We start from the raw sequence: 554,809 nt of genomic DNA, 5'->3' as shown, positions 1-554,809 counted from the left end.
TATGGACATTCTTATACTGGAATAAGTGTGTCCACAAGGGAGGCGTGGGTGGGAGATCATACCTGGATAACAAATCTAACATTCCCATGTAGCCAAAGTCTTCGAAGCTCGTTGTTTTCAGGCAGCTCCTCAAGCGTATTGCTGCTCCGAGAGAGTTCCTGATTTGTGCAGTGTGGCGGGTAGCGCTCCGAACCCTACAGATGCTGAAGCCCCCGGCTGGGGTCTTGATGGGCGAAGCTGGTTTTAAAGCACTAAAACTTGGAGATGGGGAGCCAGCTTGGGTCACAGCAGCCTGTGGTGCAGTGGCTGTTGCGGGGAATGATGATAATACTTTCCTCTTTTCTGGCACCTTTCATTGAAGGATTTAAAAAGGGCTTTTGCAGCATTAATGTACTAATCCTCCTAGCCCCACTGTAAAAGGTGAGCGTTATCCCTGTTTTAGAGGTGGATAATCTGAGATACAGAGAGGGGAAGTGGCTTGCCCAAGGTCACGCAGTGAGGCTGTGGATAGAACCCAGGTGTCCAGCTTCTCCCTGACAGGCTGATGCCCTGCGCTGAGCCGAAGCATTGCCAGCCTGAAGGAGGTGGCTGCTACTAGAAAAGTTACAACCAAAGGTGCCAAAGGGGGCTCTGATTCCAGGAGCCCTGTTTGAGGTGCCTAATTTTTTCAGAATTGCTGAGCACCCAAAGTTCCCGCTGCCATCAATTGGAGTTGGGGGTGCTCAGCACCTCTGAGAGCCAGCCTTGGGGTATCAAAGTTGGGAACCCCAAACTAGAGGCTGTGGTTGGAACTTTGATTTGAGGGAACTTCGTGTTCGGTACGTGTAATGAAAGCTCAGGTATGGGAGCAAACAGTGCAATCTGTAGCAAATTCCTAATTGCAATTTCCTGCTGTGGTTGGGGGGGGAATTACATCAATTACGTACAGTTGCCATGAAGTGTTGTGCTGGAAACATGATTAATCTGCCCTGGGTAGGTCGCAGTTTAATAGAGACATGCATAGATTTCATTTTCTGCCATAGAGCAGGGGGTGGAATAGACACTTGCTTTCCACCCAGTGTGGCATTTAAAGGGACAATGGCATGTAGGTTGGATTAGAATTTAGAGTTAAGTGATTATAAAATCTAAGATAAATACAAGTGTCTGCATGAACTTTTAAAGTTCCAAGTGAGAAGTTGTTGCTGTTTGGCTGTAACCGTTCTCTGGCAATTTCAGCCCAAACATTGTCACCCTAGTGAAATGAACTATTAAAAGCCCTGCTTTAAAGTGGCCCGAAAAAAAGCATTTCTGAGGGGATGGGGTGCTATCAGAATCTGGGAGCAGCAGCTTTGGTAATCAGTGCTTAAAGTGTGTTCCTTGGTGACTTCTCTCAATTTTGAATTATGTTTCTCTGCGTGGGTCTGTGGCCCGCTCCTCTCACACACTTTAAGCACTAATTAAAAGAGAGGAATTATTTATTTCTGCAGTGTTGTCATGTGCGCAGTGCTTATCCGACACACACAACGTGATAAAATGGGGCCCTGTCCTCGGCTAGTCCTTAGGCACCATCGTGATAAACACGATGGCTATTAATAATGACTCATCTAGGTTCATTGTCTAAGCCGAGAGAGGTGCAGAAAACAAAACTTGTCCAGTTTCAATGCGCTAAGGTTATGTTGGTAAGGAACCCTTTTTTTAAAAAAAACAAGATTTTCCTCTGAGGGTGATTTTAACAAAAAAAGAAAAAAGTCTAGCTGCCGGTAATCTACAGTGTGCGTAGTCATCAGAACCTCACTGTAGCCTTCTGGCTCGCAGGACTGATGGGTTTTCTGTGTTTATCCCCAGCCTGGGAATCAGGACGTCGAGATGCAATTCCCAGCTCTGCCCTTTAGGAAAGACGCAGACAAATTGGAGAGAGTCCAGAGGAGAGCAACACAAATTGTCAAAGGTTGAGAAAACCTGGCCTATGAGGAAAGGCTAAAATTTTGAGAAAGAAGACTGACGTGATAAGTCCTCACATATGTTAAGGGCTGTTATAAAGAGGACGGGGATCAATTGTTCTCAGTGTCCACTGAAGGTGGGACAAGACATGATGGGCTTCATCTGCAGCAAGGGAGATTTAGGTTAGCCATTAGGAAAAATTTGCTAACTCTAAGGGGAGTTAAGTACTCGAATAGGCTTCCGAGGGAGGTTGTGTGATCCCCATTGTTGGAGGTTTTTAGGAGCAGGTTGGAGAAACACCTGTCAGGACTTGTCTAGGTTTACTTGGTCCAGCCTCAGCAAAGGGGGCTAGACTGGATAAACTCTCGAGGCCCTTCCAGCCGGACATTTCTGTGATTCTATGGGCAAATCACTTCCCCTCTCTTTGCTCGTTTCCTCATCTGCATAAGTGGGAACATGCTACTGACTCATCTTAGGGGGGAGTTGAATTTGTTAATGTTTGTAATATGCTCAGATGCTGCAGTGAATGGGGTGGAGGAGTCTATAAATTCCTAGATAGAACTTGAGGTTTCCCAATCGTTAGCGCCTGGTTCAGTAACATCAAAAACACAGAGAGAGACAGCCCCCCCGAGCAGTGGGAGACAGGCACCTCACCATGCTCCTGAAGAACTTGTCTGTGGGGTTTTGTGGCGGTAGATCTATTGTGACATAAGAAGGTGTAAATGAAAGTAACCCCCTCTGTAACACAGGAGAAGCAGGAGACGACCAGGTGGTCTCTCGGGATAGTGCCTCATTGGCAGGATGGCACCTCCTAGGCCCTGCGTCAGGACACCACTGCAGTATGTCTGGGGCAGAAGTCCCGGTGAGGGACTTGAATGCAGAACCTCCCCCAAATTAGAGCCCTCCCGACTGAGTTATATACTGATGCGTCTCAGGTAGCTCTCCCCTTGAATGTTGGCTAAGGAGGGTTTCTTCCTCTATCTGGAGGAAAGAAACCATGTCAGATGCCTTTCAATGTGATGTTGGGGTTGCTATTTACCATAAAAAGAAAAGGAGTACTTGTGGCACCTTAGAGACTAACAAATTTTTATGTCTATCTGTTTGCATTTGGAAAGGAAGATGATGTCTGTCTGTATCTATATGAGTTTTTTCATGAAGTTGATAGATTTCCACTCCATACCGCTAAATTCAGTGCCTTGCACAATGGCAGGTTTCAGAGTAGCAGCCGTGTTAGTCTGGGTATTCGCAAAAAGGAGATTAAGGTGCCACAAGTACTCCTTTTCTTTTTGCGAATACAGACTAACACGGCTGCTGCTCTGAAACCCATTTACCATACGTAACTCGGCATTCTCCTTGGAAACCTCCCATCTGTGAACTGACTTATCTAACTGTGCCTGAGAGAGGTGGGGGGAAGGAATCTCTTAAAACAATCCCCTGCGCCTTCTCCTGTTCTTTAAGCCCTAGTGAACCTGATTAAAAGACAACCTGACCTACTTCTGGCTTTTGAGTTTGTAAGCAAAGGTGAGGATTTCTCCTGCTGAACCTTGTTTGCATATTCCTGAGTGTGGGTAGCCACCGCAGAAGGATTGATCAGATTTCCAAGACAGTTACAGTGTCAGAGTGCTGGGATTCCCTTGCATACATCTTGTCAATAGGGCACGTGCTGATGTGTTATTCTGTAGAAAGCCCCATTTCATTATGTATTGGGAGCGCATACTGGGTTTGTGCACTGCAGACTGAGTCACTGCCAACTCCCATTCAATTTCTCTCAGATGATTATTGAGTGTGGCAGATGCAGCCTACTCATTAGACCAGCCCTCTTATATAGTTTGTAATGAAGTTTTAAAATGTTTCTATTGCTTTGACATCGTTTTCTTTGAAAGCCTTATTTCTTTTGAGCTAAGTTTAGACACAGAGCCCCTTTATTATGGGAGATGTCTCCTTGTGACTTGGAAACTTACCTGGTTTGAAAGACTTCATGCTTCTGATCCTGCTTGGAAGTGTGGCTTGTCTTTATTCCCCCCCCACCCCAAAACAAATTGGGTGAGTGCATCAAACCTGGCAACATCCAGAATGATTTGGTATTGCGGGACAAACTTGGTGACCCATGTAAGGCTACGTCTACACAGCAAAAGCTGCACAGAATTGCGTCCACGCTATCGTGGTAAAAATTCACGCCCCTCACTGTTCTAGTTAAACTAGGTCAAAAGGTATTTGCAGGCTGCCTTTAAAGTGCTTTGAGGCTCTTGTTTGGAAGTGGCTGTAAGATCCTCCTTCCTATTTGACATGTCATAAAATGAATGATTTAGACATAATGGCTGGGGGGATTGCAATGTAAACTTTGGTCAGAATCTTTAAGGCTTGTCCTGCAGGCAACTAGAGGCATTTCCCCACTTTTGCAGCCCAATGTAATTAGTTGTCTGGGGTTGCAGACAGGTGGATTTGTAAAATAACCCCTCCCCTGAAACCAACGCTGGTTCCTGCCTTATCTGTAGGTCTGTCTAGTGATGGTGCTAAAAGAGGTAGGTGAGCTGGAATGTTATTGGAAGTGATCAAACAGAAACAGGATTTGTATCCATTCCAGGGGCATCTGGTGGTTTATTGTAAGGGTGCTGAGCTGCTTGGATTGCTAGAATGGCTGAGTATTCCCAGGCCTAGTGAATAGGGCTGCCTTGTGCTGCTGAACGAAGCCGTCTTATTTAAACGGTAAAGCAAGTGAGGGGAACTAAACATTCTTAGTTTAGTTCAGGTTTCCTGGCTTTGCAGCCATCTCCTCTTCAGGGCAGGGGTATTGGCTTCCTCCTGGGCTTGTCTGCAAAATGCCTAGCCCATCGGCAGTGCTAGAGACATAATCCATATTTCATTACTTTATATATAGCATGTCTCCAGGGCTCCGAGCAAGCCAAGCGTCTCCCCCTGGCACAGCTCTGCCTGTGAAATCTATCATTGTTCCCGCTTAACATTTTTCTTTTTTTAATGACTTGCCAAAAAAAGCCCCAACTTTTTAATGTAAAATAGGAGGCTATTTTAAAATTACAGTAGCACAAAAAAAGGACCCGTCCCCCAAACCACAAAACTTGAACCCCTCTCCCCACAACGTGGGCCACTGGTGATTTTTGTTGTATTTAAATTGTCAGTTGTCCCTCTCAGTGCAATCTAAGGTTAAGCTCAGTTAGGTCAGGCCATCCTGTAGTGCCTTCCAAGATGCTTTGGCAATGCAGGAGCGGTGGGAGTTCTACCTGTACGGCTGCCGTTGTCTCCTGCTTTTGGGTACAGAAGAGTAGTCTCTCCATTCTCATACAGTGGGTCCCTGCTTCTTCCTGCATTGTTGAAAAGAGGGGTGGTCCCAGTATCAAGGTTTCTAGACTCACAGCTAAACGTTAAACAATTGCCTTCAGATGAAATATACACAGCTGTATTGTGTCGCATGCTGCAGGATATTCATGCCTAAGAGATAGGTCTCAATCTGTGGCTTGAACTGCTGGAAGGACTAGGTGGAGCAGATGCAGTGTGTCTCAGGAGTGTCTAGATTTGCCAGTTTGATACTTAAAAGCAGACTTGAGTCAGTGTACAATAATACACAAGAAAACAGTGAAAAATCCAAGGGCTCCCAAATGGGAGGGTGCAAAAGACAAAACCCTAAGAGCAAAAATGTTTTTTTAAAAACTAAATCAGAAGCCGGAAGCCTGCCAAACAATCAGTGGGATGATCAAGGTGCTAAAGGAGCACTCAAGGAAGACAAGGCTGTTGCGGAGAAGCTAAATTAATTCATTTGATCAGTCTTCACTGCAGAGGATGTGAGGGAGATTCCCACACCTGAGTCATTCCTTTTAGGTGACAAATCTGAGGAACTGTCCCAGATTGAGGTGTCAGTAGAGGAGGTTTTGGAACAAATTGAGAAATTAAACATTATTAAGTCACCAGGACCAGATGATATTCACTCAAGAATTCTTCAGGAACTCAAATATGAAATTGCAGAGCTACTCACTGTGCTATATGACTTTTTGTTTAAATGAGCCTGTATCGGCTGACTGTAGGATAGTTAAAGTAATGCTGATTTTTTTAAAAAGGCTCCAAAGGTGATCGTGGCAATTACAGGCAGATAAGACTATCTTCAGTACCAGGCAAATTGGTTGAAACTACAGTAAAGAACAGAATTATCTGACACGCAGATGAACGTGATATGTTGAGGAAAAGCCAATATGGCTTTTGTAAAGGGAACTCATGCCTCACCAACCTATTAGAATTCTTTGAGGGTGTCAAAGAACATGTGGAAAAGAGGGATTCAATCGATATAGAGTACTTGGACTTTCAGAAAGCCTTTGAGAAGGTCCCTCCCTGGAGGCTCTTAAGCAAAGTAAGGAATCATGGATAAGAGGGAAGGTCCTCACATGGATCAGTAACTGGTTAAAAGACAGGAAACAAAGAGTAAGAATAAATGGTCAGTTTTCACACTGGAGAGAGGTAAGATCCTCCAAGGATCTGTACTGGGACACGTGCTGTTCAACATATTTACAAATGATCTGGGAAAAGGTGTAAACAGTGAGGTGGCAAAGTTGCAGACAATACACAGTTACTCAAGGTAATTAAGTCCAAAGCTGGCTGCAAAAAGTTACAAAGGGATTTCTCAAAACTGGGTGACTGGGCAAAAAACAGCAGATTCAATTCAGTGTTGATATATGCAAAGTAATGGACATTTGGAAAATATTATCCCAACTACACATACAAAATGATGGGGTCTGAATTAGTTGTTACCACTCAGGAAAGAGATCTTGGAGTAATTGTGGATCGTTCTCTGAAAACAGGCTCAGTGTGTAGTGGGCAGTCTAAAAAGCTAACAATGTTAGGAACCATTAGGAAAGGGATAGATAATAAGACAGAAAATATTATTATGCTACTATATAAATCCATGGTATGCCTTTATCTTGAATACTGTGTGCAGTTCTGGTCGCCTCATCTCAAATAAGATCTATTAGAATTGGAAAAAGTACAGAGAAGGGCAAAAAACTAATTAGGGGTATATAACAACTTTCATATGAGGAGAGATTAAATAGACATGGATTTCAGAGTAGCAGCCTGTTAGTCTGTATTTGCAAAAAGAAAAGGAGGACTTGTGGCACCTTTAGAGACTAACAGATTTATTTGAGCATAAACGTGGATTTAGACATGGATTGTTCAACTTGGAAAAGAGACGACTAAGGGGGGATACGACTGAGGTCTATAAAATCAGGAATGGTTTGGAGAAAGTGAATAAGGAAGTGTTGTTTACTCCTTCACATGACACAAGAACCAGGGATCAGCCAATGAAATTAACAGGCGGCAGGTTTAAAACAAACAAAAGCAAGTACTTCTTCCCAGAACGCACAGTCAACTTGTGGAACTTGTTGCCAGGTGACGACATGAAGGCCAAAAGTAGAGCTGGGTTCAATAAAGAATATAAGTTCATGGAGAACAGGTCCATCAATGGCTATTAGCCAGGATGGTCAGGCATGCAAGCCCATGCTCTGGGTGTCCCTAAACCTCTGGCTGCCAGAAGCTGGGAATAAGTGACAGGGGAGGAATCACTTGATAATTGCCCTGTTCTTTTCATTCTCTCTGGGGCACCTGGCACTGGCCACTGTCGGAAGACCGGATACTGGGCTAGATGGATCATTGGTCTGACTCAGTATGGCCATTCTTACGATTTCTCTCTTAATTGTAGTCTCCAACAGTCTCATGTTCTTTGCAAAGGAGACTCAAGGTGGTTTCCCTCATAGTATTCTCAGCTGTAAGCTGGCTGTCTGGCAACATTATAATGCTCAAACTCTTTACCAGGGCCACGACCCATTTCTCCTACCACCTCTGTCACCGGTGACCCTTGATCTTTACGTTTGACAGAAGGCTGCCCCGTTGTGGCCTTGATGTAGTGAATCTGGATGGAAAATGGGAGAGGGACGGGAGAAGCGAAAGCTCAAACCAAAAAGTACCATCAGCCTCTTCTTGGCCTCCTTTAAAGCCTGGCTATTTCTAGAAGTTTGCAAATCAATTTGAAACAGGCTCAGCTAGAGAAACGGGTCAGTTACAGTGGTGGGAAACTCTTGCTCTTGCTGCTTCCCCATGGATAATGTGCCCTCGCTCTGCTTCTGTCCCTTAATGATGCCACTCCAGCCTCTGGCTAAATGAACCCAGCTTTTTTTTTCCCACCTCCTCTGACTCATCTGAGCGTAGGATTTTCCTGAAGAGATGGGTCCATGAATAGAACACGGGCTTCATGTGTAAGAACCACTTAGGTGCTCAGATACCAAGGGTGAAGGTGGTGGTATTTGGTTTGTATTATAGTGCACTTGGAGGCACCAACCAGGAGCGAGGTCCCATTGTGCCAGGCATTACACAAACACCTGAGATGGTCCCTGCTCCAAAGAGCTTACAGCATTATTTGGCAAGACAGAGAAAGGCTGAAGGAAAAGAAGGGATCTCCAACTAATCTATGTCCCCCATCGCTGTAACACCTCACAACCTTTAATGCATTTATCCTCACAACACCCTAATTAGAGCAATGCTGTTATCCCGGTTTACAGATGGGGATCTGAGGCACAGAGAGGGTAAGTGACGATCCAGGAATTGAACCCAGGCTCCCAGACTGCGGTAACCACCACACCGCCCTTTCTGAACAGAGCAGAGAATTATCCCAGTCCATTAGCAGCTCTCGCTTTGTGACCTATCTTTTAGAAATGCCGAACAACCCCAGCTCCAGTCAGTCAGTGGGAGAAAAGGGTGCTCAGGGTCTTTGAAAGCAGGACGTTTATTATCATTTCCCCTCCCTCCCCCAACTTGACAGATAACCTTTTCCTCCTATAAAACAATTCATGAGTTGCAGAGCAATTTTCATCCTCCCAGAGTTAGTGGTGAGCACCCTTTGCCCCGTAGAGAAAGTCTGCCCATCTTTTTAGTTTAACGTTTTGTGTCTCCGGTCTCTGTCAAAACTCCAACAGCTAAAGGCCTCAAATCTGGCCATACCCATGGGCTGAGCCAAGCAGAGAAAATGTTGACTCCAAGGGAGGATGCTTGTGAACACATGTGAACCCCTGTGGCCACAATCAAGTCTGAAGTCGGTTTAGCATAGTCATTGAACTCTCTCCAAGTCAGTGCCATTATGACATGGATGCAGTTGAGCTGCCCTGTGAAACACTCAGCTCCTTTCCAAACCAAAGTCTGTGTGGGGCTTGGTGGATGCCAGCTGTGTTCTTAGCTGCCAACTCTTGCGGTAGCTGGTGATATTCTCAAAGCCCCTGCTCCTGAAGTCAGGTGGTGATGGGAGAATTTCACCTTTCTTTAAGGGGGAAAAAACGTGTCTAGCCCTTGGTGGCTGCAGAGAAAAGCTTGAAAATAAAGTCTCCAGAACCAGAAGGCAAATAAATAGAACCAAAATCTATCTTCTTCTTCTATTTTAATCTCCATGATTTTTTAGGTGAGCTTATGATTTTTGAACACTCAGGGGTGGCGACTGTGTAGGGGGTGCAGTGGGGCCTGGACATCAGCATGTTTGCAGCGGCTTTGGCAGCCAGCTGGCTGGGGATGCTGGAAAGATTTTCTGTTTTGTTGTGCACCAAAGGGTAGTTCTCTTGTGCAGAAGTACTTTGGCCAGGCGGGGAAAGGTGCCCCTCTCTTGCCTCACCTTGTAAAATCATGCTGCCATTTGAGTTGCAGGTTAAGTGCTGTTCTTCCACCTAATAAATTTGTTTTACAGCTTTGCTGAGGTTCCGTGGGAGGAGTGGTCCGGTTAATTGCATGTTACTGGTACTGGCAAATTTAACTGTTTAAATAAAACTATGGGGGGTGGGGCTGTGTCACACTTTTAAATTAAAGTGAGTTGCTATTTTTCCTGTTTAAAACTAAAACTTGCTACTGTTATAAACCAGTATCCCACGTCACTTTCTTCACTGGTAGACCTACTAGCTCCTCCCACTTAAAGCCTCTTGAGACCTGCACTGGATGTGTGGCTGGTGGGGAACTCGTTAGAAGTAAGGCACAGTTTTGGTTTGTTTTTTTCTTCGCACAACGCACAGTCAACCTGTGGAACTCTTTGCCTGAGGACATTGTGAAGGCCAAGACTATAACAGGGTTCAAAAAAGAACTAGATAGGTTCATGCCGAGCAACACCAGTTCCAGTCAGTCAGTGGGAGAAAAGGGTGCACTTAAAGTCTGTAAATCCAGACTGGGTTTTCTAAAAGATCTGCTCTTGCTCAAACAGTAGTTACGGGCTTGGTGCACAGATTAGTCTTGGTTGAGGTCCTCTGGCCTGTGTGAGGCCGGAGGTCAGATTAGATGATGATAATGGTCCCTTCTAACCTTAAAATTGATGGATCGGTTGACACAGATCTGCCCCAGAGGCATTTCAAAACATTTAGCTTTTGTCTAGAGCAGGATGAGTTATAGTTTGTCTGCTCGTGTCAAGTCTTTTGTTTTAATGGAAGTGGTAGGACTGTCACGTGGGTTCTTTGGTTATGGGACTCAATCCAGGCATGAGGATAAAGTTTATCAGCCAGAGAATAATAATGGCTTGTTCTTCTCTAGCCCCTTTTGTCTGAACATCTCAGAGCCTTTTACAAAGATGAATGGTGGCGTCCATGTTTTAAAGACTGGGAAACTGAGGCACAGAGCAATGAAATTACTTGGCCAAAAGTCACATACAAGTCAGTGGAACAGAACCCAGAAATCTTGATGCTCTGGTTCCCTTTTCTCATGACTATCCCACACTCCTCTTCCATGGCTTGGAATAGAACCCAGGAGTCCTGGGTTTCAGCCTCCTGCTTTGCGTGATTAGATCGCAGAGTCAAGGTTGAAGGACAGACTACACTGACACACTCACTCCTCATTGAGCTGGGAGTTGCTGAATATTGTTTGTAAATAATATCTGTTGTGGTTATAATATATTAATATGGGGCAGAAGCAACCAATATTTTAACATTTGTGAGACTGACTCGTTTGAATTTCATGGAGATTGATGGAGAAGTGTCATGAAATTTAGCTGAGAAGAGGCCTTAAGATTTTGGCTAAACGTCAGGAATACAAACTTAGTTGGCACGAATGACTGGAACTTGAGTGGCTAATTACTCACTTTTATGGCCTTTTCCATTTTCCTGGTGTGGTTCACATTGAGAAGTCATTAATCCTGTTCTTTCTGACCACACAGCCTATTACTCTGGCAAGAACTCCTTGTCCCAAATGCGGCTTATCCCATTAGGGGACAGAAGTAATCCCCTCCTCCTTAGCCAGAAGGGTGAAGGATGTGGTAAACCTGTTCAGAACACAGAAACCAACCAGTACAATGAATGGGCCCACAGTGTTCTCTGCTGAGCGCAGGCAGGCATTTAGAGCACATGCTTTGTGCAATATTTATTATTTCACCTGGGAGCCCTAGTTTTACTGCGTTTTCTGTTGGGCCCGGTCTGCACTTGAAACTTATATTGGCATAGCTATGTCTAGATAATACCGTGGTCTAGAAAGTACGTAATCCTGCCTTGAGTGCAAGGGATTGGATTAGAAGACCTCTCGAAGTCTCTTCCTGTCTTATGATTCTATGATACCCATGATGATACCTGTGATGTCCGTCAGGGATGTGAAAAAACACAGCCCTAGTGACCTAGCTATGCCAGCAAACCCCCCAGTATGGAAGCAGCTACGCCGACAGACAAGCGCTTATGTCGGCATAGCTAGCGTTGTTTAAGGAGGCGGTGTTCCTATCCCAGCAGAAAAATTCCCCCTGGCAGTGTGAGCCGCATCTGCCCTAGTGGGTTATGCCGGCATAGGCTCTGTAGTGTGGACCCTTAATGATGCCAGGCCCTTCGCTGAGACCTTGACCTCTGGCAATGCAGGTTCACCGCACCATGTTCTTGGGGCATTGTGTGACTCTTACCAGAGCATACCGGTTGGGCTACCTCTCCCAGTGAGGGGTTGTGTCTCTGGTTCATTTCTGTGGGGGGCCTGGGTGGGGGTTATTGCACTTGGCTGAATGGCTTTTTAACCCATCTTTGCATTTGAACTGCTCCCCAGCCTGGCTTAATCCTCCTAGGTCATTGTGGCTCATGTAATGCCAAAGCCTGCTGTTGAGGTAGGTCCATCATCCTTTCTGCAGCCCTATAGAGAGGCAATCTGTCTCCTCCGCTCTGCTCTCCTACAGGACTGCAAGCATTTGTGGGTCTGTAGCCAGAGATAGTCCAAAGGCAGGATGTGATTCGACAGTCGTCACCCTTCACTGACGGTGAGCCTGATCGTTAGGCTTCCTCGAATGTCTTTGCTAATTATTTGAATATAAATAATGAAGACTCTCCAATGAAGGCTCCATGGCATTCAAAGCTGACACATACTATCTTGGTACCTAGCAGAGGTCACCCAAGTTTGGGACCTTTAGTATTCTGCTCTGAATGGGTCCTACTCAGTACAAGCTCCCAATGTTCCAATCAGGCTGAGGATGGAATCCCCAGAAAGGAGACTTGGGCTTGTTTACATAAGGAAATTGACCGGAATGCCTATTCTGCAATGGGGATTCCAAAGTGGATTAAGCTAAACTGTAAAATAGGCACTCTTATTCCAGATTGAGTGTCCACACAGGGCGTTATTGCAGAATAATTTTTGTGCTTTAAATTCCCAATCTACTTTATTCCAGAATAATTTTCCCATGTAGACAAGCTCTTATTCCATGTGTTGGGGCATGCCTAAAGTTAAAAAGCTAGTGGAATGGCATGGTAAAACTTATACCTGTAGTAATGCAATCCACATCAACCCCAGGAAGCCCAAGGTCTGTTTTCTACAGTTATTATCTGTTGTAATTTTAGATATTTATTCAGCACGTTTTGTGCACCTAGCGTCTCTGCTTAAAAAACACAGAATGATCTTACTAGGAAGACTTCCGGAATGACTGACATGGGGATAAAGGGTAGATATGATGGTGATAGAGATTCAAGATTAAAAGGTTGCTGTCTATAAATCAAAGAGGAGAGGCTGCTGGCAATCAGATTTCATAGACTCATAGAGGATTAGGGTTAGAAGAGACCTCAGGAGATCATCTAGTCCAGCCCCCTGCTCAAAGCAGACCTACACCAATTAAATCATCCCAGCCAGGGCTTTGTCAAGCTGGGCCTTAAAAACCTCTAAGGATGGAGATTCCACCACCTCCCTATGTAACCCATTCCAGTGCTTCACCCCCCTCCTAGTGGAATAATGTTTCCTAATATCCAACCTAGACCTCCCCCATTGCAACTTGAATCATAGACTATCAGGGTTGGAAGGGACCTCAGGAGGTCATCTAGTCCAACCCCCTGCTCAAAGCAGGACCAATCCCCAATTTTTGCCCCATATCCCTATATGGCCCCCTCAAGGATTGAACTCACAACCCTGGGTTTAGCAGGCCAAAGCTCAAACCACTGAGCTATCCCTCCCCCCCATTGCTCCTTGTTCTGTCATCTGCCACCACTGAGAACAGCCGAGCTCCAGCCTCTTTGGAACCCCCCTTCAGGTAGGTGAAGGCTGCTATCAAATCCCCCCTCACTCTTCTCTTCTGCAGACTAAATAAGTCCAGTTCCCTCAGATTTGGCTCCCTTCATTGAGTATCTGAAAGAGAATTACTCAAATTGGGGATGGAGATCCACCTGGCTTTTTAACAGTTGAGAATCCATTAGAGGATGAATCTATAAGCAAATATCCTTGTTCATAACTGTAAATGCCTACTGTGTGCTTTCAATAGATATTTACAGTACAGCTTGGTCTCTGTTACGTTTGGAAAATTTGGGGGCTGTTCTCATTAATGTTCCATTCTTTAAAATTCCAGTAAATAGTTTAAATAACAAACAAACAAAAACCACACCCCAGTTCACTGGACTCAGGTTATTTCCATGATCTTTGCCTACAGTAAAGTAATGTTACTTGCAATTCTGAAATAGCAGCCGGCAGCAAAGCAGTATCAGCATCACTATAGATAATTCACATTCACTCTGTGCCTGGCTTTTATATCTTCTTTACGCTGCGGTGTCAGATAGCAGCCCAGTGCTTGCCATGGGTAGCCCCTAGTCGTAGGAGATGTAAACAATACCATGAAAATCTCTAGTCTGGTTGAGGCCAGGCAGGGAAAGACCTAAAATTAGATGCTCAGCAGCTGTGTTTTGGTTTGCAGGCGGATGAGCATGCATCCCAACGTCCCTTTTGCTCAGCCTCGCTGCTCTGGCACTGAAATATACAAACCACTTTGCTCTCCGAAGCATTGGGTGAGCAGGATTCCTGGCTCTCTTGCTGCTCTGCTCCCCTCACAGGAACAGAAGGCAGGGGCAGTCTGGCAAGCAGGAGAGAGCGGTGGGTGTTTTGTTACAGACTAACTTTTCAAGAACAAGTAGATTTTCCTAAGATCATGAGGGCATTTCAAAATGAAATATTGATCGAATCGCGGGCCTCTCAATTGTAATACTGGGTCCATTTATTTTTGTATGTATTTTTTCTTTATTTAAAGGCTTCCATATATTAGCAGTTCACATGTCAGGTTAAAAATGTGATTATTTTTCATTAAAACTGCATTAAGGGTTGAGCAAGATAGCCGAGGGGACTCCATTGTGAAGGAGAGAGGCAATAGGCCGGGTTGCAATGGAGAGTTCCCAGAATATTGAATTCCTGAGAAGTGGACTTTTTTCACTTCCACGGAGAGGCCTTTGAAGTTGCCTTCCCTAGTAATTTTTTATTTTTTGTACTAAACCATGGGCTATTTGGGAAAACGAAATGTTTACTGACAGTCTCTTTCCCTCCATCACACAAATGGACGTGTTAGTTATTGGGTCACTTTTGCATAACAGCCACATGTGCGAGCATGGGGCTAGCTAAAAAGGTCACAAGAAAGGAGGTTTTGCTTTCAGGAGTGTTCCTTCCCCCGCCCCCCCCCCCCCGGATATACTTGCCTGGACAATACAGTTCTTCTTCTGAAAAAGATAGGACAAATGTTGATGCCTTTTTAAGTATCAACCCACAGTCCTGGTCCAGGACTCTGGTTCTTAGATGCTACCACAATCCAAATCGTGGTTGTATTGTTGAGTTCCTAATAAATCAATAAGCCGAGTTTTGGGTGGCTTGGTTGCAGTGTCTCGTCGATGCAGATCCATTTTCTGTACAGCTTTTCCCTCTTCCCCGTTCCCCTGACTTCAGTGTATGTTCTATTTTTAAACCCTGCTGCGCTCTGTATTGCGGCATTTCTCTTCCTGAATTATTTATCATTGTTTGGAGCTGAATGGAGCAGTACGTTCTTTCCACTGCTCCTTGGTGCCCACGTGTCTGTCTTGAGCCGTTGACAGATTTGGTTCATGTCAAATCACGCTAGCCCCAGCTCAGAAGGGGCTGCAAGGGATGATGGGAGTTTGGCCACAACCTGCGATAATGGGTGATCATTCCGATTTTTTTGTAGTTAATATTGGCTTTGCCCGGGCGGCAGGGAGGGGAGAACTGCTGTGCTGCCCTAGTCCCTCGTTTGCGTTCACAATGGAGTTCCGTTTCGCTGTTTTGGCTGCTGACAACTTGCCCTTTGCTCTGGCTGCAGCTCAGGGAGAGAGGGAGAAGCAGGAGCCTCTCCCTTGGTCAAGTACCCCACTAGGTTGGGATGCAGATGGGTGTGACGGCTAAAGCTTGCTTTGGGCTCCCTTGTGTGTGTGTGAGATTTCATTTGTTTTGGGGTGGGTGGCAATTTTTTCTCTATATTTCTCCTCTTCCCCAATACAGACCCTTATCCAAAGGAGAAGGGAATGTCAGTGTTTAAAAGGAGTGGGTGGGAAGGACTTTATTTCTGAGGAATTTTTGAGCTGCCTGCTGAAATTGATCAGTTCCTCTGCACTCTTTCCCTGAGCGTCTCTCATCACTTCATTTCTTCTCCTTCTGTCTCTCCTCCTCCTGTCCCTTTACTCTCCTTCTGCACCTATTCCCTGCTGGGGTTGGCTTCCCTTTATCATGATCCCTTCTCCCCCATACCTTCTTATTTACTTCTGGCCTCTCCCGCAAGGTGGCAGGGGGTTGTCCCTTAGTGGGAGGGAAGGAGCTGCACAACACAGGCTCTCTCCTCTGCTAGGGGAGGCGTTGGTGGAGGAGGAGAGACAGCAGCAGCTGTCCTTCCTCCCTGCGTCCCCAGCAGGAGCGTGGAATGTGCTGTGCTGCTGGTTGGAAGTGCATGCGAGAGGAGCCGCTGCACACAGGTGGTGTCCCAGCTGCAGGGTTGTCCGCCAGGAGTATTTCGTAACCTTGGTGCTGCGCACAGCCCCTGCCTTGCTCCTCCCCAGCTGTTACGGTTAGCTGTTACCACTCAAGAAAGAGATCTTGGAGTCACTGTGGATAGTTCTCTGAAACCATCCACACAACGTGCAGTCAAAAAAGCAAACAGAATGCTGGGAATCATTAAGAAAGGGGTAGATAATAGGACAGAAAATATCATGTTGCCTCGATATAAATCCATGGTACGACCACATCTTGAATACTGCGTGCAGATGTGGTCGCCCCATCTCAAAAAAGATATATTGGAATTGGCAAAGGTTCAGAAAAGGGCAGCAAAAATTATTAAGGGTATGGAACGGCTTCCGTATGAGGAGAGATTAATAAGACTGGGTCTTTTCAGCTTGGAAAAGAGACTACTAAGGGGAGATATGATTGAGGTCTATAAAATCATGACTGGTGTAGAGAAAGTAGGTAAGGAATTGTTTTTTACTACTTCTCATAACACAAGAACTAAATGGGGTCACCAAATGAAATTAACAGGCAGCAGGTTTAAAACAAACACAAGGAAGTATTTCTTCACACCATGCACAGTCAACCTGTGGAACTCCTTGCTAGAGGATGTTGTGAAGGCCAAGACCATAACAGGGTTCAAAAAAGAACTAGATAAATTCATGGAGAGAAGCCTACTGAGCAAGGTTGGGCAGCGCCTCAGGGAAAGCTGGGATTTCCACACTGAGTCTCTAATCCCTGCTCGGTGCCCCATGGCCTGGAGTCGGAGCAAAAGGTAGAAGAGGAGTAATGCAATGGAGGCAGAACATGCATCAAGTGCAGCATTGCTTCTGGCCTGCCTGCCAGGAGGCGAAGCTGTATGACGTGTGCTCCTGGGGATTAATCTGCGAGCTGTTCCCATCCAAGGAGGATCCCCCACTGGCTCTAATGGTGCAGGGTCCATCCCCTAATGCGTGTCATGGATTGTGGGTGTAGTCGGTAATGGAAAACCAGGGCAGCTCCTTCATTTACACCAGTCCTCTGTGTCTGGCCGAGATTGGATCCCCACCTCTCGCGCTGGGAGTCCATCCAGAAACGTTTACGAACCAGAAAGCTGCTTAGCATCATGTTCTTGTTGGCTTGGGACAGGCATATCCCTACCAATGTGCTTGGTCGTTTGCGGCCCTCCCGTCGTCGTTATGCCTTGGAAATCTTGGTGGGGGGTGAGCTGGAAGAGCAGGCTGGCCCCATTAATAGTTAAGCGAGATAAGCGGCAGCACGCGATTTGAAATGCCAAAATGCAGCCGGCACAGCCTGCCATTAATATCAAGTCTCTGAGCAGCAGACAACTGCGATGCCTTGCAGTGCTTTCCATATGATGCTTCTGTGATTCACAGGGAGCTGATACTTTTGCTCACTGGAACGCAAATCTAGGGCAAAACACTTTCTTATAGGATTCTAACTAGCAAAGTGCTAATTCTCGCTATGGCCTAATTTTAGCCTTCTCCTCTCCCACTCTCCGTGGCCAACCCAGCCTCCTTAGGGCTGGCTTACATTTGATAGCTAAGCTACGGGGTGCGGGCTCTAGCAGTGTCCTGGCATGGCCCTGGGCTGCCTTGCTCCGCAGAGGTGGCAAGGGAGGCTTGCAGCTTGTTCTGGGTTTGTGCAGCACAGCAGCGGCCCGGTGTTTCCTGGTGGCGGAGGTGAGGTGAGGGCAGCAGCCGCGGCTCTGGAGTTCTTGAGCTGAAGTGTGCAAATTGAACTCCCTGCTTATGTTAGTGCACGTGAAGGCTGCTGAGCAAGAGTCCTGGATGGCCCCGAGATTTGGAACCCTCTCATTTCCCATGCACCCCATGTGGCTCCTCTTCGGGGCTTTGTCCCTGTTCTTTTGTGTCCTCGTACCAGCCTGCTCTTCGGGAAGCACGTAGCGGCCGGCAGGTGGCATTGGCACAGGCCCACTGATTTGTGGGGGACTCCGTCCCAGGCCTCGGGGTGTTGGCCCCCTCCCTCCCTGGAGATTTGCCCTATCAGGGTTGTTGTACCTGGATAACCACTTGGAGTAGGTAGTTGTAAACAGCTATAAGCTGCAGTGTGCAGTACAGCAAAACTCTCCCCGTGCAAATAATGACTTTGCCCGTCTGCACAGGGGCACCTACCCCCATGGCTGGAATTGGGGCAAATCCCCAAAGTAGCTACATGCTGTTTGGAGTCCAGCGGCCCCCTCTGCCTCTTTCCCTCCCACTGATTATACATTTGCTGTAACGGGAATGTGGCTGGCAATGCCCAAGAGAGCACAGGCCGCAGCTCGCTCGGCCATAGCTGCACAGTTGATGCAATTCCCCAGCCCCACGGCATCCACGGGCCGTTCCCCACCAGGACTCTGGGGTATCAGTTGAGATGTTTATCTAAAGCACCTCACCCAGTTAGCAGCACGGTCTCGCTAGGGAGATTTCCTAGATCCCTGCTGATGGCAAATCCATGGGCTTTTGGTCCAACGGCAACAGGGGCCCGAGAAACACCTGCCTTTGGGAACCCACAGCAGGGAGAGGATGCTTCCTACTTGGATCATGTTTGCTTCCCTTTATTGACTATATGGAAGAAAACTACCTGGATTAGGAGTGAGCCCACAGTGTTAATAACCCAAGGGGCAGGTGTCTGATCAAATAAGTGTGGGCCACTGGGTCCTCCTTCCCCATTCAAAGCCCGAGAGAGTACAGGGAACTAAAGAGATTGAGGGACAGAATTCCTCCTGCAGGCATAGGGCTCCACCACAGCTCTGTAGTACCTGCCACTGGGGGGGTGAGGAGGGGTGTCACTGCATTGATGTAAGCGTGGATCTGATGGCCCCTCCCTCTGCCAGCCCTCTGGCCCAAGTAGCTATTCTCCTCATCCCCGCTGTCCCTCCCACTCTTTGCTACACAGATCCATGTCTCTGTGTCCAGGGCCTGTGGTTGCAAAGGAGACCTAGTGAGTTTGGCGCCCTATTCACCTAGCTCCCCTCAGCCCCATCGGGAACCCAGGCTGAATGACTACGATGTGCTTGGAAATGGCTGCTGGGCATACTCTGCTGACCCCCTGGCTGAGCAGTGTTTCTGCCAGCAGCACCTTCTCCTTGCACACCGGGATTTACGCAGGCTTCCAGCGCATTGCTGAATGCAATTGAAGGAGCTGGTTTCAACCCAAGCATCCTTACACAGGTGCGGTGCTGCCTGCATACTACTCGGCCTCTCCTAGTACGATGCTGCAATTGCTGAGGTCGGCTGCGATGCTCACGCGAAATGGGAGGGACCTGGCAGCTGGAGTGCTGTCAGCAAGGATCCTCGACTCTGGAACTCAGAGCCCAGATTGATAGTCTTTCCCAGCTCCTTTCTGGGCTGGAGGGGGAGGGGTTGATTAATAACTGTGACACATGGGTGCCCTTTAAATATTGAAATCCATAGATAAGCACTGCCCCTCACCCAACCTCCTGCAGGGTTTCAGTGGTGCGAGCTAGCCTTGTACATACAGACTCACCGTGCTGCGGCAGCTTCACGCTGGGAGGACGTGGCTGCATGACGGGGGTTTCCATCAGTGCCGTCCCACCGGTTCAGTGCCATGAAGTGTGTACTTCGTGAGCTCTAGTGCAGACGAGGCTAGAAACTACACTCCAGGGAGCACCTTGTATTGTAGCTCTTGGGATACGCCCAATAACCAGGTGACCCCTTCGGCAACAAGCGGGGAGAGCTGCAAGGGCTTCATCTGCATTTGCTTGGGAGGGAAGGTTCAGCCTGGGGGTGCTCTTCACACCTGTGCTGCTGGCCTGTTCCCGGGTATTCCCATGCAGCCTCCTTGCAAGTCTGGAGCACAAACAATACCCTTTGCTTCAGCATCTCTCCTGCGCTTCCCTGTCTCTGACCTAGTTTTCATTGCACGCACACGGGGTCTGAGCAAATGGTGCTCAGCTGTGAAAAGCGGGAGCTGTGCAAGTTACATGCGGGACTTACCCGGCCCCCTGCTGCAATCCAGACGGTCTGGGGGGGGGGCTGACTCACTGTCACTTCCTCCCACCCAGGATTTGTTGCCTCCCAGCTGGGGGACAGATGCAGCTGAGGAAAGCCTCACACATGTTTGTTTAATGAAGGTGAAATGCCGCTGGCTCGGAAATGAGACATGTATTTAGGCTGCCATCTTTAAAAGGGCCTGATTAGTCTGTACTCATGCACCCGTTCCTCCCAGTGCAGCGCTCTGAAAGGTCCCTGGGGAGAAGCTGTGAACCCTGCCCCTGCTGAGCCTCCTGCAGGTGGCTATGCTGTGAGGGAGGAAGTTGCGTTGGTCCGGCCCTGCAACACTTTCCTCTCTGCTTCAAGTCTGGCTTAATAACCAGCTGTGGTGTTTAAACCAAAGGGCCCCTGCAGCTTTGCACACTCCTCTTGGATATGTGCCAGGCCTGCTTGGCCACACGCTGTCACACCCTCTGAAGCATGAGGTTCCTTGAGGGTAGGAAGGCCAGGCAGCACAGTAGGGGCTGGAGCATGCTACGGATTTCCTTTTACGCCACTGCTAATTTTGATGCTGCACAGCTCCCGTACACCAGGGGCTGATCTCAGCTACCCCGAGTCTGAGCGGGGACGGGTTGGAGAGACTCACTGGAATGGCAAAGGAGCCTTTGGCCTGCAGAGTGCATGGTGGGCCAGTTAGCTGGGTCTTCTCTGTGCTGGGCTAAGATCCCTGGCACGCGCAAAGCTTGCTGGTAGTTTGCCAAGTACTTAATCCTTTGTGCAAGTCTGTAGCTACTCCATGCACGGAGGAGCTTGACAGGTTTCAGAGTAACAGCCGTGTTAGTCTGTCTTCGCAAAAAGTAAAGGAGTGCTTGTGGCACCTTAGAGACTAACCAATTTATTTGAGCATGAGCTTTCGTGAGCTACAGCTGGATGCATCCGATGAAGTGAGTTGTAGCTGACGAAAGCTCATGCTCAAATAAATTGGTTAGTCTCTAAGGTGCCACAAGTCCTCCTTTTCTTTTTGGAGGAGCTTGAGAATCTGGACCTTGTGCAGCCCTGTGAAGTCCTGCTGGCCTGAAGAGCAAAACCAGAGTGCAGAGCTCCAGGGCTAATCACTGAGAGCCCTGCCGCTTAGCTGGGCTCACTTGCCACAGGGAGTCACTCTGAGCACACGCTCTCTGCCACTGAGCATGTGCAGCCTGCATAGAGCTGCTGCAGAGCCAGCCAGTCACTGCCTCCCTTCGCTTCTGACTCCTCAGCTTTGCTGAGAGCCCACCTCTAGGACAGAGAGAAATAGACAGCCCCTGCCGCGCCAGTCTTGCAGCCTCAGGCCCTGATTCTGCAAGGAGGAATTCCAGTCCATTCCGTTCAAGGGACGGTGTGTGTATGGAGTTATTCCCTTGGGCGTTTGCAGGATCAGGGCCCACGTTAGGCAGTCAGGGCACACTCCCGACACGTAGGTAGGCTTGGCAGAATGATTGTTTGGACTGATAATCTTGATATTTATTTTCAAGCGCTTTTTTTCACTTTCTATCAATTTGACATTTGCACCGTGGTGGGAAGTTCTGGGGGATCAGACAGTGGGGGGTGTCAGACAGTGATTATTTAAAGACAATAGATGTGGAGATTCAAAAAGTTAAGATTTATAACCGTTTAAAACACAAGCTGTCAACATCACGTGTCAGGATAGACACCGTAAATATCCTTAAAGCAAACGCCAAGAAGTTCTCAAGAAGCATTTTTCTTTCTTCGCCTCCCTGTACATTTTGATGATCATGGATGGAAATATGTTTTTTGTTGGTTTGTGTGTGTACGGGAACATCAACAGTCATGGATAAAAATCGAATCCTTCCAAGTCTACACATAGGGTCCCGTTTCAGAAGAGCTGGGACCGCGGGACCTGGGTTCATTTCCCTGCTCCGCTTCAGACTCCCTGTGTGACTGTGAGCAAGCCTTTTAGTCTTGTGTGTGCTGGTCAGGCATGGAGGAAAGATCTTGTAGTGATGGGGGCGGGATTTAAGGAACTCTTACGCTATGGATCTGTGTCTTTCCATTTTGCAGCTTCTGATGTAAATGTTTCCTTGGGCAGAGAGTGTGAGGAGACTATTTGCAATTACCAACATCTCGAAAGGTTTTAGAGGGAAGAATGGCTGGTTAAGAATATTCGTGTGTTGTTCCCGTGGGCTCTAAGATACGTCTACACTGCAGAGGAAAACCTGTGGCACCGAGTCTCAGAGCCCGGGTCGGTTGACTCTGGCTGTGGGGCTAACAAATGTTTAGATGTTTGGGCTTGGGCTGGAGCCTGGACTCCGAGACCTGACCCCCCATTGCTGGTTTCAGAGACTGGACTCCAACCGAATGTCAACACTGCTGTTCTGAGGCCCACAGTCCAAGCCCTGTGAGCTTGTCAGTTGACCCATGCTCTGAGAGACACTGTCGTGGGTCTTTAACTGCAGTGTAGACGTACCATAAGGCGCTGATTCAGGAAAGCACTTTAAACATCTTAAGTTGCATGGGGCTTAAAGCATGTGCTTAAATTTAAGCACCGACTTGAGTGCTTTTCTGAACAGGGCTGCCTTCCCAAATCAGACCGTACGTTTGTTGTATTGTTCAAGAGGGTTGGGCTTCTAATGTTTGTTTTACTTTAAGAAATAGGGTTACTGTTGCACTGTATTTGGGTAGAGCCGAAGAATACAAAGGATTACGTTAACTTTGCAACCATTGTAAAGGCAGATCAGAAGGACAGTCTGCCAGACATGACACAAGTCTATTTTTTAATGATTCTAAAATAATTAAAAAGATTTCTTTGTAGCTTAAGACAGTCATTCATCATGCTACTCCAAGTATGTTGGAATATAAGAACATAATAGTGGCCATACTGGGTCAGACCAAAGATCCATCTAGCCCCGTGTCCTGTCTTCTGATAGTGGCCAATGCCAGAGGGAATGAACAGAACAAGTAATCATCAAGTGATCCAGTGTGGAATATATGTCAAGCAGCATCAGGAACCAAACAAAACACACACCTTGAGGGACTCAGGACACCTGGGTTCCAGTCCTGACTGACACAGACTTGCAGCAAGTCACTTAGGGTAACGTTTTCAAAAGTGACACCGCACTTAGGACCTTATTTCTCATTGAAAGTCAATGGGACATAGGTTCCTAAGAGTTCAAGTTACTTTTGAAAATAGGACTTAGGCTCCTAAGTCGCTTAGATGTTTTGGAAAGTTTTACCCTTAATCTCTGTGCTGGACTGGGACACAAGATGTGGGCTTTGTTCCGAGGTCTGCCCCTTGTCTGCGGGCAACCTTGGGCAAGTCTCTTCCTTCTGAGTCTCAGTTTCCCCATCCGTAGAATGGGGGTGATGATTACTGACCTGCTGAGATCGATGGATGCAAAGTGCTAGCTAAGCCCTAGGTGGTGGTGGTGGTGGTATCTGTAAATCAGGGATGGTGATCCTCCTTTTCTCTCCCCCTCTCTCTGTCTTGTCTGTTTTGGTTGTAAGCGCTTTGTAGGTTGGACCCTCTCTAACGATGGGCCTGGAACACTGCTGCAGCGCTTCAGTGTAGACGCTATGTGCGCCGACTGGAGGGGCTCTCCTGTCGGCGGAGGTAATCCGCCTCCCCGAGAGGCACTAGCTAAGTCGATGGAAGAATTCTTCTGCGGCCTAGCACTGTCTGCACCCCGCGGATGTGGATTTTTCATGCCCTGAGCAATACAGTTCAGCTGACCTAATTTTCTAGTGTAGACCCAGCCTTTGTGTTTGTGCACCACTTCGTGCAGTTCGGCATGACTTCGAAGATCCTCTTCACTGGCGCAAGTGAAGTAAGGGAGCGGCTTAAAATCTCCTCACGGCGGTCTATGGGTTGTGCATTCTAGGGAGTGCAAGAATTGTCAGCATTGAACCAATAATAAATGCTAAAAAAAAAAAAAAAAAAAAAAAGATTAAAATGGAGCTGTTAGAAATGCAAGCCTCCCACTGGCTTGGAGATGATGGTGAGAGAGCAAAGTGATAATCATCTGAACCTGTCCCTAACCTACCTCAGCTTTTACACGGCACTCTTCACAGCACTATCCGAACACTTCCATTCCCTTCAAAGAAGATGCTTCTGTTTATTGGGTGATCTTTTCGACAGTAGTTTTAGTGCCTGGCAGTAGAAAGGATGCTGTATCTTTAAAGCCTTCTCTGAGCCTTGCGGAGGCAGCTCCATTGAAGTATTTGAATGAGAAGGAGAGGGGGTGTGTATGTGGCTATTGGCAGAGCTCTGTGACATCCTTCCAAACAGCTGGGCTCTGCTTTGCTTCAGAGTGGCTTATCAGAGCAATTAGCTTGCTATACCGGCAGCAAAGATAGCTAGCATTTCATTCAGGGGTGGGGGCTGGGGGGGGTGGGAGGGGAGCAGGCTTCCAAGAAGCAAAAATCTCCTGGCAAAATTCCTCTAGAACCGGTCCTGGCGATGAAGTCTCGGTTGAGAACGGGAAATAGATGACTTGCGGTGAGTGCAGAACCACGGGGGTGAGTTTATTTTTAGAATAAAGTCTCCGGTGAATTTGAGCTAGAGAGATCACTGGAGATTCGTTTCTCTAGATACAGAATATGATATTGATAGCGTTTTAAATGATGGCGGTTTCTGTACCACTCCAGTATGGTGAATGAGTGTCAGGGTTTCTGTTGGTTGAATGGGATTAATTAAAGAAATGTTCAGTGCTCCGGTTAGTGCAAGAGTCTCTCTAGTCTCTCCCCCTTTGATGTCCGGATTTTGTTCAGGGGGTTGTGAGCTGGAGCTGAGGCTTTTGTGATGCTGTGGATGCAGCTACAGGAAACAAGGGAATCCCCCATATACATACTGCGTTCCTCCATGTCATTAAGGAGTTCCCCACGCCGGGCTATCAAGCTTTGTTGCATTTTGGCTGCGCGTTTGTGCACCTTGCTCCTGGCAATTTCTTCTCAAGTTAAAAAGAGAAGCCCCCTTCCCCCCCCCCCGCTTTGCCAAATTAAATTTCGGGGCGGGAGAGAGGGGGTTGTTTGGATTAAAGCTGCATGTTGACTATTCGGATGTGAGCAATTGACTAGCTGGCTGGCCGCGTGCCATTTGAGATATTCAGGCTAAGTTATGCAGTTAGATTTCCTACAGGGCTGTTTCTCCCTCTCCCCACCTCTTCTGGCTAAGATTTTTCTCATCATGAATGTCCTGCTGTGTTGGGCTGGATATTAACAGACTCATGAGGTGTTCTTCTGCACCCCCAAACCTCCCCACCCCTCTTCCAAAGAGTTGCTTTATAATACAGGAGAAAATCCCATTCAAAATGGCATTCTCTCCACTTTAGAGCCAGTGTTGGGAACTGGTTCTGCTGAATATGATGGGAGGGCTGGTAGCTGAATGGACCTCTTTCCTTCTCCCCCTGAAAATGAGGCTAGTTTGTTTGTTTATTTTGGAAAAAGCCCCAGAATCTAGATTTGTGAGCATCACCTGGAGCGGGAGGGTCTGAAAATAACAGCAGCATCTGCTGCTTTGAATGGTGACACTTCAGCAATCCCTTAGGTTTTCAGCAAGGAGGTGGGGGACTGGGATTCTTTATCCCCTCCTCAAGTCCCCTTCCATTTTCAAACCCAGCTCCCGGAGCTGGCATTTCAAAGTTGCAGCTGTTTTTCCCCCCTCTCATCATCTCAGCATTGGATTTTATTCCTTGATCTATTCCATTTCTGCCTCTTCCTTTGAAAACATCCATGGCTTGGTCATTCGTAGTTGCTGCGATACCTGATGGCTGCGTAAAATGTCCAGTGGCTAAGAGCTATCTTCTGCTACAGCGTGATGACGTAGGAGCAGGAGCCCTAGAATGGGAGAGGTTTGAGGATGAGCAAGTGCTGGCATGTAGACCCTTTTTTCAACAAAAGTTCACCAGTGGCTGGCACACTTCAGATGATGCTTAAACCATGTGAAGGTTTTAACAACTGTGCTTAACTCAACCCCGATCCTATTGTTCCGGTATAATCCCCTAATTGAAAGCTATCCAGGCATCTTCTGCAGTGTAGCTGCTGTGTAGTTTGGCCTTCAGTCTGTGTATGTGTCTGTCATTTTGCATCTTCCCATTCAGAAGCTGATAAGAAGTCAGTGAACTTTTGATCAGAATCAGTGCTCTCCAAGTACTGGTACTTAGCAGCTTGGCTGGTGCTTTCTGCCGGTTGTCTTTACCTTGCTGAGCTTACAGTTCCAATTGGCACCGACATGGCACCTGAAAGCCTGCTCGATTCTCAAGGAAGAAGGGGTTAAAAGCTGTATTTACTCTTAGACACCCTTCTCCCTTTCCCGAAACAAGCTGCCAACCTGGCGTTTGCAAGTGTCTTTCTAGCTGGCATAGTCTGTTTCTGTTGTTGGTTCAGATGGAGGGAATTCTGCAGAGATAGGACGCTTTGGCGGAGGGAACTGTGCCAGGGGTTAACATTCCAGCCTTGGAAGGGTTAAAGAAATCCCAAGGCAGAGCCGAGCTGGCTTAGTGAATCTTGACACTGTAGAAAGAAGGTGGATAATTTCTTGCTAGCTTTTCAGGAAACCCCTGTGGTGGACAACCCTCATTAATCGCTGACGTCAGGGATGGCAGTTCCCCTGTCTGTGAGCAAGCACAGTAATAGCCAGTGATGGGGAAGGAAAATTGGTGTGATATGGAGAGACAAGGTACTCTCTTTAAAGAGATCTATCTTGTGTGGCAACCTGGTGAGGAGCTGGCTACAGATATTTACAGCTTCCACAGTTAGAGGAAACCTCGGTCCTTCCTCATCGATGTCCACCTTCTCCCTCCCTCGCCCCCCCATCCAAGACTTTAGATCAGGCGGAGGGGAGAAGCTCTCACCCCAAAATCCCTGTGAGCTTTAGGAGGAGACCTTGTAACCCCACTAATAGAATATGATTTAAATACCTCTTTCTGGCATCATTTAAACCCATCTTCTTTTGGCAAACCATCCCCTTGTTGCTTCTGCTTGCTTAATACTGTTCCCTTCACTTTGTCTGTCTGGTCTATTTAGATCGTAAGGTCTTTTGGGGCAGGGACTGCGTGTGTCGCTCTATTTGTGCAGGGTCTAGTGCAGTGAGGTCCTCGATCTTGCATAGTCACGCCCACCATAACAATCATGTTTTCTAAGTAAATCGGCCTTAAGCTTGAGTGGCTACTGACTAGAGCCAGGGACTGTGTCTGCCCCCCTGTGCGATCCTCTCCACCTGTGTAAAAGGAGGGTATGCATTACCCATCCACTGGTTTGTATAGTGCCTAGCACACTGGGTTAGTGGTCCATGACTAGGGCTCTCAGGTGCTCCTATGGTATTACAAATAATTGCCAAGTGCTTTGAGATCCTTGTGTGAAAAGTGCTATAGATGGCAAAGAATGTATTGTTTCAGAGTAGCAGCCGTGTTAGTCTGTATTCGCAAAAAGAAAAGGAGGACTTGTGGCACCTTAGAGACTAACCAATTTATTAGAGCATAAGCTTTCGTGAGCTACAGCTCACTTCCTCAGTTTCCACGATATGCATCTGAGGAAGTGAGCTGTAGCTCACGAAAGCTTATGCTCTAATAAATTGGTTAGTCTCTAAGGTGCCACAAGTCCTCCTTTTCTTTTTTAAAGAATGTATTAAATCCCAGACAAATCTGGCCTCTCAGAGGGGAGAAAAAATTCAAAGCACCTGAGACATTAGGAGTTTAAAATGAATCGAAAGTGTCATGTAGACCTAGTGCCGGACAGTCTCGTGGTGGGTGCAGTATAAGGAGCTACTGCGGTTTGCTGTGTTATGACCTGGGGAGTAGAATTGTCTTCTCTCAAGTGTCTCCGCTTTAACAGCAAGTGAAATCTATGTTGTGTCACTGGCTAACAGGTACCTTTTGGGAATGGATTTTCAGCAGGGTCAGGCTTATGCATAGCTGTGACCCCCACCCCATCATGTTAAGTTTCTCATGGTTTGTGGTGCTAAAGACAAAATGCACGTGGGGGACCCAGTGGGAGAGGTTATCAAAGACACCAGCGGGAGTCAGGTTTCAGAGTAACAGCCGTGTTAGTCTGTATTCGCAAAAAGAAAAGGAGTACTTGTGGCACCTTAGTGACTAACCAATTTATTTGAGCATAAGCTTTCGTGAGCTACAGCCGATGAAGTGAGCTTCAGTGGGAGTCAAGCACCCAAATCATATTGGCTTTTATTGGGCGTGAGATGCTTGACTGATCTGTTGTCCTTGTGAAAATCTCATCCGTGCCACAGTTTAGTGAGTCTAACCATTTTGAGCAATAAAAGTGAGGGGAGCGCTGTATTTGTGTGAAGCACGGGTAACTTTGGGACTAACACGAGGGGCGTTTGAGAGGCCGGTCCGTGGGTAGCTCAGGGAATTTGGAGCCTGGAGAGCTGGGCACTCGGAATGCATCACAGCTGATCCTGTATCCCCGCTACCTTTCGTGTGCGAATCTTCCTGCCACTCATGCTATAAATCAAAGATTCGTGTTTGAAAATGGGCTTTCCCTATCTGCTTATCCCCTCCCTTTGATCTCACAGCCAGATTCAGTGACGACAGCCATTTCCATGGAAGCAGGCTGTGATGTCCTCGGGATGGGATTGCCCAGTGGGCTGAGCTCGACTGTGGCAGTAGTGGGAAAGGGAGCACAGAAATGAAGGGACGAGTAAATTGCTTTGTATGTGCCAGGTTGTTTTATTCCCTCTATGAGCCTATTCCCTGAGCTCCGTCCATCCTGCTGCGAGGGAACCAACAGGGTCTGCTAAGAGGGAGTTTGTGTCTGGCTCTGCTTTTTGAGGAGCCTCTGGGTTTAAAGTCGGGTTTGATGATAAGATTCTGGATGATTATTTCTTGTTGTTGCTCAGAACTTAGTAAAGGAAGGTGTTTCACGGCTCTGGAAGAATCCAGGTGCTTTGAAATCTGTGACCGAGCCAGTTCAAGCTGCCGTGCTTTGGTAGAAGAGCTCTGTTGTTGCAGTGGCCTATATTTAAATGGCACTTTGTCAAGCTAAATACTGTGTTCACACTTGAGACCATTTTAGGCATCAGAAGATTTGTGTTATCCCTGCATTATTCAGGGAGGTTTATAAAGTACAAATTCAGCCTGGAGATAAGTCGCTTCCCCGCCCCACCCCAAGACATTGTGGGGCAAAACAAGCCAGACTGCAGTTAGGCTTAAAATGTGCACCAGTCCCATTTCCCTAGACCCAGCAATGCAAGGCCAGATCCTGACCTGGCTTTTGGGATGTAAGTCGTCATGTTGCACCTTCTGAAATGAACAAGAAAGGCAGTGCAATGGATCAGCGTTTGCAGGACAGCCCAGACGATGCTGGGGTGGGAGAGCAGCACCACTCCTTCCTTAAGGGAGGAAACAGAGGGACACCCCCACCCTGGCCACCGCAGGAGCTGCAAACTTCTCAGTGGGGACCGCCTGCCAGCCCTAGCCTTCCATCTGAGGCTGTGGGAAGAAAAATGGAGGATTCTGGCTGACCTTCTCCCCCCTGCACATGAGCAGAGTTGCAGGGGTGTCGTTTTATCATGAGTTTGGCTGAGTTTTCATCTGCTAAAAGCCCAGCTCAGGCTTTGTGGCTGTGGTTCTGGGGCATGGAAATGGCTCGAGTCCCTGCCTGTCATTGTCAGCCATCTCTGCCTGGCTGCAAATATCCTTTCCTCTCTCACAGGCGGGTTAGCACGGCAATGGCTATTTTCAGGCATGCTGCAGGATGGTTAGTACACTTCTTAATCCCATCGAAATTATAATCTCGCACTGATGTGGCACCTTCTCCCATCCAGCAGGATCTCCAAAACACTGCGAGATCAGAACATAAGAATGGCCATAGTGTGTCCGACCAATGGTCCATCTCGCCCAGTATCCTGTCTCTGGCCATGGCCTGTGCCAGATGCTTAAGAGGGAGTGAACAGAACAAGGCAATTTATCAAGTGATCCAGCCACGGTCATTCAGTCCCAACTTCTAGCAGTCAGAGGTTTAGGGACACCCAGGGCATGGGGTTGCGTCCCTGACCATCTTGGCTATTAGCCATTGATAGACCTATCCTCCATGAACTGATCTAATTCTTTTTTGAAATCACTTATACTTTTGGCCTTCACAATGTCCCTCAGCAATGAGTTCCACAGGTTGACACTGCATTGTGTGAAGAAGGACTTCCTTATGTTTATTTAAAACCTGCTGCCTATTAATTTCTTTGGCTGACCCCTGGTTCCTAAGTTGTTTGAAAGGATAAATAATGCTACCTTATACATTTCCTCCACAGCATTCATGATTTTATAGACCTCTGTCGTATCCCCCTTACTTGTATCTCTTCTACTAGGAAGAGTTCCTGTCTTTTTTTTAATCTCTCTTCATATGGAAGCTGTTCCGTACCCCAATCGTTTTTGCTGCCCTTCTCTGTACTTTTTCCAGTTCTAATATGTCTTTTTTGAGATGGGTTGACCAGAACTGCACACAATATTCAAGGTGCGGGATTTATATAGCGGCATTGTGATATTTTCTGTCTTATTCCCTGCCCCTTTCCTAATGGTTCCTAGCATTCTGTTAGATTGTTTTTATTGCAGTTGCACATTGAGGAGATGTTTTCAGAGAAATACCCACAATTACTCCAAGATCTCTTTCTTGACTGATAACTCATTTAGACCCCATCATTTTGTATGTGTATTGAGATAATATTCTCCAATGTGCATTACTTTGCACTTTTCAACACTGAATTTCATCTGCCATTGAGGTGCCCAGTCACCCAGTTTTGTGGATCCCTTTGTAACTCTTCGCAGTCTGCTTTGGGCTTAACTATCTTGAGTAATTTTGTATCATCTGCAAATTTTGCCACCTCACTGTTTACCCCTTTTTCCTGATCATTTATGAATATGCTGAATAGCACATGTCCCAGTACAGATCCTTGGAGGACCCTGCTATTTACCTCTCTCCACTGTGAAAACTGATCTTTTATTCCTACCCTTTGTTTCCTATCTTTTAACCAGTTACTGATCCATGAGAGGACCTCCCCAATATCTCATGATTCCTTACTTTGCTTAAGAGCCTTTGGGCAGGACCTTGTCAAAGGCTTTCTGATAGTCCAAGTACTCTATATCCATTGGATCCCCCTTTCCCACGTGTTTGTTTGATACTCTCAAAGAATTTGAATAGGTTGGTGAGGCGTGAGTTCCCTTTACAAAAGCCGTATTGGCTCTTCCTCAACATATCACGTTCATCTGTGGGGCGGATAATTCTGTTCTTTACTGTAGTTTCAACCAGTTTGCCTGGTACTGAAGGTAGTCTTACCTGCCTGTAATTGCCACAATCACCTCTTTTACATTTTTAAAAAAAATCACATCACATTAGCTATCTGCCAAAGGTTGATTTAAGCAATAGATCACTTAGCATCCGATGAAGTGAGCTGTAGCTCATGAAAGCTTATGCTCAAATAAATTGGTTAGTCTCTAAGGTGCCACAAGTACTCCTTTTCTTTTTGTGAATTTCACATTTGAGTTCTTGCAGAACTCTCGGGTGAATACCATCTGGTCCTGGTGACTTATTACTGTTTAATGTATCAGTCTGTTCCAAAACCGCCTCTATTGACACCTCAATCTGGGACAGTTCCTCAGATTTGTCACCTAAAAGGAATGGCTCAGGTGTGGGAATCTCCCTCACATCCTCAGCCTTGAAGACCCATCAAATTAATTCGTTGAGTTTCTCCTCAACAGCCTTGTCTTCCTTGAGTACCTTGATTGTCCCACTGATTGTTTGGCAGGCTTCCTGCTTCTGATGTACTTTAAAAAAAACCTTTTGCTCTTAGTTTGTGTGTATTTTGCTAGTTGCTCTTCAGATTTGTTTTTGGCCTCCCTAATTATACTTTTACAATTGAGTTTGAGTTTAAGATCAGAGCTTAAGATCCCTTCTATTTTCCTCAGTAGGATTTGACTTCCAGTATTTAAAAGATGTCTTTTTGTCTCTAACCACCTCTTTCACTCTGTTGTGCCATAATGACACTTTTAGGTTCCATGCAGCTTGCAGGTATTTCGCTCTTGTGACTGCTCCTTTTAATTTCTCTGTAACTGGCTTCCTCTTTTTTGTGCAGTTCCCCTTTTTGAAGTGAAATGCTGCTGTGGTGAGCTCTTCTGGTATACCCCCCTCCCCCTTACAAGCATGTTAAACTGAATTACGTTATGGTCGCTATCACTGAGCGGTTCTGCCATAGTCACCTCTTGGATCTGATCCTGTATGCCACTTAGGACTAAACCAAGAACTGCTGCTCCCCTTGCGGGTTCCAGGAGTGGCTGCTCCAAGGAGCAGTGTCTAGAAGTTCTCTCTCTGCATCTTGTTCTGGGGTGACATTTTCCCAGGCAATGGGTGACAGTTGAAATCTCCCATTACTACTGATTGGCTGTTTTTGTAGCCTCTCTAATCTCCCTGAGCATTTCAGAATCGCTGTCACCGTCCTGGTCAGGTGGTCCGTAGTACACTCCTATTGCCACACTTGAATTATTCAAGCAGGAGATTTCTGTCCATCGAGGTTCTGTGGCACAGTTTGATCCATTTACGGTTTTCACTATGTTTTACTCTGTGCTTTCTTTCACAGGTCAAAGTGCCACTTCCACGCCAGAGCAACCTGCTCGGTCATTCCTCTATATTTTGTACTCTGGTGTTACCGTCTCCCATTGATTATCATGGTACCACCACGTTTCTGTGAAGCCTGTTTTATCAATAGCCTCGTTTAACTCAGGTTCACCCATCTTAGTGTTTTGACTTCTTGCATTTGTATACAAGCATTTAGAAAAGTTGTCAATATTTAGTTATCTGCCTTGATGTGACGTAATTGAATGGGACTCTTGTTTGATTGTTTCTCTTCCGTTCCTACCTGTACTTTATCAACCTCTATCCTTCCCTATTTACTAGGCTGTAGAGTATCCCCTTGAATAAATCCTTCCCTAAAGGATGTGTCTGTCCAAACCGTGTGCTCTGCCTGTCAGCTTTTCTCCAGCCCTTAGTTTAAAAACGAAGATATTCAAGGGAATTGTCTTCCTTGCCACTGAAATGCAGCCCCCTCTGGAACGTAAGCTGGCTGCTGTATGCAGATGTACAGGAATACTACAATTACCGTTCGGGACAGGAAGTGACAAAAGAACCAGCACTGAGTTGAAAACTGCAGGGGAATTAGAGGAACAAGAATGGAGTTGCAGAATTTGGAATTTTACACCTTGTGACAAGCACCATGGGAACTCCTTTGACTGCATGCGCTCAGATCCCCGAGTCTGTCTTAGCGTTCAGATACCACAGTGATAGGCACAAGAGAAAAACTTGGATTGATATCTGAAGGTCAACAGCCCCAACCATGTGGGGTCCTGCAGTTTGCACCTTTACACTGTTATCAGTGATAAAATGGATAATGCTGACCCAAAGGGAGGAGCACCTCCACCTCTCCCTACAGAGCTTATACTGGCCTAAGGAGGGGGTGGGGTCCCATCCACATGCTGTCCAAGCTTACCGCTGCTTGTCTTGTGAAGTCTGATGAGTTTGCAGCTTGAGATGGCTTTTCTGCATGCTCCCTGTATGCCTTGCGTTTTTATGAGTTGACAGTGAAATGAACAGCAGCGGTAACTCGTGTGGAAGGGTACGTCTACACTGCTATTTTTAGCCCTGTAGCATGAGTCTGAGTCAGCTGACCCAGGCTCTGAGATTCACTGATGTGGATCTTTTTTTTTGCGTTGTAATCGTACTTTAAATAGCTTTCTAAAATATTTATTTTGGGGCAGTGAATGTAACAGTTCAGTACATGCATTGTATACTTCTGCTGTCTGTTTTCCAGCAAGGGAATAATAGTTGTTGTATATTTATACAGCTCCTAAGAGGGTAAGGTATTTTGCACACCTGTGAGACTCGATCCCTGCTCTGGGGAGTTTGCAATCTGCTGTTTAACTCAGGCAGCTCATCCCTGTATTAAAAAACTTCCTTTTGAAAACACGTGTAGGTCCAGAAGCCATGGTTTGTGCCAAGCTCCCCAGCCACGTCCTCAGAAGCTTTTACAATTCACAGGATGACAGACTCTGAACAAGTGCAACAGATAGTAAGTTGGTTAAACTATTGTTCCATCCGATCTGTGGTTGGCTGTGAATTGATGGGCTACCAAAAGTTGACTTTCATTAGCCCAGAGGACAACTATGCTCTATATTTATTGGTTCCCCCTTGTGCTCAAGTACTAATGCATGTGGCGAACACCTCTGTTGTTGTGGCCCAGTTGATGTCTTTGTATCACAAGGTTCTTTTAGGAGTCTTGATGCTGGAAATGTCAGAGTATGGATTACATGAGCGGCCAGTTGACATCTGTCCTGATTCTTAGTGCTTGCATTGGTCCAGGTAACAGAAATAGTTTATTTTCACAAAATTACAACACTTGAGTTATTCCAAGTAATACAAATCCATGTGTTTAACACCTAACCGGGACGACCCATCCTGGCAATAATTTTGGCACTTCCCATAATGCGCCTCATCACCGGTTCTTGTGCTAATTAGCTAAGTAAGTGGTTTGCACCTGTGGAAGAGGCCCGCCCTGTGGGGCATAGTTGGACTATCGGCGTGCGCATGCTAGCATCAGGAAGAGTTACTGCTCTGTCCTGTCTCCCCAGCGTAACGTTATCAGAGCTCACCTCTTCTGCCTCAGTACATAATCTGTACAAAGATGGATTCAAGATGTGCCCCAGCTTGCTCGATGAAAGGAAGCAGGGCTCTGCTTAATGCAACTGTGCAGCTGTAACATTTTTGTAGGGGCTAGGAGGTTCAGAGTCTTGTGCGTTCTGTCAGCCAGTCACTTCAGATTAACTCTTCATGGGTGGAAAGATGCTGAATTTCCTGGTACAGCATGAACTCCTGGGAGGGGAGACTGCTGACAATCCTGGGTATTGAAGGGTTAAATGCTGGTGAGCATTCCTAGATAGGGGGGCCCAGCCACTGCGCAGTTGGCTGGAGGCTGGTATCTTTGTTACCCATGCAGCGTGTAGTGGCTTCGTGGCCATCCAGTAATTTCGGGAGCCGGATGTCCTACGTGTTGCACAAAGGAACATCGCCATTAGAAATGAATATGACCTCTCGGGTCACATCTAGCTCCCCATTGTCTCCTTCCCCCTCCGCAGCTAAAGCAGCAAATGTAGGGTCTGTAGAAAGGCCAGTGTGGCTGCTTTGCGCTAAGGAGGAGCAAGGCCGATATTGTGTAAATTAGGCTGATTTCCCCAGCGTTTTCCCCATCCACGGTAGCATCATTTGTGAGAAAGATGGAACATTGGAGCTAGGGATATGTGAAATCTTGTGAGTGCTACCCTTTGATGAAGGGGATGCAGAAACTGCAGGTGGGGAATAGGAAATGTGATCCCCAACACACACTCATAATATCTAACTTCTGGGTCCCCTCAGTGGATGTTGGAAACCTATTGACTTCTCATGGAAAGCTTAAATCTCTTCCTAGATGTCTTAGATCAGATGCATTTCCCATCCCTCATTTGTGATTTCTATAGGCACAAGCTGTCCTCCACCCCCGCTGCTCATTCTGCCACCTGAAGCCGTAACCCTCTGTAGTGTAATTTCCAAAGTATCCACCTGTGTCGTCAGGAGGGACATTAAGACTTCAAGCAATGATTAAGTAACAGGAGCCTGGGCTGTGGAGGACATTTGGTCTCCACCTTTTTACCGAGCACACGAGCTCTTAAAGAAGGAGCTCGTTTTCAAACATCTATAAAAGAACAAGGAGACAGGTTCAGAAGATCTGGAGAGGAAGAGGTGGAGAAAATCCTGGCTATGTCACCAAATAGGTCATTTTCCCAAGGCTTTGCACTGAGACAACCTGGGCGTTTGCCTTCTTTCAGAATGAAGCTCCGAAGCTTTCTAATGCAGTAGGATATTCTTCCTTCATCCAGCTCTGCTCCCTGTTGGTGGAAACTCTCCTTTCTTTTTAAGGAAGGAAGACAGGCGGATGGGAGAGAAAAGGCGTCTTATAAGGGCACTTCTCTCATTAGCTTTCAAGCTCTTGCTTCAGAAGTTTCCTGGTGTGTTGTGCTGCCCAAATAAGGCTCGATTTGTACAGAGGGCTGGGGGGCAGCCCTTTACGATCAGGTGCCACAGTCGTCTGAACACAGCGGTTCTCCAGAACAGCCTCTTGATACACATTCTAGTTGAATTTGACCACAGTGAAAGCTTTACCAGTGGCTGCAATGTGGGAAACTGAAAATTCCCATATGCAGTGAAATATTGCTCATACTGCTGTGGCTAAACCCAGCTTTCAGCAGCAGGCAGCGCATTCCCCAGTGGAACAGATGCTTTTCCAGTGCCTCAGATTTGCAGCGTCTTGTGTCTCTCTCTGCTGCCTGCCCCCTTCCTGTGCAAACTGTTACATGACAGACATTTGCAGCAGTTTTTGGTTTTTGTTTTGTTTTTAAAAACCGCTAAATAAAAAAAAAAACTTATCGAGTTGCTCATGGTGATAGAGCCTGTTGCCATGGAGCCGTGATTCAGATTGGCCGACCCGGAGGCCAATGAGCAAACAGAACGGGAGAATGTCGTCATTTAACCTTGCAGGGTGTGTTTATTCAGTGATATGGACATTAATACCAAAGCCTTATATAGAGCCATGAAATGACATACTGGGGCAAAGGATTTTTTTCTCTCTCTCTCTCGTCTCTCTCAAGGTTTGTTGGAGGTTTTTTCGTTTTTTTTTTTTTTTTCCATTGCAGTTGGGCATCAGTTTCCCTAGCAAAGCTGCCTTTGGATGAACAAATTCTTACAGCCTGGCTGGTCAGGCTTCAGACCCAACTTTTTGATTGCCTACTTGGTTGGCTGGCATGTATACAGTCTGCCCAGCACTGAGGCTGTAGGAGATAAGCTGCTGGCACATGGGTTGCATATTTCTGAGCATTTTTGCTCTTCCAAAGGGATGGCTGGCTCTGTTTTATTTCCAAGTGTCCCGTTTTAAAGGGATGTGCGTTTTATTTCCTGGTTAGCCAAAGCAGCTGTTCTTCCAGAAGTACCAGGCTTTCTCCTTGGCATTTGGTGGCTACAGTCCTGTCTGTCCTGGAAACAACATTTTCCTCCACACAGCCAGCAGCATAGGCTAGGTCTGGGTGTGAAGAATGGTCTCTGCTGTTCTGTAATGGGCCTGAGAAGGCAAAAAATAATGACAAGAGTAACACAGAAGAGAAATGAGAGTTAAAAGCCCTGGAATGATCCCTCCACCCCCTGCCACCACATGTTAAGGTCCACTTGATCCTTTGAAAATAATAACTGGCTAATCTTGTGTGCATGAGTTTAGCTTTTGAAACCTGGTTGAGCATGGCTTTGAAACTGTGCATGCAGGAGAAGTGTGCTGAGTGGCCTGGCCAACTAACTGCGTTGGCCCTAAAGCAATGGAGACTCCAAGGTGCCGCACTCGAGAAGCAGAGGGACATTCCATGGTTAAGGGGACAGGCCCTACTTTCCATTGGCCTTCTTATCTTCTTGCAGTGGAGTCCCCGCTGTCCAGCAGGTGCAGAATGCTGCCAGCTTTCCTTTCTCGTACACCCAGAAAGCACGAACACCTTCCTCTCAGACAACTTCACTGTCTTCCCATTCGTTTCAGGATCCTGTCAAAGCGGTCTTGTTTTAAACATACCTCCCTGGGGCCTTTCCCAGCCAGTCCCATGGCTCCCATCTCTGGTCCTGTATCCGACATCTGGCAGCAAGCCATCTCTCTCTTCCTTTCTGCAGCCTCACCATGGCTGGCATGAGAGCCTTCTCCTTTGCAGCCTCCTGCTGTGTCTCTGCCTGAACTGTTCTCTGCCTTTTTTCCCTTCTCCTTTGACTGTGTTTCCTCCCTACAGCTCTTGATTCCTCTTTGCGTTTACTCTGGAAAGAGTTGACGGCTGTTGGACAGACGCAACACGCAGAAGCTGGATTGCACTGAACGGTTCAATATTCGATGCTGTAAACTGAAATCTGCAGAGATATCAGAGTTCCCTAAGATCCCCCTAACACCACGTTCTTGGCCTGGGATAAGGAAACAAGTCAAGTTTCAGCCATGAAGTAACTTGCAGGATCTGATGTGAACCCATCACTGTAAATCCAGTAAGAAACAAGTCTAACTGATCCCATTTATATGTGATCTCCTGCCACTCCCTGCGAACTGGGCCCCTCCAAACTAGTAAATGCTGAAGTACTCAATTTTGGATCACATCCTTTCCCTCCGGGTTTAGTGTTCAGAGCAAGGGGCTGGGAGAGCCTGGCTCTGTCACTGACTGGCTGTGTGACAATGTGAGGGAAGTCACGTGACTTCTGTGCCTCGGTTTCCCCAAGTATTAAATGAGAATCAGACTGGGCCTTTCTCCCATGGGAGGGGGTTCTTTGGCATGGATTGAATGTCATTTATTGGCGTGCTCAGAGAACCCCTGGTGAGCAGCAGCAGGGACCGGCAGGACATTACTAACTGTAAGAGGGGATGGAGTTTATTGCTGCCTTAGGGAGTGGGACAGTGTCTGTAAATGTGCACCTACCCCCATTCCAAACAGGCAAGAATGAAGGACCGTGCTACTGCCTTAGCTGGCCTGTTTACCCTGCCAGCTCCCAAAACCAAACTGAAAAATTTGACAGCAGCTCCCTCTCCTCCTGCTGCTCATTGTTTTCTCTCCTGACCCAGATTTTGTGGTTTCCCTGATGCTGTATCTACGTAAACATTTCATCTCCCTTGTGAGGAGCAGCTCAGCACTGCCCCTCCCATTCCCCCCGGCTCCCCATCCCGTTTCCCCCGCTCCCCATCCCACCCCTGTGCATCCACCCAGCCCTGCGAACTTTCACTTTCTCCTTGAGTCGCTGGTTGTCACAGTGGATCATGTCAGCCACCTCCTACGCTGCCTCCCACGCATGTCCTGGGGGAGCGTGGCTGATTCATTCACACAGAAAGGAAACCTCTTCTAGAAGAGCCTTTAAAGAGAAGCACCAGGGGAACACAATGTCTCTGCTTTTAATCTGCATGCAGAGGAGAGATGCTAGAGGACTCGGGTTTTGGGGTGGGGGGTTGGTATATTTAATGGCTATAAACATTCTGATCTTTTGTGAATGAGACATATGTAGCAGACTCCCTCTTCCCTCTGATACAAATGGGCCAAGATTCCGCCCCCTTGTCCTTCACCTGTATACGGTGCTGGTGAGGGTTTCTGTCGCAGTGGGGTGGCTTTTGCAGAATATTTGCTTGCGTATTTAAGTGCAGATGTTTTTTCTCTTGGAAATAAAATGCCAGGCTACAGAATATCCAGCCAAGCTTCCTGGGAGGTCTCCTTTTGCCACTGCAGGGTCCTGACCTCTGAACTGCCCCTACGGATCAAAGAGCCACCCTCTCCCCGTGTTTTTTCCAGATCAAGAAAGCGAAGGGGCTGAGTTCCTGGCTGTGCAGCCCAGTGCTCCTGAGGTGCTGTGCTTGGTTCCTAGGTGCATGTGACCCCAGCAGGATTCCAGCTCCCGCGGAAGGATATTGAACTTCGAAATCAAATAACATCTCCCTCTCAGGAGCCAGCCCCGGTTGGAGGCATAGTTGGTGAAAGGAGGGGCTTTGGCCCCTCCAACAATATGTCCGTTATCAAGCCTTGGCTGTGATGGTGCCGCTCTCTTGTCATAGCCATCACTTTGGACGCTGATTCTGTTCTTTTGAGCAAATACCCTTGCTCTGTTGGAACCTTCCAGCCGGAGGAAAACTCCTGAGGGAATCCCCTCCCCCCACCTGCCCCACCCTCTTCAGATCTCCTCCAGGTGACACCTGCCAAAGGAAACTGGTGTCAGACTGCTGTAGTCCTTGTTGTGATTGGCTGGGGAGTGTTACTGATCCATGCTATGCAAAAAGGTGTCTCTTTAACACTAGTAAACAACAGCAGGCTTGGGCAGCCCTCACCTCCAGCCTGTGCCCCTCATGAGAAAGTCAGACCTGAACTGCTCCTCATGGACCCATTTGAGTTGTGTGCAACTAGAGGGCAGGGTAGTTTGCAGGTCCCTCAGCTGGGAGCCTGTAGTATGTTTTCCAGATTGCTTTCAGACCCTCTTCTGCACTGGCCTTCGGTAGTGGCAGTTCGCTGGCCGGAACGATTGAGCCCGAGAGCTTTGCACCAGGCTGAGAATTGATAGCCTGGGCTGTGCAGAACTGGTGCCAGCTAGCCGGCTGCAGGGGGCATGGCATTAGACATGTGCTGGGATCTCTGTTAGTGACTTATTCCACTGCTGCCTCTCAGTGAGGGGAGAACCTTAGCTGAACTTGTGAATCCTCACTTTGCCATTCTTTGGCACGCTGCCTAGAAAGTTGCTTATGGGATTGCTGGTGGGTTTTTGTAGCCTTCCTGCTTCGAAATGAAACCTACCACAACAAGGCAGTGGCCTCTGGGATTATCTACTTTCTCGGCAATAACAGGTGCCTTGGCTCTCCCCTCAGCATCCCCTTAGTGCCCATCTTAACACCCAAAGCCACAGATGGAGATGTCAGCCATGTAACATAACTGGTGATACTGTGCAGGCAACAGTCAGGAAGGTTCAGTCCCTTCCGCAGCAGCCTGCCTCTCCTCTGCTACCTCCTTTTGTTTTCCCAACAAGACACTCCAGTGGAGGGGTGGGGTATGGCGGGGACAGATCTGTGCATGGGCAATTCTGCACTCTTGCAAAAGGCTGCCAGGGGCCAGTGAAAAGGGGGCAATTTATAGTCACTGGAAGTTTGCAACATAACCCGACTTCTTTCTTCAAATTCAGAATTGTAACACACAAGAACCCAGAAACAGTGTGTGACAAAGCAGACTGCTCCCTAAAACAGAGAGCCATTCCCCTTTGCTTTAGGCTGGCTCTTTGCAGACTGACTGTGCAAGCTCCTGAGGCTGCAAAGGGGATCAGGAAAATCCTGGAATGTAAAGTGGTAGCTTACAGTTTTCAGCACACCCCAGTTTTGGTCATGCCATTTCACTTTTGCTCCAGTACATAGAAACTTTGATTCTGAAATTGACATGGGTACAAATCAAGGACCAGGTTGAAACTGACTTGGGACCCAACTGGAGCACTTTTGCCTGTTGTTACTTGTGGCTCACTTTGGTTCTTGCTTTGGTCCAGCCAGAGAGCTTGGCTCTGTTCCCTTGCGGCTTTCTTGCCTTGGAGTGCTACAGAGCTCATGGCACATGGAGGTTTTTCCTGGAATTACATGGTCTGGAAACTACTACACTGGCAGCCAACTGGATCAAGCTGACATTTAAATCCCATATCTTTAAAAAAAAAAAAAAAAAATCCTGCAATCCTAATTCTTCCTTTAGCCCACCCTTTGTATCTCTGCTGCAGTCCCAGCTGATTGCCTGTAAACATACCCAACCTAGCTTTATCGGGCTAAAAATGGCAGTGTAGATGTGGTGCTGTAGGAGCCCATCCAGACCCTAGGTATGCACTTGTGTTGCTGATCAGTGCAGAAGCCCAGGCTGCCTCATCTACGCCACTGTTTTTAGCCATGCTAGCGCAGGTATGTCTATCCACGCTGTACTGACCCCTCAGGTTGCAGCAGAGACAAACCCTGTGTGTACAGTGCCTAGCACAATGTGGCCTCGACGTCAATTGGGTGGTCTGCGTGCTACTATTGTACAAATAATTAATAATAAATGATACCCCTAGTTTTGCATGCAAGCCTTGAGTTTCTCTGCCAAAGTTCTAGCTTGCAATTGCATTGGAAAACCATTCCCAGCGAGTAGTTATCAGTGGTTCACAGTCAGGCTGGAAGGGCATAACGAGTGGGGTCCCCCAGGGATCGGTTCTGATTCTGTTCAATATCTTCATCACTGATTTAGAGAATACATTTATAAAGTTTGTGGACAATACCAAGCTGGGAGGGGCTGCAAGTGCTTTGTAGGATAGGATTAAAATTCAAAATGATCTGGACAAACTGGAGAAAGGGTCAATAAGGACAAATGCAAAGTACTCCACTTAGGGAGGAACAGTCAGTTGCACACATACAAAATGGGAGATGACTGCCTAGGAAGGAGTACTGCGGAAAGGGGTTGGGGGTCATAGTGCATCACAAGCTAAATATGAGTGAAGACTTGCAAAAAATAGTGAACATCATTCTAGGCCATGAGAAGTAATTCTTCCGCTCTACTCTGCGTTGATTAGGCCTCAACTGGAATATTGCATCCAGTTCTGGGCGCCACATTTCAGGAAAGATGTGGACAAACTGGAGAAAGTCCAGAGAAGAGCAACAAAAATGATTAAAGGTCTAGAAAACATGACCTATGAGGGAAGATTGAAAACCTTGGGTTTGTTTAGTCTGGAGAAGAGAAGACTGTGTGGGGGTGGGGGTGGGGGGCATGATAACAGTTTCCAAGGACATAAAAGCTTATTACAAAGAAAAGGACACAATTTTTTTCCTTAACCTCTGAGGAAAGGACAAGAAGCAATGGACTTTAATTGCAGCAAGGGAGGTTTAGGCTGGATGTTAGGAAAAACGTCCAAACTGTCGGTGGTTAAGCCCTGGAACAAATTGCCCAGGGAGGCTGTGGAATCTCCGTCATTGGAGGTTTTTAAGAACAGGTGAGACAAACACCTGTCAGGAATGGTCTAGTTATTACATAATCCTGCCTTGAGCACAGGGGACTGGACTAAATGACTGATGAGGTCCCTTCCAGTTCTACACTTCTATGGTTCACAGAGCGCTTCCATTGCATATGAATTCCTGAAACCTTTGCCTCTGGATTTCCGGCCTGCATTTGCCAGAAGGATCAGCAGTTATCTTTCAGCGTTTTCACCCAGCGCCAAACTCAACGGGAGCCTGTGTATAAAATGACCGTTGTCCTGATGGCCAGATTCCTTTCCCTAATATCTCCCAGAATGAATATGAACCAGTAACTGTGACTTTAGTGGGGCAGGATGGCTGTGAAATGGAAGATGTATTAGCATGTTCATTTAGAACCTTCCCCATCTCCTGCAAAAATAAATAACAGGAGTAAAACACTCTCCCTCTTGGGTTTGGGACGCAGAAATTGTTCCTGGACTCAGACTAGTGATTCGTATTTAAATGTTTGGTATTGCCAGGCCAGTAGCTGCAATAAAAGTGAAACACCGGTTTTGTGTTCAGCAGTGCTACAAATTAAAGTGCAATGAGGCTGAATTAGCCAGTGAATATTAGCAATTCCCATGCCGAGCCAAGAGTCAATAAATCTTTGTTGTATTTGACTCTTTTTTAGCCACGTTCTGCCAAAGCGATTATTAAAGCAAGTGGATAAACGTCAGCTGTGCATCCAGTTTCTAAGCTTACATTCTTTTAGCTTCTTGCAGTGGTGGTGTAGCCATGTTGGTCCCAGGATATTCGAGAGACAAAGTGGGTGAGGTCATATCTTTTCTTGGACCAACTTCTGTTGGTGAGGGAGACCACCTTTCGAGCGATACAGAGCTCTTCTTTAACTTTTAAATGTAGGCTTTTTGTATTCAAGTGCAGACATGTCCTGTGCCTTTTAAGCCAGCATTCCCATTTATATATCCCCTTCCGGTATATCAGTAGGACAGATATCAGGCTGTATTCTGCAAATGCAGCCACAGTATTTCAGAAGCGTCGTCGTCCTTCGTGGGTGATTTATCCACCCCCAAATTTAGAAGAAGCCTGTTTGAGTTACTGGCTCTGAAGCTTCATTACCTACCCATTCAGCAAAGTTGACTTAATTGTCGTTACTGTGTTTCAGAGTTAGCCTCTATTTTGATGACTGGAAGCATTACACTCTTCCATCAGATCTGTGGCTTCAGGCTGTCTGCAGTCTCAGGCAGATGTCACCGCATCAAGTTTAGATTCTGTTCAACTCTGAAAGGGTTTCTTTGCAACCATATGGGCTAGAAACTGTAGTTGTAAATCAAAAGCTTCTGTAGCAAATTCTGCAGGAAAGGGGGCGACGTGACTTTGGAATACACTGGGCCCTGCCCATGCGGCCTCTGATCTCTTCCAAACTGCAAGTTCAGAGACGACTTTCTGAACTGATCTCTTGAGAAAGTTTAAGCAGGCAGGGAAATTAAATCTACACCTAACGATATATTAATACCAATAGTCGTACCTGCCTCTTTTGGTCTATAGCTCTCAAAGCACTTTACAAAGAAGGTGAGTATCGTCCCTATTTTACAGATGGAGAAACTGAGGCACGGGAGAGGAAGTGATTTTTAAGTGACTCACCCAAGGTCAATCAACAGGCCAGTGGCAGAGTCAGGAAATGAATCGAGGTCTCCTGCTTCCTGCTCCCTATCCACTAGGCCGCAGTGCTCCATGGGCTATGCTTTGCATTAGCGGCATTTCAGTTTACCCTTAATGCACCTTGTGATGTTGCCAGCAAAATGCCATGTGTGTCAAAAGTGTGTTTGCGCCTTCATGGAATCGCTGCAGCAACTGGCGATGAGTGAAAGAAAGCCTGTTTGCCTAGCGCCCATCCGTACCGATTACCGCGTTCTACAGCATAGCTGGTGCGTGTCTGGGTGGACTGAGCTGGGTTGTGTGTATCGACGGCCCTCTAAGGGTGGCCCTCTGGATGTCAAGGGATTCATGCCTCCAGTCAGTGCTGGATAAGGTATAAACACTACAGGCCCAGCCACCTGGAATCATGTGGTTCCATCAGCAGCTTAGCTTTCATTCAAACCCGCTGCTCTGGGGGACGCTCCCGCAGCAGATGAGGCTCTGGGGGGGGGACGCCTTCTCTGCCATCACCCCATCGGAGCTCTGCTGGCTGGTGTCGGCAGGGATCCTGGCCACACAGCACTCTGCTTGGATGGGTGGAGGTGGAGTCCTTCCTCGGGGGCAGAGTCTAGTCTGCCTAGAGGTCTGGAGTGGTGGGATTGGGCTCCTTACCAGTTTAGAAGACAACAGATGTGTGTCTGGCCCCTGCTGCTGCTGTTACACAATGGAGAGGTGGGGGATGGGGTGAGGGGGCAGAGCCACAGAATAGGGGTTGGGCTTTGAAGTGCTCCTAGGCATGCCCTGGATTGTCTTAATTTGAGCCTGCCTCCAGCTTCTCAGTTACAGAGAGAACCCCCACGCTTCTGCTCTATAGCAGTTGGGAAACTTGGCTTGAGCGTGCTGTTGGCAAAATGGGACTCAATCCGAGAGGAGGGTGGGGGTATGGAACCAGCTGGCGACAGGAAGTTGGGCATGAATCCCAGGTGCTCTAACTTGCACCAGGGAAATCACTGCATGGGAAGCATCACAGGGATATCCCTGTGGGCATTTGAGTTAAGGAGGGAGCAGGGCCATCCCACGGGGCAAATTGTGAGCGAATTGTGCAGGAGGCCAAGCTGTGAATTGGATCTCTCCCGTCATCCTGACTCCCTTCTCTCTGCCCTATCTCCTCTCTTCCTGCAGGTGCCCATCGCTACACTGCATTGCACTGAAGATGTCTAACAGCAACACGACGCAAGAGACCCTGGAAATAATGAAAGAGTCGGAAAAAAAGCTGGTGGAGGAATCTGTGAACAAAAACAAATTTGTATCCAGGTCACCAAGCAAGGAAGAAGTTGAGAAGGATGGGGAGGAGACCAATGTACGGCAGGAATCTCAGGTAAGCCCATGGCACCTTTTCATCCTCCAGTCCCAATGTTACCATTACGAGAGGCAATGGCAAACTAGCCCAATTTGTGGAGGTTCCCATTGCACCCTGCTAGCCACCCCAACCATTTGATGCTTTTGCAAAGGCTAGAAATGTTTGCATGAAACACCCACCTAGTTAGCGGGGAGATCCTGCCTGGAAAGGGTTATGGATCTATACTGTTCTCAGTGGTAGCAGATGACAGAACAAGGAGTAATGGTCTCAAGTTGCAGTGGGGGAGGTTTAGGTTGGATATAAGGAAAAACTTTTTCCCTAGGAGGGTGGTAAAGCACTGGAATGCGTTACGTAGGGAGGTGGTGGAATCTCCTTCCTTCGGGGTTTTTAAGGTCAGGCTTGACAAAACCCTGGCTGGGATGATTTAGTTGGGGATTGGTCCTGCTTTGAGCAGGGGGTTGGACTAGATGACCTCCTGAGGTCCCTTCCAACCCTGATATTCTATGATTCTATGCGGGTTTTGCTGGCTCGCTGAGGTGGGTGGTTCAGTATCCTACCCAGATGGACATAAGGAAAGCGAGAGTGGTTCTGTAGAGAGACAGTGAGGATATTGTGTGTGGGCTGAGCGGTCCTCAGGAAGGAACCCAAGTTTTGAGCTGAATTGAATCATCTTGTGGTTTTCTTGAACAAGCCAGCCCTCTTGCAGGAAGTGGGTGAGTTTGGAATTAAGGTCGGGGGTCAGCTCCTCAGCTTGTGGAAATCAGCAGAGCTCCAGCGAAGTCACTGGAGTAGCCACCAAGTCACATCCCCTCTCTGTGCCTCTCTTTCTTCTGTCTGTTATGTCTGTTTCGCCTGTAAGCTCTTCGGGGCAGGTCGTGGGTGCCCATACAATGCCTCGCACAATGGGGCCTGATCACAGTTGTGGTCTCTAGGTGCTCCTGAGAAATAGACCATACTGATACCGACTGGCACCAGCTGGCCTCGAGTGTGGACTTGGCTTGTCAAGCACGTTGAGAAAGGCACCAGTGTGCAGACTCCTGCTTTCTCAGAACAGGCTCGCGAGGCTGGCACGGAAGGGAAAGTTTGGAAATATTCCTAAATGGATCTTGCTGAAGCTGCAGCCATCTCTGCGCAAAACACAGCGATTTGTGGTAACGTACCACTTAAAAGGTGCTTCCATTGTACTTCGGCTGAAGAGGGGGAAATGGGCCTTGCTGCTGGACGGTAGTCGCTGTGATCGGAACGTGTTCTGGATGATACACGGTGCGATGCTGCGCTTGAAATCCAGTGGCTGGCGCTAGGTTGCCTATGGAAACTGGCATACAAGCGCCATCGCTGTGCAGACATAAGACGCTGCCACTTTAAGATGAATGGGGTAGGAGGGGGTTTGTCCAGCTCCAAATGAGACAGGAGCAATTGCCATCCCGCTGCTGTGATTCATTTCCCCTTGATCGCTACGGCAGCAGGTGCTGCTGAGTCCTTGCCTATCTTCGGACCCCGCTCAGAGCTCACCTGGCCCTCCGCTTGCCCCACTGCTTCCACTAACCCTGTCCCAACCTCAGGTATCCCCTCAAACCCCTCTGCTCCCTGTGCCCTTGTAGCTTCCCCTTATCCAGCAAGGCAGAGACAGCTTGGGCCTCGCTAGCAACAGTGGCTAAGCGGGGTTGTGGCATCTCTGATGGGATCAGCAGCAGGGTAGCCCCCCAGTTCTAGGGGTCCATCTGTGGAAAGGGTGCTGAGTGTCTGACGCTCGTTGCCTTTGGCCTTTCCCTTCACCTCTGGGTTTAGCCTGCGTTTGCTCGGTAAATGACTCGTTAGCTTTTCTAGGCTTGGACTTTGGCTGAGAGGACAGAGCTCCTTGCAGAGCGGGGTCTCTTCTCGCAGCTCCCAGCCAGCTCATTTTGAAAGGAATTCGGCTGTCTTGTGCATTCAGGGAAAGTCCCCACTCCGCCTGGCGGTTTCATTCACTCAACACAGCTCCCCCTCAAGGCCAGCGGCCCGGCTGAGCTGTGTGGTCCTGCCAAGCTGCGACGAGGTGCTGTTTATAAGCAGGCCCTGCGAGCCTGGTCATGAGCTCCGCTGCAAGGCTTCTGGCACAGAGATGGACGCGTCAGTACACGTGTCAGATGGCACTTGCCGAGCGGAGAAGGTTTCTGCCTCCAGGAGCCATCACAACTGAACGCGCTCCGCCAGCTCCCGCGACTTGGGAGCACCCAGCGCCAGGCAGATGATAGGCTTCTTTATGAGACCTCATCGCCGAGCTGCTGTGCAAGCCCATGGTGGGGAGGACTTCGGCTGCTTCAGATCGCAGGAGGGTACTGTAAAGAGAAGCCACGGCTGCAGCTGATTTAAAGGGAGGAAAAGTAAGACAGCCAAATAAAATACCACCGTCTGGAAACGAGGCCTGCAAAAGGAGAAGTGTGCGAGAGTGTGACCTCGGGGCAGGGCTGATTTGCAGAGGGGCTGTGTGCTCCTACTGAGGACACTCTGACCGTCGAGCTCCGAGCCTTCCCTCAGAGGGCCAGTGACTGCAGTGGAGGTGGTGATATTTCCTCACTGCTTCCTGGGGGGTCACGAGGCTTCCTGCAGGTTTGCAAAGCACTGAGACATCGCCCCGTGATCCAGCTGGAGAAGTGCAGAGGGGGCTGCTTGTGACAGCGGGCACTGCTGAAACTTGTCTTAAAGGGATCTCTCCAGCATAGATGATGATAGGGCATCCTTTCTCTGATACCTTCAGTAAGAAGGCTCATGGTAAGTGAATCTCTACTGCAGACATGGTCTGTGTGCCCCCCCGTGCTGACAACCTGATTTACTGCATGTATCGGAGTCCTTAGGAGCCCCAGGCATGGCCCACGACCCGACTGTTCCAGGCGCTGTACAAACACAGGGCAAAAAACCAGTCTCTGCCCCAAAGAGCTGACAATCTACCTGTAAGACAAGACGGACAACAGATGGATGCAGACAGACGGGAGTACAAGAAAATGACGAAACAGTGTCTGAGCTCCTGAAGTCTTGTTCTTTGCACCACCTAAAGACATTGGTTCTAAAGTGTGCTGGGCTCTGCATTTCATGCTACCCCGTGTGATGCTCTGGAAGGCTGGGCTGGCCAGGGTAAAGCCCTTTCTCCTGGATTTCCCAGCTTGTCCCTCCCCAGCAACTGCTCCCGAGTCACCGTTTGCACATTTCCATGGATGATGTGAAGGGTTTTCATGGTTACCTTTTGGACTCAGGATCTTTCTCTGTAGGACAGACTCTGTGCTGTGCTCTGGCGAAAGCCCGAGGAGGTAAATTGCCAGACTTTTGATCCCAACCACAGCCCTGGCTGCTAAATGGTGGATGGAACAGGAGTGTCACCAGAAAGCAACATGGAGAGTCGACACCAGAAGGGTCCTCTCCTGAGGCCAGACAATTTCGGTCTGCCCGAGACTCCAGACTCGACTCCTCGCTGTGGAAGCCAGAAAGGGAGTGAGAGCTCCCTGGCTTCCCTGAAGAGGTGGTGCGTGAAGTGAAGCAGCACTAAGTGATCCCTCTCCAGAGAATCTTCTTGCAAGAAGTTCTGTAGCAGTTCTCTCATGGCCTGTGATCTGAGTCCGGGAGTAGTTTGGATAGCATTTGCTAGACCCCACCTCTCTCTGTCCCAGTGGCCTGCAGTCCTCTTATTGCTCTGCAGCTGTTCTCCTTCAAGCTGGCATCGGACAGAAGCAGTACGGTGCCGAAGCAGAATGAGGGGTGTCGACTTTTATCGGAGATTCAGGTTGTTACTGTGAGATAAGCTCCTCTAGAAAGGAAACCTTCCCAGGCAGACTTAGGTGGTACGTTCCCATTTAACTGTCCTGGCTTAGCAAGGTAGAGGCCGGAATCCTCTCGCTGGCTTCTCAGACCTGCGTCATTTCAATGACAAATCAATCCGGGCACTTCCTGGGAACTTGTTGTGCATACGATGGGGAAATGTTAACATCCGCTTCTTGCACCTCTCTTCTGTGTGTGCGTCTGCTTCCAAGGGCTTGAAACCACAAAGAGGGCTGCTGCAGGTGGCAGGTTCTGAAAGGCTAGTTCTTCATAGTGCTTTCCCAGGCCTAGAAGGCAGATTCTGAACACGCTGTGGCTGGACTTCACATCTGTTGAGGGTGAACTATAAAGAGGGTATGGTTTCCACTCCAGCCGGCCCCATCACATATGCATATCTACTCCCCATCGCGAGTAAATAACGTTTCATTATTATGCTGGGAAGACAAGGTGGGAGAGGGAATATATTTTATTGGGCCGATCTGTTGGTGAATGAGCTGTTGGTCCAATAAAAAAAATTACTTCTCCCACTTTGTGTCTTTCATATCCTGCAACGCTGGATTGGGCTGGATTTACGACCTTTCATTTCGTGCTCCTGTTCAGTCTTTGGCTGGGGCCTTGTCACAGGCCTGGTGATCAGGCCTACCCAGGTCCCAGAGAGCTGGCCTGGCTTCGATTGGCTTTATAATTCATGGTGACAAGTTTGTGAAGGGAGATTAACCTCGTGCTTCAGGGTTTAAAATAGTCTCTAATTACTGGAGACCAGGATTAGACCTGAAGTGGGGGCAGATTATCCCACAGCTGCTACTGGGGGGGTTTTGCACCTTCCTCTGAAGCACCAGGTGCCGTGCACTGGCAGAGTTGGGCGTACTGCGCTAGATGGACTGGGGTCTGCTGATTTGTCTGCAAAGTTTGCCTCTTTGGGTCTGACAGGCAGCTGTGGGCGGCCATCTGTGCTGCCTCCTGTTGGATCCGCTTGCTCCTGCTGGCACCAGAGAGGGTTGGCCTGGAACGTGCTGTGTACGCGGTGGGGTTTGGGCGGCCCTGCGATGTGTCACTCTAGCAAACCGGTTTATACAGCATGGCGTAGGTTCAGATTAAACCTCCCACGTTCTCTTTCCTCTCTCCACAGAGGCGGACTTCAAATCATGGACACGCCAGAAAAAGAGCCAAGGTAGGAGACACTCTCCCCGTCCCCCCCTCCCTCCCCCCCGGCCTTCTGCAGGAGCGCTGAGCTACTCGGGGAAGAGGGTTTGAGTCCCACACTGACCCCAGAACTCCACAATCCTCCAGTTAGTGCTTCTGGAAACAGCCATTAAACCAGCTCCCCAGCTATCATCTCCTCGAGCCAAGTGCCGCAGCCGTTTGGACACCTCGCTGGCTTGTTTTGCTCTCTCTTATTACACTGACAGCCTGCGTAGTCAGGGACCCTGACAAGTCACTGTGCTAGGTCTGTGCCCTCCACAGCGTCCCGTGGCTGTGAAACTCCAGAAGGGAATTCGCTTGTCCAATTAGTTGCATCGTGGCTGTTTACCTGGATGCATCTGTTTTCTGCCCAACTAAGGACATTCACCCACCAATGGACCCAGCGGAAGAGTGAATTTTCACCCAGTTAAACTAAAAGTGAAAAATATAAGTGGGAAATAATGTTTCGCAGCCATCTAGTTACGCTTATTTTTCCCTCCTCTTCAGAGGATATTGTGGCACAAGCCGGCCGATCGCATACGATTTTAATCTGTTTCCTGCTGCGCTCCCTTTATTTAGCAGACAAAGACCTAACACAATCCAGTGGCTGGAATTTGAAGCTAAACAAATTCAGACTGGAAACAAGGCGTCGGTTTTTAGCAGTGAGGGTAACGAACCGTTGGAATGACTTCCCCAGGGCTGTGGCAGATTCTCAGTCACTGGCGATTTTCCCATAAAGATTGAATGTTTTTCTAGAAGAGATGCTGTAGCAAGCGGGTGATTTCAGGGAGGTCCCAGGGCCCATGTTACAGAGGGAGTCACACTAAATGATCAGGGTGGTCCCGTCTGGCCTTAGGATGGCTGACTCAGGGCTGGAATAATCTGCCCAATGGCACCTCTTTCTTCCTTAGTACTCTGTGTGGCAGTCAGATGACACAATCTAATGGTCCAATCTGGCCTTAATCTGGGAGTGTATCCAGCAGCCAGGAAGGCTGGCATGCCAGTGACCCCCCTGCCATGGTGTGGGAGAGCACATGCTATGCTCAGCCCTGCTGCCCAGAGCCGGAGCTCCCCCGGATCTCGGGTGGTTGGGTGACACATTTTGGGCTGAGAGTCCTGAAGCGTTATAAAAGCGTTACTTTGAACCTGAAGCACCCGAAGTTGTCGAGCAGGCAGGTGTGGTGGAAACGGGATGGCAGCCATTAAACCAAGGGAAGCAGCAACATCACCTCCTGCTTCGAAAGACTTAGTCAGTTTCAGGGTTGCCCCTTATTGAGGGTTTAAGACTTGGCAGGTTATTGAGTGTGCGGGCTTGCAGAGGCAGGAGCAGGCTGTGTAACTGCTCGGCAAGATTTCATGCTAACAGAGGCTAAGTGGTCCGGTAGATTAGCACAATAGCCTTTCTCCTCAAATATGGTGGGGTCAGTCTCAATTAAGCTCTCTAGAAAAGAAGAATTAATTTGTTGCCCTCACACCGACAAACCTCTGCTTTTGCCTGTGTTACTGCCGGCTCCAAGAATTTGCATTTTAGCCGCCATCTCGTTGTGACGGCAGCAGTTTAATTGGCACCGATGAAGTGAGCGGCTTGGTCGCACGTCAAAGTGCGTGTGAGATGTATGTGGTGGTTCTTTGTATTTCAGTCTAATTCGAAGCTCAAGCTGGTCAGGAGCCTGGCAGTGTGTGAAGAATCCTCCAGCCCCTTTGTGGATGGGCCCTTGGAAGCCCAGGTAGGCCAAGATTTAGCCAGGTCATAAAATGTGAGTGCTTCTTTTCCGTGCTGGTCCAAGGGAGAACTGCTTCCAGCAATGGCTCCGTTTCCTAGGTCTCATCCACAGTGCGAGCGAGGGGTGTGATCCCCTTGCTCGTCTGCGCATTCTTGCACTTGCTGGTATAAATAGCAGTGTAGCCACGGCAGCATGGGAAGTGCCAAATTCAAAGCCACCTGAAATCCGGGCGCCGGGCTTTCACTGCTGCTACGCATGCTACCATGACTATCCTGCTATTTCTACTCACGTTAGCTCGCTGGTCGAGACGAGCCATTTGCTTTGTGTACAAAGGCATCGTAATTAACAACTTAACTGCCTTCCCCAAACAAACATGAATCCGAGCACAGCATATCCAGTGGGGTCCCCCAGGGATCAGTGCTGGGTCCGGTTCTGTTCAATATCTTCTTCAATGATTTAGATAATGGCCTAGACAGTACACTTATCGCGGATGTGGATGATACCAAGCTGGGAGAGGTTGTAAGTGCTTTGGAGGATAGGATTAAAATTCAGAATGATCTGGATAAACTGGAGAAAGGGTCTGAGGTAAATAGGATGAAATTCAATAAGGATAAATGCAAAGTACTCCACTTAGGAAGGAACAATCAGTTGCACACATACAAAATGGGAAATGACTGCCTAGGAAGGAGTACTGCAGAAAGGGATCTGGGGGACAGCTAAATATGAGCGAACAGTGTAACACTGTTGCAAAAAGAGCAAATGTTGTGGGATGTATTAGCAGGAGTGTCATAAGCAAGACAAGTAATTCTTCCACTCTACTCCGCGCTGATCAGGCCTCAGTGGGAGTCTTGTGTCCAGTTCTGGGTGCCACATTTTAGGAAAGACGTGGAAAAATTGGAGAGAGTCCAGAGGAGAGCAGCAAAAATGATGAAAGGTCTAGAAAACATGACCTACGAGGGAAGATTGAAAAAGTTGGATTTGTTTAGTCTGGAGAAGAGAAGACTGAGAGGGGATGTAACAGTTTTCAAGTGCATAAAAGGTCATTACAAGGAGGAGGGAGAAGAATTGTTCTCCATAACCTCTGGGGATAGGGCAAGAAGCAATGGGCTTAAATTGCAGGAAGGGAGTTTTAGGTTGGACATTATGAAAAACTGCCTGACTGTCCGGGTGGTTAAACCCTGGAATAAATTGCCCAGGGAGGTTGTGGAATCTCTGTCATTGGAGATTTTTAGAGCAGATTGGACAAACCCCTGTCAGGGATGGTCTAGGTAATATTTAGTCCTGCCATGAGTCCAGGGGACGGGACTAGATGACCATCAAGGTCCCCTCCAGTCCTGTGATTCTGTGACTTAGCTATCAAGTGCATGGTCCCTGATGCTGCTCACGCCAGCCGCTGTGCGTGGAATCTGAAGAGCCACAAGGACACGTTTGGAGTGTTGAGCTCAACAAAGGGCTGTTTTGCTTATTTCTAGGACATTATTCAGTTGCATGTCAGCTGCCCCTCGGACAAGGAAGAGGAGAAGTCTACAAAAGATGGGCCCGAGAAAGAGGAAAAAGACAAGAATAAGGAGAAGGCACCAAGGAAAATGCTCTCTAGAGGTCAGTGCACTGGCGTGGGGCTGCAGGAGCCTGCTTCCTGGGTTCTGACAGCCGGGACTCAGCCGTTAGTGCAGGGAGGCAGATCTCCGTTAACTAGCACGGTCCTTTGGAGTTTTGTTGCAGGGGGAGCATTCCTGTGACCTGGAATGTGCTCTACCGGACACCCCAGTGCTGGATGGTCTAGGTGTAGTAAATCCTGCTTCAGCACGGAGGGCTGGACTAGCTGACCCCTCAAGGTCCCGTCCAGACGACATTTCTATTACTCTGACATGTGGCTTCCTTTTATGGTCTTGGAGATCTGGATGTTTTTGAATGATACAGCTACAAACAACCCCACCCCACCACCCCGGAGAAGTTCCTGCTTTCAGTTTCTCTTTGTGAAACTCACCAATAGAGACGGGGCTGTAGAGGGGTTTGGGAGACGTCCAACTCAGAGGCTTTATACGAATCCCTTTTTAAAAATTTCGGAACATAAAAGTGGTTGAAAGAGCAAAGTTTAAAATTTGCATCCAGAATGCAAATCATACCTGAAATCCTGCCGCTGAGAGTCACTCTTCTGCCAGCTCCACTGTGCTGGGGCAGGTGGAATGTCCCATACAGCTTTTCTACTACCACTTAAAGAAGGATGTTCATGGTGAAGAGACCTCTGAGGTCTAGGATACAAAAGTAATTCAAGTGCAAGGCTTCTAAGCGTTCACTTTTGGCCACTAGAGGGCATCCCACAAGCACTGCCGGGGGCGGGGGGGGGGTGACCTGTTTAACAGTGTAGTGGGGGGGAGGCACTGAGAACATCAGGCTCTTGCAGATTTCTTTTCAGCCTCCTTAACTTTTGCATGAAGATTTTTACTTCTCTGAATGTTAAATAGATTTTTAAAATGAAAACGTTCCCTTCTAGGAGGTGGTAGAATCTCCTTCCTTAGAAGTTTTTAAGGTCAGGCTTGACAAAGCCCTGGCTGGGATGATTTAATTGGGGATTGGTCCTGCTTTGAGCAGGGGGTTGGACTAGATGACCTCCTGAGGTCCCTTCCAACCCTGATATTCTATGATTCTATGATTCTCTAATTGTTGTTTGCAATGCTTCGCAAACTGTTTTATTCTGGATCTTTGTGGGTTCTTATAGGGCCCCGGTGACCAGATCATCTGATATGTATTCATGTTTTAATCTTCCCTCTGCCCCTGGGGGTTTAAGGAACTATCACTCCCTCCATGTTACAGCTAGGGAAACTGAGGAACAGAGCAATTCTCTGACTTGCTCACGATCGTGGAAGGAGTGTGTGGCAGAGCCAGGAATTGAACCCAGGTATTCTGGGTCCCTGTCAAGCGTCGTAATCACAAGAAAAGGAGTACTTGTGGCACCTTAGAGACTAACCAGTTTATTTGAGCATAAGCTTTCGTGAGCTAAGCTGTAGCTCACGAAAGCTTATGCTCAAATAAATTGGTTAGTCTCTAAGGTGCCACAAGTACTCCTTTTCTTTTTGCAAATACAGACTAACACGGCTGTTACTCTGAAACCTGTAATCACAAGAGCAGTCTCCCTTCCTTTTGAATGGCTGTGACAAAGTGGGAATGTTCTTAATGTTTCCTCTGAATACTGTGTGGGTGCCTCAGTTTCCCCTATGCGTTTCTTAAGTATCTAGGTGGTGGGATAAAGGCATATGATTGTTGCAGAACCCTAGAGGGCAGGGGTGATGGTGTCTGCACAGAGAATGGCCGACACCCTGTCTCCTGGCAATTGATGGTCTGGGCCCTTCCCCCCTGCAAGGTGAGAGCTGAAGGTGTTGGAGAACAAAGAGATCAGGTGGCCTCCTTGCCCGAGAAAGTGACAAAGGCCAGAGGAGGGGCTGGAGGAGGTTTCAGTTTGGAGCTGGCTGGGGAGACTGGGGGGAGGCCCAGAACTGGGGTCTGGGCTCCCTACCCCCCAAGATGGACCTGACTGAGACGTCCTGTTTTCTGTACCTACAAGCTCTGTTTTGGACTTGGTTCCTGTCGTCTAATAAACCTTCTGTTTTACTGGCTGGCTGAGAGTCACGGTGAATCTCAGGAAGTGGGGGGTGCAGGGCCCTGACTCCCCCACACTCTGTGACCATGGCTAGTAGTAAGAATCTTTCAACTGCTAATCTAGGGCTAATTTCTCTATCTCTAAGCAGAGTCAGCTCCATTGCTTCGTACGCACTCATGCTGGCAGTGACTTTGAGCCCTAGAGAGTGACTCTAGGAATCCCGTCACTTTCCCTTTGTGCTGCCTGTGTGATGGGTAATTGTGTTTCCATAGCATTTAGAAGCCCCAGTACTGGATCAGGACCCATAGCGCTAGGCCCTGAATACACTTTGAACAAAAAGACAGGACGCTTCCTTTAATCTGTTCTGTTGTTGTTGTTGTTTCAGATTCCAGCCAAGAATACACAGACTCCACTGGAATAGATTTGCATGAATTTTTAGTAAATACACTGAAAAAAAATCCAAGGTAGGTCGCAAGATGGCAAAACCACCAGTTGATTGAGCGGAGGGAGGAAGATGCTGTTAACCGGTGCTCCACACTCCAGGGATTAAGGGAAGGGCTTGCATGACTGCAGACAAAATGTGGGGGGGGGAGGGGCAGAAGGGGGCTGTCAGAAATCGCAAACCCCCCTGGCGGTGGGTTTCACATCTTGGAGTTCAGGGGGACTTGGCCCAGAGTAGGCGGTTGATAAACCCAGGCAGGAGGAGCAGTAATTTCATTATTGCAGGTTAGTGAAACAGACATGCTTGTGCATTATGGATTCAAACCGAGGGAGGGAAAATAATTGGTTTGAATACAGGCAGGAAGGGAGCCTTAATTGCTCTAAAATCCTTCCTCTGAATAGCTATCAAAGACCTGTCTGGAGAGTGCCTGCCACAATATCAGTAATAAATAATATCAAACTGAATTCCAAGCACTGGTTAGGCATAAAAATAACTAGCTTGTGTTTCTATCCATATGGCCACCACCGGCGCAAGGATCCCAGAAACACAGTCGTCATACAGCAATGGATCGCCTTGAATGGAAAAACTTGACTCATCATTGATTATGTATTTTTTTTATACTCTGCAGCTGAGGGAGGGCGAAGCCTGTATGTTTAACAGCCTGGAGCTTTGCTAATGCCAGGCACTTTCTGTTTCTCAGAGGTAGAGGGGTGTTCATCTGCAATTATGGAAGCGAGCTGCATTCTTCTCTCCTCTTCGAAACGTGATTTATTTATTCATTCCTTCTTTTCCTCCCCACTTTTTCTGGACAGGGATCGAATGATGCTGCTAAAGTTAGAACAGGAGATTCTGGAATTTATTAGCGATAACAAGTAAGTGGCCAGCAGAGTTTGCATGAAGCGAAGCTGGCTGGTGGCTTGGGAAGTAGGAGGCGCTCTCACTCTGCCGGGGGACGAGAACAAGGCTCACGCATGTCTGCTAAGAGAGCTGTTTGAAAACAGCCTGCTCCATCTGCCATGCTCTACGGTTCCCATTGCCACCAATCTGAGCACTGGACAATATTGAATGTGTCTGTTTATCCTCCCACAGCCCTGGGCTGCAGGGCAGAGCTGTTCCCCCGTTTCACAGATAGACTTCAGGATGTGTCTTCCCTGCACAGTTCACCTGGGTGTCTGGCCTCCTGGTCAGCCTAGGCTGCATGTCAGCCTCCCCACAGCAAAGCCCTCTCCGCATTGCTGGGTCCTTATTGGTTCTGCATTTGCTTGGGTGTGGCTTGGGGCATAGCCAATGGGTCTTTGTGCTGAGATGCTCTAGGATTCTTTCCCAGTCACTTGTGTCAATTCCAGGGTAACTTGTCTGTCCTTTGGGGGAGGCTCCCTGGGGGCATTGGAGGACTATCCACACTTGAGAGACTTAGCCAGTGTCCTCACTGTAAAATGGGCGGGTTCCTGCCCGAGTTAAAGTACACTCAAACTCTAACCCACCCTCCTAGCCGTGTAAGCTCGCCTGGGCTTGAAACACCTGGAAAACCCAGGTCAGAGGTTTGGCTGGACGATGGGTGGGTTGGGGTTAGTGACTTGCCCAGGGTCACACAGGAACTCTGTGGCAGAGCAGGGAATTGAGCACAGATCTGCAGGCCAGCCCCTGGCCCATGGGAGACTGGCTCGTTCCTGGGCCTGGGAAGACTTTCGCTGTCTAGCTGCTGTTCGAATCCAGACCAAGTCGTAGTGACTGAAAGCGCCAACCGTGTGAAATGAGTTTGGGTCCCAGGCCAGTTCGCAGGGCCTATGTCACAAAGGCTGGCTCAGCTGTTGGCAGGAGCTTATGAGCAGAGAAGCCTGGGGGCAAGGCAAACCCATTGCCCTCTCTCCCCCAGAGGTGCTCCTTGCAGGGCAGAGCTGGGGCAAAGTGGCAGGGGCAGGCGTCTGGTGCTGGTGCCCCCCCACATCTGGAGGTCAGAGCGAGAGCTCACTGCCCAGGCCTGGATGTGTCCAAAAGTGACCCTTTCTGCTTTGTTTGTTTGAAGGATGCATTTTAAAGATGCTCCTGTTTTGTAAGGCCCCCTCTAAACAAGGGGCTTGAGATTTGAAATAACAGGGATTTTCGAAGGGTTTTCCTCTTGCTCTGCAGCAGCTCAAAACACAAAGTGCTTTTCGACCTGTCCTACTCCCCTCTCGTTCCTGCCCAGAGCCCTTGAGAGCACCCGTCCCTCCACGGGTGCTCCCACCCTTCACACAGCCTGTGGGTATGGTTGGGAGCTGTCATTGGGAGCTCTCAAATGGCTTTACACGGGAGATAGGGTGAAAGAACTCCATGCTTGACCCAGCTCCCATTGGAACCAGCTTCTGACCTGAGGCCCCAATCCAGCGAAGCCGCAAAGCACGGGATTAAAGTTAAGCGGCATCTTGGAGAATCGGGACCGGGGCTCATAGCTGGTCTTTCTTCCCTGGGTCCCGGCTCAGCAGCGTTAAGCCCGTGAGCCACCCCACCCCGGCTTTGGCGCATGGAGTCGCCGAGACCCGAGCACGTGTTAAAATGCTTTGTTGAATCAGGCCCCTGATCCTTCTGGGCTGAGCCCTGTTTGCGCCAGGTTAATCTGGTCTGTTTAACGCCGTCTGAATACGCCTCTGTTCTCAGCAGTCAGGTCAAGAAGTTCCCTCAGATGACCTCATATCACAGGATGCTCTTGCACAGGGTAGCTGCCTACTTCGGCATGGACCATAACGTTGACCAAACTGGGAAAGCCGTCATTATCAACAAGACCAGTAACACCAGGATGTAAGGAGAGCCCTGGGGAGGGCTGGGAAACCCCTCCCAAGCAACCCCTTCCCTTCCCCATCCCCAAAGCACTCCTGGGATATTTCACAGCCTCATCCCAACAGGCCTTAAAGGGGTGTGGGTGTGGGGAGGAGGGAATGAAGGAGGAGGGAAGCCTAGAGACCCACCCTCCCAAATCCAAGTGCAGACATGAGTGGCAGCTTTCTCTTTCCTTGAATGCACTGACTCCCCAGCCTGCCTGCACCAGGCTGGGCGATCTGACAGCAGCTTGAGTCACCCAGTGGCTTGCAGCCTCGAACCTCTGCCCCGACCTCCTCTGCCTCGCACGCCCGGCCTGCCTGGCAGCAGAGTAACACAGGGAAGGTTCCTGTTCACCTTTGCCTACCCCTCGTGACAACGTCTTTCCTCCCCACAGCCCCGAGCAAAGGTTCTCTGAGCACATCAAAGACGAGAAGAACGTGGACTTTCCACAGAGGTTCATCCTAAAGCGAGACGACGCCAGCATGGACCGGGACGATAATCAGGTGGGTTTGGGTGAGACGTATCCAGGTCCTTCCTGAAAGCCGAGCTTTGCTCTGTGTTCTTGGCGTCTTGGTCATCCGGGAATGGGACCCACCGGGGTTTTGATCAGTGAGTTTGGGGATGTTCCTGCTTGCATGGGAGCAGCTTTGCACTTGGGAGGTGTAATTTCCGGCTCCAGTAGACATACACGCCCTAGTTTTCATCCGGCAAGATCTATAAAAATAGCAGGATGGACTAGCCACCCGAGCGTAACCCTGTCTGAGATCCTAGAAGGGTGGTTGGGGCCGTTGCAGAGGGCCTGCTATTTTTAGCACACTAGCTTGATCAGAGCTCGCACGTGTCTGTGTTGCTGAACTGGAGATTTTACACCTCCCAGCAGCTGTGCAGACGTTCCCTTAGAAATGGAGGTGTGCGCATTCCAGCCACAAATGGCATCTGCAGCTGTGACCTCTCTCCAGTCAGCTGATCCAAAGCAGAGCTGGGACACGTGCCAATTAAGACCCCTGAGCGTTTCCTGCCAGCAGCAGTCGTTTGGGGCAGAGCCCTTGCCCGGTTATCAGAGCACCGTGCAGACCTCGGGCGCCGCATTGTGATCAGTGTGCCACATGGCCTTCCCCTGCTGCTACACTCAGGGTGCGTGGAGCCAACGTTTAACCAGCCGAATTCTGCTTGTCACTCTAGATCAGGATCCCATTGCAGGATGGGAGGAGGAGCAAATCAATAGAAGAGAGAGAAGAGGAGTATCAGAGGGTCAGAGAGCGGATATTTGCACGAGAGGTAAGGCTGGCTGCTAGCAGAGCTTCCCCCCTTCTTGGTTCTCAAGGTGCTTTTTCTTTGGAGCCCCTCCACTCCCTAGTCAGCTGCCCCTCTGCCCCACTCCGCACTTGTTATAGTTTTGGCATATGAATAGATGTATGGGCTCAGGGGGTTGGATCCGGCAGTGGGTTTGCCATTTCACTGACCTGTCGTTCTTGAGCGCTGGATCAGTGTCGCTAGGTTAGAAACGGGGGTGTGACAGGTTCTCCCCAGGGTGCCATCTGGAACTGGGGTACCACTGAGCCCCCTGGCCCACCAGCCTGGGCTCCTTCTCACATTGTACTGCGGTGACAAGCTGCAAAGCCCTCCAGCCTGCACTTTCACCAGCATTCACACAGGTAGGGACACACCCAGATACCATTACACACAGGCTTTCTAACCACCAGCTTCCCAGCTTGGGAACCCAGAGCAGTACCGTCCTGCCCTGGTCAAATCTGGCCAGTATACGGGTTTAATACCCGATCTGCCTCTCCCTCAACGTGAAGAGAACAATGAACACTTGTAGTAACTAAGCAGAGATTTTCCCCAAGCACTCCAGTCAAAGCTCATTAGTTTAGATTAAAACAAAATCAAGTTTATTAACTACAAAAGATAGATTTTAAGTGATTATAAGGACTAGCAAACAGATCAAAGTAGATTACCTGGCAAATTAAAAACACAAACTAAGCTTAATATACTAAAGAGATTGGATATGAATTAGCAGATTCTCACCCTAAGAGATGATACCAGCAGGCTGCAGATCCTTAAGGGCCAAACTGCACTTGCTTTACAGCTTGGATTCAAGTGATTCATTCACAGGCTAGAAATCTCTTTAGCTTGGGTCCAGCACTTCCCCCAGTTCAGTCCTTATTCCTCAGGTGTTTCCAGGTGTCTTGTGTGGGGAGTGAAGAGTCCCAGATGATGTCACTCCCCGCTTTATATAGCTTTTGCATATGGCAGGAACCCATTGTTTCGAAGCTTGGTTCCCAGACTAGTCTGTGGGAAAATATTGACATCCCAAGATGGAGTCCAGCATCATGTGGTCTGGTCACATGTCCTTGTAGAGTCATGGCAGCCATTACTCACAGGCTGTTTGGAGTGTTCTCAGGAAGGCTCACCAGGTGGGAGATAAGCTTTTCCTGAGGCCTGTTGTTCTTCTTAATAGCCCATTGCTGAGTGGGCGTTACCCAGGTGTAACTACATTTGAAGTACTGATTCATAGTCAATATCCATAACTTCAGAGACAAAAACGATCATATTCCGCAAACCATAACTTTTCCAGTGACACCTCACAGGACTTGTCTTGCATGAAATGCATCATAATTATGTTATAACCGTATCATAATAACATGAATACGAGCTGCAGTGTCACGGGGCAGGGCACCAAGATTTTTTGAAAGCTGCTGGTGATTCCGGGGGCCCCGCTTGAGACACTTGCTTTTCAGGAAGGGTAGAGCACCCTCCCTCTGGGAATCCAGCCCTTTTCAGTCGGCTCCAGTTAGGTACCCAAAAATTTCCTGGCCCCCGTTTCTAATTTAGCCATGCTGAGCTGGCACATGAGGGAATACTGACCACACCCGTGTGTCTGCGCCTTCCAGATGTTAGCGGTTGTATTTCTTCCTTTTGCTAAGTGGCCAGCTGACGTGGAAGTTGCTCAAGGAATTTGCTCCCTGGAGGCAGCTGGTGGAGGTAGCAATCCGGACCCCTGTGGGAGGTTACGGGATGGAAGTGGGGTGAGAGCGGGGTCAGTGGTGTGATAGAGGCCGTGCTGAGCCGTTCCTGTTTGCAGCCTGCTCTGGGCAGGATTGTTGTGCCAGGACAAACGGGAGGGGTTGGATTTAGTGACCGTTCCAAATGCTAATCTGCATCTCGGCTGGTTAATAGCCTGCCTGCTCACCAGCTACACGCAGCAGCGAAAACCTCCTGGCTTTACCTGCCATGCCCCCCACTCCCTCCGAGGGGTCCCGGAACACTGAAAAGACCCCTGCTCCAAGCCCTGCCGGGAGCTGCCATGCTTCTGGCCAAGGGGAGAGTCCGGATACAGCGCCCCGGGAGCTAGTCAGTGCTACTGGCCGGTGGCCCGGGGGAGTCATTGTCTAGTGACCCTTGGGAGACAACCATGTAGCCTCTGGCAGGTGGGGCTGCATCTGAGCAGCGTGTAGGAAACTGAGCACACAGTGTTCATCGTGCCTTGTTGGGAGCCACGTGCTGAACTCCGGCAACACTGCCGGGTGTGAGCCACTGACGTGCTCGGAAATGTGGGAACTATGAAAGCAGTGCTGCATTGCCTAGTGGTTGGAGCAGGGCTAGGGAGTCATCAGGACTCCTGGGTTCTCTTCCGTGTGTGACGGTGAGCAAGTCCCTTCTTCTCTCCATGCCGTGTGAGCTACTTTATAGACCAGCATGCTCTAGCACTGGGGAGAGTTGTGGGCTAAGATCTGTGAAGTGCTGGGACATCATGGGGAGGAAGGAGCTAGAAAAGGTACCTGATGCTCCAGTGATGGGCCTGGAATAAGGGCAGTCCCGTCCTGAGCCCAGCCCCGTCTAGCCCACTCCGTGTTCAGACGCCCCTTTGTTTGTAATGTGCCAAGACTGCTGCCTTATGAATTATTTCCCATTTTCTTTCCCGCTCCTCGTCTCCACCCTGCCACTAGACCGGTCAGAACGGATATCTGAACGACAGCAGGTTAGTACCATCCAGCATGCTTCACGGCCACACCTGTCGCTTTCTCAGGGGAGGCCACGGTAACCCTGTAACCATGCTTTTCTCTGATGTTAACCAACAGACTCTCCAAGGAAGGCTTTTCTTCTAGCTCTCACAAAAGGAGGCAGATTTTTAGGTACCTCTGTGTGGTTTCTTGCGTACGTTGTTCTGCAGAGTGAGCTCGCCCCATGCATGGCTGCTTGTGGAGTCCTTTGAGTCGTATCTTTTGCAACATCCGTTGGTTTTTTTTGTCTCCCAAACTAAATGGCTGCGGAGTCGTATTTGCTGATTCATTCCAAACGAGGGCTGAAGGGTCATGGGGGAAGGTGGGGAGGCAAAAGGCTCATAGGATCATAACTCTTCAGGAGCCACGCGGCCCCACCTGCGTTCTCAGGGTGATAAACCCCAGATGTCTAAACAGTGATCAAAGTCGCATCTCATCACACATGTATCTGTGTTTCGTCCTCGTGGGGGTGGTTGGACGGCTGAGCCCTGGCTGTACACGTTCCCCAGGCATTGCTGCAGGGAGCCCAGGGAATCCACTTCAGCCCCATTTTTGGTTGATTTCTTTTAACGGATGGACGGTTCCGTCTGATGAAAGGGGCCAGATTAAGAGCCCTAAGGGCTCTTTGCACCTGCAGAGCAGACAGGCTAGGCCAGGGCTGTGGGCGCTTGGTGCACCGTTCCCCGTTTTTGAAGGTGGTAAGTGAACCAGGAACATTTGGGAGCTGCTGGCCTAGGCAAACACAGAGCTACGTTTCCCCCAGCGGCAGGAGGGGACCTCTAGGCAACAGCTGAGTCTGCATGGCCCATTCGCACCCCCTCCCCGTCCCTGGGAGGCTGCAGGTGTGAGTCCTTCTTGCGGCGGGGGCTTTTCAGAGAGGGGGGTACAAAGTTTCAGAAGGGCCTACGGACTTTGGGGCCTACGTCCTCAGTCCCGCAGGCCATGGCCCTTGTCTGCGGGGAGCTGGACTGACCCGGCGCCTGGTGGTTCAGTGCCCGGCTCTGTCTCGCTCACTCCCCTCCACCAGACCCCAGGGCCCCTGGGGCACAGAAGCCGAGCCCACCCGACATGTGGCGCCGTGGTGGCATCTCGGGCTGCTGCGCTTGCAGCAGGCTCAAAAAAGCCAATGGCGAGAAGCCGAACAGCTGCTTGGGATTAATCTTTATCCCTCCCACGTTGTGTTTCCTGTAATCTCGGCTTTCCGGCACCACCACCAGGGCAGTGGCATTGGGGGAGGGGGCGGGGCTGGAGCAGCAGGGCAGTGGCAAGTCCCCCTGCTCCTTAATGAGCCCCGCGGCCGTTCCAGAACATTCTCTCCGTGCTGTTAAAGAACAAGATTCACCGCGAAGAGCTCGGCGCTAACGAATGCCCTTGGAGCACTAGCTGTAGTGCGACTAGCTCGGGGCGCGGCTTGAGACGGCACTGACGGGCAGTTGCTGTGTGGCAGGGTTTGGATGTGGGCGCTGCGGAATTGCTCAGGGTGTTAGCAAGGGAGAATGTGGGGCCTATCCACCTGGAGGTCATCGGGGGCAGGTCTGGGATGGCTGGCAGGTGTTCTCAGCTGGCCAGAGGAATCGGCCGGGGGTGGGGCATTGCGACAGAGGATTGAATGGAGACTCAACTCCCTCCTCCATAGCTCCGAAAGCGTTCCCCTGTCCCGAATGGGATGTGAGGGATGCCGATAGGAGAGTGGGGGTGTTGGACGTCCGACCCCGGCCCTTGCTGTAATGGGACAGTTCTGCCTCCCACCAGCACGATACTCAGCCGTTAGAAGCAAAGCAACACTCCAGTTCCCCGGCATCTCGGCCAAGCGAGGGCCGTGGAGGGCACCGGGTGTGGTTTCCAGAAGCTACGTCTGCTTTGCTTAGCTGGTTATTTGCCCCCACTGTCCTCCGAGGTGCTGCGGCTTCACCAGTCCGCCCTCTCTGCGGTAGACGTCGAGCTCCCACTCGGACCAGTGGGTCGTGTGCAATATATATTATCGCCCCATGGCTGGGAGCGGGGTAGAGGAGGCGGGCTCTGCTCTGAACACCAGCGTGGGGAGCAGCTGCAGCTCGGGGAGGTGTCCCGATCAGCTGGAGCCGGTGTTCTAACGGATCACAAAACTCAACGGAAGCCCCACCCCTCCCGCAGCATGGCCTCATGGCACCCATTCATGCCCTCCTGGTTTTGCACAACTCTCCCTCTTTGCATCTTGGGTCCGGGCTCCCAGCCCAGAGGCCAAGGTGATGCCCATTAGTTCAGCTCTGATTGTGCGTCGGAGCGAGCCCCCAAAGCCTCTCTCTCCAGCTGGATGGCGTTTGTGACAATTCCCCAGAGATTGTTTCTGGTTCTGCTGCCCCACACGTTCACGGCACCCCTTCCTGTGGGGGCAGGAGGGCTGGGCATTGGTCCCGCCGAAGCCCACCAGCACGCCTGGCACTGGGCAGAGCAAGCCACTCATGCTGCACTAAGTTACATCTGCCACCATTTAATGGGCTTCCTCTGCCATGGCTCCCTCCTAACATCCAGCCCCCACCCTAGGGGGAATCTGGCCCCATCCCCTGTCAGCTGGGAGCACGCTACAAATAGCGGTGTGGACGGAACAGCACCAGCAGAGGCTCGGGCTGGCCACCCGAGGTCAGACCCAGGGAGCAGCATGGCCTTGAACTTGGGTGGGCAGCCTGAGCCTCCATCAGTGCCACATCCACCCAGCTCTTTTTAGTGCGCCAGCAGGAGTCCGTCTGCCCGGGCGGGGAGGCTCGCCCCCAGCTGCAGTGTAGACGTCCCCTTCAGCTCTTGGTGTGGGGTGGGGGTCAGCCAGGTGCATGGATCTCTGGCCAGAGCCAGCCCAGTCCTGCTGTCGGGGCGGCTTCTCAGTGGATCTGCGGGCTCCAGGATGTTCGTTCCCACGCAGCCATGTGAGCGAGGCCATTGGGAAAGTCCTGGGGACTCCTGCAGCCCCATTTCCCTTCATGCAGGCATGTCTGGTGCCGGCGTGCTGGGCTCCAGAGCTCCCTGCTGCCACTCGCTCTCGTTCGTGTACTCCCCTCTGCTGGGAGAGACCGTGTAACCGCTGTGGTCTCTGCAGGGGGAACCGGGACGCTCTGAACCGGGCCTCGGGCAGCCGTCAGAGCAGCACAGAGAGTGAGCTGAAGTCTCTGGAGCCCCGGCCCTGGAGCAGCACAGACTCGGACAGCTCCATCCGCAACCTGCGCCCGCCCGTCACTAAAGCCAGCAGCTTCAGCGGCATCTCCATTCTCACGCGAGGGGACAGCATTGGGAGCAGCGTCAGCAGGACGGCCAGGCCAGGTACCGCGCAGAGCTGGTGATTCCGGTGTCGTGCAATTGTGAGCTCGGGGGGGCTCGTGTATCTCTGGGTAGCTACCAGACACTGGGGGCCCTATCTAACATGTCACTCTGGGGGGACTGGAACTGGTGACCTCCTGGCCCAGCAACGTGTGTGTTCCCTGCAGTGCCACGCTCCCATCCTGTGGGCCTGCAGCTGCTGTGCGCCCATTCCTCCCGGTCCGCGGGCTCTCGCTGCTGGAAGGGGACTTTGCCCGGGCAAGACAAACCGTCCTGCCCTTTTCTTGCTCTCAGGGGGAAGGAGCCAATAATTAGCTGATCTCGTCAGACTTAGCCTAAGAGCAGGGTCAGATGCTGCCAATTCTTAGAGCACCACTAAATGCAGGCTAGAGTTTCAGACGCACCATAACGGATTTCAACCCCCACGCCTTGGTGACCAGGCCAGAACTGACACCGGTCCCTGGCCCAGGGAGAATGCCGGTTAAGGGCATTTCGGGGGGGGTTACTAGCACTCCGACTGGTTCCTTGTTCGGGAGACCAGCTGTACGTCACAGGCAGAAAAAGCAGTGTGCTGAATTTCGAGGTGTCCTCAGGCGTTTTCAGGGGAGAACGCCTGTGGTTCCATCATCACTTGAACGCAGTGGTGATGGCTGAGTAGCCACATGTCAAGTGACAAAAATCTTAGCCAGAGGAGAATGAAATCCTGCTTCCCCCTTCGCTCTAACGCTCCCTCCAAAGAGCGGCCGTCACCGTGCTGTGCTGAGAAACTCCTAGATGAGCTTAGATTCATTAGTTAGTTTAGGTTAGTAGGGTTTTACATCGTTTGGCTTCATCGCAACAATTTGATCCAGTGAAGGAGTAAAGAACTGACCTTGGAATCTGCCGGGTGTTATTTCAGAGCATAGACTGGCTCTTACAACAGAGCTTTTACCTTGTAACTCCAGGGCTGGGCACATCCCATTGTGAGGCCAGGTTTTCTTAAGAATTTGGGGCTAGATTTTCACATGCCCAGCACCCACAACCGGGGCTAGATTTTTCAAATGGTGGGAGCTGAGCTCTTTTGAAAATATGGCCCCAACTGTGTAATTAGCGGCACGGCAGAGGACCTGTTCTCGCTATTTCTGATTGCAGGGAGGTGTGCGTACTCTTTCCCGCGGCTATCTCTTGGGTGCATGGTCTGATTTGGATTCAGACTTCATACGTTGGCTAACCAATTGAAAGTACCTTTTCTTTTTGCTCAGAAAAAAGGTAACCTGCAATTAAAGAAACCAACGTTCTCCAAACCTGCTATTGACAAACGTGCGGGCGTGCTAGGCCCATGCAGGGGTTAGGCAATTATTCTGCAGATTTACGACTCATCAAATTGCCGCTTTTTCTATAGGAACCACTTTGTGCTGGGCTGTGGAGACCTGGGAGTCTAATGCGAATATTTTCCTCTGCCTGGCACCAGAATCTGCTTCAATTCCCCAGGTCTGCTGCTCCTGTTTACCCTGGCTCCTTCCCCTAGCTATGCAGCAGGCACATGGTGCAGGACCTCGCTCCTGGCTCTGGGCATGGTTTTGCACCCGGTAGGAGCAGGAGAGTTGGGGAATTGAACCAGATTCCGGTGCCAGGCAGAGCAAAATATTCGCATTCGCTCCCCCAAGCGTGTCAAGCACTTCACACCCCTGGAATGTGAGATCCCAGCCAAGCTGCAGTTAGCGAACAGACCAAAGGGAGCCAGGAAACTCATCAGTGCAGCATCTGAGCACCGCAGAAAGCCATGAGGGCGGGCGCTGGGTGCGCCTACCCTGCACTCCAGAGGCGTGACTGCAGTGCTGCGCCAGCCGTACATAAAGCTGCCGTAGCACCGGCCCGAGGACGCAGTCAGGGTTGCACTTGGGTGGCTAGCCAGGGCTGCTAGTGGTAGCGAGCTAGCTTGTTGAAAGCTAGCTCAGGCATGCCCACGTGTCGCACCTCCTGCTTGCAGTGCCGGCAGGGAGAGGGGAAGTGCTGGGTTGGTAGCCCTCCTGGCTTTCCCACCGAGCCGCTAGTGATGTGTTAGAACAAGCGACCTGCCACCTCGATGGCTGCCGAGGACCCCGAGACCCCTCCGAAGAGCAGCACCAGCTCCTCATCTGCTGTGACCTAGGAGCACGTTGGTCCCAGTGCGGCTCCCAGAGCGGAAGCTTTCTCAGGGGAAGGTTTCCATTGGGCAGGCAGACGCAAATGTCTTTACACAGATGAATGAGCCCAGGGGAAGCAGCCGGGGGTGGACGGGGAGCCGGGCCATCTCCTGGGTCCATCTCCCAGGTACCAACACTGCCTCCTGTCTCTCCATTCAAGGTCTGTCGCTAGCCCCGGAAGCATGCAGCCAAGTCGCCTCGTCCCAGCCTGGCCGAGGGAGCTTCTTGCCATGCCCTGTGCAGCAGCAGCCGCAGCAGCACCAAGCACTCCCACCTGCTCCCCAGCAACAGCCGGCGATGAGCAATCACCTGATCTCCCCGGTGAGTCACAGCTCTGCGTCCTCAGGCTCCCTCCTGCCGGCTCCGGAAGTGCAGTAGCGTTCGCGCTCCCAGCTCCAGAGGCTGAGAATCGGGCTTTGTTGGCAGCAGGTTGGCTTCAGCCTCCTGGTTGCAGAGGTTTCGGGGGGGGACCCTCCCTTCCCCCTTCCCTGCCACCTGCACAGTTGCGGTTGCCTCGCTGTGTCTTAGCTTGGTGCTGTGCAAAACGTCGGCTAACGGGGCGCCTGCGGGAAAAGGCAGCCCGCACCGCTAGTTCGGCCCCCGGATCAGGCCCTCGAGTTCGACTTCTAAAGGGGCTTAGGTGCCCAGATCCTATTGCCTTTCAGTAAGTCAGGCCCCCAACGCCCGTAGGCTCCTCAGGAGGGAGACGGAGTGTGCATTCCGGTTCTTTGGGCAGGGCTGTGATTTCCCAGCGTGCCCTGGAGCCAGAGGGCTCACTGCAGAGTGTTTGTGGGCTGCGCTGCCCAGCAATCCCATGCCCGTTGCCCTGCCTGCCCTGGCACTGCCAGGTCTGTGGGCGCCTGGCCTCATGGCTGGGTGGGTTCACGCCAGCTGCTCTAGCTGGACACTGGGTGCAGATGTAGGGCTCTGCCTTCCTGGCGTAGCTGCGCCCCCAGACCTCGCTGTGTTGCTCTGTCACCGTGACTTCCCCGTGAGTCATGGGTCACACCTGCAGAAGTCACCCGAAGAGGATAAGTGGAGCTGGTGTCCTGAGCTTTCTATCTGCAAAGTGCCGCCAGAACCACCAGCCCTCCGTCTGCCCCAGGAAGCGGGTGGCCGAGGCAGAGGGGTAGAGCGCCTTGCCGCAGGCCGCAGAGCCAGTGTTGGGAGCCAGGATTCCAACCGGGGGCTCCTGGCTCTCTGGCCTGGGCTCTGCTCTGGCTCTCTGAAAGCTCTCCATCTGAAGACGCGGACTCCAGAGCCATTCCCCTGCCGTGGAGTGGGAGCTGGAAGGTCCCCGGGTGAAATTTTCCCTTCTTAGCTTGAGCGTTTCCTTCCTTTGGCTGGCACCAGCCTGGTGCTTACCCCTCCTGAGGACGGGGTCTGAGATTGGCAGGGTTGAGCAGCCCAGCGGGGGGATCAAGGAACCCGGCAGCTGTTGTCTGACCTCAGGCCGGGCCGCTTGTCTTGTCACCTCTAAGCAAACACTTCTGTGCAAACACCAGCAAAGGCTGCGCCATGCCCAGCCTGCCCACACTGCCACCTGTCTGTGCCTCTGCAGGGCACATGGCGTTGCCTGGATCCTCGTTCCTGTGGCTCAGGGGAAGCAGGAATGCCCTGGAGCTCTGGGCAGGTCCATACCCCCTCCTCTGAGAATCCCACCAATGCTCAGCTGATGGCCTGAGTAGGCCGTGTTGCCTGAGCTTCGTGATGCAGAGGGCTGCCTTGGCAACTTGCATCTGGCCTGCCTGTAAACTGACATGAAAACAAAGCCTCATACGCCAGCTCCTTGTTCCTCTGCGTGTTCGGACCTGCAGCCCTTCGGGCTGCTGCTTGTCTGAATTCTCCCGCCCTGCAATCCTGCAGCCGGTTAGCTTTGTCTCCCAGCTGCAGTCAGAGGAGCAGGAGGCCTGGGATTGAGCCCTGGGGCTGGAGTTTGGTCTCCCGTGTTTTAAAAGGCCCAGGTTCATCTCCCCATCATCCTTGCCCTGGGTCAAGCCCAGGGGATGCTCCACCAGTCTGGAGTGCCAGATGCGGACCCACGGCCCTTTAGAGAGCACCCGTGTTTGATGTTTCTCCTGACACAGCTCCATTCTCGGAGTCTGCAGGAACCGTGTCTCCGCGGCTGCCTCTTGCTGTAGTTCGTTGGCCACCCGCCACCCCTAAATGACGAGGTGAGGGTCAGTGGCTGTGGTGGTAGCCGGTCCCAGCCGCTGGCAGGGGAGCTCTGCATTGCTGCCTGCGTACGGTGCCGGCTTTCGCTCCCGCTTGCCGATCGGAATGTCTCACTCCGGTCTGTTCTGAGTTCTCTGTGGATCGCTTCCAAAGCTGTGTTTCTCTACGTGGAGTTTTCTCAATGTCCCCTTTCCCGCTCTCCCCGCAGCAGGTTCCCCAAAGGAGCAAGGGGACCGTTGCGGGGCCTCAGAATGGGTTCAGTGCCACACGCTGGACTTGGTGGGCCCCCGGCGTGTGGATCGGCTCAGAGGAATGGCCGGCCACAGGCCACGCGACATGTCGTCCGTGCTGGTGCAGCTCCCCGGGGGACTGGCGCTGATCGGAAAGCTTGTTGGTGTCTGCTCAGCGGCAGGAAGTCTTGTGGGAATTGTAACCTCTCTTGGGACCAAGTCCCAAGGTTTTGTTGCAGGGGATTGTGGGAAGCTCCGTGTTTGCCTTTCCACCCAGCTAAAAATCAGCTCCCCAGTGACCTCTGTGCTCTTCCCTCGCTGTGTCAGCTCCGGTTCCCTGCAGCCACAGCAACGAGCTGAAGTGCGTCACCACCAGCCTTTGCCCCAGGGCTGCCAGGGAGCTGCCCGGGGGAAGGGGCAGATGGGGTAGCCCGGGGGGAGCTGGAGACAGAAGGGGCTCCCAAGCAATGAGACTGGTGGTAGGTTTGAGGGCGTGGAAGGGTCCAGTGAAGACCAGGGTTGACCATTGGAGACTCCTTGTCTTCCATCTAGTACAGCCCAGCCCCAGCTCCTCGAGGCCCCTCTGCCCCTAGGTGGGTTGGGAACTTGCTAATTTCTGAAGAGCCAGTGGAGCTCGTGCACTGGGGAGCGGCAGGAGGGCACGAGCCAGAGCTGCTTGTAAGACCAGAATAAATGGATAGAAACTGGCCAGCAACAAATGTAGGCTTGAAATATGGGGAAGGTTTCTAACCGTCAGCGGAGTGACCCTCTGGAACAGGCTTCCCAGGGGAGCAGTGGGGTCAGAAACCCTAACCGGCTTCCAGCCTGAGCTTGGTTAGTCTATGGAGGGGATGGTGTGATGGGACTGCCTACGATGGTATGTAGCCGATCTGTGACTGCGGAGGGCTCTGAGTTACGACAGAGAATTCTTCCCGGGAGTCTGTCTGTCGGGTCTTGCCCACATGCTCAGGCTCTAATTGGTGGCTGTATTTGGGGTCAGGAAGGAATTTCCCCCCAGGTCAGGTTGGCAGAGACCCTGGGGAGGTTTCACCTTCCTCTTCAGCGTGGGGCACGGGTCACTTGCAGGTTTAAACTAGTGTCGGTGGTGGATTCTCTGTACCATGATCTGTCATGGCTCAGCCGGAGGCTAGGGGCTGTTATAGGAGTGGGTGGGCGAGGTTCTGTGGCCTGCAACGTGAGGGAGGCCAGACTAGCTGATCAGGATGGTCCCTTCCGACCTTAGAGTCTGTGAGTCGAAGCTCTGGGGTGCTGAGCAAACTGGCATTGGCACAACACGCGCTGCTGGGCGCCGCGACGAGAGGCCCCGGCCAGGGCCCGTTACTGGGCCCCAGCGTAACACGCCCAGAGCCGTTTGTCTTCACCCCAGAGCTCCATTCCCTTCCGTCTGACTTCCGCTCCATATCCCATAAGGCACAGAGCTCCGCAAGGAAGCAAAGCACCGTGGGATGCCCACCCAGAATGCCATGCGCTTACTCTACACGCAGCCCTAGCCATGTAGACGGGCTGATAGTGTGTGTGCAGTCAGTGCCCACAGCATCCTCCGGACAGTTCGCCTGCCGAAACTCGGTGCGAATGAAACCCCTCGGTGTAGACAAGGGTGGAGACTGTCTGCGTGTTGTGTGGCTGGCTCCCCGCCCGACCTTGCCCTTATCCAGGGAGGGTCGCCACTGATCCAAGGCTTGCAGGGAGAGTTTGTCCGTGGGTTGGGGGGTGGGTGTTAACCCCGCAGCGAGAATCCCTTGGGAAAGCAGCTCAGCAGAACCACAGAAGCCAAGCAGGGCAACTTCACACACCCCTCGCACCCCCGGGCAGCTATAACTCACCAGGGGTGACATGGTGCCAGGCTGGGGTTCAGAGCTGTCCGAGTTCCATCCACAACTGAATGGAAAGCAGCAGATGTGGCTTGGGATGGCAGGGGCCTTGGGGTGCTGAATTGCGCCAGCTGCCCCAAAAGCTGGGGGGAGCCCTGCTCCATCCCTCCCCCCGCCATGGCCAGTTCTCTCCAGTGGTGGTTGATTTCCCCGTTGCTTTGTCCGAGATCTGGTGGGAGTTTGGGTGTGAGCCACGGGGTGTTGGCAAAGGCTTTGGAGGTGCAGTGTTGCCACGTCGTCACATGTCTCAGCTAAAGCCTCAGCTCCTGGAGTCCTGTGATTACAGGAGAATCTTGGCCCTGAAAAGCTTGGAACCAGGAGGTGAACGGGAAGAACACGGCACTTCCCGGGGTTTCAATTCTCATGGGTTTATAGCTGATCTCATGGCAGGTTGGATCACGTGGAGTTAGCAGCGTTAAACTACAGTGCGGTCAGTGATGAGAAAAATCTGCCCAAGTCCAAGAGCCGGCAGGCAGCTGAACAGTCCCTTAAAGGCTAAAATGGGGGTGGGGAGCAGTGGGGGGCAACCCCAGGGGTGGCATGAGAGGAATGCGGGATCTCTGTCCCTCTGCGCCCAGCAAAGGTGCCTGCGTGGGGGAGGAGTTTCTGAAAGAGCAGAAAGTGTCAGCGTTTGTGTGAGGGGGTGAGAGCTCCCCCCCCCCCCCCCGGTTCCTCTTCCACCCACCCCCTTCCAGCCCCCCACGGAGACAGGCTTCCCCAGCTCCCCAGAGCAGCCTGCTCTCTGACCTCTGCAGCCCCGTCCTCTGTGTGTCTGGAATGAGCTCAGATGACTAACCTTGCCCTTCCTTCTTTCTCTCCCCTCCTCCCCCCGAACCTCTCTCTTCTCTCCCCTTCTCCGCTGGTCTCAGCCGGTCCCAGCTCTGCAGCCTGTTCAGTACTCTGCCAGCTCCTGTCCCCAGGTCCTCCTGCCCGTGTCTCCGCCCCAGCAGTACAACATGGTATAACCCGTTCTCGCCCGTGTCTGTCCCGTGTGTGCCGTGTCTGTGTTGTGCGAGCTTTGCTAACCCGGGCTGTTCTGCAGGGCCCGACTCTCCGGGTGGGGGCTAGAGCCAGGGCAGGCGGGCGGAGGGGCAGGGCTGCTGTGGGGGTGCAGGTAGTGGCCCCAGTGGCTTGTGTTAAACCCGCCTTGAGAAGCAGGTGTGGACTCCCAGTCGGCGCCGGACTGAGCATGCTCACCCGCCGTCCCATCACCCGGTGCTTTGGCCCCGGGACCCCCGGCCTTCGGTGGTTTGCTGTGGCCCATTTTCATCCCCTGGAGCTATCCCGCAGGGCGTGCTGGGAAAGGCAGAGCACTGCGTGCTGGGAGTGGGGGACCGCGTTCCCTTACGCAGCAGTGAGCAGACGGGGCTCAAGCTGACAGCAAGGGAAAGAGGACGGAGGGGCTGCACCAGCATTTGGGGGTCATTTTGCAAACGCCTGATGTCTGGATTCCCAAAGCAGCTAGCAGGAGCTGCCTATTAAGCTACTGACTGACTGCACAAGGAGCATCGGACCGGTGCCCGGTCGCCTCCGTCCACTCACTCCGGCCCTGTCCCTGGAGGTCTTTGCAGGTGCTCAGCTAGGAACAGCTCTGGTTGCAGGATTGCAGGCTGCCCGGTGGCTCTGCAGTGTGCTACGTGAGCCTGGAGTGGACTGTGACTGCCAGGGCAAAATCCCGGGAGGGGTTCGCACTTTAGGGCAGGCCCCGAGGCCATAAGAACTTGGGGGCAAAGGCTGGCTGGCCCGGCATGTTCCCCAGCTGGGCTGGGGCACAAGGGGACCACATTACTCTTTATTTAGTGACTCCATCCTCCCAACCCCTGCCACAGACCCACAGGCTCCTTGCTTCCAGCCCCGAAGACAGGTTCCTGACCTTGCGAACGTGATCTGCCCAAGCGCCATGCTCACAACTGTGGGCTTCTCCGGAGGCAGCTCTGAGTGGTGGGGGGTAGAAGCTTCTCGTCCTCGCTGTTGGCATGACCCAGAGACACCGGTGCCCATGCTCTGTTCTCCTTCTCCCTCCGCCCGCAGGCTGATGAGCTCAGCTCCCCCTTTGGGCAGATCAGCCTCAGCCGTCAGGGCTCCACGGAAGCTCCAGACCCGTCCTCAGCCATGTTCCAGCCGCCCCTCATCTCCCAGCATCCTCAGCAGACGGGATTCATCATGACGTCCCCGGGACAGCCCATCCCTTCCTCCAGCTACTCCACCTCGGGACACACGACTCCCGCTCAGCAAGTCCTGCAGCCCCAGGGCTACCTGCAGCCTCCCCAGCAAGTAAGCAACAAGGGCTGGGACAGTGTGGGTGGCCTGGGGCGAGACAAGCCATGAGGGAGGCTAGTGCCAAGTGTTGGGGTGAAGGGGGGGCAGCCCCTGGGAACGGAGCATCTAGTCCACGGAACTCAGCCTGCACCCTTTGCGCTGGCTACCAGGGGTATTGCAGTGACACGGAGGGGCCTGAGTCGTGGATCAGCACTGCAGACACCCCAGAAAGAGACAGTCCCTGCCCCACCCTGCTTGGTGTCATGGGGCTTGTCTGCACGGGAAGGCTAGACCAGTAGGAATTACGGTCTGAATGTGGCCAGGGGGACGTTCTCGGGCCAGGTCTGCACTGCAGTTGGTCAGGGCTGGGATGAGGGGTGGTTCCTAACCAGCAAAGCCCCAGTATAGACCCAGTTATACCCGCAAAACCCGCTTTTGCCACTATCGCTAATTTCACTCACGGGGCTGGAATAAGCCCTATCGCTATAAAGCTCAGTTCTGCCTCTATCCGCTGCGTCCACACGTGGCGGGTTTTGCCAGGATAGCTCTGCCAGCAAAACCTTCAAGCATAGACCCGGCCTTACTCCGGAATATGAGGGGCCTTTTCTGGGCTTAGTTTATGCCCCTTGGGAAGCGGGTTAAGGAAAACCCCCACTTTTACTCCCGAATAAAAGTGTTTGCCTGGCGAATTCGAACTGCACCATAACCAGTCAGACTTTCGAGTATAGGCCAAGCCCTAAAGATAGGTCTGCGGGTACTTGCATGGACAACAAAAATTTGGTGGCGGGCTCTTGTATCTAGTTCTAACATGACCAAGCAGCTGGAAGTTGAAGCTAGGCACATTCAGACTGGAAATAGGACATTTTGACCAGTGATGAGAGTGAACCATCGGGACAACTGGCCGAGGGCTGTGGTGGGTTCTCTGGCACTGGCGGTTTTAAATCAAGATCCATGAATGGTTTTTCTACAAGAGCAGCCATAGTTCAACCAGGAATTCTTTCGGGGAAGTCCCAGGGCCTCTGTTATCGGGCGGTGGGACTAGCCCATGAAAGACGAGAGACATTGGGGTGGAGCATAAGAAAACACACTGGTCAGCGTCCATTGGGAAGGAGATTCTCCTTCACTTCCTGTCCTACACTCTTGCCCAGCTTGGTGCTGTGCAGTATATCACCCCCAGAGATGGCTGCAATCTGAGGGGGTGCTGACGGGATCCCTGTGTCCAGATCAGAGAAAATCCCAGGTACTGCTGGGCTCTTGAACCTAGCGGAGGAAGGTGGAACACGAACCGGTGGCTGGAAGGTGAAACCAGCCCCGTTCCGGTTGGTAGAAAGGCCCCACTGGTTAGCAGGGCAGGTGATGAACTCTTGGAAGTGATGTCCAAGGGGAGCGGTCGGGTCTCCCACTCTGGATGGCTCCAAATCCAGCCTGGCTGGAAGATGCTTTAGTCGAACACGTTGCACAGGGTAACTGGGTGACGCGCTGGCCTGGGATCTATACACTGATGCTCTAACAGTCATGTCTAACCTTAAGCTCTAGAGATCTATAAAGAAACCGTGTAAGGCCCCGATCCTGCAGCTTGTCCTCACGTCGGTAGGGTTCCCCCACGGCCCCACAGTGCTGTCATTGGGGCCCGGCGTGGGTGGGAGTTGGGACCTCCTGAACCTCGACTGCTACGTCACCGTGTCCCCCTTCCCTTCCCCTGCTGTGCTGGCATGAATCCAAAGACACCCCCCAATGCCCATCACACGCCCACAGGCTGCTGCCCCGGCTCTGGTTCCCGGCCCTGTAGGGGCGGCTTTGTGAGCTTGCAGGGCGGGGGCTCGTTCCTCTCTCGCAGCAGCCCCAGCGTGAGTCCTGGCTGGTCTGGGGAGGGCAGAAGGCCTGGGACCTCCATTTTCTCACCCGTTGCTCGGAGCGGCTCGATTTCTCCACAGACTTTCTTTGTTCTGCTAGATTCAGGTTTCCTACTACCCGCCCGGGCAGTATCCGAACTCCAGCCAGCAATACAGACCTCTCAGTCACCCGGTGGCCTTCAGCCCCCAGCGCAGTCAGCAGCTCCCACAGCCTGCACAGCAGCCTGGTAAGGGGCTCGGGCAGGCGCCGGCCAGGGCTGGGCGGCGGGAGGGGTCTGCGGCGATCTGCCCTTTTTTGGAGCTGCTCCCACCCGATGACAGGTTAATAGTCTGTGAGCAGGGCTTGTGCCCCCCCAGGCCTTGTCTATTTGCCCACCAGCTGCAGTTACTCGTAACTTGCTCCAAAATGTTTCTCTGGCTTAGAGACGGCGTCACAGCAAATCCTCTTTCTCACTGCCAGGCCGGTGGGCTTTGTTCACACCCTCAGGATCCCTCCGCCAGCCAGATTTGGGGTTGGGGAGGGATTTCCCCCCCAGCTCGGATTGGCAGGGGGAGTGGGGTGGGGGTGGTTCCGGCAGTGTGGGATGCGCTTTGCTGGGATTTCTTGGCAAGTCTCACCTATCCAGTTCCCTGTGATGTCCAAGGCCTCAGGCATCGGTGGTACCTGGGTCTCCCCTGTTCTAAGCCTGGGGCTCACAGCTTAGTTTCCTGGGGGCTGAAATGCATTAGTCTGACTAAATGCTTTGGCTTTGACAGGAGTCCAGGGTGAGCTATGCAGGAGGTCAGACGGGCGAGCTAATGGTCCCATCTGGCCTTTAAGGCTATGAAACCAGGAGGAGTTTCTACCCTCTGTCTCAGCCCAGAAGCCTTGTATCCCCGTCTCCCCGCTCCCACCCCCGCTGACAGTTAACCTTTCCACCAGAGTGCAGGAAAGAACTTTAAACCCCGTTTGTTAATGCATAAGAAGAACACTTAAAACTGGCTGAATTTTTATAGCTGGAGCTTTTCCATCCAGCCTGCGGGACTCTCTGCCGCAAGATATCATGGAGGGCAAGAGCTTTTCAAACCTTTCCTGCTTCCAGGCATAAACCAACTGGAAGAGATGGTGTGACCTATTGGGAAGAGCACTGGACTTGGGAGTCAGGAGCCCTGGGTTCTATTCCCAGCTCCGTCACTGACCAGCTGGGTGTCTGTGGTCAAGTCGCAGCCCCTCCCTGTGCCTCAGTTTCCCCATCTGTCGAATAGGGAGAATCATACTGACTCCCTCTGTAGAGTGCACTGATGGAAGAGGCTAGAGAACAGCGAGAGATACTGACCGGGGTGGTGGGGGGGTTGGAACTTTCCCTGGGGTCGGGGTAGACCTGCTGTGGTGCCTGTCATAGGGGTCCGTCCTGGTCGAGCGGCCTCCTCGCTGCAGAGCCTTCCCAGCTGCCGCTGGGGTGCGGAACGTGAACGAAGGGACCCGAGCTGCATCACTGGAGTTGCGCGGTGCCCCAGAGACGCGCTTACGTCCCGCCCCTGTCCCGCAGCAGGTTTACAGCCAATGATGTCCAACCAGCAGCAGACGTACCAGGGCATGCTGGGAGTCCAGCCGTCCCAGACCCCCGGCCTCCTCAGCAATCAGAGGAGCAACATGGGGAGCCAGATGCAAAGCATGCTGGGAGTCCAGCCGTCCCAGACCTCCGGCCTCCTCAGCAATCAAAGAGGCAACATGGGGAGCCAGATGCAAGGCCTGATGGTCCAGTACACGGCACTGCCCTCGTATCAGGTGGGCAGCGGGGCCACGTGACATAACTCGGGGGCGACGCCAGCCCAGCTGAGATAAGGCTGCTGTATACCAGCTTCGGCCTGGGCTCCCGGGCGAGGGAACCCCCCTGCGTGTCGCTCCCGGCACTCCCAAAAGCCAGGCCGGTGTGTGAGCCCTGACGTCTGCATGCTGCCCCCGCGCCAGTTTCCAGGGTAACTGGGTATTGATAGTCACAGCGGGCGCAGCTAGATTCGTCTAGCTCCTGACATAATCCAGAGCAGAGGGTGTGAACCGGAGGCCGGGCGCATAATGCTGGCTGCACAGACGGGGTCCCCCAGAAGCCTGCTCCTCCTGCCTTGCTTCTCACACCCATGGGTGTTCTCATTCCCCGGCAGTGGCGTGAACCCGTCACTCCCTCCCCGTGCTGGGCTGGGGGAGAGGCCGCGGTGCGAAAGGCTCTGACGCTGGGAGCTTGGGGGTGTGGGCAGAGCCAGTCCCAGCCCACAATGCCCTGGGCTCTCTGCCCTGGGCCTTCCACCCCTTCCCTAGCAAGGCTGCCCCCAGCCTGGTGTGGACTCCCTCACGTTCCTCCTTTGGTTCCGGTCACACCTCGGGTGGGAGCGCCGCTTCCTCCAGTGCCGCTCTCCATGGCTCCCCTCCGCTTCTCGATGCAGGTCCCGGTGGCTAGCGAGTCGCAGGGGGTGGTCCAGCAGCCGTTCCAGCAGCCGGTGCTGGTGCCCGCCAGCCAGTCGGTTCAGGGAGGGCTGCAGTCCGGCGGGATGCCGGTCTATTACAGCGTCATCCCCACGGCCCAGCAGAACGGCACCAGGTAAGGTGAGCGGCATCTCCAGCCCACCTCCGCTCGGAGAGCGAGGGGCCACGGTGCCTGGGGGGGGCCGTGCGGCGGGTGGTTGCTGGCTGAGCTGGCCTTGGTCAAAGGGGAGAGGATCAGCAAGGCAGAGTCGCAGGGGCCAGGGGGGGCCTTTGCTGCTGGGCTGGCAAGATTCTGGGCAGTGGGGGATAACCAGGGGGCACGTAGGGGGCTGTGTTTGGAGCCTCTCCTGCTCCAGGGTCTTAGGCACAGCTGCTGAGGAGCAGAGGGTTTAGCTCCTTCCAAGGCAGGCCTGTCGCCCACATGCCCAAGCTGTGATGTCCTCGGGCATCAGGGCAGGAAGGTGCGGGGCAGGTGATGCGCTGGGGTCCCCCATCCGTTCCTTCCCAGTTGGGCCGTGCCGTTCCACCACATTCCTACTTGCAGCAGCAGCCCTGAGCTCGCAGCTGGAGCCCCCTGCTCGCCCCGCTGGCCTTCCCTGCCCAACCGAAGAGTCGGGGCATCAGCATCGCCAGAGTTCCCTTTCTCCCAGCCGTAGTGTGGCACTCCTCCCCAGAACCGGCTGCACTGCAGCAGTCCTGTGAGCCAGGAGCCAGCACGGGGAGGGCTGCCCCAAGTCCCCGTGCGTCTGCAGAGCGGGGAGGTGACCCCAGCACAAACGGGTGTGGTCGCCCAGCCCCTGGGTTGGGGAGAAGCTGCCTCTCAAAGGCGGGGTCTGGGGAAATGCAGCTCTGACGCCTCACTGCAGCTCTCTCCTCCTGGCAGCCCCTCGGTCGGGTACCTGCAGCCTCCCGGCTCCGAGCAGTATCAGATGCCCCAGTCTCCCTCGCCCTGCAGCCCGCCACAGATGCAGCAGCCGTATTCGGGTAAGGAGAGACCGCCGGTTCCCAGGCTCACCCTGCCCCCTGCTGGGGTGCTGGGAAGTACCTTGGCGTCCTAGCCCAGGAGGGGCTGGCTCTCTGGGGGGGGTTGGTAACACACAGCTGAGCCACCTGCTCCGACCCAGGCCGACAGAAGCGGTTGGTGGCTTCTGTGAACTGAGTCGGGTGGGTCTCAGCCCAGTTCCCTGCCCCCCACGGTCATCAGCAGACAAGCCAAGGCCGGGCTGGGGCCAGGCAGAGCCTGGTGTGGGGCAGCCAGCCCTGCTGCCCTGCCTCCTCTGGGAGAGACGCTGGGCGGCCAGGCTGCCCCGCCACCAGGGCTCTGTAGGGAAATTGGAGAAAGAGACGGAGGCAGCTCAGCGTTCGGACACTCTGGGACGGCCGGTGCGTTCACCTAGCGATCCAGGTCCCTGGGGGGAGAACTGGGGCAGGGCTGCTCTGCTCACACAGCCCAGCTCTGCACCTCCCCCGCAGTGGCTGTGAGTGGTGCCCAGGGGCCCGGCCCCTCTGCCCGTGGGCTAGCCAGGCATTTCAGCCAGGGCCAACTGGGCTCTTCCCAGCCTTGTGTTGGCTGGGCCTCACATGCCATCTGCTGGGGGCACCGGGTATGGCAGCGGGCTCTGGGCGTTCTCAGACTCGACAGCCTTGAATTGGCTGGAATCAAGCTTTTAAAACTGTGGTGACAGGCAGGGGGCTAGGAGCTAGGACTCCTGGGTTCTATCCCCAGCTCTGGAGGGGAGTGGGGTCTAGATGTTAGCACAGGGGGGGCTGGGAGCCAGGACTCCTGGCATGCGCTGGGCCTGGGCACCCAGGGCAGAGTGGTGTGGGCATTTGGGGGCACTGGTGCTGCTGGGGATGTTGAACTGGGCCCCCCGTGCATATCTGGGGGGCAGCAGGCCATGCAGGAGAGGCAGGTGTTAGGGGAGGGGTCGGGCGGGTACACAGGAAGTACGAGGGAGCGCGTCTCTAGGCTCCCGGGGGAGGGTGCCAGGGTTTTCGCACCAACACCTCTCTGTAGTCGACCGGCATTAGCCAAACCCCTGGGGCTGCCTGGCATTGCGAGCAGGCGGCCAGGACGGATCAGCTAGGTCAGGAGTGACCCTGCAACAGCTGCGCGGCCCGTGATGTCACCCTTCCCCTCTCCAGCTGGCTGGGGGGCCGGGGGTCAGCAGCCAGGCCAAGGCCAGAGCAGAACATCTGTACCAGCCCAGCTATGGCTGCTTTCTTGAGCTGCCCCCCGCCCCTTCCCCCGTCGGCCAGAGCAGGGTTTAGCGCTGGTAAATTTCCCTCATCCTCCTGCCAGCACCGAGGGGGGCGAACACGGCCCCGCCTGGCACTGCCCCGGTCCCGTCCCAGCGCAGTGCAACCCCAGTGTGGTCAGCCGGCTGGGCTGGGCCGCAGAGAGCACGGAGCCCGGTTCCAGGTGGCACTAGCAGGCGCTGCTCCCACTAGGCTGCACTGCCTCCCCTGAGGAGCAAGGCTGGGGCTGCGGGGAGAAAGGAGGTGCGGGAGAGCGGAGTCGTTGGTGGCCAGGCCGGGGCACTGCTTTGCTCTCCGCTCCCTGTTTCTTCCCCTGGGGGAGCCTGGCATGGTCTGGATCAGACCCCCCGAGAAGGACAGGAAAGGAATGCTCCCTGGGGTCCCTGTGCCCTGGAGCCACCCGCTCTGCCATCCTCGCCGCAGCCCCACGGGGTCACCCAAGTGCAGGCTGGGGCCCCGGGAGCTCCAGACTTCCACTGCAGGTGGACACAGCGGGAGTGATGGGGGTGCAGTGCCAGGCATGGGGAGACAAGGAATAGGAAGTGCCATGCCAGACACAGTGCCAGGCATGGAGATGCAGTGCCAGGCACAGGGAAGGATTGGGGGGCAGTGCCAGGCATGGAGATGTAATGCCAGGCACGGGGAAGGATTGGAGTGCCGTGCCAGGCACAGGGAAGGATTGGGGTGCAGTGCCGGGCATGGAGATGCAGTGACAGGCACCGGGAAGGATTGGGGTGCAGTGCCGGGCACGGAGATGTAGTGCCAGGCACAGGGAAGGATTGGAGTGCAGTGTCGGGCATGGAGATGCAGTGCCAGACACAGGGAAGGATTGGGGTGCAGTGCCGGGCATGGAGATGTAATGCCAGGCATAGGGAAGGATTGGAGTGCCGTGCCAGGTACAGGGAAGGATTGGGGTGCAGTGCCGGGCATGGAGATGCAGTGACAGGCACCGGGAAGGATTGGGGTGCAGAGCCAGGCATGGAGGTGCAGTGGCTGGCACAGGGAAGGATTGGGGTGCAGAGCCAGGCATGGAGGTGCAGTGCCTGGCACAGGACAGGATTGGGGTGCAGTACCAGGCATGGAGATGCAGTGCCAGGCACAGGGAAGGATTGGAGTGCAGTGACGGGCATGGAGATGCAGTGCCTGGCACAGGGAAGGGTTGGGGTGCAGTGCCGGCATGGAGGTGCAGTGCCTGGCACAGGGAAGGGTTGGAGTGCAGTGCCAGGCATGGAGGTGCAGTGCCTGGCACAGGGAAGGATTGGGGTGCAGTGCCGGGCATGGAGGTGCAGTTCCTGGCACAGGGAAGGATTGGGGTGCAGTTCCAGGCACAGGGAAGGATTGGGGTGCAGTGCCAGGCATGTAGATGCAGTGCCTGGCACAGGGAAGGATTGGAGTGCAGTGCCTGGCACAGGGAAGGATTGGAGTGCAGTGCCAGGCATGGAGATGCTGTGCCAGGCACAGGGAAGGATTGGGGTGCTGTGCCAGGCACAGGGAAGGATTGGGGTGCTGTGCCAGGCACAGGGAAGGATTGGGGTGCAGTGTCGGGCATGGAGATGCAGTGCCAGGCACAGGGAAGGATTGGGGTGCAGTGCCGGGCATGGAGATGCAATGCCAGGCACAGGGAAGGATTGGAGTGCAGTGCCGGGCATGGAGATGCAGTGCCAGGCACAGGGAAGGATTGGAGTGCAGTGACGGGCATGGAGATGCAGTGCCTGGCACAGGGAAGGGTTGGGGTGCAGTGCCTGGCACAGGGAAGGGTTGGAGTGCAGTGCCGGGCATGGAGGTGCAGTGCCTGGCACAGGGAAGGATTGGGGTGCAGTGCCGGGCATGGAGGTGCAGTGCCTGGCACAGGGAAGGATTGGGGTGCAGTGCCGGGCATGGAGGTGCAGTGCCTGGCACAGGGAAGGATTGGGGTGCAGTGCCGGGCATGGAGGTGCAGTGTCTGGCACAGGGAAGGATTGGGGTGCAGTTCCAGGCACAGGGAAGGATTGGGGTGCAGTGCCAGGCATGGAGATGCAGTGCCTGGCACAGGGAAGGATTAGAGTGCAGTGCCTGGCACAGGGAAGGATTGGGGTGCAGTGCCAGGCATGGAGATGCTGTGCCAGGCACAGGGAAGGATTGGGGTGCTGTGCCAGGCACAGGGAAGGATTGGGGTGCTGTGCCAGGCACAGGGAAGGATTGGGGTGCTGTGCCGGGCATGGAGATGCAATGCCAGGCACAGGGAAGGATTGGAGTGCAGTGCCGGGCATGGAGATGCAGTGCCTGGCACAGGGAAGGATTGGAGTGCAGTGCCGGGCATGGAGATGCAGTGCCTGGCACAGGGAAGGATTGGAGTGCACTGCCGGGCATGGAGATGCAGTGCCTGGCACAGGGAAGGATTGGGGTGCAGTGCCGGGCATGGAGATGCTGTGCCAGACACAGGAAAGGATTGGGGTGCAGTGCCGGGCATGGAGATGCAGTGCCAGGCACAGGGAAGGATTGGGGTGCAGTTCCAGGCACAGGGAAGGATTGGGGTGCAGTGCCAGGCATGGAGATGCAGTGCCAGACACAGGAAAGGATTGGGGTGCAGTGCCGGGCATGGAGATGCAATGCCAGGCACAGGGAAGGATTGGAGTGCAGTTCCAGGCACAGTGAAGGATTGGGGTGCAGTGCCGGGCATGGAGATGCTGTGCCAGACACAGGGAAGGATTGGAGTGCAGTGCCGAGCATGGAGATGCAGTGCCAGGCACAGGGAAGGATTGGGGTGCAGTGCCAGGCACAGGGAAGGATTGGGGTGCAGTGCCGGGCATGGAGATGCTGTGCCAGACACAGGGAAGGATTGGGGTGCAGTGCCAGCCATGGAGATGCAATGCCAGGCACAGGGAAGGATTGGAGTGCAGTGCCAGGCATAGGGAAGGATTGGGGTGCAGTACCAGGCACAGGGAAGGATTGGGGTGCAGTGCCAGGCATGGTCCCCCCAGAAAGCCCCTGCACCACCGAGTGGAGGTTTCTGTAGCCAGGGGAGCCGCTCCCAGCCCCCGCTCCCCAGGCTCTGATGTGAGCACCCCTCGCCTGGCTGGGGGCAGGGGGTGCCCGTCCCGGCTTTGTGACCCTGGGAGCTCCCGTCCCAGCCGCCGTCTCCTCTTGGCAGGGGTGTCTCCGCCGGGGCCCGGCGTGGTCGTGATGCAGCTGAACGTGCCCAGCGGCCCCCAGCCCCCGCAGAACCCTCCCGTGGTGCAGTGGAGCCACTGTAAATACTATGGCCTGGACCAGCGGGGGCAGAAGCCGGGGGACCTGTACCACCCAGACACCAGCGCCCAGGTACAGGGCGGGGGGGCCACTGCAGCCTGGGCGGGACCCCGGCCTGAGCCTGATGCGGTCAGAGAAGGGCCCCAGGCACTAGCCCAAGGCCAGGGGGGCTGGGGGTCGGATTCAGCCCCTTGCAGAGAGCCAGCTCAGCACGTCCCCGTGGGGTGGGGGTAGGGGGCGCGGGGCCTGATCCGTGCCTCTAACCCTTTCCCCCGTCTCCAGGCCAGCACCCAGCTAACCAGCCCCATCACGTCCCCCACTCAGTCCCCGACGCCCTCTCCCGTGACCAACCTCAGCAGCGTCTGCACAGGGCTCGGCCCGCTCCCGGTCCTCACTCAGTTTCCCCGGCCCGTGGGCCCAGCACAAGGTGAGAAGGGCGCCAAGGGTGAGACGGGGTGCGGGGAGCCTTGGAACCAGAAGAGCCTCTATGGTGAAACTGGCCAAGCTCAGAGCTCCGAGGAGCCCGGGCCCAAGGCATGGGGTGGTCTTGACGGGGTGCATTGTGGGAGTTTGCATCCGGACAATGGGCCCTTGGCCTGGTCCCCTGGGGAGGCACCGGTGGCCAGAGAGTGAACCCTGACTTGCCGAGGCAGCCTTCGAACCTGCAAAGCAGTCGCTGGGTAGAGCCTGGCGCTCCAGGGAGCTGAGGCCTCTCAGCCAGCTGTTGCAGGGGGCGGAGCCTGGTGCCCCGTGGGGCGGGGCCTGCTGGCCAGGTGTTACAGGACCCACCAGATGGGTTATTTCCATAGCGTCGGTTGCCTTGAAAACCCGAACTCAAGGCCTGCGAGCGTCCCATATAACCACTCACCCTGCTACTGTCACGTCCTCCCCGCCTTTCCGGCCCGTGCCAGTGAGACTGGTGCCCAGAGAGGAGGCCTCACCCCCTTGCGCCCCCCCCCAGGGGATGGCTGTGGCCGAGCTGACGCGCACGTCCCTGGCAGGAGCAGGGAGCGTGGAGGGAAGGACCATCTCCTGTGGGGTTCTGCAGCGCTGCACCCCCCCGCCCCAGCACCCCCAAATCTCTGCTTCTGCTTTCCAGGCGACGGGCGCTACTCTCTACTGGGCCAGCCACTGCAGTACAATCTCTCCATCTGCCCTGCTCCTCTGCTGCCCAGCCAGTCCACCTACAGCACACACCAGGTAGGGAGAGTGCGGCCGCCAGCCCGGAGGCAGGCTGGGGTCCCCCATCACAGCCAGTCCTCCTCCTGGCCCCCGACTTCGGATGGAAACATTGGCATAGCTGGGGCTGGAGGAGTGGGGGGCTCGTGACTGGTCTTCCCTGTTCGGATTCGAGGGCTCTTTGGGGGATGCAGAGATTGGGGGGCTCCCAAAGAGGAAGCTGCTCCCTCAGCATGGGTCTGTCTGCAGCACTAGCCCACCCTAGGTGCAGGGACTCACTGGCCTGACGTCTCTGATGCTGTAGCCCTGCTCCTGTCCCCCATCCCCCAGAATTGGACAAGGGAAGCCAGACCTGAGTCCCAAGGTGGGAAAACAGGAGACTTTTTTCCTTAATGGTGGGTTTTCGACCAAAAACTCTGTTTTTGACAAACTCAAAACATAGAGAAAAAGTCCTGCACACCACACACAATTAACCTGTGGAACTCATTGCCAGGGGACGTTGTAAAGGCCAAGAGTATAACTGGGTTCAAAGTCATGGCGGACAGGTCCATCAATGGCTGTTAGCCGAGATGGTCAGGGATGAACCCTCAGGCTCTCTGCCCCCCAAGCCTCTGACGGCCAGAAGCTGGGACTAGAGGGCAGGGGGATGGATCACTCGGTAATTGCCCTCTTGTGTTCAGTCTCTCGGAAGCATCTGGCATTTGGATTTGGAAAAGGAACAAGCTTTGAAACTGCGGAATTTCTCCCCTGCCTTCTGTATAAAAGCCCAACAAACAATGCCCCCCCTTCAAACTCCAGCCAGTCACCTTTGTCCCCCAGAAAGAAGCAAAATGTGGGGGGTGAGCCCCAGTTTCCCCTCCCTCAGGCCAGGCAAAAATTACAATAGAGTCAGTCCCAAAGAGTGCCCTCCCCCCGCCCCGGAGCGTGGCCCTTTGCAGACCTAGGCCCTGGTTGGTGCAGAGGGACGCTCGGGCTCCGCCAGGACATGCCCTGCGCTGCAGGATCGGGGCCCTAGCCCAGTGCCCGCAGCCCGTCTCTGAGCAGGCTGACAGCAGGCCGGCTGAGTTCCCATGTAAATAGTCCCTGGGCTGAAACGTCACTCTGCCCCAGCCTCGCCCAAGCCGGACGTCCGCACCGAGCGTCCTGCAGCATCTCCCCCGAGATGGAGACGGGCGCAGGGAGCAAGCTGCTTCCTTGCTCCCTGGCCTGGGAGTGCAGGCTGGAAACGGCCCTTGCCTGTCCCCGCTTGGCTGCACCAGGGGCTGGGCTAACCTCTGTGCTCTGGGCACGCTGGCCAAGGGGCTCCCAGCCGGCTCTGCGGGACGGGGCGGCTTCTCCGGGTGACTCTGTTTTCGCTCTTCCAGGGCCAGACAGGGATGAAACACGGAAACCGAGGCAAGAGACAGGCCCTCAAGTCAGCGTCCACCGACCTCGGCACAAGCGACGTAGGCGAGTGACCTCGGGGGCTGCTCACGCCCACCCGTGCCTGGCCTCGGCTGGCAAACGCCCCAGCCAGCCCAGCCTCCCGGGTGCCTCCCTCGCCAGTCACCTGCCGAGGGGGCAGTTTGAGCCCTTGTCACTGGGCAGCAGGGACCGATCCTGGACGGGACCTGCTGGGGACTAGAGAGGAGAGACCCATGGTCCTCGGAAGAGCTGCCCGCAAGCCCCCTTAGAGAGTGTGCGCGGTGGCAGCAGAGAGGCCCCCGGGCCTCCCCCTCTGCCCCTCTCTGCCCCCGCCACACATGGCACAAAGCGCAGGGCCCTGTGCTCCCCCAGCTGAGCCGCGTCCAGCAGCTGGAGGCGTGTGTGCCAGGAGACGCACACACTGCGCTGTGGGGTGTGATCTAATGGTGAGGGGGGGCTGAGAGCCAGGACTCCTGGGTTCTACCCCCACTTTTGGGGGGCAGTGGGGTCTATTGGTTAAAGTGGGGGGCGGGGCTGGGAGCCAGGTTCTGTGCCCAGCTCAGGGAGGGCAGTCTAGTGGGTAGAGCAGAGCTTGGTGTCCAGACTTGTGGGCTGTTCCTGTCGCTGACTCCCTCTCTCTGCCTGTTTCCCCACCGAGATAGTAGCGGGGTGGCGTCTGCGAAGTGCTTTGAGATCCCCCAGCCGAAGCTGCTCAGCTGGGGTTCTCTCCAAACGCCGGGCTCGGCAGCCGGCAGAGGGCTCTCTGCCGCCCGCCCGGGGAGCACGCTCAGCGCTTGCTAATTGGGGACAGGCTGCAAGGCAATGTCCTGCCACGGGTCTCGGGGGAGGCTTAAAATCCCTCCCCCTTCCCCGCCCCGGATAAACAGCTGCAGCAGGGAGACCCCCTCACTCGGGCAGTGGAGCAGGCAGGGGCCGGGGGATCTGTTACACACTGGTTTAATATTAGCACAGAATTCGGTCTGCCAGGGCCCTGGAACTGCCGCTCACCCCCGCCTGGCTCCCGGAGCCCAAGCCGCAGCCGCGACGCACTCTGTGCCCTGACAGCTGCAGAGTACGGGCAGCTCGGCCTGCGGGCACGGCCTGGGCACGGCCTGGCTCTGCCCCCTGTGTGGGGCTGGCACAGGCGGGTGTGGTTCCGTTCTGGGCCAGGTCAGAAATTAACCACGACCCCTTGGCATCAGCTGCCTCTGCCCTCCGCCGGGAGCTGGGTTTGCCCTGAGTTCGGAGGCACCGGTGTCTGGGACTGGCCGTGCTGCCCAGAGAGGCTCCCCAAGGTGCCCCCCAAGGAGCCCTGAGCGCTCGGCCCCCCCTCAGCTCTCCCCACCCATGTCCCCGGGCCCGAGTCTGGCTCCAGGGTGGGCTGATAGAGGGGAGGCAAACTCTCCTGCCAGGGAACGTCCTGTGCCCCGGGACAGGCTCTGCAGGGCTGCATGGGACGTGCATTGGCCCACCCACCGCAGGGAGAAGGGGGTGCCCTGGGGCATGAACTGCAGGGACATCCCAGCTCCCGCCTCTGGGATTCAAGCAGGGACCGCTCCCCTCCCAGAGCAAAACCCAGGCATCCTGGCTCCCAGCCCCCCCACGCTAACCTCTAAGCCCTACTCCCTCCCAGAGCCGGGTATGGAACCCAGGAGTCCTGGCTGCCCTCTCCCCCTGCTCTAACCTGTAGACCCCATTCCCCTCCCAAAGCCAGGGAGAGAACCCAGGAGTCCTGGCTCCCAACCCCCTCCCTCCCTCCCTGCTGTCACTGGTTCCCAGCCGCTGACCTGGCCTTGTCTCCCCGCAGTGCTGGGCCGGGTGCTGGAGGTGACGGACCTGCCCGAGGGCATCACGCGCACCGAGGCCGACAAGCTCTTCACCCAGCTCGCCATGGCCGGGGCCAAAATCCAGTGGCTGAAGGAGACTCAGGGGCGGCGCGGGGCCGGGGGCGGCGCAGGCGACCACCACGGGCCGGCGGAGAACGGCCGGCACCCGGACCTCGCTGCCTTGTACACCGTGGTGGCCGTGTTCCCCAGCCCGCTGGCCGCCCAGAACGCCTCGCTGCACCTCAACAACTCTTTCAGCCGCTTCCGGCTGCGCGGGGCCAAGAAGAACTACGACCTGCGGGTGCTGGAGCGGGCCAGCTCCCAGTAGGCCCCCGCCGGCCCGGCCCCACCACCCCCCCGCCGGCCGCGCGCCCGGCCTCTATTTATATGGACACAATGAAGAGATGAGAAATTGATGATGATTGGGGTATTTTTTTTTTTTTTTTTTGGAGTGGAAGAACATTTCCCCCCCCTCGCCCCCCGGTAACGTGCCCCCCACTGCCCCCCCCCCGGACACGTGTCTCGTTTCGCCCCGCGTTGTGCCGTGGCGGGCACCGCGTTCAGTTGCACACGCAGGTGTTGGCTGGGTCTGGTCGCTGTACAGTCTATTTAATCCGGGGGGGCGGGGGCGGCGGGGGTTTGGTTTTGTTTTTAAATATAAAAAAAAAAAAAAAAATCGTCCATCACTTTAAAGCTGCTTCCGGTTTCTGTGCCCAGCGCGAGGGGTTAACGCGAGACGTGCCCCGCTCATCTCTGGGACCGCCACCTCTTCCCCCCCGCACTGTACCCCTCCTGGGGTGGCACCAGTGGGGGAGGGGTGCTCACGGGGGGTGGGTGTCGTCCCCACTCATCAGCAGGGCTAAGGAGCAGGCCTAGACACCTAGTAGGGTAGGGCCGAGCCCCCCCCAGTCCCCCTCCATTGGGATGGCAGTGTGGGGCAGTCCGGTGGCCCTGGAGAGGATCGAAGAGGGATGGCTCCCCGCTGAGCCCCATAGCCATCCGTGCCCAAACTGGAGCCTCCAGGAACTGGCACCAGCAGACCAGAGCCCCTGCCCGCGGCATCGGCCCTGCGGCGCTGAGCCGGGCCCCTGGGGGTGGAGCTGATCCCGGGCCCTGCACCCCCACGGCACAGAGAGAGCAGGCCAAGCTTCGTGGCCTGTGGGCTACTGCTACTGGCCCTGGCTCGCTGCTCCGCCAGGCCAGGCTACGCTCGCCGTGGGAGAGGAGCGAGGCCCGGCACAGACCTCACGGCAGGCCCAGCGTCGGCCTGCAGCGCTCCAGCCTCCCGGGGGCCGGGCCAGCCCCTGCGGTGACGGGCAGAACGCACCAGAGAGGTAAGAGCCGAGTGGAGGGGGCAGGTGGGGGATTCTCAGACCAGCCTGCAGCAAATCGCTCTGCCCCTGGGCTGTACCGCGGGGGCAGCAGCCCTGGGGCTGAGCAGGAGGGGGGTGTCCCTGGGAGGGGCCGTGCCCACCTGCGCCCCCCAGGGACGATAGAGTCTCAGGCTGGAGACCAGCGCTGCCCGCCGCAGAGCAGCCAGGGCCCCAGCCCTCCCCCTCTGTGGGGACTCTGGTGTTCGGGGTCAGCCTGGCAGAAGGGATTTCGGATCCACATGCACCAGAGCCTGACAGATTCTGGGGCAAACAGCCAACTCCTGGACGTAGCCCCCAGGCCTGAGCTCCCCACCCCGGGCGGCCTGGGTTGGGCCGAGTTCAGCAGCAGCTGGCCTCCCTGTCCCATCGCCCAGCTGCTGGGGGGCAAGGGGCGCCCCGGCTGCACATCTCCCAGGCCAGTGCGGGGGTAGGACCCAGTAACCCTGGAGCAGCCCTGCCAGGGGTTTGTCCAACTTGCCCCCCCAAAACTCCCAATACTGGGGATGCCAAAATGTCCCTGGGAGTCTGGCCCGGAGCCTCCCTGCCCGGGGCGTTTAGCCAATTGCTCCTTGTCCCCTGGGCAGGAGGAGGAGTCGGGCGAAGGCCTGGCCATGGGGCCTGGAGCCTGCTACAGAGCGGCTGCCCCAGTCCCCGAGGACAGAGGGTGTTCCCCACATGCGGGGGTACACGGACACAGCCCCCCATATGGTTTAAGCTTCCGCAGGAAGGGACAGGGTGGGAGCAATCCAGGGACAGGGCCTGTGATGGCAGCTCAAGGCGGAGAAGCTGGTGGGGGGCAGGAAAAGGGGGTGCAAGCGGCCCCCTGAGAACTGCCCCGCCAGGGCCTCCCCAGCGGGCATCAGAGCGGCTTGGGGCATGCCCCGTGTGTGCTGCGTTATGGGTATTGTCTGCAGCCCAGGGCCATGGGGAACAGAACACAAGCTGGAGCAGCCCCGAGGCTGCTCTGACTTGGGCCGGGCAGGGCCCCCCAACTAGAAGGACACAGAAGTGGCTTTACCCTGTCCCAGCCCGGTGACCGAACCTCAGGCCCTGCATGGGGGGGTTCAGGCAGGTCTGGGGGGCTTGCCTCACCGTCTGCCGGAGCCCGATGCCTGCAGGGAGAGAGAGCCTGCCAATATCTTGCTCCTCGGCCGCTGGGTCTCCCTGTTCCCAGGCAGAATCCTCAGAGCGCGGCTCCTTGGCCGGTGGCCATGGCCCGGTGCATCCCAGGGGCAGAACGCCCTTTCCTGTCCCCGCGGGGACATGGGAACCGAACACCTGCAGCCAGGGTGCCCGTCCCACCTGTGGCTGGGCTGGCTACCCTGTGCCCGCGTCCACCGGTGCCCGGACCCTCCAGGCAACCAGCCAGTGGCTCCCGCCGGCCAGGCCCGCTCGTGTGCAGGCTCCAATTTCTCGGCGTCAGCTTCCCGCATGGGGCTCAGCTGTTCGCTCCCCTCTCGCCCTGTCACTCCGTCCCCGGCCGGCAGCCGAGCGCCCCTGTGCAGCCAGGCCTGGGGGTCGGCGCTGGCTACTCTGGGGCAGCCGGGGCCTGTCGGCACTGCTCCTGGGGAGGATTTACCCAGCTGGGAGGGAGCCCGAAGCTCAGAGGTGAGTCTCCCCCCGCCCCCCCCCCGCCCCCGGCCTGCTGTCTTTCTCCTTTCCCCGGCTGTGCACCCATCTCAGACGCCCCCTTCCCTTCCAAACTGGGGCAGGGGGTCCGGCAGCCTGGGCCCCCAAAGCGCCCCCGGCCTCCGCTCTCAAGCGTTACACACACACCACGACAGACGTTCCTGCTGTAACATGCACCCCCGTCGCACACACACACACACGCTCGCACACACCCCTGCGACAGGCTCGCACACGCGACAGACAGACGTCCCTGCTGTAACATGCACCCGTCGCACACACACACACCCCCGCGGCAGATACACGTCCCTGCTGTTACACACACACGTGACAGGCATGCGTGCACACAACAGACACGTTCCTGCTGCAATACACACCCCTGTGACACACCCAGACACACGCATACACACCCCTGCGGCCGACACACGTCCCTGCTGTGACACACGCCCGTGACACACACCCACGTCCCTGCTGTAACATGCACCCCTGTGAGACACACTCACACACGCACGCCCCTGTGACACACACCCCCTGCAAGCTGGGGGAGCAAGGGCTCGTATGATGCCGGGAGCTTAAAATAGCGCCTGGGCCGGACGTGTGGGGAGCTGCGGGCGTGGCACTGCTGGGCACAGCAGAAAGGGGGCGATCGGTAGGCCCAGCAGTCGTGGGGCTGGGGCTGTCTCCTCTGGGGGGCGCGGTAAGGCCTTGGCAGAGAAGCAGGGCCCTTGCCGTGACGCCGACCGGTGCTGTGTAAACCCCCGGGCAGGTCGTTCGTCTGGCACCGTGGGCAGGAGCATGGGCCTCCACTGTGCCCATGGATGCCCCGTGCTGGGCCCTGGCGGGCGCTGCTGTGGGGCAGAGACGGGCACCGAGCTGGCTCATCCCGCGGCGCCCTCAATTGGCTGCAGGTTAGCGGGTGTTGCCAGGGGAGCCCCCGGGGCCCCGTGACGCCTCTGCTCCCCCTTGCAGCATGACTGAGAGGGAGTCCCTGGCGCCGCCAGCCTCGCCCGCGCCCGGGGGGAAGCCAGCGAGCAGGGTAAGTGCTGCCAGGGGATTGGCCTCGGGATGGGGGGGCTGGGAGGTTCCCCCCGCCAGCGCTGCCTGGCCCTCTTGGGGGGGCTCCTTTCCGGCCCCACTGGCTGCCAGTCGGGGGGACGCAGGTCCCTGTGTCCCAGTGGCTGGAACCCCCCCCCCCAAGTCCCGGGGATGTCATGAGTTGGGGGTGTCGGTGGGGACGTGGCCTGCTGCCCGCGTGCCCCCCACCTCCCCGTGCCCAGGTCTCCGCGGCCGGCACGCCCAGCCCGTTACGCCTGTGCAACGGGCGCCCTGCGCTCACTCCTGCAGGGAGGGGGCTGGGGGTCCTCTGCCAACGCTGCCCCCCCCGGCGCAGCAGGCCCCAGAGAGTGGGGGGCCTAGCGAGGGGGGCTGAGCGAGCTGGGGGGGCAGGGGGCAGTTGTGGGCAGCAGAGGAGGTGGCTCTGGCACCCACAGCAGCCTGGGGTGTGCAAAGGAGACAAGGGGGGGCGTCGCCAGCCCCCCCCCCCGGCTGCCCCCAGCCGTTCCCTCTGGAGCCAGGGCACCGTCTGGGCTCCTGCTGCATCCATCCGGGGCAGCAGCCTGGCCACCAACCCGCCATCAGGGCGGCCTCGCCTGGCCCCTGGGGCATGAGCCCGGATCCGGGGCTCCGTGCTGGGATGGGGGAACCCCAGGCCAGGTGCCCTGCTGAGGGCGGGGGGGGGGACCGAGCGAGGGGCTGGGGGGCAGGACTCCTGGGTTCTCTCCTGGCTGTGCCACTGACTCCCCGTGGGACCCTGGGGCAAGCCCCCGTTTCCCTCCCATGCCTCAGTTTCCCCCGGGGGGGGCGTCAGTGTCTCCGAGGTGCCCAGTGTCTCCCCCCCCCCGGCCCCCCAGCTCCAGGCGCTGAAGCAGCTGTTCCTGCGGAGGCCCAAGGAGGAGCCACCGGCAGAACCGCAGCCCAACGGGGAGCTGGTCAGCCCCACGGGGGGGCCCCTCTACTACTTCTACGAGGAGGAGGAGGAGGAGGAGGAGGAGCCTGAGCCGCCCCCCGAGCCCCAGAAGCCCGTCAACGACAAGCCCCACAAGTTCAAGGATCAGTACTTCAAAAAGCCCAAGTTCTGTGATGTCTGCGCCCGCATGATTGTCCGTGAGTGGGGGGCGGGGGGGGCTGGTTAGCCCTGGGGGGAGGGGTTGGGGCGAGGGGGCATGGCTGGGGAGGGGGGCGGTCCGGTGGGGGGGGGATAGGACGTGGGGGGGGGGACGTGGCTAGGGCAGGGGGCACTAGGTGCAGGAGGGGGGCATGGCTGGGGAGGGGGTATTTAGGCCAGAGAGGTAGGGAGCATGGATGAGGAGTGGGCGGGGGGCACTGGCCCAAGGGGGCAGGGGACAGGGTGGGTGGGGGGGACACACACCTTACTGGGGGGTCAGCGACCCACACAGAGGCAGCCCACTGGGACTCCGCCCCTCCTCCCCGTGGCACTTTGGCCAGTCCTGGGGGACAGTAACGTGGCCCCTGCTGCCCGGCTCGGTGGGGCACATGGGGGTTGAAGGGGCCCGATGGCCGCCCCCTCCCCAAGGAGACATCCATTCCCACGGCTCTGTGAAGCCAGTCACGGAGGGCGGGACACACTGCCCCTGTGCCAGCCCTGATCCCTGCTGGGGGGGTCCCTGTCCAGCCTCCCGCCCCCTCTCCCGTTCCATGGCTGGGACGTTTAATCGACCCGTCTTTGTCCCCCCTGCCCCAGTGAACAACAAGTTTGGCCTGAGATGCAAGAACTGCAAAACCAGCATCCACCAGCACTGCCAGTCCTACGTGGAGATGCAGCGCTGCTTCGGGAAGATCGTGAGTCCGGCCCAGCCCCCCTTGCACCAGTGGGGAAACTGAGGCACAGGGAGGGGAAATGACTCACTGAGGTCCCACAGGTTTAGAGGGTAGAGCTGGGGTAGAACCCAGGAGTCCTGGCTCCCAGCCCTGTCCCGCTCTAACCACCAGACCCCACTTCCTTCCAGAGCTGGGGTAGAACCCAGGAGTCCTGGCTCCCAGCCCTGTCCCGCTCTAACCACCAGACCCCACTTCCTTCCAGAGCTGGGGTAGAACCCAGGAGTCCTGGCTCCCAGCCCTGTCCCGCTCTAACCACCAGACCCCACTTCCTTCCAGAGCTGGGGTAGAACCCAGGAGTCCTGGCTCCCAGCCCTGTCCCGCTCTAACCACAAGACCCCACTTCCTTCCAGAGCTGGGTAGAACCCAGGAGTCCTGGCTCCCCTGCTCTAACCCATTGCCCCACCGCTCCAACAGCCAGGGATAGAACCCAGGAGTCCTGGCTCCCAGCCCCTGCTCTAACCACTAGACACGCCCCGCCCCCGAGCTGGGCTAGAACCCAGGCATCCTGGCTATGCAGGCATCTGTCCTGCCCCGGTAACTCCCCCGTTCTCTCTCTCTCTCGCTCCCAGCCCCCCGGGTTCCGCCGGGCGTACAGCTCCCCCCTCTACAGCAACCAACAATATGCCTGCGTCAGGGAGCTGCTCTGTAAGTACCAGCCCCTCCCCTGTGGGGGGCCACAGACCCCCCCTCCTGCCCCATAAGTGGAACAACCCGCCCCCCCTGGAACTCACCGCCCCCTTGTGGTGTCTGACTCAGCGGCAGCCAATCGCAGCGACCCCGTGTTCGAGACCCTCCGGACGGGCGTCATCATGGCCAACAAGGAGCGAAAGAAAGGGCAGGACGATAAGAAGAATGTGAGCTGGAGGGACAGGGGGGCCACGCTGGCTGGGGAAGGGGGTCCCCAGGGTGGGCGCTGATGTGGGGAGGAAGTGCCCCAAAGCCGAGGCCTGTGGGGGGCAGGGGTGGAACATCTGGCGCAGGCTGGGGGCGATGCCAGGCTGCCCTGGCATGGGGTGCTCTGGCGAGGGACCAGAATCTCCCTGCTGCGTCTTGGGGACCCGTCCACGGGCCGGGAGGTGAGGATCTGCGCCCCAAATGTTATGGCAGCCACTGGCATCCCGGCAGCCACACACAGCGGGTGGTTCCCGGGCTCCCACTGAGCCCCACTGCCCCGTTCCCTGCCCCCCACAATCCACCAGGACCTGCCCAGCCTCAGCGCCCCATTCCCTGCCCCCCGCAATCCACCAGGACCCTGCCCAGCCGCAGTGTCCCATTCCCTGTTAACCACAACCCAATAGGGCCCAGCCCGACCCCAGCGCCCCGTACCTGCCCCCCATTATCCGCCAGGGCCTTGCCCAGCCCCAGTGCCCCATTCCCTGCCCCCACCATCCCCTGGGCCCTGCCCAGCCCCTCGTTCTCTGCCCCCCACAGTCTGCCAGGGCCCTGCCCAGCCCCAGCGCCCCGTTCCCTGCAACCCACAATCCAATGGGGCCCAGCCCCCCCGTTCTCTGCCCCCCACCATCCCCAGTGTCCTGCCCCAATCCCTGTTCCCTGCCCCCCTCAGTCTCCTGGGACCTAGCCCAGCCCCAACGCCCCATTCCCTGCCCCCCCCATCCCCAGGGTCCTGCCCTCCCCCTGTTCCCTGCCACCCACATTCCTGCGGCGCCCGGCCGGCGCCCCCTCTCTAACTTGCTTCCCCGTCTCTCTTCCAGCCCTTGGCCACCATGATGGACGAGGATTCGGAGCCTGGGAAGCACGAACTGGGCAAACTCGAGGCAGGTGCGAGCTGTGGGGGTCTGGCGGGGGCCTGCCCAGCTCTGTGCCCCGTGATGCCAGGCAGGGCGTCCGGCCCAATTGTTTTCCTGCCACCCCCGCACCTGCCCTGGGGTCTCAGCAGCAGGGTGGAATTTGTGGGGTGTTGCCCACAGCCTGGGCCCTGGGTGCTTGGGGGGGGGACCCATCTGTTAACTTGGTAAATGAAACTGAACCCCCCTTTCTCCTCTTCCTTCCTGTGCTTCCAGGCAACCCAGAAGGGGACAAGAAGGCAGAGAAAAGCACCCCCGACGACAAGGTACCCCCTCCTGGACCCCCCTTGCACCTCACTGCCCCTGCCCCCTACTCCTGGGGTCACAGCCCCCTGACAAGGTACCCCCTTTCTGTACCCCACTGCGACCCCTCCCCCTGGGGTCACAGCGCCCCTACTGACAAGTCCTCTCCCATCCTCCCCCATGGGCGGGGCCCGGCTGCAGCCAAGCTCTGGGGTAGGAAGAGGCCGTGGGGCGCAGCCAGGGCAGGGCAGTTCCTGCTAAGAGCGCTCAGGGCCTGGCAGCCAGATGGTGCCCATAGTCCCTGCCCACCTGCCGCTGCTCTGACCCCGTTCTCCCGGCCCCCGCAGAACAAGAAGCCCCAGCCCGGCTTCCTGCAGACTCATTACTTCGTGGCGCTTTATCGCTTCAAAGCCCTGGAGAAGGACGACCTGGATTTCCAGTGAGTTTGGGGGGCTGTGTGTGACGAGCGCCCCGGGCCTGGCATGTGGCATTAGCCCCCGAGGGATGAAATTGTCCTTGGAGGCGCATCGGTCGCAGGGTCTGTCTCCGCCGGTTGGCATCCACATTATGCAGCTCGGCTGCCCCCCGGGCGCAGAACTTGCGAGCCCGGCTTCCAAACACCGCTGGGTTCAGACAGACGAAGAAATGCCAGGGGTGGGGGTCGTTCTGTGCCGTCAGCTCCTGAGCCGTTCGCACACGCTTGGGTCCCGTCCTCACGCCTGCCTGGGCCACGGGGAGAAACAGCCTCCCTTTTCCAGACGAGATCTCCCCTCGTCACAGGGCTCCGGGAGCTGGAGCTTTCAAAAGCTGCCATGGCCGCACTGCTTATAGCCAGGAGAACCACAGCTGAGATCAGGGCCCCCTGGTGCCGGACACTGGAGAGAGACCCTGCCCCCACTGAGATCAGGGCCCCAGGGTGCCGGGCGCTGCACAGACAGACCCTGCCCTGCCTGAGATCGGGGCCCCCTGGTGCCGGGCGCTGCACAGACAGACCCTGCCCTGAGCTCTCAATCCAGACACACAGGGGAAGGGGGGATTCCCCCAGGTTCATAGTCGGGGGGGTTCACTCCAGGTCACACAGGGAGTCGCGCCGAGCGGGGGATTGATCCTCAATCTCCGGGGGCCCAGCGCAGGCCCCATGAGCCCACGGAGGAGCGAATGCAGCGGCCAGCGGTTGAGGCATCTGTGGGGCTGGGGAGAGGCTGCCCCACCCAGCTGGCTGCCCCAGGGCCGTGGCGTTCTCGCTGGGGCTGGTGTCCGAGATCCCAGGGCCCCGCGGTGTCAAGGATGGGCCCTGCCCCGCAGTGCTTAGCCCGAGTCCCTTCCCTTGCAGCCCGGGGGAGAAGATCACGGTGGTGGATGACTCCAACGAGGAGTGGTGGCGGGTAAGGAGGGGTCTTCCCAGTCAGCTGGGGAGGGCTCCGGGGTCTCGGCAGCAGCGGGGCACACGGTGGGGGCAGCGACTGGGGGGATAGAGCTTAAAGCCGGTGGATCTTCAGCACTCACGAGGGTGAGGGGCTGCCTCGAGCTTCTCCCCAATCCCAGCCCGCAGCCCCCTGCTAGCCCAGCCCTGGGTTCACCCCCCAGCCCTGCTGGGGCCCCTCACTCCTGATCCCCAGCCCCTGCTAGCCCAGCCCGGGGCTCCCCCCATGCAAACAGCTTTGCCAATGTCCGCACCCCACAATCCCAACCCGCCGCTTGCACTGTTCCAGGCCCAGCATGTTGGGGGAGGGGTGGTGTCCTTGCAGGCTGGGCTGCTCCCAGTGACCCCCCCGCCCCCCTCCCCGGTGTGACTCCTTGCAGGGGAAGATCAATGAGAAAATTGGCTACTTCCCCCCGAACTTCATCGTCCGGGTGCGAGCGGGCGAGCGGGTTCACAAGGTCACCAGGTCCTTCGTGGGTAACAAGGAGATCGGGCAGATCACGCTGAAGAAGGATCAGGTGAGCACAGAGCCAGCTCCCCGGGGGGGCCTCACCCCTCCCCGACACGCCCCCCCAGCCCGGTCCTTCTGCTGCACAGCCAAGAAACACGCCATCCACCTCTGGCACCAGCAGCTCAGGGCATGGGTGCCCGGCCCCGAATCCCTGACGCCTCCGTGTTCTCCCCTCCCAGGGCAGGGGAGCCCAGCCCTGCACCCTCACACTGCATGAGGCCCAATCCTGCACCCCGATCCATCCCTCCCCCCTTCCATTCCCCAGCGGTCCTCACTGCCTCTCTGCCCCTGTTCCCCTCCACCTGCATGGATGCCCAGCCCTACGTCTCTGCCCCCGCGCTCCCTCTGTCTCCTGCTCTGCATCCATGTGCCCCACTGCATCTCCAACCCCAGCCCCACCACTGCCCAATGGGCAGCCTGCTCTGTATCTGGTTCCCAGTGGCGTCTAACCTGCCGCCCCTCTGGGGCACCCTCCTTCCTTCCCCCCAGATCGTGGTGCAGAAGGGGGAGGAAGTGAACGGGTACGTCAAGGTCTACACCGGCCGCAAGATGGGGCTCTTCCCCGTCGACTTCCTGGAGGAGATCTGAGCCCGGGCCGGTGCCGGCAGCGGTCTTTAGCCAAGGGGCGAGCGGGCTGGGCCTGGAGCCGCGCCTCATGCCCGAACACGGCCCCAGGGGGGGCATTTCCTTAGAGATCGCTCCTGGGGGCAGCTGCAGATGGAGCCCCCCTCCTGGGATAAATGCCCCGCGTCGCTGCAGGGAGCGGATCCTCAGCGGGGATATCGGTGCTGGGGTGCCAACTAGGCCATGATCCGTCAGCCGCCTTGGCCCGGGACGCGTGGCGGGCTGGGGCAAGCAGCAGATCCCTTGTTTGCTCTTTCCGGAGGATGGAAGCGGGGTGGTGGGGCCAAGGGGGGCAGAGAGGAGCTCCCCCAGGACATTTCTCTCCTGGCACGCTCACCGACGGGCAGAGGCGGGTGTGTGTGTGTTTGCACTTAGGGCTGGGGTACCTTGAGGTGTCTCCCTTCCCCGGGGGGTGTGTGTGTGTGGTGGTGGTGGGGGGGTTACCCCGGCTGTTGCTGGGGGTTTGCAATCTTGCTACATGTTGTCAATATACCCATGTTTCCCCTCCCAGTTTGTTCTCTCTGGGGACCCGGGGCGTGGGGGTGTCGGGGCTGTGCTCTGGGGAAGGGGCTGCACGGCTGGGGCTTGGTTGGAGATGCAGGGGTGGTGGCCTGGTGGCTTGGAGGTTTGCATGGGGCACTGCCTGGGGGCAGGGGTTGGTTTGAGCCACGGGGGGTTCAGAAGGGCGTGCACGTGCGTGGGGGGAGAAGGGTTTGCTGGCTTATGCCCCCTCCCTCTCTGTGCTCTGGCACCAAGGCCTGGGGGGGCGAGGCAGCTGTGCAGCCAGCAGGGGGCACTCCTGGCACAGCAATTGGCCTTTCTCTGCAGCTCTCTCCTTTCGGGCTCTCGGCTGGGCTCCCCCATTTGAACAGGGCAGGGTTTTGCATCAGTAAAACTCCCACAGCCTGGCTGCTTGGTGTCCCATTGTGGCCCAGGGAGAGGGAGGACTGGGCAGCGGGCCGGGGTGGGGACTGGCTTGGATCTAGCCCTGGGCATGAACTTGCTTCCCATCCCTGGCTGCTCAGGGTGACCTGAGTTTGCTGGGTCTCAGCTGGGGCCGGTGCGTGGGGTGAGCCAGCCCGGGGAGACCTAGGGTCCTCAATCCACCGTGAAACTGTCTCCTGTCGTATTAACCCTTGTCGTCAAATTCCCGAGTGAGCATTTCTTGCTGCCAGCGATCCGGGGGCCCCAGCGGGGTGGCTCACGCTCGTATCCCCGCCCCCGCGTGTCCATCGCGGGGTTTCCTGCACGACGCTTTAGCGCCGCTCCCCTGCCCAGGGAGATTTCCTGCCCTCCCTCGAGGCTGCTTTCCCGGCCCGCGGCCCCGGCCTCGGCTGCCTGCAGGACGGGCAGCTCCCACCACAGCACCGGGAAGTGGCCGCCCCGTGCAGCTCAGAGCCGAGCCCCATCTGGGCCTTGTCTCCACTGGGGAATCATGAGCACGTGTTGGTGACCCACATTAGCCAATGAGTGGGAAGCTGGGGCTTTTTCGGGGAGATCCAGGTGCCGAAGCTGGGATTGCAACTCCTGGGTAGCCGAGAGAGGCAGGTGGGGGCAGTGGTGAGAGTGGGAGAATGGGGCAAAGCCAGCTGGGACTTCTGGCTCTGCCACAACCAATCTGTGCAACCCTGGGCAAGTCACTTACTCTCTGCTGTATTCATCCTCACAGCCCCTGTGGGACACGAGACTATGAGGGGCTCTGGCTTGAGGCTTTATTGGGGCTGGGAGGGAGGGAGGGAGGGGGGCCACCCCAACACCCCAGAGCCAGCAGTTCAAATCCCAGCTCGAGCAGCCATCTCCATGCAGGTCCTGCCAAGCTGGGGTCCTGCCTGGAGTCAGGGGGAATGGGATTCCTTCCCTAGTTGCGCTTGGTGCTGTGTGCCAGGTTGGGTGCCCGCTCTGCCCCAGAGACAGCCGCATTGACAGGGGGAGTGACTCGGGAAATGGAAATGACCTGCCCGGTGAACCAGGCAGGAGCTGGGGGTACCCAGCAAGGGCGAAGAGCAGAGATCCTTCCCTCTGGCACCGGATCTATTTACAGCAGAAAGCGTCCCTGAGGGGCTGAGCCAGGGACCGGGCATCTTGTCCAGAATCCACAGCCACCCCGCCGGGGGGCCTGAAAGCCCAGAGCTGGGCTGCGTGCCGTCCAGCCCAGAACTGGAGCCCAGCCCGGACGGTGCCATGTATGGGTGCCAGGGGACAGGTGCGGCCGCCCCAGGCCTCTCCTGCCCTAGAGTTTGTTTGGTCATTGGAAAATTCAGGGCTTGGCTGGGGGGGGCATGCGGGGGCGAGGAAACAGGTGCTTCCCTGCAGGGCGTCTGATCCGGTGCCGAGGTCAGGGCCAGCACGGGGACAAGGAGCAGAACCCAGCCCCCTGCACTGGGGGCAGGGGGGTATCTTCAGAGCCAGCTCCTGGGGCTCGTTGATGCTCTTGCCCCCCGCCCCGGGAGGCCGTGGGGCAATGCAGGGGGCTGAGGGACATGTCCCCTCTAAGGATCCGGCCCGCTGGCCCTGAGTTGACAGGGGGTTGCCCCTGGAGCCTGGTGTTCACAAACTGGGGGGTCGATCTCCCTTGTGGCCACTAGGTGGCACCTGGGCCCTGCCCGTTGCTCTTCCCCAGCTGTAACTTGGCAAGTCCAGGTTCGGGGCTGGGTATGGGGCGAAGGAGGGGAGGCGTTGTGTGGGAAGGCAGCATGGGGGGAGCGGGTTCATGGCTCCCAGGGGTGGAGCCTGCAGAAAGGGATCCCTGCCCCCCCGCCCCCCCCGAGATGAGGGGTGTCCAACCAATCCCTGGGGAGATGGGCCCCCTTGTCACTTCCTGTCCCAAACTGCGCTGGGGCTGGGTTAAGAGCAGCTGCTCGGCCAATCCCATGCCTCCGGCCGCACCACCTGGCCAATGGAGAAACTGCCTCAGCTGCCTTCCCGACCACCGGCCCCGGGGACCAACCCACCCCCCGCAGTCGGCGGCCTCCCTGGGATGGGACCCTGCGAACGTGGGGAGGCTGCAGGCTCCCCGGGGGGCCCCTGCTGACAGCTGCTGTCTGCTGGGGTGCGCTCAGTCCCTGGGGCCCGTCCAGCCCTCACCCGAGTACTGCCCCATGGGATGGTGATGCTGTCGGGGGCTGGGCTGAGACCCCCCCCAAACTCATGTCACGTGGGCCCCCAGGCAGCACTCAGTGGCGGTGACTTTCCTCCCCTTTTGATCTGTGCCCTGAAGGGAAAAGCCCCCGTGTCCCATTCCCTGTCCCCCTGAGCCAACCAGTCCTCAGCCCTGGGGCCAGATGGGAGCCGGTGCCCTCTAGATGGGACAGGCCCCTCTCCCCCTGAGCCAACCAATCCCCTGCCCTGGGGCCAGGCCTAGATCAGAACCCGAGCCCCCTAAAGGGGAAAGCCCCATAGCCCATCCCTGCCCCCTTGAGCCAGCCAGTGGGGGGACCTCGTGGTGGGGACCAGCAGGTTGGATCAGAACCGGCACCTCTAGAAGCCAAATTCTCCCCGAGCCAGCCAGCCCGCCCCGGCTCTAGTTTTCAGGCTGGGGCTGGATTTTTCCCCCCTCCTCCCCAAAGCGTTATGGGGCCGCGCCTCTGTCACGTCTTTAATCTCACTGCCATTGGGAAGCTAATTCAATTAGCCGGCTTTGTTCTGCCGCCTTGTAATCCCGGTGCTGGCAAATCGCAGCCCTCGCGGCATCACCGAGCAGGCCCCACGGGTGACGCAGGGTTGTTTCCTCGCCTGGCACAGGCCCACGTGGGGACACCCTCCACGGCCTCTCTCCTCCCACGGGGGCAGCCCCATGGGCCGCCGTGGCTGGTGCAGGGAGGTCACCCGTTAAGCCCTGGCTTTGCCAGCTAGCCTGGGACAATCCGGCACTCGCTGCCTCTGGGAAATGGCACCAGCTTTGCCCTGTCCCTGTTCAGCACTGGGGGCGTTTGCAGGAAGGCAACAGTGGTCTGGGGTCAGAGCGGGGGAAATCAGGACTCCTGGGTTCCTTTCCTGAGCTGGGGAGACCAGGGTGAGGGGGCCCTGGGGGTTAGAGCAGGGGACTGGATCAGGACTCCTGGGTCCAAGTCTGGGCCTGGAAGAGAGTTGGTTTAGTGGTGGAGCAGTGGGGCTGACTCGGAGCCAGGACTCCTGGGTTCTGTCCCTGGCTCTGGGAGTGGAGTGAGGTCTAGTGGTTCGAGCAGTGGGGGGCTGGGAGCCAGGACGCCTGGGTTCTATCCCTGGCTCTGCCACTGTGCTGCTGTCTGATCTTTGGCAGGTCACCTCTCTCCCCTAGGGTATTGCCCGGTTGAGCGGTGACTCCCCCCATCGGTGATCGTCTGGGACCTGAGGTCAGAATCCTGCTCTTGATGACATCACGACGCGTGGCTATGGTCACAGCGATGAGGTCACTAGGATGTGAAAGGCCCTGGGCAGCCGGCCCAGTTTGGAGGGGGCAGCGCTGGTGCCCCCTGCTGGCATCCCAACCCCTCTGCGCTGTTCTGTCGGGGGGCCTATGGCCGCTCTAGCCCGCTCCCCGTGCCCCGATCAATGGCTCCATGTCTAGTTGGCAGCCGGTATCAAGTGGAGTGCCCCAAGGGTCGGTCCTGGGGCCGGTTTTGTTCAATATCTTCATAAATGATCTGGAGGATGGTGTGGATTGCACTCTCAGCAAATTTGCAGATGATACTAAACTGGGAGGAGTGGTAGATACGCTGGAGGGGAGGGATAGGATACAGAAGGACCTAGACAAATTGGAGGATTGGGCCAAAAGAAATCTGATGAGGTTCAACAAGGATAAGTGCAGGGTCCTGCACTTAGGACGGAAGAACCCAATGCACAGCTACAGACTAGGGACCGAATGGCTCGGCAGCAGTTCTGCGGAAAAGGACCTAGGGGTGACAGTGGACGAGAAGCTGGATATGAGTCAGCAGTGTGCCCTTGTTGCCAAGAAGGCCAATGGCATTTTGGGATGTATAAGTAGGGGCATAGCGAGCAGATCGAGGGATGTGATCGTTCCCCTCTATTCGGCATTGGTGAGGCCTCATCTGGAGTACTGTGTCCAGTTTTGGGCCCCACACTTCAAGAAGGATGTGGATAAATTGGAGAGAGTCCAGCGAAGGGCAACAAAAATGATTAGGGGACTGGAACACATGAGTTATGAGGAGAGGCTGAGGGAGCTGGGATTGTTTAGCCTGCAGAAGAGAAGAATGAGGGGGGATTTGATAGCTGCTTTCAACTACCTGAAAGGGGGTTCCAAAGAGGATGGCTCTAGACTGTTCTCAATGGTAGCAGATGACAGAACGAGGAGTAATGGTCTCAAGTTGCAGTGGGGGAGGTTTAGATTGGATATTAGGAAAAACTTTTTCACTAAGAGGGTGGTGAAACACTGGAATGCGTTACCTAGGGAGGTGGTAGAATCTCCTTCCTTAGAGGTTTTTAAGGTCAGGCTTGACAAAGCCCTGGCTGGGATGATTTAACTGGGAATTGGTCCTGCTTTGAGCAGGGGGTTGGACTAGATGACCTTCTGGGGTCCCTTCCAACCCTGATATTCTATGATTCTATGATTCTATGATCAGGCTGCAAGCGGGTGGATCCCCAAGCTTAGCAGCGGCTGATGACTGTGGGAGCCAGCACGGAACCGTGCACGTGGCTTTAGCTGAAGGCCCCGCATCCCGTTTCCAAACTGCCCCCCTCACTGGAGTTTTATTGTCCCCCCCTGGCTCCACTCCCCACCCCCAGGCCCTGATGGCTTGCTGGAGCTCGTTAGCGCCGGGTGGTGCTGAACCCGCCGCGGCCCGTCTCCCTCTCCCTTCTCCTCGGCGCTCCTCCTTCCCTCGCTCGCCTCTCTAATGAAAAGAAAAGCCCAACATCAGACAGCCTGAAGTGTCCATAAAGCATCTTTAAGTCCAAGTAATTAAGGCAATTTCACAGCCTGCGAGCGCCGTGCCGGAGGGACCCCGAGCCGGCTTCTGCCTTTGCATTTTAAACCATCTGGAAGAAACGGCTCCCCAGCCGGGTGCCAATTAACCCGTGTTGCTCTGGGGGGTGGAGAGGAGGAGTGACGGGGGGAGAAGGGGATGGCGGGGTGCCCGCAGGGGCCGGCAGAGGGAACTGGGGAGGAAAGGGGTTGCTATCCTGGTTCCCCACCCCGTGTCCATAGGGTGCCTCCATTTGCTCTAACCCAGCCCTGGCTGCAGGGAGCCCAGAATACGGGGAGCCCCAGGTCCTAAGGGGCTTAGAACGTGGCCTGCAGGCGCTGCCAGGAAGGTGGGAACCCACTAGCCCCAGGAGCCAGCGTTGGGATGGGGGAGGTCAGTGCCACGCCGCCTGCCCGCGGCTGAAACACCGGCAGCCAAGGGGTCTTCTGCCGGCCACATGCCACCAGCTGAGGCTACCCACAGGATGAAGCAGGAGGCAGGGAGGGATGGTCCGGGGTTATGCACGCAGCGTGGGGAGAAGGTGCTGGTGTCGCCTGGAATCGGTGCAGAGAGTCTCCTTCCAAATCCTCTGCCCAAAGTTACCCTCCCTGCAACATGGGGAGCGGGCGGTTCTGGTTCTGAAGGGTTAACGGGAACTGATCTGCTCCCAGGGGAGATTAGTGGGGTGAGGCTCCTGCCTGTGGCTGGAGGGCACGAGAAATCCCTGGTCTGGCTATTGCCCCCCCGACACACACACACACACTCTCTCTCTCTCTACGCGGGTGCCCATGCCCGTGGGTGGGGCCACTCTGGGATGCCCAGCAGGGTGGGGGGCAGGGGAGGTTGGCAGTTCCTATGGAATGAGTTGGGAGGGTCTCAGGCTGGCTGGTTGCTTGACAGCAGGGAGTCAGCGCATGTGACGAAGTGGGACTGTTCTTAATGTTTCCTCTGAATAGTGTGGGGGTGCCTCAGTTTCCCCTAGGCAGTTCTTAAGTATCTAGGTGGTGGGGTAAGGGTGTATGATCATTGCAGAGCCCTAGAGGGCAGGTATGTGCAGGAGTCTGGACACAGAGAATGGCCGACACCCTGTTTCCTGGCAACTGGTGGCCTGGGCCCTTCCCCCCTGCAAGGTGAGAGCTGAAGGGTTGGAGAACAAAGGAATCAGGTGACCACCTGGCCCGGGAAAGGAACAAAGCCCAGGGGAGGAGGGGCTGGAGGGAGTTTCAGTTTGGGGCTGGCTGGGACATGGAGTGAAGTGCAGACGTGGTTGTCTGGCTCACTGCCCCCCAAAATGGACCCAGCTGAGGGGTCCTGTTCTCTGCACCTACAAGCTCTGTGTCAGACCATGTTCCTGTCGTCTAATAAACCTTCTGTTTTACTGGCTGGCTGAGAGTCACGTCTGACTGCGAAGTTGGGGTGCAGGACCCTCTGGCTTCCCCAGGAGCCCCGCCTGAGCGGACTCGCTGGGGGGAAGCGCAAGGAGGGGCAGAGGATGCTGAATGCTCCGAGGTCAGACCCAGGAAGGGGGAAGCTGTGTGAGCTGTGTGTCCTGAAGACAGGCTGCTCACAGACAGGCGACTGCCCCAGAGTCCTGACTGGCTTCATGGGGAGCAGTTCCAGAGCATCGCCCAGGGACTCCGTGACAGCACAGCTGGGGGGTTCTGGGTTCTTGCAGGGCCATGGGGCTGGATCTTAGCACTGCAGGGGGGGACCCTGTTAATGGGTTTGGTGCTGCGGGTTAATGGGTTTGGTGCTGTGCGCCCTGCCCCACTGGAGGGAGAGCTCAGCCCTTGGCCTTTCTGGTGTCGTTTGCAAGCTGAGCCCTCAAACTCATTGCACCCCAAGTCCATTGGCCCAGGCTCTGCGACTCGGTGCCCAATCAGATCTGGGTTTTCAGACAAGCCCATAGGAGGCCCTAAGCATTTTGGGAAATCTTTCTGCAAAGCAATTTGGCAAATGTGGCGCTGAGCGGCGGCAACGCATCCCCTTTCCCTCTCAGCTGAACAGCGCCCCCCCTCCTCGAGGCCCCCCCTCCCCACTTAGACACAGGCCAGGGGCTTCCCATGGCAGGGTCCCTGCCCTACAGAGCTTCCAGTCAGACGCGGTGGGATTCAAACGGGGCTGATCTCTTCTCCCCGAAGCCATCCACCCCGCCAAAGGTCGGGTCTGCTTTCCAGCCGCTCAATAGAAACCCTGGATGCTCCCCCCGACCTTCACTTTGATACGAGCCCGAGAGAAGCTCACTCCCCGGCTGGGTTCCTCGCCGCAGCGCCGGCTTCCCTTTCAACTCCACTTCGTCTTCAGGGATTGATCTCTACACTCTCTGCTTGATCAAAGGTTGACACGCGGGTTTGCGCTCAATGCTGCCCTGTCACCTCCTTTGCTTTATGGCTGAAATTATTCATCACAGACGCCGTGTGGCAGAGCCCAGCCGGCCCAGGGCCGCTCAGCCGGGGTGGAGGCCGGCTGTATGGAGAGAAAGTGCCAGGTGCACCCAGCCATCAGCGACTTCTTCTCCAGGAAGGCCTGGACAAGGGACCTGTTTTGTGTCCCTTTCTATTTCTCTTTTCTCCCTCTCTTTCCCCTTGGTTAATTAGGGTGGATTTCTGTTAATTCTCATTTACCCCTGGCTTTTCTACAGGACTGCTTAGACAGGCAGGCGGACTTTTTTGGCTTCTGTCCATCCATCCCCATACACAGCCCTCTGTCCATCTGTCCATCCATCGGTTTACCGCCACCCATACCATCTCTCTGCTCATCCCATCTATCCACCCATCCACGTACCCCCATCCCTCGCTATACCGAGCCCTTCTAATCTTTCTGTCTCACACTTCTTTGCATGCCTGGCCCTAAGAAAGCCCTCAGATGCCTGCCCCCCACCCTAAGCCTAGTCCCCCGTGACAAATGGGGTGGGGTTCTTGTTTTTTTTCAATGGTTTGCATGCAGAGGGCGTGGGACTCAGTTTTCCTGGGTGTTACTGGTTTAACGAGGTGGGGGGAGAGGGAGTTTGTGGTTACAGAGGGTCAGCAGAGGGACTGGAGAATGGAGACCCCAGCAATGGGTGACCAGGAGGCCCCAGCTCGGGAGTCATAGCCAGGTCTGGCCAGTGGGAGGACTATGGGCTGCGGAGAGAGGACCCCGGTGACCTGACCCGCCGGGTCCAGCCAGAGGGGGACAGAGGAGAATGAGAGGAGAGGCTGAGAGGGGGACAGAAGACAAAGGACAGAGGCGGGGTTTGGGGGACGGTGGTATCAGATGCCCACCTGGATGCAGGCGAGACCTAGGGGGCCCTACAGCCGTGCCGCTAGAAGATGCACCGTGTAGCTGCTGGTTGTCGGCCGGAGAGAGCGCTCCTGGTAAAACTTTTGTCTTTCGGGGGGGGGGGGGAGTATTTTTAACACCCTGAATGACAAAAGTTGTGCCCACAAAGTGTAGACAAAGCCCTAGATGTGCTGTGCGAAGGGAGGCCAGGCCTGAGGGCCTCCCCGGAGAGTTTCCTGTGCTGGGTTTAGATGCCCAATAACCCCTCCTGTTTTAGGCTGGCTGAGAGTCGCTCCGGTCTAGAGATCGGGGGACCTGATTCCCGCTGGGAGTGGAGCCCCCGTGAGTCCAGAGCGAGGGGACTCCCTGAGGGGGCCCCCGGCAGAGACAGGCGTGCTGAGGCTCAGAGAGGTGCGGTTCTGGGAGGCGGAGGGGCCCACGGCTTAACCCCCTAGAAAGTGGACCCCTGAGAAGGGCTGTCACACTGAAGCGGGTTCCCCCCAGGGACCGTACGGCGCCGAGAGAGAGCGGGAGTCCGGGACAGCCCCGTTACGCTGGGCGCTGCCCGTCTGTCTCTGGTGATACCCAGCAGAGAGGCAGGTTGACTCTTGCTGCAGATCGCTCCCCCTGCCCTGCTCGGGGAGGGGAGTTGGACCTGGGGGCTTTGCCAGGGACCTGGGAGGCCGATCCCCGGCAGCCGGGCTGCTCCGGAGGTGGGGGACCCCAGAACGCCCAGCGCAGACCCTTGTCAATGACCATGTGTAATCCAGTAACTAGCTTCATGTTGGGGTGAGGAGGAGTCAGCGTCAGTGGCTACAAGGTGGCAACGGGGGTTGGGTTGCAGGGAGGGGGCACCCAGAAAAGGGGGGGGCCCGTTTTCTCCCAGACCTCGTCCCTTGAGTTAGGTCCCTCATATCCCCCCCTCCCCTGCAGTTGGCCGTCTGTCCCCATCCGCCCCTTGCTGTCCACCTGCCCCCCAGCCAGGAGTCTGCGCCCCCCTCTGTTGGAAGGGGCCGTGCGGGCGGGGGGGCGGGGGGGGCTGGCTGGAGCAGATGAATGGAAGACGGAGCGAAGCTGCCTCGGTCTCCCTGGGTCTCTGAAGCAATTTCAGGGCTGAGGCTGGGCCTGCCGCCTTGCTCATTAACCGCCCGTCTCCTCGGGGGGCTCCTGCCAAGCTGCTGACAGCTCCCAGCACTGCCCCCCCCCCCCGCCATTAGGTGCTGGGCCTGAGACCCTCCCGCTGCGGGCTCAGGAGCTGGGGTTGGGGGGTGGGAGACCAGGCAGGTGCCCCGTTCCCCACACGCTGCCAGGGCCGTGCGGGGGGGGCGCGACTGGTTCGGGGCCTTGGGGTTCACCCTGCCCCTGGGGGGACAGGGACACCAGTGAAAGGAGGGGGAGAAAAACAGGCCCGGGGTCACCCCGAGATCTCCGCTCCCGCCCAGCGGCGCAGCCCCTCCAGCCCTGGGCCGTGAGGGCTTTGGGCAAGGCAGACGGGGCTCTGGGGGTCCCCCCCCAGACGCTAGATCCAGCTCCAGCCTTCCCGCACGTCGGCGGGTCTGGTCCGATCGGTCTGTGCTGACGAGTCGGGGCGCCCTATCCCGGGGGTCTTCTCAGGGCACCCTGTGTTAGCGTAATGCCGGGAGCCAAGCCCAGGACCCCCCCCCCAAACACTGGGCAATAGCTGATGGGGCAACTGGGCCTGGAGCCTGTGACCCCCCCCCCCCGCCCAACCACACACCCTGGGTCGCCATGGCAATGCCAGAAAGGGTGACTAGGCCCAAAGCTTGTGAACCCCCAAATGCTGGGTAGCCATGGCAACGCCAGAGGGGACGGCTAGGCCCGAAGCCTGCGACCCTTTGGGAGGGTGTGAAGCTGGGAGGCCATAATGCACCACTTGGATTTCCTGCTGCCTTTGAATCCTCCTGGCCCCACTAATTAGAGGCGAGAGACACTTTCAAGGGCTCCCTGCCAGGGGCGCTGGCTGCATAAATTAAGCAGGGGGCCTGTCTCCCTTCCTTAGCTCCAGCGCCTGGGCCCAAGGGGAGCCTGGCAGCCCCACGGCCCGGGGCCCACGCCCCATGGGCTCTGACCTGCCCCAGGATCGCTCCCTGCCGGCGGGCGTCTGGTCTTGGTTGGCGATCCGGGCCTGGGACTGCAGGGAGGGGACCCCCCCCCCCCCCCGCTGGATCCACCCCCCCACCCCCGGCACAGAGCCACCTGCCCCACTCCCTGCAGCACGGGGCCCCCCGGCACGGAGCCGCCCTCCATGGCTGTGTCCGCCTCTGGGGAGCTGGGGGGAGCCATGGCTAAGGTCGGGGCCAGGGGGGCATGAAGAGCATTTTCCCCATAGCCCCGGCTGGCTTCACGCCCGAGCAGCTCTTCGTTGCAAGGGATTCCCGTGGCAGCCTGCTCCCTGAGTCTCTCCAGCGCCCCCCTGGCACCTGCGTTCTCCCCCCCCCTGCCCACCACCCTCAGTGACAGCTCCCCGCTTTCTAGCCTCTGGGGTGTTTGCCCCCCTGCCCTGGCTTGGTGCGGGGAGCTGGGGATGGGTGGGCGTTTGCCAAGCCACGGACGCAGCGGTCCGCAGGAACGGGGGGGGGGGGGCGCGAAGGGCACTGGGCGCCACGGCAACAAATGCCACTGGCAACCAGGCGGCACGGCAGAGTAGCGCCCTGTGCGAGCCCCGCTGGAAACCACGGTAACCGTGTGGCATTGCCATGGGAAACCATAGCCATGCCGCCGGTAACTATGGTAACCGGAGGCCACTGCGTGGTACCTCTGGGCAGCCCTAGGGGCATCTGTCCCAGCCCCAGGCCAACCCGCCCAGGCCCCCTCCCCGCCTTTGCTGAGCCCAGCCCGGACCCCCAGCTCCTCTGGGCCGCAGCCGCCATGGGTCCGACACCCAGCCGAGAAGCTGCCAGAGCCCCGATGGCAGGTGGGGAGGGGAGACGGCGCGTGGGGCAGGTGGATCCCCGAGGAGCAGCCCTGCCAGGTCCCTGCGTGGGGCAGGAGGGGGTGCTCCAGCCTTCGGGGGCAGCAGGAGCCTCCCAGGCAGCGCCGGGCGCCCCGTGACGGACAGGCGGGCAGGGGACTGGACGAGGCAGGTTGGAAACAGACTCAAGGTCGATCAGTTCTTTCCTGACGTGGGCTCCCCCCCCCCGCGCCAGCTCTGCCGGTGCCCCTCCCTCCCGACCCACAGCCCCTGCCAGCCCCCAGCCCTGGGCTCCCCCCACACCCAGCTCTGCCGGTGCCCCTCCCTCCCGACCCACAGCCCCCAGCCCTGGGCTCCCCCCCAGCTCTGCCGGTGCCCTTCACTCCCGACCCACAGCCCCCTGCCAGCCCCCAGCCCTGGGCTCCCCCCCAGCTCTGCCGGTGCCCCTCCCTCCCGACCCACAGCCCCCTGCCAGCCCCCAGCCCTGGGCTCCCCCCACACCCAGCTCTGCCGGTGCCCCTCCCTCCCGATCCACAGCCCCCAGCCCTGGGCTCCCCCCCAGCTCTGCCGGTGCCCCTCCCTCCCGACCCACAGCCCCTGCCAGCCCAGCCCTGGGCTCCCCCCCAGCTCTGCCGGTGCCCCTCCCTCCCGACCCGCAGCCCCCAGCCCTGGGCTCCCCCCCAGCTCTGCCGGTGCCCCTCCCTCCCGACCCACAGCCCCCTGCCAGCCCAGCCCTGGGCTCCCCCCCAGCTCTGCCGGTGCCCCTCCCTCCCGACCCACAGCCCCCTGCCAGCCCCCAGCCCTGGGCTCCCCCCCAGCTCTGCCGGTGCCCCTCCCTCCCGACCCACAGCCCCCTGCCAGCCCAGCCCTGGGCTCCCCCCCAGCTCTGCCGGTGCCCCTCCCTCCCGACCCACAGCCCCCAGCCCTGGGCTCCCCCCCAGCTCTGCCGGTGCCCTTCACTCCCGACCCACAGCCCCTGCCAGCCCAGCCCTGGGCTCCCCCCCCCCAGCTCTGCCGGTGCCCCTCCCTCCCGACCCGCAGCCCCTGCCAGCCCAGCCCTGGGCTCCCCCCGCCCAGCTCTGCCGGTGCCCCTCACTCCCGACCCGCAGCCCCTGCCAGCCCAGCCCAGCCCAGCTCTGTCCCCGACCCACAGCTCGCCCTCCCCACCCCGCACTGCTTGGTGGTGTGTGGGGCACAGATGCTGCTCTCTGAGCTGGGGGGAGCCGGGGGGGGGGAGCCGACGTCATTGCTGTGGATGGAAGATGGATGTGAAAAGCAGCGATTGTAACATTACCTCACCCCTCAAACCGGCCTGCACCCCCCCCCACAAGCCACCCCCCCCTGCACCTCATGGGCCCAGCCTGCCCTGCCTCCTCCTCCCCCTGCTGGATCATAATTTGCATATGTAAATATGCAAATCAGACCACCCCTGCCCCCGCTGCTTCCTCGCTGCAGCGGTGCGGGGGGGGGTTGGCGGCACTGGTGCCAACCTGGCCGCTGCGTGAAACGCGCCCCCTGGCAAGCTGTGGGGGCGTCGCACTGGGCAGGGCAGATCAGCGCCCGCACCCCCATCAACGGGGGGGGTGGGGGGAAGCAGCCAGGCAGCCCCCCCTCCCGCCCCCCGGCCCTGGGTGAGCAAACAGTGCACCTGCCTCGTGGCGGGAGGGGGCAGAGCCGGGAGTCTGGGCCTGCTGCCCCCCCAGAACCCCTCCCAGCGCGTCCCCTCCCCGCTTGCCCTCCGGTCCTGCCTTCGCCCCGCTGGCCGGCGGCTCAGACTGCCCCACCTCGCGCACCCCGAAGTCCCTGGGAATAAACAGGGAATAAACCCTGACGCAAGCAAATGGGGGGAGGCCCCGCTCCCCACCACCATTCCCTGCCAAGCACCTGCTACCAGCTGCCCCGGAACAGCCCCAGAGAGGAAGGTCATGCCAGCTCCCACATGGCATGGCTCTTGGTCCTCCCCATCCAGTCCAACGGCTCCTGGCCCCCCACATCCAGTCCAACGGCTCCTGGCCCCACGCATGCCAGCCCCCCCTCACAGCCTGGCTCCTGTCCCTGCTATCGGAGCCCCCCCCCAATCCCAGTGTTGTTTCTGGTCCCCTCTGCCCCTCATCTCTGCTCCTGCCCCCCATCCCAGTGCCCCCACCGCAGCCTGGCTCCTGCCCCCGTCAGTCCCCGCTCCCCGCCCAGCGTAGCCGGGGTGGGCTCTGGGCCCTGGCAGGCGTGCCAGCCGCTGAGGAGTGGGGGGGCGGAGGAGGGCGCGCGGTTCGGCAGGGATTGACACCTGCAGGGGACTAGCCTGTTTGAGATGCAGCCGGCACCGTCCCGGAGCCTGTCCTTGTCGCTGCCAATTAAGATCAGGGCGGGCAGCGCTGCGAGAGGCCGGGGGCCCCGCGCCAGCCCAGGCCCGGTAGCTCCCCCGTGCCCCAGCAGATGAATATTAACAGCCCTGGCAACCCGCGCCGCAAGTCATTGGAGATTGTCAGTGTCCTCTTGGTGGGGGGGGCGACGGGGCAAACGCCCCCTCCCCCAGCACGACCGGGGTGAGCCATTACCTATGGGGCGGCCTCAAGGGTAACCCCTGCCATGCTCGGCTCCCGGCAGCCACATCACGATTGAGGGGGATCCGCAAACATGGGGGGGCAGGGCTGGGCTAGCCAGGGGCTGTAGGTCAGGAGTGAGGGGCATTGAGGAGTCAAGGGGGATCGATCTAATTATTGACAAACTAATTGGAGCTTTGTTTGAGCCAGTGACCCCTCGGAGCATTCAGCATCCTCTGCCCCTTCTGCGCTTCCCACAGCCAGTCCGCCCAGGTGGGGCCCGGGGGCGGCCAGAGGGTCCTGCCCCCCAACTCCGCAGTCAGACGGGACTCTCAGCCAGCCAGTAAAACAGAAGGTTTATTAGACGACAGGAACATGGTCTAAAACGGAGCTTGTAGGTACAAAGACCAGGACCCCTCAGTCAGGTCCATCTTGGGGGGCAGGGAGGCCAGAGCCCCGTCTGGGCCTCCCCCATTTCCCAAGCCAGCTCCAAACTGAAACTCTCCAGCCCCTTCTCCGGCCTTTGTCTTTGTTCCCCAACCCCTTCAGTTGGCACCTTTGCAGGGGGGAAGGGCCCAGGCCATCAGTCCCCAGGAGACAGGGTGTCGGCCATTCTCTGTGCAGACACCATCCCACTGGCCCCCTAGGGTGCCGCCACAATCACACCCCCTTAGCCCCCCACCTAGAGACGTAAGAAATGCCTAGGGGAAACTGAGGCACCCACACCATATTCAGAGAAAACACTAAGAACATTCCCACTTCATCACAGGGGGTGGACTGGAGGAGGCCAGCAGGGCTGATGGTGCTGGTTCAGATGGGGGTCGGGGTGTCAGACTGGAGGGGAAGCTGAGGTGGAGTTTGGGGTGACATTTGGGGAGGAGGGATAGCTCAGTGGTTTGAGCATTGGCCTGCTAAACCCAGGGTTGTGAGTTCAATCCTTGAGGGGGCCATTTAGGGATCTGGGGCAAAAATTGGGGATTGGTCCTGCTTTGAGCAGGGGGTGGGACTAGATGACCTCTTGAGATTCTAGGATTTCGAGGGGTTGGAGGCCCCAGCTCAGAAGGGGTTTGGGGCGACTCAGATTCCAAGGCCAGAAGGAACCACTGTGATCACGGGGCCGCACCCCCTGGATCACACAGGCCGCCCGGCCCTGGACTCGGCCTGAGAGCGGATCTGTGGGAGACCCGGCTCAGGAAACGAGGCCCTGGGGAATTCCCCTCCCCGGGGAAACCTGCCTCCTGCCGGCCTGGGGCAGGGCTGAGCTTGGGGGTGACAGGTCGGTTCACGATTCGGTCGCCCCGGCCGGGGGCTCCTCTGGCCGGCGTGTGTCCGTCTGCGGCTCAGTCCGCGCGTCCAGCCGCGTTTCCATGGTAGCGCTGCCTGTGGGGCCAGGGCCCCCCTCTCCCACCCCCTCATTAGTCCTTCCCGAGCCGATTCCACGCCGGAGCCATTGCCCGTCCGGATCGTGCCTGGTGGCTGCTGGCCAGCTCCTGGAGCCTTGCGTTAGCATCTGTTAGCACTAATGGAGCCGGGGGGCGGACGTGCTCAGAGCCGGTGGGAGCCTGTTACCATCGGGCGAGGGGGCTGGACCCGCACGTGCCTGGCAGGCCTGGGGAGCCGTGCGCCGAGCCCTCCTGGAGAGCGCCAGGCACCATTAACCCCTCTCTGCCCGGCCCCTTCCCGGCCCCCCAGTTCTGAGCACCCCAGGCCATGCCCCCCGCAGCCTGGCTGGCACATCTGCTTATACCCACAGAGCGGTACTGTGGGCAGGTCCTGCCCTCTAAGCCAGGCACTGGGGGTGGGGTGGGGGTACTGGAGCAGGGCCAGGGCGATTGCCCCATTTCCCACCTCCAGGACAGCCCCGAGCGCCCTGGGCAGCCCCATCGCGCCGCCCTGCTTGATCACCCTCCCATCCAGACGAGCTTCCTTGCCCAGGTGCCACGGTGCCAGTAACCATCCCTTCGTATCGCCAGGGGCCGTGGGGGCCCAGCTGATGCTGATCATCCTTCTGCATGGGGGGGACAGGGGAGGATTCCCAGGCCTGCGCTCACAGTGTGAACTGGAGCCAAGCTGCCCAAGGCCTCCCCCGTCATTAGCCCCGGCCACTTGTCTGGCCGCCCAGACAGGAATCCAATAGCCATTTCACCCTGATCGGCAGGGCTGTTCCCGGGCAGGCTGGAGCGGCGCCCAGGCGGGCGGGGTGCGTGGCCCTGGTTACAGGGCTCCAGGATGGGGCCGAGGAGGACCCAGGAGGGGGGCAATGGGGCACAGACCCTGGGGTCGCAACCCCCAGCCTGCGTGTGCCTCGCTCTCTGGAGTTTGCTTGGAGTTTGGTTTTCAGTTGAACCCCCCCAAGTGAAACAGACGAGGGTTCCCAGCGCGCATCAGTCCCTCGGCTCCCCCCAGAGTGACACCCCAAACTGGGCACGGGTTCATTTGGGTGGGCCGTGATAGGGGGCGCCCAGGGCTGGGCTAGCAGGGCGCTGCGGGTCGGGACTGAGGGGCACCGACAGAGCTGTGGGGTGGAGAACCTGGACTCCCTTTGCCAATTTCCCTCAATGGCACAAAGTCTTGCCCCACACCCGGGGGCTCCTGGGGCGAAGGCCTGTGTAAATACCCCAGCCGCGGGCTGGGGGAGGCGATCCACAGCCCCTCAGGGCTTTGGCTGTGGGGGTGAAGGCAGGTTGGCGAAGATGGGGATCGGGGAGCCCCCCTCCCCGCCGTGGTTCATCAGGGCGCCTCATCTCTTTAGCAGGAGCCCTTCCCCGGGCCGCGTTCCCCTCTGCCTCCGAAATAATCAGGAGATATAAATGCATCAACCCGGCAGAATAACCTGATTGCAGCGGCGAGGGTGCGCGGCATGTCCTTGAAGTGAGCGATGAGGCCTCGGAAAGAGAGAGCGAGAGAAAGATTTGAAGGAGAGGAAAAAAATCTTGTGTCCCCCCCCACCCCCTGCAGTTCCCAGCTCCGGGGGAGGGGTGAGGGGGGGAGGAATTCAGTGATGGGGCTCAGGGCTCAGAGCAGCTGGGGGACAGGGACTAGGGCACAATCTGGGGGGAGTAGGGGCGGGGTGGGGGGGCCTCGTCCTTCCACTCCCTCGGCTTCGGGCAACTTTCTCAGGAAATAAAACAACCCGTCAGCCCACCCCCGCCTGCTGCTGGGCATGGGATGAATGTCTCGGGGGGGGGGGGGGAATTGGCCATGCTGGGGGTGGGGTGGGGGGGAGAAGGGGCTGTACAAGCTTCCTCACCCAACCTCCGCTGGTGCCCCTCACTCCCGACCCGTAGCCCCCTGCTTGGGTCGGGGGAGCCCAGCGCTGGGACACCAGGGGGCTGCGGGTCGGGAGTGAGGGGCACTAGCAGAGCCATGAGGAGTGGGGGGCCCAGGGCGGGACACCAGGGGGCTGGCATGTGTCTGTCTGAGGGGGCTGGTGTGTGGGTCTGGCAGGGGCTGGGGTGTGGGGCTGGGGTGGTGGTGTGTGTCTGTCCAGGGGAGCTGGTGTCTGTCTGGGGGGGGGTGCGTGTCTGTCTCGGGGGGCTGGTGTGTGTCTGGGGGGGCTGGAGTGTGGGTCTGGGGGAAGCTGGCGCATGTCTGTCTGGGGGGGCTGGGGTGTGGGGCTGGGGTCCTGGTGTGTGTCTGCCTGGGGGGGGGGGTGTGTCTGTCTGGGAGGGCTGGTATGTGTCTGTCCGGGGGAGCTGGTGTCTGTCTAGGGGGGTGGTGCGTGTCTGTCTTGGGGGGCTGGTGTGTGTCTGGGGGGGCTGGTGTGTGGGTCTGGGGGAAGCTGGCGCATGTCTGTCTGGGGGGGTTGGGGTGTGGGGCTGGGGTCCTGGTGTGTGTCTGCCTGGGGGTGGGGTGTGTCTGTCTGGGAGGGCTGGTATGTGTCTGTCCGGGGGAGCTGGTGTCTGTCTAGGGGGGTGGTGCGTGTCTGTCTTGGGGGGCTGGTGTGTGTCTGGGGGGGCTGGTGTGTGGGTCTGGGGGAAGCTGGCGCATGTCTGTCTGGGGGGGCTGGGGTGTGGGGCTGGGGTCCTGGTGTGTGTCTGCCTGGGGGTGGGGTGTGTCTGTCTGGGAGGGCTGGTATGTGTCTGTCCGGGGGAGCTGGTGTCTGTCTAGGGGGGTGGTGCGTGTCTGTCTTGGGGGGCTGGTGTGTGTCTGGGGGGGCTGGTGTGTGGGTCTGGGGGAAGCTGGCGCATGTCTGTCTGGGGGGGCTGGGGTGTGGGGCTGGGGTCGTGGTGTGTGTCTGTCTGGGAGGGCTGGTGTGTGGGTCTGGGGGGGACTGGTGTGTGTCTGGGATGGTGGTGTCTGTCTGGGGGGGGCTGGTGTGTGGGTCTGGGGGAAGCTGGCACGTGTCTGTCTGGGGGGGCTGGTGTGTGGGTCTGGGGGGGACTGGTGTGGGTCTGTCCGGGGGAGCTGGTGTCTGTCTGGGGGGGCTGGTGTGTGTCTGGGGAGGCTGGTGTGTGGGTCTGGGGGAAGCTGGCGCGTGTCTGTCTGGGGGGGCTGGTGTGTGGGTCTGGGGGGGCTGGTGTGTGGGGGCCGGGCCCGGTCACTAAACCCACTTCACTCCAGCTTCCTGGCCCGCCGATTGCAGAGTCACCCGCCGTGCCCGTCTCCGAGTGGGAGCGGAAAAGGCCAGAGGATCGGCGCAGCTCCACCGGCCCGACCCGGAGGGTCCGGAGCGGCCAGGCCGGCTCTCCCAGGCCTTTTGAGTGGTGGGACGTCCCCCCGACCCGTGCCTGGCGGGACGCCGGGTTGTCCCTCCACAGAGCGGGGGGATAACCAAGGAGAGAAACGAAAATCCAGGGGACGGCACCTCCTCTGCACCCCCAGCGAGGGCCAGACCCACACGCCAGGTGAGCTCAGCCCTCCCCCTCCCCCTCCCCCTCTCCAGCTCCGTCAGGCAGCTTTTAAATGGGAAACCATTAAAATTTTCCACCTCATTTGCTGCCTCTTACACGGTTAATTTTCCCGGGCTTGTATATTTCTGTATTTGCACCGCTCCAGAAGCCAATTCAGTGCAGCTGGAAGGGAAGCACAGCTGGGGGGGGGAGGAGAGCGTGAAGGGAGGGGGGGCTCCGTCTTTCATTTAACAAACGAAGAGAACAACTTAATTAGAGTCATCTGGAAAATCACAGCCTCCATTATGGCTGTTACCAGAGGAGGCCGGCGCTGGGCGTCTGTTCGCGGCAGGCCAGCGCAGGGAGGGTAAACGGGCCGCTGGGGCTCCTGGAGCTGCTTCGCCTTCCCGGGTAGGACCGAACAGCTGTCTCTAATTATACAGAGGGGCTAATTGGATTTATCAGCAGTTAATAGGAAAGTAAGCACCCGGCAGTGTCCCCGACAGGGGCGGTTATTGGGGTCACGTGGGGAGAGCAGCAGGGGGCTCCTGGCCGTGCTCCTGACCCACCTGTTTCCACGAGGGACCGTGCAAACCGTGCACGGGAGGGAGCTGCAATGTCGCGGCTCCTTCTTAAAGCGACGGCACCGGCTCAAACGCTCCCCAGGCCTGTTTGCAAATTCTCTGGACCTGTGAGCAGGGCAGAGTCGACAGGAGCAATCCCATGCGTTAATTATTAGGTGTATTACGGTATCCCCAGGGGTTTCGACCGAGATCAGGGGTCCGTCCTGCCGGCGCTGCCCAGACCCTGCCTGAGATCAGGGCCCCGTCGTGCCGGGCGCTGCCCAGACACATGATGGGGGAGGATAATCCTAACTCCAAAGACCTCACAATCTAAACGCACAAACAGATAAATGATGAGAGGGGAAACTGAGGCACGGCGCATGGTGGCAACCTTCCTCTGCTCCCAGCTCTTTTACCTCGTGCATATCAATTTCACGGCCTAGGCCGGTCAGTTTCCCCTCTTGTTTCCTTTGGGTCTTTTTCCCCAGTGGCAGGGCGGGGAGCCCAGTGCTTCTGAAACACAGCTCTCTCCAGCTGCAGGCACCGGGCATTGCCTGGATTTCCTGCTCGGACGGATCCCAGCAGGCAGATTCCCTGCAACGCCTGGAGCGAGAAGGTGCATGTGATGGGTGGAGGGGGCTCAGGGTTCTGACCACGGGGCGCTGAAGATGCTGGACACGGACCGGCCCCTCTCTAGCGCCCAGCCTGCATCGCCGACACTCCCCAGAGGGGAGCGCCCTCCATCCTGGCTTGAGGACGGGGCACGGGTCGCATGGGGGCCCGTGTGATCTTCGCCACATGCCGTGCGATGCAAAGCGGCCAGCGCTGCCAGGCGGGTTACAAGCTGGGGTAAGGAACGGGAGCTGCTGGGCCGAGTCCCGCTCTGGTGCTGGCCGGGGGAGGGCCCCCAACCCCACCCCGACTCCCCTAATGTTGTTCCAACTTTAAAAAACAAACCAACCGGCGTTAAAAATGTCAGCAGCACAGAGGAGCCCTGACCTGCTAGATTAATCGCCCCGATTTCTCTTTGCATCTCAGCGAAAGGTCAGAAGCCGTTGCCGAGGATCTGGAATTAATTGGAAATCCCACGCTGGAACCAGGCCCATACATCATTGCTGGGACAATTACCACCTGCACTTTGAAAAGGGGGTGTGTGTGGAGGGGGCCCTGGCCCACTCCAGGATTTCACTCCGGGGAAAAGCTGGCACGTTTTCGGGGGCGCCCAGACCCTGGAAGCAACTCACCTTCCTGCTCACGCGCCGGCCATCTGCACGCCCAGGCAAAGGGCCCCTGTGACGAAGTGGGACTGTTCTTAATGTTTCCTCTGAATAGTGTGGGGGTGCCTCAGTTTCCCCGAGGCAGTTCTTAAGTCTCTAGGGGGTGGGATAAGGGGGTATGATCGTTGCAGAGCCCTGGAGGGCAGGTGTGTGCAGGGGTCTGGACACAGAGAATGGCCGACACCCTGTTTCCTGGCCACTGATGGCCTGGGCCCTTCCCCCCTGCAAGGTGAGAGCTAAAGGGTTGGAGAACAAAGGAATCCAGTGACCTCCTGGCCTGGGAAAGGGACAAAGCCCAGAGGAGGAGGGGCTGGAGGGAGTTTCAGTTTGGGGCTGGCTGGGGACAAGGAGTGAAGTGCAGACGTGGTTGTCTGGCTCACTGCCCCCCAAAATGGACCCAGCTGAGGGGTCCTGTTCTCTGCACCTACAAGCTCCGTTTTAGACCATGTTCCTGTCGTCTAATAAACCTTCTCTTTTCCTGGCTGGCTGAGAGTCCCGTCTGACTGCGGAGTTGGGGGACAGGACCCTCTGGTTTCCGCAGGACCCCACCTGGGCGGACTCGCTGTGGGAAGCGCACGGAGGGGCAGAGGAGGCTGAATGCTCCGAGGTCAGACCCAGGAAGGTGGAGCCGGGGGAGCTGTGTGTCCTGCAGACAGGCTGCTCAGAGAGGAGACTTCCCCAGAGTCCTGCCTGGCTTCGTAGGGAGCAGTCCCAGAGCATCGCCCGGGGACCCCGTGACAGCCCCCCATGGCTCGTGAGCGCTCCCATCACCCACCAGTTCACACCGCTGTGCTCAGGGCCTCGTGCAAGTTGTGAGGTTCACAGACCCCATCAGCAGGGAAGCCGAGGGGCGAATGACCCCAGAAAGCAAACTCCCTTTAGCTCCGGGCCGGCGGGTTGGCATACTCGGGATGGGGGTGACACCGTGGGAGCTGGCCCTGGTGCTGCCCAAGCGGTACCCGCTCTGGGGTCGGGCGCATCAGATGCCGGTCAACCCCCTGAGAACGCCCTCCATATCCCTTGACCCTCTGCACCCTGCTGCCCGTCCCATGCAATCCCTGCCCGTCCCCTGGCCTTGCCCGGGGCCACATTAACCCCCTGGCCTGCCCAGGGCCTGCGTCCTTCTCAAAGTCCTGCCCTCTCCTCACTCCGCACCGGCCTCGCCAGGTCCTGTCGTGGGAGCGACACGGAAACGCCTGGCAAGGAACTCGCCAGCGGAGAATCCAGGGACGGGAGGTGGTTCGGCTGGGGCTTTCTCGCTCATCGCGCCCAAAGGGGAAATAACAAGCTACAGAAACCGGCGCGCATCCCCTCCCCCCTCAAAAATCAGCATAAATTCAATTTGCATATTCATGATATTTATCCAATAACTGTCCCCTCGTCCCAGATTAAAGACCCCCCAGGGAGCTGTAGGGCTCCTTAGCTGTGCTGGGGGGGGGGAGGGAAGCGACATTGGGGGGGTATTGGGTGGCTGGCATTCTGGGGGGGGCGTGCGGTGTTGTGTGTTAGTGGCCCTCCCGCTCCTGCACTTCAGAATCGAATGAGCCAAAGGAGAAACGGTTCTGAGCCAGAATCAGTCGCATCCTCCCAGCCGGGCCGATGGGGCAGGGAGTTCCCCAGGGCCTGGTGTGTTTTGTGTCAGTCTGGGGCTATCAGACCTGCCTCCCCTCAGGTCATTTCTCCCCCTTCCCCCCCCCCGGCCGTGAGCCCCTGGGAGCCACACCACTGCTTGGAGGGGGACCCCGGGACCCTGCACCCAGAGGCCAGGACCCTGCATTCTGCTCTGCCCCGCTTCTGGCTCAGGGAGGTTCTGAAACACATGGGGTGCCCCCCCATCTCCACCGGCTCTGACCTCCTGCCTGGGGCAAGAAGTTGCGCTAGACCCCACGGCGGGGGCAGGGGGCACTTGGCTGCCGATTCCCCAGAGGAAGCCGCAAACTCAGGAAATTTCCCTCTTCCCCGGGTCTGCCGGTGCCCCTCACTCCCGACCCGCAGCCCCCTGCTAGCTCAGCCCTGGGCCCTCCCCACCCGGCAGCTCTGCCCCCCAGCGAGTTGCCCCCTCTGTGCCCCCCGCCCCAGGTCCCCGCCTTGGGTCCCAGCCTGGTAACGCACTGGGGGGCGCTGTTCCCGTAATGGGGCTGGGAGCTCGGCGGGGGAGCAGTGTTTAGGCGCGCCGGGGGGGGGGGCAATACAAATCTCAACCCCCCGGCACTTAACTCTCCATCCATGAAAGGCCCCATTAGTCTAATCGCGTCCCGCCCCTGCCCTCGCTCAGCTAGCTGCTCGCCCTGACAGATCAACGCAGCAGGGTAATAAATATGCCCAGGCCACTTGTGTGCAAATTTAATTTCCATTACAGGGCCCGAGGAAAGCGATGATCCTGATCTGGGGCTTTGCCAGGGAAGGGGCCCACGGACGTGGCTCCGATTCTCCAGCTCGGTCGTGCACCCCTGAGCGCTTTGGGCGGGGGTGGGGGGTGGGGTATTTTACTCTCTTTTTTTCTTCTTCTTTATCTTCCCTTCGCCGTCTCTATTTGATGAAAGGCAGGGAGGGCTGGAGGCTGAGGTGGTTTAAAAAGCACATGTCTGTGGCGGTGCCCCTCACTCCCGACCCGCAGCCCCCTGCTAGCCTGGGCTCCCCCCAGCTCTGCCGGTGCCCCTCAATCCCGACCCGCAGCCCCCTGTTAGCCCAGCCCTGGGCTCCCCCCAGCTCTGCCGGTGCCCCTCACTCCCAACCCGCAGCCCCCTGCCCACCCAGCCCTGGGCTCCCCCCAGCTCTGCCGGTGCCCCTCAATCCCGACCCGCAGCCCCCTGTTAGCGCAGCCCTGGGCCCCCCAGCTCTGCCGGTGCCCCTCACTCCCAACCTGCAGCCCCCGCTAGCCCAGCCCTGGGCTCCCCCCAGCTCTGCTGGTGCCCCTCACTCCCGACCCGCAGCCCCCTGCCCACCCAGCCCTGGGCTCCCCCCAGTTCTGCCGGTGCCCCTCAATCCCAACCCGCAGCCTCCTGCTAGCCCAGCCCTGGGCCCCCCCCAGCTCTGCCGGTGCCCCTCGCTCCATGATCATGGGGGACTTCAGTCTGAGTGACGCGCTGGAGGTCTCACGCTGCCAGCCGTCAAACGTCCTTGGAACGGCTCCGTATTATAGATGAGAATTTCCGAGCTCGGCGAGTTTGCATCCAGCACAGGGGAGTTCCAGGCTCGCCCTCGTCTTGACAGATGAAGAGGAACTGATCCCAGAACCACGAATTAATGGTAACTTAGTGTCACGGAGCATGGGGGAGTCCGGGCCCTGCACCCCTCTTCCTGGGATTCACCGTGACTCTCAGCCAGCCAGTAAAACGGAAGGTTTATTGGACCACAGGGACACAGTCTCAAACAGAGCTTGTGGGTACAACCAGGACCCCCCAGTCAAGTCCTTCTGGGGGGCAGGGAGCTTAGACCCCAGCCCTGGGGTTCCCTGCGTTGGACCACCCAGCCCAAAACTGAAACCAAAACCTGCCCCCCCAGTCTCACTCCTCCTCCCCTAGCTCCTCCTCCAGCCTTTGTCCAGTTTCCAGGCAAAGGTGTACCTGGGTCCAACCCCCCCCTCCACGCCCCCAGCTCAGGTGACAGGCTCAGGTCTCCTCACTCCAGGGGAGTCACCCCCCTGCCCCCGTTTCCCATCCCCGTGCAGACAGTCCCAGCAGAACTAGACGTCATCCCCCAGTGAGTCCACCCCCCCTCCCTGCTGCGTCCCATCTCTCCCCCTTCGAGACTGAACTGAGCGGGGTCACTCTGACCCGTGACCTGGGGAAGTTCGGGGCCCCCTCTCCGGGACAGCGCGTCCGCTATCAGGTTGCCACTTCCCTTCACGTGGACCACGTCCATGTCGTAATCCTGCAGGAGCAGGCTCCATCTCAGGCGTTTGGCGTTGGCTCCTTTCATCCGGTGCAGCCAGGTCAGGGGAGAGTGGTCGGTGTAGACGGTGAAGTGTCGCCCAAAGAGATAGGGCTCTAGTTTCTTGAGGGCCCACACCATGGCCAGGCACTCCTTCTCGATGGCCGCGTAGTGTTGCTCCCGGGGTAGCAGCTTCTTGCTCAGGTACACGATGGGGTGTCTCTCCCCCTTTCCATCCTCCTGCATTAACCCTGCCCCCAGCCCCGTGTCGGAGGCGTCGGTGAACACCACAAAGGGCTTGTCAAAGTCTGGGTTTGCCAGAACTGGGCCACTGACCAGAGCCTTCTTCAGCGCCCGGAAAGCCTCCTGGCACTGCTCGGTCCAGACCACCTTGTCTGGCTTCCCCTTCTTGCATAGCTCAGTGATGGGGGTGGCTATGGCGCTAAAGTGGGGCACAAATCTTCGGTAGTATCCTGCCATCCCAATAAGGGCTTGGACCTGCTTTTTGGTGTCGGGAGCGGGCCAGTCTCTGATCACCTCCACCTTGGCTGGTTCCGGCTTTAGGCGGCCTCTCCCCACCCGATGGCCCAGGTAAGATACTTCCGCCATCCCCACCTTGCACTTCTCCGCTTTTACAGTCAGCCCAGCCCCCTGGAGTCGGTCCAGCAGTTGTCTAACTTGGGACACGTGGTCCTCCCAGGCCTGGCTAAAGACACAGATGTTGTCAATCTACGCCACGGCAAAACTCTCCGTCCCCCTCCGTCAATCCACCCGCTCCCTGCTGCGTCACACTCAGGTACAAGTGATCCTGACTTGATTCACGTTTATTATGGGCCAACAGACTAAAGCCCAGACCCATGTTAAATATATACTTGGCGGTTTAAAAGCACCAGCGTCACAAAGTGTAAACAATTGGGAGCCAGATCAGCTGGGAGGCAGTAATTTAATTAGAAAAATGTGAATGATAATTGGCAACACTTAACTAGATGCCTAAAAATCCTTAATCCGACAATGGCGGAAGAAGGCCCTGTTGGTTAAAAAGAGGGTCTGGTTAAGAGGGGAGGGAAGCTATAACAATTTAAAAAATCACATGTAACAAAGGAAGAAAGGGGAAGTTGGTAAGGAATATAAAAATCAGAAGCTGAGAATTGTAGAAAACTGATAAGGGAAACAAAAGGACACAAGGCGACATCTGCGTCCAGCAGAGTTAAGGACAATAATAAGGAGGGTTTTCAAGTGTATCAGGAATAAAAAGAATCCTGACAATGGTACAGGTCCATTAGTAGATGGAAGTGGTGAAATTATCAGTAATAATGTGAAAAGGCGGAGGAGTGCCATTCATATTTCTGTTCTGTATTTGGAAAAAAAACAGAAGCTGTAGTCACACCCTATGATCACACTCTTTTCATTCCACCAGTATCCCAGGAGGATGTTAAACAGTAGCTACTAAAGCTGGACATTTTAAAATCAGCAGGAGCAGAGAACCTGCATCCAAGAGTTTTAAAAGAGCTGGCTGAGAAGCGCGCTAGATTGTTAATGTTGGTTTTCAATAAGTCTTGGAACACAGGGGAAGTTCCAGAAGACTAGAGGAAAGCTAATGTCGTGCCAGTATTTTAAAAGGGTAAATGGCATGACCAGGGTAATTATAGGCCTGTCAGTTTGAAATCAATCCTGGGCAAGATAATGGAGCAGCTGATATGGGACTCAATTAATCAAGAATTACAGAAGGATAATATAGTTAATGTCAATCACTGTGGGTTTATGGAAAATAGATCCTGTCACACTAACTTGAGAATTTTTTTAAGTTTGGTTGACATAATATACTTAGGCATCTGACTTGGTACCTCAGGACAGAAAGACATCAAATGAACAGGGCACACATTAAATAGATTAAAAACTGGCTAACTGATAGATCTCCAAATGTAATTGTAAACAGGGAATCCTCAAGGAACGGGTGTTTCCAGTGGGATCCTGCCCAGACCTGCTCTTGGCCCTTCACTATTTATCATTTTTATGAGTGACTTGAAAGAAAACAAAAATCTTCACTGATAAAGTTTGCAGATGACACAAAAATTGGCGTGTAGAAGGGCTGGTAAAATAATGAAGAAGACAGATCAGTGAAACAGAGCGAGCTGGATCGCTTAGGAAGCTGTGCCCAGGCAAACAACATGCATTTTAATAGTGCTAAATGTCTCTGTAGAAGTGTAGGAACAAAGGATGGCAGCTATTGTGACGGGGTGTCCACCCCACCCCAGTTAAATTAAGTTAATTAACCCAATGGGCCGCACCTCGGGGCGAGCCAGGGATTGACAGGCTGATGGATGATGGCGCCCAGCTGAGAAGGAACTGACGGGGCTACTACAAAGGCAGGAAGCTGGCAGCAGAAGGGGGCTGCAGGGGAAGTCGGTGGCAGTCGCTCCCTGGCAGGAAGGAATTTAGGCTGGAAACCAAGAGATGGGGGGAGAAACAAGAGGGTCTGGGAACAAGCAGACCATAGTTGCTAGGCACCGGGTCCCCTGCCAGCTTCCGGAGGCGCGGCACTGGCCAGGCAGCGAGGGGAAGGCTGACAGTTTGGATGGGGAGACTTTGCGACCCTGGAAGGGGAGGACTCCAGTGAGCTGGCTGGGGGGCCATGCCCTGAAGAAAGAGGCAGCCGGGCATGTAGGACCTGGAAGAAGCCAACCCCCAGAGCAGCCAGGAGGAGGCGTCTCAGCAGCGGGGCAACCGTGGCTGGGATCCTGGGTCCAGCTCCGGTGGCCACGGGTCAAGGGCGATGCCGACAAATCGGAGAGGGGCCGGAGAAGAGCCACGAGAATGATTGAAGGATTCGAAACCTGCCGGAGAGCGAGAGCCTCCAGCAGCTCAAACGATTTAGTTCAACAAAGAGACGGTTTGGGGGAGACTCGATCCCGCCTGTCAGTATCTCCAGGGGAACGAATTCGGAATCCTGGGCTCTGCCCTCGGATATCCTTGGGGGCCCCTGTGACGAAGTGGGACTGTTCTCAATGTTTCCTCTGAATAGTGTGGGGGTGCCTCAGTTTCCCCTAGGCAGTTCTTAAGTATCTAGGTGGTGGGGTGAGGGTGGATGATCACTGCAGAGCCCTAGAGGGCCGGTGTGTGCAGGAGTCTGGACCCAGAGAATGGCCGACACCCTGTTTCCTGGCAACTGATGGCCTGGGCCCTTCCCCCCTGCAAGGTGAGAGCTGAAGGGTTGGAGAACAAAGGAATCCGGTGACCTCCTGGCCAGGGAAAGGAACAAAGCCCAGAGGAGGGGGGGCTGGAGGGAGTTTCAGTTTGGGGCTGGCTGGGACATGGAGTGAAGGGCAGACGGGGTTGTCTGGCTTACTGCCCCCCAAAATGGACCCAGCTGAGGGGTCCCGTTCTCTGCACCTGCAAGCTCTGTGTTAGACCATGTTCCTGTCGTCTAATAAACCTTCTGTTTTCCTGGCTGGCTGAGAGTCCCGTCTGACTGCGGAGTTGGGGGGCAGGACCCTCTGGCTTCCCCAGGACCCCGCCTGAGCGGACTCGCTGTGGGAAGCGCATGGAGGGGCAGAGGATGCTGAATGCTCTGAGGTCAGACCCAGGAAGGTGGAGCCGGGTGAGCTGTGTGTCCTGCAGACAGGCTGCTCCCCGAGAGGAGACTTCCCCAGAGTCCTGCCTGGCTTCATGGGGAGCAGTCCCAGAGCATCGCCCGGGGACTCCGTGACAGCCCCCTGCTAGCCCAGCCCTGGGCTCCCCCGACCCAGCTCTGCCGGTGCCCCTCACTCCCGACCCACAGACCCTGCTAGCCCAGCTGGGGGTAAGAGACCGAACCTGCCCTGGGCAAGGCCCTGGCTGCTCCCTTGGGCTACTGCGTCTCCCCTGCCGAGGGAGGTGGGGGGGAGCCGCGGTGGGTCCTGCTCTGACAGCCCGTCAGCAATAATGACCAGCGGGGAGCCCAGGCCCCAGGGCAGCGCTTAGCTCGTTAGGCGATTTAATGAGGGAGGCAGACGCTGCTTCTGGCTGTTTGCTCCCCGGCCCTGCTGCATTACTGAGGGTGTGGGGGTGCCACGCAGCGCCTCCCCCCCCCCCCCCGGCTCTCCCCAGACAGTGCCCCGCTCACCTGCCCCATCGCAGGGCCCAGGCCCCTTCCCTGGATGCTCCCCCCACCAGCCCAGGTCTCAGCCAGGCAGGCCCAGACCCACGCAGACTCCCCGCCCCACTAGGCCCCTGTCACGGGGTCCCCGGGCAATGCTCTGGGACTGCTCCCCACGAAGCCAGGCAGGACTCTGGGGAAGTTTCCTCTCTGGGAGCAGCCTGTCTGCAGGACACACAGCTCCCCCGGCTCCACCTTCCTGGGTCTGACCTTGGAGCATTCAGCCTCCTCTGCCCCTCCCTGCGCTTCCCACAGCGAGTCCGCTCAGGCGGGGTCCTGGGGGGCCAGAGGGTCCTGCCCCCCAACTCCGCAGTCAGACGGGACTCTCAGCCAGCCAGGAAAACAGAAGGTTTATTAGACGACAGGAACATGGTCTAACACAGAGCTTGTAGGTGCAGAGACCAGGACCCCTCAGCTGGGTCTATTCTGGGGGTCAGTGAGCCAGACAACCCCGTCTGCCCTTCACTCCATGTCCCAGCCAGCCCCAAACTGAAACTCCCTCCAGCCCCCCCTCCTCTGGGCTTTGTCCCTGTCCCGGGCCAGGAGGTCACCGGATTCCTTTGTTCTCCAACCCTTCAGCTCTCACCTTGCAGGGGGGAAGGGCCCAGGCCATCAGCTGCCAGGAGACAGAGTGTCGCCATTTATGGACCTTGGCCCTTTGCTCTGCAACAATCACACCCCCTTATCCCACCATCTAGAGACTTAAGAACTGCCGAGGGGAAACTGAGGCACCCCTACGGTATTCAGAGGAAACATTAAGAACAGTCCCGCTTCGTCACACGCCCTGCTCTGAGTCCCATCCCCCCGAGGGGGCCCGAGTCTCCCATCCCCACCCCACCCCCCTGGCCCTGGGGGGGCTCGTCTCCAGGCTGGGCTGGCCCGCAACAGGGACGCCCCTAGTGGGGGGCGGGAATGGGGGGGCCCCTCGGGGCTTCCAAAAGACCCGCCCCCCCAGTGTAGGAGGGGCCCGATCCTGTGTTGTTCTGGGGCCTGTGCGTTGGAGACCATTCACACGGGGGAGGGGGAATGGGGGGGCTGTATCCCCTCCATGGGGTGAAGGAATTTGCATGTGTTATCGGCTCCCCGAAGGGATTTTGCATAAGCTAGTGGGGGCATCGGCCCTGCGGGGCACCAGCCGATAAGCGACTTGCTGGAGATAAAACCCAGACGATTCGGGGGCGGAGGGGGAGATGCTGCCGGGTGCTCCCCCAGGCACCCTCTGTGCCGCAGGGGTGCGGGGAGAAATTGGCTGAGGACAGGGGGTGGGGGGACCCCTCTCTCCCAGCCAGCCGGCGTCAGGGCAGGAACGGCCCCGTCTGCTCCCTAGATCTCAGGAACCCCAGATCTGGGGGGGCCCACTGGAGACCAGGGGCGGGGGAGGAAAGAGATGCCCATGGAGGCAAAGAGACTCGGCCAAGTTCACCTGGCAGATCAGTGGCAGAGGCAGGAAAAGAACCCAGGAGTCCTGACCCCCCCACCGCCCCCCGCTTTCCCCTGACCTCCGCTCTGACTACTAGACTCCCCTCCCGGAGCTGGGCCAGAGAACCCAGGAGTCCTGATGCCTGCTCCAGGGCCCGATTCGCTAAACCGTGCTGGGGTGTGTTTAAGGGAGGGTTGAGAAAACCGAAAGATCTCACACAAATGCACCACAACTGCTCCGTGCGAGAGGACCCCCCCCCCGTGCGAGAGGACAAGCCCCCCCCCTCTGCTAACGGGAATACACACAACCCCCGCCCCCAAAACTCCCTCCAGCTCATGCAAACTTGGCCCCCGAATCCTTCATCATCAGCAAATCAGGGTCTAATCTAATCGGAGTGGGGCACTGGGGGGTGCTGGGGGGGCAGAGGGGGGGCAAGCCGAATGTAATTGTTCCTGTCCAGAGGGGCCGACGCGCGAAAACCGTCCGAGCTGGGCACAGCAGCCGGCGGGTTATTTTCATGGTGATGTCTGGGGGGGGTCCATGCGTGAAGGTCCGGCCCCGACTGCTCAATAATGTGCCCCCCAATTACTGCTCCAACCGCCCTGTCGGGTCCAATCGTTTCACAGGGACCTTCACGGTGGGTGGGGGCGTGGGTGGCGTTTTCTCCCAACGGGGCCAAAGTTGGGGGGGCAGGCTGTGGGGGACGTTGGGGGACAGGCTGTGGGGGTGAGTTGAGGGGGGCAGGCTGTGGGGGACGTTGGGGGACAGGCTGTGGGGGTGAGTTGAGGGGGGCAGGCTGTGGGGGACGTTGGGGGACAGGCTGTGGGGGTGAGTTGAGGGGGGCAGGCTGTGGGGGGCGTTGGGGGCAGGCTGTGGGGGTGAGTTGAAGGGGGCAGGCTGTGGGGGGCGTTGGGGGCAGGCTGTGGGGGTGAGTTGAAGGGGGCAGGCTGTGGGGGGCGTTGGGGGCAGGCTGTGGGGGTGAGTTGAAGGGGGCAGGCTGTGGGGGGCGTTGGGGGCAGGCTGTGGGGGTGAGTTGAGGGGGGCAGGCTGTGGGGGGCGTTGGGGGCAGACTGTGGGGGTGAGTTGAAGGGGGCAGGCTGTGAGGGGCGTTGGGGGCAGGCTGTGGGGGTGAGTTGAGGGGGGCAGGCTGTGGGGGTGAGTTGAGGGGGACAGGCTGTGGGGGGCGTTGGGGGCAGGCTGTGGGGGTGAGTTGAGGGGGGCAGGCTGTGGGGGGCAGGCTGGGGGGCTGTGTTGGGCGGGGCGAGGAATGGAAAGACACCGAGGCCCGAGGGATCTGCTGAGCAGCCGTGGGTGGGGAATTGAGAAGAGCGGGATTTGCACAAGGCAGATGGCAGGGAAGGAAATGAACCCCCCCCCCACACACACAGCCGCCCCCCCCCGCCCCACACACACACACACACACACACACACACACACAGCCGCCCCCCCCCCCCCCCCGCCTGGCTGCCGAGCCTGGTGCCTCGGGACCCAGCTCCTACCTTGCATTGCAGGCCCGGCTCGTGTGGGGAGCCGGGTGCTGGGGAAAGCGGGGGCGGGGGCCGGTGTGGCAGCTCTGATCAGTCTCTTTCCGTGGGGAGCCAAGGTGGGGCTAACCCCTGTGGGGGGCTGGGAGGCCATGCTCCAGGGGTATAAGCGAGCTCATCATTGGTGTGATTCTACAGAGAGGTAAACTGAGGCACGAGGGGTGACGTCAGCATTCCCAGCAAGCCGGCAGAGTGGAGGAATAGAACCCAGGAGTCCTGGCTCCCAGCCCACCAGGGCTCTAACCACTAGACCCTCCCCCTCCCCGAGCTGGGGTTAGAACCCAGGAGTCCGGAGTTCAGATCTTCCAGACACCCTGGTTTCTATGAAGATTTCAGTGGCCTGAGAAACCCAGGGCTGGGGGTCCGGAGTGAGGGGCACCGGCAGGGCTGGGGGGGGGCAGAGCTGGGCTGGCAGGGGCTGCGGGACGGGAGTGAGGGGCACCGGCAGAGCTGCGGGGGGCAGGACTGGGCTGGCAGGGGCTGTGGGGCGGGGGGGAGGGGCACCGGCAGAGCTGGGGGGGGGCAGGGCTGGGCTGGCAGGGGCTGCGGGGCGGGAGGGGCACCGGCAGGGCTGGGGGGGCAGGGCTGGGCTGGCAGGGGCTGCGGGGCGGGGGGGAGGGGCACCGGCAGAGCTGGGGGGGGCAGGGCTGGGCTGGCAGGGGCTGCGGGGTGGGGGGGAGGGGCACCGGCAGAGCTGGGGGGGCAGGGCTGGGCTGGCAGGGGCTGCGGGGCGGGAGTGAGGGGCACCGGCAGAGCTGGGGGGGGGCAGGGCTGGGCTGGCAGGGGCTGCGGGGCGGGAGTGAGGGGCACCGGCAGGGCTGGGGGGGGCAGGGCTGGGCTGGCAGGGGCTGTGGGGCGGGGGGAGGGGCACCGGCGGCACCGCACTGTGGGAAACTCGCCGGCATCTGCTCCGTCTCTCACTTGTGCAGACAGGGCGGTGACACCCCGGCGCGGTGAGGATTTGTCGGTGTTTTTAAAACCGCCATCGTCAGCACAGGGGCCGCTCGCGCCCGTCCCGGCGGGGGGCGGGCGGGGGGGGGGCAGCCAGCGCCAGGCCCCGCCAGGGTCCCTGCAGGCCCGTTCCCAGGCAGGACGCCCTGAGTCCACCCGGCGGCTGCGTCCCCGGTCCAGCCGGCGATTAGCACCGGAGCCCTGGGCCTGGCGGGACCCTGCAGCGAGGCCCATCCGGCCGGGCGCGGCCGTGGCAGCCCCGTGGCGGGCAGAGAGGGGTGGGGGCAGGCCGGGTAGCAGTCACCGGGGGGAGCTGATCCTGGCTCTGCCCAAGAGCATGGCTCTGCCAGGGTGCCCCAGCCAGGCTGCCCGGTAGAGGGCGACGGGGAAGGGGCTGGGCTGGGGACCAGGAGACTCAGTCCCTGCCTCTGATCTCGGGCGGGGTCTGGGCAGCGCCCGGCACGACGGGGGGGGGGACTGAGCTGGGGGGGACAGGGCTGGGCTAGCAGGGGGCTGCGGGTCGGGAGTGAGGGGCACTGGGGTGGGGCAGGGCTGGGCTAGCAGGGGGCTGCGGGTCGGGAGTGAGGGGCACTGGGGTGGGGCAGGGCTGGGCTAGCAGGGGGCTGCGGGTCGGGAGTGAGGGGCACTGGGGTGGGGCAGGGCTGGGCTAGCAGGGGGCTGCGGGTCGGGAGTGAGGGGCACTGGGGTGGGGCAGGGCTGGGCTGGCAGGGGGCTGCGGGTCGGGAGTGAGGGGCACTGGGGTGGGGCAGGGCTGGGCTGGCAGGGGGCTGCGGGTCGGGAGTGAGGGGCACCGGGCAGAGCTCGGGGGTGTGGCTGAAGTTGGTATATTCCCTGCCTGCCCTCTGCCCAGCAGCCCCCCCCCCGCTCCTGTTCCGAGTTCCCTCCCCCTGTGCGATCACACAGGCACCTGGGGGGGCCTCCTTCCCCCAGATTCATTATCACAGGATTAAGCCCAAGCCCCCTCCAGGGGCGACAGCAGCAGCCCCGCGATTGTCACCGCAGCCCATGTGATGTGAACTAAATCCATGCTAATTAGCGCTGATTTGCATAGGGGGAAACACAACCGACTCCGTCCTGGACGCTGCCAATTAATGATTCTAACCAGGCGCAAGGACAGGGGGAGCCCTGCTGGGCTCGAGCACTCCCTGCGGCAGGCGTATGGCTCGGACACCTGGCTTCTATTTCCGGCTCCGCCGGCTCACCAGCATGGGCCAAACACGCTGTCCCCCCCCGTGCCTCAGTTTCCCCACTTTTGACTCCCTTGCCCGGTTCGCTCCCAAGGCCTCGGGATTTCATAGTGTCTAAGACCAGACGGGCCCAGGCCGGCTCTCTGGTGTGACCCCCCCGTGCCCGGCACAGAGCCCCCCAGGTTTGTGGGGATGACCCAGCGTCTTTGTTTCAGATCCTTGGCTGGTCCGAGTCGCCGGCACTTGGTGCGGCCCATGGCGCAGTGCGGGTTTGACCCAGCTGAGGATCTGGGCTTTACCCCCGAAACTTTTCCGAGGGCCCCCAAAGTCGCCTGGGTCCCTGACTCCACCGGGACGCTGCTGGCAGCCCCAGCTCCGGACAGCGGCTCCGCATCCTCTCCGCCTTCTCCGTCCTCTTTCTCGGGCCTGGGCTTTTCTCTGGCGGTCGGACGCTCAGCGCAGGAGGGAGGGAGGGAATGTGCCCCGGTTCCTGCCACGGGGCGAAGCGGGGCTCGGGGAGAGACGGGGGGGCACAAGGCAGACACTCACTCTGCATGCCAAGCCGGTGCCGGCAATGCCAGTCTCCTTGCGGAGCCGACCGGGCCGGGGGGGGGACGGCTCAGCCCAGGTCGCGCCCCCTTCGGAGACCTCTGCTGGCTTCCAATCTCTTCACTCCGGCGATTCACGGCCCCCCCACGCCGGGGGGGCTGGCGGCGGTTCATTGATATGGGGACGCGGCTGCTTTGCCAGCCCGGCTTGGGATGTTTATTATCATAAAGCCTCATGAAAAATTAACCAGGAGAAAACAGCGTGGCGGGCCGGGGGGCTTTGATCTGGGCCGTGCGGGGGAAGGGATGGGGCCGCCCGGTGGGCAGGGACCCAGCCGGATGGGACCCCCCCACGAGGACCTGCCCGGCGGGCGCCCCAGATGCCGGCAGGGGGGACGACGCAGCAGGGGAGCCGGTCTGGGTTCCCCCGGGGGTCGGAGCCAAGCAGGACGGGGTGGGAGGCACCAGGCGCCCTCTGGGGCATGTGGGGGGTAAGGCCGGCTGCCTGCGGGGTGGGCGTGCGGCTGCCAGTGGGGGTGAGAACTGTCAGCCCTGCGAGTGTGTGGGGGGGGTCTGAGTGCCAGGCCCTCTGTGCGTGCTTGGGGGGGAGGGAAGCTGTGACTGCGGGGGGGGGTTTCGGGGTGTACAAGGGCTGCGGGGGCGTTGGGGATGTTTGTGGGTGCATGAGGAGCTGCGGGGGTGTCCACCTGCGGGGGTGTTTGTGTAGCGAGGTCCCTGCAGGAAGGTGGAGGTGGGGGGGGTGTAGCCGTGTGTCTGTTCAGGGCCTCGAAGGAGGGTGTGTGGCGGGTGTTGTGTAGCTGGGTGTGGTGTGGTGTGGTGTGGTGGCCGAGCTGGCCCTTTAAGGGGCTGGGCCCCCAGCACCACCTGAGCCAGGTGTAACCCCCCCCCAGGAAAAGGGAGGGCCAGCCCGAGGGTCATGTGACCAGGAGCCAGGCCTGCTGGGAGGATGTGGGGCACTGGGGCTGTTGTGGGGTTCCGGGGCCAGGCTGGGAGCCCAGGGAATGGGGGCTGAGGGGACGCTGAGCCCCCGGGAAGGGCTGGGCTGGGCTCCTGGGACCTGGCCGGGGCTGAGACCTGCGCTGAGCTGCCTGTGTTGGGAGCGGCAGAGCTGCTGGAGGGAAACTGAGGCAGCAGAAGGGCCTAAAGCCAGACTAGGTAGGTCCCTGTTTCGGGGGCCGTGACCCTGGTGGGCTGGCACGTGGGGGGGGCGGGGTCTGAGCTCTGCTTTCACCTGGGCCCCTCTGGCTGCCAGGGCAGCGCTCGATGGGCCTGATTTCACAGGCAGCCCCCAGCTCCGCCGGTGCCCCTCACTCCTGACCTGCAGCCCCCTGCTAGCCCCGTCCTGGGCTCCCCCCAGCTCCGCCGGTGCCCCTCACTCCCGACCTGCAGCCCCCTGCTAGCCCAGCCCGGGGCTCCCCCTAGCTCCGCCGGTGCCCCTCACTCCCGACCCGCAGCCCCCTGCTAGCCCAGCCCTGCCCCTCCACTCGCCCCCCTCCCACTCTCTCCTGAGTCTAGGCCCTGTGCACTAACTGCCAAGGCTCTCACTGCCCCCCCAGCCCCCCCCGGCTCGGAGGCTGCTTCTCCCTTGATCTCTGGCACATGTCTGCTCTCTGGGCACCGGCTCCTTTCATCCCTCCTCGTTTCCGGAGCTGCAGGACCAGCAGCGGGGGCCGGTGTGTGGCTGTCGTTCCCCGGGCGGGCGAGGTGGGGGGGGGTGGGAGAGGTGGCTGGGGGTGGGAATGGGCGTGAGAAGGCAGCTGAGGTGCCCTCGGCCCTGGGGCGGGCGACCCTTCGTCCTGGGGGTCAGTGGCTGGCTGCGCCTACCGGGCATTTGGCCGAGTCCGCCCCGGCCCTGACGCCCCACTCCTGGAAAGGGGCAGAAAACGGATCTCCCCGGTGCTGGCAGGGCTGGGGCTGCTGCTTCTCCTGCACTGGGGACAGGCTGAAGAGGCAGGTGGGGAAACCGAGGCACGAGGCAGGTCACGTTTCTCACCCCAGGTGCGAGAGAGTGAGCCAGAGAACTGGGTGTAGAAGCCAGGGTTAGCCACGCCACACACCAGTGGGCCAGGAGCCTGGGGGTTGGCACCCAGGCCCCATGGATGCCCTGATCATCTCCTGATGTGCCCGAGCCCTCCAAAGCTCCATGACCCACCCCCCTACACCAGTGCTCCATGGTAAGCCCCCTACCCGTCCAAGCCCAAACTTCCCACCCCCCTCCAGGCCTGTCCTGGGGTTGAGAAGAAACAACATAATAGAGGGAAATAAATCCCCAAATAACAATAAACTCCCCACACACCCCACTGCCCCGTCCTGGCCTCCCCGTCAGACCCGTCCACACCTGCCTGTCTCCTGTGCAACTGGGGGTCTGAGCCATACGGGCAGGGGGCGGGATTCAGGATTGGATGGACCGGTGGGTCTGAACCATACGGGCAGGGGGCGGGATACGGAATTGGATGGACTGGTGGGTCTGAGCCGTATGGGCAGGGGGCAGGATATGGGATTGGATGGACCGGTGGGTCTGAGCCGTATGGGCAGGGGGCAGGATATGGGATTGGATGGACCGGTGGGTCCGACCCATACGGGCAGGGGGCGGGATATGGGATTGGATGGACCGGTAGGTATGACCCATACGGGCAGGGGGCAGGATATGGGATTGGATGGACCGGTGGGTCTGACCCAGATGGGCAGGGGGCGGGATATGGGATTGGATGGACCACTGAGTCCGATTGAATACAGCCAGAGGGCTGGATATTCCAGACAAATGCCTGCACCCGTCTCTTCTAACAACCCCTGCCTCCCTCGGTAACTGAACCAGGCCCCCAGATCCCTCCTCTAAAGACCCTGAAAACAACAAACCAGCCCCCCACCTCCACCCCCAGGGGCCTGATCCAGCTCTGTGTGGACGGATCCTGCAGGTTCCGCTCCCCCCCCCCCCCGCTCCCCAAGCCCCGAAAATGTCAAATGTGCAATTAGGCAGCTGATGTGCGCGGCGCTCTGTGGGCGGGAGGGGGGAGCTTTGTGGGTTTTATTTTCCCCTTGCCTGTGTACAGCCCGTAAACACTCAATTAGGCCCGCGCGACTGTACCTGGCTCCTGGCACTGCCGGTAATTATGTGGGTTTCGGTGGCAGCCCAGTGGGGAAGAGCGGTTCCAGCTAATTGACGCTTCGCCTGGGCTCGCCGCACCTGCAGCTGGAGCTGGCGGCATTTGGGGAACAGCTGCGAGACGCTGGGATGTGCCAGGGCTTCGCTTCCTCGCCCTCCCCCGCGGCCCCCTCACTCAGGTGGCGCAAAGCGGCTCGAGGACCTTGCAAAACAAGGGGGGGGGTGGCTAGTGGCTGCCTGCAGCACCGGTGATTAATATCCCAGAGACACCTCGGTGGCCCAGGGCCCTGCTGCGCCAGGTGCTGTACAGCTGAGTAACCAAAAAGCCGGACGGGTGGATGGTCTCATTGTAAACTTGTGAGGAGCCTTCTGGAGCCCGCACTCCTGGGTCCCATTCCTACTGATTTGCTTTGGCCAAGTCCCTTCATCTTTCCCTGCCTCAGTTTCCCCACCTGTCCCTGTCAGATAAGGCTCCGTACCTGCCTGGCAGGACTCCTTAACGCTTCTCAGACAGCTGGGGTTTTGTTTGTTTTTGATGGAGGGAAGCAGGTAAGTCTCACTCTTCCAGCCTGGGTTTTGGAATGGACCTGAATTAAAATAAATGTAAAAACCCAGCTCTTTTTCTGTGCGTTTCACGGTGTATTCCCGGCTGCTTGGCCGCCCGCTCCCGGCCTCATGGATCTGCCAGGCTGCTGGAGTGGGAAGGACTCTTTTACCTTTCGAAAGCGTCTTGGGACGGCTGCTCTCTGAATTGTCTGCCATGGTGTCGGTGGGTTCTTGATAAACCGCCCCTGCTCCGTTGCTGTGGGATTGAAACGAGACAACAGAAGCCGCGTTGGGTCTGGATGGTCTTGAATGGTTTTGCCGTTGGAGGGGAGGTTTTAACTCTCTCTGCATTTGTCACCGGTGCAACCGCTGCTGGAATCCTGGCCCCGGTTCAAGGCGGAGGCTGATAAATTGGAGAGGGTTCAGAGAAGAGCCACAAGAATGATTAAAGGAAGGGAGAAGTTGCCTTGGCGTGATTGGGCTCCTGCGGGCTGCCAGCTGAGCTTATCCAAAGGAAGGTGAAGGGGTGACATGCTCACAACCCGTCGTGGGGAAGAGAAATTGGATAATGAGTTCTTCAATCCAGCAGACAAAGGTCTAACAGGAGCTGAGGGCTGGGAGCTGAAGCGAGAGAAATCCAGACTGGAAATAAAGTGTGAAATCTTAACGCTGAGGGTAACTAGCCATTGGGCTGACGTATCCAGGGCTGATCTTCGAGATCTGCTCTAGTTAAAACAGAAACGCTGGAGCCTGATTCTCAGTCAAGGGGTCTTTACACCACTTCTTAGTCTCAGCCCGACCCAGCCTCTGGTGCACAGTAGAGCAACCCTCGGGCTGCTCTAACTTATGCTCTAGACGCAGCGAATACCCACGCAGTGCATTGTGGTCTAGCTGCGCCCCGATCCCTCCCCCCACTCTAGGAGCCAGAAGTGGGGTGTGGAGCCTGTACCCCGCTCCACGCCAGCCAGTGAAGCCCCCCTGTGTGGAGAATCCCCCCAGGGCTGTTTACACAGACCCCAGGCCCTGACTGCAAAGCGGGGGCCCCATTTACGATGCGTGGCTGGGGCCGAGATACGAAGGGAACAAACAGGCACCAGCCGCCGCGTTCGTTTCAAGTTTCCCGAGGAAAATCCATCTGTTCCGGTGGTGACAGAACCGGGGCTGCACACTGCTGGGCGGGGTTGCCAACAACCGAGGGCTGCAACAAAATCCACACACACCAGGCGCTGTTTGTACGTGTGCGGAAAAAAACCCCGGCTTTGGCTGCTGGCCCTTTAAGATACCAATTAATTGGCATGAACTCTCAGCTGGGGTGGGACAGCCCCAGGTAGTGACAAAAAAGGCACTTTAAAAAGGAATCTGCATTTAACAGGCTAATTGGCCCATAATTATTGCCCGTCACTTGAACTAATCGGAAGGAAAAGGAAGGATTTTTGGAAGGAGCTTTGCCGAGAGTGCGGACAAAACGCGACCGACTTAGGAAAGACCTTGGTTTATTTAAATTTTTTTTTTTTGGTCCCTCCCCTGCCTCTTCTTCGCACCGCTGGAGCTGTGCGCACGCCGCACAACCAGCTGGGGTGTGACACAAGGTCGCACAACAATGCCACGCCGTGTGCCACAATGCCACCCAACCTGCCATCCGCACCCGAGCCTCGTACAGCCAGAGAAATGCAACCCGCCCCGGTGCGGAGCGGCCCTGAAAGGCGAGGCAGGGCAGGACCGTGCGACGCAACGCGGCGTGACGGCGAGGGGCCGCACGCAGCCGAATGCAGCGCAGCGTGACGCCGACCCCCAGGCACTGTAATGCAAAGCAACATAGGATGATGTAGCACAAACCAGGGCGACGCCATGCAGGGAAATCGAAGGTTGCACTGGGATGTAACACAACACACGCTCGTGCCGTTCAGGGCAATGCAACATCACGGCACGAAGCAGCCGTCCCGTTATAACACAACACCCTACGATGCCGTTCAGTGAAACGCAGCACAATGCGACGTGCGAGCACGCACGACCCTTAGCCAGGGCCACACAAATCTGGCGGCACCGTAACGCAATGCGATGCAGTGCGACACTTTTGTTAGCTGCATTGCAACCCCCTGCGAGGCCCTCCGCAGCTCAGGGCGCAATGCAACACGGGGCGATTCACGGAACCAGCCGGGTCTCTGCAACGCAGAGCGCCGGCCCGCTGCAGCCCGGCAGAACGGCAGAGAGGGACTTGGTGTGAGTGCAAAAGGAGCCGGGCGCAGGGTGAGAAGACAAGGGTGTGAGCGGAGACGTCTCGGTGTCTGGAGCCGTGGGGCGAGGGAGGGCACAGCTGGGGCTGAAATAAGGGGGGAGAGCTGGGCTTTGGGGGGCTGGGCTGGCTCCCGGAGGGAGGGATGAGCTAGGAGCACACGATCTGCCATTGATTTCCCATTATGAAGTTCAGTAAGAAAAATGGCTGGTTTTGGAGCCGCAGCCCTGATTGGCCACGTTCCCTTCGTGTCCTGGCTGGGATGGGAATTGATTTTGCAGCCGCTAGTCCCTGCATTCGTCACCGGGGTGGGGGCCGAGGACAGCATCACCTGCTGGGCTTTGCTTCTCCTTAATGGGGACCCGGCGTGACCCCCGGTGAAGCGAAGCGCCAGGGCTGCGTGCCAGGGGCTGCCCGGGCATGTGAGCTCAGCAGGCTTGGCCCTGGCGGGGAGCGGGGGGGGGGCAGGGAGCGGGGGAGCTGCTGGAAGGTCAGACACGCGGCCGGCCCCGGGAGCAGGCACTGGCTGGGCTATAAGTACCTGTACGGCCCACGCTGGGACCAGCTGGGAAAGGCTGAAGTGGTTTTAGGCTGACATTACCCCAGCCAGCTGTAAGGGAGCTGGGAGGGGCTCCCTGGGCACAGAGGACCCAGGGTGTGGGCTGAGCAGCCCCAAAGGAGGAGGCATTGGCTGGATTTCGAGCCTGTCTTGGGATGAAGGCCAGGCAGGGGGAGCTTGTGCCAACCTGGGTACTGACTGGGGCAGCATAGAGAGTTAACCAAGTGCCGGCCTGGCTGGTGCCTGCTCCTTGAGGCAGGGACAGACGGCCAGTGCTGCCCTCTTCCGACGCATTGCAGGTGCATGAGCGCCTCATAACTTCTAATATAGCGATCCTCACACGTTAGGTAGGGGGAAAGTTAAGTGACTTGCCAGAGGTCAAACAAGCAGCCTGTGGCAGAGCAGGGATTTGAATCCAGGTCTCCTAAATCCTAGACTGGCATGCTAACCACTAGGCAACCCTTCCCCTCTGCCTGCTAGGAGAAGCAGGAGTGGTGCTACTGTAATACACCTAATAAACACCACCCCTGAATCTCCTCTAGACGTCACCAGTTCAAATCTGCCTCAGGTCCAGTAAGTCCAAAAATTCACCCTCTTCGCAGTTGAATCACAATCGCTGTGAACAGAGTTTCGTTTCCTAGTGAAGTCCCCAGATCCTCCCTCCCGCAGCACGGCCCGTCCTGCCATCAGGACCCCACGGCAGTGACGCCCAAAGGGTCCCAGTCCTCGGCCGAAAGCTAGGAGGCGCTAAATGCGACTCCCCAGGTCTTTGGCAATGACAGGCCGGCTTGGCGGCGCTGATGCCTGGGGAGGAATGAAATCAAAGGCCAAGCCGCCAAGAAATTCAGAAACTTTTCCCTGCAAGGGGCTTCACACGGGGGTTTTTTTTGTTTTTTTTTCCCCTCTCGCCTTTTGTTGCGTGACATATAAAGACTGTCAAAATAAGTAATTAACAGGCGGGGAAGGCTGAGATTTCTTTGCATGGCTGTAATTGCTGAGGATAATAATGCTTTGCTGTCAGAGCCGGGTCCCCGGCGCCGGGCTGATGAGGAGTTCATTGTTTAGCAATAAGCACCTCTGGAAAAGGCCTAATTGGCAAGGCAGCTGAAGGTCAGCTGAAGGGCGAGCCGGCATCCCATCTCTCCAGGGTACTTTGTCGAGAGGAGGAATTGTGCTTTGACAAGTCCGGGTTTCTTTCTCGCTGGCTCTCACCTGCCGTTTGGAAGGGACCGGGGGCTTGTAGCGCCGGCAGCTCGGCTAGTGTGGGTCCTGCAAGCTGTATAGGGCCCCCCGGGCCGGAAGGTGATGTCTTTATCCTCCTTGGGAGCCAGACGGGGAAACGGAGGCACGCAGGGGTGGCCGGGTCCTGCTGGGGGGCTTGTTCGCAAACCGGTCCCTTAGTCTCTGTGGGCCTCAGTTTCCCCAGCTGTGAAATGTGGCTAATTAGAGCCTGGGGCAGTGACCTGGTTGTAGCCACCAGGAATGGGGTGGCCAGTTGTCACGAACTCACAGCTCCATCCTCCCACTGGCCAGAACCGGCTGACTTCCAAGCTGGGCTGGGCCTCTCGGTCACCAGTCGCTAGGGTCCCCCATCTCCAGGCTGTTGTCTGGGGTCCTGGCTACTAAGCAAGGTCACACCTGGTCCTCCGCAACTGCAAACCCTCTCCCGCCACCTTGTTAAACATGCAGAACCCAGGGAAACTGAGGCGCGCACACAGTATTCATGCAAAGCACTAAGATTGGGCCTGGATTCAGATTCATGATCCTGGAAGTGGCTTCTGACGCTGGGGCCCTTTGGCGTCTCCTTCCTTGGCTCCATTTGTGGGTTGGGTGACGTCACCATGTGAGAGGCAGGAGTTGGCTGACAAATCGCAGGCAGGGATGTCTGATCTGCTGGGGGGCCACATGTGGGCTGAGCCGAGGGAAGGGGCCGTATGGAGACGGGGCAGGGCAGGGGTGGATGCTAGAGCATCAGAAAACTCGAGAGGGACCTCAAGAGGACAAGCTCAGCCCCCCCACCCCCCCACGCTGAGGCAGGACCCAATAAATCCAGCCCAGCCCTGACTGGTTTGTCCAACCTGCTCTTAAACCCTCTGCTGATGGGGATTCCCTGGGGCCGAGTCCAGAGCTGAACTGCCCTGAGAGTTAGAAAGTTTTGCCTAATATCCAACCGGACTCTCCCTCGCTACGGGTGAAGCCCAGTGTTCTTGTCCTGCTGCCAGTGGCCACGGAGAACAATCGATCACCAGCCCCTAACACAGCCCCTAACACAGCCCCTGTTCTCCGGCCCCCCTCCGGCTTCTCTTCTCAGGACTAAGCCTGCCTCGGGGTTGAACCTTCCCGCACGGCTCCGGGATCGTCTTCGTCGCTCTCCTCTGGACTCTCTCTAATTTATCCACCTCTCTCGTCACGTGCGGGCCCAGAACCGGACCCAGACTCCAGCCGAGGCCTCCCCAAGGCCGAGTCGAGCAGGATAGTTACCCCCCGGGTCTGACGCACGACGCTCCCGTCCACACACCCTGGGATGACACCAGCCTTTTTCGCAACCGCTGCGCACGGCTGATTTTGCACGGCTGACTCGGGTTCGATTTGTGAGCCGCTCTGCCCCCCGACTCCTTCGCAGCAGTGCGACCCCCTCGCCAGATAGTCCCCCGTGTGGAGCTGGGCGCTTGGTTTTTCCTTCCCGAGGGTCGCACTTTGCACTTGGCTTTATTGCATTTCCTCTTGTTGATGGCAGCCCAGGTCTCCAATTCGTCCAGCCCATTGTGACTCCTAACCCTGGCCTCCCCAGCGCTTCCAACCCCTCCCTGTGTGGGGGCCTCTGCACATTGTATATGCGCCCTGCCCACCTCATTATCCAAGTCATTGATAAAATATTGACTAGTACCAGACCCAGGGCGGACCCCCAGTCAATACACCCTCCCTGCTTGACTAGTACCAGACCCGGGCGGACCCCTGCGGGACCCCGACCTCCTGAGGTCTCTTCCAACCCTAATCGTCTATGAGTCTATGATGCCGGCTGGGGGGATGGATAATTTAATGCAGTTCATGGTCTAAGGCCCATACTATGTCAGGCAGAGCAGAGACTCAAAGCAGCCCCCCCACACACACAGACAGTGAGGGGGTGTCTGGGATAGGAACCCCCCCCCCAGCATTTTCCCAGCCTGTCCATTGCTATGCAGGGACCTGCAAACTGCGTTCAGCTCTGGGGGTTCGTGTGTCTGCAGCCGGCCCAGCCATACACACGCTTGCCACTAGAGGCCGCCGTGCACCTGAAACAAGCTGGCCGCCCTGGCAAAGCCCTGCTTTGGGGGGGACCCCCGCCCCAGGCAGGGGGCTGCAGGGGGAGCTCTCCTGGCTGTTGCCCGTTGCCCAGGATTCCTTGTGGGCTGGGCTGGGTATTTCCCCCTCAATCCCTGAAGACCCCCCTCCGGGACAGGGCAGGGGCTGCTTGCTGCTCTGCGGTCCGTCCTGGGGTGGGGCCCATCTAGCCCGGTATCCCGCCTCCCAGCAGTGGTGGATCAGAGCCCCAGCGCCCCGCCTCCCTGCCATCCCGGCTCTGTCTCCTTTCTCCTCGCCTGATCGGACCCGAGGCCCACCCTGCCCTTGATTCCCCCCTCCCTCGGTGGCGGATGAGACCTGCCACCCGTCGTCCCCCAGCCGCAATGGAGCAGATCATGGCTCCGTCTGTCCCTGCCGTCGTCACGTCAACCCCGGGGTCCAGCCACTGCTGCATCCCCATCCCTGCCCGGCTCAGCCCAACGGCTCAGCCCTGCCCTGCCTCCAAGCATGAGCTACGCTGGCTGGCTGAGCCCTCCCCACGCCCGTCACTCCCTGCATCCCCCTTCTGCGGACCCGCCGGGCCTGGGTCCCGGCGGTAACTGCGCCGTTCACCTGGGCCGTTTGGAGGCTGTTCTCCAGGCTCCGGGACATCGGTGTCTTTCCTGGCTCTCCCGCTGGGTCTTTGGAGTCTGGTTTACCCATCTCTGCCTTGCAGCCGAGTTTGCAGGCCCTGCCAGGCTGGGCAGAAGGGGGCCTGTTGTCTCCAGCCGCACCCTCCCCCTGGGCTTTGCGTCCCGGGCAGTTCAAGACAAGGTCTGGCTTGCTCCGGGGGCGGGGGGCTGTTTGGGATCTAGCTTTGCCTTTTGCATAAGGACAATGACACCTGGACCCCCCAGTCTTTGCAAAGTAGGGGTGTGACTGAGCGCTTGCCCCACGGGCCACCCAGGGATGGGAAGGGTGGGTCCCTGCTGCGTCTCCCCTCTTTGAGCGTGCGCGTGTGTTCACGAGTGTGTGAGTTCACATGCGTGTGCAGGCGTCGGGGCGTGCGTGCACATTGGTGGATGCACGTCGGGGAGTGCCCTGATGCACACGCACGCCAGCGTGGGTTCGGGCGTGCGAGCTGCCAGGACCGGGGCCCAGAAACACCGGGCCAGAGGCAGGAGCCTGCAAACCTTTTAGCGAACGGGTCCCTTTGGGGATTGGGAGACGACTCTGCCGAGGGAAGTCGATCCTGAGCCCCCCCGTCCCAGCCCCTCCTGGGCCCCGCGCCAGGCCAATGTGCCATTTACATATGCTAACAAACGCTCGTTCTTTAGCAAGAGTCGGCGCCCACCGTGATCAGAGCGTTGGTAACAGATTTAATTAACACACGGTATCAGCCTGGCAAGTACAATCAATGCGTGTAACTATGGGCCGTGTCTTGTAATTGACTCAACGGTACTAATGACTAATAATGGATTTCCAGTGGTAACAGGATTAATATCAGAATGTAGCTTCTTAGCCCAGGAACTGCTCCCAGACCACGAGGGCCGGGGCGTGCATCTACAAAGATTGGGGGGGGCGTCAGAGTGTGTCTGTGTGTTTGTGTGAATGCGTGTGTGTGCACACATAGTGTATGTCAGAGTGTATCTGCATGTGTGTGTGTCTCTGCCAGGGTGTATCTGCGTGTCAGGGGGTGCGTGTGTCGGGGGGTATCTCGCTGCGTGTGTCGGGGGTATCTGTGTGCGTGTGTCGGGGGTCTCTCTCTGCATGTGTCGGGGTATCTCGCTGCGTGTGTCGGGGGGTATCTGTGCGTGTGTCAGGGTGTATCTGCGTGTCAGGGGGTGCGTGTGTCGGGGGGTATCTCGCTGTGTGTGTCAGGGGGTATCTGTGTGCGTGTGACGGGGTATCTCGCTGCGTGTGTCGGGGGTATCTCGCTGCGTGTGTCGGGGGGTATCTGTGCGTGTCGGGGGGTATCTGGCTGCGTGTGACAGGGGGTATCTCGCTGCGTGTGACAGGGGGTATCTGTGCATGTCGGGGGGTATCTGTGCGTGTGTCGGGGGGTATCTGTGTGCGTGTGTCGGGGGGTATCTGTGTGCGTGTGTCGGGGGTATCTCGCTGCGTGTGACAGGGGGTATCTCGCTGCGTGTGTCGGGGGTATCTGCGTGTGACAGGGGGTATCTCTCTGCGCGTGTCGGGGGTATCTGTGTGCGTGTGACGGGGTATCTCTCTGTGCGTGTCGGGGGGTATCCGTGTGCGTGTGTCGGGGGTATCTGTGCATGTCGGGGGTATCTGTGTGCGTGTGACGGGGGTATCTCGCTGCGTGTGTCGGGGGTATCTGTGCGTGTCGGGGGGTATCTGTGTGCGTGTCGGGGGTATCTCTCTGTGCGTGTCGGGGGGTATCTGTGTGCGTGTGTCGGGGGTATCTGTGCATGTCGGGGGGTATCTCTCTGTGCGTGTGACAGGGGGTATCTCGCTGCGTGTGTCGGGCTCTATCAGCCGGCGGGCGTGTTCCACTCCGCTCAGCCGTCTCGCGGCTCGTCTCTTTGTCACAGCGACGGAAGCCCCCGTCACGTTTATTCCATTGCACGAGGCTGCATTCAAGCAATTGGCAGCTGGTGACCCGGGTTATTTATAAAAGGCGCTTTCGAAACCGCAGCTTCCAGGGCCTGGATCTCACTCCGGGGGGATCGATGGTGCGGGACGGGGGCCAGGCTGGTGTTAATTATGCAGTCGCGGACAGAAAATGCCCCCTGCTCTTTCTGCTCGATCGCAACAACCGCACTGAATAAAGGAACCAGCCCCTGCCCGCCCGGCCTGCCCCCCCCCTTTAGTCTGGATCCGAAGACCCCCCCACCACACCCAGCCCTGCCGGTGCCCCTCACTCCCGACCCGCAGCCCCTGCTAGCCCAGCCCTGGGCTCCCCCCACCCAGCTCTGCTGGTGCCCCTCACTCCCGACCCGCAGCCCCCTGGTAGCCCAGCCCTGGGCTCCCCCCACCCAGCTCTGCCGGTGCCCCTCACTCCCGACCCGCAGCCCCTGCCAGCCCAGCCCTGGGCTCCCCCCACCCAGCTCTGCCGGTGCCCCTCACTCCCGACCCGCAGCCCCCTGGTAGCCCGGTCTCCTTTCCACCCACATCCCTGATCCGGGAGGAAGCAAGCCCACTGAAGCGAGGCAGCTGGGCCCCCGGGTGCTGGCAGGGTGAGAGACGAGGGGAGGGAAGACTCAGGCATGCAGAGATGCAGCACATCAGGTGATGCGACCCCCCTTCCCCGTCATCCTGGGGTGCAGCCAGGGGGCTCTGCTGAGGGGCTGGAGCCCGGATCGTGCCCAGTCTCCCCTCCCCATGTTGCTCACTCCATCTGTGGTTTCCGGGGTGCTGGGGGGGGGCACTCCCAGCACTTGCCAGGCTGAGCCCCATTGGTTAATGGGCGGGATTACGCGGATAACAGGCTTTAAATGAAGGTGCGCCCAGGGGCTGAGGGGTGGCGGTGGGCCCCTCCCCTCGGCGCTGGCGGCCAGGTGTGCTCACCCACGCGGCAGCCGGCGGGGGGCGAGGGGAGCAATTCCAGGCCCCCGGCTCCTCTTTGGGCCCCGAGAGGGTCGCTGGCCGCTTGCGGCGACGCTGTGATGGGCAAAGGTCTGACCTCACGGATGCGCGGGGTATGAGGTCGTTGCCCCGGGGTGTGACGTCAGCGGGGTGCGTGAGATGCCCCCGGGGCGCCCTCGCCGACCGACGCGGGCAGGATGACACATGTGACCTCACTGACGCGAGCGTGACATCACTCATGTGTGTCGGACACAGCGGTGACATCGCAGGCCTCCGGCCCTGGAGCAGTCCAGGAGAATCACGAAACGTCGACCATCTCGGAGCAGATGCCGAGACCCCGGCCTTTGATCCCACAATGCAATTCAGAGACACCCCAAAGCCAGATCTCGGCTCTTGGGGTCCATCTGCCTCATCCCGCTTACATCAGACAGCCAAGGCTAATAAGATGCACCCCTCATTTGCCTGGCCCCGGGACCCCTCGAAGGCAGGGGGGGTGGGTTTGAATTGGTTTCCAGATGCAGGTGGCAATTAATCCTGGGCCCCTGCTCCCAGGCCTGGGGCCCCTTGTGCCCATCCGCAGGAGGGGCTAAGCTAGCTGGATTTGGAATGGCGCCCTGCCCCCCTCCCCGAAAGCCGGGGGAGAGCCGCGGCGAATCCAATTTGATGCGGTATCTCTCCTTCCACCCGATGTGTCACCGGCGATTGGAATAAAGAATCCATTAAAATAACAAAGCGAAGAGAGGGGGGAAAAAACCCCTCTGCAGCACAAACAAGAGGGAAATTGGATTTGAGATAGTAGCAGCCCCCGCGCGAACCCCCGTGCCGCCGCGCATGGGCACCAGGGCTGCGGGGGAGGGCGAGCTGCCCTGGGCGACCGGCTTGGCAATGAGACAAAGGCAAGGAGAGCAGTGTTGTGGAGTGGCTAGAGCACTGGGCGGAGGCTTGCGAGACCTGGGTTCCAGTCCCGCCTCTGCCGCGTGACCTCGGGCAAACCCCCCCCCACCGTGCCTCAGTTTCCCCCTTCCACCCTCAGACTGTTTAATCCGTGAGCCCTCGTGTGTCTGTGCAGCACAATGGCACCCCACAATGCAAATAAAGGAGGGGCGGGTGCGAAATAAACACGCTAAGACTTGCTTGGCCTTTAGGGTGCATGGATATGGCCTCCTCTGGGCAGGGACCATCCTAGGTGGTGTCTGGGCTCTGCCCCCTGCAGAGGCTGGCTGGAGGGCGCCCTGCTCTGTGCACGCGAAGGGTGAATGCGGCGAGCAGGAGGAGAAGCTGACGCGGATGGTAAAGCGAGGAGCGAGCCCAGGTCTGCGGCTGGGCCGGGAATGGGCTTTTCGCAAACGGGGAGGTGCCCAGAGATTTGGGACGGAAACTCTTCTCCAGCCGGAGACTCGAACGCTTTTCCTTCTCCTAGGGCTTCTCCATCAAACCGATCCCCTCAGCCCCACCCGGCTTCGCCCAGCTTCGCCGGTGTCGTCGACGCTGCGTCTTTCTTTCGCACGCACCCCAAAGCGCAATGCAAAAAGTGTCCCCTGGAGCAACCCTGGCGCCCTGCTTCCCCCCCGCTCCCAGAGCTGTCTGCGGGGCGGGGGGCGAAGGGAAAAGGGGGGCCGACCCGGGGAGACAGGCCCCGGGCTCTGGTGAGCTTTGCAGGGAATGAGTGGAGCTTGCACCTGTCCTGAGCTCATTTTTCTCGCAGGGAGCTGGTGACAGCTTGGGAATGAAGCGCAATTGCTTGGTGAGGATTGTAGCACCAGGGGGGAGGGAATCAAAAAATATTATCCCCGTATAATAGCCAATACCTAACGTGAAACAGGAGCCGGGGAGGGCAGCTTTACGAGCTGCCGACTGCAGAAAAACAACTGGAGGCGAGTGCTCAGAGAGATGCTGCATCTCCATCTTCTGGATGAGACAGAAACCAGAGGCCTCATTATTGGAATTCATCAGAGATGCTGTAGGTGCTGATTGCAAGTCAGTGCTGTTAACCCCGGCCTCCCAGCCGCCTCCCGGCCGCCCTGCTCCTCCGCATTGACAGCTGGGTGCCTTAGTCCTTCCCGCTGTGGCTGCGTTGCAGGGGGACTGTTAACCGCGGGCCGGGCGCTGCCCCAGAAGTGGCCGCAGTTTTGGGGCCGGGTGAAGCAGCCTTGTGCAGGGTTGTCACTGCGTTGTTAACCCACCCCCGAAACAGCTGCAGCCCAGCCCTGGCTGAGGGATCTCCGGGCAGCTCTCCCAAGCAGCTTCTAAGCCGCTGCCCCACCCCAGAAGGGGCTGCATTTCAGCACCAGGCGAAGCACCTGCTGCGTATCCCATACCGCCCCGTGTAGTGACAAACCGCCCCGTTCGACGCGCTCATCCCTCAGCAGAACGCTGCCGAGGCATGAAATATCCCCCGTTAATTCACCATTTAATTATGGGCTGTTTGTTTATTGTTTGTTTGCTTGGGATGGAATGAATTTTTTATGATTGCTAGATCCACACACACACACACGGAAAGACCCGAAGATTTGTGGCGCCGGGCTCTGATCCGATATGAGCCGACCCATATAACACCAGGAGACAATCGGAGATTCATTAAGAAGGAAAAGAATAAATAATGGAGAAAAATGTCCTGACAGTCCCAAATAAAACACGGCAATGGAGACGCAGAAATGCCAGGCTCGGGCGCGGGGGTCTGGACCAAGCAGTCTGTGCAGCTGAATTCGGATGCTTGGCCTTCTGCGGGCCTGGCTTTGCCAAAGCGGATCGGACCAGCGGCCCGTTCGATGCAGCCCTCCGCTCTGATCGATAGCCGATGGCTAGAAACGGCAGCTCTGTTCCCCCATGGTCAGGGGTGTGACTGATTGTGCTGGCATGTGGCTCCTTCCTGGCCCCCTGAGCCTGGAAACGTGAGAACAGACAAACCAGATGGTACTGCAGATATCCTCTTCTTGAGTCAGTTACTCAGAGTCGTGGGGGGACCCACAGCTGGACTAGCAGGAAGCTGCAGGTCGGGAGTGAGGGGCACCAGCCGAGCTGGATGGGGGGAACCCGGGGGTGGGATAGCAGGGGGCTACGGGTCAGGTTTGAGGGGCACCGGCAGAGCTGTTAGTGATACAGAGGTGGTCTGTCAGGGGGCACCAGGGGAGCCCTTCGTTCCTGGCCACGGGGCAGTATCGCTCTCCCTGTTCTACATAGAGGGAAACTGAGGCAGGGAGGCGACCTCTGGCGTTAGGCCGCAGGAACTGGGCTAGGCCAAGCTGCCTCCATAGAAAGCCCCAAAGCCCCAGGCAGCTCCCCGGGAAACACCTTCCTCTGTGGCAGGCTCCAGACAGAACAGCTTGCGCCCACGGGGCCACCTAGAAAGCAGAGATGAGAGCAGGGGAGGGTGGGTGGGAGCCAGGATGCCTGGATTCTATCCTAGTGCTGGGAGGGGAGTGGGGTCTAGTGGCTAGAGCGGGGGGAGGCAGGACTCCTGGGTTCTCTCTCCTGGGGAGTGGGGTCTAATGGTCAGAGCAGGGGGGGCCGGGAGCCTAGATCTGGGTTCTAATCCCAGCTCTGTCATGGCTTCGGGGAAATCCTGGTAGCTCAATTTCCCCGATTTGACGTGGGGATGAGAATCTCACGGTTGGGGCTCATCTGTTTTTTGCCTTTCTCCCACCCCACCCCCACCCCCCCGAATCCGTCTGAATCATCATCGCCTGACTATGGGGGCCCTGCAGCACCGGAGACCCCGGCGGGTGGAAATCCCCAGCTAGGACCAGGGAGAAGAGCCCAGGTGCGTGGCCAGCGTAGGCCTGGCGCTACCCGCCCTCCCCTGGCCTGTGCGCGGGAGGTGCAGCCTTTAGGAGGGTGGGTGACGTGCTGGGCTGGCCTGGGACTCGACTTCTACCCCCGCTGCTCCCCTCCTGCGGGACCGGGGCCAAGTCCCTGCCTCGGCACTGGCCTGAGAATCACCTGGCTGGCTGTCTGCACGGCGAGGCAGGGGCCGTCAGTCTGTCTGTCCGTCTGCATGGCGAGGCAGGGGCTGTCTGTCCATCTGTCTGCGCGGCGAGACAGGGGCTGTCCGTCCATCTGTCTGCGCGGCGAGGCAGGGGCCGTCAGTCTGTCTGTCCGTCTGCGCGGCGAGGCAGGGGCTGTCTGTCCATCTGTCTGCATGGCGAGACAGGGGCTGTCCGTCCATCTGTCTGCACGGCGAGGCAGGGGCTGTCCGTCTGTCTGTCTGCATGGTGAGGCAGAGGCTGTCTGTCTCTCTGCGTGTCAAGGCAGGGGCTGTCCATCTGTTTGTCTGCACGGCGAGGCAGGGTCTGTCTGTCTGTCTGCATGTCCAGGCAGGGCCTGTCTGTCTGTCTGGACAGTGCCTGGTGCAATGGGGTCCTGATCGGGGCTGGGTGGCCTAGTGGATAGAGCACGTCTGGCTCTTGGGAGCCCTGGGTTCTACTCCCTGCTCTGTGCCTCGGTATCCCCATCCGGAAAAGGGGGTGAGTGATGCTGCTCGTGGCCTTCTGCAGGCAGAGGGACACGTTCTGATTGGTAGCAATGACCCAGGTCAGGCCCCGATCCCGGCACCCTCCTCCCTGCCGAGCTGGGGCCTGCGAAGTCTCCACAGGGCTGTCAGGCGTGGGAGACGCCGGCCTATCCGCTCCCCTGGGCACGGCAGCCGAGATGCCGCATCTCCCGTTAATGAAGCACTTCATCACGGGGAGGGGGAGAGGGAAAAACCCACTTCGCAATGATAAATCCGCCGCGCCGACCCCTCGCTCCTCTGAGCGCCGATCCTCCCTCATCTTGACTAATATTTTTGGAGTGGTTGTAAAACACCCGGCTCGGCAGCTGCCGTGTGAGGAGCCTGCCAGGCCAGCGTCCCTGGCTGGCTCCCAGCAGGGCGATCCAGGGGGTGGCTGGTGAGGGCCCCACCCTGGCCGCTCGGGGGGCTTGGGGGAGCTGAGGGCTCGCAAGCTCCCTGTCCATCATCTGCCCTCCTAGAAGATGTTGATCCAAGGACTGCCTGGATATGGAGCCCCCTCCCCCCATCACCACCTGGCTTTCCTCTTGGGGACCCTCCCTCCCTGCTGCAGATGGGGGTCCCCCAGCAGCACCCATCACCGGAGCCTGGGGGAGGCCAAGCCCTGAGCCGGGCTGCTAAATGCAACAGGATGCAAAGTTAATTGTTGCACAGAAGATGGGGGGGTGGTCAGGTCTGCTGGGGGATACTGGCCGGAGGGGGGAGGGGGGGATTGCATCGCTGGGGGACTTCACAGGGGCCTGGAGGAAAATCTGTTTTCATAACCCCCCCTTTAGCTGTCTGACCCCCTGCCCCATCTGTCTCCCTGCGTCCGGGCTGTTTATAGCTGGTCCCAAATGCATTCTTAGCAGCTATCGCGCTGCTAATTGGTCTCTTCCCATCTCTAATTTCTCTGCTGTCCATAATTTATTAGGATTATTAATAATCAACCTCTCTCCTTCCAGCCGAGGGGCTCCGAGAGCCGCAGGATGGGAGGCAGAAGGAGCTTCCTCACCATTTTGCAGATGGGGAAACTGAGGCGCTGTGGGGGGGGGGGGGGAGGATGGGACCCACCTGGGGTCCCGCAGTGAGTTGGCTGTGAACAGAATCCAGGAGTCCTGGCTCCCAGCACACCCGCTCTATGCACCAGGCCGCACGCTTATCCCCAGGAGCAGGGAAAGAACCCAGGAGTCCTTTGCCACTGGTTTTCTGGGTCCCCCAAATCCATGCGCCTGTTTTATTCATGTGCCTGTCACGGGGTCCCCAGGCAATGCTCCAGGACGGCTCCCTACGAAGCCAGGCAGGACTCTGGGGGACCCTCCTGTCTGAGCAGCCTGTCCCCAGGGCGAGAAGCTCACCCGGCTTCCACCTTCCTGGGTCTGACCCCGGAGCCTTCAGCATCCTCTGCCCCTCCCTGCGCTTCCCACAGCGAGTCTGCTCAGGTGGGGTCCTGGGGCAGCCAGAGGGTCCTGCCCCCCAACTTCGCAGTCAGATGGGACTCTCAGCCAGCCAGTAAAACAGAAGGTTTATTAGACGACAGGAACACGGTCTAGAACAGAGCTTGTAGGTGCAGAGAACAGGACCCCTCAGCTGGGTCCATTTAGGGGGGCAATGAGCCAGACCACCACGTCTGCCCTTCACTCCCCTTCACTCTGTGTCCCAGCCAGCCTCCAAACTGAAACTCTCTCCAGCCCCCCCTCCTCTGGGCTTTGTCCCTTTCCTGGGCCAGGAGGTCACCGGATTCCTTTGTTCTCCCGCCCTTCAGCTCTCACCTTGCAGGGGGGAAGGGCCCAGGTCACCAGGTGCCAGGAAACAGGGTGTCGGCCATTCTCTGTGTCCAGACCCCTGCACACACCTGCCCCCTAGGGCTCTGCAATGATCATACACTCTTATCCCACCACCTAGAGACTTAAGAACTGCCTAGGGGAAACTGAGGCACCCCCACACTATTCAGAGAAAACATTAAGAACAGTCCCACTTTGTCACAGCGCCGGCCCCCCCATTTCCCATCACACCCGGAACCGCACCCGGAAACCCCCGAGGGGCCGGGGCAAGAGGCTTGGGAATGCAGGGAACGGGGCGCTCCTCCCACCCTGCCACACACCCGGTGCCGTGAAACCCTGGCTGAGCTGGGAACGGGGCCGAACTCCCCTGGGCCAGGGTGCAGCCAGGTGCTTGTTCGGGGCATCGCCGCACGTCACAGTAATCGGCAGGGAGCGGGGTTGGGGGCAGGGGCCAGGATTCACAGGGCCTGTTTCCTGTCATCCTTTTCTCTGGTGGCTCCTGTCCCGCCGCGTGCCCTGGCCCGTCACCCTGGGACGGGTTCATTTTCCCCCCGACACCTCTTCTTTATGTATGAGCCAGCGGCTGGCTCTGGGTGGTGGCATCGCGGGGCCGCGTCTGGATCGGGGTTGCGGGGGGAGCAATGCAGTCCCGTTTACCCCTCCGCATGCACACAGTGGGCTAGCGGATCCGTCCTCGCGGGCCTCATTTAAATCGGGGTTGGGTTCAGCCCATGTGGGGTGGATCCCCTGTGCGAACCTGGAGTGGGGGGCAGAGAGAGGCCCCATGTAGGGAAACAGAGGCACGCAGACCCCCGCCTTCTCCTGCTTCCCGTATGTTTCCCCATTGTGTTTAATGATCCATCCCCCATGGGCTGCCCTCTACTCATGGCGGATGGAATCCCAGCTCTTACAGCCTAGTGGGTAGGGCCCTGAGCCGGCCGCCAGGACTCCTGGGTTCTATTCCTGGCTCTCCCAAAGACCTCCTGTGTGACCATGGGCAAGTCGCTGCCCCGCTCCCTGCCTCAGTTTCCCCTCCCACCCTTCCTCTGGCTTGTCTGTTTAGACAGTAAGGCCCAGGCACTCAAAGGCCTGTAGGCGCCCAACTCTCCTGGGACCCAAGCCGTGTAGGGCAGAGGCTGTCTGCACAACAGTGACATCACAGCACAGGGGCTGACAACACGGGTGCCCGCACGTCACAAACAGGCGCGGCAAAGCGACCCCGGGGGCTCGTCCGGGTTCCCCAGTCGCTGCGGGCGGAGCCGGGCTCGGGGGCGTCGAATCGCTGGGGGCGGGAGCAGTTACTGGGGAGGCGTTCGCCCCCTTGGCTCGCTGTGAAAACGACACCCCCGGGAATATTTATTTTCCCTTCTGGCTGCTCTGGCTGGGGGGGGTGTGTGTGTGTGGTTGGTGTGTGTCTCTGTGTGTGTGTGTCTCTGTGTGGCTGGCGTGTGGCTGTGGGGGGGGCTAGTGTGTGTCTCTGTGTGTGTGTGTCTCTGTGTAGCTGACGTGTGTGTGTCTGTCTGTTTAGCTGGGGGGGTGTCTATGTGTGTGTGTTTGTGTGTGTGTGGCTGACGTGTGTATGTGTGTGGCTGGTGTGTGTGTGTTTCTCTGTGTAGCTGGGGTGTGTGTGTCTGTGTGGCTGCTCTGTGTGTGTGTGTGTGTGGTTGGTGTGTGTCTCCGTGTAGCTGACGTCTGTGTGTGTCTCTGTGTGTGACTGTGTGTGTGTGTGGCTGGTGTGTGTGACTGTGTGGTTGACGTATCTGTGTGGCTGATGGGTGCGTGTGTCTCTGTGTGTGTGTCTAGGTGTGTGTCTGGCGTGTGTGTGTGTGTGTGGCTGCCGTGTGTGTGTTGGTGAGGTCAGGTGCTGTAATTCTTTTCATCTCGAGGGAGAAACAGTCTCAAGTTGCCTTGTTCTTCCCCGAAACCGCTGAGCTGTCAAATCTGCCGGCGCTGGGAAGGGAATCCATAAATGGAGGGCGATTCAGACACCGCCTCCGGCCGGCAGCTCCTTTTCGCCGTTCCCAGGGCCAGGGCCGGGGCGAGGGCCCTTCCCAGCCGGGCTCGCAGCGCTGGGCCAGCGGACGGGCGCCCGAGGCACACGAATCGTCACCTGTAATTAACAAAGCGGAGGCAATCGCCAAGCTCAATTAAAACATATCTTAATTACACTAATGAACAATCGAGGAGGAGGCTGGCTGGTGTGCAGAAAATCCAGCCGCGGGTCTGGCTGGGAGGGAAGGCAAGAGCTGTTACCGCTCGCTGCTGGGACGGGGCCAGCCTGATCCCGACACCACGCTCTGTCATTGGCACACACAGGGGGAAAGGCGGGTGTGAAATGCCAGGGCAATAGAGAAGCAGGCCCCATGAGCTGCCAAATGGACAACGAGTGGGAGGGGAAACTGAGGTACGGAGCAGGGCGGAGACTTGGCCACCCAACGGATCAGTGGCCGAGCCAAGAGAACCCAGGCGTCCGGACTTCCCCCAGCCTGCCCTCTGGAACGGGCGAGGCATTCCATCCTTAGGCAGGGCTGGCTGGCTGGGAAACGGGGTTTCTGACTCCAGGAGATTTTTCATGAGCCAGCATCTGCCTCCTGCGGAAAAATTAGATTTTTCAGGGGGGAAAAAAACAAACCAAACCCAATGCCTGGAGCCCAGAATAATTGAGTTTGGAAATGCCGCCCTGGTGCCCCCTGGGAGTTGGGGTATTTCTGTTGCCTCATAGCCCAGATTTCCTCTGTGTCAGCGGTGGGCAAACTTTTTGGCCCGAGGGCCACATCTCGGTATGGAAGTTGTACGGCGGGCCATGGATGCTCCTGAAATTGGGATTGGCGGGAGGAGGTGAAGGCTCTGCCTGGGGGTGCGGGCTCTGGGGTGGGGCTGGGGATGAGGGGTTTGGGGTGCAGGAGGGTGCTCCGGGCTTGGATCAAGGGGTTCGGAGGGCGGGAGGGGGATCAGGGCTGGGGCAGGGGGTTGGGGCACAGGAGGGGCTCAGGAGTGCAGGCTCCAGGTAGCGCTTACCTCAAGCAGCTCCCGGAAGCAGCGGCATGTCCTCTCTCCGGCTCCTACGCGGAGGCGCAGCCAGGCGGCTCTACGAGCTGCCCCATCCTCAGGCACCACCCTCCAGCTCCCATTGGCCACAGTTCCCAGCCAATGGGAGCTGTGGGGGTCGTGCTTGGGGCGAGGGCAGCGCGCGGAGCCTCCTGGCTGCCCCTAAACATAGGAGCAGGAGAGGAGACATGCCGCTGCTTCCGGGAGCTGCACAGAGCTGCCCCCGACCCCGCTTCCTGGCTGGAGCACAGGAGCGGGGCAAGCCCTAGACCCCACTCCCCAACAGGAGCTCAAGGGCCGGAATAAATCAGCTGGTGGGCCGGATGTGGCCCACGGGGCTGTAGTTTGCCCATCCCTGCTCTATGTGCCGGGCTCCTCAAGTGGACTACGTCTCCCACAATGCACCAAACCAGAGACTCCCATGAGCCCCACCTCCGTTTAAAAAGGAGGGGAGGCCATCGTGCATCATGGGAGATGTAGTCTGACCAGGGGGACCAGCCCACAGAGCAAAATGGGCACATGATGCACCTGAACTCCAACTCCCAGGGAGCATTTCCAAACTGACATTTGTTGGGTTTTTTGCCCGCCCACCCCCATTATCCAGTAGCTCTGCGCAGGGGCCTTGGGCACCCCAAAGGAGCTGGGGCTGGAGCTGTGTAGCAAAAGCCTCCGGTTCACTCTGGTGGGACCAGGTTAATTAATTGGCCCCAATGGTGCAGAGGTAAAGCCCCCCACCCTTGCCAGTTTCTGCTCCCCAGGACTCCTGGGTTCTCTTCCCAGCTTTGCGAGGGGAGGTTTCTCCAGTCGGTTACAGCAGTGGCCACCAAACCTGGGGCCAGACTGTATGGAGTGCCCTAGAAATACAGAGCCACAGACCCCCTTCTCCACCCCGCGGAGGCGAAGGCTCCCTCCCAGCTAGGATTGCCAGTTTTGGTTGGACATATTCCTGGAGGTTTCATCACGACATCATCTTTCATTCAAGATTAATCTTTAATTCCTGGACCCTAGAGGGGAAAAGGCCCCGTGCCCCATTCCCCGCCCCCCTGAGCCCGCCGGCCCCATGCCGTTCAATTTTCAGTGCTTTAAACAGAGCAATATCTATGTGCCCCCCCCACAAGAAGACCCCTCTATTTCCCCCAGTCAATTGAGAGGTGCATTTCAGCAGCTGGAAAGCGAGCAGCGTCCCTCTGCTCGCTGTGTGCCCCTGCCGGGGCTGAGAGGTATCGGCTGGCTCTTGCCCGGCGTGTTTTCCCCAGGGAGAGGCAAGCTGGCTCCGCTCTCCCGGGCTGGCGGGGCACGCAGGAGAAGCGCCGAGGGAGTGGAGGATGTAATTTGTCTTGGGGAGTGGCACTTGATCAATTTGATTTCAAAACTCTAATTATCCCGACAAAGGGCTCCGCACGGCGCCGCTGGCTGGGATTCAAGTTCTGTTTATTTATTTCCGTGCACGCCTGCGAAGTTCTCCCCTCTGTCCTTTCAGACTTTGCTGGAAGAAATGAGGTCACGGCGGAGGGGCAGCGGCAGATCCGGCGGGGAGGGGCTGGGGGGGCTGGAAGAGCCGGGCGGGGGGTGCTCCGTGTGTGTGCACCATGGATCGGGATTGAGGGGCTGTCACGGACTCACAGCTTGTGCCCACTCTTGGCCCCGTACGGTCCCTGGGGTTGGTTGTGACTCCCGAGCTGGGCCTCCCAGTCACCAGTCGCTGGGGTCTCCATTCTCCAGGCCCCATGTTCCGTTGCCGGCCCTCTGTACCAACAAACTCCCTCTCCCATCGTCTCGTTAAACCAGTAACGCCCAGGGAAACTGACTCCCACCCCCCTGCATGCAAACCATTAAAAAAAACAAAAAGAACCAAGAAAACCCTCCACTTCGTCACAGGGGCCTTGGCAGAGCTTGGGGGGGGCGGGGAGCTCAGGGCTGGGATAACGGGGTTCTGGGTCGGGATTGATGGGTGATGGCCGGGGGTGGGGAGCCCTGCGTAGGGATAACAGGGGGTTGTGAGCTGGTAGCAGGGAGCCAAGGCTGAATTAGCCGGGGGGTTGTGGGTAAGGATGGAGGGGCACCTACAGAATAGGTCAGCCCTGCGTGGCCCCTGCCTGCATTGTGCCAGGCTGTACCCAGTGGGCTCGCTGAGCCGTACCAGGGCGGGGAAGTTCTCCTGGCCCACCCGTGCTCTTCACACGGCCCAGCCGCGGGAAGAGATGGGGCAAACACGCTGCTTTTCCAGCCGCCTGCCTCTATCTCGCCCCATTGTAAATAACCGTTAGGAGATATTATCCGCCCGCTACGTGGAATATTAAAAAACTAATTAGAGCCAACTTTAAAGCAAACTGGGGTCTGTTCCTTGCTCATTTGCTGAGCCATATAATAGGTGCCCGGCTCTTTCTTTCAGGCAGACGTTCTGTCAATCTACAAATCTTTTGTTAAGAGTAAATGGATACAAATAGCTGTTTTCCATATGCACGGCAGCATCTGTTACTGCCAGGGAAATTTGCATGGCTAAATGTAAATTATGCATTATGTCATTTATCAAAAAGGGGGCGAGGGATTGCAGGGGGGGACCCAGGCAAACAGCGGGGGAAGGTGTCACAACAAATCATAACACAAACCATTTGCACTTATCAGTGTCAGGCCGCAAAGCGCTTGGCAAAGGACAGCGGGTGGTCTTGGCCCCATTTTACAGATGGGAAACTGAGGCACAGAGGGCAGGGAGGATGATGTCAAATGGACACAGCCGGAGCTGGGAAGAGAATTCAGGAGTCCTGCTCTAACCAGTTGTCCGCACTCCCCTACCCAGAACTGGGAATGGAACCCAGGAGTCCTGGCTCCTACCCCCACCAGCTTTCACCACTGGACCTCACCTCAGAGCTGCAGGCCGCCCCTAGCCCTCCCTGCTCTAATTAGAGGACCCCACTCCCCTCCCAGAGCTGGGGGTGGAAGCCAGGAGTCCTACCTGTCAGCCCCCCTGCTCTAACCACCGGTCTCTAACCATGGTTGCCAGCAGGCAGGACAGCTAGGTAAGCTCCGAAGGAAAGGGCCCCTCGTACCCGCACAAGGCAGAATCCCGCCCCCCCCGCCCATCAATTATAACCCAGTCCGGCGCCATGTGGAAGCCCAGCAGCAAATGTACCTGTGATTCGCTTGGATGAAAAAGGCCCCGGCTCGCAGGCTGGCACGTGGTGGAGAGGGGCATTTTATTGGCCTTGTCGAATCATAGAATCATAGAATCATAGAATATCAGGGTTGGAAGGGACCCCAGAAGGTCATCTAGTCCAACCCCCTGCTCAAAGCAGGACCAATTCCCAGTTAAATCATCCCAGCCAGGGCTTTGTCAAGCCTGACCTTAAAAACCTCTAAGGAAGGAGATTCTACCACCTCCCTAGGTAACGCATTCCAGTGTTTCACCACCCTCTTAGTGAAAAAGTTTTTCCTAATATCCAATCTAAACCTCCCCCACTGCAACTTGAGACCATTACTCCTCGTTCTGTCATCTGCTACCATTGAGAACAGTCTAGAGCCATCCTCTTTGGAACCCCCTTTCAGGTAGTTGAAAGCAGCTATCAAATCCCCCCTCATTCTTCTCTTCTGCAGGCTAAACAATCCCAGGTCCCTCAGCCTCTCCTCATAAGTCATGTGTTCCAGTCCCCTAATCATTTTTGTTGCCCTTCGCTGGACTCTCTCCAATTTATCCACATCCTTCTTGAAGTGTGGGGCCCAAAACTGGACACAGTACTCCAGATGAGGCCTCACCAATGTCGAATAGAGGGGAACGATCACATCCCTCGATCTGCTCGCTATGCCCCTACTTATACATCCCAAAATGCCATTGGCCTTCTTGGCAACAAGGGCACACTGCTGACTCATATCCAGCTTCTCGTCCACTGTCACCCCTAGGTCCTTTTCCGCAGAACTGCTGCCTAGCCATTCGGCCCCAGGATTCGAATCCTGCCTGCCGGAGCCCTGGCAGGGGGGTGTGCCCAGCCCCGGGGGTGGCTGTACGGACCGGACCCTCTGGAGGCTCTGTGGCGGGGGATGGGGGAAGACAGGGGGGTTTAGTGCCCATCTGGAGACGTGGGCACTGGGGCGAGTTTCCCTGTGGAAAGAAAGGGCTTGTCACCCCAGAGCCCTGGAGGCAAAGGTCAGATCCCGTACGTGACCCTCCGTACGGCCCAGGTCACCCCCAGGCGCCTGCCTGCTCCACCCAGGCCGAGAGCAAACCGACCGAGCGGAGACCCCAGTTGAGTCCCTCAGAACTCGGCCCCCCAAGGCCGGCCTTCCCCACACATGGGGAGCCAGGGGGCTGTGGGAGACGTGTCCCAGGATAGCAGGGGTTTGAGCTGCTTTCCCTTGGCACCAGCCAACCTGGGCTGGGCAAAGCCCTGGGGAACAGGGGGTGGGGGTCTCATCTGCCCGGCTGGGGCAGCCCCCTCAGCTCCTGCCTGGGATTGGGGCCCAGCTGGTGCAGTGCCAACGGGGGAGGGGATTTATGCTCCTTCCCCTGAACTTCTGATGGGGCCTTGGGAGGGGAGAGGGAACAGCTGCCCCCCCAGGGGGGGATCGGGGGAGGCTGTGAAGGGGGTGGGGGATTCCCTCTGATCCCCTCCCATTCCGGCTACAGTTCCCAGGCCCCCTTCCCTTCCCCAGCTACCCCCTCAAACTCTCCCCCCCCGCCCCACTCTCTGCTTCCTCTCCCCCCACCTGCTCCCCTTGGGTCTCTGCTTGCCCTGTCTCCTCCCACTCCCAGCCCCGCCCCTGCTCCCTCCCACTCCCCAGCCCCCCTCTGCTTCCCCTCCCCTGTCCCTTCCCCCCCCACTCTCCAGCCCCCCTCTGTTTCCCCTCCCCTGTTCCCTCCCATTCCCTAGCCCCCCTGCTCCCCCTCCCCTGCTCCCCCACTCCCCAGCCCCTCCTCTGCTTCCCCTCCCCCTGCCCTGCCACTCCCTAGCCCCCCCTCTGCTTCCCCTCCTCTGTCCCTGCTCCCCCACTCCCCAGCCCCCCCTCTGCTTCCCCTCCCCCCATTCCCCAGACCCCCCTCTGCTTCCCCTCCCCCTGCTCTCCCAATCCCCAGACCCCCCTCTCCTTCCCCTTCCCCCATTCCCCAGACCCCCTACTTCCCTTCCCCCTGCTCCCCCACTCCCCAGCCCCCCTGCTTCCCTCCCCCACTCCCCAGCCCCCCCTCTGCTTCCCCTCCCCCCATTCCCCAGACCCCCCTCTCCTTCCCCTTCCCCCCATTCCCCAGACCCCCTACTTCCCTTCCCCCTGCTCCCCCACTCCCCAGCCCCCCTGCTTCCCTCCCCCACTCCCCAGCCCCCCCTCTGCTTCCCCTCCCCTGTCTTTGCTCCCCCACTCCCCAGCCCCCCCTGCTTCCCCTTCTCCCCATTCCCCAGCCCCCCCGCTTCCCCTCCCCCTGCCCTGCCACTCCCCAGCCCCCTCTCTGCTTCCCCTCCCCCTGCTCCCCCTGCTCCCCCAGCCCCCCCTCTGCTTCCCCTCCCCTGTCCCTGCTCCCCCACTCCCCAGCCCCCCCTCTGCTTCCCCTCCCCCTGCTCCCCCATTCCCCAGCCCCCCCTCTGCTTCCCCTCCCCTGTCCCTGCTCCCCCACTCCCCAGCCCCCCCTCTGCTTCCCCTCCCCCTGCTCCCCCATTCCCCAGCCCCCCCCGCTTCCCCTCCCCCCTCCTGCTCCCACCACCCCTGACTCCCGAGTCCCCGGGAGCCCGATCCCCGCCCTGGCCAGCTGCGCCCGGGGAGGGATGGAGCCGCCGCCCCCAGTGACCCCCGGCCCGGGCCGCCCTTCCCCGGGCGGGGGGCGGAGGCAGCGGGACTGGGGAACCTGCCGCTGCCGCTGGCCGAGCGAGTCCGCCCCGGCAGCAGCATGGGAGGGACCCGGCCCGGGTTCGCCTTCGCCCGCCAGATCAGGAGGCATCCCGGAGTGAGTGACCGGCCCCCGCTGCCCTGCCCCGGCCCCTGGCCTGGCCCCCCATCTGCCCCCCGCCTTCCCCGGCCCCCATCTGGCCCCTCCTGCCCCCATCTTCCCCCTCTGCCCCCTCCTTCCCCTCCCTCTGCCCCCCTCTTTCCCCAGCCCCCCGTCCCCTCCTCTGTCCCCCTCCTCCCCCTGCCCCCCTTTATCCCACCACCCCAGTTTGTTTCTATCCCCCTTCCACCCTCCGTTCCCATTCTCCTCTGTCCCCCCTCAGTGCTCCTTCTAATCCCCCCTGCCCCATCCCCCTTCCCTCCCTCCTATCCCCCCTGCCCCCTCTCCCTCCCCTCCCAACCCCCTCCCAGCCACCCCCCATCATCAGCCCCCCCCATGATCTGCCCCCAGTTTCCTGCCTCCCTCTTACTTTCATTAAACTCCCCCTCCCACCCCCACTTCCCCCGCCTCCCCCCAAAAGTGAGGGGCTCCCTCGTGGCTGGGGGCCCCTGGTTTGCCGTCTGCCTTCCCCCAGGGCATGTCTGCTGTCACCTCCCTACCTCACTATATGCAATGGGGCGGGGGGGCTGCTCTGTAACAGAAATCAAGGCCCCGAACTTTGCAGATTCCACCCCAGCCGGAGCAGCGCTCCCTGCGTCCCCCCCCCCCCTCCACTGTCTGGTTCCCGCTCTGCGTTTCGGCCCCTAACCCTGGGGGTCTTTGCACTTCACCCCCACACACGGGAAATGGGGGGGCTGTCTGGCATCTCCCTCCCTGCCGTGGCTCCTTCTCTCTAGGGCGTGTGCGGCTCCCAGCTACCCCTGACCCCTTCCCCCTCGTTTGATCCTCTTCCACCACCCCCCCGCCAAGCCCTCAAATTCGGAACCTTTCATCAGCCTGGCCGGGGGGGGGGAATCCACCTCCCGTCCTTTCATGTCAAATCCATCAGCTCCCCGGCCATAAAAAATTCATGACGAGGATTTTGTTTACAAATAGGAATAAACCCTGATGAATGCAAGATGCTGGGAACCTGCCTCAACCCCCCCCCTCCCCGCCCCAACAACAGGCCAAGGAAGGGGGCTGGAACTAGGGGGCCTGGGGTGTGGCTGCACCCCCCGGCTTGTTGTGCTTTCTATCATGCACAGGGTTTACAGATTGGGTCAATGGCTCTCAGCCCCCTCCCCGCTGTACACATTGTTCCCACGCCCTGCCACAAAGGAAAGTGGGGGGCAGGGGTCGGCCCGGTGTTTTTCCATACGGCGAGTTTCCATGGTGTAAGCTAAGAATCCGTCTCTTTCCACACAGATGCCAAGCTGCCAGGGAGCTGGCTTGCCTTTGTGGGTCTGGCCCTTTGCCTGGGTGATTCCAGGCGAGCAGCCGGCCCTGTGAGGACAGGGCTGGTGTGGGAAGGGTTAAGCCCAGAGGTTTGGTTTTCGGGAAGACTGGGCTACACATTCAAACAGTCACGTCCACGCTGGCTGGCCGGTGTTGGCTGGGCTCTGGGCCAGCGGAGGAGAGGCAGGTCCTGGGCAAAGATGTGATGCTGGGGAGGCTGGAAATAGTGAGGCATTGGGGTCTAGGAGTTAGAGCAGGAGCTAGCCACAGGACTACCAGCTTTTAGTCCCAGCTGAAGGGGGTGGGGATTAGTGGTTCAAGCAGAGAGGGGCTGGATGCCAGGATTCCTGGGTTCTATCCTTGGCTCTGAGAGGGGTGTGGGGTCCAGCGGTTAGAGCAGGAGAGGCTGGGAGTCAGGACTCCTGGGTTCTATGCCTCACTCTAGGACAGGAGTGGGGTCTAGTGATTACAGCAGCAGCCAGCGTCAGGACTCCTGGGTTCTATTCCCAGCAGAGGGAGGGGGGTTTCCTTTTTGGAGCAGAAAGGAGCTGGAAGCCAGGACGCCTGGGTTCTGTTCCCTTCCTTCGGGTGGGAGTGTGGTCTAGGGGTTAGAGTGAGAACCACTAGGCCCTGTGCCCAGCTCTGGGCTGTGTTGGCCATGTGAGGATGAGCCAATTGGTTTCCCCATCCATAAAACCGGGCTGAAAATCTTCCTCCTGCGTAATTAGCTCCTGTAAAGAGCAGGGGGAACCTGCACTGGGGGCTCGTGGGCAGCCGGGGATCGGAGCGGGTAACCTGCCTTGGCCCCGTTAAAAGCAGAGGTGCTTCCCGACACACCATCCGTTATCTGGGCCGAGCGCTCCTTGCCGGGCGGGCACATCAGTGCTGCAACCTTGCCCCGGCTTCTCCTGCTGCTGCCCAGCTGGCTTCCCGCGGTGCCCAACTGCCAGGCCTAGCTACTGGGCGGTGATTAATGCCGACTCGACAGCAAATGCAAACGGAGCAAACTCGGGGCGCTGCTGGGGGGATAGAAATGCAGTGGAACAGGAGCCTGCTTTGCTGCCTGCCGCACGGCCCCTAAAAGCAGCTGGACAAGCGCCCCCCAAGCCTCTGCCCGGGGATCACAGGCCCCTTAGTATTCAGTATTCTGCCCACCTGCCACATAGATCCCAGGGGAGTTAGGAGCCTAAATAGCTTTGCATCTGGCACCCACATGACACCCAGCCCAGCGAACACCTCTCCTGCTGGCCGCCCGTGTCTCCCCCTCCCCACCGCCTCCTTTAACACCGGCCGTGGCCTGCATTGCTTGGGAGGCCCAAAGGATGCAGCTCTAGATCCAAGGGGCTGGTGGGAAGGTGGGCTCCGACCGCTGGCCGCGAGGTCAGGCCTCCGAATCCTGCTTTGCATCTGCCTATAAAAACTGAGCAGGATTCCAGCAGCGCTCACACGAACCGCTCTTTTCCTTAAAGCCCCAGCACCCAGATTCATGGGATGGCAGCCAGACCTCGGCTCGCGTCTCTTGTTTGATAACACAAACATTTCTAGCTCCCAGCGCAGGGCAGAGGCGTTTAAACCCGTGGCCTGTGAAGGCTCAAAAAAAAACCCCAACAAGAACCCAGAAAGCAACCGAACCTCCCCATTTATTATGTTAAATCTCCTGCTTTTCAAGCCAATCTCACGATTTTCGGGGCTGGGGGGGGGAACGGTGTTTTTGGAACTGTTGCGGCCGGCCACACTGCCATTCATCCCCTCGCTTCCACTGACCCTCGCTCCAGCTCCCCCCACGCCTCTGCCAGCCGCTCAGTTCATTCCCCGGCTTTGAGAACCCAGAAGTGTCAGCAGCAGATGGCATGACGAAGGCCTGTCCCCGAGTCTCAGTTCCCAGAGTCCGGCGTCATCACCCGGCTGCCAGCTCTGACTGGCACGCGGCGCAAAAGATCATTAGCGGCCGACGTCTCTGACCTCCAGGATCATAAGCCGCATCTGCTGGAAGTCTGATCTGCCAGCCGGCACGGGGCGAGGCGGTGCAGGGCATTGAAATTCAGCTGTCACGCTGGGGGAAAGGTGAGAGAAGATGATGGACGCACGGCGGCCCTGAGGCCGACATGCTGGCAGTGAGCAATGGTGTTTGGATCCGCACAGCTGGGCCCTGAGGAACCAGCAGGGCTCAGGGGCATTGGGCTGCTCCTCAGGACGCCTGGGTTCTATTCCTGGCTCTGTCGTTTCACCTCTTTTCTCACCCATTCCTCGTCTGTTTAGATTGTCAGCTTTTTGGGACAAGGATTGACTCTGACTGTGGGCCCAGCACCTGGCACAACGGGGGTCCCCGGGGTGTAATAAATACTGGGTAATGTCTCAAGAGAAGGCCACTTGGCACTTTCAGAGCAGCCTTCGTGTCTGGCTCCCCAAATGAGCCCGGGGAGATGGGTCAGAATTATTTGACTGATGGGGAAACTGAGGTGTGAGGGGGTCAGTGACTTGCCACGGTCACACAGCCAGGCAGTGGCCGTACTGAGCGCCCAACCCCACGTTCCATTGGAGTCAGAGGGGCCAGATCCCCCACTGGCGGGAATCGGTGTCGCAGCCCCAGCCGGGCCGGGGTCTGCAGAGCAGGAGGCTCCCCGGGGCAGGAAGGGGGAGCGCGGGAGGGGGCTGGAGAAAGTGACCCTGGGGGGAGACACAAAAGCGGCCGGAATGGGGCGGGCGTCGGGGGCACTTTTGTTGCACGCAGCCAGGAGGAGCCAAACAAGCGAGTGGGACCCGGGGTGGTCGCAGGTACCAAGACATTGAGGAGCCCCTCCCCCCCCCGATCCCATTGACCCAGCAAAGCAGCTGCCCCCAGCGCTGGGGGCAGGACACGGCCACGCGGCACCTGCAGCTGCCTCGGCACCAGCAGCCCAGCCCCATGTACCCACCTAGCCCCCCACCCCCTGTCCAGTCCCAGCCCCCCAGCCCAGTCCAGCCCCACACCCCCAGTCCAGCCACATCCAGCCACACACCCCAGCTCTTCCTCCAGCCTTTGTCCAGTTTCCCAGGCAGAAGGTGTCACCTGGTCCCAACCCCCTCCTGGGCTCCGGTTCCAAAGAGCAGCCACCCTCCTTTAGTCACCCCCTTATTTCCCATCCCCAGCTAGGATTGGTGCAGCATCCCCAGGGAAACTGAGGCACACCCCGTGTTAGCAGAAGACAGTAAACTAGTAAAACTCCCATGCAGCATTCCCAGGTTAATACTCCAGGCTCGTCACAAGCCCCACACCCCCGGTTCAAAATGGGCCGTGTGCTGCCTGAATCAGTCAGAGGCTGTAACCACCCAAGTCACTGAGCACCCCGAGGTCATTCAGCTTCCTCTGACCCTGGGGCACTTTTGAAAATGTTCCTCATTATGTTCTGTGCAGTGAGGGAGCTGGGCCGGCCCCATTATGTTACATGGTCTAATGCATTGTGTGAGGGAGATAGAGATTGGGGGTGTGCATGGGGGTAGATAGATCGATAGAGGGGGTGTATGGGAATAGATGTAGATAGATAGATGGGGTGCATGAGGATAGATACATAAATATAGATAGATAGAAACATACATACATACATAGATAACAGGTAGACGGGGTGTCTGGGGATAGATAGATTAGATAGAGGGAGTGGATGAGGATAGATACATAAATATAGATAGAAACATACATACATACATAGATAACAGATAGAGGGGGTGGATGGGGATAGATAGATGATAGATGGGATATATGGGGATGGATAGATAGATAGATGGGGAGTCTGGAGATAGATTAGATAGAGGGGGTAGATGAGGATAAATAGATAGAAGGGGTGGCTGGGGATAGACAGATTAGGTGAGGTGTATGGGGATGGATGGATAGATGACAGATGATCGATCTGTCGGGGGATGTGTGGATGGCTAGATATGCAGGTGGACAGAGAGGTACATATGGGGGTGGATGAACAGGTAGGTAGAAAGAAGGTTATTGTATGTGAGTAGCTGGATGGATAGCTCGGTAGACAGAGGAGTCGATAGAGAGATGTGTATCTGTGGGGCTGGTTGGGCTGCCGGAGGGCTGTGTCTGGGGCCTGGGGGCGGAAGGGTACAGCTCGGGGTGCCTGGATGGATAGCTCGGTAGACAGAGGAGTCGATAGAGAGATGTGTATCTGTGGGGCTGGTTGGGCTGCCGGAGGGCTGTGTCTGGGGCCTGGGGGCGGAAGGGTACAGCTCGGGGTGCCTGGATGGATAGCTCGGTAGACAGAGGAGTCGATAGAGAGATGTGTATCTGTGGGGCTGGCTGGGCTGCCCGAGGGCTGTGTCTGGGGCTTAGGGGGGCCGAAGGATCGGGCGGCAGTGGGGTATGGCTGGGGATGGCTGGATGGATAGCTCGGTAGACAGAGGAGTCAATAGAGAGATGTGTATCTGTGGGGCTGGCTGGGCTGCCGGACGGCTGTGTCCGGGGCCTGGGGGGGCCGAAGGATCGGGCGGCAGTGGGGTACGGCTGGGGGTGGCATGCGTAGGGAGGATGGCTGGGCCAACAGCACTAAGGAGCGCCCCAGTGCAGCCCCCACTCCCTCCCCACCCCCTGCCGCTCCCAGCCCCACTACCGCAGACGGGGGGGGGAAGGGGGAGCGTGCGATTTCTCATTCCGAATCCAATTCCTCTCCAACACGAGACTATTTTTCTCCCCCCCTTTGAATCCAGTCACTCAAGCTGACAGCTACACTGTGTACGGGAGCCCGGGTACAGGATTGCTGCGCCGGTAAATCTCCCGGTGTGTCAGGCTCCCTTTCACTCTCCCGGCGGCCTGATAAATATTCATTTCATTGGGGCATTTTTCATCTCTTCTCTCTCCCTCTCTCCGCAGCTCATTCCCCTCATCAGCTTCATCGGCCTCGGTCTGGGCAGTGCCGCACTCTACCTGCTCCGCCTGGCCCTCTGTAGCCCCGACGTGAGGTATGGGGGCGGGGCGGGGGGCTGGGGCACTGTTTGTGCAGCCCCTGGCACCAGGGGTTTCGGTCCGTGGCTCCTCGGCGCTACTGCTATTCACCTAGTAAATAACCCCAATGAGAGGCGCTGGCGTCTACGGGGTAGTTCCTGGTGGGTTCTAGTCCCAGCTCTGTCACTTCCCTGCTCTGTGCCTCAGTTTCCCCTCCCGCCCCTCGTCTCTTTTCACTTGTCAGGGTGTTTCGGTGCCTCGTCGGGGCAGGGCTCAGCTCCCAGCCCAGCGGGGTCCTGCTCTCGGCCGGGGGCCTCTTGGTGCTACCCTAACACAAATCAGGAAGGTGAGTCACAAATGGCAGAGGGAAGCCCGGGCAGCGCACCCCCATTTGGTCTGATCGGCGGGGAGAGTCATGCACAGGGAGTTCCCCGGGCCATCTCTCGTGCCAAGCAGGATCAGGCCCCAGGCACAGAGCGGGCTGGGCACTCCGGTGTTAGGAGAGGGGAGGCCTAGTCACGCCCCCTCCCCCCACCCGTTGGTCTCCTCCCTCCCCCAGAGCTCCCCCCACAGCCTCCGTCAGGGCAGCAGGGAACCAGGGTGGACGGAGGAGTGGAGCATACACCAGCAGGAGCCGTCCCGGCTGGGTGTGAGAGAGATGGGTGCATCTGGGGATAGATAGATAGAGGTGGTGCATGGAGTTAGATAGAGGGGGTATATGGGGATGGATGGATAGATGTGTCTAGGACGGATGGTTGGATGGAGCAGGGGGGTAGATGAGTGAGATTGGTAGATGGATGGATGGATGGACGGAGGGATAGATAGATAGATATTAAGGTCAGAAGGGACCATTATGAGCATCTAGTCTGACCTCCTGCACAACACAGGCCACAGAATCTCACCCACCCACTCCTGCGAAAAACCTCTCACCTATGTCTGAGCTATTGCAGTCCTCAAATCGTGGTTTAAAGACTTCAAGGAGCAGAGAATCCTCCAGCAAGTGACCCGTGCCCCATGCTGCAGAGGAAAGCGAAAAACCTCCAGGGCCTCTTCCAATCTGCCCTGGAGGAAAATTCCTTCCCGACCCCGAATGATGGGTGGGTGGATGGATGGATGGGTAAATAGAGGGGTGTGTCTGAGACAGATGGATGGATAGATTGGTAGATGGATGGATGGACGGAGGGATGGGTGGGTGGATGGGTAGGTAGAGGGGTGTGTCTGAGATGGATGGGTGGATGGATGGATGGATTGGTAGATGGATGGATGGACGGAGGGATGGGTGGGTGGATGGGTAGGTAGAGGGGTGTGTCTGAGATGGATGGATAGATTGATGGATGGATGGGTGGGTGGATAGATTGGTAGATAGATAGATGGGCGGAGGGATGGGTGGGTGGATGGGTAGATAGAGGGGTGTGTCTGAGACGGGTGAATGGATGGATGGATGGATGGATGGATGGATAGGTTGGTGGATGGATGGATGGGTGGGTGGATAGATTGGTAGATAGATGGACAGAGGGATGGGTGGAAGGATGGGTAAATAGAGGGGTGTGTCTGAGACGGATGGATGGATGGATGGACAGGGGGATGGGTGGATGGATGGGTAGATAGAGGGGTGTGTCTGAGACGGATGGATGGATGGATAGATTGGTAGATGGATGGATGGATGGACGGAGGGATGGGTGGACAGAGGGATGGGTGGATGGACGGGTAGATAGAGGGGTGTGTCTCGGCTGGCTGGGTAGCTATGGATATGTATCTTGACAGGTTCAGCGTTTCCCCCTCTCTGGCTCTGGGCTGGGCCTGGGCCCCTCCCCTCGGCCCCGCTCTGCCAGGGCCCTCTGGAGATGTCTGACTCCATTATTGATTCAATTTGCCGCTGGCTGCCCGGCCCCCGCAGCTCAGCAATGAGCAGTCCCAGGCCCGGTGCCTTTGATGGCGGGGGAGGCGGGGGAGATGGGGGCACAGCAGCCCCGGTGACATTAGCCAGGTCCTGGGGGCACCTGCTGAGGCCAGCGCTGGCTCCGTCCCTCCCCGGGTGAGGAGCCAAGGAGCAGGAGGGGGCCGAGCTTGTCCTGGGGGAACGTCCCAGGAGCTCCCCCTTCTCCCCAGCCGCTCAGCTCCCTGGGACGGCCCCGTGCCCCCCGCGTTCCCCGCCCCCATTGCAGGAGACCTCACAGCGGGTTGCCAGGGGGGCCGCCGTGAGGTCACTCGTGGAAAGAGGCAACAGGAGCCTCCGTGCTGCCATGGCCCAGAGACTGCGGCCCGGGGAGGGGACCACTGTGATCAAAACCCGGGGGGGGGGAGAGGGGTGGAGGGAGGGGTGTGGATGGGGATGTGGGTAGATGGATGGCTAGGAGGGGTGGAGGGAGGGGCGTGACTGCAGGCAGGGGGCTGGCTAGGCAGAAGGATGGATGGAGGGACAATGTGTATGGGGATGGATAGAGGGGTGGATGGAGGGAGGGTTGTGTATTAGGATGGATGGAGGGATCGAGGGAGGGACGGAGGGGTGGAGGGAGGGTCGTGACTGTAGGCAGGGGGCTAGCTAGGCAGACAGACAGATGGAAGGACGATGTGTATGGGGATGGATGGAGGGATGGATGGAGGGAGCGATGGAGGGAGAGATGGAGGGGGTGGAGGAAAGGAGGGATGGAGGGAGGGTTGTGTATGAGGATGGGGGGGGCGGAGGGGTGGAGGGAGGGGCGTGACTGCGGGCAGGGGGCTGGCTAGGCAGACGGATGGATGGAGAGACGATGCCTATGGGGATGGATGGAGGGATAGAGGAAGTGTTGGACGGAGGAGTGGAGGGAGGGGCGTGATTGCAGGCAGGGGCCTGGCTAGGCAGAAGGATGGATGGAGGGACGATGTGTATGGGGCTGGATGGAAATATGGATAGAGGGGTGGATGGAGGGAGGGGTAGAGGAAGGGATGGATGGAGGGGTGGAGGGACGGGCGTGACTGCGGGCAGGGGGCTAGCTAGGCAGACGATGGCCGGCCGGAGGGACGGGGCAGTCAGTACAATGGTTGGAGCAGCAGCGTGGCCGTGGCGGCCAGCAAGCCCCTGGTCTGTGTATCCAGCCGCTGACCCAGTTTCGCGGCCCAGGTGGGGGGAGCCAGGCTCCCAAACGAGCCGGCGACGGAGCGAGGCTGCAGGGCCCGAGGCCAGCCCCAGGAGCTGGCAGCAAATCACGCCTCTGGGGAGCCGGATGGGCAGGGCCAGGAGCAATGGCAGCTCCCCTGCCCCCCAACACAGGGGTCTGGGCAAAGGCCAGCCCCCCTGCTGCCCTGTGTGACCCCCGTTCTGGGTCGCCAGCTGCTGTGGAGGATGGGGGGGATTTCACCCTGAGATGGAACTCAGCTCAAACCCCCCCAGAGCCCGCATGTACTTTGGGGGAGCCGGTATTCCCGCCCCCCAGTGCAGCGCCCCTCCCCCGGCCCAGGAGGCAGATGCGGGGCCCTGCCCCCCATGTGCTGCTGCCATGCTCTGCAGAAGGGACCAGCCAGGGTCTGGCCAGGCCGGGGGTCGAATCGCCCCCGGCAGCAGCCACGGGGAGCCCCAGCCAGTCAAGGCGGCTTGTGCGAAATGTCTAGGCCAGGGAAAGAGACGCCGGACACCTGGGTTCCATTCCTGGCTCGCCGAGTCACTTGGGGCCCCGGCTCCGTACCCACCCTGGGGGCAGGTTTTGCTAAGGGCTCAGTTCCTTGGGCCGTTGAGCCCTCGGCCAGCCTGGCGTTGGTGCTCTGTGACTCAGTTTCCTCTGGCTGCCTAGGGCCTGTCCATTGGCAGCCTGGCCTTGGTGCTCTGTGACTCAGTTTCCTCTGGCTGCCTAGGGCCTGTCCATTGGCAGCCTGGCCTTGGTGCTCTGTGACTCAGTTTCCTCTGGCTGCCTAGGGCCTGTCCATTGGGAGCTCTCTGGGGCAGGGCCCGGCTCTGCCTGTGGGTCTGTGCAGCACCCGGTCCAAGTGTCCGGCTGCTACCGTAATGCACCTAGTAATCTCAATGTACCCTCCAACCTGCTGATCTCTGCCCCCCATGCGAGGACAGGGGGCGTCAGCCGCCCGTGGGGTCGCGTCCCCAGCCGTCCGTCAGCCAGGCAGACGCTCGCTCAGGCCCCTGGCAGCTTCCTCCCGGAGAGTCATTTCCCTGCCACTTACATGGAAGGTTGCAGATTATTTCCCCAGGGCACGTCACCGGTAAACAGCCATTAGGCCCCGTTAAACTCAGCAAGCAGCTGCCCCGCTCCTCCTTACCCACCCACCCCCGGCCTCCTCACGCCCCACATCCTGGCTCCCCATGGCTCTCGCAAACACCCTCACGGGGACACTGGCCTCAGCCAGCTCCAAGCCAATTGCGACCAGCTCTGGGCCGGAGCCTCGGCTAGTGTGAACGGCCGGCATGCCACTGATGGCCGGGAACGTCTGCCGATCCCACCGTCAAACCCTCCTTGGCTGCAGGGGAACTCGGCTGGGGGGGGGCGCCGAGCCCCCGACCAGCTGCACTGCCCCGAATCGCCTCAGTCCCTCGGGTTGGGTTCGTCCAGCCTAGGCCTGCGGCCTCCCTTCCTCCAGCTGTTCTCACCAGCTCACCCACTCTGGCCACTTGGCACTGGTGCGAGGGGCGGGGGGGGGGGGCGGGGGGGGTGTAGTTTCCCCTCCCCTAACTGAGCTTGGCCAACCTACCTAGTGGGACCTGGACACTTTCAGCTCGCCTGGGGCCTCTGGCTTGTTGGCGCCACGCCTGTGGGCCCAGCAGTGAGGTCACGGCTTGCACGCTCACTGCAGACGTGACCACGCTCCCACGTGGCCCAGGCTGCTGCCCCCCCCCCCATTGTCTGTGCTGGGGCAATGGGGCCCAAGGGTTAGAGCTGCTGCCCACGGTGCACCGGGGGGCAGCGGGTGGGGGGGGGCCAGGAGGGAAGGTGCATGGGGGTGGCCATTCGGGAAAGGAAACGGGACACCCCCTCCCCCAGTTTTGCCTCCCCTCCCCCCCAACCTTCAGCACAAATAATTGCACTGTGACCAGCCCACAGGTTGCACCCGATGTTTTTTATGGCCAAGGGTCCCGGTACCGCGCGCCACCGGGGAGGAGGGGGCCTGGCCCCTGCGGGGGCCACCGGGGTGGGGACTATACCCGCCTCTGTGCCAAGCCGGCCCCCCCCGCCTGGTGCCTCCCCACCGACCCCACTCTTGGTTTCTTGCAGCTGGGACAGGAAGAATAACCCAGAGCCATGGAATAAACTGAGTCCAAACGACCAGTACAAGGTGAGCGCGGGCAGGGGGCTTGGGGGGGTCCCTGAGCGGGGCTGGCTCAGGGCGGTGAGGCTTGGAATATGGGGGCCTTTCCCCTCTAGGGGGCGCCAGCTCCCAGACGGGCTCGGGGGGGGCAGGGCGTGGGGCAGGGGGCCTTTCCCCTCTTCATCACTCAGGCGCCAGGTTGGTCATGCCCCTGAGGTGGGTGCAGTTTGAGGGTCCCTGTGAAATGAGTTACGGGGTGAGGGGGGTCTCTCAGCCCAGGTCCCGTGACCCAGCACTGGTGATGTGGGGGGAGGGAACATGGAGTCCTCAGGCTGGGGGCTGGGACAGGGGGGGCACCAAGGGGCCAGCACCTCAATTCCTCACCCCCGGCTTCCTCCCCCTCCACAGTTCCTGGCGGTTTCCACCGACTACAAGAGCTTGAAGAAGGATCGGCCTGACTTCTGAGGCCCCCCATGGCAGGTCCGGGCGCCCCGCGCCGGGCCCGGCTGCCCCCCACCCCGGTGTCCCCTGCTTCCCGCTCGGGGCCCCGGTAGCTCCAGTGAGCCACCTGTGGTGATGCTCGACCCTGCGCCCTGATGCCCGGGCGATGGGCACCGTCCCAGCACTGCAATAAAACCCCCATGTGCCACGCAACGTGCGAGCCGACTTTTCCTGCCTGAGTAGCCCCCACGGTCAGCGTTTTCCAGCCGCCTTGGAAATTCCCTGACCCCCCTGACCCCCATGTGCTGCGTTTCCTGTCTCCCACACTGTCGGGGGGGGCAGGGCGCCCCACAGCACAGCACGGAGGTGTCCCGATGTCCCTGTTCCCATGGTCCAGGCCAGAGCCGGGCCGGGGGGAGCTCCAGATGACGTGGGGGGTCAGCGTGAGAGTGTGTGTGTGTCGGGGGGGGTCTACCCAGGGGCACCTCCAGGATGGTGGGACCTGGATATGAGGCTGTGGGGGGAGGCAGCATGCGACCCCCCCCCACCAATGAGCCTCTGGCCTGGCCGTGCGTGTGTAACTGTGTACGTTTGTACATGTACGAGCGGTGGGCGCGGTGTAGACACGGGAATGCACACTCATATAAGTGTGCAAAGTCGCATTTGTTTGTGCGCACACCTGTGTGGGCAGGAGTCTCCCCCGGGGCCCCCCTCACTGCCCCCCGTGCCCGGCCCTGCCTTGGGCCCCACATTCACTGTCCCGCCTCCCCCCACCCTGGCACTGCCAGCCCCCCGTTCCTCCATTCCCTGCGGCACCCACCCTTGCCTTCACCCCCCAGCACGGCTGGTGCCGGGCAGCAGGCCCTGGCCAGTAACCCCCCCGCTGCAGGGGGCCCTGCGGGATGCCACATTTGCAGGGGGAGGCAAAGGGGGTTGCCCCCCCAAGCACAGCCAACATCCCCCAATACAAGCATGCCAGCCGCCGTGGGGCTAGCTGGGGCCCTGCAGGCTGTTGGGTTTGGCACCGGCAGGGCAGGGGCGAGTTGCTGGCAGCGAACGCACAGCAGCTGTTCTGTGGCATGGGCCGGCGGGGACGTGCCGCGGTGCAGGCAGCCGGCCCCAGCAGCCAAGGGAGCTGGCATCGCCGGCAACCCCAGGGCCCGGGAGGAGCCGCATGGGCGGCCCGGGGCAGAGCGAGTGCCAGGCGGGCAACACGCCAGGCTGGCAACGCACCAGGCTAATTGTGCAGAGCAGGAGGAAAGGGGAAACACCCAGCAGCTCGGAGCACAAGAGGAGGCCTGGCTCTGCCCTTCTTGCAGAGCTGGGGGGAGCCCCCAGGTCCCCCTGCCTTGGGGTGAGGCATCCCAGCCTGGGTTGCTGGAGGCTGGCACGTGCCCCTTCCAGCCCCCAAGGGGCCAGAGAACTGAGCCCCCCGGGGCAAGGGCTTTAGGGAGCCAGGCAGAGCCCCGCTTTGTAGCAGGCAGGGGGATTTTACTGCCTGGAAGCAGGGGGCGGGGTGGTCAGAAAAGGCAAAGAAACCTGCGGCAACCTGTGGGTGACCCCCGCCCCCGCAGTCCCCTGGGCAGCCAGAGGCAAAATCCAATTGCACTTAACAAATCCAATTTGCTGCTAATGGCGGCTGGGGCCGGGGGCCAGGTGTTCTCAGAAGTGCCCGCCCCGGCCAGGGAGGGATGATTGATCCAGAGCTGCCCCATGGGCACAGCCCTGCCAAGAGCTCGGGGCAGCCAGCGAGCCAGGCCAGCGGCTCCCATGGGGGGAGCATTGGTGCACATGAGGGATGGGGGGCACGCGCCTGGCTGTTGGCAAGAGCCAGGCGGGCATCAAACATGCCCTGAGGCGAAGGGCTGGATCTTTCAACGGGCTCAGGGACAGGGAGCTGTTGCCGGGGGGGAATAAACCCAGGGGTGGCGAGGTGCCTCCCGCAGACCATCTGCCCAGTGTGTGTGGGGAGAGGGCACTGGGGGCCCCCAGGTTGGCAATACCTGCAATGAGAGATTTGCCCCCCTGCCCCAGCAGCCAGGAGAGAGCCAGCCCCAGGCTGCACAGAGAGTGGCTGCTCCCTGCCCCACGGCAACTGGGCTTCCTAAACCTCCCCACATGGGCCAGCTCTGAGCCCCCATCCCAGGGGCTGGGCCAGGGCCGCACAGGGCAGGCCAGATCCGAGCCCCCCACTGAAGGCAATGCCCCTGCAGCGCACTGATGGACGCCGGAGGTCAGGTGGGGCCAGAGAGCCCCACAGACAGACAGCAGCTCTCAGCATCTGCCCCCCGAGACGGCCGGACAGACGGACACCAGACAACACAACTCTCCGATGTTCCAGGTTTCTTTGCTCAGCTAAAAGCAGTGGCATCCTGACAAGGGGGGACCCCCCAGCCCCGTTTGACCCACACCTTGGCCGGGGGCAAAGCAGCTGGAGGGACCTGGGACCCAGAACTAGGTCCATGGGGGCATTTTCCCAACCTCCCACTGCCACTGGGCGGGGCAGGGCACCTGCAATGGGAGGACCTTGACTGTGAGTTGCAAGGAGGGGTGGGAGCTGGCACGGGGCCGGGGGACGTTCCAGCCGGAGACCCTACAACAACAAAGGGGTCAGCCCCCGAGGTCAGCTGCCGACAGAGAGGGGGGCAAGGGAGCTGAACGCTGCAGGCAGAGCGAGATCCGAAGGGGCCGTGCCAGGCTGCGGGACGCCCAGGGTCCCAGCACTGCCCCCCTCCCGGGGTCAGGGTCAGTCTCTGTGCCCGGAGGGCTGGCGGGGCTCGAGGTGGGGCCAGCCCCCACTGCTCAGTGATCCTGGAAGCCGGGCATGGGGAAGGAGCGGGCGAAGGTCTCCACACGCTGGCGCAGGTCGGCCAGGCGGCTCTGCGTCGCCCCGTCACTCAGCAGGAAGGATTTGAAATCTTGCAGCTTGGCTGGGGAGAGAAAGGGGAGGGGGTGAGTGAGGAAACCAGGGGAGGGGGCCGGCCAAGTGCCCCCCGGGGCTTCACAAAGACAGACCCCACCCCGACCCTCCTCTCCGTCCCAGAGCCATGGCACGGGCTTTATCCCCAATTTACAAGGGAAAAACGGCTCTAGCCACTAAACCCCACTCCCCTGCCAGAGCCTGGGATAGAACCCAGGAGTCCTGGCTTTCAGAGAAGCCGTGTGGTGTGTGGGTCACACCATGGCCCCAGTGGGCCTGCCCTCGCATGGGGCATTCAGACCAGCAGGGCAGAGACTGAGAAGCTCCTGCCCCCCCAACTCACTGGTTTTGCTCTTGACCTCCAGGCCGATGCTGATCCCCTCGTCGATGAAGGCCACGACCTTCTGGAAATCGGCTTCCAGGAACCGGCGGGATGTCAGCGCTGGGGCCCCTGGGGAGAGCCCGGCCCCGGGGTTACTTCACCGCCCCGGCCCCGGGGAGAGCCTGGCCGCATGGTTACTTCACCACACCGCCCCCCACCCACGCAGTGAGAGCCTGGCCCCGCAGTTACCTCACCAGGAGCATCAGCTGAGATGCTGGGTCGGGGGGCGTCTGGAGGGGAGTGAGGGCTAGTGGTGAGAGCAGGGGGCTGGGAGCCAGGACTCCTGGGTTCTGTCCCCAGCTCTCACTGTTGTCAGACACCCGGGGCACCAGGGCAGAGAGTTCAAAGCCACCCTAGTACCCTCAGGAGGGCAAGGCTGGGGGGCGTCCCCAGAGGCGGGGGCCGGGGGGCAGGTCTCCCAGGGGAAGGGCCAGGAGGCCCAGTACTGGGGACAGACTGTGGGAATCAATCCCTCCCTTGAGCTGGGGGGCCAGACATGCCCCACCCCCCGGCTCCCCCTTACCCAGCCGCAGGCCCCCCGGCGTCAGGGCGCTCTTGTCCCCGGGGCAGGTGTTCTTGTTGGCCGTGATGGACACCAACTCCAGCACCCGCTCGGCCCGGGCCCCGTCGATCCCCTTCGGCCGCAGATCCACCAGCACCAGGTGGTTATCGGTGCCACCTGGGTCAGGAGAGAGAGAGAGAGATCAGCACCCCGACCCGCAGCCCCTGCTGCCTCCCCCCAGCTCCGCCGGTGCCCCTCGCCCCCGACCCGCAGCCCCTGCTGGCTCCCCCCAGCTCCGCCGATGCCCCTCGCCCCCGACCGCAGCCCCTGCTGCCTCCCCCCAGCTCCGCCGGTGCCCCTCGCCCCCGACCCGCAGCCCCTGCTGGCTCCCCCCAGCTCCGCCGGTGCCCCTCGCCCCCGACCGCAGCCCCTGCTGCCTCCCCCCAGCTCCGCCGGTGCCCCTCGCCCCCGACCCGCAGCCCCTGCTGGCTCCCCCCAGCTCCGCCGATGCCCCTCGCCCCCGACCGCAGCCCCTGCTGGCTCCCCCCAGCTCCGCCGGTGCCCCGCACCCCGACCCGCAGCCCCTGCTGGCTCCCCCCAGCTCCGCCGATGCCCCTCGCCCCCGACCGCAGCCCCTGCTGGCTCCCCCCAGCTCCGCCGGTGCCCCTCGCCCCCGACCCGCAGCCCCTGCTGGCTCCCCCAGCTCCGCCGATGCCCCTCGCCCCCGACCGCAGCCCCTGCTGGCTCCCCCCAGCTCCGCCAGTGCCCCGCACCCCGCCCCGCAGCCCCTGCTGGCTCCCCCCAGCTCCGCCGGTGCCCCGCACCCCGCCCCGCAGCCCCTGCTGGCTCCCCCCAGCTCCGCCGGTGCCCCTCGCCCCCGACCGCAGCCCCTGCTGGCTCCCCCCAGCTCCGCCGATGCCCCTCGCCCCCGACCGCAGCCCCTGCTGGCTCCCCCCAGCTCCGCCGATGCCCCTCGCCCCCGACCCGCAGCCCCTGCTGGCTCCCCCCAGCTCCGCCGATGCCCCTCGCCCCCGACCCGCAGCCCCTGCTGCCTCCCCCCAGCTCCGCCGGTGCCCCTCGCCCCCGACCCGCAGCCCCTGCTGGCTCCCCCCAGCTCCGCCGGTGCCCCTCGCCCCCGACCCGCAGCCCCTGCTGGCTCCCCCCAGCTCCGCCAGTGCCCCTCGCCCCCGACCCGCAGCCCCTGCTGGCTCCCCCCAGCTCCGCCGGTGCCCCTCACCCCACGCAGCCTCCCCCTGCTGTGCCCCGGTCCCGCGGGCATCACCTGACACCAGGGTGTAACCCCTCTGCAGCAGGGCCTCGGCCATGGCCCTGGCGTTCTTCAGCACCTGCTGGCAGTATGCCCGGAAGGGGGGGGAGCTGGCCTGCGGGGGAGAGGGGTGGGGGGTCAGCGAGGCCATAGATCCTCCCCCTGCCCTCCCCCCCAGCCATGTGTTACCCTCGCCCCGGGGGGCCCCCCACCTGCTTCAGGGCCACGGCCACGGCGGCGATGGCATGGTTGTGGGGCCCGCCCTGCAGCGAGGGGAAGACGGCGAAGTTGATCGGCTCCTCCAGGTTGTAGGGGGTCTCCTTGCCCGTCTTCTTATCCACCCAGCGCAGCCCCTTGCGGTAGAAGATCAGCCCGGACCTGTGGGGCCAGGGGACGGGTCAGTGCGTGGCCATCCCCCCCCCCCACCCGCCCGCCGTGGGGGGCCCAGACGCCAGGGCAGCTGCCCGAGACAGGCCGGGGGAGGGAAGGGCAGTACTGGGGGGGAGAGGAGGGATGGGAGAGAGGCCGGGGGAGGGGCAGAGGAGTCCGGGGGGGAAGGGCTGTGCAGGGGCAAGGAGAGGAGGGGTGTGCCCAGAGGAAGGGGGTAGGGCAGTGCGGGGGGGGGGGAGGAGGGATGGTGGAGAGGCCGGGGGAAGGGCAGGGCAGTGCAGAGGGGAAGGGCAGTGTGAGGGCGAGGAGAGGAGGGGTGGGCCCGGAGGGAGGGGGGAAGGGCAGTGAGGGGGGAGGAGGAGGGATGCGGGAGAGGCCGGAGGAGGGGCAGGGCAGGCCGGGGGGGGGGGGAAGGGCAGTGCAGGGGCGAGGAGAGGAGGGATGGGGGAGAGGCCGGGGCAGGGCAGTGTGGGGGTGAGGAGAGGAGGGGCGGGCCCGGGGGGGGGACAGGAGGGATGGGGGAGAGGCTGGGGAGGGGCAGGGCAGTGCAGAAGGGAAGGGCAGTGAGGGGGGGGAGGAGGGATGGGGGAGGGGCCGGAGGAGGGGCAGGGCAGGCGGGGGGAGGGAAGGGCAGTGCGGGGGAGGACAGGAGGGATGGGGGAGAGGCCGGGGGAGGGGCAGGGCAGTGTGGGGGGGGAGGAGAGGGCAGTGCGGGGGTGGGAGGAGAGGCAGGGCAGTGCGGGGGAGGACAGGAGGGATGGGGGAGAGGCCGGGGGAGGGGCAGGGCAGTGTGGGGGGGGAGAGGGCAGTGCGGGGATGGGAGGAGAGGCAGGACAGTGCGGGGGAGGACAGGAGGGATGGGGGAGAGGCTGGGGGAGGGGCAGGGCAGTGCGGGGGGGGGGAGAGCAGTGCGGGGGTGGGAGGAGAGGCAGGGCAGTGCGGGGGAGGACAGGAGGGATGGGGGAGAGGCCGGGGGAGGGGCAGGGCAGTGCAGGGGGGGGGAGGAGAGGCAGGACAGTGCGGGGGAGGACAGGAGGGATGGGGGAGAGGCCGGGGGAGGGGCAGGGCAGTGTGGGGGGGGGAGAGGGCAGTGCGGGGATGGGAGGAGAGGCAGGGCAGTGCGGGGGAGGACAGGAGGGATGGGGGAGAGGCCGGGGGAGGGGCAGGGCAGTGTGGGGGGGGAGGAGAGGCAGGACAGTGCGGGGGAGGACAGGAGGGATGGGGGAGAGGCTGGGGGAGGGGCAGGGCAGTGTGGGGGGGGGAGGGCAGTGCGGGGATGGGAGGAGAGGCAGGGCAGTGCGGGGGAGGACAGGAGGGATGGGGGAGAGGCCGGGGGAGGGGCAGGGCAGTGTGGGGGGGTGGGAGGAGAGGCAGGACAGTGCGGGGGAGGACAGGAGGGATGGGGGAGAGGCCGGGGGAGGGGCAGGGCAGTGTGGGGGGGGGAGAGGGCAGTGCGGGGGTGGGAGGAGAGGCAGGGCAGTGCGGGGGAGGACAGGAGGGATGGGGGAGAGGCCGGGGGAGGGGCAGGGCAGTGCGGGGGGGGGTCCGGGGTGGATCCAGCCCCGGCCGCGCTCACCGGGCCCCGCGCAGGGTCTTGTGCGTGGTGCTGGTGACCAGGTCGGCCTGCTCGAAGGGCGAGGGCACCACCTTGGCTGCCACCAGCCCGCTGATGTGCGCCATGTCGGCCAGCAGGTAGGCCCGGACCTCCTCGCACACCTGCCGGAGAGGGGGGCAGCGTCAGCCCGGCCCCCCGCCCGGCCCCCCTCCCCCCCCGCCGGCTCAGCCCCTCCCCCCGGCCCCCCTCCCCCCCCCGCGGGCGGGACCAGGGAGCTCACGCCAACTCCCCCCATCTCCAGCTGGTGCCCCAGGGTCATCATTGGAGGGGGGGGTTGCCAGGAACCCTCCCCCCATCCCCAGGCACCTCCCCCCCTTCCCACCCACCTCAAGCCCCTCCCTCGCACCCACCTCAAGCCCCTCCCCTCATCCTAAGCCCCTCCCCTGACCCCCCCCGCACCTTCTTCATGCGGGCGTAGTCGATGAGGCGGGCATAGGCGCTGGTGCCCGCGATGATGAGACGGGGGCGGAAGAGCCGGGCCGTCACCTCCAGCTGCTCGTAGTCGATCAGCCCCGTGGCTGGCTGCGGGGGGAGGGGGGGTCACAGCTGGAGAGCGACCCCCCCTCCCCCGTGAATTCCCTTGCGGGGGCCATGCTGCTAGGGGTGGGGTAGAGCTTATACAGGGTTGGGTGGGAGCTGGAGGGGGGGTGTCAGGCCAGCCCCAGAACACAGGGAGGGGCAGAGGGGGTCCGACGGGGGTGCACACGGCTTGGCCCAGGCACCAGCCCCGGCAGGCAGGGCGTGAGAGCTGGGGGGGCTCCGAGGGGCAGGGGCAATGGGGGGGGGGGACAACACAGACACTCCAGGCTCCCTTCCCCCCAATACACCTGAGTCGAGGGTCCCCAATGCCGCCAGAGCAGCAGAAACCTCCTGGCCCAGCCCCTGTGGGGGTCCCCAGGAGCAAGGGACTGGGACCCCCCTCCCTGTGAATGCATGTTACCCCCCCCCCGCAAGCACCCTGCACGCACGCTGCCCCCCACTCACGTTGAGTTTATAGGGCATGGACTCGAAGAAGATGGAGGTGGCCGAGATGCGCTTGACGTCCGACATGTACCCGTGGGTCAGGCTGTGGGAGAGACGGACGGACGGCGTCAGGCCAGAGCCACAGCCCAACCCGGAGGCTGGACACGACCCACCCCTCCGCCCGGGCTGGCTCCCCAGAAGGGTCCCCTCCTGGCAGGGCCCCCGCCCAGGGGCGATCTCCCCCCCCAGACAGGCGCCCCCCTCACCCCCAGCTGGTCTCTGCCTGTAGCCCCCAGACCCCACGCCAGCACTCCCCCCTCCCCCCCAATTCCTGGGGCCTCTCAGCCAGACCCTGCCCCCTCCCGCCCCCCAGGCTCAGCACCCCCCAGGGCCCTGCTCCCTCCCCCCCCGCCCCCACTGCCCACAGGGGGGACGTACTGGCCGCCGTCCGGCAGGTCCAGGCCCATGATGCGGTCGTGGGGCTGCAGCAGGGCCGTGTAGGCGGCAAAGTTGGCGGGCGACCCGGAGTAGGGCTGGACATTCACCCCCCAGAGGGCAGGGTCCAGGTCGAAGGCCTCCAGTGCCCGCTGCTGGCATAGCAGCTCGATCTGGTCCACCACCTCGGCCCCCCCATAGTACCTGTGAGGAGGGCACCAGGGCTCAGACACCCAAAGCAGCCTCTTCCCCCCCCACCCCATGGGCCCCCTGGAGGGAACCCAGGGCCCATCACCCCCCTTGGGGCCTCTGTGCCCCCCCAGTACCCGCAAGGAGGGGAACCTGGGGCCCATCACCCCCTTGGGGCCTCCCTGCCCCCTGGTACCCAGAAGAAGGGGAACCCAGTGCCCATCACCCCCACCCTCAAGGCTGCCAGAGGTCCTGGAGGAAGCGGACATGATCACCCCAAAAACAACAGCTCCCGCCCCTCCCCCCAGTGCCAGACGGCCCCACACAGTAAGTTACCACTGGGGAGGGGAGGGGAGAGTTGTGCCCCCCCCCCGACTGCCAAGGAGACCTGGGCCCCCAGGGTCCATGTGTGGCTTCCCCACGTTCGTTCTCTGGCCTGGCCAGATCCAGCCCCCACAGGGTGCCCCCCCGACCCCCCATACCTCTTGCCGGGGTAGCCCTCCGAGTACTTGTTGTTTAGGCAGGAGCCCAGGGCCTCCAGCGCGGCTTGGCTGCAGAAATTCTGGGGGGCAGAGAGCGAAGCCAGGGTGATGGGGGTGAGACAGCCTGGAGTGGGGGGCCAGCGCGGGGCCCCTCCAGCCCAGCCTCAACCAGGAACCTGAAGGGCAACGCAGGGTCGGTCTCAAACACTGCCCCACCTGACGGCTAGAAAGCAGCTGGGGGGGGAGGCAGGGCTCCAGCAGGTCCTTGGGAGGAATCTAAGGCAAGGGGGGCCCCCTCAGGGCAACGCAGCCCCCACCTCTGGGCCTCAAGAGGGGCTGCTCCCTCCCCCCCGCAGCCCCCCAAACTCCCTTCTTCCTGCCCCTCTTCCCCCACTGCAGCCCCCCCAGGAGCCCCCGCCCCCACACCCACCTCCGAGGCAATGAGCTCCAAGCCCCGACACTGCCGATCCTTCTCCTTCTGCACCAGCTCCCACATCTCGGGGTCGCTCTCCGCCAGGCTCTCCTGCCCCGTCCAGCCGGGCACCTCCCCAGCTGCAGCCGCACGGCTGTGCTGGGCCCGCAGGCCGGGCGTGTTCAGCTGCCAGCATCTCTTCAGAGCCTGGCGACGGGAAGGGGGAGCGTCACATCACCAGAGAGGGGCGTAACCACCAACACCCCCCCCACACACCCCAGCCTGCACCCCCGTGTCACCGGGCACCTCATCTCTGGTACCTTTGGGGATACACAGCCACAGAACACCCCGATATCCTCATGGCACACGTGGGGAGTCAGAAATAGAACCCAGGAGTCCTGGCTCCCAGCCCCCCTGCTCTAACCACTGACCAGACAGTAACGGGGGGGGAAAGGAACCCCCAACACCCCATCACTTGTGGGGTGCAGCCCTCTTCCTCCAACAGGGGGTCACGGGGTGAGCATGGGCAGCTCTGGCTGGGGAGGGGGGGGGAAGAAGGCTTGGGGGTGGGCGAGGGGACAACTTCCTTCCTTCTTTGGTTCATTTGTGGGGCCGGAGGAGGCGTTTCCCGGAGGCCTGGGAGCGCGGGAACGGCTGGACCCTTGTGCAGGGGACCGATCACCCCGTCTGGGGAGAGGGGGCAGCCACATGGGGGGTGAGGAGCCCAGGCTGACGCAGGAAGCCGGGGACCACACGAGTCACATGACCCAGGCGGGGTCCCTCCTTGGGCCACAGCTGGAAAATTGGATGAAAGCAGCGGAAACAGCGCCAAAATTCGGGGGGGGGGGGCGGGAGGAGAGACTGCAGACGTGCGAGAGCGCATGTGAGTGTGCAAACCAGGGGGGAGGGGGGAGCAGAGCGAGCTTGGTGTGCACAGGCTCGGGTGCGATGGTACGGTGGGTGGGGGGGAGCACATCTGCATGCACAGGATGGGGTGGGGGCTGGAGCCTGTCCTTTGTGTGCCCACGCGCGCCCCCCCCCCACTTCCTGCCATGGCTCACTCACGTGTCACACGGAGCAAGCAGCTCCTGGAGACCCATCTCTGCCCCCCAGCCCCAATCAGACTCCCCACTTGCACTGCCCCGCCCAAGGCTGCCCCATGTCCCCCCTCCCACCCAAAAGAGTGGTCTTCCCTGCACTAACCCAACAGGCCAGTTTGCCCCCTGGGCTCCTCCCCCAGTTTTCTCCCTGAACTCCTAGGCTCCACCCACCCCCAAATCCATGCTGGGAGAAAGCACCCCCCTGTTGCTGGTGCATCACTTTCCCCCTCCCCCGCTGCCGCCGATCCTCACCCCCCTCTTGGACCCTCCAGGCCCTCAGCCCCAAGAGCTACAGACTCTGCCCGCGAGGGGCCAGCCAGCCAGCTCCCCGGGAGACCCCTGTGCCAGGGTGTAGACCCCAGATCGGACCTGCTGGCTCTTTGGGGCAACGGGGTCCTGGCCCAGGCCTGGGGCTCCCAGACACTACCACAACCCAGACCGTGACCTTTACAGACCACACAGCCAAGAGAAAGAAACTGCGGAGCGAGATATTTGCCGGGGAGTCTCTTGGAGCCCCGACTGGATCCGCACAGACCGACCCGCAGGATCGGGGCCACCACGGCTCCAAACCACTCCCGGGGGGAAGACAACAAGTCCTTGCTCCCGAAACCGCCAGGCCGAGCGGCGTTCGGGGCCTAGGGAGCCCGCCACCGTTGTCCAATTCTCCCCCTTCCCAGGCACCGCCGGAGCCCTCGTCACGGCGCCGAGGGGCCAACCGAGAGCAGGAGCTCGCTTCCCGCTCCCGGGGCCAGACCCGAACGCAGCAGGACCTCAGGAACGGCGGCTGACTGGGCCTGCGAACAAAACTTTCCAGGTCTTTGAAAAGTTTGCAGCTGAGCAATGACTTTATACAGCTTCGAAACTTGACTGGGCAGAAGGAAAATGCTGCTTTTTTTTAAAAAAAGGAACCAAGCACAGAAACTGGCTCCTTACCCTGCCCCAGCTCTTTTTAAAACCCTTTCCCTTGATTTTGTCGTGGCTGATGTTTAACGCAGCTTGCACTGTATTGGCTCTTTTGCGGTCTCTGGGGCTGCCTGATTGCATCCTCCGGGTTCCCAAGGAGCCGTGGGGCTGACCGGCCAGGTTCTGCTGTATCCCTTCTGCCCCAAGCACTAGGCCTCAAATCCAGGCATGATGCAACCAGGTCACTGCCCTTGCATCAGCTGGCTTGAAAGCCCCGCCATGTGCCAAGTTTCCCCAAACAATAAAACACAGTCAAGTCAGAAGAAACTTTTGCAAGTTCATGGGGCAAGCGGCTCTGGCTGCCCCGTGACGAGGGAGCTGGTCCCAACTCTTCAGAGTTAAGCTTGCTGGCAACCGTGGGCGAGGGGCACTTCTCCCCCCCTTTCTTTCTCTCTTCTCCCCCCCCTTGCAACTAGTTAAACATAGCAAGAGAAAAGCGGCAGGGAGGCGAGAGGCCGCTGTGCCCTATTGACTCAGTTCAAAGGGGCCAGCAGTAAGTATCGACTGGGGACGAAACTCATGCCAAGGAGACTTTGCTCCGGCGCCGAGGTCTGGCCCCAGGCCACTGTTCCCCGCTGCACTGGGGCAGATGTCAGGGAGCAGCCCGGGCAGTCAGCGGAGCAAGGCGGGTGGAGAGCGGAGGATGGCTCTGGCCCAAGCCTGGCACTGGCCCGAGCCTGGCACTGGCCCCCCCACCCCCCGCGAACAGCCGGGCAGGGCCCACCAATGCACCCATAATGAGCAAAGCGGAGCGACCCATCACAGGGCCGGCGAGGGACCCAGCTCCGCCTGCGAGCCTGGCGGGGGCATGACCCCCCCGTCTCTCTCCCCGGCCCCCCAGGGACAAGGGCTTCCTATGGGGCGCCTGGAAGCAGAAGGCGGGGGACCCGCGGGGCTGAGCCTGCCATGAAGTCGCACTGGGTCGGGACTCAGCAGGGGCAGGGCGCGGGGGGAAAGGAGCACCCCCATATTCGCACTGCACAAAGGGGGGGGCACGGCGCTCTGCAAAGGGCCCCGGCCAGGGCACGTGGCCTGCGGGGGGGGCGGGGGCGCATCTGGGGCTGGGGGGGGGACGGGGACCGAGCTATTTTGCAAAACACATCACCCCACCCCCCAGCACCAGCCCCCTGCCCACGCGCACGCGCAAGGGGGGTCTCAGCCCCGGCGCCCCCCACTCACCCGGGCCAGGCAGCGCGGGAACATGCTGCAGGCGGCGCGGGGCAGGTGGCGAGTCCCGGGCGCTGCTCCGCGGGGGCGGGGCCCGAGCGACGGGAAACACGTGACCCCGCCGCTCCCGGTGCATCCTGGGGGATGTAGTTCGCCCGGGCCAGCGCCCGCGCCCCGCCCCCCTGATCGTTCATGCAAAGTGGTTAATGAGCTGATTTGCATGTTTGCAAATAAGTGGCACCTACCGCAGCCTAAGGGAGCCGGAGGGGGAGCCTGGGGCGTAGCGGGACCAGCGAGCAAGTGTGACAAAGCGGGACACTTCCGGGGGAGGGGCAGTTGTGGGGGGGAGGGGCAGTTGTGTGGATGGGGGTAGGTGTGTGGGGGGGTAGTTGTGGGGAGGGACGGGCAGTTGTGGGGAGGAGGGGTAATTGTGTATAGGGGAGGGGCAGTTGTGTGGATGGGGGTAGGTGTGGGGGGGTAGTTGTGGGGTGGGACGGGCAGTTGAGGGGAGGAGGGGTAATTGTGTATAGGGAGAGGGGCAGTTGTGGGGGGGAGGGGCAGGTGTGTGGATGGGGGTAGGTGTGTGGGGGGGCAGTTGTGGGGGGGGAGGGGTAATTGTGTGTGGGGAGGAGGGGTAATTGTGTATAGGGGGAGGGGTAGTTGTGGGGGGGGGTCCTCCCGTGAGTTTAGTCCCATGTGTTTGCAGGATCGGGGCCATTTAGACGGGAAGCTCTTGGGAGGGGTGGGGGAGGGCAGGGGCTTTGTCCGCCAGTGTGAACCGTGGCCCAGCAATGCTGCCCAGCGATTGCTCCCCCAGTGCTGACATGCAGCCACCTCTGGGGTGAAGCCCAGCAGCTGGTTCACACACACCCCTGCGTCCTGCCACATTTCTGAAGGGTGTGCATTACAGGGAGGGCCCGGCCCAGGCCAAGGGCCTGCTGTGCCAGGGCTCTGCGCAGACAGAGAGTGAGAGGGAGCCCCAGTGCCAGGCCCAGAGGTTGGCGAGCCCAGAGATTCTGGGCCAGTTATCCCCAGTGCATGCCGCAGCCTGGCCCCCAGTGATGCAGCATCAAAGGGACCTTCCCCCCATGCAGCCTCCAACAGCTTCTTCCCCTTTGATGGCTGGCAGAACAGGCCGTAGGGAGCCGGCGGGACCCGCGGGCAAAGGGAGCCGGGCTCTGGCAGCAAAGGGGCCTGGGAGCTGCAGCCGCACAGCTGGGTGGATGGCAGAGGCAGGGCAGAGACGCTGCGGGCAGCCCCTGGCACCCCTGTGCCGCAGGGCTCAGTGGTGCAGCGTGACCTAGTGGGCACACGTTTGCATCCCGACGGCTTGCAGCCATTACAGAGCCCGGCGCACGCTCTGCAAGTGTCAGGGTGTTAGCCCCAGCCCCATGGGCTGCTGCCCTACATATGTCCTGTGTTGTCAGCTTGGCGTGCCGTACTCTTCACGACACTATCCCGGAGCGTTGCTGTGTGTCCTCAAATAGCTGCCGTGCTCCACTCCAGAGGCAGCTGCATTCCCAAACTAGTTGAGCCGTCCCGGCACGGCATTGCTGTGCGACTGTTACTCACCTCCAGCACCCATCCCCAAAGGTGGCTGCGTTTCAGTGCTGGGTGAGCGATCCCTGCGCAGCTTTGCTGTGTGGTTATGAACCAGCTGTCGCAGCCCACTCCAGAGGTGGCTGCATTTCGGTGGTGGGTAGCAAGTCTCTCACCCTAGGAAGTTAGGCCCGAGCCAAGACCTTTCTCCCATCGAAGAATGTGCCCTGCCCCTCCAAAGTCACTCAGTGGCAGATCTGTTACTAGAACCCCTTGCTCTAACCACTCGGCCCCACTCCCCTGCCACAGCTGGGAATGGAACCCAGGAGTCCTGGCTCCCAGCCACCCCTGTCAAAGCCAACTAGAGTCCACTCCCTTCCCAGAGTCAGTCCAGGACCCGGCTGTCCTGTCCCCCACCCATATTGCTCTAACCTCTAGACATTCCCCCTCACCTGGTCTTCCCTCCCCCGGTCCCTGGCATCTGGCTTTGCTGGAAGCTCTAATGAAATTAAATCTAATTAAAGCAGCAATGACCTCAGACATCTGGGCCCGGGGAATTAATGGGGGGAAGCAGGAGATCGATTTCGCATGGCACATCGTACCTCCTGCACGGCTGGGGACAGCGCCTGATGAACCCCCAGCCCAGTGCCCGGGAGGAGGCTGCCAGTTTATCCTGGGGAGGGTGGGGGGTCCCTGGGAAGTGGGGATCCAGGCTCTCCCCAGGGTCTGCCGAAGATATGGAGTAATTGTTGGGGGGGTCCCCTTAGAATCTACCCCCTACGCAGAGGTCTCCCTAGCCAGCGTACTGCTGCTGTGGGTGCAAACGAGGATGGGCAAATGAGGACGGGGTTGGATCCTGCCTGGCACCCAAATCCCGGCCAGCTGCTGCAGTAGGCTCCTAAACCCAGATGCTCAGAGGCATTTAGGCGCCTAACTGCCACTGGTCGATCTAGGCACTAGGAGGATCCAGCACAGGGACAGGTAGGGTCATAACACAGACAATGGGTGTGTGGCCCATTCCCCCTCACCCGCCCAGGGGGGCAGCATCCATGGGCTGGCAGGTCAGGCAGGGCCCCATCCAACCTCCCCCCTCAGCTCCACGAGCAGGCAGTGTGGACAGACCAGACCTGGTGTCTGCACCAACCTACTCCAAGAGGCAGCTTGGTCTAGTGTTGGGAGTGGGGTCTGGGACCCAGGACTCCTGGATTCTAGCCCCAACTCTGGAAGGGAAATGGCGGTCCAGTGGACTGGGGCGGGGGCTGGGAGCCAGGACACCAGGGTTCTAGCCCCAACCCTGCCACTCTCTGGCTAGGTAGCATTAGACAAGGCCCAGCCTGGCTCTGTGCCTCAGTTTCCCCTTTGAATCTATTGGGAAAACCAGCTAAATAACTACACACAATCCTCTAAATTCACCCAGAAACCCCACATGGCTTCATCTGGGCTTCTATGGGGGGGCCCCTTTCCCTCTTGATCGCTTCCCCTCCCCTGAAGTCCTAACTCAGATCCATCTACCCAACATTCCCTTCCGCAGCCCAGTTGGAGTCGACAGGACTGCAGGGACCGAGAGCTCCCCCCACCCCATGCTGGGTCTTTCCAGGCACCGGTTGCAGGCGTTTAATGCTAAGGAGAAGACAGAAGACACTCCCCGCTCCCCCCCCTCCCGGCCGTTCTGCACTGGGGAGCCAGGCTACAAAGTAGAGGATGGCTGAGCTAAGGAGAATCAATCATTGGGATTTCGGGGGCGGGGAGATCCCAGGGCCCAGCGTGCCCATCCATCAGGTGCCGCGAGCTGGCAGGGTGCAGCCGGCTCGCTTGTCACAGCCTGCTCCCGACATCCTCTCCCAGCTCCGCAGCCTATGCGGCAATTCATCAAACCCCGTGCCCCGGGGGGGACAGCTCCCCGCGCTGGCACGGACGGGCGCCTCTTTGCCGCTGGGCCCAGGCGCTGCCCTTGCCAGTCATTCCAGCTGATCCATCCTCAGGCTTCAGGGGCTCGCGGGCATTGGGGTCAGGAAGGAAATACCCCTCCCTGCCCTTGGGGCCCCAATTCTTCCCACAACATCCCCGATGTCTCCAGAGCCACCCCCCGCTTTCCCAAGCACCGGCCCAGCCCTCTCCCGCTTCCAGTGTGACTGGGAGCTGCCCAATGGGGGGCGCTAGGGGGCTGCCAATCACATTTGATTGGGGAGCTGCCAATCATACTCGCTGGGAGGGGCTGGGGCTGCCAATCACACTCCAGGAGGGGCGGGCAGGAGCTGTCAATCACATTCGACGGGGGGCAGGGGGCTGCTAATCATATTCGATAGGGGAGGGAGGCTGGCAATCACATTCGATAAGGGAGCTGTCAATCATACTCACTGGGAGGGGCTGGGGCTGCCAATCACACTCCAGGAGGGGGGGGCAGGAGCTGTCAATCACACTCATGCACTGGGGTGGGGGCCGGCAGCGATCACTCTCCACACCCGGAGTTTTTGTTTCATTCGCTTTTTTTAATCACATTTTCCCCTCGAGTTTATTTTGTTACAAAAATATGAAGAAATCTCAGCCCGTGGCGGGGGGGGGGGACTGAGCCGGGGGGGTGCTGCCCGGAGCACGGGGGGGGGGACTGAGCCGGAGGGGTGCTGCCCGGAGCACGGGGGGCGGGGGGGGACTGAGCCGGGCGGGTGCTGCCCGGAGCACCGGGGGGGGGGGGGACTGAGCCGGAGGGGTGCTGTCCGGAGCACGGGGGGGGGACTGAGCCAGAGGGGTGCTGTCCGGAGCACGGGGGGGGGGGACTGAGCCGGAGGGGTGCTGTCCGGAGCACGGGGGGGGGGGACTGAGCCGGGGGGGTGCTGTCCGGAGCACGGGGGGGGGGGGACTGAGCCGGAGGGGTGCTGTCCGGAGCACGGGGGGGGGGACTGAGCCGGGGGGATGCTGCCCGGAGCACGGGGGGGTGGGGGGACTGAGCCGGAGGGGTGCTGTCCGGAGCACGGGGGGGGGGACTGAGCCGGGGGGATGCTGCCCGGAGCACGGGGGGGTGGGGGGACTGAGCCGGAGGGGTGCTGTCCGGAGCACGGGGGGGGGGGACTGAGCCGGGGGGATGCTGCCCGGAGCACGGGGGGGGGGACTGAGCCGGAGGGGTGCTGTCCGGAGCACGGGGCGGGGGGGACTGAGCCGGAGGGGTGCTGCCTGGAGCACGGGGGGGTGACTGTGACCCCCGACCCAGTGCACAGCTCAGCCCGGGGGGGTGATCCCAGCTCGTCCTGGCCCCCCCAACCCCATGGCACCTACTTCTTCACTCAAATGCACATTTTATAGCTCCTGACGGCGCGGTGACGAGCGATCGACAGCTGGGGGGGCTCTGTCTGGAGGGGCCCTGCCTGCCCCCACGGCGGGCACCACGCCCGTGGCTGGGGGCTGGGCAGGATGGCACTGCCAGATGTGGGGGGGAAGCAGGGGAAGGCTCGTGCTGAGATCCAGGGGCACGTCTCGGGGAGCCAGGGCTGGGCCCCCTCCCTCCGTGCCAGGGCTGCGAAACCAAGCCCGCTGCAGGGAGACACGCACAAGTGTGTGACCACCCCGCGGATCCACATCCAGGCACTCACCGGTGCACAGCCGCACACACGCAGGGTCACAGGTGCACGCACAGCCACAAAGGATGCAAACTCACACCAGTGCACAGATGTGCGACACACCCAACCCCCCCCCATGGTCTTACTTCACACTCTCTCTGCTGGAGTCTCTGTCGCCCTTTGCCACCTTAGCCGTGCGTGGGAATCCGGCCATGATCTGCCTTCCCCCTCGCCCACGCCCTCGGTCGGCTCCTTCCCAGCCCTGCAGGGGTCTAGGGGGGTCCCTGAGCAAGGGGGAGAGCCTGGGGCTGGGAAAGGGGAGCAGGCAGGAGGCCCCCCCCCACGGCTTCCGTCCCGCAGCACTGGGGCGACCCCGCAGCCTGCAAGGGGCGGGGGTGCAGTTGGGCAGGGCTGGGCAGGGGGCACATGGGGGAGAAAGAAATGGGGGGAGGCCCTGGTCCCCTCCCGAATAACGTGCTCCCTCCCCTGCGCAGGGGGCAGGGGTGGGCATGGCTCCAGGGGAGCGAAGGGAGAGCGGCACCCGCTTGCAGCCGGGCTGGACCCAGGGGTGCAGCGCTGGGCAGGCATCGCCCCATCATCCCCGGGGCCGGCTCCTGGCTCAGCCACGCAGCCCGCTGGGGTCAGAGCCGGGAGGGCCGGCAGCAGGCAGCTCTCACCACAGCCCCAGCCCCCCCAGGAGGAGCCAGAAGGGCGGGTTGGCTCGCCCCAGGCGATGGCTGGCAAAGGTACCTGTCTGCGCTGGGCCCCGAGCCATCAATCCGTACACCCCCCCCACATCACTGATACATTTACACACGCATGCCTCTGCCAATCACACACCAGCTAACCCCCCCACATCACGGATACATTTACACACGCATGCCTCTGCCAATCACACACCAGCTAACCCCCCCATCACTGATACATTTACACACGCACTCCCCGATATCCCGGATACATTTACACACAGACATGCATACCCACAAATCACACTCCAGCCAACACCTGACACCCCCCGACAACACCCCCCAATATCACGGATACATTTACACACGCACACCCCCACCAATCACACGCCAGCCAGCACCCCCATATCACTGGTACATTTACACACGCACACCCACGAATCACACTGCACCCAACACCTGACATCCTCCCCCCACAATATCACGGATACATTTACACACAGACACACACACCAATATCCCAGATACATTTACACACGCAGGTGCACACACACACCCCCGTGCCGATTTGCACCTCTGGATACGTGTCACTCGGTCGCCCTGTGCAGCCCCTGGCCCTCGTCCCCCCATTTCCCAGCAGGGATGGGGCCACCGGCTCCGGCTGCGCTGCTCACATGTCCCCCCGCCCGTCCTTCCACCGCGGTCCAAGGGGATCCGGCTGCATCAGCCCGGCCTGGCCGGGTCCCGAGCGGTTCCGGAGGACCGTAGCTGATGGAGCAAAGAGTCCGGTCCACAGATCCCCACAGGGGCTCGCCACAGCCCGGGGTGGGGGCGGCCGCACAGCGTCCCCCGCGCCCGTTCCACGGCACCCCCTCCAGGCGGCTGGGAGAAGCCCATCTACCAGCCCCACCAGGGCGAGGCAGGGTCCTTCCCCGCCCCCTGGACGCTGTGGGAGCTGGGTTTTTATTCTGGGGGGCCGGGAGGGGGTTCAGCCGAAGTAGGGGCGGTCGTGCTGGAAGTTGTAATCGGGGCAGACCTTCTGCACCAGCTTGTAGTCAAAGCTGCAGAAGGAGACGAAGATGCAGATGACCTTGAAGGGCTTGGCGCACAGCCAGGCGGCGTGGCTCTGCGTGTGCTCGGTGAAGCACACCTTGGCCGGGTCGTAGAGGCAGGGCTTGTTCTTCCGGGCCCGGTTGGTCTTCTCGTACTCCACGTGGCAGTTGAAGGCCCTGGGCTCCTTGGCCTCGGGCAGGGTGGCCTGCTGGGGCTCGGTGGCCGGCGGGGGCCCCAGCACATCGAACTCCACCACCTTGCCCGGGGGCACGATGCTGACGGAGACGTTGCCCAGGCTGGAGGAGTTGTGCCGGAAGTAGACGCTGAAGGTGCCGTTGACGTGGTCCACGATCTTGCCCGTCACCAGCAGGCTGAACTTGAGCGTCTTGATGTTGAAGTAGAAGTCGCCCCAGCCGAAGATCTTCCGGGCCCGGCCCGTCTTGAGCAAGGGCTTGCGTTGGCCCGGGGGCTCGGCACCCGTCTGGTTCCTAGGCCAGGCCCAGGGGGTCAGGGCACCGGCCTTGGCCTTTGAGGGCTCCCCGGAGAACAGCCGGGCCGGGGGCAGGGGCGGAGGCTTCAAGGCGCCGGACGGGAGGGTCTTGAGGAGCCCCGAGGTGCCCAGCTCCAGGTAGCCCAGGGTTTTGGTCATGTGGCCCTCCACGCAGACCACCTGTGGGGGGCAGAGAGCAGGGGGCAGCGAGTCAGCACAGCCCCACCTCCCAGCACAGTCCTGACCCCCAAGTCCCTGTGCCCCCAGCCCTGCCCCCGATCCTCTGCGCCCCGCTCCCCAGCATGGCCCTGCCCCCAATCCCCTGTGCCCCCAGTTCCACTCCCCAGCACAGCCCTGCCCCCCAACCATTGTGTCCCCACCCCCTGTCTCTCACTCTCCAACACAGCCCTGCCCTGCCCCACCCCCAAACCCTGCCAAACTCCCCGAGTCAGCAGGCTCAGTGCCAAGGCCTCGGAGGGTCCCTCAGAACCGGGCCCGGGTCCCTCACGAGCGCCAGGCCCGGCACGAACGCTCTCCGGCCCCAACCGCCGCGCCAGAGCCCCGGGGAGGGAGCTCCGGGTGAACCGAGGGGCTGCTGTGGCTGGTTTTATGGTAGCATCGAAACGCCGGCGCGCCAGAGCCCACGAGGCTCACGTGAGCACCTGCACGCATGCTCTCGCACGCTCACACACAAACACACACGCATTCACCTTTGAGCATCCCCCCTTTCCTCCCGTGGCAGTGTGTTTTCACTACCCCGGCAGTACACACACACACTCACACACACACGCTCTCGCACGCGCACACCAACACGCACGCACGCTCACACACACACACACACACACATGCATTCACCTTTGAGCATCCCCCCCCTTTCCTCCCGCGGCAGTGTGTTTTCACTACCCCCACAGTACACACACACACACACTCACACATGCACGCTCTCGCACGCGCACACCAACACGCACGCACGCTCACACACACACACACACACGCATTCACCTTTGAGCATCCCCCCTTTCCTCCCGCGGCAGTGTGTTTTCACTACCCCCACAGTACACACACACACACACACACACACACGGCTGAGCGGCAGGTGGGGACATGCTGGAGACAGGCTGCTGCGGGTGTAATTCACAGGTACAGGGACCAGGCAGGGATCCTCATTAACAGAGCCGCACAGGCGAGGACTAAATGCAACAGGCAATTTACCAGCCTGGGCCAAGGCAGGCCTGGGGATATCCAGGCCAAGCCCATCCTTGGGGCAAGGCCATGGGCACTAACCCAGCCCCGGCTCGGGGGCGATTCTGCTGTGAGCCCCGCTGTTTCCGGCCTTCCTCTTTCCCCGAGGTTTCCTGCCCCCAAAGCAGAGCCATGTTCCCAGGTCCCCCGCCCGTCCCCCGGGGGGAAGCAGACCCAGGGCGCTGTGCCCGGGTGACCCAGGCACCCACTGTGCAGGGAAGTTTTCAGGCAGTTTCTAACTACAGGAAACAGGCGCCTGGCAGTTCCTTGGCACCCACGCTGGCAGCCAAGCCCCATTGAAATGCAGGTGGGAGGGCGGGGCTGGGGGGGAAGCCCAGTGCCGCCTGCCTGGGAAGCCTAATTGTATTATACGGAGCCTCTGATCTGCAGCTGAAATGACAGGGCCGAGCGCAGTGGGTGCACGGGGAGACGCCGGGCAGGGTCGCTGGAACACACCGCGCCCCCAGCTTCCCTTAAAGTTCCCGGGGGGCCCTTGGAACAAGCTGCCCCTGGAGAGGCCCCAGCGATGAGCCCCCGCCCTTCGCTGGGCGGCGGCTCTTGTCCCAGGGACTCCGGACACCATGCAAATGTTCATTCCCCCCCCACACACACACACTCTCAGCGGGCTGGGGCATACCACTCCCCTGCGTTGTCACAGGGAAACTGAGGCACGCAGCCAGTGGGGAATTTCCCCCAAGGGAAAGGTAGAGGCAGGAATAGAACCCAGGAGTCCTGACACACACCACCTCCCTCTTCTGCCCTGCTGCCACCCCTCGACTTCGCTCCTCCCTTCCAGGGCTGGGAATGGATCCCAGGAGTCCTGGCCGCACACCTGGCTTCCGAGAAGGGGCGAATGGGTGGGAGGGGGAGGCTAGGAGTCAGGACTCCTGGGTTCTATTCACCTGTGGTTAATTGGCTGTTTCTAAGCTCCTTCGGCCCTACCAAACTGCTGCTGAAAGGGGTTACATATGAGCCGTACCCAGCAAACCCCACGCCAGTTCACTGCCGAAATGCAGCCCCCTCTGGGGTGGAACACGGCCGCTGGCTAAGAGCAAACAGCCCGGCAGTTTGGGACAGGAAGTGAAGGGGGCTGTCGGTACGTGCATTGCACTGTGTCCCCTAGAAGATGCCAGAAAGGGATGGTGCCAGGTGCTGGACACGCATCCCTGCCCCAGAGAGCTACCGGTCTCCATTCGCCTGCGAGATCAGGCCCTGTCTCCGGCGGGGCTACTCAGCACGTGGCTCATCTTCCACCTCTTTACCCAGCCCCCATCCCTCCACTCTACCTACTTATCCCCCCCAAATCCCGGCCCGCGCTGGCTGCAGTTTCTCTGAGCTGTCTCTCCATTTATCACCCCCCCGCCCCCCCCTCTGCGGCTGGTCTCCACCCGGCGTGTCTCAGCTGCGCTCCGGTGGCTTTTGATCACGGCGCGGCCCAGCCTCGTCAATCACTGTCACTTCCCGGCGCTGCCGCGGTGGCAGGTTTTTATGCTCAGCTCCAGACGACCTGGTTTCCCAGGCAAACAATGTGGGGGGGGGGGCAGTTCGGAGGCGGGGGGCTGAGGAGCCTGTGTGGGAAGATCGGGGGGGCTGCGTGTAGGTTCGGGACCGGGTTGTCCTGGGAAACTAACATACTCCCAGGCTGAATGGAAGCTGGCCGGGGGCGAATCTAGTGACACAGATGGAGTGAGTTTGTCAGGTCTCAGTCCAGCTCCCAGGCCCCGGGGGGTTTGAAACCCAGGAACTAGGGGTGCTGGTGTGGGGGGCTAACTGGCCTGGTCCTTGGTTACTCCGTTCCTGTACCTGGCCGGGGAGGGTGGGGGGAGCAGGTGTTTTAACCCACCTTTACACGGTCTGCGATCTAGGCCCTGCCCAGTCCTGGGCCCCAATTAGAGCAGCCTCAGGGCTGCTGTAACCTTTGCACTGCTCCCCACGGCCGCCTTTGAAGGCTGGGGGCGGAGGTGCGGGGTAAGGCCGGAGCAGCACAGACGGGGCCGGAGTCGGGTGCCGTGGCCGTCTCTGCCTAAGCACTCGGGGCAGCGTCCCCAGCCCCTCTTCCAGCCAAGCCGGGGGGCCGGGCGGGGACACTCTGGAACGGCTCCTGTTCCTTTCTGCCTCCACGGCGGCTGCCGCAGCTCCAGGCTGCCGTGGAACCAAGTCCGCGGCCGCGGGGTGAGCCGGCGGAGACACCGCCTGGGCCTGGCAGCGTGGGGAGGCCTGGCACCTGGAGAAGCCAGTGGCCTTCCTGGCGGGCGGCCCCTCGGCTCCCACCTGGCAGGGCCCGGAGGTCTGACGGGATGCGATGGGTCCTCACCCAGCCTGCCCCAGGTAGGGGATCCGAGCAGCCCCCACCCCCGGCCACACGCCGGGGCCCAGCCCAGAGATGCTGCCGTTCCCCGGGGCCTTCAACACCCCCCCACTCCCATGACGGGACAGATGGCACCAGCCCCTCAATTCACGGCTCGGCCCAACGCTTGGCTCCTCCCTGGCACCAAGCCGGGAATGGGGAGTGGGACACGGGGCCCTGCCCTGCTCGGGGAGCTGGGTCTGATCCAGGTCCCCCTCCACCACACCTGGGCCAGCCCTTCCCCCTCCCCAGCTGCCTGCCCCCCCCCAATCTCTCTCTCTCTGAACACGATCAGCCTTATCTATACTCCAATGCAGCTTCAAAGCCGGGTGTCTGAGCTGCCAGGAGCTGGAGCCCCAGCGTGGGCAGGAGGTGGGGGGACAAGGGGGGGCCCCCAGGAAAGAGTGAGACCTCGGGGGGGGGGAGAATCGAGAGAGAAGGGGGGGAAGGGAACCACGGCGGTCATGTCAATCACCTGCCCCCCCCGCCCCGTTATCTCCCATCTGCCGCCCAGCCCAGTGCCTGCCCGTGGTTATTAATCCTGCTGCTCATACATATTCATTGCCCCCCCGCCCCCCTCGAATCCTGTCAGCGGGGGAAGGGGTGGCCTCCTGTGCGGTGCAGGAAATTACCAGGAAATGAGCCCGCCCGAGACGCTGCCCGTGATCCCCCCCCACCCCCAGCTGCACCTTCCGCGGGGCTGGGTACCCGGGACTCTCTGCCGCGGACTCACCAGCAGTCGGGGAGGGGGGGGATAAAGGGGCAGCTGGGGGCAAATGATCCATGTGCGGGAGGCAGCGGGGAGCAGGGGAAAGACCTTCCCACTGCCCCCACCCCAGATAAAGGGGCAGTTAAAGCTAGTTCGGCCCCCGCCACAGGGCTGGGCTAGCTGAGGGCTGCGGGTCAGGAGTGAGGGGCACCGGCAGATCTGCAGGGTAGGGGGGGAGATAGAGGCTGGGATAACAGGGGGCTGTGGGTCGGGAGTGAGGGGCACCAGCAGATCTGTGGGGTGGGGGGGAGATAGAGGCTGGGACACAGGGGGCTGCGGGTCAGGAGTGAGGGGCACCGGCAGATCTGTCGGGGGAGACAGAGGCTGGGATAACAGGGGGCTGTGGGTCGGGAGTGAGGGGCACCGGCAGATCTGTGGGGCGGGGGGGAGATAGAGGCTGGGACACAGGGGGCTGTGGGTTGGGAGTGAGGGACAGTCATTTCAGGAAGGTGTCAAGTTTGTGCTGATCTCTGGGGTGCTGGCACGTCGCCCCCTTTCCCGAGGTCTCCCCCCGCCTGGTTCCCAGCACTGGCCTCTCTCCCTGCAGCTTTGCCATCTCCCTGCTCAGCCTCCCCCCCCCCGCCGGCACTGGGTATCCCAAAGCAGGGCAGGGTTGGCAGCCCACCAGCACCATCGATCGGGGGGGCAGCGCGGGGGTGGGAAGGGCCCCACTCTGCAAATACCTGGGGGCAACAGCCTGGAGCTTAAACACCCCACAGCCCCTGCTCCTCCCCCCAGGGGAATTCAGGGCCCTAGGCCCAGTTTGACTTGTCTATTGGGGTCGGGGGGGGGGCAGCCCCACCCGGGGGGGGACCTCTGCACCTGCCTGAGGCTGGGGGCGGGGGGGGGTCTGTGCAGCACCTGGCACTGCCCAGCCTGCCGGGGCCCCCATGTCAGCTGGCCCTGCCTTCGTTAGCACGCAGAGATTAATTGGCACTTGTGAGCGACACTCCCCAGTGGGCCCCCCCCGTGCAGACCCAGCCAGGCCAGGGGTTTCCAGAGGTGAGCGGCAAACAAGGGGCTGGTGACAGGTCCCATTAATCTTGGCCGGGGGGGGGGAGCACGGAGCCGGTTCTAACGAGCGGAGCCAGGTGCATCTGTCAGGCCCTGACAAGTGCAGGGCTGAGATGGGGGGAGGGCATGGGGGGGGGGCTGGTGAGTGACAGGCCCTGGAAAGGTGACTGCAGAGGGAGGGTCTAGAGGAGTCCGGGCTGCGGGTCGGGAGTGAGGGGCACCGGCAGAGCTTGGGGGGATACAGGGATTGGGACAGCTCCCCGCTTCCCCGACCCGCCAGGAGCCCCTCGGTGCCACGGGGGAACGGCCCAGGTCCGGCAGCGCTGCAGAAACGGGGCCTCGGCCGGGGGAAGGGAACCGGGGGGGAGCGGGGATAGTTAATTAGCCCCCCACATTGCCAGAGAAGTGACAGCCGGGGGGGTGCCTTGGCCCCGAGCCCGCAGCCCCCTGCTGGGGGTGACAGCACCAGGGGGCGGGTGGGAGGCTGAGGAAGGGAAACGAAGGAGCCCATCGTTAATGAACTGGCAGCCCCCCACCCCGCTGCCAGGGACGGCTGAAGGAGCTTGGAACAAATGGAGCCCGGTGGAGCTGGCCAGACGGCTGAAGGTCGAGAGAGACGGTGTCAGGTGGGGGGGGCGGGGGGAGTGGGGCTGCAGAGCAGGAATGGGAGGCTAGGGGGTGCTGGGCAGACAGGGGCAGAGATGGGGGAGATGAGGGGCAGAGACGGGGGGCAGAGATCCACACTTGACCCCACTGCAGGACAGAGTCCAGCCCCCCCAACCCCGCCCTGGAGGTCCCACGGAGTCCGGCTGACGAGAGCCCAGCCCCCAGGAGCCCGCTGCCCCCCGCCGGCCCGGGCCCCCACCGAGCTCAAAGGCGTTTGAAAGACGCAGCCCATGGCCCAGGCCGGCTGTTCGGTGCCCCCCACGGACGCTGGCAGATGCCAGCTCTGCCAACTCCTCTCCACTCGCTGCTCCTCTGCCAGCTGCCGGCCCCACATCCCAGGCTGGGAGGGTAACGCGGCCCCCGGTCCCCCCCGCCCCCAGCAGCGGGGCTCCGGCTGCAAGAGGCAAATTCGCTGATGCAGTTTTGTGTCCGTTCCCCCCCCTCCCATTAATGTCTGCAGCACGGTCAGGGCACAGAAGGGAGTCGGGGAACGGACACGGGGCCTTTCCCCTCTAGGGGCACCGGCTCTGCCCTGGGGGCTGGCTGGCTTGGGGGGCTGGGGAATGGGGCATGGGGCCTTTCCCCTCTAGGGGCACCGGCTCCCATCTGCCCCAGGGGGCTGGTTGGCTTGGGGGGCTGGGGAATGGGGCATGGGGCCTTTCCCCTCTAGGGGCACTGGGTCCCATCTGCCCCTAGGGCAGGGGGCTGGTTGGCTTGGGGGGCTGGGGAATAGGGCATGGGGCCTTTCCCCTCTAGGGGGCACCAGCATCACCCTGTTAGGCCAGGCCCCTGCCCCATTGACAGAGATGCCGTGGGTGGGATCTGGGTGCCAGACTTGCCCCGCAGTACCACCTGTGCAGTGGGGAGCTGCCCCAGCCCAGCTGCCCTCCGCCACGTGGCTTGAGGAGCGACTCCCTCGGCTGGGAGCAGTAGTAGAGCTGTACCATCCGCGCCCGCAAACGCTGGGGCAGCCGCTGGAGTCTCTCACGCAGGCCCACAGCTGCCGGCACGTGGATGCCCAAGCGGGCCACCTGCCTCCCCGCCGCGGAAACTCCGGCAGCCCACCCGCCATCCATCGCCCGTCTCCCTTCCCCGCCCCGCCGGACCCCGCTAACCACGCAGCCAGATCAAATATTCCGACGCGGCTGTTTTATGAACGCGCCCGACGCACCCCAGCTAATAAATATTTCATGGCCCGGGGTTTGGTCTTTCCCTTTTGGCTCTTTCTCCCTGACGTGCGTCTCCTGCCTTCCCTTCGCTCTCGCTCATCTGCGGGGCGACGCGCTTCGGGGCTCGGGGAGAGAGAAATCTCCCCCCCTCCCGCCAGCCCTGGGAAAGGGGCGCAAATGAGAAGCCAGAGAAGCTGAAGCGGGGGGAGGCCAGAGGCAAAGATCCGGGCCCAGGTGACTCGTGAACCCCCGAACGAAGGAGAGAACGAAGGGCCGCACCGAGCCAAGCGGGGATGTGACGATGGGGGGGGGGGGGGCCGCGGGGAAAGAGCCTGACGAGGCCAAGATGAAATTGAATCTCGCTCTCAAGGCGACGCATTAAAAACGTCCCCTCCAGCGGCGTGGGAGACAGAGGGGAGGTGAACAGCCCAGATCCCCGGTTAAACTGGCCCCTCGGCTGGGTTATTTAAAGGGAATTCAGCAAATTGCCCAGGCCAGGCTGGGAGACGCGGCGAACGGGGGTGTCTCCTTGTGGGCTGGGGGGGCTGGCCCTGCGCATGCCCCGGCGGGGAGCCCATGGCGGGAGGAGCAGCTCAGTCTCTCCCCCACGGCAGCTGTTTGTGGAGCAGGGACCGTTATACGGGGTGTGTTACGGTGGCCCCCAGTGGAGATCGGGGTCCATGGCGCCAGGCGCTGCAGAGGGAGTGCGACAGTCCCTGCCCCATGGATCTCGCAGACCGAACAGACAAAGGACTGGAGGGGAAACTGAGGCACGGGGGGGGGCTTGGCAAAGGTCCGAGGCGGAGCCAGTAAAAGGACCCAGGAGTCCTGACTCCCAGCCCAGCGCCCCATCTCCTAGGCTGAGAACTGACAACTACTTACACAGATGCCCAGATCTGGTCCCCGCCACCCGGGTCTGGACTGCAAGTGGGAACCTGGAGGAAAAGGCTCCAGGCCCCGGCCCAGGGGTGGCCCCGGCCTCAAGGGGCAGCAAACCCTTCCTGGGGGGCTACAGAACTGGCTGCTTGGTGCCCCAGGCCGAGCTCTTTGCCCAAGGTCCGTGGCTCCGCCCCTGCCTGCTCTGAGCTCACAGCCCCCCCATGACATCACAGCCAGCCCCATGGGGATCGGACGTGATGTCCGAGGTTCAAAGGGCAGGAGGAGGGTGGGGGCTCCCCTATGACATCACAGCGCTGCCCTCTGCTGGCTGGAATCAACTGCTCGGGGGCACGTGTCACGGTCCCTACACTGCTAATGGCTGATGGAGATTCTCCTTTAGCTCAGGGCTGGTGCGTCTGGAGCAGGAGTGCTGAGCTCTAGCCCCACCCGGGCCGTATGCTCGTCAGCCCTGGGTAGGGTCTGAGAAAGGGAGACCTTAGCCCAGAGCCAACACCAGGAAAGCAGCTAGCAGCCCCCCGGGGGGGAGTTCAGGGCTGTGAGTCGGGCAGAGCAGGGGGAGAGCCCAGGGCTGGGCTAGGAGGGGGCTGCGGGTCAGGAGTGAGGGGCACGGGCAGAGAATCCCCTAGCCCCAGGTGTCAGTCGAGCTCCAATGTGCCCCTTTACCCCGGTGCCGGCTCCGGCCGCAGAGCGCAGCGGTTTGGCAGGGTTTTAAGACTTGTGATTATCCCGCATGCGAGGGGGGCCGGAGCGCGACCCGTCTCCTCCCGGCCTGGCCGCGAGCGGCTTGTCAAGGGCTTTGATCTGGGCTGAGTCGATCCCTCCCTGCGCTGCCTGGAGAAAAGCCAGACACAGCCTCGCGGGGTGGGGAAAGGGGGAGCCAGGACGCCTGGGTTTTCTTTCCCGTGCTGGGAGGGGAGCGGGGTCTAGTGCTTAGCGGGCCAGGGCCAGAGAGTCAGGAGCTTTGGGTTCTGTTCCTTCCTCTGTGACCTTGGGCGAGTCACTTCCCCCGCCCCACCCCAGCCGTGCCTCAGTTTCCCCTCCTCTCTAGACCAGGGAGGATACAATTTCCCTGGGCACGACTCAGAAAGGGAGTGAGGGGTTTCACCCGGTGGGGGTGGGGTGCTGCTCTGCTCCCCTCCCCCCAACACCCGGGAGCACACAAAGGCCCTTTGCAAGCAGAGTTTTCCCCACAGCCAGAAAACGATGGAACGACCCAGGTGTTCCCCCGCCCAGCCCCCGCCCCCTTCCAAGGCCCACCATTTCACTTTATTATCGCAATAAATGTAGCCATAAAAGTGGCAAGTATCATATACTCACGGAGATCAGCTCGACTGCGCTATGGAAATGTAATTTCGAGTGTGGCCAGGAAATTTTATAAGATCTTATCAGGCAGGACCATAAATTGCATTTCAAAGTTCCCGTCCCTATGCTCTCGGCATGGCCTGATTGGTATTAAAAGGGATTCAGCATCGCGCTTAAGGTCAGATGGCAGAATGAAAAATGAGGGGGGGAATTGCAGGGGAACTTGATTCCCCCCCCAGTCTCTGCTTAGAGGGGGGCCAGTGTAGGGGGGCCAGGGGGGCAGGCCAGCCCCCTGCCGTGCCAGCCCTGACTCCCCCCCCCGACGCCCCTCGATCCTGACCCGCAGACCCCTGCCGTGCCAGCCCCGACTCCCCCGCGACGCCCCTCGATCCTGACCCGCAGCCCCCTGCCGTGCCAGCCCCGACTCCCCCCCGACGCCCCTCGATCCTGACCCGCAGCCCTCTGTCTCCCCACACCCGGATCTGCCAGCCCCCATTCCGGTGCAAATCCAGTTCTCCCCTTTGCAAACTCCCCCCTCCTTGTCTATTACAGTCTCAGGGTCCCCATAAACCCTGCCGGGACCCCTCACTTCCGACCCACAGCCCCCCACTAGCCCAGTCCTGGGCTCCCCCGCAGCTCTGCTGGTGCCCCTCACTCCCAACCCGCAGCCCCCGCCAGCCCAGTCCTGGGCTCCCCCCAGCTCTGCCGGTGCCCCTCACTCCGACCCGCAGCCCCCTGCCCTGCGTTAAAAACCCCCCAACAATCAAAAAGCCCCTTTTCAAGCCCCTCCAGGCTGTGATGGTTGATTCGCAGCAGGTGGGAGGACACGTCTGCCCCCCCGTGCCGGCCCCCCACACTGTCCCCGGGGGAGGAAGTAGGACAGAAGCTGGGATTAAAAGCCCGCAGTGAGGAATCGTTGCTGGCAGAGACAATCAAAGCTCTGGCGTCTGGGGGATAATTTGTTTCATGTGTAAGTGTCGCTGGGCGAGGATTACCTGCCCAGCGCGGCTCCCGGCCCGATCTGTTATCGGGGAGCCCTCCCCACAGGGAGGGGCAGGGGTGGGGGGCCCAGAGGGAGAGGTGGGGTGTATCATAGGTCCCTCTGTGTTTTGGAGGGCATGGGGGTGCAGAGGGAGAGGTGGGGATATGGGGGTGCAGGGGGATGTGGGGGTGCAGGGATGTAGCTAACAGATCAGCAACCGCTGTGGCAGTGACAGGGAATGGGACGTAATGGGTGTGGGGGGCATTTCCGTAGCCCCCCCAGCCCCACAAGATCCCAGAGGGTCTGGCAGGTCGTGGGGGTTCCTGGGCAGGGCTAATGTGCCAGGAAGGGCCCGGGGGGCGGTGGAGGGGGCTGTGGCCAAAGGCTCCGGGATCAGCTCCCAGCTCTGCCCCCAACTCCCTGGCCCTGGGCCCAGCTCCCCAGGCCTCAGGCTTCCCCATCTGTAAACTGGGGGCGAAGATCCCTCAGCTGCCCCGTCTGTGCAGGGCCTGAGCAATGCGGGGCAGGAGCCGTCTCTCCAGGGGGGGCCCGAATCCCAGTCATGGGGGCCCTTAGCCCCTCATCCCCGGAGCCGCCTGCCCGTGCGGCTGTGTCCCCTGGCGCAACACTGGGCATCCCTGAGAGTGGCACCGTGCCCCCCTCCACTGGAAGCTTGGCCTGGAGCCTCCCAACCTGGGACGTACAGGTCCGGGGTCCCCCAGCGCTGGCTGCGGCTCACACGCGCGTCCCAAAGCCAGGGGCACGGCGGACAGGAGCTGCAGCCAGCCGGAGAGGCTGTTAGGAGCCCGGCTGTGCTGGGGGCACAGGAAACCCGCCCCGGCAGATCTTCTCTTGCACGAAGAAATTAAACCGTGTTCGTCCACTGTGGCTGCAGCGGGTGGCAACTCAGCTGGCTGGGACGGGCCAGCGCCAGGGATCGGTGCCCCCAGCCCGGCACTCGCTCCCAGAAGAGCTTTTCCGCCCGGCCGGCGGGGGTGGGGGGCGGGGATTTGATTCTGTCTGTCCCGTCCGTCCAGCCGGCTGCAGGGGACGTTTCCCTTTGCCGGGTCGTTTCCCCGCACGCTGGAGCACGGGCTGCGTCCTGACCCACAGCCCCCTGCCGTGCCACCTCGACTCCCCCCGACGCCCCTTGATCCTGACCCGCAGACCCCTGCCGTGACAGCCCCGACTCCCCCCCGACGCCCCTCGATCCTGACCCGCAGCCCCCTGCCGTGCCAGCCCCGACACCCCCCCGACGCCCCTCGATCCTGACCCGCAGCCCCCTGCCGTGCCAGCCCCAACTCCCCCCCGACGCCCCTCGATCCTGACCCGCAGCCCCCTGCCGTGCCAGCCCCGACCCCCCCCGACGCCCCTCGATCCTGACCCGCAGCCCCCTGCCGTGACAGTCCCGACTCCCCCCCGACGCCCCTCGATCCTGACCCGCAGCCCCCTGCCGTGCCAGCCCTGACTCCTCCCCGACGCCCCTCGATCCTGACCCGCAGCCCCCTGCCGTGCCCCCCCGATTCCCCCCACGACGCCCCTCGATCCTGACCCGCAGCCCCCTGCCGTGACAGCCCCGACTCCCCCCCGACGCCCCTCGATCCTGACCCGCAGCCCCCTGCCGTGCCAGCCCTGACTCCTCCCCGACGCCCCTCGATCCTGACCCGCAGCCCCCTGCCGTGCCCCCCCGATTCCCCCCACGACGCCCCTCGATCCTGACCCGCAGCCCCCTGCCCTGCCACCCCGACTCCCCCCCGACGCCCCTCGATCCTGACCCGCAGCCCCCTGCCGTGCCAGCCCCGACACTCCCCCGACGCCCCTCGATCCTGACCCACAGCCCCCTGTCTCCCCACACCCGGATCTGCCAGCCTCTTCACAAGCAGCCACCGCTGTGAAACCAGCCGGTGATATAGGGAGATCACTCTCATTTCACAGGGTCCCCAGGGGTGGGGGGTTCAGTCCCTGGGGCTGTCAATTGCACGCAGGGCACACGTGGGCACACCTGCCGGCCACACACACCCACGCTGGGCACAAAGGGGTATGAACGGGGGGGGGGAGGGAGGGACCCTGTGCCATGGATCCCGGAGTCCTGACTCCCAACTCCACGTTCTCGCTCCCACTCAACCTCTCCAACCCCCGTCTGCCAGGTGTACGGAGCTGTACGAAGAGCTGGAGCTGCTGTGTCCAGAGCAGGGGGGTGGGGAATGGTGTGCGAGGGCTCCCTCTGCTGGTCTGAGCAGGGAGTACATGGGCATGAGCATGGTGGGGGGGGCTTGCAATGCACTCCCCCACCCCCCGCCTCCCCCAATAATGCGCTCAGAGCAGTGAACAATCAGAAATCCCAGAGGCACCCGACAGGAGCCGAGCTCCCCCCGCCAGGCCTGCCCCCGGGAATAATGCCACAAGCACAATTCGAACGGGAGACATGCGGTGGAGGAGGATTTCCATAACGAGGGGGAAGGAGCAGGGTCTAGTGGTTAGAGCGGGGGGGCTGGGAATCAGGACTCCTGGGTTCTCTCCCCAGCTCTGGGAGGGCAGAGGGCGCAGCAGCCAAGGCAGGGGCTGGAAATCAGGGTCCCAGGGTTAAGGTTACAGTCTTGCTCCTACAAACTAGGCCCTGGGATCGCTAATCGTCACGCAGAGGGGCAGTCAAGTAACTTGGCGGCAGAGCCAGGAATGGAACCCAGGAGTCCTGATTCCCAGCCCCTCCTGCTCTAACCACTAGCCCCACTCCCCTCCCAGAGTCAGGAGCGGAACCCAGGAGTCCTGGCTCCCAGCTCCCCTGCTCTAACCCACCGGCCCCCACTCCCCTCCCAGCTGCCCTGCTAGTCAGTCACACGGCACGAGCCAGGAGGGGGTTAAGTCAGCTCCAGCCGAGATTGGGGTGGGGGGGAGGGTTTCCCAAGGGGCTGCAGCATCTGCTCAGAGGAGAGGCCACCTGGCAGCCGGTGAGGGATCCCTGGGGTCCTCGGCCGCCTTCAGGGGCAATCAGGCAAAAGAAGCAGAAAGGGAAATGAATTGGGTGTTTCCCGCGGCTCCCGGGCCCCAGCTGGGCAACCCGCAGCCGGAGCTGCCAGCTGCATTGCAGCGCGGGGGCCTGGGAAGGGGAGTCGCAGCAGGGCTGGGGGTTCAAGGCTCTGGTGGGCAGAGTCACCGGTCCTCAGTGCTCACTGTGCCCGGCAAACACCCGCTCTCTTGTGTCGCCGCCCCAGGAGGAGGCATCGCTCCCGTGATGAAGCGGGAATGTTAATGTTGTCTCGGAATACTCTGTGTGTGCCTCAGTTTCCCCTCTGTGATACTCAAGTATCTAGGTGGGGGACAAGAGTGCGTGATCGCAGCGACCCCTAGAGGGCAGGTGTGACGGCCGACGGGCTGCAGAGAAAGGCAACTTATGGGGCCCCTCCTCTGCAAGGATTAGCTGGAGGTGCTGGGACAGACCAGGTGACCTGCTGGCCCGGGAAAGAGACAAAGCCCGGGGGGGGAAGGGGTGTCGAGGGCGGGGCTGGGCAGCTGGAAGGGGTCTGTCTCCTGGGTTGGGACATGGGGGGAGGGCCCTGGGCTCTGGCTCCCCCCCCCCCGATGCACTTTGCTGAGAGTCCCTGGTAGGTGCTAACCAGCTTCGTCCTATGCTGGGTCCCCGGCGACTAACAACCCGTCTGCGTCGCCCGCTGGCTGGGAGTCACTGCCGGCTGCGGGTGGGGAGCAGTGCCCTTTGGGGGGGTCAGGCTCCCCCGGGGGGGCTCGCTGCAGGGACCTCACGGGGTGACCGAGCCGGCTCCTTGCCCGGGGGGAGTGAGCCCCGAGGGGAGACCCCTCCCCAGAGTCCTGGCCAGCTTCATCCAGTTCCTGAGCCTGCAACTCCGTGACGACCCCCATTTTGTAGAGGGGGAAACTGAGGCACAGAGGGGGGAAGGGATGCACTGGAAGCTGCACTGCCAGTCACCCGCAGTGATTAGGACACAGGCCACCTGTTTCCCAAGCCACCCTCTGCTCTCACCACTAGCCCCCCCTTTTCTAGAGCCGGGGATAGAACCCAAGAGTCCTGGCCCCCAGCCCCCCTTGCTCTGACCTAGACAACTTGCCCCACACGCTCCATCTCCACAGGCCTCAAATCCTCCTGGGACCTGCGAGGAGGGTGCGGGATGTCAAGTGGCCAGCGGGAAGCGTGACCTGGGGACATCACGCTCCAGCCTGACGGGGTCAAGCCCCAAGCTGACAAGCTCCCCACCCCCACTAACTGATTTATTTCGGGTCAGGCCCAGACTCTCATGTCCAAACGCTTTCCCCACCCATCACCTGCTGCCGAAAACAAAACAAAACATTCCTGGCAGAAGTCATTCCTGGGACCCAGGCGTCCGGGCAAGTTGGGGGAAGGGGTGGGGGGGTCTGCAGGCCTGAAGCCAAGCAACTATCTCCCATTCACTACTCTCCAAGAACCTCCCCCCTGCGTTGCCCCTTCTCCAGGCATGAGACTCATTCCTGGGACCAGCAGCTCCCCGTAAGAATCGGGGTCCCTCCAGCCCCCCAAAGGTGCATAAGAGACACCCCCTGCCTCAAAGTGCCTGCTGGGGAGGGGTCTCCCTAAAGCCAAACTCTGCCTCCGCTGTGGGCAGGTCGGCTCAGATCGCCGCAGGGGCCGGGGCACACCCTGGGGCTTGTTTGATCCCGGGGTTCCCCAGATTCAGCTCTCCCCCTCCCCACAACCCACCGGCCCCCAGCACATCACTAACGCAGCAGCTCCAGATTCGGGAGCCCCCGGGCGCGTGAGCCTTTGGAGAGCCCCGTCCTGCAAAGGCCGGTGGGCCAATAGTAGCAGCCACGGCTATAGGTTGCCCCCCCCAGCTTCGCACAAGCCCCACCGTCGCCACACGCCAAGGCACTTCCAGGCGCTGGGAGGAAAACAACAGCTGTTTGTCTGTAATCCGCGCTCCTCGGGCCCGGGTTTGAGGATGGACAATCGGCCCCGGGGCTTTGGTACCATGCAAACCCCCCCCCCCCGGCCGCCAAGCCACCGGCCCATCGACCTCGCCACTCGCCAGGGATTCAACGTTTCTCGCAACGCCGGGGGCTCGTTGGCAGAGGATTAAACACCGCGGCGGCTGGAGGCGCTTCTGCAAACAAAACTTAATTCTAAGGCAGAGCGGGGGAACCCCCCCCCGCCAACGCACCGGGAAGGGGCCAGGAGTCCGACGACGCCAACCCCCATTTGCCCCTCGCAAGCTGGCCGACTTCAGCCCCGTTTCACAGCCAGGGAACTCGCCCAATGGCACGGAGGGAGAATGAACCCGGGTCCCCCCCAGTAACTCCCCCAGTCATAACCCAGATGCCCCAGGCTGCAGAGCTCTGCACAGCCTGGGGTTCAGCTGAGAGACTGGGGGGGGTCCAACCATTCCCTGAGAGTGGGAGGTGAAACCGACAGCAAGGCCAGTGGCCCCCCCCCCTGCACATTGCAAGCCGGCTGTTTTGTTTGCAACAAAATCCTTCCCTTCCCCCCAGTAGAGCCCCCAGGGCACGAAGCGTTTAACAGCCCCCCACCCACCAGAGCTGCACCCCATGGGTTCGCAGGGTCCTGGCTAGATGCATTGCCAGACCCTATGAACCCTGCACACGCCCCCCGGCTTTCCCCAGCTTCTTAAGGGTCACAACAAAGGCCCAGGTAAGAGGGGGCTGGGGGTTAATTTCCCCCAGGGTGGCAGATCTGGGGGGCACACACACACTCTCTCACACACACACAGAGCTAGCATCCTCAGTTGCATTTGCTTCCCTTCTGCACAATCACGCCATGCACACCAACTGTCCAGTCCTGCCGCTCACACCGGAATCCACTGGCTTCTGCCTTCCCACACCGGGGAGGAAAATGAATAAAAAGCCCAGCCCCGCTCCTCATCGGATCCAAACAAACCCCTTTGTCTGGGAGCGACTCAGTCTCCGAGTTCGCTGGACAAGGTGGGTGAGTGGCGAGCCCCTACCCCCTCCCCGGCATCCAAAGGCAGGGGAGCCGGCCTGCTGATCACGCCAACCTTGGGCGAGCAGAAATGACGGAGACGTGAAAAGTAAAACTGGATCGCCATGAAATCAGATTCTCCCCGCCCTGCGGTTTAATGAATCCGACACATTCCCCACCGCCAGCCCCCCCACGTTACAACACAGCAAAAATAAAAGCCGGGGGCGGGGGGGGGGAATAACCCACCAAGCAAAACCTCTTAACTCCCGGCTCGCAAGTACCACCCATTGCCTCGCCAGCTACCTGGGAAAGAACTATTCCGAACACGCCGGCCAAGGAACACGCAGCAGCTGGCGGAGGAGGAAATCAAAAATTTATGAGCCCTATTGAAAGCTATTGTCGGGCAGGCTGGGGTGGGGGGGAGCCGTTCCAAATTTGTGGGCTTTGAGAGTGGCAAGTTTATGTTTTGTATTATTTATTACAGTTTATGGGGAAGAAGAGGCCGAGACGCCCGACGCCCAGGGGCGTAGGCGGGGCCGGGAGTCCTTGGCAATTGTTTAATAACACTTTGCTTTAAGTGCTTTTCCGCTCATGTGAACTTACACCAGGGCTAGACTGGGGATGGGAATTCATAGGTAGCACGGCCGACGGGCCAACCTCCGTCCTGGTGTAACCCCAGACGTGAATATGCCCAGATGCTTTCCTTGAACAGACCAGATTTTCCTTACATCAGTGTCAATCCAGATTTAATTCAACAGAGTCGCTCCGGATTGACACCGGCAGCAGAATTGGACCCAGGGTTCGCAGAGGAAGGACGACATCACGATGGGAGACATATTTTACCTAGGTCGGGGCGGGGGGGTTTTTCCCCGTGCCGGACGAGAAAGGAATCGTAGCCTCAGCCTGAGAAGGGTGGAAATGGATCTAGGGTGTGTTACAGGGCAGTGCTCGGCCCTGTCCACACACAGGCACCAAAACACCCTAAACACACACCAACCCCTCCGCGGACACAACGGGCCCCGATTCCCACCGGCCCCGGCTCTGGCTCAGCCCCCCAAGCGAGGAACAAACCGAACACCTGGAGAACCGGAGCCGTGTCGGGAAGCAAAGTCTGCAGAGGGAGCAGGAACTCCTAACCAGGGGCTTGTCAGCCTAACGAGAGCCAGCAGCTGGAAGTGGAAACCAGACAAACGGACGCAGAATTTTAACACCCCGGGTACGTCTACACTGCAAAAAACCATTTCCTGCCCCAGGTTTCAGAGCCCGGGCTCCAGCCTGAGCCAGAGCATCCACACTGCGAGTCACAGCCCCGTGCCGTGACCCCACGAGCCCCGTGTCCACTGACAGCCCCCTGCCCCCTCTGCCACTCGGGGCCGCAGGCAGGTTGGGGTTTCTTGCAGCACAGACGTACCCAGAGAGTAAATTAGCCACCGGGACAACTTCCCACGGGCAGCGACGAATCCTCCAGCACCGGCAAACGTTTCAATGCTGGACGTCTAGGAGAGCTGCTCGGGTTCAAACAAGAAGGAATTTGGGGCCGGCCTCCAGCCTGTGCTGTACAGTGGGTCAGCCTAGATAACCGCAGCAAAGAGCTAATCAATACACCCTCTCCCAGCAGCCGGCTACCGCCCCACGCCCCACGGGAAGGCAGGGGGCATTGCTCAGAAAAGAGCTAAATGCTGGAACAGGACTTGCGGGGAATAACCTGGCCACGGGGAGAGGAGAGATGGGGAACAGCTGGGTGAATGGGGCTTTCGGCTGGGTTCTCCCACAGAGCCCTGCTTCGACCATCGCGCGTGGCTTAGACTGCCCATGGCCATTGCAGTAAGCTCCCTGGTGCTAATTTCCAGCCTCGGGCACCCCGGGCTCAGCCTCGGGCAGCCAGCGCCAGCCACCCTGCCCAGCCGGGTGCACGTGGGCGTCTCTGTGGGCTTTGCCCAGCCCCGCGAGGCTGCCATGACCTGGCACATGCATCCCCCAGCAGCAGGGGCGGGAGGAGGTGGCACCCTGGCTATATTTAACGGATTGGCACGCCCGGGCGAGTCTCTCAAGTCCTGTCCCCGTTGGCAGCTGCCAGACGGTTCTTTTGGCTGCTTTACAATCCCCCCCCCCCCCGAAAATAGCCCGTTTGGGGGTTTATAGGAACACTTGCAAAGCCACTGGGTCTCACTGCCAGAGCAAAACAGCCGCCCAGGGACTGAGAGACGCAGCCCCCCACCCAAAGCATTCAGCTCCCCACTTGCAGGTACCTTTCTCCACCCCCCCTTTCTGCAACCCCCCCCCGCCTCGCCCCAGCCCGCAGCAGCCCCACGCCCCACCTGCCTGTGGGGGGTCAGGGTGAAACGATCGCAAAGTTGGGGGGGGCGCACAGCGATTATTCCCTGCCCCCCCGGAGCAACCCCCCCCTTTGAAAAGCCACCCTGCGGGAGCCACCCCCCCCACTTCACTTTTGCTCGGGGTATTTCTGCCCGCCCGCAGCAACGTGTGCCCCCCCCGGCCCCTCTGCCCCCCGCCCCCGCCAGCAACCCCCCCGGCCCGTCCCTACCTTCAGCAGCAGCCAGTGGCTGAAGATCGCGGGCAGCCAGCGCAGAAGCTTCATCGCGGAGGGGAGAAACCCGCCGCCCGCATCGGGAGCGGGGCAGGGCGAGCTCGGGGCCCGGGGGGGGCCGGTCAGAGCGGGGGGGAGGGGCCGGTCAGAGCGGGGGGGGGCCGGTCAGAGCGCGGGGGGGGCCGAGCCGGCAGCGGCGCCGGCAGCAGAAAGTTGGCCCCGCACTTGCTCGGGCAGCGCAGCTTCCCCGCTGGGGGGGGGTGGGGGGGCGGGAACGTGGGGCCAGCCCCTTAATTCCCCAGCCCGCCAATCCCAGCCCGCCCCCCCCCCCCGGCCGGGCTCCGTGCGCTGGGAGATGCGGCTGGGAGGGGCCGGGTGAAAGTGACCCCCCCAAACTACCTAGCCCCCCCTCCGGGATGGGGGAGGGGCCGGGTGAAAGTGACCCCCCAAACTACCTAGCCCCCCCTCCGGGATGGGGGAGGGGCCGGGTGAAAGTGACCCCCCCAAAATGCCTAGCCCCCCCGCGATGGGGGAGGGGCCGGGTGAAAGTGACCCCCCAACACATCCTAGCGCCACAGGGTTGGGGGAGGGGCAAGTGACACCAACCCCCCCCGAATACTTTAGCGCCCCCCCCCACCCTGCGGTCCCTAGGGATGGGGGGAGAATCCTCCAAGTCCCAGGGACCCTCCTGATCCTCCCTGGGAGTTGAAGGGGAGGGGGCGGAGAAGAGTGTAGGGGTTGGGGGGGTCAGGGACTGGGTGGGGAGGTGACTGAGAGGTTGGGTCCATCACACCCCCCAGCTCAGTGGGCTCCTTTTGTGCATCCCCGCAAGGGCATCCAGCCCCCCAGGAGCCCTGGGGAAGGGGGAGTCTGGGGCTGTCACCCCGCCCTCCATACACCCACCCCTTCAGTGCTGGGTGGGGGCTCCTGGGCCCAAGGGATGAAATCAGCCCCTCCCCCGGTACATAAATAATACAGGTACAACAACCCCCCCTCAATCCTCCCCCCCCAGCAGGGGAGTGCGGGGGGGGGGGCCGGAGAAGCTGTTTCAGTAACCCTGGATAGACAGAAACCAACCCAGGCTGGGAAGCTGGGCCCAGTCACAAAAGGGTTAACAGAGCCGGAAAGCCGAGGGGGCCAATCATCCTCCCCCCACCCCCGAACTAGGGGCTGGGGCGGGGGGCAGCACACCCACCCACCCCGCGCCCGGCAGCTGCCAAAAGTGTCTGCAACGCCCGGTGCCAGCCACCGTCAGGCCCTCGTTCGGAAGGGGAAACTCCATCTTCCATTCTCACTTCTCTGCCCCTCGGAGACGCCGGTGGGGGGTCCGGGGGGCGTGCGTGTCTGTGTCTGGGCGCACGTGTGCACATGCGGGTGTGTTTGCACATGGGTGTGCGCGTGTGAACAGCCCGAGGGGACGAGCAGCGTGCGAGAAGGAGGGAACGGGAATTGAAGGGTGCTTGCGGAGAGCAGGATTAAGGAAGGCGAGACACGGGAGGGCAGAAGGAGACAAGGCTGGAGGAAGGAGGACGAGGGATTGAAAAGAGAGAAGGAAAAGGCGAGAAAAGGGAAGACGGCTAGGAAATTGGGGGCGGGAGGGAGAAAAGACCCCAACCCAGCGAATAACCGGCTGCCCTGTTCAGGGGTGAGCCGGGCGCTTGCCAGGCCGGGCTGAGCTCTGCCCCAGAGCGGGCAGAGCCCAGACGCAGTGGGTCCGCGGGAGCTGCCGGTCCCTCGCCTGGCTTTCAGGGGGCTGGTGAGTCGCTGGGCCGCAGGCGGCTGGTGTCAGCGACCCCTCCGTGCTGGAGATTCCCACCCAACCCCTGTCATGGGGTCCCCGGGCGATGCTCCCTACGCAGCCAGGCAGGACTCTGGGGGAGCCTCCTCTCCTCAGGGCAAGAAGCTCACCCGGCTTCCACCTTCCTGGGTCTGAACTCGGAGCATCCAGCATCCTCTGCCCCTCCCTGCGCTTCCCACAGCCAGTCCGCCCAGGCGGGGTCCTGGGGGGGCCAGACGGTCCTGCTCCCCAACTCCACAGCCAGACGGGACTCTCAGCCAGCCAGGAAAACAGAAGGTTTATTAGACGACAGGAACATGGTCTAAAACGGAGCTTGTAGGTACAAAGACCAGGACCCCTCAGTCAGGTCCATCTTGGGGGGCAGGGAGGCCAGAGCCCCATCTGGGCCTCCCCCCATTTCCCCAGCCAGCTCCAAACTGAAACTCTCCAGCCCCTTCTCCGGCCTTTGTCCCTTTCCCGGGCCAGGAGGCCACCTGATCTCTTTGTTCTCCAACCCCTTCAGTTGGCACCTTGCAGGGGAAGGGCCCAGGCCATCAGTCCCCAGGAGACAGGGTGTCAGCCATCCTCTGGGCAGACGCCATCACACTGGTCCCCTAGGGCGCCGCCACAATCACACCCCCTTAGCCCCCCACCTAGATACTTAAGAACTGCCTAGGGGAAACTGAGGCACACAGTATTCAGAGAGAACATTAAGAACATTCCCACTTCGTCATCCCACCCACCCCACACCTCCATTCATTACAATGGGAGAGCGGTTGGCAGCCGGACCATGGCCAGACAGGTGGGATGTTCAGCTGCTCCCGTCCTTGGACCCAGGACTCTCCAGCCATGCTCTACCCCTGTCCGCAGGCACCGGGCCTGCCCTGCTGTCCTCCCTTCCATTGGGCTGGTGACGGGGGAAGGGTTCTCCCACTTTTATTGAAGGGGAAACAGAGGCACAAAGGGGTGATGCGATTTGCTCACCATCACACACTGTTAGGGGGAGTAGAACCCAGGAGTCCTGATTCCAGCCTCCTCTGCTCTGGCCACTAGACCTTCTCCCAGATCTGGGGAGAGAACCCAGGAGTCCTGGCTCCCAGGTTCCCCCTCCCACTAGACCCCACTCACTCCCCGGGCCGCACCACCAGCATGCAGCTGCATCCGCTCAGCGTCTAGTCCCACCAGGGCAGGGCTGTCCCCAAACACGGGTCTGCTCCAAGAGGGTGGGGGGCAGCCTAGCCAGGGAGGGGTCTTCTGCACAGCCTGGTGCAGGGCCCAGAGGAGCTGGCAGACAGCTCTTGGGGCATCTGTGCAGTCTCAGCTCTCCGTCCCCTCAAGTCCCACGTGGCCAGTGCTTCAGAGCCAGCCCCACTGCTGAGAGCAAGGCAGCCCGGGGGGAGGAGGAGTGTAGTCTAGTGGTTGGAACCGGGGGGAGGGGGGCAGTATGGGGAGCCAGGACACCTGGGTTCCATTCCCCATTCTCCCTCCAACTCACCTGGAGACAGCTCACTCCCTGTCCTGTCCAACTTACAGAGGAGCAAAAGCCAATTGCTGGGGCTGGCCCCAGGGCCCCTGCCTGTGAGATGTTGGGGGGCCCTGCCAGGGGGTTGGGGCTGGCTAGTGTAGAGGGCAGGAGACTGATGGGGGATGGGGGATGGGGGAGGGACCCAGCCCCCCAAGCTGATGCTACCTATGGACGAATCCCCTGGGAATTTCCTGCTCACACCTGGCTGGGCCAGGACCATGGAGGGGCACCCCTGCACCCGGGGGGTGGGGCCCTGGCTGTGCATCACCCACCTTCCCGGCAGCAGCCCTGGGGGCGGCCAGGGCCCCTTTCCGGGAGCCTGCTTGTAAATGGGGCCAGGACATGGGGGGCAGGGCACCTTGGAGCCCCCACCCTCAACCCGTTAGCTGCTGGGTGGGGACCCCGGCTCTGCGCAGAGGACAGCTCCCACCATGCACCTGGGCAGCAGCGCACGGCTGCCCATAGCGGGCCAGGGGGGTCATAGATGTCACGGACCCACAGATCATGCCCACTCTTGGCCCCACCTCTCTGAGCCTTAGCACACCTGTTTCTCGCCGTGGGCCCCCTCAGGGAGTCCCCTCGCTCTGGACCCCCGGGGCCTCCACCCCCCGAAGGGGATGATGCCCCCCGTTCTCTAGTCCGGAGCGACTCTCAGCCAGCGTAAAACAGGAAGGTTTATTGAGTGTTGAACCCAGCACAGGAAACTCTCCGGGACTCAGGTCTGGCCTCCTCCAGCACAGCACATCCCAGCCTCCCCTGCATCCAGGGGGACTCTGCCTGCTCCCTCCCTCCAGCCCAGAGCCCCCCTGCTTCCCAGCTGGGCATCTGATGTCACCGGCCCCAAGCCGGCCTCTGTCCATTGTCTACTCTCCAGGTAAACAGGGTCGTAAACAGGGCCACCTGGGCCCCCTCTCCTCTCTCCACAGCCCATTGTCCTCCCTCTGGCCAGACCCGGCTGGGACTCCTGAGCTGGGCCTCCAAGTCACTGGGTCACCAGTCACTGGGGGTCTCCGTTCTCCACGCCCGTGGTTGGGGTCCCATGGTTCCTCGCCGGTCCTCTGTAACCACAAACTCCCTCTCCAATCCCCTCGTTAAACCCGTAGCACCTAGGGAAACTGAGTCCCACCCCCTCTGCATGCAAACCGTAGGAAAACCAAGAAAATCCCCCACAGGAAACAAGGAAAAACAAGAAACTCCCCCACTATGAGTGTCACAATAGTCTCAGAGAAGATCAGGGTTGGAAGGGACCTCAGGAGGTATCGAGTCCAGCCCCCTGCTCAAAGCAGGACCAACCCCAACTAAATCATCCCAGCCAGGGCTTTGTCAAGCCGGACCTTAAACACCTCTAAGGAAGGAGATTCCACCACCTCCCTAGGGAACCCAGTCCAGTGCTTCACCCCCCTCCTCATGAAAAAGTTTTTCCTAATATCCAACCTAAACCTCCCCCACTGCAACTTGAGACCATTGCTCCTTGGTCTGTCATCTGCCACCAGTGGGAACAGCCGAGCTCCAGCCTCTTTGGACCCCCCTTCAGGTAGGTGAAGGCTGCTATCAAATCCCCCCTCACTCTTCTCTTCTGCAGACTAAATAACCCCAGTTCCCTCAGCCTCTCCTCGTAAGCCATGTGCTCCAGCCCCCTGATCATTTCCATTGCCCTCCGCTGGGCTCTCTCCAATCTGTCCACATCCCTTCTGCAGTGGGGGGGCCCAAAACTGGACGCAATACTCCAGGTGGGGCCTCCCCAGCGCCGAATAGAGGGGAACGATCACGCCCCTCGATCTGCTGGCCATACTCCTGCTAATGCAGCCTCACGTCTCTGCCTCGTGACACCAGCCGGGCCTCGGCCGATCCCTCCCCCCCCCAGGTGCTGCCCCAGGGGGCGGCTGGGCCCACGGCCTGCTGGGTGCTGGGCATGGGGCGGCTTGGACGGAGGCCGGGGGGAGGCCGCAGGGTCTCTGGCGCAGCACCAGGTGGGTGGGGGCACCTCAGGGAGGCTGCTGAGAGCTGAGTCTGATCTCCCCCATCCCGGCACCACTCTGTGTGCCTGCTGCAGCCCCCCCCCCGTGCCCCTCCATCCTCCTTTGCTGCCACAACTGCCGGGGGAGGAACACGCCTGATCCAAGCTGTCCTGGGGGGCTCAGAACAGGGCGGGTGGGGGGAGTGACACGAAGGGGCTGGCAGCGGGCAGGGGAAATAGGCTGATACAGGATGTTGTTGGGGGGGGGGGAGGGAGCTGGGACGTAGCTGGGGAGGGGAGGTGGCCTGGAGGGTTGGGGGGGGGGGGCTTGGAGCTGAGTCAGTTTAGCCCATCTGAGCAATGGGGGGCATGGGGACAATAGTACAAATATTGGGGGGGGGGTCTGGGGCTGTGGGGGCTAAAGGGAAACTCCCCAATGATCAGATCTGGGGGGCTGAGGAATCCCCATTCACTCCCCCAGGTCCTCCTGGGGGCACAGGGTGAGGGCAGGGGAGGGCTTGGGCATGCCGGAGGGTGCATACCCTGCTCTCTCCCTGTGCCCCCCACAAGTCTCCCTGGGCCGTTGGGGGATGCCTGGGAAGCGCTGGGCATGGAAGTGGGGAGGTGTGGTACTAGGGCCTGGATGCACCTTCCTGCAAGATCTGCCCATCCCCACCCCTCTGGCTTCCCTGAGCCCATCGGCAACAGATCACAGCGAGATCACAGCGAGCCCGGCCCCAACTCCACCTGGAATGGACCCACCCGCCCCAGTAAGAGACAAGCCCTGGCCCAACGGGCTCACAGGCTGAATGGACGAGGAGTGGGAGGGGAAACCGAGGAACAGAGCGGCGTTGTGACTTGCCCAAGGTCAGGAATAGAATCCAGGCGTCCTGGCGCCCCTTCTGATGCCGAACCCACTAGACCTCGCTGCCTCTGGCCTGCTCTGTCTTGCACAGGCAGACTGTGGCTCGAGTTTCTGCTCCTTTCCGGTCTGGCTCAGCCATGTGGCCAACGCGCCCGACTGGCTGGAATATCGGCGGAGCCACAGGGCGAAAAGGGCTCGAGAAACGAGTAAAAGAAGAAAACCCTGGAAAAGGAAGAAGAGAAAAAGAGAGACACCCCCCCCCCCACGAAGATTTTAGACCCGATAAGTGAACAAAGCGCCAAGATGAAAAGAGATCTGAGGCTGGAGCCTCTTGCGGCCATTATGGGGTCTTTAATGGTCTGTTTGTTTCTTTTCAAAGACAACAGCAAAGTCTTCAGCTGAGAATTGAGGAGCCAGGGCGGGGGCTCAGCCAGCGCCCCCCAAGCGGGGAGGGGAAAGGTTTAACGCAGCTAGTCTCTGGTAGAAGGGTCAGGGCTGAGGAGTCTCTAGCAAGGCTGGGCTAGAACTCCTGGGTTCTCTCCCAGCCCTGGGAGGGGAGTGGGGTCAAGTGAGTAGAGCTGGGGGGGAGGGGGCTGGGAGCCAGGACTCCTGGGTTCTCTCCCAGCCCTGGGAGGGGAGTGGGGTCTAGTAGGTAGAGCAGGGGCAGCAGGATGCCTGGGTTCTGTTCCGGGCTCCACAGTTTCCCTGCTGGCTGGCAGGGCTCCGGCATGTCCCGGGAGGAGCCCGTGGGCCCAGGGATGCGGCTTAGCACTCGCTTCCTGAGCCTGTGTGACCTGGGGCCAGGGGTGCCGTGGCCCCAGAACACCAGGGCTCTGTTCCTGCCCCTGCCAGCGAGCCGCTGGGCGCCCGCCCGCCCGCTGTGCTCAGAGCTCCTTGGGGCAGGGGCTGTGCAGGGCCCCGCGGAGCCCCCTGCCAACGGCTCGTCCCTCTGGACAGCGCGTGTGGGGAACAGACTGACCTTCCCCCGCTCTCGTGAAAGGTGCCCAAGCAAGTGACGATCCCAGAGTCTCCATTAGCTCAGCCGCAGGCTCCCCATCCAACCCAGGGCTGAATGAGGAGCTGGGTCCCCATTTGTGGGGAGCTGGGTCCCCATGGACCATTCAGCTCCCAGGCTGTGGAAAGGAAACTGCATTACGGCCGGATCTAGGCCACTACAGATGTGCCTCTGCCATGCACCGTTCTGGGGGTGCCCCTCACTCCCGACCCGCAGCCCCCTGCTACCCCAGCCCCGCCGGCGCCCCCCACTCCCGACCCGCAGCCCCCTGCTACCCCAGCCCCGCCGGTGCCCCCCACCTCCGACCCGCAGCCCCCTGCTACCCCAACCCCGCCGGTGCCCCCCACCTCCGACCCGCAGCCCCCTGCTACCCCAGCCCCGCCGGTGCCCCCCACTCCCGACCCGCAGCCCCCTGCTACCCCAGCCCCGCCGGTGCCCCCCACTCCCGACCCGCAGCCCCCTGCTACCCCAGCCCCGCCGGTGCCCCCCACTCCCGACCCGCAGCCCCCTGCTACCCCAGCCCCGCCGGTGCCCCCCACTCCCGACCCGCAGCCCCCTGCTACCCCAGCCCCGTCGGTGCCCCTCACTCCCGACCCGCAGACCCCTGCTACCCCAGCCCTGCCGGTGCCCCCCAGCTGGATGAGACTGGGCGGGGGGAGGTGCTGTGTGTGTGTGTTCCCTAAAGGGGATGGTCCCATCCTGGGGGGGGGGGGGGTTGTTAAACCCAGCTTCCCCCCCACCACACTCCAGTCTCCCTATCCCCTTCCCAGCCCAGCTCTGCTGAGTTCCTGAGAGCGTTGGCGCCATCTGGTGGCCGATGTGGGGGCTCCCCACCGTGGAGCTGGGATCCCATCCAGCCCCCAGCAGGCCCATGTGTGGGGAGGGACAGGATGGGGGGCACAGTAGCATCTGTGGGAGAGGAGCTGGGGTCAGCAGGGCCTGGCCCAGACGCTCAGCACTAAGGGGGTGTGTGAGCTGCTGCTGCTCAGCCCCCAGCAAAGGCAACTGGGGTCCAGGGCTATAGGGAAGGGGGAGGCAGGAGCAATGTGGGGCTGGAAGGGACCTGGCTAGTCCAGCCCCTGCCTCAGCGCCCAGTAACCCCAGAGCAGGCCTGGCTGGGGGTTTGTCTGGCCTATTTGCACAAAGCTCCAGTGAGGGAGACACTGACGTCTTCCTCGCCCCAGCAGGGCCAGCGCTGGCTGCCTTGGGGTGCAGGGAGAGCCCCCCCACCTGCAGGTGCATGGCATCCGACAGCTCCGAGCCGAGGTGCTGCGGCTCACTGGGGTGCCGGGGGCTGCCTGAGCTCTGGGGCCGTGTTCGTGTGACCAAGTGGGAATTTTTCATATTTTGTATGATGCCGGTGTGTGCCTCAGTTTCCCCTACGTGGTGCATGGTTAACTAGGTGGGGGGCGGGGAAGGGTGTTTGCTCTTTGCAGAGACCCAGGGCTCTGTGTGACTGTTGCCTGGCCCAGCCAACGGCCCGGCCAGTCGGTACCTAGCAACACGCCCTGTGGCTGGCCGCCCCGCTGTGTGGGAAGCCAGCAGGTCTGACCAGCCGGAGAACAACAGGCCAGGTGGCCAGGTGGGCCTGGGACAGAGGAGGGGGACTTGAGGGGGTGCTGGAAGCAGGACACACTCTGGACTGGGGCTCAAGGGGGGGTCAGAGCGAGCTGTGGCTCTGAAGTGACCTTGAGGGTCCAGGCTGTGACTTTCTGCTCTCTGACACCCAAGGACGTCCTAGGCCACGTTCCAGCCCCTCCGGCTGCCCGAGCGCTGGCTGGGTCACTCCGAATCAGCAAGTCTCCCCTGGGTGCCCAGTCCAGCTGGACTCGCTGCGGGGAGCTCCCAGCGAGACCCAGGGGGCTGGCGGCTCCGAGGTTCACTCCCAGGAGATGGGGAGGCTGAGGGGTTCCCCCCAACGAGCCAGTGGGACCCTAAGGGGGCTGATACGCTGCAGGGTCCCCCCCAGAGCCGGGCGCACACACCATGTCTGTGGATCCATTCCAGTTGGGTTCGTGGCTGTCTCCCTGAGCTGGGGCTCGCCCGGTGCTTGGGCGGCCAACAGACCCTTATTACACGGGACGTCCCTGCTTTTCTCAGCTCTGTACAAGCTTGCAAGTTGCTGGCGGCGGCCAAAAGCAGCAAGAACCCCCCACCCCACCTGGTTCACCAGGGCCACTGGGGGGCACACGCTGGCTGGTAGCCAGGAGAGGGGCTGCGAGGAGCCAGCGGGCGGGAAGACACCAGCTTGGGACAGACACGCTTGGACCTACATGTGAGCACACGCCCGGTGCATACGCGCACACACTCAGCAGCCTGGTGCGCCGGGGGTGTGTCAGACCCACAGAACCCTGCCTGAGCGTCCTCTCAGCTGGGTCCAGGCGTCAGCAGAAGAACAGCGGGGGCGGGTGTGTGGTTTGTGCGTGTTCAGCGGGGCAGGTCTGATGGACCGAGGGAAGGGAAGGGAGGTGGGGCTGGGATGTGCCCCCAGGTGTGGGGGTCACCTGTTTGGGGAGCAGGCAGCTGGCCTGGGTGTGGTGCTGTGGGGCAGAGTTAAGGTGATATTCCAGCAAGAGGGCAAGGGGGTTGACACTTACCCGGCTCCTCAGTGCTAACCCGTCTGGCTCAGGGGCCTGGCCGGGGCTCTGCGGGGAGCCGGACGGAGTCATGAGGAAAGGGGGAGACAATGGGGGGCTGCTGCCCCCTTGTGGCAGTACCAAGTACCGGCAGATTTGCACCGAGCTAGGACCCCTGCTTGCCTGCCTCCCCCGCAATGCTTTCTGCTCCCCCCTCCATATGCCCAATTGCCCCCTGGGGAAGGCAGGGCAAGCCCTGTTCCTCCAACACCCCGTGTCCCTGCTGTGGGCACCGCTCTGACAGGTCAGGGGCTGCCTCTTGCCCTGGGTCAGCCCAGTGCCTGGCACGACCGGGCTCTGATCTGACGGGGGGGGGCTGTCTCGTGCCCTAGGTCGGCATCACCCGGCTCCAGTGTGCTGGGATGGGGGCCGTCACCCTGTGCCTGCAGCAGCTGGGGCAATGTCGCCCCAATCCCAGGTGAGCCGCTGGCCCAGTAGCCCCCCAGCCCCCTCCAAGCAGCAGGAGCCGGGCCGCAGTTTTTAAAAATTTTATTTATAACAATCTCTGTGTTTAGTTGTAAAGTAATCCAGCAAAAGTTATGAAAAGGCGCCCCCCCGCCAAAGGCCGGAGGGGCCCCGCCCCCCGCAGGTGCTATCCCGCCCCTACTAGAAAAGCTAGGCCATTCGATTCGGTTTTCAAAAAAATGCCGGTGGGAGAAACGAGGGGAGAGGAAGCTGGCCCCGTGGGGCAGGCCGGCGGCAGCCCTAGGCGAGCCCGGTGCCCGGCCCCCCACCTTCGGCTGCAGGAGCATGCTCTAAACATGGCGCCAGGCGCAAAAGGAAGGAGCCCCCCGCAAGGGCCCCCGCTCCAGCCGTGGGGCGCCCCCCCCCAGGAATCAGTGCCCGGGCCGGGGGAGGGGAGGAAAAGGGGATCCCACCCAGAGAGTGCTCTGGGGCAGGTGATTGGTGGGGTGGGAGCAGGACGAGGGTAGGAAGGTGATTGGTGGGGTGGGAGCAGGGGCGGGAAGGAAGGTGATTGGTGGGGTGGGAGCGGGACGAGGGTAGGAAGGTGATTGGTGGGGTGGGAGCAGGGGTGGGAAGGAAGGTGATTGGTGAGGTGGGAGCGAGGAAATAGATTGGTGGGACAGGATTGCAATGGCGAATGGGGATGGGAGGGGCGGGGCTGAGGACAAGGGGGAGGAGCTCTCATCACTTTCTCCCATGCACCATCTGGCTCCTCCCCCTGCAGGTGCTGGGGGGGGAGGCTGCATGTAGGGGGGGATCGAGTCACGGTGTCGGCCCCAGACTGATTTGTTCGTCGCTTCGGGGGGGCTGGACATGGCGCCCCGGGGGGGGGAACCCACCGGAACCCAACCGAGGAGCCGGCAGCTCCGGGGGGGGTGCGTGTGTGTGTGATTGCAGGGTTAATGTTGCCCCGCAGCCCCCCCAGCCAAGGGGGGATCCCCGCAACAGCCCTGGACCCAGCCCTATGGAGCCAAGCCGGCTATTCCCCTCCACTTGAACCCCTGGCTGTTCCTGCTCCGACACCCCCCTGGCTTCACCCCTCGCTGCCGGCTCGTCCCGCAGGGGGAGCCTGGCCCGGCCCGGGGAATAGACAGGTAATAATACTGCTCACATATAAAAGTAATAATCCTTCATTTGTACATTTATACAGTGTCTGTCTCCCCCCACCCCCCCAGCTTGTCTCTTTATTGGCTTTTCCAAACCGGCGGCACTGCAGCCCCCTCCCCCCGTCTCTGCCCCCTGTGCTAGGGGGTTGCCCAACCCCCCCCGTCCCTGCCCCCTATGCCAGTGGGTCAGCCAGGTCGTCGTCCGCGCCCCGCGACAGCAGCTCCCGCTTCTCGTCCGTGCTGGCCAGCGAGTTCCGGCTGTTGTGGGCTCCCATGTAGAGGGTGGCGTAGACGGGGTTGGTAAAGTTGGTGGGCTGGGGGAGAGAGCGAGGGGTGAGGAAAGGTAAGGGGGGGGGGACAGAAGGTCCCCATGGGGGGGAGCCTTCCACTGTCCACCCCATCTCCTCTGCAGTCCCTGCCCCGTCCCCCTTCCCCACCCCAGAGTTGAGAGCCTCCCCCTCCGCAGCCCCTGCCGTCTCGGGCCAGTGGCACCCCTCCTGCAGGGTCCCCGTGGGGCCGGCTCCCACCCCCACCCTCACCTTGTCTGGGTCCAGGGTGAAGTCGGCGTCCAGCAGCTCCCCCACGTCGTCCTCCGGCTCCCCCTCATACATCTTGTAGGTGGGGTTCCCGATCTCCACGTTCATGGCGCCGTTCGTCATCCGCTGGTGCTGGAAGCCCTTGGCGCTGGGGAGCAGGGGGCAAGCACAGGGTCAGCGCTGGGCATGGGGGGCAGAGGCAGGTGCCTGTCAGAGCGGGGGGCAGTGTGTGGGGCAAAGTGCTTGGGGAGCCCCATGCTGCAGGGAGTGAGCCATCCATATCACAGGGGCAGGGCCCCACAGCCAGGTGACCCTGTGACTAGGATCTCGGCCCCGGGCCAGGTCCCCCCAACCCACCCCCTGTCCCGATAACTCCTCCAACCCACCCCCTGCCCCGATAACTCCTCCCCCGGCCCAGGGCCAGGTCCCCCAAAACCGCCCCGTCCTGGTAACACCTCCCCCAGCCCAGTACCAGGCCCCACCCCCGGCCCAGTAAGATCCTGCCCCCCCACGACTCACCCTTTAACCCGCCGCTTGTACCAGAAGACCGCCAGGGCCAGCAGCACGATGAGCAGCAGCAAAATGATGGGGATGACGATGGAGGCCGTTCCTGGGGCGGCAGGGACAGGCGGCGCATCAGGGCCCAGCTGGGGAGCCCCTAACCCCCCCCCGGCCCGGCTCATGGGGTGGGCTCTCCACTGTCTGCAGCGATCTGGGCCTGGCGCCGAGGTGCCCGGGGTGGGGGGGCGGGAATGGGGCGCTGAGCCCCTCGCCAGCTGAAAGGGGACTGAGAGATTTCTATGGGGGAGCAGTGGGATGAGCTGGCTCTGTGGGTGCAGACACCCGCCCTCCCCCGGGGACCCCCAGGGAGCAGGGAAATGCCCCCCCATATACATACGGCCGCTCTGCTGCTCGCTGACCACAAACTCCTCGCACCGCAGCCCCGTCAGATCCGTCGTGCACCTGGCAGGGCGGGAGGCCAAGCGCAGGATTAGGGGGAGTGGGGCGCAGGGATGGGGGGCACACGGAGCAGGAACACAGGGAAGGGGCACGTGGATCAGGGAGGGAGCGGGTTGGGGAGCACGGAGAGTGTCTGGACTGGTGGCTCGCAGAGCGGGCGCCCCTGCTACTCGTGCCTCCTCCATTTCGGGGGGGGGAGATACCCCCCCTGTTGCTGGGGGCGCTCTGCTGAGATTCGGAGCAGGGGACACATCCCGGCAGCTCCCGCTCAGGCAGCTCCTGGCAGGACAAGGGGGCTGAGCTGGGCCCTGCATGGGGGCTTTGCCATGGGAGTGCCCGGCCGGCAGAGCCGCCCCACAGCCCCGTCACCCCCATGCCACAGGGCCGGGCGGTGCTTACTGGCATTCCGGCATCTGTGTCCTGCTGTTCATGGCGCAGGTGCCCCCGTTCAGGCAGTAGTTGTCGCAGGTCAGGCAGCTCCGTGCCACCTTGCCATCCGGGCAGCTGTAGGGCAGAGACGGGGCAAGGTCAGCGCACGCACCCCGATCCCTCCTCGTGCCCCCACACTGTCCCTGGCCCCCCCCAGCTGTAGGGCAGAGACGCGGTGGGGTCACCACATGCACCCCGATCCCTCCTCATGACCCCCCGCCACTGCCTCTGCCCCCCAGATGTAGGGCAGAGATGGGGCATGATCAGCGCACACATCCCAAACCCTCCAGGTGCCCACCCCACTGACCCTGCTCCCCCTACCACGCCTGCAGCCAGGGAGCTGGGCGCGAGGGCTCTCCAGACGGGGCCGGCCGGGCGCAGAGCCAGCTCCCCTCCATGCCCCGATCACCAGGGCGCTGTTCTGGGCAGAGCAGCTCGGTGCCCCTGTTCTCCTAGCCCTGCCCCCATCACAGTCCCTGCCCGCAGGCAGGCTCAGCTGCCCCCAGACGCCAGGCGTGGCTGGCACCCTTCCCCCGTGAGCGGACACTTACGTGCAGGTGACCTCGCCGGTCTGCTTGTTGATGCTGCACGTGCCCTCCTGGCAGCGGGAGCACTTGCTGACCTGGCAGCGGGCGCCCTCGTACTGCGGCTGACAGCGGCACTGCTTGGCCCCGCCAGCCGCCAGCTGGCACACGCCCTCGTTCTCACAGTAGTCGAAGCACTGGCCTGTGGGGGAGAGGGCAGGCAGTGGGAGGGGGGAGTGGAGGGAGCAGCAGGGCCCATGCCCTGACCTCTTGGTCCCACTCCCCTCCCTGCTGGGGAGAGAACCCAGGAGTCCTGCCTCCCAACCCCACCCCGCTCTCTGACCGACCACCAGACCCCACTCTCCTCCAGCTCTGGGGAGAGAACCCAGGAGTCCTGGCTCCCAACCCCCTACCCTCCTCTCTGACCACTTGGCCCCACTCTCCTCCAGCTCTGGGGAGAGAACCCAGGAGTCCTGGCTCCCAACCCCACCCACCTCTCTGACCGACCACTAGACCCCACTCTCCTCCAGCTCTGGGGAGAGAATCCAGGAGTCCTGGCTCCCAAACCCCTACCCTCCTCTCTGACCACTCGGCCCCACTCCCCTCCCAGCTGGGGAGAGAACCCAGGTGGCCTGGCTCCCAACCCTGGCCCCTCTGACCACTAGACCCCCCCCACTTCCCTCCAGCTAGACCCTAATCCCCTGCCAGCTCCGGGGAGAGAACCCCAGAGTCCTGATTCCCAGCACCCCCCACCCACCCTGCTCCGACCACTCCGCCCCACCCGTTCCCGGCTGGGGAGAGGACCCGGGCGTCCGGCTCGCCCCACTCACGGTACTGGCAGTGGTCGCCGAGGAAGCCGGCTGGGCAGCGGCAGTTGGGCTGGTTGCCCTGGTTGACGCTGCAGCTGCCGTTGTTCAGACAGTATTCGGCACACACCTGCTGGTTGCACCGGGGCCCAGTGAAGCCGGTGGGGCAGCGGCACGTCGCCATCCCTGGGAAGGGGGCCAAGGCGTCAGCGGGGCGGGGCCGCGGGAGTCGCTCGTGAGGACGCTGACACCAGAGCCTCGGGGCTTCGGACCCTCCGCTCAGCTCTGGGCACCGAGGGCAGCCGGATCCGCCCAGCTGACGCTCGCTCACCAGACCGGCCCTGCCCCGGTCCTGCATCCCACACTGGCGCCGGGGGCTCCGGGGCACGGCCCAGCCGGCCCCGTGTCCCTGGGCGCCCGCAGCTCCCAGCCACACCACCCGGCCCCTCCAGCCCTGATCTCAGCCCTGTCGGACCACAGCCAGGGCAGCTACCCCGGTGCCCCCCCCAGCCCCACGGGCCCCACCAACCGCGGTGCGCCCCCCCCCAGCCCCACGGGCCCCACCTACCCCGGTGCCCCCCCCCCCCAGCCCCACGGGCGCCCCTCCCCCGGCCCTGGCTGGCAGTGCCCCATACCTGAGGGGGAGGCGGCGCAGGTGCCCCCGTTCTGGCAGTAATCCCAGCACTGGTCCAGCTGGCACTTCTCGCCGTTGTAACGCGGCTGGCATCGGCACTTGGCCTGCTTGCGGGCGTTCAGGAAGCAGCTCCCCCCGTTCAGGCAGACCAGGTCGCAGGCGTCGCTGGTCGGGACTGGAGAGCGCGGGAGGGGCGTGAGCGGGGCGGGCACAGTGCCAGCCGAGGGGCTGGTACCGCGCCCTGTGGGCACACGGCTCTGGGTGGACCAGCAATACCCCGGACTGGGCCGGGGGGCAATCTTAACCCTTACAGTGCCGGCGGGGGCAGGGGAACGTGGTGACCCTGGGAGATGCTCTGTCCACCCAGTGGCCCCCCTCTTGGGCAGCATCCCTTGGAGGGGGCGTGGCCTTGCTGCAGCTTCCTCCCCCCCCGGGGGGCACCACCTACCGACAGGCGAGACGGTGGGTGAAGGGATCACCACGCACGTGCCGTTGTCCAGCCGCTTCCCGTTGGGGCAGGTACAGACGGGGCCGCTGGGGCTGAGTAGACAGAGCCACTCGCATTTCTTCCTGTCGCAGGGATTGGTCACTGCGAGAGAGAGGGGAGGGGTGTCTGGGCGAAGGGAGCGCAGGGTGGGGGGTACCTGGCCGGGCACCCCCCGGCCGTCCCAGCGCTTGTAGCATCACCCTCCGGAGGCGCCCACCCCCTGGGGCTCTTCCCAGGCTGTCCGGCATGCTGCTGTCGCTCCTGGCTGTACCCGCTCCGGCTGGCTGCCTGGCCCCTTCTCTCTAGGGCAGGGCTGTGACTCCCCGCGTTGGAGAGGTCTAGTTCTGAGTCCTCTTCCCCCTCCCTTGTTTGTGCCACGCTAGGTCCGAACAACAAGCCCATCTACCCTGGTATCCGGCCCCCTTCCCTGCTGCCCCGGAGCAGACCAATGGGCCCATCTGACCTCGTGTCCCCCAGCCCCGGCCACCCCAGCTCAGGCTGGAGAGGGCTGTTCAGTGGCTGTGACCCCTCTTTCCTTTACGGCTAGGCAGAAGGGGGTGCCCAGTGCTGTAACCCAGGGTGCTCCGGGCAGGGCAGAGGAGGCCGAGCAGCCCTGGGGGGTCCCTGGCTGGCCCCGGGACTCACCATCCGGCTGCTTGTACTGGTGGTAGAGCACCACGTCGGTGGCGTGGTTCAGCCCAGACGTCAGGTTGGTGACGGGCCCGGGCCCGAATTTGTGGATCTTGAAGATGCGGTTGTTAATGTAGGTGACGCCGTAGATGTAATCCTCAAAGATGTCGATGCTGAAGGGGTGGCTCAGTCCTGGGGGGACAGGGCGGGAGGGGTGCAGAGTCAGCTGTAACCGGATACCTGCTGCGTGTCTGGCCAAGGGCCTCTCTACCCCGGTATCAGGGCTGCTGCGGGAACGGGGCAGGACACGGGACGCAGCGGGAGCTCTGGGGGCTGGGTCTCCTCCGCAGCTGCTCGCTGGTGACCCCTTGTGGGCAGTGAGGGAACAGCTCCGGTCCCTCTGTCTCGGTGCGCTCTGGAGACAGGATGCCAGATCCCTGCGCCCTGGGAGGGGGTGGGTGGTGGCTGCCTGTCCTACGGAGACCTCCCCCGCCCCAGCCCAGCCCGGGTCTCTGCAGCAGCCTCTCACCTTTCTTGTTATCGATGGCCACGACGGGGTCGGTGCCGTCGAGACGGATGCTGCCGATGACAGAGAGCTTGGCGTCGGCCCAGTACAGCCGCTCATTGTGATAGTCGACAGCCAGGCCTGCGGGGAGACACGCGCTGAGACCCCATCGGTCTGCAGCCCGGGCGGGCAGCTCCGCACGGCCGGTGAGTTGTGGGCCAGACACCCCAAGATGGGCTGAACGGCAGCAGGGCCCGGCTCCCAGAGTCCCCAGGTGCGGGACCCCCAGGAAGAGGGCAGATGGGGCAGAAGTGAGGTGTTGCAACAGACTCTCCAGGTACCAAGCGCTTTGAAGTGGCGTTGGTTACAGAAGAGGGAAACCAAGTCACAAAGCAACTTACCCAAAGCCATACAAGACAGAGGCAGACCTGGGAAGAGAACCCAGGAGTCCTGGGCTGGTGCCCTCACTCCGGAGCATGCTACCTGCCTGAACCCTCGCTGGGTGGAGGGGGACCCAGAGCCCCGTTTTGAGCTGCTCACCCCCTGCCCTGCCCACCGTGCCCGGCCCTGCTCACCTGTCGGCCACTGGATGTTGTCCTGCACCAGCGTCTCCCTCATGGTCCCATCCATTGCGGCCGTCTCGATCTTGGGGTGGTTGCCCCAGTCAGACCAGTACATGGTCCTGTGAAGGGAGGAAAGGCCGTGGTGGAGTGGGTCCCTGGGGGAGGGGAGGGGCGGAGCGGCACGGCCCCTGGTGCCCAGCCCCCGAAACTGCAGTGCCCCAGGCCCGCAGCCCCACTGACCTCAATGGCCTGTTTATGCTGCAGAGACGCGGGATTGAGCCGGAGGCACGCTGGGAACCCGGCTTGGGGCACGACGGGCCCTCAAAGGGTTAATCCGCACCAGCCCCGAGGAGGGGGACCTTGGCGCCTCCCCATGGCAGTTACTCCATCGCCCCACGACGCCAGGGGCCTAGGCACTCACACCCAGCAGGGATCCCCCTGCCCACACGCCCCAGGGGGACACCCAGACACCCACTGGGGCAACCCTGAGGCTGCCCAGCCTCCCTGGGGTAAGATGGGGGCCTCTCCAGCCGGCAATGGGGGGCATGTGTCGTGGGGGAGGGTGGTGGCAGATGGGGGGAGCTGGATATGAGGGTGGTGTGCGGGTGCCAAATGAAAGAAAGGGGATTGGTCAGGGGAGCTGGATACAGGGGTGGGGGTGTCTCTTACCCTCAGAACGGGTCGAGCACTATGGCATGGGACAGGGTGGGGTGCAGGGGCTGGAATGGGGGGGCAGGGTGTGAGACGGGGTGGGGCACAGGCGCTGGATACTGGGGGGCACGGCATGGGATGGGGTGGGGCGTGGGGGCTGGATAGGGGGGCAGGGCATGGGACAGGGTGGGGTCTGGATACAGCGGGGGGCAGTGCAGCGGGTGGGATGGGGGTTTTGGATGGGGGGCGGGTCTCGTACCCTCGGAGCGGGTCGACCACGATGGCGTGGGGCTCGTCGATCATGCCCGAGATCAGGGTCTTGCGGTTGTCGCCCTTCATCTGCGCCACCTCGATGACGTCGCGCCCGGAGTCCGTCCAGTAGACGTTCCCGGCCACCCAGTCCACGGCGATGCCCCGCGGCATCTTGAGCCCTGAGATCTGCAAGGCAGAGAGAGGCGGGGCCTTAGCGCTCTGGCCCGGCTCGCCCCGGCCCCCCGGAACCCCGAGCGCCCGCTCACATTGAGGTGGGTGACGCTCCCGTCCAGCTGCCGGCGGTTGCGGTTGGAGGCGGTGGAGGCGGCAGACGACGGCAGCTCGCGGTAGGAGATCTTGCCCGTGTGCCAGTTGGTCCAGTAGATCTTGTTGCCCTTGACGTAGATGTCCATGGCGTCAATGCGCACGTTCTCGTCGCCCTGGAAGGCCGGCTCGTAGGCCGAGTTGGGGTTGAAGGGGTACATGCTGCGGATCTTGTTGTCGTCGGCGATGTAAAGGATCTGCTGCTCCGAGCCTGCGGGGGGAGAGCTGTCGGCTGGGGGCCCAGTGGAACGCAGCTCTCAGGGGGCACAGGGGAGGCGCCCGCTAGGAGGGGGCGGGCTCGGCCAGCTCTGGGCAGTGGGACTGAGCTGCGGCTCTGACTCGTTCCATCAGTCAGGGATGGGCGGAGGGGCCAGGGTGGAGCCCAGCAGCCTCCCACCATGGGGCAGATCCTGCCAGGGCCGTGTGGGACAGATGCTGGGGGTGCAGGGACAGGAAGGGATTGAGAGGGGGGAGCTGGGGTCCCAGGGAGATGGATATGCCTCCAAACCGCCCGCACCCCATGTACCTTCCGCCTTGCACGTGTGATGGGTCTTCATGAAGTTCCGGGCGCAGCTGCAGACGTGGGACCCCTTGGTGTTGTTGCAGAGCTGGGAGCAGGTCCCGAACGTCGAGCACTCGTTGATGTCTGGGAGGGGATCAGAGGCAGACAGGCCGTGAGGGGACCGGGGGAGCTGCGACGGGGCAGGGGGGCCCACAAGGGCCGTCCTACCTGAGAGCAGAGGGTGCCGCACGGCGGCAGGCGATATATCCCCTCCCGGGAACCACGGGCTGGCACAAAACAGCTCCGAGCTCCAGGGTAAGGCGGGCTGAGGCCAGAGGTCCAGGGGTGCCTGCGTTCGACCCCATTCCGGCTCCACCCTCGTGAGCACCCCAGCCCCGGCCCAGAAGCTGAGCCTTAGTGCCCTGCCGGTCTCTCCTGGTGTTGGCCAGGACTCTTGGGGCGCCAGGGATCATGTCTTCGCCACTTGGGCCATGCCCCCCAGCTGCTCAGCAGAGCAGTTCTCCCACGCAGGGAGAGCGGCAGCTACTTGGCGGTGACGAGACCTTTGGGGAGCCAAGGCTGGGCCAGGGATGGGCCGTCTGCGGAGAGCTCCGGGAACGTGGTGCCCAAACTGGCCGTGCCGTCCGCCAGGCCAAGGTCAGGGTGCCAGTCAGCTGCTCCCCACCTGGGCGGCGTTCACGGAACATGCTTCTGAGTTCCAGTGGGTGAAGCACTTGACTGGGACTCGGGACACCTGGGTCCTATTCCTGGCACCCGCCAGCTGAAAACCAGGCCCCTCTTCCCCAGAGTCCCTGGGCATTCTGGGAAATCTTGCCCTTGTCTCCTTCAGAAGACTGTCCCCGGAAAGGCAGGGCACCGGTGGCCACAGCTGGGCATGGCCCTGGGACTGTGCTACGCAACAGGCAACCCCCCATTCCTTGAACCTGCCCCATACCCGTGGGGAGCATGGTCAAGCCCCCGGTCCCTCTTGGGAGTTCAGCAGAGCCCCGGTCCCTGGAGGCAGAGGCCAGGCCGGGCTCTGTTCTGCCCCTCCCGCCCGGCAGAGCTCTGCACCCCGTGGCGTGGTACCTTGGCAGGTGTTTTTGTCGGGGGCTTTCTGGAAGCCACTACGGCAGGTGCAGTACACGGCCGTCTGGGACTGGATGCACTTGGCCTCGTCCCCGCACATGGTCACATTGGTGTGGCAGCCGTACATCTTGGGATCTGCACAGGGGACAAAGGGCCAAGCAGTTCGTCAGGGCGTGGCCATGGGTCCAAGGACTGTACCAACTGCCGTGCTGCCCCGGAGCCGGCACCTTCCCCCCCGGGTGGCATCTGTGGGCGAACGTGGGACCTCAATAGGAGAGCAGATTTCAGGCCTCCTGGGAACACTGTCCCAGGCCTGACAGAGCAAAACCTTGGAGGGAGAGGGCTGCTGGGAGAATCCTGACCCGCAGCCCCTGCTAGGCTCCTGGGCTCCCCAAATACAGCCCTGCTGGTGCCCCTCAATCCTGACCCACAGCCCCCTGCTAGCCCAGCCCTGCCCTCTGTGACCGTCTGTAGTATTACGGTCGCCACTTTTACAAGACTATGATAAATTTTGTACAAAGAATGCCTTGTGAGAGATCATTTGAAAACTCATAATCTGCTGAACATTATTGTCTTGGTACAATATGTCTATGTCTATCTATTTCCTGTATGTGAAATAATAAAATTCTACTATGTATCATTGTTATAACCTGTTCCAAGGTTCAGACAAGCAGCTGCAAACTAGTTTTTCAGAGACAAAGACATGCTAGCACCCCAGACAGGTGTTAAAGAGCTATCACCAGCTTAAGCAACCGTTCTTCAGCAGCAGGAAGGTGTAAACAAGAAATTAACATTTCCTCACAGAGAAAGTTCAACCCCCACGTCCGCCGCCCCCCAGTTGGGGGTAACCCTCAAAGAGGGAGGGTGATATAAAAATGAGAGACAATGATCTTCAACTCGCCTCTCCCTTCTCCCATCTCTCTGCTCAGGACATCAATGAACACCCGAAGGACTCTGACCTGAGGGAGGGGTCCCTGGCTGAAAGGAAATCCAGCCTGTGAACTAGTACAACTTGTGGCCAGAGAGACTGGCTGTACATCCCACTCACCGCCCTGGGAACACTGCTCCTCGTCCGAGCCGTCCCCGCAGTCGTCGAAGAAGTTGCAGCGCAGGAGGGCGCTGATGCATTTCTTGTTCTTGCAGAGGAATTCGTTCTTCTCGTGGTTGCAGCTCTTGGGCCTGGCGGTGGGTGACTCTGTGGGGCCGGCAGGGCAGTGGGCTTGAGACCAGAGCACGGGAGCAGCTCTGGGGGCTCAGCGGCACTGTCCCCGGCCCCACAGACAGACACACATTCCCTGCCTCAGGAAGGATACAATGGGGAACAGTGCAGGAAGAGGGGGTGGGGGCTAGTGATTACAGCAGGGGTCTGGGAGCCAGGACTCTTGGGTTCAATCCCTGGCTCTGGGAGCAGACCGGGATCTAATGGTTAGAGCGGAGGGCTGGGAACCAGGACTCCTGGGTTCTATCCCTGGCTCTGGGAGCAGACCGGGATCTAGTGGTTAGAGCAGAGGGCTGGGAGCCAGGACTCCTGGGTTCGATCCCTGGCTCTGGGAGCAGACAGGGATCTAGTGGTTAGAGCAGAGGGCTGAGAGCCAGGACTCCTGGGTTCGATCCCTGGCTCTGGGAGCAGACAGGGATCTAGTGGTTAGAGCAGAGGGCTGGGAGCCAGGACTCCTGGGTTCGATCCCTGGCTCTGGAAGCAGATAGGGATCTAGTGGTAAGAGCAGAGGGCTGGGAGCCAGGACTCCTGGGTTCGCTCCCTGGCTCTGGGAGCAGACAGGGATCTAGTGGTTAGAGCAGAGGGCTGGGAGCCAGGACTCCTGGGTTCTGTTCCTGGCTCTACATGTGACTTGCTCTGTAGCCATGGCTAAGGTGGGGATCCTGCCCGGGCCTAACTCCGCTCATCTCTAGAACGGGCTAGTTGCCGTGACCTCAGGGCTGCTCACCGCAGTCCCGCTCATCCGTGCCGTCCCCGCAGTTGTCGATGCCGTCGCACTGACGCCCAATCCACAGGCACACGCGGTCGTTCTTGCAGCGGAACGGTCGGCCGGGTGGGCACTGGAACCTCACTGCGCCGGTGACAGACAGGCGGAGCCGGTGAATGGAGACGCCCCGGCCTGAGTCAGTCCCACGCTGCCCAGCCCCGTCCCCACCACAAACAGGCCCAAGTGCCAGGACTCGGACTCCACTGGAGGGCCCGGCCCAGCTGGAGAACCTGACTCCAAACGGGTCTGACCCAAAACTCTCTGGAAATCCCCCAGGGTCACCTGCCTTCTTCCAGGCCCCCAGGCTGAGATGGCAGGGAATTGCCTGGGTGGGATAGCAGGTGATCCATGCCCCATGGGGCAGAGGGAAGCAAAAGGCCGCCAGGCTCCAGCCCCTGACCCAGTGCTCCCCCCACCCCCCACGCTAACCTCCCAACTCTCTGCTTCCCCAGATCCCTGCCAATCACACTGGGGATCAAATTCCTTCCTGCCCCCCAAATCTGGCAATGGGCTATCATGTCACCAGACAAGACAGAGGATTCTCTGGGTCAGCTCAGGGCACCGCCTACCCCGTCCAGCTGCGGCTTCATTTCCAAAAGGTTCGCCCTCATGCCTCCCAGAGCCCCGCCCCCTCCAGCACCCCCCCCGCCCATCCCCGCAGGCAAGGATGCGGGTTAGCCGGGGGCAGGAGGCCGGGCAAGACAGGGGACACTCACAGCACTCCTCGGGGTTCTCGTCCGAGTTGTCCCCACAGTCGTCCTCTCCGTCGCACTTCCACGCCAGCGGCTTGCACAGGGTGTTGTTGCACTGAAACTCGTCCAGGGGGCAGGTGCGCACTGCAGGGAGGGGGAGATGGGCGCGTAAGGGCCCGCGCTCGTGGGCTGCACCCGGGGGCAGGACAGGGGCAGGAGCTTGCTGGAGCCCCCTCAGCTGGCTGATCGGAAAGGAGCCCCGGAGACTGATCCCAGGCCCGGGGCAGCACCCCCCATACAGCCACAGCAGGCCCATGGATCTGGGGGGCAGACACCCAGGGGCAGGTTCTTGCCCTTTATTTATTGGCAGGCACGGCCCTGCAACGCAAATGCCCGACGGCACGGGCAGGTGGGGTGCGTGATTCCATCCCAGAGCGGCTGGCTCCCTCATTAGGCTCCGGAGTTAAGCCGGCCGCCAGGCATGGGGTGGTGTGCGTGGCTCAGGACACGGGGGAGGGCGAGCCCTCCGGCCGCGCTGCGGTTACCCCCGGTGCCGCAGTTCTCCTCGTCGCTGCCGTCCATGCAGTCGGCGTCGGCATCGCAGCGCCAACGCATAGGGACGCAATGCCCGTTCTTGCACTGGAACTGGTCGAACTCGCAGCGCAGCGTGCAGTCCTTCTGCAAGGCGGGAGGAGACAGCGGGTGAGCGGTGGGGCCCCGGGAGACAGGACGCAGCCCTGCAGGTGACCCCGCCCGGGCAAAACTGCGGGGTGGGCTTGGCAGAGGGGGACCTAGCACAGATCCAGCCCCAGGGCGTCGCGAGCTACCCAGGTGCCAGCCTGGTGCCACGTGAGGAGGCCACAGCCCGGCTGGCACCCAGCGCCCCCCTTGCTGACAGCTGCAACGGCCTGGGCCCCAGAGCTGAGACTGGCTGGCGGGGGGAAGCCGCCCCCTCTCCCCGTCCATACCTCGTCGGAGCCGTCGGCGCAGTCGTGGTCCCCGTCGCACTTCCAGCGGCCGGCGATGCAGCGCCCGTTGGCGCAGGAGAACTCACTCTCCGAGCAGGGCCTGGGCGCTGGGGGCAGAGGGGAGAGAAGACGGGGATATCCCCGGTGAGCGGCACGGCTCGCCGGGCGGGCGGGCACGGACACAGACACGCATTCAGCGGCGCCGGGGGAGTGGGAGAGGAAGAGGAGCTGGGGAAATGGCCAGAGAGGTGCATGGCTCACATTGACTTCAAATGCCAGCCCCGGCCCCAAAACCATCCCAGCTTCCCCAGAGTGAAGAGGGGGGAAGGGAGGGAGGGACAGTCCCAGCTCTAGCTACCCCCTCCGGCAGCAGCGCCATCTCCAATCCCCACGCCCCTGGGGTCCCCCGTGTGGAAGGGGACAGGGACAGGCCGAGACTGACCCGTCAGCGGCTACGGCTCTCGTGCACTCGCTGCGTGTGGCTGCCGCCCCCTGGTGGCGGTGGGGAAGGTGGGACACATTTGAGCTGCATCTCCTAGAGCTGAGGCTGCACCTCAGAGCTGCTGGCTCCCGCAGCAGAGCTCGGGCCCGGCAGAGTGATGCCCAGGAACGCAGGGAGTGCCAATGGGTATGCTGTCATGGTGGGCCCGACGTGTCTCCTGGCACTCCCTTGCTGTGTCATGGAGCTGCTCTGAAGGTCACAGCAATCCCCGCTCGGAACGGGGATCTGCTCCCGCCCCCACAACTCATTGCTTTGCCAGCCCCAAGGCTCTGCGCCAGCCTGGAGGAACCTGTTGGATTACTTTCACCCCCATCTCCTGCTCCACCCAAGGGAGATCATGCGCCATGTCCACTCTGGAGGCATCAAGGGGGTAGGAGGGGAGGTGCAGACGGGGGCTGAGGCTGTGGAGAGCAGACTAATCTGGGTCAGCTTGCAGAAGCATATGGGGCAGGGGTAGAACTTGGAGCTAAATATGAGCCATGCATGGGTCCCGGTTGGTTCCAGATGCGGTAATATTTAACCCTTCCTCTCTCTGTGCCTGGGGGCAGCAGATTCTGGGAGATTCAGCTGACCATGTTCAGAATGATTATCCAGGTTGATCTTCCACCCGCCCCGCATCCCCTCTGCGCCAGGTCTGTTTGTTTATTTATTTACTGAATACTTAAAATGGAATTAAGAAGATTTTGGCAGGAACCTACCTCTGAGCGCCCCGTAACGACAGTGTGAAAATGGAGAAAAACGTAAGATGAGGTGAAATGGCACAAACTCAAATACACAACATGAGAGCAACAAAAAAGAAAAAAAAAAAAACATCCTAAAGACTGGAAGGAGACTGGAGGGGCAAGGACCAAGGACTGAGAACCGGTTTATGCAGTCTGTCCCCCTTGACTGACTGGGTGAGGCCTCGTCTCTACGCACATACGCAGTGGATCAGTTAAATCAGTTTAGTTCGTTTGGTGTCAACCCGTGTGGTGACACTCTGATTTCAGTTCAAGCTGATCCTAACCGGCTTCCACTGAACTGCAATCAGGGTGTCCAGATGGCCTCCTGCCACGGGTCAGCTGCAGGTGTGTCCACACGGGAGTGGAAGGCGTGCTTCCCGGCTCAGGCAGGCATCCCTGCTTCTGGTGGAGACATAGCCTTCCATCGGTTTAAAATCACACCTTACTGATGCAGCCATGCAAGCAGATTAGCCAAAAGTGATTTTGTGCCAACGGCCGCATGGATCCTCTGACGTCGCACTTCAGCTAACCCGATCCAAGACACTGGGGAACTGATTTAAGAGCAGCCATGCAGGGGAAGGGAAGGCTGCGCTCATGGAAATACACCCCTTCCTCAGCAGTTCAGTTGGCATGGTGCACAGACCGGGCACGTCCCAGTGCTGGGATCACCTTCCTCTGTCTCTCTCCAGGACACACAACAGACCGCGTGGGGGGGAGCCGGGAAGCCTGGAGACACGTTGTTTACAGGGCAGGCCCCTGACACAGCTTGCAAGAAAACAGCCCCATATACATCTGCTCATTGACCCACCAGAGAGCAGCCCAGCGGGGTCCTCCTGTCTCCACCCACAGCAACCAGCCTCCCCCCGAAGTCTGATCTCCAGCAGCAGGACCAGCCCACGCCCGCATGCCGCACTCAGCATGGGGCTACGCATCTGCCGCAGGCTGCCCCAGGCTGGAGGAGGCCGTTCCCCCCCCCCGCCTCCCCCGCGTGGGGCTGACGGTGGCACGTACTGCAGCTCTCCTCGTCCGAGTTGTCCCCGCAGTCATTGTCGTAGTCGCACTGCCAGCGGCCCGGCACGCACCGGTTGTTCTTGCAGCGGAACTGGTACGGCTCGCAGGTGCGCTCGTCTGCAATGAAAGGCGGGGGGCGGGAGAAGGGAAGAGGCCAGGAATGGGGTGGGCCGTGAAATGGGAAAAAAAGACCAATGTCAGTTTCGTCTGCCCGCCTGGGGGGCAGGCACCCCGGTAGGTGCGGGAGTGCTGAATGCAGGTGCCCCGCCCCAAGTGCCATGAGCAGATCTACGGTGGACAAGAGAGGCGGCTGTGACCCCCATCAGAGCCAATCAGCCCCCCCCCCACACCTGGTGACTGACCCCCTGATCTGCGGAGACCAGTCCCCGGTATGTAGCAGGAGCTGCAAGAGCTGCTCAGCCCGGCCGCCCCGGCCCTGCCGACCATGGCACCAGCTCACCGCATTCCTCCTTGGGCTCATCCGAGCTGTCCCCACAGTCGTCCTCCCCGTCGCATTTCCAGCGCGCTGGGATGCATCGGCCCGAGTCCTTGCACCGGAACTCGTCCACACCACACGTCATTTGTGCTGAGGGTGGGAGAGAAGAGGCAGAGGGGGGTTAGCGTGGGCCAGCACCCCCATCTTCGCCTCCCCCCAAGGGCTCCCCAAGTTGCAGCCCTTGTGGCTGAAGGACAGAGCTGTGGGATCCTCGGTCTACCTCCCAGCAGGCCAGGTGGCCCCAGCTCAAAGCCTCCATCCCTGCCAGCCCCCTTGTCCCAGGCCTGAATGGGGCTCTGCTGGGGCACAAGGGGGGGCAGGACGCCACACGCTCCACGGTTGCCAGCCCCGCCTCCCCCCCCCGGCACCGGGGGAACTGCTCCTTACTGCAGTTGGCGGGCTCGTCTGATCCGTCCACGCAGTCGTTGTCCCGGTCGCACACCCAGACGCGGGGGATGCAGCGCTTGGTGACGGCACACTGGAACTGATTGGGGGCGCAGGTCACCTCCGCTGCGTAGGGGGCACAAAGGAAAGGGGAGTCGGGGGCGGCCCTGCAGCAGAAACTGGGGCTCTGCCTTTGATCACCCCCCAGCGCAGACGGGCTTCGGGGCCCGGGGCAAAGTACCCAGCAATGCCCCTGGACGCCACGGCAGCCTCTGAGTCACGGCCGGGATAATCACAAGCCTCTTTTCCCACAGCGACGTGACGGGCAGCTCGGGAACGTCACACAGGAGTCCTCTGGCCTCAAAAGCAGGAACAAGCGCTTTCCAATTAACACCTAGGCTAATTGAGCCCCTGGTCAGCTCTGGGGGACGAGAGGATGGGTACAAGGCAGTGCTTTTCAAATGGACAGGAGGAAATGTTGTTTGGCTATTTTGTAACCTGTGGAACTCATGGCTACTAGATATTAGGAGTAAGCCTTTATCTGAATCAGAACAGCAGCGACTCCAGCAGGGATACAGAGAGCAGGGCTGTCCGTGCTGCAGACAGCAGAGCGGTGGGAGGAAGCAAGCCCCCCACCCCCAGTCATGTGGTGATCGATCGCAGCCATGAGTGCCCGCAGGCAGGAGGCCGCCCCCCAGCGCCACAGTATCCCTTGTGGGGAGGTCACTCACGACAATCCTTCTCGTCCTCGCCGTCCCCGCAGTTGTCCTGCCCGTTGCAACGGAAGATCCCAGGGATGCAGCGGTTGGTGTTGGTGCATTTGAACTGGCTGGGCAGGCAGACGTGGATATCTGGACAGAAAAGGGGACACAGTGAGGGGAGAACTCACTCCTCGCCTGGACTTGCATTGCTGCTATTGGGACACTGTAGGATCAGGAGCCCTGCTGGGGACCCAGGCGTCCAGGGGCCGTACCGCAGTTGGCCTCGTCCGAGTTGTCCTGGCAGTCATTGTCTCCGTCGCAGATGAAGGCCGGGTTGGTGCAGATCCCGGTGGAGCACTGGAACTGTCCTGGGCGGCACTTGAATTCAGCTGGGGGCGAGAGAGGGGAGGTGGTGATGCCTTGTGCCAGATGAACCCCGGCATTTCCATAGCTCTGGGAGACACACACAGGGCAAACCTGGCTGCCGCAGGGACCCTGGACTGCCAGCACCACGAGCACAGGCCCCTACTGCATGAGCCAAAGGAGCAGCTCCATTGGCTGAGAGCAGCAGTAGGCTGTTATCCCACCGCGCGGGGAAGCATGTTACACAGGCACTCCTCACACTGGAGTCAATGGGGCTGCAGAGGTGGCAGGAAATTGGCCCAGAACTTGTTTACAAAATTCAGATATGAATTGTTTCACCCATCACTGAAATGCAGCCATCTCTGGGGTGGAGCATGGCTGCTGTTTAACAGCACGCTGCAATGCTGCACAGCCAATGAGGAGAGGGAGCAAAGAAGACTCCCGTCTGCAATTAAAAGCAGGAGGAAGATTCCAGGGAGCTGTAGGGCACTGGCCATTAAACACCCTATTACTGCAAGTCACACCTGGGCTCGCTAACAACCAAGTCTGAGGACTCAGCTGCATAGGCCAGCCAAGCCAAGGGGAGTGCGCCCCCTGCTGAGTCACCTGTGCACCCCCTTCTGCACAGCACCTCCGGATCAGCAGTGACTCAGAGAGACGAGCGCCCCCCTGCTGAGTCACCAGGCAGTCGGCAGGCCCAGCTCTGCTCGGCTTCAGAGTCCCACCTCACCCCCCGCCGGGGGCTGTGCCGTGCTCTCGGCTCCCCAGGCAGTAGTAGGGCTGGGTTTTGAATTCCTTGCCAAGGTGGCCCCTAGGGCTCTACGAGGGGAGCGGAGCTGGGATGGAACGAACTCCCCTGACTCACAACCCTTCTGGTTCCTGGGGGTGATGGGGTTAACAAGGCTGCTCAGCGAGGTTCTCACTGTGGACCCCTCCCTCGGGAAGGGCTGCCTGGGGCTCTGGAGCTGGCAGATCTCGCGGAGAAGCCAACCGGGAGCCCGGGGTAACTGGATGTCAGGGGTGGAGCGGGTGCTAAGCAAAGGATCCATTTCATCCCCAGCCTGTTCAATGTTTTGTCCCCGCACAGGCGCCAGGAGCCATGCTGGGAGTGGCGGCTGCAGGAGCAGGGGACCCCACCCCACCCCACCTTCCGAGCGGGCGGTGCCTGGCAGTGCAGCTGGGGCCCCTGTGCCTCTCCTTGGGGTCACCAATGGGGGTGGGAGCTCAGCCCCGGGGGTGGTGCAGCGCCTGGGTCTGGTTGTACTGGGATCCCATCCCCCCGCACTCACGGCAATCCTCGGGCTCGTCCGAGCGGTCCCCGCAGTCGTCCTCTGTGTCGCATTTCCACCAGAAAGGGATGCACTTGTCGTTCTTGCAAACGAACTGTGGCAGAGAGACGAGGACATGAGGCCAGCTCCACGCAGGACCTGGGGGCAGCAGCATGGGGGCGACCCCCAGGACCAATGGGGCCCAGGGAGCTTTTCCCTATGGGTCTCTCCACCTGCCCTACCCCCTGTCCAGCGAGATTCATGGAGAGCAAGAGGGCTAGCTGCCCGCTCCACCCCGCCCCCAGCCGCACATCTCCCCTCTCTGGAGCCTCAGCCCCACATCTCCAGGGGGCCAGGAGTAAGAGAGGCTCCGGCCTCCGCGTCTGGCAGCGGTTACATGTAGACACCGGGGATGCCGCTGCACCCGCCCAGCGCCACGGGGCCCTGGCAGCAGCGGGCACGGCCCAAGGGGCGGGTTACCTGGCTGGCCGTGCAGTTGGAGACGCAGGTCTTGCCATCGCTGCCCAGGTAGAAGTTGGTGGGGCAGGCGCACTTGTGGCTGCCGCCCGGGGACAGGAGACACAGGTTGCTACAGCCGCCGTTGTTGGTTTTGCAGGGGTGACTGGGGACTGGGGAGAGGAGAGTGCGCTGGGGTAAGAGTTTCTGCGGGGAGACTGTCTGGGGGAGCAGCTGGTTCCTGACCCCCACTCTGCAGGTGATCCCCCTCCCTCGTTGTATGTCTCCCCTCGCCCTTCATGTTCTTCCCCCACCGTCTCTCCTTCACCCTCATCCCAGCCCTACTCCGCACAGGGTCTGGATCCCAGTTGGTGTGCCCCAGCCCCATGCAATCCGGGGAGCCCCCCTCGGAGCTGTGCACACGGGAAGCGGAGGCGGGCAGCGGTCTCTCCAGCGGGGTCCATGCTGATCCGAGGGCAGACCCAGCAAGTAGCGACTCTGTGGCCATCCCTTCTAGATCCTGATCCACCTGCCAGGTCCCGACCGGACTCCAGACCCCATGGGCAAGCGTGTGCGGGCTGGAGAGAGCCCGGCCGGCAGGTCAGACACTGGATGGCAAGTGTGGGGCTGGGGGCCAAACCCGGCTGGGGCTGCTGACCACAGAGACTAGACTGAGACCTGGCAACTCACTTCCCAAGTGACCGCCCGCCATTCGGGCGGCTGGGAATGAGGATGTGTCTCTAACTAGAGCCACTGATGGGATCCAGATGCCAAAGCCTTGGGCGCTCACCCCCACTGCGCCAGCTGGGCCCCACCCCTCCCTCAGAACCCCCTGGGAGACGGTGTGAAATCAGGGAGCCTTGTGCCTTGGTTCCCGCAGGGCTGCGGTCCCCGCCCTTGCTGAGCCAGCTCCTGGCGACGGCCCCCCACCCTGGGCTCCGTCCCCCTCACCGTCTGGCTGGCGGTAGGCATGGTAGATGTGGATGTCCATGGGCCGGTGTAACGTGCTGATCAGCATGGACTTGTTGGCGCCGGTGGTCTTGTGAGCTCGGTTGATGGACTTGGTCTCCCAGTCGGTCCAGTAGATGTAGTCCTCAAAGAGGGTGAGCGCAAAGATGTGCGGGATGTCCTGGCTCAGCACTGTGGGGAGAGGGGGCAGCTCAGACGAGGCAGGGACGCAGCCCCCTTCCCCATGGGGAACCCCGTTGTGCAGGATGGAGCACTGCCCCCCGCGCAACTCCAGGTGTGAACGTGGCGCCTTCTACAGACCAGACACTGCAATCCCCTGCTGCTGAGTCACCTACGGGACTTGGCCCCTTGGCCGCCAGGCCACTCAAGCCGGGGACTGGAAGTGCGGAGGGGAGGGGATTTTAAGAAGACTTTAATATTAATACACGAGCTCTTGGATGCACCAGTGTTAATTATCCCCCTGCACTCCTGAGAAGCAGGGGATGAGCACCTGCCTTGCACTACAGCAGCATGGCTCTCCATGAATCCCACAGCAGCTACAGCTCATCCCTGGTTCCTATATAGGGAAACTGAGGCAAGAAGCAAAGGGGAGGTCATTTGCCCAAGGGCATAGAGAGAGTCGGCAGCAGAGCTGGGATTAGAACTCAGGAGTCCTGGCTCCCAGTGCCTTGCTCTGTGCACTAGGCAACACCCCCGCGTTCCTAGGTCAGGACGAGAACCCAGGAGTCCTGGCTCCCAGTCCCGTGCTAAAACCATTTGTGTTTGACAGAAAGCTGCAGCTGCCGGCTGGCCTCACCGATGTGCCGGTTGGAGCCATCCAGGCTGGCAAACTCAATGTAGTCCTCCCGGGCATCGGCCCAGTAAATGCGGCTGTTGATGTAGTCCAGGGTGAGGCCGTTGGGCCAGGTGATCTTGGTGTCTACGATGACACTCCGATTGGTGCCGTCCATCCCGATCTTGCCGATCAGGGAGTGGTCGCCCCAGTCTGTCCAGTACAGGTAACTGGGGTGCAAAGGGAACAGCAACGGGAGAGATTGAGTCAATCGAAAAGGCACCAACAGTCCTGCTACAGCGGCCTTCTGTCCGCCGTACAGGAGGGGAAAGTGAGTCACCAAGTGGCAGAGAGATTTCCCAGCATGTAAGAGGCAGAGCTGGGAGTGGGAACAGAACCCAGGAGTCCTGCTCCAATCCCCTCCTCCAAGCACTAGCTCACACTCCTCTCCCAGAGCCGGGAACAGAACCCCGGAGTCCTGATTCCAGGCTCCCCGCTCAGAACAGAAATTCTAGGGGGTGCCGTGGACTGGGGCTGATCCGCAAGCCCACGGAAGGGAGCTCGGAGCATCCTGTGTCCGGGAACAAGGGAAAGGTGAGACCCGGCCGTGCCCCCTCACCCGTTCTGCACGTCCACCACCAGCGCCCGCGGTTCCCGCAGCCCCGAGTTCACCAGCACCGTGCGGTAGGCCCCGTTCAGCTTCGACACCTCGATGGTGTCCCTGCCCTTGTCGCACCAGTACAGGTTCCCGCCCACCCAGTCCACGGCCAGCCCGTCGGGGTTGCTGAGACCGGTGCGGTGAAGGACCTGCTGGGAGAACGGGACAAGTCAGGGCCTGTTCACGGAGAGGACCCTGCCCCGCTCCCGCCCAGAGACCTTGCCCTGGCCCCCCTCATCCCGTCCTGGGACTGTAGGTCTTGCCCTGGGACCCTGCCCCATTCCCCAGGAACACGGACCCTCCCAGAGACCCTGCCCCGTCCCACCCCCTCCCCTCCAGGAGTGTGGGTCCTGCCCTGGGACCCCACCCCATTCCCCAGGGACCCACTCAAAATCCCGCCCCATTCCCCACTCAAGAACACTGCCCCGTCCCAGGTACGCACGGCCCAGCCCGGAAGCCCCCCCCGCACTGGCGGACCCACCCCGCCGGGAGCACAGGGGCTATGGGTGCAGGTCCCCCAAAGAGGGCGCGCCAGTGCCCACCTGGACGTTACTCCCGTTAACATGCATGCGGCGGATCATGCTGCCCTGCGTGGTGACGTCTGTCCAGTAGATCATCTGCTCCCTGTAGTCGAAGTCCAGAGCCACGGCATTGTTCAGCCCCTGGAGCCAGTGAGGAAGATACATTAGGCCTCGTCCTGCTGCCACCTCGCCACAACTGCTGGTTAACTGGGCCTTCCTTAAAAACTGAGCCACCTCCTGCCCCTCCCCACCCATGATTCCAAGCCTCTGTACTCGAGAGGTTTAAAACAAGGACGGCCAATGTTTACGTAGGACCTACCATAGACGTAACCAGCTACCACGGAGCTATTGTTTGCGTAGGACCTACCGTATATGGACCAGCTACCAAGGAGCTATTGAAATCATAGAATCACAGGACTGGAAGGGACCTCGAGAGGTCATCTAGTCCAGTCCCCTGCACTCATGGCAGGACTAAGTATTATCTAGCCCATCCCTGAAGGGGTTTGTCCAACCTGCTCTTAAAAATCCCCAATGACGGAGATTCCACAACCTCCCTAGGCAATTTATTCCAGTGTTTAACCACCCGGACAGTTAGGAAGTTTTTCCTAATGTCCAAACTAAACCTCCCTTGCTACAATTTAAGCCCACTGCTTCTTGCCCTATTCTCAGAGATTAAGAACAATTTTTCTCCTTCCTCCTTGTAACAACTTTTTATGCACTTGAAAACGTTACATCCCCTCCCGGTCTTCTCTTCTCCAGACTAAACAAACCCAAGTTTTTCAATCTTCCTCCTAGGTCGTGTTTTCTAGACCTTTAATAATTTTTGTTGCTCTTCTCTGGACTCTCTCCAATTTGTCCACATCTTTCCTGAAATGTGGCACCCAGAACTGGACACACGACTCCCATTGAGGCCTAATCAGCGCAGTCCTATTGTTTGCATAGGGCCTACCATATTGCAGCCGGCTACCAAGGAGCTCCTTTGCAAGCTAGGTTGGCATTAGCGCTCACAGCAGGAAGCGAGACGGAGCCTTTCCCCCTCCCCTGAGCAGCGGGCACGTCTGGGGCACAAGGGCAAAGTGGAGGCGGCAGGAGGGTCCATCACCCACCCAGCCTGCACGGCTGCGGGTTGGGCTGGGGCCTCCAGATGCCCAAATATCCTCAGCTGCTGTCAATCAGGGAGGCCCCCTCAGTGGCTTCCAAGAAGCAGCCCTTAAACCAAGGGAGCCTTTTCCCTGAGCCCCAAACCTGACAGGGAGGAGGGGTGCAATCCCCCTCAGGTGACACCGCTTCCACCCTAGGAGCCAGTGGGGACGCCCTACCCCCAACTGGAGAAGCCCAGTTCAAGGCCACGCCTGAGCGGCTGCCCAGTGGAGACGGCACAGATGCCGCCTTCAGCAGCACCTGTTTGAGCAGCGTGTAGTTGGAGCCGTCCAGGTTGAGTTTCCTCAGGTAGTAGCGGTTGGCGAAGATGAGGAAGGGCTCTTCGTCTGCAGGGGAAGGACAGGGGACGCGTCAGACGGGGTCAGATCCCCCCCTCCCCAGGCACAGAGGCACTCCAATGCTGTCTTCAGCTTTCCACGGGCCCTGCAGCTGGTGGCAACTGCCCTCACAGCCACCAACCCTCCGAACGGAGCCGGCCAAAGGCACGGAGGTCTGCACTGTGGCAGGCCGAACCTGGACTTCTCCAGCCTGCTCAACAGCCATCAGCCAGAAACCACCCAGCAAAACTGCCAGGGGACCCAGATTCCCTGGTGCGGTGCTGGCTCGGCCCAGCGAGAGCACACGGCAAAGCAAGCCCGGCTGCCCGGCCTGCAGCCTGCCAGTCCAGACCTGACGGGGGCACGCTCCTTGAGCTCCTTGGTGCAGAGATACCAACAAAGCGTCCAGCCCCTTGGACACGGCAAGATCCTCCGCAAACCTAGAGGTTTCCGTCTGATCCCCGGCCCCCGGCATGCAAAGCCCCTCGGTGCAGGTGCCCCGGGGAGCTGCTCTCTCACCTGTGACGGCTTTGCAGCTGGTCGGGTGGTCGGGCTTTAGTTTGTAGCCCTCTATGCAGAGGCACTTGAAGCTTCCCAGCGTGTTGATGCATTTCTGGCTGCAGGGGTAGGTGGTGGTGCACTCATCAATGTCGATGCAGGTTTTCCCATCGTCTTTCAGTCTGTACCCAGGCCGGCATCTACACTGCAGGAGGCAGCGGGAAGCAGTTAGCAGCGTCCCTGCGGCATGGAGGGGCACACGCGCGTGCACCAACCCTGCACACCCCAGGGCACAAACAGGGCACGCGCAAACGGCGTGAGCGCCCCCAATCACGGCACACCGCATGCAGTGTGCACACGCACAAATACACAGCCAAGGGATGCAAAAACAGCAGGTGAGCAGACATGGTAAACACAAGCAGTGCCTGGGCGTGCGCACACATGAATGGTGAACAAACACACGCTGGAATAGCCCCGTGGAGAGCCAGCTGCTCCCCAACTCCCGCTCGGAGCCGCCAGGAGCAGGGCTCGCTCGACAGCTCCTTGTGCTCAACAGGGACCCTCTGGACGTCTGGCACTGCCCTTCCCCAGCCCCACGGCGCAGGCTGGGCCGCCCCCCAGCGACCCAACCTTATAGCCGATCTTGAGGTCCTCGCACTCCTGGGAGCAGCCGCTCAGCTTCTTGTTGAGACACTCGTTGAGGAAGCAGTTCAGCTCATCGGAGCCGTCGGCGCAGTCGTCGTTGTTGTCGCACAGCAGGCCCTCGGGCACGCACCGCCCGTTCTTGCACAGGAAGAACGAGTCATTGCACTTGCTCTCTGGAATGACGGAGGGAGCCGGGGGTCACCGCAGGCCGCCCTCGGCGTCACCCCAGGCACCGCTCCCGGGGCACCCCATCAACAGCCCTCCCCGTGCACCAGCCAGGGCCATGCCCAGGGTTGGGCGTACTGCCCCCTGCTGGCCAGGGGAGAAAGGGATTGAGTCCAGGGCCAAAGCACGGGAGAGCCCACTGGGCTGCAAGTGAGGGAAGGGGCAGGAAACCACGGCGACGGCTCAGAATACAGACCCCGGAGCCCAGGGCCCGTCCCCGGGCACCTACCGGAGCTGGTGCAGCGCGGGTTCTTGGGCGCCTCGTCCGAGTGGTCGTGGCAGTCGAATTCCCCGTCGCACTGCCATTGGCTGTTGCTGAGGCAGCGGCCATTGGCGCAGCGGAATTCGTGCGGGCCGCAGGTCGGGTACTCTGCGGAGAGAGGGGACGTGGTCAGGCCAGCTCGGAGCGGGCGCACGGGGAGCAGGGCATCCCCACGGGCATGGCCCAGGCAGGATCAGAGAAGGCTGGCACCTCGCCTCCCCCTGGCGCTTGGGCAGGGCCCTTTCCGCAGGGGCTGGCAGCTCACGCAGCCTCACCCGCCACTCTGATCAATGCAGTGGGACCTGGGGCTCCCCCGCCCGTCCCCATGTCTTGCTCGGAGCCAGGAGCCGCGGAGCCTGGGCTGGGGGGGGATGGCAGCCCCAGCTCCGCGCCCCATTCCACGCCGGCACCCACCGCACTCCGGGGACTCGTCGGAGCCGTCGCCGCAGTCGTCGTCGTGGTCGCAGACGAAGTGCTTGGGGATGCACTGGCGGTTGGCGCACATGAACTCCCGCTCATCACACGTGCTGTTGTACACTGTAACGAGGAGCCGCTGGTCAGCGCCCCGCGGCCAGGCCCCCCGCAACTGTCCCCAGCCCTCACACGGGGGCCCAGGCTGGGAGGCAAAGGGCAAACTAGCCAGCTCTGCCTCACAACCCCTTCCCCCCCTTCGGAGAAAGGTCACCTGCTCCTGTGTAGAGAGGGAAACCGAGGCACGGAGCTGGCGGGGGGTGGGGGCAAAGTCATACGGGACTAGAATCCAGGCAGCCTGACTCCCGAGCAGCACTGCCCGATCTGCTGCAGCCTCTGGGTGATAGCACCGGAGTCAATTGCTCCCCGGCCCAGGGGCTCCCCGGCTTGCTGGCTGCTCCAGCCCAGGGGCTGCTGGCTCCCTGGCCCAGGGGCTCCCTTCCCCACCCCCCGAACCGAGCGCAGCCACAGGGCAACTCACAGCAGCCAGCAGCTAGGGACTCGTCAGAGCCGTCTGCACAGTCCTTGTCTCCATCACAGAGCCAGCGCTCTGGCACGCACACGTATGTGCCCGGGCACTGGAAGGACCCCGAGCTGCAGGTGGTCAGCCCTGGGGGGGACAGAGGGGTGAGCAGGGCTTATGGGGCGGCTAGACACATGTTGGTATTGAGAGAGAGGCAGCATGGGGGGTGCCAGAAGGGCTCCCCCACGGAGGCTGCGTCCAGCGCAGAGAGGGGCCTGGGCATCTCATCCCCGTATACCCTGAGAGGTCCCAGCGGGTGAGCTCAGCACATGCCGTAACGGGTGCCCTGGCTCCGTGCGCGGGGGCGACATTCGGCTTGGCCCGGCTGAACCCCGGGTAGTTTTCGGGTCTGGGCCCCTTTGGGGCTGTCTCACATGATCCCCGAAGCAGCTTGTGGGGTCAGGACCCTGCCTGGGTGTGAAGCCTCCCCCACCCCGGGGGACCTGCCGGCAGTCGCTCCCTCGCATCACCATAGAAATAGGCAGCACGTCCACTGTCCCCTCTAGTGGAGGGTCTCAGAACAACTGGCAACCTAGTGACTGATTCACGCCCCCCCCAAGACAGGTGGAGCCAGCCCCCCTCATTTTACAAATGGAGAAACTGAGGCACAGGGAGGTCACCTAGCAAATCAGTGGCAGAACCCAAGAGTCCCCACTCCCCATTCTGCTGCTCTCACCACTAGACTCACCTCCCGAATTCGGCAACAGAACTCAGGAGTCCTGGCTCCTGGTCCCCTTGCTCCAACCACTAGACACCCCTCCTCTCCCAGACCTGGGAATAGAACCCAGGAGTCCTGGCTCCCAGCCCCCCTGCTCCAACCACTAGACCTTCCTCTCCTCCCCGAGCTGAGAACAGAACGAACCCGGGAGCTCAGACCACCTTCCTGCTCTAGCCGCTAGTCTCTACTCCCCCAAGGATAAGGTATGGCTCCCTGGCTTTGCACTTCGAAGAGACACCCCTGGCCCGCTTCCGCCAGGCTCCCTTCCTCTTGCTGGGTCTTCCCTGCCCCCTCCCGGCAGGGCTTACGGCAGCGGCTGTCTTCGTCGGAGCCATCCCCGCAATCGTCTGCTCCATCGCACACCCACAGCTTGGAGATGCAGCGGTGGTTGTTGCATTCGAACTGCACGGGGTAGCAGAATTTATCTGGGAGGGGAGGGAGAGCCGGCGGTCAGGGCGGCACCAGGAGCTCGGGGAAGGGAACAAGGGGGACAGGACGCTCGGCCGTGTGACTGCGGCTGTTGCTGGGGCTCAGGGCACGGGGCTGAGCAGCGGCTGGGCAGGTGATAACACCGGTTCTACGCTAGGTGGTGCCTAGACCCCATGGGGATGGGCACAGTAGGATCCTGGGGACGGTGTGCGCTGGATGTGGAAGTTCCACGTTGATAGGTTCTGAGTGAGCAGAACTGGGGCTCCAGCACCCCCCCGAGTTGAAGGCCAGCAAGACCCTCACCCAGACTGATGTCTAACACCACCCTGATCATTCCGTTCAGGCGGCTGTCAACCCCAGGGTTGTCAGTGTCACCTCCCAGCCCTGAAACAAGCGCGAAACTGTCGCACGAGACCACGTGCGCAAACGTGCACGGGGCCACTGCGCTGGCGGCAACGTAAAGCCGAGGCTGGGAAATTGGGTCTTTGTTCTTTAGAGAAGGGAAAAGCCGAGGGCTGGTCTGCGCTAAATGCCTTGGGCCAGAGCGTCCAGTCCCGGGGAGGGGAGAGTGAGTGATCCCTGGGCGATGGACATGAGAGATTTAAAACCTCACTCACGCCGTAGGAACTGGGAATAACGCGACGGGGGGGTGCTCACTGCGGTCTGTCCCCTCCATGTTCTTCCTCCCACAATCCCATGCTCCCCGTGGAGTGCCCATCCTTGCCCTTCCCACAATCCCATGCTCCCCATGCTTACTGCAATGTGTCTCGTCTTCGCCGTTCTCACAGTCGTCCTCCTTATCGCATGTCCAGGTCATGGGGATGCACCTCCCGCTCGGGCAGGCGAAGTAATTAGCCGGGCACTTGGGTTTCCTCACTCCTGGGGCGGGGGCAGGAAAGGCGCAAGGGCTGATTCGGTGACACCAGCTGAGCCTGGCTACACTGTACAGCCAACCCTGGGCTCGGCTCTGCAGAGCGACACCAACCCTGGCATAGAGCTCCATCAGCCAGCGCAGCGTGGGGTCAAAGGGGCATCCAGAGAAACTCCCCTCCCACATTCTCTTCCATTAACGGGGATTATGGTAGCACCCGCACCCCAGCTGAGAACAGCGTCCCGGTGTGCTGGCCGGACCCCGACTGGGACAGGGGCCTCAGGGCGCTGTGAAATGGAGGCCCTGGGATGCTGCCTGGACTCTGCCCGAGAGACAGACTAAACGGAGGCCCAGAGATGCAGGGACGTACCCAAGGCCAGCCGGGCAGAGCAGGGAATGGCTCCCCGATCCCAGCCCAGTGCCTCCTCCACCTGGCCCCTGGGGCTGGACGGTCACTAGCTCCCCAGGCAGGAACGCCTCACCCCGTGCCGGTCCGCGATCGTTTGCTGTCAGCACAGCCTTGCGCCATTTCCTTCCCCACCCCCTCACCCCAATCCCACCCGACTGCCCCCCCACCCAGCTGGGGACCAGCAGCCCCTGCTGGCGTGCCAGGCTGGCACTGCCGTAGCCTGCCCGCCGAGCTCCCCGGCTCCATCCCGTCACCGGCCAGGCCCCGCGCTCACCTGGGCAGTTCTGCTCGTCCGAGTAGTCGCCGCAGTCATTGGCTCCGTCGCACACCCAGGACGGGGCGTAGCACAGCGACGTGTGCTCGCACTTCTGGAACGTCAGGCCTTTCACCCCCAGCTTGAAGTAGCTGCTGCAGTCGGTGACGCCTACAGGAAAGGCCGGAGTGGCTACTTCCCTCGGCTCGCGGGCCAGGGCACAGCTCCCAGCCGCCACCCAGCCCCGCCCCGCGTTCTGCCTGGCAGGGGCGTCCCCTCCGCCGTCTGCACCCTCACAATTCCGGCTGGCAGCTGAGCCGGGCCCGGGGAGCGGCGCAGGGGCAGCTCCCGAACAACCCCCAAAAGGGGAGACCGACGCTCCGGCCCAGACAGCAGAGAGCCACTGGGGGAACCGCTGAGACCCGAGTGCACCCACGGGCACACACACTGCGTGCTCACACACACACAGTGCAAGCACTCAACAGTTACACACACACACACACACACTTGTCCTCCCTCCCCCATCACAGCCCTCCTCTGTCACTGCCAGGGGAGAAGATCCCTCACTGCCTTGGATGACGTACAGACCCCCCCGTGTGACGAAGTGGGACTGTTCTTAATGGTTCCTCTGAATAGTGTGGGGGTGCCTCAGTTTCCCCTAGGCAGTTCTTAAGTCTCTAGGTGGTGGGATAAAGGTGTATGATCATTGCAGTGCCCTAGAGGGCAGGTGTGTGCAGGGGTCTGGACACAGAGAATGGCCGACACCCTGTTTCCTGGCCACTGATGGCCTGGGCCCTTCCTCCCTGCCAGGTGAGCGCTAAAGGGTTGGAGAACAAAGGAATCCGGTGACCTCCTGGCCTGGGAAAGGGACAAAGCCCAGAGGAGGAGGGGCTGGAGAGTGAGTTAGTTTGGGGCTGGCTGGAGACGATGAGTGAAGGACAGACGGGGTTGTCTGGCTCACTGCCCCCCAAAATGGACCCGGCTGAGGGGTCCTGTTCTCTGTACGTACAAGCTCTGGTTTAGACCATGTTCCTGTTGTCTAATAAACCTTCTGTTTTCCTCGCTGGCTGAGAGTCACGTCTGACTGCGAAGTTGGGGGGCAGGACCCTCTGGCTTCCCCAGGACCCTGCCTGGGCAGACTCGCTGTGGGAAGCGCAGGGAGGGGCAGGGGATGCTGAAGGCTCCGGGGTCAGACCCAGGAAGGTGGAAGCCAGGTGAGCTTCTTGCCCTGGGGACAGGCTGCTCAGAGAGGAGACTTCCCCAGAGTCCCTGCGGCTTCCAGAGCATCGCCTGGGGACTCCGTGACACCCCGCCCGTGGTGACTCCTGGCTGAAGCCTGCGGCCTGCCCCCTGCTACCGGCCCTGCCCGCCCCCACGCCGGCTGCAGGTGCCAGGCCGATCCCTTCTGCCCGTCTCCCACGCCCGTTTCGCAGCACCTCACTAAGTGCTTCTGACAGCCTGTCGGGAGGTGGCACGTCAGGGGCTGCACAGGGCACCCTGGCAGTGACAGGGCGGCCGGGCCTGTTCCCAGGACACAATAACCTGGCTCGAACTCTATTGAGGGGGTCACGGCAGGGTACAGGGGGGCTGAAGGGCCTGGTTTCCCCTCCCCGCTGGGGGTGGGGGCAGCTCTGAGCCAGGGAACGGGAGGCCGAGGGGAGGTCCCCCCCGTGCAACGCTGCCACTCACTGCAGTTCATCTCGTCCGACGCGTCCTCGCAGTCGATGAATTGGTTACAGCGGCTCGAGTTCCCGATGCAGCTCCCGTCCCGGCACCGGAACTCCGTCACCGCGCAGCTGGTCTCTGCAACGAGGGGGACAGACCGGAGCTACGGGGGGGCTCGGCGGGCAGCCCCTCGCGCTCACTGCAATGCGGCTCACACACGCCCCTCGCGCTCACTGCGATGGGGCTCACACATGCCCCTCACGCTCACTGCGATGGGGCTCACACACGCACCTCACGCTCACTGCGATGGGGCTCACACATGCCCCTCACGCTCACTGCAATGGGACGCACACGCACCCCTCGCGCTCACTGCAATGGGGCTCACACACGCCCCTCGCGCTCACTGTGATGGGGCTCACACACGCACCTCACGCTCACTGCGATGGGGCTCACACACGCACCTCACGCTCACTGCGATGGGACGCACACGCACCTCGCGCTCACTGCGATGGGACGCACACGCACCTCGCGCTCACTGCGATGGGACGCACACGCACCTCGCGCTCACTGCGATGGGGCTCACACATGCCCCTCACGCTCACTGCAATGGGACGCACACGCACCCCTCGCGCTCACTGCAATGGGGCTCACACACGCCCCTCGCGCTCACTGTGATGGGGCTCACACACGCACCTCACGCTCACTGCGATGGGGCTCACACGCGCCCCTCACGCTCACTGCGATGGGGCTCACACACGCACCTCACGCTCACTGCGATGGGGCTCACACATGCCCCTCACGCTCACTGCAATGGGGCTCACACATGCCCCTCACGCTCACTGCGATGGGGCTCACACGCGCCCCTCACGCTCACTGCGATGGGGCTCACACGCGCCCCTCACGCTCACTGCGATGGGGCTCACACACGCCCCTCGCGCTCACTTCGATGGGGCTCACACACGCCCCTCGCGCTCACTGCGATGGGGCTCACACACGCACCTCGCGCTCACTGCGATGGGGCTCACACACGCACCTCACGCTCACTGCGATGGGACGCACACGCACCCCTCGCGCTCACTGCGATGGGGCTCACACGCGCCCCTCACGCTCACTGCGATGGGGCTCACACGCGCCCCTCACGCTCACTGCAATGGGGCTTGCGCTCACTGCACTGGCTGCCCCCACAGCCTGACAGGACACTTCGGGAGCGACCTGACTGTGTTTATCTTGGCCCCTCACTCCGCTCCTCTCCTCTCCACACTCAGACCCCTGCCTGACAAGGGGAAGGAAGCACCGGGAACCTGGCCGCTCGTGCACTGGGCTCCGCGAGCAGGGCTGGGCACGAAGCGGCCTGGTTCTCAGATGCTCCTAAACCACCCCGACAGCTCAGCGTTGGCACCCAGCTGAGGATGGCACGAGGGCCCTCTCCCCGGTACGCAGGACTGGCACAGGGGGCACGCAGATCTGGGCACCCGCCACAACCCTGGTCAGGGCGCCATGTTCCTCCTGCCACAGCAGCAGCCATGCCCAAAACAGCAGTTCTCGGGCGTTGGGGGCACGGCCTTGCCAACCCTGCCGGTCCAGCAGGGGACACACGTGAGCTGGTGCCTCTTCCCGGGGCTCTGCTTGGAATGGAGCCTCTGCGTTCACTAGTGCTCTGTGCCCAGTGGGGGTCGGACTCCAGCCACAAAGGGCTCTGCTCCTCTTTACACTGGGGAGTTTGGGAATGCTGCAAAAATCTTCTGGGCAAAATGTGTGTGTGTGTGACGTGCAAACACGCCCACGCTCGTGTGTGTACATGAGTCCTCCACATGCAAACACCCTCATGCTTTTGTGTGTGTGTACACGTGTATGTGTCCCCCACATGCAAACACACCGGAGCTCGAGTGTGTACGTGTGGGTATGTGTGTCCCCCACATGCAAATACACTGGTGCGCGTGTATGTACGTGTGTGTCCCACATGTGAACACGCCCGCACTCATGTGTGTAAATGCGTCCCCCACATGCAAACACCACCATGCTTGTGTGTGTGTGTACATGCGTGTCCCCCACATGCAAACACGCCCACACTCTGCATGCACAGCTGCCCGGGCAGCCTTGGCACAGGGTTATTTGAACTCTCCTCTACTTACAAAATGTACAAAGAGCCCAAAGCCGCAAGGTACGCTGCAAACTGCGTCAGGACGGAGGGTCTCTCTCTTTCCAGGTACGTTACATGACTCCAGCTAGGCCCCCCCCCACCGAAATACAAGCATCTCGCACGAGTATTTGCAGAGCGAGTCTCCCCGACCGCTGGGAGATGGTTCGGGATTCCTAGCCACATTGTACGGCGGGAGAAGCCAAGTCCAGACAGAGGAAGGTCCAGCCGCTCCCGTTTGCCCTGCCGCGCAGAGAGAGCCGCCAAGGCCAGGTCTGAAACGCAGCTGCGGGGGGCTCGAGCTGGGAGTCTGACCCGGCAATCCGTTGCCCTCCAGCCCTGCCTCCGTCATGCACCAGGCGGACAGCAGTGAGGGGGAGCTGGGACAGAGCCAGGCCCGCCCGGTGCAGGAGCCGCCCGCGGCAGGCGAGCGCCAGGCAAGGGAGGGGAATCACTTACTGTTACAGGGCACTTCGTCTGAGTTGTCCCCGCAGTCGTCCATGCCGTTGCACCAGTACGCGTTGGCCACGCAGCGCCCATTCATGCAGTGCAGAAAGCCCTTCTTACACTTGCGGCTGCCTGCGGGGGAGGAGCGGAGAGGGGAGCTGCGGGGCTCAGGGGGTTGCTGGCCCCCCATTTGCAGTTTGAAGGGGCACCATGCACGTGCCGGCTCCTGTCTGCTTCCCACTGCCCGTGGGGGACCACAGTGAGCGAAGGATGTTACAGCAGGGTCAGGGGGGCTCAGAGGCCCCCCATGGCATGGCCCAGCCTCCCCCAGCTCTGCCCTGAGCACAGGAACAGGGTCATTCAGAATCAGGCTAACGCACCATCAAGTGCCCGGCTCAGATGCTGAAGTCCTACAGCAATATTCCCGGCCGTGCAGGTCACGTGTAGGGCTAGCAGGTGCAAAGCTTTCAGAGACGAGGGGGGTCCCGTTGGGGGGGCGCCAGCACCTGTTAGCTACCGTTTCTTTATGAGAGCCGCCCCGTCTGTGTGGTCAGTGAGCCCCAGCCCTGGTTAACGGGCACGGGGAAGCCAAGTGATACGCCCAGGGGAGAACCCAGGAGAATCCCAGTCCCCTCCTGCCCAAGCCAGACCACACGCCAGGCTGGGACCAGAAATCAGGAGCTCGGGGTCCCACTTCCCCCATCCCAGCCACTACCCAACGCTCCCATCCCAGAAACCTGGCGTTCTGGCTCTACCCACGAGACCGAACGCCCAGCCCAGAGCCAGGCCAGGAGTCCGACTGGGCGCTGGGCGGGGGGAGAGCCGACAGGGCTCCAGGTGGGGGGAACCGCGGGGCGGGGGGAGCTGAGCCGAGCGCAAGAGGCCCTCACTGCAGTAGGACTGCTTCTCGTCGGACTTGTCCTTGCAGTGCGCGGTGCCGTCACAGGTACGGCTGTAGTCGATGCACTCCCCATTCCCACACTCGAACTCGTGCACGTTGCAGGTGGAGTTGAGGGCTGGGGGTGGGAAAAATTTTTTGGGAAGAACCCCTTGTCCATGGGCACCATGCCCTCCCCATCCCCCTTCCACGTGCACCCCTGCCCCCATGCACCACCCCCTTCCCATCCCTCTCCCTTTATCCTCCTCCCACCCCCCTTCTGCCTCCCCCTCCTCTCTTTATTCCTAGGGTTGGCTCCCTCCACGTGGGGAGCATGACGGGGGGGGGGGGGCGGCACTCACCTTTGCAGGTGAAATCTTCCTGCAGGACCCGCTCGCCCCGGCAGGAGCAGTTGACGTGCCCCTTGGGGGTGAGCAGGCACAGGTCCTGGCAGCCCCCGTTGTTCATCCTGCAGGGGGACAGCTCGCCTGGGGGCAGGGGAAGAGCAGAGTCACACGCAGGCCCAGCGGAGACCCCAGCCAATGCTCCAGGACAGGGGCGGGTGCCAGACCCCTGTGCTGAATGGGGGGCTCAGCAGCCTGCTGGGACTGGCCAGCCGGTTCCCAGAGCCAAGTGGAGACAGGGCCAGACCCCTGTGCTGAATGGGGGGCTCAGCAGCCTGCTGGGGAGGGATCAGGACCGACGGGAGGGGGTGTCTCTATGGGGCAAATCCCCACCCCCAGCTTGCACAAAGGACAGGAGAGCTGGGGAGGGATCGGGACCATGGGGGAGGGGGGTCTCTATGGGGCAAACCCCTCCCAGCCTGCCCAGGGGATGGGAGAGCTAGGGACGGACTGGGAGAGACCGGGGGTGGGTCTCTATGGGGCGAACCCTCCCAGCCTGCCCAGGGGACGGGGTGAGGTGGGCATGAGGGGCAGGGGGGGCTCCAGGCAGGAATTCCCGGCCCGGGGCCTGTTCCCTTACAGCTGTTGGTGTCGTTGGCCACGGCGATGATGCCCATGGGCTGCTGGGGGATGTCCACACGGAGCAGCTTCATGTCCGTGCCCACGTACTTGTTGGCGCGCTGCACGGCCCGGCGCACCCAGTCCGTCCAGAAGATATAGTCGCCGTAGACGGCCAGGCCGAAGGGGTGCACCGGCTCCGATTTCAGGATCACCTGCCGGGCACCCTCACACCGTTAGCCCAGGGGCTGGGGGCAGAGGGGAACAACCGCTGCAGCCACCCCCAACGCTGGACAGTCCCTGGACTAGGAGGGTCCTACCCTTCGCAGGAGGCTGTGCCCAGGGTCGGCCGGCTGCCCCGCCAGTGCCCATCACCGCCCACTCTGCCCCACCGTGGTGATAACACCGATCCAGGCTCCACTGTGCCCGTTTCAAGGGGATCCAGCCAGCTCTCACTAGGCCCAGTCCGGGTCCCATCCCTCGGCCCCTGCCCCGCAGCAAGGCCCCCTGCCCCAGGGGTCTGCACTCACGTAGCGGTGGGACCCGTCGTACTCGCAGCGCTCGATCTTGTCCAGCGTGGCGTCAGAGAAGTAGATCTTCTCGGCCTTGTGGTCGATGGCCAGCCCGTTGGGCGTCCGGATGTCCTGGTCGATGACGATGAGGACATTGGCGCCGGCCAGGGTGGCTCGCATGATGCTGGGATGCTGCTCGTTCCAGTTGGTCCAGAACATCATGCTGAGGGCAGGGAGGCGGGAGGGGCGGGGCTGAGCTGGGCGGCGCTGCATGGCCGGCCCAAGCTGCACTGGAGCCCCCCTGGGGCCGGCCCGCCAGGCCTCTGGGACTGGGGAGCTCCAAGCTGCAGCCCATGGGTTCCCCAGCCCCACGTTGCTATTCCCTGCTCACTGCGGGATCCCCCCAGGCTCTGGGCTGAATGGGGCTGCTGGTGCATTTACAGGGATATGGCCCGGTAGGATGGGAGGGGCAGTAACAGGGACGAGACTAGAGAGCCCGCCAGGAAACCGGTCCCAGCAGCTGGGGAAACCAGCCAGTGACCCCCTGACAGCAGCGCTGCCAATCCAGCTCTGCTGACGTGATGCTTAACATTTCACTCCAGGTCGGGGCAGGGAATGGGACACGGGGCCTTTCCCCTCTTGGGGGCACTGGCTCCCATCTGGCCCCAGGACAAGGGACTGGCCGGCTCAGGTGCGTAGGGAATGGGGCTCGGGGCCTGTCCCCTCTAAAGGGTGCTGGCTCCAATCCAGTCCCAGGGCAGGGACTCACTGGCTTAGGGAGGTGGGGAACGGGACATGGGGCCTTTCCCCTCTAGGGGGCGCCGGCTCTGATCCAGCCCAGAAGGCCCGTGACTGCACGTTCCCACGACCCGTGTGTGAAATGAGCTCTGTTGTGACCAGCCCCCTCCCAGTTACACGCGCCCCAGTCACCAAGGGCACCGCAGCCCCTTCGAGAGGGCAAACCCCCAGCAGGCCCAGGGAGACTGCTCATACCCCCGAGGCCCCGGCAACGGGGGAGCCAGGCTGAGGCCTGCGGCAGGGGGCTCTCCCTCCAGCTCTGTGCACAGGCTGTCCGTCTCCAGGACGGCTGCTCCGCTCGCCCGCACAAGGCTCCAGCGCTTACTTCTGGCACTCGTCCAGCACGAAGGCTCGGGGGTGATCGTCTCCCGACATGGTGATGACCGTCTCCCGCTCGAAGGCCCCCAGGCGGCTCTGATCCACCGTGTGCCGCGTGATGGTGGACGTGGTGTAGCTGGTCCAGTACAGCGTGTCCCAGCCCCGGTGGTACGCAAGCCCCTCCACTGAGCCCACATCTGCAGGGGGGAGACACAGAGTGGGATGAGATTCGCTAGTCAGGCCGTTCCCCACACTCAGCGCCCAGCTGTGCCACCTCCAGATGTTTCTGAGCCGTTCCCTCCTGCTCCAGCCTGCCAGCGGACTGGAAACTGGGACCTTCGGCACTCAAAGCGCACGCCCCCGCCCCGGAGCTACAGGAGAACTCCATCGGGCCGGAGCAGTAGTAGAGCCGTTATCCTCTACGTGGGCCACCACTTCGGTCACGACACACCAGACAGCAGCGAAACGGAGCAGGGGGACACAAGCTAACAGCAGCAGTGGGTAATTCAGGCTGGAGTCACAGACGGCTCAGGGTTCAAGGCATCAGGCATGAAACAGCAGAGCCCCTGGAGCTACAAGGTCAAGTGCCAACCTGCTGCTCCCCCCACCCCCACCCCCTTACTGCCATCACCCAAGGGAAGCACGGACTTCAAAACCAAGGCCCTGACTTCTCTGCCCATGGCACGTCTCCAGGGCCCCCGGCACCGTAGAAGGGGGCAGGCCCTGCATGTACCTCCTCTGTCGAGGGCCTGAGGACTGCAAAGCCATGGAGATATTTCTGATGTTACTGAAATGCTGCAGCAACCCCCCGACCCTTTCAAATCTCCATGAACCCCCAGGCCTGCAGCGGTAGAAGGCTCGAGACCAGCCCTCCATGCTCAGTGCCCGGCAAGGATACCCGAGGCCCGCATCGCCACCTGCAGCACCCCCATCGTCTCCCCCTCCGCTCTCGTCATGAGCAAGGGCTTTCATTTCCCCACCTCCAGCCCGACGCACATCAGGCAGCATCCCTGAGCTAGCCAGTGCTGTGAGCAGGGCACTGGTCGGCACAGCCGCCCCAGAGCCCGACGAGCCGGGATCCACGGTGGGCACCAGGTGCTTTGGAGTTAACCGGCCAGGCACGGCCGGGTTTGTGCAGCTCAACTAGCGAAGCTAATGAACAGGAGGAGCGAATGCGACCGTCTCTGAAGGGAGCTGTGCCTCGAGTCATGTTTGAAGAGCGAATGGGGCACGGGGGACTCAGCTGCAGCCCCCGCTCCGCGGAGAGAGACACTTAGTCCCCGCTAAGCCCTGCACTTTAATAATGTAAACGAGACGCACACAACAATCAGGACGATCTCAAGCGCCCTTGGGCCTTTAATTATCCAGGGCTGGCAAGGGGACAGGAAGGAGAGCGGTGACGAGGGGTTTAATATTCATGCGGTGCTGGGGATTTGCATGCAGCTGACTGCAGCTTGTCCCGCTAGGCGTACGGCACTGGCTGGGTCCCTCCGGGGCTGCTGCACGGTGAACAGCAGCCGGCCTGTGCAGCATGACCTAACTCCAAAATGGTGAATTGGGATGGGCGCACATGGCTGGAGTTTGCTCTTCGCTCCGACCTGCTTGCTAGCTCCTGAAGCAGGACACGCCTGGCAGCAAACGGCTCCATGCCGTGCTAGGGACTGCTTCCAGAAGGGTCTGTGATACTTTTTGTTCTGCAAACGGCCTTGCTGCAGAGAACCCAGCAGGCTGGGCCGGGGAGGACAGCTTTGAAAAGAGGAGCCTAGCTTAGGCTTTCAGTAAAAGCGGGGCAATGCAGGGTGAACTGTGGTGGAGATCTGGGGAAGGCGTGTGGCGGAGGATACAGGGAGTGGGGCTCTCCAAGAGATGCCAAGCAGCACCCCACGGCACGTGTGGGGCTTCAGTTCGACCCTACAGCCACAGTGCAATGGTCACCTACCAACAGCCCCACGCCCAGCACGCAGACGCTGGGAGGGGAACAGCCAGGGCGTGGGAGGCTTGTGCGAGCAGAGGGGGCTGGCAGGGGCTGGAGCTGGGCGGAGGAGCCAGGAGGGAGGCTGCAGGCTGATGTAGGCACAGCAGGCGAGAGGAGGACCTGGGCCTGGGAAAAACGGAGCACTATCCCCTCCCTAGAGGGCTTCGCTGGGGCGTCCAGCCAGTCCTCGTGCCTGTCGTGGACGGGGCGCTCTTCCTGGCTGGCGTGGCCGGCCACAGGCTGGTGTTCGTCGTCCTCCTGAAGCGCCCGGTGCTCTGGCACAGTGCTGCTCGACCTCAGCCCGGCGGACGTGCTGCAGCCACCCTGCAAGCGCGGCTCTTGGGGGACGACCTCTGCAAGCTCCTGCATTGCGTGGGCGTGGCCAGCTCCTTCGCCACCGCCATCATCCTGACGGCCCTGGCCGTGCACCGCTCCCTGGCCCTGGCGCATCCCTGCAGGGCCTATCGCAGCCAGCTGGCGTGGTACCCGCCCACAGCAGTTGCTGACATCTGGGTGCGCACCGCAGCTCTGGCTGCTCCTCCACTCGTGCGCAAGCCAATCCTTCTGCTTTGTGGTCCTCCCCGGGGCTGGCCAACGGGCACATGCCCTGGCCCTCTTCTTCTGTACCTTTGCCATCCCACCGGCTGTCACCTCCACCATGCAGGCCAAGATCCTGGGGCCTGGACAAATACAACGCCCGCCTGGCAAGGGTGCTGTTCCTGCTGCAGCTGGCCCGTCCTACACTCCGCTGCTCCGGGGCCTGGCCAGCTGCCCCGGGGCCCTCCCCGCTCTGTGCTGGTTCCTGGCATCGGCCTCCACTGTGGCCAAACCAGCCGTCTACATCTTCACGGCCAGGCAGTTCCGGAGCGATGCGCGGGCTCTGCGGGAAGAGGCTGCGGGATATGGTGAGGCCGGTGACTCAGGGGAAACGGGCTGCAGCCTTAGCAGCCTCTGGGGGCAGCGCTTCCTGTTCTCCCAAGGAAGAGAGAGGGAGAACCGATGGAGCAGGAGGAGCCTGGCAGGAGCTCCACTGCACACAGGCGCTGGCTCATCCACCGCTCTGATCTGGGCTGCAGCAACCCGGAAGAGGCTATGCTGGGCCTTCCTTGGTAGGGTTACCCCCTCTCTGCCCTTGGGTTGAGCAACTGGTGACTGGCAGCTGGCACACACCAGCCCCCGGCACAGAGAAGGGAAGCTACAATTTGCATTTGCTCTTCTGTGGATCAGGAGCAAACTGGGCCTTGCTCTGTCTCCTCCCTTGGCTGCTGAGAGGGGGCAACGCGGCCCAGGACGGGAATGGGGTGTTGCAGGCCAAGACGGAGTTCAGCTCCCAGTCACACTCCTGCTCTAGGTCCTTCATGTGCATAAGCAGCGTTATTATGGCCATGCCTGGAGCTGCAGCCAAGCCCAGGTCCCACTGTGCTGGGGGCTGTACACACAGCCCCTCCTCTGACGAGCTCAGTCTAGACAGCTGAAGGATGGATGATTATTCCCATTTTACAGACGAGGACACTGAGCCAAGAGAGGGGAAGTAATGGGCCCCAGGACATCCAGGGGGTCTGTAGCAAAGGTAGGACCTGAACTCAGCTCTCCTCCACAGCAGTCCAGTGCCTTAACCGCAAGGCACCTCCCACAGCGCAGACTGACCCACCGAATCCTTCGCTCCTCCAGCTGCAATCAACATCAACCGCTTTCCCGGCCAGAGTGCAAGCTCATTGTGAATGTAAATAAGCTTGTTAATGAGTTTATGATGCTGGGTGGAGTTTTACCCTAGCGGTGCGGAGCTGGCCACACACGCGGTGACAGCTGTGGGAACCAATAAAGCTAATCAAGTGCAAGCCGAGGGTTTCGGGGTGAGCGGCAGCTCGGGAGGCCAGGGGCTTGTTCAGGCTGAGTGGCTTAGTCTTGTAAATGTAACGCAAACAGAGAGCTGTCAAGACGTGCCATGGGGCCTCATCTCCTGGGAAATGCCCGTGCACGGATGGACGGAGACCCTCACGCACATGGACGGACGGAGACCCTCACGCACATGGACGGACGGAGACGTTTACACACACGGACATGGACGGAGATGTTTACACACACGGACACGGATGGAGATGCTCACAGACACGCACGCACACGGACGGAGATGTTTACACACACGCACACGGACGGAGATGTTTACACACACGCACACGGACGGAGATGCTCACAGACACGCACGCACACGGACGGAGACACGCTCATGCACACACATGGACACGCACACACAGATGCTCACGCACACGGACACACGTGTACGGAGACACACGCACGGACGCACAGACACACACACACAGGGAGACACACACAGGTGGAGAGGCGCTCACGCACACACGCGGATGGAGACACTCACAAAGGGAGGTGGATCCACAGCGGGTGTAACTGGTCCCTTAGAGTCAATGGAGCTTCGCCAGCTGAGGCTCTGCCCTGGACTCTCCTGCCAAAGCTGGCTCTGTCCCTGTCCCTGAATCGTGAGGCCGGGGCAGCAGCTGCTCTGAGGGCAAAGGGGGCGTCTCTAGCTGCGCCCAGAGCAGGGCTTGAGCGTGAGCCATCGGGCTGGCACGTCAGCTGCCAGCCTCGCTATGTCTCTCGGGAAAGACAAAAGTGCCTCAGGTGGGAGGGAAGGCAGCCCATCTGCCTGGGGACGGAAACAATTTCAAGGATAAAAACTCCAGGCTGGGGAATCCGACACCAAGGGAAGCCAGAGCCAGCAAGACGGGCCTGCCACAGCGGGGCAGTGCCGCCCTCGGGCCGGATCCCCGGAGGCTGCAGGATGGGAAAGCGATGGAGGATGGGGTCTGTCCCTGGACACTGGAAGGACCGGCATGCTGCAGAAGGCGGCCCTCACTGACCTGGGATGCGGGGATCCCCGCAAGATGGAAACCGGGATGTACTCCTCCCCCACACTCTAGAGCCCCAGGACATGGAGACCCCTCATTCTGGAGGCCCCTGCCACCTGCCTGCCCCCCACACTCTAGAACCCCAGGACACGGTGAGCACAGGCCACCAGCATCCTTCACCAGTGCCTCCCACGTTCTGGAGCCTGTCACCTCCCCCCGCACCCCTATGTTCCAGCCACCCCGCTCTAGAACAAACCCATGGGGACGGCACTCAGGACATGCCCCCACAGGGGTTCTAGAGCTCAGGGCAGAAAATTCCCAGCCAATCCATGAACAACTGCCCCTTCCCCCATAACACGCTTTACACTGGAATCCTTACACTGCGATATGGAGACGGAGGAAGGGGACGAGGGGGGGGAGAGAGGGAGGAAGAGGATGAGGAGTGGGGAGAAAGATGCAGAAAGAGGAGGAGGAGGGGAGGGAGGAAGGGCAGGAGAAGGGGAGAGACAGAGGACCAAGGGGGGGCGGAGGAGGGGACAGAGGAAGGAGAGGAGGGAGGGGAGAGATGGAGGGAGAGGAGGAAGAAAGGGAGAGAGAGGGGAGGGGGAGGGAGGGGAGAGAGGGAGGAAGAGGAGATGGGGACGGAGGAGGCAACGAGGGAGGGCCCAGGGGACTCACTCTCCACGATGGTCTTGCGCCCGGTGCCGTCATCGCTGATCTGCTGGATGTTGCCGAAGTGGATGTCGCTGTAGAAGATGCGGTTGCTGCCGGCAACGCCGGCGCGGTAGTCGAAGGCCAGGGCGATGACATTCTTCATGTGCTCGGCGTCCTCGAAGGGCTTGACGGGTGCATTGAGGTTGCTCTCGTCCGACAGGTGGATGCTCTTGAGGATGGTGCGCTCGGAGTAGAGCAGGTAGCCATCGTAGTCCCGGCAGCTCACCCCATCCTCGGCGAGCATGCCGTGGGCACAGGCGCACGTCCGCTGCCCGTTGCCACGGAACAGGCACAGCTGCTGGCAGCCGCCGTTGTTCTGGGCACAGACATTGGTGCCTGGGGGGAGGAGAATACGGATTAAACCCCGCTCAGAGTGGGGGAAGGGGCTTGGGTGGCAGACTGGGGGGGTGGGGCATGTGGGCTCTAAAGTCTGGGGGAGGCCCCCATGCCCCATTTTCGAGGACCATACGGGCAATATGCTGCGGCACAGAGAACGCGGCTCCCCCACTTTCCCAGAGAAGGGAGGGGGCAACACCTGATTCCACCCAAAGGGGAGGGCTGGTGGGGGCAGGCAGCTGCGGGGTGAAATCGCTGCGGGAAAGCGAGCGGGAGTTCTCGGAACACACTCTGGGACTCAATCGACACTCAAAAGTCAGGTCGACGTAGCGACGGGAAACCAACGCAGCTGTGCTGAACTAACGGCAGTGTAGACGCAAGGCCGCTTCCGTCGGGGCAGCGACTCGTGTGGGGAGGTGGCATTTGCACACCAGTGACAAAGGCCCTTCCGTCAGCCTGCGCAATGGGGATACGCTGGCATAGCCCCCCAGCACAGCTGTGCTGATGCACCGCCTGTAGGGAGACACAGCCTGGGGCTGCTTTCATGTGAGTGCGAGACTCCTCGTGTGTGTCAGGGGCACACGGGTGACTCTGAGTGGGAACGTGCCTGGGTGCGTGAACCCCTGTGCCTTGTGCGTGGGGTTGCACTTCGCTCATTTTTCCAAATATCCCCTCCAGATCCAGCCCCCCGCCCGCCAAGAGAATGCCCAGCCTTTGCAAACAGGGACAAGATTAAAATTCCCTCCGTGAGAACAGACAAGCCAACAGGTTCCTTCAAACCTCTCCCGGTGCCCCCGCCTGCAGACGCCCCCCCTCAGTAGCACTGAATCCCCCCCCAGAGGAAAGTGAGGGGCCAGGCCGCTCAGCCCCAGGCTGGGGCCACGCTGCACACACCGTCCCCGACATACCCTTTTGCCTGGCTTGGTTGAACACTTTGATGTCCTTCAGCTGCACCCCTATCCCGGTCCTCAGAGACACCGACTCCGTGGCGTTGTCCTTGCTGCCCCTTTTGATGGACCCGTTGGCGTGGGTCCTAGAAGAGGAGCGAGGTCAGTGAGCTGGAGGCATTGCAGGGCGTGACACGTCACTGCAGGCGGTGGGGACGGCGCCCGCCAGCCGTGACCAGCCGCGACCCGCCAACGTGCACACGCCCTGGTCCCCCACCGCCCTCCTGGATCTCATGCACCACTGCCCGGAATTATACATACCCCCCGCACCCACGCCCGACAGACATGCTGACACACCCACTCCCTGTACACCCCCACACCCGGGATTACACACACACCTTACACCCCCAATCTCACACACACACACACAGGTCAGCATCTCACAAATGTCATTCGCTCACGCGCAGCCCCAGAGCAGCCCATGGCCAGGCCTGGGGGACCGGAGGGGCGGGGGAGTCTCTATGGAGCTCAACCCCCCACCCCTGAGCTGTTCAGTGCCCGGATAGACCAGGCGGCTTCAGATGCCTCCTCCTGGGTACTGGCATCCCCCTCCCATTTCCCTGGAAGTGTGGGCGCGGGTGGAGGGGGGGTGCAGGGGAGGCGCTCTAGGCTGGATCTCTATGGACACAGGCCTCAACTCTGAACCGTGGAGACCCCTAGGGAACCCCCAGGCCTCCAAACCATAGAGACCCCCAGGGGCACCCCCCCCCCCCCGGCTCCCTGAACCATAGAGACCCACGTCTAGAGCATAGCCCCAACCCTCCCACAGCCGCAGAGCTGCAGCGTCATGGCTAGAGCGGCACTACCTAGGCAGCCACTCTAGCCAGCTCTTTGGAGACCAAGCTCTCAGGTGAGTCCTCCAGGACTCCACACCACAGAGCCCCTGCCTAGAGTGTAGCTCTGGCCCCCATGCCCCGCGGCCATAGAGCTCCAGCACTGGCGAGGGTAGAGCGGCACTGGGCAGGCAGCTGCTCTAGCCATGGCCCTGCCCAGCACTGTGGCTCTATGGCGGCGGGGGGGTCGGGGGTATCCTCTAGACAGCAGTCTCTATGGTTCAGCGCGCTGGAGGACCCCCGGGGCTGCCATCTCTTTGGCCACAGGCGAGATGGGGAGCATGCCGGGAATTATTGCAATTTATGCAGATGATATGTAAATTTAAAGCGGGGGCATGGCCTCATTTGCATAACACCTCCAGATCCACCCCCGTCTCCCCCCCCTGCAGGCTCTGCAGCACGGTGGGGAGGGAGCCGAGCCGTACCGGTCGCTCCAGTAGATGTAATCCTCGAAGACCGACACCGAGAACATGTCCATGTTGTTGCTGGACAGGACGACCTCCCTGTTCTCGCCCGTCTCCAGGTCGATCCGTTCGATCTTGTCCGTCCGAGCGTCACACCAGTACAGCTTCCCGTCCTGGAGGGGGAGGCACCCCGCCCCGCTCGGTTACAGCTCCGTGGGGCGGAGGGGGAGGGAAAGAAAGAAGAGGGAGCAAGCGCGTCTCCCAGCGCTGGGACGCACGCAGTTGGGAGGGCAAAGCCCTAGACGATATTCTTTGTCTTATCGTCACACCAGGAGCCCAGGTCCCTGCCCCATAGACCTTACCACCTCCATACAGGAGAGGGATGCAGAGGGACGGGGCAGCACCAGGAAACAATGGGACCGTGCCGGTCAGCAGGAGGGACTGAGATCTGAGAGCCCCGGCTGCGTACGACTGCACGCAGAGCTCCGCATCCCTCCAGTCCCTCCCACTGCAGGGTGCTCCCGACCCACTGATAACTGCTGCACGCCTGGTATCCTGCCCCTCTTGGGATGGGCCATTGTGGCTCAGATCCACCTGACCCGACAGCTGCTCCTGTATACCCGCCTGCATCCATTACCAGCGCCGCAACCAACGGCGGCCGCCGTACCTGGTAGTCGACCGATATCCCGTTGGGCCAGCTGATGCTCACGTTGACCAGGACCATCCGTTCTGTTCCATCCAGGCGGGAGCGTTCGATGCGGGGGTACTGGCCCCACTCGGTCCAGAACAGGTACCTGCAGGGGCACCCAGTGACCCAGCTGTGCACATGCCCCCCACCCTTGGATCGCCCCCCTCCCCTGCCCCCTGGCACTCTCAAAGCCTTTGGGGTCCTGGATGCCTGGAGCTTGTTGCAGTCGAGGGGTGGGCCTGGGTGTCTGGCAGTCCAGGCGCTCACCCCATGTCTGACATCGGATCCCCTCTCCATGGCTCAGGGCAGGTCCCTCAGACCAATGTTCCCGAAAGCAGCCACTGGTTTTGGGAACCCAGTCTGCGATGCCTTGGGCTGGACTGTCAGAAGCGCTGAGCCCCCCAAGTCCAGCTGCAGTCGGGGGAAGCTGTGGGTGTTCACCACCTCTGAAAACGAGCCCCAGGGTATCACAAAATGGGCACCCAGAAGCAGCAGCCGCTTTGGGCCTGATCCTCAGGACAGGGCAAGGTTATACATGAAGTCAGGGCCTGAGCTGGGGAGAGAACCCAGGAGTCCTGGCTCCTACTCACCCCCATCCTGCTCTAACCCAACAGACCCCACTCCCCTCCCAGACCTGGGGACAGAACCCAGGAGTCCTGGCTCCTACTCACCCCCATCCTGCTCTAACCCAGCAGACCCCACTCCCCTCCCAGACCTGGGGACAGAACCCAGGAGTCCTGGCTCCTACTCACCCCCATCCTGCTCTAACCCAGCAGACCCCACTCCCCTCCCAGACCTGGGGACAGAATCCAGCCCCCCTGCTTTAATTCACTAGACCCTACTTCTCCCTCAGCACTGGGGATAGAACCCAGGAGTCCTGACCACACTAGAGCCACTGCTGGGGAGTACCATAATTAAAGGACCCCCAGCCCCAGAGCTGAGAACTGAACTCAGGAGTCTGGGCTCCCAGCCCGACCCCAGTGGCTGAGACCTGTACAGCTTTCCTCAAGTCCAACCCAGGCTGCTCCGCCCCAAGGGCGGCCAGCCCCCCAGGGGTGCCTCACCCTTTCTCCGGGTGCACCGTGATGGCCCGAGGCTTGTCCAGCCCCTGCGAGATGACGACGTAGCGGAACGACCCGTTCAGCCTGGCCACCTCGATGACGTCGAAGCCTTGGTCCGTCCAGTAGATGTTTCCTGGGGCAGGCGACAGTGACGCCCTGTGAGCCAGGCCCCACTCCTGGCTGTGTCGGCACACGGCTCCCCTCCCTGCAGGGCCGGAGCCCGGGGGACCCATGAACGCGCCTCACCTGCTATCCAGTCCACCGCGATGCCTTCCACGCGCCCGATCCCGTTGGTGACCACGTCCTCCCGCCACGTCTGGTCGCGTTTGGCCCGGCTGATGGTGCTGAGCCCCATGTCCACCCAGTAGATGGTATCGTTCTCTAGGGGGCAGAGCGGGCAGGGGGGTCAGGCAGGCAGCAAGAGGACCGGGGCAGTGGACAGCGGGGGGCATGTTCTGCGCAAATCTCACCAGCTGGGGGCACTCATGCAATAGGGAAGATATGCCAGAAACAGGATACTGGGCAGGGCTGCAGATACTACGGGGCGGCTGGGGGGGCGGGGGACCTTAGGAGCTATGGGGCTTGGGGACAAGGCTCTGGACACCGCAGGTTGCAGGGCTCTGGCTAAGGCCTCATTAAACCTCACACCTATCAGACACTGTTCCGGATCTGAAGAGGGTGGGGGTGAGGGCCGCCCAGAGACACCGCTCCGCATCTCCAGCACCTCCTAGCCTTTCCCCAGCTAGCTCAGCCGCCCTGCCCACCCTGGTCGGCGTCACAATCCCCATCATGCCACGGGGGAAACTGGGGCACGGAGCGGCAAAGGGACTGCTCTCGGCATTGCCTGGCAGCAGGGAGGAACGTTGTCTCCCCTCCAATCTCCAGCAGGGCGTTGGTCCTGCTCCAGTCAGGCGGTCGAAGCCTGGTCTACGAGAAGACCGTGTCCATGGTGGCCGAAGAGGGGCCCACGGCGGCTCTCACCTGCGTGGAAATCGATCCCCACGGCCAGCGAGGTCCCGGACACGGGTACCAGGGCGTCCGACTTGTCGTTGGGATCCAGGGGGATGCCGCGGATCCCCTCGTGCACCGAGTAGAGCAGGAAGGAGCCCACGCCTGCCAAGGCAAGGGGACAGTCAGGCCGGGGTCTCTGCCAGCGCAGGGGAGCCAGGGAGCCGCTGGGCTGCGGGGAAAGAGCAGCAGCTTCCCGAGGGCTGAGCAGAGCCGTGGAGAAGTGGCTCCTGGCAGCCCAGCCCGTGTCCCAGCAGCACCGAGGCTGGGCTGTGCCAGGACCGGGGGAGGGTCTGTGATGGGTCAGAGGCAGCATGAGGCATAACCACACGTGCCTCCTCAGCGCCCCCCCCCCCACGCCCACCTCCCAGCTCACTGGGTAAACTGACGCATGGGAGCCGTGGGCGAAAGTGAAGGCAGCTGTCACCGGTTTAGCTCCGCAGGTGGGAGGAGGGGGAGCAGGGGATCTGGGGCCCAGTGGGCTGCGTTGCCAGGACACCCCTCTCTTCACCCCTCAGTTCCATGCAGGTGAGAAGGACCCCCCCATCTCCTCCGTTATTCCAGCCGTACCCATGGGGAAGGGGGTCAGACCCTGGGCTCCCAGCAGCCCCCACAGACAAGCGATTGAGCTCAGAGCCTGACCCACTGCCCTTGGGCTAAGCTGAGCTATCTCCTCCCTGGCTCATCCCAGCTCCAGGCTGAGCCCCGTTGCTGGGATCAAATCCCCCTCCTCACCGTGCCCTCTGACAGCTCCCCGTCAACAGCACCCGCCATTCGCCCCACCCCAGCACCCAGCCACCCACTGCCAGCACCACCCAGCTGCTTCTTGTCGAACCAAGCGCCAGTCTCCAGCGGCTGCAGGCTGAATTCACCCGTCTGCAATTCCACGCCCTGCGCCGTTCCCAGCCTACCGGGCTCGCAGGCAGGACGTCAACCCACGAGCCAAGAATTTCAGGACCGACGGGCCATTCTGGGGGCTCGACTGAAGCCCCCTTTAAAGACCTGGATTTTTCAGAGAAGGCTGAGCCCCTAACGGGGACCCCAAAAAGGAAGGCGTGGAGTGACGCTGGAGAGCCCTGGCTGTGGGGAGCTACTGGAAGGCGTGATCAGGACCTGGGCCCGAACCCCCTGGGCAGAGATCCCAAGTGCCTGGGCTCTGCAGACACCCAGGCTGAGATGCCTTAGCAGGGCCTGGCTCTTGGGGGACAGACGCTCCAGCCCCGTCCCCCGCCACTTGGGCAAGCCCTGGCACGTGTCCCCCCTAACCCCCGCCGCCAACGCTCTCTGGCCCTCCTGCCTGACACGGGCCCCTCGCTGCAAGACCAGGGGCAGTGCTGGCTGCTCAGCCCAGCTGTGGCCGCGGCCCCATCCAACAGGGGGTCGGGGTGGTCTCCGTCCCTCGCTGCGATTCGCCGGGAGAACGGGGAACAAAGGGGGGAAGCCAGCGGGGAGCGAGGCCTGGGGAAGGGAAACCGGCCGGCCCCGAGGCCAGGCGGCTCCATCTCCTCCTCGCTCAGCTGCAAACTCCTGGCGTGTCTTGCTCCCCAGCGGCTGCTACGGTCCCCCGGGCCCCTCCTCGAGCGGGCGTCCTGCCCCGCTCCATGGGAGCCGGATAGAGAAGGAGGCCCCACCACTGGGCAAATGCCACCATCTCTCCTCTGCCCCCCTGGCCACCAGACGGGGCCGGCGAAGGTCGGCAGGCAGGCGGCTCCACGAGGAACCCAGGAGGAAGCGCCAGTGACGGGGAGGGGCTGGCGGCCACAGGGCGTGGGGGGCAGGGGCAGGCGGACTCACCCTCGCAGGACTGCTGCCCGCTCTTGAGGCTGTAGCCGGCCGTGCACATGCAGGAGCGGGTGGTGGGCGAGGTGGGCAGGCAGAGCTGCGAGCAGTCGCCATTGTTCACGCTGCAGGGGTTGGTACCTGGGCGAGAGAAGGGAGCGCGTCAGGGGTGGCCGGGGGCCTGGGTTTGCGCCGCGTGGCCAAGGCAGATCCTGATCTGACCCCCGCACCAGCCACAAGCGCTTCGAAACCCCCCCCACCCCAGCTCCTCCCCCACCCCCTCCCAGCTCACTCACCATGCTGGACGCTCTCGTCATAGACCTTCATGTGCATGACCAGCGTGGTGCTGTTACGCAGGACGACCGCTCCCGTCCCGTCCTTCTTCTTGCAGGTGCCCATCTTCTCCGAGGCCTGGTCGGCCCACCACAGCTTGTCGCCTGCCAGGGGAGGGGCCCGGGGATTCAGCACCGCGCCGGTGCCCCCAGCCCAGCGCCCACCCCGGGCCTGGCAGCAACGTCAGCCTCCAGCGGGCAGCCGGGCCCACCACCCCCTCAATATCCCCCTGGTCCATCCCCTCAGCTCCAACCCCCCCATCCCCTGCTCCACCCATCCCCTGCTCCACCCCCCCCAGCTCCAACCCCCCCATCCCCTGCTCCACCCCCCTCAGCTCCATCCCCCCCATCCCCTGCTCCACCCATCCCCTGCTCCAACCCCCCCATCCCCTGCTCCACCCCCCCAGCTCCAACCCCCCCCATTCCCTGCTCCACCCCCCCAGCTCCAACCCCCCCCATTCCCTGCTCCACCCCCCCAGCTCCAACCCCCCCCATCCCCTGCTCCACCCCCCTCAGCTCCACCCCCCCCATCCCCTGCTCCACCCCCCCAGCTCCAACCCCCCCATCCCCTGCTCCACCCCCCCATTCCCTGCTCCACCCCTCAGCTCCATCCCCCTCATCCCCTGCTCCACCCCCCCATTCCCTGCTCCACCCCCCCCAGCTCCATCCCCCCCATCCCCTGCTCCACCCCCCCATTCCCTGCTCCACCCCTCAGCTCCATCCCCCTCATCCCCTGCTCCACCCCCCCATTCCCTGCTCCACCCCCCCCAGCTCCATCCCCCCCATCCCCTGCTCTACCCCCCCAGCTCCAACCCCCCCCATCCCCTGCTCCACCCCCCCCAGCTCCAACCCCCCCATCCCCTGCTCCACCCCCCCAGCTCCAACCCCCCCATCCCCTGCTCCACCCCCCTCAGCTCCAACCCCCCCATCCCCTGCTCCACCCCCCCCAGCTCCAACCCCCCCATCCCCTGCTCCACCCCCCCCAGCTCCATCCCCCCCATCCCCTGCTCCACCCCCCCAGCTCCAACCCCCCATTCCCTGCTCCACCCCCCCCAGCTCCAACCCCCCCCATCCCCTGCTCCACCCCCCCCAGCTCCATCCCCCCCCATCCCCTGCTCCACCCCCCCCAGCTCCAACCCCCCCCATCCCCTGCTCCACCCCCCCCAGCTCCAACCCCCCCCATCCCCTGCTCCACCCCCCCCAGCTCCAACCCCCCCATCCCCTGCTCCACCCCCCTCAGCTCCATCCCCCCATCCCCTGCTCCACCCCCCTCAGCTCCATCCCCCCCATCCCCTGCTCCACCCCCCTCAGCTCCATCCCCCCCATCCCCTGCTCCACCCCCCCCAGCTCCAACCCCCTCATCCCCTGCTCCACCCCCCCCAGCTCCAACCCCCCCCATCCCCTGCTCCACCCCCCTCAGCTCCATCCCCCCATCCCCTGCTCCACCCCCCCCAGCTCCAACCCCCCCATCCCCTGCTCCACCCCCCCCAGCTCCATCCCCCCCATCCCCTGCTCCACCCCCCCCAGCTCCATCCCCCCATCCCCTGCTCCACCCCCCCCAGCTCCAACCCCCCCATCCCCTGCTCCACCCCCCTCAGCTCCATCCCCCCATCCCCTGCTCCACCCCCCCCAGCTCCATCCCCCCCATCCCCTGCTCCACCCCCCTCAGCTCCATCCCCCCATTCCCTGCTCCACCCCCCCCAGCTCCAACCCCCCATTCCCTGCTCCACCCCCCCCAGCTCCAACCCCCCCCATCCCCTGCTCCACCCCCCCCAGCTCCAACCCCCCCCATCCCCTGCTCCACCCCCCCCAGCTCCATCCCCCCCCATCCCCTGCTCCACCCCCCCCAGCTCCAACCCCCCCCATCCCCTGCTCCACCCCCCCCAGCTCCAACCCCCCCCATCCCCTGCTCCACCCCCCCCAGCTCCAACCCCCCCATCCCCTGCTCCACCCCCCTCAGCTCCATCCCCCCATCCCCTGCTCCACCCCCCTCAGCTCCATCCCCCCCATCCCCTGCTCCACCCCCCCCAGCTCCAACCCCCTCATCCCCTGCTCCACCCCCCCCAGCTCCAACCCCCCCCCATCCCCTGCTCCACCCCCCTCAGCTCCATCCCCCCATCCCCTGCTCCACCCCCCTCAGCTCCATCCCCCCCATCCCCTGCTCCACCCCCCCCAGCTCCAACCCCCCCATCCCCTGCTCCACCCCCCTCAGCTCCATCCCCCCATCCCCTGCTCCACCCCCCTCAGCTCCATCCCCTCCATCCCCTGCTCCACCCCCCCCAGCTCCAACCCCCCCATCCCCTGCTCCACCCCCCCCAGCTCCATCCCCCCCCATCCCCTGCTCCACCCCCCTCAGCTCCATCCCCCCCATTCCCTGCTCCACCCCCCTCAGCTCCATCCCCCCCATTCCCTGCTCCACCCCCCTCAGCTCCAACCCACCCCATCCCCTGCTCCACCCCCCTCAGCTCCATCCCCCCCATTCCCTGCTCCACCCCCCTCAGCTCCAACCCCCCCCATCCCCTGCTCCACCCCCCTCAGCTCCATCCCCCCCATCCCCTGCTCCACCCCCCCCAGCTCCATCCCCCCCCATCCCCTGCTCTACCCCCTCAGCTCCATCCCCCCCATTCCCTGCTCCACCCCCCTCAGCTCCATCCCCCTCATCCCCTGCTCCACCCCCCCCAGCTCCATCCCCCTCATCCCCTGCTCCACCCCCCTCAGCTCCAACCCCCCATTCCCTGCTCCACCCCCCCAGCTCCAACCCCCCCATCCCCTGCTCCACCCCCCCCAGCTCCAACCCCCCATCCCCTGCTCCACCCCCCTCATCACCTGCTCCACCCCCCCATCCTCTGCTCCACCCCCCTCATCACCTGCTCCACCCCCGCCCCCTTATCCCCCGGTTCCCCCCAGCTCCATCCCCCCAGTCCCTACCCCGTCAATATCCCCCAGCTCCACTTCTACTCCACCCCCCTCATCTCCAGCCCCGCTCCTTATCCCCTGGTTCCCCCCAGCTCCATTCCTGACCCCTCATCCCCTGGTCGCCCCCATCCCATCATCCCCCAGGCTCCACCCTATTGTGTCCCATGACCCCCTACTCCAGGCACAGGGTGAGTCACCAGCTGATGGGGGTCCCCCGCCCCCCAGCTCTCACCCATGATGGCCAGGGCAGTCGCCTTGCTCAGCTGGCTCTTCATGGCCTCCAGGACCTCCAGGCCGCTGCCGTCCAGGTTGCACCGGTTGATGGTGCCGGCACCGGAGCTGATCCAGTAAAGCTTGTTCTCCGGGTAGTCGATGGCCAGGCCTGGGGGGGTGGGGAGTCGCCGTTAGCTCCCCGGGGTCAGAGAGCAGCAGCACGAGAGGGGGATCCCAGCGGGGCACGAAATGGCCACCGGACCCCGCCCGCAGGGAGCAGGGGCTGGAAGGGCCCCTACGAGGCTCAGTGGGACCCGGAAGGGCTGGCAGGAAATGGGACGTCGAGAGGAGGGGGATGGGCCCTGGCTCTGAGCCCCGCCCTAGCTGTCGCCCCACGGACGAGAAGGGGTGTAACCCCCTGTTGGGGATGGAGGGGGGGGGTGTCCGTACCGACAGGCCCTCTCTGGTTGGTGAAGAGGAAGCTGCGGTTGCTGCCGTCCATGTTGGCAATGCTGATGTTGTCCCCGTCCGTCCAGTAGAGCTTCCTGCACAAGACACACAGACGTGGGGGGGGGTGAGGGGGCAGTTAGGGTCCCAGCTCAAATCAACTCCCCCCACGTGCAACCATGACCCGCAGCCCCTGCTAGCCCAGCCCTGGTCCCCACAGTGAGCCCTTCTGTTCTCTTCCTTGGGGCTGATATGGCTGAGGGTCCCCTTGATTTACCTGCCCTGGGACCCACAACCCCAGAAAGCCAGGACCCAGCCACACACACACACGACCCCCCCTGCGCCCCCTTCCCCTGGTGCGTTCGTGCCCCCCTGCCCTGGGCCCAGCTCCCTCGGCAGCTCACCCTTGGAGCGGGTGAACCACCAGGCAGTGCGGCTTTTCCAGCCCCTGGATCACGGCGTTCTTGAAGGAGCCGTCCAGCCGGGCCACGTTGATCTGCTTCCGGTTGGCGTCGTAGCTGGTCCAGAAGAGGTTTCTGGAAACCCAATCCACAGAGAGGCCGTGAGCATTGGGCAGGTCTGCAAGGCAACGGGCACGGGAGAGTCGTTAGAGGGGCGGCGCCAACCGCAGGGGGAAGGAAAGGGGCCGGTTAGAGAAGGGAGAGCCCCCCCCCCCCCCAGAGCTGGCACCCCCCTGCCCAGAGCAATGCCCCACCTGCCGAGACGACGGTCTCCACGCCGGTGCCATTGATGAAGGCTCGTTTGATGGTCTGGGTGCGGACGTCGGACCAGTAGATGCGCTGCTCCGGGGCGTCGTAGTCCACGGCCGTGACGTTGTCGATGTCGGGCACGGTGAAGGAGATGATGTAGTTGTAGTAGGGGTTGTCGATGTCCACGCCCCGGATCTCCATCTGCCGCGCGTACAGCAGGAATTTCTTCAGCTCTGGGGGCGCGAGAGACGGGGTGAGGGGCAGCCGCAGCGGCCCATCCGAGCTCCGCGCCCCCTGCCCTGCCCTGCCCCGCTCCCCCCAACTCTGATATTTCCCTTCCTCCCCCCACCGTTCCCTGGGGCACTATGTGCCCCTCACACCCCTTCACCAAGAGCTTCTCTGCAACTGCCAAGACCGTGGGGTCCACTACTTAGAGCAGGGGGGATGGGAGCCAGGACTCCTGGGTTCTACCCCAGCTCTAGGAGGGGAGTGGGGTGTGGTGGGTTGGAGCAGGGGGTGAAGCGGGACTGGGAACCAGGACTCCTGGGTTCTATCCCACCTCTGGGAGGGGAGGGGAGGGGAGGGGAGTGGGGTGTGGTGGGTTGCAGCAGGGGGTGAAGCGGGACTGGAGCCAGGACTCCTGGATTCTATTCCTGATCCTACTGAGTGACCTTCGGCAAGGCTGTTTCCTGCCCTGTAATACAGGGTCACAGTGGGCCGGGTGGGGGTGGCCAAGAGCTCCCGTATGCTCCAAGGGACCCCCACCTACCATAACACGTGGTGTTGTCCTTGTCCAGCTTCATGAGGTGGGGGCAGGCGCAGGAGGACGACTGGTTGTAGTTGATCAAGCAGAGGTGGGAGCAGGGTCCTTTGCCCCCGTTGGCCTCGCAGGGGTTGGGAGCTGGGCCGAAGGGGAGAGCAGAGGGAAGTCAGTGAGAAGCCCCTGCCAGGACAGGCCTGTTCCCTGCACCCCAAGGGATGGGTCAGGGACATTGATGCGGGCTGGGATACCAGCCCATTTGCACAGGGTTTGGGGGTGCAGCTCCCTCTGCTGATCCCACTGGCGTTGGTGCCAGGGGCCCACGTCGTGGAGCCCAGTGACTCCAGCTCCCTAGACCCACTGGGCCCCATTCTCTGGGGTCGCTCACGTCAACGTGCCGACAACCAGTGCCAGTCAAGGGTGCTCGCTCTGAGGGGCCAGGGCAATGAGAGCCAGGCCCAGGAACCACGGGGGCCTCAAAGCAAAAGAGACGGGGTGTGTGTGTGTGGCTTTGATACACGATTCTGCCGGCCACAGTGCACAAAGGGGGCCAAGGGTAGCCCCATTTGGAATGCAGCTACATCCCCCTGGATGCAAGCCACGGGACTACCCCTCCCAGCATGCAATGCTCCATGGGATGCAAGCCTCGGGACTACAGCCCCCAGCATGCAATGCTCCCCTGGATACAAGCCACAGGACTACAGCTCCCAGCATGCAATGACCCCCTGGATGCAAGCAATGAGACTACAGCTCCCAGCTTGCAATGTCCCCCTGGATGCATGCTACAGACTACACCTGCCACCACCCTGGATGCAAGCCACTGGACTACAGCCCCCAGCATGCAATGCTCCCCAAGATGCAAGCCATGGGACTACAACTCCCAGCATGCAATGACCCCCTCGATGCAAGCCACGGAACTACAGCTCCCAACATGCAATGCTCCCTAGGATGCAAGCTGCACACTATTCTGCACCCCTCCCCCCTGCAGGGCCCCCCCACTAACCGCGGCCCCCAGGCTCTCCCCGGCCGCACCCCCTGCCCACGGTGTTGGCGTCTCACCCAGCGGCTGGCGGGACGGGTGATAGACCTGCAGGTCGAAGGGCTGCGTGTTGGTTCTCTGCACCACGGTGACGTTGTGGCCCGTCCACTTGTTGGCCTTGGCCAGGGTGTTGGTGCGCCAGTCGGTCCAGTAGACCTCGCCGCCGTACAGGGTGACGGCGAAGGGGTGGGACAGGTACTCGTGGCCCCGCAGCACCTCCATGTGCCCCGAGCCGTCGTACAGCGCCGAGTAGATGGCGTCCGACCTGCGCCGCCATGGGGCAAGGGCACGGCGTGAGGCTGGAGCCGGGGCTGGGTGGAGCTAGGGGCTGGCAGATTGTGGGGCACAGCCCAGCGCCCCGTGCCCCAGGCATCCCCCTGCCCCCTTCCCCTGGGATCCTCCTCCCTGGCTCACCTCCCTCCCTCCCGGGGCACCCCATGCCCCCTCCCCCTGGAATCCCCCTCCCTGGGCACCCTGTGATCCCCCTCCCTGGGTGCCCCACGCCCCCCTCCCACCGGGATCCTCTTGCCCCTGTCCCCTGTGCCCCCTCCCCCTGGGATCCTCCTCCCCTGGCACCCCATGCCCCCTCCCCCGGGTTACCTGGCGTCGATCCAGAGGATGCGTTTCTCCAGGTAGTCGACAGTCAGGCCGTTGGGCCACCCCCCCGAGCCCGTCTCCTTGTGGATGGTGCGCCGGCCCTGGCCGCTCATGGAAGCCGCCTCAATGCGGGGCAGGCTGGCGTCCCAGTCCGTCCAGAACAGGATGCTGCGGGGCAGGGGGAAGGAGTCAGAGGACCTGTCGCTGGGGAGCGGGGAGGAGGGGAAGGGGGTGCGTGGCTCCAAGCCAATCACCCCCGCGTCTGGGCCAGAGGGGGGCAGGGAGAGCCCCCCGCCCCCGTTCTCAGGGCAGTCGCTAACCTCCCATCAGCCATGGCCCCAGCAGCTTCAGGTGAATCGTCTCCATATTGCCATGGCAACGGCCCCCCAGCCCCCCAGTCACCCCCGCCCCCGGTGCCACCCCCGCCCAGCGCCCGGCTCTGACTGGGGCTTCGGCCACTGCTGGGCAGGGAAGGCCCACCCCAGCCCCATGGCAGGACCCAGGGGTGCTCGGCCAGCCTGCAGCCCACCCAGAACCAGGGGCCGCCCCTGCCCGGCTCGCAGCCCCCCCACCCACCCGTAGCGGGGGTCGAGGGCGATGGCGCGTGGATGCTCGATGTCCCCGGCCAGCAGCGTGGTGCGCATGGTGCCGTCCAGCTTGGCCACCTCGATCTGGTCCAGGTTGCTCTCCACCCAGTAGATGTTGCTGGCGATCCAGTCCACGGCCAGGCCCTCGGGCGTAGCCAGTCCGTACTGGATCACCACCTCGAAGCTGGTGAGAGCTGCAGGACAGGGCAGGGAGCGTGGCACCGTCAGGGCTAAGGCCCAGCCCCCGTCCCCCCCCACACTCCCCCCACAGACAGCCTCCAAAAGCAACGTGAATCCTCTTCTGCAAAATAAAATAAAAAAGCCCCTGCCCCCCCGCCCCCAGCTCTGCCCGTGCCCGTCAGTGCCCACCCAGAGCCCCTGATATCCCGGCCCTGGGCTCCAGCTCTGCAGTGCCCCTCAGGCCTGACCCAGAGCCCCGAAGGGCCCCTTGTGGCCTGGTTTTCAGACTATCTCAACCCTGGGGAAAACCCGGCCCCTCGTCCTGAGGCCAAAGCAAGGAGCTGAGCTGTGGGCCTTCTGCCCCCGGGAGTCACTGGAGATCCCCCACTCCCTGGGCCCTGCACCCAAGCCTCTCCCAAGGAATTTCAGGCTCCCGAAGGCGCTAATCGGGTTAGGACGAGCTTTCAGCGCACTCAGCTGCCGGGCTGTAATTACCATTAGAGAATTGCTGGGAATGCTAATTAACTCCCACATAAGGATCAGCAGTTAAAGGCAGAAAGGTATCATTATCTGGGGCTGAATGCTCCAGCCATGGCACAGCCCCCCCGGGGCTGGGGGAGGGAAAGGACTAGCTCCAAGGGACGTATTTCCCTCTGCAACTTTCCTTCCATCCGCAGGCAGCTCCCTGCCCTGCAGGTGGAGATTCCTGCTCCCAGCTCCCGCTACTTTGTCTTGTCTTGGCTCCCGGCGGCTTACAGCACCCGGGGGCCCTGAGGGTTGGGTTCCCCTCACAGCAATCTGGTGGACGGCTGGAAGGGGGTGCAGTGACAGAATGGTGCGAGAAGTGGGATACCCGCTCCAGATTCAGGGCAAAAGGGCTCCAAGGTGACAGCTTTGGAACCGGAGCAGGAGAGTTCGAATTCCATGTGTCCCTGCCCTCCCCTAGATGTGTCTGTGCCCCACAGCACGTGGCTCTGCGAGGTGCCCACAGGGTTTCGCGCGGCGGGCTGCGTCCGTTCCCACCACTAACCCCCGTTCTCCAGCAGCTTCCCCCGGTAGATCTTGTCCTCCACCACGTCCGTCCAGTACAGGGAGCTCTGGTTGAGGTGGAAGTCCAGGGCGATGGTGTTACGCAGGCCGGGCACCAGGACGCTGTAGTCGCCCTTCTGCAGGTCGATGCGCCGGATCTCGTGGCGGTTCGAGAAGATGATGAAGGGCTTGAAAGGGTCTGCGAGCAAAAGGGGCGTCAGGGGGGGGTCGGGGCCAGCGAGGCTGCAAGCAGAGCGGCCCTGCCAGGAGGGGGCATGTGCCCAGTTATAACACAGAAGCAACAGGTGCCAGTTTCCCCCCCGGCATCTCTGTGGTGCACAGAGCAGCCCCCTCCCTGGCATCTCTGTGCACACGCGCATGTGCGCTCCCTCCTGCCGGGGTGTTACTCCGGATGCTGGGGGAACCAGGCTCAGCCCCCGACCTGCCCGCTTGTGCCAGTCGCCCCCTGGAATCCCAGGGGCCTGGCGGCGCTGCCCCCCGGCTGCCCGCTCACCCAGGCTGCGGCAGCTCTCGCCGTCGGGCTCCAGCATCCAGCCCTCGTAGCAGGAGCACTTGACGTTGTACTTGTCCTGCTCGCACTTCTGGCTGCACTTGAGGTGCTTGGCGCAGTAGCTCTGGATCTGGCAGGTCCGGTTGTCGGCGCCCAGCTCCATGCCCAGCGGGCAGGAGCAGACGATGCCCTCGCCCGGGGCCACCGTGCAGTTGTGGCTGCAGCCGCCGTTGTTCAGAGAGCACTGGTCTGCGGGGAGAGAGAGCGCGGCCACCGTCACCCCCGGCGGCCGGGGCCCCTCAGCGAGTCGGGGAGAGAACCCAGGAGTCCGGCCTCCCAGCTGCCCCGGCCTCCCGCCCCCGCAGCTCACCACACAGCTCGCCCTCGTCGGAGCCGTCGCCGCAGTCGTCGGTGCCGTCGCACAGCTTCTCGGGCGGCAGGCACACGGAGGTGGTGTTGGCGCAGGTGTGGGAGGGCGGCTTGCACACCAGCGACTCGCAGTTCTCCTCGTCCGAGTTGTCCTCGCAGTCGCTGTCTCCGTCGCACACCCAGGCCTTGCTGATGCACCGGGCTGGGAGGCGGGAGGGGGCGGCGTGAGACACAGCGGGGGGGATGCGGGGGCCCCGCCCTGGCTCTGTCCCATCCACCGAGGCCCCGTTCTTGCTCCGCCCCTCCCCCCTGCTCCGCCCCTGGGGGGGGAGGGGTGTGCTGCCAAACAGCTGATCGGCGGCACCACCAAACAGCAGTGGCTCGTGGGCGCGAAGCATCCACTATTTTTCCCCAGGAGCGCCCCAGCCCTGGACCCACCTCCCCAGGAAGGTGGGGGCCACCTGAGTCTAGGATCCACATCCCCAAATTCCAGTCACAAGAGCACCGCTGCTGGGGGGACATTCCGGCTCTTACCGCGAGTTATTAAATGCATTAAATTCATGTAATTAATTGTTGATATTTACTCATTATTAGTCATGTTAATTACTGCTTAATTTAATGTTACACACTTTTCTTCTTGACTTTTTTTACTTTCCCTGTTTTATCGGTTTCATTTTGTGCTGTTTCTGATTTTAACACTGGGCTGTTAACTGGTTTCCCCTCCCCGGTTTTTCCGTCTCCTGTCTCTTTTCCATCCTTGCCACTTGTTTCCTGGCGAACAACCCCTCGTTTCTTTCTGGGGAAGTCTGAATGTTTTCAACCAAGAGAAATGGTTCGGACTGGACAGTTTCTGGGGAGGGACGGAGGTTGAATTTTGAAAACGGGGGGAAGGAAAACGTTCAGAGTTGGAACTGCTTTTGGCAGGGAGGGGAACAGAAAATGCTTTAATTTTGAAAGTTTGGTGGGAGGGAAAAGGAGAAATTGGAAACAAAAATGAATAAGGAAAATGTTTCAATTTGGGATGGAGAGTTTAAAAAATCTACCACCCTCTGGCTCAGCCGACCAATGGAAAACGGGAAGGTGACCAGGCCCCCCGCAAAACTCTGGGAAAAAACATTTAAAAAATGAGACAGAAAAACAGTTTCCATCCAAATTTGTTGGAAGATGGAAAATTTCGAGGAAATCAAGGTGGGGGGAGGGGTGAAGTTAAAAATATCATGTTCAAAAACCAACAAGGCCAAATGTCCTCAAAATCCGCATTTTAAAGGGAGGTTTCGAGCAGCTCCGTCCTCAGGGGCGTGAGCCCAGGGATGCCAGACCCGGGTGCCGCGGGGATCCCAAGGGAGGCTGGTGAAAAGCCCCTGCCCCGCTCCCACATCTGGATCGAAGTTCCCCACCCTACCCCCCCAGGCTGGATCTAGCATCCCTTGCCCCCCGCCCCGTGCCCGTTACCCGAGTCCTTGCAGCCGAACTTGACGTTGGGGTCGCAGACGTGCGTGACGCCCTCGCAGCTCTTCTCGTCGCTGGAGTCCATGCAGTCGGTGTCCCCGTCACACCTCCAGCGCAGGGGGATACACAGCCCGTCCAGCCGGCACTGGAATTCATCCGTGTGGCAGCCCCCGGGCGGGCGGGTGGCTGGGAACGGAGCCCCCACGGGACAGAGCGTCACTGGCTGCGCCCCACGGCGGGACCCGGCGCGGGTGGCGCGGGGGGGCAGTCAGGATCCGACGCCTGGGGGCGGGGAGCGGGACTGGGCACCCAGGGCAATACCCGGGGGGGGGAACAGGGGAGCCTGGGATCCAGTGCTGGGGGTGGGGCGGGGTGGAGGGATCCAGGGCCTGACACCTGCAGGTGGGGGGGGGAGAAGGGCGCGAGGGAGGGGAGACCAGGATCCAATGATGGGGGGCACCCAGGATCTGATGCCTGGGGTCCAGCCCCCTGAGAGGAGGAGGGGCTCCGGGAGCAGACCCCCAAGGAGATGTGGTGCCCAGGGTGCAGGCTCCGGGGTGGGGAGGGATCTGCCCCCCATGCTGCTGACCCTGCCCCATTCATCCTCCCCCGCAGCATGCCTCCGTGCGAAGCTGGTGCTAGCGTGGGGGAGACAGGCAGGGCTCCAGGAGGCGGGGGGCTCACCCTGGTTGGTGCAGTTGGCGTGGGTCTCGTCGCTGTAGTCCCCGCAGTCGTTGTCGCCGTCGCAGGTCCAGTGCACGGGGATGCAACGCCCGCTGTTGCACTTGAACTGGTTGCTGGAGCAGGAGTGGCTGCAGCCGGCCTCGTCGCTGTTGTCCCCGCAGTCGTTGTCTGGGCGGGGCGGGCGGGGGAGGAGAAGGGGGGGGCGTCAGCGGGCAGCCGGCAGGCACAGAGAGCCGGGCAGCGTGGCCCAGTGTCCCGGGGGGGGGGGCCCAGCAGAGCAGAGCTGGGAGCTGCAGGGGTCCACCTGAGCCAGCTCTACTGACAGCATGGGGGGGGCCGAGCGAGACGGGCCCCCCGCGGCGGCTCCTTCCACAGCGCCTCCCCCCCGCCCCCGCCCGCCCGCCATGCTCGCTAACGTCACGGCCACATTAAGAAAACGAAGCACAGAAACTGCATAGATCACCTCATGTACCATGGGGGGCAGGGGGTGGGGCTCCGCCGTCCAGCAGGGCGGATGTGGGGAAAGGGGCACGTCCGCGGACCCCTTTGCACTGAGCATCCACGGGAAGTTTGATTGGATCCAGCCAATTCCTGAGCACTGCCACTTTAAGGAGGGGCTCGTCCGGTTCCGCTTCAAACTGAGCTTCAAAGCTGCGGGCTCTGACGCCGGTTCGGAGGTTAAAACACTCTACCAGGAGCCTGGCACGGAGTCACCTTACCACTGGCAAACTGGCACCATCGCGGCCCCGCTCGGTGACTCGGTTTCCCCTCCCACCTTTCGCTACTCAGACTGGGTGTCTCTCCCTCTGTCCGTGCACTGCCATGACACACCTAACACTCGGCCGTCCCTCCCCCCGTTTCATCGCACGCCGGCACGTCTATCGGCACCTCTCGTGCACAGGGACAGGCTGACTCCCACGCAGAAAGGGAAGTGCATGGGGAAGACCCAGTAGATGCTCAATTCTGGCACCAACTGAACAAAACGGGTTTATAAACCATCCAGCACCACTGGGAAAGCCCCTAGTGAGCGTATGCTGGATGTGGGCTAGGACAGTGTCCGGAGGAAGGAGGGTGCAGCGGTTAGGCACCAGCCTGCAGCTCACGAGACGCGAGTTCAAATCCCCACTCCACCTCAGGCTCCCTGTGCGACCTGGGGCCAGTCATTTAGCTGCTCCCTGCCTCAGTTTCCCAGCTGCCATGGGGATAACTACATGGACCCTGCCTTGCAGGGGGATGGTCTCAGATATGAGACAGTGAGTGGCTCAGATATTACTGTCTTGGGGACTGTACGAGCTCGTATATGCTAGAAAATTAGATCAGCCCAGCTACATGGCTCAGGGGGGTGAAAAATCCCCACCCCGGGAAGGTAGTTAAGTCGCCATGTAGACAGAGCAAGATCCCAGCAGGGGGAGGTGGAGAACCTCTCCTGTTGGCATAGATAGTACCTGCACTGTAGCGGGTCAAGTGTAGACAAGCCCTCTAATTAAGTCTGATTCCCTGAGCTGAACTGATTTAATAGCATTTAAAACCCATTTAAATTGGTGCAAAAAAACCCAAACCATTTTTTCATGGTTTGTATGTATAAGAACATCTTCTGTATTTTCCACAGTATGCAGCCGATGAAGTGAGCTGTAGCTCACGAAAGCTCATGCTCAAATAACTTGGTTCGTCTCTAAGGTGCCACAAGTCCTCCTTTCCCTCTGCGTACAGACAGCCCTCAGCCTTTGCTGGATCACAGCCCTCATCCTTCGTTGGCTTTAAGTCTCTCTCTGTCTGTCAAATCCATTTGGAAGGAAACTGACACCTCTCCCCTCAAATCCATTTTCAGCCGAATTCCCTCAGACCCTTTTCCCCTAATGCAAAGCGAGCGGCCGATGAAACATCTCCTATTGCTCAGATAACTTGGCTTCTCCTGTGTAACGAAATCTCCCTCCTCCAGCCTCCTCCTTCACCAGTTACAGATTTGAACGGGGGGAAGAACCCCCCCGATCCATCGTGTTCCCAGGGGTCAGGTTTTCCACGGCCCCAGCTTCTCATGCCATCGTTTACAACTGTGCAAAACGGGTGTGAAATGCCACCAGCCTGATCTGCCGGCAGCTCTCCGGAGCAGGGACTGTCTTGTTCTGTGGCTGTACAGCACCTCGCACGAGGGGATACTGAGCCACGAATGAGGCTCCTGTGTCCTACTGCAACACATGTAATGGATAATAATTGGACACCGGATATGCACAGACGTAAACGACAGCCCAAGAGGCAGGATGCTGGAGCAGAAACTTCGCTTCTCTGACCCCTGCCAGCGTGTGGATCAGTTGGGACGACAAGGAACCGTGGCTTTTCTGCAGTTATGTGACCCCCTCTCCAGAAAAGTGGCAGGCTTTGGGGGACCAGTGGCAGGGGGGTGCTGGTACATGTTGATCTATGCACTAACCGGTAGGTTTTGGACAGTTCTTTTCGTCAGAGCCATCCCCACAATCCTTCTCTGAAACACAGAAACCAACCAAAAAACAACAAAGGACAGGCGAGTGGGCACATTGAAGACACAGAACAAAAAACACACAGCAACAGAAAACCGCCGCCGACAGGCAGAGCCACACTGAGCTGGACAGACGGACACGGACGACAGGGGAACGTTGAACGGCCATGGGGGAGAGAGATCAGAAGCAGTGGATGGCGCCCGGTCCCCTCCCTGCATGACTCCCTGAAGGAGTTCTTCTGGGGAGCAGGACGAAAAGGAGCTGGCTGGGTGATGAGAAACGCCAAGGCCCTGAGCTCCGACGCCCAGAAACTGCCCCAGCCCCCTGGGCCGATGCCCGTGTGTTGTCAGCTCAGGTAACCCCTGAGGGCGGCTGAGCCGGCCCTGTGGAGCGGAGGCGGCTGGTTAATTATGGCCTTGGGAAACCAGTTGGCCACGAATCAAGGGATCCCTCTGCCTGCGTCTTCACACGGAAACCCGCCCAGCAAACGCAGCCCCAGCTCCCCTGCCCTTAGCCCGCTCCGGAGCTGTTAATTAAAACTAATGCCTGAGTCGTTACAACGACAAATATGAACCGGGGGGGGGGGGGAGCCCTGCAGCAAATCCCGTCTCCTGCCTCAGAACCCAAACCCGCCCCGCAATGCACAGCTGCTCAGCAACTCGCCGGCACCGACCGGAGGCTGCGAGGCCACAATCCCTGCATCCGCACCCAGACCCGCAGCTTCCAACGGGATGCTGCAGGAAGGTGCTCTGCCGGGCCAGGCCTACGCCGGATTCCCCTGGGCCTGCTCCCCAGCCCCTGGGCTAAAGCATTTCTCTGCCCCCAAACCTGTCTGCGTCTCACAGCACGGTACAAGCTGATTTTCCCCTAAAAAAGCGTGGGGTACGTATTACACCCCCTGACATGCCCGCATACAACCCCCCTGCATATACACACACCTAGACACACCCATGCCTTCACCCCCCCATGCACGCACACCCGCATGCACGCCTACACACGCCCCCACACGTATGCACACGTGTGCACCACACAGCCACTTGCACGCACACCCGCATGCACACGTACACCCACACGTATGCACACGCATGCACCGAACCAGCCACTTGCATGCACACCCGGACACACGCCTACACACATGCACCCACATGTGTGCACACGTGTGCACCGGACCAGTCACTTGCATGCACACCCGCACACACACCTACACACACGCACCCACATGTGTGCACACGCGTGCACCGGACCAGCCACCTGCACGCACACCCGCACACACACCTACACACACGCACCCACATGTGTGCACACGCGTGCACCGGACCAGCCACTTGTATGCACACCCGCACACACACCTACACACACGCACCCACATGTGTGCACACGCGTGCACCGGACCAGCCACCTGCACGCACACCCGCACACACACCTACACACACGCACCCACATGTGTGCACACACGTGCACCGGACCAGCCACCTGCACGCACACACGCACACACGCCTACACACACGCACCCACATGTGTGCACACGCGTGCACTGGACCAGCCACTTGCATGCACACCCGCACACCCACACCTATGCACACACGTGCACCACACAGCCACTTGCACACCCCCCCTGCATGCACACCTACACACGTCCCCACATGTGTGCCCTGACACACCCACGCTGCACACCCACACACCCACCTGGTTCCGTACAATCCATAGCAAGCGCGAACCCTAAAGATCAAGCCCAGCCTCACTGCCAAGCAGTTTCACCTGCCCAGGCCTCAGTCCAACCGCGCTCACTGCGTCCCTCGCCCTGCATCGCAGGGCAGATCCCTGGGGCGCAGAGGAGGATAGGGGATGTGCCCAGGGCTCGCCAGGCAGTCAGTGGCAGCGCCCGGACTGGTGCTCAGGCGGGCAGAATCCCAACCTCGCCACCAGAACGGACACCCCTCCGAGCTTCGACTCTCTCGGAGCCCAGCGTGGGTATCCTGAGAGGGGGTCACTGGGTACCCGAGACCTGCGCTGCAAAGCACATCCGTTTCCAGCGCAAGCTCAGTCCCTAGGCGTGGGGGCCCAGCGGGTGGATTCAGGTGCCCGGGCGGGGGCGGGGGAGGACCTGTGGCCGAAAGAGCACAAGGAATCCCCCAAAGCAGCCTCTGCTCCAGCCCTCCCCACGGGGACGGCACCTCCCTGCTTCTGATCTCCCCGTCTCTGCGTCGTGCCCCCCGGGCCTGGGGAGCTCACTCACCATTGTCGCATCTCCAGTTGATGTTTATGCAGCGCCCGTTGGTGCAGGTGAACTGGGTCAAGGGGAAGCAGGTGGGGTAAGCTGCGGGGAAGAAAGGGACGGGCCCCCGTCAGTGCCGCTAACGCGTCCTACCTTCCCCAGGGAGGGCAGGGCCTGGGAACGGCCAGGCCAGATCAGCCCCGGCCGCCGGGGAAGATGGACCACAGATAATGGTGAAATAACCTGTCCAGCGTGCAGGGGCCTTTCCAGCCCCAGCCGCTAGGGGGCAGCTCAGGAGGCCCTGGGTCCACTTACACCCCACCATACGTCGCCAGACCTGCTCCCATCTCCAACCATGCAGCTAGAAGGGCAGGGTCTCTCCCTGCCCCTGCTGCAGACCCCCGGGACGCCTGCTGAAACTGACGAACGAGCAACCGACAGACAGGCAGAGGAGCTGGACTGGGACCAAAGCCCTGTTATTCCCCCCTGCAGCCAGCCAGTCCCCCGCCCTGGGGCCGGATCGGAGCTGGCGCCCCCTAGAGGGGAAAGGTCCCATCCCCCCACTCACCGCAGGAGGCGGACTCATCCGAGCGATCCCCGCAGTCGTCGTCCAGGTCGCAGGTCCAGGAGATGGGGATGCAGCGGCCGCTGGCGCAGGAGAACTGGTTGGGGGGGCAGGTCCGAGCTGGGCATGGGGCAAGACAGACACAGGGCGTTTCAATGATCCTGGCGGCACCAGGGTAAACGCCCATGGGGGCAAATCCGCGAGGGCAGGGGTAGGAGCTGAGGCTGCAGCGGGGGCTACTAATTACCGGGCCTGCAAACCAAGTCAGGCCCTGACCGAAGGCCTGCACGTGGCTGAGAAACCCGCCCTGCAAAACCCCAGCAAACGCAAAGCTCAGCGGCCCGGCGCCCTGCGAGGCTGCAGCCGCGGGGACACGGGTGGGGCTGGGCGCGCGGGCTCCTCACCAGAGCAGGTGGAGTTGGATTCGTCCTCGTTGTTGCCGCAGTCGTTGTCGCCGTCGCAGAGCCAGCGGTTGGGGATGCAGCGGTTGTTCTCGCACTTGAAGCGGTCCGAGGGGCAGGTGTGCTCGTCTGGGCGGAGGAGGGGAAGGAGACTCAGGACCCTGGGGCGCAAACCCCATCCCCTCCCCCGCAGGCTCCATCTGAGCACTAGGGAGCTGGGCTGCAAGCCCTCCTGGGAATTAGCCCCATTTTGGGAAACCGAGGCACAGAGAGGGGAAGGCACTTGCCCAGGGTTACACAGGGAGACAGTGGCAGAGCTGAAAATAGAACCCAGAATTCCTGGCATTTCAGCCCTCCCCGCCGCTGCAACCACCAGACCCCACTCGCCTCCCAGAGCCGGGGACAGAACCCAGGAGTCCTGGCTCCCAGCCTCGCAGCTGTAACCACTACCTCCACCCGGTCACGAGCCCAGCACTGACTCTGGATTTCTCTGGAGAAAGAGCTGCTGGAGTGGGCAGGGGTGGGAGGTGGGGGGGGGGGCGGCTGGGATGTTGGGGGGCGCACACTGTTCATCACAGGGGCCGAGGACGGTTTAACCCAGCTGGATCCCCCCAGACCCGCAGGCTCCTACGCACGGCAGAGCTCCGGCGTCTCGTCGCTGTTGTCCAGGCAGTCATTGTCCCCGTCGCATTTCCAGCGCTCCTGGATGCAGCGGTTGTTCTTGCAGGCGAACTCCCCGGGCTGGCACTGCGGAGGGGGGACGTAGGACGGGTTGGCTGCCGAGGAGAAAGCGGGAGGGGGGTTGAGTGTCATAAAGGCATTTTCCTTTGCAGCCGGCAGCGCACGGGGAGGCCTCCTGGGTTCCCTCCACTGTCCTGGGCCTCCCACGTCGCTCCCACCAGCAGGAGGGGAGGGTGAAACGCTCCCCGGCTCAGAGGGGCCCAGATCGACCCTCGCACAAGGCCCAGGATGATGGGGATCCACGCCCCCTGTCCACGGGGCTTTGCTGCATGAGGGTGCTTAGGGGGAGCCAAACCAGGGGAGCTTTGTCTCTATTTCACAGACTGACGACACAGCAGGTGGGCCGCAGATGGGCCGCAGAGCCAGGGAGAGAACCCAGGAGTCCTGGCTCCCTGCCCTGTGCTGGGACGGGGCTGCCTCCTTCTCCTCCCAGGTGTGTGCAACGTGTAGCCGAGGGCACGCCGGCCCTGCCCACTATCTGTGTCTGACACACGTGTCTGGCAGACGGGGAAACTGAGGCATAGAGCAGTACCGGGACGTCTCCGAGGTCTCCCAGCAGCAGAGCCGGCAACGGGAGCCCCATCTCCTGAGCCACTGACTCAGTGGGGTGGGGCCAGCTGGCAGACCCGCTCTCTCTAAGGCGGGGGTGGACTCGGCAGCCTGCAGACCCCGAAAACATGACCCGGCGGGGGGGGGGGGGTGTTAATGTTAGCGGCACAGCCCCCTAGCAATCACCGTGGCAACGTACCTTGGCAGGTGACGGAGTCGGTCCCCAGGATCTGGTCTTGGGCACAAGCACACTGCCGGCCCCGGGGGATGGCCAGACACAGGCTGCTGCAGCCCCCGTTGTTGACACGGCAGTCGTTGGTGCCCACTGTAGGGGGCAATGCAGAGAGTGAGAACAGCCAGACAGCGTGTGGATGGGGGGCGGGGGGGCTGAGTGCACACAGCTCCCGCTGTCTGCAATGGGGGCTGCTGGGGGCTCAGCCCCTGGGGAAAACTGGGACCCACAACTGGGCCCAATTCAGCAAGACACTGAACCCTGCTGAGCTGTGCAGGACTCCTCGCATGGTTAGTGTTCAGCTCCTTGGAGAAGCAGGTCCCGAGGGCATATGGGGCGGGAAAGGATGGATGGATAAAAGGAGAGAGACAGAGAGGTGGATGGGGTTCCATGGGTAGAGAGACAGATGAATACGTAGGAAATAGATAGATAGAGGGAGTGTATGGGGATGGAGAGAGAGAGAGAGAGATGGGGTGGATGGGGATGGAGAGAGAGAGAGAGTGCTTGTAAGGGGATAGACAGACAGACAGACAGGTGTGCATGGGGTTACATGGGTGGAGACAGAGGAATACATAGGAGATGGATGGATGGATGGACAGATAGCTAGCTAAATAGACAGACCGACCAACCGACCGACAGATAGGCGTGCATGGGGTTGCATGGGTGGAGAGCCAGAGGACTATGTAGGGGATGGATGGATGGACAGATGGATGGATAGACGGGTGTGCATGGGGTTACATGGGTGGAGACAGAGGAATACGTAGGAGATGGATGGATGGATAGACAGATAGCTAGCTAAATAGACAGATAGACAGACCGACCAACAGACAAACAAACAGGTGTGCATGGGGTTGCAAGGGTGGAGAGCCAGAGGACTATGTAGGGGATGGATGGATGGACAGATGGATGGATAGACAGACAGACAGACAGACAGAGGGGGTACATGGAGATGGATAGAGGGGTGGATGAATAGACAGACAGAGTGCATGCAAGGGGATAAACAGAGCGACAGGCATGCATGGCGCTGCATGGGTGGAGAGACCGAGGACTATGGAGGGGATGGATGGACAGTGAAGGATGGAGAGATAACGGAAGGAGGGGACTGTTAAGGCTGGGAAGGGGGGTCTGATTCTCAGCAGTGCTGAGCACTCCTCGCCCTTAGATCTCACTGGTCTCCTCTGGGGTCTGGATGGAAGCAGGGAGCAAAGGAGGGAATGCAGGAGAGGGATCAGGCTGCAAACAGTAATTGGGGAACCTCCCGGCTGCAGCATCCCCCGGTCCATGAGACCTTCTCCTAAGGGAGCCCCCTCCCCCCACAGGACACTGGGTGCTGGGCTGGACAAGAGCTCCGGAGGGAGCGACCGTGCCCCAGCTCCGGCGTGGATCAGCCTGGGCCCCAGGGGTCCTTTGTAGGGAGCCGGTTGGGGGCCGTGGCCTGAAATGACAGGAGAGGAAACACCCAAGGGGCAGGAACAAGCGGGCAGAACAGCTGTCAAGGGAGTGGAAAGCACCGGGGCTGACGGCCGGGGGCAGAGGGCGGGATCCAGGGGGACCCAGCACCCGGACCGAGGAGCCCTAGATGTGGCCCGAGGCCCCTCCAGCTTTGACCTCCCAGCCCCACATCAGGATCTCTTTCAGACAGGCCCCCTTCTCACACGCACACCCCTGCCCCGTACCTTGCTGCTGCTGGGCGTCGTACATGCGGATCTCGAAGATGGGCGGGCGCTCGTTGCGCAGCAGGGTGACGGCCTTGGTCACCTGGTCCAGCCGGTAGATGCTGCCGCTCCGGTACTCGGTCCAGAAGAGGAAGCTGCTGTAATGGCAGAGTCCAAAGGCGTGGTTCAGCTCCGGGCCCTCGTAGACAATCTGCGGGTGCGGGGGAGAGAGAGAGAAGGTGGCTCGGCCTGGTCCGGGGGGAAACGGGGGCTGCGTGGAGACAGAGGGAGCCCAGCTCCGGGGAGCGGGAGGGTTAAGGGAAAGGGGGCAGCTCAGAGGGGGGAAAAGCCGGCCTGAACCCCCTGCTGGGCAGAGCCGAGGCGCTCAGGGAGATGGGGGCAGCAGAGCAGACGGACAGTCGGGGGCCCAGCGAGATGGGACGCTGGGATCCGGCGTGCTGGTGCAGGAGACGGGCTGATGCTGATTTGGAGGGGGGATGGAGTGAGCCCCTCTCTAGTCCAGGAGGTGAAGCCCTGTTTGGGGCTGACTCTCCACCCCAAATGGGAGTCAGGCACCTGGACGTGTCTGAAAATCCCACCTGGCCCCTCGCTGCGTCTTTGGGCACCCAAACCCTCTCGGCAACCTGCCCCCAAGTAGCTCAGCCAAAGGCCTCCAGGAGATCGGTGACAGAGCCAGGAATTGAACCCAGGTGTCCAGAGTCTTCGCTCCAAATCTGCCCTGTCTGGACCAGCTCCCCAGCCCCACCGAGGGCCCAGGTGTGCTGGGCGCTGCCCAGACCCAGAGAGAGACAGACCTAGCCCAAGGACATTTTGTGGGGGGTGGGGATCAGTGGGGTAAAATTATCCCTGAGCTCCCCCACAGCAAACGCATCCTTAACGGGAAGGTCACCACGGCCGGCCTGAGGGGAAGAGGGGGAGGGAGTTAGAGGGCGTCCGCTCACCTTGCGCTCGGTGCCGTTCAGAAAGATCATCTCGATGCGGTCGTAGAAGGCGTCCACCCAGTAGAGGACCTTGGCCGGGATGTCCAGGCTCAGCCCATTGGGCCACAGCACTGTCTTGGAAGTGATGAAGACGTTGCGGTTGGAGCCGTCCATCCAGGCCCGCTCGATCTTGCCCCTCTTACTGTCCTTGGGGTCCTCCTCCCAGTCGGTCCAGTACATCCAGCTGACAGAGAGAGCGAGAGAGGGGTGTCAGGCAGCATGGCCTAGTGGACAGAGCACTGGCTGAAGAAGCAGAAAGGCCTAGATTCTATCTCTGGCTCTACCGCTGGCCTGCTGGGTGACAGTGGCTCAAGTCACTGCCTCGCTCCGTGCCTCAGTTTCCCCTCCCCACCCTAGTCTATTTAGACCGTGAGCTCCCCAGGGCAGAAACTGCTGCTCTATCTGTATGGGCCCCTGAGCTCAGCAGGGGCCTTACAGCTGCTAAGACAGTTAACCAGGTATCTGTCCCAAGCAGCAGCCGGACGCCCCTCCCCAGCGGCACTGCGGTCAGGTATTTTCAGCGTGAATTCTTCCCCACCACCCAGCACCTAGTCACCAGACCCGGGAAGACCTCTCCTGCCGGCCTCAGGAGCCTCGGGCCCCAGGGAGTCAATCCTGGGAGCCAGAAGCACATTTTCATCCAGTTAAAGGATGGAGGCTCCCCGGCAGCTCTCGCCCTGCTCCCCACCAAGAGCGAAGCGGCCAAGGCACGTGCAGACACCAGGACTCTGGCCCACGGGTCAGAACCAGGCTGAGCAGAGGGGGAGCCTGATGGGTCGTTTTATGCCACCAGCCAGGCCCGGCTCCAACAGGCCCAGCTCACCCAGGGAGGGCTGGAGTCCTCTGGGGTCAGGGCCTCTGGCTGGCTCTTCCTGCTGCCAATGGAACCAGAGGAAGTTAAGTGGGAAACCCTGAGCCAGCCCACGGTGCGGGAGAGATTCCTGCTCTGACAGGCAGCTAACTGTTCCTGGGGGGGCTGTCTTTGGCAGGAGGAAGCGCGACAGCTGTCCAGGCCGATGGGGCTAAATGTCTGAACCCCCCACCCCCGTTTCCCCACGGCAAGGTGAGCCCATGACCAGCACGTGCACATGGCAATTCTGCTCCCCAGCCCACCGCAGGGCCTGTCTGAACCGTTCCCAAGAGCAGGGTGTTCTGTGTGAGCGGCCAGGCAGCCCCCTCTCGCGGAGCATGGTATAGCCAGGCAGGCACAGCCAGGCGGGAAGAGCCGGGCAGAAGTAGGTAGAAGGGAAGGACGGTTCCTCTCCCGCCGTGGCAATCGCCAGAGTGAAAATTTCTAGCCTGGGTCACAGAGGAGTTGGACTAGATGGTTGTGCCGGGCGCTGCCCAGACCCTGACTGAGATCAGGGCCCCGTCACACTGGGCGCTGCCTAGACCCCCGACCGAGATCAGGACCCCGTCATGCCGGGCGCTGCACCAGCCCCAGCAGAGGTCAGGACCCTGTACCCCCGGAGCCATTCGCCACCACCCACCCGTTCAAGGGATCCACCACGATGGCTCTGGGGTGTGTCATCTTCCCTTCGATCAACGTCTTCCTGGTCTGGGCGGCCTTCTCCAGCCGCGCCACGCTGATGGTCTTCTTGGGGCCATCGTCCGTCCAGTACAAGTTGTTCCCCATCCAGTCCACGGCAATCCCTTCCACGTTGTGGATGCCTGCGTGGGAGAGAGAAACCACAATTCAGAAACCCCCGCCAGCTGGACGGCGACATGCCAGAGGCAGAGAGGCCAAGTGGATGCGACAGGCCCGTACGCATCCTGGTGCTTGCTTGGATTAGCCACCCAACAGAGCCCCATCCGTCCCTACCCACGGGGAATCCACCTGCACCATCGCGCTGGCCTGGCTCGCCACCCTCCAGGTTCCCATTCTAAGCCAACGGGTCCCTGCGGCAGTCCCAGGGCACATCACCTGCCTGGCCTGGAGAATGTTATGTTGTGTCACAGTGCCGGGGAGGGCTGGCACGCGACCGTCAGTAAGGCAAGCTGCGACACTTCGCCGGTGAGCTGGGCTAGCTTTACTGCTAGGCAGGAGATGCAGGAGCCAGTGTAGCATCCACTTGAGTGACCGAAATGAGTTGCTTATCAGGAGCCCGTCCGCTAAAGGGGGTGCAGGATTTCTTTCAGGGCAGGTGGGGTGGCCTCCTAGCAGTGCCAGATACCTAATACAGGCTGGGTCACCGGGCAAGTTTCCCTGAGGTTCCACATGGTCATGCTCCAGGGCATGACTTGACCTCGCTGAAGGATGGTCAGGAGGAAATGCCTCTGGCAGACAGGTTAGCCAGTAAGCTGCAGGGTTTCAGCCCCCTCCCTCTGCAGCGGCTGGTGCTGGCCACTGCTGGGGGACAGGGCGCTCGGCTAGATGGACCCTGGTCTGATCCAGTCCGGCGAGTCCTGTGCTCCTGAGACACTCTGGGGGAAATAACAGTAGCAGCCCCCAGGCTCAGATTTGTCCGGGGCCACCTCCTTGGGGGAGAAAGAAAGACGCTCCATCCTCCTGGCAATCCTGGGCCTGAGACCAGCGCCCCCGCGGAGCCAGAGGGGAGGGTCCCCCATTGCCTTCGCTGGGCTGTGTGCTGGGGCCCACCTGCGCTGGCAGAGACCAAGGGCCGCCCCCCGTTGCCCGTACCATCTTTCAGGATGGTCTCGCGCTCCGTCCCGTCAATCTTCTGGCGCCCAATCAGGTAGCTGGTGGTGTCGGCGAAGTAGACGAAGCCCGTCTCGGCGTGGAAGTCCAGGGCCCGAGGATTCATCAGGTTCTCGATGGGGATCATGTGCTCGTCCGGTACCTTGGCACCTGTGTCCATACCCCGGATGATGCCGGGGCGACCTTTCCCGTACACCAGGAACAGCTCGTGCTCTGGCTCTGCAAGTCAAAAGTGGGGGGACAGGACATTAGCCCAGTGTGACTGCTCCCCGCCGGCAGGGGTCCAGCCCTCCGGCAAGTTAGCCGTCCTGGCTCCGAGGGAGGGGGGGATTTGCTCTCCGGGGAGAGGGATCGAGGGCATGGGCTGCAGCCCACTGAGCTAGCTTCAGCATCTTACTTCAGCCCGCGGGGATGCAAAGGAACCGACGGGCCTGTACCCCGGGAGACGCTTCGAGGCCTGTGCGCTCCGGCTCCCCAGCCCGACAGCCAGCCGGAGTTTTGGGGAGCTGGGGAAGGTGCGCTGAAGGGGGACGTTTCTGCCAGGTAATCCCCAGAACGCTGAACCGATGCTAGGCTGGGATATTTTTAGGATAAAATGCTGGCAAATGCTCAACCACGAAGCTGCCGTGGCAACCAACTGACGTCTATGGCAATCAGTGCAAATGACGACTACGCTGACCTATTGGATACCGGCGTGGAGACATTATTAGGGGGAGGAAGTTAGACGCAGCCAAGGCAGGCTGGGCACATGAATGGATATGCGGCCCCCCGACGCCATCACAGCCCAGAGCAGCTGGTACGAAGGGTGGGCCCATCTCAGGCTGGAGCGGGGCTCGCCTGGCATGCCAGGAACAGGGCTGGACCCACCAGATCCCCAAGGGAGGGGGTGGGTGCAGGAGGAAGGATACAGGGTATCACCGTTAACTCTGGATGTCTGCCACCTTCTTACATGGGTCAGCGCTTTGGTGTCTTTCCTAATTGCTGAAAGCTTTGCCCTGCCCTCACTGCAAGGGTCTAGGCTGTGGCCAGAACCAAGAACTGAACTAAACGGCCTGGATTCTGCTGAGCCAGATCCTGGGACTAGAACCCTGCAGTCCCCCAGCTCGTTGACTCAGAATTAACTGGGAACCAACAATAACCCATCACCACTAAGGAATGGGGCCACAGGGCTGGGCAGAGCCGAAGGAGGATCCCTGGGAGTGGACGAGCGTTGGGAAAAGGTGTCAGATGAGCTTTAGATTATTGTTTTTTGTTAACAAAGCCAAGCTCCGGGGAAGGGAGCGAGTTTGGACTTCACAGTGGGCGCAGGCTGGGAAAATGCCCACACCGTGGAGGTCACCGCACAGACCCCACCAGGTCGCCGGGCAGCTGTTGGATCTGGTACAGCCGGTGTCACCACAACGTGGCGCTGACAGACACCAAACCGCCTCTTTGCTCTGCGACTCGCATGACGCCCTCGATATTAGCAACATGCAGGGAAACAAATCCATGCATCAGCAAATCCTTCTGAAACTTCCGCTGAAATGACCCACAGCTCAGGATGACAGCTGGGGTGGGGAAAAGGGGAAATTAAGCAACACCCAGTGACTACTGTAATCGTGTTTTTCACTTTGTGGCTTTTCACAACGGATCCTCTTGGCTGCCCTGAGTGAATTTGAGGTTATAAGCAGCTAGGCTGCCCGGTGCTAACCACAAGCCAAAGAACAGTTTGTAGTCTCTAGTTGCCCCAGGAGGGGTTCAGGGCCAGTAAGAGTCCTACCCCCCAGTGGGATCTCCTACCTATTCCTAGAGCTCCGGGCCCTTGTGCTGGGAACACACCGAGATTCCTCATTTAAAACAACTAATAGAAACCCTCCCCCACCCCCCCACCCCCAGGTTTTTGCAGCACCCCAGAGCAAAGGCTTTTCCAGGCCTAGCTCTGTCATTGTTCTGTCGCACGAATCATGCAACTGCTTGCACGAATAGAGCGCTGCACGTGCCCCTTTGTGCAAGTAACACCTGATTTCTGCATGCAGCTAGCTCTGAATGCACAAGTGCCCCCTGGAGTCTGCTACTGCCCTGATTTGCACATGCAAAGGCGAGCATTAGCCATGCAGCCACCGCCAGACTAGCCGAACACTTCCCAGTGGAACTGCCTTGCTCCTTCCCTTCCTGGAAGCTCTCTGTGCCCCTTGCTCCTCCCCAGAGGACTGCAGTCTGTTCTCCCTCCCATGCCGATCCCCTGCTCCGGCTCCTGGATCAGGAACACTACTCACTTTTGCAAGACTTCCCGTCGCTGCCCAAGCTGAATCCAGATCGGCACCGGCAGGTCCGAGTCTTGTGGCTGTTCCCGAGGAGGCAGATGTCGGAGCAGCCTCCAGGTTTGCCGAACTGGTCCGGTTCACAGGCGTGGCTCCGCACTTTAAGGGCAAAGACCAAGCACCCGATTTAGTGGACATGCATCACCACCTAGCCAACCCCATCAACGTGCTTTTAGGGAAAAGCCGTGTGCCCTTGGAAACCTCAGGCAGAACGGCCTGCCAAGCAACAAGGAGGTGGCCTAATATGAGGCAGAAGGGCCTTGAGGGTACAGAACTGGGCAGGGGTTCTTTCAATTCTTGCCTCCGCCACCAGTTCCCTGTGTGAACTTGGGACAAATCATGTCCCAAGAGACAACGCTGCCATCGGCTCTTATATGGCACTGCTCAGCCAGGGTGCTCACGGCACGACAGTATCATTCTCCCCATTTTATAGAGAAGGAAACTGAGGCACAGCAAGGGGAAGGGACTTGTCCAGGGTCACCCAGGAAGTCAGTGGCAGAGTCCAGGCATCCAGTGTACCAGCCCAGAGACCCATCCACCAGGCAGCCCTGTCTCTTTCTTCTCCTGAGCCTGTTTGGACAGTGAGCTCTTTGGGACAGGGACTCTCTCACGCTACACATTGCCAGACGCTCAACACCAGCGAGGACTGGCCCATTTCTGCAGCACTAACAAGCTGGCTTTTGCCAATTCCGCTCCCTGCCCGGCCGGGAGTCTCCAGCGAGCCAGCGTCGCACGGAGACCGGCTCAGATGGCACTATGCTCCTCCACGCCCAAATCCATGGCTTAGCTTTGTATTTTGGAAACCGCTGAGCAGGCCGGAGACACTAAGAGGATTTTAAACTTGCAAATTAATTAACTAAAAGGAAGGCGGGGGGAGAGGGGGACAATCCACCCTGCCCTGGAGACTTTAACCACTCCAAAGGGTTTCTAGCAAACAGGAGCATCAGGCATGGATAGGTTGACGCCAGAGAGGGGAGGGAACCAGCAGCCGTACACGGGAGCCATTAATATTTCAAGAGGCCTCATCTGCTCCATTTTCCTTCCTTCTTTTCCATGAGACGGTAATTAATCAAGCCGGCCTGAGCCCCAGTCGGCGGAGCCGCTAGGGACAGCTGTCATTTTTCTCTCTCCTGGAGAGAGACAGCAGAGGATGGAAACGCGCCGGATGAGCAGCAACCAATTAAAACAGCAGCTCGGCCTAAGCCGCCCAGAGGAATGAAACACTCAAGAGCCCCTGGTGGTGGTGGAAATTCGGGAGCCCCACAGGATGACAGCGCTGCAGGACAGACAGTGCCTGGGAAAACGAGGCCAGCATCCACAAAAGTCTGGAGGCTCCTAAATACCTTCATGGATCTGGGCCCTAGTGGTTGACTCTGTGCTTTAAGGAACTTCCGTGCATCATGTATCCTGCCCGTATGGGATCAGACAGATGGAGCAGTGGGTCTGACCCTGCATGGGCAGGATGGAGGATTGGATGGAGCAGTGGGTCTGACCCTGCATGGGCAGGATACAGGATTGGATGGAGCAGTGGGTCTGACCCTGCATGGGCAGGATACAGTATTGGATGGAGCAGTGGGTCTGTCCCCACATGGAGGGATACAGCACTAGATGGGGCCCAGGAGTCGGCTCCTACATCCTTGTGAATCTAATGTCCAATTTCGGGCCTATGTCCCTCTGCTTTCCTGGAACAATCACGCTCCTTTTCCCCATTGGGGTTGCAGGCACGGGGGAACACTTTGCTCAAACAAATAAGCCAGGCCCCATGGCATCCAAAGCCAGACAGCCCATTGTCCTGTCCCAGCCCACTGGGCACTTCAATCACATCCGAGGCTGCCAAACCCCGACAGGTGAGGGAGGGGTTCGTACCCACATGCCAGCCCCCTACCTGTGGGCTGCCGTCGCTGGTGGTAGATATGCAGGGCTCCCCCCTTGTCCACCCTGGTGACCACCTGGTACTCGGTGCTGTTGAAGCGGTTGACGCGGATGACGCTGGTTTTCTGCTGGGCGTTGGCGTTGTCCGAATTGGTGGCGTAGAGGTAGTTCTCGAAGACAGTCAGGCCGTAGAGATGCTCGATCTGAAAGGCACCGTGCCGGGGCGGGCGTGAGCAGACAGCCTCAGGAATGGAGCTTGGGATCCCTGCCTCTCGCGCCCTCTGAGTACCAGGGCAGGGGGGGGCGCTTAACCCAGCAGCCTCCGGGGGGCGATGGGAAACCACACAAACCTGCCCTGACCAGACCAGGGAAAGGAGGCAGGCGGAGCCAACGGGTCGATCCACGCACATGTCGGACCCCACTCAGCACCAGAACTGGGTGGGAAATGGTTTTCCCGTCCCGCGAGAATTTCCCTAAAAAGGGGTCCAGGTAACGTACTACAACAGAGAGTACGGGGAACCGGGGTATTAACCCAGCCAGCATAGCAGGCGTTACCGCTATGTCACTACCTGGCTTACCCGGGGCTTGTTCGCGACCATCTTCTAACACACCTTCAAACCCTCGCCTAGACACGGCCGCGGGGTTTAAGAGTGGCTCATTTCTATTTAGCTTAAAGCTGCTCCTACTCGACTTGGGCTACGCTTGACTTAAGCCAGAATCAGAGAGTCCACACAGCCGCATGCACCAGGGGTTTAAAAATCGCTTCGTTAAATGAATCCGGTGCCACCGTGCTGGCACCCAACCCCCCCCAGGGCCAGAAGCCAATGGGTTTCAAAACCTGCTTTGTCACTGCCGGGGTGGCGGCTTGCCAATCGGTTTAGGAGGGGGCTGCACTGCTGAAACGTCTGTGTCTCAGCGAGGCCCTAGACCAGGCCGGCGAGGGGATCAAAAGGAAGCAAGAGCCGGGATAAACCATTTGTACAGCACCCGGCACAGGTCTAGGGCTCCAAGGCAATGCACTTAATAAATAACAGGGATCATATACACAGCTCTGATCTCTAGAGACCCTTCTCTGCACCCGGGATTCCCTTCTGGTGGGCGCTCGCTCGCTCGCTCACCAAGATGCCCTGGATGATAGTGTGCCGGTTCTTGCCCTCGTAGTCCACCACCTCGATGTAGTCCAGGTAGGCGTCGGCCCAGTACACCAGCCGGCTGACCAGGTCCAAGGTGATGCCATGGGGGAAGACGATCTTGCTGTCCACCAGCTTGGTGCGGTTCTGCCCGTCCATGTCGCAGCGCTCCACCTTGGGGATCTGCCCATAGTCGGTGAAGAAGACTTTTCTGGGGGTGGAGGAAAGGGGGAACATGAGAGCTCAGAGGGTGGGGTTGAGGGAGAATCTCCACATGCACTCAGGTCCACAAGCGCACGCCCACACAAACACACACACTCATGCACGCACACCCACGCGTGCATTTGCTGCGATTACAAAAGCGTTTATTAGCCTGCTTGCAGGAGAAAGGAAAACCCAGGACCTAACCCCAGGTAAAGAACTTACCAGCTGGGGTCACTGTCCCCAGAGACGCAGCCGCGTTGCTGGCTGTAGGACTTAGCTGGAGGTCCTAGGGCTGCGAGGTCACCAGACCTCAGCCAGGCGGCAGATGGGCTCGTAGGACACGCACGGCACGGCTTCCAGCCGTAGGCCGGCCAGCACAGCTCCAAGCTGCTCAGTCAGAGGCAGCTCTGCCTGCTGGAGCCTGGCTGGGCTGTCCCATTCTCCCTGCAGCGCCGGGAAGCCAGGCCCAGCAGCAGTGGACCTTAGGTCAGGGGTGGTGGATAGCACTCGCATATGGGACGGTTTATGCGGCCCGTGCCCTTTTGCCACCCCAAAACCCCCGGGGGTCAAACTGGGATCGGGTCTTCTCCCAACGCTCCAGTCAGGAGGGCTGCAATTCAGGCTCTCTTGGTTAAGAGCCCCCATCTTGACCTGGGCCACATACTGTTCACTTACAGAACTAGCATGGAGACATCCCTTTCTCAACAACCTTGTCTCCCCAACAAGCTGGCCAAACACAGCCACTTGGTTAGAGGACTGTTTAACTTTCTTAACAGCTTTCACTCCATTCGAGACCTCAAAGCTATCCACACTGGATCCTTCAACAGGAAAGTCAGTGGCTTCGTTCACAACAGAAAATTTCTGGCTGTTAGGAACTGAAACTTTCTTGATTAAATCACTTTCACACCCTTCAGTGGCAGTAAACTACTTGCAAAGACTCCATGAGGATTCCTTTCCTGAGGGCTTTTCTATGCAACAAGTTACCCCTCACAGAAATTCTGCTCTTACCCTCTTTAGGGCTTGCTCTAGAGGAACACTTTCCTGAGCAACAACAGACTTTTTCTGGGTCTCCCTTACATCCAGAATTACCTCTGGCCCATCTGGCGGATTCCTACACAATCCCCTTTCAGGAAAACTGATAGACTTCCTAGATAAAAGGCTAGACGCATTCTCCTTTCCTTTGCCACATACAAGTTCAGGAATCTTTTCCTTCTTGCTACAGGTTTCCACACCCTCAGTCGGTAACACAATCACATCACCTTCATGCTCTCCTTGTGCCCTGGCTAGGATCTCACCCTGATTAGACAGAGTTGCGACACCCTTTCCCAACAACACTAGCTACGGGCAAAATACAAGCACCAGAATTGTCTGGGCTCTGGGATTTTGCATAGATACTAACTGGATGCGACCTAGTTACAGGGCCATTCTCCCGAGCAGACACAAACTTAGGGCCCTTCCCTTCCTGGGCTTTAGTTGAATCCAGAACCAACTCTGAGACAACTGCATGACCCTCAACCATCACAGGCTGAAAGGCCCCTTCTGTCTGCTCCACAGACAAAGAAGAGCTGGACACACTTTCTCCTTTCCCAGACACACAGCTTGGGATCTCATTCCCCTGGTCCCAGCACACAAGGCTGGTCACAGACAACTGCTTGGAGACCAGGGTAGCTCTCTCCATAGGCAAGTCAATACCTCTGACAGACACAGGCACGTTTCCTTCCCTGTCACACTTCTCCACCCAGCTAACAGGTAAGGTCCAGGGACACTCATCTTCCACCCTCCTCGCCTTCCCACCCTGCTGACTAGACACAGCCGTCAGCTCACAAGGCTGCCTAGGCTCATCCAAACTTTCCTTACCAAGCACCTTGCCACTCCCCACAGATCCCCTGCCCTGCCTGTGTCTCCCCCCACTCAGCTGGGGTCTCAGCTCCCACTATGCTCACCGCTGCCCTTGCTGTCCCGGTGGGGTAGGCAGCGAGCTCCCTGCTTTCCTCACTGCATCAGAGCCAGCGTGAACCCCCTGAGCCCCCTCTCCGGTGTGCAAGGGGGCGGGGAGCATCTCTCTGTCCCACCCAGCCCCAGGGGTCTGCTTACAGGCAGGCAGGTAGCCTGAGCCTAGCCGCTCCTCCCCGCTGCCAGCCAGGTCATCTGCATTTTCACTGACCATTTCCCTCTCCACCGATTGGTTCCCTGGATTCAAATTCAAACCCTTGGCCGTTACAGGAGCAAGGCCTGGATCCTGTCCCAAAGAGACACAGTCACCCCACAACAGGGTCTCACAGCTGGTATCCCGGAGAACCCCAATGACCAGCCAGCCCCACCCCTCCTGGGTCTGCACAAGGATCTGAGCCATAGGGGGGCTTCATCCCTGGGACCCTCACCCAGCTCACACAGCCCCTCAGCATCTGAGGCTGCACCACCCAGGGCCTGACAACAGTTCTCTCTGTCCCAGGATCTCGCCACCCCAGGAATGTCTCCCCATTGACCATCACCTTCCGCTCCCACTGGAGGGCCGAGGGCCTGACCCCAGGAAACTCCACACAGACATACAGGTTGGGGTCAGGAGTGGGAGCCTGTTCACCTCCCCACCCATCGGGCTGACGGAGTCTGTGGCCTTGGGACCCAGCAAGGGCGCTAGACACCGGGACTGTTCCACAGGGTCCCCCTGGTTCAAATCTCCAGCCTGCTCAAAGGCAGTGAGGTGGCATCCACATCCCCCCCTCCTTAACCAGGGGCAGCAATTTAGTCTCGAGGTTCCCTGCGGAACTGGCCCCCTGGGGTCTATCCCCACTCACCCCGGGGAGGTCCCCTAGGCCTCTCCGCTCCCCCACCGCCAGTTCATGCTGCTGCTGCTTCTGCAGCTCTTTCTCGGGCTCTCGCTGTCTCCCACGGTCCTCTCGCTCTCTGGGACTCAGCTCCAATCCCGTCCGTCTCGATCCCCCGATGGGGAACCCGATCGTGAAGACCCCCGTCTGGTCGGGGACAGGAGTCTTGGGGGTGCCTGGCTCCCACTCCAGCTGCTCCCAGATCCTGCTGTAGCCCCATTTGGGGTCAGGAATCTGCTCCTTAGGGCGGTCATCCTCCTCCAGCTGCATGATTAACTCTGCTTTGGTGAACTTTCCAATGCTCAACCCTCTCTTTCTGCACAGGGTTACAATGTCCTTCTTCAGGAGACGGGGACACACCATCACTCTGCTCTTCCCAAGTTGTTGTGGACTCACAGGCCTGTGTGCTCTCAGCTCCCTATGGTTTCCAGGGAGAACCCCTAGTGTGCCAGCCCTTCTCGAGGTCACCACCTCTTTGCCAGGGTCCAGCTGCAGACTCCTCCGCCCCTGGGACCGCTCGCTGCAATCCCCAGGGGAACCCTGTTACTGCAAAAGTCCTTCTCTCTCCCAGGGCCAAGCCGCAGGCTCCTCAGCCCGAGACTGCTCCCCGCAGTCCCCAGGGGGACCCCATTACTGCACAGTCCTTCTCGCTGGTCACACACTCCCAGGGATTAACCGCCCCCTGAAACCGCTCCTCTCTGAGCCTTCAGCACACCTGGTCCTCGTCAATCCCCCTTCGTTTTACTGCTCCTTAGTCACTTACTGCAGGAAGCGCCATCCATGGGGTGCAGTACATCCCACCACTGACACCAGTTGTCACAGAGTCCCTGGGCGATGCTCGGGAACTGCTCCCTACAAAACCAGGCAGGACTCTGGGGAAATCTCCTTTCTGTGAGCAGCCTGTCTTCAGGACACACACGGCTCACACAGCTTCCACCTTCCTGGGTCTGACCTCGGAGCATTCAGCATCCTCAGCCCCTACGTGCGCTTCCCACAGCAAGTCCGCCCCAGGCAGGGTCCTGGGGAAGCCAGAGGGTCCTGCACCCCAACTTCGCAGTCAGACGGGACTCTCAGCCAGCCAGTAAAACAGAGGTTTATTAGATGACAGGAACATGGTCTAACACAGAGCTTGTAGGTGCAGGGAACAGGACCCCTCAGCTGGGTCCATTTTGGGGGGCAGTGAGCCAGACAACCACGTCTGCACTTCACTCCATGTCCCAGCCAGCCCCAAACTGAAACTCTCTCCAGCCCCCACTCCTCTGGGCTTTGTCCCTTTCCCGGGCCAGGAGGTCACCGGATTCCTTTGTTCTCCAACCCTTTAGCTCTCACCTTGCAGGGGGGAAGGGCCCAGGCCATCAGTTGCCAGGAGACAGAGTGTCAGCCATTTATGTACCCTGGCCCTTTGCTCTGCAACAATTACACTCCCTTCTCCCACCACTGAGAGACTTAAGAAATGCCTAGGGGAAACTGAGGCACCCCTACAATATTCAGAGGAAACATTAAGAACAGTCCCGCTTCGTCACACCATCTGTCCACATGCTGTCTACACTGGGGGTCTTCAACGCGCTGTCGGCGGTGTTGCGGTAGCCGTATCAGTCCCAGGGTTTTGGAGAGACAGGGTGGGTGAGGTCGTATCTTTTATTGGACCAAATCCCGCTCCTGAGAGAGACCAGCTTTCGAGTGACACGGAGCCCTGCTCGAAAGCTTGTCTCTCCCACCAGCAGACACTGGTCCAACCAAAAGTATCCCGTCCCTTGCCTCTCTTGGTCAAGCTAAAACCATTTTACAAACACGCCGAGTGAGTCAGACAGGCCGCCGGGACGGAGGAAGACACAAGCCTACGAGGACGACTTTCACAGAGCTCTCGGCGTGAGCGAGAAAAACGGAGCACTGAGGCCGGGCGTTAGCTAAACCCCAGTATTTTCCCGAGCACACTCGGAGGGTAACGGGATTTTAGCAGCTCTGGGTTGCCTTGCTCTTCCTGAGGCACAAGGAGCTTGCACTGAACAGCTCTTCTTTAAACGTCACGGAGGGATACTCGGTCCAGCCTCAGCATGGGGGGGCTGGACTAGATGACCTCGCCAGGTCCCAGCCAGCCAGACATTTCTGTGGTTTTCTAACATGGTAACAAGTCACAGCTTCCCAGGAGAGAGTCTGCATGTACACGCAGACGTGACCGTTAGTCTCTGCAGTCTTGGCCAACCAGGACAGCAACTCCACACAGGGGTGTCCCTCTGCACCCGCAGGAGGGCAAGTCACCAGCTGTAGGCCAGGCCTCGCTAGTCTGCATTAGCTGAGCCCACCTGCCGCGTCTCCTCCTCAAAACAAGGCCTGACTCAAAAAGCCTGGAGATGGAAAGGTGCTGGGGAAAACAAGCCTCCTTTGTAGCCGAAGTTTTGTTTGGTCGAGATGAGACTGCAGGGGAACGCACGTGGCTGGAGTTCACACACGTGTGCACAGAGTGCATGGTGGGATTACGCACACACACTCACTCTCCCACATGCCACCTGCCCAGATTTCACACACTACTCCATTTCTTCCCAAAACAACGCCTTCCACTCCTGCTCTCCTTTTCTTCTGCAGCTCTCAAGCACGCGGCTAGCCCCGCTGATGACTCAGCGTCACCAGACCAGCTCCCTGGCGCACAAGACTTCCCAAAAGGCAGCTGCTCGGAGGGCCGTTACCTGAATTGAACACAGGATGTAAAGCTACGTGGAGTGAGAGACGTTCACCCTCCATTGGGGACATGACTCATCTTAGTTCCTGAAAACCGTTACGGAGATGGTGCAAACTCGCTGACAGTGGCATCTCTGTACTGCGTGGGTCAGTGGCTTGCATATACTACAGGGGTAAGAATTGAGATGCCAGCAGCAAATGTCCCGGCATGATGGGGAGGCAATCTCACTGATGAGGAACTTTAGCCCTTGCTGGGGGGTTAAAATGAGTTGAGTTTGCCAGGGGTAAAATTAAGATCAGACCCAAGCTGGACTGTCCCAGGAGAAAACGGGGAGGGGTCACAAGTCTCTGTCTCTGATGGTCGTTTAAAGCCAGGGTTCTCAACTTTTCTCTTTCTGAGGCTCCCGCAACATGCTATAGAAACTCCATGGCTCAGCTGTGCCACAATTGGTTTTCTGCATATAAAAGCCAGGGCCGGCATTAAGGGGTAGCAAGCAGGGCAGTTGCCCAGGGCCCCACCCCACAGGGGGCCCCCCCAAAGCTAAGTTGCTCAGGCTTTGGCTTCAGCCCCAGGTGGCGTGCTCAGGGCCCTGGGCTGCAGTCCTGCACAGTGGGGCTTTGGCTTTCTGCCCTGGGCCCCAGCGAGTCTAACACCAGCCATGCTTGGTGGACCCCCTGGAACCTGCTTGCGGCCCCACAGGGGGCCCCAGGCCCCTGATTGAGAACCACTGGTTTAAAAGACCCTGGGTACAGAACACAGCAATTAAAACACCAGGTGGGTTTTGCTGATATTCCCTGGCCTCGGGGGTAACGGTGCTGGACTGAGATCAGGTTTGGCTTCCCAGCTTTGCTGAAGACTCCCCGGGTGACCTGGGCCAGTCTCTGCCTCCCTGCCTGTGAAATGGGAAGAACGAGCCCTCACCTGCTTAGCCTGGAGGAGTTGAACTTCTCGCAACGATTGGCTTTGTTCGTCCGTTGGGCTCTGCACCTGCCAAGCCCACGGGTGCTCGGCGCTCACACTCTGAGCGACTCCGGCCAGGCAGCCCTTTGCTAGAGCGACCATCGCTCGCTCTGAGCCACCCCCGGCACAGCCGGGCCCAGATCTCAGCTGGGGCCGATGGGAAACACACCGGGAAGGACCAGACAGACATGGGGGAGGTTACACGTCTGGGTGAGCCATGCCCCTGGTTGGACTGACCATGGGGCAGCACCACGGTTTCCTATTGGTTTGTTACGGTCACACGTCAGGTCCCTCGGCTCAGCTGGCCTCTCCTCCCCCCTCTTACCCCATGGTCGGGTCCAGCGCGATGCCCTTGGGGTTGTACAGCTCCAGGTCGAGCAGCGTGACGCAGGTGTCCCCGTTCCTGTTGCAGACGAAGATCCGGTCGTCAATGTCGTCCACAAAGTAGAAGTTGCCGGTGAGCCAGTCGATGGCCATCTGCTCCACGTCTAGGGCGGGACAAAGGCGGGTTAGGCGGCCGGCAAGCGTTATGGAGCCGGGCGCGCCGGGAAATCACAACCGCTGGGAGCAGAGCTGTCCTGCGAAGCCAGCTGTGATTTTGCAGCCCCCCAGGGAGCGGGGCTCGGGCCCCAGCAGCAAGCGCTGAGCCCTCGGAAATCTGGGTCTGGGAAATCACACCCCAAGGGTCCGCATCAAAACCAACCCCCCGGCTGGCACTGCCTGGCCCCTTCCTTGGCTGGCTCAGCAGAGGCCAACAGGTGCACGGAGACCAGCCTCCTGCTTTCACCCCACAGAGGGGGCCCAGCCCAGACTGGGGGAAGACTCGGAGAAACGGAGGGAAGGGAAGGGGCAGGGAACAGAACAGGGAGAGAAGAGGAACAACGAAGAGAAGGAAGGTACAGCAGCAGAGAAGCCCGGAGAGGAGGGTCACCCCGTTCATATGGCTTACGCCCCACTGGGAATTTCTAAGCCACCTAAGGGAGTCAGGCCCCAACTCCCACAGCTCCTAATCCCCCTAGGCCCCTTTGGAAACACCACCCAGCCCCCAGCTCTGTGGGAGCCCAGCAGCTCCCAATTCCACGCTGCCCCTCCTGGGTTCGGGTCTGACCGCGGCTGGGGCACGTCCCAGGGTGAGTGGAAGAGGGGTTTCCAGCAGGAGCACACCCCAGCGATGGGCGATATCCAACACACACGCACGCCGCTGCACCTCCTGCCGGCGACAGAGGAGGGGAGTGCAGCGGAAAACAGAACTCCTCGTCCCACAGCTGTCAAGCGCTGGGGGCGTTTGAAAATCTGGCCCTGTACAAACCCCCGCTCGCTAGCCCACGCCTCTCCCCGGCTCTGGCTCATTTTGAGGGAGTTTCTAAATCCACAGGGTTCACACACGAGTGATGCTGTGCCAGGGCATGATTTGCCCCTTCCACGGGTAGAGTGATTACTGTAGCAGCCAGAGGCCCAGGACGGGCTAGGCGCTGTATCCACACGTAGCAAGCAAGGGTCCCTGCCCTGGAGAGCCTGCATGCGAAATACACAAAGGCTGGGAGGGGAAACTGAGGCACAGAGAAGGGCAGCAGCTTGTCCAAGGTCACCCAGCAGAGCTAGGCCTCCTCATTCCCAGACCAGAGCTGTCGCCCCCTAAACCACGCGGCCATCCCGGACCTCCAGGCCAACCCATGCAGTGCACATACAATCAGCTCCTTGGACACACAATGCAGTGCCCCCCTTTAGTCCCCCTTGCCGATCTCTCCCCTCCCCAGGAGGTTTGCTGCAGCGGCGACTCTTCCATGTCCTCGTTGCTACAGGCGCCCGTTCCTGCGGGCGATTCTCGCTGGGAGAGGCTGCCAGCACTTTGGAGGACAGGATTAGATTCAAAATGACCTCAACACACTGGCGAAGTGACGAGCGGCTCACACAGCTGTGAAGGAGCCGGGCGGCGAGCGGCTCACAAATCGAACACGCGTCAGCCGTGCGAAGCAGTTGTGAAAAAGGCTCGTGTCATCCTGGAGTGTGTGAACAGGAGCGTTGTGCGACAGATCCAGGGGGAAAACCGTCCCGCTCGACTCGGCCCTGGGGAGGCCTCGGCTGGAGTCTGGGTCCGGTTCTGGGCCCGCACATTACAAAAGAGGTGGATAAATTAGAGAGAGTCCAGAGAAAAGCGACAAAAATGATCAAAGAGTTCGAACCCTGGAGCTCTCAGGAAAGGTTAAAAACCCTGGGCAGATTTTGTCTTGAGAAAGGAAAGGGGGAGGCCTGAGAACAGGCTTCAGATCTGTTCAGGGCTGTTTGAACGGGGCTGGAGATTAACTGTAACAGGTTGGACAAACTCCTGCCGGGACTGGCTGAGGCTGACTGGGCCCTGCCTCAGTGCGGGGGGCTGGACGGGACGACCTCTCGAGGTCCCTGCGTTTCTCTGACTCTATGGTTCAAAGGCCCACGGGCGGCGGTGACCCAGGCCCATGCAAAAGGAGAGCTTTCCAACGGGTTCCACGGTCACAGGCAGGCCGTCAGGAGGATAGGGCCGCACCGAGGGGAGATGGGAGAAACGGCTCTAAAAGCCGCAGCAGGGGAGCAATCTTCCAGCGAGGGCCGCGTTCGCCGCAGCACAAAGCCGGGGCTCTGGGGGGGAAGCGCTGTGCGGCTGGCAGCTTGCCCGGGCTCCCGCAGGCAAGGCAAAGCAGGAGGCAGCAGGGAACCGTGCGGCATTAATCCGCCCGAGGAGCCGATGCAGGTGAGAGTCGGAACCTGGCACGCCGGGTTTAAGGAGCTGATTAAAAAAAAAAAGAAAGCCCCTTAAATCGGATAAACTCACAGCACCCACATTCCTCCCCTGTAAACAGGTCAGCGTTCCATGGAGCTGGCTTAGGGGGCCAGGGCCGCCTGGCGCAGAGAAATGTCTTCGTTCAACAACCCTAGTTCTTTTTTCTTTTTTGGGGGGAGGGGGAGCGGTTGTGGGGGGAGGGATAGCTCAGTGGTTTGAGCACTGGCCTGCTAAACCCAGGGTTGTGACTTCAATCCTCAAGGTGGGGATCTGGGGCAAAAATTGGGGATTGGTCCTGCTTTGAGCAGGGGGTTGGACTAGATGACCTCCTGAGGTCCCTTCCAGCCCTGAGATTCTATGATCTAGCATGTAGGATACCGGGCTGGGAGTCAGGATGCCTGGGTTCTATCCCAGCTCTGAACTGACCTACTCTCTGAGCCTGATTCCCAGTCCCTTGCTGATCTAACCACTAGACCCCATTCCCCTCCCAAAGCTGGGAACTGATCCCAAGAGTCCAGGCTCCCCACCTTCCAACCACTAGATGCCCCTCCCCTCTTAGCACGTGAAAGAAAACCCAGGTGTCCTGACAAAGCTGTCAGAGGAAGGGGCTGAGTGTGACAGCTTTTGATCCTATCTCTGGGAGGGGGAGAGTGAAAAGAACCCAGAAGTCCTGGATCCTGGCCCCTTCATCTGGACCTTCCTCTGTCTCGTCTACTGAAATGGTGAGCTCTTCGGGGCACGGACTATCGACCACTCGTTGTTTCTTAGACCCTTTGTAGCTGAATTTTTTCTTTCTTAACATGAAACATCTCCAAGGTGAGTAACGGCTTTGTTCAACTCCCAGCAGCGTGTAGGGAAGGCTGAAAATCTCATTAAAAAACAAACAAAAAAACCAGACAGATGCAAAAGTTACATTTACAGATACTAAAAGCAGAGATGGCCCAGTGCGGGCCAAATTAATCGTCACCCTCCCCCCCCCCCACCCGCTTTGGATAGCACCCACGGGTCTGCAATCCAAACAGAAACCAGCCAGGGGTGAGGGTCAATTTACACAACGCACCGCTAGGAAGGAGGGGGAAAGGCTCTAGAAATGTTTTTGGTGGACGGTAGCAAGGTTTTTACTTCAGTCACAAAGACAGTGCCAAGATTGACACAAATCACAGCAAAGCATCAACTCCCGGCTTCTAACCACTTCCTCTCCGGCCCCAGCCTCGGCTGCGGAGCAGTTGGTTCTTGAGCGAATCTCAGATAAGGCCAAACAAGCCGACTGTGCCCAGCACCAAGGGAGGAAAAAGCCAACACAGCCTGCAAAGCACCAGGAAACCCATAGGTACCAAGAGGGGAGAGCAGGGCAGAAAAGGGAAGGGAGGGGAAAGGGGGCCAAAGGACAAAACTCCATCAGTAAAACAGCATCCACCTATTGTCTCGTGCAACCAGGGCGGTTCCCACAGCATTCACATGGTTAAAGGACAGCCAGCATGCCCATCTTAACCCAGCCTTCTTGGGCCAAACCGCGAGAGGGCCAAACCAGGAGTGGACCTTCACTGCGACTGCTGTGGGGGGGGGGGGCATGGAGCTGAAGAGGACATTGGGGATAGAATCCGCCTTGGCTGAAACGCTGGGGGCAAGTGGGAAGTTGCTCAGATACCACAGTGACGGTCGCGGTAGATAGGTAGATATAGCTAGAGAGGGTGGATGGGGATAGACAGATAGATAGATAGATTCTTTCTGCTAATGTAAGTCCTGCTGACGAGGCTCACCACTTATAATCTGACAGGAACTTCCATCCATCCCTCTCTCTCCATCTAGCTTCCTCCACATCCCCCACATCTGTGTCTAACATTCTGCCCCATATGTACCAGCCCATCTATCTACAGGTCGCTGCCACCATGGGTTGGTCCCTTTGTGCTCCCCTGCCCCTCTGTCTGTCTCCACCTGCTGCCTCTTGTCTTCTCCTTCGATTGTGAGCTCTTCGGTGCAGGGACCCTGGAGTTTATACAGCATCTAGCACTGTGGACTGCTGGCCCATAATGATAATACCACCTGCACATCAATGCTTTGACTTGTCTCTCCGTCTGGGCTAGCGATCTGCCCTTCCCCCTTACAGACCCTCAGAAACTAGCTACATTTTTTCAAGAGCTCCCCTGCCTGCGAGCACTCGGGATGCCAGGGACCCTGCATTTGGAAGTTCCCTCGCCCACCCATCCGGCTCCGACGACGTAAGAAACGTCTTCCCCTCCCCACCCAGATGCATAGCAGGCAGGGCAGGCTCTGGCTGCAGCGGACCTCTTGCGGCGCTCCTAGGACGCCTAGCCTTTGAATAGGCGCCGGCCTTGCTGACCGTGAAACCCGACGCACTGCCGGGCAGGGGGTTAGGATGTAGGCAGCAGGGCCAGGGAAGCAGCTGCGGCATCATGTGTCACTGGGCCCAACCGCTGCCTCGAGGGTGGAGGCTGAGAGATACAAAATCTGCCCTAACCTTCCGGTGGCTGGACCCTAACACACACACACAGGTGGACAAGGGGGGAAACGGGGGCGGAAGGGGAACGAGACGGGTTTGTTTTGGAAACCAGGGGTGTCAATTCTCTGCCGCGGCATGGGTGACTTTGGGCAAGCGAGAACAAGCCGTCCTTGCCTCCCACCGCTTGGTCCCTCTTCCAAGGTCTCTTGGGGAGGGCTCTCTCCCCCGGTGTCCATGCAGCGCCCAGCCCAACGGGCCCCCCCCCCCTTGAACTCAGCTGTGATCCCATCCCTACGCCGGGCACTGCATCGCCCCTCAGAATAAAGAGCTCCTCTACGGCTGCGACATTGCCAGGCAATGCCCGACAGGTGCCTCAGGTCAGGCTGCGGCCGTGGCTGAGCTCGCCCGCCATCGCCCTTTCAAGTCCCTGGCTTCCGGCACCGCAGCTGAAGGTGATGAAATGCTGAACGGCCAAAGCAAAGCACGTGCCCCCACTGCCATGCCGGGAGGTGACTCAGGCCTACCCCGCTCTGCCTGCCTCGGGGCAGGCCCTGGGAGGGCGACTAGCTGCTCTGCTAATAGCCAGTGGCGCCTGGTGCTCCTGGTTTAGGGGTGGGAGGCGAAGGGGGGGGAAGAGTTGCACCATGCCTTTAATATCTCCGCTCTGCTGAGTCATCCAGTTTGACCCTGGCGCGCTCCCCTCCCTCGTCAGCTGTAACCCCGCCGGCCCTTGGGGGGGGGGCTGCATTCCTCCAACATCTGTCCAGCTTCCTGACCCAGACTGTCCATACTCCTCCCTCCCCCCACCAGCCCTGATTCATTAACATCTGACCGAAGGAAGGGGGGGGGAAAAGAGACCCACCCACACGGCTTGGGGTCGGCGGGGGGAGGAGGGGGGAGAAGGGCCTACCACAGGGATTTAGAATGGGAGCTTTCTGGCCCCCGGCACCGTTCCCTGAGTCAGAGTCACAGGACCGGTGCTGACCGAGAGAGAGCGCGAGAGTGAAAGCAAGAGAAAGGAGGAAAAAACCACACATGCACATTACAAAGAACGAAGCATGAAGATTTATTGCCCCCATCTTCTGGAACCTGCCTGCAACCACGACTCCTGGAGGACATCAGAAGGAAAGGACATCAGGGATTCTTCCTGGCATAAAACCCCCCACGCCCTGCTGGCTGGCGCAAAGAGACGCGTCCATCAGTCAGGTTACGTCTACAATCAGAGACTCGTCTCTGATCAGTTGGTCTGACCTCCTGCGTGGCAGGGGCCTGGCCAAGCTGGGATGGCACCGGCCTTGGCATGAAGAGAACTGGATTCTGCTCCCAACTCTGCCACTTCCCCTCTGTTCCTCTCCCAGCCCTCGTCTAGTTAAACCGTCAGCTCTTCTGGGCACGAATTCTCTCTCGCTCTGGGCACGTACAGCTCCGAGCACCATAGGGCCAGACAGGGGCATCTTTAGCTTCAATGGGAATAATAAAAGAGCAAAGAGGACTCATTCCCTGCAAACTGCATTGAGTCTGGTCTCAAATGCAACCCGGGCCACGAGCTGCAGCGGCCAACCCCGAGCGGCCGGGGTTGCCCCTCCACTCTTGCCATTAGCGGCTGGGAGAAGCTGCGTTGACGCAGGCCGTCCAGCCTCTCCTGGGCTGTATTTTTGCAGCTGGAAAGCATTTGGCTTCCTCAAAGGCTTTTGTTTTTCAAACCGCTCCTTTTCCTCCCTTCCCCCACACTTGCAGGAATCCGGATTTTTTACCATTCTTCTTCTTCCATTCCGCTCTCTCGTGGAGCCTCAGCTACACTGAGATTGCCTTTCAGGCTTTTGGTGGAAGCTAATTTACCCACGTCTATTTTAAAGCTCTAACGTTAGCTTAGAAAGAGCTTTCCCCTCCTCCTCCGCAGCCCCCACTCACCGCATGGCTTTGGGGACAAACACGGGACATGTAAATTGCTTTTAAAAACCCTTCGCCCAGCCCCTCTCGCTGACCCTCCATGGAGAATTTGGAAACACTCCTCATAACGATCCGTGGGCCGGAGCCTCGAGGCCAGGCCTGCTGCTGGAAGGCTTGGCTGGCAGAGCTCGCCTGACACACTAACCAACAAATCTCTCCGAGAGGTGGACGGAGCTTATACAGGCAAAACTGGGATCTGGGTGGGGTACATGACTCCAGCCCTCCCAAGCCAAGTACGTTGCACACGCAAAGGTGCAATTCTGCACTTTGGGCCCCTGGCCAACACGGTTGTGTTGGCAGAAGTCTAGCGTAGAGTTGGCCTAGACCCGCCCTGTGTGGAGTGGACATGAGAACTCCGCTGCCATACAGGGGGAAGATCAGAGCTGTGGCCTGGGCACTCTGGGCATTCTCAGGTATCCTCAGCTCACCATGACTCCTGGGAGTTAGAGCAGCCCTGGGGCCGCTCTAACTTAGGTGGGCAGGCAGGGTCTGAAGGGCCCAAGAATACAGGGACAACAGAGTTAGCTTAAAACATTCACCTCTGTCCCTCTTTTTCTCTATACCTCAAGGCCCCCCGATCCTGCCGTGACAGCCCAGAGTAACATGTCTCTGGCTACCCATGGATGCAGGGGTCTCTACACCAGGGGATGCAATTGCACAATTGGGAGCCAGCGGGAGACACAGCATAGCCTAAAGGAAAAAGCACTTAACTGGAGGTTAGGAGAGTTGGGTTCTATTTCCACCTCTGCTCCTGGCCTGATGAGTGACCCAGGGCAAGTCACTTCCCCTTTCTGAGCTTCAGTTTTGCCATGTGTAAACAAGGATAATGATACTTTGTACCACGCTTTGAGATCCGCTGATAAAAAGCACCATCTCAGAGCTAGGGGTCATTCGTTATTTTTAATAGGCCTCAGGCCCGTTTATTTCCACTTGGGGGCGGGGGGGGAGCATCAGTGTTCTCAAAGATGCGGAAATAGGGTTAGTTAGTAACTTGCTACCCTAAGTAAACAAGAGTAATCAAAGCATAGGACCTACCAATAAACACAATCTTTGTTTGATATATTGAGCAGACAAAGTCCAGATTCTTTTTGTGTTTTTTTAATTCCACCTGGGAAATCGATACTCATTTTCAGATAAAGCCGTGTACTGCCTACCGACCCTCCACCTAGACCTTTAAACCTGCCAGTTGTTTCTCTTCCATTAGGCACCAGGACCCCACTGTCTAGTGTTTCTAAATGCAGGCTGGGTTAACTGTATTTCAGCTGAAATGTAACAGAACTCGCCAATCATCTTGAGACGTTGTCCTGAATGTATCGGGCCTCATTCATCTCTGATCTCCCCTGGCATACCACCATCCACTTTCTCCTGATCCCTGCAAACCTGAGTACAAGCCTCCCTTCTCATCTGCAAAGCAAAGAAGAGGCTGGAGAGCCACACCCCTGCCCCGCTCAGAGGAACAGGTACTTCTTAGTCATCCTTTGTCTGATGGATGAGAGTAGCACAAATGGCACAGTCGAATATCTGGATTAAGGCAACGTACAAAAGGATCCCCATTGAAAGCCCGGGGACAAGGGTCTGGGATTCAAGAAGAGGGTTTAACCAAATTTATTAAGGTCACAGTAGTGCCTAGAAGCCGCAACTTAGATCAGTTCCCCACTGTGCTAGATTCTGTTGGTACCCAGAGTGACAGGCAAGTCCTGCTGCAAAGAGCTTGCAATTTACCTCTCTTTTCCACAGGGGGGACTAAGGACAGAGGCAAAGTCCCACACAGCATATGTAGCAGAGGTAAGAACTGAACCCACATTTTCCAAACCCCATCCTTCCTCTTGGGTTCTCCTGAAAAGTGGAGGATAATTACCAGCCAGAAAATTTCCCCATCTCTGGTCACTAGGAAAAAAGATTTGGGCTCAATTTCTCCACCTTCCTCTGACATTTTGGTTTTTACAAAAACAAATTTCGACATGTAAGTCTAAGAGCCAAAGAATTACGTGGCAGAGGGGCTGGTTGGTTTTTTTGTTTTTTTTTTAAAAGAATTCCTGGAAGAGGACCTGACGAAATTCAAAGGCAATTCCTAGAAGGCAATGTAGCTGATTTCTAATCTAACAAAACTTGTTATCTTGAAAAAGCTGCTTACAAGGCGCATCACTCGTGTCCGCTACAAGCATTTTCCGTAACTCAGATATACCTTGGGGATGTTGCAATTTTTTTCCCTTTTTGGGGGGGGCGGCAGGGGAAAAAAAAATCACAAAAAAAGTCCATGTATTGTGCAAGAGACAAATTGCTCAATACAGGCAGCTGGCAGCTTCATTCAGCAACTTGTGTGCCGGGGCCTGGGCAGATGTTTTCCTGGTTTGGAGCCTGTTAAAATAGCGCTGGCCAAGCAAAGGTTTAAAAAGTCTCTTCCTTAAAAGAGTTGAAATCTGGTGGGTTTACTGCACAGCTGTCCAGTGGGAGGGTTGAAAGGAAGCCTTGGGTAACTTCAGCATTAAGGTCCCGATTCAGCAAAGCACTGGGGACTTGATCCTTTGCCACTGACGTCAACGGATGCAGGATCATGCTTATTAATAACACTTCGTCCTCATCTAGCGCTTTGCATCCCCAGATCTCAAAGCACTTTACTTTAACCCCATTTTTCAGGGCTTGCTCAAAGGTCCCAGCAGGCCAGTACCAGAACCGGGACTAGAACCCCGGTTCCCTGAGTCCCAGTCCACTAGGCCACATTCTCTCCCCTTAAATACATCCCCTATTAGGGCAAACCCTGCCATGTCGTACGCCGGATATTTTTCAGCTAAACGGATTTCCAAGTAGGGAGAAAGAAAAATTAATCTCTGTACATGAAACAGCATCTTTCCCTTCCAACAGATCCCAAAGCATTTTGCAGCCAACCTCTCCCAGAATCGCTTCACGTCTCCCTCTGAAACGCAGCCCCCTCTGGGGTACGAGCTGGCAGCTGTTTAACAGTGCACAGCAGTGCAACCGCTTTGGATAAGGATGCGAAGACTCAGAGAGATGGGATCGTTGTAACCTCTCCCTTCTGTCCTGGGTGACCATGGGCCAGTCATTTAATGTCTCTCTGCTTCAGTTTTCCCCACTAACCCTTCCTTTCTCCCATCCTTCGTGTGTCTTGTCTAATTATCATTGGAAAAATCTTTGGAGCAGGGACTGTCTTTTTGTTCTGCGTTTGTACAGCACCTAGCGCACTAGGGAACTCAAGTAATATGAACTTGGGGAAAAGACAGTCATCTAGCTCTCAGCTTCAGTAGGTCAGTGGTTTACGAGAACATGAGAGTCAGATGCTCCACAGCCGCAGATTAATCATGGCCTGAAATAGAAAGGAAGTGAGTCTGCACTAATCTTCCAAAAGGAAAACAAATTATTTCAACACAGCTTTGAAACAGCTGTAATAAAATCTGTGGAATTCACAGCCCTGAGAGATCAGACACGCATCATGGTACCCTTTGGGAAGGGAAGTCAGTTAAGAGAGGTGAATGCATAGACTTGGAGGTCCCTCAAAAATATTAATTCAGCAGGAAAAGAAGCTTCATGGCATAAACTGATCACTTGCTAGTGGTCAGGAAGGATTTTGAGCTGGACGGGCGCCAGGTCTTTGCAGCTGTTCAGAACAACACTTTTTCCATCCAAGGGCTGGTGTGCACACAAGGTGAAACTAAACCAGGAACCGTTAGATCATCTCATCTGACCTCCTGTATAATACAGGCCAGAGGATTCCTCCCCCCCCCGGGCCCTTCTGGAGTGTAGATAAGGAGCCATTCCTACGTCCTGCAGATTAATGCCTACGGAGGCCTGGCAGCTGGGATGGAGCTGAGGTGCAGAGACCAGATCCGCTGCTGAGAGTGAGCAGATGCTATTGTTGTTGGTTTTTTAAATCAGAATTGTGTCATTATATTTTAGCCATCTTCTACAGCAGACAATCAACCCCAAGTCCTTATCTACACTCCAGGTTTCTCTCTAATAGAAAATGTCGCACTGATTTCATTACACTGGCTCACGTCCCCAATGCTGAAACAGTTTTCACTGCACCGACACTGGTTTGGCTTCATTCGGTAAATTACCAGATTGAGCTAAACTGGTTCACATGCAGGTTGGACTGGAGTCACCTGGCTAAACACAGGAGGGCCTGGGGGGAGGAATCCTCTAGCCTGTATTATACAGGAGGTCAGATGAGATGATCTAACGGTTCCTGGTTTAGTTTCACCTTGTGTGCACACCAGCCCTTACAGATAAGAGTGCCTTTACCGTTCTGAACTGATTTCAAGGGGATTTCTCACACATGAAGGCTGAGCTTTTGTCTTTGCTTCCAAAAAAAAAAAAGGGGGGGGCGGGGGTGAGAAGTTTGATGGAAATGGGAGTTTTCACCTATACGAATCTCTCAGGTTTTGGCAGACATTTGTTTTTTCAACAAAAAGTCACAAATGTTCTGGGGAGGAAAAGACTCCTGACCCGCTCCAGCACACTGTGGCAGGGTGAAGCCCTAGCACCTGGGTGAAATCCTGGCTCCACTGAAATCAATGGGAGTTTGGATGTCAAGAGGGTCCAAAATTTCACTCGGAATTGTTACCATCGATCGATGAAGGCAGCTGCCTGGAAGGGACCAGCCACGAGGAGGAGAAAAGTACCAAACTCTAACCAAGAGCACCAACACCAAGCAGCTGGAGTCGACAACCCTGCATGGGTTTATTTTTTTAAAATCCGCCCATGTTATTCAAGTCTTCCGCAGCCACCAAAAACCACCCAAGCCCGATCAGAAACGAACAGGGCTGGGGGAAGGGATGGAATGGTACATCCAGTGCTGCTCTGTAACTGAGCCACACGCTGCAGGGTCGAACGCAGTCATTTAAAAAAAAAAAAAAGTCAATTGGAAAGTGGTTTCTAGGGAATAAAAACTTGGAAAACAGACTTGAGTGCAAATGTTTTGGTTCAAAAACACCCCCAAAAGGGGAACGAAAGCGTCTCAGGAATGCAGTCCCCAGGCGCTCTCAAATATCACTGGTTTCCTTTTTTTTTTATTATTATTATTATTAAAGGAATGATCCCTTGGATACATGTACATAATACCATAATCTGAAGGAATTTCTCTCCCCCCTCCTCCTTACACCCTCCCCACTGAGAACAAGACACGCTCTGTAGCAGCAAAATACTTGATGGATAAACATTGCCCCCAGGGGACAATTTTCCTTAATTAAATAGTATGTTAACGGGACATGCAGGAGACAAACTTCAGGCGTCCTGCCCATCAGGGACCTCAGCAAGCCCAGCCCCCCATGCGGAGGCAGGACTACATCTGCCTTTCTCTAGCTGCCACAAGTGATGGGGTATACCTAAAGCTAGCATCGGCGATCCCCATCCCATCCCACTTTTCTGTAGCGGCCCCTTAAGAGACGGAAGAGTCACGGCCTGTCTGGCCTGGGAAGGCTGCTTCCCAAGAGGCCATGCTGGGGGCAGGATTTGGGGGGGGAAGGTGGTGGCATGCAAACCACAGGGACAAATTGAGCGTTGGGACCCAGATTTCCAAATGAGCTCGGCTGCCACTTCTCAGCGGCAATTCGGTAGCGGCTCGGGACCCAACTGTGCTGGGAGCTGAACAAACTTACAGATCTCTGCCCCCAACGAGCTTACAGTCGCAGGCCTCCAAACGAAGTGCCGAGTCCCCCGAAGTCCTCAGCACCCAGCAGTTCTCAATGGACGGCTGCTGAGGGCTGATCGCTTTGGAACCATCTGGCTACTCCAACAGCTATTTGAAAACCTGGCCCCAATTTTGGGTGCTGAGCCACAGGCCTGCCATTTACAGCTGCTGAACACAGGGCTCTGATGGACCTGGCGTGGAAGCCTTTCTAAAAATCTTTATCGCTGCCGAGAAAAGTCACAGGGAAAAGATTCCGGGTGCTCTTTACATTAGCAGACGAAGTCACAGTAAGATCCGCTGACTGGAAATTGAAGCCAGAAAAATTCCACCCTGGCGCTAAAGGTACAAATGGTTAAGAGTCAAGGTAACGGAGCACTGGGGTGGCTGGACCAAGGGGAGCTGGGTTCTCCATTGCATGGAGGCTTTACACCTCCAGTGGAGATTTTCCTCCAAAAGATTTCCTTGAGACTCATCCGGCTCTATGCAGGGAACACTGGGTGGAAATCTGGCTCCGTGGTCCCATTTGGCCCTAACTTATGAGCCACGCGCACAGTTTAATGATTCTTGTGGAGTTAACAATCAGGGCTCTTTCCCCAGCCTGCTCGGGGACTGCTCCCCCCACCTTGCTGCGAGAAAACTGGACAGGGGCATTGCCCGCCCCGGGAGACAGGAGCACATCCAAGCCTTGTTTATCTGCCAGCGGGATGGTGCAATGACGAAATTAAGAATGGGGCCCTACACAGAGAGACGTCCCAGACGCACCCTCCACGATCGATCAATTCTTCGCAGACAGCCTGAGGAAAACCGCTTCTGAGTGATCTTGATGTGCTCATTTACAGCACAGATCCCACGTGTATAGCCCCAGACGCTGCGGGCTAGTGCAGATACTCAACGACCGGGCCATGGACCGGCGCCAGTCCCTCAGATCACCCCGTCACAGTGTAGGAAGGCAGCAAGCCTGTCCCTGGTATCAGAAAAGTTGAGAGTCACTGGTCTCGTGGGCTGGGACTCCAGGGACCCGGCTTCTGGGCCCAGGCACAGAAAGCTGGACGACTGTACGGTGCCATCCCCGCCAACCTGGGTTCTCGTGTCTGCTGTAGATTTTTGGGCCCTCAGAAGAGCCCCACTGAGCACCGTAATCCATGCCCGCCGCCTCCAGACCCCGGGCCACCTCCTCCTATTGTAGCCGATGCCTCCTGGCCCAAGACGGGCTGCAGCAGGAAAGCCAGGGCGAGGAGGCGCCAAGGGGACCATGTTTTACCCCCCAGCGAGGCTATTGCACAGAATCAGGCACCTGGCTGCAGAGAGAGAGAGAGCAGGGGGGTCGGGATTGCCAGGGTGGCTTGTACCGACTGTCTTCTTACGAGGGGAAAACCAGGATGAGGGTCGTGGGGAGAGAGCGCCCGGGAGACCACAGCGGGGCTATGCCCGGTTCTGGTTTGCAGGTGGAAGTCGGGTTAAATTCTGTCTTTAATGTGTCTTCGCCGGCTCAGTGAGAAAGACAAAGGACAGCTGGACAGAGAGATGGGGATGGACAGACAGACAGAGGGAGGGGGATAGGGATAAAAGATGGCTAAACAAACGTATTACTCCCATTTTAAATACAACATGCAGAGCACGCGGCCCCAGCCAGGAGAGGAATCTATTTACCAAGATAATTAGCTTCGCTTGTTTATTTCAGTCACCTGGCAATGCAGCTTGCCCCACACGGCACCACCCCTCGGACCTGCGTGGGAAATCGCCACCAGCCATTCTGGAAGGCACCTGTGCTAGGTGGAGAAAGACCGGCCCAGCCCTCCCCCTTCCCCTGGCTGCCAATCGGACGTCTTTCACCAGGGTGAATAATCACCGCGAAAAGGAATTACGCGCCCATGCCCAGGCTGCAAGTCGCTGTGGAGGCCGGGATGGGAACGCAGAGGCCGGAGCCTTCAGCGGCTCTCATGTGTGGGTTTCTGACAGCTGTCTAACAAGCCCGCTGCCCCCTCGTGAAGCCAACGCTCTGATGTAACCGGAGGCTTTGCTGCCTTTTTTTTTTTTTTTTTTTGCAAGATACAATCTTAATACAGCCCATTTAACCAGGACTTGACAGCTGGCGCCCTGCCAGGCTGCAGAGCCCGGAGTAGCTGGTCTGTCGGCAGTTGAACCCTAGGTCCTAGGAATGGAAAAAAGGCAACAAAAATCTCCTTTCCCTGCCACTTTAAGCCTTGAAGGACCAGGTGGCAGCCGCTCCCCCAGCTCAGTGCTCAGGAAGCTGCAGCATGGGGAATTCAGACATTAGCTCGCAGAGGAAATTCAGATAAGCCCTGCAAAGGGCTTTGCCTTAATAGAAAAATCTCTCCTGCATGGAAAGATGTCCTGCCCCAGGTACGGCATCCGCTCGCTCCCTAACCACAGCCCGCCCATGCTCCAGGAGATAGCTGTTCCATGTTCCCTCGCCGACGGCTGGCTACGTGACTGTGGGCGAGCTCAGGAGTGATCTCACGCCAAGCAACGACCGGGAGCCAGTCAAGGGTCCACGGGGCCCTTTTAACACCCCTGCATCAGCCCGGGAAGGTTTGTCACACACAGGGTTCGCAGCGCTTCGGGAGTAGCAAGGAAAGCCCTGGGCTCTGTTCCCAGCCCTGCACCCCAGGCAAGTCCTTCCACCACTCCTAAGAAGGTTCCCCACGAGAGGAAAGGAGAGAGATGCCCATCCCCAACCCCAGCTTAGCTGCCCCCTCCAGAGCACACTGCCCCTAGGAAACCTCTCAGCACCAGCGCACTCCTTCGCGAGCCCAAGATGCAGCACACGCAGCCCCGACGGCTACGTCTCTTACTGGACCGATGCCAAGTCGTTGGAGCCAGACAAGAGCCTCCAGCTGCTCCAGCCTCTGACTGTGGCCTCGTCTGACAGTGCGGAAAAAAACACGCTTCACCTCCAGCACTCCTAATGAGCTGGTCACCGGGGGGGGCCGCTTCTGGGACGGGCACCGGGAAGCTGATCCCAGCCATTTCACAGCACCGAATCCCAGACGGGAGAGACGCACTTGGACGCATGCAACCCACCTCCCTCAGCGCTGTCCCCTCGATGCAATCTCCTAATTACATCCCAAAAACAACTGCGTCAAAAGAATCGGACAGTTGCAAAGCCACGTGAAACCTTAATGATACGGTGTATTAGGGCAGCCCCTAAGCGTTCCAGTCACGGCCCAGGACCCACCCTGTGCTAGGCAGTAGCAGAGACAGAATCCAGTTCTCCAGAATAGCATGCAGCTGCCTAAACGACGAGACAATCCTCTCCCTCTCTGCAGGCTGAGTCTGCTGTCCCAACCCGTGTGCCGGGGCTGAGAGGTATTTTCCCTGCTCCTAAAAACCCCATCCTGGATCAGACCAAAGGTCCATCTCACCCAGAATCTGGTCTTCCGACAGCAGCCAATGCCAGGTGCCCCAGAGGGAATGAACAGAACAGGGAATCATTAAGTGATCTATCCCGTTGCTCATTCCCAAGCTGCTGGCAAACAGAGGCTAGGGACACTATCCCTGTCCATCCTGGCAAATAGCCTAGAAAAAAAAATCAATGGATGGACCTATCCTCCATAAACTTCTCTAGTTCTTTTTTGAACCCTGTTATAGTCTTGGCCTTCACACCATCCTCTGGCAAGGAGTTCCACAGGTTGACTGTGCACTGTGTGAAGAAATACTTCCTTGTGTTTGTTTCAAACCTGCTGCCTGTTAATTTCATTTGGTGACCCCCTAGTTCTTGTGTTATGAGAAGGAGTAAATAACACTTCCTTGTTTACTTTCTCCACACCAGTCTTGATTTTATACATCTCTATCATATCCCCACCTTAGTCGTCTCTTTTCCAAGCTGAAAAGTCTGAGTCTTATTAATCCTGAGTTTCTGGTACGCGAACAGCTCTTAAATAGTTAAAGAAAGAGAAGAGTCATCAAATAAAGTTACCAATCACTCTGTTCTCTTGCCAAGTATGTTCACGTCAGTGTCTCTTTCTTGGCGGGGGGCATACAAGGCAGCCAGAAAGAAAGAGAGCTTTCCATGCCAAAGGGGGAGAGAGATGCACTTGGATTTCTACAGAGCCCCACGTCCCCCTGAAATCAATTTGTCTCGAACCCTAGAGCATTTCTGTTGATTGGCACCAGAACAGATTGCTGTTTGTCATGGGGTGAACTGGAGTCTCCTAGACTGGCTTGTTCAGGTAGATGATGCCCCAGGAAAGTCTGTTAATAGTGGCCAGATGCCAGCAGTTTCTGGAGGATGTTTCACCCCCTTCCTGGGGTTTGGGGGTTTTTGTTTGTTTGTTTTCATTGCAAAACGAAATTTTAAAAAAAGGAGACCTCTCTTGGAGCGGTCCCACCGAAAGGCCAACGTTCCAGCGGACGCAGCTTGGGACCCAGCCCACGGCCCCACCAACGCGCAGTCTCGATGAAAACAGAGCACAAGCTGCGCCCCCCACCCCCATTTCTGTTACCGTGGTGGCAGTTTTGCGGACTCTTCCCAAGTGCTTTTCCGGGTCGGGGGAAATTCTTTTGAAGCTCCTTTTAAATCAATCTTCTGAAAAGCAAAAAAATAAAGCCCAGAGCCATGCAGTGACCGTATCTAGATCAGTTCCTTCCATGGTGTTAAACGCATCCAGCTCCAACGGGATTTTGGCACATCCCAGAATCACCGCATGGCTGGTCCCAAGCGTTCGACAGTCATGAGTCAAGCCGCAAAATAATCACGAGACTGGCACAAAAAACCATAAAATTTATTTAAAAAACACCATCCTGGGTTCTCTTCAGTTGCCTTCTGGTGTCAAGAGCTTTTGGGGGGTCATGTTTTCAACTCTTTCTGCACAGCCACCAGGGCTAGAAACTTCCTTTTTTGGAAAGTGAACATGCAGATTCTCACCCACCTACCCGCCTCCAGGAGCTTGCGAGAAGATCGCCAGGGTTGGCCCTGCCAGAAATGCTTAGCTGAGCTGGCCCCATTTAACACAGCTGTGTCTCAGACAATTACTTATGGTTCATATTGCGAAGCACCTGCCTGCACAGGTGCTTCTTTGACCCTCCTCTCAGAGCCCTTCATAGTCATGGATGGATTTTATCCTCACACCCCACTGTGGGAAGTTCTAGCCTCCCCGTTTTAGAGCTGGAGAATTGGGGCCCAGGGTAGATTAAGGTAACCGAAGGGCTGAGCTCGGCTGAACCCAGGTCTCTCAAATCCTACGTCCATGTCCTACCCGCTAGAGGTCATGCTTCTCACCCAATAAGAAATCAGGGCCTTGCTGCGCTAGGTGCGGTACAGACATGGAGCAAAAAGCTGGTCCCGACCCCAAAGAGTTTATCCTCTCTGGGTAAGTTGCGAGAGAACAGGTGGCCGTAAGAGATGGCTGGGAAAGCACCAGGTAACAGCGCGGGGGCCATGACCAGCGTGACAGCAGCTGTGACAGCCCCCGCTGTCTAACCACAGCCAAAGGCTTATGGAAGGCATCCCAGCAGAAATGTGCTTTAAGGGAGGACAGGGCAGCGGTTTTAGGTCTGGGCTGCTCTTCTGCATAAGGTGCGGCACAGAGAACCCCAAAAGCTATTCCCCTTCCCATGGAGGAATCCGCAATGACCAGCAGGAGCACTTGATACTGGTACCCTGTCTCCATGCTGGGGGGCTGGACTGCCTCGGCCGGCCTGGGGTAGCGAAAGCCACGCAGCTCCTGCGTTTAAACAAGGTCTCTGGATGCCACCCACATTAATTAGCCCAGTCCACACCTCTCCATCCAGCAGCTTTTGCCAGCAGCACAGCTCATACCTGAGGAGTTTAGAGGCCGGGGTTTGAATGGGACGCTGGGTGGCACAGAGAGGGCATTAATCATTCCAAGTCTCCAAAGCCGGCCTGCTCCTAAGCTGGGAGAATTCAGCAGCCTACAAACCTGAAAGCAGTTTTGTGGGTTTTTTTGGTTTTCTGGCTCTGAAATTCTTTGAAAACTCCACTGGGAATAAATGAGAGCATTGTCCCAGGAACACCCGCTCGCCAGGATCAAACCTGCCTGCAACTGGAAGAGCTCCCACGGTTTAGAGATCAGCTACCAGGAGCAGCCCCGTTTTAATGATCCGGACGCTGCCTCCCCCAAAACCAGGGCAGACAATGCACCCGCACTGAGAGCTCTGGGGATCTGCTAACACGGCAAAGCTCTCGCACCAGTGTCCAGGAAACAGGAATTTCAATCCTGCTCTGCTCACTGGTGAAATGAGTCTGGCAAGACTCATTCAGCTGCTCAATAAGCTTTGCTCCCAATACGCCAGCACAAAAAGCAGCCAGGGGCTGGAATAGCAGGGGCAGGGATGGATCAGCTTAAGTGGGCGGCCCAGGGCTGAGTTCATGGGGTGGGGGAAGGCTGCAGGTCAGGTTTAGGATGCATTGGCAGGGGCTGCCTTCCTCCCCTACACCTCACTCCAGCCAGTGCCAACAGCCAGTCCTGGCAATAGTGCAAAAGCTTTCACACTCGTGTAAGGCCACTTTGCTTATTTTCCCATAGGATCATGTAGCCAAAAAAGGGCTTTAAACCAACATGTACACTGGGATTTTTAAGAGGTGCCCAAGGGAGTTAGGCACCCAAATCTAACTGGGTTTTGATGGGAGTTGACACCTAAACCCTCTAGGCTGCTCAGCCTCGGGGTGAGATTTTCAAAAGCGCTCTGTGTCGACCGAGCTCTGCTCCCCTAAGGTACCCAAGCATCTTTCTCCCCTTTCGGCGTCCCCTCATTCCCACCCGGGGGCCAGAATCTCACCCTATTGGTCTTTGTAACCCATCCCCCTTCCTCTCCGTGCCGTTGCCCAAACCTCACCAGCCCCCATGTCACTTACCACAACCTCCTCCCCAAATGCACCGTTTCAATGGAATCCGGGCCCGCAACTCCCATAGGTTCCCTTGAGCAGCCCAACCCCAAAGAGAGGGTCTGAGGTTGAGTTACATAAACGTTGCCACCAGAGTTTCACGGTACTTCGCTGGCCTCCGTCCATCTGAGCTCCTCACCATGTGTTTGTTCTCACACAGCCCCGTCAGGCAGACCAGGGCTGTTACTTTCCCATCTGGAAAATGGGGGTAAGGCACAGAGAGACGAAGTGACTGGCCCAAAGGAAACCAGTAGTAGAAGTCTCCCAAACCCATGCAAGCACTGTAGCTACTGGGCCCCCTTCCTTTCTCCCGCACATCGGGAACCAAGTTAGACCAACACCAACCTCTGCTGAAAATCCCACTTTCCAGGCCGAGGCCCGGATGCTGCAAACGCGTCACCCACGCGTGCTCATCCAATGGGCTCGTTCGTTTAGCCAGCGGCCCACGGAGGAGACGTTCCAAAGCCAAGGGGCCGAAAGGGGCAGCCACTGCTGAGCAGGGGAGCTTAATCACAGCCCGCTCCATTTTAGCGGCCAGCCCCGAGCGAGGGAAAGCAGCAACCACACACTGGGCCGACTGTTCAAGGGAGGCAAACCGTTCCAAGCTGCCGAAAAACGACTCCTCCCCCCTTCGCCTTTTGTCCTTGAATGCGAGCAGACATTCAGCTCCTGCCAGGGATTTGGCTGATTAGAAACAGAGCAGGAACTTTCAAACACACATGAGAAACAAGAAAAAAAGGGAGACAAAAAGGAAAAGGAAAGGGGGGGGGAGGAGTTCCCCTCCTTGGAATCCAAGTACCCAAGGAAAAATAAGGCTCTCTTATTCTGCGCTGTAGCAGGCCAGGTCTCTGACTCCCCGCCCTGCTTTGCCCAGCGAGATCTTTCCCTTTCTCAATCCAGAGCCGCAGCTTAAAACAGAACGTGGCGGTTGGGACGCAAGCTGCCCTGGGGACCGGGGGTTGGGCAGAACCTAGACCAAGTCACAGACAACAGAGCCCCGGCCAGCTCCGTCCAAGTCGTCCGGGACAGGGAGAGGCTGCAATGTGCCCAGCAACACAGAAATCAAAGGGGAATCGGTGCAGTGTGAGGAGCCTGACCTGAAGGGCTGGACAGGCCCCTGTTCCCCCACGAGGGAGACTTTATAACGGCACTGGTGTGTCTGAGCGCAGAGCGCGGTGGGGGGCTGGGACGCTGTCCCACTTGATCGAACCGAGTCACCATCACAGAGAGGACGAGAACTCCCATCCAGGCTTTGCTTGGAAGGGGCAATGTTCATCTTCAGGCCTGGGGACAGCCGTGGACTCCCAATGAAGGGTACCACGCACTGCCTGCTTATCATCGGAAGAGACGGGGCTTTAAGAAAAAACACCAAACACCACACGGCTGCGCAGTACAATCGCCAGAACCGGCCACGCTGCAGAGGGAGAAGCAGCCCCGCCCGAAGAGCTGGCAAGCAAAACAGACAAGACAGGAAACAGAGGCAACCCGTGCCCACGGACATGCAGCAGCTCCGAGGTGAGAACGGTACCCAAGTGGCCCGATGAACGCAGCATGCTGCCCCTAGACCAGGATGTGCCAGCCAGCACCGAAGCACAGGAAGCTGCTAGCTTCATCTTGGAAGAGTAACGAGAAGCAACGAGCGAACGCTCCCTCGAACGGGCGCTGTGAAGTTAACCAAGTGCCGCACAACGTCTGGGAGCAGCTGGAAGCACGCAGCCTGGCTTCAGACCACCTGCTCGAAACCTCCTGAAAGCAGATCGGCTCCGGCTTCGGGCGAAAATGCTGCAACCGAAGGAGAGCGTTCAAAAGAAGGACGACGACGACTTCGCTTGTCGAGATCCTCTCCAAGAGCAACTTAAAGCCGCATGTCAGCCGGCAGAAGCATGAAAACGCTGCTCAAACTCACTCGCGCGACATGGAAAGAGAATCTAAAGCACTTGCAAATCGGGCTCCTCTCGCAGCCCAACGCAGCCAGGGGTTCTCACAGTTACAGCGCTGGCCTGGGACTTAGGAGATGTAGCTTCCGTTCCCAGCTGTGCTGCGGACTCCTCCCGTGAAGTCACCTACAGCCAGGTGCTCCCAACAGCTACATGCAGATAGCGAATGTCTCTAATCAAGACAGGCCCTTAACTTTATCCTTGGCATTCTGTATTAGGAACTCAACCACCAGGGAAACAGGCCATGCTTCAGCACGGCCAGCTCTCACAATATTTGGTAGATGTGGGGCTCTTTTTTAAAAAAAAAATCCCCACCCCTCAGAATCTCCTTATTGCATTAGAATCTCACCCCTCCCCCTCGTTCTCTCTTATTAATTATTATTACTATTATTAAATAAAAAGTAAGTTTCCAGCCCTCACGATTAGGGAGGAAAACTCAAAACCCAAAAGACAAACGAACAACTCGATCTCATGCCTTGCTGTGCGCAATATCGCTGGTGCCGCTGGTAAAAACGGGGCCTAGAAGGGGGCAGAAGACTGGGTTCAGCATCTCTCAGCCGTGATCACTATGAATTATTTGTGCTGCTGCAGCACCAAGCAGCCCCAGTCATGGACCAGAGCCCCACTGTGCCAGGAGCTGTACAAACACAGACATGCAGTCCGCAAGGAACCTCTACAATGCTCCAACGCAGCAGTGTGCCATCAGGGATTTTATTTTTAAAGGAAGATTTAAAGAGGACAGGATGAGAATGAAGTGGCTTGGACTGTGTGCAGCTAACCCAGCTCACACCCCAAAGAGTCACAGATGATAAAGTTTCAGAGTAGCAGCCGTGTTAGTCTGTATCCGCAAAAAGAACAGGAGTCTTTGTGGCACCTTAGAGACTAACAAATTTCTTAGAGCATAAGCTTTCGTGGGCTACAGCTCACTTCATCGGATGCATAGAATGGAACATAGAGTAGGAAGATATAGATACACATACAGAGAAGGTGGAAGTTGCCATACAAACTGTAAGAGGCTAATTAATTAAGATGAGCTATTATCAGCAGGAGAAAAAAAACCTTTTGAAGTGATAATCAAGATGGCCCATTTAGACAGTTGACGAGAAAGCGTGAGGATACTTAACATAGGGAAACAGATCATAAATAGATTATAAAGTATGGAGGGACCCGTCCCAACACAAGCCACAGAAATTTCAGCCGGCCATTCCTGCAGCCTATTCAACAACTTGCAATTCCCTGCTACTGCACTAGACGTTCCTCCTTCGCACCATCTCTCTCTCTCTGTCCCTCCATGTCGACAGGGCAAGACTTGTGTGATCCGTGAAAGGAAAATTAGTCCCTGGGTGTGCAATGGCTGCAAGACACCGTGTGGATCTTCACCGCGTCATTTGGGGCAGAAGCGAAACCAGCTCCAGTGACCACTCCCAATCCAAGCGCTGTCGCCGGCAGTCTGCATTCGGGGGCGCAAGCAGAGTTGTCGTCACAGAAATTAATCTGTACCCAGGCCATTTGGCTGAATAAAAAGTTAGCAGCAGAGGAAAACGGAAAGATCCATGCACATGGGTTCCTGCCAACCTCTGCTGAGAGCCCTAACTTACCCGATCTCCTGCCATGCCAATCACACTAATCTCTCAGCAAAAAAAACCATGGATGTGCAACTCCTATCTGAAGCGGACAGACAACTCATCATTCCAGCATAGCAACGCCAGCTGGGAGGCTGGTCTTTTTCAACCCTTTAGCACTGGGATTTCCCCCATCAGATGCTAACGCAAACCTCATTAGCAGCAGGCACTGGGGAAGCCTGACTCCTGCTGTCAGTAGATAAATGCCATATGCGAGTAAATAAAGGAGCCACTAACTGGATTTACAGATCAGCTTTACTCTCCTGTAAGATAAAATCATGGTAAGGACAGATCTCTTAAACACAGAACAGCTTAGGCCCAGAAGGTAAAGGGAGCATTTATAAAACTTTACATTCTATTTAAGCTTTGCATTTATAAACAAACCCGAAAGACTTCTCGGCAGAGTTGGAAACTCAAACTGACGCAGGCAAAGCAGAAAGTGAAACTGACCTGTCTAGTTTCACAGGCCAAGGAAACGTATAAGCCAAATAACCATCGGTGGTGCCGCCAGCTCTCCTGATTCGATCACGTACCTTGCGTTGTTGAAGGAGGGCTTTTTTGTTTCGCTTTTAATTCCCAGCTGCTGGAGTCGAGCGATTGCATGAGAATCGCAACTTTAAAAAAAAAAAAAAAAAAAAAGCAAAGCTTCTCGTCCTCATGGTTATGGAGGAAAGTTTGGAAACACAAGCGAACCCCACAGCTCAGAAACGAGACGTCAAATAAAAAGAATCCCAAATTTATTTATTTATTTAAATCTCAGAACTTCTTGGGAGCCAGACTAAGGAGTTCGGGACGCTTGAGGTTGGAATCTTGCATCCATGACAAGTAGTAAGTTATTGTTAAGCCTCACATGGGTTTTCTCCCCAAAACGGTGTATTATTCGTAGGTGCTGCACACACACCCTCCTCATCTCACCTCAACAGTTACCACAATTTAAATCGGAGATCAGACTTTAGTCCGAAGCTCCAGTGCGACTGATTTTACTCTGAAAGGCCTCCATCAAATTTCTTATGTATAGTGTTTATGGCTATTTTAACAGGCCAATTCGGTCCTGCGTAAGTGGATGTGATTCCACTGAAGTCCCTGGATTTGCACCTGCCATGAAGCGCTTGCAAGCCAAATAGACAAGAGAAGGCCTGCGGAGGTGAAGCGACTTGTACAAGTTCACAAGGGGATTCTACGGCAGTGCCGGGGGTGGAACCCACAGCCCACACTCAACTTCAGCGCTGCAGTAGGAGGGCGGGTGAGGAAAGGTGGACTTGAAACACTCTGTTTTTTCTCCTGGCTTGACAGCTTCCCGTCCGCTTGCGCGGCACGTTCCTCTCGCTAAACGCAACTCTGAACAAGATAGCTCTGGCAGAAGTCGGTGCACTCGGGAGGCCAGAAAGCGATCCTCCAAATGTCAGCCATCAGCTCTCACTTCCTCCTCTGTGCAAGTTACCAGCAGCAAAACAAGAGCAAACCGCCCCCCGCTGCCCCGACCTGCTTTAAATGAGCATAACTCAAGAGGGAAGTGCTCATTCCTGAAGAGAGACTGCTTTAAAGAAAAGGAGCACAGCACGCCGGTATAATACACAATCAGATCACACACTACCTCAGCCATCCCAGACGCTGGGACTGTGATAAACACCACACCGGGAACACCTGTGATTAAGCTGCTTGCAGACACCTTTCAGTAACTGCAGGTCTCTGCTACCATGACTAACAGGGTAGATTGAGCCAGCAGCCGAAATCATTGTAAGGCCCCAGGTCTCCGCCTTCTCAGCTCTCTGGGGTTATCACAGAAAGTTAATTGAGGCTGTGTATCAAAACTTCCCTCTGGCAAGAGGAGATACTCCCAGGAGAGGCAAAGCAGCATCATTCTTACCCCCTCTGGGAGGCTGATTATGTTTTACACCAATTTAGTGCTTTTAGCAAACACACGGAGTATTACAAGCAAGAAATCCACCACACCATGGTGGGTAACAGTAATTCCAAGTGGAGAAACTGAGGCACGGAAAGGGGAAATGGCATGCCCACACAGCAAGGCAATGGTAAAGCCAGGAATGGAACTCAGGAGTCCTGTGCCCTGTGCTAATCCCATCCCCCAAAGGGGCATCAAGGGAAAAAAATAAATGCATCTCCCTAAGATAGACGGTTCTTAGGCCCCATGACCATAGTAGCTAAGCACATCACAGTCTTTAATGCATTTATCCTGACAACACCCCTATGAGGCAGGCTGGTGCTATCTGAGAGATGGGGAAACTGAGGCATGGAGCAGCTCGGTGACTTACCCATGGTCTCACAGCAATGTTATGGCAGAGCCAGGAATTAAACCCAGGGCTCCTAAACCCTAACCGCTGGCCCATCCTTCCTCCAGCATGAATGGCTCACCGGGCTGCTCTGCGGAGCATTCAGCACTCGCCATGGGCCTTCCTCTAAACCCCATGTCCGCAATGAAATCAGTTTGCTCCCAGCCACACCCCTGACAGTGCATTTTTACAAAAGCAGAAAGAAATCCAGGATTTCAGGAGAAGCTTCAGATTTCGCAACTGATTCAGTGGGATCTAGTCTGTAATCCAGTGTCAAATCAGCAACTTGAAGTCAGCATCCCGTCAACCTCCAGGCCAGTGGTTCAAATCGATCACCAGCTGGAACTCAAAGAGCTTTTCCAAGCCAAGTGGGAGCTGAGTGTGTCTCAGTTCAGCCCCTGGTACACAGACCCCACACGCAAGTCACAGACAAACCCCAGCCCATTTGGTGTCGGGAAGTTGTTAGCTACATGCATCAGGCCTGGCTGTACAGTGCGACCCCACCTTTGCCTGGCGACCCGCTGTGTAAGGTAGAGATCCCCCCATCCATTTCTATAGCAGCTGAGCACCTCAGTCTCTCCTGTATTCATCCTCACACACCTCTGGTAGGCAGGGCAGTGTTGTTATCCCCTTTGTACATGTGGGGAAACTGAGGCACAGAGCGTGACCCACCCAGGGTTACGCAGGGATGTCATGGCAGAGCCAGCAATTGAATCCTGATCTCTGGCTAATGCCTAACCACTGAAAAATCCTTCCTCTCCTGGGCCCTTTCTCCTCAGGGGTGCCCAAAAAACCCCACTAAACCATCTTCCCCACACGCAAAAAAAGAGCAGGGACTTGTCTCCTCCTGCCTCATTTCAGACGGTCGCCTGCAAGACCAGAGGGCGAGGCCTGAGCCTAACACACACACCCCCCACCATGCAGTGTTGCAACTAGAACCAGAGTTTTCTGAATGCACCTGCCTTTGCTCCAGAGTCCAAAGATCAGGGGCGGATGGAAAGATCTTTCTCCTCCTCACACACCCACTTTGCAGTGAGGGCTCAGCATTTTATCCCACTCCCCCAGGTTCCTCGCTACGCTGTCGTGCCCTCGCAGGACCCTCCACACGAGGCCGAGGAGAAGGTCCAAACCCCTGGGGTTTTACTGGGGTGCGAAGATCAGTCCCCGGGAGTAGAAGCATCGTTTATAACGCAAGGCGTGGCTCATCAGAGCAGCCCGAAGCTGGAAACGGGGCCCAGGCTTCCACTCTCAACAGACCAGACAAAGGAAGGGGATGATGCCCACGTCGCAGATGGGGAAGAGAGGCCCCGGTGGGGCCGCGGTATTTTCAAAGGAGCGAGATCCCCAAATCCCTCTGCGAGTCACGTAACGCCAAACGCCACCAGGTGACTCACGCCAGGGAACAGAGATGGCAATGGCAACCCGCCCTCCTGAGTCACAGTCCAGGGCCTCCTCCCACGCCGGCTTCTCGCTGCTGCAGCTCTCCCGGGCTTCGAAGGAGGAGGAGGATAGAGAGTTTCACCCCCTCCCCACGTCAGGGACAGACAGACAAACTTCCTGCAGTTCCTCGCCCAGCAGCGTGCTGATCCCAAGTCCACGGACACTGTCCCTTCGATGGGCATGAACTGGACTCGGTTGCTGCGATCAGGGTACCACAAGGGGGGAGCGGAGAGGGGCAAAGCCCCCTCCCCCAGGGCTCCCAGCACATTCGGTAACACTCTGTCCTCTGGCTGAGTGTTAAACCCCCCACACCCTCACAGTGTCTACCCCGATCTCCACCCTCCAAGCCCCTTGATCCTGCTCCGCACCCCGAAGGCCCTGAACGCCACCTCCTGTCCCCCTGCCCCCGCGGCCTCCATACCAGCCCCCCATCCGAGTCACACCCCAGTTTTGCTATTGATAAAACAAGCACCGGCCGTTCCGCCGAACAGCTGATCCCAGCGGTCGGTACCTTTGTTAAACTGCAGCCTCCCCCCTGCTTGAGACCCCCAGCGGCGCCCCCGGCAACCGCTCTCATTACAGCTCGGGAGACGCAAACAGAATTGAACCCACCATCTGCGTCTGGCTGGCCATGACTCAGCCTCCCCCCACGGAGCTGCTTCAACTTGGGGGATTTTTTTTTTTGGTTTTAAATCACTACCTACAGCCAGAGCCTATTTAGGCAACAGAAGCACGGGGCTCAAATACAAAAACAACAAGCAGCCACGGGTCTACCCCCTTCCTCCCCCCCACCACTGCGCAAGGAGCTGATCGATCCCGGGCCGCAGCGTTTGACCTGCGCTTGCAGCCCATTGGAAATTGTAAACAGGAGGCAGGAAGGGATCAAAGCGAGAGGAGGAGGAAGCCGCAGGCCCTTGAGAAAAAGCTGTTTTAAATCAACCAAACATTTTTCAACCCAAAAAAAAAGAAAAAAAGGTTATGACTGGCTTTAACGCAAGACATTCAGGCCTTTCTGAGGATCCCCAGGAGAGTTAGACCCCCGGGGCCCACTGGATTCCTAAGGATCTTGTGCACCTAATTGCTCAAAGAGCCGGTGACTACCCCAGGCCAGACCCCCCAGATCCCCCCTTTCCGGGGTGGGAGGGGAGGGGTGCATTTAAAGAGGCATAGATGCTGCGGAAGGAAGGCGGGGAGAGCGGAGAGGGGCGAGGCAGGAGGGGCGAAAGCGCCAATGCGGTCACTCACGGTGCAGGCTGAGGGAGATGTTGATGGAGCGCTCCTCCACAAAGCCCTTCAGGTTGGGGATCTTGGCGCACTTTAGGATGGTCTGGGAGGCGCTGTCGCCCACGTGGACCCAGCACACCGTGTCCTCGATGTAGTTGAAGTCCATGGCGGTGGTCTGCTTGGTGCTGGTGGGGGTGATGTTGGGCACAGGGCCGCCACTCAGGTAGGTGGCCAGGATGTTCTGGGAGTTGGCGATGAGCAGCACTGGGGGCCGGTCCACAGGCTCTGGAAAGGGAAGGGGAGAACAGCCAGGGAGGGTTAAGCAGGCAGCTGGATTCCTGCTCAATCTATGCCCCAGGCCCCAGCAGGGAACCCAGAGCCTGACCCATGCAAGAGGGAATACGAGAGGACTGGATTTCCAATGCAGGGGACAGAGGAGCCCCCACAGGAGGTCCAGGGGCAGGAGACCGAGCTGTAACATGGGAGTGACGATTCCTGACATCAACCGCAAAACATGCGTGCTCAAGATGGCCTGGTTGCTTTGCACATACACCAGGCCTACATGCAAGCATCTCGCACACGTGGTGTGGCTGCCGGGTAACTCTGCATGTACACCCACGCCTGGGTCACGTGCAAACGCATGCTCTGGGGCAGCTAGGTGGCTTTGCACGCACACGCACACCTAGATCAGATGCAAACACAGCAGGAGTGCCACGCACACTCCGGGGCAGCCAGGTGGCTTTGCACGCACCCCCAGGTCCCGAGAGCTGGAGGCAGCCGGAAGCCACACCACTCTGCCAGAACACCACCTACCATTCTTAGCTTTGCAGGATCGGTTATCGGGCTGCAGGAGATAGCCCTCGACACAGCTGCACGTGTAGGAGCCCTCCGTGTTCGTGCACGTCTGACTGCAGGTCCCGTAGATGGTGCACTCATCGAAGTCTGCAGGGGAGGGCAAGAGAACAAGGCTGGGTCCCACAACTGCATCAGCTCCCCGGAGCCAGGGAAAGGACAGAGCCCCCCAGTGCTCACGGTGGAGCAGCAGAGAACGGGACATGCGGGAGGAACACACACCCCACACCATCGGAGTCTAATCGTAGGGTTTGAAGGCCAGAAGGGACCAGCGCAATCCTCTCGTCTGTCCCCCTCTGGCCTGGGTTACGCAGAATCTCACCCCGCGAATCCTGCAGCCAGCCCAGAACTTCCAGCTGAGCCAGAGCAGAACTTTAACACAGAAATCCAGCCCTGCTTCAGAGGAGAATCCACCCCAGCCCTGGCGAAGCGATGCTGTTAAAAATCTGCCCCTTTCTCTCTGGTCTGAATTTCTCTAGCCTCAGCTTCCACCCACTGGCTCTTACTCTGCTCTCAAAAATCTCTCCCCACGCATGGACTCAGAGCCCGTGATCACGTCGCTTCTCAGCCTTCTCCTGAGTAAACTAAAGGGAACAAGATTCTTTCGTCTCTCGTGACTAGGCCGGCTTCCCAGAGCGCAAGTCCTTCTCAGAGCTCTTTCTGCACCCTCTCCCATTTTGCAGCCCCCTTTTTGAAGTGGGGACCCCAGACCTGGCCACAGCCCCCAGTGAAGGTCTCACTCATGCCGTACACAAAAGGAACGCCCCCTCCTGCTCGACTGATCTCCTCTTGCTGATGCATCCAAGGATGCTGTTCACCCTAATGGGGGAAGCCTGCTCAGTGCTCCAATGTGGGGGCCCCAGGGACGGGGGGAAATCAGTTTAATCCATTGTGCTGGTCTGTCTTGGGCTATTCCACAGCCCCGACACGTCACTGTGACACTCAGGATGGGATTTTCAAAGCTGTGGTTTTCTAATGAGCGCTAAGTGTCCAAATCCCTTTGGAAGCCACTCCGGCTCCCTACCCCCGCCCCAGGCTGGCTGGCCACACGTGGCCTTCAGGCAAGGTGCGGCCCACTGAGCTGACAGTGCGCCCCAGCAGTCCTGTCCCTGCATTCGCAGGCTGCGTCATCCCCAGCCACCACCAACCTTTGCAGCTCTTCCTGTCCTCGGCCAGCTGGAAGGAGCTGTTGCAGTAGCAGGCGGGTCCGACGAGCGTCGGGACACAGTGGTGCTGGCATCCCAGGGCCGAGCAGTTGGCCAGAAACTCTAAAGAAAGGAGTCAGTGGGGAAGAAGGTCAGTTCTGGGGTCAGTGGGCACTTCAGACATCTGGGCAGGTGATGGGAACAGCGAAGGCTCCTGCTGTCATTCCCAGACTCCCCCAGGCACCCCAACCCCACAGCCCTGGCAGCATCCCCACTAGCTTGAGTAACAGGAGGAAAGGATGGGCTTATAGTCAAGGCACCGTGCTGGGACACCTGGGGTCAATTTCCAGATCTACCACTGACGTCTTGTGACGCTTTGCACAGGCCACTGCCCCACGCGGCCCTCGGCTCCCCATCTGCGACAAGGGGAGAAGGACCCTGTTACGGGGACAGCTACCCTGCAATCCCAGTTCAGGCAGGCACCCGTGGGCCAGCTTTTACCTAGCCCGCCCTGCTAATACCAGCTAGGAACGCGAGCACATATCCCGGGTTCCCGGGGCGGTGGGGGGGGGTAAGCATGGCCCCACCACCGTGGTTTCACTGCTATTTGTAGCCACACTAGGTAGATGGGCCAAGACACACCAATCCGTCTTGCAATGGCACCCTGAGCAGTGCAGCCATACCCTGCAAGCTCAAATATTTTGCATGTAAAGATTTTCTGGGAGCTGGGGTATAAAAAGGACAAGTTTGATCGAAACCAATGATTTCTAGGCAGGGTAGCTCCCATCTGGACTTTTAAAGACAACGGGCCCAATTCACCTTCACCCTGCACGGTGCAAACCAATGTTTGTTTGATGTTTCCACCAACGCAAACCAAGAGCAGAACGCTACCAGAAGAGCTGTGGTTTACCCCTCTTTTGCACCAGTTAGACTGTAAGATCATCGGCTCAAGACCTGTATTTTTGCTCCGTGCTGGGCACTGTACCAACACAACGGGCCCTGATCCCCGATCGCGGCTCAGGGAATACAGAAGTCCAGGGCAAGGGAGAATCTGTCCCGAGGCCATCAGAACACCGCAAAACCAGGGACCGGCCGGCAGACAGGTACAAACGTGGTCACCCCAGCCCGCAAAGGGAAGCGGCAAGGGAAAGGGCTGCACAAGCCGCTTTCAAACAGTGACGGAATTTGATTCTGAAACATGAGACGCATTGTCTCTAACCTCAGCTGCATGGCTCAGCATTTCCTATTTAAAGGATCAGCCACAAGAGGCAAGGAGCTCCTGCCACACACACCCAGAGCGCACCAGCGTCCCTCCTCAACCACATCCGTTTCTCCAGCAGAGTCGTGCTGGGCAACTCGCTCAGGCCCACAGGGCTCCAGGAAACCCGCGGACAAAGATGGAAGCAGAGCATGACAGGGGGTGCGTTAAAGACAGGTGGCCTCGAGAAACCAAAGGCACTTGAGAGGCATCTGCAGTGGTGCTGAAAAAACAAATCCAGATCCTAGCCCTGGTTCGGGCTCTTGCTGCCCGGCCCGCAGTGAAATTGAAGCCCCATCGTGTGCGTTCACTGCATGCTCCCTGAGACCACGTTAAACAACGCCAACAAGGACTTCCTGTAGGGACTGCTGAGGTGGGAGCAGGACGCACCCTGCCCACCCAACACCGGGAATTAAGAAGCTAAAGGGAGCAAGTATCCTCTGTTCTTAGCTGCCCCTGTCCTTGTACACCTCGACTGACAACCCCGCAGAACCCAGCACAGAAATGGGGCATGCTGGATGCTCCGGGCAATACATGCAACAGGCGGATTCTCCATTTGGGAGGGGTTTTCACTGTTCTCAGTGGGGGAGAGGATGCGGGAATTCCCTACTGTTCTCCATTGTTCCCAATGGAGGGGAGCAGATGGGGGAATTCCCCCATTGTTCTCCAACAGGGGGATAGTCCATTGTTCTCAATGGAGGGAGGGGAGGAGGGAATTCCCCCACTGTTCTCCAGCAGGGAAATATTCCATTGTTCTCAGTGGGGGGATTCCCCCACTGTTCTCCAGAAGGGGGATACTCCATTGTTCCCAATGGGGACAGCGGATGGGGGGATTCCCATTGGGTGCTAAGCTCTTTTGACACCCTGCCCCCGTCCTGGAGCAGAGAAAGAGCAGAGCAGGGTGTGGGTCTGGACCATTGCAGCAAGGCCCCGGGAAGCTCTGGGGTGACCGTCACTGTGGCATCTCCTCCCCAGACCTACCTACCCCCAACGAGCTCAGCAGGGAACCAGGCCCTAGTCGGATTCACCAGCAAATGCAGAGAAAACATGTCCCTGCCCATCTATTAAGAGCCCCCCAGGCAGGAGCTGGATGCGTTAAATCTCTGTGCTCCTGGGAGGGGTCCGCCCCAAGCGTGTCCAGCACCTCCCCTGCGCCCAACGCCCAGTCCACACACAGGAGGCTCCCGTGCTGCAGGGCCTTGAAGGTTGCCTGGCTCATGGCTCTGAACAGATTAATTTCTATCCATGGCTGAAATAAATGTTAATTGAGTGTCCATCTGCCCCGCGCTCCCCAATGCTCAGAGGAAGGCTGGGGCTGATGAGAAACTTCGCCTGGAGCACTTATCTCGCTGCGCCAGTAACTGACGGCTTCCTGGACTTAGCAAGATCACGTAATGATGGGTCCCGTTACCCTACCAAAGGGGGTAATTATACAGACATCCACGCAATGCACTGGGGAGACCTCGGCTCAATTCCCCACCCCGCTTTGTCTGTGCCTTGGACCCCCACCGGTAACGTGAGGATAACGGATCTGCCCCTGGGTCCCCAGGGGGTCGTGAAGATAGACTGCGTAGAGCGTTGAGGTCCGCTGATGAAAAGCGGTAGATAGGAGCTAGGTGGTTTTATTACACATACATACAGAGTGAGATTCTCTCATAAAAAGGGGACAATACGGGCCAGAATTCAGGCTCTACATTAGCGAAATTTGCATATATCAATTCACATTGTAGTCACGTGACGCAAACTGTCCACCTGTTTATAGGGAACCATATCTGAGCATCTGGATCTTTAATTAATTTGTCTTCACACGTCTCTCTGAGGTAGGGCCATACTATTGCCCGCACTTTGAGCTGAGGCAAAGAGAAATTAAATGCCTTTCTCAGGAAGCCTATTGCAAAGCAGGGAATCGAACCGTCAGCCCCTAGGTAACACCCTAACCACTGGACCATGCTCCAGCTCACTAGCATGGGAGTGCATTGCACTGGTGCAAACTGCAATCCCTTGGGAACAAGCTGTGCTTTCCAACCTGCATGCAACCCGGAAAGCTGCTCCACAAAAGCAAAGCAAGAACAAAATGGACAGGCGTCCGGGGCAAACCCAGCTACTCAAACACAGCAATGATAAGATAGGCTTCCGTGACCCAATTAACACACAAAGGGCTGGGATGGAGGCTTTGTGGCCGAAGGGACACTCATTGTGGGAAGCAGAAGAGCACTTCAGCCCACAAAGGTCTCTTTGTTTGAGGGTTTTTTCCCCTCTCCTGCCTAACGCCCCCGTGGCTTGGAAGCGCAAAGCAGAATGAACTCGGGTCTGTATCAAATCTGTGTGCAAAACAATCGAAACGTGAACCTTGCCAAGCTGAGAAAATCTGGCCATTTTTCTCCGTGTTCCCCCTTTCACAGCCCTCTCTCAGAGACTTCATGATCAAATGCATCCCACAGCTTGGACCAGCTGGCTCAAGGACGCTAGGAATGGGACATGGGTTCTTTCCCCTATAGAGGGCGCTGGATCCGATCCGGCCCCAGGACAGGGACTGACTGGCTCAGGGGGGCAGGGAATGGGACATGGGGGCTCTCCCCTCTGTGGGGTGCCAGCTCTGATCTGACCCCAGGGCAGGGGACTGGATGGCTCAGGGTGGTGGGGAATGGGGCCTTTCCCCTCTAGGGGATGCTGGCTCCAATCCGGCCCCAGGGTGGGGGGCTGGTTGGCTCGGGGTGGGAGAGGTGGGAAGGGAGGGAAGGAGTCACCACTTTTAATCCAGTGCAGGTTATTAGTAACTGGCAGCTGTTAGCCCGAGCTCCACGGGGGAGGGTTTGAGACGCCATCTCTGACCACAGCTCATTGAACACCCACTTACCAGCACCCCTCTCTGCAGAGCAACCCCGAGACCCAACTCCCCTCTGCCTGCCCCCGGGGGGCTGGGACAGGGGCTCGCATCACACCCGGGACAGTTAATCTGCAAGTACATTCAGGGCTGGGGAAGAGTGGGGGGTGAGGGGGAACAGGACAAACGGACGGCAGCAGCATACCACCCACATCCTACAGCCCCTCTCCCCCCAAACTCTACACCCCCAGAAACCAGCACTGCAGAGCCCGGAGGACACGGTGTATGGTAAAACAAACTGCCCGTGATTCTGAAAAGCCCCCCCAGCCCCAAAACCACATTAAAGTCAGATAGGAAATGTCACCACCTCTGGCACCAGGTCCTGCAGCCTCTGACCAGGGTCACCCTCGCAGATCCAGGGGGGCACAATACTTTACCATCCAAATCTGTTCTGCTTTGTTTACAGGAGGTTCAGAGGTCGAGTCCAGCTCAGGAGGGGGACTTTCGGGAAACCACACCAATTAACCAGGGAGCAACAACCGCTTCCCATAGGATGCCTCCTGACACCCTGGCCAGAAGCAGGTGTGGAATCAGGACGCTTAGCTGCACTGGAGTGGTCTGTAAACACTTCCGGCGGTGTGAATCTCACCCCGACATTCGGGGAACGAAAATCTAATGCAAGCTCAGAACTGGAGCATGGGGGGATGTCAACTGCAAATTCCCACACTGGCCCAAGGACCCTGTTACAGCCAGAACTAAACATGTGGATTTAAACCAATTTAGCTAATCCAGTTCACATGTCTGTGTAGACTCTCGGATTCTGGTTTACGGGCTGGTTTACACCCTATTACACCAGCGTTTCACTGTCTCCCATCCACTGATCTTTGGGCTTAAATTGCTAGAATCAGTGCAGGGTTGGGTTTTTTTAAACCAGCATGACTCTCTTTTGCTCAGAGTTTAACCCAGGCTTAATTCAGTTTCACTTAGAACTTTTACCAGTGCAATGATGCCAGCTCGGGGGATGGTTTTATCTATCCCACCCCTAGTCTGGCCACAGTTATAACAGGCTAATGGTACTTTATACTGAAATAGCTTATTTCCTCTTTATCCCGCTATAACAGCAGCCAGCCTAGGGGTGTGTCACCACTCTACCTAGACCCGGATAGTTCTAGCAGACCTACATTCTAGAGCGGACAAGGCCGCAGGAGCAGCGTGGATGCAATCCATTTCTGATCCATCTGCCACAATACGAGGGCCAGCAAAGGAAAGCCACACCAGCACCGTTTACCCTCCTTGGCACAGCATATGCCCAACGTTCATATTTTGCATTTGCACGGGGAGGTCACGGCCCAGGCTACGGTCCCCAGGCCAGTTGGCTGTCTAACACACAGTGGGAGGAGCGCCCTTTCCCCTAGCAAAAACGGTACAGATTTGCTCACAATCCCGCTCTAAATCCCCCGTGTTATGCGTATGCAAGTTTAATAAGCCAGGTGGGCCAGCTGACTCGTTCACATGGTTTATCAGCTTTGCAGGGTGTTTGGCAGGCCTGCATGTTCATTTCAGAGTCTCCTCTCAGCTCATGTGCCACACGCACCAAAGAAAACCCCAACAATATTAGGATTTTCATTTTTTTTTTTTTTTAAGGGTGCTGTTCTGGTGGAAACAGTCCTGCTACAATTCCAGCCCTTGGCGATTTTTAAAAGAACAGTCAAGGTTTGTGGCTCTCCCTTCTCTGCTACCAGGAATAATTGCCTGTTCGAAGGTTGCAACTGGGATCTCTGCTTCTTTACTAGCCAATATTTCTTCCCTTCCTCCGTGGAGTGTGCCCCTCCTTGATCTGTTATCGTAGGATTGCTTGTGCACTGGGAACTGCCTGCAGGCTGGTGAGCCAGCGTAAGGTTAGAGAAGAACATATAGGGCTGCTAGCGATTTTCCCAAAGTGACTATGGGGTTTAGGAGCATGTAGGAATCATGCATCTAAATCTCCAAGACAAAAGCTGTGGCCCCTTCGCATGTCGTCTCGGGCCCAGGGGAAGGAGAATTATCAGGGTAGAGATCAGGACAGCTGTTTGAGGTAGTGAGGTGCGCTGGTTAAGCCCTAGGAAACTTGAGTCCTAGCCCCAGCTCTGCCACTGATCAGCCGTGACACCTTAGGCAAGCCCCATCGCCTCAGTTTCCCCATTCATCCAAAGAAGAGCGATTCTCTCCACTGTGGGGAATTACTAGGTGCAATTTCATCTCTTGCATGGAGCAGGCCAGACTCCAACGGCAGAGAGGCCCAATGGTTAGTGAGCTAGTCTGGAGACAAGGCCTCAGCTCTGCCATAAGCTCCCTGTGGGACCGCAGGTTATGTCATTTCGCCCCTATATGCCTCAGTTTCCTCATCTGTCAAATGGGGGTAACAATCCTGCCCTGCCTCAGGGCTTGGCGAGGATAAACAAGCCAGAGAGGGTGGGGGGCTTGGGAGCCACAGAAGTGCCTAAGAGACGCAGACTAGCTGACTGCAGTGGGTCCCACCAGCCTGACGAGATCCACAGGGCCACCACTGAGAATCGGAGAGGAAAACCTGGCTTTTCTGTATCCAAACATCTCAAAAGCCACCCAGCATCCTCATCCGAGAGCTGCCGCAAGTGCCGAGCGCTCCCAACGCCTGCTCGGCTCTGTGCCCGGCTGCAGTAGGTGTAACCCAACATCAGATAGAATTAAACCTCCCCACCTCACAGATCCAGCTGCTGATTAACCCTCTCTCCCGCCCCAGACTTGTTGAGACACCGTTCGGGTCTCTCAGCTGCCTGGGGGCGGGGGGAGAGGGTGTGTGGTTCTATAAAATTAATCTACATAAATAGCTCAGAAGACACATTTGGGCCAGGGATCTGGTGCAGGGAGCCAGGAGGAGATGCTTATGCAAAGGGGAATGTTTCCGGGTGCCTGAACAGGCGGTTCACAAAGGCAAGGGGACACAGAGGAGAGAGCTGGGACGCCAGAGCCCAGGGCTCTATTCCCACCTCTGCCACTGACTTGCTGGGAGACTTTGCACAAGTCACCTCCCTGCTCTGTGCCTCGGTTTCCCCCTCTGGAGACCGGGAATAATGATCTTGAGCTCCCTGGGAAAGCACTAGATAAGAGATAGGCACCCTCTGTATAAGCAGCAGGGACTCTGTACTTGTATCTTCGGTACTTATCTGACACATCTGAGCACCTCCCAATGTCTAACGTATTCAGCCTCCCACACGTCTGGGGGGGCAGGACAGGGCTGTCATCCCCACAGTCCTGAGGGGCAGAAACTGAGTAACTTGGCCAAGAACACGCAAGGAGTCAGAGCCAGAGGCAGAGATTGAACCCTGGTCTCCCAAGGGCCAGGCTAGGCCCCGACCCTCCTTCCCCATCAGGTATGGCAGGGTCGCTGTGGGAACAGCCCCCGAACAGCTCACGCTCCAAGCCCAGAGAGCTGGGACACCTGGTACAATCTGATCCGCTCGGTAGAGGGCGTAGCTTGGGGCGAGCTGCTGGCAGGGCCAGCATTGCTGCTCACCCCTGAGGTGAGGAGGATTCATTAGCAAAGGGCATGCGGGCCAGGGGGTAGGCCACTGAATAGGAGGCTCAGGCCACCTGGGCAAGTCATTGCTCCGCTCTGTGCCTCAGTTTCCCCTCCCTGCCTCTTGCCTGCTCAGGCGGCAAGCTCTCCAGGAGAAGGGGTAAGTGCAGCACAATGAGGCTCTGCTCCCCACTGGGGTGCCTAGGCAGCGCCGTCCTGCACCCCAGACAAGGCAAGTGCCTCTGCTCTGCACTTTGCCCGATTTAGGGCCTTTTAGACGAATTTTCTTTGCCCTTTCCGCAGCTCATCCAGCTCAGAGCCAGATTACTGACAGCACGGCCCCTGGAACTGTGGGCTCAGGGGTCACGACCAGCAGGCCTCAATCCCTGTGCTCCCAGCCCTGCCTGCTAAGACCCCTGGCTAGGGAGGAAACCAGTGTCTGAACTAAACCAGAACCCAAACTCCCTGCCTCCATCTGCTCAGCAGAGAGTGCAGCTATGCAACAGCCTGCCGGGGCAGGAGCAATCGCCATTTCTCCTGCAGAAGGGAACCTTCAAGGTCTTCTAACCCACAGCCCCCAGGACGCGTTGACGATGGGCGGGGCGGGGGGGGTGTCGCACTGAAGTACCTCCACGAGTGCACCGCTCTTGTGCGAACACGCCGCGGCGAATCGCGGTTCCTACCGGGGCCACGTCCTGCTAACAGCCCGTGTGGCCGCACGCACTACGGAGGCATTTTTCCTACCCCCCTCCCACCCGACGGCGGAGTCTCTCAGCCCAGAGCGAGGTGCGGGCTGCCCCGGGGACCGGTCGGTGCTCCCCTACCCCGGCAGTGCGACCCCTCGTCCGAGCCGTCGAAGCAGTCCTGAAGGCCGTTGCACAGCTTGCTCATGGGTATGCACAGCTCCGTGCCCAGGCAGTTATGCTCATTGGGTTGGCACCGTGACACCTTGCTCTGCGGACCTGGAAGAGAGCAGAACACAAGAGAGATTGAGCAGAGAGGGGAAGGGAATCGCTCGACACAGCAACACCTGGCAGCTGCAGCAAGGACCAGAGGCTGCGGCTGGGCCTGGCCCACGCAAGCAACGAGAACCCAGCCCCTGGCAGCTCCCCGATCAGGATCCCTCCCTTCCTCCCAGCGCCCTGCCACTCCCACCAGTGCAAAAGGACCCACTCGCATTTCATACCCGCTGGGCTCTGATGCAAACACCCACAGTCAGCACAAAGCCACACGCAACTGGAGCCGAGGGAGAACCGTGCCATTTGCAAGACAGACCTGGGGGATGTCTACACTGCAGGTTTACTGCATGCTCTTACCGCCCCCGCCCCCCATCGTTCCCACACCAAACCCTCCCACGTGCGCAGAACCCACGTTCACATGCACGGCTGGGGCGTGGGGCAAGGAGACCAAACTGCACTCGTTTCCAGTGAGACTTCAGTGCTACTGTCACTTGGCTGCTTTTGAAAAATCGGACTCCCATGAGCATGTCTACACTGCACAAACCCCGGGCTCCGACTCTGGCTTGAGCCCAAAGCCCCCTTCCATCTACACACAACTCTATCTGGCGAATAGTGAATCCCCTTGGCCCAGGCTCTAGGACTGGGCAAGGCGGGGGGGCCAAGCCTCTTGTTTTGCAGTGTGGACGCAGCTTGGGCCCAGGTCCCCCAGACTCATGTCCCAAGAGTCTACCAATGCTATCCCACAATCCCACAGGCCGGCGCTCCTGCGGGGAGCCATAGCTAGGGTCTCCCATCCAAAGCACTGCCCCCACTCCACCCAGCTTCACTCCCGAGATCCAACAAATACAGCACACCAGGCAGCCAGGCTCAAACTCCCCGGGGACGGGGTACAGGTAATGCAGCCACACAGGGTGGGTCCCGCCTGGGCTCCTCTGTGCAGGGACGCGCTGAGAGGGGCCGGATTTGCAAGGATCCAGTATCCCATGCAGAGCAAAGGGAGAGACCAGATTAACAGCGGCGGAGGGAACCAGTGCCCTGGCTGCAGCTTTGGCCCCCGGCGGGTGGCTCCGTCTCCCTACCCATGTGGGCATCGGTGTAGATATTTCACCCCAGTAAGGAAACAGAACCCACTGTTCACACAGCACTTTTACTGACCAGCTCGTCAGACACAGCAAACTTCACCCCCGAGAGCGACCCCTCCTTCCTGCGCCACCCTCCCTGGCCCAGCGTCACCCAGTCTCCCCCATCCGACAGGGCGCGTCAGCCGGCTCCTTCCTACAGCCCGGGACACACGTCTCGAAGCTGCCAGGCTGCCCGGGGCAGACCAGAACGGACACATCCACAGTGTTCCTGACGTGCCCATTCCCCCCGAGAATGGGGCCTTGACAGGAAAGGGAGCCTGCCACACGGGAAAGGGAACCCAAGGGACAGAGGAAGCGCCCAGCAACGGGTGCCTTGTGGGGTTCCCTGCCTGGGGCAGCCATTCCAGGGCATAGCATGGGTTGTGATTAGCTCTGCATCCTAACTTAGGGGCTGCCCGCCAACACAGTATCCAACCCCAACACGGCCCCTCGGAGAGATGCGGACGGATCATTATTCCCATGAGGAACAGAGAGAGACTTGCCCAAGATCACCCCAGGAGAGCAAAGAATTGAAGGCAGGTCTCCAGTTCCCCTAACCAGCTGTGCTGTGCCCTCTCCCCTCCCGCAACAGCCATCCCGGCCATGCCACAGCCTGCCACGCACGGTGCCAGCATCACCACTCCGCTTTGGCGCTGGACTGGAGGGTGGAATCCTGCACCAGGAGGAAGAGAATCCAGCTCCTGCAGCGGTCTGGGCTCTGCGGGGCACCCGGGGCTCACGAACAAAGCCAGTGAGTAGGGCTGACTGCACAGGGAGGCAATCTGCCCAGTCAGACAGTGCCATTTTGACCATCATTTTGCAGAGTGGCGTAAATGTAACAGGGTGCTTTACAACCATAGAGGCAGTCCCTGTCCCACGCGGGTGGCGGTCTAACCCAGCCGGAGGGGTATGTGGGAGGACAGCTCAAGCACAGAATAGGGACGGCCGTGGATGCAGGAAGTCATGGAGATGTGTCGCTGAACGGAGAAGAGAGCGAGTTCCAAGCTTAGAGACCCACTGGGAAGAAGGTGCAACGTAGCAGGGAGGGGAAAGGGGACGTGACATCCCTGTGGAGTGGGACATGAAGGAACTGGAGTTTTCCCGCGTTGACGCACGATTTCTCCTTCAGCTGCAGACGCACTCGCTCACGGAGGGTGCATCCGAAAGTCGTTCGCTTGAGCTGATGGGCTAGCGAGTTCGGTCAGGGCAAGGCCTCTGCCAGCCCCAGTCCCTGGGGGAAAAGGGTTTGTCCAGGCCAGGGCTCCGGGGCAACTGCTCCCTTTCACAGGGTTCATTCCATGCACCAGCGAATGGTGCAGGGAACTGGGAAGAAGGGGCGTTGATTCGATTTTCATTTTGTTTGGCTGAGAAGAGAAGAGCCTCGGGGTGGAACTGGCACGAGGAGAGGCGGGGGTAGGAGACACACAGACATGCACTCCTCTTCTCACAGGGCCGGCCTGCCTCCTGTATTTTTCTTAACCCTGAACGAGACCTATTCAGCATAGTTCCTAGACAGAGGTCTTCACGCATCTCCCTGCCCTCCAGCCTCACTCGCACAGGCTCGAAACAGCCAATCATCACTTGGCTACTCGAAAGGGAAGTTCAGACCCAGTGTGCCAAGCTCCCGGCTAACAGCAAAACCTACAAGCCATCAGAAAAGCTCAGGCCGTGAAACACGGAGCCCTGTTTCTCTGCCTCATGCGACGGAGGCAGGAAAACATTTCAATGCCACGAGGAAACCAGGCTAACGGATCCAGACAGGAACATGCAGCCCCAACAACTCTTTGCACGAATCCCCCGGCCTCTAAGGGGGCAACATTTATTCCTCTTTGTTTGTTTGTTTCGGTTGCAGTGACTTTAAAAGGCCACCCATTAGGAAGGATTCTGTTTATACGGCCCCTCCGGTTTCTATTTGGCCTAGTGGGTTAGAACAGGGAGGGACTGGGAGCTAGGACCCCTAGTTCTACTCCTGGCTCTGAAAGGGGAGAGGGATCTAGTGATTAGAGCAAGGAACGGGCACCCAGGGCTCCTGGGTTCTGTTCCAAACTCTGCCATTGCTTGTCTTTGCATCTCCCTCTCTTTTCCCTTCTGGAGGAGAACGCTGTTTGATTTATAACCAGGCAACTCCGTAGGTTAAGAGCCTTCTTAACAGCTCCTGCACAATAGCATCTGTCTCTAAAGAGAGCTCTATCTAAATAAAACCACTCTCCTAGGCTCAGAATAACTGCAAATTAAGGGTTAATTAGCCGTGTTTCCAAACAGGTCAAGGGAAGGCACCCATAGGAAGCACAGTGTCGATCAGTCAAAACGGATCTCCCTGCCCATTATCCCTGTGGAAAGAGCAGATCAACTACTTATCACAAATGGGGCAGGATTAATTTACAAGCCACTTTGTTTCCTTTCAACTGCATTTGCTCGTTAATAAATGAGCCAATTTATTACATGTGACAAGCTTGCGGTACACCCCAAAGGGCTGACTTAGACATGAATTTTTAACCTCAGAAAACCACTTGAAAAGAAGCAATTCTTCCCCCCACAAATGCAGCCTGTAACTGATCTGGCACCAGCCCAAAGACACATAAAAATGGGGAAAAGCTACAAGTGAAGAGATAAGAGGGCACGAAGCGAGGACTGGAGACTTCACAAGCTACGTGGCTTGAGTGTCAGAGACGGAAAGGAACATTCAAATAAAACCCACTTGGGAGACTTACCCGAGTGCTGAGAAGACTGCACTTTCCCAGGTTACAGCCACAACCCCGATTCTTATTATTTAGCATTGGGATTGCGCCCCCAGGCCTGGATCAAGGCACCATTGTGCTAGGCACTGTACAAACACAACAAAAATAGACAGCCCGTGCACCCAGAAGCTCACAGCCTAAGGCCTGGCCTGCACACCGGTATCATACTGGTGTACGTATGATGGCGACGGGGTGCATTTTCAACTAAAAGAGCCACCCCGTACAACCCCTAACGGAGATGCACTTAGACTGGTCTAGCGGACCTTCCCTCCCGACAATTAGTGATACCAATATAAACACTTTTACACTGGTATAGCTGTGTCCACATTGGGCCAGGTCACCTCGGACCGATCGGGGATGTGGGGAGGAAATGCTTCTGCCCTCCAGAACCCTACTGCCGTTTTCAGGGAGAGCTGCAGCCGCACGGCAGCCACCGTCCGTGAACGTCGCTGGTTAGAGTCCAGGGGGAAGCTGATCTTCGCTTTGGGACAGTGCACTGAGCTGGGACTCCACAGACCTGGGTTCGAGCCGTGGCTCTGCTGCGTGGTCCTGGGGAAGTCACTTCCCCGCCGCGTGCCTCCGTTTCCCTTCCCCTCTCTTCATCAGTCTGGCCTAGTTAGACTGTGAGCTCTTCCGGGTAGGGGTGGTCGCTCATGAGGAGTCTGTGCAGCCTTTAGAACAGTGGGGACCCTGATCTCAGAGGGGGCCTCCAGAGGCTACATAATACACAATAACGTGGAGGGAGGGGGAGGTTCTCTTCCAGGCCCAAGCAGCAGGAGGGGGGAGGGGGAGAGGGAGATGCGGAACCGCGGGCAAGTTTGCCAAAGGGGAGCAATCTCGGGAAAATCCACTCCAGGATCTCGCATACGCTTCCAGTTAATTTCCACAAACCTACCCTGCCTCTTGCCTCTTTGAGCTGCCAGGAGCATGCTGCAAAGCCACGAGGACGGTCTGGGGATGCTGCTCACAGAGGAGAGCTCCGGCCCAGGATTCTTGCCCGCTAGGAACAATTTAGCCCCCGCCATATACAGGGTGCAGCCTCAGGCCAATCCAAAGCAGACAGACACCATGACTCTGTCCCTACATAGCACCTACCGCTCCACATCCAGGGATACCTCAGAGATCGGTAACATCCCTATAGCAGCTGGGGGAAAGGAGCCCCGTCCCCGGCTACACAGTTAGCTGAGATTAGAACCCAGGCGTCCGGAATCTCTATTCCCCACTCCCTGCCCCTGGCCACAACCACTAGACAAGCGGGTCAGTTTCCTAAACTGGTACACACTGGCATAGATCCGCCACGTCCCGGGGTGCTGCCCACTTTATACCCTCTGAAGACCTGGCCCCATCTCCTCCCCAAACAACTCCAAACCAGCAGCCGAGGACTTTCATTGTGACGCGCCTGGGATGCCCGGGGGCAAGGGAGCACGCTTAGCATCAGAATGCTGGAGACGAGAAGCAAGTGAGCAGAGAGCCGACATTTTCCAGCAGCCCCAGGCCAAGATCTTCCATTTTCGGGTGCTTGCCTCAAGAGGCCTTCAAGGTGGCTGAATTTCAGAGGGCACTTTTTGAAAACCAGCTCCTCTGACAGATTCACATTGATCATTCACTGCCCCGCAGCGCGCGGGCAGAGACAAACGCATCTCTCCCGACGGGAACTGTCACCATGCAGACACCAGGGCCCCAGATGGCTGCAGAACAGATAAAAGCAGGCCGCTCGCTCCGCATGCACCAGACCCATTTGACCGATGTGTCGGCAGCTAAGTGGGCTGTGGCATCAACAAGGCAAACCTTCTACCCGGGCTGCAGTGCCTCCGGCTGGCTGGGAGTCCCTCAGGGAGGGTTTATTACCATTGCATCTCAGTAACACATTCCTTTTTGTAATCTGCATTAACAACGCTCTTATCAGTAGCTCTCAAAGCACTTTACAGAGAAGGCTGGTAGTCTTATTCTCAGAGCTGGGGAAACTGAGGCACAGGGAAGTGACTTGCTGGTGCAGGGGATGGAAAGAGGGCCAGGAATCAAACCCAGCTCCCGCGGATCCAGGCCAATGTTCTATCCACTAAGCCACACCGCCCCTGCAGCAAGCCTTGGGTAAAATGTTCAAAAGCATCCGAAAGTGACGTAGGCAACTTCAGTCCTATTGAACTCCAGGGGACTTAGGATCTTTTGAAAATCTGACCCCTCCCCTACACAGAATAGTTGCCCCAGTTTAATTTAAGCCAATTAAACCGGTACAATCTCCCATGTACACACTCCACGGGGACCACTCCCATGCTTAGAGTTAAGCTCCCTTTGCAGGGGAATACTTAACGGAGAGCTGGGGAATCTGTTAACAGACAACATTTCATCAGCCCTGGATGCCACAGGAGTCTGATTCTGCAATGCAAATGGTGCTGCCCCCTTGCAGGGCTATGTCCCTCCCTGAGGCTGCACGCAGCAGCAGCCCTTGCAAGCCCAGGTTTCAAAACAAATCACTCTCCTTGCCAGCAAGATAAGGAGGATGTGAGTCAGCTGAAGCCCCCGGTGCCAGACTGGCGTGAGAAAAGCCCCTCTGACAATCCCAGAAGATAGGGGCTTCTCAGCCCCTTGCACGTGTTGACAGCTTAGCCGCCACTCATGCTTCCTCAGCAGATGTAAAGCAAGCAGGAATCCCTATTAATATCCCTGGGTGCACGCAAGCGAGGCTGGACCAGGGGCAGGATGTCAAGAGGCTGCCGGGCAAAAGCCACAGCCGTTTTACATGCAAGGCGGCTAACAAGTGCAAACGGACAACAGAGCTCCCAGCTGAGCAAAGCCAGGCCAGGTCCTCAGCTGGGGAAAAACCAGCCAGTGAAGTCACGTGGGGTTTGCACCAGTTTACTTAGGTACATGGTGCGCGTGCAAGGGCACACACACTCACACGCGCACATCACAGATGCTCTCTCTCACAAAGTGTTTGTAAAACACCGACCACCATAGGACCCTGATTTCAGCTGGGGCCCACCCAGGGATGTCTTCTCTGCACTGGCAGCTCAGGGTATAGCCCCTACTCCAACTCTCACACACACCCCTCTAGGTTAAGTGGTGCTTTCAGCTCAAGTTGCCGGTTGGGTCAATTGCTGCTGATGTGGGAGTGATGCAGCAAGGATGGAGCGGCGTGAGTTACAACTCACCCACCGCTAACACCAGTCCCATCACTCTGTGTGGAGCTGGACCGCTGCTTCGCAGTGTGATCCTGTTTAGGGTGTCTTCCCTGGAGGGGTGGATCTGTTCTTAACCCACGTTAGCTAATATGGCGTAAAACAGCAAAGACGACACGGCAAACTCAGGTTTTAACTTGGGTTAGCAACTCCAGTCCAAGCCCAGGCTCCTCTGTGGGCGTGAACTCAACCTGCTCACCCAAGTCGCTGAGGCTTCCCTGTTATTTGAACCCAAGTTCAGAAGATGCCTTTTCCTTTGCTACAGTGCAGACACGCCAGCGTGAGCGAGAGCACAGCTAGAGGAGGAACTCGAGGGCAGCACCTCGCACTCCCCCCCCTTGCGATGTCCATGAGATGCTCCCAAGACACGCATCACAGAGAGCGGAGACACAGGAAGCTATTGCAAGAGGTTTTCAAGCTCCAGAGGAGGGCCTTTCCCCGGACACTCGGGTTGTTGTATTTATTTACGTTGTGAGTTAAAGGGCTCCTGCTTATCTTCAGTCAGCTGGTAAAATAAACTGAATGGTGCCCAAGCCCTGGAAAGCTCCTTAGAGTCAAGGGGCAACTGCGAAAAGAGGCATTCAGCAAATCACCTTAAAAAAAAAAAAAAAAAAACACACAGATTTTTGGTATCTGCCCCCAAGAGGACAGAATAAGGGTATGTCTATACACATAGGCACTGACTCTGTGGGTGCTCCTCCCCCAATCAGCTCCCACTCCAGAGCATCTGGTGAAGATGCTCAACAAACCACCTCCGCAAGCAGCCGAAGCGATGTCTGAGAGAGAAGCTCCCTCACCGACAGCGTGCTGCGCACACGGACGCTTACCACAGCGTAACTTATCCCACTGGTGGGGATGGGAACAGTCACACCCCGAGCGATGTAGGTTTTGCCGACATCGGCTGTAGTGTAGACAGAAGCTGAGTCTTCTCTGGCGGAGGGATGTGGGAGGAGGGAATTAGCTCATGTTTGCACAACCTTTTGAAGACGTAAACAGCTGCATAACTGCCAAATATTTCCAGTTTGCTACCAGGAGTCACATTTTTACCTTGACCACTGCGGGAATGTTAGAACAAGCTCACTCAGGGTTTGTGCTACCAACAAATCACATGCTAGTCAATAGTATGCCAGAGCCTACAAGCCTCAACCGAGAATAGGGCCCCACTGTGGCAGGGGCTGTACAGTGGTTCGCTGTCAAATGGGGAGATGTATGCAGTGCGGTCCCATGGGGTGTGTCCTAGATCCAGTACTTGTCAATATTTTCACGGAGGAGTTGGACAATGCATGTAACATTTCTGGAGGACACCAAGCTAGAAGGAGTTGCAAGCATGTTACAGTACAGGATTAAAACTCAAAAGGACCTTGACCATTTGGAGACTTGGTCTGAAATCAACATGATGAAACGTAATAAAGACAAGCGCAAAATCAAACGCACAAATGCAACATGGGGAATAACTGGCTAGACAGTCATACTGCTGAAAAGGTCCTGAGATTACAGTGGATCACAAATTGAACAGCCAAGAATGCGATGCACGTGTGGGAAAAGGACAATACCCTTCTAGGGTGTATTAACAGGAGGGTCGTACATAAGACTCGGGAGGTAACTGTCCCACTCTACGAGGCACTGGTGAGGCCCCAGCTGGAGTACTGTGGCCAGCGTTGGGCACCACGCTTAAAGAAAGATATGGACAAAGTGGAGAGAGTCCAGAGAAAAGCAACAAAAATGATCAAAGGTTGAGAAAACCTGACCTATGAGGAAAGGTTAAAATAACTGGGCAGTCTAGTCTTGACGAAAGATGACCCATAACGGTCTTCAACTACGTTAAGGGTGATCAAGTATTCTCCATGTCCACTGAAGGCAGGACAAGAAGCAATGGGCTTCTTCTTCTAGCTCCAGGTTAGATAGTAGGATCACTCTCTCTCGGGGGAGTTAAGCTCTGGAAGCTGAGTCCAACAGTCCCTGTTGCTGGAGGCTTTTGGTTGGACGAAGCCTGGTCAGGGCTGGTCTAGGTGACCTGGCCCAACACTGCTCTGATTCTACAATAGTCAAAAAAGCAAGAAAGAGAAAAGGGGGTGGGAAACGGAGGCAGAGAGAGAGAGGAAGAAACTTGCCCAAGGCCAGTGCCCAAGCTGGGAACGGCACTCGGGTTTAAATTCCATCCAGCGCTCTACCCACTAGACAGCCCTGCCCTTCCCGCTGTGGGATTATTTATACCCCCCGTTTGTGAGACAGAGAGCTGAGATCCAGAGAGAGATGAAGGCTCGAATTATCATTTATTTCCTGGCTTTGCCCAAGGTGACGCAGTGAGTCAGGGGCAGGCTGGGAACAGAAGCCCAGTCTTCTGCGTCCAGCCCACAGAGCAACCCGCCCCTGTTCCACACAGCCAGTCCTATCCCTATACCCGGTCTGCCTGTCCAACACGCCTTGCCCGAGATTTAAGGGCAGTTTATTCTTGGCTCTTTGTAATTCTGAAAAAAAATCAGATCTTGCTCATCCTAGAAGAAAAAGAAGGAAGCCACCGAAGATCTGGTTCCTGTTCTTCGCACCTCTACCACCAACCAGCATTACTTCTGCAACACAAGTCACCCAGCTCTCCAGCCAACTGCACAAAGTCTAACCAGTCCTGGGAAGAAACACTCCTGTTCTTTCTCAGTCAAGCGAATACATCCAAGGGATTCTTGCTAAGCGCAGAGAACACGTCTCCGGCAGGTCCCTGATGACGACAGGCTCAGGCTGCAAACAGAGGTCTCAACTGACAGCCAGAATTTTATTACAGAAGCTATGGGCCTGTTTCTCAGGATCAGGTGCCTCTCCATGGCTGGTGTATTAATTCTGCAACAGCTCTGCTCCCAGCCCCCAGCGTGGGGGGCAGGTCAGGGACTTGGCTGGAGCACACTGCATCATGGGTATTCTCAGCCCCCCATGACCTCTGGGAAACCGTGTGTAACCTGTCAGAGCAGCCTCAGGGCTCCACTCACTTACACTGAGGGCTGAGCGGAATGGGGGGAGCACAGAGATGGCTGAACGCCCTTCCCCAAGTGCAGGAACGGGATAGCTGAGATGCAGGGTTGAGAGCTGGCTGGCTGGAGGTGTACCAGGGGAGAGCAGCCAGTACTGCTGCTAACGTACGGCCCCTTTGCCTGCCCTCAGGCAAAGGAGTTGTGTAGGGGGAGCAGGTATCATCTGTGCTCAGCTGAGCTTCTCCAAGTAGGAGCAAAGCGCTGAGGTGCCCAAAGGGACGGGCTGGCCGTATCCAAGGTGGCTGCTGGGAAAGGAGGGGTTGAGGCAGGTTCCCCTAGCGATGCAACAGGACAGAGCCGTGAGGGGTAAGCGGCAGCCCGACCCCACGGGCCGCACGTCTTGCATAAGCTGAAGAAAGCCGCAGCGCAGAGCTAGGGCCCGGGCTGGCTCTGGCGAGAGAGAGGTCAGAGGACGGCACGGCCAGGACTGACGTCTTCGCTCACCCAACGCCGCTCGATACCACTCCAGGCTGTGGCTCAGTACTCAACCCTGGAACCCCCCTTCTAGCCTTCCACTCAACCGCTGCCACAGGAAGTGGTTGTGAGCAACAACCCAGTGCGGGGGTTGCGGTGAGCACCGGCCCAGAGGTGTCACTCAGGACAGGACGTAAATCGGCTCTGGCCTCTTGTTGATCCCCTGCCACTTTCTCTTTTTCGCACGTGTAGGTGTGTTTGTGAACACACACACACACACACACAATTCCAGTTCAGGAAACTGACCCTGGAATTAGACCTTAGAGGTCAGGGAAGGAATGAAACTCTCTGGCCTTGGTTACACAGGAGGCTAGGCTACATCGTAAAGACCCCTTTTCCCCCTTAAAAAACCTATTAATTTCACCACCTCCCAGGACTTTCTGGCCTGTACGGCTGCTGGGGCAGAAAGCCTGGCTCTCTCCCCCCAAGAGGTGGCTGCAGCTCGGAGGCATCTGTCCAACCCTTGCAGAGCCTACAGGACGGAAAAGCGTCTCTCAAAAAAGAAAAAAATCCCAAAGGGTTATTTTAGCCCGCTGAGGCGCTCATGGGTGCGTGGCGAGCTATGGATTTCTCAAGTTTATCCTCGTGGGAGGGCAAATGTTGGGTGGCCCGACCCCAAGGCTGGCAAACGAAGGTTTGGGAGAAAGGTTGAGAAGGAAAGTTTCAGGGAGCGCTGGAGGGTTTGCTGCATCTGTTCGGATGGATGAAAAGAGTCTGGTTAAAGGAGTACCAACAGGGCATGCAGAACGTCTACCAGGACGGATGTGTTCCAGAGGAAAAAGCCTCCAAGTTTAGCACAGGAATTTTCCAGGGCCGCCGAATGTTCTGAGCCAGAGAGCCCATCCCAGCCCTTTCGTCTTTTCTCCCTCCCATCAGGAGGTGGTTGCATCACTTTGCCTTAATAAATAACCTGAGTCAAAAGGCCGCTTCAGAAAGACCTTTATTTCATTTGGTGCAGCCAGGAACCGACTTCAGCGCTGGAGGCTAGGAGGATGGAAGGAGCCCAGAGGGCATTTGACATCTGAACCTGAAGTCAAAGGGATTTAGGCACCTAACACCCCACCCCACGCTTCGGGCTACTTTGAAAAGCCCACCCAGAGTCGTTACAAATTCAAAGAGACTTTACTGGCATGGCAAGTTACACACACATTTGCCAGAGTGTCAGGGGGAAAAGACAGACCAGCCCCGTGGGGTGTACGGCCCACTCAAGATGGGGCCACCCACTGTGTTTGTGGTTCAATCCCATTTGTCATTGAAGGTCTATTCCTGACACAGTAAAGCCTGGCTCTCAGCTAGAGCTCTCCATTGATAAAGCGCTTTGAGATCTATCAATGAGGTACCCATTTTACAGACAGGGAAACCGAGTCAGAGGGTGAGGAAGTGACTTGCCCAAGGTCTCCCAGCAGGCTGGTGATAGACCCAGGAACAGAGTCCAGATCTGCTGAATCCCAGACCAGCGTGCTATCCACTAGGCCATGCTCCTTCCCCCATGCTATGGAGCAGGATTGCTGTCTCTCTACGAAAAGGCACCACAAAGCTCTGTATGGTGGTATATACACACACACACAGGTACCATATCAGCAACGTAAGATCCCCTCCTAGACGCCCCCCCATCTTCCTGAACAATCGCCGTTTGTTGTTACTCTTTTTTCTTTGTGTTTCCTTAAGATCCAGCCTCCGCTGGGCCAGATATCTGACCGTTCCCATAAAGTCACCACAGCTCCACGCAGCTGCTGTGCAGCGAGGGGCCCGCCCGGCCTTTGCGGCTCAGGCAAAGGGACTTGATGGACCCAAAAACAAACACACAAATCTGGGAACTGCTATTTTGATTGTCCACAGGCTGTTCCCAACTCCAGGAAAATCTGTCCCTTTCCCCTCCAGACACAACCCCTTAAGTCTGCACCCAAGAGGGGCAGATTCCAGTTATCTTCCTGGCTGTAGCAGATTTACAAGCATATCCAACTCTCCCCAGGCCTGCCCCCCCCCCCGGTCTGTGTCAGCCTCTCTGCTCTTTGCTCCAGGGTACTCAGAGCTTGAAGCCTCAGAGATTCCTCCCCTGAGACCAGCGCTCCTCGCCAGCTGCAGGAAAGGACGGATGCAGCAAATGCCAAGGAGCACAACCCCTGTCAGAGTCATGCCTCTCAGCAACGGGGTTAAGATCATTGGAGTTTCTATATACACACACACACCCCGAAAGTGGGTGCCCCTTACCCAAACACCCCTTTCCCCCCCCCACCCCACACACACCCAGTAAAGCAACCTACCAAACATTTCACGTTGAACTTTCTTTGCCAACGTCCCCCACTTCTGGGGTGAAGGAAAAGGCTCTACATTGGCCTGGCTCTGTTCCCTGCTAAAACTTTGGGAAGGGGGGGAACCCCTCAAGCACTGAAACAGTGGATTCCGACCAACTCCTAGTCAGCCGCTAAGGTTAACACCAAGATCCATAAAGCTAGGGGTCCAAGCTTCAGGACGCAAGCTCGTGCTACAAAGAGAGCCACATTCACACAGGTGACAGCATGTTGCCTATGTGAACAAAACACGCCCCCCCACGCACCAGGCTAGAGAACTACATGCCTCAGTTCCTTCATCTCAAAACACCAACCAGCATTACTTCTGCAACACAAATAATCTATATGCCAAAGACAACAGTCCCACAAAGAGCCAAAAATGAAGGCCCCATTCAGATTATGCAGGCAGGAAGCATACAATGCTGCAGGGTTCTTTCCTTCCACTTAAATGGCTCTTGCTAAATCCTGTTTTCTGTTTCTTTTATTTCCAGCGTATAGCAATGCCAACAACGAAGGTGTACAGGGAGGTTCGCACATAACCGTGAGGCAGCAGGTCCCCTCAAAACACAGGGCATTTGAGAAGCAGGATATTGGGGGGTAGACAGACTGGACGGTTTATACATCTATTAACTTCCTGTCATATCTGCACTTGTAGATGTGGCAAATGAACAGTACTATAGAAAGAAAATGAATGAGGAAGGAAACTTTCATGTTGATGCCAGTTCCTAGAAGAAGCATGCAGTAGGCAAATATAAATTCAGACACACAATTAGCAGGAAAGAAAATGATACATACATATATCAGGAGATTCATCGGATCCGTCGGGGCAGTCTTTCTCTCCATCACATCTCCAGCCCTTAGATATGCACGTAACCTGATCTTTGCATGCAAACTGTTTAGGGCTACATGTCTTCGGTGCTACATAAGAGGAGAAATAAAACAACAATAACAATAAACATGATGAGTTTCTTCCCAAGACAAGTTATGAACAAGAAATTCTAGCTAGATTTGATTTGGGTTTTGTTGTTTTTTTAAGTCTCAGCAGAAGTTTTGCATGTAGCATCGGGGTCCATCTGTCTCGCCCCTAAGGAAAGAAGAGGATTTAAACAGAGGCATTAATTACAGCAGCTGGGATCCACGAGGCATTAGCAGATTTTAAAGATCATTTAACATGGATAAATTAGTGCTTGGGAGCCAAAGGTGGTTTATTTCTTTATGCTAGATAATGAAAACAAAGTTTAAACAACCCAGATGAGCGCAAACAGTAAGTAATTTTTTTTAGATCAGGAAGGTAGTTCAGCTGGTGACATTACTTGGGCTTGCAAAATTACATATTAGAGCACAATTCGCTTTCCAACAAGTCCTTTTTACACACACACACTCCCTCCCCACACTTCCCAGCTCTGTGCCTCAGTTTCCCACGTGTAAAAGGACTCATCTGTCCTGCAGTAGCACCCAGAGGCCTCATCTGAGACCATGGCCTATTCTAGTAGGCACTGGGCAGACACCTCGCGAGACGAGACAAAGAGTGGGGGGAAACTGAGGCATGGCCCAGGAAAGTGACGTGTCCAGCGTCACAGAGCTGGCGGGGTTGGGGATGGAACCCAGGAGCCCAGACTCGCAGTGCAGCACCCCACCCACCAGACGCTCCTCACCATTTTCCCTACCTCCCGGGGCTGAGGGGGTTTGAGGTGCTGCATCGCCACGGCAACAGCAGCCACTGGCGCGCCTAAACAGACAGGCCTCAAACTCCATCCTAGAGCAAACAGGCCCAGCACAGGGGGATTCAGACACGGCTGGGGCTGGGCGGGGGGAACCCCAGCATCCTATTGTCTTTGAAATCAGAGTTGCATCAGCGTATGGTACTTTTGGGCCCACCCTTAGCACGGCATCTGAGGCACAGAGGGACAAAGGCCCAGATCCTAGAGGTATTTAGATGCCGAATTCAATGGGAGTTTGGTGAATAAACATCCAGGTGACTTAATGTCATGCAGGAAAAGTGGGGACTTGACCCAAGGTGCAGGCTAGGCCCCCGGGTCAGCGAGCCAATGCCCCCAGCCACCCAGTATGGCGGACAGAAATCCTTCCACCCCAGCTTTAGAAGATGAGCGACCATTAGACAGCGGCCTGATACTAGCAAGGAGGGGGAGAGGCAGAGCAGAGCAGACAGCTGGACAGAAATAAATATTTGGGAGCGGCTCGTTAGGTTTCACATGGAAGTGCCCGGAGATTCCCGCGTCTCTGCAGCACTCTGGGAATGCATATTTCTTCGGGACACTTGATGAGCTCTCGCTGGGAGCGGTTGTTGATATTTTCAAAGCAATTAAAAGCACAAGGGACCATTATGATCATCTAGGCGAATTTTTATTGGGACGCGGAGGGGGAAGGTATTAAAGGTTAGGAGCTACCATGCCAAACGAACCCAAACTGAGTCCACATTCACGCTGGCAGGCGCTCTCTTTCAGGAGAAAGTCATGCACAGTGAAAAAGCAGCTCACTGCTAATAGTCGCCCAGAGACCACAGCTCAGAGCTTTGTTTAAAAATAAATAGATGGCAAAGAGAAGCGGACAATTAAAGACTCGTTACAATAAATTTTTTAAAAAAAGAGAGTCTGCTAAAATGCTCAGAGCAACGGCTGCAATAAGGAAGGGTCAGTATTTGAAGGCAATAAGGGTTTCGGTCTTGGGGCGGCTCTTTGGAGCGAGCTCATGTGAGGGCCAGTCCAGCAGGCTGAAACGCAGAGGGGGAATCTGACCGTCAGCAGGGTGGCTAATTCTCGCTGTTTTATGGTGAGTGTGGGGATGTTTGCTGGTTTTCTGGGCGTCCCGGGACCGAGAGAATCGCAGCTTTCAGAAAAGAAAAAGAAAAAGAAAAAGACCCCAGCGCGCCTGGTTGTAGAGAAAAAACAAAAGTGTGATCCAAACGGGCTGTAGGGGTATCTGTGCCCTGCCGTGAGCTTCCCAGCCTAAGGAGACAGGCTCCTGCTAGCAGGGTGCAGGTGAACATGCTAACAGCAGTGCAGACAGTGTGGCTCAAGCCAGAGCTTGGGCTCTAAAGCCCACCCATGGGTGCTGCCGCACCCCCTGGCTTGAAGTGGTTTACATCAGACACAAGGTTTAAAGTTTGGTTCAACGGCTCTCAGCCCCCACCCCAACCACATCCTGTAGCCTTGTGCTTTCAGCTGCGCAAGGCCCTGGTTCACTCCCTGGAGCCGGCCAAGACGGCAGCCTGAATTACCAGAAAAGGGTGTCTTTGAATGCTGACATGGGGGAACAGCCTGCATGCCAGCTGAACTAGTCCTGGAGGGTGTATTTCGCTCCTGGCCCCATTGCTAGCGTGGAAGTGACACAGGCTTTCCTCCTGCACCATACAGCTTCTTCCCGAAACGGGGGAGTGGAGAAAGAGAGTGAGGATGGAGCTGGAGTCTGGAAGGATTATTGGCAGCAACTGGAGTTAAAAGCACAGGGTAAGACCCTTCCTCATCTGGTTTGAAGAGCGAGGTCTCCGGGACGGGAACTGTCTCTGTGGGTCCGTGCAGCCACTACGCAAAAGGGGTCCTACTCTCGGTTAGGCAGCCTTCTTGGTCATTTCTAGGCATCTAGCAAGAGACCACAGTAATACAAATAACCTTCGCGCTCCCTGGCCTTGCATGGGGCACAGAGGGTGTAACTTCAGCGGCCCAACCGGGAACAGAATTGGGGTCTCCCAATCCAGTACCTGAACCCCGAGACCGTGCTGCTTTCGGACTAAAACGGGGACCCGGAGCGAGAGCCGGGCGCGGCTGCAGCACGTTGCAACGGGCAGACTGCGAGGATAGCGGCACAAGAGATGAAGACGAGTGAGAAAGATTCCCGGGGGGGCGGGGGTGAGGGCACAGTGAGGAAGGGTCACTGCTCTAACTGACTGGAAGGGAGATGAGACATGCACACAAGGGAAAATTCCCCGTTTTAATCTAGCCGGGTTCCTGGGCTCCCTTCCCGGCTCTGCCCCAAGCCAGCAGGGACAGGTCACTTGGCTCCTCAGTGCCCCACTTCGATGGGGATAACCCCCCTCCCGGCTCATGAGGGTTGAGAGACTTTAAATACCGTTTGTGAAGTGCGATACACCCCCCACCACCACAGCCTCCATCAACACAATAACGCTCCCCCAGTCACCCGCAGCAGGCTTGTACCTCGGTTCTGGAGCTTCCCGCTACAAGCCCCAGGAGCAGAGAGCCTGAAAACAGAGCAAGAGGGTCTGGAAGCCAAGCGATGTTAATACCATCCAGAGGCCACATTAACAGTTATCTCCCCGATCCTGCTGTAGCGGGGGTGGGTTTGTAAAACAACAGACGTGCCCTGCATTGTTAAAGAGACAAGGCCAGTTCCAGTCCCACAAGGCCTAGGGTTAAAGTGCAACTAACATGGTCCAGGTCTTGCGCTGGGACCACCCGCCCCCACATCGGGGTGAGTTTCACCCTCCTACGGCTCCTGCCCCCCGTGCATCCTCCCATGTGCCCGTCTCCAAGCCAATTACATCTGGGAAGCGATACTGATGCAGTTGCTACGCGTGATGTGACTCATCGGCTGCCATTTAACGCCCAAGCCATCACCTCAGCGTCCCCGACGGACGCAGGGCACAGCACATCCATTTCCCTCCAGTGTGTGCGGCAAAGAGGCCCGCCTGGCCTCACTTTCCCCGCTTAGGTCTGTGCAAGGAACCACCAGCGTCCCCACAGGGATCCTGGAAGAAACAGCTGAGGGGAATGCAACGTAAATCTGTCGCTCCTGCAAAACCGTGAAGTTGGAAAGCCAGTTGGCCAAGGATAACGGAAATACTCCCCCACCCACCACCCAATGCATAATTAGTGCTCCTCTCCACAGGACGATATTCCAGAATAGCTTTTCCCAATTAACTATGCCCGACGAACTCCACATAGGGACACTTTTGCTCCCGATTAGCTTAATCCACTTTGGAAACGGATTAAACTACTTGGAATAAGGCTCTCTTTCCAGAATAAGAGCATCCGCACATGAAGTTCATCAGGAACAGTTAATCCTCTTTAACTAAGAAAGGTCGTGCTGGGTCAGACAAATGGCCCATCTAGCCCAGTACCCTGCCTTCTGACAGCGACCGGTTCAGACGCTTCAGAAGAAACAAACAGAACAGGGCAATTTCCAAGTGATCCATCCCGTCGTCCAGTCCCAGTTTCTGGCAGTTGTAGATTTAAGGACATCCAGAGCATGGGGACGCATCCCTGACGCTCATGGCTAACAGCCACCAATGGGCCTTTCCTCCATGAATGTATCCCTTTCTTTTTTGAACCCAGATATATTTTTGGCTTTCACAATGTCCCCTGGCAACGAGTTCCAGACAGGCCGACGGGGCGTTGTGTGAAGAAGCACTTCCTTTTGTTTTTAAACCTGCTGCCTATTAAGTTCATCGGGTGACCTCAGTTTCCTTATTTCAGATTAGTTTCCATGTGTAGACAAGCTAAGTTTAGACTGCAGAACTCACTGCCACAGGATGCTGGTACAGCACCGCATTTAGCAAGAATCAAAGAGGGAACAGATATCCTGCCTCAGCATGGGGGAGACGGGGTGGACTACGTGATCTCTTCGGGACCCTTCCAGCCCTACACTTCTATGATTCCATGGACGAAATGAATATCCAGAGCTGTGAGAGTCCACGCTAGAAGCTGGGCAAGGGATATAAAACCTCATGCTTGTAAGATTGGAAGCTCTTTGGGGCAGGGGATATTTTTGCTCTATGTTCATTCAGCACCTGGAACCACAGGTTCCTAGCCCATGACTGTGTACTACCACAACACGCATAATTTCTAGGTTTTAAGCCACTGTCTAACTATTAGAGATTGAAGGAGACCTTTACGGGGACCCCCTTAGGAGACCTCTGCCCACAGCAAGGTTCTTACACTTTTCTCTGAAGCATCTGGCACTGCCATCGCTGGAAAGAAGCTCCAGGAGCAGATGGACCTCGGCTTTGATCCATTCGGGCAAGTCTTAGGAAACAAACACCGCCCTCAATGAAAAATACAAGCAAGAGAGAGACTATGGATCGCCAGACTGGATCAGAACCAAAGGCCACCTAGATAGAGTTCAGTTTCCTGCCTGACAGTAACCAGTACCAGATGCTCCAAAGGCAGGTCCAAGAAGCCATGTAGGAGGCAGCTCTGGAATAAGCCACCCCGTGGGACAGTTCCCTCCTGACCCCTACAGCCAGAGGTCGGCTCGTGCCCTGAAACAGGAGGGTTTGCAGTCCTGCCAAAGTTCTGGATTACTGTTCTAACTCCAGATGTTCTTGTGAGCCGTATAAATATCCCTAAACCTAGCACCGTGGCCTCAGGCTCCCCTCAAGTGCTTTCAGACAGGACAGGTTCCACTCCCTCTCACTCCTAACCCTGCTTAGCCAGGGGAGTTCACACCCCCGGGCATCCCAGCTCCACAAGCTTTTCAAACCCTAGGGAGCAGGGGAGGGGAATATAAACGCTTGCCCTGGATTTATTGCCCCTCTAACCCTCCCAGGCTTCTAGCAGGCTAGGCGTGACCTTCCACAGCACAGATCTATAAGGCCCAACCTCAGCCAGCATGCCCTCTCCCACCCCAGCCTTTCAAGGTAGCAGCTTCTTCACTCAACCTCAGCCAAGCTTGGCTTTGGAGATCTCCATTTTGTCTCTGTATCCCCCCCACACACACACACACACACACACACTGCCCCCCAGCTCAAAAACTAGGGAGGAAGGAAATCCCTAGCAAGAGAAAGGTTAAATCCATAGCAAACATCAACTGGCCGCTCTGTAGTGGCTGTCAGGAGCCTTGGGGGCCAGTTTCCCATGGGAGGAGAAAGTGATGCAGATTCTGGGTATGTTCTTACCAGAGCTCATTTATGTGGCGCTATAGACATCAGTCCTGGAACAGAGGTGATCACAAACAACATGCAGCCATCCTCCTCTTTCGGGAATCCCAGCCCGAACACCTTGAATCGGCTCTGCCCCAAGAACCGGCTCTAGCATGATTCCAGCAGAGGGGGAAAAAATGACTCCTGCCACGTGCGACAGCACCCCAACAAAGAAACTGTAGCACGAAACTGACGCAGTGTGTCCCACGCAGCCTGAACATAGTTCACTCATGAGAAACAGAGCTGGTAAGGCTGTGGGTAACAACTCCACCCAGTGACTCCTACCAGGACAATACCTAGCACTTCACACATGCAACACCCTGTACAAACATTTAGACTGGGAAATTCAAGATGAGACTCGTCTAATTCTTCAGAACTAGTGGATCCAAGGAGGTGAAAATGCTTCTTCCAACCCTGGGAAACGACAGCAAGCATGCTACCTGAAGGCTAAAGGTATCCCTGTCCACGGTCGCATTTCAACCGGCAACCAGCCTGCATCCGAACCCAGTTCCACCACTAAAAACGTGAGCTCTGCTCACACGTGCGCGTCGCTAGGGTTTAAGATCATTTCAGCCTCTTATGCCACACAATGCTGGTATGTGTTTTCGAGAGAGCCTTTCACACCATCACTGTTCCTGGCAGCTTTGCAGACCAAAAGCAAGTTACAAAGACATTTTGGGGACAGCAAATAAAGCTCCGTTCTCGCTTTAGAAAATAAACTATTCAAGCGGCTTGATAATGTTACACTTTTTTCTTTTTTTGCAGGATGTTCTTGGCAAGTTAAAGGGGTCCCAGAAGTAAGCATGTCAAGGTGCCAGGTGGACAATCGGAGAAGGTAGCCATTGATGGAGCGTTTACAAAGAGCCAAGCTTTCCATTGAAATACGGGCAGACACAGCACTGGAAGGGGAGAGGAGAGCTCCAGCTTTGGGAAGAGAATAAAGGGCCCTTCATGCAGGATATAATGGCCGGCTCAGTGCGCAGGGACGGGACAGCTGCACAAGCCGTCGACGGAAAACATTTGCCTCTTTAGCAGTCAGCGGCCATCCCGCTAAAAAGAAAAGGCGAGCGAGTATTCCGGCAGGAAAGAAAGCCCCCTTTTCTCTAACAGCGCGACTCGGCCAGGCCCCATTCCCGGCAGCGGCTGATCAACACAGAGATGAAGAGACTCCAGCAAGGAAATGGAGGGGCAGTGTGGTCTAAAGGGTGGAGCACTAGATTGGGATTCTAGAGACCTGGGTTCCAATCCCTTCTCTGCCGCTGACCTCACACAAGTCATTTCCCTTCTCCGTGCCTCAGTTTTCCTGCCCATCAGTGTCTGCATTGTCGGCTCTTCAGCGTGGGAGCTGCCTCAGAACTAGGGGCCCTGATCACAGCTGTAACATACACAATGACCCATCAGTGTACGCAATGGAAGGGCTAGAACGTCCCCAGCTGCGTTGATACTTAGATTGGAAGCTCTTTGGGAGCAGGGACTGCCTGTTTGTTCTGTGTTCGTACAGCGCCTGGCACCACAGGGTCCAGGTCTGTGACGCTCAGAGTCAACCGCTGCCGTTCAGTCTTAGAGGGGGCACACTTCCGTTGAGGGAAGGACGGATGGAGTCAGGATTAGAACTCGAGCAGCCGAAGGTATTTACCTGAGTGGCTCAATCCACTACACCACACTTGTTTGTGTTCGTGATGAGGATAAAGATGCCGTTTAAAAAAAAAAAATACCCATTCAAGTTTTGGTCCAAGCATGAAACTGACACAGGAGTTTTAAACTGGTTGGAGAAGTGCAGAATAGAAGCTCTCAACCTCAGGTACAGACGCTGCAGTGATGAGGGCTGGCACAGAAACCTAGAGAGGTTTGAAGTAACCAGAAAGATCAATTTCTTGCTTAAGCGAGTCTTGCTTTCTTACTAAATCCTGCTTGGACTCTTCCTCTTTGGGGGAGGTAGCTGGTTTTAACTTTGCAAAGGAAACAGCACTGGCAATAAATATTGACTGGAATGAGCATGATTTGCAAAACAGATGTTCTTAGGGGAAAGAAAAAAAAAATGAATCGACTCCACATTCCTTATGGGGTTTGGTTGGGTTGCTGGTTTTTTCCCTCTGTTTGCACTAGGGCACATGATCCAGCGCTTTGGAAGCCAGTCAAAAACCACTTATCTCCACCGCATACCCAGGGACAAGCAGCTCGCTCTGCATTCACTCCTGGGGCGGGTAGCTTGAGAAACGTGGTCAATCTGAATGGAAATTCTCTGCTCTGTTTTTCGCAGGGGGGAGGGGGGGGAAATCAGATGATCCCAAAAGGCTCTCACTGGGCCTTTAAAATAAATACCTACGAATCTATTCCCTCAAGCTACCTGCCTTTCAGAACAATGCCTTTCAGAACCACAGGGAAAGATACACTTTCTCCTCGTCTCTCGCTCTGTTTTCCAGCCTGATCATTTCAGTTTTATCCAGAATTCCGCTGCTACGGGAGAAAAGTGGCTGTTTTCTTTGGTTCAGCCATCTGTCGGCACGCTCTCACAAACTGTCCGCCTTCATGCATTCGTATTGAAGATCCTAAAATGTAGTACTTCCAAGCTCTAGAGAGGTTCAAGAGAAAGTATTTAAGGTCTCTTCGGCAGGCGAGCGGGGGCGGGGCAGGGCGGGAAGAAAGGTTTGATGCAATATTAACATATCACTGGGGAAGTGGGAAGGCAGAGCTAAGCAATTTTGGCTTTTTTTTTTATTTATTTAAACATAATGTTATTGGTGCTTTCCACCCAGCCAGGTTTCACACTGAGCAGAATGTGACCGTAACGTTAAGGGCAAAGCACGCTATTTTGGTCACGTTCCAGCAGGCATGCCAGCAAGCACGGAGACGCTTTAAGGAACACCGAAGCTCAGAGGAAGTCACAGATCAATTGAGAAGGGCCCAAATCGCATCCACCCGGTTTTTGTTCGATTGCATTCCCTCCCCCGCCACTCATACCCAACAGCCAGTCTCCAATTCAGTGCAGATTCTTCGCTGCCGAATGCTATTTTTGGTTTGCAGCATTATTGCAGCCATGTTGGTCCCAGGACACGAGAGAGACAAAGTGGGTGAGGTGAGCTGAGCTCTTTTGCTATGGAGCCAACTTCTCTTGGTGAAAGAGACAAGCTTTCGAGCTCCACCGAGCCCTTCTTCAGGTTATTTTGGAACTCGAGTGCCAGGAGCCCTTTGGGAAAGGCCTCCAAGTATTTCCCAGGATCAGTTTTAAATATTCTTTCACTGTTTATAACAAACTCCAGAAAACTCAAGACTTTATCCTTGCGGGGGGGGGAAAAACAACCTGGATTTCGCCCCTTCCCTGCATTATTTTTGCAGCGCTGCTCCTGAGCTCTGCACTGTGACCACAGGTTTGTCTTGCTGACTTCAACAGCACCACTCTGTGCTCAGAATTAAGCATGTGCGCGTTTGCAGTAACAAGCCCTAACTAAGGTTATAATCTCCCAATTCCACCAGGCACTTTACGGCATGTTTAAATGCTTTAAGGTTATAAGAGCATTTGCGTTCCTAACCCGATTTGACCCTGTCCCTCTCTCCCACCGTTTAAAATGTCACCCAACAAAATCACCTTTCAGCCTGAAATTCTACATGCTTCAGTCTCAGGCCGGGGCGGCACGTTTCAGAGTATTAAACCTAGCCCTGGTTTCAAATGAGGGAGCTTTGAGTTACTTTGCCAGAGATCTGATACCTCTGACACCGCCAATCCCAAGCATTCAAGAAGTATGAGTCAGGCCAAACCCCCATATGGGTGGCTTAAAAATGAGATTTTTTCTTCTTTTAAAAATGAAAGGGGTCTTTTTGGGCAGGTGAAGTATTTCACCTTCTGGGTTTTCACCCTGTAGGGTTTAGATTTTCAAGCTTTTCTGTGCAACGATGAAGGCAAGCATCTTGATTTTTGAAAAAACGAAAGCTGAGATTCAATCCAATGACTCCAGGAGCTGGGGCTTTTAACGAAAAAAATCACGAGGCTTGCAATAAGAAAAAAAAAATATCACAGCAGTTGGCAAAGCCTGGAATTGGGAGGGACTGAGTTATTTCCTCAGCAGTATTAAAATTTCCATAAAAATTATGCCAAATTTACAAGCCAGTCGCCAACATAAACTTGTCAAAGTGTTTGCTTTGGAAAACAAGGCAAGCTAGCCAGGGATTTTAAATCCTGCAGGCGACTTTCTGAGCTCACAGCTTGGAAGGTTTGGCTTGTTTTGTTTCTTTTAAATATAAGATTTCAACACATTTCAAATGCAACATTTTTGCAATTCTTGCATCTGGCCCCCTGGATTAGAACATTCAGACCAGCCCTGCTCGAGCGGTGCTTCCATTCCCATGAATGAGGCGCTGTTACGACTCCGAATCATTCTCCTTTGCAAAAGCCACAGGCATTTTTGCTGTTTGTAGCTTATTTCAGTTGAGGGGGAAGGGCTGTTTCAATTACAAACTAAATATTGACTTTTAAAATACATACTTTTTCCCTCCCCCTTCTCCTTTCAAGTCAGCCCACCGCCTATAAACCACAGGGCAAAAACTCGTAAAAAGAATGAAATATTGGGGAAAAGAAAAGGCTTTGCAGGGAAAAAAATATTCCCGCAGAAGCGACACACCGTTCCTAAGAAACGCGTGGGTCAGCGAGACGCGGCTGAACGCGCCAGATGAGAAACGAAAACCAGGCAAGAATCTCCGACCGCCTTTTCTGGGCCCTGCCCAGTTTTTAAGTTTATTTTTTGTTAAAACCACCACAGAGAATCGCAAGAAGTTAAAACCAAGGGCTGGCAGAGCCTCTGCCAAGGTCTTGAAAAACATTTATTTTCGGCGGCCCAAAAAGGACACAGCTACGCCTTGGTTAGTGTCCCCTCTCCGGCATACGTTTAGCCTTTGCCCTGCCACGAAACAGGAATTGCAGGACGAAGGGGTTGAAAGGTTCGGCAGATGTCTCTGGGCCTTCTGCGTCCTCGGCAGCAACGAGCAAATCCTCATCTGCCACTGACGGCAATGCTGCATGAGGAAGTGGTCTTCCTACCTCTTCCCAAATGTTCTGGCTGGGGAAGAGAGCTGCTTGGAGCAGCTCAACCAGCTGCCCAGTGGGGCAAACAAGTTCCTCCCCTCTCACCCTACGTCTTGTCTCCTTGGGCTGGAAGCTCTGCGAGACAAGGTCTGTCTCTTGGTGTGCGCAGCGCCCGGAGCGATGGGACCCAGATCTCACTTCGCTGGTGCTACCCTGCCCCACATCGCTGAAGACCGAAGCAGCCTCACGCCCTAACCCCGTAGGAAGCAGCAGCGTCTCCTCCTCGGCAGGATTTACACAGATCAACAGGTTCCCCGTCAGGCGGTCCAGTTCCCCGCTAAGACGCGCCAGCATCCTGCCCCCGCCCCAAGCCCTACATCCTGCAGCGTGGCCAGCAACAGGTCTGCAAAGCGCAATCCTCAAGCCCTGGACACCTGGGTCTTGCTTCATTCCAATTTTTAAAATGGACACTCTTATTTAGGAGCCGTTTGCAGGCTCCTCTGAGAGGCAGCAGGATACAGGGCTTTGTAGGCATGGATTCTTCCACCAGCTCCGACACTGGCCTGCTGGGTGACCTGGCTCGCCACTCTGTGACTCAGTTTCCCCCTCTTTAGGGGAAGGGACGGGCACACAGAGAGAACACTGCCTCCACACTGTCCTCCCCGATTTATATGTCGTCCTGTCACTCTGTCTGTACAGCCCCTGGCACGACGGGGTCCTGGGTCCATGATGGGGGCTCCGAGGTGCTAACCCCAATAAAAGCAACGCACACCCCCCCCCAAAGACCAGACCACACCTGGAGAGACAAATATCAAAGCCTCTCCCAATGGGGGTCCCAGCCCGCGCGCACACACACCCAGCATTCCTTGCACTGGATCAACTCCACATTCACTGAGCGACGCGACCGCCATGCTCCAATTCAAGGCAGCTGGACACATGACCAAAGCTCTTAACGAATTTCCTACCCTTACACTGCCCCACCCACAAGCGCCCCGTACCCGTTCTCTGCCTGAGGCACATAACAGCTTAGTCACCAGCCAGCTCCCCAGTGGGTCCCTTTTTATCATCTAGGAGCAGCCAGTCTGCCCCCAGAGGCGAACAGCTGATCCAGACCCTAAGTGGCTCCACCCCCCACAGCCATTCCCCGGTGGGCGCTGCGGGTCCAGCCCCTACCCCTGCAGCCAGCAGGAGGGCCAGGGCATGGCAGGGGCAGAAGGAGCCCCCCCCCCCCCAAGGCAGAATCCCCCACTGCAGGGAATAAAATCACAACACGCTACGTCCGTCCATCAAGAACAGAGCTCAGGACCTCCTGGGAAGGATACTCCAAGGCTGGCCCTGCCCCTTGCTCTGTTCTGCACCAGTTCCTCCAGGGCTGCCAGCCCTGCATCTCCCCCCGCCCCAGGGGACACACTCTGCCATGAGATTTGTAGCTCACCCTCACCCCACATTCCCAGGAGAGACACGCCACGCCCCACTCCACAGACAACTAGAGCGGACTTGCCCCAGGCCACCCCGCTACAGAGGGATCTGGCAAAGTCGCAAACGGAACCCATGAGTCCTGACTTCCAGCTCCCCTGCTCTAGGAGGAGCAAACGTCTTTGGGGGCCTGAATTCTCAGGTTGCTACCCACTTGGGGTTTTGCTACTTCGTTATGAACAAGGGCAAAAGAGAAACGGAAGAGAGAAAGCAAACAGGAGATGCTGGTGATGACCCAAGAGCATCCATCCCCGATTCGAGGGGAAGAGGTGGAATCATATTGCGGCTTCTAAGGATCCCTTTCGCCCTATGAGCGCAAGGCATCCCTGGTCGCCTCAATTCAAATAGATCCAAGGGAAGGTGATTTAAACACCGACTGAGATCTGGACCTAGTCTGGGAGGAACCAGCCGGTTTCACCTCCTTCTGCAGACCCAGCCCCTTCCCCGCCTCTACTCTCATGTTGGGTGGGGGAACTGCCTTGGGATAAAAGTTAGACTTGCACTTTAAATCCGGATGCCAACAAAGCTGGAAGGATATTTCCACTCTAGCGGGGTCTCTCCTCAGCCCCCAGGGAAAGAAAGAGGTGACAGCCAGGGAAGGGCTGAGGGGGATTCAAGAAGAGATCCTGCTCTTTTTTTAAAACAGCTTTTTTTTGTAATTTAAATTTTAAAACGTTCCCTACGTTTTTTATCTGTAACGGGCTCGGTAATTAAGCAGCAGTTGGACTCTTGTAACAGAAGAGGATACAGTGGCATCCTCCACGCTCTCTGCCTCTACCTTTCCCCCTCTTATTTTGTCTTTCCTCTCCCCTCCCACGCATTTAAGAGGGGGATCTGGCACATAGCGTGGGAGAGTCTGGGGTCTCGGGTTCTATTCCCGGGGAGTGGCGTCTAAGGACTACAAGCAAAGAGGGCTGGGAACCAGGACGCTTGGTTCCACTTGGAGATCCTTGCATGAAAAGCACTAGGAGAAGGACAAGGGCTAAGAGTCCCAGATCACAGTGACCTCCAGGGGAACCATGCCCAGCAAAGATGTTCTAAACACAACCATCGTCACCCACGCTAAGGGCAAAATCATGTTAGTTAAACATGATAACAGGACCCACCTTCCCCAGGGTACACCCAGCCTGTGTGTATGTACAGTGCTGAGCGCAAGGGGGATCCAGTCTCAGGAGGGGCATACAGGAGCTACCTTCATACACAACATCTGGGCAAGAAAATATAACAGACCTGCAAAAACTGGGTGGGGAGGGAGGATTTATTTTAAATTCGCTCGCAGGCATCAGGTTACAGAGGCCAGGGGCTGGGAAAACACGTAGGCATGTGCTTAACTTTAGGCATGTGCTTTCCTGGATTGGGCCCAGCGTGCGGTCGAGTATCCAGGTTTAGATCTCTTCCCCTCCCTGGATTTGCATGGGGATAATGCTCCATTCAGAAGAACTTGCTACAACCAGGCTCCCTTTTATCAGGAGAGGAAGAAACTCTTGGCTGTCTTTCCTGAGCACCAATGCTCCGAACATTCGGAGCGAGCCCACATTGCCATTCCTGGCACAGTGACCGGAAACCGCTCTTTGCAAAAAAGAGAGCAAGGCTTTTAACACAAAAACAATTCATACTGACAGCTTCCCCTCCAAGCCTGCTTAGCCCAGCTCTCGGACCAGGGCTGGAGGGGTTCGATTTTTAACCAGCCCACACCAGTCAACGTCGATTTCACTGAACGCACACAAGCCAAGGGAAAAGTATTTCCGGCTAGAATCATTGGAATTTACAGGCAGGCAAAGGAAGGAGAATGGGGCCTGGGAACTGACTGAGGTTTGATTTCAGGATATTTACTTTGCCTGCTCTGACCTGGGTGGGTGTTGTGACACTTACAAAGCTTTAACTTTTTGAATCTCCATGTCCTTAAATAATTACTGACGGATTCCCCTCCATTGGCTGATACCCTCTAATTCTACGCAACCGTGGAAAAAAAAATTTTTTTAATCGATAGCACTTTACAAAAATGCTTAGAAATAAACCTGGATTTTATCCCTCGAAAGGCCAGCAATGACCAGAGCAAAGAAACTCCCCAGCCCTAGGGGCTCATGATTATAAACAAGCTTTTAGTACCAGGGCGAGTAATCGCCGTGACCCAAAGGGCTACCACAAGGCAAGGCTTGGTAGCTCTCCTTTTTCTGCAGCATTAGGTGCCTTACAGGAGCGCCTAGTGGCCCCACTGAGTTTACAATCCAAGCAGTCAAAGGGGATGGAAGGGAAACTGAGGCATGGAGCAGGGACGAAACTTGTCCAGCAGGCCCATGGTAGAGACAGACACAGAAGCAGGCAATTGCCACACCGGTTCCTGCAAAATTTCTCCCAAGCCAATTCCCTGATTATTTAACACCAGCAAAGAAGCCACAAGGTCCTACTGTGTCCGGGATGGGGCCTCCCCCCTAACTCTGCAGACTATTGCTGCCATAAAGCAGCAGCCGAGCTCGGAGACCCGGGCAGAGCCGGACAGCACGGCCTGGCTCGTCTCAGCCCTGATCTGACAGGTCTGTGGAGTTATTTATTGCTGCAATAGGCAACTGCGTTTATCACATCAGCAGTTAAAGCTCTGCCCGGATGTGCTTTACTGCGCCAGGATGCTGTTATTTATGGCTGAAGCGGAGAGACGAAGGCTCCTCCAGAGACCGGGCCTGCATTGGGCAATAAAGCAATTTTACATTAGGGATTAATAGGCATTTCATCTGGATGTCTGAGTCACAGAGCAGGGCTCGAGGGTGAGCAATCAGACCGCTACGCTGGTATTGCCAATTGGGAGGGAATCTGGTTACGGGGAGCGGTTGGGCGCGGGTGTGAAATTACTACGGCCTGGACGGACGCTGATAAACCAAACAGCTTAAAGGCCTGGAAGGAGGCCAGGGCTATCGGTGCAATTAGTTATTCCACTCAACCTGTCTGGCTTGCAAAGCAGGGTTTGTCTACACGGGGAAACTCACCGGAATAGTGATGGCCCCGCGGCTCCCGTGTGCACACTCGACTCCACTTTTGTTCCAGAATCATCAGCGTGCTCAGAATAATTCTCCCGGAAAAGCATCTCCCTACAGGAAAGCTCCCCCCATCCCAGCCATGTGTAGACAAGCCCTAAATTACTCAATGGATCCACTTTGCCGGTGCCCTACACACTCCACAGCCCTCGACAGGAAAGATTCTCAAGGGCTCAAGGCCTAGCACTGGGGCCAAACCATCAGACAAGCATCAGACTTGCATCCCACAGAGGAAGTAAAACAAAGGGCCAGATGTCCAAGGAGCGAATCTGGCAGCTCCCACTGCGACTGTCCGGGCCAGTGGTCGGCTTATGCTGGCATTTTAAGAGGAGAACTCTTGCTCTGTAACTCATCCTCTGTGCCCCCTGCGGAGAGACGCTGGAAGGAACTTTGCTGAAAAATCCTCTTACCTCCCCCAGATCCAGATTTTCAGCACTGAAGAGAAGGGGCAGCCAGTGCTGGGGGAGCGGGCTCCGGAAAGGCTCAGCCCCTGGAACTTGCTTTCCACCCTTTGACCTTCCAAGCTCCTTACAAGAGACACCTCTTCAAGAGCTTGTAGCGATCAAGGGACGAAAGGGGGTTTTCCGTAAGGGGCTGACCGAGTGGCCACGGAAAGGTGCCGTCGCACATGGCTGGGACTTCGCCGTCTTTTCATTTGAAAGCCAACTGAGGCAGCGTGTCTGGTGGGTGGAGCACTGGACAGGGGCTCGGGAGAACCGGGTTCTACCCCCATCTGGGTGACAGCGGGCCAGTCACAGCCCCGCTCCGTGCCTCAGTTTCCCTCTTTTTCAAATGGGGAGAAGGATACTGACCTCCTTTGTCAAGCACCAGATAAGAGCGGAGTATAGAGACTAATATAACGTCACTTTCACCGAGACAAACCCTTAGAACCAAGAGTGGGACGTGCACCAATATCCAGACCAAGCGACGTGTTATATAGCAAAATGCAAAATAATTTACTTTTCAGGGAAAAAATGGTCACGCCGCTAAGCGTAGCAACTAGCCCCTCCTCCCCCAAATCACACCCTAAGTGGGGAGCAAACCACAGCAAGAAAACATGCAACAGCCCCGTGGCTATTTCAACGCTGCCCCTGCAGTCGCAGGTAGCAGGCGGCCGTGTTAGACAGGTGGCACCTTGAGCTCATCTAAGACCCCATGTGGCCGATGGGAGTTGGGGGATCTGAGCTAAGCCAGCCTCCCTGGCCGGAAATTCAGTCACTGGGAAGGACGACAGGGGACGGGGCTGGAGCCACAAACACGTTAAATACGAGGCCCCGGGTTCGTTTGGTTCTGAAAAAGAAAACGCCGTGCGGTCTCCAGCGTCAGGTGGAGAGCAAAAGGACAGGCTGCGGGGTGATTCACCCTGATGTCTGCAGGGGCTCTGGGGGACCCATTCCAGCGGTAGCCCAGCGTGGAGCCGGGCCGCTACAATCATGTGATGTGGGCACACACACTACGCATGGCCCCAATGTGACAAAACCGTAGCAGCCCACCTCTGTGCCTGGATACTAGATATATACACGCACACAAATAGATTACACAAACATGGGCAAGGTGCCAGTTGCCTGAGGCTAGCTGTATTAAAGCACAGACTACAACCCCACCTGGGATCGGATTCGGCGCTGTATGTACACATGCGGCAAGAGACAGTCCCGCCCGCGAAAGACCTGATGAGCTAACTAGAAGCCTGACACACACGGACGCCAGGGGAAACTGAGGCACGGAGTCGGGAAGCGACTTGCCCAAGGTCACGCAGGAAGTCAGTGGCAGAGGTACGTCTCCCGAGTCTATTCCAGGACCCTACCCACACCCACCTGCTCAGCTGGCATCTAAGTCTCCCCATCAGAAATCAAAGGGGCGCAGCCCTCCTACCTGCTCGTCGTTGTTCCCTCGATCAGGGGGAGGGGAGTGCTGATGGCTCGCGGCCAGCAGCAATGAGATCTCTTGGCAAGTTGAGCAGTTTCAGATTTTCTTACCCTGCGGTTGCAGGCTCCATTTGAGGCCACTGCAGCTTTCCAGCCGGGCACCCCCACCCCACACCCATGTGCCCCTCTAGGGCCCGTCCTCTTCTTCACCCGGGGAACTTCCCTCCCTCCTTGAAAAGCCAAGGAAAAAGGCTTGTGTTCTGCTCCAAGATAACAGCGCGCTGCGTTCCCTCTGCCTCCGCCCCCGCCCCGGCCAAAACATCCACGGCCCGCGCCCCCCCCCCGCAAGCCACAGACCTCTCTCAAGGCCTCCTGCTTCTGTTCAAAGGGAAAACTGGCTCAGGAGTTCCCGCACCACGAACACCAGCATTGCCGGACCCAATCAGAGCCGTGGTCCGGCGGGGCCTGTGTCCTCTCTCCAGCCTCCGTTTGCCTGGGTGGAAGTGGCAAGGAGCCCTCGATTAGGCACATGCGGATAAGCTGCCTCCACACCAGGTCTCCTTCTAATTTCCTTTAACTCAATACTGGCTTAAGCCCCCCAAGAATGAGGTTGAACAGCCCTTCCCAAATTTACATTAGTGCCAACCGGAGGCGATGCATGGGGTGAGAGGGGGGCCCACAGGGGGTCAACTCCCCCCTCCCATTTAGCACAAGCTTCTACCCAGTTTGCAAACCTCTGTTCTAGGTCCAGAGATGACACGTGGGGCGGTCACGTGCCCCCCACCCGAACCTTTCAATTGGACCCCCCCCATATCAACAGTGACGCGTCGCCTCTGGCATCAACGAGAACAACTCCAGATGTTCTCGTATCCATGGAAACGGCCAATCCTCTTCTGCATATTGAGGGTGTTAAAAACCTCTCCAGCACCTTTCACCACCCGCCCTCCAACGGGGGGGGGGTTTACAGAGAGCTCCCCTGAATGCGGCCAGCTCTGGGGGGGAGGCCACACCAACAAATGACACACGGCAAAAACAAAAACAAACCTGGGAGGAGGGACTTTGGCAAAGGAAACCAAGGGAAAACTCGTAAGCCCAAAGACCTCCCAGGTCCACACACGGCACTTTTATGGGGCTTGGCCCGTTGGCTGCACATCGGGGCACTTAGACATCTGGCCCCAGGTGATTCGTCCAAGATGAAACCAGGAACCTTTGGTGGCCGAGCTCAGAACTGACCCCGCGCCCGCTTGCCACAGTACGGCGCCGTAACCACCAGCCCGGCCGTCCTTGTGGACCCACTGCCCGTGGGAAAAGGAGGTTTGGTTTTGGTTTGGTTTTTTCCAAAAAAAAAAGGGTCCTTGCAGGTGCAGAGGGGCAAGGCAACTCGTCTCATGCAGCCCCGGGAAGGGCGGGCGGGCGATGTCACCAAACGCAAAGCAAAGCTTACAGCTCCGTGAGCAAAGCCGGGTGCTGAACAGACTCACTATTAGCCCGTGCCAGTCCGATAGACAAGGGGAGGCAGAGGAAGCCGAGGCATGGAAGTGACTCGCCCAAGGTCACCAGTGGAGCTGGGAACAGAACCCTGGTGTCCTGACTCCCGGCCAGTCCCCTACGCGCTGGACCGGGAACAGGTAGAATGAACCCTCCTCATCTGCACGCGTGCGAAATATCACCCTCTAAGGCCTGCAGCGAACCATCTCCAAAGCAAACAGCGAGCGAGGCTGGAGCCAACAGCCCGGGGCACAAGATGCTGCTGTGGAATTCACAGAGGGATGCGTTGTCCTCCGAGCATCGCTCTTTTGGCTGCTCTCCCCGGGATCCACCCCCGCACCACCCTGCCACCAAGGCCTAACACTGATCTCCCAGCCAGCCCCCAGCCAGCCACAGGCGTCGAGCACACCTTCATCCTTTGCAGAGTACAAACTCCTCGGGGACAGAGCAGCGGCCCTGCAAGAGGGGCAGACTCAGGACATGTGGGACTCCCAACTAGCCGGAGCCTGGAGTGCTTAGTGGTGTTACCACTTGCGGTCGTGACCGAGTCTGCAATAGCGACTGGGATCCTGGTGCATCGGGCGCTGCAGCATCACCCCGAGCACAACAAGGCCGCCATCTCTGTGCTACCGTTACGCTAATCAATAACAATGCTGCAAAGCTTCTGAATCCAGCCCCCTCACAGGGTCGTGCGTGTGTCTGATCTGCATTCAGCTAACCTGGATTCAGGCCGCTAATTCCAAGGGAGAGCGTCCACATCCGGGTTTAAAGCGGTTTAGGCAATCCACTTCAAACTAACACCGCCAATTAATCTGGATTAAATTTGGAGTGCCTGGGCGCACAGTTTAATGCACAAAGCTTATTCCAGTTTAACAGACCCCGTATCTGAAAGCAGCATCAGCCGGTGACCGTAGAAGGAACATTAAGATCTCAGACACAAGGTCTGGTGCCCATGACCGGGCCGCGGTGCCAGAACTGCCCAGCACAGACCGGCATGGACCAAGAGCCAGCCAGAGCCCCGAAATGGAGTCAGAAGAAACCATGCCCCAGACTCCCTGGCCCAGTGCCGGGGCTGGTTGTTTCTGCTGGCAGAGCTGGTGCCCCATCAGCTGCGCCTACGGCAGAGTCACTCCACGGCGCCTCCAAAGCCAGCCCCACGCAGCCCAACATGCAGAGGTCAGAGGAAGGGACCACATGCACTGCAGACCGAACTCTGATGGACTCAAACCTTCCTGTGGGCACTCCAGCCTGGAGAGGGCAAAGGCTGGCTGGTCTTGCGGCTAAGACACCGGCCTGGGACTAAGGGGATCTGGGTATATACCTGCCACAGTTTCCCTCAGGAAGTCACTGCTCCGTGACTCAGTTTCCCAGCTGTCCTTCATTGCAGAGTTAGCTCATGCGCTGCCCTGCTATGCAGCCCTGCCAAGTTACCGTGCCCTCGCTCGTCCTGCTAGAACTTCAGGGGAGGGGGCACATCCCACGGGTCTGAGTCCACACGAGGCTGAGCCGCTCTGGGATCCTTTCCCAGTGGGTGGCAGGCCAGTTTGCCCATCCTCCTGGGCACGAGGGGGGGAACGGGACGGGACTGTAGGGAGAACTGGGGCGATTTAGCCTGGGCCCTTGCTGCAAAGTGGACAGGGCACCAGCCCTGTGAAATCAGCACCCGAGCTCTAACCCACCCCACAGCTGAGCCAGCAAGCCCGGGTTGAAAGCACGGGGCAAGATGTTGTTGGGTGTGGACCAGAGGACGGGTAAGAACCTGGGCTAACGCTCCACTCAACACACCGTAAGAAGGGAGGCAACCTCCTGTTCTCCCACTCTTTGCCGGTTCAGACTGTAAGGCCTTTGGGGCAGGGACCGTCTCCGCCCACGTGGCTGGGCCTGGCCAAACAGAGCCTCTAGGTGCGACCGTAATGAAACCAGGCAGGGTCTGCTGTAATCCGTACCTACCCTACACCCCAGGGAGGATACTGCCGCCCTGCGGGGCTTGAAGCACAACTGGCCGCCGAGAGAAATTCACTCACCCACCCGCCCGCCCCCCCAGGAGCCGCGGCAGCCAGCCAGCACCCAAACCCGGAGGAGAGGCGGCGAGATATTCCGTATCGTTTTCCCAGGGAAATGTCCCCTCTTTTAAATGCACTGGAAGTTCTGTAGCTCCGTCCGCCTCCCCCGCTCCCAGGCAGGGGGAAGAGAGAGGGGAAAAACACTCTCCGGGCTTCAGAACAAGTGTCCCATTTACAAACTACATAACCTCAGAGGCTCATTCTCCGAAGCGGAGTCACTGTGTTCCCCGCACGCCTGGCTGGCAGCGGCCAAGGTGCCACAAGGAAGCAGAGAGCTGTCTGATTCATAAAACCCTCACAGGGGTGTCTGCGAGACCCAGGCGGACCAAAACAACCCCTCAAAGTCTCCGAGGCTCGCTGGTGCGACCCGAACTCGGAGTCCTCGCCCAGCTGAGAGCCACGGGCCCGGTCCTTTCTGCTCATGGCTGCTGGGGGAAAAGTCTAGGCCCTTCTGCATCCCAGCCCCACAGCGGCAGAAAGACCCGTGGGTCCTCAGTGCAGGGGGCTGCTCAGGCATGGCTCTGATCTTCCAGGACTGCATCCCCACGCTCACCGGTGCAGGAACCGAGAGGCCGCGCCCTGGGCACAGAGGGTCATTCGCAAAGGGAACACAATGCAGCAGGCGGTCATCCCGCTCCGCTGCCCGAGCTGCTCATGGATGCAAAACGCTTCTCCTACCAGAAAGGCTGGGGCCGGAGCCAAGTCTTGGGGTCTCTCCCCCATTCGCAGTGCCCACGCCGCACAAGGGCAGGATTTTGCTGCCCCCGGGGCATTTTTCCGCCCTTGATTTTCTGTTGCGTTTGGCAATTTTGAAAGGTGCTTCTCCAAGGCCCAGAAAGGCCCTGAAGAGATCCAGGCCTTCCCACCGGACACACATGGGTTCCCTTCCTGAGTGTCTGAACAAAGGCTGAAATATGCTCGGATCGGCCCAGAGGGGGGCATGAAATTGACGTCATGCCAGAACGCCAGCCCCATCCACACACCGCAGTGCCTACCTGTAATATATGTCTACACTGCAATCCAAGCCCAGGGTTCAAACTCAGGCTCAAGCCAACCCCCGTTCCGTCTACACACAACTCGCACTAACCCAGGGCTCAGATCCAGGGTCCAAGCCAGAGTCCAAGCTGGGACCCAGAGTTCAAGCCCTATTGCTTTCCAGCGTAGCCCCACTGGACGCGTGCTCAGGGAGTACGCCAAACCCATCCCACAAGCCAACTTCCTTTGTCCTCTGGACAGTCGAGGTTTCCCACACTGCGCCAGGAACAAAGGGCTAAAGCAGCCGCATTGTGGGTGGACGCTAGGGAGTCTGGGATACAAGCGGCTGGACTCGGGCCCACACAATGCAGTGGAGATCCTGGAACTTCAGGCTGGGACCCACGGTCAACAATTCCTAACAAAACCAACGTAGACGCTCAAGCCCTAGGTTAACAAACCCAGGGCCTGCTAACTCGAGTTCTACTAACCCAGGGCTTGTGCTGCAGCATAGACGGACCCCGGGACTCCCTCCCTCTTTGATCTCTCTGCCAAGCCTCATATAAACTCTTCGGGGCCAGACTCTGCCTCTGCGCCTGGCCCGACGGGCCCCATCCTCGCTGGGGCCTCTGGGCAGTGGTACAGTAAGAGTTCTGCTTGCACACCAAGGAGGCGTCAAATGGCCAAGGCTTCTGGTCCACGACCAGCCTCGCTTGGATCAAAGCCAGCAGGTCAGAGGCGAAAGCTCCAGATCCTATTTCCAGGAACTCCTAGGCCCTCCGAGTCTGTCTGCAACGCGTGTCCATCGGATGCTTCTCCACTGGGCTCCCGCCTCGGTCCCCTGCCAGGCTATTTAAAGTTACCATTTGCAGCCCGTTCCCATGCAACAGAATCCATCGGAGACCAGCGTCTCCTGCCAGTTTAAAAAGCACAATCAAAACAAGCGGCATTATTCCACGAGGGCGAAGCAGACACAGAAGTTCATCCTTTCATGTTCTGCTCTGACAACCCCATTTTAAAAAGTCCCCCCCAAAAAAAACAAAACAAAACAAAAAAACACCCCCCTTTGGCAGGATGAAACCTCCCATCTGTTTGTAACTGGTAGAAATGATTAAAGAGGAATCTGGTACAGTTATGTCTGGTCTGGAACACAAAAGTCAGACATTACCCTACCCGTCTTGGCACTTACACCAGCACGGTTCCGCCGCCTGTCTGAAAGAGCCAGGGTTGCGCCAGGTAGTTTGTTCCCAGACAGGGAGGGGGTTCTTTGCATGTTTCAGAGGAGGGCGTTTTAGCAGATGAAATGCCGAACTGAAAGAGCTTGAAACCAGACGGATACTGGGACAGAGGCGAGGGAACAGTCGGCAGCAGTGACAGCATCCTAACAGCTGCGGGATAGAAAGCCAGGCGTTTCAACTCAGTCCAGTCTTCTGCTTCCAGGATCTGTTCTGAGAAAACACATCTGAGCGGAAAGGAGACGCTTGAGGGAATCCATTGGGATGGGCCGGGAACGGCCCGGATGGGCTCCAGAAAGAGACAAGGCCACTCGTTCCACACTCTGAAACGGGTTTTGATTGCACCAGAGATCAAACAGGCACTGCACAGATACAGAGTGGGGGACAGCCCCTGTCTTGAACAACTTATAGTCTAGATAGACAGGACAGGCAAAGAAAGGAGTATTCTCCCCAATTTACAGAAGGGAAACTGAGTCACCGAGCAATTTCTTTTTTTTTAAAGGGAAAGTTTTCTAAAGTGCACAAGTAACTTTAGTGCCTAAGTCTCAGTTTTCAAAAGAGACTTGAGAGCCTAAATCACACGGGTCCTGTGGAAAATCCTCCCCTACGTGACTTGCTTGAAGTTTGTAGCAAGGGCTGGAATTGACTCACTTCTCCAAGGCTGTTGCCATAATAACCAAGGCAGCCTGCCTCCCCAAGGGCCATGCAACCAGGGGGTGCTGCTGGCTGAAGGGACAACAGGGAGGAGAGAAAGCTCCAGGGGCCCCAATTCCCCTTCCCTAACAAGAACAGGCTTGAGGCCGGAATCGCTAGGTGGATTTTTGCCCTGTGTTATACATCACCTAGTATCCAAGCTCTTCTGTCTTTACTGTGGGTATCCCCATGCGCCCTGGGGAGGCAGGGCAGCGCTCTTATCCCCACGGAACAGATGGGGGGCAGTGGCATGGAAAGACTAAAGGACTTGCCCAAGGTCATACAGGAAATCTGTAGCAGAGTGGGGAATTGAACCTGGGTCTCCTATGTCTTTGGCTGGTGCTCTACCCACTGGACCAGCCCTCCTAATACAGGAGGGCAGATTACGTGACGCTCTTATGCCCTTCAGACACCCAGGAATCGATCCAATTTTAAGACCGATTCAAAGAAAACCAGGTTCAGCCAACTAGGAAGGGTCGCAGTGGCTGGAATGGGAAAAGCTCCCTAGGAAAAGCTATTGGTTACCCTCCGCTTTCCTGCCCAGCCTGGGACGGGAAGCCATTCACACCTGGTGCATCCGGTGGCCGGCACTTGAGGAAGTATTAAAAATTGACTGCTTCCTTTTCCAAACAATAACGAAGCCCTGAAACAAAAGGTGGGTGCGGGGGCAGGGAGTAATTCACTGCCTTGCCTCTGACCCGGGCATCTCTCCCGAAGGCGGTGTTTACATTCCCAGGAGGAAAAGATAAAGGAGCGAGGGAGACCAGGTCCAGCACCGACAAGGACCAGGAAATGTGCAATTCAAGCTAAGCTCGTGGCTGGGGCGCGAGTGACACGTGCAGGATTATGGGCACTGAGGCCAGAGGAGCAAAGAACTGCTGCACTGCAATTAAACACTCGCAGCCGGCCCGCTTCAGCGACCGGGGCTGCTCGTTCCCCACCCTTCCACAGACACCCGGGGGCAAGGCACTTAAGGAGCCGCCGGCACCACAAAAACCAATAAATAACCCGGAGGGAGCAAATCGCGGAGCCCCGGGTCTCCAGACTTGGCCCTGCGCTCCGGCGCTAAAAATAGCCCCGAAGAGGCTACTGCCCCTTTGCCAGCGTTCGCAGCCCAAGCAGGAACGTCGACACGGCTATTTTTAGGGCCGTCGCACGAGCCCGAGTCTGCAGACCCGGACGCCGAGACTTTGCTGCCCCCGTTTTTCGGTCTCTCTTGGTTTTTCAGCGCAGGAGCCTTCAGCCCATTCCAGCGGGACTTACGTCGGGGCTCTCTCGTTTCAGTCACAGATCTGCGTGTGGAATCCGGGCGTACCCCACACTGCAACCCGACCTCCTGAAACCAGCGAAGAACTCCACGGAGAAGCACGTCCGAGTTCCGCGATGCAAACCCAGGAACGCTAACACGCCGGACTACAAAGTAAACGGACACCTATGGATAGAAACAGCCTGGGTTTTGCGCACCTCATCGTATCTGTAGCTAGAGTTTAGCTGGATAATCTTAACAGTCGCAAAGTTGGATTGATTTACGTGCAGGGGGCTTACGGTATCCTAATCACATTCCTTATGGGCAGGGGTGACAAACCGATCAATACAGGTTGGTATGTGAAAATCAGCCAGAAATGTAAAAAGCCGCACCTATGCACGCCCAGGGTGACCGTAAACCTCTGATTCCCAGAAGACAGGAGGGATAATTTCATAATTGCTCTATTCTGTACACAGCCCATGATCAGAAGACAGCGTACTGGGTAAGATGGACCATGCTCTGACCCAGTGTGGCCGATTCTTGTGTCTACACTGAACGCTAAACCCGGGCTCTCACTCAGGTCTGAGCCCAAACCCCTCTTTTGTCCACTCAGAGGTCAGCAAGCACTCAGGAGTCAGCTCCCTGCTGTGGGGGTGGCCCGAGTCCTGGCGGGACCTGGGTCCAAGCCCTGGCCTTCTGCAGTGCGGACACAGGTCAAACTGCAGACCCGAGTCGGAACGTCTGCACAGTGCAGTGTGGACGTGTCGGTGAGAAATTCAATCGCAAAGCCAGGTTTACAGGGCAGCGTGGACACCGAGAGCCCAGACAAGACCAGGTTCTGCAGACCCGGGCACAGCATTCAGTGGACACACATACCCTTAGTCTCATGGTGCTTTTGTTCCCTGTCTGTACAATGGCAATAACAGAATGGCCCTGCCTTACAAGGGGATGCCAGGAGAAATCCAGTGAAGACTGCGAGGCCCTCAGGTAATGGAAGCATAAAAGTACCCAAGATTGACAGACGGTTACCACTGTGCACCATTACTAGGGGTTTGCATTGCAATTCTACCCACAGGCCTTAATCCCTGTGCTGGCTGGGCGTCCCAGCGCAGGGCCAAACACACCAGCACACGGACAGAGCACAAGGTCCCAGTGAGAGGATTACTTGGTAGGTGTCTTACAGCAGCACCTAGGAGTCCCAAACCAGGCCCCCCATCGTTGCACAAACACAGAGCGAAGCCCGGACTTCCCCAGGGAAGCCTCCAACCTCAGAATCCAGCCCCCGGAGAAGCATCAGGGCAGCCGAGGTCTGCAGGAGCACATCAGCTTGGGTACAGCTTTCCCCTCAATCCCTGCCACCGAACGAGCATCACCCCAGACACAGCATTTGATCAGTCAGCAACTCAAATTCCACAGCCCAATGACCAACCCTCCAATAAATAAAACCGCCCTGCCTACGCAAAGCAAGGGAAGGTTTAAACTTTCATGTAGAACAGCAGTTCTCAACCGGGGGTACACATACCCTGGGGGTGTGCAGAGGTCTTCCAGGGGGTTCATCAACTCATCTAGATCAGGGGGTGGCAAGCAGGGCAACTGCCCTGGGTCCCACGCTAAGGGGGGCCCCCCACAAAGCGAATTTACATGCTTCCGGGGGGCAGCAGCCTGGAAAGGTTGAGAATCACTGACGCAGAGGATTATAAATACAACCAGAATTTTTTTATGTGGTGGTTTAACCTTAACCCGGGCACTTGATGCCTCTTCAATTTGAGGCCAAGATTTTCAAAAAGAGACCAGCGATCTGAGGTGCCCAAAACTGGGGATTTCAGAGCGGCGCGTCAAACTGCACCAAGCGTTTGCTCTCGGGGAAGCAAGCCCTTTGGAAAGGTCTCAAGCTGAGCACTGCAAAAAAAAAAAAAAAAAAAACACACAGAGGTCCCCGGAACCAGGAGTCACTTAGGAGAAAATCTTGACCTGGCTTCATATGGATCTGCAGTTAATTCAACCTCGTTAGGCGCAGCTAATGGCGCACGAGGAGGGGCTGACAGCTGGGAAACCAAAGAGACTAACGAAAGAGGGCTCATTAACAGGTAAAATGCTATGCCTATTCTTGGCACGAAAAAAGCAAAAAGACACACTCAACTGTTCATCAGATACAACGAGCGGCCGCTCAAATCGGTTATTCAATGAGCATCCAGGGCCCGGCTCTCACCCGTCTAACACAACCCCTGTGGACAGAGCTCTCCACTGCATCGAATAAATAGACTAGATTGAGGGGTTTCAGAGCTCTGGATACATTAAAACAACAATTTGCCTGGCAATCCACTGCAAACAAAACCAGCCCAGAATTCAGCGCAGGCCCTGGCCAGAGCAGCCACATCGTGTGGTCCACACGGCCCCCAACAGACTGACGTTACAGCTTTGAATGAAGCAGCAAATTCAAAAGGAAACGAGTTTTCCGAAGCAAAACGGATTGTTTTTTATTTCAACTTAATGATGCATGATGTTTAAAAGTGAACGACTGAACCCCCACCCCACCCCCACCCCATGCCTTTGCTTAGGCAGGTGCTGTGCAAACTGGAGACCGTAAATATCCATTTCAGATTTTCATTGTCCTCCCCAGGTGTTGCTCCGGATAAGCAGCATCTTTTAGCGAGCTCGTTAGTTAATCCAATTAAAGATGCAACTGGAAAGGCAGGAAGGTTCTCCTTTATTGTGTGCAATTCATGCGTGTCCATCCTTTGCACCCGATTTTAAATTTACAAAAACAAAAAAACTTGCCCCGCGCCCCTCCCCCATGCTTCTGGAGGCCGGGACCCTCTTTTGTTCTGTTTGCTGGGGTGCCTGGCACAGTGGGGTCCTGCTCCAAAACTGGGGGCTCCTAGCCTCTAACCTAGCTGCATTCATTTGAAGGAAGGACTTCAGGCTGACTACCACTTAAGCCGGTGTTTCACTCTAAACACGCGAGTAGCAGCCCTAGGAAATCAACGTGTTTGCGGGACTGGAGTCGGGCTGTTCGATTTCTCTGGCGAAGAGGTAGGCTGTAATCTATATTTAGCATAAGAAACGGCCGGGCGCACGGGAGAAGGAATCCTTATGCAATGGGATAGGACCCAGCAAGCCAGCTCTGGAAACCAACCCACCTTACTTATTTATTTTTTAAGAGGAGGCAGGGAACAAAAAAACCAACAAGTTTTAGCTGAATTGTAACATCGAAAGTATTTGCTGCTGCCTGGAGCCAGCTGCCAAGGTACATTAACCATAAGTGACTGAAAAGTTAAGTCAACAGCAAAAACGGACCTGTAAATAGCTCGGCATTCATCTTGTACCAGCTTGTGCAAAAAACAAATGGTCGCAAGTTGCAAAGAGATCATCTCAATGCACTTCTTTGGAGGAAATCTACAACAAACACAATTCAGCAGGTCAATAACCCTCTCCAAGGTTTCGGGATGCCCCACCAACACAGGAGCAGGGCATCGCAAAATCTTTCCAGTAGTTATCCTCACAACTCCCCCGTGCAACAGGGCTATTATATCCCGTTTTATAGATGGGGAAACTGAGGCACAGAGCGGCTAACTTGAATTGCCACAGGGAGTCTGCGGTGAACTGAATAAGGTTTGGAGTCCCAGGCTAAACTCTCCTTGGAGCAGGGAGTGTTTTTTCATTTTGTGTCTGTAAAGCACCTACCCACACTGGGCCCTGGTCTGGGACCGGAGCTGCAAAGTGCTCCCAGAATACACCCAATAAATAATGCACCATGCCCAGCATGACGGGGTGCTGGTCCAGAACTGGAGTTCCCCCACACCGCTACTGAGGTACAGGTCACCACCACGGGGCCAGCCTGCCTCTCAGACACAGCCAGGTAGCTCTATGGAAAATACACAGCTGCCCGTTTATTGGGTTGGGGCAGGACTAGAACCCAGATCTCTCCATTCCTCCCCAACCCTCTGCCGTGGAGCCAGAGAGATTCTGCACTGGGAGTGGGTCTGACACGCAGGAGGGGACAGAGATCAGCTCACTCAAAGCACGACCATCTTGTCTGTTCCGCTGACGACGTTCTGCACTTGCAGACTGATTCAACTGAGCCCCTGCAGAGCCCGACCCTGCCAGCCCCAGAGAGTGTACAGGGAACTATTGTGCGCTGGCGGGGCTGCGTATGTCTGACTGCCCCCTCTTGGAAAGAGTCGGAATTGCTCAACTGTGTGTCACGGCCCTACACTGCTCACGGGGATTCTCCATTTCAGGGCAACAGGGACACAAATTCCACGGCCATCTCCACAGGGGGCTCCAAATAAGCCCAGCATTCAAAATAGTGGGCTGCGAACTGCCAGAGGACCATGGCTTCTGTTATGCTACTTGGCCCATCTGTGAAGGTGAAATCAATAGCAAGCATCCCAGTGTTGCTGTTCGGCCTCATTCTTCCTACATACAATCCAAGGCAAACCTGAGAATGGTCCCCAGAGGTCCCAAATCCATGTCCCCCTCCCTGTTCTATCCACTCAGACAAAAGCTTCCTCCGACACTTCTTATTAAACAGAGCACTCAGCAGGGTGCAAAACAGATCTATGTATTTCTGCATCTCCCCTCCCCTATAGTGTTAGGGCAAACCACTGCCCCGCTTTGTGCCTCAGTTTCCCCTCCGTGGGGGGCAAGGACTGTCTCTCACTCTGTGCCCGTGCAGCGCCCAGCAGGACAGATCCCCACTCTCAACAGAGGCTACTGCAATGTACCTTAATAATAAGAATACTACAAAGAAAGACAGCCCCCTCCTGAAGACCTGGAGGGATAAGCCAGAGGACAGCCTTGCCCTGCAGGGCAGCATGCGAGGCTAGCTCGTGCATGTCTCCGACGCAGTCCGCACCCCGGGCTTTGCACGGCAAGCTAACTTCCAGGGCGTGATGAACGAAATGGGAAGGGGTCCCTTTGGTGCTGGGAGCTCCAGGCCCAGGGAAAGGAGGAAGGCACACAGAGACATGAGCCATTGGTGGGGTCTCGGCTGGCCAATCAAGGCACTGCACCCTGTCTCAGGCACACAGAGATCTAAGATCTTCCGTCCTCTGCGGCAAGCAAAGCAGCCTGATGCATGCTCTTGCCAGCAGACAACAGCCCAGTGAGCATCTGGGGAGGGGCAGGTTCGTGCCCCGAGCCATGGAGGCTCCTGGTTAACAGGGCGGGTTGGGAAGCCGTCGCTGGAATCTCTAAACGCCGATTTTCTCTCCAGCCCGCCTCAGTCTCTGGAGAATTTCGCTTCGGGCCCAAAATGCCAGCTCCTCAGATGGAGTAAACCCACGCCAGATGGGGGAGCTGCCCCGGTTTCCACCAGCCCAGGACTGGGCCCCCCCGATTTTCCAAATATGGGAAATCCAAACACAACGCCCATACAGGCACGAAAAGAAAAAACAGCACCGAGCGCCCATCGTGGCAGCTGGCGACAGAACTCCCCCACTGAGGCAGAGCCCCCCAGCCCCAGAAAGGCCAGTGGCAGAAACAATCCAGCGCCACCGATTCCCAATGCCATTGCACTTGCAAGGTGGGCACAGAGGCAACCCGGCTGCATGGATAAATGAGCAGCCTAGGGAAGACACGTAGCGGGGAGTGAGAGACCGACCTCGTGCCAGTGAGCAGCTGCTAACTTCACTGGAAGCTCAGCCCTGGACGGGGCAGTGTGACTCAACCCGCCCCCGTCCCCAAACACACAGCTCAAGGCCGGCCCATGGGCGCAAGGGAGTAGCGGACGCATCCCAGTATAGCTGCTCCATGGCAAGCCAGCCTTGCATTCCTGCCAGGGCAGGGCTGCGTTTTCACACAGCCTGTAACACATCCTGCCCACGGCTCTGGCTGCCTGCGGTTCTTCCTCCTCCCACGTCGGTGAAAATTCAGCCCTTGTGCAACCAGTGGTGAAAGCCTAGTGCACGAGAGTGAATTGCAGCCTGCAGCTTAAACCTTTTGCCAGTCAGAGCATCCATTCAAGAGATACCGTCCGTCTATAGGGTCGGGGGAAATTCTTGCAGAGGCAGAAGTGAGGAAGGATGCTCGGTGGCTAGGGTGTGGCAGATCTCGGTTTCACGTCCAGCTGTAACCCAGGCTCCTTGAACGATCCTGAGCCTCTGCTCTCTGCCATGGGGACAGCAGCACCGCCCTGCCTCCCCGCAGGTTCTGGGGATAAATACACTGCGGACTGGATGCTGCTCAGAGGTGCCTGGTATCGGGGACCAAACGGGCCCCACAGAGCCGTGGTTTTCAACCAGGCGTCCACAGACTAGGTCTAAGGATTTCCGAAGGGCTCGGCATTGCCACGCACAAACATTTAGAGGTCTGCAAATGAAAAAAAGGTTAAAAAACCGCTGCCAGAAATAGATCCCACCCAACCCCACTTTGGGCTCTGGCAAATATTCCCTCGCGGCCATTCGAGACAGGAGAGGGAGACCCGGTAGGATTACTGTCTACTAGCTCTTCCCATCAGTAGATCTCCCAGTGCTTTACAGAGCAAGTCAGGAGCGTTATTCCCCATTTCTCAGGCTGGGAAACCGAGAGACGGAGCGGGGACGCGACTTGCCCCAGGTCACCTCGCAGGCCAGAGCCACAAATAGAACCCGGCTTTTCTGAGCTCTATCCCAGTGTTTGTGCTACTATGCACCGCTGCCTTCCCAAGAGGCCATCTGTCAGCAAGAGCAAGTTACACCCCTTTCCAGACCCTCCCCACTACACAGCCAGCATCTGTGTCGGTAATAGAGGGCACAGGACAATGGTCAATTCAATTATCCACCGGTCAGAGGAAAAACCAGAGCCTGCAAAGGTTACTTCACTGATCCTTTGTGCCACTGGCATCTTCGAATTGTAATCGCTTTCACGACGATAACAGAGGGGCGCTCTTGATTCAACAGAACTTTGCATCCGTCTGCTCTCTCCCTCCATCCTCTTTCCTGACCGGCTAAATACAGAGCTCCCCCCGGACTCCAGGATCAACTCGAAACAGGAAACACTAAAATAAACAGGATGACATTCGAATCGGCAAACAAGTGGCAACGGGTTTATGCTGTGACCGACTGGAATGAGAGCAAGCGGAGAGATGGCGCACTGCATGGAAGAAAGGGGATTCTTTGGGGATCGGTTTATCACCAGAGAACCACAGAAAGCAGAGAGAGAAGCTCTCTGTTAGGTCGGCTAGCCTCATCTGCCTGCCACTGTAGGACGGTTCCCCTCTGCATTTTGTCCAGCCAGGTTTGAAACATCCCCAAGCGATGAGGATTCCCTCCGGAGACAATCCCGCAGGCTCCGAGAGGCCTACGTACATTCCCCCTTTGTTAATTTCATCCTGGTTCCCCAGTAACCCTTTGCACCAGGTTAACAATACTTAACACGCCTCATCATCAAAGCCCTTGGCAAAAAAAATCACCCTCATCGCACCAAGGAGTGAGGGGCATTAACCCACGTTCACAAGTGAATAAAGAGAGGCATAGAAAAGGCGTGATGAGACTCTGGGGCAAAGTGAATCAGCATAGTTGGCGGCGAGGAGAACCCAGGAGTCCGGGATCCTAGTCCCAAGTGCAAATTTCTCGACTTTCTTAGTCCACGACCACCATGAGGCCAACGAGATCAGGGCGGGGCGCAATACAAACAGGGCCGTTCCCTGCCCCTGGGGCTAATGAAAGCGCCACACAATGAAGAGGGAAAGTGGCATGAAACTGGCTCCATCAGAAGCACCGCATGGTGCAAAAAGTAAACGCTCTGGAAAATCACCCCTCATCTCTGTCTTGCCTAGCGATCGCAGGTGCTACACTCAACAGCAAGTTCATTCTCAGCACGATTATTATGTTGACCGGGTGCCTTTAAAATTTTTACTTCTAATATCGATTATTTCTATTACAATAGCGCCTAGACCCCAACCAAGGCCGGGGGGAGGAGGGGGAGGCTGCTGGACACACAGACAGCAAGAGACAGTCCCCTGCCCTGAAGCGCTTACAGGCTAAACAGACAAGACAGAGGTATGGCGGGAGGGGAAACTGAGGCACGGAGCAGGCAAAGTCACCTAGGGAACCTGTGGCAGAGACAGTATTTGAACCCAGCTCCAAGTCCCACCCCACTTAAATCACGAAGGTGCCCTTCCCCCGAGAACACTGCAGAATATTATAACAGCCGATTCACAGCTCTGGTTTGCTCACGACTTATCACCCCCCTCCTCTTTCCTAAGAGATCACAGAGTCACACGTCTCTCGCCTGTAACACCGTCACAGGCCTTGTGTTAACTCGTGAGCCGCAATGCTCTCGCATTCTGTATTCTACCGCCAGAAGGCAGCGAGGGCAGGTCCACGGCACACGGGAGCTTCGTGGATTCTCTCCCCTTTTAACATAAAAGGGGGTCGGGACGATATTTCTTTTTTTCACAGCCCAAAGTTGCAAACTGCATCAGAAGCCCGGATGGAGGGAATTTAAAGAGAAGATCAGCATTCAGGGGATTTCGCAACTCTCTCCCACGATGCAGAGATTTTCGCTCTTGCACAAGGGCCTAGCCTCTGCGGCCCCCAGAAAGCTGCGATCTCATGAAAGGTTTTGCAACGAGATGGCCCAAGACTTTCATCTTCTCTTGCACAATTCATTCTGTAGCTCGGCTACCAGGAGCCGGCGGCGAAAGCAGCTGCTGCTACCTGGAACATCCCCGTTCTGAGGAAGGGTGGATTCCCGGCTAGCACCCACAACTGGAACCACGTGTTCAGCTCCCCCACCCCCGAGACACGTAAATAAGGGCCAGATTTTCAGAACGCTCCGTGTGGATACTTCTAGCCAGGTTCACACGACAGGCTTTGGGAATGCCGCTCACGGCAAAATCCAGACCCTCGTCTCTCCAGGAAGAAAAGGAGGACTTGTGGCACCTTAGAGACTAACCAATTTATTTGAGCATGAGCTTTCGTGAGCTACAGCTCACTTCACTGGATGCATCCGATGAAGTGAGCTGTAGCTCACGAAAGCTCATGCTCAAATAAATTGGTTAGTCTCTAAGGTGCCACAAGTCCTCCTGTTCTTTTTGCGAATACAGACTAACACGGCTGCTCCTCTGAAACCCGTCTCTCCAGGGTCCTTCTCAGCTGTGCCATGGGAGAGAAAGGAAGGGCTGCTTGCAGTACGAGGCGTCTGTGGCAGGGACCATCTCTTGCTCCCCGTCTGTTCAGCGCCTGGCGCAACGGGGCCGTGATCTCAGCCGGCATTTGCAAGCGCAACTGTTTTCTCGGCCCAGCCTGCCTTGCATCCAAACCCAGAAGCAATTTTGTCCCCCCCAGAATTATCAGTCAGCTTATCCTGCTTCAATTAATCCGCTCCGGGCTGTTCCAGGAGGAGCGACCCCGCTTTAAGGCTTATGTGGACGCAACCATATTTCGAATTACCTGTCTTGCTCCAGGCCGTGCTCCTAGCGCTATCCCACGATGCACCGCTGCACACCTGGATGAGCCTGGCTGGTTATGTCTGTTTGGCTCCTCCCGGCCTCCATAGCTTGCCTCTCACGCGGGAAATCTCGGTTCAAAGGTTTGGCCTAGCCCGGCAGCGAGCTCCAGCAACGTTCCCCCTACCCCACTCAAAGCCCAGCTGATTCTGCTCTCCCGCCATCCACGTTCCGTGAGAGAACACGGGACACAGCTCGGAGAGGACAGGAGGGCTCAGGGGATAGAGCAGGAAGGGGCTGGGGAACAGGACGCCTGGGTTCTATTCCCAGCGTGCTGAAAGACAAGTCAGGACTCCTGGGTTCTAGCCACATGCCGATTTCTTTTATAGCACTTTCATCAGTAGATCACAACGCACAGTTATCAAAACATTGTCCCCCCTTCCAGCGGACGGGGACAGAACTGAGCCAATCGCTCAAGGTCACACGGGCAGTTGATAAGTGGAACAGGGAACTGAACCCGGGTCACCCACTTCCTAAGCCAAGGAGCTAACCACTGGGCCATCCCTACCCTCCAGCTCCGTCCCCAAAGCCAGATTCTACACCACTTGGCTGCAGGTTCCCTCTTAGCCCGACAAAAAGCCCAAGGAGTTCAGCGGGTGTTGAAACAAAGACAGGGCAGGCAATAAACACTTCCCTCTTTATCCCTCCGCAGCAAGAGACGGGCTGGCCAGTGGGCGTGGGAGGGTGAAGGGTGGCATGGCAGAGGCTCAGCGCCAGGGCAGGGAAGGAGTTTTCCTCGATGCGCTCGGCTCCGGGAAGCCAGGACTCAGCCATTTCATTTTGAAAAGCTGCCACTCCAGAGGAACAAGCCCTTTGAAACCAGCCTTCCCGGCGCAGTCACGTGTATTCCGCTAGCACCAACCGAGATCAGAACCCCATCACCCCAGGTGCTACGCAGACACAGAGTAAGGGGCAACCCCTCACCCAAAGAGCTCAAGGGCTGGGGGGGGAGCGGGGGGAACTGAGGCACGAAAGGGTAAGGAAGTTGCCTGAGGTCCCACAGCAGGGAAGCGGCAGAGCTGGGAACAGAACCAACACCAGCCCGCCCTCCTGCAGGATAGAGGTGGGTGACCTCTCTCTGCTAAATCAAGACATCCTCCTCCTGAACACTCCCGCTGCTGGCTGACGAATGCATCTAAGCACCCAGCCACCAGCTGCAACCAGGTGAAAATCCCGAAGGAAGCGGCACCCAGCCAGGACCAGCCACAGAACAGCTCTAGCTGGCTGAAAAGAGGAACCCAGTTAAGGTTACAGAAGTGAGCCGATTGCCCTCAGCAAAGGAGGTTCCAGGTGCCAAGGGATCTGATGCACAAGGAAACAGACTGAGCTGGCCGTCTTTTTCATCACTCTTCGGAAAGAGCAGCCAGGGCAGGAGTTTCCTTTTGCTTCCTAGCTTGTGAACTCCGCAGAATCCAGAAAAGGCATAAAAAGAGGGGAGAGAAAGAGCCAGAAATGGAAAGAGGGGGTGGGGGGAACAGGTGGCAAGAAAAAACAGGACTCCACTCATTCACTAGGGACTTCGCTACTGATCTTACAAGGAAGGGGCCCAGATACAACGGTGACGGGCGGCAGGACAAAACCCCAACGGAGACAGACTTGCAAAGGCTGATGCTTGGCCCTTCCGTGGGCGCACGAACAGGGAGGGAGCTACGCGCACACGTCACAGTAGGCACTTTGCAGGGTCAGGGTCTGACTGCAAGCTCCATGGCTCTCTTCCATGCATACAGGGCTAGTAAAAGGGGGCCCTGATCCTGGCCTCAAAGCTACCTGGAGAGGGGAGGAGAAATGAGAGAGGACGGAGGAGGAACGGAAGGAAGGAGCCGATGGAATTTCCTCCTACAGAAGATGACTTGAGACCCCAGAGTTTGGCGGGGAGCAGCTCACGTCCACATCCCATTGGGGTACTTGATGGGAAGACGCACCGTGCTGCCAACTTGCCCAGAGCAGGAGGGAGAACTGCCTTTGAAAACAGGTCCCTCCTGGAATTTCCAGGGGGATTGACCTCTGTCCCCATTAGCACACCTCCAACCTGCCCAAAAATCCAAGGGGGCACGGGGTGGCGTATTGCATCCGCAGGCAACTGCAACACCTGCTGGAAAGAACGCAGCTCCACGGCACCTGAGCCAAACACACACACCCCCGCCCCGAGCGCTTGTGAGTCAGAGCCCATGGGAAATCAGTGGCTTGGAATAAACAGAATGCATCTGAACCCCACCCAGGGGTTAACGACACAACAAGTGCAGAGGGGATGACTTATTAAGCCACTGGCCAGTCTGCTGGGGCCAGAGGCTAGCTGGGTTTGTGCTTTCAGCTGCCAGGGGCAAATCCTCCAGCTACGCAGTAGGAGATATTCTGGGCACTTCAACCGAGTCCTGTCCTGCCCCCTGGTTTTCAGAGTGCGCCAGGCACCTGCCCCCCGGGAAATCAGACCCCATTCAGGAGTCTCAAGCTGGGGTTGGCCCCAAAATTGCAGCATCCCAAAAGCACTCGTCGCTTTGGAAAAAAATCTGGACCTTAAATCTCCTTATGCCTCAGTTCCTGCTCTGTGAACAGGGTTTAGAATTCCTTCCTTTCTCCCCCAGCTCAGACTGCCAGCACTTCAGGACAGAGACCCCCCTCACCGCGCTCGGTGCTGGATGGGCACAACGGGGCCTCGCCTCAGCTGGCTGCCGTAACCCACAGAATAGCTCTGAACTCTCCCCCCCACAACTGTTCCAGATCCTGGTGCTTTACCTCCGCTGAACCTGGGGTGGCTCTCAGAGCGTCAATTATGGCCTGGCATGCAAAAACACGTCCTGGTAAATACACAGCCCCAGTGGAGCATGCATGCACCACCCAGGGCTTGTCCACACTGGCAATTCACAGCGCTGCAACGGTCTCGCTCGGGGTGTGAAAAAACACCCCCCTCCCCCGAGTGCAGCACGTTTCAGAGCTGTAGGTAGACAGTGCCCCAGTGCGGGGAACCGCGCCCCTCGCGGAGGTGGCTTTTTAGACGACTCGGAGAGTGTAGACTAGCCCCCAGATGGAACTGATGAGATGCACCAGACCACCAAAGCATCAGGAGCAGCGACACCAGCCTTTTTGACCACAGCTATTTCCGATCTCTACCAAACGGTTCCACAAAGGGCCGAGATTTCAGCCTGGCGACCTAGGCAAACCAAGCCGGGCTTCTCAGGACAGGGGGCCGGGAAGGATTCCAATGACAGACACAGACTAGAGGCTCGAAAAAGCCATTCCCTCAGCACATCAACTGGACTTTGTCCCCCTAACGTGCCCTAGAGCAAGAGTCCAAGACAGGGTGTCAGCCGCCAAACAGAACCGTTTCCCAGACCAACTCTTGGCAAAAAAAAAAAAAAAAAAAGGCAGGCCCACTGTGTAAAACACAGGAGTCAGGACTCCTGGGTTCCATCCACAGCTCTGGGAGGGGGGCTGGGTCTAAAGGGGGGACTGGGAGGCAGGGCTCCTGGGTTCTATCCTTGGCTCTGAGAGTGGGACCTAGTGGTTAGGGTAGGGGCCTGTGGCAATCAGGACTCCTGGGTTCAATTCACAGCTCTGGAAAAGGGGATGTGGGTTAGTAGTTAAAGCAAGAGAACTGGGAGTCGTTATGCCTGGATTCCATCCCCGGCTCCGAGAGGGGAATGGGGTCTAGTGGTTAGCGCAGCCGCAGGCCCGAGCAGCAGGACTCCCGGGTTCTACTCCCCACCGGCCCCCTGAAGGCACTGCCGTGCACTGCACAAGAGCAGGGTGTCCCAAGAGCTCCAGACCCGGCAGAGGGCTCCGTTATGCTCTGGAGCTTGCAAAAGCCTTTCCTCCTAAACCGCCCAGCTCCCGTTTTCCCACCGCTGAGCCCTCATCCCATGCAACCAGCTTGCGGCCGTTCCGCCATACATTTCTGCCCAGGGAGATAAATGCATTGGGCCCATTCACTCCTTTTGGTGCAAAGCCCTGCACTGAAGTCCAGGGCAGTTCTGCACAGGTCAGGATCCCTGGGGCTAGCTCATCCTTTCACAGGGGAGACGTGGTTAGGTGAGGCCAGAGTGCTTCCCAAAGCGACCCACACTACATGCAGCCCTCGGATTACAGAGGCAGGCAGTGTGACTACAAGGGAGACAGTGACCTGGGACTCTGGAGAACCAGGTCTGGCTCACCTTCCACTGTTCGCCCCTTTACCTCATCGTGCCTCAGTTTCCCCACCTGTAAAATGGGGATAAGGATATCGACCTCTTTTCTAAGGTACTTTGAGATTCATGGGAGAAAAGCAGCAGGTAAGAGCTAGTTAGTAGAAGGGCCACAATTCTTTCTCTTCATATTCCCTTTGCCCACACCCCACCAGCCGCACGTCCCCTCCTCTGCCGTACTGAGGCATGGCCTTTGGTTGCAAGCTCAAGCACCCAATGCCAAATCCTTATCAGCGCAGAATGCGTAATAAACCCCCAGTTTCATGCAATGTTCATGCCAGCAGTAACTAAGGGCTTGGCTCCCCAGGGAAACAGACACATGGCTCTCACTCCTCCCCTGTAGCTATGTCAGTCAGTTTCAGTCACGCTGAGAGAGGATCCTTGCACTGAAAACACAGCCAGCCCCAGTATTCATTGAGGGCCCAGTTCTGTGCTGGTTCCCACCCAGCACAATCCCGTTCACTTCACTGGGCCTGCCGAGTGGAAAATACTGGATTTGGAGCTCTGGCATTTATTTTCACACCATCCAGTCAGGCTGAATTCTAATCATTCAGAAGGCAGATTTGGGGTTCGCAGCCAGGGAACTGCGGGTTTGATCCCCAGCTCAGTTACTAACCCCCTGGGCAAGCCACTGCCTCTCTCTGGGCCTGAGTGCCCTCCTGTAAAGTCTGGGGTGATAAATCTTCCTCTGTCCATGTGTAAAACAATTATAAATTGCCCCATTCCCTGGGGGAGCGGACAGCAGAAAAACACAACACCTCAACCCTCAAAACAGCTCTTGGTCTTTCCTTTCCACAATGGCAACGGGCACTATGATTTTGGGAGAGGGCTGCACTAGAAGAACATTGCACAGTTAGCAGAGAAGTGCGTTTTTCAAGCAAAAAAAAAAAAAGAGGCAAAATTAAATCAAATGCATTAAAGTCAGAGGCTCTGGGCAGCTTCTCTCTGCTGTTAGCTCTGCGTTTGGCCAATTCTACCACCCTTTCCAAGGGCCACTTGCTAACGTTCCCAGCGTGCAGATGGGATACAGCAAAAAAATGAGACTGCCCTGCTTAAAACAAAACAAGCCAGTTGTCTAGACGAGAAGGTAAGGACGGACGATCCGCTCAGGAAATACTTTCTCTCCCCAGGATCCTTACCCTGTCCTTGCCAGGACAATCACAGGCCACAAAAACGGAATTTTTGACACTTCAGAATCTGAGCCTGCAAGACCTGAAGTCATGACTCATGCAACATGGAAGGAACCAATCCATTTTATGGAGCAAACTGACAGGTTTGGCTTATTTATTCCTTCCAGCCATGCTTATTTGCAAGCCTCCCGCTTTTCTATTAGAACTTTGATTCCAGGCAAAAAATATTAGCGATTTAAAAGAAAAAAGGTGGGGATTTAAAATTCTTTCCTGGCAGTGATTTTCCAGGAGACAAGACTCAAGGTGGGGAGGGAGGACACAGTTCCCTGGAGATCTCAGATTTTTTTCTTCTGCCACTCAAGTTAAATATGACAGGCGCACGCTTCCTCAATTCTACGCTTCGCCATGCCCAACTTCCATGTCAGCCGAGCAAAGAAACCGACCCCTTCGCCCTGCTAGGGCCGCGGCTGGTTTTTTCAGAGGGTTCTTGCATTATCCCCCCTCTCGCCAAGAAACTCCTGCTTTTTTCAGAGACCAGCACCGTTAACCTCTACCTTGCTGCCTCTGGTATATGCCATGTCACGCTTCAGCAGTGCACTGCAGTCTCTGTCGCTTGGAGGAGGGGAGGAAAAACATAGCATTGATTTTGCAGATGCCGTGTGGAATGTAGATTCCTGCACAATTCAGTTGCTCTCTGATGATCCACACCAAGATCCATCAGATTTAGCCCAGAGCAACAGAGCTTTTAAATGCATCTTTAGGAGAACCAATTAAATATTGATATCCCCCCCCCCTTTTTTTTAATTGCATCTAGTTGTGGATTCTACCCTGTATCCTCACCTCCCTAGAGCAGCTGCTCAGGGCCAAAAGGAATGAGTTACATTTTCCACCACCTGCAAAGAAACCAGACTTGGGATAGAACCAGAAGGCCAATGATGCAGATACCATTGGATCAAGCGAGACTGCAATCCAGAAGAGATCAGACACGCAAGAGCTCACTGAAGTCAGTCCGCACCGCCGCCTGGATTTATGGAAACCAGAAAGGAAACAGCCAAAGCAGTTGTGTAGGAAACACACAGCAACCATTTCTATGAAAGAACAGCGCAAGCCACAGATCACCAAGGATCCAAATACCAGCGCAACCAGGAGTTTTTCCACACATCCCTTTGCCCTCCATATTTTTTGTAAAAAACAGCTACCGCCCGCCGTTCATGCACATTTTGAAGCATCGTCATGTTTTCTCCGGGCATAAGTTGTTGCAGGAGTGCATTTTTTCCCTAATTGAAGGGAAAGTCCCTACAAAATACAGAGCGAGGGGGGCAGCATTTGCAAAGCAAGGTGTCCACTCAAGGGGGTATCCTCCGATTGAAGAGACTGACATATGCCATGGAGTCCTGGCAGGAGTTTACCCTGAGTTTAGAATTTAAAAAAAAAAGTCCATAAACAAGTTGAAGGTACAGAACCCCACAGGCAGTAAAAGCAAGAGACAGAGAGAAGGGGGGGGGGAGGGCTCAATATTGTTGTGCCAGATGGAAATCGCAGACAGTCTGCAGAATGCACACACGTAAGACCCCTCTTTCTCCCCCACCCACAAGGGGGGATCCAGGAATGGACCAGAAGTGTAGGGCTTTGTTTCAAAGGTGGGGGGGGGGATCATGCAAACTGCAAAACAATATAGCAAAATCCCCAAGCCCAACCACACCCCCTTCAGCTTCAGCCTGTGCCCCAAGAAACACCCCCAAAGAAATGCGGGGCACCAGAGAGGGGCTGAGTGGGGAGAGCCGGTGGCAAGCGGGGCCACCGCTCAGACTAGTCCAAACGGCTTCCCCTGGACGCTCCAAACATCCCTAGGATGGAAGAAAGGCAGAAGCATGAAAGAGATTGGGGGGGGGGGTGTTAAAGGGTGCAAAGAGGGAGAGACTTCAACTCACCGTCAAGGGCAGAGATGGGCCCGATCCCGGCCAGCGTGTGCAAAAATCCCAACGAGATCAGCAGGGTCGCCGCCAGCACCTCTGCCCTGCGGGCCAGCATGGCTGGGCGAGCCGGGCTCTCGCTAGACACGGCCGGGCGGGCTCGCAGCCGCTTCACCTCCTCTCCTGCGCTCCGTCTCCCCTTCCTCCACGGGGGGGGGAGTGCTCAGCCCTTCCACCACCATCCAACACAAATAGGGGAAGGAGGAAAGAGCCGCCCCCCCCTCCTCCTTCCCCGCCTCCTCCCCCAGCCCGGGAGGGGAGAGCGGCCAGCAGCAGCAGCAGGAGCAAGGCTGGGGAAAGGACGGGGGGGGGGGTCTCAGCCCTGCTTTGCAAGGAGAGGGGTTTGCATTTGCAGCAGGACCCAGCGGCAGCCCCCCCCGTGCAATGGGCTCAGCGCGAGGCAGGGCAAGGGCAGCGACCCCCCGCGGCTTTTGGGGCGGGGGGGGCACGGGGGGGTCCCCTCCGGCTCCAGAGAGAGGCGGCGGCTCCGGCCCCTCCCGGCTGGCGGGGGCAGCGACGGGGGACACGCTGCTCTTTCTGCTGCTGCCGCCTGATGGAGCTCGCGCCGCCTCTGCCCGCCTGACGTCATGGGCTCCCGGGGAGGGGGGGGGCTACGCGGCACCCGGCTCCCGCGCATGCGCCTCCCGTTGCCCCCTGGCTCCCTGCTGGAAGCGGGGGGGGACGCGCTTTTGCAAAGCCCTGCCTCCAGCCTGGGCCTAGGGGGGAGGGGCGCCGGCCGAGCTGAGCCGCCTGCCTGCGGGGGGGGGGGTGTGCAGGTGCATGCAAACCAGCCCCCACCCCATTGCATGCACCGGGAGGGGCCATTCCCCTGCAGCTCCCCCCCCATCCATTGAAATAGCCCCGGTTCCTTTGCTAGAGAAGGGTGCACCTGCATGCAAACCAGCGTTGCAAGAGCAGCCCCCCCCAAAAAAAAAAGCAGGGGGGGACACCAGCCACCCAGCCCCTCATTGTAGTGGACCCCCTCCGTTGCCAGAGAGCCTGGGGAGACTCCTCAGAGGCAGTCCGCTGCCAGGGAGCCATGCACCAGGAAAGCCCCTGTGCAGGAATCTGGAACCCGCTCACTGCCAGAGCAGCTCCCCCCACTGCAAAAGCAGGGTGCAGGCCCTGGTTAAATTTGGGCCAGAGCTTCCAGAGCCTGAGCCCCTGGCGCCTCTAGGCTTGGCAGTTCATAGCCCCGGCACATCTCAGCTTGCCATGTCAGTGATGCAAGTGCAAAAAAACGACTTCAGCCCCAGAACTTAATTGCTTGACCCCCGGTACCCCTCTCATTACAAATTGAGCACTGGGTGCATATGCCTGAGAGTCACCCACCCCCTCATTGCAATAGCAGCCTTCCATTGCAAGAGAAGGGAGCACTTGCATGCAAACCAGTTGCCCTTTACTGCAATAGGCCCCCGCTCTGCAAGCAGATCTATGCATAGCAGCTACCCCGTCATTGAACTCGTATCCTTTCATTTCAAGAAGGAGATGCCTGTGTATGCTAGTCAGCTTCCCCACACATCGCAAGAAGGAGAGACACATGCATGCAAACGAGTTCTTGACCATTGCAATAATATGCACACCCTTGCAAGTGAGAGATGCTTGTATTTGCAAAGCACACACACACAGAGCTGTACGAGATATGCATTGATAGAGGTCTATAAAATCATGAGTGGTGTGGAGAAAAGGAATAAGGAAAAGTGATTTACTTGTTCCCATAATATAAGAACTAGGGGCCACCAAATGAAATTAATGGGCAGCAGATTTAAAACAAATAAAAGGAAGTTCTTCTTCACTCAGTGCACATTCAACCTGTGGAACTCCTTGCCTGAGGAGGTTGCGAAGGCTAGGACTATAACAGGGTTTAAAAGAGAACTGGATAAATTCATGGCGGTTAAGTCCATTAATGGCTATTAGCCAGGATGGGTAAGGAAAGAGATCACTTGATCATTACCTCTTCGGTTCACTCCCTCTTGGGCACCTGGCATTGGCCACTGTCTGTAGGTAGACAGGATACTGGGCTGAATGGACCTTTGGTCTGACCCAGTCTGGCCATTCTTATGTTCAAACCAGCCCCACCCCCACAATTGCAATAAGGAGATGCATGTTCACGCTAACCAACGCCCCAAGCCACCGGTCCCTTCCCTTCCCCTCCCCGATGGCATAAAGGAAATACAAATGCATACGCATGCGTTGGAACTGTTGGATTCTACTGCAGTCATTGGGCTGTTACTGTATTTACATTTGCGGTTTGGTGAATAGGGGCCTGTCAGCAAAAAAAAAAAAAAAAGAAAGGCAGGAGAAAAAGACTAGATCAAGCTAAGCCACTTCTCAGTGAACACTTGAGAGTTGCTAAAAGATGGTGCCGGGACAGAAAAAGACCAGGGATCCCAGGAGAGCAGAAGATCTAAGGTAGGTGTAGAAAGGAACAGACTCTCAAGAGAGGCGGGGTACGAGTCCTTGTTTGAGGGAACCCAGACAGGGGCACAGGCTGTGTCCACACCTGGAGCTAGGGCTGCGATTCCCAGCTCATGTCAACAAGTTAGCGCACTAAAACCACAACTGTAGCCGCAGTAGCATGGGCCAGCTGTGCCGAATACAAACCCACCTGGAGCCTGGGGGTACGTACCCGAGCGGCTAGCCCAGGTTACTTCCCTTGCTGCTGTGGCTTCATTCCTATTGTTATCTGAGCTAGCTTGATCAAAGCTAGCTCCTGCATGCAGGGCTGCCAACCTTGTGAGATCAAAATCATGCATCAGACCCTCACAAATCAGGAGACTTTTTAATATAAATACTGTATTGTGGGGTTTGGGGGTCTGTCTTTTGATTGTCCAATTCCCCTGCCCATCCCCAGTGTGTGGGGGGGACAATGAGTATTCCCCCCTCTCCCGAATTGATTGGGTCAGGTGATTTTGGCTTCTGCTGCAAAGTTACAAACGATTAGGGGTATGGAACGGCTTCCATATGAGGAGCGACTAATAAGAGTGGGACTTTTCAGGTTGGAAAAGAGACGACTAAGGGGAAGATGGTAGAGGGCTATAAAATGATGACTGGCATGGAGAAAGTAAATAAGGAAGTGTTATTTACTCCTTCTCATAACACCCAAACAAGCATTCACCAAATGAAATTAACAGGCAGCAGGTTTAAAACAAACACAAGGAAGTATTTTTTCACACAACACACAATCAGTCTGTGGAACTCCTTGCCAGAGGATGTTATGAAGGCCAAGACTATAACAGGGTTCAAAAAAGAACTAGATAAGTTAATGGAGGATAGGTCCATCAATGGCTATTTGCCAGGATGGGCAGGGATGGTGTCCCTAGCCTCTGTTTGCCAGCAGCTGGGAATGGGCGACGGGATGGATCACTTGATGATTCCCTGTTCTGTTCATTCCCTCTGGGGCACCTGGCAGTGGCTACTGTTACAGGACAGGATACTGGGCTAGATGGACCTTTGGTCTGACCCAGGACGGCCGTTCTCATGTTATGCTACTCGATTTCTGAGAATTCAGAACGATGACTACAAGGACCCATAAACAGAGAGAGAGAAAACAGGCTGCTGCCAAGGTAGCGAGTTGCAACTCAGCCCAACTTGCTTAAAGCTGGCTCTTTCCAGACTGACTCAGAGCCCCCTAGCCTGCAAAAAGGAACAGGGAACCACCCTCACTTTTGAAGTGGTAACTTGCAATTCCAACACTTTCCTCAGTACCCCATGCGGAGCCTTGGACCCGGTCCGGAGGCTTGTCTACACTGCAGACAGAGGTAACAAACCCGAGGTAACTTTGATCCAACTAGCTCGTATAATCAGAGCAGTGAATCCGCAGCAGCCCGGGCTGTACGACAGAGCTGATGAGAGGGACAATTATACCAGGGCTCCCAGAACATCTGTAACCTGGGTGAAATAGGAGAGGACGGGGCCCCCACGAACATGATGTACCAGGGCCCCAAATTTCTCTCCACAAGACTCAGCCCTGGGTTTGCACTCGACTGGCTAGCCCCAGCTCCACTGTTATTGCAAGTGAGATCAGAGCTAGCTGGTGTACCTCTGCGTGGCTGCAGTCACCCCTGGATATACCCGAAGAGCAAGAGAACTGGGGAATTCCACCCCAGGAGGGGTAACGGCACAAGACCTGGCCCCAGATGGGGTGCACCCAGAGAGACCAAGAGCTGCGCCGCTAACCCTGTCCGCGGGACACACGATCCAGCCATCCCTCCCCTGGCCTGCAAGGGAAATGCAGGTTTGTGAAGGTAAAACTGTCACTGCCCACCCTGCACCCCACCCACTCCGCCCCACTTCCAGGTGGCCAGCAAAGCCCCTTCGGCCTCCACCACCACCGGACTTTCTCCGACGACGACATCAAGATTTCTCCGCACATCCCCGTGTCGCGATCCCAGTCGCTGGCCCTGCCTGCAGCAGACACCCAGGGGAGTTTCGCAAGGAGCCATCGGTTGCTTCCCACGATTGCGTGGATGGGCCAATACGAGGAGAGCCGTATGGCAAAGTGCATCTGCAGTCCCCTGGGGGTTGGAACGCAGGAGCCAGGCCAGCCCGGGATCAACAAGACCAGGGGGCAGCAGTCAACCCTTAGTGACTGGGAATTCAGGTCGAAATTTCCCCCAGTGGCAGGTTATCCCATAACAGCAGAGTTTCTTGCACCTTCCCATGGAAGCATGTGGTGCTGGCTTCCGTTGGACACAGAATACAGAACCGGATGGGTCTCGGTTCTGACCCAGTCTGGCACTGCTTATAACAGTGCACAGGGAGAGGAAAGCTACCGCATCCTGGCTGAGCAAACCCTCTGGCCTTACGAAAAGTGCCGTGGGGTCAGCGTTCCCCCTAATGACCCAGAGGTCCAACTCTGCCCTGGACAGATGCACATTGAAACTGATTTATTAGCCGCACGAAGAGTTTTGCATAGGAGGGATGGCCAGGAAGGGAATTCCCTGCTAGGCTTCTCCATCTGGGAGCTGGACTCCAGACACCTGGCTGCTGGTGACGTGTCCCTCACTTAGCCCCTGATGCACAGCTGGGGGGTTATCTGCAGACTCAAAGGGTGCTGAGTCAAGGAGCTGGCTTTCAGAGCCACTCGCTGTGCGGGCTCTCACGCCCAGAGCCCAAGGAGCAGTTTGTCCTAGAGATAAACGATGCCCTGCCAGGGAAGTGGCTGGGTAACACAATAGGGATTTCACTGGCACCCAGAAGAGATTGCATGGGGCACGCTAGTTAGACAGGGAAGGTGGGGCTAGCGTTAAAGCAGCAGCGTGGGACGCAGGAGACGTCTGGCTTCAATTCCTGACGCTGCCAGGGTGACCCTGGACAAGACACTTAGCCTCCCCAGGCCTCAGCTTCCAAGCCATCACACGGGAATCAGCAGCTTCCCTTTGACTGGCTAGCTTGGGGCAGGGACTGGCTATTACAGTGCGCTATGTACATCATTTAGCCCAATGGGGCCGCAGCCTCGGCTGGGTCTATTGCGCCGGGCGCTGGGCATTATTTATTAGGTGCATTACGGTAGCACCCAAGTGCCCCAGCCTGGGACCCACCCCTCGCTGTGGTAGGACGTGGTTCAGACTCAACACAAAGATTATCCCGGCTCCGATTGCTGACTAGGACAAGCGCTTTGTTACAGCAACCGCAAACCAGCGTCGTGACTGCATTCGGCACGGCACATGCCACCAGCTGCGAAAGCGACCCCGAATGATTTGTATTCAACAAACTAGAACGTTCGTGTTCTTATTATTCATTTGAATAAGACCCTGATTTGTCCCAGAAATAGTTCCCTCCCCCTCCCGCAAATATAAACGAAAAATGTTAATTTCTGGCCCCAAAATGCAGCAACAAATTTTAACTGAAAAACTGAAAACTCCCAAATGGAGCAGGTTCCCCATTTTTAGAAAAAAAAAAACCCTCAGAAATTTACAGTTTGAAACCGAAAACCGAAATGTTTTCATTTTGAACCCACAAAATTAAGGTTGCCAAAAATAGGGGGGGGACAGTTTTGGAGTGTCTGGGATTTCAGATTGAAAACCTGGATAATTGAGTCAAAAAGGTTTGTCTATTCAAAACCAGTTTTTGACAAAGACAGTTTTTCAATGAAAAGCCTTTCATCGGTTTTTGTTAGAAACAGCCCTCCTGTAACGATCCGCACGCACGCTAGCATCATGACAGCGATGCCGACAGGATCTGAAAAGGACCCAGAGCATACGGCTGGCTGGATAGCTGTAGACACGGACCGAAGATGCAGGCTGCCACCGACGTAAGAATGGCGGCCCTCACTGGTCATCGGCTGAGAGAAGTGACCCCAGGATCCTGGCTTAACGAAGTAACAGTTTGCAGACCCCTGGGGAAACAGGAACCCATGGGAAAGCCCAGCCTGCCAGCCATGGCAGTGGGACACCCCGTTCCAACCATCCTCTGCACATACCCTGGGTGAGAAACATCCCCAGCTGGGTGAAGGGGTGGGCTTGCTTCCCTCCCCAGTGGTTGGGGGGCTGATTGTTGGCTGCTAGTCCCAAGGTGACATGTAGTACATCTGGGATTCCCAGCTGGCCCACAGGACCCAGCCTGGCAGTATGGGGCTTCCATCCGGACAGCAGGAGAGATGAGGTGCACGAGCAGCTGAGATAACCCATTCCAGCCTCTCTGGGGAAGCGCCAGCTCATGCCAGACATCGCAGGCAGGCGCTGGGGTCAAGCTCAGCTGGCCAAGCAGCTGTCAGTCTGCTGAGACCCACCCTGCAGCAAGGTGGGGTGAGGCGGGCCTCGCTGCTGTAGGGAGCAGCCTGTTTTCTCTCTCTCTGTTTTGGGGTTTTGCGCCTGAAGGCTCTGGATTGTAAGCAATAAAGTAGTGGGGGGGCATCACAACCTTCCCATGAGAGAGTTTGAGGTTTTAATGTAAGGTCTCAGTTTGTGCGTGTGTGCGTGTGCACCGTGAAACGTAACAGCACGGAGGTCGAGTGTCTGGAACTAATGCTCACGCTCAGTGCCAGCCACGCCGTTGTCTAAAATGCCGCATGGGTTAAAATCAAAACGCAGACGTGTGGCGGCAGAGACACTTGTCCCAAGCACATGTGACAGTTCCGAGGCCAGGGGCTTGGGAGCAGAATGGGATTAGACATTTACATGTAGCCTAACCACACCGGTGGCTGTCACAGTAGTGGGGATTGGCACTGATATGGGAAATCCGCTCAGGCGCGGCGGGGCACCCAGCTGCTGGGCGTTGGGGAATCTGTCCCCCGGAGGCATGTGAATGCAAACGCTGTGATGGGGCCCACAGCGCCCTGTCCTGAAACAGCTGCTTTGGCCCCTGGAGACGGTGCTGGCTGGACCTGAGGCTGAGGTGGATCTTAAAGTCGATTCTGTGGTCTCCATTATGTCCACTTAGGGGCCCTGCTAAACCCCAGGGAGGCCATGGAAAGTCTCCCCTAGACTTCGCCAGGCTTTGGCTGGGCTCCTCCTTACAGCTGGTGTTTATTCAGCTTGGTTGCACTGGTCGGTCTTCCCAAGGCCTCGCGACCACATTCATGGGTACAGGCCCCTGGCTGCACCGCACCCTGCTGAGACCCGCTGCAGACAATGGCAAAGCCACGCTGGGGACAAGGGATGAAGGGTCCGGTCCCACACACAGGAACGGGTCAGCAGGTAGAGTCCGGGTTCTGGGGCACAGGGGACACTGATTCCTCTCAATAGGAGTGTCTGTCTGTACAGGGATGGGGGATGGGGTGGGGGGGCGTACGGGGGCAGAGCTATAAAGGAGGGTGTACAGGGATACAGTGATGGGGCTATAAAGGGAGGTGTACAGGGATGGGGTGAGGGGTGTACGGGGACAGAGTGATGGAGATATAAAGGGGGCTGTACAGGGATGGGGTGGGGGGCGTACTGGGACAGAGCTATAAAGGGGGGTGTACAGGATAGAGCGATGGGGGTATAAAGGGGGGTGTTCAGGGATGGGGTTGGGGGCATACGGGGATACAGCAATGGAGGTATAAAGGGAGGTGTACAGGGATGGGGTGGGGGGTTGTACAGAATAGAGCGATGGGGGTATAAAGGGGGGTGTTCAGGGATGGGGTTGGGGGCATACGGGGATACAGCGATGGAGGTATAAAGGGGGGTGTACAGGGATGGGGGGATGGGGGTGGGGGGCGTACGGGGGCAGAGCTATAAAGGGGGGTGTACAGAATAGAGCGATGGGGGTATAAAGGGGGGTGTTCAGGGATGGGGTTGGGGGCATACGGGGATACAGCGATGGAGGTATAAAGGGGGGTGTACAGGGATGGGGGGATGGGGGTGGGGGGCGTACGGGGGCAGAGCTATAAAGGGGGGTGTACAGAATAGAGCGATGGGGGTATAAAGGGGGGTGTTCAGGGATGGGGTTGGGGGCATACGGGGATACAGCGATGGAGGTATAAAGGGGGGTGTACAGGGATGGGGGGATGGGGGTGGGGGGCGTACGGGGGCTAGAGAGGCAAAGAGACCAGCCGCTGTTCATTTTCCTCTCCTCTGGGGGGCAGCAGGCTGCCATGTGACCTCACAGTGCAACCATAAAAATCACACTCATCTCTATGGCAACCTCTAGTGACCTCACATCTTCGGAACGATGACATCACAGCCCCAGTGGGACCCCGGGAGCCGCAAGGGGGCCGGCGGCAGTGGGCAAAGGGAAAGCGGCGCCGTCGGGGCAGGACGCTGCTGCACCAGCTGTTCGAAAGGGCCGAGCTGCCCCTCCGGGCAGCGCCTGGCCCCCGGGGAGTGCTCACGCTGCCCGCCCCTTCACTGTCTGGGGCACGTCCCGTTTCCAAAGAGCAGGCTGGGGGCGGGAGGGGCGGGGGGGCAGGGTTACGCAAGCCCAGCTCTCCGGCCTTTGGAGCCGACGGGCGCTGGACAGCTGGTGAACGCCACTGGCCCAATTCCCATCCGCTCCCTCCGGGCCAGCCGTCCACCCCCGCATGGTCAGCAGCGAGGACGTTAACCCCGCTGGCCCCAGCTGCAGCCCACGCTCGGGCCAGTCCACGCTCCTAAAATGCCGCCCTGCTTGCCAGGGCCCGGCCTGAAAGAGCCCCATTGATTTGCAACGAGTGGACCCGAAATGCCGCCCGCCCATGATAATGGAGGGCTGGCATTTCAGGTTATTGATCCCTCCTCTAGTTCCTGCCTTCCCCACGCCACGACGCCCTGCTCTGTGGCGTTATGGGGGCTCAGCGGCATGGTATATTTACACCCCAGAGGTGGCTGCATTTTAGTGGTGGGGAAATGGATGCCCCTTCCCGCAGAGCACGGAAGGGGCCCCGGGGCCCCTGCAGGAGGCCTCTGTGTTGCTCTGGGACCCTGCTGGTTTCAGGACAGCTGGCGGAGCGTGGCAGATGCCCCCCTGAGCTAGAGGAAGGTGAGCACCGAGCCGAGCCCTCAGCCGGAGCTGGCCCGGCGCTGGTATCCAAGCACCGCCCTGGGCGGTCATATCCCCCCGCAGGGCAAGTCACTGGCCGGCCCAGCGCCTGGGCCTTTGCCCTTCATGCCCAGGTCAATCCTTGGCAGGTTTTTCCCCCACAGCCCCCACCAGGCAAAGCTGGCGTCTGGTTGTACACCGGTCCCACTGGTCTGTGAGCAATGGGCTGATCCTGAGCCCCCTCCAGGCCACTGCCCGCTGCAGGATGGGGCTGGGGGCTGCTGATCCAGGACCCCGATGGGGCAGGGCAGCGCCTGAGCTGGGGCCACTTGGTCCCAGGCAAACCGAGCAGATAGGAGGGAGCGAAGAGAGCAAGGTTCAGAGCTCAAGGCCCATACAGCAGCGCTGGGTTTGCTCCCTCCCCACTCGCCCACCAAGCCCTGCCTGGGGCTGAGGCCATCCCAGCGGCCCCTCGGGGGAACCTCTGGTGCCACAACTGGCTTCCCAGCTAGGATCCCTTGCAAGGACAGCCCGGCTGGCCAGGGGATCAGCTGTCCCCTCCAGCGCAGCCCGGAGTGAGACCGGCTGCCCTGACACACGCGGCCACACGGCAGCGTTGCACCGCCAGGGTCCAATTTCAGAATCAGCACGGGCTCAGGGAACCGCCAGAGGCCTGGATAACCCCCCTGGGCAGAGGCAGTGAAAAGCCGGGGCTTGTTTCCCGAGGAGAGGCAAGGGAGAGGGGACAGCCTATAAGGCTATCAACTAAACGGTCTGGATGGAGAAGCCGGGGGAGATCATTCGGGAGCATTTGTTCTTTCCGTCTTGCAGCACAGGGACAAAGGGATGCTCAGTAACATTAAAAAGGTGGGAAATTCAAAATCGCTTGAGGGAAAGGCTTTCTCCACAGGATGTGTAATTAGCCGGTGGAACTCACTGCGATATGATGTCGTCGAGGCCAAGGATTTAGCAAGATCCAAAGAGGGATGCGACGTTCGTGTAGGTAACCGGAATAGCCAAAGGATAAAATGTCATGCTTCAGAGGTAAAGCCGGTATCTTACGATTTGGTATTAGATGAAACCTTCATGGGGGTGGATGATCCTGCGACCACCACTGCAGGGTTCTTACAGCTTCCTCTGCAGGGTCTGGCATTGCCCACTGTCAGAGATGGGATACTGGGCTGGATGAGCCTCAAGTCTGACCCGGCCTGGCACTTCCTATGTTCCTGTGCAGTCCACCCCTCTGCAGAGGGTCTCACCCAAGGCTTTCATCCCCAATGCACACAGAGGAGAAAAATCTCCTTCCTGACCACTGCGACCAGGGTGTCCTGAAGCATGAGATTACCCCACTCTGAGCTCAAAGAACTCCCGAGGCTGATCACTGGCCCTAAAAATCTCCAGTCCTTTTCTGAACCCCCACCCCAGCTCTGTGATCGGAATTCGCCTCCGGCCCCTCCCTTGCGTTATCTGGTCAGACGACACCCCCGGAATTTTTCTCTTTCTTCTTGCACATGAGATTGATCCGTGGAGAGAGAAAAGCCCTGATTCCCAGGTCCGATCACATCCCGCATCCTCAGTTGTTTCACCATCTGATCCCGTATCATTGCCCCTTGCCGGAGCTCAGACCCACCTGCCTCTCATTTCCTGGCTCCTCCATCGCTGCTTTCTTAAAGATCTAACCAGGGGCACAGGGAGATAGGGTTGGATTCTTCCAGCCCCTTACGACGGTCCCACTGTCCCAGAATCTATTAAAGGGGCTCCTCCCCCACCCTGTCCTTGTGACACCAGCCTCCCAGACGTCTCCCTCCGGCCTGTGCTGCTCTGCGGCTTTATCTGCCAGCAGCAGGAATTTCTTCCCCCTCTGGAGGCGGCTTCATTTGTCTCTCCGCAGGGCCCCAGCCCTGACATCTTGCCTTTCTTGTCCCTGCAACTGCAGGGCCCTTGGGTGATTATTCCACCCGTTCCCTTTAAGATCGTATTGAATGCAGCTCACTTTGGGGCAGGTAGCTCAGGTGAGGGGTGGAGGAGGGGGCTTTGGGGCTGGGCCTGGTGTGACCAAACCGCCCACTGATTTCACTGCTGCACCAGACGCTGCTGCCACTAGGGGGCATCATTCAGCCCAGTTTGGGGAGCACACACCGCTCCCCATTGCCCAGCCTCACCTCCCCTCCCATTCGCCACCTTCAAGCGCCTCTTGTTAGTGCCACCTCGGGGCTGCTCTAACTTACACGTTGTGCCCTCAACCTGCCCCCTAGGATGGGAGCAGGGCTGACACAGAACCCTTATGCCAGCTGCATGCTGCGGGGCAGGGAAATCCTGCATGGGGGGATTTTTAGGGAGCTGTTTCCACCTGCTTTGAGGCCCCCTGAGAGGGACTGGGTGGGCCCCTGAGAGGGACTCAGAATCAGGCCCTATCTGCAAATAGCTCCCCATGTCATAGGCTCAAGAGGCTGAGCCAGGAAAATGTCCACTTCTGGGCGACCTCACCGGACTGGAATCACAGCTGAAGTCTCTCCATGAGCACCCCCCACCTTCTTCTTCACAGGGTCACGTGCCTGGCAGCCCCTTGCTCCCAGCCCCATTCCCCCTCCAGCCCCAGATCCCAGCCTGGCCCATGGCTCAGGACCATTTCCCTGGGGTTAAGCTGCAGAGGGAGACATGGGGGCAGGGAAGGAGCAAACTGCAGAGACGAAAGGGGCCCGTCTGTACCCAGCGTGGGGGCTGCGGCGGGCCAGGGCTGACCCCCGGCTTTGAGCCCTGCCTGTGGAGAGTGGGCTGGAAACCTCGGCTCCCCAGTCGCTCTGCCGAGCCCAATCAGGCCCACTGTGCCAGCCGGGCAGACGGCACCGCGGCTGTGCTGGCCTCACGGGACACGAACGGGCTGCGGGGCAGCCCTGATCCTTTGCCAGAGTCGCCCCCCTCCAGCTGGGCTGGGAGGAGCTGCCCTACCCCAGTCTCTGAGTCGCCCCACTTGGGCCAGGGCACTCACAGCTACCCAGATCTGGTCTCGGTGTCACCCCCCATTGGGCTGAGCGGGTAGGAGCCATCCTGGGCCGGTCTCCGGCATCCAGCCCGCTACAAACCCCGGTGCAGTGTTACTTTCAGGAGGGACCTGCCTCCCGGCTCACTGGGCATGGGGGGTGAGACGGGCACAGCCAGAGACCCTGGCCCATCGCCGTGCCCCCGCTGCCCCTGGCCATTCACATGCCAAGCCAGTGCCTCGGGCCCCAGGTTCGATTCCAACTGGAGATTTGGCAAAGGGGTGACACTCCCAAGCTGTCAACGGGAGAGGACCTGCTTGGTCCTGCTGGGTGTGGGGGAAACCAGGCAGGTCGAGGCTGGAGCAGGGGCACCCCGCTTACTAAGGGGGAGGTGACTACAACGTGGGGGGGTGGATGACGGAGAAACCGCTGCAGGGGGAAGGGCGGCACCGCAGGCCACATCTGCTTCTCATAAAGGCCACGAGCGATGAACGTGGCAGCCCCGGCTGTGAAAAGCAATGCCAGGAATGTGGAGAATTGCAGAAAGGCTCAGCCATTCACACCCCCACCTCCTACCCCCACCCACGTGCCACCCCGGTGGGAACCGCTACGGGGTGTGAATGGCTGGGCCGCTTGGACCCCTCCCAAGTGCCAGGGGTTGGACTCACAGCTGGCCCCGGGGGCGGGGGCCAGGAGACGGTTGTTTAACAGATTAGATTTTCAGCGGGGTCGGCCTGTCAGAAATTCCTTCCTGAGGCTGCCGCAAACCGCCCCCGCCTCCCCGGTCCTGCTTCGGGAAAGGGCGGAGGCCGAGACGACGGCTGGGCAGAACAGCTCTGGCCTGTAGGGGGTGCTGCCCTCTGGAACTAGTAGCATCTAGAGGATCCAGCTGACATCAGGGCCCCGTTGTACCGGCGCGCCACAAATAGATAAGGGGATGGTGGGGAAACTGAGGCACGGCTCAGCCATGGGCTCTCCCAGCTCTGCCAGTGCCCCTAACTCCCGACCCGCAGCCCCCCCATGTGCTCACCTGCTTTGGCTCTCTGCTGGACCAGCAGGAAGCCCTGTCCCCCACGAAACAAGCCAGCACGTCTTGGAGTTGCCACTGAGTCGCTGGGGAGGGCAGGGAGCCCCTGCCCATACAGAGAGCTGAAGGTGCATGCTGCATTTTGGGGCTGCGTCTCCTCCACATCAGCACCCCCCCTTCCTCAGCCTCACTCCCCTGCTGCAGCGTGTGGGTGGCTGTGGGACCCCCCCTCCCCTTCCCCCCGCCATGCAGCTCTGCTCCGGCCTGGGCCTGTTTTCAAGCAGCCACAAGAGGGGCCCAAGGCCAGGGAGCCGGGACCCCTCGGGGGCGGCTCTAAGGAAAGGGGCACAAGTGCAGACACCGGGGACCTGTCAGGGGCCTCCAGGGCTGGGCCGGTCCAAGGGGAGCCCCCAGAGTCTCTTCCCCATCAGAGGCCAGGTTGCTGGAGCTGGCAGTGCACAATCGCCCCCTGGTGGCATCAGGATGGATAACGAGGAGGTTTTACGGATGAAGGGAAACACAGGCCCGGGGGCGGCGGGGGGGTGAAACCCTTTTCTGCCCGTGCCCCAGGTATAGCTGGCTGCTCTGCTCTGACAGCACTGGGCTGGCAGCTTCCCACAGGAGAGAGGGAGGAAGGAGAAACCAAGGAAACGAACAAGGGCCCATGGGTTGGAAAAACACAAGCTCCTTCCCTTCCCGAGATGCACCGCGGACCTCCTGCCGGGCTGGGAGCAAGGCCGCTTCGGCACAGGACAGCCACATGGCTTCAGCGTCACCTCTCGGGCCTCACTCAGAGTAAGCAAAGGGAGCCGCTCCAGCTGGCAGCAGCAGCGAGCTCTTAGCCTCTGAGTGGACCAGGCACGAGGAGGAGGAAGTGGGACATGGCTCTTTGCAACCCCGAACTACCCCGGCAGATGGAACCCCAGCTGACGGCAGGTCTTCATTAGCTTTGCTGGCAAAGCGTGGCTATCACAGCAAGCCCTCCTGCCGTACACACTCCTTGCACTGGCGTAAAGAGAGTTGGGTTTTGCCAGGATCATTTACGCTGAACGAAATCAACTGTATCAGCAAAAATGCCTTTCTGCTGGTGTAATGGCGGCTGCATTCGGGCTTTTGTCGGGACAGAATGGTTGCAAAAAACTCACCCCTTTCCGCGCCAGACATTGCTATACCGGCAAAAGCTTCCAGCGCAGAGAACTTAATTCACCTGGGGTTGCAAAGCAGGGATTTTGGTTTATTATTTGACCTCTGTTTAGAAGTGGGTGGGGACAATTCTGCTCCCCCCCTGCCCCCCAATTAAGAGCTCAGCAGAGTGCATGGCGGTGGGCGGGGGACACTCCATGCCTTAAGGGAGGGCATTGTATTCGCATTCCTAAAACTCCCACCCATGAAACAGGGAGGCCGGGGGAGTGGACTTGGTAGGACCTTAATGATTCGAGGTTTGGAATAAGCCCACTAGATGTCAGCATGGAGCTAAGCCCAGGCCTGGGGGAGGGGTGTTTTTACAAGGCTGCTGACGCAGCCCGTGGGTGTCATTTCCCACCCCCCCGGCCACCTACGCCACCCCCATTGCCTGGCAAATACAAACAGAAGCACTTGGCACAGGTGTGAAGGGCACTAGCTAGGTTCTGGGCACTGGGCTAGCTAGGTTCTTATCTCAGCACCTGTGCCGAAGTGGGAGATCCATGGGTTGTGTTTTAAAAAGCATGGGGCACACCCCCGGGGGTCTGTTCAGGGTGGGTGACTTGCTGTGGAGTTAGAGCCAAAGGGGTTGTCAGGAGCGGTAAAACCAGAGAGCACCCCCACCCAGACGCGCGCCAGGCCCGGTGTATAGCCCCAGGGGACGGTGGTTTCACCCTGGCTAGAAAAAGAAAAGGAGGACTTGTGGCACCTTAGAGACTAACACAGTTATTTGAGCATGAGCTCTCCTGAGCTACAGCTCACTTCATCGGATGCATGCAGAGGAAAATACAGTGGGGAGATTTATATACACAGAGAACCATGGGTGTTACCATCCACACTGTAACCAGAGTGATCAGGTAAGGTGAGCTATTACCAGCAGGAGAGCTGGGGGGTGGGGGGCGGTGGTAACACCTCTGCCCAGAAATGTGAACAGAGGCTGCAGGAGGGAGCCTGCTAAGGGGGGTTTAGTTTCAGTTTGGGGCTGGGTGGTGAAACGCAGGGAACCCCAGGGCTGGGGTCTAAGCTCCCTGCTCCCCCTGAAGGACTTGACTGAGGAATACTGGTTGTACCCACAAGCTCTGTTTGAGACTGTGTCCCCGTTGTCCAATAAACCTTCTGTTTTACTGGCTGGCTGAGCGTCTCAGTGAATCCCAGGAAGAGGGGTGCAGGGCCCGGACTCCCCCACACTCCGTGACAACTGGTGGTAGCAGTGGGATCTACTGCACCCCCGTGGACGGCACTTCCTTCAGTAAGTGACTGGGGAACAGTAACACGAAGGGGGATTGACGGGGACCAGGTGTCCTGAAGATTCAGAGAGAGACGATTTCAGGGGGCGGTTAACCCCTGGGAGTGTGTGACCAGAGAGAAGGACTTTTGCAGTAACAGGGTCCCCCGTGGGATTGCAGTGAGCGGTCCCAGGGGCGGAGGAGTCTGCTGCTCGACCCTGGCAAAGAGGTGGTGATCTCAAGAAGGACTGGCACCCGAGGGGTTTTTCCTGGAAACCGTGGAAAGCTGCCTAGGCCTGCGAGTGGCCAGCAGGGAAACGTACGCTAAACACCTTAAGAGTGACCTGGTGGAGCTGTGCAGGCAGAGGGGGCTGCGCATTGAGAGGTCCACCAAGGAACAGCTGATTGCCCAGTTGGAGGAGAGGGATCGCTTGGATGACCCGATCCCTGTCCCTGAGGGAAGCCCAGCGAATACCGAGGGCACCCTGACCCCGGCACCCAGCAGGGGATCCTCCCGGCGGAGCTCCCCATCCCTGGAGCGGAGGCGGCTGGAATGGGAGAGGGAGATGAAAATGAGGGAGCTGGAGGATCATGAAAAGCAACGTCAACATGAGGAGAAACAACGTCAACATGAGCAGGAGGAGAAGGAGAGGGAGCGTCAGGAGAAGGAGAGGGAACGTCAGGAGAAGGAGAGGCAACGTAGGCATGAGCAGGAGGAGAAGGAGAAACAAAGACAGCATGAACTGGAGCTGGCCAGGCTGAAGAGCAGTGGGGCCCCGGCTGTGGTGAGTACGGGGGGACCCAAGACCGCAAGGAGCTTTGATAAGTGCTTCCTGGCCCAGCGGAAGGAGGGGGAGGACATAGATAGCTTCCTGACGGCCTTTGAAAATGCCTGCGAGCTGCACAGGGTTGACCCTGCAGACAGGCTCCAGTTTCTCACCCCCTTACTGGACCCCAAAGCCGTGGAGGTGTACAGCCGAATGACAGGGGTGGAGGCAGGGGACTATGAACTGTTCAAACAGGCCCTGCTCTGTGAGTTTGGGCTGACGCCCGAGATGTACCGGAGAAGGTTCCGGAGTCGGCGTAAAATGCCTGAGGTCACCTACCTACAACTGGCCAACCGGATGCAGGGGTATGCCCGCAAGTGGACAGCTGGGGCCCGAGCTAAAGAGGACCTGCTGGACCTAATCGTACTGGAGCAACTGTATGATCAGTGCCCTTCCGACCTGAGGCTGTGGTTGGTGGACAAAAAGCTCGAGAACCCCCAGCACGCAGGGCAGCTGGCCGACGAGTTTGTGAACAGTTGGTCAGGGGGTAGCCGGGAGGAGTCCCAAAAGAACAGCCCCCCCCCCCCTCGATGCAGAGAGAGAGTCACCAGGGGACCTCCCAGCGGGGAAATGTGGAGAACCACTTCCCCAGGGGAACGCCTGGCGTCAGGACCATCTGACCCGCTCGAGGGGACCAACGTGACCTGAGCTGCTATCACTGTGGTCAGAGAGGCCACGTACGGACCCAGTGCCCCAGGCTCAGGGACAGGCTGAGCAGACCCAACCTACCCAGGGTTAACTGGGTAGGGACCCAGCTGGATGAGGGGCAGACGGCCCAGGCAAGGGGGGCTGCCAGCTTACCACCTGCTCAGGAGGGAAGAGGACCCCAGGGCAGCTCCACCAGAGGGAAGGAGGCTCTGGTCAGTGGCCCAGTTCTGGCAAACCCAGACTTTGACAAGACCTTTGTGGTGTTCACCGACACCTCAGACACGGGGCTGGCGGTGTTAATGCAGGAGGATGGAAAGGGGGAGAGACACCTGTTAGGGGGCTTATTCCTTCACCCACTCTCTTCCCTGGTCCTTCTCGCATGAACAGAGAGCAACAATACCTGAAGTCCAAAGGTGCAAACAATTTGATGTTTATTGGGGTGAACTTCCAGCAAGCATGATTCCAGTTTCCTTCCTTAGTGTCCTCCTTCCCACCTCTGACACCACAGAGCCTTACACCTGGGTCCCTGTTCCCATTCCTGCCCTTAGCCAAACATGATTCCAATTTCCCCAGCCCCATTCCCTGTTCCCATTTCCCCCACCCGCATGCCCATGCCCACCCCCACCCCCCTACTTCCTGATTGACTGCAGACTATATAATAAAACTTGACTTCTGCTTTGCTATACCTTAACCAATCATGTTCCTGAAATTTAACTGACCAATCCTAACATATTGTAACATGATTATGTACCCAATTATATCCCACCACCTTAATTAGTTTACACCCAGCAAAATTAATTATACAGCAGACAGAAACAATCACAGAACCAGACAGAGATTATCCAGACAAACAATAGCAAAGTGGGAACTATAATGCCAAAACAATACAGAAGTGAGGATTTCACATCCCAGCTATTGATAAGTGAGTTCTTGCCAGACAGGATGCTATCAAACTAAGTTTCCTTTTACATTTTCTAGGCACTTCCCTTTCTCTGGAGGCGATAGGCACTATCAGGACAGGATTGTATCCTAACAGCCCAATAGCACCTTCTTTCAATGGGACTAGGTTGGAATGTGAGGATGTGACCGTTCGCTTCCCAGCTTATGGCTGCCTCTGCTGCTTAGCCAAAGGCCTTAGCCTAAGCACAGGGCCTCAGACTGTCACAGTAAGAGAAGGCCCTTACACCAGCAGACAGTGATTTTGATTCTCTTTTGTACCTCTATAACTAGCCAAGTGATAAGAATACACCTAAATTCTTAGAGTATCGGCCTTTACAGACAGGCCTGAATATCTATATCCTAACAACACCCCATCGTGTACCTGAGCAAGAAGTTGCTACCCCGGGAGCAACACTACGTGGCCATCGAGAAGGAGTGCCTGGCCATGGTGTGGGCCCTCAAGAAACTAGAGCCCTATCTCTTCGGGCGACACTTCACCGTGTACACCGACCACTCTCCCCTGACCTGGCTGCAACAGATGAAAGGAGACAACGCCAAACTCCTGAGATGGAGCCTGCTCCTGCAGGATTATGACATGGACGAGGTCCACGTGAAGGGAACTGCCAACCTGATAGCGGACGCGCTGTCCCGGAGAGGGGGCCCAGAACTTCCCCAGGTCACTGGTCAGAGTGACCCCGCTCAGTTCAGTCTCGAAGGGGGGGGAGATGGTGTGACAAAGTGGGACTGTTCTTAATGTTTCCTCTGAATAGTGTGGGGGTGCCTCAGTTTCCCCTATACAGTTCTTGAGTGTCTGGGTGGTGGGGTAAGGGTGGATGATCACTGCAGAGCCCTAGAGGGCAGGTGTGTGCAGGAGTCTGGACACAGAGAATGGCCGACACCCTGTTTCCTGGACACTGATGGCCTGGGCCCTTCCCCCCTGCAAGGTGAGAGCTAAAGGGTTGGAGAACAAAGGAATCCGGTGACCTCCTGGCCTGGGAAAGGGACAAAGCCCAGAGGAGATGGGGCTGGAGAGAGTTTCAGTTTGGGTCTGGCTGGGGACATGGAGTGAAGTGCAGACGTGGTTGTCTGGCTCACTGCCCCCCAAAATGGACCCAGCTGAGGGGTCCTGTTCTCTGCACCTACAAGCTCTGTGTTAGACCATGTCCCTGTCGTCTAATAAATCTTCTGGTTTACTGGCTGGCTGGGAGTCCCGTCTGACTGCGAAGTTGGGGTGCAGGACCCTCTGGCTTCCCCAGGACCCCGCCTGGGCGGACTCGCTGAGGGAAGCGCACGGAGGGGCAGAGGATGCTGAATGGTCCGAGGTCAGACCCAGGAAGGTGGAAGCTGTGTGAGCTGTGTGTCCTGAAGACAGTCTGCTCACAGAAAGGAGACTTCCCCAGAGTCCTGCCTGGCTTCGTAGGGAGCAGTTCCAGAGCATCGCCTGGGGACTCCATGACAACTGGTGTCAGCGGTGGGATGTACTGCACCCCGCGGATGGCACTTCCTGCAGTAAGTGACGGGGGAGCAGTAAAACGAAGGGGGATTGACGAGGACCAGGCGTGCTGAAGGCTCAGAGAGGAGTGGTTTCAGAGGGCGGTTAACCCCTGGGAGTGTGTGACCAGTGAGAAGGACTGTGCAGTAATGGGGTCCCTCTCTCAGGGGTGGAGGAGCCTGCGGCTTGGCCCTGGGAGAGAGAACGACTTTAGTAGTAACAGGGTTCCTTTGGGGATTGCAGCGAGCGGTCCAAGGGACAGAGGAGTCTGCCTCTCAACCCCGGCAAAGAGGTGGTGACCTCGAGAAGGGCTGGCACACTAGGGGTTCTCCTTGAAAACCGTGGGGAGCTGAGAGCGCACAGGCCTGTGAGTCCACAACAACTTGGGAAGAGCGGAGTGATGGCCTGTCACCGTCTCCTTAAGAAGGACATTGTAACCCTGTGCAGAAAGAGAGGGTTAAGCATTGGAAAGTTCACCAAAGCACAGTTCATCCTGCAGCTGGAGGAGGATGACCGCTCTAAGAAGCAGATTCCTGCCCCCAAATGGGGCTATAGCAGGATCAGGGAGCAGCTGGAGTAGTAGCCAAGACTCCTGTCCCCGACCAGACGGAGGTCTTCACGATCGGGTTCCCCATCCGGAGATCGGAGACGGACGGGATTGGAGCTGAGTGCGAGAGAGCTAGAGGACCGTGAGAGCCAGCGAGAGCCCGAGAAAGAGCTGCAGAAGCAGCAGCAGCATGATCTGGCGGTGGGGGAGCGGAGAGGCCTAGGGGGCCCCTCAGGGGTGAGTGGGGATAGACCCCGGGGGGCCAGTTCCGCAGGGAACCTCGAGACTAAATTGCTGCCCCTGGTTGAGGAGGGGGGGATGTGGATGCCACCTCACTGCCTTTGAGCAGGCTGGCGATCTGAACTAGGGGGACCCTGTGGAACAGTCCCGGTGTCTAGCTCCCTTGCTGGGTCCCAAGGCCATAGACTCCGTCAGCCAGATGGGTGGGGAGGTGGACGGACTCCCACTCCTGGTCCCAACCTGTATGTCTGTGTGGAGTCTTCTGGGCTCAGGCCCCTCGGCCCTCCAGTGGGAGCGGAAGGTGATGGTCAATGGGGAGACATTCCTGGGGTGGCGAGATCCTGGGACAGAGAGAACTGTTGTCAGGCCCTGGGTGGTGCAGCCTCAGATGCTGAGGGGCTGTGTGAGCTGGGTGAGGGTCCCAGGGACGAAGCCCCTCGCCCTGCCTATAGCCCAGATCCCTGTGCAGACCCAGGAGATGTGGGGCTGGCTGGTCGCTGGGGTTCTCCAGGATACCAGCTGTGAGACCCTGTTGTGGGGTGACTGTGTCTCTTTGGGACAGGATCCAGGCCTTGCTCCTGTAACGGCCAAGGGTTTGAATTTGAATCCAGGGAACCAATCGGTGGAGAGGGAAATGGTCAGTGAAAATGCAGATGACCTGGTTGGTGGGGGGAGGAGCGGCTAGGCTCAGGTTACCTGCCTGCCTGTAAGCAGACCCCTGGGGCTGGGTGGGACAGAGAGATGCTCCCCGCCCCCTTGCACACCGGAGAGGGGGCTCAGGGGGCTCACGCTGGCTCTGATGCAGTGAGGAAAGCAGGGAGCTCGCTGCCTACCCCACCGGGACAGCAAGGGCAGTGCTGAGCATAGTGGGAGCTGAGACCCCAGCTGAGGGGGGGGGAGACACAGGCAGGGCAGGGGATCTGTGGGGAGTGGCAAGGTGCTTGGTAAGGAAAGTTTGGATGAGCCTAGGCAGCCTTGTGAGCTGGCGGCTGTGTCCAGTCAGCAGGGTGGGAAGGCGAGGAGGGTGGAAGATGAGTGTCCCTGGACCTTACCTGTTAGCTGGGTGGAGAAGTGTGACAGGGAAGGAAACGTGCCTGTGTCTGTCAGAGGTATTGACTTGCCTATGGAGGGAGCTACCCCAGTCTCCAAGCAGTTGTCTGTGACCAGCCTTGTGTGCTGGGACCAGGGGAATGAGATCCCAAGCTGTGTGTCTAGGAAAGGAGAAAGTGTGTCCAGCTCTTCTTTGTCTGTGGAGCAGACAGAAGGGGCCTTTCAGCCTGTGATGGTTGAGAATAGTGCAGTTGTCTCAGCCCTGGTCTACACTAGGACTTTAGGTCGAATTTAGCAGCGTTAAATGATGTAAACCTGCACCCGTCCACACGATGAAGCCCTTTTTTTCGACTTAAAGGGCTCTTAAAATCGATTTCCTTACTCCACCCCGACAAGTGGATTAGCACTTAAATCGGCCTTGCCGGGGCGAATTTGGGGTACTGTGGACACAATTTGATGGTATTGGCCTCCGGGAGCTATCCCAGAGTGCTCCATTGTGACCGCTCTGGACAGCACTCTCAACTCAGATGCACTGGCCAGGTAGACAGGAAAAGAACCGCGAACTTTTGAATCTCATTTCCTGTTTGGCCAGCGTGGCAAGCTGCAGGTGACCATGCAGAGCTCATCAGCAGAGGTGACCATGATGGAGTCCTAGAATCGCAAAAGAGCTCCAGCATGGACCGAACGGGAGGTACGGGATCTGATCGCTGTATGGGGAGAGGAATCCGTGCTATCAGAACTCTGTTCCAGTTTTCAAAATGCCAAAACCTTTGTCAAAATCTCCCAGGGCATGAAGGACAGAGGCCATAACAGGGACCCGCAGCAGTGCCGCGTGAAACTGAAGGAGCATAGGCAAGCCTACCAGAAAACCAGAGAGGCGAACGGCCGCTCCGGGTCAGAGCCCCAAACATGCCACTTCTATGATGAGCTGCATGCCATTTTAGAGGGTTCAGCCACCACTACCCAAGCCGTGTTGTTTGACTCCTTCAATGGAGATGGAGGCAACCCGGAAGCAGGTTTTGGGGACGAAGATGATGATGATGATGATGATGACGTTGTAGATAGCTCACAGCAAGCAAGCGGAGAAACCGGTTTTCCCGACAGCCAGGAACTGTTTCTCACCCTGGACCTGGAGCCAGTACCCCCCGAACCCACCCAAGGCTGCTTCCTGGACCCGGCAGGCAGAGAAGGGACCTCCGGTGAGTGTACCTTTTAAAATACTACACATGGTTTAAAAGCAAGCATGTGAAAGGATTAATTTGCCCTGGCATTCGCGGCTCTCCTGGATATGCTCCCAAAGCCTTTGCAAAAGGTTTCTGGGGAGGGCAGCCTTATTGCATCCTCCATGGTAGGACACTTTACCACTCCAGGCCAGTAACACGTACTCGGGAATCATTGTACAACAAAGCATTGCAGTGTATATTTGCAGGCATTCAAACAACATCCGTTCTTCATCTCTCTGTGTTATCCTCAGGAGAGTGAGATATCATTCATGGTCACCTGGTTGAAATAGGGTGCTTTTCTTCAGGAGACACTCAGAGGTGCCCGTTCCTGCTGGGCTGTTTGCCTGTGGGTGAACAGAAATGTTCCCCACTGTTAGCCACGGGGAGGGAGGAGGGTTGAGGGGGTAGTCACGCGGTGGGAGGAGGCAAAATGCGACCTTGTAACGAAAGCATATGTGCTATGTATGTAATGTTAACAGCAAGGTTTACCCTGAAAGAGTGTAGCCACTGTTTTATAAAATGTGTCTTTTTAAATACCGCTGTCCCTTTTTTTTTTCTCCACCAGCTGCATGTGTTTCAATGATCACAGGATCTTCTCCTTCCCAGAGGCTAGTGAAGATTAGAAAGAAAAAAAACGCACTCGTGATGAAATGTTCTCTGAGCTCATGCTGTCCTCCCACACTGACAGAGCACAGACGAATGCGTGGAGGCAAATAATGTCAGAGTGCAGGAAAGCACAAAATGACCGGGAGGAGAGGTGGCAGGCTGAAGAGAGTAAGTGGCGGGCTGAAGACAGGGCTGAAGCTCAAATGTGGCGGCAGCGTGATGAGAGGAGGCAGGATTCAATGCTGAGGCTGCTGGAGGATCAAACCAGTATGCTCCAGTGTATGGTTGAGCTGCAGCAAAGGCAGCAGGAGCACAGACTGCCACTACAGCCCCTGAGTAACCAACCGCCCTCCTCCCCAAGTTCCATAGCCTCCACACCCAGACACCCAAGAACGCGGTGGGGGGGCCTCCGGCCAACCAGCCACTCCACCACAGAGGATTGCCCAAGCAACAGAAGGCTGGCATTCAATAAATTTTAAAGTTGTAAACTTTTAAAGTGCTGTGTGGCATTTTCCTTCCCTCCTCCACCACCCCTCCTAGGCTAACTTGGTAGTCATCCCCCTATTTGTGTGATGAATGAATAAAGAATGCATGAATGTGAAGCAACAATGACTTTATTGCCTCTGCAAGCGGTGATCGAAGGGAGGAGGGGAGGGTAGTTAGCTTACAGGGAAGTAGAGTGAACCAAGGGGCAGGGGGTTTCATCAGGGAGAAACAAACAGAACTTTCACACCGCAGCCTGTGCAGTCATGAAACTGGTTTTCAAAGCTTCTCTGATGCGCACCGCACCCTCCTGTGCTCTTCTAACCGCCCTGGTGTCTGGCCGTGCGTAACCAGCAGCCAGGCGATTTGCCTCAACCTCCCACCCCGCCATAAATGTCTCCCCCTTACTCTCACAGATATTGTGGAGCACACAGCAAGCAGTAATAACAGTGGGAATATTGGTTTCGCTGAGGTCTAAGCGAGTCAGTAAACTGCGCCAGCGCGCCTTTAAACGTCCAAATGCACATTCTACCACCATTCTGCACTTGCTCAGCCTGTAGTTGAACAGCTCCTGACTACTGTCCAGGCTGCCTGGGTATGGCTTCATGAGCCATGGCATTAAGGGGTAGGCTGGGTCCCCAAGGACAACTATAGTCATTTCAACATCCCCAACATAGAATCATAGAATCATAGAATATCAGGGTTGGAAGGGACCCCAGAAGGTCATCTAGTCCAACCCCCTGCTCGAAGCAGGACCAATTCCCAGTTAAATCATCCCAGCCAGGGCTTTGTCAAGCCTGACCTTAAAAACCTCTAAGGAAGGAGATTCCACCACCTCCCTAGGTAACGCATTCCAGTGTTTCACCACCCTCCTAGTGAAAAAGTTTTTCCTAATATCCAATCTAAACCTCCCCCACTGCAACTTGAGACCATTACTCCTCGTTCTGTCATCTGCTACCATTGAGAACAGTCTAGAGCCATCCTCTTTGGAACCCCCTTTCAGGTAGTTGAAAGCAGCTATCAAATCCCCCCTCATTCTTCTCTTCTGCAGGCTAAACAATCCCAGCTCCCTCAGCCTCTCCTCATAAGTAATGTGTTCTAGACCCCTAATCATTTTTGTTGCCCTTCGCTGGACTCTCTCCAATTTATCCACATCCTTCTTGTAGTGTGGGGCCCAAAACTGGACACAGTACTCCAGATGAGGCCTCACCAATGTCGAATAGAGGGGAACGATCACGTCCCTCGATCTGCTCGCTATGCCCCTACTTATACATCCCAAAATGCCATTGGCCTTCTTGGCAACAAGGGCACACTGCTGACTCATATCCAGCTTCTCGTCCACTGTCACCCCTAGGTCCTTTTCCGCAGAACTGCTGCCTAGCCATTCGGTCCCTCGTCTGTGGCGGTGCATTGGATTCTTCCATCCTAAGTGCAGGACCCTGCACTTATCCTTATTGAACCTCATCAGATTTCTTTTGGCCCAATCCTCCAATTTGTCTAGGTCCTTCTGTATCCTATCCCTCCCCTCCAGCGTATCTACCACTCCTCCCAGTTTAGTATCATCCGCAAATTTGCTGAGAGTGCAATCCACACCATCCTCCAGATCATTTATGAAGATATTGAACAAAACCGGCCCCAGGACCGACCCTTGGGGCACTCCACTTGATACCGGCTGCCAACTAGACATGGAGCCATTGATCACTATGAACAGTTATTTTCTGGTCTGGGAATAAAGTCCCTTCCTGCAGCTTTTGAAACAGACCAGAGTTCCTGAAGATGCGAGCGTCATGTACCTTTCCCGGCCATCCCACGTTGATGTTGGTGAAACGTCCATTATGATCCACCAGTCTTGCAGCACTATTGAAAAGTACCCCTGGCGGTTTATGTACTCGGCGGCTTGGTGCTCCGGTGCCAAGATAGGGATATGGGTTTCGTCTATGGCCCCACCACAGTTAGGGAATCCCATTGCAGCAAAGCCATCCACTATGACCTGCACATTTCCCAGGGTCACTACCCTTGATATCAGCAGATCTTTGATTGCGTGGGCTACTTGCATCACAGCAGCCCCCACAGTAGATTTGCCCACTCCAAATTGATTCCCAACTGACCGGTAGCTGTCTGGTGTTGCAAACTTCCACAGGGCTATCGCCACTCGCTTCTCAACTGTGAGGGCTGCTCTCATCTTGGTATTCATGCGCTTCAGGGCAGGGGAAAGCAAGTCACAGAGTTCCATGAAAGTGCCCTTACGCACGCTAAAGTTTCACAGCCACTGGGAATCATCCCAGACCTGCAACACTATGCGATCCCACCAGTCTGTGCTTGTTTCCCGAGCCCAGAATCGGCGTTCCACAGCATGAACCTGCCCCATTAGCACCATGATGCATGCATTGGCAGGGCCCATGCTTTCAGAGAAATCTGTGTCCATGTCCTGATCACTCACGTGACCGCGCTGACGTCGCCTCCTCGCCCGGTATCGCTCTGCCAGGTTCTGGTGCTGCATATACTGCTGGATAATGCGTGTGGTGTTTAATGTGCTCCTAATTGCCAAAGTGAGCTGAGCGGCCTCCATGCTTGCCTTGGGATGGCGTCCGCACAGAAAAAAGGCGCGGAACAATTGTCTGCCGTTGCTCTGACGGAGGGAGGGGTGACTGACGACATGGCTTACAGGGTTGGCTTACAGGGAATTAAAATCAACAAAGGGGGTGCCTGTACATCAAGGAGTATTTCAGGCAGGACTTCACGGAGGGTTCCAATAAGAAATGGTGCACCTAAGTAATTGTTCTTATTGGAACAAGCAGGTTGGTCTGGCCTCTGATTGATACATGGCTAGATTTACCTCACTGCACCTTCTCTGTGAGTGACTGCAGTGTGACCTAGAGGAATGAGTCCCCTAGACAGGGGAGTGGGGAAGCAAACGAGTACAAAACAAATCTGGTCTATTTCTTGTTTTGATCCGCTCCATCTATCTTTTACATCTTTGGCTGGCAGCAGACGGTGCAGAAGGACTGCAAGCCATCCACATCTCATGGCTGCTCGGCAGAAGACGGTGCAGAAGGACTGCAAGCCATCCACATCTCATGGCTGCTCGGCAGAAGACGGTGCAGTAGGACTGCTAGCCATCCTCATCTCTTGCCTGCCTGGCAGAAGATGGTACAGTAGGACTGCTAGCAATCCGTATCGCCTGCCTGCTCACCATAAGATGGTTCGATAGGACTGACTGCAGGACTAAAGAGAATGACCTGGTCAAGTCACTTCTAATGTAGTCCCTGCACCCATGTCTAGCCAGGAGCACCTCGGACATGACGATGACGGCTACCAGTCCTACTGCACCGTCTGCTGCCACAAGGCAATGGGTTGCCGCTGCTGTGTAGCAATGCCGTACCACGTCTGCCAGCACCCAGGAGACATACGGTGACGGTTACCTGAGCGGGCTCCATGCTTGCCGCGGTATGGTGTCTGCACAGGTAACTCAAGAAAAAAGGCGCAAAACGATTGTCTGCTGCTGCTTTCACGGAGGGAGGGAGGGAACGGGGGCCTGACGATATGTACCCAGAACCACCCGCGACAAAGTTTTAGCCCCATCAGGCATTGGGATCTCAACCCAGAATTCCAATGGGCAGTGGAGACTGCGGGAACTGTGGGATAGCTACCCACAGTGCAACGCTCCGGAAGTCGACGCTTGCCTCGGTACTGTGGACGCACTCCGCCGAGTTAATGCACTTAGAGCATTTTCTGTGGGGACACACACACTCGAATATATAAAAACGATTTCTAAAAAAACGACTTCTATAAATTCGACCTAATTTCGTAGTGTAGACATACCCTCAGAGTTGGTTCTGGATCAGCTAAAGCCCAGGAAGGGAAGGGTCCTAAGTTTGTGTCTGGTCGGGAGAATGGCCCTGTAACTAGGTCGCATCCAGTTAGTGTCTATGCAAAATCCCAGAGCCCAGACAATTCTGGTGCTTGTATTTTGCCCGTAGCTAGTGTGGTGTTGGGAAAGGGTGTCACAACTCTGTCTGATCAGGGTGAGATCCTAGCCAGGGCACAAGGAGAGCAGGAAGGTGATTTGATTGTGTTACCTACTGAGGGTGTGGAAACCTGTAGCAAGAAGGAAAAGATTCCTGAACTTGTGTGTGGCAAAGGGAAGGAGAAGGCTTCTAACCTTTTATCTAGGAAGTCTGTAAATTTGCCTGAAAGGGGATTGTGTAGGCATCCGCCGGATGGGCCAGAGGTAATTCTGGATGTAAGTGAGACCCAGAAAGAGTCTGTTGTTGCTCAGGAAAGTGTTCCTCTAGAGCAAGCCCTAGGTGAAGAGAGTAAGGGCAGAATTTCTCAAAAAGAAAAGGAGGACTTGTGGCACCTTAGAGACTAACCAATTTATTTGAGCATAAGCTTTCGTGAGCTACAGCTCACTTCATCGGATGCATACTGTGGAAAGTACAGAAGATCTTTTTATACACACAAACCATGAAAAAATGGGTGTTTACCACTACAAAAGGTTTTCTCTCCCCCACCCCACTCTCCTGCTGGTAATAGCTTATCTAAAGTGATCACTCTCCTTACAATGTGTATGATAATCAAGTTGGGCCATTTCCAGCACAAATCCAGGTCCCCCCTCCCCCACAAACCCACTCTCCTGTTGGTAATAGCTTATCTAAAGTGATCACTCTCCTTACAATGTATATGATAATCAAGGTGGGCCATTTCCAGCACAAATCCAGGGTTTAACAAGAACGTCTGGGGAGGAGGGGGAGGAAAAAACAAGGGGAAATAGAATTTCTGTGAGGGGTGAATTGTTGCATAGAAAAGCCCTAGGGAAAGGAATCCTCATGGAGTCTTTGCAAGTAGTTTACTGCCACTGAAGGGTGTGAAAGTGATTTAATCAAGAAAGTTTCAGTTCCTAACAGCCAGAAATGTTCTGTTGTGAATGGATCCACTGACTTTCCTGTTGAAGGATCCAGTGTGGATAGCTTTGAGAAGGTCTCCAAGGGAGTGAAAGCTGTTAAGAAAGTTAAACAGTCCTCTAACCAAGTGGCTGTGTTTGGCCAGCTTGTTGGGGAGACAAGGTTGTTGAGAAAGGGATGTCTCCATGCTAGTTCTGTCAGTGAACAGTATGTGGCCCAGGTCAAGATGGGGGCTCTTAACCAAGAGAGCCCGAATTGCAGCCCTCCAGACTGGAGCGCTGGGAGAAGACCCGATCCCTGTTTGACCCCCGGGGGTTTTGGGGTGGCAAAAGGGCACTGGCCGCATAAACCTTCCTACATGCATGGGCATGCGAGTGCTATTGACCAACAACAACCTAAGGGAGGGCGTGAAACTGGAAGGGCCTGGTGTAACTCCCACCAAGGAACGGGAGAGATGCTAGGGCATCCATGGGAACGTTGGTGGCTTTGAACTTCCCCAGGTCACCAGCTAATGTGACCCCGCTCAGTTTGGTCTCGAAGGGGGGAGAGATGTGACGAAGCGGGACTGTTCTTAATGTTTCCTCTGAATATTGTGGGGGTGCCTCAGTTTCCACTAGGCAGTTCTTAAGTATCTAGGTGGTGGGATAAGGGTGTATGATCATTGCAGAGCCCTAGAGGGCAGGTGTGTGCAGGGGTCTGGACACAGAGAATGGCTGACACCCTCTTTCCTGGCAACTGATGGCCTGGCCCTTCCCCCCTGCAAGGTGAGAACTAACCTGGAAATCCTGGACGCCACATCATCTCAGTCATTGGCACCCTGACAGCAGGATTGTCTGGCTATGTAGACTCCCTCCTCAGGCCCTACGCTACCAGCACTCCCAGCTATCTTCGAGACACCACTGACTTCCTGAGGAAACTACAATCCATCTGTGATCTTCCTGAAAACACCATCCTGGCCACTATGGATGTAGAAGCCCTCTACACCAACATTCCACACAAAGAGGGACTACAAGCCGTCAGGAACAGTATCCCCGATAATGTCACGGCTAACCTGGTGGCTGAACTTTGTGACTTTGTCCTCACCCATAACTATTTCACATTTGGGGACAATGTATACCTTCAAATCAGCGGCACTGCTATGGGTACCCGCATGGCCCCACAGTATGCCAACATTTTTATGGCTGACTTAGAACAAGGCTTTCTCAGCTCTCGTCCCCTAATGCCCCTACTCTACTTCCGCTATATTGATGACATCTTCATCATCTGGACCCATGGAAAAGAAGCCCTTGAGGAATTCCACCATGATTTCAACAATTTCCATCCCACCATCAACCTCAGCCTGGACCAGTCCAGACAAGAGATCCACTTCCTGGACACTACGGTGCTAATAAGCGATGGTCACATCACCACCACCCTATACCGGAAACCTACTGACCGCCATACTTACCTACATGCCTCCAGCTTTCATCCAGACCACACCACAGGATCCATTGTCTACAGCCAAGCTCTGCGATACAACTGCATTTGCTCCAACCCCTCAGACAGAGACAAACTCCTACAAGATCTCTACCAAGCGTTCTTACTACTACAATACCCACCTGCGGAAGTGAAGAAACAGACTGACAGAGCCAGAAGAGTTCCCAGAAGTCACCTACTACAGGACAGGCCCAACAGAGAAAACAACAGAACGCCGCTAGCCATCACCTTCAGCCCCCAGCTAAAACCTCTCCAACGCACCATCAAGGATCTACAACCTATCCTGAAGGAGGACCCATCACTCTCATGGATCTTGGGAGACAGGCCAGTCCTTGCCTACAGACAGCCCCCCAACCTGAAGCAAATACTCACCAGCAACCACACACCACACAACAGAATCACTAACGCAGGAACCTATCCTTGCAACAAAGCCCGTTGCCAATTGTGTCCACATATCTATTCAGGGGACACCATCATAGGGCCTAATAACATCAGCCACACTATCAGAGGCTCGTTCACCTGCACATCTACCAATGTGATAGATGCCATCATGTGCCAGCAATGCCCCTCTGCCATGTACGTTGGCCAAACCGGACAGTCTCTACGTAAAAGAATAAATGGACACAAATCAGATGTCAAGAATTATAACATTCATAAACCAGTCAGAGAACACTTCAATCTCTCTGGTCACTCAATTACAGACCTAAAAGTCGCAATATTACAACAAAAACAGACTCCAACGAGAGACTGCTGAATGGGAATTAATTTGCAAACTGGATACAATTAATTTAGGCTTGAATAGAGACTAGGAGTGGATGAGTCATTACACAAAGTAAAACTATTTCCCCATGTTTATTTCCCCCCCCCCCCCCGCACTGTTCCTCAGGGGTTCTTGTTAACTGCTGGAAATGGCCCACCTTGATTATCACTACAAAAGGTTTTCTTACCCCCCCCAGCCCCCCCGCTCTCCTGCTGGTAATAGCTCATCTTAAGTGATCACTCTCCTTACAGTGTGTATGGTAACACCCATTTTTTCATGTTCTCTGTGTATATAAATCTCCTCTCTGTATTTTCCACTGAATGCATCCGATGAAGTGAGCTATAGCTCACGAAAGCTTATGCTCAAATAAATTGGTTAGTCTTTAAGGTGCCACAAGTCCTCCTTTTCTTTTTGCGAATACAGACTAACACGGCTGCTGCTCTGAAACCCTAACCCTAATCCTAACTCCATGCCTGGGCTAGTCACAGGAACTATCCTCCTGCCTGCCGCCCCCTTCCCCCTGACCCCTCGCAGTCCTTGACAGAAGACCCAGCCTTTGCTTCTCAGCTGCATCTGATAATAACAAGGCTGGCCCACCACGGGCTCTCCCAGGACAGACCAGGTTTGAGCTGATTTTGTCCGCATGGGAGCTGGCCCCCGATTGAACTCAGACCCATTTTACAAAGGATTGAGGTGAGGCTGGTACCGTGTATAATGCAGACAAGGGATTAGCGCGCGCCAGGGGGGACGCGCGCTGCGCCCCAGCCTCGAGGTGTTGGGTAAGTTCGGGTCTGTGTTTGTGTGGGTGTGTACATCCCTGGGGCTGTGTCTGGCGGAGTATGTATGTATGTATGGCGGAGTGGGTCTGCATGGGTGGATACATGTGTATGGCCATATGTGTGCGTGGATTTAGGTATTCATATATGTGTATGTACATGTATGGCTATACGCGTGCTTGGGTGCATACGTGTGTCTGTGTGTATGGACATGGGTTGCTATTTGGGGGCATGTATGTATCTGTGTGCATCTTCGTGTGTGCATGTACCCATGTGGGTCTGTGGGTCTTTGTGCACATGCGTGTGACATGTCACAAGGCATACCCAGGAGTGGGGGGGGCTCTCTGGTCATTTAAGCCTCAATGCTGCGGCTCCAACCTCCCTGGAGCCAGCACCCCCCCCGCGAGTGCTCCCCCCTCGTTCCAGTCCAGTCAGTTGGTCGGTTTCCCATCTGCGGTGCGAGCACTGGCTGGCATCCAACCAGCCTGGGCATTGCGCATCAGCAAACACAGGCCAGGCTGCCAATGCCGGCGAGCCGATGGCCCAACGGGTTAACCCCCTAACCGCCCGCCCGGACGGATCCGGGCTGCCTGGCCACGGGCAGACCTGGGGGTGAACCGTGGGGTTCAGCTGAGTGATCATTCCAGCCATCAGGGCACATTCCTGGGGCTCTCGGGCCTATCCAGTGGGAGCAAGACCTGGTGGTTGTGTGAGCCAAGTGCTGCTGGGGGACAGGACCGGGCAGGCGGTTGGGGAGGGGGCAGATTGGTTTGATGCAGTGGTTTGATTTCCCAAAGAAGCACAGGGAGAGGTGGGTGAGTGTCCCTCCCTCTCCCTCTGCCCCCACCAGCAGAGGGTGCCGCCCCTGGCTGCTGGATTGGACCCGAGCCAAGAGATCAGATCAAATTGCAGCTGCAAGCCAACATTCCTGCGGGCTGCGCCCCTTGGCACCCTGCCACCTCCTTGGCTGTTGCTAGAAAATGAACTAAACTTTCCACAGGGTGCTCCCTTGCCTGAGCTGGAGTGTGTGTGTCTGGAAAGCAGGGCGGGAGGGACATTGCAGGGCATCACCAGAGCTGTGGTGTGAGGCAGGAGGCCAGGGCTGCAGGTCGGGAGTGAGGGTCACCGGCAGGGATGGGGGGAGCTGAGGGCTGCGGTAGTAGGGGCTGCGGGTTCGGAGTGAGGGTCACCGGCAGGGCTGGGGGGGTCCCGCACAGGGTTGCGGTAGCAGGGGCTGCGGGCGGAGAGTGAGGGGCACGGGCAGGGCTGGGTGGGGGGAGCCCAGGGCTGGGCTGGCAGGGGCTGCGGGTGGGGAGTGAGGGGCACGGGCAGGGCTGGGTGGGGGGAGCCCAGGCCTGGGCTGACAGGGGCTGCGGGTGGGGAGTGAGGGGCACGGGCAGGGCTGGGTGGGGGGAGCCCAGGGCTGGGCTGACAGGGGCTGCGGGTTGGGAGTGAGGGGCACGGGCAGGGCTGGAAGGCCGAGGTCACCGTCCGGCTCATGCCAGGCCTGTCTCCAGCCGTTCTGGCTTGTCCTTGACCGGCCGAGGGGGCCCAGTGGGGCAGTGTGTGCGGGGGGGAGACCCGGAGGGGCACGGGTGCGCTGTGGGCAGGACTCCGGCCGAACCCAGGAGCTGCAAGCGGGGCAGAGTATGACCCGCCCCCCCCACTTCGCAGGCCTCCTCCCCCTTCCTGCCTTTCGTTACTTTCAGTTACAGTCTGGAGCCTCTGATGTCAGCCTGCGGGAGCCTCTCCCCACGTCAATCGCCACCTGGCTCTCCGACAAACCCTGCGAAGCCGGAAACACAACTGCAAACCCAAACCGGGGAGCGGGCTGGGGGGGCGGAGAAGCCCTGGCCCCGACGCCCCGACCCGCCAGCTCCCGCCCCCTCCGGGGCAGGATGGATTAAACAGACGCGTCCCCCTGGAAGCGACGGTCGAGGCTCGGCACAAGGTAACGGGGAGGCTGGACGAACGCCACCCCCCCACGCCCCCCGGAACGGGGCCAGGGCCCAGGGATGGGAGCTCGGGAGCTCGACAGGCCGGGACCCGCTGGCCTCTCCAGCCGGGGGCGAGCGTGAGGGTGAGGACGGGGGTCCGATCGCCGGGACCATGCGTCCGAGGAGCAGGCTCGAGGCCTGCACGGGGAACGAGGGTCACGCCCTCTGGCTGCCTGGTCAGGCCGCTGCTCTGCCGGGAGCGAAGGCTGGGTTTAAAATCTGCAGGCTGCTGAGGAAGCTCGCTGCTTCCCCCGGGCTCCGTGCCAAGCCGGGGCCCCGCGGAAGGACAGACAGTGAGGGAGGGGTCACCCAACCCCTGGAGTTGCTGTTTTATTTACAGATGTTACCCAGTCCAGCAGGCGATGAGGTTGGGCTGGGGCAATGCTCCTGAGGTTAGAGAGAGTGGGGTCTAGTGGTTGGAACAGGGGGCTGGGAGCCAGGATGCCTGGGTTCTATCCCCTGCTAGGGGAGGCTACTGGGTTAGAGAGGCGGGGCTGGGAAACAGGACTCCTAGGTTCTAATCCCCACTCTGGGCTGGGGTCTAGTGGGCTAAGACAGGGTGCGGTGGGGTGGGATGAGGCTGGGAGCCAGGACTCCTGGGTCCTATCCCCAGCTCTGGGGTGGGGGTGGGGGGGAGGCTGAACCACCCAGGAGCCACGCTTAGCATGTCCCAGCTGGAAGCGTCTCCCTGGAGCTCTCAGCCCCTTGGGTGTTTCTTGTGATCACGTAGGTGCAGCTGGGTAACGTCCCTGCTGGGCTTCACCCGCCGCTGTGGTGAAGTCCTAAGAGCTTTCCTCACAGGAGGGGGCGGGGTGGTGTGTGTTTAGCCCTTTAAGGGAAGTCATCGTCCAGCTCCGACCCTGGAAACAAGGGATTCTGGGACTTGGAGTCCAGGGGCACCATGGATGTTGTAGGCTGGCCAGCAGTGCATGCTGGGAAAGGGAGCAGGACTATAAAAGAGCTCCCTTTTTACCACTCAGGGAAAGCTTGGAGATGGGAGCAGTGTGAGCATCAGGGGAGCAGGGTCTGCTGGGAGGAATGGTCCTGTCCCCAGCTCCTGCTGCTCTTTGGCTGACGAGGGTGTGGTGCGATGAAGATCTGCGACGTAGGCCCACTCCTCTGGAAGGGGGCTAGATGTTGTCCCCCCCGTCTGCCCCCCAAGCTCTCTGTGCCTGGTGCTTTGCAGGTCTGAGCCCCCAGGAAAAACAGCACTGGGTTCTCCCATGCTGCCTGCAGCTTTCGAGAGGAATCGCAGGACGCTGGGGGCAGAACCGCTGTGGCATGGGGACAAGCCTGGGCCCAAACCAGCGTGGCGTCTGTAGGGGGAAACCGGGCCTCTCTAAGTCAGGAGGAAGCGAACAGGAAATTGGCGATGGGTGCTGCCACCCTCCAGTTGTTTCTTGTGGCTTAAAAAAAAGAGGATGGCCGGGGAGGGGTAGAAAGCAGGGAGGGGGGAAAAAAGGCTTTGGATCCCATAAAGTCTGGCCAAAGTTGAGTTCATCTCTGCTCTAGGCTCCTCTGCGTATTCACCCCTCTTCTTCTCCATCCCTCTCTGTGGGCCTAAGTGTCCCTTCCTGAAAGATACAGTCTCCCCCCCCCCCCCCATTGGCAGGTGCCCTGCAGGAGTGGGTGGGGCCAGTGAACTGTATGGCACTTTTTCATGGCCCCGTTACAGTTTCTCTGCCTCCTGGTCTTTAATCTAGCCTTGCATGCCCTCCCTGCACGGCGGGGCAGTGCCCCATCCTTCCTTCTCCCTCACAAACCTGGGGGAGCTTCGGGCTGGGCAAGGCGAAGCTGAAGGAGGCTAGGTTGAAATTCTCTGGGCGACTGGCTCTGAACCTGGCGGTGTGGATGCGGCTGGGCAGGGCGCCTGGGGAAAGGCAAATGGGATGGTCTTGGTCGGGCAAAGAGGGAGCCAAGTGGGGGCGATGCTCGGTTGCGTCGCCATCCAAGGGGCCAGGTCTGATCAGCTGGAGCAGGATCTGGCAGGGGTGGGTAAGTCGTGGGTCACACCAGGCCTGGCCTGGGAGCGCCGGAGCAGGGGAGCGGGCGGTGAGAGGCTGCTGCCATCCCTGCACAGAGCTCCACCCCTCTTGAGCCCTTTTACGGCGGCTGGGCGGCATGGGAGGGAAACCCTGCTTTTCCTGGCACGCGGTGGGCAGCGGCTGCCACGGGAATCCCACTAGCTGTGGCGTTTCAGGGGTCAAGCAGCCGTACCCCAGATGACGAAGGGGAACGGCTGATGGGGGAAGAGCCTGGCAATGTGAATTTCCTCATGGCTCTTCCACCTGCGAGTCATGAAATCTCCCACACGAGGGTGGGAGCACACATGGCAGGGACAGGGGCTGTGGCATCCTCCTGGGCGGGGGGCAAAATGGGGACCAGCTTCCCTGGCAGTACCACAAAACACTCCCTGTTCTCATGCGTTCCCCACACAAGCACAGGCAGCCGTGGCTCCTAGCGAAATGCACGTGGGTTGTAAAATTCAAGGAGGAGGATCGGGGGGGGGGAGGCTTCTGTTATCCTCTCAGGTATCCCAGCTCCACCCTGTACCCTAGGCTTCAGCTCCCCTGGTACCGTGCCAGTCTTCTGGCTCACTGCCTCCCCTGATCAATCCTCTCCAGCCCCTGCCCCTTGGGGCTGCTCCTTCCTTACCCCTGGGCGGGGAGTTCATAGCTCTTATCTAGACGGTCGGATGTGTGCTGGGGATGTTCCCATTATTCATCTAAGGAGGGTCATGTTAGAAATTCTGCCAGGTGTGACAAAATCATGTGGCAGTCAGTTCCGCAGGCGTGCCGGGGCATGTTCAAAACCACAGCCAGCACGCTGTCTGGTGCTGAGAGTACCGATCTCTCTGAAAGTCACCAGTGATTCTACTATTAGAAACAGCCCTGATCCTCTTGCGGGCTAAAGGCAAGCACTGGACGCTTTGCCGAGCGTCAGGCCCGAGTGGGGTCACCTGGGGAAGCCCCGGTCTCTCTCTCTCTCTCTCTGAATCAGCAGGGCTTTCACTGCCATATGAACTGGTGTCTGTGGCTCTTTTGCTGCAATCTGTGGCTTCCCGTCTGCTTCACACCGTGCAAGGGTGCGGATCTGCCAGCCTGTGAGAGAGAAGTTGGCTTGGCAGCTTTCTCACGGCTCTTATCACCCTGAAATCTGAGCCTCAGGGGGCTGAATCATCCCTCTCCCCACAGCAAAGAGAGGGAAACTGAGGCTCGGAGAAGAGGAGTGATGGGAGTGATGGGAGTGAGTGGAGCCAGGACTAGATCTCAGGTCTCCTGGGCTTTACCCACTGGGAATTCCTTCCTCCGCGAGCGGCTCCCCTGAAATCTCTGCTGGCTTCTCCCCTCCAAGAAAAAAAACAAGAAAGCTCTGCATGCCGGGTGCGTCCTGTTCCGGGAGCCAAACGGGGTGTCGGGGGGGGGGGCTGTGCACGGAGCTGGCCCCTGGCTCTCCCCACCGCCCCCGATCCCGAGCGGCGAGCTGCCTCGCTGTGCCAGGAACTGTGGGCGTGCGGGGGACTCGGAGTCATGTGTTGTTCCAGGGAGCGTTGTGGGAGGGGAAGGGCCCAGCTGGGGTGCTCCCTGTCCCTGCAGCACAGGTGCCTTCCTGCCCAAAGACTGATTGTCGGGGGCGGGTGAAGGGGGTCCATGGAACTGGGGGGGGGGGCCCGGGGGGGGTTGTGCATCGTGTTGTCAGGAAATGACAGAGCATCTCATGAGTAATTGCCGTCTCCAGGGCTGGGACGCAGCCTCGGCTTCCCAATGCGCTATGACTAAGTAGAAAGCCCACAGAGGCCTCTATTCTTCCCAAATGGGCTGTGCCCCCCCTCCACCTTTCCCTGGGGGGGTCAGGGAGTGCCCCCCCCGCTGTGGGGGAGATTAAAATGGCCTCTTCAGCAGCTGCCAGTCACCAGAAAGGGAAGCGAAACTGATTGCCCCCATGGAGGAACCCGCGGGGGAGATTCCTGCCCTGGCTGTTCCTCTGATGCGCCCCCAAAACATGAGGCAATTGTCGCCAGCTGCGCAGGTCGCTGGTCCATGGAAACGTGTAACGACCGGTTGAGTCAGCAACGGTCTGAAGGGAACATAATGAGCGGCAGGTCTGGAGCAGCAGCCTCTGAGCGGCTGCACGCCCCCAGCACTGCGGGCGAACGGCCCCGGTGGGTGCAGGGAGCAGGAGCCAGGGAACCAGCAGGAAGGTGTCGCATGCCAGCCACTGCAGATGCAAACTGCTTCATGGATGGCTGATCTCCAAAATCAACAGGAGCTAATCCCAGCGCTCTGCAGGGAGACGGGTGCGGCTGGCCAAATTTCGGCTGGTGCAGGATTGGAACCACAGATCCCCAGCCTGAGCTAAAGGAGTGCTCCCCCTGCCTGCAGCTAGTAGCAGGTCTCTTATCTGCTAAGTGGTCCCGGACACTAGAGGGCAGTGTTGTTCAGGCTCGCCAGCGCGGCAGGGGACAGGTGGCTTAAAGCACTGAGTGGCAGCCTCACGGGGTTGGGACAGTGCCAGGCGGGGTGTGTGATTTCATTCCGGGTTGAATGAGAGACCACGGTGATGGGCACGCAAGGGTCCAATGTCCCTCCCACTGGTAACTGCATGTTTGATTTGGCTTGTGATGCATCCCCTCCTGCCCAGGGGAGCAGGTTAACACCCGCCCAGCTGTGTTTGATCTGCAAACGTTCCTGAGCATCCCTGAGATACACAAACTCCAGGGAGTTGTTCTCCTGGGAGCTCTCCTTAGAGGGTTTGGGGAAGTTGACACTGAATGCTGGCCGTTTTGTACAGGAACAGAGATTGCAGTGGAGAATGGTGGTTACCACATGAGGTGTGGAGTAATAACTTCTCAACAGGGACAGTCGGCGGGAGACTGAATTCACACGCCGCTGAATTGAGGCTCTCTGGGTCCTAGGTACAACACACTTGGAGGGGACACTGTGGTCCTGCCCCTGCACCATAACCCCACCTTTCATTGGTGTGGCCGTGGCTTTTAGAGTCAAGCTAAGCATGGTGGAGCTATTGTTTCTGGCTCTCTGCAAACTCAGGTAGGGATGGGTTCCACTTGGGTCCTGTTCTCTAGCTTTTCTTCGCCCACATGAGGGTCAGAAACAGAATGCTGAAGTTCTGATCCCTCCTGGGACTCTGGGGTCTAGACTATGATGTAACCCGGCCCTATGCATGCACATGTAAGCTTTAAATGGAGGGGGACTGGCTCTTTCTCGGGGGGCCGGGGAGCAAGATACCCATCTTTTTTCCCCTTTTTGTTCTATTTAGGTTCTTACATCCTGAGCATCCCTATGGTATCTGGGCACCACACACTCTGATTCTCACTCAGAAGCCCCTCAGCGCCACTCCAGACAGGCAGGGCCATCTGAGAATCCGCCAGTGCTGGAAGTTTCCTTGGTATGGCGCTGACATAAGGGCTCTGTACCATGCCCTGCTCTTGGGCTCCCATTCACCCCCAGTGCACAGGGCAGAGCTGGCTTGGCTGGCACAGATTGGGCTACAGCTTATTCTCTGCCCCCCCCGGGCCCACGTGATAGGAGGTAGATGGGGGGGCCCACGGCCAGAGCTACCCTCCACTGCCAGGCCCATGGCGCAGCGTCCGTGTTGAATCAAGCTCTGCAAAGTGGGAGGAGATCGCTGGGGCGAACCTGCGGGTATTTACCAGCATGCACTGGCTCCGTTCCTGTAGGCTGAGCCTTATCAGCATTGGGAGATTGAAATGATCAGACTATGTTGCATTCGAGCCAGTATCCCTTGGTCAAAAATTAACCTGTTTCAGGAATCCCCGGGCCCAGCTCGCGCTGGGACAGCGGCATTGCCAGCTTTACGCTGAGGGGAGTGGGTGAGGGCTGAGCCCTGCTGATTTCAGCGAGCCCCGGAGGAGATAGGTGAGATTTAAGGGCTTTGCTTCTTCCTTAAGTGGCTTCTCCACACGTGGATTCTCCCCACCCCTCCGCCCCCGGCCGAAGGCGTGCAAAGTGGGTGGCAAATGCTAGCAGATCAGAAGCCTTTTCCATCTGCTCGGCAGGAGCGTAGGAGACAATGCCAGCAGAAGGGAGAAAAAGGCCCTGGGTTTTTGCCAGCGTCCCCTGTCAGACGCACAAAGCCACTTCCCCAAAGCAGGCAAGCCTGGCTGGTTTTGTTTGTTTCCTCCGAGATGCTGCTTATGTTGTAATCCTGGTCTGGTTTCCTGGCCTTGCCCGCTGCCTCCTCAAGGCCTTTGCAAACTCCACCTCTTCTCGTACTTTGCTTCTGTTATTGTTTGGTAACAGTCACTAGTCCGGGCCCTTGGTTGCCATCTCCGGGGGCCCCTGGCTGCTCACTCTCGCATGCAGCCCAAGCCAAAAGCCGCTCCTTGGCTTGGATCCCAGAAGGAGCAAAATCCTGCCAGGGTTTCCGCTCGCTGCCTCCCCTCCGAGCAGCGACGTGCAAAAGATCTGTCTTGAGGGGAAGAAATAACAGCCAGATCAGGAGCTGGTGCAAACCAGAGCAGCTCTATGGAAACCGAGCGGTGGTGAAGCTGATCGACGCTAACTGAGGATCTGGCCTGAAGTGTGTCTGGTTTTCATTGCAAACGGGGAGTCCTGTTGCAGGGCCCCGGCGGGATTTCCCTGCTGGGAACCGACAGCAGAACTTGCCCCGTTCCTGGACCCTGGAAGGAATAAGGGGACACAAGGATGCAAGACTGTAGTGGATCCTTTATCTGTCTGTCTCCACCAGAAGCCAGGACCTGAGGTTTCAGGGGAGGTGAAGAAACCTCTGCAGGAAGCAGATATAGAATAACCTGTCTCTGGGGGAAGTTTCTTCCTGACCTCCAGAAGTTAGAGGGCGGCATTTGTCCTGGAGCATGAGGATTTATAGCCCGGCCACAACTCTTCTCATTACAGCTCCTGTTCTATAAAGGGTCTTGAGTTCCAAGAAATCTCGTGTCAATGAATCCCACCAGCTTGTTAAGTGTTGCTGGGATGGTGTGCGGCGCGGGGAGGGGGGCACTCCCCAGGGGCTGGATGCTCCCACGCTGGGGGAGATAAGGGAGAACTGGTGCAAGGGATGGGGGTGGACAGGGATAACAGGCTTTGGAAATGATTTTCCGGCCCTTGAGCTGATAGGGTGATCCCAGGGACAGCTAAGCAGGGCTAGATGGGACAGATGTGCTGCCAGCCCCACATGCCCCAACTCCCTCTGACCTAGACTTTAAAATCAATAACCTGTCTTAGGTACTTCTCTGCCCCCCCCATTACTGTAGTATCTGAGCTCCAAACTTTGAGGTATTTATCCCCACAACCTTCCCCAGTGAGGCAGTGCTATTCTCCCTATTGTAGAGATGGGGAAACTGAGGCACATGAGGTCATGCAGGGGCGGAGCAGGGAATTGAACCGGGGTCTAGCAGTATAACGACCGGGTCACCCGTTCTTTCTTTCTCTATAATTTGTCACTGGCCCCGGCACATAATAACAATGCTGAGCTCTTCTCTTTGAAGCACTTTGCAAAGGAGGTCAGTTGCATTGTCCCCCAATTCACAGATGGGGGGAAACTGAGGCACGGAGAGGGGAAGTGACTTGCCCAAGGCCACTCCGGAGGCCAGCAGCAGAGCCAGAAATAGAGCCCGGGTTTCCTGAGGCCTAGTTCAGGATACTCTCTCTCCACTTGGCCATGCTGCTCTTTCCAGAGGTCCCTGAGGGAGACGCCAGGGACTCGGGTCGTTTGCAGGGAAGGCTTGAGGGGTTAACTATGAATAGTTGGAGGCCTGGCTCACGCCGCCTTCTCCTATCTATTTTTAGCCCCATAGGCGGCCAGCTCCAAGATGTCCCTGTGGAGCCTCGTCTCCCACATGCCTCCAGAGCACTTCAGTGGCCTCTTCGGGGAGTTCCCACGTGACCTGCGGAGTCTGCTGGCGGACTGGCTGGAAAACCAGCCGTGGTGAGTGGGGAACGCCCATCCCACGCCCCTCGCTCCCTACGACAAACGCCCCACTGCCCAGCCTCTCTTGGGCCTCCCGTCTTGTCTGCACAAGCTCAGGGCAGGAGGAATCCAAGTGGTTCCTTCCTCCTGGAGGAGTGGAGCAGCGTCTCCCGCTCAGAAAATCCCAAGCTGGGCCCCCGAAGTCGTGAGACAGCCCAGTCGAGGTTCGGTTCTCCCAGTTGGGCTGGCCAGAGGAGGCCGGGACGTCTGCACTCGTTCATCTCTCCCTCCCTTTCTCTCTTGCCCTTTCCTCCGCTGCCAGGGAGTTCATCACCGGCACCGACTCCTTCTGCATCAGCGCGGCCGGCGCGCTGCTCTCCACCATGGTGGAAAAGGTCCGTGGCCTTGCTGGCGGCAACGAGCAGCAGCGTCAGGTCCTCCAGCACGTCAGTAACCTGGAGGTATGGCCCGGAGGCTGTGTGTGAGTGGGGGGTTAGGGTTAGGGTTATTTATTTCGGCTTATAACCCCCCAGCCAACCCCCTCCCCCCATGGCTTTGGTCCCAGACACTGGTTAACATTCACACTCAACAGCACCTCCCAGTGCAGCATCAAGTATTACAGCCAATATTACAACCCCCCCCCACCCCCCAATGACGTTTTTGGGGCAAAGCAAATATTTTTTTCAGAAAATTTGCATTTTGGGTGACACTCTTGGTTTTGGGTTTTTTTTTTTTAATGACGTCCAATTTTTTGATAAAAATTTGTGGGATTTTTTGTTTTGCTTTTATTTAAAATGTTGCGGGGGGGGGGGGAGGGTTTGGCTCTCAAAATCCAGCGTGTGTTTTGGGGTTTTTTTACTGAAAACTTGGAAGGTTTTGGGTTTTTCGTCGATCAAATTGCTTTTTTTTTCCTGCTAGGAAATTTAAAAAACAACAAAAAAAGAATCTTTGAAATTTTCCCACCAAAAAAATCATTAAGTTCTATTAAATACAAAGAGGCGATTAAATCTTGGATCAAACTATCCTTTTCCCTGGAACAAATTTAAGCCCTGACTGGGCCATGAGCAGTGCATGGACACAGGGCTTTCCTTAAAGGATCGGGGCTTTTCTGAAGATATATTTTGAAATATTAGCCCTATCTACGTTACATGCCTGGAGTACTTCAGTGCTAATAGCAGAGTCTAGAGTAGCTTAAAATCACAGCTGCTGTGTGGCCAATCTTGGAACTTTTACGACAGACTCTTCTGTTTTGATTTTTAGCTGCTTAGGAATATTCAGAGCTGGTCAAAAAACCAGCCGGAGCACATCAGGAATTTTTAACTGAAATGCTTTTTGGTCAGAAAACGTCAATTCCTTAGAACAGAAACTGCCCACGAGAAAGGGGATTGTTTCACCAAAGCTCCTGCTTTCAAAAAACTGCCAAAAAGACAGTTTTTTAAAAAAATTTTCCCCACGATTCAAAACAAGTTTTTTGCTTTTGCCATTTTGGTTATTTTATACGAACAAAATCAAAACAAAACATTTTCAAGCTGTTGAAATGAAACTTTTCGACTGAGCCACTCCAGGGTTGGTTTTTTTTTTTTTTTTTTTCTGGATTATTGGTTTGCAAAGATGTTCAAGATTTTGAATTTTTGTCCTGTTTTGGGGTGGAGGAAAAATTCTGAAACCTCAAACTCCTGGGGGATGGGAAAACCATTTCTCACCCAACCCTGTAACCAACCCACATGGGCCTACAGCCTAATTTGAACCTACAGGGGTCAAACCCTGAGCCTCTGCTGTTTGAAGCATGGGTGTCTATAGTGGCTTTATGAGCCTCTCTGTGGATGCACTACTGGGGGAGACAAAGACCTGTGGGCACCTAGCTGCCGTTATACCCGCAGCCACGGAATTTTCCATTCGTGCCCACGAGCAGATGCTGTTTTGCACCAATTCGCACAAGTGTGACTGAGGATGCAGGGTGCCGGAGTCAGGGGGAGAGTGGGAGTTCTCCCTCTATTAATATTAACCATGTCCCCCTGCCCTCCCATTCCAGAATACGTATCGGAGAGACCCGCTGAGGCTGGTGGCAGTCGTGAAAGGAATTCTGGAGGGCGAGAGAGCAGCCTTGCTCAAACGGGTCAGTGACTCACACCTGTGCGGGCACAAACCCGTGATAAACGACTGCACCTTGTCCTCCATCCCAGCCTGTACTGTAGCTTTTCCCGGCCCCTCCATAGCTGGGCAGCTGGTGGTGTCTGTCGGCCTGTATGTTGGCTGGGGAGGATTTGGGCCCTAGATGGAGGGCACATCAGTGCCGGTCAGCCCTGTTGGCCTATCAGTTGGCCAGTGTAGGGGTCTGTGCAAGGTGATTTCCCAGGGGACTGCGGGGGCACGGCTAGGTAGATGCTGCTTGAATTACATAGGGCCTTGTGGTCTCCTTGCTGGTCCCACGTGGGTCTTGCAGACATGGGACAGCCAGCAGCGGTTCGGGCCATGTGGTTTGCGGGATGATCGCTCACCTCTGGGTAAATGAGCCCCTCCAGCTGCTCCGTGTCCTCCTGCCAGGTGCTGCTGTCCCAGAGAAGCGCCTGATGCCAAAGCATCAGAACTTAAAAAGCCGCAGGAGCCCGGTGGAGGACCCGGTTCCCTGCAGGGATGGGGAGGTTGTCCCACCACAGGGGGGCTCGTGGGGGGGACGTTCGGCTCATGTTTTACCCCCACCCCCTTTGCTGTTCCCCTAGGATCGCCACCTGCCGCTCAGCTTCCACCGCAGGCAGGAGGAACTGAAGTTTGGGCTGGACCTGCAGAGGCTCCAGCACCGAGTCGGGGAGATCCAGGTGCTCCAGGAACGGTGGAAGCAGAAGGGAGACGGGACCAGAGGTGAGAGAGGGTGAGGGGCTGGAGGAGTGATGGGGAGGAGTTAGGAGGGGCTGGAGGTGTGAAGAGGGGGGTGGAGTTAGGAGGGGCTGGGAGGGGATTGGAGAGAGAGAGGGTGGGCGGGGCTGGAGGCGTGAAGGGATGGGGGTTAAAGAGGTGCTGGAAGGGGATTGGACAACAGAGGGTGGGCGGGGCTGGAGGTGTGAAGAGGGGGCAGAATTGGGAGGGGCTGGAAGGGGATTGGACGACAGGGTGGGCGGGGCTGGAGGTGTGAAGAGGGGGCGGAGTTGGGAGGGGCTGGAAGGGGATTGGACGACAGGGTGGGCGGGGCTGGAGGTGTGAAGGGGGGCGGAGTTGGGAGGGGCTGGAAGGGGATTTGATGACAGAGGGTGGGCGGGGCTGGAGGTGTGAAGAGGGGGCGGAGTTGGGAGGGGCTGGAAGGGGATTCGACGACAGGGTGGGCGGGGCTGGAGGTGTGAAGGGGCGGAGTTGGGAGGGGCTGGAAGGGGATTCGAGGACAGAGGGTGGGCGGGCTGGAGGTGTGAAGGGGCGGAGTTGGGAGGGGCTGGAAGGGGATTCGAGGACAGAGGGTGGGCGGGCTGGAGGTGTGAAGGGGGGGCAGAATTGGGAGGGGCTGGAAGGGGATTGGACGACAGGGTGGGCGGGGCTGGAGGTGTGAAGGGGGCGGAGTTGGGAGGGGCTGGAAGGGGATTCGACGACAGAGGGTGGGCGGGCTGGAGGTGTGCAGATGGGGTGGAGTCGGGGGCGGTGCACCAGGGCGTGTCTCCCCAGCTCTGACCTTGACCCCGGTTCCCTGACACAAACCCCAGTGACCAGGCTAATTATGCAATCGCCATGGCAACGGCTGGACAGGCCCCACTAGACCCATCTGGGCCTGGTCTGGGTTTGTTCCCTCCACCGCTTGCCCTGCCTGGTTCGAAATGTGCCCCCGGCCCAGCTCGGCCTCCACGCTATGGGGACAGGGGCTCCCTCCCAGCCTGGGCGTGGGGCCCTTCAGCTCCATTTGCTCTCTGTCTCCCTTCAATCCCGCTCCGCCCCGTGGCCTGCCCCCAGACACGTCCCCTCCTCCCCCCTCAGAGCTGGGAGCCGGCTTCTCTCCTGTCACTTTGCCCAAAGACACCGATCGCGGGGCCTCGACTGTGGCCTGGACCCTCTGCAGGGCTGAGCCCTCGCGGTGCGGTCCTGACACGCAGGGCACTGAAAATCACGGCCCCGACGTGGCTGCGGGATCGTTTATCCACCCCCACATCAGCACCCGCTGCCCTCTCGCCAGCCATCTCTCCCCTCCGGTTGCTCAGTATCTTCTTGGCATCCCGCTCGTCTCCCGTTTCCAGGGTTCACGCCCCAGCTCCTTCTCCTGCTAGAAATTGCATGACGCTGGGGATCATGGGCCTGGGCTGGGGACTGAACCCAGGAACTGTCCTGAGCGGACAGCATGATCTGCTCCAGCTAGAGCTGCGACCGACTGCTCTCCCTCTGGATTGGGGACCCAGAAGCCCCGCTGCGCCGGGGCGGCGGGGGGAATCCGGAAGCAGCCCCCTGGCAGTTTGTTTTCTGGGCTCGGATATTAACCAGGGCTTTACCACTCCTCCTCCCGCAGCCTGCCGGCAGACGAGTCTGCAGGAGTCCCAGATGAAGACAGACGGGAAACTCCAGGGGAACGTGAGTAATGGAGGCTGGGGTTGGGGAGTGACAAGGCTGAAAATGGGGTGAGGGGGCTGAAGCTGGGGTAGCTGGACCGACCGGTGAGCGCAGATCCGGTCGCTTGTAGGGATGGAGGATGCAAAGCAACTGGATTTCCCAAGGGAGGCGCAAGGTGTTAGGGTCGAGGGGCGTGGGGGGGGCAGGGGGAGGTAGGGGGGAGGTTACATGTGATCAGTTGCAGTTTTGGGAAGCTGTCAGCAAAGAGCAGCTGGTCTCCTGCTGCGGTGATGCAAAGGAGGCCGGAAGCTGCATTACACAGTCAGCTGGTGTGTGAGTGGATGTGGGGCCGGGGGTGGGGACACCGCAGCCAGCCATATCCTCGCTAGTGACGGCCCCTCCGCTGAGGCCTGGTGGGGAGGGCAGAGATGGGGGCCGGCCAGGGCACCATGCCCTCCTTCTCCCCAGGATGCGCGTGTGGGGCAGGAGGCCAAGGTGGCTTTGTGTCAGCTGCTCCGTCCCTCACCCATTTCATCCCGCCGGGCTCAGCTGCCGTGGGGGGCAGGCCCACGCGTTGCTCCAAGGCAGGGGGTGCCAGGTACCGCACCGGGCCCCATCCGCCCGGCTCGTCGCCTCCCCCCCCAGCAAGCCGCCCGCCTTGTCTCGCCCCAGGATCTGCCCGCTCTCATCCTGGAGGCCATGAAGGAGCTGGAAGGCGCCAAGCTGCAGGTGCTGAAGAGGCTCCACATCTGGAAGCGGCAGCAGCAGCTGGCGGGGAACGGGGCTGTCTTCGAGGAGAACCTGGCTCCGCTCCAGAAGAGGTGAGCCCCAGAGGATGGGGGGGGCCGAGCCTCACAGCCTGGGGTGTGGCAGAGGGGTTTCTCCCCACTTCTTGGGGGCTCCAGAGGGGGCACAGATCCCCTCCTTCTCCCAGTTGCCGGCGGCCCCACTGGGATCCGAGCCCCTCTCTCTCCTGCCTGGGGGTGGGAAGGGCTCCTGGCTGGACTGGTCTCCGGCCATGGTGGTGGTAGGGCTGCGGGGGGGTCAAGCTGAGATGCAGAGAGATCAGCTGCCGCCTTTCTCCCAGAGCCCCTGGTCTGTTGGGCACTAGGTGGCGCTCCTGAGACAGGGTGGGATCCGTCGGCACAGACCAGACTCCGGCCCCAGCTCGGGGACGGTAGCTGGGCCGTCCTCGTCGGCTCAGACATGTCCCCTGCCCGGCTGCTTTTTCGGCAGGTGCGAGAATCTGGTGGACATTTATTTCCAGCTGCAGCAGCAGGTGGTGGCGGTCGGCGGGGAGCTGGGCTCCGACCTGCTCTCCCGGCTCCTGGAGCGGCTCAACACGGTGCTGAGTGCCCTGGTTGAAAGGTACTGCGGGGCAGGGGGGGCAGTAGCATGCCAGGGGGGCTGGACTTGATGACTTCCCCTGCTATAAGCACGAGACCCCACTCCTCTCCCAGAGCCAGGGATAGAACCCAGGAGTCCTGGCTGCCGGCCCCCTGCTCTAACCACGAGACCCCAGTCCTCTCCCAGAGCCAGGGATAGAACCCAGGAGTCCTGGCTGCCGGCCCCCTGCTCTAACCACGAGACCCCAGTCCTCTCCCAGAGCCAGGGATAGAACCCAGGAGTCCTGGCTGCCGGCCCCCTGCTCTAACCACGAGACCCCAGTCCTCTCCCAGAGCCAGGGATAGAACCCAGGCGTCCTGGGTCCCAGCTCCCTGCGCTAACCATCCAGTCTTGTTGCCTCCCCTGCCAGAAGGGCGAACGTGGCCCCAGCCCCATGCTCTAATCTGGCTCAGGTGGGACGAGGGGCTCGGAGCAGAACAGGGTGGGTTTGGGAGGTTGGGACAGTTCGGACCAGGGCGGGGTTAACATCTCAGCCTTGTGGGGACCCTGCTCCGGGGCCAGGACACCGGGAGCTTCAGTCTATCAGCTCCTGCGTCCGCACCGGTGTCAGTGGCTACTTCTGGCCAAGCTATGGGCAGCCCTTGACCCCCTTTCTGCCCCCACCCCAGCTCCTTCCTGGTGGAGAAGCAGCCCCCTCAGGTGCTTAAGACCCAGACCAAGTTCCAGGCCAGTGTACGTTTCCTGCTGGGCCCCCGGCTGCTCCAGCCCTCGGCGAAGCCCTTCGTGGTCAAAGCCGACATGGTGACAGAGAAGCAGGCCCGGGAGCTGGCCCTCGGCGGCTATGGCAACCCGCTCAGGTGAGCTGATCCTGCCTGGGTGGCGGGAGAGGGGAAAAACTCCTTCTCCCCGCCCCGCCCCCCCACTGTACGACCTGCCCCACCCTCCGGGGGCCATTAACCCCTCGCTGACCGCCCTCCCTCTCCCTGCTCCAGTGAAAACACGGGGGAGATCGTGCACAATACGGTCGCCCTGGAGATCAACTCCACCAGCGCCACGTCCTGCGCCACCTTCAAGAACATGGTGAGTCCGGCAGGGGTACCCCCCCTCCCCTCCCCCATGACGACAAGCCGGTGCTTGGGCCCAAGAGTCAACCAGGGCAGTTTGGGGGAAGGGAGAAGTAGCAGGGGGCTGTGGATTGGGACTGAGGGGCGTCAGCCAAGCTGAGATGAGGGGAGCCCAGGGCTGGGCTTGTGGAGGCTGCGGGTCGGGAGTGAGGGGCACCGGCAGAGCTGGGCGGGAGTCCAGGGCTGGGCTGGGCTGGGCTGGGCTAGCAGGGGGCTGTGGGTCAGGAGTGAGGGGCATGGTAGGGGGAGCCCAGGGCTGGGCTGGCAGGGGCTGTGGGTTGGGAGTGAGGGGCACCGGCAGAGCTGGGTGCCAGGAGCTCTGGTAACGCCAAGGGAAGGAGCTTGCGCCCCTTGCTGGGGGGACCCTGTCGCTGCAGGCCCTGGGGTGACTCTCTCTCTGTCCTGGCAGCTGCTGAAGAAGATCAAGCGCTGCGAACGCAAGGGCTCCGAGTCAGTAACGGAGGAGAAATGCGCCGCGCTCTTCAGCACCGATGTCACCTTGGGTCCCGGCAACCTGGCCTTCCACCTGCAGGTACCGGGCTGGTGTGCCGGGGGAGGGTGGCTCCCGGCTCCCTGTCCTGCCCCTGGACTCTGGCGGCGGGGGTGGGGGAGGGAGCAGAGCTGGGGGGTCCCCACCAGGACGCCTGGGTCCATTTGCATTGTGGGCCGGGAGTCGGGTCTGTTCCTCCGAGGCTGCTGGACACAGACCGACCCCGGGCTCTCGCCCCCAGCCGGCGTTGCCCAGTCTCACCACTGGGGGGTGCCGCTGAGCCCTACGGACCCCACCTGGGGCCTGTGCCTACCCCGGTGCCGGTTTGTGCTCCTGCTGGGCCGTCACCCAGCCTGATGCCATGGCTGGGGTGGGCATGGGGGTCCCATCCCGCCCCCCAGTGACGGGCCAGCGCTCCGTGCTCCCCCCTCCAGGCCCTGTCTCTGCCGATTGTGGTCATTGTGCACGGGAATCAAGACAACAATGCCAAGGCAACGGTCCTGTGGGACAACGCCTTCTCCGAGCTCGTGAGTGTGGGGAGCAGGGGGGCGTGGCGTCGGGGCTGCTTCAGCTGACTGTTGCCACAGCTGGGAGATGGGATGCTAGTGATTAGAGCAGTGGGGGCTGGGAGCTAGGACTCCTGGGTTCTTTACCCAGAACTGGGAAGGTAGTGGGCTCCGGTCGTTAGAGCAAAGGGGACAAGGAGTCAGGACTCTTGGGTTCTATCCCTAGCTTTGGGAGGGGAATCGCGTCTAGTGGTTAAAGCTGGGGGGCTGGGAACCAGGACTTCTGGGTTCACTCACTGATCTTGGCTGGGCTGCTCCCCACTAATGAATGAACAAGGAGGAGAGTTTAACTCCAAACTCGCTGGCTGCCAAGCGCTTGCGGGGTCTGGGCCAGTTGGTGCCCAGACGTGGCCACCCCGAGAGCATGGAACCCCAGCGGCCCGCCTCCTGGTATGGCAGGGGTCCGGGGCTGGTGCCTGACCCTCCCTCCATGCCCTGGGGCAGGAGCGGGTCCCATTCGTGGTGGCCGAGCGGGTACCCTGGGAGAAGATGTGCGAGACCCTCAACCTGCGGTTCATGGCGGAGGTGCAGACCAACAAGGGACTGCTGCCGGAGCATTACTTCTTCCTGGCCCAGAAAATCTTCAACAACAGCAGCGCCAGCCCCGAGGACTTCCACAACCGCAGCGTCTCCTGGGCCCAGTTCAACAAGGTGAGGGGCGGGGGTGGGCCAGGGCAGGCTGAGGGGGGGCAGGCTCTGCCCTTGGGGACCCAGCCTCACTCCCTCTCTCCGGCTGCTCACAGGAGATCCTGCCTGGCCGGGGATTCACCTTCTGGCAGTGGTTTGACGGGGTCCTCGACCTCACCAAGAGGTGCCTCAAAAGCTACTGGTCGGACAGGTGGGTGCCTCGGGGTTGCCCCGGTAAAGACTGAATGGGAGGGGACGTAGGGGTTCACCTCAAGAGTGGAAGACCCAAGGTAGAAGCCAAGCGTCCTGGCTCCCAGCCCCCTGCTCTATTAAGCACCGCTGCCCTCCTTGTACTGGGGACAGAATCCAGCCATCCTGATTCCCAGCTCCCCCCCCGCGTTAACCAAGAGACCCCACTCTCCTCCCAGAGCGAGGAATAGAACCCAGGCATCCTGACCCCCAGCCCCTCCCGTTTCCCTTGCCCAGTGAAATGGGAGGGGAGGGAGGCCAGAGAGGGCAGGTGGAGTTCAGCAGAGGTTACAGCTTGCTCTCTGGTCTGTCCATCCACCCATGTCATTCCCCCCGCCCCCAATTACCCCTCTCCCCCCCCAGGCTCATCGTCGGCTTCATCAGCAAGCAGTACGTCAGCAAGCTGCTGGGCCCGGAGTCCGACGGGACCTTCCTGCTGCGGTTCAGCGACTCGGAGATTGGCGGCATCACCATCGCCCACGTCATCCGCGGCAAGGACGGTAGGAGGGGGTGCCCCCTGCCCTGCCCCCCCGGCTCGGTGCTCGCTGGAGTTGGGGGGGGGGCATGAAGGGAGCAGGAGAGCTGAGCCCCAGGACAGGGGTAAGGGGCAGGGCCCCAGCCTGTGCTGCCCCCGGAGCACTGGGGCCCCCCCGCCCACTCTGAGCCGCCGCGCTGTGCCCCCCCCCAGGCTCCAGCCAGGTGGAGAACATCCAGCCCTTCTCCGCCAAGGACCTCCACATCCGCTCCCTGGGCGACCGCATCCGAGACCTGGGCCAGCTCCGAAACCTCTATCCCAACCAGCCCAAGGACCAGGTGTTTGGGAGCCACTACAACAGTGAGTGTCCAGGGGCCGCCCCGGTGCCCTGGGGCACCCCCGGGCACCTCCAGGGCCTTATCCGGGCTCCTGGCCCCCCTGCTGCTGTGGGGTCACCCCCTGCAACTGCAGCTGGGCCTATGGGATGGGTGACTGCAAAGCCATATCTGCCCCCGTCCCTTGTAGGCCCCCGAAAGGGGGCAAGATCAAATCCAGGCCTGGGCAACGTGCCCCGGCGGGGGCGATGGGGGCATTGCCACAGCGGATCGGCCCCGGGCCCCGTCGGCTTGGCATCCCGCCGGCAGGATCAGTGCAGCAGTGCCGGGCCCAGCCCCGAAACATAAAGCCCACAAGCGACTGGGTGGGCCGAGGAGGTCACGTGGCCCTCCCCACCCAAAGCTGAAGTCGCAGAGTGTGTCGACCGCCCCCCACCCCGCCCCGCTTCCCTGGGTTTGGCTCCCAGGAGTTTCAACTGCTGTTTCCTCCCGTAGAGGAGCAGATGGGGAAGGATGGCCGAGGCTATGTCTCCACTGCCATCAAGATGACGGTGGAAAGTGAAAGGTAGGTTGGGGAGGGCTGTGGGCAGCCTTGCCCCAGGCTGTGTGCCGCAGCTGTTCCCGGGGGCCCGGGGCCGGCCGCTGGTGGGAGACGCTCCGGGGAGGGTGGAGAGGAGCCAGTGGCTGGGGGGGGGGCCCTTGGGGGAGAGGGCAGGAAGTGGCGGAGTGAGGGTGGGGCCTTGGGGGAAGGGGCGGAGTGGGGGCAGAGCCAGGGTGGAGCATGTACCAAAGTCTCTGCCTGTGCCCCCCGAGGCCCTGACAGCCCCTCTCGCTGCCCGTCTCTCTGCCCCCCCCCCGTCGTGCCACTCCCATGAACGGTGGTGATGTGTCTCCACAGGGATCAGAAGCTGGCCCCCCAGGAGTCTCCCCAAGCTGTCCCACCCCCCGCCCCTACGAATATATACAGCTTGCCGGGGCAACCGCCCGAGCAGCCCATGGACCACCTGCACCTGCCTGACATGCGGTAAGATCCCAGCGCCCACCCTGCTGCTTTCAATAAGTGCCCGGTCGCTATGTCAGCCCCAGGAGCAGGGGCCAGCAGGTCGGGCTGCCGTTTCATGCCCACGGGTTGGATGAAGCCAGCCAAGCTTGTGCCAAGAGGGGACCCAAGCCAGGTGTTAACCCCAGATGGCCGCGGGCGAGAGACCAGCGCCCTGCGGCATCCAGCCCCAGAGGCTGTGGTTCAGCCTGTGCCCCCCGCTGCTGGGTCGCTCCCTGGGGCAATTAGAGCAGCCCCAGGGCTGCTCTAACTTAGGCTCTTTGACCTAGGCATGTGGAGAATAACCATAATGCTGTGTGCTCCAGCCATGCCCCCTACGCTGGGGGGTTGTTGCCGGAGTGGCCTGGGGGGGGGGCCCTGAGACTCTGACCCAGTGCTAAGGCCGTGTGCATCTGTGTTTGCTGCCAGCTCTTCTGCGTTCCCTGCCCAGATGGTCCTGCCCCAGTTCCACGCCCCCGAGGAGGCCAGCATGAGCATGGGCATCCCCAGTGCCTCTCCTTTCCACAGGTAGGTGCCGTGCCGCCCACACCAGGCTCTGGGGTGCAGTGGGCCGCTCCGCACGCAGCGGGCCGGGCTGCTCAGGGGAGGAGGGGGCGGTGCCGATTTGGGCTGCGTAGGGCATGGGCGGCAGATGCCGGCGGGACCAGGCAAGGCCGGCATAGCTCTGTGTCTTCCTGTAGGGACAACAGAGTCCGTGTGCAATGTACGAGAGAAACCAGGGCCAATGCACCTGCTCCGGCAGCTTCTCCAGGCCAGCCTGATGCTCCTCCATCCACTCAAGCCTCTTAGAGGGGAAAAACCCCAAATCCTAGTTCCCTGCCCTGCCCTCAGCCAGCCAGACCCAGCCCTGGGGTTATCAAAGGCCCCATGCCCCATTCCCCGCCCCCGAGCCAGACAGTCCCCCACCCTGGTGGTGCTGGACGGGAGCTGGTGCCCCTGTTGGGAAAGGCCCCAGGCCACATTTCCCCCTGCCCCAAGCCAGCCAATCCCTGCCCTGGGGCCAGATGGGAGCTGATGCCCCCTCGAGGGGAAAGGCCCCGTGCCCCGTTCCCCACCCCGAGCCAGCCAGTACAGCTTGCAGCGAGGGAGGGCTTGACCCCCCGGGCAGGGTTTCACTCTAGGACCTTTCAGGGGCATTTGCTGAGGGGGCAGTGGTGTCGCCCGGTCCCCAGAGAGCAAGGGGTTAATCTTGCCTTACCCGCCTCCTGCACCCCTTTACAAACTCCCCGTTTTTGTCCTTGCCGCAGCCCCCCGACGCTCCTCCCAGCGCCCGTGAGCACCCCGGCCACCGCGCTGCCCCTCGGCCCCAACGTCGCCTTCAGCTGCCAGCCTCTGTCGCCGTAAGACAACCGGCCCCCGCCTCTGCCAGCCCCCTGCTGGGAGAGCCCCCTAGACCAGCCCTGCCCCAGAGTCCCCCCGCCCTGGGGCCACCAGGGAGCTGGCGCCCCCTAGAGGCAAAAGGCCCGTCCCATTCCCCACCTCCCTGAGCCATCCAATCCCTGCCCCGGGGCCAGATCGGAGCCAGCGCCCCCTACAGGTGAAAGGCCCTGGGTCTCCTTCCCCACCCTGGGGTCAGCTGGGAGCTGGCACCCCCTAGAGGGGAAAGGCCCTGTGTCCCGTTCTCTCCCACCCAGCCCCGAGCCTGCAAGTCCCCCACATCTCCCCCGGCTCCCTCTCACCGGCTGCTCCGTGCCCCGCAGGGATTTGCTGCCCTACGGGTACTTGCCAGAGGACCTCATCCTGGACGACCTGTCTCCCGACCCCATGGACGAGGAGATGCCGGAAATCACCCCCTTCTCGCCCGCTCGCCATATCTCGCCCTTCAGGCCCCTCCTGCCGGCCCCTCCCCAGCTGTTGGCGACGAGGTAAGTGCCCCCGGAGGCGCGGGGAGGGTGGGACAGGGGGCTGGGCCGTGGCTGCCTTCCCAACGCACATCCTGTTCTCTTCCTGGCCAGTTTGGGCAACAACGTGGACTTGCCCTCGGAGGATGAGATCACCCAGCTCTTGTACGAGGCCCAGATGGAGGAGGGGCTCCAGCCCCCCAGCTACAGCGACCCCATGGCCAACCCCAGCTGGTGACCTCGCTGCAGGGGTGCCCCCTGCTGGACACTTTGGAGAATGGCGCCCATCCAGGAGAGACGTGCAAAGGGGCTGGGGTGGTCTCAGCTGGGACTCTCGGGGCCTGGCCCAGACGGACTGGAGTCTGGGGCTGAGCTGCGCTTGGGGGCTTTGCTAGGTGTGGGGGAGCGGTGTGGCACTTGGGAGCCATCACTGCCCCCCCCATCACTGCCTTGTGTTAGCCATGTACAAACGCCGCACCATGGAACACGCTGAACCCCCCGCAACCCCGTCCTGGGGCTGGCAAGCACAGCAGCAGGGGCAGCCCCCCTTTTCCCCACCCCCAGCTGGGCAGCTGTGGAGTGGGAAAGGACCACACACTGGAAGAGGGGCTCTGGGAGGCCTGGATTTCAGCCTGGGAGGGGGGGCATGTTGTGGGGGTGCTGATTCCCCCCACGGAGGGGGAGGGGCAAGGGGTGCCCAGTGGCAGGGGGTGAGCTCTGGCTGGCTGTGTGCCCCCCCCCCGCCCCATCTCTGCAGCCTGTGGAAGGCCATGGGCATGAGCAGCCGGGGCTGGGGGGAGCAGCCAGACCTCCCTTCCCCCAGTGAGGTCTGACTCCCTCTGGGCCTGGGTAGCACCCTTAGGGATCAACACGCCCCCCCCAGCTTGCCCCTTGCTTTGGACCCCACATGAGGGGCCCCCTGTGGCTGGTCGCCTGTGATCAGAGAGGACCCCAGCGGTGCAATGGGCCAGGCAGAGCGGGGAGAGACACGCAGCAGACGCCCCCTACCCTCTTCTCCAGAGCTGGGGGGGCAGAACCAGGGCCCTGGTGGAGGAGCAGGGGTGGGCAGGGGAAAGGCTCAGCGGGGGCTGGGCGCTGGTTTAAAGGGCCTGTACCTCACCGCTATCCTTCCCTGCCCACCCCCTGCTGGGGGCCTGACCCTCCTCCCTCTCAATTCACAGGCCCTGCCCAGGGTCCGGCCTAAAGGCCCCAGCCTGGCCGAGGATAGAGCTGGATGTTGGCCTGCTCCATGTGCCCCAAGAGGGATGCTACTAAATGCTATAGAAAGAGATTCTGCCTCAGTTTCCCCACCACCACCCACAGGCCCCTGCTAGCCCTGCCCTGAGCTCCCCCCACCCCTAGCTCTGCTGGTGCCCCTCACTCCTGACCCGCAGCCCCCTGCTAGCCCAGCTCTGGGCTCCCCGCCCCCCCAGCTCGGCCAGTGCCCCTCACTCCTAACCCGCAGCCCCCTGCTAGCCCAGCCCTGCCCCCCACCTTTGCTGCCGCCCCTCTTCTATTGCACCCTGTGCTCTGCCGCCCACCCCACCACCACCTCGCAGTTGGGGAGCGGGGAGGAGATTAAGCCATAAAATAAAGTTTTATTCCAAAATAACAAAATAAATAATCTACTGTACACGTTGCAAAGGAAAAGTCACTAATGCTCTAAGCCCTCGGCCTACGGGAGCGTGAACGGGTCTCAAACCAGTGCTGCTAGGAACTGGGGAGGGGTGCGTCACCAGCAGGGGCTCCAAAGTGCAGCCTGCCCCCCTCCAGCGAGTCACAGGGAGGGGAACAGCCTCCTGTGGAATATGCGGGGGGCAGTGACACTGGTTCTGAGGGGACCCTCCCCCATCATTCCCTGGTGCCCCCTGCTCTATAGCTGGGCCGTTGTGCCAGCCAGGTGGCTTTTTAATCTGTTCTGCCACCCCTGTGATGGTGACATGGGGGGGGTACCCTGATTGTCCCTTTAAATCCCCCCCCTTCCCAATGCCCTCCATGCTGGGGGCTGGGGCAGGGTTCCTGGTTGGGGGGGTGGAATTGTCTACCCTGTGCTGTGTGCAAACAGCCAGCACCGGAGTCCCTGGGCTGGGGATACAGCTGATGCTGGGTGTGTTATGCGGGGGGGGGGGGGGTTGGTGCTGGTGTGCAAAAGACAGCACGTTCCCCCCTCCCCAGCCCAGCGGGAGTGGTCGTCTGGGCGAGGCAGGAGCAGGGACGGGGTTAGATTTGGTGGGGGGAGGGGGTCTTGCAGCCTGGGACGATCGCCTCTGTTCAGACACCACTGGGCCGGTGAATTTGGGGTGGGAGATGCGGAGTGGTGGGGCAGTGGTGGAAGGGGAAATTTTTTGGGGGAGGTGGGGTGCCCTTAGGACTGGAAGGTAAGGCCTGGCTTAGCCTCCCTGCCCGCAGCCCCGGCCCATCACCCACAGTCCGGCAGGTTGGTTCCCCTTCATTGCTCCTGGGGGAGGCTAGGCCAGACCCTCGGAACTCAAACCTCCTCCTAGCCCCCCAGGATCACGTCCGGGCCCCTTCAGCCCCCCTTGGTCTTGTGCTTTGCCTGCAACAGCTCTTCCCTCTTCCTGGGGTCCCCCCCAGCTCCTTTCTTCTCCCTGCCTCTTGGGGGGGGGGGGTGTAGGTCACCCCCCCCTTAAAACATCCAGGAACTGAAGAGTTAAAGTTCACATCACCCCCGTGGTGGGGGAAAGGGGAGCTGGCTAGGGGGAAAACCCAGGGCTAAAGCAGCCAGCTGTGAGGGCAGGGGGCGGCTTTGGAGGGGGCGGCTGCAGGGGGCTGGAGCTCCAGGCCGTCTGGTGGCAGTCGGAACGTGACCAGCTGGTTACATTAACCGCACTGCGCCTTCCCTGCGGGCACGGGCGGGCACAGACCCTCCCTTCTCCCTGGGCACGGAGATATTGCTGTGGTGGCCAGCTGTGGCCAGCCTCCCGGTGCCCACGGGCATTGGGCCCCCAGGCCTGGCTCTCTGGGGGGCAGACGGGGAGGGGATGCTCCGGCTCCAGGAGAGACCACCAGTTCTCCCCTGCCCCAGTCCTGTGGTTATTGCTTGGTTAGTGGAGGGGGGGAGCCGCTGTAGGCCCCACACCCCAACCAGGGGGGCTTCCGCAGCTCACTGCCGGCTGGTCTCCGGCTCCACCTTGATGCTGCTCCGGCGGGACTCGGCCTGGGCCGGGGGGCCCCCCTCCACCAGCCCGTCCTCGAACTCTGCAGGGAGACAGGGCCAGGGTCAGCCTGAGGGCCCCGTCCCCTCGGGCAACTGCCCCCAGGATCGACCCCCCCTGGAGCAGCTTTCTCTGGAGGAAACACCCTCCCTCCACCCCCACAGGTTCCACTGGGGTTCCCAGGACGTCAGCCGCCCCCGTCCGCCCCCCCCCGCCCCCGCTTCCTTCCTCTCCTGTCTGGGCGGGCGGACGGGGGGGGGTGGAATTTCCACAATTGTTTCTTTTTTCCATTCAGTAACTGGTGAGACGAAGAGCAAACAACAGAGCTGGGCCCGGGCCCCCCAGCTCCACCGGTGCCCCCCACTCCTGACCCGCAGCCCCTGCTAGCCCAGCCCTGGGCTCCCCACCTCTGAGCCCCAAGCACACCTGGTCTCTCCAGGGCTGCATAGTCCTGAGCTGGCTGGGTATAAACCCTGGGCGGGGCTGACCCTCTTCCCCCCACCCCCAGCCTTGCACCACCCCAAGGAGCCTTCCCCACCCCCGCTATCCCACCTCTGACCTCCTGGGCGCAGACCCCATGACCCTCTTTCACCCCTCCCGGGAGCGGGGCTGGTGGGGGCAGCTCACCTGGGCCTGGGGTCTTGCCCGGCAGACAGGGGCTGAGGTGCCCGACCCGCTCATGGGACACTAGCCGGGCCAGGCGCAGCCCCTCGTCCATCAGCGTCTGCTGCAGGATGTGACGGCTCCAGAGCCCGTGGGGGGGAAGGCTGAGGGGCAGGTCGGGGGCTGCACTGGGGGGCGGCGTGAGGCGGGGGCAGGATCCCGCGGCTGCAGAGAGAGAGAGAGAGAGAAACACGTGTCAGTGGGGGGCTGGGTCAGGGGGCCCCATGGCGGGGGAGGAGTCAGATAGGTGCCAGGGGGTGCAGTTTCTGCCTCCCCATAGTAGCTATGGGGGGATAGATGCATGGGCACCCTGCCCCCCACACCCCATAACGCAAGGGCTGTCTGCGTCCTGCCCTGGGTCTGGGCGAGTGCCCTTGCCTGGGGAAGGTCTCTGTGGGGCTGACGGGGTTAATCAGTACAAAGCCCCCACCCCCCAGCCACGCTCCCCACTCACCCTGCAGATGCCCATCCAGGCTCTCTCCCGACAGGCTGGCCGCGTCCTCCTCCAGGCTGGCTCGGTACGGGGGGGCGTAGGACTCCGACCCCCCTGGCAGCTGCAGGAGCTCGGGGCGGCTCTGCTCACCCACCTGCGGGGCGAGGGGGCGGTTAGAGCGGCGGGTGCTGGGGGGGGGTCCGAGCTCACGCAGCGCCGCCGGGTCTGCAGGCCCAGGGAGCCGGGATGGGGGGGAGCCGGCCCCAGCCCACGTGGGCACAGGCCACGCTGTCCTGAGGGCAATGCACCGAGACGGCTTGGGGCCCCGGCTGGGCCTGGGGCAGGATGGCACCGTGGGCTGGGAATCCCCCAGCAGGCAGCTCAGAGCCTGGGGCAGACCCTGGCGAAGAAGGGTGACACCCACCTCCCCAGTGCCAGCTCCTCTCCCTCGCCCGCTGTTCCTGCGCCCCCAAAGCCAGCTGTCGTCCCCCGTGCCTGGCGCTCAGCCGCACGTAGCCCAGCGGCACCCCCGGGACACAGGCACGGGCGTCCACCCGCCCAGCACCCACCTCCTGCTTCAGCTTCTTGGGCTGCGCGGCTCCGCTCTCGTCCGGATGCGACCTGCACGGAAGCAGCAGGACAAGCAGAGTCAGGGGCCGGGCGGCACCGCCGGGAGCCCCCTTGGGGCAGGAGGGCTCAGACCCCAGCTCGAGGGGCAGGCAGAGACCCCGCAGCCCGGGGCTGGGGGGTACCGGAGCCGACGGGCCACAGCGCTGTTCCAATGCCGGGATTCCTCTGGCTCGGCCACCCATCGCTCCCTCGGGGGCGGGAGGGAGGGACCAGCCCCGGGGCCGGAGCCGGCTCATCCAGGGCGAGGCGGGGGTTGCAACCCAGCACCCATGGCCTCTCCTGGGCACCTCTCAGCCTCGTCCCAGGGGCGCCTCTGATGTTGCTCTCCCCGGGACGCGGTGGCTCAGATGGAAAATGACCAAAGCGAAAGAGGAACTCGGGGGCCGGGCTGCAGGGCAGGTGGGCGGCTGGCTCGGGGGGTGGGGGGGGCGGGGGCAGAGGGGAGAAAGAGGAGGCTGAGGAAGGCGGCTTCCAATGCCCCCCCTCCCCCCAAGAGGGAGTGGGCAGGGCAGCTCCGCTGGGCACTGGGGGCAGGAATCTGCAGCAGCCTCCCCGCAGCCTGGTGTCCCCTGTGCCCAGCTCCTTGCCCCACTGCCCTCCCCCGGGCCCCACCCCACTCCTCTGCACCCCACTACCCTCCCTGCTGGCCCCACCCCACGCTCTGCTCCCCCCCGCCTGGCCCAGGGGCCCCACGGGAGGGGCCCAGCTCACCTGGCTCCCTTGAGCGAGGACAGATAGGTGCTTTCCCGGGCCACCTGGCGCGACAGGGAGAACAGCTCCACCCGGCGCAGCAGCAGCGTGTGGTCACGCAGGCAGAACTGAGCCGCTGCCTCGTTGATGGTCAGCTGCGGGGCCCGAGAGGGAGGCCGTTAGCGTGGGAGCCGAGACTCGGGCCCCGGGAGGGGCCCCAGGAGCCGAGACACCACGGGGAGGGGCAGAGAGACAGGAACGGGGCAGAGACGGGCCAAAGGCAAGATAAAAGGATCCAGGGATGGATACATAGAGGGAGGGCCGGCAAGACGCCAGGAATAGAACCCAGGCGTCCTGGCTGCCAGCCCCCGCTGCTCTCACCACTGTCCACGGACTGCTGCAGTCAGATACAGGATTCCCCTTCCCGAGCCATCCCACCCCAGAGGTGGCTGCATTTGGGGGCGGGGGGGGTCTGGGCAAGGGCTCCCCTGTGGCCCCCATTGCTGCCAAGCCCCCCTCCCCAGTGGTGTGCACTGCCCGCGGCCATTGCCCCGCCCCCGTGGCTCACCTCATGCAGCGTGAGCGGCTTGCCGTCGCGGCGCCGGGCCTCGCCCCGCCCGTAGATGGCGCTGTGCCGCCGGATCTCCTCCTCCTTGCGCCGGTCCCCGTCGCCCAGCTGGAAGATGTGCCCGACCGCCTTGGCCAGCTTCTTGTTGAGCTTCAGGAGGGCACGCAGCTCGGGCTCGCCCCCCCGCGGGCAGCTCTGCAGCAGCCGCTCCACGCTCTCCGCCACCGTCCGCGCCAGCTCCGGGTCCAGCTGCTCCGGGGCCGGCTCCCCCCCTGCCCCCGGCGAGAAGGGGGGCGGCCCCCCGTCCTCCTCTGCACCGCCCCCCTCCGACTCCGGGGTGCTCCGCCCCGGCCACTGCGGGGCGGGCAGGGGGGAGAGCTTCTCCCCCGGCTCTGAGGGGCTGCGGGCGGGCGGCGTGGCCAGCCCGCTGCCCCCCTTGCCCGCGGCCTCGCCGGGGCTGGCGTGTCCGTTGCTGAGCGACTTGCGCCCACCGGTCTCGGAGATCTTGAAGAGGGGGATGCTGCTGACGGGCAGGGAGGCCATGGGCTGGCTGAAGAGGCCGGGGTTGGAGGCCCACTCCCGCAAGGCCTTCTGGAGGCGCCGGACGTGCAGGGGCTTGGTGGCCATGCCGACCAGCGCCATGATCTCCAGGAACTCCTCCTCGCCCGCCTCACACAGCTGCTGCACGTCGTCCCCGCCCTGCTGGATGAAGGTCTCGTAGTAGGAGAGCAGGTTGGCCCGCTGCAACACCCGGTACAGCTGCAGCTCGCCCAGGGTGCGGGGCAGGGCCATGGCGTGGGGCAGGCCTGTGGGGGGAGGGGGAGAGGAGGCGTCAGTGCCAGGACAGGGCATGGGGGAGGTGAATGGAGACCCAGCCACCACCCCGAGTTCACCACAGCTGGGAGAGTCGGGGTCCCCGACCCAGCCCTCGGGAGAGGGAAGGGCACCAGCCGGTGTATGGTAAGAGCCTGGGGCACTGTACCAACCTCCCAGCACCCTGACCTCCCGGCACTGCACGACTGCACCCCCCACTGCACTACACACTGCACCCCCAGCCTCCCTGCACTGCACCCAGCACCCAGACCTCCCGGCACTGCACGGCTGCACCCCCACTGCACTACACACTGCACCCCCAACCTCCCTGCACTGCACCCAGCACCCAGACCTCCCGGCACTGCATGGCTGCACCCCCCACTGCACCCAGCCAGCCCCCCACACTACACCCAGCACCTCCTTCACACTCTCCCAGTGTAACCCAGACCCCACTAAGTGGCACCCCCGTGCCCGCACAGAGAATCCTGCCTTTGTTTCCCGCGGGCTCCGGGGAGATGTCCATGGATTCAGGGCAACGGGCATGCTTGGTGCAGCGTTTTGGGGGCTCCTCTAGTGATCAGCACCGCTCCCCTCCCCCGGCACACAGGCCTTGGGAGCTCAGCTGGACTCCTCCGAATCCGGCACCTTTGCAGCCCCCGGAGCCAGAGCAGTTGGCAACTGGCTCTTGGAGATCCCGATCGGCAGGATCTCCCCTCCCCCACCAGTCCCACTACAGTGCAATGGGGGGGGGTCTCTCTCCTTCAGCCAAGAGAAGGCCCCCAGCGGCAGCGGCGGGCCCCAGACAGGTGGGCACAAGGCTGGAAGGGTCACCCCACCACCCACGGGGGGGGGGGGGTTGCCTGGGATACGCCCCCTGCACCCAGCCTCTTCCCCCCCAGGGGACAATGCCCCACATAGGGTGCTGCCCTGGCACCCCAACCGCTATGGCGCTGGGGCTGTATGGCAGGGATGTGCCAATGCGGGGCGGGGTCCCCAGCTCCATCCCTGAATGGGGAAGGAAGGAACCACCCCAGGGACTCCCCCATCCACGTTCCCCAGCATCCCATCAGGAAGCTTTGAGCAGCAACGTGGGGGGCACTGTCCTGAGATTCCCCCCCCCCCCAGCCTGACTTTGGAGCGGGGCAGCCAGCCCCCCAGGAGACGTCTCAGCACCTGGAGAGTGAGGGGCAAATATGGCACCAGGCCATGGGGGGGATGGGGCAACAGCTTCCACGACCTCCCGGATTCCGGGAGACCTCCATGGTCCATTGTCAGGGAAACCAGACACCGCCCCCCCATGCCATCCTGTGTCCCTCCTGCCCCAGGCTTCCCTCCCCAGTACCAGACCCAGCTCCCCACTCTCTGGCCTCCGCCCCCCCCAGCCCGGACTCCCCACTCCCGCAGCGCCAGCCCAAGCGCCTCCTGCCCCCAGGCTTCTGCCCCATGCCAAACCCCTGCCCCCCAACTCTCCCTGCTGCAGCAGCCCCTCAGCACTAGCCCCCCACGCCAGCCACCGACCCAGCACTAATCCCCCACCCCAGCTCCCCCCGCACCAGCCCCCCACCTACCCAGCTCCCTGTCATGCCAGCCCCCCGCCCAGCTCTCCCCATCATGCCAGCCCAGCCGCCCCCCCAGCTCTCCCCGCCGTGCCAGCCCCCCTCGCTTACTGGCCTGGCTGGAGCCGCGCCCCGCCGCTCTCGCTCCCAACTCCCCGGCGCCTGGCTCGCCCCGCCCGGGCATGCACGGCGGCGGGGGCCGGGGCCGGGGCCGGGGCGGGGGCTCTCCGGGGGTCCCCGCGGCCCCGGGCCGGCTGGATCGCGCCGCCGCTACCCCGCTCGGCGCTGGCCGCTCGCTGCCTCCGCCGCTGCGCTCTGCGCGCCGCCCACACCGGATTTACAGAGAAATAGCAGCGCCCGGCTGCGCTGCGCGGCGCGTGGGAGGCTCCGGGGGCGGGTTCCAGCGGCGCCTCCCTCCGCCCCGCCGGCCCCGGGAGCGGGCAGGGCCGGAGCGCCCGGGGAGGGGGGCGCAGGGGAAGGGGAGGCGGATGGTGCGGGGGGCTCGGGGGGGAAGAGGGCGCAGGCTGGGTAGGGGCGGCGCAGGGGGCATCCTTACAGGGTCCAGAGGAAGCGCAAGGGGGGGGATCCCCGGGGAAAGTGGGGGCGCAGGCAGGACACAGGGGAGAGCAGGGGGGCAGACCCAGAGAGCTGGGGGACCACGCCCAGGGGGACAAGGAGCATGCCCGGGGGGCAGCTGGGGGAGTCCACCCAGAGCAAGGCCGGGATGGCTTCTCCCGTGTTTTCTCCACCTGGGGAGTGTGGGTCACGGCGGCCTCCCATACCCCTCGGTGTCGCTGGGTGGGAGGCCTGGGGCAGTGTCTGACGAGCCCCTGCCAAGGGACCTGAAGCGGGGGCTGGTTCCCTGGGGGGCCCATCTTGGGCCCTAGGTGATTCTAGCCTGGTACACGGTGGGGACGCAGCACCCCACCCACCCATTTACTACTCCCCCGGTGAAGAGAACCCCCCTAATGCCTGGGGTGCCGTTGCCAGAGCTCCCCCCCCCAAGCGTCTTTCTGGCTGCCCTGGCTAGGAGGATAACAGCCTTATACTGCCGCTGCCCGCCAAGGGCACTCCTCGTCTAGCTCCTTTAGTGCAGAAGGCCCTGGGTTGGGCCCGGCTGGGGGACAGCTGGGGAGGCAGGGACCCAGCCCAGCACTCAGTGCCGCCCACGGGCACTGCGTGGGCTCTGGCCTTTGCCGGGGCAGAGGGAGTAGTGATTCATCTTGCTAGCAGAGGTCACAGCATGGGCTGTCTCTGCCCCCTCCTTCCCTCTGCCCTGTGGGGGTGGGGGGGGAGCCCCACAGCTGGGGGCATGTCCAGAGATGTGATGAGGGGTTGAGAGGGGGAGGTTGGAGGTGGCGGCCTAGCAAAAGGTCCAGGAAGGGTTCCCCTGCCCCCAGTCGTTTGGGCATGAGTAGAGAATTAAGACCCCCGATGGCTCCATCCCTGCACAGGGGAAGGGGGGATTTTAAACCACCTGTGGGCTCCCACATTCTGGGTCCCTGGGTGTCGATTAGAGCAGCCTCTGGGCTGCTCTCCCTTATGCTCCTCTGCCCATGCCCCTGGGATGCAGAGAATACCCACAATGCACTGTGGTCTGGCCATGTCTTCTGCCTGCCCTCCAGAGCCCTTCTGCCAGCTCTCTGCAGGTCGGAGAGGCCCCTGTATGGGGGGGCTCAAGCAACCATTTGCGCCTATTTTAAGGCCTCTCTATGGTGCTGGCACAGTAGAGGGGCATGAGGCCTTCATCCCTTCCCGGCTGCCCCCGCTTTCGAGTGCTGAGCGGAGGGAGGAAGGTGGCTGGGCGACAGGACTGGTGCCATGTGGAAGCTTTGGTTCACATGCATCCTGCTTGTTATAGTAACCCTGAGCCACCTCCTCCTCCTCATCTCGGCATTGACAGGGTTACTACGGTGCTCCATGCCGGGCCTGGGAACCACATGTGCAGCAAGGCCCAGGATGGACACAACAGCTGAATGTCCAGTGCAGACTGCCGCGAGTGGAGGGGTGGGGTGGGAAGCAGCGGGGCTTGGAGCTAATTTGGGGGGTGGGGTGAGGAAATGGGGGAAGCCCCAGAGTAGTAGTGAAATCGGTCAATTTCTGGGTATTACTTCTGGGGCCGGTCTTGGTAGCATCTAGGCACCAGCTAGTAATGAAGATGTTTAACAACCATCATTAGGTTTCAGAGTCAACGTCTCCTGGAGCTGAGCTGCCAATGCCTGTCTGCAGACTCGAGCTGAGCTGTTTTTGGTGCTGCCGGCGGTGGCTAGACATCGAACTGTGAACTTAAAATGGGGAGCAGCTGCCTGAGAATGACAGCTTGGGGCCCGATTCCCCAGGACCCTGCTGTTCATGCCAACCCTCAGCACCAGTGCAAAGCCCCCCAGCTGGTGTGAATGGGCCGTGGCTCCATCGGGGTCAATGAGGCCGGATCCCCAGCTGGTGTGAATGGGCCGTGGCTCCATTGGGGTCAATGAGGCCAGATCCCCAGCTGGCGTGAATGGGCCGTGGCTCCATCGGGGTCAATGGGGCCGGATCCCCGGCTGGTGTGAATGGGCCGTGGCTCCATCGGGGTCAATGAGGCCGGATCCCCGGCTGTCGTGAATGGGCCGTAGCTCTATCGGGGTCAATGAGGCCAGATCCCCAGCTGGCGTGAATGGGCCGTGGCTCCATCGGGGTCAATGGGGCCGGATCCCCGGCTGGCGTGAATGGGCCGTGGCTCCATCGGGGTCAATGGGGCCAGATCCCCGGCTGGCGTGAATGGGCCGTGGCTCCATCAGGGTCAATGGGACCGGATCCCCGGCTGGCGTGAATGGGCCGTGGCTCCATCAGGGTCAATGGGACCGGATCCCCGGCTGGCGTGAATGGGCCGTGGCTCCATCAGGGTCAATGGGACCGGATCCCCGGCTGGCGTGAATGGGCCGTGGCTTCATCGGGGTCAATGAGGCCGGATCCCCGGCTGTCGTGAATGGGCCGTAGCTCTATCGGGGTCAATGAGGCCAGATCCCCGGCTGGCGTGAATGGACCGTGGCTCCATCGGGGTCAATGGGGCCGGATCCCCGGCTGGCATGAATGGGCCGTGGCTCCATCCGGATCAATGAGGCCAGATCCCCGGCTGGCGTGAATGGGCCGTGGCTCCATCGGGGTCAATGGGGTCACCCCGGCTGGCATGGACCCAGGCTGCTCCATTGGAGTCGGTGATGTTGAAGCTGCACCACTTCACAGCAGCTGAGGATCTGGCCCCTCATTCATGGTTAACCCCTTGGGGTCCCCTGCCCGCCACTCTCCTCTCGGATATAAGTTTTTTTCTTCCCCAAACACATCGTGTCGCCCACCTGGAGCTGGGTTGTTATCGTAGGGTTGCCTGCGAGCCCCACCCCATCGTTGCAGGCGGGGGATGGGGGCTGCAGGGAGCTTGTGTGAGGCTGCCGGGCAGGGCTGAGCTGGGGGCAACATGGGAAGCAGGGATGGGCACTGGGGGGCTGATGAGCAGATGCCCTGTGGCCTTTTTCTCTTCTCCCTGCTGCTGTAAGAGGGGAAGCCCCTGCTTCCCACCCCCCTCAGGCAGCCCCCTGCCCCCCATTCCCCCTCTCCCACACCTCCTGCCGCCACTCCGCTGCCCATTCCCCCAGCCATGCTCCCACCCCTGTTCCCCGCCCCACATCCCCTGCCTCCCCATTCCTCCTCTCCCACACCCCCTGCCCATCCCCCCAGCCTCCGCCTGTCCCCTTGCTCCATTGCGCCCACGCAGCTCATTCAGCCGCGCTCTGGCAGCTATTTATAGCCCATCTCAGGTCCCCGGCGCAGGCTGGTGGCTCCGCGATGGCAGGGCCGGGACTGCCTGGCAGGCGCCCAAATCCACCCACTCCTCGTCATGCCTCAGGAGCAGCATCTCCTGGTCCCAGCTCCCCAGGGCCCAGCCAAGCACAGGCTGGTCTGGAGCTGGGGGCAGGGGACCTGGCGGGTTTGCATGCAACGTGTGTGCACAGGGACATGTATGGACTAAGGGTGGGACTCTCTGCGGAGCAGCGTCATTTACACATGCTGTACCCCGCAGACCCCCGCTAGCCCAGCCCTGGGCTCCCCACCGCCAGCTCTGCCAGTGCCCCTCACTCCCGACCCGCAGCCCCCTGCTAACCCAGCCCTGGGCTCCCCCCAATCCCAGCTCTGCCAGGATCTTCAATCCCGACCTGCAGCCCCCTGCTAGCCCAGCCCTGGGCTCCCTGCAGCCCTGCTGGTGCCCCTCAGTTCTGAGCAGCAGTTGTTCTGTGGGGCAGACCCCACCCTACTCTTGGGCGGGGCGGAAGTCACAGCTCTCACGTGAGGACCGTGCAGTTGGGCAGAGGCCAGGGCTGACTCAAGAAGTCAGACGAGATGATGCCCCGTGTGGCTTCGCCCCCTCATCATTAATAACGGTCTATGGCAGTTTGCAAAGGTTTGTGAATCCTCACAACCCCCTCCCCCAAGTTGCATTATCATTACTGTCCTTGTGTTATGGAGAGGGAAACTGAGGCAGGGGACTCCCCTCCTCCTCATGGCCACAGGACCAGTCAATGGCAGCCCTGGGGATAAAACCCAGCAGTCTCTCCTGCCCTAACCCACTAGATCCCATGCCCCTCTCACAGCGGGAGATGGAACCCAGGGGTCCTGGGCGGTGGGCTGCTCTAGGCCCTTCTGAGGATGTGGGGATTGGGGTGGCCCCCAGAGGGCTGAAGAGATGGAGGCAGGGATCTAGTCTACCATGTGAATCCAGCCCAACTCTACTCCCCTCCCCTGGGCTGTGGGGATCAGGGCAGCTGCGTAGGTCTGAGGGGTGCTAGTCCTCCCTGGGAATGGAGGTTTGCAAGATCCATGGGGATGTGGGTTCAGGCCCCAGAGGGATCTGGGGTTCTATCCCCCCTCAGGGACGGAGGCTCTAGCCCCCCAGTGGGATGGGAGATTGGGGGCCCCAGGGGGATCTGGGGTTCTATCCCCCCATAGGGATGGGGGATCAGGGGCCCCAGAGGGATGAGGGTTCTAGCCCCCACTGTGAGATTGGGGTCCCCAGAGGGATCTGGGGTTCTATCCCCCCATAGAGATGGGGACTCTAGCCCCCGCATGGGATTGGGGTCCCCAGAGGGAACTGGGGTTCTATCCCCTCTCAGGGATGTGGGGATCAGGGTCTCTGGAGGCCTGGCCCTGCCCCCCGCCTCAGGAGCTAGTCGGGGCCGGCCGGGCTGGAATTCACTGGCCCGTTCCCACGTGCAGCTCGCCCCCTCGCTGACGCACATCCCCCGCCCACGCGGCCGGAGCTGGCTCCTCGAGCCCGGCACCAGCCGCCCACGGGCCGGGCCCAGCTGGGCGGGGGGAGGGTGACCTGCAGCCCGCGAGCAGCGGCGCCCCCCCCCGCTCCGGGTAGCGCCCCCCCCCCCGCTCCAACCACTGAGCCGCAGGCCCCTCCTGCAGCCCGGGATGGAACCCAGGAGTCCTGGCTCTGGGAGGGGAGTGGGGGCTACTGGTTAGAGCAGGAAACAGGTATCTGGACTCCTAGGTTCAGTTCCCAGCTCTGGGAGGGGGAGCCAGGACTCCTGGGTTCTATTCCTGGCAGGCAAGTTTCCTGCGGCATGAGCCCCACAGTGGGATAATGGGGGCAGCCTGGCTGGGGACCAGCGAGACCCCTAGACTCTACGCCCCCGCATGACCCAGGCCAGTGGGGTTCATACTGAGCACGGAGCTGGCGTGGAAGGGGGACGGGTGAGCAGGGAGCCCCCCCATCTCCCAGCCTGCAACCCAGGGGGGGCGAACTCACGGACAGCTCAGGGAGCAGGCGAAGGCCCACCCTGGCGCCCAGTGAGAGCCGGGCACTGTGGGCAGTGCGTGGGCACGGCCCTGCCAGCTCCCTGAGCGAGAATATATTTGGCATGAAAGTGCCAGGCGGGGGCTGGGAACAGCAGGATCGCCAAGAATCTGCCTGTGCCCCCTCCCCCCTGGGGGAGCCACAGGGGGGCTCCCCTCTCCTGTACCCCCTCCTCTCAGACCCCCTCCCCCTCTGCTCCCCCACTTCCCTTGTATGCCCCCCGCACTCCAAATGGAACATGAGAAAAAAGGGGACAAGGGGGGAGTCTGTGAACCCCACCCTGCCCATGCTTCTGATTAAACTCCCCCTCCCTGGGGGCCCACTTTCCCCTGCCATTCCACTGTTGTCCCTAGCCCGTTCTCCGCTGCCATATGTTCACTGTCAGCCAGCTGCTGTGTGCCACCTTAGAGGCAGCTGCATTTCAGCCCTGGGCGAGGGGTCCCCTGACAAACAGCTGCCACGCTGCGAGCCAGAGGGGGCTGCATCTCAGTGCTGGGGGAGGGATCCCCATGTAAGTAGGTACCATGCCACACTCCAGAAGTGGCTGCATCTCAGTGCCGGGGGAGCGATCCCTGGGCCCACTGCTGCTGTCCCACTTTCCAGAGGCGGCGCATTGCACCGGCAGAGACAGCGATTCTGGGACAAAAGGTGGGAGTTTACTTGGAGGGCTGTGTGGGCATTGGGGGGGATGAACTAGGAGAATGTAATGACTGTATTAATAATTTCACCCAGTTTCAGAATAAAATAAAGGCCAATAAACATAATATGTCTGATCTAAGGGACAGGCCACACGGTCTAACGGAAAGGCTGCTGGCCTCAGACTCATAAGACCTGGCTTCTGTTCCTTGCTCCGCCACAGACCTGCTGGGTGACCTTCCCCGCACCACCGTGACTCAGTTTCCCCTCCAACCCTTTCTCAGTGGTAAGCGCTTTGGGGCAGCGACTCTCTCTCCCTGACCTTAAATGGGTGTGGCCAGAGATAACACCAATCTGCCCCATGCTCGGCAACGCCGTTCTCCTGGGGACGCCCCTGCGAGGGCTTGGCGGGGGCTCCTCTCGCTAATTTCAAACCCCCACAGCAAAGGCCTGTGTGCGTTTGGCACCTGCTCAGCCCTCCTCCCCTGGCAGGGGACGCTGAGTAACAGAGCAGGGAGCCCAAAGTGTAGCGACAAACGGAGCAGAGAGTGGGAGGGAGAGAAAGATGTGCAATCCTCACCACCCACCTTTACCTAGGGGAATTACCCTCCACGAAAAGCCCCTGGGTTTAAATTGCAGGCAGGGAAAAGGTTTGTGAATTGCGCCTTGTGCTCAGTTTGCATTGAAAGACGTGCTGGGGCTCCAGCCATTTTTTACATCCGTAACTGATGCAGCAAGCGGCTTCGAGCACAGGTGCTGGGGCTCTGAACAGCCAAGCCTAGAGGTGCCAGGGCTCAGGCCTGGCAAAAATTAAGCACTGCCCGGCCCTTATTACGGCGGGTCACAAACCCCAGGGCCCTGCGCCAGGCGGCAGGACTGCAGCCCCGGATTGACGTTGCCTGCAGCAGCATGGGCTGGGGGAGGCTGCGGGGAGAGTATGATTCATGGCCGCGCCGGCTGCTGTTTGCTGGCGTGCCCTGTGTTTTTCCAAGCTCTGGCGCATCATGAGCCCAATGGGCAGGGAGGAGGGCACAGCAGGAGGGCACAGCCCCTGGCACGGGCTGACCCGAACCCCAGCGCGTCAGCTGGTCGGTTTGACTCTGTCACCTCCGGCGGATGGTGCGGGGTCACCCCATTATGACCAGAACAGGGGCCTGTGAAACCAGTTGGGACTTTAATTCATTCACTACAATTGGGATGAGATTTGGGGGGAAGGCAGGGATGGGGCAAATTCAGGATTTGTCAAATCATCGGTCCATCCCAGCAGCCTGCCTGTCGCCATCTAACCACTAGGCATGATAGCCCCCCAGACTAAAATCCTCCCCCACCCCCACACCTGGACACTGGTGCATTTCTCCACCTGAGCCCCTGCCTGCATTAGTTGCCATCCTGTAGCCCCGGGTTCCATTGCTCCACCTTATTGTAGTTTGTGGCACACTGTTGCACCTTGTTCTACCCAGCAGCTATGTCTAATCAGAGCCTAGCTTGAGATACAGTGCAGAATAAAAGCTCCCAGAGCCAGAAAACTGGAAAAGTCACAGGAAGAGCATTGCGCACACACTCCCACAAAATCCAGCGGCTCGGGTTCTATATTTTAGCCCAAACCATCTGTATTTCCCCCTTTAAAGCGAGTAATTGAGTCACTGCCATGCTAGAAATGATCCTTCTGAACCCAGATTAACTTTCTTTTTTTAAAGCCCTTTTGCAGAAACCAGGAGCCTCCTGAACGCAGGGGACGTCACAGGTCATGCCGGAAATATAGCCGGCTGCTCCACTTTGGGGGTATAGAAACGCCGGCTTCCTCGCCAGTTTTCAGGGGACACCTTTGCTGCACTGAAGGGGCCTAAGACCACCCCACCCCCTTCGGTCTAAGTCCGATGACCTCAGTGGCGTTTGTGGCTGGGAGCGAACACAGCCCAAGGCTCTCTGTTCAGCGTCACATCCGCCCACCCACACGCAGCATTGTGAGCTGGGGAGGTGGTCAGAGAAGCTCCTTGCCTCTGGGACTCCATTCAAGGCTGGGAGAGACCCATGAGCCAGAGCAAAAGGGAGAGGGACTGGGGACACGTTGGCCCCCGCTTTGATCTACTGGGGTGATCTCTTTATTATTTGGCAGCGGTCTGCAGTGTCCAGAGGCCTCCGTCAGGGACAGAGCCCTAGTAGGTTAGGCACTGTTTGAGCATGGAGGAAGACACACTTTAAGAGACCAGAAAAAAGGGGAAACTGAGGCACAGAGGGGGGAAAGGACCTGCCCAAGGTCACAGGAATAGAACTCAAGTGTCCTATCCACAGTGTCTGCGCTGATTAGCTTTGGACCTGATCCTACAGACACGTGACTACTCCCCTAGCAGGGAGCTAGGCACGCGTGAGCTTGCCGGGCCGGGGGCTGCAGGAGCAAGTGGGCTGTGCCGGGCACATGGGAGGAAGGGGGGCATTCAATCGGATGCGATGGCTGTATTAATAGCTACAACTGTCACGCTATATCTATCGACTCACAAAGAGATGGAGGAAGAACCCACTTGCGCCAGCACTGGCTGGCTGATTTCTTGCAGGCGTCACAGCCCGCGCGGGGGGTGGGGGGGGGACCCTCATAGCGGTGCAGAGGGACGGTTTCAAGACCTGTGGGGCAGCGTGGGAGATGGCATGGGGAGGGTTGTGTGAGCAGCGGGCAGGCGGACAAGGCTGGGCCCGCTGGCAGGGTGGACAGGGAGGGGCAGGGCTCTGAGGAGAGGGCCGGGGGTGGGGGGGGAAGTCGCTTGCCCCCAGTGCAGTGAAGCACAGGCAGGAGGTGGAAGGACTTGGAACAGGGGGTGTTGTGGTCAGATGGCTGATGCAAGAGCCCCTACAATAACAACCCAGCCCCTCCCTCCTCGAGGGACCCTACAATAACAACCCATCCCCCCCACGAGGGACCCTACAATAACAACCCAGCCCCCCCACGAGGGACCCTACAATAACAACCCAGCCCCTCCCTCCTCGAGGGACCCTACAATAACAACCCAGCCCCCCCATGAGGGACCCTACAATAACAACCCAGCCCCTCCCCCCACGAGGGACCCTACAATAACAACCCATCCCCCCCACGAGGGACCCTACAATAACAACCCAGCCCCCCCCCACGAGGGACCCCACAATAACAACCCAGCCCTCCCCCCACGAGGGACCCTACAATCGGTTGGTTCAGCCATGAGTCAAACGTTGCCAAGGGACAAAGTCGTCTCGTGATAGGTGGAGAGGCCTGTCAATCAGCCTGGTTGTTAGGGTTCGGGCTGTATTGTGTTCTGATAGACTGGGGAAGCTGTCAGTCACCGTAGTTGCTAGGGGGAGGGTGTAAAGGTTACGATGGGACTGATTGGTTACTGAGGGCCGGTCTAAGGGTTACTATGGGGCTAAGCTGTCCTATCATAGGTTGTCTAGCGTGTCAGTCAGCGTGACGAGCGGTAAGCGGACGCTGGGCGTGGCCGTGACCTGAACCGCTCTCTGATAGGCTGAGGGGGGCTGTCGGCCCGCTCGGTTGGTAGGAGGTGGGAATTTACGTCACTGCAGACTTGGGCGCTCATAGGCCCGCGGCCCGCCCGTCCTCCTGGTTGCTAGGGCGGGCTGATGACGGTGCGGGCGGAAGTGCGTGGCGCGGCCATGGCGGGAGGGATGAAACCAGCCCCGGGGCGGCGGCTCCTGGGGACCCTGGTGCTGCTGGCGCTGGCGGGGGGCGCAGGCGCAGCAGGTACCGGGGGGGCCCCAAGGGACCGGGGCGGGGGGCGCAGGGCGCAGGCACTGGGGTGGGACAGAGATGGGGACCAGGGGAGTGGGAGGACTGGGGGACCTGGGGTGTGGGGCGCAGGCACTGGGGGGCTGGGACCCGGGAGGGGGTAGGGACTGGGTAGAAATGGGGGCAGGGACTTGGGGTGTGGGGGGCAGGGACTGGGGTGGGACAGGGATGGGGAGTGGGGGGGCAGGGACTGGGGGAGACAGGCTGAGGGACCTGGGGTGTGGGGCGCAGGCACTGGGGGGCTGGGACCCGGGAGGGGGCAGGGACTGGGGTGGGACAGAGATGGGGACCAGGGGAGTGGGGGAGACAGGCTGAGGGACCTGGGGTGTGGGGCGCAGGCACTGGGGGGCTGGGACCCGGGAGGGGGCAGGGACTGGGGTGGGACAGAGATGGGGAGTGGGGGAATTGGGGGGGCTGGGACTGGGGGCTGGGGGAGACAGGCTGAGGGACCTGGGGTGTGGGGCGCAGGCACTGGGGGGCAGGGACTGGGGTGGGACAGGGATGGGGAGTGGGGGAATTGGGGGGGGGCTGGGGCTGGGGGAGACAGGCTGAGGGACCTGGGGTGTGGGGCGCAGGCACTGGGGGGCAGGGACTGGGGTGGGACAGGGATGGGGAGTGGGGGAATTGGGGGGGGCTGGGGGAGACAGGCTGAGGGACCTGGGGTGTGGGGCGCAGGCACTGGGGGGCAGGGACTGGGGTGGGACAGAGATGGGGAGTGGGGGAATTGGGGGGGGGGCTGGGGCTGGGGGAGACAGGCTGAGGGACCTGGGGTGTGGGGCGCAGGCACTGGGGGGCTGGGACTTGGGGCGGGAGGAAGGGAGGGGAGGCAGGTATGGGGGGGATGGATGGGAACCCAGGGAGGCCCAGAGTCTGGGTGTGGGAGTGGGGCAGGTGTGGGGGCCCTTTCCTGAGGGCACCCGGCATGGGGTGTTGGTGAGCCGGGGGGATGCTGACTATAGGCCCATGGGGAACTGTGATTTTTTCTGAATTTTTCTCTCTTCTCCTCCCGCCCTGACTCCACTGGCTGCCCCTGTGCAGGGAGGCAGCAGGTAAATCCCCATCACCCTGCTCTGTCCCCTTCTGTCACCCCATCCTGGGAGCTCCTTGTAATCTCATCAGCGCTGCCTGCTGCTGTGTTAAATTGCCACCCCCCCACCCAAAAAATCCTAGCACTCGCTGCCCCACCCCACCCCACCTTGCCAGCAGATCCAGGCTGTTCTTTGGGGGTCACGTGCAGTGACTTGCGGGTGGGGAGAGACTTATGGGCGGTGGACCCAAATCAGAGAACTGTGAACCCCTGGGGAGTTGGGGCGGAAGATTGGTGGGACAGGCAGGCACTGGCAGGCTGTGTACGGCTGTGTACAGTGGGGGTTGAGACAGGGGAGGATGGTGCTGGTAGGCAGCATGGGGCTGGGTGGGGCGCTGGCAGGGCGGGGCAGGATCACCGCTCAGTCTGGGGAATCACCTGAAATGCGTTATGATGCACTGTTTTAAATGCTTCCATTCCAAGTCAATCTTGTGAGCCCCTCAGAGGAGGGACTCGAGCGATGGGAATGACGCAGGATAAAAGAGGATGTTGGCAGAGGATGGGGGACATGTTGGCACTGGTGGGGAGGCAGGGGGCACCTTGTGCACAGCACCTTGTGCTATCAAACCATAATCCCGACCAGGTCCCCTTAAGGTGCCACCATAATGCAAGTATCCGATAATCCTTTCTAGTTGGCTCCCTCTCCGTTCCCTCTCCATACAAACTGATTGATTCGTCTCTGCGCAGGGTGGGCAGAGATCGGAGGAAGCGTGGGCTGGTGGGTGAGGCACTGAACTGGCACTTGGGTTCAGCTCCTGGCTCTGCCCCAGATTTCCTTTTAAGTCCTTGATCTTTCTACGCCCCAGTTCTGCAGTGGTAAAATGATGATTCTTTGTCTCCCACTCCTTCTCTAGTTGAGACCGTGAACTCTTTGGGCCAGACACTGCTTGTGCAGTGCCCAGCACAATGGGACCTCAGTCTTAGTTAACGACCTCTAGGCCCTTGCCTCACGGAAGTGTCAGAGGTGGCAAAACCACTTTCATTGGTTGGGAGGAGGATGCCTTTCTGTGTGCACTTCCTACAGATGCCGAAGCTAGAGGAAAACAAGCCAAGGCTTTTGATCTGTTTAGAAGACTCCAGAAAATTCCCACTTCAAAGCTAGAGAAAAGGAAAAGTTAAATCTATTGTGTTTTGTGTTAACTGAGAAGTTTGGGGTGGTGGGTGTGTGTGGGGATGGTGGCGTGCCCCAAAGCATGTTAATTTGTGCATTGAAATCTCTGCTTCTGAGCCGCACTCTTTGAACTGTGAGTTATAAACAAAGTGCCAATTCCTTCTTGTGATAATCTCACTTCGTGGCTATGTTTGTGCCTCTCTAAGTGCCTGAGGATGCCCCGAAGGTGCTGTTAGCTTCTGTGGGAGTGTTTCTCTATTCGTGTGACTGTTAGTTTCTCTGGGGAGCAGAGAATGGATTGAATGGCAATGACCTCTGTCATGGGGTTAGCAGGCTCGCCAGTCTGTTTGCCTTGGTGGAGAAGGGAGTAGGGTATCTGATTGGAAACCCCAAAAATGTCGCTCGGGAGGCAGTGTGACCTAGTGGGTAGGGCACTGACTGGGCCTTGGAGACCTGGTTCTGCCACTGGCCTGCTGGGTGACCTCAGGCAAGTCACGTCCCTGCTCTGTGCCTCATTTTCCCCATCTATAAAAGTAAAGTGCTTTGAGATCTATGGATGAAAAGTGTTATAGGTGAGCGTGGTATTATTATTAACCACTAAGGATCATAGAATATCAGGCTTGGAAGGGACTCGGGGCGTCATCGGTGTGAACAGGGATGTGCCTAGCACAAAGCATTAACAAACATCCATTAATCCGTGTGAGCAGCACATGCTGTCTGGGCACACAACGTAGTGACTGTAGCATGGCGATTTTTAATGTAAGTCACGTTCTTTCCCTAGGTAGAGTAAAAAAAAACAACATTAAGCTATCTAATGTCTCCCCTCTTGGGGAATAACACTTTTCTATGAACTTGAGCACGTTGGTAAATAGTTTAAAGTCACACAGCATTACTCAAACACCCACTCTCTGCAGTGAATCTATACGCCTGAGCCATCTCCGTGGGAGATATGTGCGCCTGTTGAGAAAAGACTCTCGGGAGCCTCTTCACAACACACGCATGCATTGATGAAAGCCTGGGGTTTGGCTTTTTCCTAAGGAGGCTAGAGAAGAGGACTATCTCCTTGCAAAGGCACTTACAGATGCCAAGCCGGTTATAAATCGGGAGGAGTTCAATGGAATATCTTTTAAATGAACAAAGTTACTTATAGTGACCAAAAATAATGGCCACCCTCCTAGCTGATCAGAACTCCAGTATGCTTCCCCTTTCTACCGCCATCCTCTACCTACAGCGGTGCTGTATTATGACAGAGAAGGTAAACTGAGGCATGGTCTAAGGCTGTAGTTGACTGTAAAGCTATATCTGGCCTTGTTCCAGGAGTGAAGCTGAAGTTAATGAGTGTTTCCTTCTGCCTGCTGAGTGAAAATGGTCCTTAGTTCACCTCACAAGTTATGGGTGAACTAAGGACTCAGTACTGGCAGAAATGGGGGATCCCCCCCCGCCCCCAGCCATTCTCCTTCAGCCATAGACATTGGACCTGAAGCAGGAACTAATATAGGGAGGTTAGGACCTGTGTTATTCAGGAGATACCACATTGGTCCCTTCTGGCCTTAAACTCGGTGAATTTCTCTCACCGATGTGGTTGCTGAATAAATTCCCCCAGGGCTGTCTCTCGCAGAGTGGGTGTGCTTGCAACACACATGGAGGGCCAAAGAACGTCAGGCTCAGAGCTTCTTGGGGAGGAGATCACTGGGGAAAAATGTCGGGTGACTCCGAAATCCCAACCCTGCTCAGATGGCCACTGTCAGGCAGGATACTGGGCTAAGTGGACCACTGATCTTCCCCAGTCTGGCCGTTCTTATGTAAACTCTAATGAGGTCTATGTGGGATGCACATTGGGCCCTGATCCTCTTGTTGTGTTAGTGTAAATCGGGAGAAATTGCACAGAAGTCAGTGGAACTGCACGATTGAGCTTAGAATCAAATTCATGTTTTAGGAAGGCTCCATGCAATTAGTCTCTGGTTGGTGTTTCCCTTGACCTCAGCATTCCCAGGACAGCTTGTTTGGTGCTGGTGGTATCACCAAGTGCCCGATCCCTAGTTTCGGGGGACGTGTTTGCTCTTTCTTTAAACAGAATTGCTCCCAGAGAACTCACTGCCAGAGTCCCATGAGTCCTGGGGCTGTGGAACTAGCCATGAAATCCACCTATTGCTTGCGGGAATGTTCTCTAGGTTCTAAGTCTCCCCTTAAAAACAAGTTTCAGAGTAACAGCCGTGTTAGTCTGTATTCGCAAAAAGAAAAGGAGGACTTGTGGCACCTTAGAGACTAACCAATTTATCTGAGCATAAGCTTTCGTGAGCTACAGCTCACTTCATCGGATGCATACTGTGGAAAGCGTAGGAAGTCTTTTATACACACAAAGCATGAAAAAATACCTCACCCCACTCTCCTGCTGGTAATAGCTTATCTAAGATAAGCTATTACCAGCAGGAGAGTGGGGTGGGGGGAGGTACTTTTAGCTATTACCAACAGGAAAGTGGGGTGGAGGGAGGTATTTTTTCATGCTTTGTGTGTATATAATGTCTTCTGCAGTTTCCACAATATGCATCCGATGAAGTGAGCTGTAGCTCACGAAAGCTTATGCTCAAATAAATTGGTTAGTCTCTAAGGTGCCACAAGTACTCCTTTCCCTTAAAAACAAGCCACCCACGATTGTTTCGTCCCTGGTGAGTGTGAAGAAAACCTGTAGCAACACGAGCCAAGGGTGAAGTGCTGCTGGGATGCCTTCCTGAGTCTGCAGAAAGCCTGAAACTGTAGCTCAGGACCTTTGAGCCCAAACACCCAGTTCAAGTGCCCATCTCTTGATCTCGGACCCTTTCCCCAGGGGCCACCTGTTATAAATGCCAAAACTTCCAGCTTCCCTCATCAGGGTGCGCCGAAGGTTGGGGAAGGGGCCCTGTGAAATCAATTGAATTGATATCAAAACAAACACAGTTCTTTTAAATGAAATTAAAGAGAACTTCCCCCCCCGGTGTCTTGTGCCGGACACAGGACAGGCTCGCTCCCAGACACGAATGGGTATAGCTGCATCGGGTCTAGTTTGTTACTAAATCTTTCTTATCCCTCTCCCCTGTCTAATGAAGGTGCTGAGAAGTCGGTGATCCAACTTGAAGAAGGGCATGTGAGCCATCTGACGTTCCCGTGGCAGTTCTGCTACACCAATGTGGTGATCCCAAAATGGCATGACATCTGGACCCGGATGCAGGTAGGAACCAGCGCCCACTTTGCCTGCTGCTGCAAAACCAGGTCTGCGTCTCTCTGCTGCCCCACTCCCATTATTTACATTCAAGCCAAGAGTCTGAATGAAAGAGGCTTTGTCGGGTTTGTGTGAACCAGCGAAAGAACCTCTCGGACCAAACCCCCTTATCTCTTTATCTCCTCTCCTTGGGGCGGGTGCGGTAGCAACAAGGTAAGGGCTGGTCCCTGGAGAGAAACTTCTTGCTTGGACCCCTACCTGTGTCTGAATGCTCCTGCTGCTGGCCAGTCCCAGATGTGTTCCCAGCCTTTGTTCCTTGCCCTTCTCGTCCTGTGGTTTATATGAGGTTAGGAGCCAGAATGTTTCTGGGGCTGTACAGGCAGGAGAGAGCACAGTAAGGCCAAAAGACAACCACAGGTGTCCTAGGAATGCATTGTAGTGGTTAGAACCAGCAGGCTTGGTTTCAGGACTCCTGGGTTCTATTCCCAGTGTTGGGCGAAAGTGTCGTGGTGTGGTTAGAACAATGGACTGAGCGTCGGGAGTTCAGAGTTCTCTTTTCCCCCCCCACCCTGCCACTCACTCTTGTGGCCTTGAGCAAGTCACTTAAGCTCTCTGGGTGTCAGCTGGAAACCGGGGATAAGGCCTGCTGCAGATGAGCGTTTTCTGGTGGGGAAGCCCTCCATGTTGCTGGCTGAAGGAGACACTGCTGTCAGCCGTAAGGCTCCTGTTTCCAGCAGTGTCAGACATAGGCTCAAAGTAGGGTCGCCCTGCTGCTCGTCAGGCAGAGGAGCCCCAGGGGCTACTCAGGGTAGGAAAAGCGAGAGGAACTGCTGTTTGGCAGCTGGCATGCGGGGGCTATCAAAGTGCCAGTGTTCATAGTGATACTCGAGGCTTCGTCAGACATCAGTGCAGGGCTGTTCCTCCCCCTGACGCCCCTTGTCACCCTGATCTCTCCTGCCACAGCGGGCAGACGCTGGCCTAGTTTCTCATGGCGGCTGCCCTGAGGCTGCATCTAATGTTGGCAGAAGTGGCAAGCGTCTGTCAGGACGCTTCGTGTCACGGTTTCTCGGTCTGTCGAGATCTGCGGCACTGTTCTTCACATCCACCTCTTCTGGCCGGAGGTGGGGGGAAGGAATCGCATCAGAGAACCATGGGTTTTGTAATTTATTCCATAAAGCTATCAAAGGCGAAACTGCCTGATGAGCATGTCAGGGAATGACTAAAACAAGCCCACTGAGAGAAGTTTGTACAATCAGCGCTTAAGCTCCTTCCGTCTGAGAGACTCAGCAATTTTAACAAGGATGCTTCAATTCAGACCCCGGATGGGAGCATTATCCCCCAGTTACAGATGGGGAAACTGAGGCAATGGGAGGGGAAGTGACTTGCAAGTGCATGCAGGAAGCAAGCGGCAAAGGTAGGAACACTCTAGACTTTCTCGCTGCTGGTTCTGTGCCTTGAAATCCTCCCTCATCCTTCAACTGGTCCCCTGAAAATGTCTAACTGAGACCAGGTCTTCTTGCAACTCACATTTTTAGATGCTCATGGCCAGGGTTCTTGCTGATGAGAAAAGGAGGCATTGAGAGAGAGTCTGCAGCTGAGACGTGAAGGCGACTGTAGGCATGCAGGTGCAGGATGTGGATACACTTTCTGAGAAGTCAGTTATTGGCAACTGGGGGTTCGCAGACCTCTTCCAAAGGGTATGGCACCTGGTCTAGAGATTTGCCTGTCTTAAGAGCCTGTTGTAAAAAAGCACAAGCAAAGTCAGTACAAACTAAAATTTCATCCAGGCAATGACTTCATTATACTGCTCTGTATACTGTACACTGAAATGTCAGTGCAATATTTATATTCCAGTTGGTTTATTTTGTAATTATGGTGAAAATGAGAAAGGAAGCCGTTTTTCAGTAACAGTGTGGCTGTGACACTTTTTTGTATTTTATGACTGATTTTGTAAGCAAAGTAGTTTTTAAGTGAGGTGAAACTTGGGGGTACACAAGACACATCCCACTCCTGAAAGGGGTACGGTAGTCTGGAAAGGTTGAGAGCCACTGGTCTAACTGCTTTGGTAAGCTAGCTGTAGGTACATTTCCAAACTCACCAAAGTGAACTTTTGACTGTCACTTTGGTGAGTTTGGAAATGGTACCCTGTATCTCTAATAGCATTTCCAAGGCCGCCTCTTCTGGCAGTCTCACCAGATTAGCAGTGATTTCATTGTCCTGAGACCACTGATCAGGGAAGGGAACAAACCTGCCCCATGTACTGCGAGCTGACATATGGGAAGCCCCTCACAAAGTGCTAAGCAATATTTAGCTGTTAGCTGCACAGCTCCGATCCCCATCTAGTTTTGTCTCCTTCGCGCGCTGGCTTCATCGAAGACCCCGTTATGTCCACCCCTGCAGTGCAGCGTGGGTGTGCGAGTACCTCTCCTCTCCCGTCTGCAGATCCGAGTTGTCAGCAACAAGATGATCCGTGTCACCCAGGTGGAAAATGAGGAGAAGCTGAAAGAGCTGGAGGAGTTCAACATGTGGAACTTCTTCTTCTCCTTCTTGAAAGAGAAGCTGAACGACACCTACATCCCAGTGGATCTCTACAGCGAGAAAACCTGCCTGAAAGTAGAGTTACTAGAGGCAAACACCAACTACAGCGTCGTCCTCTTCCGGTGTAAGCCATGCTGGGGGTTGGGCGGCCCCTCTCGGGGCTTTGTAGGCCTGCTCGGGGAAGGAGGTGCAATTCCTGCCACTTCGCTGAGGATGTGCTCCATCCAGCAGCGCAGAGTTAGGGTTACCTAGCTACTGCTGGATGCCACGTCGTTTGGAAGAACCCAGCTGGTCTTACAGGGGGGTGTCAGGGTGAGCACCCTGAAACTGCCCTTTGGGCCAATGGGGGAAATGGAGGAGATCTGAGGAGAAGGTTAAAAACAGGCAAGTGGTGGCACCCAACTCTGCAGGGAGCTTGGTCCAGCTGCTTTGGGCCTAGAACAGGCTCCTGGCGGTACCAGGTATCTGTTGTAGGGCGTTATAGCACGTGTTAGCCCTAGGTCTAATGACTGAACCAGTTCCTTCTTTGCTTGGGAGGGGTGTGGGTGAGGGGCTGGGGGTGGGAGAGAAGCACTCGCCCAACATGGGCTGTGTACGCCTCTGGAAGAGAAGCAGGGTGCATCCATCCGTTTCCTCCAGCCCCAGGTCAGTTTGGTGCCACCCACAGCAAAGCCGTGTTTGAATCCTTGGTCTGAGATTCACCAGGTTTATCCAGAGTCTGGGCCTTGGGGCCGTTTATACTGAGACGGGATCATAGAATATCAGGGTTGGAAGGGACCTCAGGAGGTCATCTTGTCCAACCCCCTGCTCAAAGCAAGACCAATCCCCAATTTTTGCATCAGATCCCTAAATGGCCCCCTCAAGGATTGAACTCACAACCCTGGGTTTAGCAGGCCAATGCTCAAACCACTGAGCTATCCAGGCATATCCAGCTCAGGGGTCTGCCTCTGTATGTTGTGCTGGGTATTTCCCAGCTGCTCCCCGTGGACTACTGGGACCGTGTCATGTTGTCATGTGGGCTCCAGCACAAAGTAACCAGGCTGGGGGCTTCTCTGATACTGTCTTGTCTCTTTTAGGGTTTGACACCAAGCTCTGCCTGGTTTCCTTCCTGGGCCTGGTCCTGTTTTTCTGCGGCGATTTGCTGAGCAGGTGGGTCGCCCCTTGCTGGAAGACCAGACCACTGCGTGTGCCATACCTGCGGTCCTGTGTGCTCGACACCCCCCCCCAATCTCTGTGTTAATGGCCTGGGCAACACGGAGGAAACGGGACCTCAGGGATGCTGCTGCGGCCAGGTGCAGTGGGGCACCTCGGAGCGGTGCCTGCCCCAGCCTAGCCTCTGTCCCGTAATAGCTATGTAAACAAAGGGCTGCTAACATCCACAGCTGGGAGGCCGCCTACGAGCTTTCAGGCTGTGGCCTGGTGTCCCGGCAGTTAAATCAGGGGGATCATCTCCCAACACTGCAAATCCCCTTGGCTCAGCCATGGAGCTTGGCTTTGCGCAGGCTGCTCTTACCAAGAGACAGTGAATGCCACCCTAGCTCCCTTTTAATGATCCCGAGGCGCGTTGGCTTCCTGCTCTCCTGGGTGTGTCTGCTTGAAGCTCTGTTCGGCCTGTGTTTGTGCGGGTGGACATCTCTCAAACTCACCCGCCGTGCGTGATCTCCGCAGGAGTCAGCTCTTCCACTACTCAGCTGGGATAAGCATCGGCATGCTGGCCTCGCTGCTGATCCTCATCTACGTGATGGCCAAGGTGATGCCCAAGGTGAGGCTGCGGTCCGGGTCTGGGAATTGGGTGCTGCTGAGTGTGATGGAGCTGGAATTGATCACTCGGCGACTGGCTGGTTCAAGGACCGCGCCAAACTGCTGTAACTTGGGAATCTGGTTACAAACTCCTGCCCTCTGAGGCTCTCGGGTCCGGTCTATGCTGGGGGGAAACTCGAAAGAGCCTTTCAGGGCCCAGGCCCCAGAGGCAGGAATGCTGGGGTATGGTGGTTCTGGCGTCTAACCCCTGCTCTGAGCAAGGTAGTCAGTGGTTAAACCATCGCACTCGGCTGTAGCTCACACAGGTGGTAGTGGGTATGCAGAGGCACGCGCTAGTGCTAAAAACCCGCTGCCCCAGTGTGGAGGTGCTCTGGGTGTCAGGAGAGAGGAGGGAAGAACACCCACCCGGTCTGGCTCGTGTACGGTAGCACACCGCTGAGTTCAGGGCCCACTTGAGGCTGCACAGTGAGTGATGGGCAGAGTCTGCAGTCGAAGGAGGCAAGGGGTGGGAGGGGAAAGCGGCCAAGGACCAGAGCCCCACAGATCTGGGAACAGAACCCAGGTTTTGCACCTGGCCCACTAGGCTATGCTGCCCTTTGACATAGGGCCTGTCTAGCAAACAGTCTTCCCCTGGGGTGAACATCAAACAGCGGCGGTTTGGCTCTAGTAGACACGTGTCTTATTCTTACGTCTTTCCATCTGCCCTAGAAAAGTCCCATCTACTTCATCCTAGTGGGAGGCTGGTCCTTCTCCCTCTACCTCATCCAGCTGGTCTTCAGAAACATACGAGAGATCTGCAAGTCCTACTGGCAATATCTCCTGGGTGAGTGTGTCTCGGCACCTACCACTGCCTTAAGCAAAGGCTGTTTGTATGACGGTGGCATGGGAGATGCTGGGACTTCCACGCCCGTCTGCCTTCTACACAGCTACAAACGGGGCTGTTCAGCCGCCGGCGGCCACTTCCAGGAAAGCGTGGTGGGAGGAGGGGGAGGCGGCCTGTCTGAGCAGCACCTTGGATTTTACTGCTGCAGATCTGCCCAGCTTAGCCACCCGAGCCGAGCTCAGCAGCCCCTGTCCAAATAGGATTTAGAGTCATTTGACCAGGAAGGGACCCGGGACTGTAGGAGCAGCGATGCCAGCAGCATGGGGACGGGGAAGGAGCGGTTATGTGGTGCCTGCTGCATTGAGCACGGCCAGCGTGGCTGTGCTCCGCGCTTCCCGGAGCGGGCTGCACCAACGGTCAGGATGCTTCCTGCCCTGCCTGCTCCGTGCAGTCCTCGTTCTGTGGGGCAGGCGTGGAATTCCTGGCTGAGTTCGCAGGGGGTCTGGCCGTGAACTTGCTGATGAGTCTGTGAGGGACCCTGGGCCCGAAAGGAGGCGGAGGTGCTGGGTGTCCATCCTGTTCATAGCGGCCTCCGTTGACTTCCCTCGCCCAGGCTACGTGCTGCTGGTGGGCTTTGCCAGCTTCGCCGTCTGCTACCGGTACGGCCCGCTGGAGAACGAGCGCAACATCAATCTGCTGACCTGGAGCTTGCAGCTCCTGGGCCTGCTGCTCCTGTACTCGGGCATCCAAATCCGGCCCATTGCCCTGGCGCTGATCGCCATTGCCGTCTGCACCAAGAACCTGGAGTACCCCGTCCAGTGGCTCTACGCCACCTACAGGTGATTCCGGAGCTCCGGGCACGCCAGCTGCTCCAACCACAGGGTCTAGGCCAGCCACTGCTGGCGGGGAGGCAGCGAACGGCCAAGCAGGAGTCATCTGGTCCAGGCTAAGGAGCCAACTGGCTCCGTTAACAGGACGGCTGCGCCGTAGTGTGGCTGAATGAGAGTAGGGGATGCGGGGCCCTGGGTGCATTTGGCTAAAAAGGGAGTTCCCAAGCCAGAGACGTGGCCTGGTTTTGGCCGACACAGGGTGGGGAGGGAGGGATCGGCTGCATGAAACCGGAGCCCGGGAGCCAGTTGCTCGTGCTTGGACGTTCATCGTTTACCAGAGGGGTCTCTGGCCAAGGGTCAGGAGCCCGGTTAGACTTTATGGCCTCGACTAAACTGTCCAACCCAACCTGGCCACTGTGTGGCACCAACACCTGCTTGGTGGTGGATGCTCTGGTCTTTAAGAACTGAATTTTCTCCTGTGTCCTCGCTGTTGCCTGGGGGTGTCTCTGTGTTCTGGGGCATGATGGGGTCACCCCTCTTAGGGCAGTGGTGACCAGCTCTCTGCCTCTGGTGCCGGTGGGGAAGCCGGCTTCCAAGCAGGGCTCGGCAGAGTTAAACAGGTGGGCAGAAAGCTTCATAGATCCATTCAGGCCCAGGCCAGTGGATTCCAGCCGGTAACTTCTGCTTCAGGCTCCTAGCTCCTCAGGTGCCCCAGCAGCTCTCCGTAAGGACGGAGCGCAGCCTCGAGGCAGGGAACTGCTGCTAATGCCACCGCTCTGCTGGCAGGAAGGTGCAGAAAGCCACAGCGAAGCCGAGCCCCCCTCGCCTGCTGACCGAGGAGGAGTACCGGCTCCAGGGGGAGCTGGAGACGCGCAGGGCCCTGGAGGAGCTGCGCGGATACTGCAGCAGCCCAGAGTTCTCTGCCTGGACTGTGGTTTCCCGCATCCAGTCTCCGAAGAGGTAAAACGCCCTGGGGGTGCCGGCAACCCCCTTACGGTGCCCTCTGCCAGGGGGCCGCGGCTCTGCGCACGTCCAGGCAAGGGCTGGCTGCGCTCTGACTGGGGCAATCTGTACTCTTCCAGCAGGGCAGCCTGCAGCTAAACTCCATACCTGCCAGGGCTGTAAAAACTCCCAGGGGTGCCAGGTGCAGTCTATGTCCTGACTGTGCTATCAGCAGCTAGCATCGTTCGGGTATGTGTTAGCAGGGCCCGGAGCAGCTGAGCCTTTCATTGGCTGGGTGGCTGGCTCCTCATACTGGCCTAGCCTCATGCCGAAGTGACCCTAGTGGGCTGGGCTGGGCTGGGCTGGTGGCTGGGACAGCAAGGCAGGACTTGCCAATTCTAGTGCCAGCTCTGTGTGACCTCGGGCCAATTGCTCCCGTACCCCTGTGCCTCAGTTTCCCCATGGGGTTACTAATTCTTCTGTGGGGGTTGAGGCTTAATGGTGTCTAGGACCTTTAAGGGACATAATGGCCATACTGGGTCAGGCCAGTGGTCCGTCTAGCCCTGTATCCTGTCTTCCCACAGTGGAAGTTAATTGCTCCCCATCCTCGTTCACTTCCAGGTTTGCCGACTTTGTGGGCGGTGCCTCCCACCTCACCCCGAACGAGGTCTCTGTCCACGAGCAGGAGTACGGGCTGGGGGGCTTGTTCGTGGAGGACCAGCTCTTTGAGGAAGACGAAGACGACTCCTTCGAAGGGGAGGGTCATGCAGGGTTCTCCGTGTCCCAGAACCACCTGGGCTCTGAGTGAGGGAGCCGTGCGGATGGATTTGGTGGTGGAGCTGCGGGATACAATCCCCGCTCTCTGAGCGCCCCCATGAGTGCACGTGCGTGTGTGTATAAAGCCCAGTCTGTCCGTGCGAGTGCACCAGAGCCAGCCAGGCTGGCAGCGCCTCCTGCTGGAGCCAGTGACATGGGCAGTCAGGGGATTGAACTCCACCCATCTAACCTGGCAGCACTTTGCCCTCTGGCTGGCACCAGACCTGGTCCCTCTCCTGCTGCACAGCACTTGTCCTTTTCCCGGCTTTCCCCAGCGGGGGAGATACCGAAGGAGGGGCGGGGAAGGGGTGTTCTGGGGGCACTTCCCTTCTGGGGAATCCACATGTTGCTTTGCAACTTGCCAGCAGAGCTTCCCCCAGCCCTGTCTGGGGCAGAGAGGAATAGGGGCTGCTTGTCTGAGTCGCCCCAGCCTGACTTCAGTTGGACTGGGAAAGCCCCCCCTCCAGCCTTCCCAAACCCGAGCAGGGTCTCTGTGGGGCAGGAGGGTTCTGCACAGGCCTGTGTTGTCTGTAGGGCACAGCGTCCAAATGGGACTCGTACCACCCATAACGTGGGGTGAGTCCCCACCCCGTCTGCTGCTTGCAGCACTCTGGGCCTCGTTCAGCCACAGAGACAATTTCATTCTCCTGCTCCCCTGGGTCTCAGCTGTGCAGGAGGCAGGCAGCACCCGGGTGATGGCAGGGCGGTGGTGAAGAGCAGCTGGCATGCCTACAGGCTGCAAGAGCGCTCGGCCCGCTGCCCGTAGCAGGGTGGCTTTCCTGGGGCGCAGGGGTCCCCTGCCTCAGGTGCTGAGCTGAGCCCAACTGAAGAACTCAGCCCCTTTTCTCTGTCCATCCTGCCCCCAGCAGGAAAAATACCCCCACTTTCCACTGGCCCCTGCCCCTACCTCACTGTCCTGTGGCTACGGCTCCTGGACTGCTGCCCACTGCTGGCTGTCAGCAGGCTGGGGCGTTAGCTGGTTTGCAGGCCGGCGTGGGGGCGGTGGGAAGAGGCCGGCTGCCTGTGGGGAGAGCAACTTGATCTCTTCCTCCTACCACTGGGAGCCGGCTTTGTTTGCACAAGAGGAGAACTTTAGACTTGCTGTAGTGACAGGTGCGTGCAGGGCAGCTGACTTCCTGTTCTCCTGCAAGGAAAGGCTGCCAGCTCCCCGCCCCGTAACGGGTACGGGGGCAGGAACGGCATCTGTTCGTATGATCACCAAAGAGGACCGGAGGCCTCCGGGCAGTCAGCACCTCTGCTCAGCCCCTTTGGGGAGCCAGGGGGGCTTCGAGGGCTGACCGCATGGCTACAGGCGAGGCTGCTGGGCCTGCGCTGTCAACCCCTCCCCACCGTCTCCTGGTGCAGATCTTTATTTGATGTAGGCTGTGCCCCTGCAGCCGGTGGCTGGAGCGCCAGGCTGGCTTCCCTGTTGGTGCAGCCCAGGATTGGGACTGCTAACGGCCCCACTTAGGCCCAGCACCCTTGAGCGTCTCCCTGTGGACATGAGGAAAACCCTGGCTTCAGGATTTGTGTCTGAATGCGTCCTTCTCACCTGCTTTGGTTGTGGTTCATTTACTTACGTCCACAGTGCTCCGCAGCCAGAGACGCTTTTCCTGCTTAGGGCCCGAGCGGGTGCCCCCGTCTCTACCATGTCAGCATTATTCACGGAGCTCCCTGAGCCTCTATTCTAGGCCCGACCCTTTCAGCCTTCTCTGCCTAGGGAGTCCCGTGCTAATGCAGTGCACGGCGACGTGTCCCTGTCCCCCACAGCCTCCGGTTCAGCTCCACATCCCCTCTAATCTGTCTGCAAGCGCCTGGGTGGCCTGGCACATCCTGGGACGCTCCTGCCTGACCTGCTTCCATCTTTGCTGCTCCCTGGAGGAGTCCAGTCCCCTGAGCCGGGAAGCTAGTGCTGCTAGCCTGGGTTCCCTGCGTGCAGGGGGGAGCCTGAGCTCCTTGTGGGGCAGGAAGCCCGCGGGGGCTTGGCTGCACTGGGAAAGGGCAAGTCCCTGAACTCAGACCTGAAGAGCAGGGAGCAGAGGGAGACGCTGGCCCAACTCTCCAGATCCGGCTGTGGGGGGCGAACGTGGCGGCAGGTGAGGGGCTGCAGCCGAGCCCTCGGCCTGGCATGGTCTCGTTCACGCCGCAGGTTCTTTGCCGGAGCAAAGGGGTGTCTGGAGCAGCTAGTTCTGAACCGCGGGGCCAGGGACTTGGCCGTGCCTGAGGCTTTCCATGCTGCGTAGCCCATTCAGATGCATTGTAGTTAATGGGAGCTATGGGGCGAAGGGTGGGATTCTGAAGTTACCAGAGTGATTTGGGAGCACAAATCCCATTGATTCCAGCAGGGCTCGTGCTCCAAGTCAATTGGGTGCTACTGAAAGTCTCCCCAGGATCGCTGCTTTGAAAACCGCCCCGTCGCAGAGTTCTCTTTATTTCCAAGAAGCTTCTCTTGGTAAATATAGCGAAACGAGCTCCTGGCCCCCAAGTCTGTCGTCTCTTGCAGTGATGCGCTCGAGGGTCTGCTTGGGGCTGGGGGAGAGACCCGCTAAACTAGGGGTGAGCTAAATGGTCAAAACCACTAGTGATGGGCAGGGGGCGTCCAACCTGCCACCCTCAAAGGAGTCCGACTCCCAGACTCTCTTTTTGCAAATCAGGCCCCTTTAAGTTGCAGCTGGCCTCCAACATCCCCACTGAACCCCAAAAGCCTGGAGGTTGCTTGTGCCTTAGCACTGAGCCAGTGCAGAAAGCAACTGAGGTGTAGAGCCGCCGGGCAGTACTGTCCTGTCTCATCTGATGTGCGTTCATTTCATGACAGTGGCCCCGTGTGGGGCTTGTGTGACTATGCACAGTGTCTGGTTGTGAGCCAGAGTGAAAATGGAAGGGGACCAGGCCTGTGTGGAACTTGGCCCGTAGAGGAGAGCCGGGCATTTCCTGCTCGAGGGCTGCAATGTGCCCCAGGGCTCAGTTAACCCTTTGGCACTGGCGTCAGTGGGCAAGGCTGGCTGCCCGCCTGCCCTAGGTGGGGTAGGCTGCAGCTGGCCTGGATTGCCCGTCCCCCGCCCCCCCCACCTCTAGCTCTGAACTCAGAGCAAACTGCGTCCCAGCTTCTGCCTCTGTCGTGCGAGGTGTGTGGGCCTGGCTAGCATGGCCTGGGTGACAGGCCTTCTCTTAAGCACAAATGGGGGGGAGGGTGCTCCTCAATCTCTATGCAACTATCTGAGCAATAACTGCCCTTGAGTGGCGCCTCTGGGGAAAGTGCTCCCCGCAGGGCCCGGATCCTGCTTGCTCCCCATGAAGTAATGTCACAGCAGTGAGCTTTCGTTCATTGTTGTGCCAGGCACCGCTGCAAAATAATCAGAGTGGGGGGGCACGTGCGGTCTGCAGGAGCAGCCCGTGCAATGCAATCCGGCTTGGCACTGCCTATAAGCCACGTAACTGCTGGAGGTTATGGCCACGCTGGGTAATTCCCAGTTTAATTTTAAATATTTTCTTTTTGTTGCTGCGCCCCTTTTATTTCCCGCTCCCTGCTGTTGCGGAAAGCCAGCTCTCAGTGTTAGCCGCCGCAAGCGGCCACGGAGCCCAGAGTTTAGTTTTCTTGCTGTTAATGTCAGTTCAGAATTTTAATAAAGTTTGTTTTTGTAGCCATGTGTGTGTTAAACAAGGATGTGAAAGCGGCGGTTCGGCTCGAAGCAGCTGAGAGGCTGGACAAAGCTGTCGTCGGTCGGTCTATCGCACAACCAAGGCTCATCAGCGGATTCCTTCCATCCCCTAACAGCCCCTGGCTCTCGTATCCTGCCCGAAGCATTAGGGGCCCCGTGGGTTAATGCTCTGGCTACTAGGGTTCTGCACCCAGTGTAGGTCACAGCGGGGAGGGGTGGGGGGCAGGCCTGGGCTGGAAGAAGGGGGGCTCCAGATGGGTTAAGAGGTACTGGAAGGACAAATCCCAGGTGCAGCTCAACACGAGTGAAGTGATTTTTTCCTCCTGGCCTGACTCTTCTGTTCCCATCCGCCGCGAAATCATTACCGGCCTCGCACACGGTGGGGGAGGTCCAAGCTTTTATTGGACCGACTTCTGGGGGTGAGCGAGACAAGCTTTCAAGCCCCCACCGAGCTGTTCTTCAGGGCTGTGATGCTGGCTCCCTGTCCCTGCTCCACACAAGATCCAGACCCCTGGTTTAGCGCACGGGGTTTACATGCGTTTCAGGGCCCCCTGCGAGGGGAAGGAGCAGGGGTAAGAAAGAGCTGCCCCAGCGCTGGTAGCTGCAGGGCTGGGGGGAGCCTGCCTGTGGCCAGCCTTAGGCATTCCTGCGGGATCAGTAACACCGTGTACCTCGTACTAGCCCGGCTCCCAGTCTGCACCCTGCTTGTGGGCGCTCCGGAGCAAAGATCAGTTACTGCAATGGAACATTATGGGCAACGCTCCCTGCTCTAAATCTCCGGGGTTTTCGGGGTGCAAGCTAGCGTCCCGGTGCTCAGAGTCTGGGCGGTTAGCATCAGGGAGGAAGAGGCTTTGTCCCCTGGGCTTCTCTCCCAGCAGAGCTTGCAGTGGGCTCCTTGCAGCCAGCTCGTCTTGCCAGCTCAAACAAACCCCTCTTGTACTGGCATCAAATTAGCCACTCAGCAGAGCAATAGCCCGGGGTCTGCTGGCTTTTCCTGGGGCTGATTCCCCTGGCGACCTTGGCCGGGTCACACAATGGGTTTTTGGCCCCGTTTCCCCAGCTGTAAAGCAGGGCTCGTAAAACCTCATCTCACCGGGCTGCTAAGGAGGAACTGATCTTCTGTGGCAGCTCTCGGGGTTTATGGCTAGGGTGGTGGCTGGGCCCTAAATGCCCTGGTGCATCTCATGCTCTCTACCTGTGGCCAGGCCCGTGGGGCGGTGGATCTCCGCCTGGCGCCGTGGGCCGTGCAAGGCGCCCCGGTCTGATCTTGCGGCGTGCGTCTCCAGCTGCGTGCGTCAGACACCCTGTTGGCTCGTGCTGGAGGGTGGCAGAAGAATTAACAGGCCGGCTTGGTGGTGAAATGGGTCCAGCCCCCCTTCTGGGGCTAGCCCAGGGCCTCCTGCCCCATGCAGCTGTTCTGCTGGCCTGGGTACACTGAATCCTGCCTCAGCGCGGGGGGGACGGACTCGGTGGCTTCTCGTGGGTTCCCCTCGTAGGTCCCTCCCAGCCCTACATCTCTGTGATGCACAGGGCGTCTTTCCGCGGGGCCCACCCCCAGTGGCTGTTCTCTGGAGCGTGTCCACGCGTGCCCGGGCTGGGGCCACGAGCCACATGCACACCTGCTGCATTACAGGGTGCGGGGCAGTGCTGGAGTGAGTGGAGATGCAGCGGGGGGGTGGGGGGTAGTGTGGGGGGTTGGGCACAGGGCTGGGAGTTGGGGGGAGACCTGGCTTCAATTCCTAGCTCTGCCTGGGTGACCTTGACCAAGTCACTGACTCTCTCTGCCTCGGTTTCCCCAGCTGTAAAACTTGCCTTGGTTTCCCCAGCTATGAGGTGGGAAGACTCGCCCTGCCTTGGTCTCGTCAGGCTGCGAGCATTTTGGGGCAGGCGCTGTGTCTCACTGTGCATTTGTACAGCTCCTTGCGCGCTGGGGCAGCGAGCTTGGCGGAGGTGCTTCCGTAATGCACCTAATAAAGAACAGGAGAGTCCAGCTGTGCCGGAGGCTGCCCCGCCTCGCAGCCTGGGGGAGGAAGTGGGTGGGGTGAGGACGGCGAGGGGGGTGGAGGCAGGGTGGCCCTGCCTCAGAGCGCCACATACCATGGACAGCTCCCTCTGAGCCAGGGCTGGGCTGGGCTGGGTGGCACAGCTGGCTCCGTTCTGCCAAGCAACCCGCAGAACCGGCCCGACTTGCCGAGGTGCCAGCCACGCGGTGTCAGCAGGGAGGTGAGTACAGCTCCGGCTGGCTTTGCCCAACACCTTCGTCCCTTCCCCACCCTCTGCCAGCCTGCCTGGCGGCTCGCTGGCCCCTGGCGGGTGGCAAAGCCCCAGCCATAGGGTGGCTTCCGGGAGGGCGTCCTCTCTGCATCCCTCCCCCCAGCTGCAGGAAATCCCCCTGCCCTCGCTGGCCACAGCTTCCAAGGGCGGCGACAAACCTTCTTTTCCTCCCCAGGCTTCCTGGGGAAACGGAGGGGGGGCCCTGCCGCCGGGTGTGCTGATGGTGTCGTGGTGCGGAGGCATTGTACCCCATTCTGCCCTAACGGGGGGACCCCACTGTGATGGCAGAGGGGTCCTGCTCGGGGAAGAACCGGAGGCTGTCCTTGGTTATTTGCATTGAGACTGAACTTCCTCCTAAAACCCTTGGCTGAGCGTGAAAACAGACAAAGGGAAGATGGGTCTGGCTTCTGAGCCCCCTCCCTTCCCCTGTACCCCCCCCCCCAAACACACGCAGGCCTCGGAAACGGCCTTCCCCCCCACCCCCGGCTTTGAACCCGCTTTCTTCGCTCGCTGGGGGCCGAGATGAACTTTCTCCAGCAGGCCTGATAAGAGCCCCTGCGGTTTATGGCTCCGGGGCAGAGTCCGGGGCAGGCTGTAAATCGAAGGTGAAGGTTGGCTTGTATTTAAAAAACAAGCCCCTGTATAAAAGACGGGAAGGGTTTAAAATAGGAGCTGGTGAGGCAGGACAGAGCAGACAGCTGCTGCTGCAGGCCCGGGGCCGTCAGGTGGAGCCCAGGGTCGCGGGCGCGGAGCTGCGCCAGGATCCTGCTGCTAATAATATTTGCCGTCGCTCCTGACCTCCGCCCCAGCCCCCAGGGCTGCGTTTGCCCCCTGGTCAAAGCAGGGATCCCTCCGCGGCCCCGCTGGGGTGGAAGCTGGCTCGCCTGACTGGCCGTGGGCCCCCATCCTCAAAACCATTTTACGCTTCTAACTTCCACGGGACAAGCAGGAGGCTCTGGGGGTTGCCAGGGGTTGTGGAGGCAGAAACCGGGGGCCGCTCGGTTGCCTCTCCCCTCTTTGCCACTTCACCGCAGGGGGCGCAGCTGGGCCAGCGGGGTTCAGGGCCGACCCCGTGTGGCTGGCAGCGGGAGCTGCTGAGAGCTGGGGTGCCCGGCTGGGAGCAGAGCACCCTGTAACCTCCCCCTCCAAGCGGTGGGGCTGGGACACCCTGCAGCCCAGGCCCCGAGCGGGCACAGTGCTGGGCCCAGAGAAGGGCTAGCAGGGCTGGGGAGTGCAGCTCGGCCGGCGGGCAGTGAAGCCTTAGATCGTCCCCCATGAGCAGGGACCAGCCAGCGCTGGCCGAGGGGGGCTGGGGCTTCCCTTCTAAGGGAGGAGTCTCCTCTCGCTCAATGGCTATGCCATGGCCATACCCGGGGGGGGGGGTGTGGAAGAATCAGGACCCCTGGGTTCTGTTCACGTGGGACTGACTGTCCCCCTGGCCCTAAGGCGGGGGTGCTGGCAGCTGTGGGGCACCCTCAACCTGCCCCTCCCCTTACAGCCATATGGCTGTGCCGACAGATCCCCAGGGCATGCGGCTCCTGGCAGGCGGCTCTGGGGGCTGCTTTGGAGGGATAGGGTGGGGGCAGGGAGCAGAGCCGGGGACAGAGCGTGTCAGGGGGGCGCTGGAGGGGAGGGGAGAACAGGGCCTGTGCAAGCCAGGAGATGGCCCAGCCAGTTCCTCCTCTCCCCAGCTGGCATCCTGCTCCAGCTGGCTTCCTGTCTTGACTCACTCCTTTCCTGGCTCCGGCATTAACCCCTCCGGCACTGGGCCCACCTGCTGCGACGGGATCTCGCCCTTTCATGGGGACCTCGCTTGTTTCTGAGCCCTTGGGGTTTGTCCCCGCACCCACCGGCCTCCTCCTGCTCCTGCTGCGGCTTTTCCCTCGGGGCCTGGTGCTGGGGTCCCCAGCCCTGGAAGCCCCTGAGATCTCAGCTTGTCTTCTCATGCTCAAAGAACAAACCAGTTCCACATCTGTCCGCTGCACAATCAACAGCTGGGGAATGTGGGGTACCAAGGGGCAGCGGGGATGACACAGAGAACCCAGGTGTCCTGCATCCTAATTTCCTGCTTGACCCACTCACCTCCCCATGCCAAGCAGGGAACCCAGATGTCCTGACTCCCAGGCCCTTGCTCGAAATACCCAGTTCTAGGCACACCCCTGGGTCCTGCCACCCAGCATCCCTGTTCTAACCACTGGGCCCTCCCCCCTCCCCTTTCCATCTGGCTGTGCTAGATTGGGGGGTCTAGTGATGCCCAGACCCTCACACTGCTGCTCCCTTGGGAGCCCCTGGAGGCAGCTCAGCAAGAGGCCCATCGTTCAGGACCTGCTGCCGACGGGACGGTGCAGCCCTGCTGCTGGCGAAGGGGCACCTGGCTGCCTGGCCAAGCCCAGCCGACATAAATGAGCCAGTTACGCAAACACAAGACTCCCTTCTCCTCTCAGCTGCAGAGTGGGAATAGGATCTAGGCTGTCTGGCTCCCAGGCCTCCGTACCCTATTCTAACCCACCAGGCCCCCATCCCTTCCCAGAGCCAGGGATAGAACCCAGGAGTCCTGCCTCCCTGCCCCACCCTGTGCTCTAACCCACTAAGCCTGACTCCCTTCCCAGAGCCAGGGGAAGAACCCAGGAGTCCTGGCTCCCAGGCCCCCCTGTCAGAGGCAACGTGTGTGTGTGGGGCGGGGGGGGTCACATGCCCCACCCCAGATTTCTGCCGGGGTTTGCCAGCTGGGCCCCCTCCCTGGGCAGCAGCAAACAGCTGAGAGCTGCAAGGAGGGGCTGCTGAGGGTGAGGGGGGATGTGCCTGGGGGGAGTGTGACTCAAGCTATGTGGGGGGGAAGGGGACAAACTTTTAAATTGTGCCCCCCCCAACTATCAGCAGGTACCAGTCCTCTCTGCCCCCTGTGCTCTAACCACTAGACCCCCACTCCCTTCCCCGAGCCAGGGATAGAACCCAGGAGTCCTGGCTCTCAGCCCCCCCTACTCTAACCACTAGACCCAACTCCTGTCCCAGAGCCCGGGATAGAACCCAGGAGTCCTGCCTCCCCGCCCTAACCACTAGACCCACTCCCTTCCCCGAGCCCAGGATAGAACCCAGGAGTCGTGGCTCCCCGTCCCCCTGCTCTAACCACTAGACCCAGGGACCTGGGCTCTCCTAGATGGATTGAGACAGGGGCAGAGGCTGCCATTCACTAGCTATGATGTGAGCCGCGGCTGATCCTTAAATCGGGGGTGGGGGGGCGTGTCCCCCTGCTCAATCCGTGGGGCGCACTGCACCCCTTTTGCAGGGCTAAGTCCCTGGGCAGCAGGGACCCCTCCGCTCACTGCTCTCCCCTCCGCCCGTCTTCCCCTCCAGCGGCTGCCTCCCCACTGCCCGCTGGGGCCATGGAAGCCAATCTGCCCCTGCTGGACACCACCGGGGTGGGGGACCTGGTGCTGCTGGACCCCCTGTCAGAGGAGTCGCTGCTGCAGAACCTCAAGGAGCGGTTCGGGCACCAGGAGATTTACGTAGGTGTCGGAGGCTGCGCGGGGGGGGCGGGGGAGCAATGGGGCCGATCGGGGGCTCCTCCCCGCCCCAGGTGCCTGGAGACGGAGCTCTTGGGATACCGCCCCATGGGGAAGGATTGGTGCACGCCTGGCCCGGGTCCGGTCCCGTATGGCAGACTGCCGGGCACCCGGCTCGCTCCCCGGCATGCTCCTGCATCCCGGATCTTCCCTTCTTTTCCTCCCTGGTGTGCTCAGCCCAGGCCCCGCACGCTTCGCGCTCTCCCCCGCACGCTCACGGCCTCTGCGTTCCCTCCCCAGACGTACATCGGGAACGTGGTGATCTCCGTGAACCCATACCAGCCCCTGCCCATCTACTCCCCGCAGACGGTGGAGGAATACCGCAACTGCAACTTCTTCGCCGTCAAGCCGCACATGTGAGTGGGCCGGGCGGAGGCTGGCGGGGGCCATCGCTAAGCGAGGGGGGCGAACTGGGGAGTCAGGGAATGGGGCTCGGGGTCATTCCCCTCTACGGGGCGGCAGCTCTGATCTAGCCCCAGTGCGGGGACTGGCTGGCTCAGGGGGCAGGGAAGGAGGCATGGGGCCTTTCCCCTCTAGGGGGTGTCATGGAGTCCCCGGGCGATGCTCTGGGACGGCTCCCTACGAAGCCAGGCAGGACTCTGGGGAAGTCTCCTCCCTGGGAGCAGCCTGTCTGCAGGACACACAGCTCCCCCGGCTCCACCTTCCTGGGTCTGACCCCAGAGCATTCAGCCTCCTCTGCCCCTCCGTGCGCTTCCCACAGCGAGTCTGCCCAGGCGGGGTCCTGGGGGAGCCAGAGGGTCCTGCCCCCCAACTCCGCAGTCAGACGGGACTCTCAGCCAGCCAGGAAACCAGAAGGTTTATTAGACGACAGGAACATGGTCTAACACAGAGCTTGTAGGTGCAGAGACCAGGACCCCTCAGTCAGGTCCGTCTTGGGGGGCAGTGAGCCAGACAACCCCGTCTGCCCTTCACTCCATGTCCCAGCCAGCCCCAAACTGAAACTCCCTCCAGCCCCTCCTCCTCTGGGCTTTGTCCCTTTCCCGGGCCAGGAGGTCACCGGATTCTTTTGTTCTCCAACCCTTCAGCTCTCACCTTGCAGGGGGGAAGGGCCCAGGCCATCAGTGGCCAGGAGACAGAGTGTCGCCATTTATGGACCTTGGCCCTTTGCTCTGCAAAAATCACACCCCCTTATCCCACCATCTAGAGACTTAAGAAATGCTGAGGGGAAACTGAGGCACCCCTACAGTATTCAGAGGAAACATTAAGAACAGTCCCACTTCGTCACAGGGGGCACCAGCTCTGATCTAGCCCTAGTGCGGGGACTGGCTGGCTCAGGAAGGGGGGGAATGGGGCACGGGGTCTGTCCCCTCTCGGGAGCACCGGCTCAGATCTGGCCCCAGGTTGGCAGTGACTCAAAACCCTACAAGCCGTGGTGGCTGGTGTGGCGCGAATCAGAGTCTTAAGCCGGTTCCCGGAGCTGGCAGCAAGGGCGGGTTCCCGGCCCGTCCTGTCCCAGGGTGGACGACGAGTCCATAAAGGGCTTATGTATAATTGAGTCAAACCTGGGGGTGCGCAGGGTCCCTGACTCCGCTTCAGCGCAGCTCGCAGGAGTGTTTGCTTGGGGGGCAGAGGGTAGGAACAAGCATTGTGTGATATGGTGCCCCTCATTCCTGACCCACAGCCCCCTGCTAGCCCAGCCGAGACCCCCAAGGCCGGGCCTCCAGCCAGGCTTCTGGGCTGGGGAGTGGGGAGCCCTGGCCGGGGGGGCGGGATCTGTCCCCTTCTAACCCCTCTCCCTTTACCCCCACCCACCCCCTCCTTATAGCTACGCGATCGCTGACGATGCCTATCACTCCCTGCGGGACCGCGACAAGGACCAGTGCATCCTGATCACGGGCGAGAGTGGCGCGGGCAAGACAGGTGAGGCGGGGACGCCCGCCCCCAGCCGAGCCTGGGGTTGTGGGGGCTAGGGATGGCGGGCGAACCCCTCGGGGTCGTCAGCCGAGTCATTCCCATGGGGGAAGTCATGCGGGGGTCCGTGACGGAGTCACCCCCCGTTCTGTGCAGCCAGGAGCCTGACGGGACCCAATGGCCGGGCTGTTGCTTGTCCCCGCAGAGGCCAGCAAGCAGGTGATGTCCTACGTGGCCGCCGTGTGTGGCAAGGGTGAGGAGGTGAACCAGGTGAAGGAGCAGCTGCTGCAGTCCAACCCGGTGCTGGAAGGTGGGTGCCCCCTGGCCCTGAGAAGAGCCCCTAGTTCCCCCGCCGGGGCTTGGCCAGTTCGTGCCCCGGCCCCTGGCCCAGGAGGTGTCAGAGGCCATGGGGCTCCCAGGTGTTCCCCCTGCCGGGGCCTGGCCGATTCGTGCCCCGGTCCCCGGCCCGGGGGGTGTCAGAGGCCATGGGGCTCCCAGGTGTTCCCCCTGCCGGGGCCTGGCCGATTCGTGCCCCGGCCCCCGGCCCAGGAGGTGTCAGAGGCCATGGGGCTCCCAGGTGTTCTCCCCGCCGGGGCCTGGCCGATTCGTGCCCCGGTCCCCGGCCCAGGAGGTGTCAGAGGCCACGGGGCTCCCAGGTGTTCTCCCCGCCGGGAGCCTGACCCGAGCTGGCTCTGCCCCAAGTTCGTCTGACCCTCCCTCCATACCAGCCTCGAACCCTGGCTGTGCCCCACAATGGGGAGCCCCCCGCGCTCTGCCCGTGGCACGTCCCCCACACCTGCTCCACCCTAGAGGGGCTGCCCTACCGCAGGTGAGGGGTGGGGGGAATCCCACGAAAGGTACAAATAATGATCCCGCCCCACCCCCCCGTTCTCATTGCAGCCTTCGGTAACGCCAAGACCATCCGCAATGACAACTCCTCCAGATTCGTGAGTGGTTCTGCCTCCAGCCCCCCACTCCCCCTCGACTCCTGTCCCCCCAGAGTCTCCCTCCCCCACCCTCACGACTCCTGTCCCCATCCCCCACAACTAATGTCCCCCCCCGCTTCCCCCTCCCCTGCCCTCCCGACTCCTGTCCCCCTCCCCACGACTCCTGTCCCCCCAGTTTCCCCCTCCCCTACCTTCGTGACTCATGTCCCTCCAATGCCACCCTGCCCTGCGACTCCCATCCCCCCAACATTCCCCTCCCCCACCCTCGCGACCCCCCGTCCTGTCCTGCCCCCTGACTCGTCCATCTCTGCCTCTCCCAGGGCAAGTACATGGACGTGGAGTTTGACTTCAAGGGCGAGCCCCTGGGCGGTGTCATCAGCAACTGTAAGTGCCCCGAGCCCCCCGCGGGCCCGTGGGCAGGGGCCGGGCCAGGACCGGGGCCAGCAGCTCCGTGCAGGCCCGGCTGGAGAGGAGTGTGCGGGCAGCGTGCCCTCCAACCTGTGCCAGGGGAGTGCAGCGCGCCGGGACCCGGCAGGCACTGGGTTAAGGCCGGAGCGGGACCGTGGGGCCTCTGGGGCGGGGGGGGGGGTCCCAGCTGCTTCCACCCCTTAGCCGGAACTTCGGCTTCCTGCGGGGAGCAGGGCCACAGATCCGTTCCCAGCGCGGCACAATGGAACAATAGGGGCTGGACCCCCGCCCAGTACCCCTCCCCGAGCACCCGGCTCCCCGCCCCCTCCAGCACCAACTGGGGCCCAGAGTCTGCGCCCCCCCCCCAGTGACCCCCGGGGCACTGATTCTCCCCCCCCACCCCAGCAGCCTCCTGGGGACTGATCCCCTTGGCGGCGTTGTGGGTGACCCTAACGCTGAGCCGGGGCTCCCCCGTGTCTCCCCTCCGCTCTCCCTGCTGCAGACCTGCTGGAGAAATCCCGCGTCGTGAGACACGTCAAAGGGGAGAGGAATTTCCACATCTTCTACCAGCTCCTGGCCGGGGGATCTGACCAGCTCCTGAGTAAAGCTGGGCCCTGGGCTGGGGGACGGGGTTTTGGGGCTGTGTCGGGGGATGGGGTTTGGGCAGCGCCCCCACTGGGCTGGGGGCCGGAGGCAGGGTTTGGGGCCCATCGCCGCAACCCGGGCAGGGCCCCGGGGGGACCCAGGCGAGTGCCAGTTGCGGGGGACCCGGGCGGGAGGCTGCTCCTGGCTGAGCCGCAGCCTGTCCCCTCTCGCAGGGGCGCTGAAGCTGGAGCGGGACTGCAGGCGCTATGGATACCTGGGCCAGGAGGACCGCAGCCTGCCGGGCGTGGACGACGCGGCCAACTTCCGAGCCATTCAGGTCCAGCCTCGGGGCGGGAGGCGGGTGAATCAGCCTGCCCGGGTAAAATGGGACCCCCTGAACTTGCCCCCCAAATCCCTACACTGCACCCGTCACGGGGCCCCAGGCCCGGTGCTCGGCACCTGCCCCAGATGAAGCTGCCCAGGACTCTGGGGCGGGGTCTCCCCCCGGGGCAAGGAACCAGCTCGGTCACCCCGTGTGCTCCCTGCAGCAAGTCCCCCCCCGGGGGAGCCTGACACCCCCCCAAAGGGCCCTGCCCCCCACCCGCAGCCGGCAGTGACTCCCAGCCAGTGGACGACCGACGGGTTGCTAGTCGCCGGGGACCCAGCGTAGGACGGAGCTGGTTAGCACCCACCAGGGACTCTCCCCCGAGTCCCAACCCCGGAGGAGGACCCCTTCCAGCTGCCCAGCCGCAGTGTTCCCCCCCTGCCCCCCGCCCCCCCACTCTGGGCTTTGTCTCTTTCCCGGGCCAGCAGGTCACCTGGTCTCTAGCTGATCCTCGCAGAGGAGGGGCCTGGCTGCCACTTGCCACCCTTGCCAGGCTGCAGAGTGTCGGCCATTCTCTGCAGCCCGTTGGCCGTCACACCTGCCCCTTAGGGGTCACTGTGAGGACACGCCCTTATCCTACACCGCCTAGATACTTGAGTAACACAGAGGGGAAACTGAGGCACACACACAGTATTCAGACAAAACATTAAGAACATTCCCACTTCGTCACCGCCCCCAAACTCAGGTCCCCAAACCTGCACCCCAAACTCTGCACCCCCAAACCTGCACCCCACACTCAGACCCCCAAACTCTGCACTCCTCTGTCTCCCTGGCAGGAAGCCATGAAGGTCATCGGCTTCTCGCCAGCCGAGGTGCGGGCGCTGCTGGAGGTGACGGCCGTGGTGCTCAAGCTGGGGAACGTGCAGCTGGACAGCCAGTTCCAGGCCAGCGGGATGGAGTCCTCCAGCATCCAGGACACACGAGGTCAGGCGGGGGCCCGCGGTGGGACAGGACCCCTGCCCTCGGCCCAGGCACCCGGTTGGCACCGTTAGCCCAGAATTGGCTCCCCAGTCACCCCTCCCAAGGCCCCCTCCCCTGGGTTTCACCCACCCCCTCCCTGATCCCATGACGGTCTCGCCTCCTGCCCCCCAGCCGCCCCCCACCCTCGGCGGCATTCCCCGTGGAGCTAACCAGGCCTCTCCCCATGCAGCCGTGCGGGAGATCTGCGAGCTGATCCGCCTGCCGGAGCACGTCCTGGAGCAGGCCCTGTGCTCCCGCACCGTGGAGGCCAAGCAGGAGAAGGTGGTGACGGCTCTGAGCGTGGCCCAGGTGAGCGAGGGGACGGGGCTGGAGGCCCAGAGCCAGACCCCTTCCCTTTGCCGCGCTAGGTGTGTGCAGACATCTCCATCAGCCCCCTGAACCCTGCACCCCTGCATCTCCTCCCAGCGCCCCCCAGGTCTCAACAGGCGTCGCACCCCATTAGCGGTGGGGCTGAGCCACGTTCGCGCCCCCCCGTTCCCCCCCCAGCGACCGGCCTCCTCTTGCCAGGGCTGTCCCAGGCTCGGGGCTTTTCTGGCTCAGTCCCACGGCCGCAGGAGCTCCCTGGTGTCCAGCAGGGCCTGGATGGGGCCGGTGCCGAGACGTGAAGTTTCTTGTCTGAGCCTCCCTTGCTCAGCTCCCTGGCTTGGGGCTGAAATCACCAGCTCAGGAGCAGGTTCTTCCCCCCCTGAGCGGGGCTGGCCCACGTGGGCCCAGCCCCAGGGTCCCTCTGAGCCGCCCTGCGTAGCCGCCAGCCTCCAGCCCCTTTGCCTCTGCTCCTAGGGCTGCTATGGGCGGGATGCCCTGGCGAAGAACATCTACAACCGGCTCTTCAACTGGCTGGTGACCCGCATCAATGAGAGCATCAAGGTGGGTGCGCTGGAGACGCCAGCCCCAGGTGGGGCTCGAACCCCTCTGTCATGGAGTCCCCGGGCGATGCTCCCTACGAAGCCAGGCAGGACTCTGGGGGAGCCTCCTTTCCCCAGGGGAAGCGTCCTATCTCCAGGGCAAGAAGCTCACACAGCTTCCTCCTTCCTGGGTCTGATCTCGGAGCATTCAGCATCCTCTGCCCCTCCGTGCGCTTCCCACAGCGAGTCCGCCCAGGCGGGGTCCTGGGGCAGCCAGAGCGTCCTGCCCCCCAACTCCGCAGTCAGACGGGACCTTTAGCCAGCCAGTAAAAAAACAAAGTTTATTAGATGACAGGAACATGGTCTAACACAGAGCTTGCAGGTGCAGAGAACGGGACCCCCTCAGCTGGGTCCATTTTGGGGGGCAGTGAGCCAGACAACCACGTCTGCCCTTCACTCCATGTCTCCAGCCAGCCCCAAACTGAAACTCTCTCCAGCCCCCCCTCCTCTGGGCTTTGTTCCTTTCCCGGGCCAGGAGGTCACCGGATTCCTTTGTTCTCCAACCCATTAGCTCTCACCTTGCAGGGGGGAAGGGCCCAGGCCATCAGTTGGCAGGAAACAGGGTGTCGGCCGTTCTCTGTGTCCAGACCCCTGCACACACCTGCCCTCTAGGGCTCTGCAATGATCATACACCCTTATCCCACCACCTAGATACTTAAGAACTGCCTAGGGGAAACTGAGGCACCCCCACACTATTCAGAGGAAACATTAAGAACAGTCCCACTTCGTCACATCCGCCCCACCTAGATACTTAAGAAATGCATAGGGGAAACTGAGGCACCCACACAGTATTCAGAGAAAACATTAAGAACATTCTCACTTTGTCACACCCTCGGAGCGGGAGCCCCCCGGCCAAGGTGCGGGAGCTGCTGTGTGTAGCCTGGCCAGCGGGGGGCTGGGGGGCTCCCTTCACCGCTGGACAGAGGCTATTGAATCCCCTGCTCTCATCCTCGCTGTCTCCCAGGGCCCCCCCCCTTCCACCTCCCTGTCCTCCCATCTGCCGGCTTCTCCCCCACACCTTGCCCTCACCCTGAGTCCTGCCCCCCTCCCGGGGCTTTGCTGGAGCTCTTGTGCTGAACCATCCAACGGCGCCCCCCGCCCCCCCCCCACGATCCCTGCCCCGTCCCTGGAGCCCAGGCTGGGCCCTCGGGACGTGGCGAGTCCATGGGTAACGAGCCCCCCTGTTTGCCCAGGTGGACTCGAGCGAGCGGAGGAAGGTGATGGGAGTTCTGGACATTTACGGCTTCGAGATTTTCCAGGTTAGTGCTGGGTATGGCAGGCCGCTCGGCTTCCCCTGTGCAGGGCAGCGGGCAACTGGGGAGCCTAGGGTGGGGATAGCAGGGGCTGCGGGTCGAGAGCGAGGGGCACCGCAGAGCTGGGGGGAAAGCCCAGGGCTGGGCTAGCAGTGGGCTAAGGGGGGCTGCAGGTCGGGAGTCAGGGGCACCGCAGAGCTGGGGGGAAAGCCCAAGGCTGGGCTAGTGGGGGGCTGCAGATTGGGATTGAGGGGCCCTGCAGAGCTGGGGGCGGGGTGGTAAACTTGCCATACTCCCGGCTTCCTGGGTGCGGCACCCTCCTGCCTAGAGCAGCAGCCCCGGGGGGGAGCAGGGAACGTGGCCCCGAACCCTCGTCCCACGGGCCCTTCTGCCTTCTCCTTCTCGCCTAGAAAAACAGCTTCGAACAGTTCGTCATCAACTACTGCAACGAGAAGCTGCAGCAGGCCTTCATCCTATTGACGCTGAAGGAGGAGCAGGAGGAATACGTGCGGGAGGTATCGGGGGCCCTGGGAAGCCGCCGGGTGGGCCCCATTGCCTGTAGTTCCCCTGCCGATACGACCCCCCTCGCCCAGCGCAGCGCTCCGATGGCCCCCCAGCGAACGGCACGCGGCCGACGGGCGACTGTTGGCACTGAAGTTACAGGCCTTTAGCCAGGGCAGTAAACAGCCTCAGCTGTCAGGAGAGGGGGGGGGGGTTGGAAATGACGTATCTCCCCCCCCCCGCCGCCTCTGCGCCCCGGGTGTCCACAAGCTGCTCCAGCCACCCCACCCAGCAGCTGCCGGCAGCCTGGCCCCCAGCCCCCGCGGCCGGATTTGGCTGCACCCTAACAGGAAGGTTGGGAATAAACACGTGCAAAGCCCCGGGGCTCCGGACGTCCTGGTCCCCAGATCCCGCCGGAGCCCGAAGCCGGGGGCGGGGCTGGAAGCCCCGAGTGAGAACTGCGGCCGGTGGGGTGATGGGCAGAGGCAGGCGGTGCGTGGTGACCGCGGGGCCCGGCACGGTCACGGGGCCGGAGCAATGGGTCAGACAGATGCAGCCGCGGCTGCTTTGTTGGGTTCAGTTCCTGGCCCAGGGCCACCCCGTGGCATCCCTGCGAACCGGCCCTGTCCTGCTTCCTGCTCCTGGCGTCAACTCCGCCTGCTGGGGGTTTAAAAATCCCGCGCGGGCCTCTCTTGGCTCGGCCCCTCGACTTTCTCCAGACTGGGCCGGGAGCTCGGACTCCAGCTCCCCCACCCCCCGGCCTCTGGTGTGAGGCTCCCAGGCTCCCGCCGGTGCACCCCAGCCCCCACACCCAAATCCAGCTGGGCTTTGCAGCCTGGACTGGAAGTGGGGGGTTTAGCCAGTGAAATCCTGTGGGCGCCCCGGGCCGTCCCCCGTCAGCTGGACAGGCCTTTGCTGGTCTTCCCAGCTGGTGCCGCTGCCAGCCGGGTCAGGGTCCGACGGCCGCTCTCCTCCCCAGGGCATCCAGTGGACACCGGTGGACTTTTTTGACAACAGCATCATCTGCAGCTTGATTGAGGACGTGAGTTGCTGGTTGAGCGCCGGCCGGTGGGGATGGGACCAGCTCTTGGTGGGAGGGGGCCTGCGGGCGGGGGCTCCCCACCCCTGGCCAGAGGAGCCAGGAGAAAACATGGGCACCACTTACCGGCCCTAAGCAGGGGCCAGGCCCAGTCCCTGCCAAGGGGGCGGTTCGCCCCCTCAGCCTTTTCCCTGTATCGCCGGCACCTGCCCCCGCACACGTGGGCGACCTGGACCAGGGGCTGGTTTGGCACAATTGACCTTTTCTGTACTGGAAAGTAATAGCAGGGGGCTGCGGGTCAGGAGCAACGGGCACCGGCAGAGCTGGGGGTTGGGGGAGGCCAGGGCTGGGCTAGCAGGGGCTGTGGGTCGGGAGCGAGGGGCACCAGCAGAGCTGGGGGGGGTGGGGGAGCCCAGGGCTGGGAGCGCAGGGGGCTGCGGGTCGGGAATGCGGGGCACCGCGGAGCTGGGGGGGGCCCAGGGCTGGGCTAGCAGGGGGCTGCGGGTCGGGAGTGCGGGGCACCGCGGAGCTGGGGGGGGCCCAGGGCTGGGCTAGCAGGGGGCTGCGGGTCGGGAGTGCGGGGCACCGCGGAGCTGGGGGGGGCCCAGGGCTGGGCTAGCAGGGGGCTGCGGGTCGGGAGTGCGGGGCACCGCGGAGCTGGGTGGGGGGGGCCCAGGGCTGGGCTAGCAGGGGGCTGCGGGTCTGGAGTGCAGGGCACCGCGGAGCTGGGGGGGGCCCAGGGCTGGGCTAGCAGGGGGCTGCGGGTCAGGAGTGCGGGGCACCGCGGAGCTGGGGGGGTGCCCAGGGCTGGGCTAGCAGGGGGCTGCGGGTCGGGAGTGCGGGGCACCGGCAGAGCTGGGTGGGGGGAGCCCAGGGCTGGGCTAGCAGGGGGCTGCGGGTCGGGAGTGCGGGGCACCGCGGAGCTGGGGGGGGCCCAGGGCTGGGCTAGCAGGGGGCTGCGGGTCGGGAGTGAGGGGCACCGCAGAGCTGGGGGGCGTGGGGGAGCCCAGGGCTGGGAGCGCAGGGGGCTGCGGGTCGGGAATGCGGGGCGCCGCGGAGCTGGGGGGGGCCCAGGGCTGGGCTAGCAGGGGGCTGCGGGTCGGGAGTGTGGGGCGCTGCGGACCCGGCTGGCCCCAGGTCCGTGACCCGCCGGCTCTGCGCAGAGCAAGGTCGGGATCCTGGCCATGCTGGACGAGGAATGCCTGCGTCCCGGCCTGGTGACGGAGGAGACCTTCCTGGCCAAGCTGAGCCAGGTGTTTGCCAGCCACAAGCACTACGAGAGCAGAGCCACGCAGAACGCCCGGCACGTCACGGACGCCAGCCTGGCTGGGCCCTGCTTCCGCGTGCACCACTACGCCGGCAAGGTGAGGGGGGCACCCTCCAAACTCCCAGCATGCACTGCCCGGCGTGGGGGGGCCTTTGTGGGCTCCAGTGGTTAGACAAGGGAGCTCTGGGAGGGGAGTGGGGTCCAGGGGTTAGAGCAGGGCGGGCTGGGAGCCAGGACTCCTGGCTTCTGTCCCTGGCTCTGTCAGGGGAGTGGGGTCCAGGGGTTAGAGCAGGGGGGGCTGGGAGCCAGGACTCCTGGGTTCTGTCCCTGTTTCAGGGAGGGGAGTGGGGTCCAGGGGTTAGAGCAGGGCGGGCTGGGAGCCAGGACTCCTGGGTTCTGTCCCTGGCTCTGTCAGGGGAGTGGGGTCCAGGGGTTAGAGCAGGGGTGGCGGGGGCGGGCTGGGAGCCAGGACTCCTGGGTTCTGTCCCTGGCTCAGGGAGGGCAGTGGGGTCCAGGGGTTAGAGCAGGGGTGGCGGGGGCGGGCTGGGAGCCAGGACTCCTGGGTTCTGTCCCTGGCTCAGGGAGGGCAGTGGGGTCCAGGGGTTAGAGCAGGTAAGCCGTGAGCGGGCTGGGAGCCAGGACTCTCTACCTCGGGGTCCCTTCCACCTCCCAGCCCTGGGGAGTCAGGGGCGCCCCTTTCAGTGATGCTGTGGGTCCATCCCCCCGCAGGTGACCTACAACGTGTCGGGGTTCGTGGAGAAGAACAACGACCTGCTGTTCCGCGACCTCTCGCAGGCCATGTGGAAAGCTCAGCACGAGCTGTTGCGCTCCCTCTTCCCTGAGGGGGACCCCCAGAAAACCTCCCTCCGGCGCCCCCCCACCGCGGGCTCCCAGTTCAAGGCCTCGGTCGCCACGCTCATGAAGAACCTCTACTCCAAGAACCCCAACTACATCAGGTGGCCAGGGATGGGGCTCCCACAGGAAAGGGTGGGAGCAGGGCTACAGCTCAGCGCCTGCCGCTTTCAAACCCAGGCACTATGGGAGAATCTCCCTGGCTGTGAGCAGTGTAGGGGCTCTGACACACAGTGGAGTGAGGAAGAAACTCCCCAGCTATGAGCAGTGTAGGGGCTTTGACACACAGCGGAGAGAGGGGAGAAACTCCCCAGCTATGAGCAGCGTAGGGGCTCTGACACACAGTGGAGTGAGGGGAGAAATTCCCCAGTTATGAGCCACGTAGGGGCTCTGACACACAGCAGAACGAGGGAAGAAACTCCCCAGCTATGAGCAGTGTAGGGGCTCTGACATAAAGTGGAGTGAGGGTAGAAACTCCCCAGCTATGAGCAGTATAGGGGCTTTGACACACAGCAGACAGAGGGGAGAAATTCCCTGGCTCGCAGCAGTGATGGGGCTTTGACATACACTGGCATGTGGGGAGATTCTCCCTGGGCTGTGAGCAGTGCAGGGGCTTTGACACACAGTGGAGCCCTCTCTAACCTCATCCCCTCTCCGGCCCAGGTGCATCAAACCCAACGACAACAAAGAGCCCGGCGTGTTCACGGACGGGCTGGTGCAGATGCAGGTCCGGTACCTGGGGCTACTGGAGAACGTGCGGGTGCGGCGGGCCGGCTACGCCTACCGGCAGGGCTATGAGCCATGCCTGGAGCGCTACAAGATGCTCTGCAAGCAGACCTGGCCCAAGTGGAAGGGCGGTGCCAGGTAGGGGGGGTGAGGAGCACGGGGGGGATTGTGGGGGCTGGGAGCACCCTGCTGGGTGGGGAGCAGCCTGGGAGGGGAGCTGGATGTGCCCCCTGGGGGGATGCTGAGAAGGGGAGCGCTGGGGGGTGGGGAGATGTCAGCCCCACGCAGGGAGGGTTGGGGGGGCTGGAGGTATCAGAGGTGCCGGCAGTGCCCGGGCGGGGGGGAGGCTGTAGCACCAACTGGCTGAGCCCCATGGCGCTGCCCCCCCTCTTGCTCGTCACCACCCTGGCCCTGGCCCCCCCTGCCTGCCCCACCCCTACTCCTGCAGTGGGGTGGCTTCCTGGGGGCCACCTCTTCCCCCTGGGAGTTTTCTGCAGGGGGTGGGGGGCGCGGACCAGGAGCCTGAGCCCCGTCTTTGGCGCAGGGACGGCGTCCAGGCCCTGCTGACCGACCTGCGCGTCCCCCCGGGGGAGCTGGCCTATGGGCACACCAAGATCTTCATCCGCACCCCACGCACCGTGAGTCCCTGCCGGGCTGGGGTGGGGGGAGGAGAATGGGCTAATCTGAGACGGAGGGGGGAGGTTTGCTTGGGAACACCCCCGCTGTGGGGGGGGAGCAGTGGGGGCGCGGGTCCAGCTGCCAATGCCGAGTCCTGCCCCCTTGCCCGGGAAGCTGTGGGGCATCCCTGGCCCTTCCAGCTGGCGTCCCGAGAGAGAGGGCGGCGGTCCTGGGCTGCCAGGGGCGACTGGCCTGGGGGCTGAGCTGTGGGGCGTCTAGGGTTGGAGGTGGGGCGGGGGCGGACCCTGAGTTCCAGCCCCGCTGAGATCAGACGCCGGGGAAAGGTCCCTGCCGACCCCTTTCGTCGCTGGGGTGTCCGTGCGCGGCCTCCCGCCGCAGGCAGCTCCTGAAGGGTTAACGTGCTTTGGGGGGGGCCGTCCTGGCTCCCCAGCCTGGCTTTGACCCTCCTGCTGTCCCCCCCCAGCTGTTCGACCTGGAGGACAGGCGCCGGCTGCGCGTGGCTCAACTGGCCTCGCTGATCCAGGCCACCTACCGCGGCTGGAAGTGCCGTACTCACTACCAACAGATGCGCAAGAGCCAGATCGTCATCTCGGCCTGGTTCCGGGGACAAGCGGTAACCCCGTCCCCCCCCATCCCCTCCCACTTCTCCTCAGCCCCGGGGGGGGCCTTACTTTGGCTGCTCTCCCACCCGCTCTGGATCGGGGCCCCTCCCTGACCCGGGCGGGACTTCGCTCAGGCTAACCCCACTTCCCGAGTGAAACCGCGGGGCATTTCTTAGGTGTGTTACCTGGCTGGGATCGGGGCCCCATTGCTGTACGGAGGGAGGGTCGCGGGCCAGGCCCTGCCCCACAGCGCTCGGCCTACACAGACAAGGGACGGAGGATCGTCCCCTTGCCCAAAGTCTGCGCTGAGCCAAGAAGAGGACCCAGGTGTCCGGGATCCCCACCTTAGCTGCAAGACCGTCCTGCCCCTTAAATCCTCCGTTCGGACGCAGGGCTGCTCTGGGCCGGCACCGGGGTGTGTGCAAACCCACCAGGACGGGACCCGGGGGAAAGGTCTTCAGGGCCCCCAGTGCCCGGCTGCGAGAAGCCGTGCCCGGCCCTCGCTGGCATCTCAGCCTAGTTCCCTGCCCCGCCCGCCGTCGCCCGTTGCACACCCAGACTTTCCCCTTTGCAGCAAAAGAAGCGGTACGGGCAGATGAAGAGTTCGGCGCTGCTGATCCAGGCCTACGTCCGGGGATGGAAGGTGAGAGGGCAGTGCCTCTTGGAGAGCCCCCCCAACCAGTGTCTCTCCGGGCCGGCAGCCCACGCGGGGCCTGCAGACGCACATGGGGGATGAGCCGTCGGGATGAGCCCAGCGGGCAGCGGGCATCTGGCCGGCGTGAGGGAGGCACCGATATTTGGCCCAGCGTGGTGGAAACCTTCGCCGGGGATCTTTGCAGGACGGCTAGGCGGGCCGAGTGGGACGGGGTGCTCGGCGCTGCTGGGGAGCCTGGGGTGGGGGGGGTGCGGGCCTGAGGGAGGGGGGCGGCAGATTGGTCCCAGAGTCCCGGTAAGAGGCCGGCTGGACCCCAGGGGAGCTGTGATTCTGGGGGGCACCGCCTCGCTGGAGCACATCGCCCCCTACAGGACCCTGGCCTGTGCCCCGCCCGAGTCGCTCCTCCCGGGGCCGGGCTCTGGTGCATCGGAGTCTCTCGGTCTGTCTCTCCGTGTCCGTCTGTCCTTCCTCCTCCTCCTCCTCCTCCTCAGGGCTCCGGCGGGGCTCTGATCTCTCGCCCTTTCCTCTCCGCAGTCTCGCAGGCTCCTGCGGGAGCTGAAGCACCAGAAACGCTGCAGCCAGGCCTCGGCCACCATTTCCGCCTACTGGAAAGGGTACAAGGTAACCGCAGCCCAGGTGCCGGCCCGGCGCCCCCGTGGGGCCTCTGTGCCATGGCTTCCGGTCAGCCTTTGCCCACGTCCACCCCGCTGTCGCTGTCGTGCCCCAGCTGCCCGCTTGGGGGCGCTGCCGGCGGCCGGGGAGCCGTTGGGCACCCAGTGCCCAGTCTAACGCGTGCTTGACCCGTGACTTGATCCCAGGCCGAACGCCCACAACTTTCCCTGCCGGCTGGTTCTCCTGCACCTGCCTCTCTCGCGCTGTCCCCGGACTGTCCTGTCTTTCCGCCCTGGCCCTCTGTCGGGTTGGGGGCAGCTCGTCTTCTCTGCTCCCTGCCCTGCTCCAGAGCCCGGTCACGGCTGGGAACGGGGCTCTCCGGCGATGGCCGGCCCAGCCCGGGGTCTGGGGCAGCCAGGGAGGGAGCGCGGTGGGATGGTTGCCCAGCGGGCTAGTCCAGGAGAAAAGCAAGTGGGGTTAGCCAGGAGAGAGGTGGGTTCCCTCCGTCGCCCAGCTGTCTCACGCCCCGGCCCACCATGGGGCTGCTCACGGGGGTGCCTCCCTTTGCAGACGCGGAAGGAATACAAGAAATATTTCCGCTCTGGGGCGTCCACCACCCTGGCCAATTTCATCTACAGGAGACTGGTGAGTCGGGGCCTGCCCAGGGCTGAGGGAATGGACAACGGGCTGCAAATCTTCAAAGGGGGCGCTGAACCGCTTAAGGGATTGGGACTAGGACATGGGCCCTTTCCCTTCTAGGGGGCGCCGGCTCCAATCCGGCCCGAGGGCAGGGGACTGGATGGCTCCAGGGGGCGGGAAATGGGGCATGGGGTCTGTCCCCTCTAGGGGGCGTCAGCTCCGATCTGGCCCTAGGACAGGGACTGGATGGCTCCGGGGGGTGGGGGCGGGAATGGGACCCGGGGACTTTCCCAGTTGGGTTTTTAAAATGTCGAATTGTCTAAAATCAAAGCCTCCAGAACCATTTTCAAACCTCTAGAACAGGCCCCCTGGGGCGATCTAGCTCCCAGGTTTGAATCTAACCCATTTGAAAGCAGCCCCACTCTAGGACCTCGTCGGTTTCCCTCTAGACGGTTCTGCATTTTCACCCCCTGTGTTTTCTGCTCTCCGTCGCCCAAAGGTGCAAAAGTTTTTCCTGGGGCTGCAGACCAACCTTCCCCCCATGGTCGTGACAGATCGCAGCTGGCCCGCCGCCCCCTACAAGTTCCTGGCAAACACCAACGAGGAACTGAAGAAAATATTCTGCCTCTGGAAGGTCTGAGGCTACGCACGGCTCATGTCAGAGGAGAGGCCAAACCCCGGTCCTGGCTGCTTATCCCATGGCTGTCACCGTGGGGAGAGGGTCTGACCCCCTGATTCCCCAGCAGAGCTACGTCCTGCCTCCCGCAATTCCCTCCTTGCACTTCAGCGGGAGGCACTTTTCTGATCTTCCCCTCCTAACCATGAGGCAGCTGTTCATCAGCTGCCATGTCCACCCCAGAGGCGGCTGCATCTCAGTGCTGGGGAAGTGAATCCTGTGCAGTAGCTGGTACCAACAGCTAGCGTGTCCCATCCTAGAGATGGCTGCATTGCAGTGCTGGGTGACCAGTCCCCATTCAGCAAAGTTCCCCCTCCCGCTCCAGAGCTGGCTGCATGCCTGTCCCTCAGCTGCCATGTCCCAATTCCAGAGGTGGCTGCATTTTAGTGGCAGGCAAAGCAACCTCTGTAGTTCCACTCTCCGCCCTGCCTCCCTCTGGGTTTTCTTGGTGCACCTGCCCAGTGCGTCATAAATAACAACGGCCCGTCAGCCCCTCGCTGCTCCTGGCCGGGGAGCTGCCCGCTGTGATTCCCCGCAGCTGTCTCCCTGCGTGCCTTGTGCTCGTTATTCACCTCCCCTAGGGTCCTGGTGGGCGCCCCCCACCCTTTGCCCTCTCTGCAGGCGGGATCTGGGTTCCGGTCCTGACCCGGCTTCCTCCTCCCCTCGGCAGGGTAAGAAGTACCGGGACCAGCTGACTCCGCAGAGGAAAGCTCTCCTGCAGGACAAGCTGTGTGCCAGTGAGCTCTTCAAAGACAAGAAGACCCTGTACGCCAAGAGGTTAGCATGGGGTGGGGGGGTCAGTCCTCCAGTGCAGGGCTCCCAATCCCAGAGTCGGGGTGGGGCAGCAGGACTCCAGCTCGTGATTTAAAGCGAGGGGTTGGGGGAGGGGGGGCAGCCGGGCGGCTCATGGGTCCCGCTTGGTCTCTTCCAGCCTCCAGCAGTCGTTCCAGGGCGAGTACCTGGGTCTCCGGAAGAACCCCAAGTACCGGGCGCTCCACACCGCGGCCGAGGGCAAACTGGTTCTGGCCGACACTGTGCGAAAAGTCAACCGGGCCAACGGCAAGGTAGGGTGGCCCCTCCCCGCCCCGGGCCGAAGGGCCCATGCACAGAGCCTCCCTGGGGGAACCAGCCTCCCCTTGGTCTCTGCTAGGAGCTTGCCCCAAGCCCCTGGCTTCCTGCTGTCTCCTCCGCCGGCCGGCTGCAGTGAGGTCTCCCCAGCACGGCCCTCTGCTGCCCCCCAACCTGCTCTGTGGGTCGCCCCGGTGTCCCCAGGCCCAGCTGGTCCCCGTCCCCCTCTCTGGGCAGGGGATAATAAATCCTCGCTCTTAGCTAGCGCTTTTCATCCAGAGATCTCCAAGCGTGCCCCAAAGGAGGTCAGTATAGTCATCCCTCTTTTATAGGGGGGAAACTGAGGCACTGAGCGGGGCAGTGACTTGCCCGAGGTTACCCCGGCCAGAGCTGGGAACAGAGCCCAGGTCACCTGTGTGCCCATCCTGGGCGCTCCTCTCTAGGCCACGCTGCTTGGGATCGGGCCCCGACGGGCCGTGCAGTGCACCCGAGCCGAGCGCCCTGTGTTGAGGCCTCCCGGGACTTGGTGTCTTGGCCCCTTTGGGGTTTACCGAGGTGCAGATTGGGGTGTGACGGCCCTCCCCCCCGAGTGTCTGGCAGCCCCTACCTGCCCTCACCCTCCTGCCGGCTCCTTTGCAGACGGTTCCCCGGCTCTTCCTGCTCACCAAGAATCACATCATCCTGGCCGACCCCAAGGCCGCTCAGCCCAAAACCGTGGTCAGCCTGAGCGACATCCGGAGCGTCTCGGTCACCCGCTTCTCCGACGGCTTCTTCGTCTTGCACCTCAATGAGGTACGGCCCCGGGGCCGGGGGGAGACGGGGCACAAGGGGCCCTGTAGGTAAAGGGCCAGCACTCGCGGCTGCCCGGGACTCTTTCAAACCCACACATGCTCCCAGCTGGGGCATGCTGGGGAAGTGTAACCAGCTTCCCCCACGGGATCTTGGGAAAGGATTTTCCGGGGGGGGGGGGGCGGCTGTGCATGACCCCCCCCTTCCCACCAGTCCCCCTGGGTGCTCCCAAGGTTGTGTGGAGCAGTGCTGGAAAACTCTGTGATGCATTCCCAGAAGGCATTGCGGCTCGGGTGGGAGGTGGCCGGAGACCCCTGCCTCCCCGTACCAGCGAGCTAAAATGGGGGGGGCGTCCCTCTGTTTGCTCCCCCCCCTTAGACCTCCACAGTGGGAACCAAGGGGGACTTCCTCCTCGTCAGCGACCACCTGATCGAGCTCGTCACCAAGCTCCACCAGACGCTGCTGGAGACCACCGCCAAGACGCTCAACCTCCGAGTGGCTGATGAGTAAGGGCAGGGATTGGCCAGAACAGTGGGGGGGTGGAGCCTGAGCGGGGTGGGGCAGGGGAAAAGGAGGCTTCTGATTGGGCCGATGGGCATGACTGTCACCTACCCTAGGCGCGTGACGGTCTCTGTCGCCCTCTGGTGGCTTGCCTGGAAGGGGATAAGAGTCTATTACCGCTGCTGGCTGAGGGACCCAATCCTCTAGCTCCAGTGGTTTGGAGGTTCGTGCTTCTAGCGCGATCTGGGCGTGGATTCAAATCCCGCTGTCAGCCCAAGAGGGTCACGGCCAGGGTCTCAGCCCAGATCTGCGATGGCCTGGGCAGGCCGGGCTCTGAGCCGCAGCTGTGGCAGCCCGGCACGGCTTGCAGCTCCGGCTTTTTCCCCAGCAGGGGGTGGCATGTTGGGCGTCCTTGGGGGGAAGGGCGGGGTGGGACCGCGCCAGGGACCGGGGCAGGATCCTGCCGCTGATCTCAGAGCACCCGGGGGTCCGTGCAGGTTCTCCACGCAGTTCAGCAAGGGCAGCATCGCCATCCGGATCGTGGAGACGGCTGAGAAGAACCACACAGCGCCCGTCTGCAAAAAGAAAGGCAGCCACAAGATGGAGGTCCTGGTCCACTGAAGCGCCAGGGTGCCTACGGGGCAGGGACGGCTGGGAAGCCGCGATGCCAGCAGATGAGAACCTGATGCTCGAGGACCCATGACAGGGCGAGATCCCGCCCAGCTGGGGGCACGGACCTTTCTCTTTCCGCTCTGATCTCTGCCAGTCTCTCGGCAAACCCAGGCAGCCTGAGGCCAGGGTCATACCCGGCTGCTGAGAGCCCTTCCCTGTCCAGGCCGCGGAGTGGGGCTGCGGGGGAATCACCTTCACTCCAGGCCGGCTCCCTGCTCTCTGGTGGGGATCGGCGCAAATAGCATTAAATATCGGAGCAAGTCGGCTGGGTTCTGCCACCGTTATGTGTGTTGTGGTCGCACCAGGCCCCGCTGTGCCAGGCGCTGCTCAGACCCCAGGGAGAGCCAGCCTGGCCCTAGGGGCTCCTGGAAATATCCCCATTTTGCAGCCCACGGGACTTGCCCTAGGCTAGGTCACTTGGGAAGCTCGTGGCGAAGCGGGGGATTGAACCTTGGCATCCTGAGTCAGGTGCCATTAATCAGACGCCAGGCAGACGGGGCACAGATGCCACCGGCCTTGGCTGAGGAGCAGAGAGGCCAGCGGTGGGGCCGGACCAGCTCCGAGAATAGTGACAGTTTTGCGGCTGCTTCGGGTACCCTGGGCAAGCAGAGGGGCCCCGGCACCATCCCAGCTGCTGGCTCTCCTCTGCCACCCCATCTCAAGCTGTGCCGTGGGGCGTAGACACCCCACTTAGGAGCTGGGGGCTCGTCAGGCCGGGAGCTCGGGTTTCATTCCTGGCTCTGGGTGCAGGGGTCTAGTGGGTTAGCGCAGGGATGGGGCTGGGGGCCAGAACTCCTGGGTTCTATTCCCAGCTCTAGGAGAGGAGTGAGGGGAGGGGGGGTTAGTGGTTCTGAGGGGGGAGACTTGGGAACAGAGACTCTGATCAAATCTCATCCACTCTCTGCCTCAGTTTCCCCCTCTGCATACCAGGGATGATAATCCTACCATGTTGGGGGAGGGAATGAAACTTTGCACGGTGCTGTGAGATTTTGATGTGTGGGGTCTGGGGGGCACAGGCACCCCTGGGTCTTGCAACCAGCAGAGAAGGCCCCAAAGGGTGAGTGATCATCCCGTGATGGCCAGTGTGTCCCTATCACAACTACTGAGGGGCTTGGTTTACCCAGCTGTAGCTGGTCCCATCCAGCCGGGGAGGTTGAGCGTGGGGCATCTCTGCGGGGAAGGCTGCATTCGAGGCGTTTTCTAGCTCTGATTATTACAGTAGTGTTTAGGAGACGTGGGTCATGCTGCGCCAGGTGCTGTACAGGGCCCTAGTCTCAAAGCACATAGGAGCTTCATAGGGAAGGGGTGGGAGGGGAAACTGAGGCATGGAGTGGGGCAGGAAGTGGCCACCGTCTCGCCACAGGGCAGTAGTGCAGCTGGGACTTGAAGCCAGATGTCTGGTGTCCCCCCATATCCTATACAAGCCTCCCCCTGCCCCATATCCCTGCCCGGCCTCAGGCCCGGAGTCCCAGAGAACCAGGCCCATGGTTGGTCGCGTGGTTCGCGAGCTGGGGCTGGGGGGTGCCGGGGGCCGCTGGGCTCTCAGGCCGAGTTAGGTGACAACGTGTGGATGGGTTGTGAGGGCTAGGGCGGGGGGACGCTGCAGCCACCAGCGGAGATAATTCGAGGGCGGGTTTCTCAGGGTGGGCGCGGGGAGGGTCCTGGCTCCAGCATGGCAGGGCTGAGTCCCCGGCGTGTCGAGCGCCAGCCTATGGGCAAGTGCAGGACTGAGTGCCGTGGGGCTAGGCGGGACGGGGGGCAGCAGCTTTTGTGCCCGCTCAGCCTCTCCTTCAGTCCTTCCTCTTCCCTTGGTTCTCTGCCTGCCTCTCCTGGGTGGTGAACGGCCTGTCTCGGGGTCCCCGGGCGATGCTCTGGGACGGCTCCCTACGAAGCCAGGCAGGACACACAGCTCCCCCGGCTCCACCTTCCTGGGTCTGACCTCGGAGCATTCAGCCTCCTCTGCCCCTCCCTGCGCTTCCCACAGCCAGTCCGCCCAGGCGGGGTCCTGGGGCAGCCAGAGGGTCCTGCCCCCCAACTCCGCAGTCAGACGGGACTCTCAGCCAGCCAGGAAAACAGAAGGTTTATTAGACAACAGGAACACGGTCTAACAAAGAGCTTGTAGGTGCAGAGAACAGGACCCCTCAGCTGGGTCCATTTTGGGGGGACAGTGAGCCAGACAACCACGTCTGCACTTCACTCCTTGTCCCCAGCCACCCCCCAAACTGAAACTCCCTCCAGCCCCCCTCCTGTGGGCTTTGTCTCTTTCCCGGTCAGATTCCTTGTTCTCACCGGATTCCTTTGTTCTCCAACCCTTTAGCTCTCACCTTGCAGGGGGGGAAGGGCCCAGGCCATCAGTGGCCAGGAAACAGGGTGTCGGCCATTCTCTGTGTCCAGACCCCTGCATACACCTGCCCTCTAGGGCTCTGCAACGATCATACCCCCTTATCCCACCCCCTAGAGACTTAAGAACTGCCTCGGGGAAACTGAGGCACCCCCACACTATTCAGAGGAAACATTAAGAACAGTCCCACTTCGTTACAGGCCCTGTTTCCGCCACCCCCGTGCCAGCATCAGTTCCACCAGGAGAGACCCCCCCCGGCCCATGGGAATGTGGGGGCCACAGCACCAGGCTCCCCTCTCACCGGGCGGTTCCCTCCCTCGGGGGTCCCTCTGTCACCGCAGCACCCAGCGCTGACAGCCAGACTTCAGCCCTCTGCAGGTGGCTGCCCCGCTGGGTGCAGGGGCGGGCTGGGTGCCAGCCTGGTAAGGGGCATTGCAGGTGGCATGTGCCAGATCTTCCAGCCCCGAGACCTTGGACTGAAAAGCCCTGGTCCAAACCACAGCCGCGGGTGGCTCTGGCTGCAACCTCCCCACGCCGCCTGGGTCCTGGGGCCAGGCTGGGGGGCTGCGTTGCCCGGCACTGGGAAGGAGGAGGGGGCATTGGGCGGTGCTGTCTCCCACGGGTGGGGGATCTTGGGGGTAGAGGCGGTTCCCCTAGGTGGTCAGGGTCTCCGGCCCTGCGCTAACAAAGGCGCCTGGTCCCTCCCGTGCCATCCGGGCCCCCCCTGTCGTGTCCCAGCAGCGGTGCGAGGTTGTTGCCAGAGCGCCCCACACGCCCTCACTGACCAGCAGGGGCCGCTGCAGCCTGGGTGACGGGCCCCAGGGCGGCTCCGGCGCCCGGCTTCCAAGCCAGGACCTGGAGTTCTGCCCGCGGCTCTGGCACAGCTGCGCCCCCTCCCCTCCCCTCGCCCCCCGAGCCAAAGCCCCGTGCAGACGCAAATGCCAGAGTAATTAGGCTCTGTAATTACAGGCCAGCAGCTGGATCCCTGGCGCTGGTACCTGCCCGCTGCGGCAGGGCCAACCAATGGGGGAGCCGGGCAGCGGGGCACAGGGGTCCTTGCCAGCGAGGGTCCCACCCCCCCCCCCATGAACAGCACCAGGCTCCCCCCGAGTTGTGCCCTGCCTGGAGCCAGCTTCCGCCTGAAACGCAGGGCCGGGGAGCCGGCTTGGCCATGCCCCTGGCACCCAATCAGGCTGGAGCTGTATATGGGGGGGGGGGCGTCTCTCTGGACTGCAGAGCAGCTGAGGCTGGGGGGGAGCGGGATACGTGGGGGTGTCCCCTGCGGAACTGATGATGGGGTGGCCCCTCGTATGTTGCCTTCGTGTCCTCTGCCTGCCCGGCACGTTTGGGAGAGGAGCAGGGAGCCAATAGGGCAAATCTGTCCCTCCCCAACTCAAGAGGGAAACGTGACAGCACCCCCCCCCCTTGTGGGGTGCCAGGGTGGGCCCGTGCAGGGAACGTCCCTTCTGCAACGTCACGATGTGGTTTCGTTCCCCGTCGAAAGGAGACGTCGAAATTCCTCACGGGATGGAAACGCCGGGGGGGGGCACGATCCCCTCCGGCGCCGCTGGATTTTGCCGCGCCGACGTCCTGGCGCGATCAGCCACCCACGGGCAGGCTGGCGCCTTGGCAATCCCTGTGCCTGGCCCCCGAAGAAAATGACCTCGAGCGGCACCGGCTTCCCTCTGCGCAACGAGCCAGCGAGAGCCTGGGCGCTGCAACGAGGCTGGGCGGTGAGCCGGTGGCATATTCCCCCCAGCCTGGCCCTTTGAGGGCCAATTCGCTACACCTGTGCAAGGTGCAGGATTTAAGGCGGGGGGGCGGGGGGGGACAGCTGGGAAGCGGCTGCAGAGGGGAGCGGACAGACTGTTCCTGGGGGCTGGCCCTGAGCCAGGTGGCTGAAGCCCTGGCCTGGCCTGGCTGATCGGTGGCCTGGCCTGCTGGTTCTGCCGGGAGCCAGGGTCCAAGGAAGGGGGCTGAAGGTGGAGCCCAGTGGGGCCTCTGACACGTTTGTTTGGACATCGTGGGACTGGGGTGAAGGGCCTCGGCTGAAGGCTTAACGTGGCGTGGGGGGAGGCCCCGCCCACTGCGATGGCAGGCAAAGGCTGAAGAACGTGGTGGGGAAACTGAGGCAGGGCACTGTAACACTGGGTCATGCTGCCGGAGGGGGGGGGGGCCTCTGGGACGACGAGCTTTGTAACAGGCTGTTAGCGTCACGAACCCCCCCCCTTCAGGGGCCGCAAGGAAAAGCCGTTTGGGGTGATTTGTCCGTTCTCCCGTCCCAGCTTGAAGCCCCGTTTATCCTCTCCCCACCTTTGGGCTCCCTCTCAGCTTCCTATGGCCCCTGGGCCCCCCATGCTGGGAGCGGGGCTGGTGCACCGGGGGGGGGGGCAGTTCACTTCCACCCCAGAGCAGCCTTATCCAGCAGGGCCTCGGTGGGGAGGGGGGGTGTCTATTGTGGTTGGCGTATGGGGGCGTGTGTCTGCTAATAGCACGACGTGCCAGTCGCATGATTGCTCAAAGGACAGCGTCCCCCAGATCTGCCTTTCCTGTCCTACCGGGGCTGGGGGGGCTGCAAAGACCCATGTTAGCCCCTCCTGCGCTGCCTGGGTCCCGCTTGGCTTTTCCCTGCTCTTCTAGGCCCACTGGCAGTCGCTACTGCAGGGCAGAAAGCTGTTACTGCTCGTGTCCCAGGCCCCGTTCCCTGCCAGCCTGGCACTGCCAGGGCTGTGGGTATCTGGATGAGCTGGTATGTGGGGCTCTAAAAATCCCTGGGCCCGGCGAGGGTGTCGGGAGACCTGGGTTCTAGCCCCTGTAGCGGGGCTCCTTCTCTAACTGTGCTGTCCCCCTTGAATTCAGCTGGTCACCTGGAGGAGGGGAAATCTCATCCCAAAAGCCCCCTGCCTCAGTTTCCCCCTCCATACAATGGTGGTGTGTGGGGGGAGGGAGTTATGCCCAGCGGAGCTAGTGGCTTGCAACGGGAAGGTCACTGGTGGCTGAATTGAAATAGACGCACGGCTCTGCGGGGAAATGCTGCAGGAAGGGGTCCCTCGGCCCAGCGTGACGCGGTCAGTTTGTGTGCCGGGCTCCGGAGAGAGACTGAGGCCAGGCAGCGGCTTCTGGGGACAGGGTCTCTGATCCGAGGCCGCTCTTGGTGTGAAATCTGTGGCCGTCCCCGTTCGAGGAAGCGGGGCGTTTGGACGGCTTGTCAGGAAATAAACCGCGCTGACAGAATCCCTGGAGCCGGGCCGCCCGTTCCTGCTCCAAAGGGGGACACTGATCTGCCAGGCCCTGAGAAATCCGGAGCCATGCTTTGTGCGCGAGCGGGCGTGGGTTCGAATCCCTCTTGATCCGGCCGGGGAGCGGATGAGCGAGACCCAGCCGCTGGGGCGAGTCCCTGCACTCGCTGGAAGGAGCTCGGCTGCTCCGGTCGAGGAGCGCCGGCCGTGGGATGCCGTGAGGCTTCAGTGGACACGCAGCGAGCGATGGCAGACCCCGGTGGAGGGGGCTGGTGAGTCATTCCCTTGCCGTGGCCTGGCGGGAGGGGAAAGCTCATCGCTCTGGAGAGCAAATGACTGGGTGAGCAGCAGGGTGGGGAATCATCATTTGTCTCGGTGTTTTTCCGCGGGCGGCTCTTTGTGTGGGGAAATGTCACCAGGCCGGGAAGGTGCGAACGTGCGAACTCCTCTGGCATTCTCAAGAGCCGCCACTCGCACTGGTGCGAAAAGATGGGGGGGGGCGTCTTCCGCTCCCCAGCCGGCGCCGGGGGGGGGAGCCGTGACAGGAAAACGTGGCCGGCTGGTCAGATTGACCCACTCCAGGAGGTGTTGCGAAGGCCGGAGACGCTAATGAGGAGCTGCTAACGGCTCGGGAGAGCTAATTAATTCTTTGCTGGCCCCTCCGGCTAACACGGCGGATCTGAGTGGCGGAGGCCCTGGGCTGGCGATGCGTCAAGGTCGTCCCCGTCCCCGCGCACCCAGCTCCCGCCGTCGGGCGCCGTCCTTGGCCGGATGTGGCGCGCGGCTTCTGCCATCAACCACCCCAGAGGATTATGGGATGGCACCCCTGGAATCTGGGGAGTGGGGAAGGGGTTTGGGCCTTTCTTCCCATAATCCCCCTCCGGATGTGTTCTCCCAGTCTGAGTCTGAAAACATTTCCCCCCGCCCCTGCACTGTTCCAGCCCCACAGCAAAGGTCATGCCAGCAGGAGCCCCAGCTTTGGGATTCTGAGTTCATTGATCTTGTGGCAATGAGTTCCACAGGCTAACCCTGAGGGCTAAAGCGGAGCAGGACACGGAAAGTGATTTTGGCCAGGGTGCCCGTGGCAGAGTCAGGATTAGAACCCAGCCGTTTTCTGTCTGGTGCCTTAGCCACACGGCTAGCCCGCCTCTCTCCCCAGCCCGTCGCTCTGTGTGCCGGCCTGGGCCCTCCAAACAGTAGCTGGTGGAAGATGATCGACAGCTGGTTAGCGACAGGTACTGTTGCCCACCTTACCCCCGCCCCCCACCGCTGTGCCCGGCAGGGTGAAACCGTCCTGCAGCCGGCTCCCCGAGTTGCTGCCGTCCCCACTGTCTGTATCACTCGAGGCCACAACCTCGCCTCTCCCTTCTCTTTCTCATTTCCCGCAGCCTGATTGTCGGCAGAAATCTCATCTCCACGCTGCTGAGAAGGGCCCCGAAATGCTGGCGCTTTCCCAGTGAAGTGCCGGGTCTTTTGCCAAAGCAATTTCTGGGAGATTGCAGCCAGCTGCTGGCGAGGCTCGGTTACCGAGCGCTTCCACCTCAGCTCCGGCTTCTCAAACGGCCCCCACCCTGCCCCTGACAGCAAGAAACCCCCTGCCCGGCACGGTGGGGAGAGGCCGGGCGTCTCTGTTCTCCGGCTCCCGGTGTGGACCAAAGAACAGCCAGATCCGCACCCATGCTGGCATGGGGGCAGCTTGGTCCTCCCCTGGTGCTAAGTCCAGTGGCTCTTAGGGGCTTTGCAAGGGCACAGAATTTTCGGGGGGCACACCCCTGCTTCCTCCCCCCTCCCCCCACATTGTCCCTCTGCCCCGGAGCCAGCAGGCCCACCCCTGGGGTGAGGGTCTCCCCTTTCGAGCCGAGCCCCTCGGGGGAGAGCTGAGATCTGCCATCAACAGCTGCAGAGGGGGCGGCTCGGCTGAGCCCCACCCAATTGGTTTCACGGGCCGCTGGAAGGGGAGCGAGGGGGTAAAGATATAGATGCATCCTGGGCGAAGGGAGGGTGTGAAGAGGGGGCCCTGCCCAGCCTCACTGGGGCGGGGAGCAGGGCAGCAAACATATCTCAGAGCACTTGGCAAGGGAGGACGGTAGCGTTCTCCCCAGGCTACAGATGGAGAAACTGAGGCACGGGGAGGTGGGGACCTGACTTTAGCTGAGAGCATCGACCAAGGGGCCTGGTGGGTCACATCAGACCAGGACTGTTTAATCTTGGTGCGTAAATGGGAGTGGCATGCCTGAGGGGGGAAATCTGACCCCAGAATTGCTCTGTGCCTCAGTTTCCCCATCTAAAGCAGTGATCGCACGCCTTCCCTGCCTCATGGGGGGGTTGATGGATTCACTGGAAGCTCTCTGGGGCGTGCTCTGCTCTGCACTGTGTTTATGGGTAGGGCTCCTAGGTGCCCCTGCAGTATAAATCGCTGATCGGGAGCTGCCCAGATGCTGTGGTGATGGGCGTAAAGTCCATAGAACACCCCTGTAGGATGAGCTCTCGCCAGGGATTGTGATGGCGAAAAGCATCTGCCAAGAGCTCAGGGTAGCTGGCTTCCTTCGGCCAGTGCTGGAGTTTCCTTGTCCCCACCCTCCTGCTTCCCCCCCACCTCAGAGCACTAATCTGTGGGAGGGATAGCTCAGTGGTTTGAGCATTGGCCTGCTGAACCCAGGGTTGTGAGTTCAATCCTTGAGGGGGCCATTTAGGGATCTGGGTCAAAAACTGGGGATTGGTCCTGCTTTGAGCAGGGGGTTGCACTAGATGACCTCCTGAGGGCCCTTCCAACCCTGATATTCTCTGATTAATCTCCAAGACAGCGTGTGGGGTGCTGCAGCAGCAGACAGTCTGTAAACACTCTGGAAAGGGAGCTATATTTGCAAACCTGGTGCTTATTTTAGTAACACATTAAATCCACCTTCCCCCGGTGCCAGAGAGGCGGCTCCGGGGGAGGGCGCTGCACGTGGCTGAAAACGGGGCCACAGTGCAGCCCAGACGCTGGCTGGGAGCACGCACCTTGCAGCACGGGACTTGGAGAAGCGGGAAAGGGGGAGCCTGGGGGGGGCCTGGGAAACGGAGCCTTTGGGCCATGGGCTGAATTGGAGTCCTGTCCAAAGCTGTTAGTTGTATCCTTCACAGAATGAGCCCGCTGGGTCTCAGTCCGGCGCTAACTGGGCTTCCTGCCTCGGCTGAGGCAGCAAACGGGCCACGGAGACAGAGCTGAGCATTGCAGGAGGTGGGTTCCATTTCTGCTTCTGCCACAGATTCACTGCGTGCCCTTGGTCAAGTCCATTTGCCTCAGTGCCTCAGTTTCCCCATCTGTAAAAGGGGGATAATCTGCCATCCTGCCAGGTCCAGGTGCCTGAATTCCCCAAACACCAGGAATTCAGCAGAGCTGCTGGCTGGGCAGTGTCCGGCTCCTCCCCTTGTCCTGCCTCTCCTCCCCCAGCTCCTTCTCTTTTCCTCCGCAAACATTGGCCCTTTAAAAATGAAGCTGAAGGCCAGGTTTATGGGGGCAGCTTCCCCTGTGGGGTTCTCAAGAAGCTGGTTAGATCCAGCACTTAGAAGCCAGGACTCCAGGGCTCTATTCCCAGCCCCCTGCCCATTGATTCTTGGGCTGATCCTCTTCCCTTCTCTGCCTCCCCATTTGCCCATCTCCTAAAAGGGGCACAATAGCCGCCATTCAAGGTGCTCTGTGGGGGGTGTGCTAGAGGAGGGCACCCTGTCGCCCCGGTGCAGAGATAGAGGGTGCTGGGCTGCAGGGCTGCTTGGGTGACTCACGGGGGCGGGCTCTCCTCTGAGTCGGGGCAGGCAATGCATCGCTGAATGCGCTGGCTTTTAGCTGCACATAAACCCAGGCTGCATAACTGGCCTCAGCCTACCCTGGTGCTTTGCCCAAGGCCCCCGAATGCCTGATTAAATTCCACCAGGGATAATTACAGTCCGTCTAAAATCCACCCCCCATGCACCTTTCAGCTGCATAATTTTTTTTAAAAACGTGCCTCAGTTTCCCTGTATGTAAACGAGGCTGACCCCTCTCCAGGGTACCAGAAATGAGGGCTGTTTAGTGCTTGTAACACACTGTGGGCACCCCAGCTGAAAGAGGGCTACGGTTCCTTCTCATGTGGAGACAAAAATCTCTTCCCCTCCTCCACCTGGTGCTCTTTATCCCTTTGAACTCCATGGTGGCTTCGCAGCCAGCAGGAGCTGTAATGGGACTAATTAAGGAGAAAAAGGGGGAGGAAAACCCAGTTCTCGGTATTTAACTCTGGCTCCTTCTCTCGTTGATGCTAACGCGCTAATTGACTGTGTCCCGGGCTGCTGGGCCCCCTGCCTCCCTCGCGGCAGGAGTCTGTTTCCTTCCGCTTCTTCGATCTTTCGGCAGGGCTGGAGAGAACCCCAGGAATTATCCCCCCAGAACGAACCCCACTGTCTCCTGACAGCCTACAGCTGATGGATCGCCCCACCTGCCTCGCTGGAAGGGTCTGCAGAGCCCCTCTGACTGGCTGCTCAGAGCCCCTCTGACTCCTGCTCCACCCATTAGGCCTGACGGCCCATGCCCCGGTTTCCCGACAGCTATAGACCCACGGCCCATCTCTGACAGTGACCTCTCTGCTGTGCTTCAATCAGCACCCAGACTGACCTTTGCCATGGGGCAGGGCGGCCAGGCGCCCACGCCCGCGGGCACCCAGGTTCTCTGCCCCTCCATCTCCCCTGCTTGGATTTTAGTGTCTGCTCTGGTGAGTCACGTACCCAGCTCGGGGCCCCCGGCTCCCTCCCCTGCCAGCTGCGCCAGTCAAGTCCCACTTGCTAACTGCTGGCTGGCGAGAGCTTTGTGAAGAGCAGACAGCCGAGGCTGAGAGCGCAAAGCCTCCTGCCCTGCGTGACTCTTTCACAAAGGAGCGAAATGGCTCGAAAGCCATAAATGCCGTGCCGGGAAATGGCTCTTCCATCTCCCCAGCTCGCAGTGCGCCTTCATCTCTTTTGATTACGGCTCCTCCCCAGCCAGCCAGACACCCCGAGCCGCTCGCAACCTAATTGAAACCTGCTCAGACTGTCAGATGCAATTGCGGCCGCGTGACGGGTTTGGAGCTCAGGCGGCTGGAGGGAGGGATGCTGACGACCGAGCCCAATTAATTTCGGGCCCGGTAATTAAGGGTTTGCAGCTCTCAGTCGCGGCAGCTCTCCCCGGGCTCTGCTGCGCTGCAGGGAATCAAATTTTGGCATTTTGAGCTGGAGCATCAAACTTTTGTTCTTGGGCTGGGGGGAGAACGTAGGTCTCCATTTCCCTTCGCCCTCCCCTGCCGAGCTCAAAGAGCAAGCGCTAAATAGGGTCTGTACGTAGTAACTGAACGGGTTCATCGTGATCATGTTCAGACCCATTCCTAATCACTCAGCGGGAAGCTTTGGGCACCTAAGAATGGCCATATGGGGTCAGGCCACTGGTCCACCCAGCCCAGTGTCCTGTCTTCTGACAGTGGTCACTGCCAGGTGCCCCAGAGGGAATGAACAGAACAGGGCAATTATCGGGTGATCCATCCCCTGTCGCCCATTCCCAGCTGCTGGCAAACAGAGGCTAGGGACATCTTCCCTGCCCATCCTGGCTAATAGCCACTGATGGACCTAGCTTCCATGAACTTCTCTAGTTCTTTTTCGACCACAGTCACTCTCACGCCTGGAGCCAGCTGTAAATTAAGCAGCCCTGGGAGGGGCCCGAAATGAACTTTTTCTTTTCCAACCAAGGAGGAAATTCTACAAAACCTGCCCGTGCCCCGTGGGCCGCGAAGAACCCTCCCTGGGCCAGACCCAGCCCGTGGGCTGTGTGCGCCCTCTTTGCATTAGTGCTTTGTCCTTTGGGAGCTGGGATGCAGGAACCCCGGGGCTGCCATTTTAACAGACCTGAGGGCGGGGGCGGGGGCCAGGCTTCAGTTCTGCGTTGGGTTTATTGCTGGATTTTATTGTGCGCCGGGCACACACGTGGCCCGTGGGAGAGAGAGAGACGTCCCATCCGGTCCCGAGTTCATTGCTTTTTAGCAGTTTAACTCAGCTGCTCATGGAATATTCATTGTCCCCCACCCTGCTGCCCCTCTGACCTCTCTCTTTTCAGCTCGGTGCAGGGAAGCAGACACCTCCCTCCTGCTAAAAAGGGCCTGTAGATCCCTGCCTGGGCTGGGGGAAGCCAGCAGGGCCCCCCACGACTGGCTCGCTCTCTAATCGGCTCTCCCCGCTCGGCCAGCTGTGCCAGTTCCCCGGCGGCATTCGGAAGCGAAGCGGCTCCGAGCTGGCCGAAGTTCGATGCCAAGCAGCTGGCGGCCAGGGCCCAGCCAGCCGGGTGCGCAAATGGACAGCGAGCCTAAGAGCCGCGTGGACTGAGCCTGGGCTTCCTAGCTTGTCCCACCGTACCCTGGCTCATTCTCTCGACAGCAGGCTGGCCGGATCTGGGACCCCTGTCTTCCCTGTAGCACCCCACAGGGTGTAGCCCCCCAGCTGCACACAGCTGGGATGTAAGCGGGGGTCTGATCAGAATGAGGAGGCAGAGCTAGGGACAGCCAGGCTGGCGGGAGAGAACGTAAGCTGGGGTTTGTTGCTACTTATTTGATATTCCCTGGAAGACACAGCTGAGACCTGAGCCCCGTTGGCCCGGGCGCTGCACAGACATAGCCAGAGACGCTTCCGGTCTCCATACGCTTCCCATTTTACAGATGGAGGACACTGAGGCCTGGCGACCCGAAGGGCCTTGCTGAAGGCCCCCCGGGGAGTCGCTAGCCGGGACGGGGCTCAAGGCAAGAACTGCCCGGCCCGGAGCTGCGATGGGGCCGCCCTCCTGCTGGGAGAGGTAGCACCGGGGAAAGCAAAGCGGGGCCTCGCCGGGGAAACTGGCATCCAACTCGCCACCCTGATCTGGAGGGAGCCGATCCGCCCTTTGCGCTGGAACGGGGTGGACGTCTGCTCCCTGCCGCCCAGGCACCGGGGAAATTACACTTTCCCCCAGCCGCATTTCCAGGCCGCTCCTGCCTGGCTGCCTTGCAGAGCCAGGATCCCGGCCTCGCTGGATGCCGGGCGGCTGCTGGCAAGGGGACGGGATGGTTCTGAGAGGAGCTGATGGGATGGGACCCCTGAGCTTTCCGGGCGGACATGCTGCTGGGTCTGCAAGCTGAGGGTAGTGCCTCTTTAAAGCAGGGCGCGGGGCCTTCCACGTCTATTAAAGCGGGGGACCAGCTGCCTTGTGGAATACAATAACCTACTCTTTCCGTCAGTCGGCTTCCACAAAGGAAGTAGCGTTATCCCCATTTTATGGATAGGGAAACTGAGGCATAGAGGGGCCCTGCCTTGCCAAAGGTCACCCACCAGGCCAGGGGCAGAGTCGCGGCTAGAACTGGGTCTGCTGAGTCCTAGCCCAGTGCTCTATCTGCCAGGCCACACTGCCTGCTGGCTTGCTGCGGGGAACAGGCCCGCGTGACCAGGCTGCGAATGGACTGGGCGAGACAGCTGCTGTCTTGGCCGACGCCGCCCCATGGAGGGGACTCACAGCACGAGCCAAAGAGCCGCCTTCAGCCGCCTTCCGGCAGCCAGAGCTTTGGCTGGACGTCCCACCAGAAAGGGGGCCCCCCGCTCCAGCCATGCGCCGCCCCCTGGGCTGGGGAACAAGACGCTCCATCACCGCTGCTCCCTGCAGCCGTCGGGAGCTCTCCCATCCCTGCCTGGTGCCCATGGCTGAGATGCCCAGAGATACCCCACAGGGACGTGTGTGCCCCCCTTACCACGGCTCCATAGGGATCCCCAGCCACATTGACCGGGGAGCAGGGGGGCGGGGCGCATGGACTTCTGATGACACTTTCGCCCCTGAGGTCGCTCCTCCTGTGCTGAGACAGGTTGCTGATGTGACACAGCTTCCCCCCCCCCGCGCGAGCCCCCCGGGGCCCAGGTGAGGCCCGGCCGGGGGTGGCCAGGTGACTCCTTCCTATTGCTCAGCCGTAACCCCTGGAGAGATGAGCCGAGTCATCGCACGGAAATGTCACTGTGAAGTCATGAGCCCCAGATGGGAGCGGGCGAGAACAGGTGAGAAAGCAAAAGCGGCCGAGGTGGGGAAGGGGGGTGGGAAATCTTCGGGCGAATCTCAGGCAGTGACAGGCTAAGCGGGACGTTGCTGGTCCAAACCCTGGAGAACTGATCCGAGGGGCTGGTAATCTTGCAGCGGCCACGACCGACAGCTGCTGTAGAAAACATCCTAGGTCACGTCTATCATAGAATCATAGAATATCAGGGTCGGAAGGGACCCCAGAAGGTCATCTAGTCCAACCCCCTGCTCAAAGCAGGACCAATTCCCAGTTAAATCATCCCAGCCAGGGCTTTGTCAAGCCTGACCTTAAAAACCTCTAAGGAAGGAGATTCTACCACCTCCCTAGGTAACGCATTCCAGTGCTTCACCACCCTCCTAGTAAAAAAGTTTTTCCTAATATCCAACCTAAATCTCCCCCACTGCAACTTGAGACCATTACTCCTCGTTCTGTCATCTGCTACCATTGAGAACAGTCTAGAGCCATCCTCTTTGGAACCCCCTTTCAGGTAGTTGAAAGCAGCTATCAAATCCCCCCTCATTCTTCTCTTCTGCAGGCTAAACAATCCCAGCTCCCTCAGCCTCTCCTTATAACTCATGTGTTCCAGTCCCCTAATCATTTTTGTTGCCCTTCGCTGGACTCTCTCCAATTTATCCACATCCTTCTTGAAGTGTGGGGCCCAAAACTGGACACAGTACTCCAGATGAGGCCTCACCAATGTCGAATAGAGGGGAACGATCACGTCCCTCGATCTGCTCGCTATGCCCCTACTTATACATCCCAAAATGCCATTGGCCTTCTTGGCAACAAGGGCACACTGCTGACTCATATCCAGCTTCTCATCCACTGTCACCCCTAGGTCCTTTTCCGCAGAACTGCTGCCTAGCCATTCGGTCCCTAGTCTGTAGCTGTGCATTGGGTTCTTCCGTCCTAAGTGCAGGACCCTGCACTTATCCTTATTGAACCTCATCAGAGGTTCAATCCCTGCGCTCTGCAGAGAACGTAGCTGCAGACTTGTGCTTGCAGAGGCCGCTCTGCAGAGGATCAAACTCCAGCTGATAAAAGACTTAAACCTTCTCTCCCCACCAAGCCACCTCTCGGCCCCTTTCTCCTCTGCCAGCCTAGGCGCTCTGGGGGTCCGGGTCACCATGTCCGCCGGTGAACATCAAAGGCCGCGGAGCGACTAGGCTCAGTGCAGCGGAGAAGCCAGACCTTGATCTGTCAAGCTCCCCTGCGCCCTGTTGGTGTTACGTCCAGCCCAGGGCACCAGGGGTTCGCTCGCTCCCACGGGGGTGTGGAGTCCGAACGGCGAGTCTTGCTCGGGAAAGAAGCTCCGCTTTGACCTGCATTGAGGGAGGCCGGGGCTGGCTCCGGGCTCAGCTGCAGAGATGAGTCAATGCACAACGGGGCTGGACGGGGCGCACGTCTCAAATGGTGCGTCCGTGGTGGGGGCGCGGGTCTCGTTGCCCGTGACTAGCTCGGGGCTGGGCAGCCGGGAGGGGATTGGAGAAAACACCTGGTGTCAAGGGAGCTTGGTCAAAGAGCTGTTTGTAAAGCACCCCGGTTTGTGATTTTGCAGCAGCCTCTGCAGGCCCCCAGCCCAGATCAGACCCGTGGGCTTCCCACGCACACAGCCCCTGCCTTGAAGAGCTCAAAGGCCAAACAGACCGGCTGGGAGAGGCCCTGCCCTTCCCACTAGACCATACTCCTGCTTCTCACATATAAATACTCCAGGGACCAGAACAGGGCGGAACGGACCTTACTGACGTCCCAGATCTTACTGCATCCCCTGCTCCCACCAGAGCCCGGCCCAGGTGCCCACGGAGGGCCCGCGAGTTCCCTGCCTCCTGTCACAGCCCGTCTGTCTCTGCCACAGCTGAATTACAGCCCTCTTCAGCTGCTAATAGGCCTCGTCTCGATCCACTTCAGCTTTTGTGTTCTCGGCTCCCTGACATCTCAGCCTCCCACACGCTGTCTTCCTTCCCTGCTGGAGGAGAGGAGGGCGAGGATGGGCACTGTCAAGGCTGAGCAGTGAACCCCCCCTCCCCGGGCAGGCAGAGGGGAAGGGGGCAGAGGCACAAGTGATCTGCCCCCTTCCTGGCCCTTTGGGGGCCTGGATTGGGCCAAGCACAATCTCCAGCCTGCAGCGCTGCAGAGGACCTGGAGTCTTTTGGCTGGTCGGTCTGTCCGCATGCAGCCAGATGAAGAAGGAGGGGCTAGCAAATAGGGCACTGGGAGACACAGGTTCAGCTCCCTGTGTGACCTGGGGCATATCACTCATTGCTCTGTGCCTTGGTTTCCCCATCGGTAAAGGAGGCCCCTGCCTCCCCTACCTCCCAGGGGCGTTGAGGCTAAATCCACTGATGAGTGTGAAGGGCTCACGTTCTGCCCGTTGGCCAAGACTGGCCTTGTCCCATAGCCGCCTGTTACCGCTCCCCACGCATGGGCGTGGCTCTTGGCCTGTGCTTCGCAGCGGGAGGGCTTGGCTTCCCTCCCCACTGCTGAGCGCACCGGGGGGGGCTGCTACAAGGTGATTTGCCTGATTAAAGCTGCATTTCCCTGGGGAGGGGAGCACGGGTGGCTGGGGCAGGGGCAGAACGCCGTGCAATTCCACCTGCTCGGTTTCCTGATTGCATCTGAGGGTTGCTTTCTCTGAGCCCCCCTGGTCCCGATGGAGTGTGCCCTCAAGCCGTGCGGGGTTTAGCTGGTGAGCCGGGCATGACCGGGCCCTGTTCACAAGCCAAGCTGTCATTTCTCTCTCTCTCAGGCCAGCTGGCTTCCTTCTGCCTCGTTCCCACTTGCTGGCGATTAAAGATCTGCTCCCCCACCTCAAAGCGTCACTGGCGATGCACCCCGGAGAACAGCACCTGGGCGCCAGGAGCCTGGGCGGGCGGGCAGCTGCGGGCCTTGGAGCTTTGCTTGCTTACGTGGCTATAAATCGGGAGAGAGGCCGGACGGTCGCGCCGGTGAGAGGAAGCCACGCAAGGAGCAGAGTGTTTGTGAGAGAGAGAAGGGGCTGGGTCGCGGGGCTGATGGCAGTGGAGAGGAGAGAGGGGATGGAGGTTGAGCCGTGCCCTGGGATTTGCGAGACCTGAGTTTGAGTCCGACTCCTCTGGCAAATCCCTTGATCTCTCTGGCTCACGGTTCCCTGCAGGGAAAGTGGAGCTGCTGATCCTTCCTTCAGGGCAGGGAGACTGCGTTTGTACAGCACCTGGCGCGACGGGGCCTGGCTTGCAATTCTCGCTTCCTAGATGCTACCCTAACACTACCAGGAAAGGGGAGTTGCCGGCATCTGCTGCTGTTGCCTGACATCATCCAGCCGCAAAGGGTTTGGAAGCGCTCTCTTCTGGTTCAGTCCCCAGCTGGGGCATTTTCAGCGCTTTCAGGATTCTGCCCCAGGGGCTGGGACTGTGTGCGTGAAGCTGTCGATTTTGAAGGACTCCCACGGTGGGGCTCAGGGAGCTAATTGACCTCGTTCTTTCCGGCTTGCTGCTTATGAGGAGTAATTGTCCATGGCGGCCGCCCTGACACTCACAGAGCCGGGAGCCGGGTGAAGGCTCTGGGAAGGAACTCGAGGCTCCCTGTTCAGACTTGTTTGTGTTACATTTCCAGCCCATCTGCTGCACAGGCCTTGGGTGTGAAACACACTTAACAAAGAGGGGGAAGCTACACATGGCTCCTTATGCTCCCCCTCTCCAAAAGAAGAGGGGGATGGTGTAGATGGTCATTTGCATATTGCTACCCAGAATGCTCTCTTCCAGCCCGCAGGCCCCTTGCAGTGGCGGTAGGTGTGGGGTCCTGCTGTCCATGTGTCCGCTGATGGCATCAGCGCTCTGGGAGCCAGCAGAGGACGGAGCAGAGGATGTAAAACTTCAAGCTTTGTAGCAGCGGGGGGGAACACTGCGAGTAAAGGGTGGGCCCAGGGGCATCCAAGTTGTCCCTGCTGCTAGCACCTCCTACCCCTGAGCGACACCGCAGCAATCTTGCAACGTTAACGCCAGGCCCCCCAACGCACTATGGGCGGGGCTGAGCGCTGGGGGTGGAAAGGCCTCACCGTGCTTGATTGCGGGTTTCCTCGCTGCCGAGCATCCTCTTCTGCCGGGATGGAGGCCTCCCCGCTGCGTGGGTGGAGTCCAGGCCCACCCTCCCTGCGGCTGTCCTGGCCCGTTTTCCCTTCCTCGGCTTCGTTTTCTCCTTCCTTTCTTTGTGCTGTGCTCGTCAAAGTCAGCGAGAGACTTTCTGTCCCCACCTGTCACCATCTGAACATCGGGCGCTGACAACTTATCTTGGCAGCGTGAGGGAGAACTCCCAGGTGGGCTTGGAAAGGTAGAGGCAATTAACTCTGTGCTGTGTGTAAGAGAGAACGTGTGTGTAAGGGAACATGTGTGCATGCATTGACACAGGGTCTTTAAAATGCCCAGTTCCAAGCCTTCCTCTCCAGTCTTCCTCATCCTCCTCTCCCGTAGCCCCTACCCCTTCTGTGGGGAGGGGACTGCCCGTCTCTGGTCTCCCCCGCTGCCCCAGCACCCTCTGTCCCTCTAATGCCAGGCGGTGAGTTCCCTAGCTGCAAAGAGCCTCCATCTTCTTCGGCTCCTTAATAACCCAGCAGATCAAGGGCTCCCCGCAAGGGCCGTAATTCATGGCAGACCGCGTCCCCTCGCCCTCCTCCTGCACCGACAAGGGCCACGGTGCCCTCGGCTGCCAGCCAGCCATGCCCGGGCCCCTGCCTGCATCCAGGCCAGGACCTGAGCTCAACGGGGCACAGAGGGTGCCCCCAGTCCCCTGGGGCAGAGCCCCTGCCTCTAACAAAGCTCACGGCTGTGTAACAACATTCACCTCCCCCCCCCCCCACACACATACATCCCCCCCTCGCCCCAGGCACAGTCCGCACCCTGCAGGGACCCGTGGGCCTTCTCTCTTCCCAGGGGGCAGCCCTGCCGTTTCAAACCCAGTTGCTGCTCCCCTGCAGGGAGAAGGCCCCGCCGTGGGGCTGCCCGGCCACTGGAGAGCTGAGTAATTTGCCGGCTCAGGTTCCGCTCAGTGGGACTCGTGTGCTGGATTTCCAAGGGCTTCCGAGTCTGTGTGATCCTCCAGGCTCCGCCCCCCACCCCCCAAATCACACACCGCCGGGGGGGGGCAGAGGGGGCACCTTTCGGTCAGTAGCTCTCTCTTCTGGTTGGCGTTTAGAGGCAGAACTCCTGGGTTCTCTTCCCAGCTCCATCAGGACCTGGACCCAATTTGGTGCCTCTCCTTGTACCTCAGTTTCCCTATCTAAAGTAGGGAGGATAACGCCGAATATCCTGGCCCTCTAGCTCAGGTGGCGGAGACTTGGGGAGCGGGGTGTAGTACCCGTAGCCAGCCCAATGCAGGGATCTCATTACAGCCACGAAGCAGGGTGGGGCTCTCTGGGGCCACGGGCGTGGCGGGTTCACACAGACTGGGCCGTCTCCTGGCAGGCAGAAATACACAGCCTGGCCCAGACACCGCCAGGGTCAATAACACACTGCAAAGGGCTGGGGGAGGCCGGCTCTGAGTGCTAGATGGATTGCAGTAACTCCCCGGGGGCCACCATGCCAGCTGCCGCATTAGCCCCCGCTCAATCGAGCTAGCCAGTGCTGGTGCAGCTGAGCCTTGAACCCATTTATCCTCAGCGGGAGGCAGGGCAGCAGGAGTGTGCCCATCTTGCAGAGGGGTAAACTGAGGCACCGAGGGAGTCTGGGGCAGAACCGGGCGTTGTCCCCTGCTCTCTCGCGTTATTGCTGGGTGGCCATGCCCTCCTCGGGCCTGCAAAGCCGTTCTGCCCTGGGGCCCATTCCAAGGGGCTTGGACATGCGGGCGTGGCTGGAAATCTGGAGCCCTTTGCCCCGCCCCAGCCCGCCATCCAGGAACCAGCTGGTTCCAGCCTCTGCAGCATCTAACCCCCTGAGCTCTTGGAGCACAGCTGCGGGGAGGGGGAAGGCGATCAGAAGGTGAGTGGGGGGAGTGTGTGTGTGGGGGGGTGAAATTCCTCAGCATGGGGGGGCAGGGCAATTACCTGATAACCCCCACGGAGCACCAGGTTAACCTCCCCACCAAGCAGCGTAATGGGAGAACGGCCGAGGCGCCAGCGGGAACGTGTCTAGGGGCTGGAGCCGGGAGCGGGTGGAGGCAGGACGTCTGGGTTCTATTCCCGTATACATCCTCCTCCTTCCCCTTTGCCCTCCTGCAGGGGCTGAGAATGCCTTCGGGATGGCAGCTCGCCCAGCCCAGCGGTTTGTATTGTCTCCAGCAGCTGAGGAAACTGAGGCCCAGAGAGGGGGTGGGGAGGCGATCGAGATTTCCCCGCCCACCCCCAAGGAGTCAGTGGCAGACCAGAGAGAAGAACCCTTGAGTCCTGAGTCCCAATCCTCCCTGCTCTAACCACTACACCCCACTGTCTGTAGTTCCCTGTGTCTCCTCGCCGTTAAAGGCCTCGTTTCAATGCAGCCCTTGGCCCACCTTGACTGGTCCATCTCGATATCGGAGAGAGCGACCCCGGGGCCCTGGCTTGTGCCTCGTCTCGATCCTCTCGGCAGTGCCCAAGGGCCATTCACGCCCCAGCCAGCCAGCCAGCCAGCGTCACTGTACCAGCCTCCGCGAGACGGGCCGCCGCAAATGAAAGCCATAAACAACAATGGGTGGGGAGCCAGAAAGGCCCCGTCACTCTCCGGGGCGATCTTCCCCCTGCAATTAGGGGAGGGGTGCATGTGGGGAAATGCTGATATTAATTAACTAGGCCTCCTCTGGCCGCGCTCGTCTTTAATTAACATCCTGCTGCTGCAGATGCTGCCCCGGCCGCGTGCCGAGCGCCTTCGTGGTGCGTGAGGCCCATTGTTCCCCGGGCCACCGGCGTGTTCTCCGGCGGCTAACCCCGAGTCGAGGGCCTGCTGGAGCGTGTGAGAAACGGCACGATCGGCCCGGGGGGGGGGAGGGAGGGAATAAACAAACGGGCTGGGAGGTGAAGGGGGGACGCCGGGCGTTTGCCAGCTCCCCACGGTTGCCTTCTTGGTTTCGCCAGTTGTTCTGGGGGTGACTGGCGCTGGGGCAACAGACCCGTGCTAGCCCATTAGCCGTTGCACCCTGTCGGCGCTGTGCAGATTCCCTGTAATCCCCGCCCCCCGGTAGGAGCCGCTCTCCGTTCCCGGCTGATCATCCTGCTGGCCCTTCTCTGCCCCCGGGCCTGGTTTGAGTTCCTTTGCCCGTGGCTGCCTGGGGTGGTGAAAAGCAATTGGGGGGGGGCAGGAGGCATTGAAAATGCGGCTTAAAATCCCGCTGCTCCGCTCCCCACGGGCCCTGACCCTCTGGCGACCTCTCGACCAAACGAGAGCAGCCTCTGGCTTTCCCGGCTCCATAGATCTTGACTACGGGGCTGCCAAGCCCAAAAGCCTGGTCTAAGGCCTGGCCCCGGGGCCGCTACCGAGGTGTCTTGAGCATCAGGGCTGTGGCCTCTGAGACCTTTCCTGTGCTTTAAAGAAAGTCTCAACCCCCCCGGAGTCAGCAAATAAGAACGCCCCACGTTTTTGCGCCACGTCTCTGAGCGTAAGAAGGACCCCGGGTGCTTCTGAGCCCCCCTCTGCTTTCATTTTGCCGCCGCATGCTCCCACCGTCCCCGGAGCCCGGGGAGTCAACTTTGGCTCTTCAGCTGAGAAAGTCGCATCGGTGTTTGGAACATCCCGTTGCTAAAGAGAAACTTACCGTGCGCTTCATCGGCAAGGCAATTATGGTTGCTGGGTTACACGGGCTGGGAGTTTTAATTGTCTCCTCTAGGAAAACAGGAATAAAAGACAAAACCCTCAATTCGGTGGAGGATCTGATTTCGTTCCGTTCTGTTCGGATGGAAGTGGGGGCGCTGCATTCGGCTCCTGGGATCTGGGGGGGGGCAGAGAGCAGCCCACAATATTCACTGTCTGGGTTAGCGTTGTCCCGTTCAGCTCTGGGAGATGGGGCCGCGTCCACCTCTGGAAATCAGTGGGTGGATTTGCAGGCAGGGCGGGGTGTGACAGCAAAGGACATGGAGAGGGGAAAGGGAGAAGAGAGCCCTTGCGGGGAGTGTGGAAAACGGGAGGGGAAACCCCATTCTCGCGGTCTGCCTGTGCTGGGGTTGCCGTGAGCAGCTTCCCCCACCGGGCTCTTGGGACCTCCGCTGGTGCGACAGGTCGTAGCCGCCACCAGAAGGCATCGGCAGCTAGATCCTGCAGACATGCTGCCCGGTTAGTTGCGGTGCAGTTCTCTCCCGGCGCTGGCTCACAGCGGGAACGTTTCATCCACGGCCTGCATCGAGAACAACGAGCTCGGGGCTCAGGGCGGCAGCCTGGCAGGATAGACCCACGCTTGCCAAAACATTGTTCTTGGCATGTGGCCAACGCAGCTGGGGCAGGCGGATGCGGCAGGGGACTCTCTCCCACCCAAAGTTGCTGCTTTCCCGTGTGCTTATCCAGTGCCCGCTTGGGGCTGGGAGGGACTCAAGGGGTTGAGATAGGAGCAGCCCTGGCTTGGCTTGTCCCAGAACAGACCTTCCCCCTTGGCGCTCCCTGAGAAGTGCCTCGACGCCCAGGGGGATGCTCTGGTCATTCTCTCTCTGGCCTCCAGCCCCAACCGACTCCGCTGACAAGCTGCTGGGGGCCCCCGACCCCACCTGGGAGCTGAGGAACCCAGCTGGGGCCAAGAAGCTGCATCCGGAACACAGCTGAGGATCCAGCCTGCGGCCCCCGAGACAGAGCGAGCTCCCGGGGCTGTGGGGCCGTGGACCCGCCGGGCAGAGGCTCAGGGTGCAGAGACTCGGGTGAGCAGCCCACAGGGTGGGGGCAGTTGGCTTCAAGGCACCTTGAAAACGGGGGCGACGTAGCCCCAGGGGCTGCTCTAAGTTGCGGCCTGGGGGTCGCAGGGCACAGCGGGACGGGCCGCCCAGGGCCCTGTCCCCCATCCCTCTTTGCCTCTCCTCCTGGCAAGGCTTGTGGGGTGGGAGCGGGGCGGGGGGATCAGCACAGAGGCGGGGTGGGAGCAGAGACGCCGGCAGCTTCCCATCGAGCGGCGCCCAGAGCCAACAGGGGTCTGCAGGGGGGATGGATGGCCCACAGCCCTGGGCTCACGTTGCCCATTCCCGGTGGGGGTCAGATATGGGGACTCCCCGCACCTCAGTGTCTGTTGAACAAACCGAGTCTCCCCAGTCCCGGCAACAGGGGACAAAAGGAGCGTTGACAGCCGCCCTTTCTCTCTCCTCCCCAGGGGTCGGCCCCATCCGGGAAGGGCCCAGCTGCTGCATCAAACCCCATAGCATCCCGTGGCCACGGGGCGGCCTGCCTGCTCCCCTCACGTCTACACCAGTGGTCGGCCGGGGTGCTGGAACCATTTGTATAGTGGGGGGGCTGAGAGCCATTGAACTAAACTGTAAACCGTGGATATAATGGAAACCACTTCAAAGGGGGGGGGGTGTGATGAGGCTGCATGTAATGTCTACATGTGTGATCTGTGCGCAGTGTGGATATGTGTGCAAGGGAGATGCTGGGGGGTGTCATGGGGGGGGCCCGCTGGTGCGTGTGCTGTGTGGTGGTTGTGTTGGGGTGTGACTGGCGTGTGTGTAATGTGCGCACGGATGACATGGTGTGTAACTTGGGGGGGGGCATGCTGGGGGGGGCGGACTCGAGACCCCTCCCCCGCTGGGTCCCCCCATTGGTGGCTCTCCATGTCCCTCCCCAGCCTAGCCCCAGCCCCCCTATTAAACCCAGCTGAGCCGGCAGTGCGGGGCTGTTCATGACGGTGACTGGAGGCTGCTAATTCTGGCTGGGAGCACGGCAGCCCCTCTGCTCAGTGTCTGAGAGCAGCCCGGGAACGCAGCTGCCGCTCAGCGCTGCAGGGAGGGACCAGCCCCGGCACTGGCTAGGAGTCTGGGCAGGTAGGTGGCCATCCCTGGGCTGCGGGCGATGGGAGCGGGGTGGCAGGGCATTCCGGTGGCTTTTGGGTGGGATTCGCTGGCTTTTTGTTTTGTTTTTTTCTTTTAAGCCAAATCCTAGCTTGGAAAAAAATGAGACAGAGAAAGTTGGCGAAGCTGCTGAGAATGATCTGATCTGGGGAGCGAAAGCGACAAGGGGGGGAGATTAGAAAAGGGTTCAAAATAGGGGCAAAGGTTAAAAGATCCGCTCAGCTTGGCGGGGTTCTTGGTTCCTTCGGGGGATCTCAGAACCACCGTTCAGTTGCTATGAAAAGAGCAGGGGCTTTGCGGTTGTCATGTGTGAGTGTGTGTTTGTGCATGCGTGTGAGTGAGTGTGTTTGCACGCGGGTGCGTCAGTGGAGCCGTGAGTTCGAGGGGGTTTGTGAGTGCATGTGAATGAGAGCAAGTGTGTTTGCACATGTGTGCGTCAGTGCATCCGAGTTTGTGAGTGCGTGTGAATGTGAGCGAGCGTGTTTGCATGCGTGTGCATCAGTGGATCCGGGTTTGTGAATGTGAATGTGAGCGAGTGTGTTTGCACGTGTGTGCGTCAGTGGATCTGAGTTTGTGAGTGCGTGTGAATGTGAGCGAGTGTGTTTGCATGCGGGTGCATCAGTGGATCCGGGTTTGTGAATGTGAACGTGAGCAAGTGTGTTTGCACGTGTGTGCGTCAGTGGATCCGGGTTTGCGAGTGCGTGTGAATGTGAGCGAGCGTGTTTGCATGCGGGTGCATCAGTGGATCCGGGTTTGTGAGTGTGTGTGAACGTGAGCGAGTGTGTTAGCATGTGTGTGCGTCAGTGGATCCGGGTTTGTGAGTGCGTGTGAATGTGAGTGTGTTTGCACACATGTGTGTCAGTGGATCTGGGTTTGTGAGTGCAAGTGAACATGAGCGAGTGTGTTTGCACGCGTGTGCGTCAGTGGATCGTGGTTTGTGAGTGCGTGTGAACGTGAGCGAGTGTGTTAGCACGTGTGTGCGTCAGTGGATCCGGGTTTGTGAGTCCATGTGAACGTGAGCGACTGTGTTTGCACGTGTGTGCGTCAGTGGATCCGGGTTTGTGAGTGTGTGTGAACATGAGTGTGTTTGCACACGTGTGCGTCAGTGGATCCGGGTTTGTGAGTGCATGTGACCGTGAGCGAGTGTGTTTGCACGCGTGTGCGTCAGTGGATCCGGGTTTGTGAGTGTGTGTGAACATGAGTGTGTTTGCACACGTGTGCGTCAGTGGATCCGGGTTTGTGAGTGCATGTGACCGTGAGCGAGTGTGTTTGCACGCGTGTGCGTCAGTGGATCCGGGTTTGTGAGTGCGTGTGACCGTGAGCGAGTGTGTTTGCACGCGTGTGCATCAGTGGATCCGGGTTTGTGAGTGCGTGTGAACGTGAGTGAGTGTGTTAGCACGTGTGTGCGTCAGTGGATCTGGGTTTGTGAGTGCGTGTGAACGTGAGCTGGCGTGTGCACGATTGGCTGGGTGGGCATTATCGTGCCTGGGCATATGTGTGTGACATCTAAGCACTGTTTAATGATGTGTCTCCCCTCCCCGCAATAAAGGCAAACGGCCCCTTTCCCTCACACTCCTTCCTGGCTGCTTCCCTCTCTGCCAACCTCCAGCAAACTTTGCAAAAAGCAGCGGTGCCCTGGAGAGGCTGGCATGGGGCTAATGGGGGGCTGGTGCCTTCCTGACTCTCTGGCTCTGAGTTTCTTGTGTGAGTGTGTCTCATTAAGGGCTGAGAGATTTCCAAGGGTGAAGGTTTTGCCGCCCTTCCCATGGTGGCTTTGCTGGGTGACATGCAATGTGCACTTCAGTAAACAGACTTGATTAGCTGGCGGGGGTGGGGGGGCATTAAATTTGGCTCCAGTGAGCTGATTAGCCCAGAGAATCAATATCAGTCCCAGCCAGGTGATGCCAACAGACAGGTGGTGACCGGCACCTCATCAGCAAAACCAAAGCCGAGCTCGTAAAATCCCATCAGCGGGAGAGGCATGTTCCCACTCTGAATGGCTGGCGGTAATTTTCTCCAGCTTCCGCTATTTCGCCTCTGCCTCGGTGCCAGGGAGGAGATTCCGCCAGGTTGAGAAGATAATTTCCCATGGGTTGCACAGGCCGAGAAAAGAGAGATGGGAAAGAAATAAGATTGGGTCACTGAGTTTCTCTGCTAGTCTCCGGCTTTTCCTCCAAATTCCCAGCACATTCTGTTCCTTAGCTTTAACGTCATTTGCTTCCTTTTTCCCCCCCTTCCAAAGTTGGGACTTTATTTTTCAGGCTTGTCAGGCAAAAACTGCTTAAAATCCAACCCAGATCTGTCCGAAATTCCAGGGAGGAGAAACGCCAGCCCTTGCCCTGGCTGGTGGGGCTGGCGGACAGATTGCACCGGGCGATCTGCAGTCGTACTCAAGTCAGAGTCCAGGAGCCAAGTGGTGAACTGGCAACAGGCTTGGAGAGAGGGCTGGGGAAGGGGGTTATTTGACGATTTCCCTACCCGGGTGGGGAGCTGCCTTAGGCATTAGGGCACTGGGTCTAGTGTGAGCCTCCCCGCACTAGTGAGAAGCACGCCTTGCACCGATCTTACTAATATCTACATGTTTGGTTTTAGCCCCTGGGTTTGCTCCCCCAAACTTCTCCTTCGCGCCCCCCCCAGTTGATTTGCCTTCTAGGGCTTGATTATGTAACACTCACTCCCATTTGCAAGCGTTTACACCACCAAGCGTGAGTAGAGGCTCTTCGCTCTTACGTTCCACGCTCGTGGATCTCCAAGCACTGTGCCAAGGCAGGTGAGTAGTGTGACCCCAATTGTACAGAGGCACAGAGCGGGGGCCGTGACTTGTCCCGAGGCCAGCTGGCAGGCCAGTGGGGACTAGAACGCAGTCCCGCGTCCTTGCTGCTAATGCTAAGAATGAATCCGGCCTTGTTTTGGTCTGGAAATGCTTGTATCTTTTATTGGACCGCACCCACCTTGTCTCTCTCGTTCCTTAGATTGGCCATCACCCCCAGTCCCAGCCCTCGGGAGAGGAAAATGAAAAGCCCCCTGGTGCTGACGGTGCTGCTGTCCTTAGCGGCGGCCAAGCTGTGTCACGGCTACTGCGAAGGGACCGAGAAGCAACAGACGGCCAGCGGGATCCAGGCGAAGGTAGAAAGGGAGGGAGCGGGGCTGGCTGGGGTGCGAAGAGATCGGAGTCTACGTGGCTGGCCCCGGGGGCAAAGGAACGCAAGACATGTTCTTGACTCACCTCTCACCCTGGCGCTGCGGGCCTGTTGCCAAAAGGGGGATACAATTTGGTTTTGTGCCTGGGTTTTTGGCTTTCCCGGACAACTCTGCGTGGCGTTTTTCCATTAGAAATTCAAGCTGTCTCCCTGCCAGGAAACTCTGTGGTGACTAGCGATCTAGCCGGATGGGGAGCATTAGTTAATCATGGGGCAAATCCAAACCATTTACATTCGTGTCTGGGGAAAAAACATCCAGGCCAAAATTTTCCCAAGTGACCTGATCTCAGTTGGAGCCGGTACGTGCGCCAAACCCAAGTTATTGGGCTCAACCCAGGGGTAAATTGAGTGAAACTCTCAGGTCCGTGCTATACGGGAGGGTGGCCCAGCCAGTCCCTTGTGACCCTAAACGCCACCACAGTAACGACCCGCTGTCTTCTGCCGGCCAGGGCATGTTTCTGATGAGCTGCCCGGCAGCTCTTTGGGAAGAGCCCTTCCCCCTTAATGGGTCCCCCCCACCATTTAACCCAACGAGGTGCTGGTAGCAGGCGACCCTGACTCGGCTCTGGCCGCGAGGGAGAACAGCAATTAGGGAGCGAGCGCCCGGCTGCTCTGCGGGTGACCTGGCTGGAGACAAAACCGCTGCTCTCGGGAGAGCGGCTGGGAGGTAAGTCCTGAGCTCCCTGGCCGTGCCCCCGTGGCCGGCGCTGCCCATCCCAGCCGCGATCCCACGCTCCTCTCCGGGCACAGCTCATCCTTGGTGGCCGAAGAGTCTTGTGTAACCCCTGCTAAGGGAAGGGATCTCACCTGCCTGGGCTGGAACAAACGCGAGCAAGCGCCCCCGCCCTAGGACGGCTTGGGGGGCAGCCAAGCCCCTGGGCTTTGTTCACTCACTGGGGATCCAGAGGCCAGCCCCTGCCCCAGTCTCGGGGTCCCTAGGCACATACTTAGGGCACAGACCTGGGCACCCCCCTTCTGAGTCCTGGAACCTGCTGTCCAGCTGCCCAGCCCCTCGGGGCGCATCCCCAACCCCTCAGACTCACCAGGACTCGAATACACCCCCACGCCCAGAGCTGTGCCCCGCTGGTGCCACACCCCTAGGTTACAGGGGGGCTCTCTGGCGGGGGGCACGCAGGAGATGTGAAGCAGCCTGCCCGCACGTGTGCACACACAGAGCAGGGCTCAGACCCTCCAGCGGGGGCAGCAGGATGGACAGATGGACACAGGGACACACACACACACAAGCATGTGCCCGTTGACCCGTCCCTTGGGGGAGCGGCCGTGCTCCGGCAGACAGGGGGCTTCTCCCCACCCCACCACCTGCGTTCAGGCCCTGCTTTGTGCCCCCCGCCCATTTCCATCTCTGGTCTAGACTCACTGAGTCTGTGCTGGGCGAGTCTGCCTCAGTTTCCCTCAGTTCATGGCAGCCTGCTCCGTGCAGAGATCCCAATTCCTCTTTTCACCACCACTCACGACAGCCCTGCAGCCTCCAGGCCCTTGTTAATGATGATTCTTAGCTGGACGTGGGAGTTGGCCTGGCCTAGTAGCTAGGGAGTTCTGCTCATGTGGGAGATCTCCTCATGGACAGAGCTAGGCATTATTATTTGTTAACCTGTCTGCATTCCGGTAGCACCTGGGAGCCCTGGTCATGGAGTGGGACCCCCGGCGCTAGGCGCTGTACAAACATGGGACAAGAAGACAGTCCTGGCCCCAGCGTGGTTCCACTCTAAGACGAGGGCCAGCAGGTGGCTACGGACCGACGGGAAAGCCCGAGGGACCAGTGAGACAAAAGTGCCTTGCCTGGCGTTGCTTGCACACTGGGCTCTCACATACCCAGAGGTGCCCAGCTCTGCCCTGCTGCAGCTCTGTGCCAGCTGGCTCCCTGGGCGTGGGCTCCTTGTATGTCCCCCAAGCAGGGCAGAGGCTTTTCAGTGGCTTTTGGGGAGGGCCCCTTCCCCGGCTCGGGAATCGAGCAAGACGGGGACCTGGATGGACAGACGGACGGATGTGCTGGGTTGGCGCCTTCCCTGGCTGGAAGGGAGGCTGGGAGAAGGGCCACCCCCGTCCTGGAACGCCCCCTGCGCCAAGGCTCTGGCTGTGGGCCATTGGGGTTAGGCCGGCTCTGTGCCCCCTTTATGCCAGCTGCCAGAGTGATTGATGCTTCTGCCCCTCTGCCCTGGCAGCCTCTTAAACACCTGCCTTCCACTGGCTTCCAAGGGGACTTAGGCACCTAACTCCCTTAGGCTGCATCCCCACACACCAGGAGCACCTAAGGGTTGAGCAGGGTGAGGTAGATCATGAGCTTTGTCTCTGTCCACGGCGATGGGGAGCCGATGGCACAGAGGGCGACCGGCTGGCCCAATCTTAGGCATTGTCTCTTATATTCGCAACTATAACTCCCCCTCCTCGTGGGAAAAAAACGTGTCCTGACTTTTCGCACTTGTGATCTGGTCACCCTCGGTGCGTGCAAATCCGTGGTGTGCAAAGGCGGGGGATTTGCTCCAGGCGGGGGCTCTGCGGAATGCAAATTGCTTTCCAACAGCCCCCCCTCAGCCCCCCCCACAACTGGAGTTTTGGGAAGCCCTTTGCTAAGATCCCCGGCCTCGGGCGGCTGCTTTCAGCAAATGGCCCCGAACTGCAGGGCCGCGCCAGGCCATTGGCAAGCGATTCTCTCTGGGTCGGTCGCTTCAGGACCATTTTCCTCATTTTGTCTGGGGTGGGCTTTTGTTTGTTTCTTTCTTTCTCTCCGTAAATTGCTCCTCTCCCCGAGCAGCGGCTGGAACGAGACACAGACGAGGGCTGGCTCTTCTGATGGGCTCGGCAATAGGGAATGTCTCTGAGCGGTAGATTGCTGCCAGAAAAGCAGCTGAGATGATGAACCAGCTGGGGGGGGTGGACTCATGCTGGGGGTGGGTTAGCACTTGGCCTCCTAAGGGTTAAAGGCTCCCCCAAGCATGCCCCCCCTCCCCCCGATTTGCAGGGGAGTGAGGATTTTGCTGGCAAATCACCTGTTCCTCACAGGTACTTGACTCTCCTGCCAGCTTGGGGGGGTTAAGCCGGGGCCCCCGCTGAGCCCGCACCGAGCCCCGGGGGTCCCCCCTGCACGTCCACCCCCACCCCAGCTCCGAGAGCAGATTTCTCAGGGGAGCTGCTGGTTGATTTCCCCCCCAGGAGGAAATCCCGCGTCAGGGAGGTTTCTGTAGGGCTGGCAGGGCCTGCTTTGTGACCAGCCCCAGGAGTGCAGGGGTTAATGCTGGAGACACCCCCACCCTCGGGAGTCCGGCTGGTTAGGACATCAGTGAGATGAGTTAAATGCGAGCTCAGCCTAGAGACTCGGCTGCAGATGGACAGGAACAGTGGCCAGGGCTCAAGAAAATTTCAGGGCTGGGCTTGCCGGGGGCTGCGGGTTGGGATTGAGGGGCACCGGCAGGGCTGGAGGGGAGAGTCTGGGGCTGGGCTAGCCGGGGGCTGTGGGTTGGGATTGAGGGGCACTGGCAGGGCTGGAGGGGAGAGTCTGGGGCTGGGCCCATCCCCCACTCGGCCCGTCCCCCCCACCCCCACCCCACAGCGCTGGGAACAGCTGTCAGGTTTCACGCTGGCTTGTCACTGCGATCAGGCGTCTCCTGCCAGGCCGAGGTTGGGGGCTGAGTGGCGTTTGATGCAAATGTGACGAAATCCCCATGGGGAAGATCCTGCTCCCGGAGCACTGGGCCGGCTGGGCTGGGGCGCCCACCCCCTCCTGCACATAATGGGGAGCCGGGGGGGCGGTTGGGAGCCGCCGCTGACGCCCCACAGTCGGCAACGCCCTGACGCTGCCAAAATCTTGGAGGTATCCAGCCCCGGGAGCTCGGCTGCAGCATGGCAGGGCCAGCGCGGGGCGGGCAAAACTCCGGGTGGGGCTCAGGGCCACAGGTGCCAGGGCTGGCAGGAGCCGGGGAGGGGAGGGAATCGGGGCCCGTGGTGCCGTCCCTCGTCCCTAGAGTTGGCTCTCCGCGCCCACCTGGCCCCTCGGCCCCGCTGCGTTTGGGGCTCACGCCTGCCTCTCTCCCTGTCTTCCCCGCAGCCGAGCTCAGACCTCTACAAGCTGCCCACGGCCCTGCTCAGGAGACTCTACAATGGCCACCGGGTCTCCTACGAGGAACTGCTGCAGCTGGCGGGCAAGGACGATGCCCGTGAGTACCCGGCCCCACCCCCTGCCCTGAGAAAACTAACCGGGGGACGGAGGAGACTGGAAGGGGCCGGAGCGGGGAGCTGCTATCGGGCGGGGGATGGGGAGAAAGCAGTGAAAGCGGGAGGGGGGCGAGGTTGATTGCTGCCCCCCAGCACCACTGACCCCCCCACACTTCTCTCTTCCAGGTACCAAGATGCCCATCCCCCCTCAGAAACGTAAGTCCTGTTTTCCCTCCTTCCCTGGCACCGGGTTCTCTGCCCTATCCATCTGGGGGACGCCCCGGCCTCTCCCCACCCCCGCTCCACTCTGCGCTCCTGATCGACACAGCAATGAAGGCAGACGACGCTGTCACGAGCTGGAGTGTAGACAGGACCCGCCCTTGAAAGCCAGCCAAAGCCTCAGGCAGCCCCGGCTTCCCAGGGCCACAGTTAGGTCCCGTTTGCACTTGGCCCCGGGTTGGGCCCTGGAGCCTTGGGTCGGCCAGGGCAGTCCCTGCCCCAGAGCCCCACCCCCACACGTAGGAGTTTTGCTCCCGTGTGCCACCCTGTTTGGTTCCAACTGGCACCTCTGTTGCTGTGTGCCCAGCCAGAGGTCCTCTGCAAACGTCGAGCTCCGGCTGTGCCAGTTGCTCGGGCCGGGCACACGGCAAGTCTGGGAGCTGGGCCTGAGGTGTCTCGAGGGGTGGGGGTGCAGGGGATCTGCTTTGGCAAAGGTGCTTTGGCAAAGGTGACCAGGATGAAAAGCCTCGGGTGGCGTCTCTTCCCTGCCCCGGCCTGCCGGGCTGACTCAGCCTGGGGCACCCACTCTGCTGACCCCCTTGTCTTTCTGCAGGGGACATGCACGACTTCTTTGTCGGCCTCATGGGCAAAAGGACCCCAGAGCCCGGTAGGTGGGGCCCGTGTCAGGCCATCTTGGGCGTGGGGGGTGGTTGTGCGGCGAGGCGCCACCCGGCTGCCCCAGTCCCAGCGCATCCAGCTCTGGCCGCTGTCTCCCCACTCCGGTGACACCCGGGGGGCGGAACAGGTTGACCGTTCCAGGAGCGGGGATTCCTGCAGGGGCTGAGAAGTGGGTGGGGGCCGTCCCGGCTGGGCGAATGGGCCTGGGAAGGAACTGACTGCTTCTCTGCCCCGCTGTTTAACCCTAGACGACCCCACAGACAGGAACAAGGAGACTTCCACTGGCTTCGGCGACCTCAAATATCCCCCAAATGCAGAATGAGGTGAGGGCAGTGGGGACCCGGTTCTGTTAGCTCCTCTTCCCGTGCGACACACGCGGGCTCACGCCCATACGCCCGCAGCTTGTGCTTGTGTCACTAGCCCAGGCGTGGTGCTCTGCCGTCCTTTTTCCTGGGGCCCGGCAAGGTTGAGAAAAGCAGCCCCCCGTCTCCCCGCAGCTCGGGCCTCTGGCAGGGGAAGCTGGGAGCGTGTTACCCGACCCGCGGGGGCCGCTTGCCAATGGCGCTCAGATGAGAGGCTGGGCTACAGGCCAGCTGAATTGCCAGGTCCTTGCCACCCTGGGACTGCGAATCCTTCACCTCTTTCGAGTCCGGACACAGAGCTGCTGTGCCAGGCTGAGATGCAGGTGGCCAATGCCACCTGCTTCTGGGACAATGAGGGTGAGATCCTGGCATCACGGATTAGCCATCCTGGCTTCAGTGAGCTTTGCCAGTTTCACCCCAGAAGGTTTGGATGGCGAGTGGCGAAGGTCACCCCTCCAGCTGACCAATGAGTCCCATTGCTTTGATCCGGAAGGGGAGTATTCAGCGTGTCATGGTGCCCCAAACCTCACTGGTGTGTGGGGGTGCGCGTGTGTGGTGACCAACCTGCCTTTCTCTGTAGCGAGATGGGGGCGGGGGGTCCTGGCAGGTTTGGCATCACAAAGGGAAGGCTAAGGGATGACTTGATCACGGCCCAGGAATACCTCTATGGGAAACTAAAATCTGACGACCAAGGGCTCTTGGATCTAACAAACGAAGGCAAAGTGAGATCCAAGGGCGGGAAGTTGAAGCTAGACAGATTCTGACTGGAAACAAGGTGCACAATTTTAACGAGGCGGGTCGCTAACCACTGGAATTAAGGCAGGGCAGTTCTCTGGCCTGTGCTAGACAGGAGCAGCTGCAACTCCTTAAAAGTGTGGCGGGGGGGGGGGGCCCACTGGTGCCCAAAATGCGGCCCCACCCCCTTTCCACCTGATGCCCCACCCCCTTTCCCCGAGGCCCCGCCCCCACGCTGCCCCAGCTCCCTGAGCCCCGCTTCTGCACCACTTCTTCCTCCCCCAAAACTCCATCCCCTGCTCACTCCTTTCTGCTCCCTCCCCCCATCGTTCGCCCTTATGGCTGGTAAAAAGTGATGGGGCCATGGCCCCCGGGCCCCCTGGAGTCAGACTAGGTGATCACAACGGTCCCTTCTGGCCCTGGAATTGAGAACATTTTTCTGTTGAGTCCTGGGCTCACGTTATGGGGACGGCTGCGAACTTGGGCTGGAGAAGGAGCCATTGCTTGGGGTTACAGCGGTCCCCTGTGTGGTGTGAATCCACAGGGCCTGCTCTGGGCTCCTGCACTTTCCCCACGTGGGCTTTTGTCTCTGGTCCTTTTACTGTTGTTCCCCAGTGGCCGATGGAAGTCCTACCTTTCCTGCACGTACCAACCCACCCTCCTGTTAGTCCTGTCCTGGGAGGGAACGTTAAAGTGGCCCCTGATTTCCGGCACTTCCGTTTTTGGGTGTCCAACTTGAAGCTTGGTATTTGCCTTCATACTACAGAGGGGCTGACCACCCCACCCCACCCCCCCATGGTCTCAACTCAGCCCTTTGGGACATCAGGTCCTGCTAATGCCTTCTGCTAAGGTGCTGTATTAGCCAGCTGTTGGGAAACGGGGTCCGTCTCCACTCAAGACGCCCCGTCCCTGCACACCAGGCCGGGAGCTGCCTACTCCAGGCTAGTTTCACTACCGCGGGAGCGGTTACCGCCGAGAAATGCGAGGTTTGCCAAACCACAGCCGCCTGAGCAAACCGTCCCAAAGGGTCTCGCTTCGCCTCACGCATTAGCCTTTAAATACCCATACGGGGCGGGGGGGGTCAATTACAGATCGAAAATCCCATTGATGGTCCTGCGCTCGCTATCGCCCACTCGTGTGCTGAGCAGAGCCCTGACCCTGTGCGTGTTAGCACACAGCAGCCTGAGTAACGGGACATAAATAGCTGTAATCTCCCTAACTGGGTGATTACACGGCACTTATTCTGCAATTACAAATTCATTAGCTGGTGATTTGCATCCCGGCGACGGCTGGGTAATGAGACCAAGAGCTGGCGGGTTTCTCTTCGTGCCGAGCCTAAGCCTTAACGATAATTGCGGTGCAATTTTAGGAAATGGAGGAAAAGAGCAAATTTGTGAAAGGCGCTTTCCGTGCATGCAGATGAGTCTGGTACCACGGCTACACCCACTGTCTCCGGTCGCCAGGCCTTCCACTCCCGCCCTGGGCTGTGTCTTGGGGGCAGGGGGTTAGTTGCACGTGTGCAATTTGTGTGTGATTGCACGTTATTGAAAGGTGGTTCATATATACCAAGCTCAGGGAAAGGAGTGGGAGAGCTGGCTTCCAGGGGCAGGGAACGAGGCTAAAGCATCTAATCGACCTAACCAGGCTTTTCCAGCTCTCCCAAGACTGAGCCACCCCAGGGTGGAAGGAGCCAACGTGCCGTGGGTTTCCTCCTTCTTTCCTGCAGGTGCCCACGCTGGGGACAAGCAAAGCGCCCGCAGCGCCTCGAGAAATGGAGATGAAGCCGCTCGCCAAAGCCCGCCATGCTCTCAACCGAACGGGAACCCTTCGCCGTGTTGTGGAGAACTCTTCCCCCCTGCCCCATCTCGTCCCCACTGCCCCAATCCAGCCTGCGCCTTGTCCTAACGCTAGTGCTCACTGTTTGGAAATAGAGTAATGCCCCCGCCCCATGGTGCTTTCCCCGCCGTGTGCACCGGCCGCAGACACCCCGGGCAGCCAGCAGAACCCCCTTTGTGGCGTAGGTTAAAACCACCCTTGACTAGTCAATAACACCACGATTTTTACCTATGAGCTGCCCTGTCTCTCAGCTTCTTTGCCTGATGCTTCCTAGGATTGTGTTGTTTGCTGGGCTCCAGTCATGTGTCCAGGGCCTCACCGTGCTGGGCGCTGTGCATTATATATTAGGTACATTACACTCTTGCCTGGTAATTCGCCAGGGCCCCACCGTGCTGGGCGCGGGATGGACACAGAATGAAAAGCCAATCCCTCCCCATGCCGCCGAACACTCCTTTGCAGAGGGAAATATTCTCCATGTGGGAGAAGGGGTATTAAGGCTTGTGCTTCAGGGCTAATGCCGATTTCTAACTATAAAAGACCAGGTTTGTACTATGCAAGGCATCAGTGCAGTTCAGGGGTCCTACGCCTTCCTCTCTAGCCTCTGACACTGGTCACTGCCAGAGACAGGATACTGGGTGAGATGCTGATCCAGCCCAGCAATTCCTATGCTCCTCAGCACAGAGAGGGCAGGTGATTTGCCCAAGGTCCAGAGCTGGGAAGAGAATCCGGATGTCCTCACACCCAATCCTCTGCTTGAACCTCAAGCCTGGCCTTTCTCCCTTCTCGCATGCCGTTAGTAACGAGGCATCTTCCCTAGCTTCTTGCAATGTTGCCCATCCATTTGGTATCCCAGCCTCAGAGGTAACAACCCAAAAATCCTGCCTGGTTGCTGTAGAGAGCCAGGTGGAACTTTTGCAATTAAACATTTTTTTCTTGTCAAAATCTGCTGTTGAAACTGTTCAGCAGAGAAGAAAAGGAATACTTGTGGCACCTTAGAGACTAACCAATTTATTTGAGCATGAGCTTTCGTGAGCTACATCTCTAAGGTGGTGAGGGGCAGGGCGGACTCGCTGGCTACTTGCAGCGAGGGGCCAGCTTGAACATGTGACCTTGTCTATCCCTAAAAAGGGGCC

General features: G+C 59.2%; 12 protein-coding genes and 1 long non-coding RNA gene across 31 annotated transcripts in view; 8 read left to right on the top strand and 5 right to left on the bottom strand.

Annotated features, from left to right (window-relative positions):
- R3HDM2 (R3H domain containing 2) overlaps positions 1 to 89,817 on the top strand; it is a 106,238-nt gene extending 16,421 nt beyond the window's left edge. For 3 of the 8 annotated variants that reach the window (XM_084610625.1, XM_084610628.1, XM_084610627.1), the window contains exons 2-25: positions 45,445 to 45,640; positions 50,541 to 50,582; positions 52,234 to 52,320; positions 53,790 to 53,916; positions 56,301 to 56,379; positions 57,170 to 57,229; positions 58,995 to 59,135; positions 59,551 to 59,659; positions 60,339 to 60,434; positions 63,107 to 63,138; positions 63,239 to 63,292; positions 66,231 to 66,451; positions 68,774 to 68,934; positions 73,780 to 73,869; positions 74,942 to 75,184; positions 77,123 to 77,249; positions 78,552 to 78,790; positions 79,444 to 79,598; positions 80,367 to 80,467; positions 84,873 to 85,042; positions 85,253 to 85,397; positions 86,070 to 86,170; positions 87,514 to 87,598; positions 89,361 to 89,817. In XM_084610625.1, the coding sequence (XP_084466751.1) occupies positions 45,476 to 45,640; positions 50,541 to 50,582; positions 52,234 to 52,320; positions 53,790 to 53,916; positions 56,301 to 56,379; positions 57,170 to 57,229; positions 58,995 to 59,135; positions 59,551 to 59,659; positions 60,339 to 60,434; positions 63,107 to 63,138; positions 63,239 to 63,292; positions 66,231 to 66,451; positions 68,774 to 68,934; positions 73,780 to 73,869; positions 74,942 to 75,184; positions 77,123 to 77,249; positions 78,552 to 78,790; positions 79,444 to 79,598; positions 80,367 to 80,467; positions 84,873 to 85,042; positions 85,253 to 85,397; positions 86,070 to 86,170; positions 87,514 to 87,598; positions 89,361 to 89,707 (3,177 nt within the window). In that variant the 5' untranslated portion in view covers positions 45,445 to 45,475 and the 3' untranslated portion in view covers positions 89,708 to 89,817. The other 5 variants (XM_084610626.1, XM_084610629.1, XM_084610624.1 and 2 more) reach the window with 5 other exon arrangements.
- Positions 89,818 to 90,689: 872 nt separating this feature from the next.
- STAC3 (SH3 and cysteine rich domain 3) lies at positions 90,690 to 100,258 on the top strand. The gene is made up of 12 exons (XM_084610183.1): positions 90,690 to 90,713; positions 93,348 to 93,414; positions 94,289 to 94,541; positions 95,140 to 95,237; positions 95,846 to 95,921; positions 96,033 to 96,130; positions 96,989 to 97,055; positions 97,298 to 97,347; positions 97,672 to 97,763; positions 98,658 to 98,709; positions 99,128 to 99,265; positions 99,748 to 100,258. Exons 2-12 carry the CDS (start codon positions 93,349 to 93,351, stop codon positions 99,844 to 99,846), a joined length of 1,089 nt encoding a protein of 362 aa, XP_084466309.1. The 5' UTR covers positions 90,690 to 90,713; position 93,348; the 3' UTR covers positions 99,847 to 100,258.
- Positions 100,259 to 163,243: 62,985 nt separating this feature from the next.
- NDUFA4L2 (NDUFA4 mitochondrial complex associated like 2) lies at positions 163,244 to 175,504 on the top strand. Its single transcript, XM_084610674.1, has 4 exons — positions 163,244 to 163,379; positions 169,552 to 169,640; positions 174,822 to 174,882; positions 175,264 to 175,504. Exons 1-4 carry the CDS (start codon positions 163,323 to 163,325, stop codon positions 175,318 to 175,320), a joined length of 264 nt encoding a protein of 87 aa, XP_084466800.1. The 5' UTR covers positions 163,244 to 163,322; the 3' UTR covers positions 175,321 to 175,504.
- A 2,118-nt stretch (positions 175,505 to 177,622) lies between these two features.
- Positions 177,623 to 188,190, bottom strand: SHMT2 (serine hydroxymethyltransferase 2). Its single transcript, XM_084610525.1, has 12 exons — positions 188,096 to 188,190; positions 184,872 to 185,060; positions 184,442 to 184,521; positions 183,774 to 183,974; positions 183,357 to 183,438; positions 182,772 to 182,894; positions 182,334 to 182,473; positions 180,580 to 180,745; positions 180,383 to 180,482; positions 179,122 to 179,277; positions 178,560 to 178,667; positions 177,623 to 178,226 (listed from the first exon to the last, which is right to left on the bottom strand). The coding sequence occupies exons 1-12, from the start codon at positions 188,117 to 188,119 to the stop codon at positions 178,099 to 178,101; spliced, it is 1,497 nt and encodes a 498-aa protein (XP_084466651.1). The 5' UTR covers positions 188,120 to 188,190; the 3' UTR covers positions 177,623 to 178,098.
- A 4,538-nt stretch (positions 188,191 to 192,728) lies between these two features.
- On the bottom strand, positions 192,729 to 214,383 carry NXPH4 (neurexophilin 4). The gene is made up of 2 exons (XM_084610330.1): positions 214,283 to 214,383; positions 192,729 to 195,582 (listed from the first exon to the last, which is right to left on the bottom strand). Exons 1-2 carry the CDS (start codon positions 214,334 to 214,336, stop codon positions 194,848 to 194,850), a joined length of 789 nt encoding a protein of 262 aa, XP_084466456.1. The 5' UTR covers positions 214,337 to 214,383; the 3' UTR covers positions 192,729 to 194,847.
- Positions 214,384 to 224,534: 10,151 nt separating this feature from the next.
- LRP1 (LDL receptor related protein 1) lies at positions 224,535 to 405,143 on the bottom strand. Of its 2 annotated transcripts, none has more exons than XM_084610262.1 (89): positions 404,624 to 405,143; positions 362,768 to 362,890; positions 349,015 to 349,152; positions 340,577 to 340,696; positions 339,390 to 339,518; positions 338,598 to 338,861; positions 310,707 to 310,869; positions 303,704 to 303,926; positions 302,599 to 302,788; positions 300,669 to 300,812; positions 298,396 to 298,632; positions 297,245 to 297,425; positions 295,716 to 295,938; positions 294,775 to 294,964; positions 293,066 to 293,191; positions 292,212 to 292,352; positions 291,580 to 291,705; positions 291,179 to 291,295; positions 290,632 to 290,712; positions 285,922 to 286,089; positions 285,241 to 285,423; positions 283,790 to 283,990; positions 283,423 to 283,668; positions 282,910 to 283,107; positions 281,689 to 281,893; positions 281,116 to 281,280; positions 280,536 to 280,780; positions 279,486 to 279,617; positions 278,722 to 278,949; positions 278,411 to 278,585; positions 278,010 to 278,104; positions 277,579 to 277,728; positions 274,395 to 274,535; positions 274,114 to 274,239; positions 272,293 to 272,424; positions 271,558 to 271,692; positions 271,315 to 271,444; positions 270,230 to 270,356; positions 269,584 to 269,735; positions 268,287 to 268,411; positions 267,007 to 267,378; positions 261,497 to 261,686; positions 260,392 to 260,596; positions 259,884 to 260,076; positions 259,262 to 259,387; positions 258,913 to 259,038; positions 258,035 to 258,154; positions 255,463 to 255,576; positions 253,795 to 253,944; positions 252,997 to 253,119; positions 252,120 to 252,236; positions 251,052 to 251,180; positions 250,514 to 250,636; positions 250,067 to 250,207; positions 249,598 to 249,785; positions 248,989 to 249,172; positions 248,393 to 248,478; positions 247,013 to 247,132; positions 246,432 to 246,622; positions 245,837 to 246,042; positions 245,023 to 245,211; positions 244,096 to 244,244; positions 243,637 to 243,730; positions 242,257 to 242,373; positions 242,015 to 242,134; positions 241,287 to 241,409; positions 240,864 to 240,989; positions 240,404 to 240,520; positions 238,169 to 238,275; positions 237,746 to 237,878; positions 237,225 to 237,344; positions 236,470 to 236,592; positions 235,572 to 235,718; positions 234,524 to 234,658; positions 233,459 to 233,578; positions 232,875 to 233,143; positions 232,616 to 232,794; positions 231,718 to 231,824; positions 231,167 to 231,283; positions 230,653 to 230,829; positions 229,969 to 230,109; positions 229,522 to 229,695; positions 228,911 to 229,072; positions 228,108 to 228,282; positions 227,527 to 227,631; positions 227,066 to 227,130; positions 226,687 to 226,777; positions 226,171 to 226,315; positions 224,535 to 225,945 (listed from the first exon to the last, which is right to left on the bottom strand). In XM_084610262.1, the coding sequence occupies exons 1-89, from the start codon at positions 404,721 to 404,723 to the stop codon at positions 225,805 to 225,807; spliced, it is 13,647 nt and encodes a 4,548-aa protein (XP_084466388.1). In that variant the 5' UTR covers positions 404,724 to 405,143; the 3' UTR covers positions 224,535 to 225,804. The 2 variants fall into 2 exon arrangements, with proteins under 2 accessions (XP_084466388.1, XP_084466389.1); XM_084610263.1 differs by having other exon boundaries at positions 246,432 to 246,619; positions 404,624 to 405,142.
- A 2,100-nt stretch (positions 405,144 to 407,243) lies between these two features.
- LOC311510377 (uncharacterized protein) lies at positions 407,244 to 423,882 on the top strand (the record flags this gene model as incomplete). Its single annotated transcript, XM_084609992.1, has 4 exons — positions 407,244 to 407,286; positions 408,965 to 409,156; positions 420,709 to 422,350; positions 422,916 to 423,882. The coding sequence occupies 3 exons, from the start codon at positions 407,244 to 407,246 to the stop codon at positions 421,935 to 421,937; spliced, it is 1,464 nt and encodes a 487-aa protein (XP_084466118.1). The 3' UTR covers positions 421,938 to 422,350; positions 422,916 to 423,882.
- Positions 423,883 to 437,311: 13,429 nt separating this feature from the next.
- On the top strand, positions 437,312 to 460,606 carry STAT6 (signal transducer and activator of transcription 6). Of its 5 annotated transcripts, XM_084610702.1 has the most exons (23): positions 437,312 to 437,541; positions 438,108 to 438,384; positions 446,221 to 446,359; positions 446,664 to 446,802; positions 448,374 to 448,457; positions 449,062 to 449,200; positions 450,819 to 450,880; positions 451,532 to 451,680; positions 452,096 to 452,227; positions 452,875 to 453,063; positions 453,199 to 453,286; positions 453,740 to 453,862; positions 454,255 to 454,347; positions 454,831 to 455,037; positions 455,130 to 455,224; positions 455,626 to 455,762; positions 455,951 to 456,097; positions 456,568 to 456,637; positions 456,971 to 457,096; positions 457,541 to 457,639; positions 458,380 to 458,472; positions 458,833 to 458,997; positions 459,088 to 460,606. In XM_084610702.1, exons 3-23 carry the CDS (start codon positions 446,244 to 446,246, stop codon positions 459,209 to 459,211), a joined length of 2,577 nt encoding a protein of 858 aa, XP_084466828.1. In that variant the 5' UTR covers positions 437,312 to 437,541; positions 438,108 to 438,384; positions 446,221 to 446,243; the 3' UTR covers positions 459,212 to 460,606. The 5 variants fall into 5 exon arrangements, with proteins under 5 accessions (XP_084466828.1, XP_084466831.1, XP_084466827.1 ...); XM_084610701.1 differs by lacking the exon at positions 437,312 to 437,541 and having other exon boundaries at positions 437,839 to 438,384; XM_084610704.1 differs by lacking the exons at positions 437,312 to 437,541; positions 438,108 to 438,384 and adding an exon at positions 443,816 to 443,836.
- On the bottom strand, positions 460,552 to 467,712 carry NAB2 (NGFI-A binding protein 2). 2 transcript variants are annotated; one of them, XM_084610706.1, is made up of 7 exons: positions 467,614 to 467,712; positions 465,134 to 465,939; positions 464,587 to 464,720; positions 463,815 to 463,866; positions 463,267 to 463,399; positions 462,777 to 462,977; positions 460,552 to 462,192 (listed from the first exon to the last, which is right to left on the bottom strand). In XM_084610706.1, the coding sequence occupies exons 1-7, from the start codon at positions 467,684 to 467,686 to the stop codon at positions 462,098 to 462,100; spliced, it is 1,494 nt and encodes a 497-aa protein (XP_084466832.1). In that variant the 5' UTR covers positions 467,687 to 467,712; the 3' UTR covers positions 460,552 to 462,097. The 2 variants fall into 2 exon arrangements, with proteins under 2 accessions (XP_084466832.1, XP_084466833.1); XM_084610707.1 differs by having other exon boundaries at positions 467,618 to 467,687.
- Positions 467,713 to 477,577: 9,865 nt separating this feature from the next.
- On the top strand, positions 477,578 to 494,458 carry NEMP1 (nuclear envelope integral membrane protein 1; the record flags this gene model as incomplete). The annotated part of the gene is made up of 9 exons (XM_084610261.1): positions 477,578 to 477,698; positions 483,025 to 483,146; positions 485,580 to 485,799; positions 486,752 to 486,824; positions 487,344 to 487,437; positions 488,145 to 488,259; positions 488,873 to 489,098; positions 489,876 to 490,049; positions 490,653 to 494,458. 9 exons carry the CDS (start codon positions 477,578 to 477,580, stop codon positions 490,837 to 490,839), a joined length of 1,332 nt encoding a protein of 443 aa, XP_084466387.1. The 3' UTR covers positions 490,840 to 494,458.
- Positions 480,653 to 485,665, bottom strand: LOC311510531. Of its 2 annotated transcripts, XR_014709105.1 has the most exons (4): positions 485,560 to 485,665; positions 484,665 to 484,873; positions 483,396 to 483,508; positions 480,653 to 480,718 (listed from the first exon to the last, which is right to left on the bottom strand). It is a non-coding gene; the product is annotated as an uncharacterized lncRNA (long non-coding RNA). The 2 variants fall into 2 exon arrangements; XR_014709106.1 differs by lacking the exon at positions 480,653 to 480,718 and having other exon boundaries at positions 483,153 to 483,508.
- Positions 494,459 to 496,602: 2,144 nt separating the features above from the next.
- Positions 496,603 to 519,180, top strand: MYO1A (myosin IA). Of its 4 annotated transcripts, none has more exons than XM_084610151.1 (29): positions 496,603 to 496,729; positions 500,135 to 500,286; positions 500,584 to 500,699; positions 502,130 to 502,224; positions 502,421 to 502,525; positions 503,116 to 503,162; positions 503,483 to 503,546; positions 504,073 to 504,171; positions 504,389 to 504,492; positions 505,317 to 505,464; positions 505,691 to 505,809; positions 506,302 to 506,388; positions 507,620 to 507,685; positions 508,090 to 508,194; positions 509,160 to 509,222; positions 510,383 to 510,583; positions 511,216 to 511,442; positions 512,002 to 512,202; positions 512,609 to 512,702; positions 513,167 to 513,316; positions 513,880 to 513,948; positions 514,495 to 514,581; positions 515,143 to 515,217; positions 515,711 to 515,845; positions 516,558 to 516,664; positions 516,819 to 516,951; positions 517,595 to 517,747; positions 518,123 to 518,250; positions 518,743 to 519,180. In XM_084610151.1, the coding sequence occupies exons 2-29, from the start codon at positions 500,164 to 500,166 to the stop codon at positions 518,864 to 518,866; spliced, it is 3,225 nt and encodes a 1,074-aa protein (XP_084466277.1). In that variant the 5' UTR covers positions 496,603 to 496,729; positions 500,135 to 500,163; the 3' UTR covers positions 518,867 to 519,180. The 4 variants fall into 4 exon arrangements, with proteins under 4 accessions (XP_084466277.1, XP_084466276.1, XP_084466279.1 ...); XM_084610150.1 differs by having other exon boundaries at positions 504,389 to 504,534; XM_084610153.1 differs by lacking the exon at positions 514,495 to 514,581.
- Positions 519,181 to 524,606: 5,426 nt separating this feature from the next.
- Positions 524,607 to 553,910, top strand: TAC3 (tachykinin precursor 3). Of its 2 annotated transcripts, none has more exons than XM_084610696.1 (7): positions 524,607 to 524,769; positions 545,449 to 545,602; positions 549,740 to 549,848; positions 550,033 to 550,062; positions 550,679 to 550,732; positions 550,992 to 551,066; positions 553,567 to 553,910. In XM_084610696.1, exons 2-6 carry the CDS (start codon positions 545,489 to 545,491, stop codon positions 551,063 to 551,065), a joined length of 381 nt encoding a protein of 126 aa, XP_084466822.1. In that variant the 5' UTR covers positions 524,607 to 524,769; positions 545,449 to 545,488; the 3' UTR covers position 551,066; positions 553,567 to 553,910. The 2 variants fall into 2 exon arrangements, with proteins under 2 accessions (XP_084466822.1, XP_084466821.1); XM_084610695.1 differs by lacking the exon at positions 524,607 to 524,769 and adding an exon at positions 542,314 to 542,449.
- The last annotated feature ends 899 nt before the right edge of the window (positions 553,911 to 554,809 follow it).

The sequence above is a fragment of the Lepidochelys olivacea genome (assembly GCF_965140295.1).
Source record: "Lepidochelys olivacea isolate rLepOli2 genome assembly, chromosome: 20".
Taxonomy (NCBI): domain Eukaryota; kingdom Metazoa; phylum Chordata; order Testudines; family Cheloniidae; genus Lepidochelys; species Lepidochelys olivacea.
This window is presented reverse-complemented; position numbering and strand designations above follow the sequence as displayed.

Coding starts and splice junctions, on each gene's coding strand:
- STAT6 (XM_084610702.1), top strand. CDS start 446,244: ATGTCCCTGTGGAGCCTCGTCTCCCACATGCCTCCAGAGCACTTCAGT. Junction 449,201..450,818: donor GAAGGGAGACGGGACCAGAG/GTGAGAGAGGGT, acceptor CTCCTCCCGCAG/CCTGCCGGCAGACGAGTCTG. Junction 453,287..453,739: donor GCGCCACCTTCAAGAACATG/GTGAGTCCGGCA, acceptor CTGTCCTGGCAG/CTGCTGAAGAAGATCAAGCG.
- TAC3 (XM_084610696.1), top strand. CDS start 545,489: ATGAAAAGCCCCCTGGTGCTGACGGTGCTGCTGTCCTTAGCGGCGGCC. Junction 545,603..549,739: donor CCAGCGGGATCCAGGCGAAG/GTAGAAAGGGAG, acceptor TCTTCCCCGCAG/CCGAGCTCAGACCTCTACAA. Junction 550,733..550,991: donor CAAAAGGACCCCAGAGCCCG/GTAGGTGGGGCC, acceptor GTTTAACCCTAG/ACGACCCCACAGACAGGAAC.
- LRP1 (XM_084610262.1), bottom strand. CDS start 404,723: ATGCTGGCCCGCAGGGCAGAGGTGCTGGCGGCGACCCTGCTGATCTCG. Junction 277,729..278,009: donor CAACCAGAGAGGGCCTGTCG/GTACGGACACCC, acceptor CCACCCCCCCAG/GCCTGGCCATCGACTACCCG. Junction 227,632..228,107: donor ACCGGCGAGGTCACCTGCAC/GTAAGTGTCCGC, acceptor TCTGCCCTACAG/CTGCCCGGATGGCAAGGTGG.
- MYO1A (XM_084610150.1), top strand. CDS start 500,164: ATGGAAGCCAATCTGCCCCTGCTGGACACCACCGGGGTGGGGGACCTG. Junction 500,287..500,583: donor TCGGGCACCAGGAGATTTAC/GTAGGTGTCGGA, acceptor TTCCCTCCCCAG/ACGTACATCGGGAACGTGGT. Junction 516,665..516,818: donor AAGACCCTGTACGCCAAGAG/GTTAGCATGGGG, acceptor GGTCTCTTCCAG/CCTCCAGCAGTCGTTCCAGG.
- SHMT2 (XM_084610525.1), bottom strand. CDS start 188,119: ATGTTCCCGCGCTGCCTGGCCCGG. Junction 185,061..188,095: donor TCCCGCGCTGCCTGGCCCGG/GTGAGTGGGGGG, acceptor TCCCGTCGCCAG/GCTCTGAAGAGATGCTGGCA. Junction 178,227..178,559: donor GGAGGTCAAGAGCAAAACCA/GTGAGTTGGGGG, acceptor TTCTCTCCCCAG/CCAAGCTGCAAGATTTCAAA.
- NAB2 (XM_084610706.1), bottom strand. CDS start 467,686: ATGCCCGGGCGGGGCGAGCCAGGCGCCGGGGAGTTGGGAGCGAGAGCG. Junction 464,721..465,133: donor AGCCGCTCACGCTGCATGAG/GTGAGCCACGGG, acceptor CGGGCCCCGCAG/CTGACCATCAACGAGGCAGC. Junction 463,867..464,586: donor TCCTCGCTCAAGGGAGCCAG/GTGAGCTGGGCC, acceptor GCTTCCGTGCAG/GTCGCATCCGGACGAGAGCG.
- NDUFA4L2 (XM_084610674.1), top strand. CDS start 163,323: ATGGGAGGGACCCGGCCCGGGTTCGCCTTCGCCCGCCAGATCAGGAGG. Junction 169,641..174,821: donor CTCTGTAGCCCCGACGTGAG/GTATGGGGGCGG, acceptor GGTTTCTTGCAG/CTGGGACAGGAAGAATAACC. Junction 174,883..175,263: donor GTCCAAACGACCAGTACAAG/GTGAGCGCGGGC, acceptor CCCCCTCCACAG/TTCCTGGCGGTTTCCACCGA.
- NXPH4 (XM_084610330.1), bottom strand. CDS start 214,336: ATGAAGCTTCTGCGCTGGCTGCCCGCGATCTTCAGCCACTGGCTGCTG. Junction 195,583..214,282: donor GCCACTGGCTGCTGCTGAAG/GTAGGGACGGGC, acceptor TGCCCCCCACAG/GTGGTCTGCGTGGAGGGCCA.
- STAC3 (XM_084610183.1), top strand. CDS start 93,349: ATGACTGAGAGGGAGTCCCTGGCGCCGCCAGCCTCGCCCGCGCCCGGG. Junction 97,348..97,671: donor AAAGCACCCCCGACGACAAG/GTACCCCCTCCT, acceptor CGGCCCCCGCAG/AACAAGAAGCCCCAGCCCGG. Junction 98,710..99,127: donor CCAACGAGGAGTGGTGGCGG/GTAAGGAGGGGT, acceptor GACTCCTTGCAG/GGGAAGATCAATGAGAAAAT.